Source organism: Perognathus longimembris, chromosome 1 (genome assembly GCF_023159225.1).
Source record: "Perognathus longimembris pacificus isolate PPM17 chromosome 1, ASM2315922v1, whole genome shotgun sequence".
Taxonomy (NCBI): domain Eukaryota; kingdom Metazoa; phylum Chordata; class Mammalia; order Rodentia; family Heteromyidae; genus Perognathus; species Perognathus longimembris.
In genome coordinates, this window is record NC_063161.1 from 34,092,399 (window position 1) to 34,660,748 (window position 568,350).

The window sequence follows — 568,350 nt, forward strand, 5'->3', positions numbered from 1 at the left end:
CTATTCCAAATTCCCTGTAGAACAGAGGTATTAATGTCGAAGGAACCCTTTGTGTATTAACATGAACAAAGGAAATTGTATCTTAGGGGATGGCACAACTGGTTTAAAAGGTCGTTAAATACTTATAGACCTATTGAGGTATGGTTGCTTTATGGAGGATCAGCAGACAGACATGGACCAAAACACAGGATTTTTAACTCTCCGCCAGCCCAAAGTGGACAAACCAGATGAAAAAATAAACACTTTCTCAGTACCGATAATTACAAGTTAACACAATTCATTTATGCAATAGGAAATGTGAACAAAGGGATGACAGAATCTGTATGCAAGGCTGCCACTGACTGAGGAAGATTCGAAGAGTGATTAGTTTACATATAATTTTTTGTTAGAATTTATCTTCATGTAGAACAGTCCCCTGTTCAAAAAGTAAATGAAAATCCACTTGAGACATTTAGACAGAAAAGGAAGGATGAATGTTGAGACAAATGCTTCTAAGCCTTTCCAAATGTCTATACATTTATAAAAAAGAGATAAATTGTCTTTGATCGGAAGAGATTCTTTGCACATGTGCAGTGTAAAACATACTATATACATGTGGAACTTCCTTATGTACATATGCATATGCATACACTATCTATATGCCTTTCTAGTGTACACAGCTTTAACTCAAAGAAAATGAGTTAGCAACACAGTCATCACTGCCAGACAATCTGAGTGCTGGAATAAATGATACTGATCTTTTCCAGGTCTTTTTATCTCTTCATAATTGAAGATAGAATTCCCTTTTAAAGTTTTACTTTTCATCACAACACTGATTGTCATAGATAATCTTTGTGCTTTTGCATAATGCCCATCCTGGATGTAACATATACTCACATACAACATTGGACATTTTAAATAAGCATGCTGGAAACACGGGCAGGACCATACAGCCATGCACAGAATTTTCTGAATATGTTATTGTTTTTCCCAAACAGACCTCAACATCAACATGCACCACTACCATATTTGGGCCTGTATATCAGGAAATGTACAGTTGAAGGAACCGTGGCAAGGTTCACTCATAGGAGTTTTATTATAGAAAAAACCCAGTAGAGAAACAAAACAGAGTGAATGAAACAAACAAGAATCCACCCAAAATAAAATAAATAAATAAATTCTCCCACATGTTAACACTGAAAATTGGGCCATTGTCCTCATGTCACACAAAGCAAGTCCTCTCACAAAATTCCAAGTTAACTTTATGAGTCATATTAGTGTCTCATTGCTTTTCCTAGCCACTGGAAAAGCTCGTCTTGATAAAGCATTTTCCAGTGCACATTGGCTTCCACAGTCTCCACAGCTCGTGAGAAAGAAGCAGCAGCCACCCCATCATAGTTCTTCATGAAGTTCTTCAGCTGAAAATAGAATTCAAAATGGTAAATCTGCATGTCTTAAAATGAACTCTTGTGCAGCAAACAGGAACAAGAATTTATTCAAAACAAAGCCCCAACTTGCAAGAAGGGAAAACCTGAAAAAAAAGCCATCCAATTTTACTTGATTTTTGTATTTGCTTTTAGTTAGCCTTAAAAGAATCTCTTAGTTGGGAGCTCATACAGCTGAGAACTAAACTACTCTTGATTAATCTTGAAATGACTAACATCTATAATGAGTGCAGTGGGGATACTGGTTGCTGAGGTTTTGTTTCAGGGACTTGAAAAGAAAAAACAACAGATGCTAGTGGGGATGTAGCCAAAAGGGAACCCTACTATACCGTTGGTGGGAGTGTAAACTTGTTCAACTACTCTGGAAAGCAGTATGGAGGTTCCTCAAAAAGCTAAACATAGAGCTCCCCCATGACCCAGCAACCTCACTTTTGGACATTTACCCAAAGGATCACAAGGAATACCACACTAAAGCTACAAGCAAGCACAACCATGTTCATCACAGAACAATTTACCATAGCTAAAATGTGGAATCAACCCAGATGCTAATGACTGGATCAAGAAATTGTTGTATATATACACAATGGAATTCTATGCTTCCATCAGAAAGAATGGCATTGCCTTCATTCATAAGGAAATGGAAAGCCTTGGAAAAAATCATACTAAGTGAAGCGAGCCAGATGCAAAGAAACATAGACTCTATGGTTTTCCCCATTGGTAATAATTAGTATATGTCTAAAGTATTCCTAGCCAAAGATCACAGAAGCTCAAGAGCTATGTACGTATGATCACATAAGATGATGCTAATTGAAATGAACTCCAAATTATAGAAATAAGTGGTTTACCATTGTTGTTGCTGTTTTCAACATACAATATGAAATTATGCCATTTTCTTTCATTTTTCTTCCCTATGGATTAGCCCCTGTTGTCGCTATATTTGATTTTTGGTACCCTTGGTATTGCATATGTGTTTGTCTGAATCAGGGAAGGGAAGGGGAGCATCAAAATAATGAGACAAAATGTAAAAGGGAAACCAATGAAACAGCAATACTAACAAGACATTATGCTATAAACTGTACAATTTGGTGGCGGAGTGGAATTGGGGAGGAAGGAAGGTGGGAGATAAATGAAGGAGAAGGTAACAACTTTGACAAGAAATGTACTCACCCCCTTATGTATGAAACTGTAACCCCTCTGTACATCACATTGACAATAAAATTTAAAAAAAAAAACCCTACCAACTATTCACGTGGGCCTGAGTAAAAGTCCTGTGGGTGAACTTCTGACAGCAGAGAAGCAAGAACTGCACTCTCAGATCACAACAATACCAACATCCTGTGATGAGTATGAAGACTGATCACACACACTACTCATTGCTTCACTTCCAAGCACCATTTCCTATCTTAAATGACTTGTCTCCTTTATATAATAAATACCACTGCAATCTACCTCCAGAGAGTCTGAGTTGAGACTTGTTCTCCTATCTCTTCACACTTGGTCACCTTATGAGTAACTTCGTCCTCCTTTACTCATCATATCACAGATTGACATGCTGCGCAATAGGCAAAATGGACATGGTTCGGTAACCCAATCATAATAGAAGGCATATCTACTATTGTGGAGCAAGTTGGATAATGAAATAAAATTAAAAGGTTGTGTCAAGTGAGTGTGATACAGTTGATTTTAAAATGCCAAGGAAAAAGAGTGGACATGACAGTTTAAATGACTCCACAGTCAGCTTCTTGTTTCATTAATAAATATTAAAAGAGGCCTATTTAATCTATTTAATTTCTTCATTTAGTATAATATTGTAGAAAAGAGTAATTCTACTCACAAGGAACATCCAATGTATGAAATTCCTTACAAACTGAATATAAGGATTAAAGTTCATCTTCCATTGTAGAGAGAAATTTGTTCTCCATACTTGACAAATAAGCTTGTTACTTACCTAGATGTTAAAAGATTACCAAAACTATTGGGTGGTAGAATAACTAGACTAATGATGATTGCAATCATCTTCATCCCCAGATTTAGAAAAGAAAAATTAAAGAGAAAGATACTCTTATTGAACTAGAAAATTTAAACATTTAAGTTGGAATTTTAAGTGCATTTTTATACTTTTTCTAATAGGAGGTTTTAGAGAGTTCCCATGTTCTGGGAATAATAGGGAATTTACTTCAAGATTAAAGCTGGAAGCTTTTCTTCTTGTTTGATATGTCTTAAACTGGCAACCAACCAACAATTGCAATGCTAATAGACAAATGTGAAAAATCAACTTGCAACACAGAAGCGCTATGAAGTGTAATTAGTATGGAGTGTGATTCATCATGGGGTGGGTGGGCATCACAAAGAAGAAAGCCAGAAAGAAAATGTGGTTCATCAAGATAAACTTGGAAGAATGGGGTGGAGGGTGTTTAAAACGTGATTCATTTTACCTTTCCAAATTAGTTTGGAATGTGTAAATATCTTTGTGAATGACAATATTGCTGGTAAGCTTTCTTAGTTTATTCCCTACTTTCCTAAAAGGCCTGGTGTTGGCTTTGGCCAAAGATTATCCTATTTCCAGGTTTTTTCCTTGAAAAGATTCAAAATCACTGTGCTTTTTTTAAAAAAATAAAAAACTTGTAAGATATCCACTGTATGACAATGAAGTATTGAAGGCTGAATGAAAGCACACACCCATGAACACACACAGAACTAATCTAAGGACAGAAGTTGGATCTTCATTTGAAACTTCACCTGATTAATACAATGATACATTTGTACAAACTTATTTGAGTTCAGACTTTATAGCCATAAAAGATGATACATTTCATTCTGTTTTGAACTTTATAGTATAGTTTAGAACAGAGCACTTTGTTCTATTATACTTACAAATTATTTATCAATTTAAAAATTGTGCCCACTTCTTTTAAAGCACATTTTATATATGCACATTTTTCCACTAGGCATTTACTGAATGCACAATAGAGATAGAGTAATCTAAAGCTCTATTGGTAACTTCAACTTTGCCATGCATGTAGTCTTGTCTTCTTTACAATACAAGCTTGAACATATCAAGCAAAGCCCTTAACTTCTCTTTCAAGGTAAATTGTGGGTCTGAATATAAAATTATTATTATATGAAGATGGTCTGTCAGATTATCTTTCCAGAGCACACCTCACAAGACAATGTAACTGGTGGGTTTCTAGAGATTCTATGGATATTTAAGTGCACAAAATATCTCCCTTGTGGACTCAGAAAGCCTGGGGTAAATCAGGCACAGCTGATTCATCATAACGCATCCTACCCACGTTCTGCAGTTGCTCTACACTGACCTATATGTCTCGAAGCTTTGAACACAAACATGGTCTGAGAGAGCTATGCATAACTCTCTCACCAGTCCTGTTACTCAACTTCACTGCCTTCCATACCCCTATCTACTTCCCATAGCTGGGACAGAAGAAAGTTATGCAATATTCAATATCTAGTCCCCTTATTTCTTCAGCTGTTTGGTAGGTTTTATGCTGCTACTAGTTATCTTTTCTATTGTGTTTCCAAGATAGCCACACCATGTTATACTTTTAAAAAATTGCAACTTCAGACAGTTTTATGAAATAACACTTAGGAAAATGTCAGTATTGTTGGTAGCCTTTAGTTTTCTTCACATAAACCTTCTAGACAACTATGTGAATTCATCTGTTGAAAGCATTTAGCATTTTTTAAAAGAGGCTCTTCTTTCAGAGTACTCATGACTTCAACATAAAATAGTATGTTAGAGAAAATTGAAAAACATATTATAATCTTAATAACTATAGAAAAAATATAATTAGTTACTGTCTTGCTCTAACGCCCAGTATTTATTTACACCGGATAGGAAAATTGCAAAAGGAAAGCAAACAGGGTAGCTGTGATGCAGGCAGGAGAAATGGATAAGAGATTTGTTTAGTGAACATTAATGTGGGAAAAATGGCTTGTGCCTCTGAGGCTCCTTGAGGTTATACCCTCATTAGCTTAAAATTAAGCAAATGATGAATTCCATCCATTGAGAAGAAGCATTGTATAAATGGCTATACTCATGTACTTAAAGGAGAAATCCAGTTTCAGTACTAGGATGCACTTTGGGGGACACTATGAGAACAATATAATTATTTTTACTTAATGCCCCTAAAGATAATAAGGATCACTGTAATATCAAATAACTTTTCAGAATTTATAAAGATGCTGATGCTTGTTTGAGTTATAAACCTTCATATATACAAATGTGCTACACCCTCGGGAGTGCGCAGATTTGTTTGTTTGTTTGTTTAAGGAGCTGATGGGTAATGCAGGAAATGGTCTAGACCACGCATAGTCATTGCTACTTATGAAAGGGGTTACTGACAATGCACGTTAACCCCCAACATCTGAAAAATCATGTTCCTTCCTAGTCTTGTAGCCAAGGGTAAGTTGATGAAAGTATAAGACAGTCTCGGGGTGAAGCAGTTAAAATTAGAAGTCAGAGAAAGTAACTCCAGTGAAGGATTCATCACTCAGTCCACTGAGAGCTGCATTGTGAAGTTAGCTGCTTTGAAGATAATAGAATGAAAGCCACAGTTTAGTTTCAGGTTTGAAAGTACATCTTTCATACTAGGGACACCTTGGCACATCAAACATGACAATTAAATACAGGGCATAATTCAATATATAGGTGAAATATGTAAAACAAAATGGTCAATGTGTAATAAAAATAAATTAAATGTCCATGTAAATGAAGTTTTCTCATGGTCTGGGTATTTTCTAATCCAGAAAAATATGAAAGAGGAAACAAACAAACATAAAAGAAAACAAAGGAGAAGGGACAGGAAAAGAGGAGAAAGGAGAAATAGGAGGGGGAAGGAAACAGGAGGGAAGAGAAGGGAAGGGAATGCAAGTTCAGGTTATGACTAAATGAATCTCTCATTTCCCCATTATTGAGTATAAAATCATAGCATTACAACTACTTCATTTAAATACAGGGAAAATTGGAACCAAACATTAATTTAATTGCTTTTGCTTTCTGTTTCTTATGGATATGAAAAAGTCTTTTTCATTTCGCTTCTTTTATATTAAAAAAAAATTACAAAAAAAAAAGTTCTGGGATTTCAAAGCTAAATCCTTCAAGGCTGGCAGCACACATAGCAGGGATAAAAACTGAATTTGAAATCATTACAATCAGAACCTTAGCTTAGCTCAGCTGCTAGTGTTACAGGATCCAAGTTAGTGAATGGGATGATCTCAGACAACTGGATGGTAATAGAAGATATTCAAAAGGTGCCAGGGTTAATGTTTCTAGGGATGCTGTCTGGTACAATAGCTCTGGGTCATAGAAAGAGGCATCCCATGAGTAAATTTTGAGAATCAGGATTCTCAAAGCCAAACAGTAGCTATATGTTGCTATAATGAAGAATAGCATAGGATAAGGCAATATGTGCTTGATGCTCAACTCATTATTTTTAATTGTCTTTAGTTGTAGAAAGAAGTTGCAATTCAATATGTCAGTGTACTGGTAAAATGCACCTTGACCAATGTCATCCCTTTCATATTTCTTCCTCATCTATCCCAACCCTACCCATCTCCTTGAATTACCTGGCTCTGTTTCTTACATATGTAGATAGTGTATTATGACTGTATGTGCCCACCTTTCTTTTATTAATTTGTCTGGCCCCTCATCTTAATCACCACTCCCACCACTATAATCAATTAAAGGACCATTATTTGGTTCCTATTTCCTACCTGCTTCATTGTCCCCATTTCATATTCATTTCTAATACATTTCTGAGTTAATTGAGGAAGATATTCATTTGGCTTATAGTCTCACTGAAATAAACTTGAGGGAAAATAGAATGAGAAACCCTGCAGTCTAGACCCCAGTCCATAAAAAATTGAGTGTGTTTTCGTTAATAACATGGATGTATGACTTACAATAACAAATTAATTTAAATAATCTATTAATTTCAATGTGAGTTGCCAAATAGGTTCCTCTCCACTCATCCCATTTAAGAGTCTAGAAGGCATTTAATAGGCTGCTCTTACATTACTGTTGTTCTGTAGGCCTGACCACAAAGCAGAGAGACTTAAGATCTGCACCATGACACCAACTTCAGTTGTCTTTCTAAATAATGAATTATTGATATGATTGTTGAACACAGATTCTATACTGGCTATATTCAAGTATCTGAGCTTTGTGAATAGATCTAAGATGTCTACAGTGGGTTTTTGGTTCTCCACTTTTGGAAATCACTTCATTCACACTTATTATCAGTCAGTACTTAAAACATTAGAAATTCTTTTGGGGAAAAAGTCCCACAAAAACCAATGATTTCCAATACTCTTTGACATGGGTGTGTGCCTTTCTTTGTGGGAAAAAAAGAGCATGAAATTGATAGAAATGGTTGAAGCTAACCTAAAATTTCTTTAAGGAAATACTTATAAAAGTTTATTAAAGGATTACTACTTAATGTTTTTACCTCTTTAAGTTCTCCTTCAGTATTGAGAAATTCTGTAACTCCACTGATAAGTTTAGAATTCATAAATAATGCTTCTCCATACCTAAAAAGATAAAAGAAAAATATTTTAGTGTCAATACATGCAGCATTTAGGAAAATTGCTATAAGATTTTTTTTTTAGAGTTTCTCCCAATGTCCATTGGAACAAGTGTGTGAGATCTTAGATATCTGAGAATTCTAGATTTATCTAGGGAGTAAGAGAAGTACAAAGAAGTATGTGCTGCACTGGTATACAAACAGATTCTATGGGATTTAACACATTGTTTTCTGGCAAAATTTAAATTGTAGCCAAATTTTCAAAACGTTGGGCCCCTGAAATTAGACTTAGGAATTACTATACCATATCTAGACCAAGGCTTGAGAAAAACAATATTATAAAACTGGAAATTTTCTAACTCTAAAACATCTAAAAGAGGAATTACTACAAGACTAACCTGGGTACAATCACTATGTTATAGATGTAATAGACATTGGAATTTTATTTCATTCTTAGAATGTGCATTAAATTTCTCAGAAAATGTGCTCCCTAAATGTTAGCATATTTTTTATGTGGATGCTAAAGTAAAATATATAATTGTTTATTTAGATTTCATAATTCTCCTATCTGACATCATAATTTATACAAGTTATGACACAACGGAAAGAACATGAATCAGCAAATGGAAAGAATTCTCATTTTATCCCTGAATCTGTTGTGCTAAAGGGAACCCTGATTAGTTATCATACTCTTGGAACTAAGAGAAGTACAGTAAAAACTATTGGGGAGGTCCAGCCATCATTACAAGAGGTTATCCAATGTTGCCCTGATTTATAGGAACTGTAGTAATTTAGATTCTAGTGAGCTTAGTTTTCTCAGTTCCATAAATTCAGAGGTCAAACTAGATGACTGACATGATTCGTTGTCAATGAAGAATTGAACTAATACCAAGGGAAAAAAGCTGACTTCATAAAAGCAAACACGTAGACATTCAATAACAATATAAATGACCTTTGGCAATCTGTCTGTTTTTACAAAAGTACACTGTTATCTAGGAAAGGAAATAACGCTTTCAATAAGGAAAAGTCAATTGTTTTTTTGTATACTGTCATGATTTTATTTGACTGTATTTTTATACTTTTATACTTAAGACTTCACAGCAATTCTACAGAAGTAATTAAATTTTCTTGTTATATCATTTATATGTGAGTAATAAAATTACTTCATCTTTCGGTGGTTTGATGATTATTTTTTTAAGTTCCTTCTAACCCTTTTGTACTCTCCATACTTTTGGTATAATTAATTATGCTCATCAATCTATTGCCAATGAGTCAGGTTATAGACCTGTGAAAATAATCCTGGCTGGTACCAAAGCCACCAGATAACCATTAAAATCTAGTTCTGGTATTTGGATCTCAGCTCTGACAGAAAATGTGTGTCTCTGCCCCTCATACATCAGCTCTGATTTACTCACTGGATTAGGAATGATTTTCTATTCCTACCTGGTATTTAATATCTTCCATTTATCTCTGAAGAATTTCCAGGCAAGGTCTCGACCGTGTGGGTTTCTGGCTACATGGATTATGACATCAATGGCATCCTGATCCAACACCACCTCTGAATTCAGTGAAAGGTTGAGAAGCCTATAAAGAAGGAATTTTGGGAGAATTTTTATACCTTAAATATGTTTATAATATTACTAAAAGAACATGTCACTCATTATATTTCTCAAAAGAAGAGTCGGTAAAAAAAATTCTCTAATACATATTAATTAATAGAACAATTTCTTCTTATAAAATGGGGAAGACTCGATTCATAGTGCTTAAATATAGGCATTAAATTCTAAGTATATCTGATGGAATTGCAACTCTGATTTAGTAACAACATCTGTCCCTTAAAATTATTCACAGTTTTGTTGTTGTTGTTGTTTTTGTTTGTTTGTTTTTTGGTCTTTGGACTTGGTAGCTGTCCCTGAGATATCTCACTCAAGGCATTCTATCACTTGAGCCACAGCGTCACTTCCAGTTTTCTGGTGGTTATTCAGAGATAAGAGTCTCACGTTCTTTCCTGCTTGGGCTGGCTTCGACCCTCAGGCCTCAGATCTCAGCCTCCTACGTAGCTAGGATTACAGGTGTGAGCCACCAGCACCAGGCCACAGTGGTTCATTTTTATCATGAAATATTTTTATACTCACATGTAATTAACTTTATAAAGTCACCAATGGTATAGGCAATCTCTCAAGTCAAATGCCATCAGTCACGTTTGTCATTTTTCTTGATATGCATTCTTGTATATTTTGCAGTGCTTACTGTATATCCAAGGGAGTAAGAGCAACCTCAGAGCAGTTCGATGCAGAGAGCACTTTCGCAACAAAAATCGACTTCAAATTCATTGACCCACCTATTTAATAAGTTCCTGTCATCACTGCAGGTTAAGGCCTCCAGCAAGATCTTCTTTTCAGAAACGGCAGTGGTGGAGTGGAACTTCATCCAGATGAACTCCCAGACGTCCTCATCCAGCAGTGACACGCCTGTACAGTAGACGATGTCTCTCACATTTAGTGGGATTCTGAAGAGGCAACCCAAGTGGGTTTCAGTTAATTAAAAGCTTCAGACCAGCGAAAATAAAGACACATTGCTTTGCTAAAATCAGTTCTTTCAAACAATGGTTTGCTAATCAGATTTTACCTGAAAGGGAGGAATCGTACTATATTGAATATTCAAATACCGTAAAGACTAGATGAGTAAAAACAATGTCTTTTATTCAAAGGGAGTTTTGAACACAAATTTTGTTTCCACCCATGAAAACACATTTAAACAAAATTAATAACAAAACCTTCAATGAAAGAATAAAAGACAGGTGCTTTGTGTTTTCAATAATATCAACACACTTATTATCTACAGTTTTTCTATGATATGGTAGATTCAAAATGACACACAAGAGAAACACTGGTATAAAGACTAATTACTTGGGATAAAACAAAATAGCTTTCTTTAAAGTTCTTAAACATTTTTGGAAGCATGGCTTCTAAACTCAAGGGGTCATATATGCTAGATTGAACTCTATCCCTTAAGTCACATCCAGACTTTTTTGCTTTTGTTATTCTTTTAGACAGAACATTATCATATTTGTTTCCTATTTACACTTCTGCATAGCTTGTTGAGTTTGGATCTCTTTTTTTTAACTCCTGGAATGACCAATTATGATCCTCTTGATGTTTACTTCCCCAAGTAGATGGGTTATAGACTTTAGCTACTTTGAATCTGTCCTGTAAAAAGTTTTTCTCTCAAACACTCTTCAAAAATTGGAAATCAAAATGTTGTAGAAAAAAACAGATGATAAGTAGATAATAAAATAAAAGTAGCAAATTATTAGGAAGTATAATTTTCTCTGTGTTTATGAAAGTGCCTGTTAAAATGCATTGAAAGTTGACTTTGACTCCAAATGAAATATTAGAGTGGGAAAAAGTATCATTCTTAGCTATTAGTAAGTTACAAGTTTTCACCATGGTCAAATTCACCATACTGTCTTTCACTAAATAATTTCCTTTAATTTCTAGTACACAGAGTATATTTATTGATTCTTAGGGTATTTCTCTGAAGAAATATTGAAAACAAAATGTTTCTAAAGTACATTTCTGCCTTGTTTTGCAATACTCAGTAATCTATTATATTACAAATGTTCTCATTTACAATTTCCATGTTGCAGATTTCATAGTATCTTCTTTATCAAACAGTAAGAATTAATGGTTAAATTTGCTTCAAAGAGTGTCTGGAAGCAAGGTGAGAACTACAAGCAGTATATTGTAGATATGTGTAGAATAATAAAAACTATCATACAAAATTCAGAACTCCGCCAAAAGTTTATATCTATATTCTTTTGGGGTCTTCTTTTTCTTTTTCCAAAATTATTTGAATAATGGTGATTTTGCTGATGGAGATTCTATTTTTATGGTATTAGAAGAGAAGGATTTGTTTGGTTTGTTTCTAAAGAAACAGAAACAAAATAGATACAGAATAATCCATCGAAGGGATCTGCATTCTTCTCCATTTCAATCAAATCCCAACCCTGCCCCTATAAAACATAATGATTTTCCCCCAAAGGTCGTTGGCACATTCCTTCTATTTATGATCAACTTGTCGCAGAGTATCCCTGAACTCACATTTTTAAGAAAGTACTCATTCCTAGTAGACACAACATAAGATCATAGATTAACCACAGTAAGTAAGGCACCATATTCGATCTTTTTCTAAATCAACATCTATAAAAAAAGGTTGAGCCTTTTCCCTCCAAGAAATTATAGGATAAAGAATACAATACTGTAGGAATCAAAGGTTTTCCTTCTTCATAAATAGAGGGGATTTTGTTTTTATCTGTTTACTCCATACCAAGCAAGGGAATAATCGATGGGTCAAGAATTCAAGTTATCTTTACAGTCAGACAAGCAGATAGACTGTGCCAAACTCCATAAAGCTCTGGAGGAGACAAGATAAAGGCTAACCATCTAAGAAGATTGCTGTGAACAGTTGGTGTGCTGTATTCGTGGATCAACCTTTCTTCCCTAAGAGAAGGTAGCACTTAGGGAGTATTATTATCATTATGTGATATTATATCATGGGTAGCGAGGCTAATGAATATGCATTCCAAATCTCTTATTTTTTTCTTTCCATTTTTGTTATTGTACAGATAATGTACAGAGGAGTTGCAGTTACATAAGTCAGGTAATGAGTATATTTCTTTTTGAACAGTGTCACCTCTTCCCTCATTTTCTCCTAGTTTTTCCTCTCCCAAGCCTCCTCCCTGACAAGTTATATGGTTCATTTTTAACACAGTGTCTCATGAGAAACACTGATGCATTAGTTATTTTACACTTACCAATGGTATAGTAATACAGATGCTACATGAATCAGATGTTATGACAAATTCTTGATGAATGGTATATTTATAAGGAGGAAAGTGGGCCTACAGCCTCCTGCTTCATAATCTTAATGGCATCATTCCTAGGTTACGATATCCTTTAAGAGAGTACAATTGCCCTAGATTTGACTGATGAATTAAACAGCAATACCAGTGCTCCTAGCATATGCTTGCTTCTCTGATATTTGAACTGTCCACAGAGGTCATCTCTAATCTCTTTAAAAAATAACCATTTAAGCAGAGTGCCAGTAGTTCATGCATGTAATGCTAGCTACTCAGGAAGTTGAGATCTGATGATCATGGTTTGATGCTAGCTTGGGCAGGAAAGTCTGTGAGAATCTTATCTCCAACTAATCACAGCAAAGCTGAAAGTGGCACTGTGGCTCAACTGGTAGAGCACTAGCATTGCACAAAAAAGGAGCACAGGAACAGTGCCCAACCCCAGAGTTCAAGCCCTAGGAATATCAAAATAAATAAATAAAATAACCATTTGAGCCTGAATTTAGTAAGCCAACTTTGAGAAATAATTCATATTGACAAGAATGGATTTCCAATAAGTACTCATTATGTTCAACAGCACTGAACTGATAACTTGCTAAAACAAAACTTCTCCATAACTGAAAAGGACAAAGATTATCTGTATATGTAAGGAGCTTCTATAAGGCAATCCAGTCACACAGAGCAATAAGAAGAAATCTTAAAAGGATATCCAGCAATAATATTATAGTGAAATGACAAACACCCTGAACAAGTCTAACATATGTGCCCTTGGGCAGGCTCTTGTAGTTGTGCAAAGCTGCATAGAAGACAAGAAGGGTGTGCATCTGTGCTTATAGTTACAACTCAAGAGAATGCATGATTTGGGTGTGTTTTCCAAGAACTGCAAGTCATGTAGTCACTCATTTGTTCATGACACTGGGTTAAGATGAAAATAAGTCACACATACATAATCTGAACTTGCTGATGATATATTGAAAAAGAACCCTCCGTCATAAAAATCGCTCAAATCTTAGGGCAAATGTGGCTCAACGAGCAGACATGAGAATGTATAATTGCATAGACTCATGTGGTTCTTTGGGGGACTCAGACAGAACTGATTAGCCCAAGAACACTAGGCTTTTTCTTGCTTCTCTTCCTATCCCATCAATTCTTCATCTTCTTTGCCCATCCATGAGATAAAGAATCAATGTACAGTTCACGAGATCACTTTTACTCATCACTGAAAATAAAACAAGATTGGTAAGCACTGCATTTGCGAAGAGCCCTCAATTCCCAATGACTTCTATTGTTAATGAAACTCCCTTTTGCTTCTAAATTTGTAAAGATGTTCTCATAACATTTTAGCAAAAAGGATTGCTCTGGGGACCGTTTAAGATCTCTGTGTATAAACCAAAGTCATTAGGAACAAATGAAAAAGCTCATTTGTTTGTAAAGCATGAGCTAAGAAACTCACAAAACCCATAGTTATGAACGGTATGAATGAGTCCTAGGAGACACTTACTATCAGGAATACAGGGAGAGAGGGCCCCTCCAAATGAACATGAAAATTTGTTTATGAAGATGTGAATATCCCCACGGTCATTTCTTTTTAACTGCTGCATCTGAAGTAAATCTTTTAATGGATTTTTTAAACTGGGAAGGAAAGCTGTGCTTGTTTTTCTGTAGGTATGGTATTTATGCCTGGACAGAGAAGCAATCACTCCTACTGACTTTCAGGATGAGATGGGCAATGCCTAGGCTGGAGGAAGTGCCTTGATCTTTCTTAGGGTAGCAACATTGCAGAAAGTATTACCTAACTCGTGTCTCTTGTACTATGAGTTTTATTCCATTCCCATTTTAAGTAGGATATTTAAGAGTTCTTTGGTATGATAATAATTTTTAAGACAGAATTTCCAGATCTCAGGAGGAAATGATTTATAGTTATAGTTCTGTGATATATTGAAGCTTATTATTTTGTAAGAAGTAAATGGCTGAAAACAAAATGATTTGGAGGTGGAAATTGGAAAACTAAATTGGTAGGAAGATAAAGAGATATGCATCTTTTCAAGAAATTTTGTTTGTTTTTACTGATTTTAAAAGTCATATAGTTATCTTAGTTGGGATTGCTGTTACAAAGTGCCATCGGCAAGCTTATGAATCATAGAATTTTTTTCATATAATTCTAATGGTTGAAGTCCATGACTTGGGAACCATAGGTGAAACTCTGATGAAGGCTCATTGACCTGTCATTCTGTCCTTACGTGGCAGAAAGATGCTTTGTTTTATGTCATTTTTACAAGTAAGATATGAATCTGATTTCCAAGAGCTCCACTCTCATGGTTTAATCAGTTCTACCACATCCAGCTACCTAATAACATCAGATCAGGGAGACGGATTTCAACATATGAATTTTGAGAGGACAAATCTTCAATCTGTAAGCATGGCAGTTAGATGAATCACAGTAAGTTGATATTTCCATGAATGGATAAAACTAGTGAAATGAGTTAATGAAGACAAATAAGAAACTTAATGATTAAGCAACTTTTACTTTTGTATGATATCAATTGCAAAATAAGATTGTTAGATTTTGAAGGAAATAGCCAATGCCCTAAGTTTTTATTATAAGTAGAGAAATGATTCTGAGGATACATTTAAAAAATAGCTTGGGATGGAAAAAAATACTTGTTGAAGAAAAAATATCTTTAAAATATAAATTTTGATATGGAATCAAATTATGGGTCTATTTCTAAGCAGGATTTCAGCTGAACTAACATCACCAGTATGTGATTCTATGGCTGTGCAGTCAAGGTCAAGGCTCTAGGCTTCATTTTTCATCTTAATTAGACACAGCTACAGTACATGAGTTCTACAGTCTCTTCTGCTCTGTTAGTACAAGATTCTTTTCATTAGTGATTGTATTAGCATTAAAATGTGGATTTAATTATTTTCAAAGACAATAAAAAACATTGTTCAAACAGTAGTCATTTTAAGAGCCTCTTCCTTTCAGTAGCACTATGCATGCCATGGATAAGTGGAAATTAACATTTAATTAATTTTAATAATGCACAATTAATTCATTCATTGGAAAGATCATTTGCCTACTTGAAACCTTAAGAGCATTGGTGGAAGTTTCCTTGCCAACACTCTGACTATTGTTCAGCCTTAAAAGTATTCTTTCTCTTCCAGGACTCTCAAGTGTTAAACTGTGTGTAGCAACTCTGACCTTGCTCACAATGTCCTCTACCCCATCATTCTCTAACTCCGTTCTTCACATATATAAAGAGGCCATCTTAAATGAAACCTGAAGCTACCTTCAAGGAATTTGTGACTTTGAACCTGAGGGATAATTTACTTATCTGAAAAGTGGAGCTAATAATTCTACTTAGCACTATAACAACGAGTAAAGAAGGTAATGCCTGGCATACAACCTGGTGAATATTAAGGGGTCAGCCTGAGCTTTATCTATGTGTATGCACAGTCCAGTAATGAGAACCTGGAAAATTGTCACAAGATGGGGCCATGCCACTTTTCCCCCTTATCCCTCTTATTCCTATTATTATTAGGAAGAAGTAGCAATGCAGAACCCTATATTTCCCAAATGAGCAATGAATATTTTAAGCAGCAATAAAAATATTTAAACAGCTGAATCAAAATTAAGTAATTTATTTGCATACATGCCTGACAAAACATCTCAAGTAGAAGGAATTAAAAAGAAAACATCCTTTTATAATCTGCCCTAACTTTCCTAATACATTAGTCCATAAAATATGATCCCCTGGGTTTCACAGGGTATCAACACGTGTAGTCAGATAGAATGTTGTCTCTAGCGATCTCTACAATGCTCCCAGCCAAGAGGGGAGGTAATCTGCTGCCAGGGACAGGACAGCAGTGCAATGCCATTAGTGAGCATAGCACAGATCAGAGCCAGGACAGCTCTGAGTCCAGGGTTTTCTCTCACTTGTACAAAAAGCATTTGCCCACTCACACTGGATTTTCTTTGTAACGCAAAGAATACTAAAAACCAAAGGAACAGGGGGTTCAAGAACAGTCTGCTCTCTGCATCCTCAAAGAACAGAGTTGAAGAAACCTGGTGGTGAAGAGAACAAATGTGTTTAAAACTCTCCAAATTTGTTCTAAAACAATGTTCAATATTTCTTGAGATGTTAATTTTCCACATTTCAAAGTGGTATGGGTTGTTCTGTGTACGGGGGGTAAGGGAGGTTGATATTAACTCTTCACATCCTGAGTATACCAAAAGATGATGTTTTAAAAATGATCTATTTTTAAAAGGGGTTTTAAAGTTAAAGTGGATTTACTTTAAAAGGGACATTCACTTTGCACTGACATCATACATACGAAATTACTTTCCAATGTCTTCTAAGGCCTGTGTAAGTACCAGGTATCATGTCGACAAGCTGCACAACTCAGGGAGAGGGTGATAAGGGCTAAGTACCTGAGCAGATGACTAGTTTATAAAAAACAATTGGAAAAATCTCAACAACAGAAAGTAAATTTGACCTAGACAAACTTTAAAAAGAAGATACAAAGGAGACATCAAAAGAAAGGGACAAGGACAGAAAGCACACAAGGGAGAGATGTGCATAGAAGCTCAACCACTCGGGAATGATTAAGAAAAGGAAAGCAAAAACCAAGAGAAGATTAAATGGTTAAAGAAAGGAAATAATTAAAAGGAAATAGATGCCTTTTCTGAGAATTTTCTTCGGTGTGGAATTTAAATCTACTGAAAAGCTAGGAAAATTATATTTAGTATTTCACACTTTAGAATCATTATGACCTTCTTGTATCTCCCTCCATAATCAATTACACTCATATGGGTTCCAAAAATGCTTTATAACTAAAGAAAAAATAAGGGTACATTCTAACTCAGTGAGCATCAGGCTGCTCATATAAATAGCAATAAATGCATAGCATAGTTGAAAAGTTGAGATGTATACCATTGTAGAAGAAGTTGTGAAATGACTGATAAATTGCCTTATTTATAGATGCTCATGCTTCAAAAAAGAAAATGAGGCAAATTGTTTTCTGATTATCATCTGCCAATTATTTATGGAAGTTCAACTCACATGCTCCATCTTCACTAAATATATAGTTTCGTCACCACTCAGTTCTGGTGAGGGCTGATAAATCTAAATGTTTGCTGTAATATGAACTCGACATATTTTTTTAAATGATGTTGTCTGGACCACAATAATTAGAAATCAGGACTTTAGCTTAACTGCTAAAATGCAAGAGAAATGACAGGAATGACACATCAGTCACCATAGCACATATATAAACACTTGTTATTCAAATCATGAGCCAGGTCTGTGGATCTACCAAAAAAAAAATCCATTGGATTATATTGAGCTTTACCTCCACAAAAATCATTTGTTGCTGAGACATAATTTATAGCAATAGTCATCACCTTTTGTAGTCTCAATGCAAGGGTTGAAAAAAAGTTACACGGATTTATTGTAGCCATCCAAGTGTGACCTGTATAAATGTAAAGGATGAATGCAAACACAGCCTCGTCACTAACGCCCCATTAAGGTCACTGAGATCAACGAGGCTGAGTCTACAGCCTGGGAAAAATTATCATAATTTAATATTTTTGGCATAACCGCTAAGCTGTCAGAGGAAGGCGATGAGTAATGCATTTTTCTCACTTGAAAGGTCGCCAATCAAAAATAGGTTTTATTTTGGACAAAAAAAATGTGGCTGAATATTTGTGTGTATATATGTATATGCATATTGCTCATAATTTAATCTTGGGCTTTCATATTTCTAATTGATAGATTTTTGTACATAAAAATGCTGGTCTATAAATATTTTTAAATGATCTTATGCATATAAAATCTGGGATGATCAGTGGCCTCAAATAAAATACATCCTGTTACTCTTCATGTGCAATAAACAGTATGGTAAATATTATAGATGCATATATTTTACAGAATAAGGACTATTATAATCAAATTTAATAAGGGATACACACTCATATTTGGCTAGAAAGGATAGTCCTTTTAGATAGATTAACATAAAATTTATTGAAAACAAAACCAACTTGATTCTGGACAAAAGAGGAATGATATGAGTGGATGAAAAAGTTATAATTTAGGCAAAAAGGGGTGTGTATGTGTGTTTTTGTGTGTGTGTGCATGTGCCTGTGTGTATACCCATATGACTATATTGCATGTGTCTGAAACAATGAGAAAATACCATATACAATGAGTACTTGCATTCTATAGTCTATTAAACAATTGAAGTTTATTTACTTTCATTTAATTTTCTTTGGTGGGGACAGTACTGGTCTATGATCTTAGGATTTCAAGCTATTCTGTCACTTAAGCCAGTTTCATTCAGTCCTTTGTGCTCTACTTACTTTTGAGATAGGGTCACACTTTTTGTTCTGGTTAGCTGAGATTGAGATCTTCTTATTTATCCTTCCCACTATAGCTAGGATGATAAGCACATGTCACCACAGCTAGTGTTTTCTGTTGTGGTAGGGTCTGAGGAATTATTTTTTCTAGAATGGTTTTCAACCAGGATTGTCTCAATCTCAGTCCCCCAACTTGCTATGATTACAAGTATAGGCCTTTGTACCTTTTAGAAAAGTATAGTTATACATGGAAATTATGTAAAAATCTCTTCGTTTTTTCTGTTTCATTATAAAAAAGTAATTCTAGTGGTTAGAAACCAAAAAAGGGACAAATAACCTGTATATGCTTAGAAGTTAATAGATGTGAAAAACAAATATGAAGATTTTGTTGTTCTTAATCTTTAATGTTATTATGTCTTCATAAAGTGGATCACTCTTATGTCTTTTCCTCTAATGAAATATAAACAAATAGTATTATGAGAGATGATAACTTTACATTATGAAGTAACAGGGATATATATATATATACATATATATATATTTAAATTTAAAAGTTAAACTTCCAATATTTCCATGATATTTTACCAAAAAAATACTACAGATTATCAACTAGAAGTCAGAGAGTAATATAAGAGAGAGAGAGAGAGAGTAAAATAGTAATGTGTATTAGACTCTTAAAGCTGTCATAGAAAATTACCAGAAATGTGGTGGCTTGAAACAGAAATTTGTTCTCTCACAGTCCTGATGGCAATCAGATGAAATTAAGCATGGTTAGTGCCTTCTGAGCTTCAGAGGGACCATCTTTCCCAGACTGGTCCCCTGCACTCATGGCTACAGCTCCTCAACGTTTCTTGCTTGTAGATAATTCACTCTTGTTTCTACCTCTATCCCCCATAATGTTGTACCTTCATTTCTCTCTCCCAGAAGAATACTCATCATTGGATTTAGGAATCTCCTTTAATCCAAGATAATTCCATTTTGAGGTCTTAATTCCAAATAAAATCACATTTAAAAATAGGATTTAAAATTTGGAGAAATCTTTCTAGATAACTATGTAGCCCACGATGATATATGTATAAGCCTCTAATTCATCCCTTTGGAGATGAAACTAGAAGTCATTAGACTTTCAAGACTCCAAACCTGTAATCCAAGCTATCACCACTCAGGAGGTATTGCACAAGTAGTATAGGGCCAGTCATAAGCAGCAAAACCAAGTAACAGTGTGATGTCCTGAGCACAAACATGATCATATGAGACAAAGATAAGCAAACTCTATTGTTGACGTTATATTTAAAGTTCTAGGTGAATTTCCTTTGGCGTATGCCACGTGGCTATTGTATATGTTTTTGGTACACTGGGTATTGTATATATGCCTACTTGATCTAGAGAAGGGAAAGAAAAAAGAGGGTGTAAGTTATCACAAGAAAGGTACTCACTGCCCTATTATGTAACTGTACCCCTTTTGCACAACACCTTGTCAACAAAATTTAATTAATAAATAATTTTTTAAAAAAATAATCAAGAGAACAAAAAAGAAAATGTCATAATTCTCACAATGTAAATGTGTCCTTTTTTATTTTGAGATAGAGTGAATTACATATTCAGAATCAGTTCTAGAACTTCATTATAAGATAGGAAATTAAAAAGACCGTGTGGGTGTTGTTGAAGGACTTTCCTTAATGGTAATCACAATACTTAACATTGCTTTGAGAAAATGTGGAGGAAATCTCTTAGTTACAATGGTGGACAGGCATTGTAATGAACTTTATACTCCACATATCTGAAATTGTCAGTAAAATTTCACTCTCAGCTAGAAAGACATTTGGAAACTACTTTTTTTTCTTTTTTTGGCTCTTCAGCTGTAGCTTAATAAATAATAATGATTAGTATTGTAAGTTTAATCAGCATTCTTCTCTGAGTTGTCCAAGTAAATCTATGTTCACTTTGCAATTATTCTGTGATAAACAGGATGCTTAAATAAGGCTATCCTATACTTAATCAAGAGGCATAAGTTTTGATAGATGACACTAAAATTCAATAATATTATTCCTGAAATCAATATAATACCAGACAAACAATACTAGCATATAAGGAAATCACTATTGGCAGAAATGAGGGAAAAGCAATTATGCTGGATAGAAAAAAACAACAACAAATTAAATCACCACTTTTAAATGCATACTTCTTTAAAGACCTACAAAACCTAGGAAAAGTATTATTGAGCAGTAAACATGGTTCGTATTATAACTAAAAAGTAAAATGTTAGGGAAAAAAAGCACGAAGTTTTGGATAATGGAAAGCAGTGTATGATTATTTCCGCATTTTAAATTAGGATTCTTTCTGCATTTTAAGTTAGAATATGAAATCATTACTGCATTTAAATTAAAAACTAAATGTGACTATAAGAAAATGAGTATAAATATGCACTTAGGGCTATTAACATCCCTGTGATCCTAAAATGTAAGTTAAAAATGCAACGTGATTTGTTAGTCCCCTGATTCAGTCATTCCGGCAATTATTTATCCCTTGATAAACTAAGCTAAGTTTGCATGTATTAAATTCTCAAAAAAAAACACAAAAAAATAAGAAAAATTAGGTTTCAGTGTGCTTTCTGAGAAGCTGATAGAAAGGGAGATTTAAAGCTTCTATGTGTAGGTATACCCACTTATTAAAATAACCCTAATAAATGAACATCTGTCCTTTTATAATGGGAAAATCAGGTCATGATCATTGGCTAATGCAAAAAGTTTTCAGTTTGCTAAAGGAATTCACAATAATACACTTAACAAATCCGATAATTTTTCCCCTACCTAGATAAGTGTGTGTGTGTATGTGTGTGTGTGTGTGTGTGTGTGTGTGTGTGTATTTGTCCTGGGACTTGAACCCAGTACTTGGGTGCTGTCCCTGAGCTTACTTTGCTTAAGGTTGTCACTCTATTACTTGAGCCACAGATCAACTTCTGGTTTCTGAGTGGTTAATTGGATATAAGAATCTCACGGGGACTTTTCTGCTGAGGCTGGCTTTGAGCAGTGATACTCAGATCTCAGCCTCTTGAGTAGCTAGGATTACAGGTATAAGTCACTGCCATATGGCTCTACTTATGTAGCTTTGCAAAATACTGAATTTATAATGTTCTCTTAATCGAAGATTAGGCTCCCTTAAAGCTTTAATGCAGGAGAATAATCAGTTAACTGAAATTTTTGCTCCTCTCAGCAACTCACACCAAAACAAGCAGATTAAGAAAAAATATTATGAAACTTAGAAAACTTATAGAGGCTATCAGAGTAAGTACAGATTCTTCCCAATCAGCTAACCATTTTTAAATTACCCCAAATCTAACATTGAGGAAAGGATTTGAGGAGTAGGCCAATAGTTTACATGTATTGTTTGAACTGAGTACATTTCATTTCTTCTTAGCCTAGTGAGTGAATATCTATCTTTCTGTCAACCTCAAATCAACTGCAGTTCTGCAGGAAAAGTCACTCTCATCAACAAGTCAGGTCCCTTCCCTCCGTTTTCTTTTTATGGTGTACCTTGCTTTTGGGTTCATCACAGGTAAAATACTATATAATTTTTGTGACCTTTGATCATCGTGTTGGTCAACCCCATTAGATTTAAGGGGAGTAGCACATGTTTTGTTTGCCTTGGATGTCTAGTTCTATTAAACATGATGCTTGGGACATGACATACATGAGTATATATCTAATATCTAAATCAATTACTGGGAGTCTTTTATAGCACTGGTTAAAATATGTATAATTGGTAAATATGCACATTTTCTTTGTTTTTAGAAATAGAACTGAAGGTTTAAAATCAAGGTGAACATTAATTCAGACATAAGGTGGGGAACCTGGCTCTATGAAAATGAAATGTATTAAAGATCTTGCTGCTTAGCCTTTGAACTATGGAAGGGTGAACTGATCATGTCAATATGATAATTTTAATGATAATTGTGAGTGCCAACAATTTCCATGACATTCATGGCCAAGGTTTTAGTCTCTGTGCTAAGATCATGCAAGAAATGGTACACAAGAACAGAACTAGCCACAACTGTGGAAATGAAACATTTGTAAAGTAAAATGAAGAGTGGAAGACAATTGTCTTTCACAGAAAGACATTTTTGTCACATATATAATTCAAACAAAACATTTGTACTTGGTTCGACTATCTAAAAGTACTTTTTAGTCTGCTTTATAAATACGCAAAATTTGTTTGCCTTCATTTTCAATGTGTCTGTAATGAAGAATTTTCAGAGTAGGATTTGCACAGATAGAGTAAAATCAGATAAGTGCCCAAAGCACTCCATTGGAAGTGTCCCACACTGTGCGAAGTGTCAAATAAAGACTCGTAAAACAAAATGAGCATAGATGCTATACTGCTTTACAGGCAAGGAAAATTAATTGATCAAAACATACAGCACAGTTTTAAGCTACATAGTATTACATAGTGAAATATAACCACTTTTTTATAGCATCCTTCCCAAACCTTTAGAAATTAAAAATTCAATAATTTCTCATATTCTGATGAAAAATTTCTATGCCAGAGGTCAGTAGTACACAGAGATACCTTATCTGACTTGTAAAATCAGTATTCACTAGTTAGTAAAATAATACTGAAGGTAAAATACTCAAACACATGTAGGAAAATGACAACGTTAAAATGTGCACTTGTGAACTGCCTACTTTATATTATAAAGATAGAGTACACCGTGTAGTTGTGTATTTTAAAGGGAAATTAGTACTAACACAAAAATTGTGTAGTGTCTGTGAGAGGATCTATAAGAACCAATTCGAGATATAAATTCTTAAAATGTACTCCACTTTTATATATCTGTATCTGTAGATATGCCTCTGCCTTAAAAACAGAGATGAAAGTCTTCTGAACTTTAGTGGAGAGAATTTACAATAAGCAAGAAGAAAGATTTAAGGAGAGCGATAGAAAAAAAATAAAGCAACTTCCAAGTATCATTTGAATGCTAAGGTTTATGGGTCGCAAGTTATATCTGGTTTCTACTCAGCTACTCAACACTGCCATTGCTCAGTTCTTGAACCTGAAGCTCTCTCCTAACAGATCCCCTCTGCATAGACATCTTTTGTAGCTCTAATTTCTTCCATTTCTACCTTTACTAGTGCAGTGGTTTTCAAAGTGAAATATTCACAACTCTAGGGCAGGTAATGTAGGTTATGTTATAAGACTCAAGCTCCAAAATACTGCCTCCTGCACATTTTTCTCCTTAGGAAAGCCTTACTGCTGGGCTGGGAATGTGGCTTAGTGATAGAGGTTTGCCTAGCCTGCAGGAAGCCCTGGGTTTGATTCCTCAGCACCACATAAACAGAAAAAGCCAGAAGTGCTGTTGCTCAAGAGGTAGAGTGCTAACCTTGAACAAAAAGAATTCAGGGACAGTGCATAGTGCTCAGGCCCTGAGTCCTGAGTCCAAGTCTCAGAACTGGCAAAAAAAAAAAAAAAGTCCTACTGCTTTTTCCCATGTTCCAGGTGGCAAGTGTAATTCTCATTCATCATTAATTTTCCAAGGGTACAGGTACTGTTAGAGCAAAAAGAATGCTAAATACAACTGCTGGTATTTGTGAAATGAGTCTTTAAATTTTTTAAATCTCTGCTTTCATAAAAGTTGCAGAAAGTTCTGAGTTTTGAGATGAAAATTAAAAATTTGGTAATTGACTTCTATGTGAAGGTTTGGCACCAAAGTTGGGAAGATATTGCAGAATTCTGTCACATTAGTATAATAAAACACTTTCTATTCTTGTCTACTTATTTTATGTATGTAATTTCTCAACACTTTAATGTAAAAATAGGGATAGAATTGATGATGAATGTTGTCTCATTCCAGCAATGAGTAATACTTATCTAAGAATATATAAACTAATTAAAAAAGTACCCAACTTACTTTTTTTTTACTTTTGTATTTAACGATTGTTGCTCTTATATTTGGAAATTATTTGACAAAATAATTTTCTGGGTGACAGTTTGCTCATGTCTGTAAACTTAGCTAATTAGGAGGCAGATACCAATAAGATTCATGTTTGAAGCCAGCAGAGAAAGTCCCTGAAACGCCTCCAATATAGCCAGAAAAAATCCAGGGCTGAAGGCATAACTCAAGTGGTGGAGTGCCAGCTGAGCAATTATAATAGAGCAAGTAAGCTCTCAAAACCTAGTGTTGAAAATAAATAAATCACTTTGATAATTCTACTTAGAAAAAAATTAACTTTAAGCTTTGGAATAATATGAAGAAATGATTATTCTTATATTTCAGAAAATCACTGAAGGAATACAACACAAGCATCTTCGAAACAGATCCATAAGTTGAAACCTATGTTTTACAAGTAGAAAAAACAAAGACTCTGAATTCAATATACACAAAGCACAGTCTAAACCACTCTTTGTCCTCCTACCTTTATATCCTCATGTAAGAAAAGCAAACATGGATAGACAAAGATAAGACACACACAAAAGGGCCCATCTGGACATCTCTATAGAGGGAGATAAAATGAGTTAAAGGGGATGGAACTTGTAACATAAAGTGCAAATGATTGAGAAGAGCAAAAAATAAGTGATATTTAATTGGAGGTGAGGATATTTGTTCAAGTAGTAGAACAAAAAGCAAAGTCTCTTCCATTCTTAATTGAGATTCTCTAGAGTCATAGATGTTTCTATATTTTGCATCTCTGTAAGCTTTTAATAGTATGTAATGTAGACCTAACTTTAAAGGCTGCTGTATGTTTTCATGTCACCTATTATACAGAGGACAAATCAAAGCAAATAAAGAACAACTTGAGAGATCAGTGTTTTGTGACTTTGTGGAAGGAAAAAGTGTAAGATAGACATACCTTTATTGACGTCTCACAAACTGTGGATTTGCTGTTTCTCAGATGAACAAGCTAGGTGACTTTCCCAAGATTACGTAGTAGAGGAGTCTCAACTTGATCACAAGTATGTCTAGCTCAAAATTCAGTAGTTGCCAACATTAGTGGTTCTCAAAGCATGGTCTATGACTATCATTAGCAATACTACCAGGAATGTATTGCTAAAATACATTTTCCTGGCCAGGGAGTAGCTCACACCTGTAATTCTAGCTACCCAAGAGGCTGAGATATGAAGATGGAGTTTCAGAGCCAGCCAGAGCAGGAAAATCAATGAGGTGTGTATCTCAAATTAATCCCCAGAAAGCTGACAGTGGAGCTGTGGATCAATTGGTCTTGAGCAACAAAATGCTCAAGGACAGTGCCCAGGCACTGAGCTCAAGCCCCAGGACCAGCATAAATATTGCTTGCTGATAAAACTTGCTCAAATAGTATCACTGAATGTACAAGCTAATACAACAAAGATAACCACATGTGTGAGAATTACAATGTGCCACACATTCACTGAAAATAAAAATACATATCTAAATAAAACTCACACAACAAATGTCTAAGAATCTGGATACTTCATATCAGTGTTTTGAAGTGGTTCATTAATAGCTTAAGACAAATATATCAAAATGGTGACATGCTTTAAATTTCCACTCTGGAAAGTGGTATGGAGATTCCTCAGAAGGCTAAACATAGAGCTCCCCTATGACCCAGCAGCCCTACTTTTGGGTATCGACCCAAAAGACCACAAACAAGTACACACTAAAGCCACCAGCACAACAATGTTCATCGCAGCAAAATTTGTCATAGCTAAAATATGGAACCAACCTAGATGCCCCTCAGTAGAACAATTTTGTTTTTACAAGCATCAGAAAGGTATGGCTATACTGCTAATCCTGGGTCTGCTTAATTGTACTTAAAATTTAACATGACTTAATATTAAAAGCTCACACTACCCCCCCCCAAAATATATCATTTCACTTATATGGATATTCAGCATTCAAGTACCAGCGTTTTTGCACTGTAATTTGGTCAAGTTTCTTTAAATTTTCAATTTAGGTTTACAAAAATAAATATTTGTGAAAATGTTCTGTAACTATTACATAAAAGCAGCAGCAAAAAGTATCTAGAAATCTGTCATGTGCAAAAAGTTTTCTTATCAACCATCATTCCTAGGGTCCCAAATAAATTTCAGAATCTAAAAAGAAAAAAATTTCTTGGACCTCATTCTATCTACTGAACTTTAGAAACTTAGAGAACAGCTCAACAGAAAGTTTATTTGGTAATTCAGATGTATGGTCAAGCTTTTGCCTGCTACCTGTACTTAACTGCAGAGTATACTCAAAAGCCGCTCAATGGCTATTATTTGATTTGTAGTTTCCTACCTTTTCTGTAAAACTATGTTACTGATAGATGGTAATTAGGTACACCAAGGAAATAACTACAGTAAGAGTAGGAGGCAGGCTGGCTAGAAATGCAAGCCCAGCTCCAACACCTGTTGCTATATAAGCTTAGCAAGTTGTATGAATGTTTTTAAAGTTTTAAATTTGTATGTGATAAAATGACAATAAATGTGCTTAGATAATATACATAAAACATTCTGTGGCTGAAATTTAATAAAAATTGAATAAATAAATACAGTGTTGATTATGACCATCATTAAGGGTACTATCATTAGCATTATGATTAATTGCATGAGTGGACTGGCTGATGAATTATGCAACTGCAAAGCTCCAGAGAGGCTCTTTCACTTAATATTTTTCTTGAAGCATGGTCTTTTTTTTTTTAAGTTTCAGAATGAATTTTCAAATGATTTCAATCTGGGAAAAATCTTCAATTTATACCAGGGAAAATATTCCATTTTCTGTAGAATAAATCTGTAAGTATATTAAATCTGTATATATTCTGTATGAGCTTAAAATTTACATGCCATTCAAAGGTATTTGAAAATTCATACATTATTGTAGATATATGTTTTATTTTGGCTTAAATTTATTACTTGGTAAAAACTTAAAATGCTGTATTCTCATCTCATATGGCCAACTCGACGACCTGCATCATGTGGGGTTAATATAGAAACAGTAATTTACCTGCAGCAATAATATATTCTTTATATTTATTCAACAAAACTTAAAATTATTTTTCTTTACTTCCATCAACAAATTTTCAAAAACCACTTTCTATCTCTTACATTATGCTTTTTGTGCATGTAAAAGCACAATCTTTTTCTTTTCATTTCTTTTGTGTGTGTGTATGTGTGTATGAAATTTCCATGTCTCACCTAATCCTTTCCTAGCTATTGTTTTCAGGATTGTTTTATAATGTTTTACTCTTCTCTATGAAATGCCTGGCAATTTGTCTCCTTTCTGAAAAGTGGTATTCTTCAGAACTTCATCTGCAATTTGCAGGCTAACAAGACCTGCATGTAGTTCCATCCATTCTTATGCATGCCATCACCATTACAATTCAACACACTATAGCATTTGAATATTTTAACAGGGATGAGAATGTTGACTCATTCAATTTCTCATCTACCTTAAATCCTGAATGTTTCTCTCTGCTGACACTATCTCTAGCAATTCACTGAAGTTTTTTTTTTCCTTTCCAATATCCCTCCTTAAACCAACTTCCACATCTGTCCCATTTTCCTGACTCTCATATCTGATTTTATTCGTCTGCTCAATGTGTCAACATGATGCTACATAGTAGTACAACATCTCAAAGATTTTCCTATCCTGCTGCCACTCCTAAGACTCATTTTTTTTGATACATTCCCATAAATATACATCTATCAAACTATTTTATACATTTTGACATTAGCTTTCTTGTTAAAGGTATTTTTACAAATCACTTCTTTTATTGTTCCAGTTGAACATACAAATCAACAATAACAACAAAATTCCTGATTAGCCTGCAACTACAGACACATATAAAAATTGTCTTGTGATTTTCTTGATTGATTTAATTTAAGAAATTAAACCATGTACCAATATTAAATTACATTTGTGTTCTATTTTTAAGTTGCCATCCACAAGACAAGATGAAAGTGTTGATCTTCATACAAGTGGGTATTTTATGACCCTGCTGCAGCAGGTCCCTAGTGATTATGGGCATGTCTTAGGGTTTGTTATTCAAATCTTAGTAGTTTAGCATGTTTATTTGTTCATTTAGAGAAGAAAGCCAAGGAGATAAAAACAAAAGTAATGAAGAAAATATCAAAGAACTTTAAAGTGTTTCTGCCTGATTTAATTATTTTTACCATGAATAAAAGGCATAGCAGTTGAAACCAAAATGAGTGACACCTTATGTAAGAATATTTATTTACAAAGGGTTGTGGAAATGATGGATCATTCCATTTTAAAAGGCAAAATTTATTACATTTAGTAGGATTCTTCAGCAACCTAAGTATATTCTGGTTAAATCCACATCCTTAGATATTAGGATATGCCTATTGCTGGCTATAATTCAGCCTAAGACAATCCTAGCATCCTTCCTAGACTAAAGGGAGATTCCTTCTAGAAAGAGAGACCCCCTATTTTTGTCATATCTATTCTCTCTAGTGTTCTTGGTTCCTTTTGCAGAATAAAACATTTAAGACACCACAACATTTTGCTTTCCAAGTATCAACTGATACTGAAAATGGTCAGTAATATTTTGTCAAAGAAGTGAATTATTTAAAAAAACAGGATTTTTCAAGTAAATATATAGTATATAGATACCTATTTTTTTCTGCTGGAACTGGGGCTTTAATTCAGGGCATTGTGCTATTACTTGACTTTTGTTTTCTTTATTGTCAAAGTGAAGTACAGAGGGCTTGCAGTTTCATTGTTGTTCAAGGCTGGCACTCTATCACTTTGGCCATACCTCTATTTCTAGTTCTTTACTGGTTAATTGGAAATAAGATTTTCTTGGACTTGTCTGCTCCAGCTGGCTTAAGGCCATAATTTTTGTATCTCAGCTTCTTGAGCAGGTAGGATTACAGACATGTGTCACGAGTGACAAATTGTATATTTTGTTAGTACTACAGGCCTTAAAATTTCTTTAGAGAAATTATAATAGTGCAATTATATAATTCCATCAGATTGAAATGATTAGACAATATATTTTATGGGTAAAAAACATTGAAAGTTTACAAACTGTTATCAGCTCTAGTAAAGTACATATTTTATGTAGTAAAATAAAACAAAAAATAAGAGAAGGAATTAGAGACTGTAATTTCTAAATAGTATTTATATTTTCCTTCTGTTTATAGATGATATGCATGTTTATTTTGGGTTATTGATTACAGACAAATGTTTTCATGGCCTATATATGTTAAAATTCAGCTCACAGGTAGAGGTGGGATAGAGAGAATGGGAGAGAATGAAGGAACAGATGACAGTGTGAAAGGAAATATAATCATTATCTAACTCATTTACATAACCATTCTGTATGTCACCTCTTTGATAACAATAAAGTGAATTTTTTAAAAATTGAGATGATGGTGAACTGGATAAAAGGTGCCAGTAATATATTCAGACCAAATGTAATAGTGTTTAGAAAGCTCAAGTACAAATATAATCATTACCAAAAGTTGTTCTTTTTTTTTTTTTTTTTTTTTTTTTTTGCTAGTCCTGGGCCTTGGACGAGCACTGTGCCTGGCTTCTTTTTGCTCAAGGCTAGCACTCTGCCACTTGCGCCACAGCGCCACTTCTGGCCATTTTCTGTATATGTGGTGCTGGGGAATCGAACCCAGGGCCTCATGTATACGAGGCAAGCACTCTTGCCACTAGGCCATATCCCCAGCTCCCATTACCAAAAGTTTTAAAAATGAGGATACCATGTTTTCAGAGCAGTCTGATGATAAATTTAATCACTATCTTAAAATACATGATCAATTGACAGTTGTTAGTTTTCAGGTTAGCGTAAGCCCAGAAGCCATTAACTGAAAGGGCAAATAGGAAAGTGTTGAAGAAGGTGAGCTATGACAAATTACTGAATAATGCAGTGAAAGATTTCCCTTCCAAATCTTTAAAACAGAATTGCTACTGTTTGATTTGGAGACAGTGAGGTATTAAATTTAAATCTATGTAACTCTTAATAGGAAAAGTACTAATTCATTTTGAAAGAAATTTGTACTGCCTATAGTTCTCTGATTATGAAGAACAATCACTTTCTTTGTTATCCTTTAGTATTACCACTATGTCAGAGATACACCCACTGAAGCTTCAATTCTACCATTTGTCCCAGATCTTCTTCCTTCCCAAGTAATTAATCATGAAAGCCAGGAACTACAGTAACAGACAACAGTTCCTTTCACTTAATAAAAAAAGAAAGGAAAATAAGCATCCTTAGAATTAAAAGGACACTCTAGGATGGCTCAAAACAGTATAGTAAAAAAAGCCAATGACCTTAACTTTTTAATATTTAGTATTCTTTCATTATCAAATGACATTTAGTGAATTTTTTCCTCAAATGCAATTTCATTAAATAACTAAGTATCATGTTTTGTATTGTAATTATGCATCACTAAATTCTAAGATAAGCTACAATATTAAGGTCATTGTCAAGGGTCACTGAAAGGGTAAAGACTTCTTTTCATAACCTCTTTGTGTTATTATTAGCATATGTTATGCTACTTTGTTTATGCTGGTAATTATCTTACTAATAAATATTGGAACCTTTCCACAAAAACTTAAAATATTTGATTTTTTTCTGATGAGGTAGGAGAGCTACCACTTGGAGCAAACTGAGACCATAGATGAAGACACTTAGCAGAAAACTCCGTAAGATATTCCCAAAAGTAGAGTATTGTCATTCGCAGACTGCTTCCTTGCAAGCTTTGAACCTGATACCAAATTTTATTATGTATATTTTTTGCTCTTGATTTCCTTTAGTTGATAAATGTAATGCATCCATCAAGATCTGAAAGTGCCATTACATAATATCAGAAATACAGGCTTTGGTGGTACCTACCTATTCCTGTTGCTGGAAATCCAATCTGAAATGAGTGTGGATGCTTGTTGGTGACAGTGTTTGTTGCCAAAACTGCAGGCTAGCATGATCACTTCCCTGCGAAGCTCTCTAGATAGCATCAAAGAAAGACATTATTAAAAAATGATATTAAAATTTAGAGAGACATGTAGAGAAATTCATTATGTAATGAGTAGATAAGTAAATTATGACACCAAAGTAGAAATTCTACTCTTCTTTGTAAGGACAATCAAGCAGACTCTCTCAGCAGAGAGTTCTCCACTGTGGGGGTACACGTTCTGATCTCAGTATCTCAGTAATAGGAAATCTCCAGTGAAAACATAGCAAGGAAATAAATGCCTTTGTTCTCACTCTTAGGCTGTGGAAGCCTTGATACTCAGCAGCAGTCCTTATAGGAAAGTGAAATGCAAAATGCAGAACGAAAGAAAGAGACTCTCCTGCTGCTATGGTCACAGTGCTGCTGGAAATGTGTTATTGTACAGCTTTGGAGAAGAAAAGAGTATAAGAAAATAAAACAGTACTCATGTTGGTAGGACGCTTGAACAAGGGATCCATTAAAATTATTTTTTGGCCATCCAAGCTTGATGTATGTCGTTGCAACTTGTTTTAATATGTATTCCTAAGTAGGGAATAGGAGAAAAGTAGATAATATCAGTTTCACACTTTTCTACCAAGGCAATTAAAACTCTGTAAATTTCACTATCATTATAATGCTTTAGTATATCAACTTTTAGCTATCCATTAATTATAGCTAGAGTAATATTCTCTTCTAATTTATTCAGTACAGTATTTTCAACACAGAAAATAAGTATAAGATGTATATGTCAAAATGATAGTAATCTGCTCTTTTCTTCTCACTGAATGACTGTGTAATTTGCACTATTAAATATGTTAGATGACAATTTTAACCAAAAAAAATAAGGGAAACCGATACAGCCATGCATATATCCATACAAATATATGGTTATACTTTAGGAAAATAAGCATCTAATATTTGTGTATTTTTGGCAGTAGAGCATATTTATAGTGAGGCTGTTATACTGGCCCAGTCAATAAATAGACTGGCATTGTTGAAGGTGAGATAACCAGAACACCTCTATGTAGTGATATATTACAAAGTCAAAAATCTATTCAAATTATATATTTTAATATCAATACTAAGGCAAGATAGGCTCTTCCTCACTTGAATTCTCAAAGGAAGGAAAGCACTGAAATTACAGTAAAAGCAATTCTTCACTTTTACTAAAAATGAGCTATCTGACATGATTCACTATTCAAAAGCACAAATATATACAAAATGTATTTTACTTTCATAGACATTTCCCATTGCAGGTTTCTGTTATGGAGAAAGAATTATAAGTGGTTCTCTTGCAGACAAAAAAAAATTATGGTATAATAGTAACGGTCTCATTTGTTACTTGCTTGGAAAAACCTAGACAAAACTAATGATAATAAGCAGTCCAGCCAGGATTATTCTCATTTACAAAAAAAAAAAATGATATAGTGCTACTTTCCTGCAGGTTTAGGACAAGTAACAAATTAAGCAAGTGTGATGACCATCCAACAATTTAGATGACTAAGGAAGGATCTCCGGTCTTAGAAATGCAGTTCTAAATCATTTTGAATGCATGTGCTAATTAGTGTAAGATAAAATTATAAAAAAAAAAAAAACCACCCTAGCTTCTTACTGGAGAAAAGAAAATAATGTGCAAAAATGCACAGTGATAAGACCATTAGGAGTCAAGAGCTCCTTAGAAGTACTTACTCCTAATATTCAAAATGATTATTAAATCAGATTAGGTAGTGTGTGCAGAGCAATTTTGAGTTACTAGGCTTTGAGAATAGGAAAATCTGGTCAGGTAATATTTGGGAATGTTTGTCATGCCTTCATGTCGGTTTGGATTATCTATTGTTTGCTCTTCTGTTTCCCCTTGGACCCAATTATGAATGGGCTTTTGGTTCAATGTTGATCTTATCCTTGTTAATTAAGGAAGAGAATTGGATTTGCCATGCCCTTTTGGATACAAAATAACAACTAAGAATCTTTACTGAACCTGTCTATATTCTGTTAAGATCTTTGGGATCCCTCTACCCAAGTTAAGTCCTTTGTGAACACCAAGCCCTTTAACTCTTGGAAAGTACATTTGAACTTTACGGATTTTTCATGTATATTTTATCCTAAATTCTGAAGCATTTAAGCTTAATTGACACTTTCAGGCCAGAAAAAAGGCAGCTTCTATTAAATTGCTTCTTCAGATAATGGTCATCGGTATTATACAGAAAATCAGGACAAAAAATGACAACATAAAAAAAGAAGGAATTTTAAAAATATGTCAGGGTCAGTAGTATATAATAGATTAAGAAAAATATTTTATCTTCTAAAAAGAGAGAGATGCAAAAGATGTATTTTTTTACATTGAAGATATTGTAGTTCTCCATACGGTCCAATAATTTGTCTAGAGGATAAAGAGCTCTGCTGGCAGCATGCCAAGGAAGAAAATCCTTCTCTTCCGACAGGTATCTGATAAGCTCCAGGGGAATATTCTGAGGCAAATAGCCAGCCCTGCACAGTCACAAAGAAGTTAATGTTAATTACATGCAGAAAGTACACCATGATGCAAAACTGGAGATTTTACTTATGCAAATAATCTTGCAGAAAGCAAGATTCATCACAATATGAAGAAAGCAGGCTCAGTGCTATAAAAATAAAATGACTCACTTTTTAAATACAGTCCTACTTAGGGTGCTAATAACCCTTAATATATACAGAGTTAGAGTTAAAATTTTACAAGAATTACAAAACGGCGGAATGTATGGATTTAAAAAATAAGAAAAAGGAAAGAAGGTTGGATTTTGAACAAAAACAATCCTGAGTATTCATCTTGGAAGAAGCTCTTCTGAAGAAGCAAGCCACTGTGAGGATACAAGAAGAAGCCAGCTCTGAAGCAGAGACAAAGCCCTCAGCCAATACCCAGTCTTGATCTTAGACTAAAACTCCAGGAATATGAGAAAAAAAATTCTATGGATTATTGATTACTCAGTGTACAATATTTTGTTAGAGTGATGTGACAAGACAAAGACAATAATCAATTATTACAGACTTTAACACTGGATGTGGGAAATACGAAAACCAGCATATGCCACATGGTTCCTTCGCAGCAGCATCAAGTTACACAGTCCTTTACTGTGCATAGTAGAACTTGGACAGGGAGCAGACAAAGTATTTTCTCATCCTCATTTATAATGTTTGTCAGATTATTTAGCTCTGACTACAGATAGTTATTACTTGCTTACAGCTGATGTTTATGATATTCATAATAAAAACCAATTCTGATTATTCTACTTCCATTTTCTTTAAATTAATGTCAAACTGGTAGGCCACTCTAAAGATCGTGATTCAACCATTAATTCAGTTCAAATCTGTCAAATCTGACACAATGAAAAATGGTTAAATAATACCAAATTTTCCATAATTCTGTGATTTCCTGTAAAACTTGGCTAGTGTGAATACAATCAAGATTGGTGCTGCTTTCTCTGTGCCATGATTATTTTACACAACCTTGTTGATACGGAATGATATTAGGCTACAACTTTCAGTAAGTAAGAAAATATGTCTGTTAGCTGATACAGTGAGATTTTGTTTTCATAGGTAGTCACCTAATGCAAAAGGGTGTCATTTTTTAAAATAAAGTAACAACTTGATTGTCTTACAAGAAAAAAAATCAGTTGTGTAATTTGTTTTCCTTGATTTTCTCACTCTAAATATTAATTAGGATGTATTTATCTTCTTTCTTCACATGCCAGGAAGTGTATCAGTTTAGATTTGAGGATGTTTTAAGAAGCCATTATAATTTTGTTGAAAAATAAACAAGGTGATAGCCTTTGGCAATATTGCCAAATGCAATACCCATTAATATCCCAATACCATTTTTTAATGAAATAGAAGAAGCAATCCAGAAATTAATATGGAACAACAAAAGACCCTGAATAGCAAAAACAATCGTAAGCAGAAAGAACAGTGCTGGAAGAATTACAATACCAAACTTCAAACTGTATTATAAAGTTATAGTAGTAAAAACAGCTTGTTATTGGCACCAGAACAGGCCTGAAGACCAAAGGAACAAAATTGAATACCCAGAAATGAACCCACAGAACTACACCTACTTAATCTTTGATAAAGGAGCCAAAACAATAATTTGGAAGAAAGATAGCCTCTTTAACAAATGGTGCTGGCAAAACTGGTTCAACACCTGCAACAAACTAAAACTAGATCCTTATATATCACCCTGCACCAAAATCAATTCCAAATGGATCAAAGACCTCAAAATTAAAACAGATACCCTGAAAACAATGAAGTAGGAGTAGGAGAAACACTTGGGCTCCATGGCACAGGTCGGAACTTCCTTAACAAAGACCCAGAAAGGCTACAAATCAAAGAAAGGTTGGACAAATGGGACTGCATCAAACTGCAGAGCTTCTGCAGGGCAAAGGACATAGCTCCCAAGATAAACAGAAAGCCCACAGATTGGGAAAAGATTTTAACGGTCATACAATGGACAAAGGCCTCATATCTAAAATATATGGAGAACTAAAAAAATTAAATTCCTCCAAAACAAAACCACAAAGAATCAACAGCCCCCTCAACAAGTGGGCTAAAGACTTAAAAAGAGTCTTCTCTGATGAGGAAATGAGAATGACCGGGAGACATATGAAAATGTGCTCTACATCACTGGCCATAAAAGAAATGCAAATTAAAACAACATTGAGATTCCATCTCACTCCAGTAAGAATGTCATATATCAAGAAAACTAACAATAATAAATGTTGGAGGGGATGTGGCCAAAAGGGAACCCTACTTCATTGTTGGTGGGAATGTAAAATGGTTCAGCCACTCTGGCAAGTGGTATGGAGATTCCTCAGAAGGCTAAACATAGAGCACCCCTATACCCAGCAGCCCCACTTTTGGGCATCTACCCAAAAGACTTCAAACAAGAACACACCAAAGCCACCAGCACAACAATGTTCATCACAGCACAATTTGTCATAGCTAGAATTTGGAACCAACCCAGATGCCCCTCAGTAGACGAATGGATCAGGAAAATGTGGTACGTATACACAATGGAATTTTATGCCTCTATCAGAAAGAATGGCATTGCCCCATTCGTAAGGAAATGGAAGAACTTAGAAAAAATTATATTAAGTGAAGTGAGCCAGACCCAAAGAAACATGGACTCTGTGGTCTCCCTCATAGGGAATATTTAGCACAGGTTTAGGCTAGTCACAGCAGAGGATCACAAGAGAATAATAGCTTTGCCCTTATGAATGCATAAGATAATGCTAAGTGAAATGAACTCCATGTTATGGATACGATTGTTATATCACAGTTGTAACTACTTTCAACATGCCATATGTAACTGTAGCCTCTATTATAGTTGATATTCCTGTATCACCTTCCTGTGGTTGTACCTACACTATCTCTGTATCTTATCTGAGTATATTGGAAACCGTGTATACTGGTATTAGAACTAGGAAATTGAAAGGGAATACCAAAATCGAGAGACAGAGTAAAAAAGAAGACGAACAGCTACAAACAGCAATACTTACAAACTGTTTGGTGAAAATGAACTGAACAACTGAACAACTCATGGGAGAGGGGAAGGGAAAGGAAGAGGGGGGAGGGGGCAATGAGAGAAGAGGTAACTAACAGTACAAGAAATGTATCCAATGCCTCATGTATGAAACTGTAACCTCTCTGTAATTCAGTTTGATTATATATATATATATATGAATAGCAGAATATATAGACAAAAAGAAAAATAAACAAGGTGATACTTTTCTTCTTTTGTAAACCATTACTTGTTCACTAATTGTGGTTCTCACGTGAGTTTGAAATTTTCTTTAGTCCTATGGTCACAAAGTTCTGGGCATGCTCACCTATGTCAACTGCAACATATTACATTTTATTTCACTTCTATAAGTGGATAGACACTTGTTAATAGCATGCTATGTGAGAATTATGATTGCCTACGTAAGTGACCATAATGTTATGGAAAGACACTTTAACTTGAAGAGAGCTTGAGTCTGATGCTACTGATGATTTTCCATGTACAAATAGGTAATAATTCATTTCTCAAGTCCTCCTGGTCCTTGTTGATAAAATAAAAGGCTGGTTTCCATATCTTGGAGTTCATTTCCATTAGCATCATTTTATATAGTCATATATACGTAGCTATTGGGCCATCCTCTGCTAGAACTGTCCTAGACATGTACTAATTAGGACTATCCTAGACATATACTAATTATTACAAATGAGGGAAACCATAGAGCCTATGTTTCTTTGGGTCTAGTTTATGTTATTTAATATGATTTTTCCAAGCCTTTCCATTTCCTTATGAATGGTACAATGTCATTCCTTCTGATGGAAGCATAGAATTCTGAAACAAATTCCAAGATACAGAAACAAGAGGGGTGTGTGTGTGTGTGTGTGTGTGTGTGTGTGTGTGTGTGTGTTGTGCTTGTTTCTGCTTCTTCGATTGGTTGTTTGTTTTAAATATACTGTGTGAAGCTATTTCTCCCCACATACACACCCCTTTTGGTTTAGGCCCTGTTGTCACTGTTTTTGTATTTTGGTACCCTGTGTCATATATAGGTTTATCTGATTTGGGGAAGAGAAAGGAAATAACAAAATGGTGAGACAAAGGACAAAGTGTGAACCAATGCAACAACAATACTCATGAGACACAATGTTGAAATAATTTTACAAGTTGGAAGGAAGGGAATCAGGGAGGAGGGAAAGTGAGAGAAAATAAGGCAAGGGGCAAGTGTTTCACAAGAAATGCACTCATTACCTTACTTATGTAACTGTAAACCCTCTGTACTTTACCATTACAATAAACTAAAGTAAAATTTAATGCTATGACAAGTAAAATATTCATTAAATAAATATTTGAAAAACCAAAAAAAAGGGATCAGTTATGTTTTGAGTCCTAATGGCAGTAGTGACTAACTGCTTAGGAAAATCCATGCTTTCTTCTCCTTTCTACTACAGACAGAAATTCTTATTTTTTAATTTAATTTTATTGTTAAGATGATGTACACAGGGGTTACAGTTGCATACATTAGGTAATGAGTACATTTCTTGTTGAACATTGTTACACCCTCGCTCACTTTTCTCCCACTTTTGTTAATCCCTCCAAATTTGTAAAGTTCATTCCCAACATATTGTCTTGGAAGTATGGCTATTGCATTGGTTCATCCTTTGTTCTTTGTCTCATCAGTTTGTTTCTCCTGTTCTCTTTCCCAAATCAGATAAACTTATGAGCAAGAAACAGCGTACCAAAATCAAATAGAGTGACAACAGAAGATTAACCAAAGGGGGGGGTGGATGAAAGGAAAAAGAAATAACTTAACACAGTGCATTAAGACAACAACAACAAAGAAAAACCTATCATTTCCATATCATGGAGTTGAAGTCTATCATCTTATATGGTCATATGTACATAGCTATTGAGATATTGTGATCCTCTGCTAGGACTATCCTAGACATATCGTCCTGGTTTAGACATGTTAATATGACAAAATCTAAACAATGGACATGCATCAGTGGCAGGGATAATATGACTTTGAATATGTCAAAAAATATTCAAACAAATCTCTGGGTCCTGGCACAACTCTGTGGTTAAGTCAATTCTCAAACCTAGTCCTGCTATCTAAGCAGGAAATATCTGTCATTGTTCTTGATCTACTTGGGTCTATTTGTTTTTTTGTTTTGTTTTGTTTTGTTGCCAGTCCTTGGCCATGGACTCAGGGCCTGAGCACTGTCCCTGGCTTCTCTTTGCTCAAGGTTAGCACTCTGCCACTTGAGCCACTGTGCCACTTCTGGCCATTTTCTATGTATGTGGTGCTGGGGAATCGAACCCAGGGCTTCATGTATATGAGTCAAGCACTCCTGCCATTAGGCCATATTCGCAGACCCTGGGTCTATTTTTTTTTAAAGCAGTTAACCTTCTCTAATGCAGTTTTTAAACAGATTAAAAAAAAAAAAGATTACACTCAAATTGCCCTCATTCTGCTTTGTTACCAACATATGTAAGTCATTACCTACTGCATAATTCAATAGAGTTGCATTTAAACCAACTAGCTCAAAATATGTAGCTACATTTAATTGGCCAAGAGGACAATCAGCTTCATTACAGAATTGAGAATTGAAAGAGATAATGTTGGGGAATAGTTTACCTAGTTTAGATGTGTGTTTGTGTAATTGGCTGGTAATGATATCTGTGATTACTACTACTGATAATGCCATCAATACAGGAAGTGTGTGGATTCTCATGAAGGGAACACTACATTGGCTTAAATTGATTAGCCCAGTGGGGAGCATATCAATGGTTCGGGTGCTAAAATGCAGTTTTCTCAAATTGTTATCATCAGAGAGAAATGATACTAGCAACATGGAAGAAAGTGCAAGTTCTAAGAATAAGTCATGTATGACAGGGTCTTACTGATGCTTTAGCAATAAGTGAAATGTGAGCTCTATATTCACAATTGTGTTGAGGGAGGCCTAAGAAATGATTTAGGAACTGAAGAAGAGCCAATGAAAAATAAGCAATGAGAACACCAAAGCATCAATAAAAGATGGTCCATCAGAGCTACACAGCTGCTCCTCCCATCTCCACCCCCTACAATACCCTCCTTCCCCCTCTTCCCCAATTCAGTTGAACTTACAGTACAATATAGCTTTAAGGCATACAAGAGAGTATTTTAATGAGAAGGATATTAAAACCAAACTGTATTAGCTGATTTTAGTTTTCACCTAAAATCCTCAGAACTGCTTAAAAAAGCCAATCTGAAACTATGAGTTTTAACTCTAATCTATTAAAATGGGCAGCCCTTCTTGGAATAACTTATTTTTACTGTGAGTTTTCTTTAAAGGCAATTGTTTCTTCACACCTTGAAATTTAGAGAGGAAAGCACAAATTCTAGACTCTTCAGAAAACCACACTCATCTTCATTAAATGAATATTCATTTGAAGCCAATAAATCGCTTACTACATATGTCACAATATATGCACAAGACACTGGATATGTTCCTTAGGCAACGACTTTTAAAGCAGTCACTGAAATGCTCAATTAGAAAGTTTACTAGCTTGTGGTTTCTACTCTTTATTATTAAATGATTTTAAATGCTATTTGTGGGAAGGTGGTACAGGACAGCTTAGAATACCAGTAGTCCCTGTAGAATTAAAAAGGTTTAATCTGTGTATGGCTGAACTACTATGTGCAGAGATGAAAATATTTTAATGATTTTACCATAATCTTTCTCATACATTGGTCTTAGATTTTTAAGAGAATATTTTCCTTTTATCTTAATGCATAACTTATCTCAATAAATGCTTCTTAAGATTAAATGGTGGTGGCAATGATCTAACTTTAAAACAGTAGTACTTGCCAAGTTCATTAAGACATAAGCATAATATGTTTAAAATTAAGCACTTCAATAATACCACAGCATCTGCGTGCTAATGGATCACTCCTATAATCGTAGCTATTCAGAGATCTGAGATCTGGGGCTGGGAATATAGCCTGGTGGCAAGAGTGCTTGCCTCTTATACATGAAGCCCTGGGTTTGATTCCCCAGCACCACATATATAGAAAATGGCCAGATGATGCTAAGTGAAATGAACTCCATGTTATGGAAACGACTGTTATATCACTGTTGTAATTACTTTCAACATGCGATGTGAAACTGTAGCTTCTATTATTGATGATCCTCTTATATGCCCTTCCTGTGGTCGTACCTTCACTATCTCTGTATCTTATCTGAGTACATTGGAAACTGTGTATACAGGTATTAGAACTAGGGAACTGTAAGGGAATACCAAAATCGAGAGACACAGGGTAAAAAAGACAAACGATTACAAAAGCAATACTTGCAAAAGTGTTTAGTGTAAATCTACTGAATAACTCATAGGGGGAAAGGGAAAGGGGGAGGGGGAAGGGGAAATGAGGGAGGAGGTAACAAACAGTACAAGAATTGTATCCAATTCCTAAAGTATGAAACTGTAACTGCTCTGTTTATCAGTTTGACAATTAAAAAAAAAAAAAGAAAATGACCAGAAGTGGCGCTGTCGTTCAAGTGGTAGAGTGCTAGCCTTAAGCAAAAAGAAGCCAGGGACAGTGCTCAGGCCCTGAGTCCAAGGCCCAGGACTGGCAAAAAGAAAAAGAAAGAAGAATAAGAAGAAGTCTTGTTGGGGATTCATCTTGGCCTTAAGGGGGAAAGGGCGAGGAGAGCGCTCCTGAGACGCCGCCCTTCCCCCAGCCCTGGGGCAGTGTGGAAGTGAGCCACACCTATCTCCTTCTGGGTCCGGAACTAGAAGGGATAGCTTTGAAACCATCCCCCACCTTGCGCCAGCAAGCACCAGGTGCGTCCTTTTCGTGTGCTTTGCCCAGAGGGCGGTACTATGGGAAGTGACATTAACCCATGAGGGAGGTCCTTGGGAGCTGCTCTTGGATATACAAGCTCACCAGCCTATCGCCAGCTCATGCTCAATCCTTGTCATCACTACTATATTACTGTGAGCCCCTCCCGATTAAATTGGATTGCTCTCCAAAGCGTCTCCGAGATCCGTCTGCGCCTGGCTTTCTTGGTGGGTAAGGAGGGAGGAAAAGGGGATCTCGTTCGGCCACGTGCAACTTAGGCTAGCTCGTGTCCCTTTGCTCCACCTTGGCTGCCCGCTGGTCAGCACTGATAAGGGAGTAAGCTTAGCATCCCCGCACCAGAGGAGGTAAATCTAGCTCGGCAATGTCTGAGATCTGGAGCATCATGGCTGAAAGGCAGAAATATGCATGAGACTCAATCTCCAGTAAATCAGCCAAAAGTCAGTCTGGTGATAAGGTTCAAGTGGAGAACATTAGCTTAGCAAGGAACAAAATGAATGCAAGGGCCTTAATTCATAGTCCAGTACTATCAAAACAAAATACATCAGCACTATTGCAAAATTATACTAGAATAATACTAAAATATATGGCTCATGTTTATTTTTGTGCCAGTTACTGGGGCTTGAACTGTTCTGTCTCGACTTTTTTGACTGATATCTAGCACACTATCAGTTGGACTCCAGTCAAGGTCTGTTTTGTTTGTTTGTTTTTGTTTCTGAGGTAAGTGATTGAATTTTCAGTTTTCTAGGCTAGCTTCGAACTGAGATACTCAGGTCTCAGCCTGGTAAGTAGCTGGATTACAGATGTGAGCCTCCAGCATCCAGCTCATCCTTTTGGTGTTATTGTCACACATGAATCACAGAGGAAGGCCACTGCTATCTAGCCACTGGTTTTGATTAATCCAGGATATAGGGAAATCAAATCCTTTCACAGCCCTTCACAGCTTTCTATCCTAGTTAGAAAATCACTCCCAAAAGCAAAAGATTTAGATAAATTCATGGAGGGCTAACAAATCTCGTTCTCCTGACCAGTGAATTGAGAATGATGAACTAATTTCTCCAATCCTTTTTTTCTATAAACATTTGAGAATTAAAACACTATATTCAGAAGTAACTTTTCTACAGCTTTTATAGTATCATTCATACCATAACAACCAGAATTTCCTTTTTCCATATCCTGTCTTCCTTATTCCCAAACATCTCACAAGAAATCAACTGTCATCTTAATACAGAATGTACTCTAGGTACTAAGTAGAATCAGAAGCAAGGTTGGTGTTTGACTATTAAATGAAAGAGTTAATAATTGCCAACTATTTGGCCATGGAGAAAAGGAGACTATAGATTTATGGTAAGTCTGGAAATTTTTAGAAAATTATGGATTCAACTATTTTTTTCTATCATATATTAAAGACCACTCTTCACTGCTTACAATGATAAGGGAAGATGATGATGTAAGTTTGCTTCCATTTCTAATGAGTGGGGAACACTGTCCAAAAAGAAACTCATTGCCTTACTTATGTAACTGTTATCCCTCTGTACATCACCTTTACAATAAAATTTAATGTTTTAAAAGAACAATAGTACTAAACTTATGAATCAATACTCTCATGCTCATTTCTTGGATACAGAAGCTAAAGTGTATAGAAAGATAATCACTCTGGCAGGCTCATCTAGCTACAAGTGGTATTGATGGAAACACAAGGCTGATAAGAAATCTAGTGGTTCTATGACATGAGGCTGCCTCTCAGCATACTCTGAAAGCCTGCTGTGGTGGCTTATGCCTGCAGTCTCAGCTGCTCAGGAATCAGACATCAGAAGAATCATTGTTGGAAAACAGTGTAGATAACAAGTTGGCAAGACCCTACCTTAAAAAAAATAATACAGGTTTGGCTGCCAGTGGCTGTGGCCCAAGACAGGACTTAAACAAAATGGTGAGACACTACTTGAGAAACAGCTAAAGGGAAAATGGGTAGGAAGTGGGGTTTAAGTAGAAAGTGCCTGCCTAGAAATTACAAAGCCTGATTTCCAGTCCCAGTACTGTGTGTGTGTGTGTGTGTGTGTGTGTGTGTGTGTGTGTGTGTGTGTGTGTACATAGCGGCTGGTATGAAGGGAAAGCAGGCAGTATGAGAATTCTGGAAGGACACATTTAAATAAGGTGGTCTGAGATGGCTTCACCTGCATGAAGTTAGATGACAGGACTATCAAATCTGGTAGAAGGAAAATCCTACCTGAGAAAACAGCAAGTACAAATTTCCTAAAATAAGAAACATAGATAGGATATTAGACAAATAATAGAGGTCTTTATGGCTGACAGTGATGTCATGAAGGACTAAATAGGACCTTCAGATTTTCCCTTCTCTTTATTAGAAATATATTAGCTATTGAAGGCAGGGCAGTATTCATGAGAGAGAAGAGGTTGTGAAAGGCGAGAGGGCTTTTATATTGATTTGTAAATGTCATATTTATTTGCAATCATAAATAGTAAAAGAAAAACCTTCTCTGTTTTCTCTTACTTGCACGATAAATTATTAACAGTAACAAGCTAAGCTGAAATAGCACTTACATAGTCAAAAGAGAGAAACAATGCCACAGTTAAGATGACCCTGCCTTGTACTGTTAGCCAAGAAATGTCTTCTTTTATTTTTATTTTTTCACTTTCTACTCCCAATCACATAGTCCATTCTACTCCCAACTTTATTTATAGTGGGAAATCACCAATTGATGGAACTTGTCTGGGAGATAAAGGTGTTTATGTTCAATAGAAGTTAAATAGGAAGTCCAAGGTGGACAATATGACATTTTCAAATTGTTGATCAGAATGTAATGTGAGTATGCTGAATTCGCTCTTTGAGCTTCCCTTCCATTGGCTCTGCCTTTATTTAAGTGGGTTGTTTTCTTTTTGGAAACAAAAAGTTCTACGTCTTGAATGAACTCTTAAAGAAACTTGGCAGGTTGTCAAAGTTGGTTTCTTCCTTCCTGGCTTCTGGAACAAGCTTAGAAACACAGCAAAAGAGCCAAGTGGCCAGAACTCAGGAGCTGGACACCTGGCGACTCAAAGACTTTGTGCAACTCTGATCTCTTTCTTCCTTGGTCTACTCAGTTGCTTTTAGGAAAACCTAACCTATTCCTTTATCACTTGATTTTTTTTTGTCTTTCATCAGTTTAACAACTCACTTTGCCTTAGAGCTTTCTTCCCCAACTTATACCTCTCTCAAACAATCCTTCATTTGTAGCCTTCTCTTGGCCAACTTCAGTTTTCAGATTCTGTGTTAAATTGCTCCAGTGTCAGCTCCTAGGTCACTCTGCTTTGCACATTTTTTTTTTTTTTTGCTGCCTTGAACATGCTAAGCACATACTCTACAACTGAGCTGATCAACTCAAGATGCTGTAAACACCCAAAGTCCACCAAGACTCTAATCTCGATTTCCTTCATTCCATAAGTCCACTTAACCAAAAGCCAGATGCCTTCCACCAACATGCTGTTCTTATTCACGTCAAGGTTGTAACTTGAGGATCCCACCCAGGGTTCCTCTACTGCAGAAAGCTAGTACAGAGTCACCAGTGCAGGAGACCTAGCAAACACCACAACAGACTCTCACAGCTCACACAGCAGGATCCTGGGCTGGCTACAAGTGTGTTAGAAACACTTCACAAGCTTCTTGAGCTGGGACATGATCTGATTTGACTTTTGCTTTAAAAGGTGATGCTAGCTGCTGGCGATGCTCAGATGTGGCATCACTCAATTGCAAACTCAGATGTGCTACACCTTCAAGATGAAAATGTAATGAAATATGACTTTTTTCTGACTCTCTCTCCCTGTACACACTATGTCCACGAGTAAAATATCCCATAGTGAGTGAAATGGATGTTGTTAAAAGAGAAAAACCAAAAACATGATTTTCTGGATAGTTGGCCATATCTGAGATTTGTTTCAAAAAGTTTCTTTTGTAGAAACATGAGACTATATATTCCTAAAGTTTCATTTCTTTAATTAAAAGCAGTATTTGATAATAAAGGGAAAGGTCACTGAGAAATTGTTTAGGTAATGAATATACTTTAAAAGAATATACACCTTATAGGCAGGAATGTGTGTATGCTAATTTGGGTTAATTAGCTAAGTTAGTATAAAATTCAACACAGAAAATTAACTGAATATAATACCAGAAGATTATCCACATATCTGTGATTTCCATGGAAGACACAATTCTTCAAGCTAGCGTGAAATTCTGCCTATTCAGCAACGAAGTTTCCTAATGATCTGAGCAGCCACATGGGAGTGCAAGGAATAAAAATTCCAGTAGGATTTTGTAGAGGTTAGGTTACTGCTATCAAGATATCAAATCATTAACCTAGAAGCCCATAAATCAGTGAAGCTTCTAGCTTCCTACATGTCTGCTTTTTAGAGAAATGTACAAATAACAGAAAACCAGAAAAGAGAAAACACATCATTCAAAACCAATAACTAACAAATAGGCAGGTCTATCTCCTCTAGTCTAAACTTTACATCAAATGTTTTGCTTTTTATCAAGATTTTATCATACTGCACATATAAATGTATATATTTAAACCATCATAATTCTCAGGCTGGTAAAATTCTTTAGGATTAACTCTGAATTGATTGAGAAGTCTAATTCACTATTATTAAGTATTTAGATTACGTATATACATATGTAATATGTTATATAATATATACATATTCAGATAAAAAATGACAATACTATACACACATTTGTGCACAACGATTTTACATGTTCTAAGTAAGTTTCTTTAGATGAAATACATGAAGTAAAATGAGTAGGGTAAAATTTATAAAATACACAATCCTTGGTAAAACTTCAAGTTTGCACTCTTGTTCAAGAGGCAACTTGATCAGTAACTGTGATGGCCAACATAGATCCAGCACTTTTTCAGCTCATGTGCCAATGCATTATACACAGTGCATTGTGAAATGCTGTCTCACCACCATCCCCATTTTACCGAAAAGGTCAATGAAGTGATACCAGTATTCAAATACCAATTACTCAGCCTTTATGTGCCAAATCCCAAATCTTTTTACCTCATCCTGCAAAAAATTTTAAAACAGTCAATAATCTTGTATTGCCCTTCACAAACAAGAAAAGAGCCTGAGCAAAGAAGGAATTAAGAAATAAAAAAGTAAATTCCTTATGAGCCACGGAATATAATTAGACATATTAGAAAGGGGTGTGGTTTGGCTTATAGCCATGACTTTGAAATGGAATTTTGTGGCTAATTTTAGACACAGCATTTAGCATTTGGACATTTTGGTGTTTTGATTACAGTAGCTTATGCCATTTTGTTCACAACGGAGCCTCATTCTTGGCCTTCCTTTAGCAAGTGGTCTAAACTCCATAAATCACAGAGGACCTCTGGCTCAGGTTTCAATCTGAAAACACTAATTTCATGAGGCAGAAATCTGTCTACAATAATAACAACAGAAATGTTTAGAAATACTACTGATTTAGGTTAACCAATAGATACATAGGAAGATAAGTAAATACATAGGTACATACATAGATAGACATATATGTACATATCTATATAGAGATATATGCATATCAATATTGGGGTATGAGATGAAAGAAAGGAGGCAGTAATTATGCATGTGATCAAAATTTACTGGAAAGGTAATGCTTTAAACAACAGAAATTGTTTCCATCTCAATGGCTTATAAGAAAGGGCAAAATCAACACTAGGAAGTACTTGTGGGTTTTACACTTAGATTGTAATAGAAAAAGTTTGACAAAAAATGTACTCACTACCTTAAGTATGTAACTGTAACCCCTCTGTACATCACCTTGACAATAAAATAAAATTAAAATAAATAAATAAATAAAAGAAGAATCATATTATAGCGTAGGGGTTCTAAGCTAAAATTCTTTATGGAAATAATTTTACTGTAGATACCTGGGTCCAGAAAGAGATCAAAAACAGACTATTTCAATGAACACTTTCAGAAGGAAATCTCAAAAACCAAGTCAAGATCTAATTTATCTACAGGTATATCATTACATTAAAGGCCTTTAGATGATTTCTAAATAGACAGCTGAGATTGAAATCATAGACAGATAAAAAGTTAATAATTAAGGAGAAGAATAAAATTATCTATGAAAGGATGCTTAAAAAGAAATGCTTTTGCACTTGCAGCCACATTAGAAAATATTTTAGTATAATCAAATGAGATAGGGGAACTCAATTAACATTAACTTTTGACTCTTACTCATTTTTGCAAAAATACAGTGAATTTACTTAAGTATATTGTTTTGATAGCTGGAATTTGCATGACAATCTGAATGGGGAACTGTTCAAAATAGAACTGGCCATGAATAATCGTTGATACTTTGTGATGGATCAGGAGATTGATCACACTTTTTTGACAATTTGTATAAATAATCAGAAATCTTCATACCAAATAATTAACAAACAAATCAGGGATAAGTGGTTAAAAATCTCCATGTCCCTAGTATATATCATAAAGTGTTTGTGGAGTACATACTTGAAAATATTTGCCAACTGCAAGGAAATCTTTCATTTAGTGATTTCTTTCTGTATCAAATGGGGGAAATGCTACTTACTATCCAGAGTCATTCTGTGAGTCAAAAAGAAAACAAATGAAGAATAGGATGCAAACCATAAAGTGCCCCATGAATGTGGAGTGCCTGAAGACTAAAGGCCCAGAACTAGAATTCAGCTGCCATGTGCTCTATGTCTTATTCTGACCTTGATTTGTTCCTTCCATCAAGCTCCTAAAACTCATGTACAGGTTCCAGCAAATTCATTTTCTCCTTAGGGACAAAGTACCAAATAGTAGTGTAATTGCCAAGGGAAAATTATTACTCTGTTCTGAATTATTTCCATCATAAATCCAAAACCAGTCAAACAGGTGCTGTCACAAAAAACGACAGGGTTGCTGTACAGTGATGAGAATCACACATACAAGTGCCCCATAAATCCATGAGTACCACAACCCTCCAAAGTCATTCTGAATCATGTGTTTAAATCAGTAGGGGAAGCCAGGCTGGCAGCATGTTGGCCAACACTGTGGAAACAATGAAAGTGAGGTGATTTACTCAGCCATCAGTTAGACAAATATTCCATCATCTGTCGCATGTAGATTATATACTTGGGGAAAAGCACTTTTGTCTTAATATTTTCCTATCACAAAGGGAAAAATACAGGTTGTTTTTCATTTAGTAATGATAACATATAACCATCCTCATTTCTCTTAAACTCAATCATAGCTGCTATTGGAGATTTTAAAGCACATTAGAGAAGCAATCTCAAGCAATAGTGAATGACAGGGAAGGGACAGAGCAGGACACACCTTCTGTGTGTGCCATCATTTCTTCCTATAATCTTAGTTGAATAGTCTCCAGTTGTGGAGAAATGAAATCACTAATCTAATTCTTTACGACTTAAAGTGATATTTTCCTGTCTCTCCGAATATTATGCTCCATTCCAAATTAGAGTTAAAAGCTACCCAATGCCATTGCAAATGAAAATGTGGGAAGTAAAAGTATTTTTTATTACCAATGAGATAGAAAAAGAACTTCAAGTATATAATTCGCTGCAGATGAAAAAGATTTTTATCTTGAATAAGACAGCTGTGCCCACTCAAAATCACCTCTGAGATGATGATGCTAGGAGAGATGCTAGTTATGTTTTCTGTATTTTGTTCTCCTTCAAAGGGTGCTAAATGATAACTAATGAAAGAAAGGATATATGTATAGATATATAAATATGTACTGACCCACCAAAAGTATGTGAGTACTGAAATGATACCGGAAATTTATTTGGGAATTTGTAACTTATTTGACTTGAATAAATTTCAATTCTTAGAATAAAAACACATTGAAATCCTTTTGAAATCAACTACCAGCTCTTTAACACTATTACATTATTATTTTATAATTATTTCATTCTTTGGAATAGTAGCTTGTAGACAATTTACAAAAAGCTCTTGAGATCAGGCTTAGGGATGAAACAACTTTTTTCTAATTGATACTGTCTCTTTTATCTCTCAAATTTAGCTGCAAGTTCCAATTATACAAAATTCAAGATACATTATGTAGAGATATTTAATTAATCCTAGTCTTCTAGCTCAGAAACATACAGCCTAAATTTTCCTTGATTTTCTATAATGTTGAAATAAAATTTGGCCAACTAATGATGATGATCTAACTCTTTAATGAAGATTAACATCTAGAAGACAAAATGGTATAGATTTACTGTGTTCTAACAATCATATTCATTAATTTTAATAATAATCCTACATTTGAGTCCTTTTTATTGCTTGAATATTTATCTCTCATTATCACTTAGGTGAAGCAATTTTCTAAAACACAATAACAGCAAGGTACTAGTTAGTTCAGAATAAGGACATATGTCTAAATTTTTCCAAAAAATAACTATAGAATTTTACAGGAATCATATCAGGTTACAAATATGTTATTGGCTGGGAATATGGCCTAGTGGCAAGAGTGCTTGACCCCATACATGAAGCCCTGGGTTCAATTCCCCAGCACCATATATATAGAAAATGGCCAGAAGTGGCACTGTGACTCAAGTGGTAGAGTGCTAGCCTTGAGCAAAAAGAAGCCAGACAGTGCTCAGGTCCAGAGTCCAAGCCCCAGGACTGGCAAAAATAAATAAATAAATAAATAAATATGCTGTGCTCTCTTAGTTATTACAAATAAACTCGACAATGTTATTTGTAGGTGTAAACTAAAATAACAGAAAACTCAATGGCAAAAGAACTACTATTATAAGAAAGTTCTAGCATCTTAATAAATCATTGACATTGCTAATCAATATTACATATTATTAAAGTAATGAATTTTGACCAGAATTATAAGTTTACTATAGAAAAGCAGAAATTTAAGGTAAAAGATGATAAAATGATAAAAAAAGGGTTTAAATTAATTATTTTAGATTAAAGGACCAAAAATTCTGATATACTACATGGTATTAAAATAGTCATCAAAAACTTTTACTAGGCATGCTTATTCAAAAGGAATTGTATCTCTATTAAATAAAAAAATGAAAAGTTTCCCCCCCCCAGGAATTTATCTCTAGTTTCATTTATACTTCCCTTATCCTCTCAAAGAAAAATGAAGATACCATAACACTATACTTTTTTTTCACCAGTCCTGGGGCTTGAACTCAGGACCTGAGCATTGTACCTGGCTTCCTTTTGCTCAAGGCTAGTAGCACTTAGCCACAGTGCTACTTCTGGTCTTTTCTGTTTATGTGGTGCTGAAAAATCAAAACCAGGACTTCATGCATGCTAGGCAAGCACTATACAGCTAAGCCATAGTCCCAGCCCCATCACACTATACTTTAGACCAATAACTTGAACTGTCTCAGTTGAACTGTCTCTGTTGAATTATTTCTAAATTTTTCAAGTTTATAATTTGGCCTGTGATTTGCAACCATGATTTCTTTGCTTCTGTTTCAATGCATAAATAGATTCAAGATTCATCACTGTCCTGTACTCAGGGAACAGGGTTCTATCTAAGACTATAACTATTAGATTCTATTTGCTTATGAAAATATGAGCCAGCCTGAATATTCTGACGAGATAAATTGCTTTGGTTAATCCTTAAATCCCAAGGTATTCAACACCAAGATGGATGTCTGTGTTAAATCCTTAGTATAAGATTACTTTCCTCAAACACAGATGTCTTTTCAATCAACATAACTTTATTGTACCTTTAGAATTTCTCCTAGGTCTTCAAGCTTCTGTTATTTTCCAGTTTCATTTTTCTTATAAATATTAAATGCACAACTGCAGAAATACATAATAACCCACTGGACATCCCATGTTAATGTATCATTTTCATTTCTTTCTCTTTTTTTCTATTTCATTTATCTCAATTCTCTGAAGCTTGTTCTCCACTTGTCTTCCTGTACCTATCCAAACTGTGTGTGAAAATTTCCCTGCTTCTAACATAGCTTTCTTTCTTGCAATGTTTTGGTTATGTTACTCTTTATCTATACTTTTACATTTTTTCATATCACTATCACCACAACAGAAGCCACAGTTCTTTGTTTTAATTCTCTGATATCACCTCGACAGGTACATCTAAATGTTTTGCATGATGTTTCAATCCTTCTGCTGACACTATGATCTTTAACAAGTCTATGGAAAGTAGTACTTTCCATATCTTTCAGTCTAGGTTGTACTGAATTATCACTCATACTTGAAAGAGACTAGTCTCTAAAGTAGAAGTTGTTTGGATGGATTTTGACTGAAGAGCAATTGTGGCAATGAATTGGAGCAGAAACCGTTTACATTTAGGATTGTTATTTCAGACCTGATTCTGATCAAATCAGTGGTTCCATCTGTTTGGGGCATATTTCTGCACTATAGTCCCATTTCAGAATATGTTGGAGAGCTGTGTGATCACACTTCAACCCTGTCTATTGCGAGTTCTCATTGTGGTGATTTAGCATTTAATTGTTCCTTCCAGCTGTCTCAATTAATGGTTGCCAAACCAATTGCCATATACATATCTTCCCTAGCCCACCAGTTCTGCCCTCTGCTTGCTGCAGAAACCGGGGCTTCTATGTCTTCTTCCTCCAGGCTTCAATTTTTTTCCTGCTCTTTCATGAGGAGCAACATAAACCATTGTGCCTCCAGATTTCAATATTCCATGAATAGATGAAAACATTTTCAGATTCATGTAAGGCAGTCCTCTCAGAAAAGTGTCTTCTAATTTTGCAGATTTCTGTGTTATATGAATCTGTAAATGTTTTCATCTACTCTCAAAATACTTCTGTGTTTTGATTCATAATTCATTATATTTGTCATTTGCTTTTGTGATTTACGTTGTGTCTTTCTCTAATTGCATATACACAGAGTTATCATCTCCAATTTCATTTTCTGCTCTTCCTTTTTGGTTGTTGTTGTTTTGGTCATTTTGTTGGCAGTTGGTTTTGGGAAGGCAAAGGAATAGTTTATCTTTACTTTACACTTTTTCATACTGAGGATACAACCAGACTTCTGTACTACCTCAAAATTAAATGCCATGAAATTAACTTTCAGCACACAAAATGAAGCAAGTGCAATGCAAATCTTTTCCATACTAGCATATTAGACTCTTGTATTTCCATGCCTTATATCCTCTGGCTTGTTGTAATGAATGGAATTCCAATTTGACCTATGGACCATTTGTTAAGGATAACCACTCTAATGCCGGAGGAGTGGCTCAAGTGGTAAGAATGCTTGTCTACAAAACGTGAGCTGGCTCACTTCACTTACTATAATTTACCCTCATAGGGAATAATTAGTACAGATTTAGGCCAATCATAGCAGAAGATCACAATAGCCCAATAGCTATGCCCTTATGAACACATAAGATGATGCTATGTGAAATGAACTCCATGTTATGGAAACAAGTGTTTTATCATTGTTGTAATTATTTTCAACATGCCATGTGAAACCGTAGCTTTTTATGTTTCTCTTGTATTCCCTTCCTGTGGTTTTACCCCCCTATCACTGTATCTCATCTGAATACCCTGGATACTGTATATACATGTATTAGAACTAGGGAAGGGAAAGAGAATATCAAAATTGAGAGACAAAGTATAAAAATACAAATGATTCCAAAAGCAATATTTACAAAAATATTTGGTGTAAACAACTGTACAACTCATGGGGGGGGGCGTAAAAGGAAAGGGGGAGGGGGAAGGCAGGGGGAAATGGGGGAGGAGGTAACAAGTTGAACAAGAATTGTAATTCACTGCCTTATGTATGAAACTGTAACCCCTCTGTACTTCACTTTGACAATAAATAAGTAAATATTTTTAAAAAACAAAAAAAATGTGGGGCTGTGATTTCAAATCCCAGATCAACCACAAACAAATAGCAATAACAACCCAGGTTTGGAGGAGTTATAATGCCACTCCATGGCAAAGCCTAAGAGCTCAAACCTCTTCAATTCCAACTGAATGATAATTTCTTTCTGTGTCAAAGTAATGTAGATCTGAGAACCATGTCTCCAAATAACCCTAGGAACTAGTACTAGGAACTAGTACTAGGAATTACCTGGGAAATTCAGTGGAATACAATTTTTAATAGTGCTCTGCTTCCAAAATAGCTCTGTTTTAGAAAATAGGCATATTTGAAGGCTCTGGATTCAAAACAACCCTGTGTATTCATTTTCCATGCAGAATGATCACATGGTTTGCTACAAAAGCAATGCCTCATGGTCACTTTCCATGTGTTCATATGGGAGGAAAAGAAGAGTTCCTAAGACAGCACAGACAGAGATTGCTCTGCAAACCTGGCCAGAAAGATACTTTTGAAAGCAAAACCAAAATCTAATCAATATGATTTTCTATTTCCCAGTGGTGCTTATATCCATCCTGTCCCCCTTTGAATAGCAAGCTTGCCTTCCAGCCTGACCTTATGAAGAATGACCAGCTTGTGAATTTAGAGATTTTCACATGTAGGCAGATACTGGGCTTCCTTGAGAGATATGAAACTTCCAGCTGGTATGCTGGTGTATATTCTAAAGTCAGAATTGCAGAAGGTATCATTTGCATTCCCCATGTAGTGAAAAATACATAGAAGACAACCCCCTTATCTATTTCTTTTCTTTACTAAATTCAGTACCCAGAAATTAAGGAAAGAAAAGAAATAGCTAATATTACTCTCTCCTCCTTCAATTTAGCAAGTGAAGTGCCTTGAGAACTTCCTAATATGGAAAGGCTATGTAGAGTTAAGATGCTGGTGGCTGACACTTTTAAAGAAGCTACTTGGGAGCTTAAGAGGAGGTCAGGCATAAAAATGCTTCAAGGTACCCTGGGAAAAAAGGTTTCAAGACCAGTTGTCAATCATTATCTGTGTATAATACCACGTATCTTTTATCTAAAGCATATGGGAGGATGAGATCGAGAGGACTGCAGTTCCAGGCCTGAAGATAATGTTGATTCCTAACTAAGTACACAAATAATAACTAATTGAAAATAAGCTTTAATTGCTAAACATAAACTACTATAACCTGCCTTTACCCTTTCTTTATTTCTTTCTCTTTTTTCTTACCTTCGTCACTTCTTTCCTTCCTTCTATCTTTCCTTCCTTCCTGCCTGCCTTTCTTCCTACTTGCTTCATACCTTCCTTCCTTTTATCCCTTCCTTCCTTCCCCCTTCCTTCCTGCCTTCCTTCCTTCTTCTCTTCTTTTTGCAACATTTTAGTCATCATACACAATTGTAAAGGAAGTCATGAAGTACATTTCACTTTGAACAATTCACTCAATTACTTGCTAACTTTTGTGGTAAATCATATTCCTAAGGATACTGTAATTTTTTTATAGTAAACGCGGGGCCTTGCTAAGCAAGCACTGTACTCTTTAAGCAATGCCTCACATCCTGTTTTTCTCTGTTTATTTCTGAGATAAGGAATGACTTTTTGCCTGAACTACTATCCTCTCATTTACCTCATTTTTCTCAGTGGCTGGGTGATAGGTAAGTTATCACACCCAGCTTTCTCTGTCAACCCTTCCTTCCTTCCTTCCTTCCTTCCTTCCTTCCTTCCTTCCTTCCTTCCTTCCTTCCTTCTTTCCTTCCTTCCTTCCTTCCTTCCTTCTTTTCCTTCTCTTCTTCCTCTTCCTCCTCCTTCCTTTATTTTTTTTGTTTTATCTTGCCTAGAACCTTCTAATCTCTTCTCTTGAATATCTGGAATTAGAAGCATGAGCTGTTGGTACCTAGCTGTACTATTTTTAAAGAAGATAAGGATTGTAATAGTTGCCCTTTCTTTTTACATCCTCATTTATGAAAATATATAAGAAGAAATAAATAGCTAGGTAGATATGTGACTTCAAAGATTTTCTATTTTTGATATTACAAAAACTCTTACATATGATTTCTATTGTTCACACACAGAGATATATATACATATATATATACTCTTTTCCAAACAAAAGACTAAGTATTTCTGACTACTAATGAATACAAAAATAACCCAACAATAATTGCTAACAGTTACAAAGAAAATGATTACTCTCATAGTCTAACCATGAAACCAACCTGAGAAATTCCCAGAGTCCTTCAGTTGAATGAGACTTAATGGGGAGAGAAGTGAAATCCACCTTGTCAGTGATCTCTCATAGTGTGCAACTTGAGACACTGGCTGATACCCAGAGTAAGCATTTATCTTTCCTGCAGGGCTATCTCATTCGTGATAGAACTCCAAGATATGTGGCTTAAAACAGGATCACATAAAAAGTGAAGCTAGTTGCCAAAAGGAACATGTTTAAATGGCTTTTAACTCTCACTAGGAAAAGGCAAAAAAAAAAAAAAAAAAAACCTGTATACCTTCCACCAACTTTCTGGAAGTTTGAAATCTGAACAAACTCTTTCATCCAAAATTCAGAAAACATTTTTTTTCACAATCCTAAGGAATTCTTTTTTTTTTTTTTTACTGAAATTCAACAAAGTACTATGAGTTTCTTTCTTCTCATTCTTTTTATGCTTTTTCTTTTCATATACATCTGTTCCACTTACTTTATTTAGAATATCTCTGAGGATTATCTGAAATGCCAGTAGCTGTTAAGTACCTAGTATCAATTACCAGCTAATGCTGGATGCAGATGGCATTATATCATTTGCATGATGACACTTGTTTTTGCTTGGATGCTTTCTAAAGGTCATTCTTAACTCTTGCCGCCTCTTCCATGAAGCATTGGAACACGTTGTCAGTGTCCATTCCAAAGCATTCATTCTCATATTTATATTAAATGCATTTAATGCTCATTAAATAGAAACTAAATATTATCCTTCATTACAGAATTGTGAAATTATTTTCCCATACTTTATGCATTTGAAAATAGTCTACAAAATATCATGTTCTAAACCTAAAGAAATTTTATAATAGATTCCTCATAAAAACTAAATATATGTAATTAGACTACAAATTGTCTAATACCAAATTTATTTTGCACATGAAGTTGTTTCCTGGAGGTTTCTTGTACACTATATCATGAAAACCTATTTACCTACCTTTTCCCATGTATCAGAGATATATATTTAATGTTCATATGAAACTTTCATATTTTCAATTACATGCTTTATTTTGAAAACATTATTCTTGGCTGTAATTTTATTTCTAATTAAAAAGAAGCCAAAAAGAACATATAATATAAAAAGGGAAATTGAAATAAACAGAGTCAAGCAATTCATCACTATAGGCATAGAGTAAAACTTGAGCTTCCAACATAATATATTATAATAATTAATATGTGTTATAATAATTAATATGCATATTAACATGTAATAAATAAATCTGCTTCCAATATAATAAATCTTAAATAATTTACATTCATACTGAGTTGAGACTGCTGTAAGAAGGGCTGGACAATAATGACTCACACCTGTAATCCCAGCTACTAAGGAGGATAAAGTATGGAGGATTGAGATTTGAAGCCAATCTTGACATAAAAGTCCTCAATACTGTTTATAATTAACAAAATGCCAAACTAGATCAGTGGCTCAAGTGTTAGAAAATAAGTTGCAATTGAAAAAGTAGAATCCAAACTTGAGCTCAAGGACTTGAGTTCAAGCCCCAGAAAGGAAGAAAAAAAAGAAAATTTTGTTAAGAAAAAAAGAGAATAGGATGCACTCATTTTCTCTACTTGAACCTTAGGATGTAGAAAAATAAAATAGCTGTAATTTTTAATTAACAAGAAGCAAATTGGAAGTAGTCTAGAACAGAACTATCACATGTCTTTACACTTGATTTTATTTTTTATATGAGTAATAGGTATATTTCTCTGATAAGAACAAAAATATTATCAGTGAAATTAATCCTCTGAGCTGATATTTGTATAGGTGACAGAAAGAGAACATGATCTTTTGAGTCTTTTAGATTGGGGTTGGTTGAATTTCTGCTTTCATAAAGTTTCATAATAGGTTGGCACTCATACAAATAATTTTACTCTCTCAGAACTTTAGAAACGTCATCTGTAAAATGGAGATTGGGTTTCACTTTTAGACCAGAGCTAAGTGCATTCCCTTTAGCTGTGGAGTGGGAACAGTGACAGAAGAAATATGGGTGAGGAATGTCCAGTGTTCTGATCTGGAAACCAAAATGAGAGGGAAAAGGCAGAAATAATGCTACCTAAAAAAAAAGTCAGACATACAGATCACCTACCCTGAGTTTATTTATGTAAAATTTGGCAAAATGCAAAGCAGCAACAGCAATTGGTTCCACTGATTCCTAGAACAGAATCAACCTTATTCTTCATTAGGTGAGCATGAGGAATGCTAACACTATTATATCTGAAACATTCAGGTACACTTTACCTGAGTCCCATTGTATTTACTGATCATTTGTCTGAAATTCTCCATTCAAATTCCCTAAATACCAGTTCTCAAACATTCCTCTTCTTTGCCTAGTTTTATTCATTTTCCCCTGAAAATGTCTCACTTGACACACATTTAATTCTTTGCTTCATAGCTTCACCATAATCATTCTCCCTTCTGTTGTAGATTTTAATATGTTCAAGACATTGGCTTTATTTTTTTTTTCAGGAGTGGAGCTTGAACTGGGGCAGTGTCCCTGAGCTTTATCTCTCAAGGCTAGCACTCTACCACAACACCACTTTTGGCTTTCTGGTGGTTAATTTGAGATTCCAAATCTGATTGCCTTTCCTGTCCAAGCTGGCTTCCAACTGGGACACCCAGATCCCAACCTCCTGAAGAGATAGTATTACAGGCGTGAAAAAAATGACATACACCCAGACTTTGGCTTTTTAAATCTATAACATTGACATTCATTTCAATAATAGCCTCCTTCACAGTAGGTGTCTATTAAATATTGGACAATATCCACTGTCATTGTGGACAGACCACTTTGGATTGCCATTTCTATTCCTTTATATGTGTACATATGCGTATGTGTATTGCCAACATATTTAAAAATGAACAAAGTTGTTCTATTGTTCTAACAGGAAGATATTGCTGACTAAATGTGTATTTGTCATTTCTGAATTGTTTTTATTAATGAACATCAAAATTTAAAATAAAGCCACGAAAGCATTATTAAAAGCTTTTCCTGTTTCTCATTATCATCATTTAGGAGACAGATGTTCTCAGGTATTTGTAGAGGTTGAGGGGAACATCACTTACTTAAACATCATGTTGTATACCTTACAAACTGATTAGATTATCTACAGTGAAAAGTTGATGTTGGGTGTGATCACAGCAAATACAAACCAGGTAAACAAATATAGAAAGATTTTCTCATCCTCTAGGCATTTTAATTCTGGTAAAGAAGAGTCCAAGAGATACAGAGAATGTATTCCTAACTTATATTTAAATTGGTGTTTATTTGAAGTAGATGAATATAACAGAATTTCTACAATACTTGTAGCTTTATAGTTATATGTGGTTTATATAATTCATAAGTATAAAATATTTTTCTTCCAGTAGTTTCTTCTTTCCACTAAGAAAATGTCTTCAATTTATTCCAAATAAACATCAAGTTTCATCCTCCAATTTAAAATATTATATATTATTTTTCTATATGACAGTATGACAAAATAATCTTTCTGAAGCCAAATATAGCAATTTTATTATAAAAGGAAATAGGTATCATGGTTCTCTATTGGTTATCCACCTACCTTTCAATCTATCTATCTATCTATCACACATATCTCTTTTTTACTTTTTAATTTAAAATTTATTGTAAAGATGATGCACACAGGGGTTATAGTTACATAAGTAAGGTAATGAATAAATTTCTTTTTGAACAGTGTTACTCCCTCCTTCCTTTTCTCCTCCTTTTCCCCCTCCTGACTTCTATCCCTCCAAGCTGTAAAGTTCATTTCTAACATAGTCTCTAATGAATATGATTGCTGAATTGGTTCACCCTTTGTCTGTAATTCTCCTTCCCTTCCCAAAATCAGATAAACTTATATACAAGACAGAGGATACAGAAATAAAAAACATTGACAACTGGAAATAAATCAAAGGGGTAAGAAAGAAAGAACTCCAAACAGTACAATAAAAAATCCCCTTGTTTCCATTCTTGGAGTTCATTTCATTCCAATAAGCATCATTTTATATTGTCCTATGAAAATAGCTATTGAGACATTGTGATCCTCTCCTAAGAATATCCTTCTTTGTTCTCATGGTGTGAATGTTTGGAGTGTTATTTCTTTAACATGCCCAAATATAATTATTTATTTTTTATTGCACATTGGATTAACTTGTAGATTTATAGATATATGGACCTGTGGCTGAAGTAGCAGAGTATGAGCCTTGAATACCAACTCACAACTCAAGTCATGAGTTCAAGTCCCAAAACAATCTCCTCAAAAAATAAAAACATATATCTTTTTCTACTTACCTATCAATCTGTCTTCTATCTATCCATTTTTTGATCAATCTAAAAGTACATTAAAATTCATGTGGTATAAGTAGTTTATTGATATCCTCTATTTTGTATATTGAGATTAAAATTAATGAACCTTTCAGCTCTTGAGATTCTAAGAATAATTGATAGACCATCTACATCACCACTCAACAAAATCTCAATAATATTTTAAAATGAACTCAGCCAGGCACTGGTGGTTCTTGCCTGTAATCCTAGCTACTCAGTAGGCTGAAATCTGAGGATCATAGTTCAAAGCCAGCCCAGGCAGGAGACTCTTATCTCCAAATAACCACCACAAAACTGGAAGTGGCACTGTGTCTCAAAGCAGCAGAGCTCTAGCCTTGAGCACAAAGACCTCAGGGACAGTGCCCTGGCCCTCATTTCAAGCTCCACAACCACATCACCACCAACAACAAAAACAAACTCAGAAAATTGAGACAACCTTGATGCTGGGAACGAAGCTTAGTTGTAGGATGCTTGCCTAGAACACATGAAGCCCTGGGTTCAATTTCCCTATACCACATGTACAGAAAAAGCTAGAAGTGCTGCTGTGGCTCAAGTGGTAGAGTGGTAGCCTTGAGCAAAAGAAGCTCAGGGACAGTGCCCAGGCCCTGAGTTCATAGCTGTAGGACTGTCAAAAAGAAAAAAAAAAAAGAGAAACCCTGCCAAATTAAACTAAAATACAAAAAGGAAAACCAGAAAAATCAATAACATAACCCAGTGGGCAGAGGCCTCATTGCTCTCATTGCAGTGAAACAGGCTGAGTAATATTTCTCACGGTATGATGCAGATAAAGTGCATTCTCTACCTTCAGTTTGCACAATTAAGGTTCAATGTAATTCAAGACTGAAATACAAAATCATCTAATTTTCACTTGGAGTTCTTCAATTCTTTGGCTTTTTGATAGTATTCCTATCAACGCTACACTAATGTAGAATGTGTTTAAGTTAGCATCCACATAAAATTCTAGTTTATTGTTGTAGTTGTTAACCAAGGAAGCATTGCTATTTCAGAAAAATAACTGTTGAAGCCAAAATTAGATTTGATGCATTATGGGGAAAAAATCTGTGAGTGGTTCTTTATGTTGCTGGATTACCATGTTTGCCAAAATCATGAGAAAGGGCTTCTAAACAGCTGCTCTGAGGTGGCAAAATATTATTACAAGGCAATTTAAGGCAGTGAAAAACACAAACCCCAAAACAAAGTTTGCATTAATGTCTACATTGAACTCTTCCTCATTCTGTTTATTTATTTATTGATTGATTGATTGATTTCCAGTCCTGGGCCTTGGACTCAGGGCCGGAGTACTCTCCCTGGCTTCTTTTTGCTCAAGGCTAGCAGCACTCTGCCACTTGAGCCACAGTGCCACTTCTAGCCTTTTCTATATATGTGGTGCTGGGGAATTGGACCCAAGGCTTCATGTATTCGAGGCAAGCACTTTTGCCCCTAGGCCATATTCCCAACCCCCTCTTCCTCATTTTAAAGACTTTCTTAAAACTACTGAATATACTGTAATAAAATCGACAGGAAGGGCTAGGAACATAACTCTGGTATATCACTTTTCTGTCATGTACAAGGTTTTGGATTTGATCCCTAAACTGAAAAAAGAAAAGAAGAAAAATATAGCTTTTAAAAGCCAAAGTAGATAAAATATCTTTGTGAAAATAAAACTTGCATTGACTGACCAAATTCTAAGAAGGTTCAGTTTTATGTTTTCACAGACAAGGTCTACTTCAAAACTTTTACTTTCTTCTCTGGAAGACTGCGTTGTCCTATTCAGGATGGGTCTTTAGCAACTATATCACACTAATGAAAAAGCAGCTTCCATCCTCTTTCACAGAAGCAAAACAACCATGCTTTAGCTATGTTCCATTTTCTCTTACAGATAACATTTGGGATGAGAGCAGGGATGTACAATTTGGGACCGCTCAATAAAGGAGATGATTGGAAAAAAAAATCAATAAATATGGTGAATTCCAGGATGCTATAGAAGAAAGAGCTAATAATTCTGAAGGCTGTATTGTGACAAGATGGGAGAAAATGAATGGGAGAGCAATACAATTAAATTTTACCAATTAGTTATGCAAGACCAGTACAGATGTAATTTCTCCTTTAGTTCTGATTAGAACTCCTAATAAAATTGTTAGTAATTCATACAGTCACAGACAATTCTAGTTCTTTCTCTCTTGAGAGCCAAGTTCCTTACTAATTAAGAAGAGAAATCAAACAGTAGGGCTAATATTCAAACTGTAAGACAAAAGAGAAAGAGACAGGCAGAAATGAGTTTCTAGGATATAGAAAAAAAAGTACCATATATACATTTATATACACACATATGTATGTGTGTGTATAAATTTAAACAAATGAAGAAATAGAAAATGCTGTTTAAAACCTTGAAACCAGCTAAGAAGTTCCAAGCAATAGTCATATCCTTTAACCACAGACACATAATGTTCACATCCAGGTTTAGGCAGATGGCAGCAGTTAGAGAGCTGTGTGTTTTAGCAGAGGGAACATGTTGTCCTGAAAAGTGGCTCTTCTTGGGCTATATAATCATTAGAATTCTAACACAATATACTCTTATTCTACCACTATTCACTTTTACCATTATTTTAAATTTTTTTTTTTTTTTTTTTTTTTTTTTTTGGCCAGTCCTGGGCCTTGGACTCAGGGCCTGAGCACTGTCCCTGGCTTCTTCCCGCTCAAGGCTAGCACTCTGCCACTTGAGCCACAGCGCCGCTTCTGGCCGTTTTCTGTATATGTGGCGCTGGGGAATCGAACCTAGGGCCTCGTGTATCCGAGGCAGGCACTCTTGCCACTAGGCTATATCCCCAGCCCCATTATTTTAAATTTTTAACTAAAGTTATTGAGGTTGGCGAAAGCTAACCACTTGGCTCTCTTCTATATAGTAATTCTCAGCATTATTTTGGTTGTGGTAGGTTAAATGCTATTCTATTTATTACTTAATCTACAAAACACATATTGACCATCCACCGCACTCTAGTGCGACTAAACTAGAGGCTCATCGTACAACACTGCTCTTGAATTAAAGATGCAAGTAAAATAGAATGTAAGATAAAATGCAAAGATTCCATAACATAACAGTTGTGTTTTTTTCTTTCTAAAGGAGATTCAGAGGCTTCAAAACAGATTTTTAAGTTTAATTTCAGCTTGAATATCAAATAATCATGTTCTCTAAATCATCAGGAAGACAGAACTATGTCCATTTATTTCACCAAAGTATTATGGGAAAATGCATCTATAACTTTAAAACATGGTATGAAATTCACAGTGAATAAAAACAGTAAGAAGGAGGACAGGAGGGTTTGTGAAATTGTAGATCAGTTAAGGCCCTGTTCTACATCTCCAAGAAGCCCCAGGTGGAGAGCAAAACATACAAGCCATCAATGTGTACCTACAAAAGCTCAAGAAAATCAATCCAAACAAGAGTACATATGACAAATCAATTCAAGTAAAGTTGGCAGGGCAAGAAGGGTCTCCCTAAATTATTTATAAACAAGTATACACTTCATGTTCTTAGAAAATTCTGAGCAAATTCCTATGAAATCTCAGACTGGTTTTCAAAACAGAGTATTAACTACAATAAGAATTATTGAATAAATTTTTATGTGCAATACTCTAGAACAAATATATAGACTTATTCCATGAGATAGGGAGGGGTATGTACCCTATCTACCTATTGTCACAAAAAGAATGGCTGCACAGAGATTGATCTAACCTATGATTGCCTGGTTTTCTAACCAAAGATACTTGTTTGCTATGAAAATGGATCAAACTTAATGAGAGATGTCAAAATACCTCTCTCTTCCAACTTCCCCCCAGCATTCTCAGGTACTAGACATTAATATTAAAACATTTTCTCCCACAGAGCTGGAACACCAATGTAACACCAGAATGTTACAGATTTGCTTTTGATTTAATTCAGCACAATTTAATTGTCCCTAAGAAAGTTTGCCATCCTCAGGCACCAGAGCCCTACCCTAATGTCTCAGATTTGAACTTCTCAGAAGTATCTGATATAGCAGATCCTCATCAATCTATCCCAAGGACAACACATAGGACTCCACCCTCAACAGATTTCTAAAGACAGTTCAAGGGAATGTGTTAGCTCACTCTCTCACCTTGAGCAAACCAGCATATGCCTGCAGGAATGATCCGGGCAGCTGGAAAACTCAGAAATATGCTCTAGGCTCTTACTGGGTTATAACAAAAAAGAAGCTGAAGACTCTCAGCTCATTACAGTAAAATGTCCTGGAAAGGTTTTTTTCAGACTATTTTTAACATTTATCTGTAGCAAAGTGTTGCACAAACTAAGACTAATTTATGGGCCTTTGTGCTATGGGGTTTTTTTTTTTTTTAAATAATTGCATGTAGAAAGTCTTACACACAGAGGACTTCAAGGTGACTTTTTTTGTAATGTCTCAAGATGTGCCTTTGTTGCTGCTGACAAATAGATAATTAGAATCCCACATCCTTAGGGATGTGAGAAATGGGCTGTATTGGACAAGGCCAGAAAATTTCAGGAGGCTTCTCATACGATTCATTGTGAGCACGGCTCAGAACATAGGACACTCTCTATGGGTTAAACACTCAAAGAAGGTAACACTGAGCTAATCTTATTGGTTTTGGTTAATGGTAGAGTGCTGGAAACCTGTACCCTTCCACCTAATAAATATAATTTTACAATATATACTTCTGGGACTGGGAATGTGGCCTAGTGGTACAGTGCTCGCCTAGCATGCACAAAGCCCTGGGTTTGATTCATCAGCACCACATAGACAGAAAAAGCTAGAAGTGGGCACTGTGGCTCAAGTGGTAGAGTGCTAGCCTTGAGCAAAAAAGAAGCCAGGGACAGTGCTCAGGCTCTGAGTCCCAAGCCCTGGGACTGGCAAAAAACAAACAACAACAACAACAACAACAAAAAACCCAAATACTTCTTTCACTTACAGTATTTCACAAGTATTTAATTTCAATTCTTTTGCACATATATTCTGGAATCTTAATAAAAGATAAGAGCAAAATTATGCATGGTTACTTTTCCCAAATAATATCTGAAGAACCATCTTTTTCTCTCTTTGTCCAGTAAGTATAACAAACTACACATTGGAATCAGTGTCCTATTATTACTAATAGCATGCACTATTTTATATTAAACATAACTCAGAAATTCTTTCATGCTGATTATATAATATTTAAGCTAGTTATTCCAGTTACATGGGATATGGAGATTGTGAGGTCTATGGATGGAAAAGTTAGTAAAAGTCTGCCTGAATATATCAGATGGTTATCGTGTCATATATCTATAATCCCTATTTCATAGCAGGCCAAGACAGGATTATCATGGCACAGGCCAGCTCCAGGTAAAAATACAAGGCCCTACCTAGAAAATAACCTAATGCTAAAATGGATAGGAGTATGGATCTAATAGAAAAGCACCTGCATAGCGTATCTGAGACTGTCTCCCAACTGATTTAAGATGGTAGCAACTGGGAAAAAATGTCTGAAACTAAATGCATTTCACAAAATTAGAATTCCTAAAGCAGTAGAGAACATCAGAGGAATCAAAGATCCTTAGTCAGGCAGTTTATAGTGCTTTTCAGCTTAGATAAAGTAATCCTGTCATCTTAGTAGTAGAGTGAAGAATTCAGGTCAGAAACTGCAGTCTGCTAAGGTATTCCTCACAAAAAGTTTGTAAATTCTTCCTTCTCAGTTTCCATTAGGAGAATCTAGCACATGACACATTTAAAAATCAGATATCCAAGCTAGAAAAGAAATTTCTTATCCTTCTGGTTCAAGGTGCAGTGGCTTTTTAGGAACAACATATTATTTACTACAGTAAGTAGAAAGTGATCAACACATTTATTGCCAGAATAATCTTAAACATGATAAGAGATAGCCATACAGAAACAAAAATCCCTTATAGAAAACCATGTTGGCCAAGCATGGTGGCTAATCCCAATCATTCAAGAGGTGAATATAAAAGAAACTTGAACAGAGACTAGACCAGGCAAAAGTTATCCAGTCTTGATCCAAAAAATCAGCTAGGCATGGCGATGCATGTCCACAATTTCAGCGATTCTGGAGGTAGAAATAGGATTTGTGGTAGGATGCCTGTCAGGGCAAAAGGGTGAGACCTTATCTGAAAAATAAACTAAAGTGGTTGGGAATATTACACAAGTAGCCAAGCACTTGACTAGCAAGAACAAGGCTGAGTTCAGCCCTCTGTACCAGCATTCCCATCTGTCAACAAATAGAGAACCATTTGGAAGTAGCCTCACACTGAACCCATTGCAAAGCTTGATTTTGCAAACATCCTTAAGGGGATTTTAACAATGCGATTACCATTACTGGCAACCAGGCCTCAGAAATGAAACAAAACAAAACGTGTAAGTTTCTTTTCCAAAACCATTATTACTTCAGTGGCTACTATACTAAATTTCTCAGATTTACAAACTATGAAACAGAGTTACAAGAGTTCATTTATTAACTTTTACCTTATAGACTCATTAAGTCTATATTACTTATTTTCTGGTGTCCATTCTCCAACACTTGAAGCACCTCTGGTTCTCATGTTGCTAATTAAATACCAATATTAAAAAAAAGCAACTGCTAATCTCAATCAGCAACCCAATAATTTGAACTGTAATCATTTTTAATTGCAACAGTTTGTCATTATTAAGATTTTGCAAGTGACTAGACCCTTAACAGAGTAGCCTATGACCTTGATTTTAAAATTTATTATACAGACTAAGAAACTATGTTATAGCATTTATGTATAATATATTGGTAAGAATTCTGTACAATGGAATTTTCCAGGATATTGGTGGAAAAATAAACAAATAATAACAGAATAGAAGAAGGATGACAGTGAACTATCCATGGAATTCTTGTAGATATATGCATAATTTTTCAAATAGGGTTTTTTGTTTGTCTTGTTTTTGTGTTGGTACGGAGACCCCAGGCCTGAGTGCTGCCTTTGAACTCTTTTCTCATGGTTAGTGCTCTACCATATCAGTTAAGCCATAGTTTCACTTCTGGCTTTTTTGTGGTTAATTTGAGGAAAGAATCTCATAGAATTTCTTCTCCCTACCCTCTTTCCATGACACACACACACACACACACACACACACACACACACACACACACACACACACACACGCTCATATGACAGCTGTCCATCCTTAGCTAAGTGACTTAGGCTCTGTTAATTTCCATATCCCTGTTGTAAAATGGTCATTCCATGTGTTTACTAGGATTAAAGGAGGTCTTATGAGCACTAAAATAAATGATAGGTGTGATGTCAATAGATGTGAAAATCTTTCTGGTTCAGTTATTATAAAGAGGCTAATGAAATGTGGTATTTCCAACTTTTAAGGCTTCCAAAATTACTCATTATTGCATAAACAATGTCATAACAACTATTTACATAGATATTACATTGTGATATGAGTGTTTATAATCTAGATATGAGCTAAAGATAAAGCCTGAGCATCTGTATTCAGTACTAGAACAAAGACCCTATGGATGTGGAAGGATGACAAAACCCGACAAAGCTACACCTATTAAGTATTGATAGTTATTAGCCCTTTATTCTTTGCACTCAACATTGCTCTCCTTTCCTGGTATTTGTTCAATACAGCATTACCTTAAGTGCACTCTCTTTCTTTACACCTCCCTGTAAAAATAAGCTTTATGTCCATCTTCAAAGTTTTCATATTTTACTGGAGAGCAAACCTACATCCTAGTCATTTTCTCCATATAACAGTGTATCAGCAAGCCTTTCTGGTCTCTATCATGTCATAACGTTGTGCCAAATAAGATGATGTCAAGACATAGAAAGGGCCTTCCATTACCTTTGCTGAGTGTGAATTTCCAATTCTATTGGAGAGTCACACTTAACTACTATTATTTCATCAGAAACTTTCTGTTCGAAGTTGTCCTTTGATGTGTCATTCCATGAGTAAACTGGATTGTGTTAGCAACATGATGCACCTAGTTCAAATGAGGCACTATTATGCATCAATCACCATACAGGAAGATGACAGTAAAAGCCCTAGGCTATTCAGGAGCAATAGTGAAGGGGAAAGTCAGAGTGAATTTTTCACAGAAGAACACCTGGAATTCTCTCTGTGTCTCTGTGCCTCCCGCCCCGTGTGTGTGTGTGTGTGTGTGTGTGTGTGTGTGTGTGTGTGTGTGTGTGTGTCTGTCTGTCTGTCTGTCTGTGTCTGTGTCTGTGTCTGTGTCTGTGTCTGTGTTCCCTTTTGTGTTACTTCCACCAAACCAATATCTGTAACTTGGTTCAAAACTTGAGCTTTGCTTCTGTCAAAGTAGATCAAATCTTCTAATGTAAGCTCATTCATTCTGATGGCTTAGAATGATTTGAGGAATCATTTGCTTAACAACATTTGGAAGAGAATCGAGATCTGATTGACTACCTACACTGTAGGGACAGTCTCAAGTTCTATGAATGAAAGATTGCCAGGCACTATGATAAGTTATGTATGCCTATCAGCACAGACACAGACATTCAGGTTCCCACTATTATCCTAGGAGAGATGATTGCAAATTGTTATAACCACAGAAACTTTCCTAAGCTGTAACTTAAAAGTACCAATTATTTAATTTATACCTAGATATGACAAAGTGCAAAATGTTAAAAGGATTGATATTGTTTCAATATTTAGATTCCAAATTTAATAAGTAGTTGTCAATTGATGTTATTTTATTAGATGATTGTTCAAAGGAATAACTGTTTTAAGCATTACAAATCTAACTGTGAAAGCACCACAAATACCATACCTGATACCACTAAACACTTCTGGTACATGAATGATATATATTTTGTCCAGAAAAGTCACACCCTGTGTAATATTTATTTCTGTCTCTCAGCCGAAGCCTTTCATAATAAATCACTTTTACAAAAAAAGCATTTAAAAAGGATACACTGACACGTTAGGGGGAAAAAATCACAGATGCTAAAAGCAATTTTCTGTCAAAAGTTAAATATGGCACAAGGGTCATTTCATAGGGCTCATTAAGGAAATAAGGAACCGATTATTAATCTCCAGAATGTTAAATTAAACTTGTAGTAAAATTGATGAACGTCTCCTGTCCTGGAAATTCCCTAAGGCTCTTATCGATTGAGAACTTGTGGCATTGAATGAAATTCATATCCAAATGCAAAGATCATGGAAGGGGCTTTTTTTTGCTACTTCTAAAATTCAAAACATTGATACTTCTTAACTCAATAGAGGAAATTCCACAAGCATAAATTTTTATTCTGGAGATTCACAGGGACACATACCTGGCCAGGCTGAAGGCATCGTCAATCAAACCTGCACGGTTACTGACAGAAAGAACCTATGAGGCCAATCAGGGGGAAAAAAAGAATCATTTAGGATTAAAATGACAAGTATGCATGAATCAAAGAAGGTCATCAATGAACAAGTCTAGAATATACCTCATGGTTCCTGATTAACTGATCAATTAATAATCTCCAGTTCCTTAGGTCATAGTTGACTCTAAAGTAGCCAGTTTGATTGATGTTTCCTAGCAACCAGCTTCCTTTATCCAAATAAGTTATTCTGTGATGCTCTGAAAATAATAACATTTTAAGAGTGAATAGATTTCAAATTTTAGCAGTTAGAATGGAATGTGTTTCCATAGTACTATAAACAGCACCGCCAATAACGAAAAGAGAATGCCAACCGTAAATGTCTAATTGAAATAATTAATTACTTGCATCTAGATTTGACTAGAAAAACTTTTAGTTGTTACCTAATCTCAATTAATTATTTTCTTTGTTTGTTTTGTTTTTGCCAGTCCTGGGCCTTGAACTCAGGGTCTGAGCACTGTCCCTGGCTTCTCTTTGCTCAAGGCTAGCACTCGGCCAGCTTGAGCCATAGTGCCACTTCTGGCCATTTTCTATATATGTGGTGCTGGGGAATCGAACCCAGAGCTTCATACATATGAGGCAAGCACTCTTGCCACTAGGCCATATCCCAGCCCCTAATTATTTTCTTATAAAGAAGAATTTAATCTTGGCCAAACCTTATTACCCATAAATAATTTTCTTTCTTATTAGAAACTGCTCACTATATTTATTAGGCTTGTAATTAGGATATATACATGTATGTATAAATATTATTCTCTCTCTATAAATATATATATTATTGTATATAAATATATAGAGAAAATATTTCAGACACGTTATACTTATTTTGTTCAGTAAGAGTGATTAAAACATGAGTCCATTTACTTGAAAGCCTATTGTTTATTGGTTTTTGCCCTCCTGCTTTCTTAGGAGTACTAATAAATAGCAGTCTTTTCAACATCAGTAATGCTGGCAAAAGGAAACCTCATTTTTTCATGACTAACATTTCCATACATAATTAGAAACAACTAGATTAAGTTCTGTTTTTTAGAATTACTTTGCAAAAATAGTAACTTACTATGTTTACTAGAAAATTCAATCAAAAGAATCCAGGACAAACAATAGTTCCATTTCTTATATATTTAACATTTTCAAATATGGTCAAAAGCAAACACACAAACAAACAAAAAACTATACCGCTTGTATGGTCAACTTTCATTAACTCCACAAAGTGGTGGTTTGCAATTATAATTGTTTGCAGAACTTTAGGACGTAATACTTCATAGAATTTGCACAGTGTAGTTGATTTCAAATTTACACACACACACACACACACACACACACACAATTCACACATACCCCCTCCCATGAATACAATCTGTCATTCAACAGGAAAATGAAGCAAAACAGACTGTACTGGTGTAAACAAATTTTCAAAATGACTTGAAACCCTGAAATACTTCACAGAAACCAGACTACACTTCATAGAAACCAGAATACACTATCACCAACATTTTCACACCACAGAATCTAAAACAGGAAATAAAGCATATTACTTTATTTCTTTGAGGAACTGAATTCACAGAAAGTGTCTCTTGTACAAGCAGAACTTACACAAGAAAAATTTACCACAAGAATTATCGAGGGGACAAGTGCCCATTCAGTCTCAGTTCTGCAAAGGATAGGTTGAGTAATCCAATAAGTATTACACATTAGTCATTTCCAAAATTCTACAGTAAAATAAAATTCACTAAAGCATATTGAGCATAAAATTTTGATCTTTATTTCTTTTTGGAATATCACTCAACGTCTTGCTGCCTTTAATTTATATTCTCAGGGGGAGAAAAAGAGCAGTCTCAAAAGATTAATCAAATTACACAAGAGTGTAGACATTTCTATAAAATATAGATAGTTTCTCAAGTCTCTGAAAAATTATAAATGTATTTTTTCAAAAATGTGGTATGTTTCTCCATACTAATGTTTTGTGGAGCTTTGAATGTTACCCTATTGAACAGGCATAAAAGAAATAACTAGACAAGAAAATCTAATTTAAAAGTAAAATAGTCATTTTAAAATAACCTCAGAGACAAACTTTAATGAATAATGTCTGAATTCAAAGAAAATTTAAAACTAAAATATCAATAATAATATTATTTATTTGGCTTATGAATGTTTTCAAATACAGTAAGTTCATTGAAACAAAATGTGTTAAATCAATGATTCAGCTGATCTAACAGAAAATTTAATCATTTTTGTTTCAGAAGTTTTTTCCATAATAGTTACAATGTCAAATAATTAAGTTTAATATATGAAAACATGCTTAAATTTTGAAAATTTTGAACTGGTCATAAATTCCTATGATACTAAAACCATTTTTAAAATTTACTTCCTAGTCACATTTTAGATAACAGAAATAACGATGGTCCAATGTAGTTTCCTTGCTTTCATATTTAAACTTATTGAATTAAAAATGTATAGGCAGAATGTAGTAAAATTTAAATTAATATGTATTTTTAAATAGGAAACAAATCTCCATACCTTCAAAGTCATCAGAGTAGAATTAGAAAGACAGGCATCTCTTGTTTTTAAACATAACTTTTTAAAATTTCTAACTAAACCTTAGGAGTTATTACTGTTCATGAATATTTTTACACCAATGCTACAAATGAGATTTTATAAGAATCGATTCCCTGGAAGATTTTATAACAGATTTTAAACATCTTTTGGGTTCTAGTTAATTATATTCCTAAAATGTTCCTCAAATTAACTAATGGCATGCAATGAATTTTCAAGAGATCTTTTCTAATGGCCTAATGAGGTATGGTATTTGATGAGTACAATAATAAAAAGTATGGAAGTTATGTTTCAAGTGTTAGTAATAATAATTAAAAATTATATTTATACCCAAAATGGCCAAGACTCAGACTATATAAAGGCACAAATTAGTTAAGATATTATAAGACTTGGTACATTATACTTTTGAGATACTAAAAGTGGAAATGAGATGAAACATTCTACCCAGTAATTGCTCGCTTCAGAATCATTAGAATTAAGGAAAAGGTGAGCAATTCAACCAAACTAATAAGGATAATATGGGACAAAAATTTTCTTTTTCACTGGATCTGAAAATCAAATGAGAGAACGCTTTGTCAAATCTATAAAGAACCATATACAAATACATGAAATTTTTCATTAAGTAACTGGTATGTCTGCCAAACAGCTTTTCAAACTTCAACTCTTGTGTGTTTGTGTGTGTGCTGTGTATGTGTTTGTATGTTCACATGTGTGTACAGTCAGAGGAAGGTGCAGAGTAAAGAAACCTAAGCTCCCAAGCAAGATTTTTACCTAATTACCTAACGGGCACTTTGGGAAAGTTATTTCTCAATCCTTAATTTTCCTCATTTGCAAAATATGGATAAGGATACTAGTCATCTTAAAGGTTGCGAGCCAATGACTCAATATATTGAAGAAAACACATTACATTCATTTTGAATCTTTTTTTTATTAACATTAATTTACCCTCTGTTTCATCCACGGTAATTGCAGGGCTTTTCAAACTAAGCTACAGTATTTGTAAATGTTTGAATTCATACAAGAATAAAAAAGACAAACACTTAACTTGCTTTGAAAAACTTAAAAATTGATAAAAAAAAAGTAATTTAGTCTACAGTAATGTACACATTAAATTGATATTAAACATTCCTAGGAAATACCTTAAAAAAACTAAGCACCAAGTATATAGGTTGGTCAAATTTTTTTTAAAGCATTTTATCCACCAATGACTTTGCCTTGTTATTCTGTGAGATCACATCTATATTGATATGGACAAAGAAAATTACAAAATATTGATGTGGATGAATCTGGAATTTCTTTTCACTTATGTCATTTATGTCATTTTTTATTAAAAAAAAAAGAACCAGAATATTTTCTTCTCATGTTTCTCTTGAAAAGCAAAGTTCTTGAATTTTTAAAAATTAACCAATTCAGTTATTGTCAAAGTGATGTACATTACAGAGGAGTTATAGTTTCTTATCAAACTTGTTACCTCCTCCCTCATTGACTTTTGAACAAAGAAAACATGAGAACATTCATCAGGATAAAATATTAATAATCTACTTCCCCCTAAATTCCTTCTGGTATTAGTTTTATTATTAGTCATCACAGTGAGAGATTTCAAGACAAAATTAAATACAATTGTAGTGGAATTGAAAAGTCCATAAACAAAGGTGAGCTGTTTTCAAAGGTCTTCTTGAAACTTTCACATTTTTATATACATGAAGCTTACAGAAAGCATCCAGTTAATAGCGACATCCTATGAAATGTTTCATATTTCACTAATGACAATGTTTATAGCAAGTGGAATATTCTGAGCTGATTTAATGGAAAATGCCATATTGTACTGTGCCCATTATACACTGTAAACGCTGGGTTAGGGAAATATGTTCTTCATATCACTGTCTATGCAAATAATGTCTCTTAGAATTATGCATTCTACAAGCTGTGTAGATGTGTATATGTCAGTATATGCACATATATCAGTACAGGCAATATTTTAGGCAAACATGGTTGAACCAATACACTGTCTTTTTCCTGAATAATAATGAAAAGGTATAAAAGAATTCATTTCTCAAACAGACGCCATGGGCTATCATCAAGAAAATGTCTAATGTTATTCCTGACTCTCTGTAGACTAAGACAGTACAATGAATAACAGCATAGAAATAGTGAGTTAGAGAAAATGGACCTGTAAATTGCATGCAACAATAAACAAACTTGCACCAAATGCTCCCACTGTCCAAATGCAAAGTGTTGAGCTAACCCTTATATTGAATCAGTTCTCCACACTTTTCTCGTTTCCTATTTCTAGTCTACGTTCAAAACATGAACATGTTATTTTACTTCTCAGTCTTTCTTCTGCCTTTCTTATAATGGGCTAACTTCATGCTAACAATTGAAGAGTAGTTATAGTAACTCACTGCTTCTACTCATTGCTTCATAACAAATTACACAAATAAAATAGCTATGAAAGAAAAAGTATAGAAACACATAAGTGCAAGTGGAGAACATTTTATAAATTTTATATCCAAGGAATCAGAAGACGAGATTATAATTATTTAGGAGAAATGCTTTCTAAATAAGATTTATTAATGTTAATAATAGCATTTATTAGTGTTAAAGTAAGCATTACAATGCATTATTCTCTTAAATACATATATTTGATAAACAATGTAGCTAGGTAAAAGCATATATTTTTATAACATGACTATATGTCCATATGAAAATTATGACAAGAAATATACTCACTACCTTACATATGCAACTATAACCCCCCTATACATCACCTTGACAATAAAATTAAATTTAAAAAAAGTAAATCCAAACCATTTCCTTTTATGGATATTTGTATATGTGTTGAACACTCAATATTCGCTCCTAATAGCAAGACATGGGGAAAATCTGTAGATAGATAAGGAGAGAGAGAGAGAGAGAGAGAGAGAGAGAGGGCAAGAGACAGAGAGGGAAGAATGTGGGAGGGGATGCGCTCATGCGCACATGTGCACAACGAGCCAGAGTCTAGGTACTGTCCATGACTATTTTGCTCAAGGCTACCACTCTACCATTTGACCCACAGTTCCGTGTGTGTGTGTGTGTGTGTGTGATTAATTAGACATAAAAGTCTCACAGATTTTTCTGCCCTAGCTGGTTATAAACCAAGATCCTGAGATTTCAAGATTTTGATTAGTTAGTATTACAGGAATGAACTACAAGCACCAAACTAAAATAATATTTTTATGCATACCTAACCATAGTATTTTATGTAGCTCTTTAAAATGATGCTGGTTACAAAAATATCAACCATCATTTAAGAGAATGTGAGAAATGAGTATGGAAAACAAAATGTGGATGTACTTGACCAACTCAATCTAAATGAAATGTTCGATACAAGATGATAATTGGCTTTTTCTCCAGCTCAATGGAAATTAGAAATAGAAGTGTCCTGTTTCACACTCTAGCATGAAGGATATAGACTGGATTCAAGAAATAGATTTCTGACAGTAAATTAAAATAATTCACTCTCATATTTGAAGACATTTAGAAAATGAATAGAATCTTATCTCTCCCAATAGATTTGGCCCAGCTTAGGAGATGGTTTGATGACATGTGTAAGCCCCTCCCTCTCCCATATTGAGAATATTACCTACTTAGTACCTTAAAGAGACAGTATGCTAAAGAAAAGAAAGAAAAAATGGAATTTCAAATCAACCTATATTTCAGTACTTTTCATATTATCTCTTGGAAGTTACGATTATATTGTAATTGCACTTGAAGTTGTAAAATTATATACTCTAAACCAGATAAGATTAGTAGTATAAATTCTGATTTTAAAATCTTCTCTTTATCATCACAGAAGCAAATTTAATAATTACATAGGCATTCTGAAATGAGACTACCTAGGAACTATATTATACTATACCTAATTCTGTAGACCTAATTAGCATTACTGTATTTTCTCTGTATACTTTGTCTTTATTCGCATTTTCTAGCAGCTAAAAACAGAACTTAAGTAACTGAACAATTATCTAAAACCAAAGAGTTCCTCAGGGAAGAATGTATTTTACCTGATTTGTTAGACACCCAAATAATTGCTTCTGAAGACACATGGCTTCTATTTCCAACCACAATTGTTAATGGAATTTGCCACAGGTAACTGCAAAATAAAAAAAATAAAAAAAGAGAAGCTTTAAGAATACAAGTAGCTCAGTCAGGACAAAAGCAAAAACAAGCATTTCCTACTTATGATTTTTCTTTGTGATCTCTATTCCTCTGTTCCATAAAATGCAAGTAAATAAATAAATGAGAGAGTTATAAAAGAAAGGAATAAGTCAATAAGGTGATGTTACTTTATCAATTAAGAAAACAATATGTAATAAATATCAGTGCAAAAGAAATTTGGACTTCAGAAATAAAAATTAACTGGAATCTGTAAATCTGAAACACACCACTTATTAGCCAATGTTTAAAAACTACTATTTTTTTCTGTTTTAAATTGATATTCACTTCAGTGGTTTCATATATTTGCATTTCAACATTGCCTTTCTTCTTTGCTTCTTGTTTAACATTGAGATTCCATCTCACCTAAGTAAGAATGTCCTATATCAAGAAAACTAACAATAACAAATGTTGGAGGGGATGTGGCCAAAAGGGAAACCTACTTCATTGTTGGTGGGAATGTAAACTGGTTCAGCCACTCTGGAAAGCTGTATGGAGATTCCTCAGAAGGCTAAACATAGAGCTCCCATATGACCCAGCAGCCCCACATTTGGGCATCTACCCAAAAGACCACAAACGAGAACACACTAAAGCCACCAGCACAACAATGTTCATCGCAGCGCAATTTGTCATAGCTAGAATATGGAACCAACCCAGATGCCCCTCAGTAGACGAATGGATCAGGAAAATGTGATACACATACACAATGGAATTTTATGCCTCTATCAAAAAGAATGACATTGCCCCATTCGTAAGAAAATGGAAGGACTTGGAAAAAGTTATTCTAAGTTAAGTGAGCCAGACCCAAAGAAACATGGACTCTATGGTCTCCCTCATAGGGAATAATTAGCACAGGTTTAGGCAAGTCACAGCAGAGGATCACAAGAGCCCAAGAGCTATACCCTTATGAACACATAAGAGAATGCTAAGTGAAATGAACTCCAGGTTATGGAAACGATTGTTTTATCATTGTTGTAACTACTTTCAACGTGCTATGTGTAACCGTAGCTTCTATTATTGATGATGTTCTTGTATCCCCTTCCTGTGGTTGTACCTACACTATCTCTGTATCTTATCTGAGTACATTGGAAACTGTGTATACTGGTATTAGAACTAGGAAACTGAAAGAGAATACTAAAATCGAGAGATACAGGGTAAAAAAGACAAACAACTCCAAACGCAACACTTGCAAAACTGTTTGGTGTAAATGAACTGAAAAACTCTTGGGGGGGGGAAAGGGATAGGGGGAGGGGGAGGGGGGACTGAGGGAGGAGGTAACTAACAGTAAAAGAAATGTATCCAGTGCCTAATGTATGAAACTGTAACCTCTCTGTACATCAGTTTGAAAATTAAAATTAAAAAAACAATTCTGAGGGACAATATTAATATGTTTTACAAGGAGATTAATTGGCATACCTTCCTTTGCTCAAGAAAGAATAAAGAGAAACATGAATCAATATGAATACCAAGAAAATGGGATATGTTAATGCTCTGTTTTCTGACATGAAATTTCCAAATAGATGTGTCAAAGCACCTACCAACATCCAGGGTCAGTTACAAAGTCCCAGCTATTAAATAGAAGCTTTTCCTATCATGTGCCTCATGGGCTAAACTTGAGGTCTAGACTTACACGTGAAGTACTATCAATTTAATCTCAGATTCATACGCATACATATGCTGCATGCTTCACAATAAATCTAACAATGATATTTTGTTTCTTTCCTTGAAATAAAGACAGATCACATGGATCTCTCATTGTACTACTAGCAACAGGTAAAGCCAACATTTCCACCACAAGAAAAATATTGTTATACAAGAGAAGGAAGAGATCCTTTATGAGCTCAATCACTCATGAAAATGCATGTTGAATTAAATTTTTCAGAGTACCATGCTTGTGATAATAAGCTACATGATAAACATGGCTAGGTGAGGCAGGTGAGAGTCCCCCAAATGAATCTCTTGCAGGGAGTCGAATGGAAGATTACTTAATCAACATTATTTACGTTTTGGAAAGATGAAATAATATGTTTAAGATTCTAAATTTTTGAGTTAAATCTATACTTAGCGACAGAAACATTTTGCAGTGTCAATTACATGAAAACACTATATTGTACTATGATCCACTCCACAAACTGATCAGAAAATTATTTAAAGTAGTTGAACCTGAACTTATTATTTAGTTGGTGGAAAATCTCTCTGGAAGTGCTTTAACAAATAATATGAAGCCTCTAACATAGGAACAACCCTATGTCATTTTTATTGATGGATTTACTTTGAGAAAGGCTCAAAGTTTCCTAAAGGAAATGAACATTTTCGTTAATGAAACATTTTTGGCTAATTGGAATAATTAGGCAACAATGCCTGCAGTTTGAGTCTGATTTGCCATTTATACCTGGAATTAGAAGAAATCTTTGGTGACTGTTTTCATACAAGTATGTGTATGCACTTATCATTTGAACACATACGCAGGTAGGGCTTGTTGTGTCATATGGCACGAATGTATTTTTAATTGGTAATAGACTACCAAAACATCTTGGGAAAAAGGGAAGAAAGAAAGCACTTCATGAACTATTGAATATGACTCAAATCAGCTCAAGTAAAGTAGGGAGCAAATAGGAATGAATCAATGTATGTCAAATAAACGTTAACTTTATGAATTTAACTTTAACATGTATGTCTTCCATATTGAACTGAGTTAACCAAATATGAAGCCAAATAAGCAATACATGAAATTATAAATGTGTGAAAATATTTTTAAATATTTTATTTTATTGTAAAGGTGATTGCATAGGGAGGTTACAGTTACGTAAGTAAGGTAATGAATGAATTTTTCTTGTTTAACAGTGTTACCTCCTCCCTTGTTTTGCCCACTTTCTCTCCTTCTGAACTCCCCTCTCCCCCAAAGTTTTAAAATTCAAACATATATACAAGACACAGGGTACCAAAATAAGAAATCAGTAACAAGAGGTGATAAAGAAAAGGGAAAAAATGAAAGAAAAATGAAATAACTTCATACAGTACTTTTAGAAATAACCTCATGTTTCCATAACTTCGAGTTCATTTCCATTAGCTTAATTTTATATGGTCATATGTACACAGATATTGAGCTATTGTGATCCTCTCCTAGAACTATCCTAGATATATGCTAATTCTTACAAATGAAGGAAACCATGGAGCCTATGTTTCTTTGGATCTGGCTTACTTCATTTAATATGATTTTTTTTCCAAAGCTTTCCATTTTCTTATGAATGGGTGATGCCATTCTTTCTGAGGAAAGCATAGAACTCCATTTTGCATACCACATCTTCTTGATCCATTCATTATTGAGGGGCATCTCAGTTGATTCCATATCTTAGCTGTAGTAAATAATGCTGCAATGAACGTGGTTGTGCTGGTAGCTTTAGTGTGGCCTTGTCTTTGGTCATTTGGGTAAATGCACAGGAGTGGGATTACTGAAACATAGGGGAGCTCTATGTTAAGTCTTCTGAGGAACCTCCACACTGCTTTCCAGAGTGTTTGAACCAGTTTACATCCCCACCAATAGTGTAAGGAGTAACTTTTTTCTTTCAAAAAAAATTTTGTGAAACACCATTTATCCTTAAAACAGATAAGTTTGCAGATACTTGAACTGTGTTTGTCTATATAACTAGATATGATAAAGTTAATATTCTTCACTAATAGTTTTAATTTCAACATATCTAATATAAGGGGAAAGTAATCTATATACCCCAATTGCATATTTTTAGAGTGACTACTACACAGAAGATCTTAGGGCAGACATTTCATCACACAGTTGTTTAGACGAATAAATAAAGGTAACTATTATAAATGTTGTGGACACAAAGAGTGAGATGTTTTGTAAAACTCTTAAAATAGAAAAATACATATTTTCCTGAGAATATTTTTTCACTTCATTCTATATAGGTTCACACAGATACACACAAAATTTATATATTGTTAAATAGACAAACTAAAGTTAGAAATTACCAAGCATATTTGAAAATTGTATTTAATTATAAAGTACTGTGATTTATGTACATTTTCTATTTCCCATGTCTTTCAAGCAACACAGGCTCAATTGATTCTTTCATTTTAAAATCAAAGAAAACATGGTAATTGTTTTAATGTCTTGCCTTGTTAAAAGATTAGAGGGCATGAGACAGTTGAGTGACACACCCTATATGATATTCTGTATAGAAATTTAAGATTTGGTTGGGTTTGTTGGTGGGGGGGAAAAGACAAGAAAAAAGAACTTGTGAATTTATTTGTATTCTTGCTGCTAGAATGTTAGTTACTCCCTTCTATGCATTGAAAAAGTTTTTTAAGTTGCATTTTTAAAGACTCTCCAAGTATTTTTTGTCTTTACTAGTCCCCAAGATGACCTCTCTTTATCAACAGTTGGCCTTTTTTCAGCAAAGCAACATTTATTCTAATGATTATATTAAAATAAATAAATAGGTACATATTTTAGCTGAAATGGAAATTTTAAAAAACCACAACAACATTAGCAAAGGATTATAGTAGCCTGTGAAAACTGTTTACAGATTGCTGCCATCACCCTAGAAGAGAAGAAAAGCATGATTGTGCAGACAAATATAATTCCCAGTAGCAGAGGGCCAGGAGGCACATTCTGGTATATGAGGAGATTACATAACATTGCAATGAGTTAACTTTATTTAAAAATAAAAAAATAAAAAGCTAGACTCACAGCTTCCTAAGTACAAAAACTGTGGCAGAAATTTTCAGTCACACATAGACTAACCATGAAATTATTCGTTATGTAAAGACTTCTCCTTTCCACACCATAATCCAACTATTACACACAAAAATAATACAATTCCTAGATATAGTAAAATGTTAATGTTCTGCAAATAATGTAATTATATCCCAGTGTCTCTTAGCAAAATGAAAACAAAGAATTAATTGTTCTGGCTCAGAAAACACCCGCAACTTGTAGGATTTCATGCATAGACTGGCCAGAGGTCTTACTACATCAACTGTTTACTTATTCTATTAAAGAGCTACACAGATTACAGAAAAGGGAAGAGAGAATTAGTGTTAAAACTGTGACTGAAACGTCACAGTGATCAATAACATAAAATTAGAATACAACATTTCAACCACAAGTTCTATTATCTTAAAATAGGTAGAAAATCTTTGTTGGGACTTAATGGTGTGACCTGCATTGCCTTCTTGTTAATATTTTATATGATAAGTTCCTAGAGTTCAAAAACATCCATATGGTTTTACAGTTCCAGCAAATATGAAACTCTCTAGATGACTGCACGTGCTTCTATAGCAAGGGAAGTCTATTTTTCTTTAAAGGACAACACTTAGGACTTGTACATCTGATGTATATTATATATTGGCAAAGTGATTTTTTTCAGAATATATTGTGTTATCTTTCTGTTTAGAGGTACAAGTAATGCTTATGTCAAATTGAGCATGCTTAGATGACTGGCCTAGCTCTAACTTGGACATATTCGTTTTTATGTGCTTCCTGGCAAGGTCAAGGCTGATGCCTGAGTATGTTTATCTTGGAACCAGGAGTGAAGACTGAAAAGCATTTTCCACCTATAGGATTCAGGCATTATATCATTCAGACCCAGAAGTGTGATGATAGTGTGGCAGGCTGACCCCATACGCCAAGAGTTGAAAAAAGCACATCGTATTAGAGTACATACCTACATGTAGAAGGGAATTTAAGACACTGCCATGGAATTCTAAACTAGTTTCCAAAGGTAGTCACCAGAAAACAATGACCTTCTCAGTCATTTCTCTCTATAACCCAACAGCAACTGGCTGATTTGGAAATTATTTCTCTTCGTCTTAGGAATGGCAAAGTAAACAGTATGTTCTAGATCTCCTAGATAATGGTGGTTGATAAAGTTTATGATGAGAAAGTGCTTTAAAAACCTACTCTAAATATGTCCTTCAATTGATTAATTTTATTCTCTCTCATCCTACTATCCTCCTCCAATCTCATGCTAGCAAATCTTAGAAGAAATGAAGCTCACTGATATATGTGTTGCTGTCTTTCTTTTGCTCTGCCTTTAAAAATAAAGACAAAAAAGAAAAGAGAAAAAAGATGGCAAAAATAGAAAGCACAAAAATGAAGAGAAAGAAACCAGTCACGATTATCAGTAATTATAGATTCTATTATTTGCTATCTGGTTAGCGATTTAAAATCTTATAATAAGAAAAAGAGAAGGTGGCATTGATACATAGTTTGTGCCAGGTGCCATATCTATCTTAAGTTTCATTAAGACTGAGACATTATTAGAATTGTGTTGGTATTAATTAGTCTTCCAGAGCTTTAGTTTGGGTCTCATTTGTGTCATAAATCTCACCCTTTATTCCATTCTATGTAATTCACTGTCAAACATTCTAGAATTCCTGAATTTTGCTCAAGAAACATTTACGGAGAAAAATGGAAAGACATAGAATACTTTAACACATAATTTTGATCATTTAAAATTTGTCTTCTGAAATAATGACACACCAAGTTAATATATACAGGTAAAATGAGTAAAAGAAAAACAAAATAAAACCAGCACATGACAACAAACAAAACTGTATTTCACTCACAATATTTTAGAATTATGCTATCAATGCTTTTTAGGACACATAAATTATGAAGTGAATATTAAAGTATCAACTTCCCATTTAAAAAAAAAGAATAGGATACCTGTTATTTTGATGTTCAGGTGCTTTAATTTTAGCGCCAATGTCATAAATAAAATGTTGTTGGGTAATTGTTATTCTGTGTTCTGTTGTTGTGTTTCCCAAGATGGTGATTACAGGATAGCCCATCTGCAATGTCCACTGATCCATCACTTCCTGGATATTTACATATTTTCCATTTCTCCTTAAGGCCTTTACAACCAGAATTACATAAATGAGTTTTATAAGAATTTAATGTAGACATAATTAACATTTTCAGTCTTACCTTTATATTTCACCTCAAAAATGAGAACCGTAAAACCAGTGAAGCTAAGGTGACAAGCTACCAAATTAATCTTCTTGCCTTAAGTTATGCTTCATCAATGTATGCATAGAAGTTTTATTAACATTAAAGGTTTTGCATAGTAGAGAATGAAACATTTTATTATTGCAACATGTTATTTGTAGCAAAAGTTAGTATGCTAAGGTTATATACTCACACACAGAAAAAAAAATCCCTTAAAACATTAATATTTTAACACCAATCTCTGACACAACTTTAGAATTACATTTTAGAAATAATGTCAGGGCACCAGTGGCTCATGTCAGTAATCCTAGTTACTCAGGAGGCTGAGATCTGAGGATTTAGGTTCAATGCAGACAAAGCTGAGAGACTCTTAACCCAATTAAACAGTAAAAAGCTACACGTGGTGGTATGTCTCCAGTAACAAAACAACCTTGAGCAAAACAGCTAAGGGAAAGCATGTACCTCTGAATTCTAGTCCCAATACCAGCACTAAGAAGCAATTACATTTTAGAAATATTGTCTTTTTAAAAAGTAGTACAAGGGACAAGGTAACAAACAGTACAAGAAATGTATCCAATGCCTAACGTATGAAACTGTAACCTCTCTGAACATCAGCTTGATAATAAAAATTTGAAAAAAAAAAGTAGTACAAGGTATCATTTTTACCATTTAGAACCCACTATTTTACTATATCAACGATAAATCAAGAAAGCAATATGAAGAAAAGAAGAAATACAAAAGTAAAGATAAACTGTCAGCATCAATAAAAGTTAATAATGTTTCATGAGTTCAATTCAAATGTTCTAGAAGACATTTTGATATTTCAGCATCCTATACATTACCTCTGATAATGTATTCCAGAGATCATTTCTGGCCGCATTGCCATACTTATGAATGGTTAAATAATCCTACAAGAATATAAAATTGTAATTACAATTCAAAGGTTAAGCAATTACCAGTAAACACATTTATTTCTCAATTCAATTAACCATTCCCTGTGTTGGAATTGCATTAATACAAAGAGAAAGACATGCAAAATGATTTAAAATCTCATTTTAAAATATTCCAAAGAGATTTAGCAATAGTATATTTCCTAATTAAGTCATCCAACAATGGTAATCTATTATCAAGGACTTTCAGAGCTAACATCACTCCTTAGAGCTTTCTACAGTCAAAGATATCCTAATTGAGCTGGTTGACTTCCGTCCATTTTGAAGAAACTAATTTTGCGAGGAAATACATAGAACAGATTTCCCTATCACATTTTGTGTTAAATTGTTGAAAAAGAAATATTCTCTTTCAGGGAAAAAGAAATTCCTGGCTGATCCATGCTCAAGTGAAGGAGAATTAATTGTACTTCCTCTATAATCTGTCTCTAATTCCTTGATCTCTAATTTCACTGATTACAGAAATGATAGATTCACACATTATTATTTGATAAGAAAAAGGCATTCCAAAGACTGTTTAATATTTTTATGCTTAGTGTTTTCCATTTCTCATTTCTACTCTAAGTGGGTAAACTTACACATTCTGACTTCATAATTTATTTTAAGAAGTAGCAATCTGTCTAATCATCACTATGGTATTAAATGACATCTTGGTATTATTTCTTTCTGATTACCAATTGTAAAAATGAGTTGAAAACAGTGACTTGAGATATAAGGTGAAGAGTCCCTTGCTCATTTGAAATTATTTTTCCTGACAAATTGTAATAGATTAAAAAATCTTAATTTATATCAAGGTACTAAAACTGGAAAAGAAATGCTGACTCTTTCCAGTACTTTATATAGACTGAGGTGCTTTGGGGATAATTAGAGTCAGGGAAACAAATTTTCTGAAATACAAATCACAACATCTGTGACAGATTCAATTTCTGTCATCCATTCACAGTAAAGCAAAGAATGACTTCCATTTAGACACCTGGAAAAGTGATGTCCAATATCCACTGAGCACCACAAATTTATCAACATCATCAAGTGTTAGGAATACCTTTTATAACCAATCTGAATTCTAATTTGATTTTAACATGTCATGTAAAACTTGTTTGGAATATGCCCAGGATATAAACACACCGTTTCAGACTTAACTTCCAAAATTATCCTTCATGCTTTTTTAATACTTAAATGGGTGAAGCTAGAAATAATGAGATTTATAAAATATTAATTTGTATATTTTAGTAATGCTATCATGAAGAGTACAGGAGATACAGTGAGGCTAGAATTACAGAAATGGGGAAATGAAGAAACACTATGTGGTCCAACATTCAACAATAATTTGCTTCTCTATTAATAGCATTGACTTTTTCCAATATTGAAATCAGTATGACTGCTCAGTTTTCGACCCCAGTTCAGAATAAGGTTTACATGTCCACTTCAAGCAGACTGTAATGACAATTATCCAGGCTTAAGAGGCAACTCCAAACTGTGTGCCTCAGGATTCAGGAAAGAATTATTCTTGGAACCTCATCAGCTCCAAAGATTTTTATTAGCAGTCAATATACATCTATTGGTCTTTTCAAAGAATAGTTCTTTGGTTATTTCAGTATTTTTCTTTTGCACAAATGCATTCATATATTGAGTGAATGCAATTTTGTCTTGCAGAATCACAAAAATGAATTTAAAGGATGTTGTAAATGGTTTCAAGAATGAGTCATTCATTTATTCATTCTGTGTAAAGTGAGGTCTGTTGTTGAAGTCTTAGTACAGTAACTATTTGGCAAGATGAAGTCAAACATATCTATGTGATGAACAGGTTTTAACTTCTTTTCAAACCTACAAGTGAGCAGATAGAGAAATGTTCGAACACTGAATAAGAAACAAGAATCTATGTTTACGTTTGTATATATGAAAATCAATCAGCAGTAGTTTTGATATTGCAATATAACACTGAGTAACTTAAAATGTGTTGTAAGTTTTCTATACTAGATATTCTAGAAACAGTAAACTTACTGAAAAGATAAAAAGCACCAATGACTGTTAGAATATTTTTAAGGAATATAAGAATAACAGGAAAATGAAAATTTTAAATTACATTAAACAAGAGAATGTCATTATACATCTACCTATGGGGGCATGGTAGCAGAATAGAAAGTACAGAAATCAGAGTCTGGTTGTCTGGAGTTAAAGCTATTGTCCAACACTAACTGGCTATATAATAATTGGCCAGGCTACATGTGATCTTTTAGTTCTTTGTGTCTATTTTCACATCTATGAGTTGAGAACTATAAAAAGCATTATTATATGAAAATGTTATGAGAATTACATATATTGTACACATACATAAGAATGTATATAAAAATAAATAAGTCTACAGAAGCCAGACATTAGTGGCTCATCCTAGTTACTCAGGAGTCTGAACTCTGAGGATCGCAGTCCAAAGCCAACCTGAGCAGGAAAGTCCATGAGACTCTTATATCTGATTAACCCCAAGAAAACCAGAAGCACTAGACTTCAACTGAATTTCTCAGGGGCAGTGCCCAGGCCCAGAGTTCAAGCCCAATAACTGAGAAAAATAAAAGGAAAGAAAAAAGGAGAATTCTACAGACTTCATCTCCTATAATGATTTAATACGCTCAGGCTATTGAAAACCCCATGTAACAGGAAAGAAAATATCATTAACAGTAAATAGATATGACATATGAAAGGAAAACAAATTATTTGCCTGCCTTTTATTGGGGTATTAGTTTCTTTATATTTTTCATCAGTCCAAATCAGCATGCTGTTATGTAGTAAATACCATTCTCATTCAGTATCAGACCACTAGACTCTAGAGGCTCTAGTCTATATCCAACCCCCAAACCAACTCACACAACTGCTTACCCCAACCTAATACCAAAGAGATATGATACACATAAACAAAAATCACATTTAAGGGATGGACATGTAGCTTAGAGGTAGAGTACTTGCTTAACACCTGATTTGAGTCCACAGCACCACACAAACCTACCCACAAAAAAATAACATTTAAAATTGAAGGCCTCCCAGGCCCCCTAATGTTAATTCTTTTTAGTAGACCACCCCTAATGACAACATTTCCTCCCACCCGCAGTATCATCATAAATCCCCCTTTGCCACCACATTCAAATAATGATTTATGGTCTAATTTCATATTCCTCAAAGAGTCTTCCTTTATGACAACCATTGTTTCACATCTTAAACCTGAATGACTGCAACTGTCACCATTTCCGTTCCAGCCATTTCCAATCTCCTCTCTTCATGAGGCCAGAATACTTTCAATCAGATGCACACATGAATTACTACTATTCTCAGAAAATAATTCAAACACCTTAGTAAACATTAAAATGCCCATTATGGTCTTGCCCCTTTCCACCTCTCCAATCCCATGTGAACTCATTGTTCTCTGCCTCAAATGAGCCACTTTCAGCTCTAGCCGCATATCTAGTATGTTTGTTCTAGTTCTCTGCACTTAACATTCTCCAAATATTTTTTCTCCTTTTGCTACTTAAGTTCAATTCCTTCTTCAGTACTCAATTTTAATGCATTCACATCAGGAATTCTTCTGTTGTCATTCCAATCTATTCATTTGAAGTTAAACATATATCATTCAGCCATTGCATTATATAAGAACATTTTTCATATGGTGCTGCCAGTCTGTGTTTACTAATCTGACTTCTCCCATTGTGTATCAGCTCCAAAAGAGTAAGGAACATGTAACTCCTGTTTACCTCCCCATGCCCAGTATAGTGCACAGTAGATGTTCAATATATGTATGTGATTTGTCATTGCATTTGGCAGTATGCGTTCCTCTGGCCAATAATGAAGCAGACAAACATGTTTCTATTCATCATCACCCAAAAGTGCCTTATTTAGATACAATTCAATATTGTGGTGCATATTTGTCAGATATATAACTTGTATCTATCTAGACAATATCCTTGATGCCATTAAGAGATTGTGAGCTATTGCATAAGAGACAATTTTATTTCCTTTACTAACAAGTGACATGGATCATAACACTTTGTGTATAAAACCCTATGAAACTAATAAAGTCAAAGGGAAAAATAAGACTAAGCTGAAGAAATTTTATCTTTCAAGATTTACTTGGACATAATTTTGGAATAGTTTATCTCCTCTTGATGAGTCAGTCAGAATGCCAGGACAGATATTTGGCCCCTTACAAGCCTTATTCCATGGGACACAAAGTGTGGGTCCAATACAAACTAACAGCTTTGGAAAACTTCAACTACTCAACTAATCTCCCCCAGAATTATTAATGTGTGCCCACCTTTATTCATGTTTTCATCCTCAGATGTGTGGCTAGATGGCAGCAATGATCCCAAGCATCACACTCAGACATGCCTTGTATGTAGTGAAAACACAAAATTTCTTCATAAGACTCTTTCAGGAAACTTTCCCCACAAACACTGTAACAAACTCATTCCTTAGAATTTTCAGTGATCAAATTTGCATCACGTGCCCTGGTGGTTCACATCTGTAATCCTAGCTTCTCTGGGGGTTTAGATCTGAGGGTGTCATGGTTCAAAACTACCCTGTGAGGCTCTTAACTCCAATTATGCACCAACAAACTATAAATAGAGCTGTGGCTCAATGGGTAAAACACCAACCTTAATCAAAAAATACTAAGGGGCAGTGTCCAGACCCTGAGTTTAAGCCTTAGTACTGGCAAAAACAAAATGTATCCTACATTACAGCAAAAGCCCTTTGCTGCAGCTAAAAGGGGCATTGTTTTAGAAATTCCAGAAAAAATTCAACGTTCTCAAAAGGGTTTATCTCTCCCAGAGAGGTCAAAAACTTGAAGGAAATCAGAATCGAGTGAATAATAAAGAAGAGGAGACTATCTCTGGGCAGAGCACCAATGTTTCTCTGAAGAGATGGGAATTCAGGTCTGGAGATTCAGATGGAGATTTCAGTGGATGTGCTCCACTTGAGAGATGAGTTTGGAAAATACTAGGTAAATTCAAACATTGATTCCCCTCCCAACCCCCAAGTGACAAGAGGACTGAAGCAAAGTTTTGAAATACTGTTGCTTTCTATAAAAAATAATTACACCTCCAAAGATAGCTAGTGAACATGTATCATGTTTTGGCTTTTCCACATTTAGTCATCATTCTTCTATAAGGGCTCTCACTATGGAAATAAAAGTGGCAGAGCACTAAGTATTTCTTCTCTGCTTTGCACAGGAATATATTCTGCCTCCCATCTCCCATCCCAACATATGTGCTTCATGTTAGGGGCATGAATTCTAAAGGAATAATGAATAAAGAAAGTAAAAGAAGTACAACTAGTGGGAAGAGTAAGCCCTATGACAGTGGTACTGAAGGTCTAGAGCCACACGAATGGCAAGAATGAGCCTGCTGTACTCGCCATGTCCTTGTGTCTTGATTTTTATGCAATCTTGTGCTCTCTGGTTTCAAAGCTTAATTCTTCAGCTTTCTACAGGATTCTGTGGGCTGCATTTTATCCTTCCAGTAAATTCCTATCTACTTAAATCACCTATGATGTATTTCTGTTCTGATCATCCCAAATTCCAACTGAACGAACTGCATAGAGTAATATAAAACAAACAAGCAGAGTCTTTCGTAATCCTCTTGGTGATTCCCAGAAATATAAAATTATATCTTACTCAACTTATACAAAATGAACCACTTTTGTGCCATATTAAGTTCTGGTTGTGTTATGGTCTTTATGTGTTATAGTCTGTATGGGAAATAGGATACATACTTTCAAAAAATGCATAAAGTTAGGAAAATATTAGACTCAAGTGGAATGCAGAAACTTTCCAGAAATGAGGGAATATGTAGTAAGACACTTGAAAATTCAAGTATGTGAAATTTGTATCTAGTAGTGGCTTTACAATGGAGAAACACAGCTCCGAACTTAACTGTTTGCCCGATGATGTGTTCTTAGAGGAAGATGATCTTAAAAGGACATAAGAACCACAGGAACAGGAGAAAAGAGCCCAATCACTGCAATGTTGCCTGTGAGTTAGTTAAACTTATTCAAAGGTGGGCCCATGCGCTTCTGGTACACTGACCTTGAGAGACAGAAGCACACAGACAAAAATAGGCACAGAAAACCAATGAAAGCAAAGGAAGTTTTACTGTAAACTAAGATATTATTCTGTTTAATAGCTAAAGACAAGTTGGAAATTATTACACAGAATGAGCAAAAAGGTATTGAGAAAGATTTACAGAAAAATAAAAGAAATATATAAATATATATGCATATATATGCTTTACTTCTAACAGATAATAATTAAAGATAAAGAGGTATGAATGCTTTTTAAAACTTTTTTGTCAATAAACCAACTGTAAAACTCAGGGGATGGTGGGAACGGAACCAGGGAGGGGAGAAGGTGAGGTGAGAGAAAAATGAGGGGGAGGTAACGAGTTTGATAAGAAATGTACTCACTGACTTATGTAACTGTAACCCCCCTGTACATCATTTTGACAATAAAAAATGAAATAAATTTTAAAAATGCTAACTTTTTAAGAAGGAAAAAAAACTAACATGGGATCTAGGGGCATAACTAAACTTTTCCAGGTACAGCAGTTTCCAGCCACTCTACGAAGTGAATAAAACACAAAAACAAACAAAAGAAAAGCAAAAAGAAAAAGGAAAGGTGACATTTAAGAAAGAAAAAAAGATATTTAAAAAGATCTATACAAAACTTGTATATACCAATGTTTGCCTGTTATTTCACATCTGATTTTATGTATGTTTATTCTAAATTAAAATTTATCTTTAGAAGTGGCTTGCTTAGACATGGAAGCATTTGAGTTTTTCTCTAGGAACATAAAGACATTTTACATATTTTAAAAATCCATTACTCCATTTAATGAATGTAAATTTTGCAATTTTCAGTGTATTTTCCCTAAGAGGGTTGCTAAATATAGCAGAAAATCAAGAAAACTTTACATCAAAACAACCTGCCCAGCTTATGAAAGGGTTGTTTGCTTATTTATTTTAAATTAAACACAATGGCAATTCTCACACTACTTTAGTTTTCCAGTATGTCTTATGTGGTAATTACAGATTATGCATTAATACTATCACATTCAGAAGCATTACTACATTATTGCTTCTGCTACATTTGGACTCCACTGCAAAACAACCTGACAGGGTTCTACACCTGCCAGCAAAACACGGCAAATATAATAGTCTTCAAGTGTGTTCCAGAGCAGTTTAAAAAAAGTCCCCATCTCTCACTTGTGTTGCTAGCCTGAAATATTACCAAGACATAAAATGAATCTATTGTTAAAGCCCAGGTTTGTGAATTATTTCTTTTTAGAATGCCCTGATAAAGGACTTTGACCACTATAAGTTCACAAAATGGATAAATTATATTCTAGTTGGTAAAAATGCATTGCTGCTTATAAATCAAAATGACTACTATTGTAGGTGTGTGCCTGCAGTTTCTTACTTCCACCTCTTTCCTTACTCATCCCTAATATTGATGACCAATTGAGAAGGAAATATAACATAGTTGAGGAAAAAATAGAATACATATTCAGATAATATAAAATACATAGTCTGATATAGATAAGGGTATAGCTGATCCTTATCCGTTATATGATTTTGATGAGTGACTCATGAAATGGAGGCACTGTTGACATTAAAACAGTACAGCTACTAACCGTCAGGTGAGTAAAAAGACTTTGAAACTTTAATTACTAAACTCCAGAAACATATACTACCCTTACTACTTACATCAGTGTACATCATGATGTCAATTTGGCTGATATCTTTGTGGATGAGGACTGAGAACTCTTTACTGTATTTTCTAAGCAGCAAAAAAATAGTTCCTTAGGACTTCTCTTACATTAATGATCATGACATAAAGACAGCTTAAATACTAAACATGTCCAAAAATGTGGATAAGCTCTCTTATACCACTTTAAAATAATAATATTGTACTAAACTGGCCCATTTTCTTTTTACTGTTGTCTTTTCTAATGGTTCTTATTTTTAGTTCTCTGATGGTTCAACTCATTGAGTTGTTCTCAGTAATGGGGCTTGAACTAATAAGGCCCTAGTAATCTCACTTGTCTTTTTGTTTTATTTTATTTTTTTTGCATAAGGCTGGAACTCTGCCATTTCTGAATCAATTTTTTTTATTATTTAGAGAATACTTTATTAATTTCTGTACAATGCCAACTCAACACGGTAAACTGAGATACTTTTTCCAAAGTTGACAGCACACCTAAAGTTTCCAAAAATTCAAATTATATACATGTATATATATTTATATTTATATAAAAAGACCAATAATAGCAGCATGTTATGCATCAATAGCAGCAACAGCTTTTCCAGGTTCTACAGTCATCTGAATCAATTCTTAACCAACATCATCATTTCTTTCATAGCCCCTGTCCTTTAATTAAACTGGCTTGCCAAAAACACCAATCCTAACTGAATCTATGTATTTCTTCTTTTCCATACCTGTGCTTACAGATTAGTAAATCAAGGGAAATCATGCACACGGGACCCTTACCTTTTGTTGTACATCAGACAACCTTATAATCAGGCACTCAAAGCAGCCTGACAGTCCTTCCTACTCCTGTGTCCATACCACTCCACCTCCTGCACTCACCACACTTCCATTTAACTACTGCATTGTCTCGAAGAACACTGAAAACATCAAAATCACTAGAAAGGACTTTCCTTACATGTAAACTACTAGATTCCAAAATATTCTGGAAAGATGCCTCTACTTAAGGCTAATCCTTTAACCTTTTCAAAGATGAACACTCTCAAAACGATCTTCTGCTAAGCCAAACCAGTAAAGCCATCATTCAACTTGAAAATCAAAATGAAACAAAAAAACTCAAGAATCTTCTTATCCCCAGTCTCCTTCTGCAAATTTCTTTCGATTTTATCCTGCCTACCCTGGCTCCTTTCAGCCTTTATCTCTTGTGTCAGAGCTACAATTCATTGCATTGGCCATTTTAATATTCTTGAAACAAGCTTTTCTGTATGCCAGTAACAGATGACACCTTTGGTCTTCTGTCTTCCAACCCCAGATTCCACCTCTGACTCCTTCACAGGCCCTGCCCTGCCCTGCTCTCAGTTCCCAACTGTTACATCTTCATAGAACTTCATTTCCTGGTCCTCAACTGAGAAATCTGAGCCAGTCATGATGTACAGTAGTATACTGTTCTAGATAAAACTGAAGATCTTTCAAGAGTCTTGAAAGCACTCCTTCCCTCCCTCTCTCTCTTTCTCTTTCTCTTTCCTTCTCCCTCCCTTTATTCTTCCCTCTTTCACTTTCCCTTTCTCTTTCTCTTTCTCCCTCTCTCTTTCTTCTTCCCTTCCTGCTTCCTTCCCCCGCCTCCGCTTCTTTCTCTCTTTTGTACTGTTTTAAGGGGGTCTTCCTATGTAGCTCAAGTTGGCTTCAAACATATGATCTTCCTGCTTCAGCCTCTCAAATACACTACTGAGATTACAGATCATGACAATAAAAAAATTCTACATATCCTACAAAATTAAGAAAAGTGAGGGTAGGGTTGGGTTGGAGTGGGATGGATAAGGAAATTGAAAGCAATGACACTGATCAAGAGACATTGTATTCATAAACTGCTTTGTTAAATAGCAACTCCTTTGTACAAATATTTACAGATAATAATTAAAAAGATAAGTAAAAGACTCCAATTTTCACAAGAGCAAAAAATGATGTATAAAAGTTGTAAGAGAAAATAAAAATGAGAACAGAAAGTATATTTAAATTTTCAACCTTGCTTATGAGGAAAATATATATATATACAGAAATAACACTAGGATAAATATTTGCCTAATTAAATTAATACTTATTTGAAAATTTGTAAGATTCAATATGCTTTGCATAGTGTATATTTAGACAACTTTTGTACATTACATATAGTTGTATATAATAACATTTTAGAGGAAAATTTCATACTTCTGCATATGTGCTAAAAAGATCATAGGGGTAAAAGTTATCATTTAAAAATAATTAAAGTGCTATTTAAGAACAATTGAAAAGCAGCCTGAAAAGCAACCTGAATGCTTACAAATACAGACTGCAGTGCATTATGAGGCACCGAGATCATACAAATAATGCTAAAAAACAAAACAAAACATGCTATTGCCAATAATGAAAGCATGAGAAAGAAAAATTCCAACTTAGGAGGGACCTATGACTGTCAAATACAGTTCTGAGCTGTTACCTGAGTACATAAAATAAGAGGAAACAAAACTTTAAAGGAAGAAAATAAGAGAACTGCTGATTCAGGAGCTAATAAATTAGGAAAATACATTACCTCTAAGGTATGTTTATTGTATTTCTACATTGGTAATCAGACAAAATGGTAATGTCTACAAATGTCAAAGACAATGCTTCCACAGTTATATCTATGTAGACAGTCTTATGTAGGTATAACCAAATGTATGTACACTTACAAAGCAGATGCAATTACAGACACTAAGATACAAATGGACCCATCCATCACTGAGTTTGTCTAATGATTTTTAAATAAAGTGAGTAAAAATATCATTTTATTCTATCGAATTTATAGGAAAAATATACATATAAGCCCTTAACTAACAGATAAAAGAAAATTAAAAAGTACAAGTTCATAAAGGCTCTGCATAAACTGGATAAAATGGCTGTAAGATGACCAAATACAAATATATTTCTCCAAATATTAAGTCATTTTAGTTAATAGTATATAGCCACACTCACCAGTTTACATTTACCTCATAATTGAGAAAATAAAAACTCAGTGAGTTTATACTAAAAAAAAATCACTGAAGCATATGAATAGAACTTCGTTTTGTCTTATTCAAAACTGTGACTATATATGCCATTTAGGTTTTTTTTGAAATTAATGATTTTGTTGTAGACAAAGAACTGATTCTTAACTACATGCAACCTTTCCGTGTGTGTGTGCATATATATATGCTTATTCACTTTGGCTTTGTAGTTAAATCTTTAATGGGTTAAATGTTAATTAGTTAATTAGATCAAATCCCAGTTATGACAGTGGTATTATCACATGATATTGAATGATCACAACAAACTAGTATCAAACTAATAAAAATAATCACAACAAACTATTAGCAAGAATTATCTTTCTATGTAAATATACCTACAACTGTATAACATTTCACGTGGAACATGTAAACATTTGAGCAAAACTTGTCTAGTCAATCATTTTAGTCTGAGCATTATTTAACTACCATTTGAACAAGAACAATAAAAACAAGATCTATTCAGAAATTAATAAACATTGATGCAGTCTCTGTTCTATTATTTTTGACTTCTAATATATCTGAAAAGCTACATACAAGAAAGCAAATACTCTCACACACAGAAATAAAGCTAAAAATTTCACATAAAAATCTTGAATACACATGTTAACATAGAACATCTCACTGGAACACAAGTTATTGAGTATGTTGTTGCAGCTAATAATCCCTATGGCTTGTGCCTGTCATTACCTCCAAGCTATAAGAATTTTATGAGCGCAAACCAATAATAATGATATTTCCTTCCTGCTTTCTATGCACACCTCATTGCCTTACATTGATTTGCATAAGCAATTTCCACCCTGATAATTGGAGCCAAACATCTTGCTCTAAGTTACCTTATGGAAAAGAACAGTTAAATAATAATTAAGAAAAATCTTTCTTTATTCAACCACATTTTAGATGTAATTGAATTTTCCTTACTGGTTGAACAGAAAGGTGACTTGGTTTCTGACAGGAATCTCAAGATTTGAGTTTACATCAAGCTAAACAATGATCTTTGTTCATTATTTCAGTTCCCTCATGTTGACTCATAACAATGTAATGAATGATATTGCTGGGTTCAAATCATTCAAACAATATTGTTTTCTTTGAAAGGAGAAAGCAATAGTGCAGTACTATCAATAAACTCAAAGCCTGAGCACAGACCTAGAATTTTCATGCTCTGTCACTTGAGCCATAGCTTCATAGCTTTTTGGCTGTTAATTGGAGATAAGAATCTCATGGACTTTTTCCTGTACTGAGTAGCTTTGAACTACAATTCTCTAATTTAGCCTCCTCTGTAGCTAGGATTACAGGCATGAGCCAATGGTATCAAAACTAATTGATTTTTTAAAGTGTCTAAATTGATCAATGCTATATGACAATTTCATAATTGTCACTTTATTTTTATTCCTAGACAAACTTTAAAGATGAAGTTAATTAGGAAGATTTAAACAATGAAAATGAAATGTGAAAGTTCAAATAATTTCAAAAAAATCCCAAATTAAAGCATCATTATCTGAATTACTTTAAAAACAAGTCTATAATTCTTTTTTTTAAGTTTTTATTATAAAACTGATGTACAGAGAGGTTACAGTTTCATACATTCTTAAGTAGAAACAAGCATGAAGTTTACTTAACTCATAAAAACAAAGTAATATAAACTGATTTTGATTTATTTATCATATGTATTTTAACCATAAGCATTACTACATATAGGTGACGATTCATGTATATGCACTAAACTGTAAGATCTCTAGTAAATGAAAAATGTAAAAAATCTAAATTTGTTATAATGGGTGCTAGTGTCTACTGGAAAGAGAAATTACAGCAAATACTCATTTAAAGAAGAAAGCTTTTCAGGGCTTACTTAACATCACCGTGAACTTGTAGAAAGAAAGAATAGGACAGTGGGAGCAAAATTTGAATCAGATCATATTTCAGGTAACACACAGGATAGGACACTCAACACCACTGGACACTGAAGTTTGTTCAAATAGAAGAGATGATAGAAATGGGGTCAAAACACATTGTCTTCTATCCTATTGTCCCTTCACATTGCTTGTGTTGTTACAGAAGATAATAGCTTTCAAGTAATGCAAATATGAAACAGATTAGGAAATCCTAACTTTTCCTTAGACAAATTACTGAGAAAGAAATTTGGAAATGTTCGTTTATAGGCAATAATTTATGTGCCTATTGTAAGAATTACATTATATTTAAAAACTGTAACTAGACCTTGTGTGCAGGCAGGTTTCTGGTTACTGCTGATCTTCTTATTGCATTTCCCAGACTGCTTAAGCACAAATAGGTAATTCATTATGTAGTTGTTTTTTTAGCCATCATTACTTAGTGATTACCAGAACAAAATCCTGAGCTGGAAAAAAACATACGCTTACATCCCAGATATCCTGTTTAGAGCTGGTCTTAAATCAAAAACAATTTAGGCAAAATTTTACTTAGATTCCTTTCTCTGCACTTCCTATACTCCTGGAAGATTGGCCCAGTTGGGGAAGATGAAGTTTCTACACTTGTGTGCATGGTAAACAAAAGCTTTAAATTATTGATTTAATCAAGAATCAAACAATCATTTTAAACAAAAGCTTTCCTATATTTTTCCCAGGATTTTTTATTACAGAAATATTTTTTAAATTACAAATTTTAAAACAATAAATTTTAGACACATTGCAAATATAAATAGATCTGACCAATCCTCAACTATTCAGAGAAGAAAGTGAAGATTTGGAATCCCACGCTACTAAACTGCAGCCACAAACTGTGTGCCCCATGCTCATTTTCCTGACTTCACTCATCAGCTATCTGTACAAAATTTTTGAAATCAGTTGAAAACATTCTTCTGTGACTGCAGAAATATCCTATGGTCTTAATCCCAATAACAAAGGCTTACACTGAGGAGGGAATGATTTTTACATCTCCACAAAACAACCCAGACACAATGCAAGTAAAATTTAATTAATAGGACAGACATGAATAGGTCAAGTGTGTCAGACTGTCCGTTAGCTAGTCACTGCCATTCCCATGACCTTCTTGGTCATTGTGTAGGCTGGAAGCCTCAAAGCTGAGTTTCCTTCCTGGAAGTCTTTGCTAGTTAGGTCCAAGTATAAGCTCTACAATAACAGAAGTACACACAGGAGATACAACAGACACTAAACAAAGAAGAGCCTTCAATGCTCTGTGAAGTAGGAGAGGGAAGGCATGTCAACGGTAGGAGAGGATGGAAATGAAGGTCTGTGGGAGCTTCCAGGATATGGCAGGCAGAATATGAATATTATTTCCCTGTGGTAGCCAGATTTCCTGGTTTTCTGAAAGCTGGCAGTGACATTTCTGACCTTTCCTCCCATACCCATCCCAGTTTTAGAAAATATATTTAATAGATCCAATGTTGAATCCATTCCTTTTTCTAAATATAGAATGGTTTTGCTTTTGCTACTGAGTTCCATACTAAAAATGGTCCCAGAACTTTCAAAATGACTGCCTACAGTCTTGTTTGACAGACCTTGTAGTACTGCATACTTTCATAGCCACCTAGTGCTAATATTCACGTGATAACTTTGACTCAAGAACAATGGCTCACTTACTATTGCACATCTAGTTAATGGTTTTCCCTTCAAATTCAAAATGCTGCCCCAAGTTAAAAATACCAAGTACAAATTATATAACTAGACTACATTCAATAAATCCTAGCTTCAGAGAATATGAAAGATGGAAAGAAACTTGGAGAATTGAGTCTTGCATTTTACAACTCTAAGGTTAGAGGCCAACACAGATTTCATGACTTTCACAAGCCTCAGCATTAATTAAAAGTAGAAATGAGAATTGGTTCTCTCTACTTATCCTATTGCCTCCAGCTTCCCCAAATATGCCTGCTATTATTTTGTAAAATGGGTTATATGGAACAATAAGAGTGTAGAGTTTGCAAAAGTATAATTACTTCTGTGTTTAAATATATATTACATATGACTGGTACATGGTGCCTAAGACAAAAAGTTTTAAGCTTTATTACCCACAGTTTCAACCTTCAAATATTGAAACTATAGCTGCTGCTCTAGAGAGGCATATACAAAAGGATCCACTGGTTTGAAGCCAGCACTGGAATGATCCTAACTCAAAGCAAAAACCAAGAGACAAGTGACACAGCATGAAGCACTGGATTATGAGGCCCCTTTTCTAATCATTAGGAATAATAATTTTTTAAAGGAAAGCATAGAAAAAACCTGAAGCCAATTCATTAGTAGTATCAGGACTAAGATCTAAATGTATAGTCTGTTGGCAAAAAATAATTACGGCATAAGAAATTGGTGGAATTCAACAAAAATGTATCAGGTGCCTCAGTATAAAACACATATTTTTCATTATAGAATTTTCCTCTACACTTTGCAATAGATGATTCAATCAGTTTATGACTTCTAGAAACAAGAGTTTTCCTTACAAAGTCTCTAAGACACCTGCCTGCTAGTAAAATATTCATTGTCATATAAAGTCCTATACAACATATAAAATAGTACTGAATCTATACTTAAATATTTTATCAGTAAAGTGTGAATTTTATTAAATAGATCTCAGAAGCCTACAGCTTTCATTATGTTTATATACGTGCAAATGGCACATATAACATACATATATATGTATAAGTGTATGTTTGTGCATAGTATGTAATATTTATTTGTAAGAAAGGTCTGTCTTATTCCCCAAAAAGTGTAAGTTGGCCATGAAAACATGCAATGGTTTAGAACAATACAAAATTTAGAAAAACACAAATTTAAAATAATCCAAGAAAAGAATTGTCATTTTCACGTCAATTCTGTTTGTCTCAAGGTGGTATAAAGTCTGAGTACAAAGAAAAGAAAAATGAAAGCAAAGAAAGTGAAGGAAAAGAAGAAGAAAGAAGTAAAGGAGAACGAAAAATATATGGGAACACACTATGTGGAATTTGGAATTACTTATGCCTGTGAATCTAACCCTAGATCTGTTTGCGAACAACAAATTTCCATCTGTCAACATAGTAATACTCACGGTTAATGTAAAAACAATTAATAGATTTTTTTTTCCCGATGGAAGTAAGAGCTGACAGCCCAGATTAGCTCTATCAACAGCTTGTAAACCAAGACTCCCCAGAACCTGACAGACAGGAAGCTTATTAATTTCAACTCTGTGACCACTCAGCACCATGACATGAACTGTCTGTTCAGGAGGTCATTTCCACAATGTACCCCATATATCTTCATGCACAAGAGATGATAATTTATCACCTAGACATAGGGATCTACTGTAAACTCATCCAAACTGCTGATGATACACTAAATCAGTTTGAGTGATGAGGATAAATAAAGACGCAAGCAAAGGACTGAAGGGTACAGATCTATCTGATCAATGAGCTGTCGCAAGGCAAATGGAATGCAATGTTGACAAACATTGAGTCCCTCAGCTGAAAATTAGCCAAATAAGGTACCAAACTGCATAAAAGCACATGTAAGTCCAAGTTTCAAATGGAAAGTGAATACCATGAGAGAGAATATTCTAATAGTTTTAGATAAAACTGAACAGTGAGGGTCAGTCGAAAAAGATGTATTGAAACTGATATACTTTACATGTATAGAAAGGATGATGAGATAAGAAAAATATCAGGAAACAACAATACTTTCCAAATAATAATATAGCTATGGTTATTCAGTCTGCTGAGCAAATCCAAACACAGGGATAAAGAAAAACACTAAAAAAATAGTATACAGAAAATGATTTCACACCAACTCGCTACCAAGAAATCAAATTCAATTTGTGTTGCCCTTACCAAAGCTTTGATATTTTCTGAAACTGTCATACTACAACGTTGATGGGGGAAAACAAAGGAGCGGGATAAAGAAGGACATTCCTCCAGATAGTTTATATTCATTCAGGGCACTCCTTGAGAAAGAGAGATTTTCCCAGCTATGTGATCAGAATAATGTCTTTATCACTTGGCAAATAGCTTCAATAGATTCAGCGATTCTGAAGGTGTCCCTAATGGAAAGAGCTGATTAAAGTAAACTCCAGTCCCTGCTGAGAAAGAAATCTGTAAAAATATTTTCTAAGGGAAATTATTCTTGAAGAAATTTATGTATTTCCACGGTTGCATTAAGGGTATACAGTTTGTCATAACACATTTAACTCTTGCTTTGTGTTTTTATCTTTCACTGTATGTTGAGTAAAGAGAGAATTATACCACTAAAATATGACCTGATCTGAGATGTAGTTTATTTAAATTTCCAAATGAAAAGCTTACTAAGAACAGATAAGATTGATTGCTCTCTCTGTCTTAGCATAATTGTATTTCAGGTGAACATCAATTTACTTTAAAGGACACTTCTAAGTAGCAGAATGTATCATAAATAATTCATCAATCACAGCTATGAGAAACATGATTTACTCCAGCAGATTCAAGGGAATAAAAGTTCCATTTTTTCTATGTTTGTATGTACTTTAAAGAGTTTAACAATTTTCTTTTTAAGAATATACTCTTTAAACTTCATATTTTAAATACAGTCTGATAAAATGTTGCCTTTTTCTTCCTACTTAAAAAGTATTTAACTGAAACAAGACAATTATCATCTGACAACTAACAAGTCAGGTTTATCAAGAACAAAACAACAATGACATAAAAGGTACAAATCTGGAAATTAGGCCCCAAATTTTGGAGTTACTTGTAATTCTAGAAAGTCCAGTAATTTGTTCCCATATTATAAAAACACTAAAATGGAAGAAAAGCACATCAGACACTCTGAAAGTCTTACATGAATTATTATGGATTATTTAGATTCTAACATATGTGAAAATTACTTCAATTTTAAGAGAAAATTAAGCAACATCTAAATTTTATGGGAACTATTTGAGTATAACCTGATTATAGAGTGGATATCTTGTCTACAACTTCTTTTTCTCATTTATAAGGATTGTTACTTACATTCCAGGTCTTAAAATCTCACATCATTTCAGTAATTTGGTAATTTTCAGAACTGTAACATATCCTTAAAATGCATATATTGACATAGAAAATGTAAACAAAAAGAGAAAGCATTCTACTTACCTGCAAACCTCTCTGAAAAACTGAATGGCCCATAAAATTAGCCAGCATTCTTATTAAAGCAGCACCCTGTAAGAAAGAGCATTAAAGATAAAAGAATTTCAACCAAGTATGATTTCACGTATGATTCGGTGTCAATAAAAAACTATATATAGTTATATATATATATATATCAAATATTTAATAAGAAAAGCACAAAGTGATATCCCATTTCTAGATTAAAAATTACATTATTTTGTGTGTGTAGATCTAAACATTTATGAGGATAAAATGTGCAACCACAAAATGGAAATCTCTCAGAAAAGTGTCTTAGATAATAATAATCTGTAATTCAAGAGTAATTAACATTTCATTAAGCATGTATATAAAAGTTCTGTGGTTCTTGTACTACAAACTCATAATCTTGTAGGGAAAGGATAGGATTCTAATAAATATTCATATTAGAATACAGCTCTGAAGTAAAAAATAGAGACTACCAGACACTCAAAGTGACCGGGGTCAAATCACAACTTTGCTTGACAGTTGCCATGATCACTTGGGAAAACTATGTCCACTCCTTTTCTCCTTCTTTTTCTTACAATGAATAAAGGATATCAGTTCTATTTGCTGAGATTGTCCTGCAACTCAAATGGATTAATACATGTGAAGCAGTTCAAACTGGATCTGAAAAATATTATGTACCAAAGACATATGGGCTATCAATAATATACCCCTCTGGCTAATGATTCTTATGTCTTAAGATGAATATAAATATATATAATTAAACATATGAGACCCATATGAATTAGAAACCAAAAATGCTAATTTAGAGGAATCTACACATACATGAGAAACCCTAATATTATATTATAGAATAGTATCAGTGCAAAAAGTATGCATGTTATTGGGATAAAATATTCCACTTTATTGAACACTGCATAGGACTTAAGCCAGAGTGATCACAGCTCTGTATGTGAACTATGACCAAGCCTTCATTGAAGGAGATAACAACATTTACACCAAACTTTTTCCACTATAGAATAATGACTAGAAGAAGTGAAGATTTAAATATACAAGGTGGAAATTACTTTATTTCTACATATCCCACTACATGATCTTTCTAAATACACTCACTGAAGTAACTCTTATAACTCATATAATATTTTTCTTTCAAATATTTAATAGCATGTATTAATTGTACATGTTAATGGGGTCAGTATGGAAGGTTAATATGGAACACAAGAAAAATTCATCAAAGATTCTTTAATGCAATGTAATACTGAGACTACATCAATCAATCACCATTAAATCAATGTCTCAAAATTTTTAATCACCACCAAAATGGTTCCTTGGATGGATAAGTTAACCTCATCTAATAAGTTTTAAAAAAAAACATAGAATTTAATGCTTTTCCAGATATATTTTTCCTCTGACATCTTCTTCTCTTAACTCTTTTCTTTTGCTTTCTCATCTTAATCTTCTGTACGCTAGTGTAAGTCCATAAAGCATAAGCATTTATGATTCAATCTTGGGCCAGCTTAGAATTCCCTTTAGAGCCTCTCAGCACTGCTCCTTGAATTACTTGACAAGCTCTCCTCTTATACATTTTTCAATCTAATCTACCCACCCTGAGGGTAGACTCAGTCAGTTCTCCTGCAAAACTAACCCTTGCCACCTGGGGAGTGAATTTAGAATCTCAAACAATCAACTCAAACTTTCCCTCAGAACAGAATAACTATCTTGTGATGATTTAAGTGTTCCCCTCTAGGTAGTGATGAGTGGGTCTCTTGTCAGGCTATAAAAACTATCAATTTGGCATGGTCTGATGACAAAAGAATACTTTCTAATCATAAAGAATGAACCCATTTTCTTCTCTGGGTTAAGCTGGAGCAAAGTGCTGAGAGGAAATAAAACCTAGAAATACAATCAACATTCAAAAGTTCACACTACCCCTGAACTCATTGCTACTGTTATATTGTGTAATTCAATTAACTTTTAGAAAATTTGTCACTTGAATATTTTAATGTTCTCAGGAGCAGCATATATTCTTCTATATTTAATTAGCCCTTCTTTCCAAAGCTGTTTTTTTAATCCTCACTTTATAGACTTCATAGACAGATGGGCTTGCCAACTGTGATCATTTACCCAATGCAAACTGGCACCTACTATGAGAGGCTTAGGCTGAAATTCACACCTCATCACAAAGGCATAGCTCATTGCTGATGATTTTTTATGAAAGAAAACACTGAATCCCAATTCATCATGTCTTTAAAACATTTGTTCACCTTACTAACTTTGTTTATAACACTGGAATCTATACGTGTTTCTTATTCAAACTTCAAGCCCCAATGAAACAAACCAGATATTTAGGCAGCTTGAATGGCTTTATAAAACTTACTTATATTATTTCTGCAAGGATTACAAAATTTTAGTAGTTCAAGAAAGATCATCATGACATTTGTTAAACTAAGGATCAGGGACATAGAAAGATAATTAAGATAATATTTAATGTCATCGAAGGATATTTAAGAGTGTTCATAAATAGGCCTTATGAAAGAATATTCTATGAAGCCATGCTTATAAACTTCATTTTCTAGTAGTTTATTTTTCATATTAATTTCTACCTATGTTAAATTTTTCTTTTGAAAAGAAATCATTTGAACGCACACAAGTCACAGACACTATGTACAAATGAAGAAATCTGACACTATCCTCTTATTTGGCATACATACCCTCTTCTTTTTTTTTTTGGCCAGTCCTGGGCCTTGGATTCAGGGACTGAGCACTGTCACTGTCCCTGGCTTCCTTTTTTGCTCAAGGCTAGCACTCTGCCACTTGAGCCACAGCGCCAATTCTGGCCGTTTTCTGTATATGTGGTGCTGGGGAATCGAACCCAGGGCCTCATGTATACGGGGCAAGCTCTCTTGCCACTAGGCCATATCCCCAGCCCACATACCCTCTTCTTGTTCCTGGGTTACAGTAAGTGTTCCTTTATGCAATAAGTGTATGACAGAAATAACTTGTATCTATGGAAATTACATTCTTAAAAATATTATTCATTCAAGAATAGTATATCTTTAACATCGAGTTGCTAGTATGTTCAGTATCCTGTGGGATAAAAATAGAAATGACACAAGTCCTCATTCTCAAGGATTCCAAAGTTTCATGAGTGAGGAAAGATTAAAAATATTAGACCAATGTAGGAAGAAGACCAGAAGCAAGAAGAATTAGATCTGAAGGGATGGAAGGTTAAAAGACATGACATATCTCTTAGATCTTAAATGATGAGTGGACAATCATAAGCATCTGTGATATGGCACATAGGGACTTTATGTGGTTCACTGGGGGAGAACTATAAGGAGTAGGGAAGGTTATATAGATGGAGTCAGACACGGTGCCATACAATAAGAAGCTAGATAGAAAAGTTTTACAGAACTTTGAATTCCAGGACTAATTAATTTAGATTATATTTTTAACTCCAGGGCTAATATTTTCAAATGTAACAATATTTGAAAAGTGTAAGGATTGAGGAGTAGACAAGAATCATAGGAAGAAAAGATAAATGTAACCATATGAATGTAATTCAGGGTACATTTGTAATTGTAGGTGTACATGGGGCTTGAAGTGGGTGAGAGTACCAAGAGAAGAATGCTGAGGGTTTGGTGAGGAAAAAAAATAAAAGAGAATCTTAGGTCTTCCTACAAATTCTCTATAACCTATTCTTGACACCCATGATAGGTATTCAATAAATATTAAGTTAAGAAAATTAATGGAAAAGTATAATTAAGGGCAAAAGAACAACGGGGTTACACTGTGGTAAAAAGGAAAGGGCAAGATAGGTATCAATAGAATCATGAAAGACATGTGGAAGTTACTCAGTTTTGAAACAAACTATCAGCCACGAGAAGATAATGGTATGTCACACTGAACAGTGAACTATTGGAATAGACTGGCTAGTGTAAAACCAATGTGAAAATCAGTGAACAAAGAGGGAAGGGATGACACAGCAAAGGGCATGTTCCCATGTAGTAGGTTTGTAATATTCTTTTCTCTTCTCCTTTTCTCCTTTTACATTTTGTTTTTGTTTGTTGTTGTTTAAAAAAACAAAACACCTTTCTGAAGACAGGAGAAGATTCTATATAAAGCAAAAGACTGTATATGTTTCTTTGAGTGTGTATCACTTGACTTAGTATGATTTTTTATCCAAGGCTTTCCATTTCCTTATGAATGGGGCAATATCATTCATTCTGATAGAGGCATAAAATTCCATTGTGTATATGTACTACATTCTCTTGATCCATTCATCTACTGAGGGGAATCTGCACTGGTTCCATATTTTAGCTATGGTAAATAATGCTGTAAAGAACATAGCTTTGCTGGGAGATTAAGTATGGCCTTGTTTGTGATCCCTTGGGTAAATGTGGGGTTGCTGGGTCATAAAGAAGCTCTATGTTTAGCCTTTTGAGGAACCTCCATACTGCTTTCCAGAGTGGTTGAACAAGTTTACACTCCCACCAACAATGTAGTAAGGTTCCTTTTGGCCACGTCACTCCCAGCATCTGTTGTTACTAGTTTTCTTGATAATGGCCATTCTAACTGGGTTGAGGTGGAATTTCAATCCAAAGATATTGAGCCCTCATTAGTAGCATTTTTATCCCCTATGGTTTAGCCCTCTTGTCACTGTATTTGATTTTGGTACCCTGGGTATTGTATCTGAATTAGGGAAGGGAAGAGGAACATCAAAATGGTGAGGCAAAGGATAAAAGGTGAACTAATTCAACAGCGATACTTAAAATACAGTGTGTTGGAAATTAACTGTACACCTTGGGGAAGAGGGAAAGTGGGGGAAAATAAAAGAAGAGGTAACAAATTTGAGAATACCGCACTATGTTATGTATGTAACTGTAACCCCTCTGTACATCACCTTAAAATTAATTGTTAAAGGATGTTTAGCAGAGCTGAGAAACATATCAAGCAAGATTCCAGGAGAACTAAGATGATATTTAGATCAGTTGTGGCAAAAAAGACTGTCTTTTCTGAGAAAGTATTCATAAAGAAAACATACTTTCTTGTTTTAAGATAATATCATAATAGGTATATTTGCCATCTGAGGAAGAGTAAATGAGAAAGCAAACACCTAATCCTGAATATCCCTCAATCAAAAGGATTGCCTGAAAGAAAAGAGAGGAGAGAGCATAGAAGAAGACAGGAAAGAAAGTGAAAAGGAAAATAAAATTAATTCCACACAAGAAAGCAAAATTAATGCCCAATTACTCTAGCTACCCATGCTTAGAACCTCCAAGTTCTCTTTGATTTATTACATCCTGAGGCCAAATATCTATCCTCTTCGTCATGGCCGCATTACTGCACAGCCTCTTAATGACAAGCCCAGATACACTCACACCCTCATGATCCATCCTATGGGTCACATCAGACTAATATTAGTAATTACTTTAGAAACATAATCTTAGCTCAGGCATTTTAAATGGTCTAAGTGTCTACTATTAAAATATAAGTCATAATAATAAAGGCAACTATATTATTTCAGTTAATAATAAAAGGACAACCAATTTTTATTTATTTATTTATTTTTTTTATTTTCTCAAATTTTTATTATCAAACTGACGTACAGAGAGGTTACAGTATCATACGTTGGGCATTGGATACATTTCTTGTACTGTTTGTTGCCTTGTCCCTCATGCCCCCCTCCCTTCCCCCCTTTCCCTCCCCCCACCATGTGTTCAGTTCACTTACACCAAACAGTTTTGCAAGTATTGCTTTTGTAGTTATTTCTCTTTTTTTACCCTGTGTCTCTCAAATTTGGTATTCCCTTTGAATTTCCTACTTCCAATACCAGTAAACACGGTTTCCAATATACTCAGATAAGTTTACAGAGATAGTGTAGGTACAAACATAGGAAGGTGATACAAAACATTATCAATAATAGAAACTACACATACACATAGGACGTTGAAAGTAGTTACAACTGTGATATATCACTTGTTTCCATAACATGGAGTTCATTTCAATTAGCATCATCTTATGTGTTTCTAAGCGTATAGCTATTGGGCCTTGTGATGCTCTGCTATGGCTTGCCTAAACCTGTACTAATTATTCCCAATAAGGGAGGCCATAGAGTCCATGTTTCTTTGGGTCTGGCTCACTTCACTTAGTATAACTTTTTCCAAGTCCTTCCATTTCCTTACAAATGGAACAATGTCATTCTTTCTGATAGAGGCATAAAATTCCATTGTGTAAATGTACCACATTTTCCTGATCCATTCATCTATGGAGGGGCATCTGGGTTGGTTCCAGCTTCTCGCTATGACAAATTGTGCTGCGATGAACATTGTTGTGCTGGTGGCATTACTGTGATTTTGTTTGTGGGCTTTTGGATAGATACCCAACAGTGGGGCTGCTGGGTCATAGGGGAGTTCTATATTGAGCCTTCTGAGGAATCTCCATACTGCTTGCCAGAGTGGCTGAACCAGTTTACATTCCCACCAACAATGAAGTAGGGTTCCCTTTTGGCCACATCCCCTCCAACAATTGTTATTATTAGTTTTCTTGATATATGACATTCTTGCTGGGGTGAGATGGAATCTCAATGTTGTTTTGATTTGCATTTCTTTTATGGCCAGTGATGTAGAGCATTTTTTCATATGTCTATTGGCCATTCTCATTTCCTCATCAGAGAAGTTTCTTTGTAAGTCTTTAGCCCACTTGATGAGGGGGCTATTGGTTCTTTGAGGTTTTGTTTTGGAAGAAGGTAATTTTTTTAGTTCTGCATATATTTTAGAGATGAGGCCTTTGTCTGTTGAATGTCCGGTAAAGATCTTCTCCCAGTCTGTGGGCTTTCTGTTTATCTTGAGAGCTATGTCCTTTGCCGTGCAGAAACTCTGGAGTTTGATGCAGTCCCATTAGGACAACCAATTTTTTCTGAGGATTCAATTGTTAACATTTTTTTAAAAAAGCATAGACTGGGAATATGGCCTAGTGGTAAAATGCTCACCTCGTATGCATGAAGCCCTGGGTTCGATTCCTCAGCACCACATATATAGAAAAAGCCAGAGTGGTGCTATGGCTCAAGTGGTAAAGTGCTAGCCTTGAGCAAAAAGCCAGGGACAGTGCTCAGGCCCTGAATTCAAGCCACAGAACTGGCCAAAAAAAAAAAAAAAAAAAACCCAACTTACTACATTGTTTGGCATTATTCAGAAAAATTAAGAACTGTTCTCATCTTTGTTATCATTGCTATAGTATGAGTAAGTTAAACTTTAGTTTAAAAAAAGTTTCCTAGATAGTAATGAAGAGTACCTACCTATTGGCATTTTCCCCATAAAACCACATAATCAGTTTTTACTCTCGCTGAGTTCAGTATCTCACTCACACACAATCATGTAGCACATTCTCATGTTTTACTCACACTCTTTACAACATAAATAAGTCCAATAAATTATCAACTGTGGGAGGAAATGACATGCAACTTCCCACAGCTATCTATATTAGATTGGTAATTCAGTAACATTTTAAAAACAAATAGTCTACTGAAATAATAAAATGTACTGGTACTTTGAAGAAGATAAATGACTTGAAGATCTTTATATCATCAAGAAAAATATTTGAGGGCTGGCCTAGTGGCAAGAGTGTTTGCCTCATATACATGAAGCACTGGGTTCGATTCCTTATATATAGAAAATGGCCAGAAGTGGCACTGTGGCTCAGGTGGCAGAGTGCTAGCCTTGAGCAAAAAGAAGCCAGGGACAGTGCTCAGGCCCTGAGTTCAAGGCCCAGGACTGGCAAAAATAAATAAATAAATAATAAAAAAGAAAAACATTTGATAAAACTTAGCTTTTATTCAAAAACATAATATGTTTTTGATGTGTATTTTGATATGATGCTGGTCAATATATGATTCTATCAGAAAACAAACCAGGTGCGGTGAAATTTGCCTGTGATCCTAGTTAGCAAATGTTATAAATATACTCTCCCAGCAAAACAAAGACGAAAACAAAAATAAAAACTGAAGAAATATCTCAGCATGGCAAAATTTACTTCTGCAGTAGAGTACATCAAGAGCCAAACATCTGGCAACCAAGCACACAGAGCAATCAGGCTGTTCCTTATTTACCCATAATGCAGCATGTGCTGCCCCTCTGCCCACATTGGTTGAGCTCAGGTTCACGATCTGTTCATGATTGTCTACTTTTGAAGAAGGTATTTACATAAAGTGCCCATTAACAAACTTTGAAATAAGATTAATGGTACACAGCAATCTCAAAGTAGCCACACCCTTTGCTATTTTGTGTGTGTGTGTGTGTGTGTGTGTGTGTGTGTGTGTGTGTGTGTGTGTGTGTGTGTGCCAGTTTTGGGGCTTAAGCTCAGGGCTTGAGCACTGGCCATGGCTTCTTTTTTTTTTTTTCTTCTCAAAACTAGCACACTGCCACTTGAGCCACAGTGCCACTTCTGGCTTTTTCTATATGTGTGGTGCTGAGGAATCAAACCTAGGGCTTCATGTATATGAGGCAAGCACTCTACCACTAGGCCATATTCCCAGCCCAACCCTCTGCTATTTCTCAAATAACCTGAAGCATGTCTTCTAAGGTGGATCATAATTCCATCTTGGAACAACCAGCTAAGAAAAAAAATTTACATTTCAGAACTCCTTCCTTTCTTTTCTTTACTTGCTGCTATTGTACTAGCAGAATAATCACCAAGAGACTAGCTGTCAGGACAAAGCAAGAGCTTTTAAGCAACCTACTTTTCAAAAGAAAAGATGACTTTCCTCACACCAGGGAGTGTATATAGGAACACACCTATACAAAGCTAGTCTGAGCTAAAGCATGACTCTATCTGATAAAATAACCAGCGAAATGAGCTAGAGGCACAGCTCAAGCCACAGTTATGGTCTAGCAAATATAAATCCCTGATTTCAATTTCTAGTACTATAATAATAATATGTTATATGTGTAATATATTACAATCAAAGCATAATAAACATCAAGTAAGTGGAATCCATGAACATAATTAAGGCCATCATCTAAAAACATACTGAAAGGTGAAGTCTTCTATGCATTCTCCGCAGATGGAAATAAGAATACACTCTATTCTGTATGTTGTATTCAAAACCTGGATAAGGTGGTACACGCCAGAAACCCCAGTATTACAGAAGCTGACACAGACAAATCATTAGTGAAATGCCAGTCTGGTCTATATAATGATATCAGGGCTTCATAGAAAGACCCTGCCTCAACACTGCCTGCAAAAAATGCCTTATATTCAAAGGTATGATGAAAGAAAGATGTACCTAAATGAGTAATGTAAAGCAAAGCTAAAAGAAGCAACAAATTAATGTAATTCAAAGGTGATGTGGAAAACTCTCATAGAAATCCAAGAAAAATCACAGAAATAATCTACACACTCACTAACAGAATGCAGTTGTTACCCAGAACACATTTCATAAATAAAAATCAGCACTCAATATATACCACTAAAGCCTAATTTAAAAACTTTTAATTTCTAGTGAGACATTTGTATTCTCAAAAGCCAAAATACAACCAAAAAAAACTAAAAAAAAAAAAAGTAAGGAAAATTTGGAGTCATCCAGAGAAAATTACATAATTTAACCAAACAGTCTTTCTTCTAAAAAATGAAGATATGCTTTGTTTACAATGGTAGAAGTACTTTACTGCAAACATGGCAAATGTTACAAAACTATATGCTTCCAAAAGTTTCTTCTTCTAAAATCTTACATGAATTAGTAAAGATTAAGTGATGTTTTTTTTAAATAGGAAAAATCACTTTTGATAACTAACATAGGAAGTTACAGCCGTTGGGTCTCAGAAAGTAATGTTGGAAGAAATAAACATACAGATTAGAATATTAGAATAAAAATGGTCCATATGTTCAAGTATGGATAATAGTGATAAGCCAACAGATAACAGTATTACATGCCAATTGGAAGAAATGGCAGGGAAATGCAGTAAATAATACGGGGATTATTGATTATCTAAACAAAAATTAACTTACACTGACATAAAAACATTATGAAACAACAATAAATATCTAAGTGAATCATTAGAGATATCATTATAAAATCAAAACTTTTACTAGTAAGACAAAGTAGAAATGCTTATCTTTATGAATTAGGGATGAAAAAACATACTTAAAATCTAAACTATAAAACCCGAAAAAGAAAATGTGTGTACTATATGTCAACATAAAAATGTATAAGCTAAAAGATATCATAAATTAAAAGGTAAACTACAAAGCCAGGTGCTGCTGACTCACATTTGGAATACTATATACTCAAAAGGCTGAGATCTGAGGATTGCACTTTGAAGCCAGCCAGAGCAGGTAAGTCTGTCAGACTCTTAACTTTAATTAACCACAAACAAACAAACAAAGAAAATGCTGAAAATGGAGCTTTGGCTCAAGTGGTAAAGCATTATCTCTGAGCAAAAAAGCACAGGGACAGAATCTAGGCTCTGAGTTCAAGCTCCAGGACCAGCACAAAAACAAAAGTTAAACTATAATCCTACTAGCAAACAAATTTTCATATCCAAAATACAAAGAAAGAAGCTCTTATTAAACAATGACTAAAGTAAATAAGAAAGTACTTTTAAAAAACATTTCACTTGAAAATGGGAAATGGTTATAAGCAAAAAAAATTAGAATATAAAAAATCCAAGGAACAATAAATATATAAAAGAAATTTAATCTAATAAAGAAATACAAATTAAAACAATAAGGTAATATTTATAGACTTAAAATAGAAAAAAACGAACATTTCCAAATACTACTAAGATAATAATAAACCAATAAAAAAGTATTTCAAGGGGAAAGTAATCATTGATATAAAATGTGCTTGAAAATGTTGAACCTTGGAGACATAGGATTTTATGATGTGGAATTAGTTTTTGACTTGATAAGACAGGTTTAGCCAAGTGGTAAGAATGAAAGTATAATTACCATGATTTTGAAAGAGAAGAGAGAAACTGTGGGTTTGTACTAAAAAGAATAAAGAAATAGTCTGGCAGATCTAAGTCAAGGAATTTTATTAAGACCAAAATATTACATTTTCATGCAGATAACATTATTTAAATAGAGATAAATGGATGAATAAGAAGAGATAAGATAGAACAGCAAGAGCAATCTCAGGTAGACAAGAGAGAAAAATCCAGCAATCAACAGATGGACTGGCCTGTGATGTGACATAGCATAGACACTCGACGGCTTTAATTAGGAGCAAAGGAAGCAGTATGTGAGAATTGACAGGTGAGATGTAAAGATTTGAAGGTGAAGGACAAGAATTTGTTTTCCACCTGTTACTTCAGTAAAACAAAAGCAAAATTGGTATACGAGAGCGGAGTGCATTAAAGCAGCATAGTCACCAAGGAAGAAAGTAGATAGTCACTTTTTCAAGAATGACAAATTGACTTGGGAATTATGGGCACATGTACTTTATAAAACAGCAAGTATTTTAGCAGATCTGAAGACACATGAATGTGTCTACCAATACATGTTTTCTGCAAAACCCAGGCAGAAAAAAAAATAGTATTTGCAACATTGTTATTGATTTCTAATTCTCATGGACAAAACATGCAAATAACTCCATAAATACAGAGATGTGTTTACAAATCTTTCTTTTCCCATAATGAACAGGAATAATGATAAATAAAATATGAGTATGAAAGTAGATGAAATGAGACTGTGGGATAGTTATCTTTCCATTATATAGAAAATATCTGATTAAATTACCTTGTTTAAAAAAGTTACTTTGGCTCCCACTTTTAGAACTTTCAGATTGTGACTGGCTAGCCGCATTTAGGAGTCCTGTGGTGAAGGGTTGATGTTGCATGTTATGGTGAGAGCACATTGCTCAGCAAAGCCACTCACCTCAAAGTTTAGAAGTGAATACAGAAAGAAGAACTAGGAAGGATGAAGGGAAGAAGAAGGAAGTGGAGAGGAAGATAGAGGGAAAGAAGATGGAGAACATTTTATTTCAAACACTGAAAGAAAGAAATATTAATGGGCATGTGATCTTTATTTGAATAAATACTTTTTGGATCAGTCTTATATAATCCTTCTCCCAGATCTTAATCTATAGTGTCATTTTTTAATCATAAATTTAATTTTTGCTGACATATATAAGGTAAAAAATCAGATAAAACAGTGGATAGATAGAAAGACAGATGAGTTAATAAAATGTTAGAAATGAGGTAGTGTCATTTCTAATGTACACATCATGTGATGTTTAAATCTTTTAACATATTTATCTCCTTATGGAAGTCATTCACTATATTTTCTTCAAGCTTTTAGAAATGTGTAGCTACCAGTTCTACCTAACTGCATCATAATATTCTTTATCACCCATTCTCATCTTTCCTAATCCTTCTTCTCTCAAGTCTTCATAATCACTATCCCATTGTCAACTTCTGTAAAATCAATGCTTTTAGCTTCCATGTATGAAGGAGATTATGTGGCATGTGTCCTTGAAAACATGTTTCCAGGTTATCAGGAAATGATTTTATAGTATTAGAGAAATGTCTTTGTATTATTTGTCTCTGAAACAGTGTTGAATTAACATATGCCTCCAACTGAAATTTCCAATCATACAGCCAACTTACCATACCAATTACAACCTTAGTGACCAAGCTAAGAGCCACATTAGGATATGTTGCCTAGATTTTGAGCAGCCTCAGTATCTGGAAATAGTGTTCCATGGTTATAATATTAGGATGTACAATAGCACCCAGGAGAATAAAATATATATTGATGGATTCAAATCACTATAGCTTTTTAAAATATCAGATAACACTCTAAGAAGGACATAAGATCTAAAGCTTTCTCTGGATTTAAAGACCTAAATATGCTTTCCTGTAAAAATTGGAGAATGTTAGTTGGTAGAGATAAGAGAAAAACTATTGAAAGGGTGACTGATCAAGAGGCACTGTACTCATAAACTGACATGGGTTTGAAACCCCACTGTAAAACTACTTAAAGAAAATTTTAAAGGAACAACTAAAAGACTGGGCCAAACAATGCTTATATTCAAGATAGGAAAAATGTCTATGTAGTAAAAATAATCAGCTGTTTTTCAACTCTAGCGGTAGTTGAATAGCATCTATGGGGTGGTGATGACACCAAAAAGGAAGAAAGCCTTAGGAACATAGACTCAATCATCAACAGACAATGTGATCTGTCCTTCAAAAGTTATTTTGAATAAACTCCAATGCTTTGCAAAGTAAAAGTATAAATCTTGCAGACAGCAAAGTATTCTCTATAAGGACTTCCTACTCCAACAATTGTGAATGGACTCTTGCTTAACTATCTCTCCACATTGGAATATTCTTTTATTTATTTATCCATATAAGGAGAGGATTCCTACTAATATAGTTGCTGTTTCCAAATTTTGCTACCATAAAGGCATTACTGTAGGAAGAAGACAGTAGCCTTAAGATTGCACTCCAGGGCTGGGGATATGGCCTAGTGGCAAAAGTGCTTGCCTCGTATACATGAGGCCCTAGGTTCGATTCCCCAGCACCACATATACAGAAAATGGCCACAGTGGCTCTGTGGCTCAAGTGGCAGAGTGCTAGCCTTGAGCAAGAAGAAGCCAGGGACAGTGCTCAGGCCCTGAGTCCAAGCCCCAGGACTGGCCAAAAAAAAAAAAAAAGATTGCACTCCAAAATTATTTCTCTCTGTGTGTCTCATGCTCTCTCGCTCCTATCTTCGCTCTCCTTTTTGCTTTCCCACTCTCTGTCCCTTGCTCTCTATCTCATAGATGCCCACATAAAAAATTCATTAATAAACAAAAAACAATCCAGGAAAGGATTTCCAAGTTCCACGTGGTTACATAAGTACAAATCCAAGTGCATATTTCTGAAATACCATTCCAAAGTATACCAGACAATATTCTTTCAGTGTCTCTTTAATTATGTTCTTAATCTCAACAGTATTTAAATATTTATCTGTAGTGTATCATTTTTCAGACTGAAAAAATGTAGATGCTCCTTGAAATGACTGACCTTAAGAAAAAAACTGTATTTTACACAAGAATAGATAAAGCATTTCATAATTTTAGTGATATATATGTCTAAATGGTAATGTTGCTTATGTCTATTACAAATTGAGATTTCAGACTTGGAAAACTTTTTTTTTCTAAATGACCTCAACATGAAATAAATCAGAGTGTACTATAGACAGAGAGCAATTTGTGTACATATCCATAGTCTATTGGTCGAATTCAGAAACTCCAGAATCATATATCCCTCACTATGACTTTAGTCATTGGTGAATAAATGCATCATTGCACATGGGCTTTAAAAGATGACTCCACAGAAAATTAAGGAAATCAAAAAGACTTGAGTCTTGGAGGTCAGTTCTCTAAAAACACGAGCATACTTTCCACATGAACAAGATTCACTAGACATAACCATAAATAACTGTGTCCTTCATGTGGGCTTGGGACTGTCTTTTTTTTCCTGGGAGAACCAGGATGTGCAAGCTGCTTACTCATTCAGACAAAATGTGGCTGGGCTTCCTCTTACAGAGGAAGCTTTATTTAGCAGTGTGCCTGAACCTCTCATGTGTTCTGACACCACCGACAAGGACAAAAGCATAGTATATTTTTCCATTAAGCATCCATATAAGGAACTCTTCAAGGATGGGCTCACATAAGAGGTTGATGAGATTATTTACACAGACAGACCATCACTGAATTCAAGAACAATATTGTATAAAGCCACTCTTCTCAACTCCACTAGGTTGTAAAACTGAATTTACCATCCTAGAAGATCTGGAAAAAATAAAATAAATATTGCAAGAGAATATATCAGCACAACTAATGTTGCAATCATTGTAATTAATCCTCAAAGGACAAGGACCCAATCTGTATTTCTCCTCATTGCACATATAAATGTAGAGAAGGATTGAAAGACGAAGCATCTTGTCAAGGAAGGGCATTGGCTTGATCACTGGGTGACACTTTTTAATCTGTGTCGTTGGATTTATTCATATATGATAGGACTGATTTTTTGAGAAGCCAGGGAAATGATTTTTACTGTATCAATATTTGCAAGATAAGGGAAATAATTGCTTGAGTAAGGTTTTCTCTATCTCCCTTTCTGCTATTCTGACTTCAGGGCAAGTTTACAAAAAGAATGAAATGCCCAGATTAAAGTTTCATCAAGCCACCTTCAGCTGTGCTTAAGAAAATAAATTAGACTCTCCACGTATTTCACTGATAAATGGATTATTTCTTTCCTTGCTTTTCCTCAAGAAAGGCAGACATCATAACTTCAGTTCAGATGTTTTTGTGCTGCATACTGCAGTAGAGAGCAGGCAGATACCATCTAAGAGAAAGTCAATGAGGGAAATATCCCTCACCAGCCCCCTTGTAAAACAGAAGGGATGCTTTCACCTCCAGCTTTTGATTTTTGTTTTGAGTGTGGCAAAGCACAGATGTATTCCATCCCTAGAGAGTTTGAGAACTCAAAAAACATATTGTCCAGAGAACTAAAGCAGCAGGCCATTTATCATGACGCCAATTTTCCTGACAGTGGTGCTTCATGAGCAGAAAGAACCAGACCAGTTCTTTGTACCCAGACAAGCAAATGCAATCTTACCAGAGTGAATTCAGCAAACACATATGAGAAATTCATTTTTTAATCTTTTCATTTCAAGTAGCTCTTTGTGGAGGTGCCATTAACTAAATCAATGAAATCTCACATCTCAATCAGATCACAATTTTAATTTTCAAATCCAATAGCTTCTCATACTTGCTGGCATCTCAGGCCCATGCTATCATGTCCAGCTTTCCTCCTATGGACATGGAGTCTCATGGGAATTTTTTGGTTCAGCTACTGTTATACCACCATTGTGCCAAATTCAGCCTTCCCACATCTTAGTTTGATAGGTGGGGAGCACTATTCCCGGCTGTTGAGAAGGGGTCTTGTGAATTTTTCCATGAAGGGTAGCATTTATTCACAATCTTCCCATTCTCAACCTCTTACTTAGCTAGGATTACAGAGCTGAACCACGGGCTTCCATCTAATCTGTGGAATATTTTATCCACAAGCTATATAGTTCATTTACAAAATAGTGTTTAGTACCACTGTTTCATTTGTTCACTCTTTGTCCTTCCATTTCTGTACCCTTCTGTTATCCTCCCAAAGACAGATGAATGAACAAACAAGGCAAAAATAAAACAAGAAAGAAAGACCCTTTGTTTCCATTTCCTGGTGTTCATTTCAATAAAAAATATTTCATATTATCAGAGGCACATAGGTATTGCTGCTTTGTGTTTTTTTCCTAAATGTATCCACCTTTGGTCTCACCGTGTGTGAATGCCTAGAGTATTATATAATTTGTCATATTCCCATATATTTGTATTATCTATCAAACTTTTTTGTGATGTAAGATGAAGGCATGCATATCTGTCTAGAGAAGATGTGTTCTGATTTCTGGCTGGTATCTAGAGGCATCTTTACTCTAGGACAATCACTTTTTAATTAAATCCTGGCTTGAGATTCACAGTATACCAGGGTAGTTTTCAATGGAGAGCCAATGTCAATCAACTTGCAAATTTTCAGGACCAATTTGTTTCTTTCTTTACTTGATGTCAAATTTGGGACAGCTAGTCTCCTTGTGTTCCTCTAAGCATGAAGGTAGGTTTATTTCTAGTTCATCTGTGTGCTTTGTACAACCTCTTAGCTTTATGGGAGGCCTCACATTAAACAACTCATCTTGGATTCTGTCTTCTTTCCCTATTTGTATGAAACACTGAAAACCACACTCCAAATCTCCAGGATGGGAAAATACCCTTAAGACAAACGCCCAGCTTCAGTACTTTTTTAAATTAAAATCTCTCTTTTCTAAAGGTAAGAGTATGTCATATGATATCACAGTCCACTGTATAATACTAATATAAAGACAACTAAAAAAATAAAGTCCAAAGACATTTTCTTTTTAGAAACAGAAAGACATAGCAACTTGATTTCAACACTACTAGGATCTGTGTGGTAGTATGAATGATAGCAGGTACAGAAAACATGTAGTCCCTAAACAATTTTCTCAGTAGGTCATCGAATAATCCTTAGCCTTCCCTGAAAGAATCCAGGGAAATATCTCTGCAAGTATATACAAGATACATTTTCATCATTTCAAAAGAAATAGCATTATTTACTTTCAAAAAACTACTTGAGCCAATGTAAAAAGGTTTTGTTGTTGTTTGTCTAGAATTTCATCTACCCTGTGTAGTAACAGAGCTTCGATTGCTTTGAGCAGCAACTCTAATGGAGACTTTTATCTTTGATTAACAAAAGGTAAATTGAATTGTTTAATATTTCATGAATACAATAATTAATAATAAAAGAAAACAATCTTTGGATCTACACTAAAATCTAAAAATGGGGGCTGGTGTTACTATTTAAATGGTAGAGCACTTGTTTCTAATCCCAGCCCTTGAGACACTAAAGTCATTCTTTGTCTCAAGTGAAGTGTAAAGTTCAAGATCAGCCTGGGCTATTTTTTTCTTTTTAAAATTGATTTAGTTCTTTATTTTCAAAGTGATGTATAGAGGAATTACAGTTTAATACATAAGGCAGTGTGTACATTTCTTATCCAACTTGTTACCTCCTCCCTCATCCCCCTCATCTTCCCTGCTCCCCGTTTCTCTCCCCTGTATGAGTTGTACAGCTGGTTTACAGCATATAGTTTTGTATACGAGGCAAGCACTCTTGCCACTAGGCCATATCCCCAGCCCCAGCATATAGTTTTGCAAGTATTGCTGTTGCATTGGTTGTCTTTTATCCTTTGCCTCTACATTTTGATATTCCCCTTCCCTTCTCTAGTTCCAGTACACATATACACAACATCCAGGGTACCAAAATCATGAAACTCTATTTAAAAAAAAAAGATTGAAATAATTCACTGGATGCAATTAGATGCAGAACACAACCTATTTGCAATTGTTTTATATGAAACTTCAGTTTGATTCCATACTTCCAGTCTATTCTTTTGTTACAAATGGAAAATCTACATATATTCTGAATAACTTCATTCTTATATTTACCAAACCTTTTTTCTAATAAAAGGAGGGTTATCATTGCATTCTTTTTTTCTGTTTTGCTAGTATTAGAGTTTGAACTCAGAGCATCAAATTAGCTTAAATGGATGGCTCACTCTGCTGATACTCTACCACTTGAGTCATACCTAAAAATTCATTTTGCTAGTTATTTTGGAGAAGGTATACATTCAGAGAATTTCTGTGAAGCTAGTTTCAAACTGTGATCCTCTATAACTCAGCCCCTAATAAGCTAGTGTGATAGGCATGAACCACCAGCTTTTTTCTCATTTATCAATATTTCAACCTTTAATTCCATTTGCTTTGCTGGTGTATCCTGTAAGTCTTTATCCCTAGCTTTACATTTTCTTTTTTTAACTACTATAGAATCCCATTGTTCAGAAAACCTATTGAAAATATTCAAATTACCCTTTCTAACACCACACCAGGAGAATATACCTTAGCTTATTCCTGCTTGTTTTTAATTTCTATCTTCAACTGTTATTCTTTCTCTAAATATTCTATATAAAAAGGAGATTCACGAGCCTCCTCGCTGAGTGGGTGACCTTGTACTTTTACCTGAAGCCTCATTTCTTTCCCAGATGCATTGTAACTGTCTCCTAGCCTAATGGAATTAGAATCATATACATTTGAAGGATGAGCACTTTACAGGAATGAAATACTCTTTTTTTTCCATTTATACTAATTGAAATAGTAACTTTTCTTCTTAATTATAACTACTGATGGAGTCTAGCTTAAGTGATCCTTTTCAAAAGTAATTCATAGTGGGCTTTTTGCATAAACAGAGCATTGAAAAACTATGGTTGTGGAAAAATTTCAGAAAACTGCAACAACAGCTCAGAGTCAAGTTCCCCAAGCTAAAAATGACATAGCCTGGGTCCTTATCCTTCTTGCGTCTTCTATCATATGAGCATCACTCTTATCTTTCACAACAGCAGTATGGGAAAAAACAGAAGCATAAAGTCCAAATCAACATTGTCCCTTCTGATATATCTCATTAAAATAAAAAAGACAGTATGTAACAGAGGAACACAAAAGCAGCTCTCTAAAACATTAGTTAAGTGCAACACAATGGGACAGAAGGGGAGCAAGAAGGGATGTCAAGAGTCCCTTAAATGGTATAAATTCATACTTTATACTGTTGAGTAACCCATTACCTATTTTCATTAAATGTCTATTTTTCTTTCAGTTTCATCATGTAACTGTGAAATCAAAGAAAGAAAGAAATCTAAGGGGGAGAAGTACAAGTGTCTAGAGAAATAGAAAACAACCTCTTTCAACTACTTAGTAAACAAGTATATATGAGGGGAAAAACCAACTATTCAAAAGAAGATGAGTCAAACATATGTGCAAAAGAAAACTGCCCTCTATCAGCAAAATTCACAATTAAATAATTTAACAGTAAGTAGGAAAGATATTTATCACAAGATGTCAATAAAATTATCTCTTCCCATTATGTATACCTTCCTTATATGGGCAAAAATGACATTTCTTTATATAATGTTTCAAAGTCACGTCTGGTTCAGGATTATGATGTTGTAAATCCAAAGGCAAACACAGTGCTCACTGGTAATAAAGAAAAGGGGTGATTAAAGTATGTAGTACATAAAAATTCTGTGGATGCTTTTTGATAGGTAATCTATGAAATGTGCATATAGACAAATGAGAAATACCTTTGAATTTTCCAACTTAACTAAGCAGCAAGTGGTTCACTTCCTTTACCATCCACACATATATATTTATAAAAACTAAACAATACAAATGGAAAGGTGTAGATACAAAACTACTACCTAATAAACTACAAAGCTGGCATGGCTTGTGAGTTCAAGATTCAAGAGGAATTCTTTTGGAATAGCCCTCCAACTTAGTTTCCTAATTTGAGAGAAGATTTTTCTAATTTATTTTAAAATAATATTAAAGGAGGAAGATTTTATGATCTTTCAAAGTTCATATTGAAATAGTTAATTGCTTTTATGTCAAGAAGTTCTCTCTTATATTAACTGAAGTTTGTTCCTGTAATTTAAGACCATTTATCTGACTTTGACCTTGATGTTGACAGAGAAATTGTGAGCAGATTTCCTATAATGACCATTTATATACCAGAACCAATTATTCAGTCACCTCTGAGCCTTCTATCCTCAAGGGTGGACATATGTAAGTTCTTTAGCCTTTTCTGACAGGCTTTATCTCTGTTTCTAAGTCAATCCCTCCCTCGCTCCCTCTGTACTCTCTCTTTTCGCTTTGCTTAATTTCTGTCTCTTGAGCTTCTTCACATTTGTTAATGAGACGATTGTAAGTGAATGATTATTACTTTTCAGCTTCTATAGTTCTTATAGCCACATAATATGCTGCTTAATTTAAAGTATTGCAGTTTTTCATTCAGGGAGAAATCCTTTATTTTGTACATGTCAAAAGATTGTAAGTAAAATCATATTTCCTTCTGGAATTTGCATCATAGGCAAATATTATTTGCCTGGTAGCAGGAGGGAAAAGAGCAAGAGTTGGAAAGAACTGTGAATCCTAGCTCTGAAAACCTAAGACCAGGACACATCATTAAACTTTCTGTACCTCTGTTTACTTTCCAGTGAATTAGAGATAATAACATGTTTTTAGGAATGGGAACTTAAAGGAAGTAGCACATGGATGGACATTAACAAACAGACTATCAAAGAACTGTAAGTGCTATTACTGCCATCATATAACTTAATGAAAGCCCCATTGTCTTACAGAAGTGATCACAAGTGGTACAGGTTCTCAATACACAGCATATCAGATACTGTAATTCATGTATAAATGTGTCAGGAAAGAAAACAGTGATTGATAAGATATATTTGATCATGTTTTTTATTTCTCTGTGAGTAAAGAAGCAAAGGGCAGGAGGAAGAAACACTTAAACTGGAAGAACAGAAGCTGAAAAGTCCTGCAGAACAGGATGCTGACTGCCTGTGACAGGAGGGTGAAAATTCAGCAGAAGAGCTGAGCTGACAAAAGATGGTCCCAGGAGGCCCAGGGCTGGGGGGCAGGCCACATATGACAGAACCTATTAGAAAACAGAATGGTTGGGCAACATAATCTTACTTCTCCCTCTGGAATTTGTATGGAAGAAAAGCTGAAAACCCATAATGCTGTTTCAAGCACCAATTCTTATTCCTAATTCCGGTAAACAGATGGAATCTTTCCCTCTGAAACACCATAATGTTTCTTATATTGTTGTTTTTTTACTCACATTTACTTTAATTCAGCTCAATAAATACTTACTGGATGAAATTATATGTATACAGGCTAGGTAATAAGTACTGAAAATATATTAGGGAAAGACCTAGATATAGAAGCCTTTCTTATAAAGGGGTAAAGTTGGAAGGTAGCATTACCCTAAACATAGCATTGGATAATTGTGTAATATGTTAGAAGATGATCAGTGCCAGGGGACATAGCAATGAATGGACAAGACTAAAGGGAACAAATGAAGAAAAGAGTCAGGCTATCCATTGATATTTGAAGGGAGGACTCTGATAGGGTTTCAAAAACAAGAAGCTAGCCCCATTATGCCATTTGGAAGAAATCACCACAGCAAATGTCTACTGTGGGAGGGAGTTTGGTGGAGCTCAGAGAAAGCAAGGGAGTTGATAAGGCAAGAGCACCATCAGTAAGGGGGATGTGATGAGAAATCAGAGGCATAAGAGGAAAAAACTGAGTGTCAGAGGTCCACCCACAGTAGTTCTGTAAGCATAAAATGTGAGTGGAAGTCAGAGTGAGTCATTGAAAGATCTTATCTCTCATTTTTGTTTTTCATGGAGAATGGTAGGTTTTCCATCCACAGCATGACACAATCTGGTATAAGCTTTAAAAAGTTAGGTCTGCATATTTTATTCAAGATAGACTTGCAGCCAGATTGGACTTTGAGGACATTACTGTAGTAATGTGATAGTGATTTGGATCATAGTAATGTGGATGAGAAGAGGTCAGATTCAGGGAATTTGTTGTTAGTGGTGGTGGTGTTTGTCAAGAGGCTAGATTTGGGACCTGATTGCAGTCCCTAAGCTCTTTTTTCCTCAAGGCTAATGCCCTACCTACCACATTGAGCCACAGTGCCATTTCCTGTTTTCTAGTGGTTAAATGGAGATAAGAGTCACATGGACTTTTCTTTCCCAGCTGGCTTTGAATCATGATCCTCAGATCTCAGCCCCTGGAGTAGCTAGGATAATAGGCATGAGCCACCAGTGCTCTTTTCTTTGGCAGCAAAGAAGAGATCAACAGGATGACAATACCAAGGGTATTCAAAAATTGGAGATGCCATCTACTGAGCTCTTTCAGACTATAATTCATCATGAGATGTATTTATGTGAAAGGTTTTGGAGATAAGTTCCAAGAATTCAGACTGAGATTTGACATTTTGTACACTTGGTAAATTCTGATCCTGTGTCACTCATTTAACTATCTATCTCTTATTGTCCTCTTAAGTAAAAGTGTTAAAATGCCTGTGCCCCAATTTTTCTGTTAATAGTAGATAAAGCAACATAAGTGAAACATTTCACAGAATTATTTGTATATAATTGATCATTACATGGCAGGTGTGTTTACCATTATAGTTCACATAAACTTATTTTAATTTTATGTGTTTTGTGTTTATTATTATGTTTCATTTTTGAAGGGAGAACTTTTTTTTCTAAAGAAAGTATCCTGCATACAGAGTTAGAATGTTACATATGACCTAACATATAGTTGGAGAGCCTTGTATAATGAGGAATGTTGGATGCAAATGGGTGATTAGTTTTCCTTTATTTACTTCTAAGGTTGCTAGAAAAGGTGTACATTTATCTCACTTGGCCATATATAGATTTCCAAGCTTTAGGCACGAAATATATTGGCAGAACATTGCAAGCTGAATTTCCATCACAATTCCTTTTTAAAAATATGTGTTCACAATGACCCCTATATATTTCTCAATTCTTTTATTACTCTATGTACAATTTCCTTCTTGATCTCCAAAATATACCAAGAATTTCTGAAAAGCATGACCGTTTTTAAAGAATTCTCTTTAAAATGCTTAAGGCATTTTAAAAATCTTTTCTTCTCTTGGTGCTTGTAGCAACCCCTTCCATCTTGGTATCATCACATGTAAATTTAACAAGCAGTCAATCACTTTCATCATCCAGGTCATTGGATCATTGATTCTTATTGCCCTGTGTGCTTTTAGTGCTAAGATACTGTCTCAACCCATCTTTACCAAGTCTTCCTGTCCATGAACAGTGTTTCTCTGTGTTCACTCTGAAGATAAAAATAATTCTCATTTTAATAAACAAATCAAATAGAAATGGTCTTATTATTTTGCTAACTTTTAATACAGTAAGGTCTTTAATTGTTCTTGTCTGATTCTAAAGTATGTAGATGTAATGTAAGAAATGTTTTAAATGCTACTCTTAGAATATACAATGAACATAATTCTGTATTTTCTTTCTTTAAAAAAAAAGCACTCATTTTTAAAAAAATCTAAATCCGCAGAAATTATCTGAGCTACAGACTCCTAACCTTTGTTCCTCTGTAATCTTCGGTTTTCCTGTTGTTCATGTTCCTATAGAAATTTATTTGAAGGATACTAAAATTATATTTAAGAACGAATAACACAAACAGAAGTGGAAATAATTAGAATAATCATTAAGGGATTAACTACAAGACATGATAAGCTAGTGAAACAGATGCAGCCAGGGTTTTACTGTTGGCAGAGGTTAATGCTGACGAGTAGCAAATCTTCAGGGAGGAAAGCACAGAAGTGGCAAGTCATTTCTATTAAATGCTGCATGCATCATTACAAAAATATGCTCTGTGTTTTGTAATTCCAGTTTCTATTATCCACTTTGAATTGTCTAGGTCTATGGCATTATTTCCATTTCTACTATGTCTACAGCAATATTCTTTCTGGGATGGAATTTTAATGTTACTTTTCTACTTTAAAGTCATCCTTGGTTCTTCATGACATACTTAATAAAATGTAAGCTTTCCTAGTATGGCACAAAATCTCTTCCAGTTTCTTACCTAACTTGGGCTTCAAGTAGCTCTATTCTCTTATACCCTCACTCTTCTATGTCCATACTGAAGGCCTTCAGGGTCTACTTAATCAATCACCTTTGTGCTCCTTTTCTGAGCCACCTCTACAGAAAGGGTGCTTTTGCCTATTCTTCCACTTCAGAGGGTAAGTTCATGGTCCATACTGGCCACTCAAAATACAAATCTCCAGGGACATAGAGACCGACTAATGGAAATTCACTATCCAGTTAAAACAAATCATAACCTCTTAAAGCAAACAGACACACCAAAAATCATGTACAAATAATCTTAAATTTTTAGAATCTGTTGGGCAAGATGCAGTCTGTTATTTCTCAGTGCTCATTAGGACCATGAGATTGAGGATATTACTATCTTGCTATAATTTGAGGCCACTTCTCTCAAAACTACCTGTAAATTAAGTTATTCTGGAATGGCAGCTCCAATAACCTGGGATGATCAATATTTTATTCTGATAAAGAACACCAGATCTCTAGATTGACCATGAATTCATGTGCTTATCTTTAAAATGAATAATCATGGTACTAAGGATTCTGTGTGGCAAGTGTAAGAATTAAAAGAAAATAATAGACTGCACAGAGTCTCGCTCAGGGTGAGCATTCAGTAAATGTTGCCATTATTATTTGTTGCCTCACAATCACTTTCAGTATTTTTCATGTATTGTGAGTTACACGGCTTTGTCATTCCACCTATAAGTTAAATTGGCTATTGCACTTTGGCCACATGCTACTTTGCTGATAGGAAAACCTGCACAAAGCTAAACTAGAGAATTAGGTAAAGAGATAAATGTGCATATCAAGGCCTGCTTTACTGAGATCATCACATTACAACCAAAAAATGTTAACCTTCAATTTTCTACCTTTACCTTTGAAGTTATTTTAGAGATATCATTTAGCAATTTAGCCACTATTTTTGTGACATCTTTGTAGAGAAACATCTTTAGGGGCTAGATTGGGTTGATATTTGTGAGAATCTAAACAATGAGTACTCATCGAGAAAGCACGATAAACAAGTAGACAGAAAATCAATAAGGATATAGAAGACTTGAACAACTCTATCAACCAAAGTGTCCTAATCAGCATTTATAGAACATTGCAGTCAACACCAGTGGAATACACATATCCTTTGAAGAGCATACAGTATATCTACCTGTATGTGCAATTTCTGAGCCATAAAACGAGTTTTAACCTAAGAAATTTTAAGACACACAGAATATATTCATTTATCACAACCGAATTAAGTAACAACTGAAAGATAGAGAAACGTGTACTGGAAAATCTTCAAATATTTACAAGCTGATTAATGTGCTCTGAATTACCCATAAGTCAATTAACAAATCAAATTAAAAATTACAAAGTAAATGAAATGCAATCAAAAATAACATCCCAATGTATTATATAAGGATTCCCTGAGCAGCAAATTTAGGGGAAGATTCATTGAAAAGAAAAAAAGCATACATTTTAGAACATTAAAAAAAAACTCTTTTAAGTTTAGATTGTAACTTAATAAATGAGAACAGTAAAAAGTTAATATCAAAGGGTTTAAAACAAGAAAATAACTATTGAAAGGAATGTTTATGAAAGGAAACAAAAGGAAAAAAATGACTTCAAAAGATTTTCTTTGGCAGGATAAAATTATATATTTCCAGCTAGACAAACCAAGGAAAAGGAGATGAGACAAAAACTCTCAGTATCTGTAATGAAAGGGGTTATACCATTACAGATTCTATGACTACTACATGGATGACAAAGTATCAGGTTATATGTGAATCTATGTCAATTATTTAAACAATGTAGATGAATAAGTCAAATCCTTGAAACAAAAACAAACTATTACAGTCACTCAAGACTAACATGGAAAGGACTTTATATTGAAAAAATTATTGCTTTAAAAACCATTCATGAAAAATAGAATGAAAATAGTATTAGTGAATGGAATGATTTCCCATGTTCATGAACCAGCTGAATTAGTATTGTGAGAATAATCACACTACTAAAAAGATATTCAGAAGTAATACAATCGCTATAAAAAAAATCCACTGTCATTCTTCACAGAATATGGAAACAAAAACTTAAAAATTCATATAGAAATACTGAAGACTTCAAATAAACAAAAGCGATCTTGAGCAAAAGAGGTACAAATGTATCAAAATACTTGACTTCAAATGATACTGTGGAGCAAAATACCAAAAACAGCATGAAATTGGAACAAAAACAGGCTTATGAAGAACAGAATAGGATAGAAGACACATAAATAAATCCACATAGCTACACTCTGTCTACACAATGCAATCCCTGCAGTTGCAGATTTTTTCCTGATTATATATGTAATATTTTCCTAATTTTATCCATGCTAAAATAAAACTAGCATTTACGAATAATATTTTAGAATTTAGAGCAGTGAAAAAATAACTCTAATAACACAACTCTAAGTTCACTTCATGCTACCTTGTTTTCTACATTAGATTTAACAGATAAGAGTCATCACAGATAAATGAACTGACTTTGTGTCCAACAGAACCTAGCCATAGCCCTGCATCAATAAAAATTAATATATATTAAATATGTGATGGCCCTACATACCTATTTGTTTCATATAACACTAAAACACTCTCTTTAGTCAAATATAATTATCACTGATTTAAAAGGCATTTGCTAGTAGCCTAATTTGTTTCTTCACCTATTATCACCTGTACTGAAGTTAATAATCATTGCAATAGTATTTACCTAATCATAAAACCAAATTCACAAATTAGCACACCATCAACTTCTGATGAACTGATATTTGACATGTAGTTATCAAATATGAACATAATAATAATGGTAGTATTTTAAGGAATCTTAAACATAATTGAATTTCAATAATTCCAAAACATACAATTCAATCTAACACTAAAGATTACAGCAGACTTAATGTGGTTAATAAGTGCTGAACACTGAGATGCATATCGTTATATTAAAATTACTGTCAATTAAGTAGTAGAGATATAGAGAAAAGTCTTAATGCAAAGCTCAATGAAAAAATCCATATGATAAATTAATTTTATGTCTAGTCATTGGCCCAAAATTATTCTTAGCCATTCTAAAACTAGTCCTTAAAATTATCTAGGAAATCTATTTAACTCCCACTATTTCTTTTAAATAATTCTTTTAAGTGTACATACCAAAGCACTGTTTCTACCATTTGCATTAGCCATCCAAATAAATAAGCATTTAAGACAAAGTGATTAAAATGGTCACTACATAGATCAACTCTTTTAATAATAATAAATCTGACCTTCGATTAACACCATTTGTACAGCAATTTCACATTGTCTCCAAACATGTATTGAGTAATACTTCCAAAATTTCTATGCATTCTTTGGCAAACATTCATTTCCATTTTACTCATTTATGAAGGAAAGCACTAGTTCATAAAATGACATGAACCTAGAGACTGTTTTTCTACTTTAGCCCATTTTTCTCTGCCAGGAAAAAGAGAAAAGTATAATACATCAAGCATGAAATAGTGTGACTGTCCCAATAATGAAATGTCCCATTGGCACGTGAGTTTTATCTTTTCCTACCTTTTTATATGCAATCCAGTCAAACACCCTGTCAATATCTGTTGCCTGTAGCACTTCCTGGGACACTGGGTGGGAACTGGCTAGACCATCAAGCAGCATCACTTCATGCAGAACATCTGTCAGAAATCTCTGTTTTTCCTGCAAAACAGTAGGTAGGAAAATATCAGGTGATACATGGATATGATCATGTGACAGTCAACATGAACAGAATGATTGCCACTCCGCCAGTGTATGTGTGTCAGCCTTACATGGTCAGACTTACATGTGAAGAACCCCTCCCTCAAAAAAATGCTCCCCCCACAAAACATTCCAAAATAAAGGTGGCCTTTGATCTGAGCATGAAACAAAATCACTGTAGTCAGACAGGCCTAAAATAACCAAAATAGAAGACAGAGTCTATGTTTTAGCAGTTTGGACATCTGCACAAGAAAATAATAAAATGCAGACTTGCTAGTGGCCACTACAAAATCAAAACTACAACTCCAGATACAAATACCCTTTCTAGGTTACAGATGACACAAAAACTTTCCTTTTAGATTACCCATTTTCAGTCTTGTAACAACACAGTCTCCTGCTAACTGTTCTTCCCTCCCACCGCATACATTGCTCTTTGAAATCCAGGAAACTGAAACTCATAGTAAAAGGCGTGATTGACGTTCTGTGCATCTACTTATATATTCGGAATAAGATGCATAAAAGAAAGACCAATAGGTATTCATTACCATAAAGAGTAAGAACAACTCATGAGATCACTGTTCTCTCTATATCGTATTTGCTCTAATAAAAACAGATTTGTCACCCTAGAAATAAACTCTAAAGTACTTCTCTATTGTTTGTTGTTTTTCAGCAAGTCTGCTTTAAAGCAACAGCTTCTTTTTATTTTTGTGGTTTGTTTGTTTTGAACAAAAATGCTAGAAGAAATTGTCCCTCCTGCCCTCCTGCTTTCATTGATAGAGAAGAGAAAGAAAAAAGCAGTTGCCAATGATAACAAGGACTAAGTAGCCCCAGATAATTCAAGATCCCAATGAGTTTCATTACAGAGATTAAAGACTCCAAGGCTTAAATTGTTCTACTAATTCTGAACTCATTCCTAGAGCAGCCTAGTTTGGAGATAGTAGATAAAACAGTTATTTTGAAACCAGCTGTAATTGCAAACTGAGAATATACTAGTTCTGAGCTCAAAAACAAGTATGCTGCAGGAGAATCCTTACCTGAGTATATGTATATGTTCGTTCATTTAAATCTTATTTTAATAAAGCAATTTTGTCCATCTTTGCTAGGTCAGTGGTTCAATATTTTAAATTAATACATTAATGAGCTAGCCATCTAACTGTATTATATAAAGTTTATTTTCAACCACATTAGCTTTTAAATTGTTAATGGTCCACATATCAAATGTCTTTAGCCCTAAGAGAGCCACAGCCAGGGTCCATGCTCCAGAGAACATTAGAAGCTATGCTGAATCAAAGCCTGCTCTGCATCCCAAGGGCTGCTCAAGACACCTCAAGATACAGATGGAAAGTGAAATTGAGCCTTCATCAAGTGAAAATATGGCAAAAACTAATTCTAAATTTGTTCTCCACGTAAATTCCTGGTTAAATTTTAAGATAAAGAAGATTGATATGAGCATCACTCAGTTTAATCCACAAATGGGATCTCATGAAAATGACCCACACATAGAGAATAAGGGGAAATAATGTTAAAATTCCAAAACAAAAATTTAAATGCTATTTTGTGTGCATGTGTGCTGATCCAAAGGCTCGAATCCAGATCCTGGGCACTGTACTGAAAGCTTTCTTGCTCAAGACTTGTACTCTATCACTTGTGCCACAGCTCCTCTTCCAGGTTTTTGGTAGTTAATTGGAGAAAAGAATGACATGGACTTTTCTGCTCTGGTTGGCTTCAGTTGGTGACCCTTAAAGCCTCCTGAGTAACTAAGATTACAGGTGTGAGCTACCAGTGTCTGGTTAATGTTACTTTTGAGCACATATCCAAACCTGTTACTAAAAAGTTTAAATATATACTAAATTTAAAAGATACTAAAATCAGCTGATGTTAAAAATTTGTGGGTAAAATTATAAGAAGCATAATAATACTTCAACTTATACAATGAACATTTTGATTTCTAAAATGTACCAATTGATGTGTTCCATCTAAGAGATAAAATATATTCAGACCTTCAAAAAATGCTTATTCCATTAAAAGTCATCAAATGTCTAATATAAAACCACTGTTAAATGAACTAAAAAGAATGATTAGCTTGAATCTTATTCTTTAACATTGACCAATAATAAATACATATTGATCATTATTAAAATTTAATCAGTAGATCATTGGTTTACTGGAGATAGGACTTTAGAAAGCAGTATAAACAGCTACGTAACCTTAAAAAAGAAAGTCAAACTAACCTACAAATAAGAAACTTTCATATTAAAGGAAATACAAGTTTTATGACATACCACTTTATGTTTATGGTGAAGAACAAAATAAATCTTTGCCTAGTTAATAGAGATTCAATAAGCAACATTTAAATTTAGTAGGGTTAAGTCACTGGAAAAGATTTACCTTCTGTCATATAGAATAAATGATATTAAGTAATAGGAAGAAAAGTCCTGCGTACAAAACAAAACAAAGAAAAAAACGATTGGGGTTGAAGAAGCCTGACAGAAGAGTCATAAAGGTTAGGAAAAGTTTACCATCAATTGACGAGAAAACGAAAATTCTAGACAGATGCAAAAGCAATTTTACAAAACTATAAAGATATTCCAGGGAGAAAAAAAGCTAACAAGGCCCATGTCACTATAAAACAAATGATCTTAACCTCACAAGTCCCTGGATGGAAGACTTGTGGTAATCAATAGCAACAAGAGCAACAGCAAAATTTGTTAAGTATTGATTAATTTTCTACCATTGACCTGAAACAATAAAAGCTTAAAAATAGAGTACAATTAATGACAGCTCTAATGTTAAGAGATAAAATACTTGGCCAAAGTATTATGAATTATGTAGTTTTCTCTTACAGACTAAGTACCAAAAGTTTTTGAGAAAAATAATACTACCAAATTAATTTATGTACAGTTTATTAGAAAATGTGGAACTTGAACTGACCTTTAAAGGAACTTCAGTGGTTGTTGTGTTTGTGGAAGGGAGGATGTTCACACAAAAATATTTATGATGAATTTTTAATTTTGAGTTTTTATTTTACTATATATTTAAAACTTGAGATTATCTGTGACCTAGAACTTGTTTGTTTGTTTTTTAACTTACAGTACTGGGTGTTTGAACTAATGACCTTATACTTGCTAGGTCACAAGTCCTCAATCCACTCATCTATTCGGAAGGCAGAAGTAGAGGGTCACAAGTTCAAGGTTAGTTTATGTAAAGTTACAAAACTCCAAACAAAACATAGAGCTGAGCAGTGGTGGCTCACAACTGTAATCCTAGCTTTGTAGGTGGATGAAATCTGAAGATTGAAGTTGGAAGCTAGCCCAGACAGAAAAGTTTGTGAGACTATTATTTCCAATTGGCCAACAATAATACTGGAAGTGAAGATGTGACTCAATTTCAATTGCTAGAGCATCAGTCTTGAGAGAAAACACCAACCAAAGAGTATACAACCCTGAATTCAAGTTCCACTACTGGCAGGCACAAACTTTTCTCTCTCTCTCTCATTTTTACAACTATTTTGAAACTATTGCACTAGAACCTTTGAACATCTTTGCAAATGCATTTCAGAAAAATAAGTGAAATTAAAATAAATATAGATTTAATCATGAGAACAAATAGATACTACTAATCATTCATTGTTTTTAATAAATCAATATTAAATCCTTACTCTGTAGCAAATATCAGTACCGAATTTGGAAAGTAGATGACCAAAGCTTAATTCTGGATCTTAAAGAACTCGAGTAGAAAGTAAGTTACAGTGGAAAGACAACTATACTATGAGATATGATATGAAAATATGGAAGATGAAATGAATAACTACTAAGAAAGGCTTCACAAAGATGAAATTAAAGTGGACCATTGAAGAATGGGATGTTACTTACAGGAATGGGAAAGTATTTACAAAGGGGCAAATCCAGCACATAATAAGCATGGAAGACATGACCACTCTCTTTGAATCCCTTATTATTAGGCAGAAGAGTTTAGTCTTAATAAAATGAAGAATAGTAGGCATAATTAAAAGTAGCATCTAAAGAAAATTAACTTTTCTATGGTGTGGTGTACAGAATGGCTTGATGTACATAGAGCCAGGAAACAGAAGGTCACTATTGTTCCAAGAGGAGATGATGTGTTATAAAATGCTTTACTGAAGAACAGTTGGATCTGACAATGTTTTGAATGAAAAATCAATGATATTGATCTTTTGATGTTTTGGTCCCCCAGTATAGTGGAAAGGAAATAAAATTCTGAAATAACTATTTGACTTTTAGAATTGATGAAATTTATTTTTTAATAGGGCAAGTAATTGAAGAGAGAAAGGGGAAGAATACAATCATAGGATTCAATGTCTATCCTATGAAACTAGGAAAATTGAGTGGATGGGTGGAGTTGGGAGGGATGGTGAGAAAGATGGAAGTGGTGATACTGATCAAGATGCATTTCTCATGAAATGACATTTTGAATGGTAACTTCTTTGTACAGTTACTTAAAGATAATAATAATAATAATAATATAGAAGTAGTAAAAGAAAAAAATAAAGGTCAAGGCAAAAATGGAGATTTGGATAGTTTTGTAGGAAAACCTAACAAGATGAACAACTGGTCAAAAATTGGAAGTAAAAATCCCTTGAATTGAGAAATGGGTGAATAATTTTTGCAATCTCTAATTGTTTAGTATAGAACAATAAAATGATGTCTCTGAATCCAGTGCTTTTAAACAATTTTACATTACTTACAATGTATAAAACATGCACTAATATTTAGTTGTATGTGAATGAAGTTCAAAGAATTCTTAGTGGAGCATTGAACATTAGAGAAATCTACATTCCTTGATGTCTCACAATGGCTTCCACTTGCATATGTGAAGATAAGGGGATAAAATGGGAATCTGATGGGTCTAGCTACAGCCACTTACGTTGCTGAGAAAGCAGGAAGTGTAAAGATGTGGGTTCATTCCTATAGAATGGCTGGATAATTTTAGTGAAGATTGATATTAGGTAGGTATTTTTATTCTCACATCAGAAAAGGACAGGAAAAAATTAGAGTGAAATGTGGATCTGGATCAAAGATTCAGCAAACCAGAGAAAGGCAGTTGAGAACCAAGACTGAGCCAGTTCCAGTAGTGGAGAGGTATTCACTAATACAGAAAAATTAGAAAAAAAATCTCTAGGAAATGTGAGTTACACCAGAGCAGTCACAAGGACTGCTTAAGGACTCAATTAATTTTCTAGGAGGGTGGATCTGAACATAAATGAGTGGTTCTTCTGGTTTTCCTAGAAGTAAAAAAACAACTACACTATTGCAAAGTTGATGAAAGCTCCCTCAACTGGAAGAAAAATACTTGCCTTTCAATAGCTATGTGACCTTGAGCAAGCTACTCAAACTTTTGAGACTTCAGCATCCCATTTGTAATCATAGGTGGTTGTGAGGATTAAATAAGTGAGCTACTTCTACAAATATTTACCAAGCGCCTGCCTTTCCCAGGTGGTCTGCCTGGTTCTAAGTATAAAGACACATAAAGAAATGGACCATACATTCAAAGACTTTATAGTCATGGAAGGAGAGGCAAGATAAAAGAAAATATGAAAAGTATTGCTATATGGAAAAATGGAAGTAGGATCTAGAATATACAGTGTGTCTCCGCTGGGAAGGCTGTGATTTGTTCTGTCTGAAAAAAAGCGGCAAAAGGTGAAGGAGATAGTTTAATCTAATTTTTAAGGATGATTTGAGTTTTCTAGAAAAGAAATGTCAGAGAGGTGGTAAAATCCAGTGGACATTTTAGCATGGTCTCTTTCAGAGTCTACAAAATTTTGAGTGGCACAAGACAGTGAATAAAATAGTAGTGACCTCTATTAAAATCACTAAGAACTGTCTATGCTAAGGCAGCCAGCTAGAGTTAGGAAGGGACATGGTTACATCTTAGTGCCTTAAGACAGAAAATAATGAGAAAGTAGTCTAGAGTGATGAACAACTGGAAAGAGAGAATAAAAACAGCATTGCACAGCTGTAAAAACACAGCTACAACATGGGCTGTGTCTTTGTGCTCAGAAAATAAGATATCAACTATTTGATGTTTACTTCACTTTAGGATGACCAACTGTGCTCAACAATGTATTTACTTGTAATGTATTAATATAAAGAGAAGTGTCATTAATATGTGAATATGTATTTAGATGTATATTCAATCAATAAATTTGTTCATATAAAGCAATCTCTCACTCCCATTTTTAATACTTAGTATCTTCTTGAATAGAGATAAAGATGCCTGAACTTAAAAGGGTAAGAATGCCTGACTGAAATTTACAGGCTAAAATGCTTTCACAGTCTATATCACCATTGACCCCATATCAAACAATCTCTCACAATGAGAAATAATGAGATACAAATTTTTATGTTTCATCTCTCTGGAAATCTACACTACCATGTAATAGAAACATTTAATATACAATAGGACAAACAAAGTGCCCTGTGCATTAATACTAAACTGAACTTCTCACTCATAAAAAGCTAAATTGCGGCATCTGTACCTAGGCTTCCAGCGTCTGAGTTCTTAACTCTTGTTTTTCATAACTATTGAAATCATGATAGAAGTTAAAGCAGGAGAGAAATAAGCAAAGTTAATATACTGAGGGAAATTTTCCACCAAATTATAACTACCTGAAAATGCTATCACTGTAATATTGTGAATATTATTTTTCTAAACATACAGTACATGCCATGTTCATGAAAATAAGAAGTTAGTTGGACTCTTAAGATTCCCACAAGATTAAAAAGAACTTTATAAAGTTTATAAAGTTCCTTTTATGAAGTTCTAAAGGTATTTAAACTTTCCATTAGTCAGCCAGATTTACTTGTGAAAAATTATATCACCAGTTAGCTGACTAGTTAATATTTTATACACAGCTAAATCACAGTGATAGATAAAATAAGTGTAGAGCTAGTGAAATGCTGTCTTCATATAGCAATGAGTTTCAAAACCACCATTTCATTATTGTACATTCAAAATACGCATGCCCAGGGTGTTAATCATTTCCATGAGATGATTGTTGTAGTAGGTTATTTATATTTGTGTCAAACTTGTTTAAGCACACATATGTATAGGAGGCACTGGAGAAAAATTGAAAAAGTAATCAACATTAAAGCCTACAATGACAATTGAGAAGTTAAGCTCTGTAGTTGTTTACATAATCTTTTATGAAAGCCTTATTGGAACATAAGACTCTAGGAAGATCTCTACTGGTGTAATATTATTGTTATTTCTCATAAACCTTCCAACAAACAACTGAAATAAGCTGTTCTATATGTTATTTCTTTCAAACATCAGCCACATTTCCTCCATTGCCAACCCACAAAGTCTCTAAGAAACCTTAATCAATGCACAAGAATATCTTAGATGATTGTATAAACCTCTCTCAATCCCAGAGAGAGACTTGAAAATGTCTCTATGAGCCACAACTCTCTCAAAAAATGACTAACTTCAGAGGAAGTAGGTTAAATTATGACGACATCTCTCAGCTGCTTGATGTTTTGATTTTAGCATCAGAGCTAAGTATGTCATGTCTCATATTATTCAAGACATGGTGTGGCTAAGGGAAAAGACTAAGTAAGATAGAACACAAAAGTTACAGCAGTATACAAAACTACATTCTGAACCTCCTGTAGCACTTTAAAGATACAATAATATTGGTATGGCAGAAATTACTGCTACTCATATTTTCATTAATTAAAGGAATCCTGACTCACAGAACTATCATAGATGTGCTTGCACAACATCAGTAACAATAATAACATTGATCAGATTACCCAGTCTCATGAGCTTATAGCTCATTTCACATAGCTCAATCGCCACTCACCCAGTCAAAGTGAATAGTCTTCATATTTCCATGCTTTCCCTCTTAAAATATAACCCTCTTAAAATAAACATTTGAGACCTCTTCTACTTTTGTGAAACATGTATTCAATATAGATTCATATATTTTAAATCTAATTTTTAAATATGATCTATTTCTAGTCTGAACTTAGAGATTTAATGTCAACATACAATCAGACACAATGTTTCATAAATGATTGACTGACCTTCATATCAGTATTTTTTGGTAATTTACAGCAAACTTATGACCAGCACCGACTGGTTACACTGGGAACTTGTGTAAAGTTAAAGTTCCTAACCTATGAGGAAGTGAGGTAGTCTTAATTCTTCTACTTGTTATCTTACATGATTGACTTGAGTATATTCCTATTCTAATCTGTTGCTGTAGAATCCTACCCATAAGATTAGACATTTCTGTAATGTAAAACCTCTGTCTTTCCTTTCCTTGACAGTAAAAATATTTTCCTTCATCCCTATGCTTAATTTCTGATAAGCTGAAGATATTTCAATAAAATCAAATTTACCAGTCAAAATTAAATCAAGACACAATCATTTCTGATAACCATTATAAGAAGTCTCTGATATTTTTTATGGTCAAGGTAAAGTACAGAGGGGTTAAAGTTATATACATTAGGTAGTGAGTATATTTCTTGTCCAAATTGTTACTCCTCCCTCATTTTTCTCCTACCTTCCCTCCTCTCCATGCCCCCAAGTTATACACTTAGTTTGCAACATATTGTCTTGTAACTATTGCTGTTGCATTAGTTTGCCTTATACCTTTTGTCTCATAATTTTAATGTTCCCCTTCTCTTCCCTGATTCAGATATATATAAAATACCCAGGGTACCAGAAACAAATACAGTGACAACAGGGGCTAAATCATAGGTAAGATGGACAGAAGAGAAATAATTTCACATTGTAGGTTGAAAATAACAACATCAGTGATAAACCACTTGTTTCCATATTTTGGAGATCATTTCTCTTATCATCATCTTCTGTGATCATACATACATAGCTATTGAGCTACACTGTCAGTGGGAGTGTAAACTTTTTCAACCACTCTGGAAAGCAGTGTGGAGGTTCCTCAAAAACTAAATATAGAGCTCCCGTAGGAACCAGCAATGCCACTTCTGGAAGTTTACCCACAGGATCACAAAGAAGGCCATACAAAAGCCACCAGAAAAACCATGTTCATTGCAGCATTATTTATCATAGCTAAACTATGGAACCAGCACAGATGTCTTTCAGTAGATGAGTGGATCAAGAAATTGTGTGGTATATATACACAATAGAATACTATGCATCTGTCTTTCTATAAAGAATGACACTGCCCCTATTGTGAGTAAATGTAAAGACTTAGAAAAAAATCATACTAAGTGAAGTGAGCCAGAACCAAAGAAACACAAATTCTATGGTCTCCCTTATTGGTAATAACTAGTACATGTCTAATATAGTCCTAGCAGAATTCTCTGATATTTTGTAGACAAAAATAACAGACTTATTTATGAACTTTAATATTTGATTAGCAAGACTTCCAGGAAGATGGCAGAGGAGCAGCAGAGCCCTAGCTGAGCTCCCTCCGACATCGCAGTTTTCTCACCCCATAGAAACTTTTACTCCTAGAAAGACAGCCAGAGTAAGTTCTAACAGTACAGGGATTCTGGCCAGGAAGGAAAAATCGACTTTGCTTGTCTGAAAACACAGATTTGAGCTCCGGGCTGCGTCCCACCTTCACGCCAGTGCCAGCGCTGGCACAGTGCCTGGCACAGCAACCCGCACTCCGCGCTGCTAAAGCACACAGCGTAGACCAGGGAGAAATACTCCAGACGGCGGCTGAGCACGGACGGGCTGAAATCGCAGAGAAAGCATGAGTACCCCACGAAAGATATTCTCACTCGCGCCCACAGAGCAGCTTCTGGAAGGCAGCCCTTCCCCCACCACCAGAGCAAAGCATCATCTTTGACACTGGCATAGGGTCATACCAGACTGGAACTAAACAGGAAAGCGAGGACAAAGGAGCCATCTTTGAAAAGGGCAAGAGGGCCCAACCAGTAAGAGCCAGCTCTGCCCAGGAAAATGCCCCCTGCCCAGGTGGGATGCTCGTCCTGGGCCATGGCTTAGCCAGAGGTGACCAGCCCTTCCCACTAGAATTTCTAAATTTAAAGCAAAAGCGGCAAGCAGCTACCGGCAGCATGGAAACACCAGACAGGAGAACAAACAGTACCTGAGAGAGATAAAAGGTCCCGTCACAGAGGAAGCCCAACTCCCAGCCTGAAATGGATCTGAATTCCATAGCCAGCTCCAACAGGCAGCCGCCCCTCCCAGGAGGGAGGAACCTCCCTCAGGCAAGCAACTCTCAGCCGGGTAAACCAGGCCAGAGGCACCCTTCCCTGCTGAATACATAGCCTATTCAAAGCCAGGCATTAAAGGCTGAGCCCCACAACAGACAGAGGAGCCACGGTTACCAAGACTGCTCAAGTCCCCATCTACAGAGGACACCCTAGGCCTACCTGCAAGCTGTGGGAACCACAGAGACCCAGGATTGCACCAATGGGGGAGAAGGGTCAGAAGAGATCCACCCCCTGCAAACTAAAAGCAAGTCAAACCAGTCAATCAGGAAAATAGACAGCACACCATCCCAAGGAAACCAGAGACTGGGGAATGACCACCCAAACAAGGAGGACTCCACTTTTTTTTTTTTTTTCAAACATTTTTTAAACTTCTTTTAAAAAATTTTTTTTTAATTTTTTTCACTTCGGAAAAGTTGTTTTTTATTTGGTTGTTCGATTTTCTGTTTTTTTTTCCTTTTATTTCTTTTTTTTTTAAATAATTTTTCTCGGTTTTGTCCATCTGTCTTCCAGTATTTTTTCTTTTTTTCTCTCTTTGCGTTCGCTTTCTTTAAAAATTACTTTCCCATGAATAAGACCTCCACTCTTTTCTGCTAACTCTCCATTGTCTATCATTTTAACCTTGTTCTTTCTACTGATTCTACACTTCTCCACATTGCCACATCACTGAAACTAAACCAAAATCATCACCACCACCCTCCAGTACATTTTACTCTATTCTCTTTACTACCTCTAACTTTCCCTCCTGATTTACTGCCAGGACCTCCAGGTTCCATTGACTCCTGGTTATTGGATAGATGGTATCCCTGCTTAATCCAAGTGAATCAAAGGGGTTCATAGAGAAAGCCAGTCCTAAAAGAACTTAATATAAGAAAAAGAATTGCTCATAGGGTTGTAACAGTAAATAAGTAACTACTGAATACAGAGCCCAGGATTGGTTTTTATAATGAAATTGTATTCTTTAGGAACACCAAATGTAATTTTATAGACAGGTATACAAGGTATCTGTATATAATTGTGAACTTATAAGATTTACACAACAGGACTTGGTAAGGTCTGCTTTGGGTCTTAAACGGTGCTCACAGGTGCTTGTAGATTGGCATTCCCAATCCAAATGGGCAGAAGAAACACAAGAAAGATGGCAAACAAAGGAGTCTTTTCTCCCACTCAAAACAAGCAGGAAACAGAGCAGTCAATCAAAGATACAGAAGAGAACCCTCAAAATGCCCTACAAAGTCTACTGATAAACATGTTAAATGAAAAGTTGGAATCAATACAGCAATCCTTCCACAAAGTAATAGAGGATTTCATGGCCTCAACAAATAGAAAGATAAATGTAATTCAAGAGACAAGTGAAAAGATAGCTACCCAGGCAAAAGATTTGAGAGACAGCACTCAAATCCAAATTAATGAAGTAAAGAAGTCCATGCAAGACCTAAGAGATGACATAGAAATCATCAGGAAACACCAGTCAGAAGGAAAAGAGATTCAAAATCAAGTAGCTAGACTACAGTCCCGACTAACTGAAGCAGAGGATTCAATCTCAAGAACTGAAGATTCCCTAGAATCTATAGAGAAAGATCAAAAGTCAATACAAATCTAGTCCAATCAACAAAACAGATAGTTACAGGAGATTCAAGACAAGATCAGGAAGCCGAATTTAAGGATAACATGTATTGAGGAAAACTTGGAGAAAGAAGTTAATGGGATAGGCAACCTATTTAACAGAATATTAGCTGAGAACTTCTCAAATATCCAGAAGGATAGGCCAATACAGATACAAGAAGCATTTAGAACCCCAAACCGACCAGACCAGAATAGGACATCCCACCAACACATTGTGATCAAAACAGGATCAGTAGAGTACAAGGAAAGAATCCTTAAAGCTGTTAGGGAGAAGAAAACAATCACATATAAAGGAAAAGCAAAAACCCCAGACTTCTCAGCAGAGACCATGAAAGCAAGGAGAGCCTGGAAGGAGATACACCAAACACTAAATAAAAATAACTACCAACCAAGAATACTGTACCCAGCCAAACTCTCATTCATAGCCAAAGGTAAAATAAAAGTCTTCCACAGTAAGGAAAAACTGAATCAATATATCTCCACCAAACCAGCTTTACAGAAAATCCTCAAAGATATACTATACAAGGAAAATAATCAAGATCCCAATACAGAGAAATGAACCCCAAATAGAAAACATCAGTTCAAGAATTGGGAAGACACAGCTTTTAACAAGATAGTGATAATGAAAGGAACAAACGATCATCTCTCAATCCTAACTCTCATCATTAATGGACTTAATTCTCCAATCAAATGACATAGGCTCATAAGTTGGATCAAAAATCAACATCCATCTTTCTGCTATCTCCAAGAGACACATCTATCCAGCAAAAGTAAACATCTTCTAAAAGTAAAAGACTGGAATCAAATCTATCAAGCAAATGGCCCCCATAAGCAGGCTGGACTTCCAATCCTAGTATCAGACAAAATTGGCTTCAAATTAAAAAAAGATAAGAAGAGACAAAGAAGGTTACTACATACTGGTGAAGGGATCTCTAATACAGGAAGAAATAACCATTCTAAACATCTACACATCAAATGCACAAGTACCCAACTTCATCAAACAAACACTACTGACTCTAAAAACACTCATAGTCCCAAACACATTGATAATTGGGGACTTTAACCCTTCACTATCACCTCTGGACAGATCAACACACCAAAAACTGAACAAAGACATCACAGAGCTAAATAATTGCATAGACCAACTAGACTTAACCGACATCTACAGAATATTCCACCCAGCAACAACCGAATACACATTCTTCTCTGCAGCACATGGAACATTCTCCAAAATAGATCACAGCTTAAGGCACAAAGAAAATCTGTACAAATTCAGAAGTATCAAAACCATTGCCTGCATTCTCTCAGACCACAATGGAATAAAATTAGAGCTCAACTCAAACAGCCACCACCTAAAATCCTACAATTCATGGAGACTAAACAACACACTGCTGAACCATCAGTGGGTCATTGCGGAAATTCAAATGTTTATGGAATTCAACCAAGGTGAGGACAGAAACTTCCAGCTCCTTTGGGACACAGCAAAGGCAGTACTCAGAGGAAAATTTATATCTCTGAGTGCATACACCAACAAACTGGAGAAACAGCAACTCAATAATTTAAGGAAGCACCTTAATTTCCTTGAAAGAGAACAACAAGCCAAACCCCAAGTCAATAGACGGAAGGAAATAATTAAAGTAAAATCAGAATTAACTCAATTAGAGATGAAAAAACCATCGGAAGAATCAACAAAACAAAGAGTAGGTTCTTTGAAAAAATCAACAAGATAGACAGACCCCTGGCAAACCTGACCAAAAAACGAAGGCAGCACACTCAAATAAACAAGATAAGAGATGAAACAGATAACATCACCACAGAAATAACCAAAATTCAGAAAATAATAAGCGACTATTTTGCAAAACTTTATGCCAACAAATTCGAGATCTTGGAAGAAATGGATGATTTCCTAGAAAAAATTCTTATGCCCAAACTCAACCATGAAGATTTAAACCTTCAAAACAGACCCATATCCAGTATTGAAATAGAAACGGCAATAAAGGATCTCCCATCCAAGAAAAGCCCAGGTCCAGACGGATTCACTGCAAAATTCTACAAGGCCTTCAAAACAGAGCTCACACCAATATTTCTCAAACTCTTCAATGAAATTGAAAGAGAACGTTCACTACCAGACTCATTCTATAAAGCCAGTATAACCCTCATCCCAAAACCAGGCAGGGACTCATCATGGAAAGAGGACTATAGACCGATTTCCCTGATGACCATAGACGCAAAAATTCTCAACAAAATTCTTGCCAATCGACTTCAACAGGTCATCAAAAAAATCATACACCACGATCAAACTGGATTCATCCCAGGGATGCAAAGTTGGTTTAATATACACAAGTCAATTAATGTAATCCATCACATCAACTGGAGAAAGGAAAAGAACCACAAGGTTTTATCTCTGGATGCGGAAAAAGTGTTCGATAAAATCCAGAACCCATTTATGCTAAAAGCCCTGGAAAATCTGGGTTTCCAGGGAACATTCCTGAATATAACCAAGGCACTTTATGACAAACCAACAGCAAGCATAACTCTAAATGGTGAAAAACTAAAGCCATTCCCTTTAAAATCAGGAACAAGGCAGGGATGTCCACACTCCCCCCACTCTCTCCCACTCTCAACATAGTACTAGAATTCCTAGGGAGAGCAATTAGGCAAGAATAAAATATAAAGGGGATCCAAATAGGAAAAGATGAAGTTAAACTTTGTCTCTTTGCAGATGACATGATCCTATACATGAAGAACCCCATATACTCTACCCCCAAGCTACTAGAGCTGATCCAAAACTTTGGCAAAGTTGCAGGATATAAAATAAACCATCAAAAATCAACGGCCTTTCTCTACGCTTATGACCTGAAGACCGAAGCTGAAATAAGGAAAGCAACTCCTTTTGCAATAGCCCCAAAATCAAAAAATACCTAGGAATAACCTTAACCAAAGAAGTGAAAGACTTCTCTTATGAGAACTTTAAAAGCTTGAAAAATGAAATTAAGTCAGAACTAAGGAAATGGAAAAACCTCCCATGCTCCTGGATTTAGAGGATTAATATAATCAAAATGGCAATATTGCCAAAGGCTATCTACATATTCAATGCAATACCCATTAATATCCCAACACCATTCTTTAATGAAATAGAGGATGCAATCCAGAAATTCATATGGATCAATAAAAGACCTAGAATAGCAAAAACAATCCTAAGCAGAAAGAACATTGCTGGAGGAATTACAATACCCAACTTCAAGTTGTATTATAAAGCTGTAGTAATAAAAACAGCTTGGTATTGGCATCAGAACTGGCCTGAAGACCAATGGAACAGAATTGAAGACCCAGAAATGAACCCACAGAACTATACCTACTTAATCTTTGATAAAGGAGCTAAAACAATAATTTGGAAGAAAGATAACCTCTTTAACAAATGTTGCTGACAAAACTGGTTCAACACATGCAACAAACTAAAACTAGATCCTTATATATCACCCTGCACCAAAATCAATTCCAAATGGATGAAAGACTTCGAAATCAAAACAGACACCCTGAAAACACTAAAGGAAGGAGTAGGAGAAACACTTGGGCTCCTTGGCACAGGACGGAACTTCCTTAACAAAGACCCAGAAAGGCTACAAGTCAAAGAAAGGATGGACAAATGGGACTGCATCAAACTGCAGAGCTTCTGCACGGCAAAGGACATAGCTTGCAAGATAAACAGAAAGCCCACAGACTGGGAGAAGATCTTTACCGGCCATTCAACGGACAAAGGCCTCATATCTAAAATATATGCAGAACTAAAAAAATTACCTTCCTCCAAAACAAAACCACAAAGAACCAATAGCCCCCTCATCAAGTGGGCTAAAGACTTAGAAAGAGACTTCTCTGATGAGGAAATGAGAATTGCCAAGAGATATATGAAAAAGTGCTCTACATCACTGGCCATAAAAGAAATGCAAATCAAAACAACATTGAGATTCCATCTCACCCCAGTAAGAATGTCCTATATCAAGAAAACTAACAATAACAATTTTTGCAGGGGATGTGGCCAAAAGAGAATCCTACTTCATTGTTGGTGGGAATGTAAACTGGTTCAGCCACTCTGGCAAGCAATATGGAGATTCGTCAGAAGGCTAAATATAGAACTCCCCTATGACCCAGCAACCCCACTTTTGGGTATCCGTCCAAATAAACACAAACAAAATCACAGTAAAGCCAACAGCCAACAATGTTCATCGCAGCGCAATTTGTCATAGCTATAATCTGGAACCAACCCAGATGCCCCTTAGTAGATGAATGGATCAGGAAAATGTGGTACATATATACAATGGAATTTTATGCCTCTATCAGAAAGAATGACATTGCCCCATTTGTAAGGAAATGGAAGAACTTGGAAAAAATTATACTAATTGAAGTGAGCCAGACCCAAAGAAACATGGACTCTATGGTCTCCCTTATTGAGAATAATTAGCACAGTTTTAGGCATGTCATAGCAGAGCATCACAAGAGCCCAAAAGCTATACCCTTATGATCACATAAGATGATGCTAAGTGAAATGAACTCCATGTTATGGAATCGATTGTTATATCACAGTTGTAACTACTTTCAACGTCCCATGTGTATCTGTAGCTTCTACTATTGATGATGTTCTTGTATCACCTTCCTGTGGTTGTACCTACACTACCTATGTAATCTTATCTGAGTATATTGGAAACCGTCTATACTGGTATTAGAACTAGGAATTTGAAAGGGAATACCAAAATCGAGAGACACAGGGTACAAAAAGACAAACAAGTACAAAAACAATACTTGCAAAACTGTTTGGTGTAAGTGAACTGAACACCTCATGGGGGGGAAAAGAAAGGGGTTGTGGGAGGGGGAAATGAGGGAGGATGTAACAAATAGTACAAGAAATGTATCCAATGCCTAACGTATGAAACTGTAACCTCGGTGTACATCAGTTTGATAATAAAAATTTGAAAAAAAAAGAATATATGATTTTCTAAGTGGTGGAATAAAGAGTTTTAAAAAGAAAAAAATATTTGATCAGCAAAATCTAATTAAGAGTATTTTAAATGTATATTGGCTAGTTATTGTATGGCAATTTTAGTTTGTTTAATTTTTTTTTGCCAGTCCTGGGGATGAAACTCAGGGTCTGAGCACTGTCTCTGGCTTCTTTTCTTCAAGGCTAGTACTCTAGCACTTGAGCTGCACCACTTCTGGCTTTTTCTGTATATGTGGTACTGAGGAATCAAACCCAGGACTTCACATATGCTAGGCAACCACTCTGGGCCACATTCCCAGCACCCCTTATTTTGTTTAAATTTTAAAATAAACAGTTCTATGCTATTCAAATCTGAAGGAATACCAGTGATGAGCTAATTTACCACCAGAAGTTATTAACATGGCTACTAAGTAGCTGATACATTTTATTATTTTAATATTAATAAATAATTCTAATGACCTTAATTTGTCACAAAACTTTTATTGACTAATAAGTAGATTTTATTAAATAGCACATTAAAAACCTACCTTCAGTAATTAGTGATATTAATGGTTCATTCATTAAATAATCTAGTTTGATAACAATTACCTATCCCAAATTTGTCCAGGGCAGAAACAGATGTACTTAAGAGGATATATAAATATAATTTTTTATCTCACTAATTTTTTCACATGTTATTCTCAAAGTACATTATTCAGGAAGCTTTCTTTGACTCTTAAAATAATATTTTAACAAAAACAGCACAGAGATTTTATGTATATTTGGAAAATTGAGAAACAAATCTACATAGCCACTAAGTAGTAGGCAAAATTTTAATCCAAGAGATATATAGAAAAGAATTGAAGTCCATTCTGGGAAACTATAAAAGTAGCACCACTCTGACCAAAACAAATCACTAAATTATCAAAATAGGACTATGAGACTGAGAGGTCAAAGATGTTATAATCTCACCTGACTAGTTCATATCCCTAACAGAGAAACCAGAAAAATTGTTTTCTAAGAAGTGTTACTTCAGTAATGAAAATTGAACAACCCAATATTGAATAAATCTTGGAGTATTTCATCTTTGGGGGCCACAAATTGTCAGCATAATCCTTAGCAATGAGGGACGAGGTAACAAAGAGTACAAGTAATGTATCCAATGCCTAATGTATGAAACTGTAACCTCTCTGTACATCAGTTTGATAATAAATATATATATATATATTATCTTGTCATAGGAAAGTGAATTATTTTTGAGCCTGTTGAGTGATATGACCTGAGATCTCAAAAACCTTTAAGTCACAAACTTCAAACAAGGCTCCTATTGTCTTAAAAGTAGAACAATAAACTTTTTTCAGTGTTTTAGAGTTTTAATTAGTCTTTGCCAATAATTAATCATGATCCAGGTTCTTCAAATCAGACTAGCCATGTGAAAGTTAGGAAGAAAATCTAATTTATGTCCCATTTTTCTCTGAAAGTTCAACTGATCTGAGCTTGTTTGTAACCAGACAACTTAGAAATTAACATTTAGGTGAAAATATATCATCATATTATAGCCACTACTATCAGTAACAGAAAATATCCAGAAATTGGCCTTGTAAAATGCATACCTATATTCTAGTCTGAATTTTGAGAAAGAGAACTCAAAAGTGAGTTTGTTTGAGCAGAAAGATATTCAATTTCTAAATTAAACAAATGATTACTAGACATATTTTATCCATTTAATATGAAAAACATTAAGTAGCTAAATATCCATATATATGCATATACATATGCGTGTGTGTATGTGTATGAAGTCTGAATAAGGAATGACACTATGGTTTTGAGTTTTCCCATAAAGAAAGCAACTGCTGAAATGGATACCAAAGACTCAAAATAAAACAAAACAAAAAACAAAAATTATCACAGTAACCCAAATTCACACACACAGACACACACACACAAACACCTAAAACACCTAGAAATGAAATACAGTATATATAAAATGTGATGCATAGTTGTTCCATAATTAGATTACTTGTGATATTTGCTACATAAAAGGTATCACGGTGCTTGTTATGTCTTTGACTAAAATAAACAGAATAGGATGTATGAACAGAGATGTAAAAATTTGCAGCAATATTTCAAACTAATTTATATAAACTTTTTGTGTTCAAATGCTATTAATAGCACTTAAGAACAGTATCAATGAACTATAAATACAAGTTAGAGATGAGAAAACAAAATGAGTGAAGGAATTAATTGGATTTAGGTGCTCTTGACAAGGGTTCTGAGGGAGAACTACATCCTGGCATTTCTACATTTAAAGACAAATATGACATGAATTGACAAAAATATGACTTCAATAGCTAACACTTTATTTTCTCAATCTCAGTAAGAGGTAAAAAGATAAAGATATAAGAATTTTGAGAAGAAATACTTAAAACTGTGAATGGTAGAACCAGGGAGGTTATTCGGCACAGTATTAAAATATTTCCTAACAAATAACTTTGCATTCATGGATGAGAAGAGCTGCCTGAATTTTAGTCCAAATAGTGATCTACTTGATGGCACACTCTTCAAACTCTCTAAGAAAAACAATAGAAAGACATACACTGGCAACATGGCAAAATCTGTTTCACAGTGGGTTAAATATGTAAGGAGCAACTCAGTCAATCTCTTCATTAATCTCAAATTATTTTGATTTTTTTTTCTATTACCTTCAAAGGAGCTCTTCCATACTTTTCATTTGATCACTTAGTCCCTACTTTCATTTCTGACATCCTTGTTTGGTACATGTGAACAGTATATAAGAAAGAAAATACCTTGCTTGATGGAAAAGAGGAAAATATTTCATAAAGTGTTGTGAACTGACACAATCACAGCCTGCTTAGAAATGACTTATCTCCTAATATCATTTAAAACATTTCACTGTAAGTTAAAGTTAATGATTCATAATTAGAAACCTAATGACTTATTTTTATTTGCCTCTGTATATCCAGCTTTGATTATCTTCATGTGAGAGCTTTGCAAAACAAATTCTCCTTCAAGTGGGAAAACGCTAAGGAATACCTGATATTTTACAATTCATGTTATAGAAAGATGACATTTTTCCAGGGCAAGGAAAGGAACAGACAAAATACTAAGATAATCTTCTGTAGCCAATATTTCATAGTTGAGACTACTTCCAAAGAGAATGTTAACATTTTGGTATAAATTTTTGGCATTTTCTAATTTTGGTTTATTGAGTGACACTTGGAAGTTTTTTAGCAAGCTGAAATATGCTACTAACACACTCCTCTTACTTGAAAAGGGAATGTGCAGGCTAATTTCTCTCTAATATTTCCAGGTACGAAAAATGTCTTTGGTTATTGTTAGGCTATAGGTTCAGTAAAGGATTTACTATTTAGTATCTAATCCTATAAATTTATTATCTGGTTTTGAAACTCTTAAGAAAATATGGAAAGACCTTGACACCATGCAAAGTGAACAGTGTTCAAAATAAATGCTTTATTCCATAGAGAATGCTCATTTGTCTTTTATCTCCCACTTGATAACATATGAAACCTGAAGCAATGTCTTTCTGAACAATATGGCTTTCCTTTTAAAAAGAAATCATCTTTTAAGAGCAAGTCTGAATTTTTCAACTTGTGGCTTGGCTTCGTTTTAAATTTTAAGAAACCATATATACAGAGAGCTGAAGTAATACTACTAAAAGAAATACCTGCCAGCTATTTACCTGAATGGAAAAAAAATACATCCAAATTTTCTAAAATTATCTTATTTAGGAAAAGTGATTCTTCTAAAATGAGAAAGCCCATCTAATAATTTTGAACATTTTCCAATCCTTCCATTTCCCAAACAACTGTGAAGCCAACAAATTTAATTTTCATTTGAAAAAAATAATTACAAGTGTAACCAAACATACAAACTATTAAGTATTCTTCATATATTTAAACTAAGAAATATTATTTGTGCAATAAAGTTTCTGAAATCAACTAATATACTTAAGCAATGAAAACTGAGTGTTTTTTAACACACATCTAGCTTATTTTTTTTTACTACCAGATATACTTAATCTGGAAAGTAATAAACAAAGATCCTTTATGAAAAGAATAGAATCAGACCTAACTTAGGGATGAACATTAAGAAATGTTAATGTATTAGTTGCAATAAACTTGTTGTTTTAGCTATAATCCTTGCTGGAAATTCTTAGTATCACATTGGTTAGGATCCAGTGCCCCTTAACACTGGCACTGTGCTTGCATTATCCTAATGTGTACTTTCTTAGGATTTCAGTGTAACCCAGATACATGGAGAACTGAGACACATAGTGGGCCACATCAGGATTCTTCATGCATTCACTCTGAGAATAGAAGTGGCACATGGACACTTTTTTTTAATGGAATTAGCTGCTGTGTCCATTATAGCTCTACCTCTGTCTTTGTTCCCTCTTTGTCTTTCCTACAGGCCCATTATCTTCCAATGCCAAACACTACTCTGGACACTAACATAAGGGGGAAAAAACAACTTCTCACTTTCTCTCTAAGGGGGAACTTTTTAAAAGTCTATGTTTTTTGGTTAGATAAGAATTTTTGTAGAAGGAAAGGGAAGGAAGAGTGAAGTAAAAGCAAAAAGAACAGATATATTTTGAAAACTGGGAACCCCAAGAATTTTAAGCAAGCATTCTTTCTACTGTCCCTCTAGTCTTTTGCTGTGGAAGGACTTTTAAGCAACTGAACATAATTAAAAGCCCACATGCCATTGGGAGTAGACAGGAAGCCCTTAAAATTTTCTCACATTCAATATGTAAGAGAAATGTGAACTAAAAGTATCAACCAGTATAAAACAATTGGTGAGCTTCTAATTTGATATGAAGGGACAACCCTTATGTAGACTTTGAACATAATAGATAATTACAAGTCTATGAAGAAATAAGATAAGTATATGTAGATATACATAAACAGACATAAATAGATATACATATGTGTAGCTCTAGATCTAGATACACATTTATTTAGTATTCACAAAGATCCTAAAATGAGTATATCTAATTTCCAAATGGTCTATCTTTAGTCTCAAAGCTCTTCTAAATGAAATTTAGAAATTTTAAAATACCACCAGTCTACAAACTATTGTTGGACAGTATATTACTGTATATTTTTAAAGTATGTAAAAGCATTTTCCATATTGTTATTGAAACAAGAAATAAACACCTAAACAAGTAAATTATTCACCTAAAGCAAATAATTTCTCATAATTTACACCTTCTTCTTGAAGAGTATTCACCATAAGTCTACATTTAAATCAGAAAAGAATTAAAATCAATGAACATAATATTTCAGTTTCTTTTTTTTTTTTTTTTTTTTTTTTGCCAGTCCTGGGCCTTGAACTCAGAACTCAGGGCCTGAGCATTGTCCCTGGCTTTTTTTTTTTTTTTTTTTTTTTTTTTTGCTCAAGGCTAGCACTCTGCCATTTGAGCCATAGCGCCACTTCTAGCCGTTTTCTGTATATGTGGTACTGGGGAATTGAACCCAGGGCTTCATATATATGAGGCAGGCACTCTTGCCACTAGTCCATTTCCCCAACCCCTCAGTTTCTTTTTGAATAAAAATTTAAAAACCTTAAAATTAAAGATGATTTCATTCTTACTGCCTCACATTTTAACAGACAGTTGTCATTGTTACAATGAACTAGTCTACTTGAAGGATGTATTTCAGCCCTGTTCATGATAGAAAAAGATTTTTTTTACATATTTAGGCAATACTCTGATACATTATAAATTTTGTATAGAGAATTTATGCAATTTTGCGTCAGTAGTTGTCATTGTACCTATAAAATTCTTATAAATATTTTTCTTATAAAATTGGAGGGATTAAATTTTTAATCTGCAGACTATCAATATATAACTTAAAACTTATTACTATGGGATAGTCTGTAGCATTCCTTTGATGAAAGACTCTACATTAATGGTTAATGATTGTCATTACAGAAGCACTTAATTACTATATTATATGCAAGAGGGTGAGGGAGATACCTTCAATGCAGACTAGACAAATTCTAATTTAAACTTTGCCATATAAGTGAGGCTATTTTTCACCCACATCTGTATCAGATCCATGCATACATTTCTGGGATACATGAAAAATATTTTATCATGCATCAATTTTAAATAAAATATGATGGAGAATTGTAAAATAATAATAATATGCTAAATTAGTCTCTTGTTTTATGTCACTGTACAATAGTCAGCATTGCAGAGGTAGATAACAATTGATCTGAAGAGAATGAATACAGGCACAAGTTTACAGAAATTATTTTGAAATCTATATATAACTGATAAAAAGTCTCAGTGTCAAAATGGATTACTGGTGTTGAAATGCACAGTATCTATTCATAAAATCAATGCATCTTCTAACAAAATGCTCAGCTTTCAGGCTCATGATGTCATCTCACATTTGTGCAGTTGCTTGTGCATTTATTCCAAAAAGCTCACAGAAATTATGTGTAACTTACTGAATCTGAACAACTGTCTCACCTTTCAAATGATAAGGATGTGTTAAAGAGGTGGAATGGCATTCCTAGAATTTTTATTATTACCAATCCACTCCCCTGACCTTATACCATAATTCTTTGTAAAGATAGTCAATTAATAAAATGATAAATTGGCTAGTTTCAAAGGAGAAAATATTTTCACGCACACACACACACACACACACACACACACAAACAAACAAAAAGACACCTTTATTTTATTCAGCATTGTTACTACTAAAAAGCAATTGTTGCTGTCCTGGAAACTGGCTCTGAAAACATACTCACTCTTAAACAAAATCTAAGTTGTGGAGTGTGTATGTGTTGAACACCTGATCAAAGCAAGTATATTCACTTAAGTCAGAGGAAGAGCTTTCCAACAATACTATATTTAATTCTGTTCTTCATTGGTGTTCCGTGGAAGGGAGATTGTTTTAGTAATCTCCCTAGCAAAATGAAATTGTATTTCAGTATTTGAGACCTAGTGTCTAGAAATGAGAAAGGCACTGTTTTGGAAATTAGTGGCAAGAGAGGTCAACTTTCTGAATTTCTTTACTTCTGACATGAGCTTGACTTCTCGTTTTTCCTTTTAACATTCAGCTATAGTGAGGCCCAAGCCATGAGCTCATAGACAGGCTTCTGTGCCTATCACAGGAGCGTAGCTGCTGCTCAAGCTATCATCACCTTTAATCTAGAGTATTTCTTTCTCTCTTTTGCTGATGTCATTATGAAAAATAGAGCTAACACAGCCTTATAGACACTCAACTTCCTCCTTTATTTATGTGGGTAGCTTCATCCTACTACATTATATGCAAAAAATATTAATAATTTGTTTATAGAATTTCTTACAGTTTTCATAAAGTTTCATATTGAGATATTCCATTAAACTCAATGAAAACTTCTAAGACACAAAAACCACCAAAGAATGGGAAATCTTGGTAATTTTTATAATTTGAACAGTAAGAGACAAGAGTTTTCAATATTTAGAAATAAATAGCTATGGGCATGTTGTCATTTCTTAGTTATAGAGTAAGCTTTCTGTGCGACTGAGCATCCATTTAGTAGTTTTTTGTATATACACTTAATTCAAATCTTACTTACATAAGATATTTTGTTTTGTTTTTGTACTAGTCCTCAGGCATGAGCATTTCAGAGTCTGAGCACTGCCCCTGAGCATTTTTTCTCAAGGCTAGTACTCTACCACTTGAGCACAGCTTCACTTCTGGCCTTTCTAGTAGTTAATTGGAATTAAGAATCTCAGGGACTTTCTTCCCCAGACTGGCTTTGAACCAGATCTCAGACTCCTGAGTTGTTAGGAGCCACCAGTGCCTGACTCACATAAGATTTTTATACTTCTAGTGTATATTATGTGTTTAGATGAAGAATACAAATCTCAGATGTGTTAGTTATGATATCTTTGCAAAATAATTTTGCAGAAGACCAATGTTCATAATTCAAATAATAAAATGATGGAAAAGAACATGAAATTCATTCCACATGCTCTTATACTACATTAAGTACTTTGAAACTGAAGACGTGTGACCATCCTTAAAGCTATCAAAATCTAGATTTCTCAGGAAAGGAATTAAAAAAATTAAAATCTGAAATCTGTCACTTTTCACCACATGTATAATTTTTTATTACTTTTTGATCTAACGTGTACTTTTCATAATGATAAATGAAAAGGATTTTATTACCAGTAACTGAATGAGCTAAGAAACTTACCTGTATGCATAGTGTCATTTGTAACAAGAACCTCTATTAATATTGAGACATAATAAAATCATAAATCAGTAATAATCCAAAGCATAATGAAAATTGTAATATTGGTTCAAAGTCATCTAAAATCAAAAGATACTTTTGGAAATTATTTTAGTAACCTTAAGAACTTAAGTTTTTTCTTTTCTTTTTTTAAATTAAATTTTATTGATAAGGTGATGTACAGAGAGGGTATAGTTACATAATAAGGTAGTGAGTACATTTCTTGTCATATTTGTTACATCCTCCTTCATTTTTCTTTCCTTTCCACAGTTCAGATAAGCATATATACAATATCCAGTGTACCAGAATCATATACAGTGACCACAGGAGGTACGTCAAAGGAAATTCACCTAGTACATTAAACATAATGACAACAGTAAAATCCTTCTGTTTCCATCTCTTGGAGTTCATTTTGCTTAGCCTCATCTTATATAATCATATGTATGTAGCAGTTGAGCTATTGTGCTCCTGGCAGGTCTATCCTAGACCTTTTTATGTTTATTTAGTAATTGTTTGGTTTTAGAGACATTATGTAAAGTCGCTGACCAAAATATGTAGAAATACCATTTGAAAAGAAATTTGTTATTTTACAGACATGATTCTACTGTTCTCCCCTCCCCAAGAACTTAAGTTTTAAAATTACACATTTGTGAAATACTACAGATAGTATGGTGCGGTACTGCTGGCTTCTCTTCAAAGTTTTGTAAAGGTATTTTAATTCATTTTGACATCATAATGAAATAATGCAAGGTTTGTTTTGAAATTGCATCATATGCATGTACATAGTTGGATGAGATGTGAAAATGTAAAATACGGACAGATGTGTTAAATATGGACAAACTTCATGTACATAATTAAGATATAGTAACATGGCATTATTGTTATAATAAGTTAATATTATCTTTACCCAAGAGTCAATAGAGTTTATGGTAGCAAAATGATAGCAAAATGAAATTCCAAAGGGTTAGGGAAAAGTGAACTTACCATGTTCCAGCCAGGGTAGAGGTAGTCTGTACCCACAAATTCAAAGTAGTGAGCAAAACCTTCCTTCAACCACACATCTTCCCACCACACAGGAGTCACAAGGTCACCAAACCACTGTAGTAACAAAAGGAATGGCCATCAGATGAAATCTCATGTATCTTGCACCAATTTTATCTAAAATGTATAAATTATAATCACATAACTGGAGGTCAATCCCCAGTGGATTTTGTGATTTTAAAATGTGCTGTGGTAAACAACTGCATTTATTTATTTGACTACTGAGGCAATATTAGTATTTTATAAATGCATTCAGGGAAGAATAAAAAGAATGGTCCATAAAGAAATAATTCAAGAGGGGGAAATAGATGAAAGCTATCTTCAAATATTTGAAGACTTATTATATAGAAAAAGAAAAGGTGTGTTTCTTGTGAGCCTGCGAGGGACCAACCTGGTAATAATGAATGTAAACTAGAACTGGTAAATGTCTGCTTAAAGTGTAGGAAACTCTCCAACTGATTAAAGTGGCCCAATATTGAAAATGATGTCTTGAGAGGTAGTAAGTGGATCATCACTAAAGTTGTCCTCAACTGGCAGAGCAACTCAGAGAATTCCCTGATTGGCCTCACTAAAAGCTTCAATGGTCCTTAAGAATTGACTGTCCATGATGGGTAGACCAAAAAGCAATTCTATCTCTCAGATTATTTCATGAAATACACTGTTGAAATTTTAACTGGTATTTTGATTATAACAATCTGCATTACTCTGGAAAAGTTAGAAGAATTCTTTCCTTTTATTTCATAAAAGAGTACATTACAAGAAGGGAGCTAGCTTAAACATTTGAGATTCAATGGTAAAGAATTAGATTGTGTCCCTTCTCATGCAGGTGATAATTTATTGTGGAAGTAAGAAAGATGAGGTGAAGGAAATTAATAAAGCAAAATAATAATTGCACAACTTCTAATATTAAAGTGTTACAGGAATGGAAAAGGGACCATTGGAGGTTATAAAGCAAAATCATTCTCTCTAAGCAGGTGACATTTGAGCTGAGCCAACTATGTTCAGAATCAGCTATGAGAAAATCTTGAACAAAAGGTTTCCAAGCAGATGCAAATAAGCATTCTCATAAAAACTCTACATGGGAATGAGTTCTCCAAAAAATGAAAGATCTTTTGGGCTAGAATATACAAGATCAGGAAGAAGCAAGCACAAGAAAGTCCTTAAAGGTGCATAAGTACCAGACGATTAACAGCTTTCACAGTCACAAAGAGCTCACTGACAAGTATTTCGATATTAACAATAAATATCACTTCTTCCAGGAATCTCTAACTACGTTGATAACAACTAAAGTTTTATTTTCACCTGTTTAATTTTTTTAGCCAAAAATTAACAGCACAACCCTGTGCTTAGACTTAGGCCAGCAAACAGGTGGGATGGGAAAGCAATATCGAAATAAATATGACACTGCTAATGACAATTATTCTTAGTGTCTTCTGCCTTCTGGCCTATCACTTCATAGTGAGAAACCTATCACCACTAAGCTATTATAAGAAATTAACTCATAATTTTGGACAGTGTAAAACAAGAAAAATATAATTCTCTGAACAGTTAGAACATTAACCGTCTGCCTACAGTCCAACAGACCTGTACATCTAACTTGTTGCTTATAGAAATATTCAGAGGAGTTTGAGTTTTGCATACAACTTGTAAGGCTTAATGGAAGTCATGCTCTTTAGCCAGAAGAGAAGCTCATGTTAGATTTGTAACTGATCGTTCGATTTTCTAAGGTAAGAGACACGTCTCATCTGGTCAACATGACAGATATAAACATTCTACAAGTTCACTGCAAAAGGCTGACATTTAGGTAAATGCTCACATAGCTTGAACCAATCCATCATTAAGTCAGATTCATGTATTAGCATTTAACAGTTCACAATATTTTCACTGACAAATTTATCTATACCTTTCTTTCTTTGGTTTTTCTAGCTTTTAAAAATTCTTTAGGCTTACAATATTAAAACCATGCTTTATCTCAGTGAGACTGCTAGTGTTTTCAGTTAAAAACTATGCATAGTTACTAGGAACCAGGAAAGGTACTCTTTTCTATTAATAAGAACATCTATTTTAAGTGTGTGTTTTGCCACAAAAATCAAGATTCAGATTAGCAGTGAAAATAAATTACTCTAATACCTTCCACTCATTGTAAGAAAGTGCATAAAATCAAAATGAAATTCATTTTATCTTCACTTCAATACAAAGCTGGCTAATTTACATATGAATTTCTAAACATGCCAAGAAAAAAATATATCAATCATTTGAGAACAAAGAATTTATGGCTGAGTTAGTAAAAGACTTCCTAAGTGTCTACGGCATGGGAAAAGGGAATTACAAATTGATTTTGGCAAAAGCAAATTTTGACACGTACACAAAACTCAGCTGCATTTTGTGACATTGCAATAAACCATTGCCATTAGGACATTTGCCACATATACACTAATAATCATGGCGGGGGGCGGGGGGTGACCAAATAGGAAAGAAGCAGCAATTGGATGGGACTCCCAAGGCATGGCTGTGGGGTAGAAATGTAGGTCACCTCAAAGTTCAAGTAAACAGAATGATATTTGTTTTTCAATATGATTTTTTTGTGTTTTTGTTGTCACCTGGGAAAAATCAAGTACCTTCCAGAAAATAAAAGTATACTGTGCTTGGTATGCAACTTAATAAGGAACGTAATAATTCAACTCCTAATTTAGGGATCTGAAATTATTCTAGACAGTTGGTAGTTGATACTTACACACCTGATCCTTTTTTCTCATACCTGGTGACATATCTCATGAACAATGACCATGGTGACATCCAGCAAATAAGAAATAGATGAAACACTGGGATCCAGCAGTATTCTTTGTTCCACAAAAATACTTAGTCCCCAGTTCTCCATAGCAGCATACGGATGCTTAGGCACAGCTAAAAGATCTAGAAACAGAATAAAACAGTTCCAAAGGATTTAACACACATGCACACGCCAGATTCTAAAGTTTCATCACTTAAATAAGTCCAGAAACCTAATGAGAAAGGGTGCTTAGCTTGTTTGCAGTAGACTTTTTGGTATGTAAATTCAGCAACCTGCCATTTCTACATGACAGCAGAAATACAGACTAGCACTAGAAATACTGCTAAAAACCCACTCATTTCAAGTCATGTTTTGGCCCAGTGGCTGGAAGGACAGGCATCATGATTGATGAGTCTCTATCCTGACAAGCTTCAGAAAGTCGAGGAAGCAAGGGCAGCAGGAAACTATAGAGCCAAAGGCTTCCCACTCAATGTAGTAAGTATCATATCCTTCAATTTATCTCAATATTTTCCAAAAGAAATCACTTCATACAATTTTAAAATATAGTATCATTTTCTTAATTGATAAATTCTTGTGTATTTTTGCCAGCCCTATTAAAAATAAAATGGTCCAGCTGGCCTAGCGGCAAGAGTGTTTGCTTCATATACATGAAGCCCTGGGTTTGATTCCCCAGCACCACATATATAGGAAATGGCCAGAGGTGGCGCTGTGGCTCAAGTGGCAGAGTGCTAACCTTGAGCAAAAAGAACCCAGAAACAGTGCTCAAGCCGAGTCCAAGGCCCGGGACTGGCAATAAATAAATAAATAAATTAATTAATTAATTAAAATAAAATAAAATGGTCCATGCAGATCCAGCTTATAGAGATGGCTGTGACAGTAGATTTGGTGCTACTATATAGTGAGGGACTCTAGAGGACCCCTGGGCTTGGTCTGGTGCTGTGGTCACCCACTAAAAATGTAACATTACTAAATCACTTGATTTCTTTGTTTATTTCCAGAGCTGAGGACCAAACACAGGACCTTGAACTTGCTAGCAAGTGGTCTTCCACTGAACTAAATCCACAACCACAGAATTAATTTTATTTATTTATTTTTGCTTATAGGGTACCAAGGAATTGAACCCAGGGCCTCATACATGCTAGGCAAGCACACTACCACTAAGACACATTCCTAGACCCTCACTTCAATTTTTTTTGTCCTTTTTTTTTGGTTTTGGGGATTGAAGTCATGACGTTGTGCTTGCTAGGCAGGTGCTTTGGAACTGAGCTACATCCCAGCCTCACTTAATTTCTTTTTTTTCCTGAATAATTACTTATTTGTTGTCAAAGTGATGTACAGAGGGGTTACAGTTTCATACGTAAGTCAGTGGGTACATTTCTTGTACAATTTGTTACTTCTTCCCTCATTTGGCCCCCCTCACTTAATATTTTGAGATTCCAATTGCCTCACTTATAAAATAGGGTTCTGGCCCTTATCTCTAAAATGCCTTGTAACCTCAAAACTCTATGATTAGATAATTCTAAAATTTATGTTTATTTCAAAAGATTAACTCTGCTGTGGTGACACACACAAAAGTTCTTTTTTTTTTTGGCCAGTCCTGGGCCTTGAACCTGATCAGGGCCTGAGCACTGTCCCTGGCTTCTTCCCGCTCAAGGCTAGCACTCTGCCACTTGAGCCACAGCGCCGCTTCTGGCCGTTTTCTGTATATGTGGTGCTGGGGAATCGAACCTAGGGCCTCGTGTATCCGAGGCAGGCACTCTTGCCACTAGGCTATGTCCCCAGCCCCACAAAAGTTCTTTGATAGGCTCCTTCTACTCCAAACACATAGCAATGATGAATAAAATATCAAATAAAAGAAAACTAAGAAGAAGGGCTGGGGATATGGCCTAGTGGCAAGAGTGCCTGCCTCATATACATGAAGCCCTGGGTTCGATTCCCCAGCACCACATATACAGAAAGTGGCCAGAAGTGGCGCTATGGCTCAAGTGGCAGAGTGCTAGCCTTGAGCAAAAAGAAGCCAGGGACAGTGCTCAGGCCCTGAGTCCAAGCCCCAGGACGGCCAAAAAAAAAAAGAAAAAGAAAAAGAAAACTAAGAAGAAAAAAATCTCCAGGCTCAAAAATAAATAAATAAAACAAACTCCAAATCTCTCATGGAGCAGAAATGGCACAGAAATGCAAAGTGGAGATTGTATGCAAAGCCACAGGCCTGCTGGGTTCTGGCTCCAGAAGCAACTGGGAACTGGCTTTAACAGGACCCACTAAAGCCAAGAGAACGAAAGCCAAGTTGGCTGCCTGATACCCGAGGTGGAGGTAGAGCAGACATGCTCATAAGAAGAAGTCCAAAATAGCTCCTGCTCATTACTTCCTGGGAAAGCCAGCAAGTGGCAGTGTAGAAATTTGAATCCTGTAGCCTGGCTTCAGAGCCTCTGCCCTTAATTCTTGTGTTCACAGTCTCTGACCCAGAGCTTCCACATCTCAATGAAAATCCTGGAGCACTGCCCTCTGATCTCACACATAAATCATATAGGAATGTTATTGTGGTATGGTTTGTAACATGAAACATGAAACAGCTTTCATCAAGATAATGGACAAAGAAACAATGAAAGTGTTATATAAAGGAAGGCTAGACACCAAGCAAAGCAAGTGGTCTCACCTCTAGATTATAACACCAATGATAACAGTGTGAAAACTTTGAGAAATGTAATACTGAGAAAGGAAGGTGTGAAATAAACCATACTATATACTTTAAAAAAATCAGAATAATATCATGTGTTACAGATTGAGAGTAATGATAAAACAATATGCAAACACACACAGCAGTGATAAAGATCAAAGCTCTGATCCTGATTGCTTCAGGGAAGAAAAGAAAAGAAAAGGATGGGGGAGATTCTCAAATAATTTAATAGGAATGTCTGTAATATTTATGTTTTCAAGTTGGTTATGGGTACAAAGGGAAGATATTGTTGATTCATTTATATGTACAGTAGTCCACTATGAATAAAACAATAAGTGTAAAAGCTTATTATATATGATTGATTTCTATTTATTCCTGATTTCAACAAATATCTTCTCAACCTAGTTGATTCTACTAAGAATGAAGGCAAGATTTTTATAACACACATACAAAAAAATAAAATTAGAGTAAATAAGTGACACGATGGAGGAATAAAAATCTGATTGACGACATTCTTGGAAAACTTTCATTTGAGTAGGGCTCCAAACAGATACATACAATTTCAACAGATAAAGGTCATATATGCACTCATGAATATAGAAAATATGAGTTGAGCATCACCTTTTCTCTCTATCAGCACTACTCCATTCTGTCCTTCAGGCCTTGACTCTGCTTTTGTGGTGCTCATGTGCATACGTGAATGTGTGGTGAAGGTCTATTAACAGTAATATATAGATGAGAGAAATATAATGAATGATAACTGCAACTATATACATATATAATCTATATGTGTACACCATATGTGAGTAAGACGGTGTTTGGTTCGGTGGAATAGTTATGCCATAGTCAAGTCAAACCTCTCTAATATAATCTCATTCTACATGTGATGTGAATGACAGTCTAAGCCAGTTTGAGTGAAGATCTGTGTCAGTGTATTCTAAGATCACACAACACACTCTAGCCCAAAGGTGCAAATGGGAGAAGAAAAGAGTTTTCTTGGCTGAACCAAAGGAGAGGGGCATGAAGATCTAAGAACTGGTACAAATTGCAAATGCGTTAACAATAGAACCACTGTTTGTCAACTGTTAGAGGAACACGTGGACAAATGAACAAGTTTTTAGAAGCAAGTCGTGGCCAAGCAGAGACTGCTATATTCTCTAGTTCTCTGAGAGCTGAGTTAAGTCAGATCAAGGCACACACTTGGTTCAAATGGCTGAGAGAGAGAACACTTCAAAGCTAAGAGCCAGAGCTAGGAGTTTGGAATAAAAAGGAAAGATGAACTTAGGGGGCAACTTTTAGACAGCAAAAGCCTAGAGCAGCTGAATAAAAACAGGTATAGTGAGAGAGCATTTGCTGAATTGTGGCAAAGGTAACCAGCATTGAAGACTTAATTGTGTAACTGATTTCCTGCTGATATGCAGAAGGATCAAGTCATAGAAGTCCAGTCTATGTAACAATGTTAGAGATCAATCAAACAAGCGTTTTTTAGCAGAGCCAGATTCAGAACAAGTGACTGAAGATGAGATAAAACACAGCAAGTTCTGTAATAGGGAGCAGGTTTTTTTATATATATATAAAGACATACTTTAAAATAGGAAATATTTATGGGCATCAAAAGGGGGAGAAAATGATATAGCTTTAGATCACAATACTTAGATACAATTATTTTGAAGCAAAGGCTTAGATTACACTATTGCAATCATGCATGTTTTTCCCCTCTAATTTTAAAGATGATATATAGAGGAGTTACAGTTATGTAAGTTCAGGTAATGAGTACATTTCTAATAACTATATTATTGCATTGTATTAGAGAATTTGGTCAAATCACCATGGAGAGATATTTCTGCTCTGCTTCTACTTGTAATAACATACAAAACCTCATGGGATAGTTTTACAATTTAAGAGACTCCTACCAAGTATACATACACATAAAAAGCTTTTAAATCAATGCTGTTATAACAGATTAACTTCCAATAAATAAGAACTGGGAACAATTCAAATTTCTATCAAGAAGTAAACAGATGTAAGTGTTATACCCATACAACAAAATATGATTTACTAGCAACAAGAAATGAACTATTGGTCAGGCCACAGTGTGGGTGAATCTCAAAATAGTTACACTTAGGTGTATATAAAAAAAAGTTTAAGAGGGGCTGGGGATATGGCCTAGTGGCAAGAGTGCTTGCCTCATATACATGAGGCCCTGGGTTCGATTCCCCAGCACCACATATACAGAAAATGGCCAGAAGTGGCGCTGTGGCTCAAGTGGCAGAGTGCTGGCCTTGAGCAAGAAGAAGCCAGGGACAGTGCTCAGGCCCTGAGACCAAGCCCCAGGACTGGCCAAAAAAAAAAAAAGTTTAAGAATATATAGTGAATATAATCTGTAGCAATCTCAGAAAAAGTGGCTTCCTGGGAACAGGTACTGGAGAAGTTTCAACATGGCAATGGGAAAGTATGTGATATGTTCCTTATCAAGAACATATTTATGTGTAGATGTTAGAAATAGCCACTTCCTTATTTGAAGCAAATAAAATTTATTTATAATGAATTAAATTATGTTACTCTTAAAAAAAAAATGCACCGGTGACTCACGTCTGTAATCCTAGCTGCTCAGGAGGCTGAGATATGAGGACTTCAGTTTGAAGGCAGCTGAGTCAGAAATGTCCCTGTGTGACTCTTATCTCCAATTAACTACTCAAAAATGGGAAGTAGCCATGTGGCTGAAAGTGGTAGAATGCTAGCCTTGAGCAAAAAGCTCAAGGACAATGCCCAGGCTCTGAGTTCAATGCCTTCATCCCACAAAATAAATAGATAGATAAATAAATAAATAGCACAAGGGGACTGTATCCATTAGAAATGGCAGCTACAATTCTTCAGTGTGCCTTCATAAAGAAGGAAGATCTGAGTGTCCGTGGCTCATGCCTGAATTCTTATCTACTCAGGAAGCTGAGATCTGGAAGACTGGCCAGGAGCAAAGTAGGAAAGCCTCCAAAATAACCAGAAAAATAAAAACAAACAAAGAAAAACAGCAACCTATACACAGCTCTAGGCATTCACACACAGACATCCAAAGGAGGATACTAGTAGGTAAAGAACTCAAAGTGTCACTCTCCTGGCAATGTAAAACACTTTATCAAAAAGAATTCTAGAAAATGGAATCATGTTATTTAGGTTGGTGGTGGTGGTGATGGTAGTGTGGTGTGTGTTGAGGTTGTTTTTGTTTGCTTTTGTTTCCTTTTTTCTGCTTCTTGGAGGGACCAAGATTAGGAGGTGAGCAGAAAGAGAAGGAGGAAAGGTGAACAAATGTAATCATGGTATTCAGTGTACACACTATATAGAAAATGAACTATGCAAGTTGCAGGCAGGTGGTGGGTGACAATGTCCACAAAAGAAATGCACACATTATCCAAATTGTAAAATGGTAACCCCTCTGTACAACACATGAATAATAATAAAATTATATTTTAATAATCAGAATTAGAGCTGGGTGCCACTGGCTCAAAACTAGTTAGCTACTCAGCAGGCTGAGATCTGAGGATCCCAGGTCAAAGCCAGCCCTGGCAAAAAAAAGTCCCTGTGAGACTCTTATCTCTAATTGAACACTCAAAACCTCAAAGTGGTGCTGTGGCTCAACTGGTAGAGAGCTAGTCTTGAGCACAAAGAGGCTCAGAGATAATGTATAGGACCTGAATTCAAGCCCCACAACCAACAAAACCAAACAAACAAAAAACAGAATGGAGAGTATGAGTGAAGTGGTAGGAAACTCGTGAAACAAACAAACCAAAGCAAGAGAGTCTAAGTTTAAACCACAAAAGAAATCAAAAGCCAGAACTAGGAAAAACCTAATCATTTAGAATCTAATTTACTTAGAATTTCAAAGAAAATTCTAGATGAAATTATGGGTAGTACTGTGCTGCTAAATAATTACTACATTCTGAAAGACAGAAAACAAACAAAAAAACTTCTAGACAGGAAAAGTTCAAATAAAACATGACAGCAACATAAATTCTACTTACCCCCTCCCACCTGCTCTAAATGTACTACAATTTTTCTGCTATTCAGTCATGAAAACAGCTATAAATAACTTAAATCTAAGTACATCTGGACACTTCTCAGTCTTCATCTCTACTGGTGTTGTTGACAATTGTCACACTCTTGATTAGTGTATGTACAAACTAGATACACATGTTTTTTCTACTATTTCTCTGTTTAACCCTTATTGTTCTGTTGTTTCCTTTGTATTTTTACTTGCACATCATCATCTGACTCCTAAAAAATCAAAATCCCCAGATTTCCCACCTGCAATTTCTATGGATTTTAAATTTTTTGAATGCTGTGGTTTAAACATAAATTCACATTTTTAAAAGTCTCCGTTTTGAAGCTGGGCACTGTAGCTCAGACAAAAGAGATCAAGAGGATTTCGGTTTGAGACCTGACATGGCAAAAAGTTAAAGAAACCTCATTTCAATCAATAAGCCCTTTGGGGTGGTTCAAGCTTATGATCTCAGCTCTGGTAGAAGAATCACAATCTAAGCTAAACCTAGCAAAACATAAAATCTTACCTGAAAAAATAACATATTCAAAAAAGGATGGAACATGCCTCTACAGTGACAATACTTAACAAAAAAAGCCCAAGGCCCTGAGTTCAAATGTCAGAACACCGAGAAAAATATTTTAAAAGAAAGAGGAGGTAACAAGTTGGATAAGAAATGTACTCACTGTCTTATGTATGAAACTGTAACCCCTCTGTACTTCCCTTTGACAATAAAAACATAAAAATAAATAAATGGAGAAAGAAAGAAAGAAAGAAAGAAAGAAAGAAAGAAAGAAAGAAAGAAAGAAAGAACGAAAGAAAGAAAGGAAGGAAGGAAGGAAGGAAGGAAGGAAGGAAGGAAGAAAGAAAGAAAGAAAAAGGAAGAAAGAAAAAGAAAGAAAGACAAAGAAAGAAAGAAAGAAAGAAAGAAAGAAAGAAAGAAAGAAAGAAAGAAAGAAAGAAAGAAAGAAAGAAAGAAAGAAAGAAAGAAAGAAGGAAGGAAAGAAAATCTTCATTGTGATGATAAGAGATGGTGGAGCATTTAGGAAATGATCCCATCATACAGATTCCGTCTTCATGAATAGATTAGTGCCTTGTAAAAGGGCTTCAAGAAACTTGGCCCTGTCTGTCCCAATCTTTTTGTCTTGTTTATGAGGCAAGTAGCCTAGGCTTGATTCCCCTCCCAGTAGAATCAAATGCATCAGAGTCCTTCGAAAGTAAAACAGGAATTCTTGTCTTTGAATGAACATGAATTTAAGGTAAATTATTGGATGAGGGAATATGATTTCTAAACTGAAATTTTATTATTTAAAACAGTAGAGGGCCTATATAACAATGAGACAAAAATATCACAGAACATGCCTGCCCTATTATCATTTAGGAACCTACATAAAACCCAAGGAAATCACAGCTAAAAATAAAAACAAAAAAGGTTTTGATTATGCCATGACTGGCACTTGCATAAGATTCTAGCAAGAACTGTTTTCATTTATGTTTACGTATAAAATTAGCTAGGTGCTAGTAGCTCAAGCATGTAATCCTAGCTACTCAGGAAGCTGAGATCTGAGAATCATAGTTCATAGCAAGCCTGCAAGGATGTCTGTGAGAATCCCCAAAAAGCTGAAATGGAGCTCAATTAATAAAGCTCTAGCCTTGAGAGAAAAACAAAAATGAAAACACATTCAGGAATAGTGAACCAAGGGCATGAGTTCAAGTTCCAGGACTGACACACCACGCATGCACATACACCTACGCACACAATTAACTGACTGCTTAAAAAGTTAGCATACATACAAGTACACATTGCATTTAAAAAAGTAATATTGATAAAAATAAACATTGTAAAATCAGTCCTCTACTGAAATTCATATATATGGCTAATCCTTTTTCTATCTTTTAGTATATATTCTGAAACTTTTTTTGCTCATGAACAGGTTAAATTCTGAATGACTGTTGTCATGTTCACTTGCTAAAGAAGAGTCTAAGATATGCTATTCTTGGATGCATTCCCACAAACTCTAAGTGAGTCATTTCTTCAAAGTTTTAAAGCAAAATATACTTTTCTTTGGGTAGGCTTCCTATTTGAGCATGTTTCATTCAAAAAGACTAGTTTAAACTCCACATTTTGGCCTGTAACAGAATTTTCATCAGCTCTGCTTGTACTTACAGCTTAGCTTTTTAGTTCTCAAACTTTAGCAATCTCCAGAATTAGTATGAGGCCATACATAATATGCAGTCAATGTTTTGCTGATCCTCCTTTCACATACTCAAAAGATTGTTTTTCATTTCTGCAATCACTTTTCCTCAACACTCTCTGATTACTGCCGATTGCACAAAAAGGAATGCATTTCATGTATTGCTTGATTTTCTTTTTCCCTGAAAAAAAATTTCTATGCCACAGGACTTTTCCATATATACAAGTAATGTTTGTCACTTTCTTTGACATTTGATTTTAACAATTATCTCTTCTTTAATTTCCATCCAATTATGTGTTATAGAGTGTTCTTTATTCTGCATATGGTATACTCAAAACTCATAATCATTTCTTTGATGGATATGGTTAGGCAGGGAAATAGAAGACACACCAAGTGACCCTATCTGTTCTGTTGATGGCAATCCAAGTTGAGTGATTCTTGTTATATAACAAAGATTGTCCACTATAAGTAAGTAAATGCAGATTGAATAGAGTTATCACCAGATTAGATTTCCCAAAACAATGTATTTTCATTTACCCTCCAAATAAATACTATTACATAATATAGGCCAAACTGATCTACATACTTTACATATAAAGCTTAAACAAGAAGACATCTTTCTAAACTTCCACAATGCTTTAAAACCAATGGGAAATGCAAACAAATGAAAAAGGCTTATTGAAACATACAAAGGCAATTACAGGACAGATCATGTGCTATGACAAACACATGGCATAATAGCTGTAGCACAGAGCAGAAATAAAATGAACTCACTGCTACTACCCAGTGAAGCATCAGAAAGGTCTCTGCCCTTTGTTTTCCTCACCTACAAAATGAAGATGTACCTAATTCCTACTATTTTGCAGTATTTATGTGAGAACTACTGATGAACAACAATCTTCAAGCATCTTTCACATTTCTATATATTTTGTAAATAAAGACATTTATTGTTCTTTATTCCACAGTTCCTTTTTAAGGAGGGTTATATAGCAAAAATAGAAATATGTCTTTCCAGAGCCAAAGACCAAGCATATATACTATCACTTATAAAGAAAGTAGGCTTTTTTTTTAGGCTCAGAGAATTGAAATTTAAGGCAGAAGAAAGAATTAAAATAACTAGATTTCTTAACCTCAGAGGCACTCACCTGGGTTGTAACCAATATTACATGATGCTCCTTGTGTTGCTCTTAGGGGTTTGGGCCCAGGGAACTGATAAAGAGAAGAATATTCTGGCTACTTTCATATATAGAATAATAAAGTCTTTTATTCTAATGCAGGGGTCTCATGTCTTCTGAAATTATTCAGAAAAGAAGGTTAAGCAGATTTCAATAGATGAAGGCCAAGTCTTCATAATTTTATTTTATTTTTATTTATTTTCTTTTGGCCAGTCCTGGGGCTTGGACTCAGGGCCTAAGCACTGTCTCTGGCTTCTTTTTGCTCAAGGCTAGCACTCTGCCACTTGAGCCACAGCGCCACTTCTGGCTGTTTTCTCTATATGTGGTGCTGGGGAATTGAACCCAGGGCTTCATGTATACTAGGCAAGCACTCTTGCCACTAGGCCATATTCCCAGCCCCTTCATAATTCTTAATAATGCAAATTCACTCATTCAATGTGCCTTGAACACTGCCTATGTGCATAGCATAAGGGAAGGGGTAACAATGTACATCAATGTATATCACATTGACAATACAATTAAATTTGAAAAATAAAAATACAAACAAGGGGATTAGAGTTAATAAAATCATGTTTCTTTAAAAAGTTACAAAAGGTAAATTTATGTTGCTGTAAGTAACTAAGTATATGTTAACAGTGTATGTGTTCAGTAGTAGTTAATAGTTATAATCACCATGTCTATGTTTTATTATTTTTAATTATAGTTAATACTTTTATACTACTATATAGAAGCCTCTAGTACTGACACAAGAATGTAGAAAAACATCCTATGCAGTCAATTATGACATTTGTTATTAATAAAGAGGTGGTAACCAATGAATATGTAAGATTAAGAAAAAAATAGTAGAAAGATGGAAGTCACAGAAAAAAATTAAAGAAATTTGAAAGGAATTTTCAAGAATTTCAAGACTTTATTAAAAGATCAATCTCATGAGTCATAGGCATAGATAAATGAGTTGAGTTACTAGATGAAAGTTTAAGAAATAAATATTCAATAAATAATATTTGAAAATTTCTCAAATAATTAAAATAAGAGAAGTATGCCCTAGTATAGAGGCTTTTAGAACACCTAACAGACTGGACCAAAATATAATTGCCCATCACATACTGTAGTTAAAACATTAAGCACAGAGAACATAGAAGAATACTAAACATTGCAAGAGGGATATGTTGTATGACATGCAGTGGAAAGCCCACTAAATAACAGTAGATCTCTTAAAAGCAGCGAGAGCTTAATCTGAGAGTTAACAACTGTTGACATTGACTACGTTACTAGTAAAACTTTCATTCATGACTGTGGGACAAATCAAAACATCTCATGATCAAAAAGGCAACTAAAGTAATTTAGGATTGATAAACCAACACTACCAAAGGCACTCAAAAGAATTCCGCATACAGTAAACAAAAAAAAAAACATAAACCCCAAATTAGTCAAGAAATAAAGTCCACCAGATGTGTTACATAAACAAAGGAGCAGTGAAGGAACCTAACATTAAAAAAATTGAAAACTGGCAGGGATTACTGCATGCATACCATTCAATTTTAACATTCAATGTCAATGTTCTCAATTCCTCAACCAAACAAAAAAGCATATAATGGTGAGTTAGATTAAAAGCAAAAACCTAACCACCTTATCACTACAAAACAAACACTTCTTACTAAGAAAAATGAACATTGATACAGGGTGAAAGTCTGGAAAAAGACCTCTCAATAAAATGGATACTAAAAGCAGGCAAGAGTAGCTATACTCATATCTGCTAATGTTGACATCAAATCAAACTTAGAAATGACAGAGGTTATTTCACATTAATAAAGGAAACAATTCATCAAATGTGAATAATTGTGTGCAAAATGTTGTTGCACTCAACTTTTCTTTTTTTTATTGTCAAACTGATATACAGAGCAGTTACAGTTTCATACTTTAGGCATTGGATACATTTCTTGTACTGTTTGTTACCTCCTCCCTCATTCCCCCCTCTCCCCTTCTCCTTCCCCTTTCCCCCCATGAGTTGTCCAGGAGATTTACACTAAACAGTTTTGCAAGTATTGCTTTTGTAATTGTTTGTCTTTTTTACCCTGTGTCTCTCCATTTTGGTATTCCCTTACATTCCCCTAGTTCTAATACCTGTATACATGGTTTCCAATGTACTCAGATAGGAAACAGAGATAGTGAAGGTACGACCACAGTAAGGACATACAAGAGGATCAGCAATAATACAAGCTACGGTTTCACATTGCATGTTGAAAGTAATTACAACTGTGATATAACAGTCGTTTCCATAACATGGAGTTCATTTCACTTAGCATCATCTTTTGTGAACATAAGGGTATAGCTTTTGGGCTCTTGTGACCCTCTGCTGTGACTTGCCTAAACCTATGCTAATTATTCCCTATGAGGGAGACCATAGAGTCCATGTTTCTTTGGGTCTGGCTCATTTCACTTGGTATAATTTTTTCCAAGTCCTTCCATTTCCTTACAAATGGGACAATGTCATTCTTTCTGATAGAGGCATAAAATTCCATTGTGTATATGTACCACATTTCCCTGATCTATTCATCTACTGAGGGGCATCTGGGTTGGTTCCAGATTCTAGCTATGACAAATTGCGCTGCAATGAACATTGTTGGCTGTTGGCTTTACTGTGATTTTGTTTGTGTTTATTTGGACGGATACCCAAAAGTGGGGTTGCTGGGTCATAGGGGAGTTCTATATTTAGCCTTCTGACGAATCTCCATATTGCTTGCCAGAGTGGCTGAACCAGTTTACATTCCCACCAACAATGAAGTAGGATTCTCTTTTGGCCACATCCCCTGCAAAAATTGTTATTGTTAGTTTTCTTGATATAGGACATTCTTACTGGGGTGAGATGGAATCTCAATGTTGTTTTGATTTGCATTTCTTTTATGGCCAGTGATGTAGAGCACTTTTTCATATATCTCTTGGCAATTCTCATTTCCTCATCAGAGAAGTCTCTTTCTAAGTCTTTAGCCCACTTGATGAGGGGGCTATTGGTTCTTTGTGGTTTTGTTTTGGAGGAAGGTAATTTTTTTAGTTCTGCATATATTTTAGATATGAGGCCTTTGTCCATTGTATGGTCGGTAAAGATCTTTTCCCAATCTGTGGGCTTTCTGTTTATTTTGTGAGCTATGTCCTTTGCCATGCAGAAGCTCTACAGTTTGGTGCAGTCCCATTTGTCCATCCTTTCTCTGATTTGTAGCATTTCTGGGTCTTTGTTAAGGAAGTTCCGTCCATAAAAACAGCTTGGTATTGGCACCAGAACAGTCCTAAAGACCATTGGAACAGAATTGAAGACCCAGAAATGAACCCACAGAACTATGCCTACTTAATCTTTGATAAAGGAGCTAAAAATATATAGTATGGAAGAAAGACAGCCTCTTTAACAAATGGTGCTGACAAGACGGGTTCAACACATGCAACAAACTAAAACTAGATCCTTATATATCACCCTGCACCAAAATCAATTCCAAATGGATCAAAGACCTTGAAATTAAAACAGATACCCTGAAATGCACTCAACTTTTCAACTACTACTGAAATAAAATGCTTAGATCTCAACATGATAGCAGTATGATACTTCAATATCCCATCTGACAAATTGTTAGGCCATCCAGGCAGTAACTCAGCAAAAAATCTTAATATTTAAATGACATTGGGTAGGTGCTTGAAACTACAGATAGCTCTCAACTTTGTGTTATATTTCCAATACAAGAATGCCTGAGATAAGGCTTAATTTTTAAGTAAGAGATTAATAATAACTAATTATAAAATAAAACAATAAGAAAGTTAAAGAATGTGATGTATTATTCTTAATCTTTGACTTGTGATGATATATTATTTGTACCTATGAATAATATGAGACAAAGTGAATGAAGTAGACAATCAACTACTATGTAAGTGCCACATATGCACAAGCATCTTCATTTCACAGTTAATATGGCTGATAACCTAGACAACTACCAAGTGATGAATGGAATTTCTCATGTAATACTTTTGAAACATAGATGACTATAGGTATTTGGAATTGCCAGGAATGAGACAACTTAAGAGAACATTACTATCCAGTGGTAGAGGCATGGATCTCTCTCTCTCTCTCTCTCTCTCTCTCTCTCTCTCTCTCTCTCTCTCTCTCTCTCTCTCTCTCTCTCTCTCTCTCTCTCTGTCTCTCATTTCCAGTATGGGATTGTACTCAAGGCCTAGGTGCTGGCTCTAACCTCCCTTTTGCTCAAGGCTAACACTCTACTAGTTGAGGTAAAACACCATTTCTGACTTTTCCTTTGATTTTGGAGGTAAGAGTCTCATGGACTTTCCTTTCCAGGCTGGTTTCAAATCTGATCCTCAGATCTCAGCCTCCTAAGTAGCTAGGGTTACAGGCATGAAACACCAGTGCCCAGATAATCTATTTTTCATGAGGGCAATGCTGGAGAGGAACCATCTTTCAGCACAGAACTTAGGCATACTTCTTGTCTTAAAAGTCTCAGATCCCTGACAGTGGTTTTAGTGGTTTGGGTAAATCTATAATCTTTTAACAGAGATTCCCATATGTAGCAGAAGGGAATTGAATAACAATTCTGTTTATAAAAGAAAATTCTTAACTTGAAATGTCAGTAAATGTATTTCCAAATCCATATACACTTTAGATCGTGTTAGTGCAAAGAACTGACTTTAAAGGAAATTACTTAGGTTTGGTGAAGTGGAGACAAAGATCCATTGCACCATAAAGCCAGTTTTTCTTAGCATAAACTACTTATAGTACATACAATATTCACTAAAAAGAAAATCTCAACATATTTCAAAGAAAACAATATTGGGTGTTTAGTCTAAAACTATATAGAGAGCATTAGTTTTCAACAAATTCAAATACTTGTTGAATTCCCTGAGGGGAAGGAAGTGAAAATTACTAATATCCTGTGGTTCTTGTTTTTTTAATCACTTTTGCTGCATAATAAAATGTTACCTAATACAATATCTAGACAATGAATAGATTTTCAAAGTGATATTAATAAAAGAACAGGAAATCCTAAAATTCTTCTGGAAGTTTAAAGCTTCTTGGGAAATCTCTATGAGTATGGGGTGTTAAAAACCAAATGGGGGGAGAAAAACAAAATAAGGTTTCACACAGAGGTGCAATGATAAAAATAGAAAACACGGTGATGTTGTATTACTTTACTAAAATTTGTTACTGACACAAGGCTAATGTGTCATTAAAAGAACTACCACAGAACCTTATCAATTAAGCTCTTAGCCTGAATAGTTTTAAAAGGACTTTATCTTCTTGTACTCCAAGCCTATAGATTTACCATTTAAAATGGCATCAAGTCAATCCATGTCATAAAGAAAAATGAGTGTCATGTCCCATTCAGACTGAATTATGTATCAGCTGGGAGGCATTGAACAAAATATGAACAATGTCTTTCATTATTGAAGGATCTTGATGCTTTGTTATAAATATCTTCTTGAGAGTATAAAGTAACTGTGACTTTCCCAGATTTTTACCCAGAGGTTTCTCTGAGATCCTAGCCAATGCGTTTATTCAAAGCCCATTACTACTGTTCCATATATTCCCTACTTCAATTTACATTAAGGTCAAGAAATAAAATACAAAAAAGAAATAATAACTTTTTCATGCTTCCGTATCTAACATGTGTCACTAAGTGATACTCCTAAAGCAAATTTTATAGGAAGCAAAGTATCTTGTACCCATAAAACGGAAATGCTGAGAGGCGGGGATTTTTTTTTCACTTATTATAAAATGCTCTTCCTAATGTAAATACTCTGGGAATTGACATGATGGAAAATTGCCAGTAGCTATTTTCCTAACACCATAGTTAATAGAGCATGAAAATTCTGTAGCTCGAAAGGACACATAACTGCTCAGAGTTCACTCGCGGCATGGAGACTAGCATGAGGAAAATGATAACACCCTTCTCATTACGTGTTTTCTCTTGTGCTCCTAAAACACTATGCAAATTCTTTTATTTGTGTACTTGGGATCTATTTGGACACTTATCATCCCTAATGTAAACACAATATGAAGTGGTACTAAAATTCAGAGGTCCAAAGCATCTGCTGATCTTTTGCTGTAGTATTTGGGCTATTTTGGTCCTGGATAGACAATGGTACCCTCCCAGCCAGGCTAAGGAATACTAACAAATAGTTGTGATATTCTAAGTGCTAACTACCTTGAGGAACTTGTGTTCACCTCTCTGGGGCTTACATACATATGGACATATAGCCATATAACACAGCAACGTTCCAGTTAGCCACCCAATGGGTCCCTTACAATTATATTATATAGCAACATTGCAGCCAATTTAATTTATTTAAGCTCACCTTAGGATATTCTTACAATGGCAACATCATTTAATGACACATTTCTGAGAATGTATCCTATCATTAAGTGACACATGACTTCAACAAATATATGTTGCATACAGATATGCGACATGTGTAATGTACTTAGGTATAAGTATTTATATAATATCCATGTTATATCCATTTATTTTGCCTAAATTCTATTATATAATGTATCATACTACTTATATACATCCTGAGGCACACATAGTAGGTATGTGTGTGAGTTTGGGGTGGGGCGGGGGGAGAGGGAGAGAGAGAAGAGATGTCAGATAGAATTCAATTGAATTTTGGCAAACTAGTTGATTTTTGAGTCTGTGATTCTAAGTTTATATTGATACTGGACTCTTTGTCTAGTGCGGTATAGTTACAAGCCATAGCATCCCAAGTGGTCCAATTTAATAATAGCTGTTCATTTTCAAAAGTCATTCAGGAGATCTCTAAATGAACTGTACAAATACTACATTCATTTTATTTTTGACAACTCTAATACCCTAGTTGTTTTGCTTCTGACTTATTGATCTCTACTGACTGTAAAATCATGTCCATTTATGAGGACTCACATATGTTTTCATATATAGTGTAACTCCTAGACCCAACACTTCTATTTTTATATTTAAGTATTTTTATTATCTTTAAGTGGTTGTACAAAGAGCTATCAATTCAACATTCCATTTATTTACAGAAACATAAAACTGTCCATTGTATAACATCTATTCAAAATAAGTATATTAATATCTCAGAACAGAATATTTCTATATGAGATGATCTTATGAAATGAATTAAATAACCAACATGTCTATATCTACAATTTTAAAAAGACTATATTTCAACATTTTCAGTCACATCCAATATAAGTATTTTTCAAAATTTGCAATTGTTAAACACATGAGCAAAGTATTTAGATTTTTTCATATATTTTATTTGTTGATATTTTGTTATGCTATAAAAATATGTAATACTATACAAAACATTTTTATAAAGTCAAAAAGTAGCCAAGAGGGCTGGGGATATAGCCTAGTGGCAAGAGTGCCTGCCTCGGATACACGAGGCCCTAGGTTCGATTCCCCAGCACCACATATACAGAAAACGGCCAGAAGCGGCGCTGTGGCTCAAGTGGCAGAGTGCTAGCCTTGAGCGGGAAGAAGCCAGGGAAGGTGCTCGGGCCCTGAGTCCAAGGCCCAGGACTGGCCAAAAAAAAAAAAAAAGTAGCCAAGAAAAACTCATTCGTTGCTGGATGCCTGAAACAATACTAGCATACAAACAACAAAGAACTTAAGTTTCCAAATTTGAGATCATTATTAAGTTTTAGGCCTGATTAAATAATTACACACAGAGTACGGGGGAGGGGGGAAATGAAGGAAGAGGTAACAAATTGTACAAGAAATGTACCCACTGCCTTACGTACAAAACTGTAACCCCTCTGTACACCACTTTGACAATAAATAAATAATTATTCAGAAAAAAAAACAGTGATATGGGGGAATAAACTGAAGGAGAAAAAAGGAAAGAAAAAATGAATAACTGCAAACAGTAAAAAATAATAATTACACAGAGAGAGAAAGAGAGAGAGAGAGATCGATCAAGATCCCATTTATTATCCTGATGCATTAGCTCTTGGAATGGAAATGTAAAAGAATATTGTGTTCAGTAAATCAAGAGGATTCCTCAGTGTTTGAAGGCTAAAATACAGGAAGGAAAAGATGGAGAAATTTAAGATAGAAGAAAACCATTATTGGAAAACATTAAAGAGCTTTAAGTGTTTTCTTTTTTTCTTTTTTAGTCGAACAGTAAAGAACCATTAAAAAAAAATGGGGTGGTGGGAGAAAAAAGTCACAGTAGCCTTCTTACCCCAAAGTATAGTTTGTGAATGAGCAGTAGCAGCATTGTCCAAGAATTATTAGAAATACAAATTTCAGAACCAGCTCATGTACAAGATCCTGAGTCTGAGAATGACTGACTTAGAACCAACTTTCTATAATAGGATGCTTCCTACATGGGTTATGTAGGCACATTGGTGATGATGGGAGAAAGCTACTTGGACTTCTCATCTACTACAATGAGAAATAGATAAGGCTTTCCCAATATTCATTATAAAACCTAATACCAGCACTTTTCTTGGATCCACATGTAAGTCAAGGTCCTTGGGTGAAGAAGAGCCATTCTGTACACATAAAGAGAGCACTACCGGGGCTGGGAATATGGCCTAGTGGTAAAAGTGCTCCCCTCACATACAGGAAGCCCTGGGTTCGATTCCCCAGCACTACATATATAGAAAAGGCTAGAAGTGGCACTGTGATTCAGGTGGCAGAGTGCTAGCCTTGAGCCAAAAAGAAGCCAGGGACAGTGCTCAGGCCATGAGTCCAAGGCCCAGGACTGGCAAAAAAAAAAAAAAAGAGAGAGAGCGAGAGAGAGAGCACTACCATTCACATTAGTTCACTATCAAGAGACTAGAACATCTACATGTACCTCAGTGCCGATTGAGATGGATTTATGGACTATATTATATAATTCAACTCAACACTTACCAAATAAGTAGGTAGCTTCAAGAGAACCCTACAGTGGTGCATGTAAGTATCCCCAGTTACTCGAAGCAAAAAGAAAGAAATGGAAGTATGCTTCAAGTGTTAGAGCACCAGGCTTGAGCCATAAACCTTAGCCAGATTTCAAGGCCTTAGCCAGGTGCTGATACCTCTTGCCTGTAATTCTAGCTACACAGGAGGCTCTAAGATATGAGGAGTGCAGCTCAAAGCCAGCCCAGGCAGTAAAGTCTGTGAGACTCTTATCTTAAATTAACCACTAAAAGAGCAGAAAATTTCACTATATAGATATTATGAATGAACTTAAAGACCATAGAACATGTAAGTGAAAGAATCAGCCACGGAAAGCCAAAATCCATCAATCTCCTCACTCTAAAGATAAATAAATCAATTCAAAAGAACTCACAGAATGGTGACTAGTAGGGGCTGAGGTAGGGTAAGGGTTGAAAAGAGAATGGTCAAAGGAAAGAAACACCAGGAGGAATAACCAACAATATGCTGTGCAAGCTGGTGTTGTTCTTTGGAAAATTGCTAAGATAGAACGATCTAAGCACTCTCAGCCACAAAAAATTAAATGTGTGCGGTGATACACATTCACTAGCTATGTTAGTGATTGCAGGCTGCAGACATATATCAAAATAAATTGGTCTACATCACAAAAAGTTAAATTTGGCAGTACAAGAAATTATTATTTGATTAACAAAAAGTTTATGCATACTGTCCATTCTCAGAGGTTCTGAATTAGATGTTTTAATATGTATATATGTTATATGTTTAATATATTTATATATGTATATATAAATGCAAAAATGACTTTTTTTGGTGGAGATAAAATCATAAGTAAAAGATGAAGACATGCCCACTGAGGACTCCAGCACCATGTCACTTATGTGAATGAATGGGAATGAATAGATTCATGGCACTCCATTAGCCAAAATTATGAATCCAAGGGACCATGAAGGAGAAACTAAGGAAGGAAAGGAAAGATGAGGTAAGATGAAAGAGAAAAACAGTGTTCTATTACAAGTGGAAACGAATGTTTTCAAATTGTTACTCTCCAAGGTCTATATTTTGCCAGCAATGAAGAAAATAACAACAGAAGTTTCCTCTGGGAACACTAAGCATGCAGTCATTAAAACCTTTCAAGAAGTTAAAGGTGGCTTCAGAATCTGTATTTGCCATCTCTGCTCCCTCCTGTATCCTGTTCTATTTTTATGCTGATGAAAAAAACTCAATTAAAACACAAACAGTAAGTCTAAAAAAGCAGGGATTAGCTTCAGCGATCATGTGTGCCTTTGTCTATCCTTTGTTTTGTCAACTATTTAAAAAAGGTTTTGGAAGAAAAATTCTATAAATGTAGTGTCTGAAATGTTGGGGAAAAATGTTGAATTTTCAGATCAGAGGAACTCCAGCTACTACCAAGAAAAACTTGAAATAAACAATGTTTTCAGGCTTATTATGGACTAACAGTGTTGAGTTCTACAAGTGCTTAGTCCCCTTATGGAAATGCAAAGACTAAGAGAACTTGCTCTAAATTCCTTTATGTAAGTGCCAAGGAAACCATGTAAAAATTTAATTAGAACTCCATTTTCAACATCATTTTGTTAGCTATTGAAATCCTGCATTTTTAATATGGGATATTATCTGGTGTTAATGAAAAACTTCAAAATGCGCTCCTCTATACACAAACATCCCTTGATAAGAACTAGTGAATTTTAACACACAGAACTAGTGAGTTTTAAAACACAGAGGAAAAGAAGAAACTGTATCAAACATGAAGCATGCTCTCTTGACATTCTCAAATTAAGAAAATATATATGGCACAGCACTGACTGCTACAATCTACAAATGTTTCATTTCCACTCTGACTGCATATAACAGCAGGTGGTAAAGTGGCATTACAAGCCAGTCACTTACACTCCATGCCCAAAGGCAAAGGATCCATTCTATTTGCAGATTAAGCTTAAGTTATTTTCTTGCCTTTCCCATACATAGAAGAAGAAGAAGAAATTTCCATTACCTCCAAAGGCAAACAAAATGACTTTTTTCTTTCTTTCCTTTTTGTCTTTGGTAAATTGCTTTCTATACTGCTGTAGTTCACATCATTGGGCTAACCTTAATAGTACTTTGCATACTAAAATGCTTTAGGAAGCTGTTACTTCATAACTATGTCAGAGCCCAGAATATGGTTCATAATTGACACAAGTTTTTAAAAAGTTTCTACAATAGCCAAATTAATTAGTTTTTATCATCAGTCTTTACAATGATTTTTATACCACCACTACTACTCTAAGTTTAGCAGCATGTTAACTAATTACTACAGTTGCTAATATGATAACCAATATTAATTTTTGACACTGATACTAAACAAAAGCAATGCTTATTAACCTTACTTAGTATATTTTTCAGATAATATTGATGTCTTACCGTAATTCATAATGGTTTTATTTATTAACCAAAAAAGTATTTAGTGACAGTCCAAATATAGCCTTTATGTAATTTATCCACTGTCATGTTTCAATCAAGGCACTATCATTTTATCTTCCAGAAAATTGTCTTGTTAAATATATAAACCTATGATGGCTACAAGTCCTTCTAGAATTCTACAATGCACAATTTAATCTAGTTGGTTGTTTCAACAAAATAAGCAAGAAATGTTTCCTAATCAATAAAGCACCTAAGTCTAGTTCACTCTGCATTAGACTCAAAACAACTATACTTGTGAATAGATGGTTTATGAAACCACCATATGATCAAAAGACTCAGCAATCATTAAAAATGTGATGGAGAATCAGCTTCCTTTGGCTTTATAGAGAATAGAACAAAAACAATTGGACTTAACTCCTAAGCATAACAGTTATAAACTTTTTTTCTGACTAGCGAGCTATTGAACATTCAACTAATATGCCAGGAAAATCTCTGCAGATTATGGCTCTCCCTTTGCTCTATGATAGAATCAATTGAGAAGCATTTAGAAATCCTGATGCCTGGGCCCCACTCCAGTCCTGGAAGCCTCAAAGGGGTGGAGCTTGAACATCAACCTTTTATGAACGTTCTCCACATGATTTCTCATGCTCAAGGAGGATTTTCAAATGTCCACCTCCGGTGATTTTAGAAAGTGTATTTCTCACCAAGAAGGAGCACAATGGTGTCTTTCAAATATTTGTGTGCAACACAATCTCCAGAAGGACTTTACAAAACAGACTGGTGAATGTCACCCCCAGAGTTCAAAATTTTGTAGATGCTGATGCCTCATCACAAGGCACACACTAAGAATCACTGATCTGAGGCTAGAAGTGAAGTTCAATGCCTATCAGGCCCCAAGGCCTTGGATTTGATCTACTGATAGAGGGGAGGAAAAAGAACCATCAATCTGGAAACTTAGTAGCCCTTCCCCAACATTGTCCTGGAATGACAATACTGGTATCACTATCAGAAATGCAGAATCAGTCCTTACGTACCATTCAGTAGATGTCTGGACTTTAGAAAATCTACTGGCAATTCATATGAAAACTAAAACTTGAGAAGCAAGATCTAGAGAACAAATTAACTGAAAGTCTGCTGGGAAAATTAGGGATACAAATATAGAATAAACAAAGTAGGATGTGCAGATACAGTTGGTCTCCCTTATTTGTGGTTTCACGTCCTATAGAGTTTTTGTGCAGGGTCAACCTCAATATGAACATAATACATGGAAAATTCTACAAACAAGCAAAGAATACGTTTTGGATTGTATGCCATTCTGAATAGCATGATGTAGTTTCGAACCATCCAGTTCCAACACATCCAGGACCTGACTCATCCCTACCCAATATACCCACCCTTTATACATCATCCACTTGCCTGTCCCTTATTTGCTATTCTTTTAGTTAGCCTTTTCTTTTTGATATTCACTTCCAGGGTATCCCAGGGTACTTTACTTATTAATGGCCCCAAAGCACAAGAATAATGAAGCTGGCAATCAGATATACCAAAGTAAAGCCATAAAATCTTACTTTTAATTGAACAAAATTAGTTTTTTAAGTTGATAAAGTAAAACATATATTGAGGTTGGTAAGACCTATAATAAGATATTGTTTTAATCTCGTATTATACCTACCTAATAAATAAAGATTTATCACAAATATTTTTGTTTAGGAAAAGACCATAGTGGCTGTCATTTTCCAAACTATTTGAGGTTTCAGGCTTAGAATATATTCATCTTAGAATATATTCCTCATGATTAACATCTTATTGTAACTGGAAAACTAGATTTTAAAGTATCTCATTCTAACCAACAAAAATCCATATGGGAAAGCAGGCCTCTTGACAGACATTCTAATATTTCAAAACAATGAGGGAGGAAAGAAAGCTAATAAGACAGATTTTTGTGTGAAATTTTCCAATTTAAAATGTTGTCCATTAATTCAACACCAAATAAAACTTACCTGTGTGTCTATGTGTCATATTTGGCCAGTAGCATGTCCACATGTGACCTTGGATGTAGGAAGGATAAATCATTAACCAAATAGAGTTTGAAATAAATCCCTGGAAATCCCTCAGAGCTCTTCCTTTAAAAGCTTAAGATAAATGATGTATTTGGTAACAGTTAATTATTTTCCTTGGAGCACACCTCTACCTGACATGAACTCAGCAATGCAACAGAAATAAATGTTTGACGAGGCAGCTTTGAAATATGAGTTATGGGAGAATAAATATTCAGCTCTAAGGTAGGAAGCAAGACAGGATGCTTAAATTACTTGGGATTGCCTCTGAAGAGCATGAGATGCACCAACAATCAATCTCAAAAAGAGATAGGATAAATCTTTGATTGTGTTTATTAATAAACCTACCTGTAAACACTGAAAATGTTTCCGAAAAATATAGTATGCTCTAAATATGATGTGTGTGTGCCCCTGGACGCACACAGGCACGTGCTGTTCCTAGGGCTTGAACTCAGGACCTGGGTGCTGTCCCTGAGCTTTGGTGCTTAAAGCTAGTCCTTTACCACTTTAGCCACAGATCTACCTCCCACTTTTTCGTGGTTAATTATAGATAAGAGTCTCATAGACTTGCCTCCACAAGCTGGCTCTGAACCCAAACCCTTAGATCTCAGCCTTTTGAGTAGCAATGATTATACGCATGAGCCTCTAGTGCCCAGCATAAATAGGATATATCTATGTCATGATCTTTAAGTGTTTTACTTTATGCCGTCTTATAATCACTTATGTAAGATATTTTGGTAGCTACCTAGATTACCAAAAGAAGGTACTCTTCAAAAAGCTCACATATGTACAGAGAAATAGACCAGAAGCAACTAAGCAGCCTAGAAGAATTGTGAAAGTGATATTATATACCTATATCGAAGAGAAGGGAATAGAAAAGTTATGTAAACTGTTTATTACTCTGCTAGATCACCAGAAAACAAGCCATTTCATAAGGAAAAAGGAATAGAACAGGAGACCGAGGAAAGCATTCAGTTTCTCCCAATCAGCTATTCTTTCTTCAATACTTCTTTCTATTCTATAGTCCTGAATTCTAACTTCAAGCAGTTTTCTTTGGCTTTCTACACTGACTTATTTCTTAAACTGTGATGAATACTGCAAATAATACAGTTTACCATCAATTCTATTAAATAATTAGCATATTCTTTTGATGAGAGCACCAATTAGCACAATAATTATTTTCTACTATTTAATTAGGAGTTTATAAACTTCAAAGTTTTTGCTATTAGATTAATAAACCAAAGTTTATTAGGTGTATCCTGGTTCAATACTTGAGAAAGTCAGTGGCATTTTTTACATTGGTCTGTATCATGTTGCTTTAAAGAATATTCTAGTAATGTTGAAATAAACCATTCTCAATTTTTACCTATTTCTATAAGAAACTGTGCTACCCAAGAGCAAGGTATTTTGGATGCTCTAATTTAAAATGATGTAATGAATTCAATTTTTTCATACAAAGAAGGAATGAAAAATATTGACAATTCACTTATTGTTGAATATCTGGCAAATATCTGTCTGTTTGCAGAATATCCAGTTAGATAGGATGGAGAATGGCAGAAGTCAATGACACTTTTAATTATAAAATCATCTCATTTTGATGGAGTATTTACAGAAAATCATGTGTGATTGTAGGAAGTCACTGTACGATCACTCTTCTCTTACAATCCATCCTAACTGCCTCACCCATTTATAACAAGTAGCTATATTATCTACTTGTTAAGTGTGAAATCCCCTTAAGAAGAGGGATCTAGGATATAAATCAAAGAGTACCATACGGAGAGCACTAGCTGAGCTCCCTCCGACATCGCAGTTTTCTCACCCCATAGAAACTTTTACTCCTAGAAAGACAGCCAGAGTAAGTTCTAACAGTACAGGGATTCTGGCCAGGAAGGAAAAATCGACTTTGCTCATCTGAAAACACAGATTTGAGCTCTGGGCAGCAACCCGCCGCCACACCAGTGCCGGCGCCGGGACAGCGCCCGGCACAGCAACCCGCACTCTGCACGGCTAAAGCACACAGCTTAGACCAGGGAGAAATACTCCAGACGGCGGCTGAGCATGGATGACCTGAAATCGCAGAGAAAGCGTGAGTACCCCAGGAAAGATATTCTCACTCGCACCCACAGAGCAGCTTCTGGAAGGCAGACCTTCCCCCACCACCAGAGCAAAGCCCCATCTTTGCCACTGGCATAGGGTCAGACCAGATTGGAACTAAATTGGGCCTGGGGAAAGCAAGGTCAAAGTAGCCATCTTTGAAAAGGGCAAGAGGGACCCACCAGTGAGAGCCAGCTCCGCCCAGGAGAACGCCCACTGCCCAGGCAGGAGGCGAGTCCTGGGCCTTGGCTTAGTCAGAGGTTCCCCGCCCTGCCCACCGGAATTTGTAAATTTAAAGCAGAAGCGGCAAGCAGCTCCCTGCGGCACGGAAACACCAGACGAGGGAACAAATAGTTCCTGAGACAGTTAAACGGTCCCATCACAGAGGAAGCCCAACTCCCAGCCTGAAACGGAGCTGCATTCCATAGCCACCTCCTCCAAGGAGGCCGCCCCACCCAGAAGGGAGGAGCCTCCCCCATGCAAGCAATTCTCAGCCGGGTAAAACAGGCCAGAGGCGCCCCCCGCCCTGCTGAATCCACAGCCTATTCAAAGCCAGGCGTTAAAGGCAGTGGCCCTGCAGCAGACAGAGGAGCCACAGTTCCTGAAACTGCTCAAGTCCCCATCTACAGAGGACGTCCAAGGCCTATCTGCAAGCTGTGCAAACCACAGAGACCCAGGATTGCACCAACGGGGGGAAGAGTCAGAACAGAACCACCCCCTGCAAACTGAAATCAAGTCAAACCCATCCAATCAGGAAAATAGACTGCAGACCATTGCAAGGAAACCAGAGACTGGGGAAAGACTTCCCAAACAAGGAGGACTCCATTTTTTTTTTCTTCTTTAAAAATATTTTTTAAACTTTAAAAAAAAAAGTTTGGTTTTTTTTTCACTTCTGAAACGTCGTCGGTTTTTTTGTTTTGTTTTGTTTTGTTTTCCATTTTTACCTGTTTGTTTTAATAAGTTTTTTTCTTTTCTGTTTGTTTGGGCAGTTCCTTTTCTGGTTTTTTTCCTTTTTATTTTTTTTCTTTTTAAAATAATTTTTCTCCGTTTTGTGCATCTTTCTTCCACTATTTTTACTTTATTTCTCTCTTTGAGTTCTCTTTCTTTAAAAATTACTTTCCTATGAATAACACCTCCACTCTTTTCTGCTAACTCTCCATTGTCTATCATTTTAACCTTGTTCTTTCTAATGATTCTACTCTTCTCCACATTTCCACGTCACTGAAACTAAACCAAAATTATCCCCCCCACTCCCCAATATATTTTACTCTATTCTCTTTACTATCTCAACTTACCCTCCTGACTTACTGCCTGGACCTCCAGTTTCCATAGACTTCTGGTTATTGGATAGAGGGTATCCCAGCTTAATCCGAGTGAATCAAAGGGATTCATAGAGAAAGCCAGTCCTAAAAGAACTTAATATAAAAACAAGAATTGTTTATAGGGTTGTAACAGTAAATAAGTAACTACTGAATACAGGGCCCAGGATCGGTTGTTATATTGAAATTGTATTCTTTAGGAACACCAAATCTAATTTTATACACAGGTATGCAGGGTATCTATATATAATTGTGAACTTGTAAGATTTACACAACAGTGCTTGGGAAGGGCTGCTTTGGGTCTTAAACGGTGCTCACAGGTTCTGGTAGACTGGCATTCCCAATTCAAATGGGCAGAAGGAACACAAGAAAGATGGCAAACAATGAAGTCTTATCCCACACTCAAAACAAGCAGAAAGCAGAGCAGTCAAAGACATAGAAGAGAACCCTCCAAATGCTCTACAAAGTCTACTGATAAACATGATAAATGAAAAGTTTGAATCTCTTCAGTCAATTACTCTAGAGCGTGAGGAGGCAAAGAAAAAATTAATGGAGAATTTCATGGCATCCACAAATAGAAAGATAAATGAACTTCAAGAGTCAAATGAAAAGACAGCTAACCAGCTAAAAGATTTGAGAGACAACACTCAAAACCAAAGTAATGAAGTTAATGAAGATAAAAACTCCATACAAGTCCTAAGAAATGACATGGAAATCATCAGGAAAGACCAGTCAGCAGGAAAAGAGATTCGAAATCAAGTAGCTAGCCTACAGTCCTGACTAATTGAAGCAGAGGATCGAATTTCAGGAGCTGAAGATTCGGTAGATTCTATGGAGAAAGATCAAAAATCAATACAAATCTAGTCCAATCAACAAAACAGATCTCTACAAGAGATTTAAGACACGATCAGGAAGCCCAATTTAAGGATAATAGGTATTGAGGAAAACTTGGAGAAAGAGGTTAATGGGATAGGTAAGCTATTTAACAGAATATTAGCTGAGAACTTCCCAAATATCCATAAGGAAAGGCTTATACAGATACAAGAAGCATTTAGAAACCCAAACCGACCAGAACAGAATAGGACATCCCACCCACACATTGTGATCAAAACAGGATCAGTAGAGTACAAGGAAAGAATCCTTAAAGCTGTTAGGGAGAAGAAAACAATCAATTATAAAGGAAAAGCAATCAGAATTACCCCAGACTTCTCAGCAGAGACCATGAAATCAAGGAGATGCTGGAATGAAGTATACCAAACACTAAATAAAAATAACTACCAACCAAGAATACTGTACCCAGCCAAACTCTCATTCATAGCCAAAGGTCAAATAAAAGTCTTCCACAGTAAGGAAAAACTAAAACAATTTATATCCACCAAACCAGCTTTACAGAAAATCTTCAAAGATGTACTATACAGGGAAAAAAATCAAGATCCCAATACAGACAGAGAAATGAACCCTAAATAGTAAACATCAGATCAAGAAATGGGAAGACACAGCTTTAAACAAGATAGTGATAATGAAAGCAACCAACGCTCATCTCTGAATCTTAACTCTCAACATTATTGGACTTAATTCTCCAATCAAATGACATAGGTTCATATGTTGGATCAAAAATCAAGATCCATCTTTCTGCTGCCTCCAAGAGACACATCTATCCAGCAAAAGTAAACATCTTCTCAAAGTGAAAGGCTGGAATCAAATCTATCAAGCAAATGGCCCCCATAATCAGGCTGGACTTGCAATCCTAGTATCAGAAAAAATTGACTTCAAATTAAAAAAGGTAAAAAGAGACAAAGAACGTTACTACATACTAGTAAAAGGATCTCTCCTACGGGAAGATATAACCATTCTAAATAACTACACATCAAATGCACAAGCACCCAAAATCATCACACAAACACTACTAACTCTAAAAACACTCATAGACCCAAACACATTGATAGTTGGGGACTTTAACACTCCACTATCACCTCTGGACAGATCAACACACCAAAAACTGAACAAAGACATCACAGAATTAAATAATTGCATAGACCAACTAGACTTAACCGACATCTACAGAATATTCCACCCAGCAACAACAGAATACACATTCTTCTCCGCAACACATGGAACATTCTCCAAAATAGATCACATCTTAGGGCACAAAGAAAATCTGTACAAATTCAGAAGTATCAAAACCATTGCCTGCATTCTCTCAAACCACAATGGAATAAAATTAGAGCTCAACTCAAACAGCCACCACAGAAAATCCTACAATTCATGGAGACTAAATAACACACTGCTGAACCATCAGTGGGTCATTGAAGAAATTAAAATGGAAATTCAAATGTTTATGGAATTTAAACAAGTTAAGGACACAAAGTACCAGCTCCTTTGGGACACAGCAAAGGCAGTACTCAGAGGAAAATTTATATTTCTGAGTGCATACACCAACAAACTGGAGAAACAGCAACTCAATAACTTAAGGAAGCACCTTAATTTCCTTGAGAGAGAACAACAAGCCAAACCCCAAGCCAATAGATGGAAGCAAATAATTAAAATCAAATCAAAATTAAATCAATTAGGGACAAAAAAAACATCGAAAGAATCAACAAAACAAAGAGTTGGTTCTTTGAAAAAATCAACAAGATAGACAGACCCCTGGCAAACCTGACCAAAAAACGAAGGCAGCACACTCAAATAAACTCGATAAAAGATGAAACAGGTAACATCACCACAGAAGTAACCAAAATTCAGAAAATAATAAGTGACTATTTTGCAAACCTTTATGCCAACAAATTCGAGAATTTGGAAGAAACGGATGATTTCCTAGAAAAAATTCTTATCCCCAAACTTAACCATGAAGATTTAAACCTTCTAAACAGACCCATATCCAGTATTGAAATAGAAATGGCAATAAATGATTTCCCATCCAAGAAAAGCCCAGGTCCAGACGGATTCACTGCAGAATTCTACAAGGCCTTCAAAACAGAACTCACACCAATATTTCTCAAACTCTTCAATGAAATTGAAAGAGAACGTTCACTACCAGACTCATTCTATAAAGCCAGTATAACCCTCATCCCAAAACCAGGCAGGGACTCATCACAGAAAGAGGACTATAGACCGATTTCGCTGATGAACATAGACGCAAAAATTCTCAACAAGATTCTGGCCAATCGACTTCAACAGGTCATCAAAAAAAATCATACACCACGATCAAACTGGATTCATCCCAGGGATGCAAAGTTGGTTTAATATACGCAAGTCAATTAATGAAATCCACCACATAAACCGGAGCAAGCTAAAGAACCACATGGTTTTATCTCTGGATGCGGAAAAAGCATTCGATAAAATCCAGCACCATTTATACTAAAAGTCCTGGAAAAAGTGGGTTTCCAGGGAACATTCCTGAATATAATCAAGGCACTTTATGACAAACCAACAGCAAGCATAACTCTAAATAGTGAAAAACTAAAGCCATTCCCTTTAAAATCAGGAACAAGGCAGGGATGTCCACTCTCTCCCCTGCTCTTCAACATAGTACTAGAATTCCTAGCCAGAGCAATCAGGCAAGAAGAAAATATAAGGGGATCCAAATAGGAAAAGATGAAGTTAAACTTTCTCTCTTCGCAGATCACATGATCCTATACCTAAAGAATCCCATAGACTCTACCCCCAAGCTACTAGAGCTGATCCAAAACTTTGGCAAAGTTGCAGGTTATAAAATAAACCCTCAGAAATCAACGGCCTTTCTCTATGCTAACGACCCGAAGACCAAGGCGGAAATAAGGAAAGCAATTCCTTTTGCAATAGCCCCCCAAAACATAAAATACCTAGGAATAACGTTAACTAAAGAAATGGAAGACCCCTTTGAGGAAAACTTTAAAAGCTTGAAAAATGAAATTAAGTCAGAACTAAGGAAATGGAAAAACCTCCCATGCTCCTGGATTGGGAGTATTAATATAAGCAAAATGGCAATATTGCCAAAGGCTATCTACAAAATCACTGCAATACCCATTAATATCCCAACACCATTTTTTAATGAAATAGAGGAAGCAATCCAGAAATTCATATGGAACAATAAAAGACCTAGAATAGCAAAAACAATCCTAAGCAGAAAGAACAGTGGTGGAGGAATTACAATACCCAACTTCAAGCTGTATTATAAAGCTATAGTAATAAAAAACAGCTTGGTATTGGCACTGGAACAGGCCTGAAGACCAATGGAACAGAATTGAAGACCCGGAAATGAACCCACAGAACTACGCCTACTTAATCTCTGATAAAGGAGCTAAAACAATAGTTTGGAAGAAAGATAGCCTCTTTAACAAATGGTGCTGGCAAAACTGGCTCAACACATGCAACAAACTAAAACTAGATCCTTATATATCACCCTGCACCAAAATCAATTCCAAATGGATGAAAGACTTCGAAATCAAAACAGACACCCTGAAAACACTAAAGGAAGGAGTAGGAGAAACACTTGGGCTCCTTGGTGCAGAATGGAACTTCCTTAACAAAGACCCAGAAAGGTTACAAATCAAAGAAAGGTTGGACAGATGGGACTGCATCAAACTGCAGAGTTTCTGCACGGCAAAGGACATAGCTCGCAAGATAAACAGAAAGCCCACAGACTGGGAGAAGATCTTTACCGGACATTCAACAAAGGCCTCATCTCTAAAATATATGCAGAACTAAAAAAATTACCTTCTTCCAAAACAAAACAACAAAGAACCAATAGCCCCCTCATCAAGTGGGCTAAAGACTTATAAGAGACTTCTCTGATGAGGAAATGAGAATGGCCAAGAGACATATGAAAAAATGCTCTACATCACTGGCCATAAAAGAAATGCAATTCAAAACAACATTGAGATTCCATCTCACCCCAGTAAGAATGTCATATATCAAGAAAACTAACAATAACAATTGTTGGAGGGGATGTGGCCAAAAGGGAACCCTACTTCATTGTTGGTGGGAATGTAAACTGGTTCAGCCACTCTGGCAAGCAGTATGGAGATTCCTCAGAAAGCTAAATATAGAACTCCCCTATGACCCAGAAACCCCACTTTTGGGTATTTATCCAAAAAACCACAAACAAAATCACAGTAAAGCCACCAGCACAACAATGTTCATTGCAGCCCAATTTGTCATAGCGATAATCTGGAACCAACCCGGATGCCCCTCCATAGACGAATGGATCAGGAAAATGTGGTACATATACACAAAGGAATTTTATGCCTCTATCAGAAAGAATGACATTGTCCCATTTGTAAGGAAATGGAAGGACTTGGAAAAAATTACTCTAAGTGAAGTGAGCCAGACCCAAAGAAACATGGACTCTATGGTCTCCCTTATTGGGAATAATTAGTACAGGTTTAGGCAAGTCATAGCAGAGCATCACAAGAACCCAGTAGCTATACCCTTATGATCACATAAGATGATGCTAAGTGAAATGAACTCCATGTTATGGAATTGATTGTTATATCACAGTTGTAACTACTTTCAACGTCCCTTTTGTATCTGTAGCTTCTATTATTGATGATGTTCTTGTATCACCTTCCTGTGGTTGTACCTATCTCTGTAATCTTATCTGAGTATATTGGAAACCGTGTATACTGGTATTATAAGTAGGAAATTGAAAGGGAATACCAAAATTGAGAGACACAGGGTAAAAAAAAAAGACAAAGAACTACAAAAGCAATACTTGCAAAACTGTTTGGTGTAAGTGAACTGAACACCTCATTGGGGGAAAGGGAAAGTGGGAGGAGGGAGGGGGGTATGAGGGACAATGTAACAAACAGTACAAGAAATGTATCCAATGCCTAACATATGAAATTGTAACCTCTCTGTACATTAGTTTGATAATAAAAATTTGAAAAAAAAGTACCATACGTTGTTAAAATATACATCTTGAATGCAGAGTGCCAATCAATGGGTTCTGTATGTTTCTTTACAATTTTCATATATATATATGTATATATATGAATAAATAGTTTGTTTCATCAGCTTTACTATGTTCCTAATAGAGAAATCCAACATAGTCACACCCATGTTCTTTTCACTTTTGAACTCAAAGACAACGAAAGACAGGGCATTATTCTCTAGTATGTGCCATGTACCTAGGTTGCTATGAGAATACGAGAAGAAATGATCTAATTCAATCATGGAGTCCTAATAAAGAACTACCAGAGTGAAGATACTAGAGAAGAACCCTTAATGGGGAAGCATTATTTACTATGACTGATAAGGTCACTATGACTGATATGAGGTTCTAAACAGAAAGCGAAGTGCAAAGAATGACAGGAAGTGAGGTGGCATCTCACATGTAAAATAAAAGCTGTAGACTAACACTGAAATACATGCTTGGAAGCAAAGAACACAAGAAAATGAAACTAAAGCAGTAATCGATGGTTAAACTGTAGAGGATTTTATCTAAAAGCTTGGATTTTATTCTGGGGACAATAGACTATACCAAGGAAGAGGATAGGAAAAGAATGTGGCCAGACTTGCTTTTCACTAGAAAAGGGTTTGTACATGTGTTTGAACTCAGTACTTCATGCTTGGTATTCTATCAATGTACTCCACCACTTGAGCCATGACCCTAACCTTTTCAGCTTTTAGTTAGTTTTCAGATAAGGTCATATTTTTACCCCAGCCCAGGTTAAACCACAACTTTTTCCTACCTATGCCATCTACATAGCTAAACCAGCTTACATGCCTTATTCATTGTCTTGTGGTCTAGCTAATATTTTGTCTGAGCTAGCATTGAACCCTGCTATACTCCACCTTCAAATACCCAGGATTACAAACATGAGCCTTTGCCCTGGGATGAACTTACCTTTTTGAGTTTGAATGATGGATCTGAAGTGGAAATGAGTAAGACAAGAAAGCAAGTACAGGGGAGTCATGCTATTCAGAACTGTGGAAGTGGACAGAATTAAGACATAGGTAAAACATCAAATTGGAAGAGTGATAGAAGAGGTACAAGGTAGAGGAATCTCAGAAGAATGTCTTTATGGTTGTGACTTTTAGAACAACTTCTTACACAGTAGTGTAAGCAATTAAGATACTTAGGAATTGCTGGACTGGTTGAGGTACAAAAATGGTAGCAGAGATGCTTCATTCTGTTCAGACATATTACAAAGTGACTCACAAGGAAAGATCCTGCAAGTATCCATCAAAGCAAGAGAGAAACAAACAAGAGATAGTGCTAATCAAAGAAAGTTCCAAGAACAAAAGAAGGACCAATCATGTCAACTACAGGTAAGAGATGGCAGTTAGACTAAGTATTGAATAAGTGTGTGCACTGGATTTGGTGATTTTGCCTTTGCCAGGTAGTTTCGATAGACTATTAGGACTAAGAGCCAGATGGTTGTAGGCTGAGAGTGACTAAATGCTATCAAAGTGACAGCAGCAGATCTTGCAGAAAATGCAAACCCTTGTGACAATATGACCAAGCATCTCTTCCCCAAGTTTGTGAAGTAGAAATCTTCATTGTATTTTATCACTCATCAGTGAGGAAAAATCCATTAAGATGTCTTTTCTTTTTAGCATTTTATTTTTTAAATTTTTTTCTTATTTATTGTCAAAGTGATGTACAGAGAGGTTAGAGTTTCATACATTAGGCATTGGATACATTTCTTGTACTGTTTGTTACCTCTCCTCATTTCCCCCATCCCCCTTCTCCGTTTCCCTCTCCCCCCATGAGTTGTTCAGTTGGTTTACACCAAACAGTTTTGCAAGTGTTGCTTTTGTACCCATTTGTCTTTTAATCCTGTGTCTCTCTATTTTGGTAATCCCTTTCACTTTCCTAGTTCTAATACCTGCACTATCACTGTATCTTATTTGAGTACACTGAGATGTCTTTAAAAAATACAATCACTTTCTTCAAACTGAGATGAAGCTATAATCACGTTTATCAGTCATAGTAAATAATAGTTATCAACCATCTGAATAAGTCTCCTGTTGAGGGACAGGATGAAACAGGAGCAGTTAGTGACCACACCTTCCATGCAAGGTAAAATATTATTCTAAATAACTGTATGCACTAAGAACAATAAAGAGAATCAGGCTTCTGACTGACATACCCTACCTCTTGCCTAGTGGTTATAGGGAGAAAATAGTGCATGTTGCTCCCAAACTTACTGCAAAGAAAATATTGAGAGGAAAAGGGAAGTATTCTCATTACAAATCAAAGTACTTATATTTTTCATACTTCATGTAACAGCACTGAATTATTAATGTTACTTTTTGTATACACATTGGTTTTTATTATCCTGTTTATGCCTGGGTTTTCCTGATTAGATCCAACATGCCATCTGATGTATTTGGTCTAACAACATTAACAGGAATGGAATTGGTTCTATTTCTCTGAAAATGAGAATGCACCTGTAACAGCTCTTTTCATTAGAATTGAATCTGATATTACTTTTATTTTATGGCTTTCCCTGTAACTGTAAACTCCTTAAAGGCATTTTAAGAGAATCCTACTTCAAGAGGATGAATAGGAAGCTATGTTTGTCATCAGACTTCACCCACATGTCCTGCCCTTGTGCCAATTCTTTCGTGCCTGTCCGGCTTTCACCAACCACCTATGGATAACAGGTGATGGGTTGCACTGATCAACAGCCTCATCCAGAGGCTCTCCTTGGTCCAGACCTCTGCATAGAGGGAAAGTCAGTCTTCATGGGGCAGAGGAAGAGAAACAAACAAGAACAGAGAAAACAGAAAACAATTTTATTGCATCCTCATTCAAATAAAAAAAACTCATATGTTTTTCCCTTGTAAATATCTATAAAATTTTGCATGACTAAAAAAGAAAACAATCTGAAAGGAAGAAAACAAATGTCAATTAAAAACAAAACAAAAGCCACAAAATATAACATGGAAAGCACCCTATCACAACACAATCACTTTGAAGTGTAATTATAACTTATCTGCTGCTTTTTTTTCTTTCTCTTTAAAACCTTTAACAGTTTTCCCAGTACTAAAAGCTAAAGAAATAACATGGACCTGAGTAAAGTGTTTTGATCTCCCCAATTAGTTCTGATAAGCCTCAATTCAGAAAGTCATAACATGCCTGGATATTCTTCCTTCTAAAATATCAGCAAGTGTGTAATGCTTGTTGAAACATTTGTTACCGGCTCCTAAGTGAAAATCCGTCTTGCTTTTGCACACACATCTGTCCTCTGCAGTCATAGTGAAGGTGGATTATCATCCAGTGTTAACAAGTATTTAACAAGGATTTACCGTGTCATCCCTGTGTTGGGTGAGACCAATGCAAAGACCTACACATACTGTAGCAGCCTATTAAGCATATAGTTTAGGGATTCAGAACTCAAATACAAGGGCAGGAAGTCTGAACTGAACCCAGAAGCCATCACTTAAAGCCAGTGTTTAATCTCTTGGAATCTCGGTTCTCATGTTATCAAGGTATAATCATATAATAATGTATAATTGAAAGGGCTACTAAGATAATCAATGACAGCAATACACTTGTTAATGTAGAATAGATACTGAATATGTCTTACCTAGAATTATGCAAATATATTTTCTGAGATGAAAATATTTCACCTCCTCTACAAAGCATGAAGTTTTGTAGAAGTATCGAGTCTTCTCAGATGTCAGCTTATTCATTTGTGTGTGTGTGTGTAAAAATTGAACAGAACAGATTTTTATGTGTATATGAATTCAAAATTGACTTCCAATAATTCCTAGCATGCTATGATTTCCTAACAAGTATTGGCATAAATAAGATGAAAATGGAAATAGTAGTTCAACAAATTTTCCCAACTGTGATTTCTAATGGGTTATTTCTTTCCACTTCATATTATTGGACAAAAAATTTTTAAGAGGTCCTACAGACAGGAGAATAAGAGTAACAGGCTGAAATAGTACATGGACAAAAGCTGAACTAGCAGAGATAAAACTGAAAGATGAGTGTAAGAGGACTGGCAAAGGCTGACCAATGAACTGACTTACAGAAAAGGGAAGGTTAAAAGGAAGCAGAACAACTATTTTTGACAAAGTGCCCAATCTCTCTCAAGCAATGTTCTATGTGCTTTATGTGTCAACTTATAATTTGATAACAATTACCATTATACCTACTAGAAGACTAAGCATAATGAACATTTATGTGAAATACAAGGTTGCAGTTAAATGCCTTTGTTTTCTTTGTTGTTTTTTGTTGTTTTGTACCAGTACTGGAGCTTGAACTCTAGGCCTGGGCTTTATCTCTTAGCTTTTTCACTCAACGCTGGCACTCTATCACTTGAGCCACAGCTCCAGTTTCATCTTTTTGGTAGCTAATTAGAGATAAGCTATGATAACTGATTGGAGATGAACTCCCCTGCCATCAAGCTATAATCCTTAAATCCCAGCCTTCTGAGAAAGGATTCCAGGTGTGAAACATCAGCCCCCAGCTCCATGTGGTTTTAATTATGACATTGTATTCTCTATGTCCAATATAAAGTGATGTATTTAGATTGAGTAGATCATATATAAACTGGAATGATGAATGTCTGAACATAAGATAGTGAAGGTTATGCCACATGCTATGTTTAATCAGCTGGATACTAATGTGTGGTTAATATATAGGCAATAGGTGGCAGCATGTTAGAATTTTATGCTACCACTGTAGGTCAGCAATGCTCCAAACACTGCTCATTTACCACACTTACAAGAGACCCACACTTCACTTCAATATGCAGATGTTTCAAAAAAAAATGACACCAATCCCAATGGGCTACAGAAAGTCACAGCGCAGGAAGATTCAGGCAAATCATGTGCTGGCTTCCATTAACTCAACTTTCCTGCACTTGATAGTATTCTTAATTCTGGAGACCAGGTTAGGTTGATTCTCTTGGAAAATTATTAAAGGAAGCATTAGTACTTGTATCCAGGTTATGTCTTACCCCTCTGCCTGACCTTATAAAAACCCTGTGAAACCCAGAAGATAGGTTATGCTTGAATAAACAACACATCATTACTTCGTAGTGACATTGCAAAATAATTCCAATGAATTACTTAGAATAATGTCTTTATATAAGCAACATTTGAAAATGGCAGTAGGTTTGGATTGTGGTAATTAAACTAGGCTAAAAAATACAGAAAGGAAGAATGAATGATTAATTAGGTTAAACAAGCAAGTGAATTATGAAGATTACAAATAAGTCTGTTCATACTCCATATCTTTATTAATGACCTGAAAAAAGTCCATAACATGTTAATTAAATCTATAAATGCAGTTAAACTGACATGGTATTTCCAAAGGTTACGCTAGGACAAAAGTTATAAAGAAGGATCTTCACCTTAAGGAAAATATTTTTAACAAGTAAAGGTGCTGTCATAAACTCTCCCTCAAAGCACCATCAATTATCATCAAACAGAGATGCTCTTTAAATAAAGGTCAAACTCCACATAATAAAACACTTGAGGATAGACATATGGCCTTGGAGTTAAGGAAGCCTTCATCATTTATATTTTCATTTAGTGTTAAAAGCCTCCCTCCTGTTTTTATTGATCAAGAGGGGAAAATATGTGAAGAGGCAAAAAACAAAAATAAAAATGTTCACCTTTACCATTCATACTTTCTCTCTCCTACTTTTTTTGCTTTCCTACTTAATAAGTCAGAAAACTCTCTGTTTGCTAGCAATAACATAATTACATCCTTGAGAACTGATTTCTATATTACAGATATTTATTCCTTTACCTATCAGGTCATTAAATTGAGGATTATGTTTTTCTCTTGTAACAGCTGATAATAATAATTCTTACATGTCATCCCCAAAGAACTATGAAAAATGCCTATTAACCACTTCATTCAGAAAATATAATGGAGCAGTGGACTGGGAAAGGTATTTGTTGTTGTTTTCTCAAAACCGGAGTCCTAATCTCAGCTCTATTCTCATTCAAGTATTGTATCTAAAAATTGGAACAAATGCATGTGAATGGTTTTTCAATAAAACAAGACAATATTAGTAATTCCAAAAGATTAAAATATTTGTGTCATACTTTAATCAATCATTTAACAATCTGATTTGGTTGAGAATCATTCAGATCTAACTAGCTGCATATCCTGGTTTAGAAGATTTGGCTTAATGCCTCAACCCCTGATATTCTCAACATAAGAGACCACCACTGACAATGCTTTTCCAAGATTAGTTAAATAAACTTTTGCACTTTGAGAATAGATTCCCACCTTTTCAAAAAAGATTATTAAAATGAACACTGATTTAGCTAATGTCCAGGCATAAGTGATACTCATGTTTTTGCTTGAACTGTAGGTTAGTTTTTGTTTCTGTGTTTTGAATTTTGATTAGTTCTCAAGATATAAAATTTGGGGAGCTTTCAAGATAATGTTCCTGAGAAAAACAGCTCAGAAACAATGCCCAGGCCCTGAGTTCAAGCCCCATGACTGGAAAAAAAAAACTATGTCTACATGTTAAAAATGAACAACCTGAAAACGAAATTGAAAAGAAAGGTTCATTAGTAAAATGAACATGAAAAAGGACATGAAATGGAAAAAGATCAAAATCTTGAAACAATTTCACAAAAGGGGCATAAGATGATGTGTACACTAAAAATGACAAAATAAGATTAAGAGAAATAAAGATGTTAATAAATACAAGGACAGTATATGTTCATGGAGCAAAATAATTAAATATTAGAGACAGAAGTATTTCCTGGATTGTCTTAGGGACTCAACGCTTCTCTATCAAAATCCTGTTTCCTTAGCAGAAATTTCTAAACTAATCTCATAGCCTATATGCTAAACTGAGGGATGTAAAATAGTCCCACTAACTAAGAAAAAGAACAAAACTGGACTAGCAAACACATTATAATTATTGAAATGAAGTCACAGGTAAATAGGACAGAATACAAAATCCAAAAATTAGCTCTCACATTTATTATCAATTAATTTTGACAAAGGCACTGTGACCATCTAATGAATATTAGTCTTTTCAAGTACTTATATTGGAACAATGGAATATCCAGATGTAAAAGAATGAAGTTGTAATCATTTCTTACACTCCTTCCATGCATCAAATTAAACTGAAGAGCACATAAACTAAATGTCACAGCTTAAATCTGAAACTCGGGAGAAAACAGTTACTTTGGGTTAGGTAAAGTCTCCTTAATTATGATATGAAAAACAAAGACTATAGGAATTTAAAAAAAACAGCTAAATTAAATTTCATGAGAATTATTTGGGTCAGCGACTTTACAATATGTATCTAAAACCAAACAATTACTAAATAAACATAAAGAGGTCTAGGATAGACCTATCAGGATCACAATAGCTCAAAAGCTATGAACATATGATTATATAAGATGAGGCTAAGCAAAATGAACTCCAAGTGAAGGAAACAGGAGGATTTTATTGTTGTCATTATGTTTAATGTACTAGGTGAACTTCCTTTGGCATACTCCATGTGGTTACTATATATGATTTTGGTACACTGGATATTGTATATATGCTTACCCGAACTAAGGAAGGGAAAGAAAAATGAAGGAGGGTGTAATAAATATGACAAGAAATGTACTCACTACCTTATTATGTAACAGTACCCTCTCTGTACATCACCTTGTCAATAAAATTTAATTTAAAAAATAAATAAAATAAAATACAGAAAATAAAATAAAATAAAAACTGATCAGGGTCAATTACAGCTCCACAGGCTGTGCAGCATCCCTGGCCAGTCAGCTTACCCTTCCCCCAATAAAGATCTTCTTGCATTAAAAAAAAATCATGAAAATTAAAAACTTCTATATCTCAAAGCATGCTAACAAGAGAGTTAAAAAGCGATCCAGAGAGAAGAGGAAATATTTGTAAATCTTATGTCAGAACACATACTGTATTCTAAAGACTCAATAATCACAATCAAATAACTGTTCAATAAGCAAAGATTTGAAAAGGATTTGTTTGCAAACAATACCAAATGCCAAAGAAGTACATGAAATATGTTAATATTATTAATCAAGGAAACATAAATCAAACCACAATGGCATTCCATTCTACTAAATATACTACATATCAAAGGATAGATGGTTAAAAGTGTTTTCAGGGATACAGGAAACCAGGAACTTTCCTACATGGCTGTTTTCGAATATACGCTGCCATTTCCTTAAAAAGTTAAATACAGAGTTATCATATGACCCTGCAACTCCACTCTGAGCTATGTTACACAAAAGAAATGATAACATATGTCTACAGAAAATGTGCACATGCATATTCATATTAGGACTATTCATTATAATACCCAAATGTCCCTCACATGATGAATGGATAAATAAAATGGGGCATATCCATAAAATGGAATTTTATGCAGCAATAAAAATGAATGAGGTACTGATTCATGCTGCCAGAGATAAAACTTTGACAAGTAAAAGTCAGCCACAAGAAACAGGTAATGTTTCTTGAAGGCATCTATTTACATAAAATGTCTAAGATAGGCAAATCTGCATAGATAGTAAATTAGTAGTTACCCTGGTTAATAGACAGGAGATAGTGAGGAAGGTGTAGCTTCTTTTGTGGGTCATGAAAATGTGCTAAAATTACACTGGCAATGGTGTACAATGTTCTGAATATATTAAAATTGTTCACTGTAAAGGGGTGAGCTATATATGTAAATTGTACGGATTCCTTTCAATTGCCTCTGCAGCACCCATACTTTCCTTCTAATAAAAGAGAAATAGCAAATAAAGCTGTTACATTAAGAATAAAGCTCAATAAAATTGTTACATGAAAACATCTTTTAATCTAGCCTTTGTCAATAAAAGGTAGGTTGCTTGATCCTTCTGAATACTATGCCCATTGTTGACAAAAAGCATTCATATAAGTCCACATAGATGCAGAAACAGGTACAAAGAAACACAAATAAATGCTTACATCACATTTTATTATTACAACTATAGAATTAGTGATGTATATCACAATATTTCATAGTTGCCATGCAAACCATATGTAGGAACCTTTGTTCTTATGTATTAATATAAAAATAATGTCCTTGGTATATTAAGGAATATATAATATACATGTTTACATATATGTGTACATATTATATAAAGGTAAATATACATGTGATGCAGACTTTATATGTACTATGTGCGCATGAAATATATATATAAAACGACATATAAAATACATACATGGGGAAAATACAAACATGTATGTGTGTATAACAATATATAATAGGTAAGAACACACCACAATAGGTAGACTGATTTGCAGTTACATACATATAAGTCAAAATGTTGTAGTAATATATGGCTGTTGAGACTGTTTGATTTTTTTTATCTAAATTTTGTATGTTATCTAAATGTTTAATGGTGATGGAGAGCTTTATGACACAGAAATTATATGACCCACACCTATATATTCTATTTATAGAGATGTGACTTAGAAATGTTAGTGTTCCACAAGTTATCTATATATTTCCAAAGCAACCCATCTGGCACAGATATGTGAATTAGATATTAGTAATCAATTTTATGACCTCATTAAATATAACTACCACAACATCTCAAACATGACCAGCTAGCCTATTAATGAACACATAAAGGGAAAGCAGTCTCACAACCTTGGATAGGGGATTAGTGCATTATCAGAGAACTCTGTTTGTTAGCATATTTCCTTTATGCCTTCTAAATATATTAAATGCCACTTTTATGGTGCTAGTTTTGTATTCTCAGTGAGTTAATTGCATTGCAATAGTGGCACATTAAGTCCACATGAGACAGGGAGGTATCTTAAAGAGGGGTACCGTTTCTTCCTCACTACCACTACCACTACCACTACCACAGATAGAGAGAGAGACAGAGACAGAGACAGAGACAGAGAGACAGAGACAGAGACAGAGACAGAGGCAGAGACAGAGACAGAGACAGAGACAGACAGAGACAGAGACAGAGACAGGGATACACAGAGAGAGACAGAAAGACAGAGAGAGACAGAGAGACAGAGAGAGAAACACACAGACCTGAAAACAGGTGAATGGAGGTGGTATTGAGATTAAAAGAAGAGTGAAAGCCAACAAGTCTTTTCCTGTGGCATCTTCTTTGAGCTATGCTACCAGGAATTCCTCCCACACATTTTGACATAGTGCAAAAAAGTGCTTTGTATCTCAACCCAGGAGCTTCAAAGGAGAGGATGGATTGTATGAAAGAACCTCTTAAAGCACTGTAGGGAGAGTTCAAGGAGAGAAGATAGCCCGGCACCTTCTAGCTCAGGCACCATAACACCCATATGCAAATTAGAAAAGAGACTGTATGGTCTGCAGAGCATTAAACACAGCCCTGCTGTAGAACCTAGATAACACAATTTGTAGGTACTTGAATGACAAATATTCATTTTTACTTTTGTGAGCTATAAAGAAGGTGAGAACAATATCCAGATGACACCTGGCCACTAAGTGAAAATAATTAAGAAAAATTAATTTTCTCTTCACTCATAGATAGATATACATACATCTATATATGTGGGAAAAAGACAAATCAAAATCAAATAAGTATTAGGAATAATTTTCTCTGAAGCTTATTAAATGATATTTTTTACTTTCTGACAACTAATTCCAAAGAATTCTCAGTAATATAAGTTATACAAGAATTTAGATTTAAACTAATCTTTTATGTTGGAGCTGGATATCTTTCACCAAACACATAACAATACCTAACAAAGAAAATAACTATTTACCCACCTTCACTACTTACTAGCTAGATGATCTCTGGGCCAGCAAGTCTATAATCTGAAAGATGAGGAAAATAATAGTTCCTACCTCATAAATTGTTGTTAGATTGATATATACAATGTGTGTGGGTTATTGATGGTGCTACTTGGTATAATAAAAAGTATTTGTTATTATTATTTTTTAGTCATCAGTAGCACAGTTGAACCCTTGAGAGTGCTATTCTTAGAAATCTTGAAGCTTTCCTTTCAGATTGCTTTCACAGTGATTAAAGTTTCTAACTTACAGCTGTAAGTGGAGATAAATCCTTGAAATCCCAACACTGGAGAGACAGAGGCAGAAGGATTGGAAATTCAAGGCCAAACCACAAAGACCTATCTCAGGAAAAAGACAAGGGCTTATAATCCATACACTATTCTAACATCACTTCTTGTTATGACAACATTTTAACTATTAGAATACCGTAATGTTTAGAACATGTATATGCCAATGTTATTCTTTCTTTCAGTTAATAAAAATGTACTTGTTTAGCATATCTCAATAATACCTATACTCAATTGTGTATAACTGCAAACTATACCAAGTAAGTCTTTTTATTTTTTAATTATTATTATTTTTTTTTTGCTGGTCTTGGGGCTTGAATTCAGGGCCTGGGCTCTGTGCTCAAGGCTGGCACTCTACCACTTGAGCCACAGTGCTATTTCCAGCTTTTTCTGTTCATGTGATACTAAGGAATGGCACCCAGGGTTTCATGCATGCTAGGCAAACACTCTACCACCAGGCCACATTCCCAAACCCACAAGTAAGTCTTTAATTGTGTTAGATCTTTCTATAACATTCTCAGTGGTTGATTTTATCCCCAAAATGTATTGGCATAAGAAGATCTTTTATGTACCCAATGTGATTTTTTTTTTTAGTTTAGCAGCTGAAAATCTCCCAGGGTTTCTTAAAATCTTTAATTTTATGAAAATTTATTCGTGTTATTTCTTCAGCCTCTATTGTCATGCTTCTGTTTGCCATAGACTTATAGTAAATACAAGCAGAGGAATTAATAAATAAATTGTTTTTCTTCTCATCAATAACATGAAGCTGTATCGAGATTTCTTCTAATACATGAAGAAGTCACAGAAACTTCAAAATTTTAGGGAAAATACTGTTTTGAATTTAGATAAAGGAAAATATATGGCTTTTCTATATATTTTAAATCTATAATAAAAATATAAATTTTCTAAGGAGCAATCACCAACTATAAAATAAAACTGAAGATTAATACCAACTATATCTTCTAGGGATATCTAAGCAGGAAAACAAAACTGACCCATTACAACCTGTGAAAGAAAAACATCAAGGGTTTTACTAGCCAATAAGATTTCAATGATCTGTGTTACCTTCGTAAAGCCCTCTTAAAGCCTAAGTTACACTTGAAGGATTGACTCCTGCCTTATTTCCCTAGGTGAGGCAAAACACCACGTGCCCACTTGTGTGTTTGAAGGTAGGCAGGTCCTTCCATAGCATATTGGAAGTGATTTTTTTTATTTAGATGTCTCTGTATTTTTTGTTTTAAAGTAGTTATTCTAGAAGAAATACTTGACATTATGACAAAGGAATGTTGTTCTAGATGAGAATTTAACAATCTTACTAAATACTTCTTGAATGGTATTAGGTGCTAGTCACTCAAGAAGACACAAAGAAGATGAATAAATTGTTTCTTCTGTCAAGAATTTTGGCATTAGAGGATTACAAAACATAACAAAGGTACATAGTGAATGGCTAGTGATTAATATTTCATTAGAGAAGTATAAACAAGTCAGAGTTACAGAATAAGAGACTTCAGAAATGAGATAGCATTTTAATTAGGCCATGTGCTTGTTTCTCTGGCTAAAGTAACAAATAACTACAATTTCAGTGGCTTAACAGAGCTCAAATTGATTTTCATACAGTTCTAGCCATTAAAATCCAACCAATGTCCTATGGTGATAAAAGCAAAAATCTGACCATGAGGCCTTCTCTGGTGCATTTAATTGAATATAGTGGAACTGTGTTCTCCAAAAACTGATATGTTAAAGTTATAACCTATGTGCCTGGGAGTGAGATCTTACTTGCAGATATGACCTTTGGAGACATAAATCAAGTTAAATTGAAGTTATTGGTATGGGATTTAACCCAATGTGACAAGTAGCATTGTAAGAAGAAGAAAGCACTGGGAGATACAGAAAGACAGCCATGTGATGATAGAATCTGAGATTTGAGGGATGCCTCTACCACCTAAGGAAGGTCTTAGACCAACAGTCACCACTAGATATAAAAGAAACAAGCATTCTATCCAGAGTTGCTTTTGGATTTTTGGCATTGAGATAGGTAAATGAAGGTATTTCTGTTGCCTTGAACTGCTCTGGTTGTAGTACTATTTTATAGCAGCTCTAGAATGCAAGGCAGATATCTGGTTCCTTGCCGTTTCAGCTTCTAGAGGCCACCTTTCTTCTTATGACTTTTCTAAGTCAGTAGGGGCACCATTAAATCACTCTTAGTTCTGTTTCCATCTCTGATTGACCACTACCCCCCGCCCCACAATTGTCTCCCTATTTTACTTTTGAGTACTCTGGTGTTCGACAAGATCCACATAGATAATATAAAATAAGCTCATCCATTTAAAGGTCAACTGATATTTCAGCTCATTCCATCTGCAAACTTAATTTTCCTTTGCCATGTACCATATCACACCCATAGTTTCTCATATTAAGTATGAGGTAGGACATCATTGACATAGCGTTATTCTTCTTACTGTAATCTATAGACCCAAATTTCTCAGAGGATGCTGAACAGAGAAATTATGTCAGAATCATTGATTCTCTTTAAAACACATATTTATAGAACTAACTTGGAAAATTCTACTTGGGGATCAAGAAACCATCTTAGAAAAAAAAAAAAAAAAAGAAACCATCTTAGATGAGTGGCAAGAGGACCAAGAATCAGAGCTCTGCTCTAGCTTGATAAGGAAAAACAAAACAAAAAAAAACAAACAAAAGCACTTTCTTAAAAGTCAATGGTTGCCTTAAGAGTAGAAAATAGCCAGCACCAGTGGCTTACACCTGTTATCCTAGCTAGTCAGGAAGCTGATATCTGAGGATTCTGGTTTAAAGCAGGAAAGTCCGTCAACCACCAGAAAACCATAAGTGGCACTGTGGCACAAGCAATAGAGTGGTAGCCTTGAGCTAAAGAGCACAGGGACAGCATCCAGGCCCAGAGTTCAAGCCCCAGGACCAACAAAAGAAGGAAGGAAGGAAGGAATGAAGGAAGGAAGGAAGGAAGGAAGGAAGGAAGGAAGGAAGGAAGGAAGGAAGGAAGGAAGGAAGGAAGGAAGGATATTTTGAAATGAAAGAATGCTTCACATCAGATCCTGACTCCTAACATTGTTACACTGTTGATTGCTTCCAACGCATAAATTCTGTGTGACAACTTCAAGCAACAGCAAAGGGATAAGTAAATTTAAGTTTATTTGGATGGTTAAGAAACCAGACACTAAGAAAATGGTCATATGTTTCTTGCTCACAATTGCTTTCTCTCTGAAAAAAAAATATACTGTGCCAGGAAGATTGAATGAAAACATTCTGTAGTCTTCTGTGATGTAATTGAAATAGCATCATTTACTATTACTCAGTTATAAGGTCATGAAAAATTATTATTCCTGCCTTAATCTTTTACCTTTCTGAGAATAAATAACTTGCTAGAATTGGAAAGATAGATTGCTAATCAAAACATTTCAGTGACTTGACATACAATATAACCAGAACATAGTATCTTTTCTTTCACTGCTTAATGAATATAGACTTGGAAGATTTTTTTTTGGTAATACAAAGATTAAATAGTAGAGTCATAATAAATGTTACCTTTTCCCATTTCAGCATTGTGTTAACTGCTAGCTAACCAATTTTCAAGCGCTTGCTACTGTTTAAAGGTTTACTACAAAATTGGCAAGATTAAAGGGCATAATGCCCTTTTTCTTCTGTATTTCTTTCCCGTGGCTTTACCCCTGATATCACTGTAACTGATTTTTGTATCCTGGATATTTATATTATGTGCATTGGAACTAGGGAAGGGAAAGGGAATACCAAAATCAAGAGACAAATGATAAAAATACAAACCAAATGCAACAGCAATACTTACAAAAGTATATGGTGTAAACCAACTGTACAACTCATGAGGAGAGAGGGAAATGGGGAGAGGGGAGGTGGGGGAAAATGATGGAGGAGGTAACAAGTTGGATAAGAAATATACTTAGTGCCTTATGTATGAAACTGTAACCCCTCTGTACATCACTTTGACAATAAAGAAATGAAAAAAATTGGCAAGATTTTCATACCATTGTCACTATTTCTAAGAACCATAAAATCTCCACTGAAAATGAAAATATTTCTAAAGATGAAAGTTTAATATGAGAGATGAACAGCAGCACAGAAGAACATTTTTAAACAATTGTTTCAGATGAGAGATAATGAATTGTTCCAGCTATGAAAAAGACACTAGACTATATAACAATCAATTGATGTCAATATAACAGAATAAAGGGAGACATACGCATCTGTTGTCTGTGTACCATACAATATTTGGCATTCTGGTTTACACAGTGTTTCCATTTTATAGGCTACTTGAGTGGATGTGCATCAAAGCGATTACAAGAAAAAAAAACTCTAAGCAATGGAGATCTTGGGACTTTTACTGCTGGCCTCATTAAACAATGGAGATTTTAAAAAAAACCTACAAAATTTTTTAATTGTTTTATGTACCCATGTCTACATACACATATATAAGCGTGTGTATATAGGTATATGTGTACATTTATATATGTGTGTATGGACATATATGTGTCATAAAAAATAGCTTACAGATCACTCTAGAGTTTTCCATTTCACTTATTGTCAAAAAAATTAAACTAGCATAGCATATTGTATTTTGTTTCAAGTGTGTGCACAACAATTACTCCCATACCATAAGACCTTCTTCAGCATGACTTTTGCCAGTTCAACTCCTTTCTCTTAAACCTGGAATCACTGACAAGATTGCTGTGGATGAGACATAGCAAGAATTATGCTACATGACTTCTTAGAGTCACAAGATACCCCCCATGGCTCCTGCCTTAGTTTCTGGGAAAGTCATTCCTGTATGTTCCTTCTCATGCCTTTACCTCTCATATAGTCACCAAACTGCAAACTGGCCCAAACATTGAGAAGCCATCTTATGTATTCTTATTGTCACTCACAATTGAGTTCATTTCCTTCTGGCTCAGAGAGACATGAGTAAGGATCCGGGTATCTGATGATCATGCCCAGCCTCAGGATTTCCCAGCAAAAGCCTTGTACATTATGGTAGATGCAGCTGTTCTGTGAGCCATGAGCCTAGAGAAACAAAATCACTGATGTGTGACACACTGAGAGTTGATTCTTAGGAAGATCATATAACTGATCCTTTTTCTGCTTGGTCTGTATTTGATATAGAAACTGTACTGACCACAAAGTTCATCTGTAATAGAACAATCCATTGCACAGGAGATGTGTTAGCATCAAGAAATCATGCTGGATAGCCAAAACGCCTAACATCTACAGGCTCAGGACCATATTCAGTCCTTAGACTGACTTGGAAAACATAGCACCAAAATATATTAGTTGTTTTCCCCCAAGAGGAATATAATCTCAGTGTGTGTGAAATTGACCTTGAAGCTCCCTACAGAACTTTTTGGGGCTGTCTAGGTGGATGCTTCTCTCTGCTCTAACTTCTGATGGAAAAGTACCCAGTCATATAGATGGTACCTTCATCCCTACATATTTATTTCCAGTAATGAACTCTGCTTCCAAATAGTTACTCAGATTCTCTTATCAGACAGTAGGGAGAAATGGGAAGAGCGGTGGAGCTCAAAAGCAGAGTGTTTGCCTCGCTTGCACACAGCCTTGGGTTCAATCTCCAATACTACAACAAAACAAAACTTTAAAAAATATTCATGAATCATAACCTACCTCATGCAAAGAACCCAGGGTGAAAATCATGTATTTAATCCTATCATAAATATATATTGAATTGGATGATGGCTTTTATAAGAAAGGGACTAAAGTTCCTTGTGTTTGTTTATGTAAACAGTTTCCCAGTAACCCATGTGAAGCAGTTTTGTTTTTCCAAGATTGTCTCCTCAGTTCCTTGATTTAATCCTATATGAAAATTAGGACTAGATGCCAACGTGAAGGACTGAGACTATGGCACAAGACAGACTGCACAGTCAAGGTTCTCAGTTAGGGGTCACTAACCCCATTCAACCTCATTCCAGACCTGACTTGGCAATGTTCAGATGGGATCAAGGTTAATGTTCAGATGGGATCAAGTCCTACCAGCTATGGGGGAGAGCAGGAAAGCAACACCAAACACTGCTTGATAGCAGTGATTGCTCCTTTCTAAGCTCCAGGATGACAGTCTGAACTAAACCATTCTAGAAACGCATCTAAATTTTCTTTATCTTGTTGACTGTGCCTTTTTTTAATTTTTATTGTCAAACTGATGTTACAGAGAAGTTACATTTTCATAAGTTAGGCATTGGATACATTTCTTGTACTGTTTGTTACCTCCTCCCTCATTCCCCCCTCCCTCTTGACTGTGCCTTAATTAATTTGTCTTCTTGTTTCTTTAGGAAATGAGAGGCCAGGTGCCACTGGCTCATGCCTGTAATCCTAGCTACTCAGAAGGTAAGATCTGAGGATCAAGGTTAAAAGCCAGCCTGGGCAAGAAAGTCTGTGAGACTCTTATCTCCAATTAACCACCAGAAAACGGGAAGTGGTACTGTGGCTCAAGTGGTAGAGCACTAGAGCTCAAGGACAGCACCCAGGCCCAGAGTTCAAGCCCCATGATTGACAAAAGGAAATGAGTTTTATTTTCCACTTTCATTCCTAGATTACATGATGACTTGAAAATTATGCATGGTAGATGAGAAGAATCCTTTGTGGTTCACTAGTATATAATTCATCAAGGTCTAGGAAGGAAGTATATGAGAAATAAAATTCATTTGGTTTAAGTGGTCACAATTTACTAGACATTGTATATCAGTTATCTCCTTTGACCTACTAATTCCTGATAGATAGGCATGTTTTCTTCTCTAATCATCAGGTGAGATAGTTAATTTTATATGTCAGGACAACTGGATTATGAGGTATGAAGATAATTGGTTAAATATGATTTCTGAGTATGCTTGTGAGGATGTTTCTGGAAGAGATTAGCATTTAGATCAATATGTTGATTGAATAAAGTGGACATTCATTTCCAATGTGAGTGAGCCTCTTCTAATCCTTTCAGAAGGTAGCAAAAGGGAGGATTGATTTGCTCTCCCTCCTCTTTCTGTCTCCTATCTATCTATCTCTCTGTCTGTCTGTCTGTCTGTCTATCTCTTTCTCAGACAGCATGAACAAGCACATGAATCTTCCCTTTCCTTCTACTTCTTAAATGTCAGACTCACAGTAGGATCTCAACCATCAACTGCAGACGTTCATGCCACACCGCTATTCTTCCTGGGATTCCATTTTCAAATCAAATGACTTCTCAGCCTTAGCCTCTACAATCACAAGAGACAACATCTTATCACTTTTACAAGCAGAATTAATCAATTGTTTCTAATCTCTCTGGAGAACTCTGACTAATATACTAAGTAAGGGCACTAAGACTCAGAAAAGTTAAATACTTTGCACAAATTCTAAACCAAGAAAGTATTAGAAGCCAAGATTACAACTGTATACATAAACAATTAGTTAGTTCCTTCCATATAAATAGTTAATTGATTCCAAAGCCTGTGTGCTTTAAATATTTTGGGAGTTAAAGAAGTTATGCTTTTCTGTATGTATGTTTCTCTCCCTGTTCTAATGATCATTTTTCTTTCTGTAAATAAAAAGAGCAAGGTTGGGGAGAAAGAAATGAAGATGAGAAATGTCTACTCTTTTTTCCAATTGCCTTAAGGAATAAGCCATTCCTTTCTTTCCTAGGTCCAAATAAAATTTGCCTTTTTAGTGTTAGTAGTATTATTTGCCTTTTAAAAAGTCCCAGTGCTTTATACTTGAGACCTAATTCCTGTAAGCCCTCTCGGCCATTAATATGAGATCTGGGACAACTTCCTTAAACTCCATAGTTCCATTGCTTTCTCTGCAAAAAGGAAATAAGAATAGTATTTAGTTGTGATGTGTTATAAGATTTAAAAGAAAATGTGACTATCAGTAATTCCTACTAAATGTCATTATTATTTACACCATCATCTTTGGCCAATCAAACTCTCTATCCTTTTGTGGATTAGCTTATTGTACCTTTTCTAAGAAGTATATCAAGGAACTTCCTGAATAGTTATATTTATTTTTATTAACACTGATTGTAATGTCAGAATTTACTTGGAATCATTTTTATTCCTTTTGATCTCTACACTTATTCTTAATTCTGTGCTTCAAAGATTTTATCTGAAGTGTGATGTTTTCAAGTAGTTCATCCTTCTTTAATTCTTCAGTGATATAGCTGCTTTCTTTCTTTCATTTTACTTCCTATCTCTTCTCCTTCAGAATGTAATGTCTTCATAGCTAGTCAAAGTGGAGGTAATTCTACTCATTTTATCCCCCCCAAAAATAGAGTAACATCTCCCTATTCCCATTACTCACAGGTTTCTTTGATAACTTCTTAAAACAGAGACTTTTCTGAAGTCTCTTCTCTTTGGCATCAAAATGCACAAGGCACAAGAAGTGCTATTTGGCAAAAGAAACAAAAGACAAAATTCTATTACAGGCTTGGTCTCTAGTTAGCACTTGTTTTGAGACAATAAGACCTCTTGATATTTTCTCATTTGCCCAGAAATATTGCGTCAATAATGTTTCCCTGTTATTGGTATGAACGTTAATGAGACTGCTCATAAAGCACCTTTGGTGAAGTTTGCTCCATTATCACCCTGATTTGGCCTCAAAAGACATGGAGAAATCAACTCATTAGTCCTCATGGAAAGTTATGTAAAAATCTATTTTGTTACCTTTTAGTCAAGTTGGAAAACAAAGAAGACATTCACCCAGGATTCAGTGATTCTGTACTGGGTTTTGTCACCAGAACCACAAAGCTAAATGTGACATTTATTTTGTATGCAAATTACAGCATTTAAATACCTGAAATATTCATTTATCTAAAAAAATCAATAAATACATTTTACTGTGTATTTACTATATTTTTCAATCCTCCATGACTATATATAATATATATTTACATTATATATATACATATATATATATATCTTACATTTATCACTCAAACAAAACACTGGGAAAGAAATAAAAGAAAGTAATGAAAAGTCTTGAGTTACAACTGAATGAATGTGAAAATTGGAAGTTGCTCTTAAAACTCATTCTAAACTCTAGAAAACAGAAACAAGAGGGTTTTAGTTCATTTGTTTTTATTTTTATTTTCCTTAAATATTCCATTTTTTCTTTATTTTTATTGTAAATGTGATGTACAGAGGGCTTACAGTTACATAAGAAGGAAAAGAGTACAATTCTTGTTGAACAATGTTACCCCCTCTCTCATTTCTCCCGCCTAGTCACTGTCCCCTGCTCCTTTTGCTCAAGGCTAGTGCACTACTGCTTTGAGCCACAGTATCACTTCCTCATTTTTTTTTAAAAAGGAAAAAAACAACTTGTATACTTGTATCTCTATGCCTCAAAGTAATATAACAATAGGCTCTCTTCCAGTTATTTTTTAAAAGCAAGACAAAACATGGGAATTATTTGGCAGACTTAAATTTCAACATAAGTTCTAAAATACTCCTAAGAAAAATAATTAGAACATCTGAAAACACACAACATCCTAGTTGAATCCATCTTTTCTACTTCCAGATAAATGCCATCTATGAAATATATTTTTTTACATTTGTAGAAATATATTTTCCTACATTGGTAGAAATATATTTTCTACATTTGGTCAACAATATATGCATTGAATTTGCTGATGGAAAAGGAAACACAAAAGAAAATTAGTCAATATGCTGAAAATAAATAAAATATATTTTAGTGCTTCTGGAATAATGTCTGGAAATATCTAAGTCTTTAACATGGTCTAAATTTTGCCTCTTATTCAGATTATCTAAATTTTGTCTCTTCTTCAAATTACTGCAAGAAGGGGTCAGGAAGGGAATCTAAGAAGTCTGGGAATTACACCAGAAAAACTTCATTAACAATATAAATCGTATGTACCAAATTGAACCTTAGAGCCTAGAGATTTTGGAAAACAAATTGCAAATCCATTACAGAAACCTAGAGGAAATAAAACTCAGTAAGGAACATCACTAAACATCACCTTCCAATACCATTGCTTTCTCTAGGAAAACACATACACACACACACACACACACACACACACACACACACACACACACTACACACACAATGAAAGATATCTACATTATACTTGGAAAAGATAGAATCATTTGTGCATAGTCACTCCAACTTGCAAAACACAGTTTTATAGAGATTCAGAAATCTCTGGCTTTGTCCCAATCTGCACAGAGAATTAAAAGAGAGAGAGAGAGAGAGAGAGAGAGAGAGAGAGAGAGAGAGAGAGAGAGAGGTCAAATAAGCCAAAGCTGATCTGAAATTCCAAGGATGAAAAAGGAATCTAATCACTCATCTCCATGAAGGCTAAGTGTGCACTAATTCCAATCACATGTCTACTGAGAAAACACAATAGAAAATTAAGACTACCAAAATCAAAGCCCACTCTCTTGTGCTACTACACTTGTTTTTACAAGTTAGTAGTGAAACCAGAGGACGTAAGAAGCAAACTATAAATTAATACACTAACACAGTGGTTTACCAAGTGGTATTTTGAGTTCAGAGGTGTGAGATAGCACGGATTCACATCCAGATTTCACATTTGTACACATTTGTATAAAAGACTCTATCTCTAAAACACAAACACAGCTTTGTGAACTAGCAAGTAAATAGAATTCCTGAATAGGAGCACGTACACAGGCCTTAGAAACAAACAAATGTAAGTAAATTCAAGTCATTGCTCAGACTCTTGCTAAGTGTGGAACTTTAAACAGTTTACCTAAATTTTCTAAGTCTCAGTTTCATCATTAAAAATAAGAGCATCTTAATACTTGCTTCACAGAACTGTTGTAACAATGAAGCATTTTAATCAAGGCAGTTTATGACAAACCAACAGCAAGTATAACTCTAAATGGTGAAAAACTAAAGCCATTCCCTTTAAAATCAGGAACAAGGCAGGGATGTCCACTCTCTCCCCTGCTCTTCAACATAGTACTAGAATTCATAGCCAGAGCAATCAGGCAAGAAGAAAATATAAAGGGGATCCAAGTAGGTAAAGATGAAGTTAAACTTTCTCTCTTCGCAGATCACATGATCCTATACCTAAAGAATCCCGTAGACTCTACCCCCAAGCTACTAGAGCTGATCCAAAACTCTGGCAAAGTTGCAGGATATAAAATAAACCTTCAAAAATCAACGGCCTTTCTCTATGCTAACAACCCGAAGACCGAGGCTGAAATCAGGAAAGCAACTCCTTTTGCAATATCCCCCCAAAACATAAAATACCTAGGAATAACCTTGACCAAAGAAGTGAAAGACCTCTTTGATGAGAACTTTAAAAGCTTGAAAAACGAAATTAAGGCAGAACTAAGGAAATGGAAAAACCTCCCATGCTCCTGGATTGGGAGGATTAATATAATCAAAATGGCAATATTGCCTAAGGCTATCTACAAAATCAATGCAATACCCATTAATATCCCAACACCATTTTTTAATGAAATAGAGGAAGCAATCCAGAAATTCATCTGGAACAATAAAAGACCTAGAATAGCAAAAACAATCCTAAGCAGAAAGAACAGTGATGGAGGAATTACAATACCCAACTTCAAGCTGTATTATAAAGCTATAGTAATAGAAACAGCTTGGTATTGGCACCGGAACAGGCCTGAAGACCAATGGAACAGAATTGAAGACCCAGAAATGAACCCACAGAACTACGCCTACTTAATCTTTGATAAAGGAGCTAAGACAATAGTATGGAAGAAAGATAGCCTCTTTAACAAGTGGTGCTGGCAAAACTGGTTCAACACATGCAACAAACTAAAACTAGATCCTTATATATCACCCTGCAACAAAATCAATTCCAAATGGATTAAAGACCTCAAAATCAAAACAGACACCCTGAAAACACTAAAGGAAGGAGTAGGAGAAACACTTGGGCTCCTTGGCGCAGAATGGAACTTCCTTAACAAAGACCCAGAAATGCTACAAATCAAAGAAAGGTTGGACAGATGGGACTGCATCAAACTGCAGAGCTTCTGCACGGCAAAGGACATAGCTCGCAAGATAAACAGAAAGCCCACAGACTGGGAGAAGATCTTTACTGGACATTCAACAGACAAAGGCCTCATCTCTAAAATATATGCAGAACTAAAAAAATTACCTTCTTCCAAAACAAAACAACCAAGAACCAATAGCCCCCTCATCAAGTGGGCTAAAGACTTACAAGAGACTTCTCTGATGAGGAAATGAGAATGGCCAAGAGACATATGAAAAAATGCTCTACATCACTGGCCATAAAAGAAATGCAATTCAAAACAACATTGAGATTCCATCTCACCCCAGTAAGAATGTCATATATCAAGAAAACTAACAATGACAATTGTTGGAGGGGATGTGGCCAAAAGGGAACCCTACTTCATTGTTGGTGGGAATGTAAACTGGTTCAGCCACTCTGGCAAGCAGTATGGAGATTCCTCAGAAGGCTAAATATAGAACTCTCCTATGACCCAGCAGCCCCACTTTTGGGTATCTATCCAAAAGACCACAAAACAAAATCACAGTAATGCCACCAGCACAACAATGTTCATTGCAGCACAATTTGTCATAGCTAGAATATGGAACCAACCCAGATGCCCCTCAGTAGACGAATGGATCAGGAAAATGTGGTACATATACACAATGGAATTTTATGCCTCTATCAGAAAGAATGACACTGTCCCATTTGTAAGGAAATGGAAGGACTTGGAAAAAGTTATTCTAAGTGAAGTGAGCCAGACCCAAAGAAACATGGACTCTATGGTCTCCCTTATTGGGAATAATTAGTACAGGTTTAGGCAAGTCATAGCAGAGCATCACAAGGCCCAATAGCTATACCCTTATGAACACATAAGATGATGCTAAGTAAAATGAACTCCATGTTATGGAAACAATTGTTATATCACAGTTGTAACTACTTTCAATGTCCCATGTGTATATGTAGCTTCTATTATTGATGATGTTCTTGTATCACCTTCCTGTGGTTGTACCTACACTATCTCTGTAATCTTATCTGAGTATATTGGAAACCCTGTATACTGGTATTGGATGCAGGAAATGAAAGGGAATACCAAAATTGAGAGACACAGGGTAAAAAAAGACAAAGAACTACAAAAGCAATACTCGCAAACTGTTTGGTGTAAGTGAACTGAACACCTGGGGGGGGGGGGAAGGGAAAGGGGGATGGGGAGGGGGTATGAGGGACAAGGTAATAAACAGTACAAGAAATGTATCCAATGCCTAACGTATGAAACTGTAACCTCTCTGTACAACAGTATGATAATAAAAATTTGAAAAAAATTTTTTTTCAAGAAAAAAAAATGAAGCATTTTAATATCTGTAAAGCGATCAGTAGGGAGTTGTAAATTAAGTAAAGTATGTTCCCTTACCCCTATCCCAAAAGACAGGAGGTGGATATCAATAACACATTCCCATTTCCCCACCAAAATGAAATTCCATATATTTAAGACTTCAAGGGAGAGCAATTTTATATCTAGCCATTCCTAGCAGATTACAATAGGGATTATCAACCTCATTGCCAAAGAGGCTGGTCCCTACTGCCTAGGTAGCTGCCAATTAAGTCACATTCTTCTTGCTCTTATTCAATTACCATACTTAATTTTTAATTCTAGGACTCAAGACAAAGAGTAAGTTACTGAGAAACTCTGTCTTTTCAACTTCATTGTTTAAAACTAAAATGTATGAATGTCATTTAACCTTCCTTTTTCTCTTCTAATTCCAACCACTTCTAGTTGCTAAAAAGTAATAGTGGGTTTGGACTAATGCACACGAATTTCATTGGCTGTGCCCATTAGTCTTTCAAACTTATCCAAAAGGGACCCTGAGCTCTGATTATCCCTGCTACTAATTTATCAAGGAAGTACTTCTTGTAACTTCCTTAAAACTTCCTAAGCCTAAATTTGAGATTCACTTTGTTATTGATTTGTTAAACACTAGTCAAAAACCATGACATTAGTTGCTCCTCTATCACCATGAGCAACATAATCATGTTTGAGCACAGCATTCTCACCCAGGCCTCACAGCATGAAGGTATAAGAGGATTTGTTCCCTCAAAAGACTACTGAAATTAGTCAAGTAATTACCAAAGTTAATGTCAGCTAGACTTATAAAAGGAAATACTTTATATTGTTGTATTTTTAAATTTGGCCCTGAATGCATTGATTTCACAGTGAAGAACTTTCTTCAGCATACACCCCCCAGATTTACCCAGAAGAACATAGAATATACATATAAATATGAAGAAAAACCCAAAACATCAGGTTTCACCACTATGTTTAATACTCTGTCATTTCAACATACACATCATATAAAAGATAATTAATGAGGTATTTTGCACTGTTTATACTAAATCTTATAAATCTAGTACGTACTTTAGACATACACCACATCTAAACTAGTCACATTTCAAGTGCTCCACGGTCACATAACAGCTAGTGGGTAGTATAAAGCTAGACAATTTCAAGTTCTCTAAATGTGTCATAGAATTACATTGGAACCAAGGTAGCATCGATATCTATGTAAATTGTATTGCCTAAGTGAATATTTTAAACTCTTTAGTCATGAAACCAAATATTTAAAAAAGATACAACAGAAAAGTACTTCTAAAAATGACATATTGCAAATATCTAGTCTATCCACATCAAAATCAGAATTTGGCCATCTACTTCATGACCAATTTACTCTCAGACTTCATACCATGCAGATCACAACACATTTCTTTCCATTTAATGGTAAATGCAATACTAATCTGTGATGGTGACCAGCATTTCTTTCCTTTTCTTTAGAATCCTATCCCTGTAGTTAGGCATCCCCCAAATTATCTAAAAGTTTAATTTTGCTATTTGTCAATTTCATGTAAATAGACCCACATCATTTATACTATTAAGCTGAAACATCTGTTCAAAGCTACATTTTTTATATACATTTAGAACACAATGGAGTCATACCCCCAGCTCTTTTGGCTTAAGGTTTGTTTTTGATTTTTGTTTTGTTTTGTTTTTGTTTTTGTTTTAGATGGTCTCCTGTTTTAGCTTTGGCCAGCCTGGAACTTACACCTTTTATTTAGAGTTCCCACAAAGCTGGGATCAGAGATGACACAGGCCACCACACCCAGCCAATTAGTGAAGTTGGAGGTTTGCTAACTTTTTACCTGGCCTACCCTTAACCTGTGATCTCCCCAATTTTTATTTCCAGTAATGCACACTTTACATACAGTTGGCTCATTCTTATGGCTGTATTAATTTACTGGGTGAGTCTACATTCTACTAGTGATTTAAATTTTGAATTATTTCTAGTGTTTACAGTAAATAATCCTCTATAAACTTTTTGTCAATACCGCTTAGAAGCGGTAATGACCAAGGACATCTCAGGCATACGTTCAGAATGAAATTGCAAGATGCAAGAAGAGAAATATTAATAAAGTTTATGGTAATACTCTTCATCATCTTTAAGTTGATTTTAATACCTTCTTTTATGTTTTTAAAATTAATCTCTCTAGATAATTATACATTTTATTAATCTCTTCAGAAAACCTACGTGTATCTTTATTGGTTATCTCTTTTTTGTTGCTTGCCAAATCTTTAGTTTCCTCTCTTTGTAGATAAAGCCAGAACCTTCAAAAACTTATTTTATTACCATCTTTTGTATGGACGTTATCATTACAAGTTATTTTATTTCTATTTTAAGTCTGTTGTTTTGAACAGTTGATGTTAACTTAAATTTGCCTACAGATTTGCAAATTATCTTTTTTATGATTCCTCTTGCTTTCCAGACTTCCCATCTGGGATCATTTTTCCTTCAGCCTGAATGACATCTGTCAAATTATGCCACCATAACAAGATGAATCCAAAACTGTATGAGGCTACAGCAGCACAGAATTATTTTGCTTTGACATGCATGTCTGTAAAAGATCAACTACAGCTATGCTCAATGCACTCTTCATGTCAAGATCAAAGCTAAAAGGGCAACCCTATTTAAATACAAGTTTTGAAACTGCCCAGATATATGTAATTCCACCCACCCTATATCAGCTTATTAATTTATATGGTCAAATCTAGTGGAAATACCAAAGCATAGAACAATAGATCTTATTAACTGAGAATTTTCTGATTCCTTCTAATAGTGATCTCATGTAACAAAGATAATAGATTTTTTCCATTGGGAAATTCTCAGATAAGACTATGTCCATCTTCTTCTGTATAGACCATGTCCAGGATTTTGGAAATATACCACATCCTTTCTCTTGACAATCAAAACATTCCAGCACTCTCTCAGCTTTGTCAAAAAAATATTTTCAATCTTTTATCATCACCAGCTTTATCAGGCAGGAGTCAGACTAACATATAACGTAATTCTAACATCTGCATTGGTTTTTCCACATGTAAATTAGAATTCTCATGTGGTTGAAACATATTTAAATTTCTAAAAAGTCTCACTGAAACCATTTTCAACCTGCTTTCAGGAGAACAGAACAGCCCTATCTCAACAGTAGCAGGATGGAGACTTATACTAGATACCATCTCTCTTGAGAAGAAATCCCACCTCCAACTCAAGCCTCCCTCATCTTCTCATACTCCTTGAGGCCTTAATGGTGCTGAAGCATCTAAGAAGCAGGTTCAGCTTGTCATCCTGTGAATTCTGCTTGAAGAAACAAACTGGAATACATCTTACCTACATCCTTCCATCTATAATTTTTTTGTTAGTATAATACGGAACATCCTGTGCATGCTGATACCATTTATAATAATCAAAAACAAATTATGAAAATCCCTTTAAATTGTTAACTACCCTTTTAGCTACAATTAGCATGAGGTTTATAGTGAGCATCCTAAAATCTATTTCAACCATTTATTTAAAGATAATTGTCTGAAAAGGCAAGTCAATTATCTGATGCAGCAAAGTATAATGGTGTATTGGAGCTCCAAACTCCAGATGTGACAACAAAGGCAGTAAACATATAGTTCATCAATTTGACAGGTGGGAGGGAACTGCAAAGCTTGCTAAAATAGAAGAACATATTTCATGAGTGTTTAAAAGTCTCTAAAAACTGTGTGCTTCTTCTAAGAGAAGCCATACTATCTTGACCCCCTTCTCAGAAGCAGTGATATTACAAGCCAAGAGATTTTGTTTAGACCTTGCTGGACTTTCACAGGAGTCTCAAGGGAAACAATAATCTGTTGACATTTCATTGAGCACTGTACAATATACTCAAAGCCCTAATTCTCATAAATCAAAAGTTCTACTTGAATGCAACTGATATATTTTAGAGAAGGCAATCCTGCCCAGAATCAGATTTGTCACGGCACATTCCTTTAATCCTTAACAGTATGAGCTCTGTAAACACAGTATTTGAAGCAATATAACACATTATTTTATATAAAAGCCTTCTGAGTCCTACATCTCTGAGTGCTTTCTAGTAAAACAGCCAAGTTACTTAAGCTGCTACTGCTGCTGCTTTTTTCTTTTTTTTTTTTTTTTTAGGCTAGAGAGAAGTAAAAGTACTATGAGCCAATGAGCAAAGAATGATTTGAATATTGAAGAGAGTTAATGAGTCAGAGAAAAGTCTGTTTCAGTTGGCAAGTCCTACAAAGCTAAAGTTCGTGCAAAGGTAATAGTGACATGAATTGAAAACAGAAACTTGAGAATCTAATTGATATTTACACCCCAGAATCTCATGCTCAGTAACTCCTCCGTATATGCAAAACTGCCAACCTGCTTGCAAATGTAATCTTCCTGGAATGTTATGTTTTCCTTCACACTGACCAAGCATTCACCCTTTTAGAACCCTCACAAAGGAGTTGATGTGAGGTTTTAAATCAATCTCCATAAAGCCTTTCAGAATTAGCCAATGCTTTTTAATTTGTTTGAAATAGACCCTCTGTGAGCAAAGACCCTGGAGAACTGAAATGAGAGAAGGCATTGGATAGCAAAAAGGTAGCAGCTTCCAATGCAAGATGTTTATGATAAATGATAGTTCCCATGAAAAGCACAACCAGAAATATAAAAGACCAGAGTTACTGAAGAATAGCTAGAGGACTAAATCAAAACATGGTAGAGAATCAATGATAGGATTAGTGACTTCTCCAATAGAGCAGCAGATAGTTATCTGGTCAATAAAAATGAACAAAAATGCAAGGCATGTGCATTATTTCATAAGACATTAGGTTTAAAAATTAAAGAAGTTCTCCTATCTAAGGTCTTCCACAACCTGCTATCATACCCCTCACAATAGCCTTGTTATGGTGCCTTGGGATGACGCTCTACCAGCTATGTCCCTGTACTGATCTCATTATTGGCTTGCCTTATCAAAAGAGCTGATAGCAGCCTGGCACAGTGGCCCAGGCCTGTAAACCTAGTTACTGAGGAAGCGGAGATCTGAGGATCGTGAGTTGAGGCCAGTCTGGAGAAGGAAAGTCCATGAAGTACCAAAAAAGTAAGTGCAAAAGAAAAGCTCAGGGAACAGCAGCCAGACCCTGACTTCTAGCCTGTGGACTGACATGCATACAAAAAAAGAGCTTATACCTTAATAATTAAAAGAAATAAGTCCTCAAAGACACTAGACATTAAACATAGTGAGTATTCAAGAAAAGATGATGATGATGTACTCTACCATTTAAGATCTAACTCCCTCTTTATAATCTTTAAAGAACATAACATAGCTAATCAAAACTAATAGCTATTTCTAATTGTGAAGTTACTATACAATGAGCTATGGCGCTACAAACTCTACCTAAAGACTATTTATAGACAACAGAACAGAAGCACTGATAAAATAAGTAACCTTCTCCTGGTTATCTGTGATAAGTAGTCTGTCTCAAACTAGTACAACCCACTGAAATGAAATACTCATATACATATATACTACACACAGATGTGTTTGTGTGTATTCTTTTAAATCATAAAGAGCAGGCTTCAACACTAAGGCAAGTTTCTCTCCTTAATGCCTTTCTTTATGTTCATAATCAATAGGGAAATGATTGTTGCTAAAACTATCTCCAACTGTGACCTATGTCCTTTGTTTTGCTCCTAGGATCAGATCTGGTAACTGGTTTCTGCCTTCTTGAGCTCTGCTTTCTTTTTCAGATAGAAGTTTGAATTCGACTCCTAGATTTCAGTGTGGGGTTTATTCCAAATTTTATTTTAACCTTTGATTTCAACTTCTGCTACTTTTATACCTGGTCTGTCCTATTCCTATGTGTAATTTAGGTCTTTGAGAATCCACTCTAGTCCCTCATTTTGAAATTCCTCATTACTTGAAGACAAATATGAATATTGAGCGATTGAATTGAAACTTGAGATCGAATCCCAGGAATCCTCCACAAACTTTTAATTTTTTCTGATCCTCAGTTTCCTCATTGGAAATATCTGAAAACCATGGATCTGACTCACTGGGTTGTCATGAGCATAAAAGAATTAGAAGACTTGGAATAGTATTTGTCATATTACAGTGCAAAGGTATGTTAGATGAGCAAAGGTAAGAACAGGATAATGGGGTCTGTTTTGATTACATTTCCCAAAATTCCATCTGAATTCTTCATTTTACCTCTGTTTTGCAATCACCATATGGAAGCACCCTTCTTCTGTGTTCTCACAATGATCCAAATAAGCTTTTATCTTCACCAAAGATAGTTTGATATCATCTGTTGTTGATTGGCCATACCACTGAACTATCACTTTCAGTGAGAGACAGGTTTATACATGTGTATATACCAGTGGTATGGGTTCATTACCTATGATTCACCTCTATTCACCTAATGTGCATCATAGACACATTATTTAGAAAGAAAGTCTTTAGAGATGAGCAGTTTAAGATGCCATTAGTAGGGTGGGTCAGCATCTAGAAACAGTTGTCACTACACAAAGCGCAATTTTTTACTACAAAAACCAATACAGATGAGAACACAGAGAAAATGCAATGTGGAAATAAAGGCAGACACTGGTGATGATAAACCAAGAGGCACTTAAGATTGCCTGGGAAACTACTAGGAACAAGGAAAGAACAGAAGAACAGATACTTCATATCCTAGAGAAGAACCAAATCTGCCAATGCTTGACATCAGAATTTTGGCCTTCTGAACTGTAAAACTATCATTTTTCTATTGCTTAAGTCACCTACTTTTCTATGACAAATCTATCATAATAAATAATTATACACATATATAATTACAGTTACCATTACAAAAATACATAACTGATCAGAAAGTACTGAGGACATGTCAATAATGATGAATACAAAAGAATATGTTTATAAAAGCTCCTAAGTATAAGCATTTTAAGCTTCTTCATGCAAATAACATTTATAAGTGTCTAAAATACTAACACTGGAAAATATGGCACTCAGTCTGGCCAGCAATTCTGTCTACCAGTTTATCACCCACATCTGGAAAGGCAAACACTCTCCAGCCATTACCCAGCCAAATGTTCACAGTCTATTCTTGACTATCTATTTCTATTTCTCCAAATGTATATTAATATCATTCTGTTAAGTTCTATACTTTTAAGCTAACACATAAAAGGATTCAGACATGATACATTTGATGATAATTTACCATAATGTAACCCATGAATATTACCTATCATTCTTGTTACCATTAACGTTTTAATGAGAATTTGGAAAATCGAAAGCTATCATAAATGAATATTTGTTTTAGACAAAACAAATGCCCCAAACTTCCCCTAAAAAAAAGAAAATTTAAAACAAATTGCTAAACAGTATTCAGTTTTACATTTTACCCTAGTATAGCTCACAAAAAGTATAGCTGGATAATGTGTTGGGATAGAAAACAGGAGAGACTGAATAAATAGGACTTTACTAAAATATTTTATCTTTATAATATTCTTTAAATATTTTCAGCAGAAGAGAGTGTTTATATCTTAACTGCATACAAATTATAATAGAACGGAACTATTCGACTACATTAATTTTCTCTTTTTCTATTTGAAATTCACTTTCTTTTAAGGAAAAATATTAAGATCTGTAGAGATAAAAAGATACCAAGACTATTACTTACCATGGCAAAGTAACATAATAGACACAGCCTTCCTAAGGAAGATGTTTTTCCCAAAAGTCTAAATAGGATGTAATGAACTATGAAATTAAATATATTATTTAACAATGTATGGCACCAATATTTTCTTTTTAAAGAAGTTGGTTAAAATTAACGAGGGGTATAAGTTTCTTGTGAACATATGGTGATGGCTGGGGAAAAATGGTTTGCCAGAATCTCTGCAAAGTCCTCTCTTTTCTCCCAAGTTTGAGATGGTGCCATACTTTTTGAGTGCAGCTCTCTCAGTACAGGATTGCTAATGATAGAATAAATTCCATTTCAGAGACAGTCAAATGGTCAGTATGCAACATCTTATCTTGCTTATGACTCTATAGGAAATCAGCATGTGCATAGTCTAAAACATATCTTTTCTGTGAACAAAAGAATTACTCATACCAAGAGCAGTGAATAACAATGTCTAGTTTTCCATATCACCAGGGGAAAATCCTCAAAACCCAAGGACTGATTTTTAATATTAATCAACAAGAACACTCTGCTCAATGTCTTCTGGTTCAGTGTCCTACAGGCAAATTTTCACTAAAAAATAATTCATTTTATTTATACACACACAAAAAATGTTTTGCCTAATTATATAGAATAACTAACAGAGGTATCTCCTCTGTATTTGGCAAATATGTTGCTTTCTGACTCAAGGGCTTGATTCTCTTCTGACAATATCTTACACAAAAATGAGTGTGACAAATAAGATCCCCATTTATTAGACTAAGAAACTGAGGCCCAAAGAGATTTTTTTTACCTAGGATTAAATAGTGAGCAGAGTAGAAAACTAGTGCCTTAATCACTGCACTCTGTTTTTTTTTCTTGAATAGTTTCTCATTTACATTTTAAATACACTACTGCCAATGGAGATTCAGAAGAAATAAAGAACTTAGAAATCTGCTAGTCATTTATCATCAAAAGTTTTCTTCTTTTAAAAACAAATGAATAAAGTACTGGCCTATTTTCTGAACCCAAAGAATGACTCTCTCAATAAGGAATCAGAACAAAAATATAGCTTTTTAATTAAACATGTATCATCAAAATCCAGTGAGGAAAAAAAAAATTGTTTTTGAAACTCATGTATGCCTCATCAGGAAAACAAACCAAGTTTAGCTTGGATTTTCCACATGCAAATTTTAACTCATTTTCCATGATTAAAAAAAAAACTTTAATAGTAAAAAGTGTATAACTCAAGATTGAAATAAGACTGCTGTGTTCAAATGAGCATATAAAGATCCTGTTTCAGTTTAGAGACATCTCAGACTAGCAAAACATTGAAAGTGGAGGGATGGCTCAAGTGGTAGAATAAAAAAGTTGAGCAAGATAGAAAAAACCTAAATTGAATCCCAATACCAGTACAAAAAAAAGCAGGAAAAAAAGGATTATATAAACACAGAGGAAAACGCAGAGAAGAAAAACTGAGTGATACAAGAGAGGGTAATTTCAAGAGAAAAATCATAAAATTAACCATTGGAAGTGGTATCGAGATCATTTGTGGAGGAATGGATGTAAGAAACTTCATACATTTTACTAGTAGAGTGGACAACACAGGTGAATGAGAAGAAAATTCACTTCTGCTTGCTCATTTTTTTAAATTTATGGAATGAAGTAAGCATATAGGCCACTGGTAAGCCATAGACAGGGAAGAGCAAGGAGGTAGAGCTGACTAGAGAGGAAGAATATTTCCATGGACAGTAGAAGACAAAATTGAAAACAAAGATATGGCATGATTGCACAGGATTAAGGGCTCACATAAGTGTGGTCATAGATTTAAAAGAAATACTGTGATCAAGGCAACAAATACAAAATACACAGGAAGTGGGATGTAAGTCTATAGAGATTTCTCTCAAGAAAAGCCCAGGGAGATATAGGTTGAAAATTGGTTGGAGCAGAACTGGAAGAATACACTGAGAACAGAGGAGACTGAAGCCGAGTGAGATGCTTGAAAAGAGTGGGCATGTCTGCTTAAAGCTGCCCCTAGACTGGATGAGGCAATTATGGTTCTGAAAGGAGGATCATAAGAGGAAAACAACTACAAAAGCTTGATGGAAAGGTAAATGAATGTTAGACTCTTAGGACCACAAAGAAAACATCATTCAAGTGTTCTTGGGGAAATGTCCATTAAAGCATATAAATTTTCAGTTAGATCAGGAGGAATATGTTCAAGAGATGTATGATAAACATGGCGACTGTAGTTAAAGCATTGGACTGTATAACTTAGTATCCCTCAGAGAACAGATTCTTGTGTTCTTACTACAAATATTAAGTAAGATAATAGGTACCCTAAGTATCACTATGTAGTTGTTCCACATATATGCATGTTTCAAAATATGTGGACTATGAATAATATATTGATTTTCTGGGCAACTAAAATTTGTATCAAAAATATTATGTTAAAATATGTAACCCCTGTGGAAACAATAGCAGATACATTCAACCAAGGTGAGAAAGTAGGAGATTTAATTCACTTGCATCTGACTCAGGAAGTCAGGGAATTTTTTTTTAGGAAGAAAGTGAAGAGTAATATTAACCAGGAAGTATCCCTAAACAGGTCTAACAACTACTCCACTGACAGGCCTAAGAATGGTGACTATGAAAGGAAAACAAACTCCACTTTAGAGAATTTTGGGGAAAGAAAAGTCTTCAAGAGATGGCCAAGTTTCAGTGAGAGTTAAAGTTTCACATCTACCCTTGACAAGACATGCCCACTGATTATACCAATATGAAACATTTAGGAAGAAAATCAAGGGCATAGGAAAATTTGCTAATGACACCTAGGGAGTTCCAAAGGAGAAAAGATTCATGGATAGGAGTGAATTTTCATTAAACTACAAAATGTAGATGAGATGTAATATAGTTGTACAGATGTGTAACTATCATCCATACAGGTATAAAGACAAAGAGAGAGAAAGGCGGGGGGCAGAGTCTCAATATGAGAAGAACAATGGTCTGTGATGCTTAGAGTCATGATGCTGCTGCTGCTGAACATGGTTGGTCATCTCTTAGGGAAAGAGATAATAAGTACAATTAGGACTTTCTTCTTCATGCTTAACTGTTAGGCAGTCTGTTATGGTGTGGGCAGGTGACCAGAGTACATGTTCTGTATACTTGGTAATTCCTAGATTCCCCTTAAATCCTTTTGAAAGTGGCATCTTTGGCATTTTCTGTTACCTAGACTACCAATCATGTTTCTCTATGTTCACAATTTGAAAGCTCAGGAAAATTGATCTTGTCCTATTTATTAAATCCTGGTCAATATTTACAAATGTAAATTAAATATACATAGCCTAATGATAGTCTATGGTTTCCAGGTAAATGTTAATATTTATATCAACTACCTTTCTTAAATTTTTACAAAGCTCATTGCACACAATGGGTAATGTGTACCTGAGCAGCTCACAGCACCAGGTTAGCACATGGACAAATTATTAATTGCAATTTTTCATATTTTCCAGCAAAGCATTACATAAAGCAAATGCATGAGAATGGCCTAGGTATAACCATGATGCTAATATTTGTAAAGGAAAAAGACTTATTAACAGTAAGCTTTCATAGTTATCATGAAATGTCACAACTTTGTGATGTACCATAAGCATACTTCACATCTGAGCGCAATCTTCTAAGCACCACTCTGTACTTTCTGTACAAAACACCGCATCAACTCTTAACAGAGAACAGCAACCATCAACATAAATCAGCCTCCATCCAAGCACAAAGATCGGTGTGTTTTTTCCTTGTGATCGTTTGTTTGTAGCTTTCTCCATCTCATATCTTTAGCGACTGATATGTTTGACAACAGATACACAAAATCTGACACGGTGGGAACAGATCTTCAATTTCCCCATTTGCTAGGTTTAAAAATATGACAGATTCTCAAACACATTGAATTCCCAGAGACTGACTGTTTGCTTAGCACTCTCTCCCTATCTTCACCTCCTCATTCCCCAGGTGTGGCAGGTACACCTCTATCACAATGTGAGAACCCAAGCCCAACTTGAAAAGCCCAATGTTCCCAAAGCCCAACTCGAAAAGGAGTTGTGATGACTGAAACATGAATCTTCGTGAACTCAGCATGCTGAGAAGAAAATGTATGTGAGTACAAATAATCTCCAATATTATTAGGCAGACATGTATATTTAAAATATTATACCTAGTTGACGGGTTCAAATGTCTACGACCAGCCATTACATTCCCCTACGTTCCTTTTTGTGTCTGTGTTCTGCCCCTGGGGCTTGAACTCAGAGTTTAGGAGCCATCCTCGAGCTTTTTTGCCCAATCCTGGCTATTGCTCTACCACTTGAGCCATAGCTCCACTTCGGGCTTTTTGGTGGTTAATTGAAGATGATTTTCATATTTTTACTCAAGCTAGCTTCAAACTGTGATCCTCAGGTCTCAGTCTCCAAAGTATCTAGGATTATTAGTGTGAGACATAAGCACCTGGTTCTACTTAAAAATTTTTGACATTATTAGAGATTGCAGAGAAAAATAGGTCTGTAAATCATGACTGAAAAATAATTAAAGTTTATAGGCATTGTTCATCTAAGAATGTAAAATAAATTAAATGAGAGAATCATAGTCTAAGTTTTCATAAGGCTGTATGTAATATATACAGGAAGTGAATACATAAACACAAATTTATAATAAACATATTTAAATAATTGTACACAAATACATAGAACATCATTTTAAAATATAGGCATTAAGTTAATGTACTCCTAAATAGCATATCCAAGTAGGTAATATTCATTAGTTAATGCAACTATTATTTTATTATTTGTGTGTTCTCCATATATTGATGAGACAATAGGTGTCATTGAGGGGCTGGGAATATGGCCTAGTGGCAAGTGTGCTTGCCTCATATACATGAAGCCCTGGGTTCGATTCCCTGGCACCACATATATAGAAAACGGCCAGAAGTGGTGCTGTGGCTCAAGTGGCAGAGTGCTAGCCTTGAGCAAGAAGAAGCCAGGGACAGTGCTCAGGCCCTGAGTCCAAGGCCCAGGACTGGCGGAAAAAAAAAAAAAAAAAAAGGTGTCATTGAGAATTGTGCTAGGCACCAGTGGCTCATGACTGTAATCCAAGCTACCCAGGAGGCTAAGAGCTGGGGATCACTGTTCCAAGCCAGCCCAGGCAGGAAAGTTCATCAGCCACTCAGAACAAGTCAGGAGTGGCACTGTAGTCAAGTGGTAGAGCACTAGCCCTGAACAAAAAGAGGCTTAGGAACAGCACCCCAGGTCTCCCAGGATTGATGGAGAACAGGAGGAGAGGGAGGAGGGGGGAGGAGGGGGGGAGGGGGAGGGGGAGGGTGGGGAAGATATGCACATAATTTTCCTTTATTCTGTATAACATTTACCTATCTGTAAGTAGTTGTGCAAAGGGATTTTAGTTCAATATGTCGGCTTATGAATACAATGTACCTTGATCAATGCAAACCCTTCTAGCATTCCCCATCCCATTTGTCCCATCCATCCCTTCAAGTTACCTGACACTAGTTTCACATATGTACACTGAGTGCTATGACTGTATTTGCCCTCCCTTCTCTCCCTTCACCAGCCCCCATCTTGTGACGTCCCACCACTCTGAAAAGACAAGTGCAGCAAATTCTTCTCAATATGTCAATTTCGCCTGGTTCTTAAGTATCTATTAAAAAAAGAAGAAAAATTAATCTGAGTAAGAATCTTTGAGGGTCTCGTAACTTTTACGGTTTTGAACTAAAGAACTTACAGAGGGATGCAGAGTTTTGTGAACTATAACTCATAGACCAAGTCTGGCCAGCTGTCTGCTTTTGTAAATAAAATTTCTTGAAACAGAGACACATCCATTTGTATTATCTTGTTTATGGCTGCTTTCTTACTACAAACACGGAGTCCAGTAGTTGTAACTAAGATTGTATAGTTCATAAAGCTGGCCCTGTTCTGTGAGAGTTGGATAACCATCATAACACTGATTATAGAGGATTTACATTAAAATTATTTATAATCACACTTGTTTCTCACTATAGATGAGAAGGGATGATCCAGAGTAAGATATTTAAGGAGGTAAATCTGTAATTTCCTCTGAAATAATCAATATAATTTGAATAAAATAAAATCATACCAGTAAGGGATGAATAGCTGAACCAGCTGTTATTATCTTTCTTTTTACTGTACTCTCATCACAATTGGCAGCCGTACCACAAACTTAAGCAGACAGTATTGAAAATGACCCAGACTTATACAGGGGTATACTAGACATGGCCCTTCTCCTTCTGTGTCCTCACCTGACACAAACAAGAATTTATAAAGTCACCAGCCCTATCAGATTAGGACCTCACCCTAATGACCTTCTTTAGCCTTAATTACTTCCTAATTACTTTTTAACTATCTTCTATTTCCAAATACAGTTACACTTAGGGATTAGAGCTTCAAAATAACCATTTTGGAGGAAGACAGTTCAGCCTGTTGCAATAGATATAAGAAATTAAATTACATTCTTGCTACAGAAATGGAGTGCTGGTTTTGCCCACTAGAAGAGTTTGGCTCATCGAGTTTCATACCACTTACAAGCTACCTGTATTAATATTAATAAAAATTGACAGGGTATATCTCAATGTATTTAAGGAGCTAAATGATCCTAAACATTTTCAACCTACCAATTACTTTACAGCTTAGTGAATATTTTCCAGTCTGTGAAATAAAAGGAATCGCTTGACAATTTCAAACTTAAGAGACACCTGATTCTGTACCATTTAAGACAAACTCTAGGTCATTCACTTCTCATATGAAGACAGGCCACATAAAGAAAGAAAAATAAAGCCAATAAAGAATAAATCAAAGTTATAAACCATTAAAATTCCTCCAACTGAAAAAATGGCATTTGGGACTCACCTCTCTTTCAAAAGTACCCTTTAAAAAGCTTCAGAATTGCCTAGAAGGCTTTATTTACAACTTCCATATTGGATTTGCTCTGCTTGTGTTTTGCAACCTCCCTAACTGACTAAGGTTTGCTCCACACTTCAATCTGCTTTACATTTCAAAGTACATAAGCTGCAACATCAAAATACTCAAAGACAGTAATGAAAAGTTTTAAGACTGAAAAGGTGGACCAGTAGTACATTTTCCATTTAAATCTTTCAAAAAGTTTCAGCCTGACTCTAAAATCTCTCTAGTACCATAAAATCATAAGTTGAAAACTTATGGGAAGAAAAAAGCTGATCATAGAGAAACAATTTATTCTCAAAATGATCACATCATGTTTCTGTCAGATAGAAATATTTTATAAGAATTGTTTTATTTCCTCAGAATAATCTCTCAGCCTCCACCCAATTTGAATGTTCCATGGTTTGCTGAGGATTTCCCTCCTAAATGAAGAAAGTATTGTTCACTTAGGTTCACTTAGGTTACCAGAGCTTGTTTACTCCCAAAAATTACAAGCAGAAGTTTCACAGATTGTAGGGAGGATCATTAGTTGTTCCCCCAATATCTGGTAAGATCATCAGAGCTTAATGCCAAAGCTGAATGCATGATGCCCTGATGATGAGAACCACTCTTGAGTCATAAGCTTTAGGAATTATAACCTGTCATAAATGATCACTATAATAGCATCAAAATGAAAACATCTGAAAAAGTCATGCATCTGATAAGGAGCTCTGGAACACAGTAACACTGGAAAAAGGAAAAAAGAGGAAAAATTGTTTTGACTATTTCTGAGTCGTAGAGCATTTTGCTTTCATCAACTTGGAGATGCTTAACCCTCGTTTGCATAACTACCCTCACAGTCTCCCTTTCTTGAAATGGAGCTAATTTGAAAAAAAAAAAAAAAAACCTCTGATCTCAATATAAGCTATTTAGCTGTAAAGTTTATGGGAATGGTCACCTTTCTTTTAAAACTGCCTGATTGGCAGTGCTTCTGTCAGCAGTAATCCTCAGCTAGACTTTAATGAAATGTTCCTCCCTTTCTCCAGGGCTTTGGATTGCTATTTGGCTATAATTAACTCCAGATTGACCAATGGCCAGTGGAGGAAACAAACCACATCAAGGAGAGGGTTATTACAGCCATTATTTTGTTCTAAATACAGCTGCTCAGGTTAGGAAATACAGAAAATACAGATTATTCATCTTGCTATGTTAACTCATAATAACCAAGAAAGAGAAAAATCAAGCACAAAAGATCCTCCCCCTTTTGCTGTAGCTACCCAGGAATACAGGCAAAAAAAAAAAAAATCCCACATAGTTCTTCAAGAGCTTTTCCTAATCTTCCAAACTATAGTTAAATGAAGCTCCTTATCAAGGCTATTTGAAGGCCTTTTGTCACACAGAAAGTTTGGTTGGTTCCTCTTTCAAAATACATCCAGATTCCATCTCTTCTTACTACCTCTGCTGCCACCAATCTGCCCAAGTTGCCATTATATTTCTGCTTTTATGCATCAGCTTTTCTCTGCATTCTCCTGTTCCTTTAATAGGCTTTTATATAAGGATGATAGCACGATCCCTCATAATATGTTATATGAAGCCAGGAGTCAGTTTACATCTGTAATCTTAGTTACTCAGGAGGCTGAGAATTGAGCATTATACTTCCAAGGCAGTCTGGTCCGAAAGTCCTTTAAATAAATTTACCAGTATAAGCAGTATCTAGGGTACTCAGATATACTGGTATTAGAACTAGGGAAGGGAAAGGGACTATCAAAATCAAGAGACAAAGGATAAAAAGACAAACAACTCCAAAAAACAATACTTACAGAACAATTTGGTGTAAACCAGCTGAACAACTCATGGGGGAGAAGGAAAGAGGGAGGGGGGAAATGAGGGAGGAGGTAACAAATTGTACAAGAAATGTACCCACTGCCTTGTGTACGAAACTGTAACCCCTCTGTATATCACTTTGACAATAAATAATTATTCAGAAAAAAATAAAGTTGTAGGACTGAAAAAAGGAAATAAATAAAAGCATTAATGAATGGTCAAAATTTTTTTAAATTAAAAAAATTTGAAATAGTTGTACAAAGTAGTTGCTATTTAACAAAGCAGTCTATGAATACAATGCATCTTGATCAAGGTCATCCCTTTCAACTTTCTCATCCATCCTTCCTTTACCCATCCCTTACCTTACTCCTTCTTATTTAATTTGAAAATGCTATACACAGTGGGGTTATGGTTACATAAGTTAAGCAAAGATTACATTTGGGAAATGTACTCTTCTTGATTTTGTAGAATATACATTAAATACTTGACTGCATTCTCTCCTTCTCCTCTTCATTCATCTACTCTTGTCCCCTTGATCCCACTCCACCCCATTCAGTATCCATCTCCTGATGTTTATTTTGTTGAACTTTTACTTTGCCTTTCTAAGGACTTACACTATTTGAGTTCTCCTTTGAATCTACCATATTTCAGTTAATAGATTTGTACACACTTGCATACCACCTAGCATATTTACTAATAAAACTAGCTTCCACACATAAGGGAAAGCATGCATCCTTTATCTCTCTGGATCTGACTTATTTTAAGTAATATAATTTAGACTCTTACCTCCAAATAATCACCAAAAAGCCTGAAGTGGGCTGTGACTCAAGTGGCAGAACACTAGCTTGGTGAAAAAAATACTAAGAAACAGTGCCTAGACCCTGAGTGCAAGTCCCAGTACCAGGACCAAGAATAAAATAAAAAACCTAAAACACTAACTACAATAGGATGGTGATAATTATATTTAGATGAAGTCAAAGGGCTTTGTATATGTGATTAGTTCCCTTATGAGAGGAGAAAGAGAGAACTAGCTTTCTTTTCAACCAGTGAGAACCTATCAAGAAGGCTGGCATTGGTAAGTCAGGAGGAGACTCCACATCAGTGGATCTTGCACCTTTAACCTCCAGAAAACTGAGAATGCTAATGCTAATATTTAAGACATCCAGTCTATAATATGTTGTTATGGCAGCCCAAGGATACTCCCTCTCCTCAAAATGAAAGTACATGTCTCCATGACTAGCAAGGAAAATCCTTCACCATCAGGCACAGCTGTCTCAAAGACTTAAACCTGCCTCACTTAGCCACTGTGTGTCAGGTACACTGATCTTTTGGCTGTTTCTGCAGCACACCCAACAGATCCCTCAGGATTTCTGATATTGACTCCAGGTCGCTCACTGAAATCAGCAAGGCATTCCTTGACCATCTATTATTTAAAATGGCAAACTATTATCACTTCAATGCGTCCCGCTTCATTTTTTTCATAGTAGTTGCCAATTTTTCATTAAAATGAGTAATTATATGATCTATCTAACATAGTTTTTCTTTATAGCCCCTGACTTGTAACTCCTTCCCCAGTCACAAGATTGGATAACATCTCAAAAAGAAATCACCAAAAATGTAAGTAACAAAGACAAAAGGCATAAAACCGGAGTCCTGTAGCACCCCAATATGAAGTAGCTAGGGTGATTTAAAGAAAAAAATAAGACTTGGAATGGCCAGTGAGTAAAAGTAAAGAGAAAAATGTGTTGTCCAGAAAGATAAACAAAAATCTATATTTCAAGGAGTTGGGGAGAACAATTGTACCAGTTGCTGCTGACAGTTCAAGATGAAGACTGAGAACTGGGGGTGGGATTTATAACTGTGGAGGAGTTCTTAAGCTTGGGAAGTTTAGTATTGTGTTGAGGGCGGAAGCCTGATGTCAAGTAAAAACATACAAGAGACAAGGGAATGAAAAAACTGGGGTCAGTGAACATAGACAATCCTTTCAAGAAGTTTAGCTGTAAAAGGAAGGAGAGAAATGGTTCAGCAGCTGGAGTGAGTGTGCATGTGGGTGGTCAAGCTGAGAGAAATAGCACCATATTTTTAGTGCTGGTAGGGAAAGAACTAAGAGGGAAAACTGAAAGTTCCCAGAGAAAAAGGAGAATGGCTAAAATGATATCCTTTGGTGGGTGACAGGGGATGGATGAGATATGCAAAGGAGGAACAGTCCATTTCCAGACAGCAAAGCCAGCTCGCTGACCCATAGCAAACAAGAAAAAGCAGCACAAGGCAAACCTAACCCAAAGAGGAAGTATGCAAATACCAGAAACAGTCATTTCCTAACTTAAGACCCAAACACCTCTTTTAGAATAGATAAAACAATGTATTGGGAGATCCTTTATAAGTACACTTTGATCAAGTTAAACTCCTCACTAATGATGGAAAGGATGATGTTGAGCAAGAAACACTGTACCCATAAATTGACATGTACTGAAACATCTTTGAACAACTATCTTTAAATAATTTTTAATAGAAAGACTTAGAAAAAATCATAGTAAGTGAAGTAAGCCAGAACTAAAGAAATGTAGACTCCATAGTTTCCCTCATTTGTAATAATTAGTATATGTCTATATTAGTATATAGTCCTACTAGAAGATCACAATGGTCAATAGCTATGTACATATGACCATGTAAGATGATGCTAGGGGAAATGAACTCCAATATATGGAAATAAGAGATTTTTCTTTGTTGTTGTTGTTTTAATGCACTGTGTGAAATTATTTCTTTTTTCTTTCTTTTTTTCCTTTGGCTTATCCCCTGTTGCCACCCCTGTGGCTTGTATATACATTTATCTGAACTGGGAAAATGGTGAGACAAAGGACATAGGGTGAACCAATGCAACAGTGATACTCACAAGACAATATGTTGGAAATGAACTTTACAGTATGGGGTTGGGGTGCTGGGGAGGGAGGGAAAATTGGAGAAAAATGAGGGGGGAGTAGCAATATTAGACAAGAAATATACTCATTGCCTTATATATGTAACTATAAACTCTCTGTACACCACTTTGACAATAAAATTAAATTTAAAATTAATTAATTAATAGACAAAAGAGTTGATTAAAACTGTTTAAAAGCTGTTTGTTGCGTTAATGAAATGTATCTAGGTGTGAACTATGCATACTGAGCTATGCTTAGAACTCTAAAATTATACAAGCTTGAAACTTAAAACTGGAGAAGATAGGTGTGCTTGCTTGCCAGAGTTTTGGCTGATGGCGCACCATTCTGCGCAGAAGTAAACTTTGCCTTGCTGAGACAGAAAAAAAAAAACTGGAGAAGATAAAGGAGGGCAGTAAGCAAATTAAATATGTAACAATATTGTCAAGTTAACATAATAATTTTTTAAAACTTGCTCTTAGGCTGGGTGCTCGTGGCTCATAACTGTAATCCTAGCTACTCATGATGATGAGATCACAGTTCAAAGCCAACCCAAGCAGGAAAGTCCATGAGACTCTTATCCACAATTAATCACCCCCAAAACCAAAATTGGAACTTTGGTTCAAGTGCTAGACTGCTATCCTTGAGCAAACAAAGCTCAGGAACAATGTCCATGCCTTTAGTTCAAGCAACCAATACTAGCAGGAGAAAGAGAGAGAGAGAGAGAGAGAGAGAGAGAGAGAGAGAGAGAGAGAGAGAGAGAGAGAGAGAGAGGGGGTTGGAGGGGAAGGGAGGGGAGGGAGGAAGGCAGGAAGGAAAGCAGGAAGGAAGGCAGGCAAGAAGGAAGGAAGGGAGGGAGGGAGGGAGGGAGGGAGGGAGGGAGGGAGGGAGGGAGGGAGGGAGGGAAGGAAGGAAGGAAGGAAGGAAGGAAGGAAGGAAGGAAGGAAGGAAGGGTAAATAACCATCTTTTTAGCTAGATTTTAAGTCTTCAGCAGAAGATATCATTAATTAGCATCATAGCTGAGTACAGTGTGCATAGTAACTCCTCAATAAATGCTAGCTGAATTAATTACTTCATTCATTTCTACAGTTGGTTTGTGTTGCATTAAATTCTCCAGTGTACTTATCTACTTCTTCTTTTTATCAGTAATAATCTCATGTATCATCCCCACTAAAGTGCATTGTTTTCATTGATTTTTTTCATCCTCAGTATGCTTTTTATTTCCTTTTTTGCATTAGTGGATAAATACTATAAGCCCTAAGTATCATATACATGTTCTGTTTGTTAGTATAGTCTTGGAAGTATACAGCATGTAATAGCTACAAAATAGCTTAACAAGAACAGTTAAATGACCATATTATAGAATAATTAATGAAGGAATAAAATGCCTTGTTAAATGGTGTTAAAATAGCTGTTGAAATAATCATTTCTACTTTAATAGAATTTGGTGTTGTTTTAGCACAAATGGCTGTCAGAGGAGGAGTTAGCTAGGAAAGCATAAAATGTTTTCTATTAAAAGAAATGATACGTATTCTTTTGGTTTATTACAAAAATCACTAGATGAAGGGTTTTGTCAAAAATAAATTACTTTAATAAAATAGAGACTATATTTATTTGCCTCCCAAGAAAGGGGAAAGGATAACTACTTGATGATATTTTATTTCTCGGTTGTATTTCTTACAAAAGGCAAATACTATTACATCTTACTCCCTAAAAAGGCATTAATCTTAATGCCAAAGAGACCCTAAGTTTTATTCCACAAGAAAACTTACAATGAAGGAGCATCAATTAAGAGATCAATTTTTTGAAGAGTTCTGGTTAGAGAAAGTATATTGAAAATAAATTCCAATTGCACATAGTTAGACGGAGCTTATATAAAGAGTCCCTAAATCTCTGCTTCATTTTTTTTTAACAAACCACTACTTGTTAAGGCAGTATCTTTTAGGACTGTAGATTGTTTGGTAAGCATTCTCTTACTTGAGCTATACCTCTAGCTCTATTTAAAGTTACTGATAAAACATTGTACTCAGTAGTTACTTAATCATAGGTAAGGCAAGAAAAGTCATACTTTGTAAAAAATATTGAGTTGCAAATGATTCAACTATGAAATGTAGAACTGAGTCATACTTGCTACTTCAGATTTAACGTGACAAGTATGTCCACTAATTTAACAGGAGATGTGTTTTGCAACTAATATAAATGTTCTATAATATGTATCTATATGTAATTGTATGTACTTTGAAATCATTTGAAATATTTGTTATGTGTGTGTTTGTGTGTATATATATTATACATTATTATATATATTATATATATCAAATATATAATGAACTATTTTGTGCAAAGCTCTAATATTTGCAGGTAGCAAAGCATCATTCTCACCACTATCATTACCACTATAATAAAATAGACATGTCTACTATTACTTAGGTAGATGTCAATCATTGAAGCTAGCCTTCTCTTATTCTTCGACTCCAATAGGACCATTTACACTATAACTTTTCTCTTCTGTAATAGAATCCATCAACATGATACACAAAACTGAAAGATCATGTCCAAGGGAATCCTATACAATTCTCAAAATTACCTCTTCTCCCCTTCTGTTCTTACTTTAATTCTGTTCTCCTTTGTTAGAACTCAAGTAAAGATAAAACTTGTATCTTTCGTGGCTATAACACTGGATCACACATTGTTAATTTAACATAGTATTAAATATTTTCCCTATAAGATTTTAGTGTTTTAGTACATGCCATATTGTTGGTGTCTGTAATCCTTTCATCCTTGTAAGTATTGTATTCTCTCCTCAATAAACCATAATCTCCTTGAGGGCAGAAATTCTTGTTACAAAACACCTGTATTACCTCTATAATCACAGCATTATGCCAGGTAGCTAATGAATTCTTCATAAAAGCACCATAAAAACACAGTGTCTTGGAAAGAAGCAATCAGGCAAACTCCTTTACAAAACATTGATTTACAAATTACAGAGTAGCAGCAAAGGAAACTGAAAACTATCTGCCATAATTAATTGAAATCTAGATCGAGTGTGTAACAAAATATTTTATCAGTCATTTTATCTGCCACCTAATTAACTTATAAAACATCTATAATAAAAATACATTTGTAAGGATCAGATATGTCTTCTGATTGATGAAACTGTGAGCTATAAGACATGTGTTTCTTCATAAATTTTTGTTCCATAGCCATAAAAATTTTAAGAAAATAGTTATATTACTACTCCAACAATCAGATTATCTAATTTATTAAGATTATCTATATTTTAATTTTCAGATTATCAGAATTTTCAAAAATTTTTTTCAGTAGCCCCAAGATTCTAGAATCAGACAACCTGGGTTTGAATTCCAAATTCACTAATTTCTGCTATATGATTTGCCTCTCCTTACTTAGCTACTGAAGGTCTAAATTTCACCATCTAGGAAATTAAAAAATACCAGATGCTACCTCAAAAGATTGTGGTGAAGATAATATTAGAATTTATGAAACTCTTAAGAGAATCTTACATTTCATACTCAGAAATAGATTTGTCCTTGTGATTTTGCTGTTGTCAATAGGTTTTGGTTTAAGATCAAAGATAACTAATTCTTTACATATCTACCACAACATTCTTTTAAAGTAGCACTCTAAGCCTACTGTTTGCACAAAAATAGAAATCACGTAGGTAGGTTGGCTGTATTGTATTAGACTACCTATAACTTAATACCAAAAAAAAAAAAAAGAAAATCTGAAAATTTTCATACAAGTAGTTCTATCTAATTTAAAGACATAAAAACAAATCTTCACACAGTATACATTGGTTGCTTATACTGGCTTAGTGATAATAAAGAAGTATCTTTGTTTAACAATGGGAATAAATTATTTTAACAGGAAACACCAAAATTCCTTTTGGAGATCTTTCTTTATATACTCCTTGGGGCGGAAACTCAACTCCTTAGAGATGAATTAACATAACATGAAATCACCATAGTATACTTAAAATACTCAGCATTAGGAAAGGAAATAAAATGTAAGTATAAAGAGAGAATGTATTGCCGAGTTTACCACAGAAGAGCTAATTGACTTTTAAGGCAAGGAGGGTCAAGTATTACATTTTTGTAGGTTTTATTATGTATCATTTACAGTGGAATAACCTGACATTCACACATCCACATCCCCTCTCAAACTTCAACAACATCAAGTGACTGATGGAGAGTTTATTACTTTTTCATTTGCTTCCCAGTGAGAATGAACAAAAGACAATTTCTGTACTCCCTTACACTTGTTTAGGACAGGAACAATCTCTGAGTCAAGAAAGCTGTCATTTCAGCAGAAGTAGTTCTTTTTTCAGGGGTGAACATTATTGGAACAAATGCTCATCTCCTCCTGTTTTACAAACTTTCCCAGAATATTCAGAAATGATCCCCTTTGGTCCATAGTCATTTTCTCTGCTTACTGTCTCACTGTCTTACCTTCCTTCATTTGCCTCTAAGCACACCTGTTAGGCCATTGATCTGCAGTCATTCCTGTCAATGCCATGAGCAAACTTCATGCCACTGCCATAACAGTCAAGTCTCAGTCCTCACCTGGCTTGACTACCACAATTTATTAACTTCCCTTCTTAATAGTTTCTTCATTTAGCTCCCCAGAACACCACAAAAACCTAGTTCCTTAGTGTCTCAGCCATTGACTCGAGTAATTTTCACTGGTTCCTCATCTTTCTAACATCTAAACATTGGGCCAGTTCCTCTTTATTCTTCTTCTTTCATCTATTCTTACTCTCTTGGCAAGCTCATTCAGCCTCACATATTTATATATCATACTATGTTGGCAACTGTATACCTCCAGTGGGATTACTCACCCATACTTCCATATATATAAATCCATCTGTCCACTTAAATTTTTTCTGGGCATTGAAATGCCACCTACATGTTTTAATAGACATGTCTGTCTCAAAAATTAACTCCTTCCATAATCTTTATATTTCAGGAAGTACTTAATGTTAATTCATTTTAGAGTCACTCTTTGACCCCTCTTTCTTTTCTATCTGATATTCTATACATCAGTCACTCCTGCTGATTCCACTTTAAATCTATGTGCAGAAGTAGATCACTTCTGGTTCTCCCACTGTTAATGTCCTAGTCAAAGCAACCATCCTACTTTGCCAGAATTTTGCCACTGTCTTTTTTGTTTTATAAAAAAGTATTTTATTATCTTTTTTTCATTTCTTTATTGTCAAAGTAATGTATAGAGGGGTTACAGTTACATACTTAAGGCAATGAGTACATTTCTTATCAAACTTTTTACCTCCTCCTTCATTTTTCTCCCCTTTCCCCCCTTCCCGGTTCCCTCCCCACCCTCCCCTGAGATGTACAATTGGTTGGCAGAATACTGTCTTGTATTGCTGTTGCATTGGTTCACCGTTTACCCTTCATCTCTCCATTTTGGTGTTCCCCTTCCCTAGTTCTGATAAACGTACAGTGTACCAAAATCAGTTACAATGACAACAGGGGTAAAAGTGTGGAGATGAAAGACAAAATAAAAAGGGATAATTTCATAGGGTACAATGGAAATAACAATATCAAAGATAAACCTCTTCTTTCCAAATCTTGTAGTTCACTTCATTTAAGATCATCTTATGTGATCCTATGTACATTGCTATTGAGCTATTGTGCTCCTCTGCTAGGTTGCACAGGGAGTTGTTGTTCAACAAAGCAATTTGTCATTATAGTGCATCATGATCAATGTCACTCCTTTTAACATGTTCACACAACCCTCTCAACCCATCCCTTCCCTCACTTAATTGCCTTTGAACTGTTTTTTTTTTTTATGTCTCTACACTTTCCTCTTACATTTGGAATTGCTGTTGACAGTTTGGATAGATCGTTCCTTATCATTTATGAAAGGCTATCTTGTGTATTGTAGAATGTTAAGCAGTATCTGTGGACTCTACCTACTTAATGTCAGTAGTATGTATAGACTGCTTACCTCACTAGAACTTATGACAAAAATGACTGCAGATAAACAAATGCTCTTAAGGGGAAAAATTCACCCACAGCTGAGAACCACTTCTCTTCAGTGAATTTTCAACCTATCCATCATAATGAATCATTATAAACTATATATGTAACTAATATAAACTTTACATGTAATTCCTGTGCTCAAAGCAGACTAGTAGGCTGTCATCTTATAATGAAAGGGAGGTAAAGGGGAGAAAGAGAAGAAGAAGAGAGAAAGAAGAACAGAGAGAAGAGAAAGAAAGGGAGCGAAGGAGGGGTAGGCAGAGAAAGGAAGGAAAGAAGGGACAGGAGAAGAGAGGGAGGACAGAAAGAGGGGAGACAGAATGAGGGAGGGAGGGAATGAGGGACAAAGGGACAGAGGGACGAAGGTGAATTGCTTATCATAGTCTGCTAGGTTATATAATCTGCCATATTTTCATTATGCCTAATCCTTTTCATCTACGTCTCACCCCTAGTTCACTGTGTTCTAGTCACAGTTGCTTCTGATGGTCCTTAACATAGGAAATCTCTCATGTCAAAAATTAGGTACTTTGTTCTCTCTGATCATAGTCCTTGTCTCAAGCAACTGGTCTCAGACCTTTATTCCTTTAAGTTATTATACACACATCTACAAATGTCCCAATGGAATCCACGTGCCAGTGCTAATCTGTCATTCTAACCCAGAAGGCTAAGGCTTGAAGCAATTTTATTTGAAGCTAGGCAGGCAGAAAAGTCCACAAAATTCCATCACCAAATAATCAGCAGAGTTGGACTGAAAGTAAGGCTTTCAGTCCAGAGCACCTGCTTAGAGAACCTGCCTTGAGCAAAACTGTTGAGCAAGTATGAAACTTTGAGTTCAAGCCCCAATAATGACAAAAAATAAATATATTAGAAAAGTTTCTGTGGCAGGCACACAATAAATGTTTAGATAGCAAATGAGAAAAGGCAAGAAGTGTACAACAAACATTTAGATAAACTAGAAAGATCAAGGCACCCTCAATTAATAACTAGGATGATGTACAGACATAATTAACAAAGACTGAGATGATTTCCATATAATTTGTTCAAAACATTGTCTTTTAAAAAATCAAAATACTTCTATGCTCAGGGGCTTTGTGTAGGAGATATTTTGAAAGCATACTTATAAATCCATTAATAGATATAGATACGTAGAATAATAAGAACTTTAAGGGTAATTTTACATAGTACCATGGTATTGTGGTAGCTCCCCTAGTCATATGAAAAGGAATATGTGAGGTAAATCAAATCACTCAATTATATACACCACATGGTAGCTTAACAAGTAACAGTAACAGTGAACAAAGCCTTGCCTGCACATGAAAGCCTGCATGGCTTAATTGTGAGTGAAATAGAGGAGCAGAAATGCTTCCTGCTGCAAGCTGACTGAGACCTGGAACCCCCTGAAGGTATAAATTGAGTTTCTCTGCTAATTACTGGTCTGAAGGGGACCAAGTAACATCCCCATTTTATTTCTCTGGCTGAACTTGCAACATAAGCAGTTGTGAATTTTACATTAGGGTCAAGCTGAGAAGTTCCCACAGTTTTACCTGGAATAGATAACAGAGGCACCTCCTATGTAAACCAGGTCAGGTATTCCTTCTTTTTGCCTTGGGTGACTACCAGGGAGGTTTCAGTGTAACTGATTCTGATAGGAAAGTAAACATAGAAAAGGGAAAGAGGAAAAAAAAAAAAAAAAGAAAAAAAGAAGACAGAGCGAATGCCACAGGCCCTACTAGAAATAAAATTTTGCCTATTGATTTTCATGAATGTGTATTTCATTTTTTTAAAAAACTTAGAATTTTATGATCCAACAGATTAAAATTGCATGGCACATCCGTAGATAACAATATCAGCTATTCTTTGTAGTTTCTGAACTACCCACTTATTGTAAGACCAATAAGCTACACAGCAGGCAGGTACTTTAATGAAATAGGCCCAGTTCTCCAGGGAGGAGAACCTGTAGTTCAAACTAGCACTTTTGATCAAGTAAACACTTTATTCTTACCAAGGAGAAATACCTTTCATTTGGGCCCTGATCAAAAATGCTCTTGGTAAAGAAGGGAACAAAAGACTGTTGTGATATAACAGGTGTTCTGGGAAGGGAAAGGCAACTTCAACATTTTAATACATGCATGTACACTTTAATAAATGTATTACACAGTCATGTGAGTACAATGTTTTAATACATGTATGTACACTTTCTTAGGTCCTAGAATGTCAGCTTAGAAAAAGCAGCCACTTTATTCAAATTAAAGTAACATATGAATTTGTTTATAAACCTGACCAACAGTTACTGAGCACATTCCTTTCGCAAAAGGAGGAAAGACCAAACACTCACAGAAAACACACTCTCCATTACTATTATTCCTTTTTCTTTATACTTCAATAACTTTAACTGGGACCTAAAATTCTAAGTAAACGAACATAGTCATAAGGATAAATAATTCATAGCAATTGATATTTGAGGCCTGGGGATATTTAGCTCCATGGTGAAACTGTTCACTAGCATGTGCAATGCCATGGGCTTATTCCCACTCAAAAAAAAAAAAAACCAACCCCCAAATCTGAGGATTTGTTAAGAGGGTCTACCTACGAGTGTCTTATCCACACAACATCAAATAGTTGTGGGAGTCATCAAGACTTAGTTTGAAATATATGTGCCTTTGCTTACTGTCTGTCAATTCAATGGAAAATGTTCTGTATTGACCCACATGGTAGTTGTGGTAATTAAATGTGGTACTGATAATCTCTCCTCTCTAGGATGTAGTCAATGAAGAAAAGCACTTTGTGTTTGTGTGTGTGTGTGTGTGTGTGTGTGTGTATGTGTCCCTAAACTTCTATAATGCCTGTCTTAATCCCCCCAAGCACTTATTTGAATGTCTCAAGAGACACTAAATCGTACCGAAATTCTTCAGAAGAAAATACGTTTGTGCTCATCATGCAAACCCATGCTTCTGGATATCTCAAATAAATGCACGAAGAAGAAATCCTAGGAACCCTTAAAATAAAATAATCAAGAAAGTCTTACCTAGTTTTGGCAAGGAATAGGGCACTTTAAAGTAGTCTTCATAAAATTCTATTAGTCTCTTTGTAATATGGAGTGCATAGTCCCCAGATCCTCTTCTGATGGCATCAGGTCTTGCATATAATCGTACCTGGTTTTTAAAAAAAACATATAAAATAATTATTTTAGCCTTTTGGAACATGATTCTTATTTCCCCTGCAAATAAAAATCTACACAAATCATTTCAGAGACTATAAAAATGAGAAGATTCTTGTTCATATATCAAGAGAAACAGTGGCTGAAAAGAGCCAAACTTAAAACAATTGAAGTAATGAGGTTGAACAAGTCACAATTTCATCATTTTAAAAGATGACACGGAGAAGATTTATATACCTCCCATAAAAATAAATATTCAAAGTTATCACTTACATGTGTTTTCTGGAGATAGGAAGATATAATGGCTTAGGATAATAGGTCCCTGGCTATGCTAAAAGTGGGCAATATATGGTGGTCAGTGAGAGAGAAAATTCACAGTTTGTTAAAGACATGTAGAATTAACTTTGGAACCATTACCAGACTGAGATATAGATATATACATACAAATATACATATATATGCATATACATATATATAATTTCTTCTCTTCTTGTAATAAATTCATCTTACAGAATGCAATGAAGGGACAGAAAAAAATACATGTTCATAAGCAATCACCATTCTGCATGGTTGTCTACAATGGCTCTTAGCTTCAAAAAATCAGCTGAAGCAATTCATATTCCTAACACTATCTGAATACTTAACATTGATTTTTAAAGCAAGTATAATAAATTACTTAGTCCTTGACCAAAAGAAAATGAAGTCTAAACCCTAAAGTAAGAAGCATAAAACTGATCAAAACTAACAATTGTTCATGAAAGGTTAAAATGATATTAGCTTTCATAAAGCTTTCATAAAGCTATCCAGTATCTTTCCTTCCGAAGGCTAAATCTATTTTTCACAGATGTGGTCCCTAATCCTCATATCAATTCCATGAATAAGAAGTATGTATTTTGTGCAGCAGTGGAAAGCACAGCAGCTTGGGAGTTGGAGTTTTGTCCTACTCTGTCACTAACTGATCTGGGTGATATTGAACAAATTACTTAACCTCTTTGGGTCTCAAGAGGTGTCATTTATAAAATGAAGGTCTTAGCCACCAACTGTTGCTAAAGTGTATTTCAGTTCTGAAACACATAACTTTCAATCATATTTTATAGAGAAGGGAGTATATGTCCCCTTCAAATCACTATAAAAATAAATGGTTTACACAGAAGACTAAATGGATATATAATCAAGAGGAAAGCAAAGGAAGTTGTGGCCAATCATAACATAAAACTTGGTTATACAACTAACGCACTATCCATACATAAGGAGAGATAACAGAGAAGTATGTAGTCAGAATGACCACAAGCCAAGGAAAACACACTCTGACTTTGTGTTAGAAAGACAAGTAATTCAGTAAGATGTTTCACTCCATTCAGGAACAATTCACTGGAATTATGAAACTACTTCTTTTCCCCAAAACGAAACCAAATACCTAATTTAGTTTTCAATCAACCATACTTGCAGCTGGCAGTACTATAAAACCAAAGGCTGTCAGGAGAAACCATCTTCATTACAGTGATTAAGATTCTCTGCTCCCGAAGTCAAGTGATTATAAACATCAAGCATCTTAAAGGCCCTAAGAAGTAAAGCGTTAAAAGAAAAAAACTATGACTGTTCAAATGACTTAATAAGGAAGTACCCTGCCCTCATGATTGACCTTGTAAGAGACCGGGAGAAGCAGGATAAGGAAGGATAATAATCTAATAATCCAAGCAAGGTTAAAGTTTCAGACAAAATCCTGGACTCAAACTCATCCATGGGAAGCTCTAAGGAGTGACAAGTTTGTGGTGCTCTAACAGAACAATATTTCTATATCCTTGCTTCCTAATTGTTGACTACTACCTGCCAAATAAAAGACATAAAATCCAAGGTCCTTCTGGTACTTGGAGCATCTGTGTGATATACATGTCCATGGTGGAAGTCATTTGGAGAAGGTATCAGGTAAGAGCTATTAGGAGCAAAGCAGTGGTGGTGGTGTGGAGGTTGGGGGCAGAACAACATTTGGACACATCACACTAGAAAGGGCATCAAGTCTATGTCCCAACAGTCTCCTTCAGGGAGAGTAATTAGTCCCTAGGGCATTTATCCAATGAAATAATATTTGTTTGGCACCTGCTTTGTACCAGAGCCTAGACTAAGCATTTTTAATTTAGAAATGAATAATGTGTTGTTCTCTAATCAAAGAAGGATACAAAGCATGACAGATAAAAAAGCAATAAAGGTATAATCTCTATTCTCAAAGGGCTTCTAATTTATTAAAAGGTAAATTAGATAATGATATATGCCACATAAATGATAAAATGAAAATGCCAAAGAGACCCTGAGGAAAAATAAATTGTTTCCAGAAAGTTAAAGGTGATCTAACTAGTAAACTCCTATTAAAATTATAGCTAGGCTGTGCATAGTAGTTGGGTCCTATAAGCCCCAAAAGACTGAGACTGAAACATCACATGTTCAAAGCCCGTATGAACTACATAATGAGACTGTCTCAAAAAATAATAAAAGAGAAACAATAGCCAGAACTACTGAAATGTGGTGCTTGCGGGGTCACTGACTGTACTCTGAGGAACCATCATTAATTTGGGTAGAAACATAGTCACATCCATCAATCAACTCTACCAGTTAATCAAGTATTCTTGGGGCTCAGATAAAAGAAACATAATTTAAATCAACCTGATTATCTAAACTTCATGGAAATAATTCAAAGTAAATGAAAAAAAAAAACCATCTACATGCTTAGCAGAGTGTCTTCATTTTTCCATTCAAACATTTATTGCATGACTGCTGTGTGCCAGGCATTGTACTAGAGAAAAGAAATAGATCAGTAAAATTCCTAGTATAAAATGAACAAGACATTTATACTTACTGCTCTTAAGAGGTTTGGAATGTCTGGAACACAAATAAAACAATAAAAACACCATAACAATGTACTATGCCTTCTCAGCCATTGCAAAAGAAATACAAAGCCAGGCAGGTGCCAGTGGCTCGTGCCTGTAATCCCTAGCTACTCAGAAGGCTGAGATCTGAGGATCATGGTTCAAAGCCAGCCCACACAGGAAAGTCTATAAGACACTTATCTCCAATTAACCACAAAAAGACAAAAGTAAAGCTGTGGCTCACGTGGTAGAGGGCACAAAAGCTCAGGAAGAGCACCCATGCCCTGAGTTTGAGCCTCAAGTCAAGCAGAAAGAAAAGAAGGAAGGAAAGAAGGAGGGAAGAGAGGGAGGGAGGGAGGGTGGTACCGAGGGAGGGGGGAGGGAGGGAGGAAAGAGAGAAAGAAAGAAAGCCAAATCTTCTGCATTCTATCCTTTCTTGCCTCTGCAAAGACATCTTTTCCCAACTTCTCCCATTGGCTTCCCCATCACCACTTTATGCTTCCAGACTAACTCAATTTGCATTAGCAAACTAATACTCTAGATTGTTTCTTAGGTAGTAAAATAAATCTTTCCTGAACCCAGCTCCTCCCATTGTGGTCTCCATTCATGCTTTTTTGAAGAGTTTTCATAGTGAGGACAACCAAATTAACATCAAATTCAAAACAATATTAAGAATGAGAGTACTTGCAACCTGAGATGCTAGTATACATAAGACATTTGCTATTTCTAATATTTCTTAAATTCATTTCAAAATGGTTTTGTTGGTTGGTCCGAGGGCAGTGGTGTTTACAACTAATTGATCAAAAATGGTTTTGCTCTACAGAAATGACCTTATCAAGATCACTATTGATCTCCCATGGCAAAACCAGGCCACTGGAATTTCAACTTGCTTAACCTCTCCACAGCACTAGCACAGTCTGTCGCATCCTGTTCTGAACACTTTCTTCACATGACTTCTTCCTGCTCTTCACTCTTACTGAGCACTAACTCCATCTCAGTGCCTGGCATGTTCCTCTTTGTACCACTTTTTAACTATGGAAGGACCCAAGTTTTACTCCATAGACATCTTTCTTTCTCTGTCTACACTTAGGTCCTTGATTATAAGGGCCTAAAGTGAGATCCTTATAATTATGAGGTCCATGATCTCATGGTCATAAATATTTTTAGACACTAATGATTTACTCAATAATTCTAGACTTCAAGACTCCCTAATCCAACTTCCCACTTGAAATTTCCACTTGGGTATCAATTAGGAATCTGACCTAATCATTATGAAGTAATTTCCTGATCTTACGTATGTGCACACACATCTACTCCTCCTAAAATGTTCCCTATCTAACTTAATGTCAATTCTGACTTTCAGCCAGTTGACCAGTTCAGCATTATCATTGCTTTGTTTCTTCCCCCCGAACTCCAGAAAATTCTGTTGACTCTACCTGGAAACATCCAGAATATAGCCACTCCTCAAAGTCCCAATTTCAACACCACTGATTTAAAGGGTTTTTTGCCTGGATGATGATTCAACTTTTTTACTCATGCTTCACCGTTATTCCCTTCAGGCTGTTCTCTACACAGTAACCAAACTTTCCATTAAAATAAGAGTTCTATTCCATGAGTTTCCTGTCTCGCTTAGTATAAAAGTCCATATTTTTAAAAGATTAATACTTCCTATATGATTCTTCTTCCTTTTAGCTCTTTTGTTTCGTTTTCTATTACTTTGCTCCACACTAATTATAACTCACTCATATTCTAGCCTCATTGCCATACCTGAAGAACACCAGATTCTCCATCAGGGATTATGAGTTTCCCCCTAGATGTATTCAAGACTCATCCTTCATCACCTTTAGATGTTTATCTAAATATCTCACTTATAAGAAGCCTTCTTCCTATCCTATTACTCTCAATCTCCCTCACTTGCATTACCATTTCTTGAAACACTTCTCATTGTTCTTGTTTTTGCTTCTTATTGCCTATTTATCTATGAGTGTAAGTTGATATAGAGCAAAAGATTTAACCTTTTAGATATAATCATAAGAAAGTAACACTTGTAGTTCAATATATCTTGCTTGTTTTATCTATCAAGTGCTAGCACATAAACTTTTGATGAATATTTAAGTGAAAATCACAGGTGTATACAGTCTCTAAGAATATATAATAGTAATCAAACTCAGAGGAAGAGATGCTAGGCTGTATCTTTAAAACTAAACTATCTAGGAATCTACCAAGCAAAAGATGATCTCCCAAGACCAAAATAATAACATATGCTAAGGCAACATCACTGGCCAAAGAAAATAGTAAGTGAACTCAAAGGGATTGACAAATATTACAATTTTATTATAATAGATGTAGGATTAATTCAGGAAGTAATAAAATTAGGTTTTCATTTTAGGAAGATCACATCAGTGACCTACAGAAGTTTAACTAAGATGTAAGGAGTTGCTTATTGACTGCCACCAGACAGAGACAAATTAGAAAAGCAAGGAGAAATATAATTGTAAGTATGATTGGAAATGTAAAGAGATGATGCACATCATACTATAAAAAGCATCTGTGAACCAAGTCACAAAATACGAATTTAATAGTATCGACATAGATTATTCACTGAAAGATTATAAACCACAAGATGACATGATCAGCATTAGGCTTTAGCACATTATACTGGATGCAGTACAAATGATGGCATAGAAGAGGAAAAGAACAAAATTAAAAGCAAGAAATGAGTTAGACTGCTAAAAAGGTTCAAGTGAAGATGTGGTGGTTGGGACTTGAGAGTTAACAAGAGAAATGGAAGAAAATGGAAGGACTTCCTCACTTGATCTTCACACTGTTCAGCAAGTCTTTTATTTACTAGCTAAAGCCAATTCAAGTTCCATTCCCCCTTAAAAAGTAATCATTCCCCTAATCTGTATTCCAGTATCTCACTCCAGTGCCTTCCAGGGAAAGATCCAAAATAGTTCATATACCAAGAGACTCCTATGTGGTTAACCAAGTGAGCTTGGTACAATAATTCTCTTTACACCGTGGAGGGGAAAATAATCATGGTAGTTTTCTTCTTTCAGAGTAACAAGGTTCTACTTAATCATAATATAGGAACCGAATCTTCATAAACACAGTTATCACTCAAAAGCAATGAAATATAATTTTATTATACCTGCTTATTCGCATTTTCTGACAGTTGATGATAAGAGCCCAGCTCTGAAAAATATAAATTGCTTACCAAGTTTTATCTCTCTCTTTACACAGTTTCTTCCTACAACCAGAATGAGCCAACTCTAAGGACATTTAGTTAGGTTGAAAGGATCTTACTTTGGAATTGTCATACCAGGATTTAAGTTCAGATTTCTCACTGCCTAATTCTGCCAACTGTGAGTTGTGAGTCAGTTAACTTCTCTCAGCTCCAAGTTCCTGCCCAGGGAGATATTTTATCATTATTATATATATATATATATATATATATATATATACATATATATATATATTATCAAACTGAATTACAGAGAGGTTACAATTTCATACATTAGGCATTGGATACATTTCTTGTACTGTTTTTTATTCTTAGAGTATTTTTAGAGATTGGTGTGTCATTGTAATGGATTAAATTCTCATCTAGTCTATCTTTACTGTGAGAAGAAAATAATGAACAGGTGATTTTTCTTCACATAGTTTCACTTCTTTGCATTTTTCATTTCCCTTGAAAATGTAACCAACTACACAGCTACTTTACTCCATTTCCTATCCTTGAGCATGTTTTTTTATCCTCTGAACTGTCTGTGAACTTGGTAGCAATTGGACATTAGACAGAAATACCAGTGTAACTAAGATGGAACAAAATTATCTGTCTGTGGAAAAATATTCTATGTCCCCACTTTTGGTAATATGACATAGCTATTAGAAAATGTGGAGAAGCTACAAATTTTGGATCCCTTAGAACCAACCCACTGTGGGTTTCGCTTAACTCACTGGTACTCTTGATACTTTGATACTCTATAATTCCATGGTTTGTAGACATTTAAAATAGGTTTATTACCCAAAAATAGGTTTGTTTCATCTTTTATCTTTTTATAATATTGTAAGCGGTTTATTCATTGAGAAGAAAAAAATTCTTTAGACAGAGTCCATCAGTTCCCTTCATTGCCTCACTTTCTCAAAAACGCAGAGGTTGCAGTAAAATTTCAGCTACCCTTACAACTAAGTTAAATGCCTAGAGGACATCAAGGAGAATCTTGAGATTTGTGTGACCTTACAGGACAGAGCACTCTGAACCATATGAAATACTAATGTTTACTTAATAATAAGAGAAGTCATATTGGTGCTAGGTACCCAATAATATTAGGATGGAACCTTCTGTGGAAGGAAGTCATATAGATAAGAATATCAAATAGATTCAATTTAATCTTGTCTCTGATAGGCATGACCTTTAGAACATCAAAGATTGCAGATTTCATAAACAGTTTAGTTATTCAGTAAGCACTAGTTGAATAACAAGCCATTATTCTTGTGCTTACTGTCCAACGGTGAGTGAAAGAAACAAGCCCTTTGCTTCCTAGAATCTTGCAGTCCAACAAGAGTGAGGGAAGGGTTGGGTAGGGGAGAAATGGGTGAGGAGGTTGAAAGGGATAATATTGATTGAGCTATATTGTATTCATAAACTGTTTTGTTAAATGGCAACTCCTTTGTACAACTACTTGCAGATAATAATAAAAAAATTTTCTTAAAAAGTAAAAGAAGCAAGCTGGGCACCAGTAGTTTACACCAGTGGATTACACTTGTAATCCCAGCTATTCAGGAAGCTGAGATCTGAGGGTGGTGGTTCAAAGCCAGCCTAGGAAGAAAAGGCCCTGAGACTTTTATCTCCAATAAACTATTCAGAAAATACTGGAAGTGTCTCTGTAGCTCAAGTGGTAGAGCACTAGCCTTGAGCACAAAGAGGCTCAGGAACAGCACCCAGGCCCTGAGTTCAAGCCCCAGAACTGGCAAAAGAAAAAAAAAGAAGAAACTTACTAGTCCGTTTGGAAAGATATACAATTAGTATATTTTATTTGTGTCATTGGTTCTTCAGAGAAATACATCCCATAGAGAAAGTGATGCAGCAGAGCTGTGAAAAAGTATGATGGAAACGAAGAAAACCAATCCATTATTTCTGCATATAAAGTTCTAGCTTTTATAATTCCCAAACAAAAGTAAATAAATTCACACAAGTGAAATATAATTCAAAAGTTTAAGGAGCTACGTTCAGTTTTCAGAAACAATCTGAAATCTTCCACAGAATCATTTTAGACACTGTCTCTTTTAAAAATATTTTTAAAATACTTATGCCTTAAAGTCTTTTAATAGTCAGTTTTAATGTTCACAAAGTACCTGTGGCATAAGTAAAAAGTTAGCAAGAAATCCCAACTCTGTAAGTAAGAAATGCAGAACAAGATTTTTCTGTCATCATTGAGTGGCTTTAAAAGGTAGCGAAACTAAATCTCTCTGTGTCTAAAGCCTTTTCTGTAGACTGTTTTAATTATTTGTTGTGTTAAAAATGAAGTGTGGTAGTTGCTATATAATTATGAGAAAGAGTGAATAGTTACATCAAACAGCCAAGAAAACCCATTTACAACAGTAATGCACCGTTAAAACTTGAATAACATTTTCTCTGATTTGACATTTGTAATTTGGTACTTTAAGTTAAATAAACCTTCTGACTTGCCAGAATTATTCTCCAAGAAAATTTTATATTGCTAGAGTACATTAGGAACTTTGGAAGACATGGTAATTATTTCACTAGCTTTAAAGTATTACTATATTTATAGTAAGTTTACTTTTTATTTTGCCTAACTGAAATGACAGTTTCGTTCTTTAATAATTGCAAAACAATGAAGTGTTGTACTATAATATCCTCAGCCAATAAAGCTGAATTAATTTACCTGTGAAGATAATTTGATTTTTTGGTTCTTCCTACAAATCAGTAAAAAAGAACAAGCCAGGGAGATGTAGCAGGTGCTTTGGGCTCTGAGTAGAAGACAAATATATTGATGCCAGGAGAAAAGGATGTTGTAAACAAGAAACTAAACGCCCAGGAGTTTTAATCTTACTTAAAATTCAGAAGATAATATGTTTTTTCCCTAAGTAAAAGGAAGGTAAACGCACACACAAAACTTTCATAAATAGGGAACTTGGGCTCTGATTCAGAAGCTAGGAAATTTAAAGGGGAGGCTGGAAGGAGTATGTTGATAGAATCTACCTGGCTAGAGCAAGTGATGGAAGCCCAGCAGACAGAAACTCATGAAGGGCCTGAAGGTCTCAAGTGAAGAGTCTAGATGAGTTGCTTCTAGCAACTGACAGCCACTTCAGAGCCTGAGACAGTTTAACGTGATTGAAAACAACCAAGGGGGACTATTCAGGCAACAGAACTTAAGATATGCTGAGACAGGGAGGCCCATTGACTCAAGAGCTTAACATTAAAAGTGAATTTTTGTTTTATACCTTTTGTGGTGAAAACAACTCATAATAGGCAGTCTCCATCACTATTCATTCTAAGGAGGAAAATTTAGAAATAGGACTGGATGAAGTGTAAAATGTCAGTACTTAGAATGAGACACATGGGGGTATTAAAATCACAACTACCTGAAAACCTATCATTTAAACAAACAAACAGCCATAAAATATTGTAGAAAGTAATTGATGCCTCATAATCGAAGTCACCTTGAAATACAAAGAACAGACTGATGTGGTAGATATTTTGAGAACAGTCATTTAAACATCTTTAGTGAGGTTGAAATCCAACTCTACACTAAATTATACTCCATATCAAATCCTGTTATAAGAAGAATCTAAAATGTTGTCATTGATAAAGTTTCATGAGAGGCCTGTGCCAGTTACTATTTTGCAACTTGTTTCTTTATAGAATTTTACTAAGAATTTGTGAGGAAAACACCTGCTGAGAATTCTGAGACAGGTTTGCTATACACGACAGGGATGTTTGGGGGGTTCCATGGACTAGTAACACTGAAGGTTAATAGGCTGTCTATATTTGCACTGTAGTCTAATCTCTTGTAGGACTTTGAAGTTCTTCAACCATCAAATCTCTCTTTTCAGTTCTTACTATATCTAAATACAGTGCCTTGCACTTGATCACCAACTGAAGACATGCTCCCAACCCCCCATAACAAGACATAAACTCTGGAAGTTCTTTTCCATCCTAACACTGTAGTGCTCCTATAATTGACTGGTTACATCTTCCAAGAAAATTTTGTTTCCGGAAAGAAAATTTGCATAGTAGCAAACTATTCAGTTTCTTGTTGGAAATCACTTTACTTAGCATAGTATTTGCCACGTCACTGGAACTTAGGAGTTTAATTTACTTATGGGTACTCTTACTTCTCAGCCTTTTAGCTAAGATCAAATGAAGTTACTTCAAGAAAAGGGCATGTCTCTTCCATATTAACATTTCTGTTTTCACTTTTTTCTAAGTATATGTGATAGACTGAATAATGGCCCCGAAGACAGCTTTGTCCTATACCTATAAGGAGCTCAGTGGATGTCATTAGGTAAAAAACTTCTGAGAAGTTTATCTCTATTATCCAGACAGATTCCTAGTGGAATCACTAACATCCTATAGGGAAGAGTCAGAGGAAGTTGAGCAGTACACAGAGGGCGACAGAGCAGAGAATGAGAGGAAACAAAAATGGACAATGATGCCATACACCAATGCAAGGTATGCTGTTTTAGAATGTGGGAAATCACACAACCAGATTATCATCCAGAAGGATTGCTAACCTAGCTCCATATCAGAAAGAAACTTTGTGCTGCATTACACCTGCTGAATTGGTTGCAGTGCATTAGGGTTACAATGGAAACGAATACACCATAACCTTTTAATCTTCCTTCCCAGTGAATATAGTACTCTGACTTTGATTTTATAATTCTTGTGCAGTAAACCTTGTGCTCCTGTGCCTTGCTATCTTTGTAGACAAGATTGTTTGCACTATTTGCACACTTGTATCATTCACCTGTATTACTGCCAGGAAAACAACACATGGTACTCATGGCTGGTACAAAGATAATGGCAAATGGTGTAATAAAAGGCAATTACTTTATGAAGCCATTTCAAGATAATCTTTGTAAGCAATTCAGATTCTATTGTATATCCACACTAGAAGTTTAGAATCATTACTTGGGATGATTTAGGATCATCCTAAAATTTCCATTTTAACAAACTTATCAGTTGAACTATCAACCATCTATCTATCTACTTATCATCTGATGATAGATCGGTCTCTGACTTCTACTTCCGACATATCATCAAATGACAGATAAATTATGATGCTTATGATAATAGATAGATACATAAATGATAGATTATATAAATAGAATGCTATAGTTAGAGATGTATAGATACAGGCAGTGATTTGTCTATATAGATATAATAGATAAACACTCATGTTGAAGAACCATTTGCTTAAAATCATTAGAAGAAGCTAGTAGCCATTCAGTCACTTGGCACAGAAACCTCACAGCTTTCAAGGAACAGTAACATAAAAGAGCCCAACACTTATAATATGTTGTTATTCTTTAAACCACTTTGGAAATCAGAATCTTCAATAATAATACATTAAACATGGCTGCTATTATTTCTTTTAACTCTAAACCAAATAACTCCTTCCTTCCGTTGCACAATCAACAACATGACTCAGATCCAGTGTTTAGGAACCAGAACAAATTGTTTAATTCTGTCACAGTCCAGTGATAAAGCAGTAGTATTTAATCCTTCTCAGCAATAGAGTACGTCTTCTTTAGTACACTTGATCACAAGTTTCTGTTTATTTGTTTTGTTTTCAAAGCAAGAGAGAATAGATTTAAGAGAATGCTCATATTAAGCCATCTAGTCTATGCCTGGTCAAATTTCTTCAGCAAGACTGACAGCCAAGTATATCTGTTTGTAAATACTGGGCCCGGTGCTCTGTTGAATTCAGTTTCAATGTAGTCTGGCCCATCTGTCCTTTTATTCCCAACTGCCTGCTGACCTCATTTACATGTGCCATCCTCTGCTCCAAAACTGCACCTTCCAGCACAAACACAGCACCGTGCCTACGCCAGCCATCTCTCTCCTGAATCTTTTAATAATAAAGGGGGAGCAGAACTTCAGAAGTGTTTTGTTCACTTGCTAAACAAATATTTACTGAGGCTACTTTGCGGCAGACCTTTGTCTAGGTATGGAGGTGTTAGATGAAATTAAATAGAAATTCCTACTAGGAAGAGCTTATGTTATTTTCTGGGAGGAAAGAAAGGTAGTGTTCAAGGTAAATATAAGCAATGGATACCAGAGGAGGAACACACGCAGTAAGTTTTCAACAGAGACATGAATCAGAGGGGGAAGTCAGGATATAGTGAAATGCTAGAGAAAACCTACAAGGATATTTGGTGGACAATATTGTAAGAAGATAACAATGTGGATATAGGTTTCGGAACTGCATGAGTTCCAAGAAGAGCCACTTATAAAAGTCCTTAGGACGTGGAGCATTTCTGTCCTTGAGACTTCTTGCAACTCATTCTTTAAAGAAATAAAAGGTTTAAAGGAATAAATGGTTCAAATCACATAGAACACTATAGGAAACTATAACATTCTCAAACTTTCAACAATTTTTTAACATGGATAATGCTTCACATTTTCTTCTGATATTTTTGAAATTTAGAAGTCACTGAAAATCTTTGTGTCCTCACAGCCCTTCCATCGGATCGATCTTTCTCACCTACTTTCAAGCTGGCAAAAGTCATGAAATCCACAGTTTTCATAATCTGGTATAGAGCATCTTTCACAGTCTTACATTTGTCCCTCACTTTTACTCCATATTTTACTGATTCCTCTTCAAAACATTTACTTTAATCTATATCCCATCATCAATGTGGGAAAATTCCTACTTCTCTATCTCCTCACTGGATTATTGTGTGTTGAATTTTTGGTTAATGAATGGATAGGAAATGTTATCTTATGGCTAGCTTGTTTTAACCTAGTAACAGAGGTTGAGCATTGTTTTTACTTTATTGGCTCTTCAATCAGCCTCTTCTGAAAACTTCCCTAATTTTTTGTGTATACTACACCAATGTATCATTTTTCTTTCTCTTATGATTTGTAGTAGATTTTTTTTGTCCTTTCTTTTTTGGTACTGGGCATCGAACCCAGGATGTTGTACTTGCTAGGCAAGCGCTTTGCCACTGAGCTACATCCCAGCCCAGCTGTAGTAGATTTTTATACACAATGGAAAGTAACATTTGCCAGCGTGTGACTTGAAAAGAAAAAAATATCCCCCAGTCTATATGGCTTTGTACATGACATCCTTGATCAAATAGAATTTTTCACTTTAAATATAGTCAAAATATCTAATGTACCCTTTAGGGTTTGTGCTTTTGCATCTTTTTAAGAAATCTCTCACTGCTCTTAAGATCCAAAAAATATGTTTCCTATATTTTCTTCTGAAAGTCTCAGACATTTGCTTCTCATATTCAGGACTTTTGCAACTCATGTGGAATGTGTTTTGTGAGTGAGACAGTGATTTCACTTTGCTTTATTCCAAGATAATGATCAATTGTCTTTGTACTCTTCTTCTCCACTGATATAGAAAACTTATTCCTCCTACACCAAGTTCATATTCACTTGGATCTCAATTTGTTGTTTTCTGTTGGTCAGTATGTCCACGGCTATACCAATAATACATTCAGTGATATTTAGTAAGAGTCTAAAAAAAACAGTTCCCTCTCCTTACTCTTCTTCAAATTTTCTTATTATGAAAGAACTTTAGGGTCGTCTTCCACACTTACACATAAAACTCTACTGGGAGTTTTACTAGAACTGTACTACATTTGCATATTAATTGAACACCTTCAAGATAATAGACGTTAACATCATGTCCATGAAATATCATCACTTGATCATTTCAGTCTTTGCCCCAGTTTTTAAGTTTATAATTTCTTCCATTTGAAGTCCTGAACATCTCTTATTTGATTTATTCCCATATGCCTTGTGGGTTGTTAACAGTGAATGGGATTTAGAAAATCATATTTCAAGTCCATTATTTCTAATATTTGCTACCTATTGATCTTTATAAAGTGACTTTGAAGTAAGGTAACTTTCTGAACTTAATTCTGTTTTTCTGTGTTGTTCTGTGTTAGCTTGACTCCATCAGGATTTCTAGGACAATGCAAAATAACACTTTTGAAAGAATGTACCCTTATCTTATTTATGACTGTATTTAAAAAGCTTCTACTATTTTTTTACTTCCAACTATATTTCTTGCTTCAGCATAAGACAGTTCCTTCGAATTCCTGTTCACTGAGAATTGTATAGTGAACAGTGCTGAATTCTTCTTGTGACTTTACCCATCTGCTTAGAGGGCATGTTTCTTCTTTGTTTTTCTTTTGCTTGTGACCTATTCAATTAATGAATAACAGGACTGTTTTTTGATATTATTATATTTGCTTTCCTCAGAGCTATAGAGAAGAGATCTTCTTAGTCATAATGAGACATTTTTGTTTTGTGTAAGACAGAATTTAACTTTCCTCCAAGAATTGGTAAAGTATGCTAAAACATATCTATAAATTGTAAAACCTAGTGATTTGGGACAGAATTCAAGTGTGTGTGTGTGTGTGTGTGTGTGTGTGTGTTCTGGTTCTGAGGCTTGAACTCAAGGCATGAACACTGTCTCTGAACTCTTTTGCTCAAGGTTAAGTACTCTACCACCTGAGCCATAGTTGTACTGTTGATTTTTTGCTTGTTAATTGGGGAGTTTCACAGACTTTTCTGCCTGGACTAGTTTTGAACTGTGATTCTCAGATCTCACTGACTAATTAAAAATTCAGGCATAAGCCACTGATAACTAGCTGGGAGTCAATAACTTTATTTATAATTTTTATTTAAAATATACATTTCATTAAGTTTTAAAAGCATGAGCTTGACTTCTTCAAAATATTCATTTCTAAAACCTTAATGTTCTTATTTTTAGTCATGATAATACATTTGCCTTATGTCTTTTACTCTTAAAAGTGTCATAATATTAAAAAATTGTCATAATGTTTTCAATAATTCTCATTGTTTTGTTGTCATTCTACTATTTACCTCTTATTTCATTAATTTCTAAACTTATTTCATCCTTTGATCACATTATTTTATTGTACTCAACTCTTCAATAAAATGATCATTTAATAAATTTCAAATCACTTATCTTCTGAAGTGACATTTTATACTCTATTACAGCTATAAATTTTAATTGCCAGTTCAGGTACCTCCCACAAAATCTAGTAAGCAGTATTTAATTCTCACTAATTTCTACCAATTTCATAACTTATTTGATGCATAAATTATTCAAAAGTATGTCTTAACTTCTTAATCTTATAATCATGCATCTATCTTTGTATTATTGCTACATGATTTTATGACCAAAATAATTGTTTATTGTTGATTTTAAGTATCTCATGAGAAGTGTTTGTCTCTTTTATATTTGTGTGTTTCTGTGTGCAAGTGTATCTATGGGTGGACTACCAAGAGATAAGTTTTGTAACTAAATGGTACAGAGAGTTGAAAACAATTTTAACATCTAATTTTAAGAACTTAACCAATACATTAACTAGATCAGTATTAAACTTTTATAACTTCTAAGTCTCTATCATTTGAATCTACATCTCTACACACTTTGAGGGTAATACAAAGCCCAAGCTACATGATCAATTCAGAATGCTGTGATGGTCAGTTCAGCAGTTCAAGAGCTAAAATATCTGGATTTGGATATTGGCTCTGCTTGGATTTTAATACATTACTGATCATCTCAACATTAATCAACTCATCTAAAAAATAAAACTAATAATTAGAAAAGTTAATAATAATTTTTATTTTAAGACTATTTTTTAATTTAATTTTATTGTCAAGGTGATGTACAGAGGGGCTACAGTTACACATGTAAGGTAGTGAGTATCTTTCTTTTTTTAAATTAAACTAAACTTTTTTCTTTATTGTCAAAGTGTGGTACAGAGGGGTTACAGATTCATATGTAAAGCAGTGAGTACATTTCTTGTTCAACTTGTTACCTCCTCCCTCATTTTCCCACACCTTTCTTCCCGCAATACCCCCTTCTGAGTTGTACAGTTAATTTCCAACATATTGTCTTATGAATATCACTGTTGCATTGGTTCATCCTTTATCCTTTGTCTCACCATTGTGATATTCCCTTTCCTTTCCCTTCCCTAATTCAGATAAACGTATATACAATATCCAGGGTATCAAAATCAAATACAGTGATAACAGATGATAATTCTTGACAATGAAATAAATAGTCGTCAAATGCATTGGTTTTTATGAATTCTTGTTTCCCTACTATATACAACAGTTACAATTCACATACAAAAGTACCAAAGTCAGTCATGATTGTTGTTTAATAGGTTGTATTTGCTAAAATGTGCCAGTAACTTGTCATTTTCTTGCTTCTATATTGTTTCTGTCTTCCTCCTTTAAATTTCGTTATTTTGGTAATATATAAAGATACTCTTATCATTCCATGAAATAGTCATTTGTGAGGGGCTACATACTTAGGCAAGCTATAATTCTGATCTTCTCTCCACACTTTAAAATATATATTACACATTTGGAGTGTCTTTGTTTCACTGGTGATAAATCTACTTGGTATTATTTCTTGTATGTGTTATTTTCTATTTGCTCTTTGAATATGAAAAGTTCTCAACATACACAAAATCAAAATAGTCAATCTGTAACAATCTCCAGATTCAGTAATAATCAAGAACATGCATCCATGTTTTCCATTTTCTTTGTTAAATTTTAAAGGAATTCTCAGATATCATGCCATTTGATCACTACAACATACTTCTCCAAATCATGACTCTTTTCTTATACAACACAACGTAATATCTAGCAAAATGTTTTCTACTTGTGTTCTGCTTTTCTCTTTGTATTTGATATATACCATTACATGTTGGTCATTTCAGACATGGCTTCGTTTTTAGTTATCCTATATCTCCCTCTAATTCAGCATACCATCCCAAATCCAATCCATTACCAAGCACTTTTAATTTTTTAATAATTTTTAATCCATCCCTCCTTTCTACACTGAATACTATCCTAGTTAAGAAACTCCATTTTCATCTGAACTACTGTAATAACCTCTAACCTTTCATATCCATTCTTTCTTCTCTATATCTGATCTTAATAATGTACCCAGAAAGTTCTTTTTAAAAATGTAAAATTGTTCATGCAACATCCACTTTAACACATACATTGTCTCTGTGCAATAAAAGCCTAATAGATGACTTTTTTCCTTGAACATCTTCTTTTGTCATTACTCTCCATCCTGCTCCTAAACTTTTACTCCAATTCTTCCAACTTTCCATCCATTCTTTTTTCAATGCTTTTAGAGAGACTGAACTTTGAACTCAGGGCTTCATTATTGCTTGCCTTACTTACTCATCTAGTGTTTTACCTTTTGAGATATGCATCCTGCTTGAATTTTTGCAGGCTATTTAAGAGGTTGAGTCTCTTTTCTGCCTGTGCTGGCTTCAAACTATGACCCTACAGATCTCAGCCTCCTGAATATTTAAAATTATAAGTATGAACTACCAATACTAACCAATCTATTCTTCATGGAAACCATCCTCAGAATAGAAATTTAGATTCAAGTTTTTATTTCATCTTTTTTACAAATTCTTATAGAGGATACTTAGCACGACAAAAATTTTTTAATTTTCCATTTTCTTGTGTGATTATTTGATTAATGTCAAAATTGATACAAAACAAAACTGTTTTATTGGTCAGATGAATGAGTGTTTAGGTGTTCCCTCCCCTGGACTTCCTCTCTATTCTGCAAATTCCTACACTTTAACACTTCCCACACTTGGTACAAATACTAATTTTCCAATCAATCTCCCCAAATATATTTTTGCCTATAGGGAACAGAAAGTCTGTTTGATTCACTTTTATATCTCTTGTCGATTGGCTGAGCATCTATGTAGAGTAACAAATCTCCTGACATTCCCAGGCACCTGACATTCCCAGGCACTGATTCGGACACGTAGAATCAAACAGTTTTAAAAAAATTAAAATTCTGCCCACACTGTCATGTTTTTATCAGTGTTCTCTGTAATTTCCTATTCTGATGTTTTTTAAATTTCTGGTTTTCCCTTTTATACTCCCTTCAGAAGACCATTCCTCTTTCTTCATTGAAAATACTACTATGACCTTTCAATCTATACAATGTACTTGTTTTCACATGCAAGAATATCCATGAAAACATGTGGTGTTATACATCTGTTAGGGATTTTTCAAATTATAAATGATAAATGTTTCTCAAATTATAAATATTATCATTATCACCTCCTCTGTTTTACTTGAATATGTGCAGTCAATAGTGACCTCTTATTATTCCTAAGTATAAAACTATATTTTGCTATTCTAAGTATACTATACTATATAATTCTGTGACTATACCAAGGTATCTTACTAAAAAAGAACACCTATGGTACTTAGAATTCCTCTCACTCTGCCACAAATGCAATAGGCATCTCAGTACATTCTCTCTGGTACTTGATCAAATGGAGAAATGTGATGACCTGAGAACTAGCAAGCTTAATTTTCATGAGAACTAAAATATGCCCTCTGAAATAGCCACACTATGTACATGCCAGTTTAATAGGAGAAGAGGATTCCTCTCATCTTCCTATCCTCATTAACATTTGATGTTATCAGATGGTCACATTTTTGCTGTAATAAGGTATGATTTTTTTTTTGCCAGTCTTGGGACTTGAACTCGGCCTGAACACTGTCCCTGGCTTCTTTTTCCTCAAGGCTAGCACTCTGCCGTTGAGCCACAGTGCCCCTTCTGGCCATTTCTATATATGTGGTGCTTAGGAATCGAACCCAGGGCTTCATGTATCTGAGGCTAGCACTCTTGCCACTAGGCCATATTCCCAGCCCTATTTTGTTTTCAATTTGATATAATTCAATATCTAATAACATATATCCATACGCAACTAATGGGTTCTAAAAGCAGATGTCCACTTATACCTAAGCAGTCAAGAGAAGAGTCAAGTATTTATTAGCTACATTGTGACTGAGTTGCTCTTTATGTAAAATAGGGTTAATCATAGTACTTTCAAGGAATTAATTATATCAAGTTGACTCCCAAGAACAATCTCCAGCATGAATAAGGGCTTAATAAAAGTTACATGTTTATTAATGATTAATCTTGATTGTATACTTGACTGAATGGTGGGTTACCTAGGAGATTAGAAAAACACACTTCGGATTATGTTTATGAGTGTATATCCAGACAGAAGTGACACTTAGGGTAGAAAATATCCAAATGTGGGTGGCACCATCCAATAAGCACAGAGACTAAATGAGCCAAGGTGATTAAAGGAGGAAGCCAGCTAAAGTGTGAAAGCTCAGGTCTGTTGCTGCTGTATCCCCTGTGGGCATCAGAATCTCCCTTGCACAGCCTTTCAATGTGAATTCATCCCAATGACTCTCAAGGGAGCTGCTAGTCCTTCTGTTTCGGACTATGAACAGAACCAAGTAACCTTGTTCTGAAGCTTTCTAGCTTCTTGGACTGAGCAGTGGACAGATTCTCTTGCTCTCCAGCAGTATGATAGCCATTGTTGAACTAGTATACTCCAATCATACAAGCCATTGATATTGATATATATATGAGTATTATATATGCAACATATATAAATATATGTAAGTGAATAGTACATATACACATACAACATATATATACACATACACATATGCATAATAGAATATATATATTCTATTAATTCTGTTGTTCCAGGGAACCCTAGAATACATACAAGTACATGTATACATATTATTTGGAATGCTACAAGTATTGTTATCATTTATTAGAATTATTTACTTTTCTTTGTTCAGTCAAATATTTGCTTCAGTAAGTTGCCTGTTATTTATTCTTCCACCCCTTTTCTTCCATATTTTCTGTATATTACCTATTTGGCATAAGCTTCTTTTATATTCTGGTTATCAATCCTTTACAATGTATTTAAATGAGTAAGCAAATGTGTGACTAGAGATTAAACATGCAGTTTTGTTTTACCGAGCTCCAACTGTTTGCTCTTGCTGCTCACTGCCTTACTGGGTCGTTCTTTTTGTGTGAACAAAATTTTGAATCTCAATGTATTTTTAATCTGCTCAATAAATTTCAAATAAAATTTAATTTATATTCCATTTTTCAATGTCAACAACAGGCAAAATGCTTAATAAAACAGGAGAAAATATCCTAGCGCTGTACTGGAAAAATTAAATAATTGCATTGAGGATTTTATTGGTTTAAAAAAAAGAAAAGAAAAAGCAGGAAGATAGTACACAAGAGCTATGAATTATGTCAACTGGTCTCAGAGACAAGTACTTTTTCTAAATTTCAAGCTCATTATTCAACTAGAACAATCTTTAAAATGGGCTGCCAAAGCAGTATAATTTCCTGTAACATTACAGGGGAACTATTTATCACTGCTAAAAGGCCACATTTAATAGATTCTTAATAATCATTTATAAAAGCATTCAGAGAATCATAAAAGACTTCATAATACAGCACTAATAAACATTTGATAAGAATGAGTGTTCACAAGCAGTCTATATATACAACTCTAAAGTTTTTGAACATTTACTAATAACAGAAATTTATAACATTGGACACACTACTCAGCATAAATATCTATATAGAAAGCTTATTATTACTGGATTATATTTTAAACTTTATTCAAATGTATCATATGACAGGGAAAAAAGTGTCTCTGACACAAAAAAGTGTAATTTCTGCAAAAACAGGGCCATCACAGCTAAATTGGACATAGAAATGAGGACCACCTCTGCCACTTCTATGTAACATGTAGATCTCCCTTCTGATGCTGATATTAAGTTTATTTTCATTTATTTTTAATTGCAAAGTGATCCAGATAGGGTTTCTCATATGGCATCTAGGTAAAAAAATAACAATAACATTGTTCTGTCTTTATTACTAATAATCCTAAATTAGTTATCTAAGTCTCTTCTTTGCCAACATATTTTAAAGTTGATAAGTAGATACATCATTAGTTATTGATGTATATTTAGTAAATGTCTGTGGAACTCTGGAGCTACAGTGATGAGCCAAAACTCACAACAACCCTTGGGATTATGCTTAGCAGGGAGACAAATGTTGATTTTTCAAATTACACAGATCAGAAATTACTGTGACAAACATATTAATGTTCAACATTACTAAGAATGTTAAATTTCAAAAAATCTAAGCCTAGAAGATCAGGGATAGTTTCCTTGAGCCACGATCTATAGGAAAGGTATTTGTAAGTGTGGTAAACCGCAGAGGTAGGACTTGCAACTGAGTCCATAACTGTGGCTGGAAAAGCAAGGATACAAGAAACTCAAGAGAAAGCTGGGTAAGAGTGGTGTCCAAATATGCCTGGCTAAGACCCAAAGAAACATGGACTCTATGGTCTCCCTTATAGGGAATAATTAGCATAGGTTTAGGCAAGTCACAACAGAGGATCACAAGAGCCCAATAGCTATACCCTTATCATCCCATAAGATGATGCTAAGTGAAATGAACTCCATTTTATGAAATTGATTGTTATATCACAGTTGTAACTACTTTCAACATCCCATGTGTATCTGTAGTTTCTACTATTGATGATGTTCGTGTATCACCTTCTTGTGATTGTATCTACACTATCTGTAATCTTATCTGAGTGTATGGGAAACAGTGTGTAATGGTATTAGAATTAGGAAATTCAAAGGGAATACCAAAATTGAGAGACAAAGGGTAAAATACGAGAAACAACAACAAAAGCAATACTTGCAAAACTGTTTGGTGTAAGTGAACTGAACACCTCAGGGGGGGAAAGGGGGAGGGGGGAGGGGGGTATGAGGGACAAGATAACAAACAGTACAAGAAATGTATCCAATGCCTAACGTGTGAAACTGTAACCTCTCTGTACATCAGTTCTATAATAAAAACTTAAAAAAAAAATACGCCTGGCTACTTGGCTATCTGAAGGGTTTATTCTTCAACACAATGGTAAGCAGATGGGTTTCTAAAAGGAAACTCCAATTTGGAGAATAAATTGGGGAGACAGGAAGAAAAGAAACCAATTAAAAGATGGCCCATAACTGGGGACCAGTGGCTCACGCCTGTAATCTTAGCTACTCAGGAGGCTGAGATAATAAGAGGATTGCGGTTCAAAGCCAGCCCGAGCAGAAAATCCATGAAACTCGTATCTCCAATTAACCTCCAGAAAACCAGAACCGGAGCAGCGGTTCCAGTGGTAGAGCACTAGCCTTGAGCTGAAGAGCTGAGGGACAGCGGCCAGGCCAAGAGTTCAAGCTCCATGATGGACAAAAAATGGAAAGGGAGGAAGGGAGGGAGGGGGGAGGGGGGAGGGGAAGGAAGGAAGGAAGGAAGGAAGGAAGGAAGGAAGGAAGGAAGGAAGGAAGGAAGGAAGGAAGGAAGGAAGGAAGGAAGGAAGGAAGGAAGGAAGGAAGGAAGGAAGGAAGGAAGGAAGGAAGGAAGGAAGGAAGGAAGGAAGGAAAGAAATGGCCTAAGGAAGGAAATGGCCCCATAGTCCAATTGAGAGACAATAGTAGCTTGGGCCAAAGGGGTCAGTGATAGAGGAGATGCAGAAGGTTGTGGAGATGAGAGATACTGAGAGGCCAAATCAATAGGATAAGGTAATAAATGAGAAATACAATGACAATCTTTCATAATTTCCCCATGAATCATTCTGGGTATTGTACTGCTCTCTCTATTATTGCTGTCAGCTTTTCTCATCCTCCCGTTAAAAGGGAACTGCTCTCTTGCATCTGTTTGGACAAACAGGCAGACTTTTCCATGTGTCCATAAAAGAAATATCTATCAAGCCATTCGTAATTTAAAAAAAAAAACAACTTTGAGTTGTAGATATTCTGTAATCTGCTCTTCGGTAACATGGCAGAACTTATTTGACAGACCTACATCTGATCCTCCTTAACCTGTTGGGGCATTGGTTATTTTGATGGCTCTTAACCTCATTTGCTCCTTTAGCACATCTGATTGTCACATGTAGGATGCTTCCTTCCCAGGGTTAAATTCTTTTCTAAAGGTCTTTCTACACTTTAGTAAATAGTTTATCTGTAAAACCTATAGAAATTTAGAAAATTCTCCAATTTTCCCCCCTCTGTTTCTTCCATTCATTTCACACAGTATACATTTTTAAGGTTTTGCTATGGTTTTTATCTTCAAATTCAGTCAATTGTATGCTGGTGGTTAGCTCTACCTGGTTCTACTTTAGTTTCTTCACAAGAAATTCTCATAATAGTACTCACCAAGTAGAACCAGCCATCTTAACTATCTTCTGGAATTCTGGGACCACTCATCAGCACAGGACAGAATTGGTTTAAAATGTGGACTTTGGGATCATTGAATCTCTACACTTGATCATCTACCATCCATATGTCTTGGGACAAGCCATTTATCCTATTTAATTCTAGGCTTCCTAAGACTCCTTCTATATTACCTAATTTATAACATATGCATGCATATAAACTGTAAAGTGTTGCAGCCAAGAGATGTGTAGGAACTATCAGCACTGTTCCTGCTGTCACCATTGCCATGTTTCCGGCTTTCCCACAGGCATAATCATCTACAAACGAGGAGAGACAATGAACAGGAAAACGGTGTCAATCCTCTCCTAGCTCCTGTCATATTGAAGAATGCAAGTTTGAAAAAGACATAGAGTAATTTATATACACATACAAATATTAAGATGTTCAACAAAAATAAAAGGTGAGAAGAGGGTGTAAAGAAATTTTGCTGAAGGAAGCAAGTTAAGTAAAGGAATAAGTGGTAGTTATAAGGAAAAGTACAAGGTATCCATATTCCACTGGTTCAAGTCTATAATCCTGGATACTCAGGAGGCTGACACCGAAGGGTCACAGTTCAAAACTAGCCGGAGAAGGAAAGTCTGTAAGATTCTTATCCCTAGGGTTGGAGGCTTTGCTCATTTGATAGAATGCTAACTAATGAGTGGAAGTATCAGGTACAAAGTTCTGGTCCTGGTCTCAAAACTGAAAAAAAAAAAAAAGAAAAGAAATACACACACACAAACAACACCGAGTGAGAGCAAAGGAAGAAAGGAAGGAAGGGTGATTCATATCCCCATTTAACCACAGTAAAAGCTGGAAGTGTAGCTGTGCCCTGAGTAGGGCAATACTGGTCTTCAGCAAGGAACTAATAGACAATGCCCAGATACTGAGCTCAAGACCCAGTATTGGTATGTGTGTGCGTACATGCATGCATGTACGCACACACAGTATATGGAATATGAAAATCAATATAAAAAACTGTGGATTCTGTCAAGCAAAAGGATGGAAGCATGGACCCAATTCCAGGATCTCAGTCTTTCTATTAACATGTAAATCTATGTTATAAGAAGTATATTCTTGTTTACAACTAACAACAACTTATAAGTCTTGAAGGACACCTGATTCCCTGTGACAGATGAGACAACTAAGACTCAAAGAAGTCTCATGGATAAGTCACATATCTAGAAAATAGCAAGGCAAAAACAAGCCAGCCACGTTTTCTCAGTTAAAAGCCTATGCTTTTTACTACACCAACCTCTATCCTAAGGCCCCAATGGCTTGGCCTGCTTTGATGAGAATTGCTTAGACAATTAGTTGCAGTCACAAGCCATCATCTTCAAATAAATAGGTTTTATTAGGCCTCAGTATAAAGTAGGCAAGGACTACTCTGTAGAACACTGAAAGGTTATTTATCTATAAGTCAAAAGAGCCACAGAGACCAAAATTCACACCAATTACTTTTTAAGGAAATCTTAAAACAGAGAACAACAGAAGAAAGAAAATCCAAAACACGTCCACACCCTATGTTTCCCTGGCATCAAAGTCACTTTAATAATACTGCTGCCAATACTCTTTCAAAGATTGCCAAGCAATGTTTTGAAATTTTAAAAGCATGAAGAAGACCCATTTGTTGAAAAAGGACAATAAAAATAAAGTCAGGCAAATTAAAAATAAAACTGCATTCCCGGGATGATTCAGAATGTTTGTATAAGCAAATGAATTTCTGATATATATGGTTAGCAATTTTAGGAATGCAAAGACATTCATAGAAAAAATGCATAAATGCATGCCTAGCTAAATTCAGCTTTATGTATGAGAAGTTATAACTGCGGTATAAAATCCATAGCAGAAATGAAACTGGATTACATCACTGATGATTGCTAATATTAATGGACCAGAGGGGACTCTGTCCCCTGAAGCTAGAAATATGTCAGAGGGGAAAGACACACAATTCAGCTTGAAAAAGCAAAATCCATTAACCATGAAATAGGGAAACATAAAAAAATCAAACTTTCCATATACCATATCTTACTGGGCAAAAAAAATCTATTAGTGAAAAAGATTTCTCCTAAGTAAAATGTTTTCAATTCAAAACAAATACAAAGATAAATTATTTAAAGTCAAAAAATATGGGCAATTCACATAGTTGCTATTTTGGTCAGATGTGTCCATCAAAAAAATGTTTGACAAGAAATATACTCATTACCTTACTCATATAACTGTAACCCCTCTGACATCACCCTTATAATAAAATAAAGTAAAATTAGTTTTTAAAAACCAACAGATTCCTCAGAGTACAGAGATCTCAAAAGAATGCAGGCTGGAATACACTAGAATGTGACTTTTTTTTAGTTTAAGGAAGTATCATATTAATTATCACAAACCTGGTATGAAATACTCCAAGTGTTTTGTTACTATTATGAAATGTCCCCAAACAACCTCTAATCTGGAGACAAAAAGGCAGATAAGAGAGATTTGACTCCCTTTTTGTATTTATGTTTGCTAAGTCTTATACTAATTCTTAAAATAATCTCTCTAGAACATTTCACACAAACATAAAATGAAAAGGAATAAAGATGCCTTGAGTTAATTAGAGAGTTACTCAAATAGTAAAAGTCCCTGATGTAAAAGATCAAGGCCACTGTCAGGGATCAAAGTGATTAGCTGTCTCACCAATGGTGAAGGGCAGTGCAGAAAAGACAAAATGTATCATGAACACTATGAAAATTAGACAAGTACACTGAGCCTTAATGGGATTAAATAAATGAATTCCAAAATGTCTTAAACATACCCATGCAATTAAACATTACCAAGAATGTAGAATTTTTAAATGTTGACACCATAACAAAGTAACCATGTTGGGGGGCTGGGGATATAGCCTAGTGGCAAGAGTGCCTGCCTCAGATACACGAGGCCCTAGGTTCGATTCCCCAGCACCACATATACAGAAAACGGCCAGAAGGGGCACTGTGGCTCAAGTGGCAGAGTGCTAGCCTTGAGCGGGAAGAAGCCAGGGACAGTGCTCAGACCCTGAGTCCAAGGCCCAGGACTGGCCAAAAAAAAAAAAAAAAAAAAAAAAGTTGGGTAATATATATGTTAAATAGCTTAAGTTAGCCACTTACGCATGTATGAAAATATCAGGCTGTACACCTTCACACACATGCCAATTAAAACAATTGTTTTAAAGTTTAGCAACTACCTCAAGTGTACATTTTTGCTTACATAAATAATTAAGTACATGCTTAGGCAACGTTTCCAAGATGGCCTCAGTAATTTTTTTTTTTTGCCTACTTATATTCGTGTCACCTCCTTTTGCATATAGGTTGAGTTGAGTGACAACCTTTTTCTAATCGATTCACTATAGCAAGAAATAACACGTGAATTCTAAGACTTCATTTTCTGTCTTGCACTTGATCTGCTTTTTTCTAAGTTGCTTAGTCTCTTGAAGCCAGTTGCAATGCTATGATTTGCCTACAGAAAGACAACTTAAGGGCCAGCAAAGAATGGAAGACTTTAGTTCAATGAATCTAAAGGAACTGGATATGGCTAATACCATGTGAGGAACTTATAGGTAAGTCCTCACCCAAGAAAGTGGGAGCTTTGAGATTACATCAGTCTGTATAAAAATCTTAATTACCGCTAAAGAATACTTCATATTCATCACTCCATGTTGTTCTCACCAACACAAAAACCACATGTTCTAACATCTGGACAGTGATCTTGTGGGAGATGGTTCCTACAACAGATCGCATTGTTTCTTGTGTGACCCATAATAGTAGAAGAGAATGACAACCAACCAAGTCACCCCAAGTATGAAGTTTCTGTTCTGCACAGGCTTTCATTTCTTTTGAAAAACAAACACAGATGTTGCATTCTATTCCATGTTGCATTCCTTCTTGTGTTTTAATTGAAAGTGGTGGATTTTTCCCCTCAAACATGAGTAAAATTGATACTAAATCAAGATGTGTTAAGTTTATGTGATACCTTCACTCAACTAAGAAATGTGTCATTATGTCATTAATTGAGAACTACAGAAGCAGACTTTCAAGTTCTCTGTGCTCTCGCCTCAGATCTGTACTCAGAGGGAACAAGGCACCTATACCAGCTTTGTGCTTTAAAGGACATCTGCCTTCTCTCAACAGGTAATAAAGAATTCTTGAAGCCAAAAATATGTACCCTTGCCACCAAAACCTTCCCCAAAGCTGCTAGAAAATGTTCTGGAGAACTAGGAATGATATCCTTGACCAAACAGCCCACAAGAGATACTTCCTCCTATGAGTTCATAAAAATCTGTTGTCAGATTTTCAGAACCTGTAGTTTAAGTATGGCCATATGAAAAAAAATTACATAAATGTAAATAAGTTTTATTAAAGCAAATATAATAAAAACTCATCCTTTTCTAATTATTTTTCTATTATGTGTGTACTTGCTATTTTTGCCAATTGCATTCATATGAGGAAAATGCTATTTAACAGTACATTGCTATGCATCTGGGCCCAGGTCTGCAGCCAAGGACATCATGGTAATAACTACATCAGCGAAGGTGAGAATATCTATATTCTTCATAGAAAATGCTATGAAACAGCACTTGATTTATTGTTTTCCTCATTGTCTAGGCATGAAAAAGTAAAGGAGAAAATGTTCATAATGCAGATGAAAACTACAAGCTCTCTCTTGTCTGTTGCTATTCCATGTACTCACTGAAGTGGAGGAAGCCTTCATCTCGTATTCACAAACTATTAGGCGATTTAACAAAGAAGCCACATACATTCTAGATAAGCCAGTAAAGTTGTGCTTGGTTCTTTCACTTTCATTTATTCATCAGCATAAATAAAAATATTCACCACTCTTCATGGAAGCACTGTGTTCAAAGGTGTAGACGTTACACAGTTACCAGCGCATGAGTAGGCTCATAATCCTTTCCTAGGGTTATCTCTTCTTTCGTCTTGTGGACCCACCTATCTGGGATGTATACTTTAAGAGGACAGATATATGGTCATAAATGTACACATTCGGGAAAAGTGCTGCTCATGGTGCTTGATCAAGCCAGAATAGGAAGGTAAGAGTACAGTCTAACACCACACTTGATTACAGGGTAAAATTTGAAAGATGGTCTCCACTTGTCTCAAACCCACTCCTATAGGTAGAGGAAAGATTCCAGGTCTCATTCTATACTCCCTTGCCTTTTGTACACTAACAAAACAAGAAAACTTTAATTCTCCATACTCATCATGTCATGTTGGTTTCACTGAGCTCTCTTGCATAGGACACTCTTTCATTTTCATCCTCTTACCATTAGAACTTGATCTGGGACCCAGCACTCAATAAGACTCAAAAGTTTGATTTTAATTAATAAGTCAATTCATTTCATGCCCTGCCTCCAATCTTGGTCTATTGCCAACAATGCACACAACACTCAAGCATCTCAAGCCTTCAATTCCTCAGTGTTGGATGAACATAAATTATGCTGCTTATTGTAAAATGTATGTCTGCATAAGAGTACTTAAAAATACTCCTTCATTTGCTCCTGCAAAAGCAATATGATTTGGTTCAGTGTCTAACATGTAGTAAATTCCAACAGAATGAATATTGAAATACTAATAAAGAAGTAGCTTGTCTTTAATCTAGCCACAGGCTTGGTAAATCTTGTACTGAAAGCAAATATTAGTGAATCCAATAAAAACAAATGATAAATACAATCAATATCAATAAAGAAGATTTAGTGTGCTACTATCATAAAGTTGGTTTAGACAAACAAGAATAACAATTGCAAAGTGAGTTTCCAGTGAAAGGAATATAATATAAATGTTCTGTCTCAAAGTTTAAAACAGCAAGATATTCTCTGGCCCTGAGAAAAGATCTCTTCTTTTGGAGTCAATGAACTAAAAAGTATTTTTCTAATTAAAACCTTTCTCAATTTTTTTAAATCTCTAAATGCTGTATTTATAATCATATTTTATCTATTTTTGTTTCCAAGATGACTACTTATTATCAATACAAAATATTTAAAACAAATAATACTGACAATGTAAACTCTTAGAAAAATAAACAAGGAAAAAGTACATGAAATTGAATGTGAAGTAGAAAGTTTGATGTGTAAACCTGCTTCAAGATGACCAAAAAACAATGTGGACTGATGCAGACCACAGTAAGAATCATGCAAATCTTGATGATAATTAATTTAGAAACTCACTATTATATTGTGAAGTCATTTTTTCTGGTTACTTTTTGGGCTCTTCAAATGGGCATCCTCAACACATGTAATTCATAAAGCATAATGATTAGGAGCATAAACTTTAAAGTTTGACTGACTTGGAATTTTAATCATGTCACTTAGTTGTGAAACTATGTAAATTATATAATCTCTTTATCCTCAGCTTATTGACCTTCAATGTAGAGTAATATTAGAACCCGTCTTCTAGGATGTCAGGATTCTTTCATGTATAGCACTTGAGATAGTGCCTGTCACATACATAATAAATGCTGCATATTGGCTGTGATTATTGGTATTGTCAAGGAACTTACTAAATATATCAATGCTTAGTTGCTACAATGGCTTAGTTTAAAAAAAATTGGAAAAAAAAAACACCTTGCCAAGGATCAAGTTTTTCAAGTTGTATTATATACAACCTTAGCAAAGAAAGAAAATCAATGATTGTTTACTAATTCCTATACATTTCCCTCTCACATGAAGAAAACAATCGAATAACTCTTTCCAGAGGTGAGAGTTAAATCAACTAATTAAATATAAATTAAGGGCTGGGCTGGGAATATGGCCTAGTGGCAAGAGCACCTGCCTTATATACATGAAGCCCTGGGTTCGATTCCCCAGCACCACATATATAGAAAACGGCCAGAAGTGGCGCTGTGGCTCAAGTGGCAGACTGCTAGCCTTGAAACCAGGGACAGTGCTCAGGCCCTGAGTCCAAGGCCCAGGATAATATATATATTAAGCTCCAATGGTTTTCTCTTTATTCATTAATTGTTTATTAGGTAATGAAAGTAAAAAAAAAAAGATTAAGTATTCCAATATTACATCTCAATCACTTACATTAATTTATTATATTAATTGTAGGTTACTGTGTTTATTTTTTAGGAAACAGTATATTCAAGATATTACTTGTAAAGAAATATGTCAATTTTTAGTAGAAACAGACTCTCCTTGAAAAGTTGATATTTTTTAAAGTTCATAACACAAATTAGTTTGAAGTACACATTTCAAAAGAAATTAGATTACCTAAGAACAAAAATAAATCTTTAAGTATGATAGATTAAACTTGTTTTCATTTAAATCACATTTCTCAAGTATTTTTCAGCATAACAAAATGATTTCCACTTAGTTGCTATATAATGATAAAATAACTGAATATAATCAAAATGTAATAATAAAATATCCTGACAGTTTAGGAAGAGATGTACCAAAAAGTCTACAATTATTTTTCTAAATGAGCTTCAATTTTATTTTGAATCACTCTACAGAAATCTAATAGTTTCTAAAGTCTTTTTGTGCTCATATCTATGTCTTGGGTATTAAATTTGAATTGTGTTTCAATCCTTCCTTACACTTACCTGTTTTTTGCTGTTTTCTAGATTGTTGCACTTGTAAACTAGTTCTTCCAAACTCATTTTCAAATATTTCCTTCTTTTAAATATATTCTCATAATTTTCCAGTCCATTATTTTTAAAAAGTGAAGTATTGCATTTGTTTCTAAAAGATTTTTTTTTCTTTTTTTTTTTTTTGGTGGGTCCTGGGACTTGAACTCAGGGCCTGTGCACTGACTCTGAGCTCTTTTGCTCAAGGCTAGCACTCTGCCACTTCGAGCCACAGCTCCACTTCTAAAAGCTTCTTTTAGAAATATTTTTGTATATAACAGGGTCATTATCTATTAATAGTTATTATTAGTCTATAGATAAATAGTTTTTAAATCTTGTTTTCTTATTTTTGTTGACACTGAGTTTGAACTCAAGATTTTGTACAGGTGCTGTACAGTTTGAACTATGACTTCAGTCTTTTAAGTCTTAATGACTCTACCTCCAAATATCTTCCACTTACTGCTCTGTGACCATCCATATTGTTATAGACTTGTTACTAGTGACCGTTATGACTTCTTTTTTTCTTCTTTAAAAATTAATTTATTGCCGTAGTGATATACAGAGGGATTGCAGTTTCATACATGAGGTAGTAAGTTTTCTTTTTTTTTTCTAGGTTTTAATCTGTATTCTTTTTTTTTTCTTATTTATTGTCAAAGTGATGTTCAGAGAGGTTACAGTTTCATACGTTGAGCCTTGGGTACATTTCTTGTACTGTTTGTTACCTCCTCCCTCATCCCTCCTCCTCCCTCCCCCTTCCCCTCTCCCCCCATGAATTGTTCAGTTGGTTTACACCAAATGGTTTTGTGAGTATTGCTTTTGGAGTCCTTTGTCTTTTTATCCTTTGTCTCTCGATTTTGATATTCCCTTTCACTTCCTTAGTTCTAATACCAGTATATACAGTTTCCAGTGTACTCAGATAAGATACAGTGATAGTATGGGTACAACCACAGGCAGGGGATACAAGAGAATCATCAACAATAGAAGCTACAGTTTCACATGGCATGTTGAAAGTAATTACAACAGTGATATTCAGAACTCTCTCTTTTCAAGACTACCTCTTTCCAACTCACCTAATTCTGAAGTTTAGAAAGAAAAAAGTCTGATACGATTACTGTCCTATTGAAAACCTGTCCATGTACTCTTTTATTCTCAAACTAATGTCAGAACATCTCATGTGGACAATATGTAACACTGGTTAGGAAGTTATCTAAAAGCAACAAGTTTGAATTTAAGGAAACATACCAGGTAGACTACAAAATTTAAAGAAGGATGAATGCATATGGCTGATCACAGCCAGGAAAGCACGATGAAGCTCTTCAGAATGCTAGGTGAGACATATTTTGAGTCACACAACTCAAACATGCATACAAACATAAAGGATTAATAATATGCCCAGCTGAGCAAAATCACTGCCCAACTCATTATTTGCCAAGAGTGCATCAAACAGGAAGGGGTAGCTTCTATAGCAAAAACTGCTAGTGATTGATAATACTCTATCATTTCGACACATTTCTAACTTAATATATAATACCTAATGATCATCCTGCCACACAAAGTGTGGCAAATTACTATATGTTGACCCCTAGAGAATGAGTTGAGGTTACTTAGTGCAACTTTGGAAAGTATTTCTTTTTTTTTTTTTTTTTTTTTTTTTGGCCAGTCCTGGGCCTTGGACTCAGGGCCTGAGCACTGTCCCTGGCTTCTTCCCGCTCAAGGCTAGCACTCTGCCACTTGAGCCACAGCGCCGCTTCTGGCCGTTTTCTGTATATGTGGTGCTGGGGAATCGAACCTAGGGCCTTGTGTATCTGAGGCAGGCACTCTTGCCACTAGGCTATATCCCCAGCCCTGGAAAGTATTTCTAAAGAATCTCTTCCTACCTACTTAAATGAGAACCTAGCAGCCATTGAGAAAGGCAGCCATGGAGGAGAGAATAACAGCATAAAGTGAAGCTGCATTCCTGACATTATGAAGTAGCATAGCACACTAAGCTGACTATTTGTCTATAGTTTTCATATGAGAGAAAAAGTCATCTATTTCTAGTTTAAGCCATGTTATCTATGGAATGTTATCACTTGCATTCAAATCCAATCTGAGCTAAAACAGTTCTTCATAGTAAACTCATTGTGTTAATACTAGAAAAAAAAGTACAATAAATGCTAGACAAGCATGAAACAAAAGATGCACTGGTCTTTCATGCCTCTAACTTCCTTTCTTAATTACAGGTAAGTTGTGTTTCTATTTAAGTGTTGCCTAGATATATCAAGCTCTCTTAACAAAAGAATTTGTCTGCTTAGATTGTTCTCATTCCTTTCACCTGCATATCTAACTTCTATACCCCCCACACACACATGTCAGGTTGTCACTTATGATTTCCTGATTCTTTTCTGAGTTTCATACCCCAAATCTAGGGTTTTATTAACCTTTCTTCAAAGTTCTCATATGATTCTCCAGCTCCACCAAGAAGCATAACACATTTACATTTAATGACGTGTCCTGGTAGTTTTATATTAATTAATTTATGTATTGTCAAAGTGATGTACAGAGGGGTTACAGTTTCATACATAAGGCAGTGAGTACATTTCTTATCAAACCTGTCTACTAACTAAAGTATGAATTTCTAAAGGATTGAATCTTAGGTAGGTTTCTTAGAAAAACAACTCCCAAAGGAAGCATTGCATACAGAAATTCTATTCAAATACAATCTTAGAAGTCATCCATAGAGGAAGTGTGGCAGGGAGAGGTGGACAAAGGGAAAAAAAGCTAGTTTGCAAGGCAGTTGCAACTGAAGCCACTACAAATCCTAAGGGGAGATCACAGGCCAGGTGGTTTGTCAGAGTCATCACCAACCAAGGCAAGGAGCAGACTTTGCTCTCTTTATATTAGAAAGGTATTTATTTATTTCTCTCCCTATCTCTTCTTTCCTGGGTGATAAATTTGGATGAGAAAGATCCATGAGGTTATAGGAAATTCCCAATGGAGATATCTAATATTACCCTTTAGGAATAAGCATACTTACTACAGAAGGAGTAAGGCAGCAACACAGTACTGACTGCATTCACAGGCTGTTCCCTATCCATTCATAAATGGGCAATGCCTAAAGCAATAAAGCAATTGTTTTCATGAGATGGATGGATGGATGATGGACAGACAAATGGACAATAACAGCAATGAGTGATGATACCAGAGAGAGGAAATAAAATAAATCAAAGAGACCTCTAAAGTATTCATTTTAAAAAGAAAGATAACTATGGTAGAAAAGTGCTATCAGAGAGAGGAAAATACTGTTAATGTACAGGACTCCACTTGCCCTATGCTAGCATTCCTGAGAAATGGGGTGAAAAGCCCAAAGAAGTTGAACAGCTTTACCCACACACATTACCCAGGTAAAAACATAGGCAATAGATGCCAAAGTTGAGGTAAATGTATAGAAAACTTAGATTTTTGCAAATGAATTTTTGAGTTCATCTTTTCTGAGTTCACACTAAATAAAGCTGTATTGACCCAAGGAGAAAAAAAAACTGAAGTAGAAATAAAAAATGAGGAATTTGAAAATAAAAGTACCACATATTCAGCAAAATAAGAGATGAAAATAATTAACAGAAATTCAATAAGAATGTAGGAGCTTCAGCACAGTGAAAATTTGCAAAATACATACACACATGTATACCTACAAATACACAAACGTATACACTCCTAAGACTAACCAAAGAAATCTAGAGATGTGAGCAAGGCCACTTTTAAACAAAGATTATTCAGGCATACTGAAATTTAGTTAAGTTGCAAGCACAATTATCTGTCACAGGTCATTTCTTTTACCACAATACACACACACACACACACACACACACACACACACACACACACCAAATAAAAAATACTTCTAGAATTTTCATTTCAAGAATATTCTACTACGGAAAACGCAGACTATTTTATTGAAAAATCATTAAGTCAAAATGATCCTTGCCAAAGAGTGAACTGAATCAGCAGTGATACTCACTAGAGGAAAAGAACTGTACAATTTGTGGTGGAGAGGAGTCAGGAAGGGGAAAACTGGGAGAAAAGGAGGGAGAGGGTGATACTGTTCAAAAATAAATGTATTTATTACCTGACTTATATAATTGTAACCCCTCTGTACATCACTTTTACAATAATTTTTTAAATAACATAAAATAAAAATACAAAATTACCATTGCCTCCTATACAAAGTGAATGTGTGTATGTGTGTCTGTGTGTGTGTATATATGTGTGTGCCTAACCTGGGACTTGAATTCAGGGCCTGCATGCTGTCCCTGAGCTTTTGCACTCAAAGCCAGCACTCTACCAGTTGAGTCACAGCTCCTCTTCAAGCTTTTTCTGGTTAATCAAAGATAAGAAACTCACAGACTTTAATGCCCAGGCTGGCTTTGAACCATGATCTTCAGATCACAGACTTCTGCATAGTTAAAATTATAGGCACGAGCCACCAGCATACAATTACAAGGTGAATTTTCAAAGGAAATAATGTTTAAAGGTGTTTTCCTCTTTAAAGACTACAACAGTAATGATCTTGAGGTTCTTGGAGCAAGCATCATATTTGACTAGTCTCTTTTTGTGAGTTTTTCTTTCTTAAGACAGATAGGTTTGCAGGATTTATGGAGAATGTGGCCTCCTCATGGGACATAAGTCACATTACCATATGCAGCAGCAGCAGCATATTCATCAGTATCTGCTATCTGATGCCTTTATACTATCATTCATGCTTTGCTTTTCAAGCATCTACCACAGATATTTTCTTCACCCTTTGAGGCAGAAGAAACCATGAGAACTGCCAAGTGACTTAGAAAAGGCTATATACTAGACAAAGCAAGTCTAAAAGTAAAACTTACAATCCCCAACTCCTCCTAGCCAAGCTTTTCTGTTTCATTCATATTATACACTGATACTAAATATATTCTTTTCTCTGCTATCAATAATTTCCAGCTCAGAATGTCAAATTGGCCATTAAGCATATGTTTCTTCACTTCCTGAATTATTAAATTTCTCCAGTGTTACATCTAGGAAATAACCAAGAGAAGGGGTCACATTTGATTTACAAGACCAACCCCCAGCTGTTGTCATAACAACTGTCAAGCAGGAAAACAATCACTTCCACCATCCTTGGTTAGAAAACAACAGAATTTTTGCCTGAGGTAGGATGGTTGGATAAAGTCCCAAATTGGCAATAAAAAGCTTCAGAGGAAAATCTTGGCGTCAATCTAACAAATAAGTATAGCCAAGAAATGGAACAGCATTTCTTTCCAATATTTTGTGTGAAAACATAAGCAAGCACAGTGACTCTTGTTCAAAGAAGTCATCTAAAACATATTTTTGAGTTCCAATTAGCAGAAAAATCCCTGTGGATCTGAAATTTCTACCATGTACTGTGTTCTGTACCAGGCTGTACTTGATTTTCTTGGTTGGTTTGCATAGATCTCCAGTTACTACCTAAAAGGGTTGCTAGTGTCATGCTTAACACACTCAACCGTATGCAAAAGGAAGAGTGCATTTATCCACTCTACTACATTTAAATGTTTGCACTGGCCTGATAATAAAAATAAATGATACACCCAGTACATCTTTTAGATATACATATTAGGAATAGTCTATAAAACCAGAGAAAAGCAGTAGTGCTCCTAAACTAGCCAAAGGCCAAGCATGTGAACTCTTGTGACTGCACAGTTTAGGTAGATAAATCACAGAGCAAGCAGAAGGGAATAGAATGCATTTCGGGCTTAGCTCAGAGGAAAAGACATATGAGACACACTCGGGGAAACTAAATTTATACAGTCTAGAGAATGAGCTTCAAGGAGGGAACCTGATCATAACCTATAAATACCACCAAGGTAAAACCATAAATAATTAAGGAAAGGAACTATTTGTTGTCTCAGAAGGAGGTCTGAGAAATGAAGTTTGTGATTTACCTCTCCCTTCCTTTCTTCTTGGCATCAAAGCACGTTTGTATTGAGAATCATGTTTACATTGCCTCTACCTGGAATATATTGTGGCAGAGCATCCAACAAGTAGGCACTTATAGCTATTCTGCCCTGAAAGCAGCATGAATACAAGCCTCTCCTATCAGCCATGCAGCTCAGATCTGCCTGGAAAGGACACTGTAAGAACCCTTCTGAGATGCAAGCAGAGCACTGAAGTATATGTGGTTGGAATCACTTATGGTCACATCTGTTTGTTCAAATATGTGCTTATCATGTGCTTGGCCACTGCTCACAAATCACCTAAGGACTTTCTAACAAAGCAGAATCTGAATCAGTAGGTATGGAGTACAATCTGAGACTCTGCATTCATTATAGAGACACAGATGATGCTGAACCATCAAGTATGCTGATGCATATTTGAATGGCAAGGGACCAGAGCTCAGGGTCCCTGAGGGCAAACAGACCCAGAAGGCGATAACTAAGTAGCATCTTAGCTTACCATAGACAGCTAATCTGGTCTGAGAGGCATAGAGGAAGCAAGCTTCTTAGAAGGTGAGCACAGCCCTTGAGCTGAGTTAGAAAAGCTATCATGGAGTATCAGAAAAACACACCCTGAGAACACTCTCATGATATTTTCATCCATTTGGTATTGTAAGTAACTTCAAAATTAAGAAAGATTCTGCTTTCAGTTGATTTTTCTTTAATTAGCCTATTATTATCTTATTGTTTACAAATATAAGACAGTGTGGAACAAAATGGCATGGGCTTTGTACTCAACCACTGTAACATAGTTTCCTATTGATAAAAGAAGTATAATAAAATCTGGCTCTGAGGATTTAGAAGGGATAACATATAAATTCTTAACAAATGTTAGAACCTCTTTCCCTTTTTCCTAGCACCTAAAATACACTTCATCTCCCGCCTCGCTATAAATGTTCTTTCCTCTTAACCCACATATCTCCATTCTTCCATGACGACTTCAGTGTGGTTGTCGACAGAAAATCACATTAAATTTACAAATTTTACTTCTTTTTTGAAAATGTGTTAAATGTATTATCCCACTTGCTCACTGAGCATTTTAAAAATAATTGCTTATGGGCTGGGAATGTGGCCTAGTGGTAGAGTGCTTGCCTCGCATACATGAAGCCCTGGGATTGATTCCTCAGCACCATATATATAGAAAAAGCCAGAAGTGGCGCTGTGGCTCAAGTGGTAGAGTGCTAGCCTTGAGCAAAAAAGCCAGGGACAGTGCTCAGACCCTGAGTCCAAGGCCCAGGACTGGCAAATAATAATAATAATAATTGCTCATGGATCTATTCTTAACAGATACATAGATTTGGAAATTGTACACCCTGAAGTGTCTCCTGGCATTTCTGATTTCAAATATTCTGCTTGCTCATCATACAATGGTCTCAGATTTGGGGCTGAAAATATGGTCACCATAGAAATAAATCAGAACATTCAGAATTGCTGTCAGTGTCTTAGAGACATTTTAATAAATATTTTATTCAATAGATTTAATTATGCACTTTAAAAGTCCTACCTATGAAGCACATGAGGAAGAGCTCACACACATTACTAGGTCTTGTTTAGTGGAAGATTTTGTGTGTTCAGGGAGTTGATTGATAGACGTAGCTGTCTATTATAACTGCCCATGTATAATATGGTATTTGGTGTCAACCTTGTTTTGTTTCCTATCTTTTTGTTCTTTTTCTTAAAAAAAAAACCTAGGACTTTGTATAGGTTAGACATGTGCTCTACCATTTATACCACATCCCCTATCCCTTTTGCTTTTCTTTTTTGGTTTTGAGATAGGGTCCTCTAAACTTGGCTTGGTATGGCCTTATACTAGTACCATGGTCTTCCTGCTTCTATGTCCAGATTACAGACATACAACACCATTCACAACTGCTTTCTATTTTCCTGATATCTGTACCCCTTCAATGAAGAATGAAATAGAGGAGACCCAAATACCAAAGTCACAAATGAGTCTTTCTGGGCACCAGTGCCTCACCCTGTAGTCCTAGCTACTCAAGAGACTGAAATCTGAGAATTACAGTTAAAAGCCAGGCCAGGCAGGAAAATCTGTGAGATTCATCTCCAATCAGCCATGAGAAAACCAGAAGTGCCACTGGGACTCAAAAAAAATTCCAGGACAGTGCCCAGGCCCTGAGTTCAAGCCCCATGACTGGAAAAAAAAAATTCCAAAAATGGATACAAAATGGCATTTAAGATCTATACAATAGTAATAGTACATTCTACTTGAAATGTCTTGCTAGAATCTAGAATTCACTCCCAAGAAAACATAAAGAAAATGCACTGTGCCTGGAAGGCCCCTGAAGAGTATGCACTCACGATGAACTAGACTTTGAGAGGGAGTGAATTTGGAAAATAACACTGTTCTTGTCCCCATTCTATCCTGAAGAATTGAATTGAACCCTATAGCTACTCTTTAAATCATTTTTACTGAAGAAAAATTCTGGCAAGAAAGGAAAAATCTACAAATGAGTAAAGTGTCGACCATGGCAATTATGATGATGAATGATTTGCTGAACAATATATTGCAGAGAGATTTTCACTCTCCGTGAGCACAGTAATGTTATTATTTTATGCAGTGCCCCTTGAAATACAATTCTGGTAGTGGAAACCACTGTTGCTCTTCTCTTTGCACTTTTAAAGAATTAAAAGAGGAGATAGTAATTAGGCAGGCCATTCAGAAGACTCTCAGACTTAAAGTGATACCATTCCATTAGCTGTAGAAAATCAAAAGGTTGACTTTAATCCCCTTATAGCTGGGCCATAAAACATCACTTTGGTCCATGCACTGTCGCCTAAATTTGAATTATGTAGTGTAATAATGATTTGAAAAACCCTGTGTTTTTTTAATAGCAGTATTTCCAAATAGAAGTCTCTGCACCTTGAATAGAAAAATACTGAGCTGATCAAGGTACAAAATACAGCAGTTCCCTATTATTCATGGGGAGTATGTTGTGATTCTTCTTCTGAACTCAAAACTACATACAGTTCTAAACTCTTTATTAATTTAATTTTACCTGTGTGTGTATACAATAAAGTTTAATGTATAAATTAATCACAAAAAAATGATTAACAATAATAAATTATGGTAAATCTGACTCATCTCATCATTTTTGTTTTGTCTTTCAAGAACCGTTGGGGCCTATCTGAATTGCCAACTACTGAATCATAACTACTGTTGCTCTTTGTGTCTATTATTAGTGAAATCAGCGTTATACTGAACATAAGTACTGTAATCCTGTTACAGTGAATCCCATAACCCAGGACACTACCAACTAAGGGGAAGGTAGCACATCACACATAGATATGCTGGACAGAGGGATGACTCACATACCCAACAGGATGCAGTGGGACGACAAGCTATTCCATCACACCACTAAGAACAGCATGTACTTTAAAACATATGAACTGTTTTATTTCTGGGATTTTTTCCATTTAAAAAATTTCAGAATATAGTTGTCCTTGGCTATGGAAGCTGCAGAAAACTAAAGTAACACATGAAAGAGGAATATTGTAGCACTTCAACTAAACCTCAAATCCAAACCACTGACTCAGTTTGATGTAGTAGAAGTACTACTGTCCCGTTTCCCTGTTGAGCAGTCATTCAGGCTACACAGCCAGCAAATACCTGCATATTCACCTAATCATTGAGGTCTATGATTTTCAATCTACTGAGTCCCTTCAGTCTATATTCATCTGTTTTATTGAATATATAAAATGTTTATAGCATTTCAATAGTACATAACAACTAGACCTCAGTTATCTTTACTTACATCTCCACTCATTATCTCCTATTCCAAATTCCTAGTTCTTAACATTTCCCAATGTTTTAAATCCCCCAAAACTGTCTCTCCTTGCTACTTTTATCACAACTTTAAATCTTACAATAAGACACAAATTTATAAAGACAATCAGAGCAGAGACTTTATGTTTTCTAGTTCAGTTTTATTTGTTTCTCCATCATTTGAAAAACCCCATGTCTTAAATGTACCACCCAAGCTCCTTGCCCTGAGTTAGGAGCTGAAGAGCTATCAGGACACTCACTCTTATTAGAGGTATTTAATCATGGCCCTGAGTACCACAAGCCAGGAATTGATCTCCATGTCACATTCACAAGTCCCTATTTACTTTTGTCATTCTATGAAATGTCTTCATTTCCAATTTCAGACTACCCTTCTCAGTCAATGACCCTTCTGGAAAATGAGAAGAGAAGAATGTGCTAAATTATAAATGATCTTATAAACCATCTTGGATTAGTGTTAAATGCAGATTATGAATCTACTGGTCTGAGATTCTGCTCCATGATAATGAAATGATTCTTCTCCATCACTGAATAGCAAGGTCCGGCACTGTAAAATCTCTGAATATAATGACATTCTATGTCCTTTATGATTGCCTCTAGTGCTTATCGACCCAGCACGTGGCTTACTAATTATTATATAGTAAATACTTAGTAAAAATCTCTGAAATAAAAAGCTACTAGTTGAGGGTAATATAATCAAAGAAGTAAAGAAACATTAGAAAGAAACACATTTCCATTACTTTCTCCTTTGTAGGGCTGGTAAGTTATTTCTTATCATGTTTTATTTTCTTCTTCATTTTTTCAGTATTATTAACTAGTCCATAAATCAGATTTTAAGTCTCTTGACCAATGTCTCACCTCCCATCATTCTCCCCCATTTCTCTCTCCCATCTCTACCTTCAAGGTAAATTACTTCTATACTCAATTTCTCATCTTGTTAACCTCATCTATATTCTATATTTGACTCAGCAGCCCATCCCTCATTCTATTTTATCCCCTCCAGTTGAAACATTTTTCTCATGTCCATAATATATATTTGTAAAAAAAAAAAAAAACCTGGTCTCATTAACACTTACTTCCCATTGTGCCTCCCCATGCTCGTAATATATATTTGTGTGTATTAGACAAATAGATGCACACATACATGCATGCATGCATGCATACATGCATATATACATACATAGAGAACACTACAGACTCAAACTTTTCAGATCAAGTCTCAACTCTTTCATGAAGCCCTGCCTAATTTTCTCATCCATCCCTGATTTCAGCCTTCTCAGAAAGTAACTCTCCATTCTTTTAGGATACTAGAAGTAGAGCAAAATGACAAGCTAGCAGTTCTGTGGCAAGATAATTAGCCTATTTGGCAGCATGATAATGAAATGTCTTTCTGTCAAGGTAAAATTTACTGACAGACTTCACTGTTTTGTATTTGCATGATCCCTTGCTAAGTAAAAGGGAGAAAAAAGAAAGAAAAAGAAAACAAAATAGTCCTAATAGCTTTTTCTATTCATTTCCTGTTAAACATGAACAGATTTCAAGCTATATGAAAAGACAAGACACGAGGAACCATTGTGCTCAAGTGGTTAGATCTTAGGCTCTAGAGAGACCAACACTGGTTCAAAACCTAGCTCCATCACTCAACAGATCTATAGCTTTGGGGAAACCCTTTCACTGGTGGTAATCCAAACCTTTTCATTGAAAGGAAATAAATGAACTGCTCAATAAAATTTTGCAAAGTCTACATACTTAGCAAAGGGCCTGGCATATAAGTGCTCAATATTTTCATAGTCCCCACTACCACAGGGTAGAGGTTTTCATGTAGTCAGTGACTCTCAAAATGTGATCTTCAGAGCAACAGCAGCAAGAGCACCCAGAGACTCATAGAAAGCATATTCCCAGGGCTCATCCAAAACTTCTGGATTAGAACTCTGAATTAACCTCGGCAACCTATGTGTGCATAAGCCTTCCCAATGAGCCTCATACACACCCAAGTTTGAAAAGGGAGAGTTCTTGCCTGGCATGTGCAAGGCCCTGGGTTCCATCCCCAGCATCCCACACATACACAAAAGAACAAAAACAAAACAAAATGTAGGCGAATATATTCCAAGCTTAGTGCAAACACAGAAGGGGATACCCATGAGATGCTTCACATTACTTTTAAAAGGATATGATTTATTTGTATTCTGAAATTGATTTCTTTTTCTTCTTCCTAACATGAAAACATCCTGCCTCTCTGGTATTGAACTTCTTAGTTATTTCAGTTACAGAGCTGCCTAATTGCCAGCCTCTGAGAGTGCCCTAAACTGCTACTCACAAAGTACTTAATTGCTTCTCCAATTGCCTACCTAGAAACACCCATGAGTCTAATTACTAGCCACTGACCCCTGGCTGCAGGAGCCTGACTGCCAAGCCTCCATGGCCTATGAGAGTAGCACTCTTTGGAGGCTGAGGTCTGCTCATGCAGATTCAGTGCTGACACTCTGGTTCACACTGCTGATCTCAGTGTGGCCATGAGAAAACTACACTCATGATGCTAAATTGCTTTGACTTGTTTTGAGCTTTGAATTTGGTTTTCGATATTTCTTTGCTTTGGTTTTTTTTTTTTAGAATGGGGGCTGGGAAGAGTTGCTCTTGTTCCTTAACAGCAGAACAGTAAAACTTTTCCATAAAAAAAAAAAAAATGTGTATTGCTCAAGGCCAGACTGTTAAGCAGCTGGGGCATTTTGGGTCCTGCCTGTTACTGATTTTATTTCCTTTTCACTGCACTTGCAAGCAAGTAATTTATCTTTAAGTTAGCAAGCAAGAAATGGGAAATAAAAGAAATATGTTTTATTTAAAGCAGTGTTTGGGGGTAGGCATGATGAGGGAAGTGGGCACAGCCTACACTGATTTCATTTTCATTACACTGCATTGACAGGAAAACCATTTATCTTTTCCGAGTGTTGCTTTCATCTCTCAGCTCTCTGCTTCCCTTATGTTTCTCTTGGTTCCTCCCTCCTTGCCTCCTGTCACACCAGTGTTCTTGAATTTGGATGAAAACAAACTAGTGGAATCCAGGACAAATGAGTCTCTGGGCCATCAAACCTGAGACAGCTTTTTCCTCTCTGAGGAATCTGGTATAGGAGAAACGTCCCATCTTCACACAGAGAGACTGCAGGAGAACCTCTTTCTCCATCCAAATGAGACAGACAAAAACCAAAGGATATGTCCTGCTTCTAATACCCTATCTTCTTTAAATAGTGATATGCAATTCTCCCATATACTTAATTACAACCTGTAATATAATACTGAGCCAAAACTGGAAGGAACTAGAAATCCCCCTCCCCAAAAATACAAAGAAATCAGTATTCTCTTTAAATACATTCTGTTTGCTTGTTTTTAAAACATTGCAAAACACCTGCTACAAAACCTTACTAGACAGGAAAAAGCATGGCTGTTCCATTGTAAAAGGTAAAATGGATTTCATGCATTCGTGTCATATAGCAATTCTCTGACTTCTGAAGATCTCTTCCACATATATACAATTCACATTTCCAAATCAAAGGGGATTTTCTTGTAGCCAATTTGTCTTATTACTGAGCACAATTTTTACTATTTAAAGTTCCAAGCATTGGACTACTTACTTTTGAATATTCAAAAGTTCTACATACTTTAACCATCCCATAATACCCTCTACTTTATCATCGGAAACAAATGATAGATACTAATTTTCTTATCAGCCTATAATCAGTCAATTTTGACCTGCAAAGTGCTCACTAAAACACAGATATCATTGTAAAAGGCATGATCACAGAAAATTCTCCATAAATGTTTTGTCATAGATTGAACGAATAAAAACTTGATAAAACTTTAATGCTAATTTCTATGCAGACATATTTTCCATGACATTAGAGGATGGAGCCAGAGAAGAAGGATGCATTATTATCTTCATTTTATGTAAATTATAAATAATTAAACACAACTTTATATGTTTTATCTACTAAGACCAATAGCATATGCAAGCTAAAACAATTTATATTTATTTATTGAACGATTTATACAAATTGAATTATGCCAATTTGCTTTTGAAATTATGTCAGTTGAAAACTAATGGTATGACAAGGCAAAGTTAATAGCAAAGAAACTTTTCCTCTTTATAAAATTACTTCATTTCACATAGAGTCGAATCTTGTCATGGTAAACAATTTCAGCAAAGGAATTTTGCACCTAATCTTATTATACATGTGTCTTACTTGCTATAAAATAAAACATTGTAGAAATGTTCTAAAATCTCAGCAATGTCTAAAATAACAACGATCTATGTCCTTCATAAAGGCCCTCAATTCATACAAGCCAAGAATAAATTGTTTTCCTACTCTATCTTCCTCAGGTCATGAAGAATTAAGCCATCAATAATCTAAAAGCAAATTAAAGAAGATCCCCTTAACTACACTTTAAGCTTATGCACAAGCATTTTAAAAGAAAGCCAACAAAACTATGTGAATATTGTTTGTGGAAAGAATACAGATCAAACTCAGATTTAAACCATAAATTAGAGCAAAGTGACCTTCCAAAGCAAGATTGAATCCCTAATAAAGCAATTACTTATTATATGTGTGTAACACACAGTTTCTTTTTTTAAACAGCCCTTAAATGTCTAATTTTCCCTATGCAAAAAGCTTTTGTAGAAACTTGATTTTGTAGTATGTCAATACATATTAAAATGAAAGTTTATGAAGCTAATATCAAATTCAGAATGAAATTTTTGAAGTCTCAGATTTGAAGACTTTTGGCTTTACTCAATATGATTCATAACCTGATATGGATTAAACCTAAGCCAGGTTTTTCCCTCTGATACTCCTGGGTCATTTAAAATGCATGTCAATATGCAAAACTCAAAGTGACCGATGTTGGCTATGCAAGACCCACACAAAAGGCAATGACAAATTGAGCTGCTTTCCCTGTATTTATGCCTACCAAGAAAATAGGTAAGGAAATATATGAAAGACCAATAGCAAAAGAATATTAAGCAGAACAAATTCGCAACAGTCTTTGAAAGTCTAAGCTAGTTCTTTTACAATTATAGACTGATATGTAATCAAATAGCGTAGGTGTTTGTTTTATGTTACATCATTTTTTTCTTTTAAAATGAATCCCACAAAAGCTAATGACTGATAAGAACTTGTTTCGTCTGGGATTTACAGATCTTCAAAAGGAAATACAAAATGTTCAAGTCAACAAGGTAACAAACAGTACAAGAAATGTATCCAATGCCTAAGGTATGAAACTGTAACCTCTCTGTACATCAGTTTGATAATAAAAATTGGAAAAAAAATGTTCAAGTCAACAAGCAGAATTTTTAAATGCCCTTGCAATGATATTCAACATCTTTTAATTATAGTGTCTGCACAGTTTTCTCTATTGGCAATGTCACTATGAATACAATATTGAATTCTGAAAAGAAATCCCTATGGCCAGTTTGGTGACTCAGTGTATTCTACTGGAGGATTCATCATAGTGTAATGATTCCTTCAATTTGAAAGCTTTAGATCATCATAAGCCAAACTTAAATTGTTTAATCAAGAGAAAACTTGATTTGGATATTGACATTCATTCATTTATTCATTAACCTGTTCTCTCAACTAATACTTAGCAACTTGGGAAATCTTCCACACTGTATTTCTATGACTTCCCAAACCTCAGGGAATATAATGATAGATACACACATACCCCACACACCTGCCTCAATTGGACTTCTTTCTTACTAAGAGCATCTCTTCAGTATCTCAAGTTTCTGTGCCCTTCCTTTATACTGGTCGTTTCACCTCAAACCATTTTCTACAATTATCACAGATCTTCTGGAAGATAAAGGTCCTCAAAAAGATTCATCACAATGAAACATCAAAGTCTGATAACACTTCTTATCCTACACTGCAAAGTGCATGCTTAAAGGACTAAAACTTAGAATCACAAGAATCAAGAAACTTTAGAACTTATAAAGATATAGTTATAGAAATAGATCTATAGTCATCTAGCTCTGAAAGTTCTGAATAGATGTCTCAAGGCTGTTGCTACTCTGTACTTAAGAAGGGTTCACCACTTAAACCAACATGAGAGAAACAAATGGTGTGTTGCTGGAGCCAGTGTTGGTAAAGGTCAATTTGTTCCATGTGAAGGATTACCTGTTAATTGGAGAGCATACTTCCTATCTTTTTGGCTTTAAGGTACACTTTCTCCGGTAGAACAGGAACAACAAATATGTGGGCTTGATGGGGGAAGTTATATGTGATTACTTGACAAACTAAAAGTTGTCAAATCTGTATTGGTCCACAATACATATCTGATGACTTTTTTATTGTATGCATTCTCTAAGCTTGGAACTTTCATTCAATCCAAACACTACTATTTTATAGATAAAACCTGTGAGATGATAAAGAAAAATAAAATCATGAATGACAAGATCCAATGCCAGAGAAGGAAACAGAATTAGTCTCTTTGCCTACAACTCGGTAGTTTTTGCTTTGGAATTACATAGATAATTTCTAAAATTAAAATTTTAATAAAATACTTTCCTCAATTATAAAGAAAGCACAAACTTTCCAAATATTCTCACTGTTCTACTTGTATTTGTGTGGTTGGTTAATAATGCCAGGGACTTGGAAAAATGAACTGATGTTTTGAGTCATCTATAAGGAAAACAAATTTTGTCACAAAGTGGCAAATTATTTGATTCAATACCCTACATCAAAGGCTTGGATGACAGTTTCATAAACCAAAGAGCAAATATTGTATACAGAAGTAAAGGAAATTGCACAAATAATTATTCAGTTGCTACTTGAAAAGAAAAATACCAAACCTATTACTACAAATTTTAAAGTGAGATTTAAAAATTTTTAACTTTTAAAACCTATCAATTTCTCTCACTTTAAAATGAAGTGAGCCTTACACCAGGAAGGTTTCACCATGATACTTGGCATAGAGGTTTAGATTAACCATCATGGATTAAAAGTGTCTTCCTATGAATGAACAGATAAAGGAAACATTATGTATATGTATATAAAATTGTCTGTGTATATATGATACATATAGCATGGTATACCATACAGTCATAAAACAATTTTTTTTAAGAATAGAATACTGTCATTTGCAGTAACATGAATGAACATAGAGGACATTATGTTAAAGTGAAATATGCTAGATATAGAAAGACAACCATTGCAGGTTTCAACCATCTGTAATTTAGTGATGTTGACTTCCTACAAATAAGTGTAGAATAATGGCTATGAGAAGCTAGGGAGCAGGGGAGAAGATGATCTCATGGGGTAAGATTGGTCTGAGTGCAAAATGAGAGAAGCACAACTTCAATGTTTTGTTTCACAGTACAATGATTATGAGTAACAATGCTGTACCAAATATTTCAAAATAGCTAGAAAAGAAAATTTTGAGCATTCTCACCATGAAGAGATGAGAAATATATAAAGTGGCAGATTTGCTAATGTACTGATTTTATTCTTATATGTATCAAAATATATTGTACCCCATAAGTGTATGTTAATTAAAAGCAAGATTAAAAATATACTTAAATTTCTGAAAGGCTAAAGATAATAAAGATTTAGAGAAATGATGAATATATGCCAAAAATAGTTCTTATAAAGTAGATGTAAAACACATGACCAAAGGATATACGATCATCTTTTTCAGCCTTTGTTTCCCTAAGGAAAAAAAATACTTTCTTCACTTTTTTTATTTGTTGTATTTGCCTAGTTTCAATCTTCCTAAAACATCAAAATCCAGTTACAGAATGAAATAGTCATTAATGTCATTTTCTTTACACAGTACTATTTGGTAAAAAGAACTTGTTTGTTTGTTTTACTGACTTTCTATTCCTGAATTTTTTCCTCTCTGTGGTTTGAATAAGCATGTAAAAAATACATAAACCTCAGAATACGAAATACAAATCTCTTTACTATGCTGTGCTTTAAAACACATGACAAGAATGGTGATCCTAAGAATAAAATTGAAGAGAGCAGACTTAAAAAGAAGTGAAGTGAAGCATTTATTTTTTAATTAAGATATTGTTTTAATAACAACGTCGCTATTTTTCTGGTAGTTGGGTGTTATTCTAGAGCCTGGTGCTTCCTAGGCAAGCACTCTACCCCTTCACCTTGCCAGAGATCTTTTACTTCTGTTGTTTTTTTTTGTTTTGTTTTGTTTTTTCCAATAAATGTCAATACAATGGTACTTCTGTTGTTTTTCAAATAGGTCCTCACATTGGTGCTTAGACCATCCTGAACCATAATCCTCCTATTCATAGTTTTGTATAGCTATGATAACAGACATAAACCACCACAACAGCTTTTCATTAGTTAACAGGAGGTCTCATGAATGCTTTTTCCAGGTTGGCCTCAATTCACAATCCTCCCTATTTTAGCTTCTCAACTGACTGGAGTTATAAGCATAAGCCAGGGCATCTGGTTTGTATTGTGTCTGTGTGTGTGTGTCTGTGCATGCACACATGTGTGTATACACCTATATAAACATATATGCATGTGTATGTGCATAACTACTAGACAGAGAATAGCAATATTCAGCAAAATTTTACATTATTTACACAAAATTATTTAGAAATTCTGCTACTTTGTAATCTACAACTACATTAACCTTGCCTAGAAATTCACATTCTGAAATGTATTTAGAGTAAACACTTTCTTCTATAAGCAAAGTGAATATATTTAGAATACAATATATAGGTTTTGTTGAATATTATGAGAGAAAAGGGTTTTCTAACACTTGCTAAACTAGATGTACATTGACTTTCCCAAAAGAACTTACAAATGTGAACTTCCCTGGATCTATGCAGCCTCAAACATGAGGCCCATTCTGAAAACATAGATGATGAACAAGTAACCCAAGAATTTAATACCCTGTTTACTTTACCTGGCTATTGCTATTCCTCTAGCTGTGTTTTGTAAAGTGAATTTGTGGCATTATAAACTGGGGCTAAAAGAATGGCTCATGGGGTTGAGTGCCTGCCTAGCAAGCATTGAGACCCTGAGTTAAGTCCTCAATACCTGAAAGAAGAAAAAAAAAGGTTATAAACAGAGATTTCTTGCCACAGCTCCAATTTTCTAAATTTCCCTGAGAAAAACTTTCTGTGAAGACCATCTCCACTGAAAAATCACTGCCGCTTCTGTGGGGCACCATGCCTTCTCTCTCCCATCATCCTCAGTTTCTGCCCCTTCTCTTTACAATGCATATCAGGGCTGACTGTCAGTTGTCATTTTCTTACAATAAGATTAGGAAATAAGTAAAGCCTTTCTTGGTTATGCCTATAACACAAATGAAAATAAATATACAACTATATATTATACATTCTTATGTAAAACATTAAAATTTGAGTTGATGAACTAAGATAGATGAACCCGTAGTTAAGTTAAAACATTGAATAACATATACTTAGGGATATCATATAAGAATATTGAAAGATGACACTGTGAATGATGATATCTCAATACATGTATTCAACAGAAAAAGAATAAATCAGAGTAATGTTTTCATCTCCCTATCATTAATTAGTATGTAAAGCCTTCTAGCTTTTCACTTCTAATTATTCATAAAATATATGTTACAGTGAAGCTATAGTCCCTCCACTGTACTGTGAAATATGTGAATTTTTTACTTCTATTTACCTTCATCTCCTTTTTGCTTAAGGAGATGAAAATTCCTACTCTATTCACAATTGCAAACTACATATATGCATCAAATTATCATGCCATTAAAATTATAGTTAGTCACAATACTAATTATAAGGTATTAAATTATTGTTTCTTGTAAAATGTACACATAAGATAATAATTAATATTAATGATAAAGAATCTGTAGGAATTGTGTGCCAACATAAAAAAGATTTTAAAAGAAGTTAAAATATTCTCCATACAAAATCAAAGCTTAGATAAGAATCTTACTCTTTACAGTTTCCTGAAACTCATATATTACATAATTTAATCTTTGTAACAAAGGCAAGATGGATAAAGCAAGTATTTTCAATATTTAGCCACAAGAAATCCAAAGCTCACTAAGATTAAATGGCTTGCCTAGGTTTTCCAGCTAATTCAGACCAAAAAAAAATGAAATCCAATCTTCTGACTTCAGATCTAGAGGTTTACATATTTTGTCACATATTGTATTTTTAGTATAACCTGTCATCAAGCCAAAACTCTGGAATGACAGGAGCTAAGATGTTCCTTTTCTACTCATATAACAACCATGTTCACTGCACCATTGTTTACTACAGTCAAGATATGGAATCAATGGAATCAATCCAGAGGCCCCTTAGTGGACAAATGGATCAAGAAAGAGTGTGTTTGTGTGTGTGAGGGGGGGGAGAGAGAGAGAGAGAGAGAGATTTCTACTCGTTCATCAGAAAGAATGATAGTGTGCCATTCTTAAGGAAATGAAAAAATTATATTAAATGAAGTAAGCCAGACCAAAGAGACATAGGTTGCACAGTTTCCTTCATTTATGGTAACTAGAATTGCCTACAAATCTACAAGTTAACACATGGGATGGTAAGAAAAAAAATACACTGGGCCATGATAAATTATATAGGTTTCTAGGCATTTGTATAGTGAGACCAAAGGATGATATTCTTAGGAGTTAATCACAAAAACTCAATAGCCATGTGCATATGATCATATAAAATATTATTTATCAAAATGAATCCCAAGAAATAAAAACAAGAAGGGTTTTATTTACCCCTTTGCCGCTGTTTTTGTTGTCTTTTCCTTTTATCCTTTTCCTTATTGTTTGTTAATTTATCTGTGTTTGGGAGAACAAGGGGAGCACAGAAATAGTGGGACAAAGAGTAAACAAATGCAGCAGTGGTACTCATTAGACATTGTGTTGAAAAAGACTATACAACTTGTGGATGAGGAAGGGAAGGAAAAACTGAAGGGAAGAGATGACACTGTTCAAAAACAAATGTACTCATTACCGATTTATCCAACTGTAACCTCTCTGTACATAATCTTTACAATAACAATAATATATAACTTTTGAAAAGATGCTTCTATAGTCCATATATAATATCCAACTTCATTTGAATACTTATACACATATTCACACAAAAATGTGCAGTAGTTATTAAAAATATCACAAGGTAATTTCTGACTCACAACTGTAATCCTAGCTGGTCAGGAGGCTGAGATCTGAGGGTCATGGTTCAAAGCCAATCTCCAATCGTTCATCAAAAAGCTGGAAATGGGGGCTGGGGATATGGCCTAGTGGCAAGAGAGCTTGCCTCGTATACATGAGGCCCTGGGTTCGATTCCCCAGCACCACATATACAGAAAACGGCCAGAAGTGGTGTTGTGGCTCAAGTGGCAGAGTGCTAGCCTTGAGCAAAAGGAAGCCAGGGACAGTGCTCAGGCCCTGAGTCCAAGGCCCAGTACTGGCCAAAAAAAAAAAAAAAAAAAAAAGCTGGAAATGGAGCTGGGGCTCAAGTTGTTGAGTTGTAGCCTTGAGCACAAAAGCTCAGGGGCAAAATCCAGGACCTGACTTCAAGTTCCAGGACCCACACCAAAAAGAAAAATAAAATTACAGGAAGAAATCCCTGTATCTCTTGAACAACTAACAGTTTAACAAAGTAAATACCAGGAAGCTGAACTATGTTTTGTCTGAGGGGGGTGGGTTACAAAGGAAAGTGGGACAGTCAGCTGGAAAGGGGAACAATAGGTGAATATAGTCATAATAGTCAATGTACTTATGTGAAAATAGAACCAGGTATCCTGAGGGTAAGTTTCAGAGAGATAGAGGAAAACAATGAAAAGGACATGGATCAAGATACATTACTCATAAACTTACTTATTAAATTAAGCTACATCCCTTAAATAATGGCATATATTATACACTGAGCTTCTAAGCAATCCTGGCAAATAGGAAATATCATAGGCTATTCAGATCATCGCATCTGAAAAAATATTAAATTGTTAATATCTGAGAATAAATTCCATGTAAGAATCCTAAATTAACTTTTATGGAACATAAAGAAGCAGATTTTGTATGATATCAAAACAGTGTAACGGACAGAAAATGATAATGCTGATAGATGATAGACAGACAGAGAAATGCTAGACAGATGACAGAGAGATAGATAGATAGATAGATAGATAGATAGATAGATAGATAGACAGATAGATAGATCGTACTCTCAACAAAGTATCTAGAAGCAGCATGACATTCAGACATTCCTTCCATACATACCATGTTTTCTGTCTGGATTTCAATTAAGTACTAAACATAATAGAGTTTGGGGTTCAATTTTCTGACAGGATCTTGACATGGAAATACTTCATGTTTATTAAGTCCATAACTTTTGACAGTCTGTTGAGGTAGATCTAAGTTTGATACGATCTATAAAATAGCAGAAGTCCTCTTCCCTCTGGACCTAAAGAGTAAAGCCAAGGGACTACTCGAGGACAAGGTCAGTGGCCCTGCTTTTCTCACCTCAACAGCAGGTCTCTCCAAGAGGAATGAGAATGTGACCAAAGCTACAGCACTTGACCACCCCCCTGAGCTTCAGTCTCACGCTGTCAGCAGCCTGCTGAACATTTCCATCTGGCCAGAATTGCCAGCCCTTCAAAGTGCTTTTCTATTCCTGTATTCCCAGTTTTTAGTGGTAACCTCTTGCAACCTACTCACCTGACCCAGAACCACAGTGAGACCATCCCGTGTCCTCTCCTTCCCTTAGCTCTCCTCAGCCATGATCTCTCCCTGACCCTTGTTCAGGAAAAAGAAACAAAACAAAACACTTCTCTGCCTTCCAGAATCACCCTTCCAGTGGTTTCCCTGCCCTGTCTTCCTCAGACATTCATTCTAATGGAGCAAGTGCTACAAATTAGTCCTTATTTATTGTTAGGACATGCCAGATACTATTTTATATATTACATGCCTCATATATCCTTCATAATCCTTTGAAATAGGCCTATTTTGTAGGGATGGAAATTAAAGCAAAAGAAAGTAGTTATCAAACAGCATTCAGGTAAGATAGAGCCAGAATATGAGAAAGATTCACCAAATATATACACTGTACTCGCAATCACTATCAAAGAGAACAACAACTGCTGACTTTAAGGACTTAGCCTGACACTCACGGCTGGGCTGTGGTAGTTCCTTATTGAGGGAGACAGTCTTAAGTCAGTGAACATCAGGATCAGCCAAAGTCACTGTGACAACCTGAAGTCAATACTAAGAACTTGTGTCATAAACTTGTCTAAGCATATAGACAAACAAGGTCACTGTCAGAATAGCAAAATGATCAGCTGTCCCATGCTCCTAGCTAATAAAGAGTGACTGTTGCTCCTTCATCAGTTATGGGTTTAGACTTGCTTTCCCTTTGCCTTTCTTCAGATGAAATTTTGGTTACCAAGACATAGAATTATCTTGTTTCCTAATAGAAACCACAACTCAGAATGAACCTAAAATCAGTAAATCTTCATAAATCCCTTCTTATCAGAATACCCCTGACTGCCCAAACCTTTGGATTGTCCTTCTTTGAAACAAGCATGAGCAATCAGCATAAGCAATTTTGTGATCTTTGTCTGAAGGACTTGGACAGCACTATTTTATATCGACATTTCCATGGTAAAAAAAAAACTCTTTATAGTTCTAGTTGACTAGGAAGCAAATACAGTTTATTTTGCCCTTATCCATGCCTCTTTTATCAGCCTCATTCCTACCATATCATACCTTCAGCTACTGCATACATGCTGCCTACATTGAACATCTTGTGACAGCAATGCCCCTGCAAATACTGCCTGCTCTGTCCAATGTCTCCTTTCTTGCTCTACAGGCATGCACTGTATCTCTCCTGCATGTCCCTAAGTCCTCATCCATGTTAACATGCTCTCAATGTCTTTATTCCTCTAATATTCACATTGAAACTTAATCTCTAAGTTACTAAGAAGTGTGACCATTAACAGGTAAGTGGGGCTGCCTTCCTAAATAGGATTAGGGCCTTTACAAAAGGGCTTGAGAAAGCCTTGTGTTCAGCCTTCTTTGCCCTTCTACCATGTGCGGAGCAGTTAAGAAGGTGCCATCTTGGGCTGGGGAGATAGCCTAGTGGCAAGAGTGCCTGCCTCGGATACACGAGGCCCTAGGTTCGATTCCCCAGCACCACATATACAGAAAACGGCCAGAAGCGGCGCTGTGGCTCAAGTGGCGGAGTGCTAGCCTTGAGCGGGAAGAAGCCAGGGATGGTGCTCGGGCCCTGAGTCCAAGGCCCAGGACTGGCAAAAAAAAAAAAAAAAAGAAAAGAAAAGAAAAGAAGGTGCCATCTTGGAAGAAGAGAGTGAGCCCTCATCTGACACTAAATCTCCCCAGTGCCTTCACATCAGATTTCCCAGCCTGCAGACTGCGAGAAGATAATTTCTTATGTCAATAAACTATCTAGTCAGTGGTATTTTGTTCTAAGATGCAGAAAAGAGTAAGATATCTGTATTAAATTTTTATCCACTGTGTTAAAATTCATTTAATTTGCCTGCTTTGTCCATTTATGTCTCCAGCCCTCATCAGAAGAAAAACTCTAGGGAATTATGCTTTAATAAGCCTTAAGATAACATAATAGTAAAATGAATTTTTTGTCAGTTTCATAAATTACAAGTTGTAAAAAAGGAGGCAACTAACCTTAACTTATTGAGACTGTTTGTTCAGTTCAAAAAAAAAGGGAAAGTAAAAACCCTCTTGAGTTGTTACGAGAACCGAAAGTCATTAAAATAGGGTTTGATGTATATTTAATAAATTTAACAGGCCAGGGCATAAAAAAATGTACGTGATGCTTCATTTTTGATATCTTATATATCCAAATATCTTCATCTTGAAAAGCTGCTATAGCTTACTGGCTCAGGAATTTAGTTGATATTTAATGATAGCCTATATGAACTACCAAAAGATAACCATGTAATTTGTGTATGAAAACACATTTCTCTATTTAATCATTGGTTTACAAACTTCAGACCAAAAAAAGGAATATGCGGACTTAATCCAATGTACTCTTACTCTGTATGTGTGTGTGTGTGAGAGAGAGAGAGAGAGACAGAGAGAGATAGACAGAGAGAGAGACAGAGACAGAGACAGAGGGCTGGTCTTAGGGCTTGAATTCAGGGTTTGGGTGCTGTTTCTGAGCTAGCAGTGTAGCACTCTACCTCTTGAGGCAGAGCTCCACTTCTGCCTTATTTTGGTAGCTAGTTGGAGATAAGTGTCCCACAGACTTTCCTGGCAGGGCTGACTTGGAATCATAATCTTCAAATCTCAACCTCCTGAGTAGCTAGGATTACAGGAATGAGCCACCACTGCTCAGCAGTAAATAGATCAAGGTGAGGCAGATTAGATATAGAGAAAGAATGTTGAAACTATTCCTTCTCTAGTCCTGCTCTAAGAGATACCCATATGCTCTTTCTCTTTCCTAATACTTCTCATAGCCCCTCCTCCAGGGGTGCTAATTAGTGGTCAGTCTGCTTTAGGACTTCTTCCTAGTGGTAGAAAAACTCTTCTAAACTGAGTTACCTGCTCAATGGAACCCCATGATTCCTTAGTCTGAACTCCTACTTAAGACTTCATATGCATCCAATCTCATCCAATTACTTTGAACCATGGGATGGCAACCCTGTACAAGTATAGACCCTTCCTAAAAGCCTGACATGTCATGATCCTTCATTTCTATAAGATCAGCCCACTCTCATTTCCATGGATTCCTCCCATACTCTACAAACCCAAGAAAACTACATATTTTTTGGTCAGTCCTGGGGCTTGAACTCTGGGTCTGACTTGTGTCCTGTCCTTGAACTTTTGTGCTCAGGGTTAGCACTCTACTACTACTTTAGCCACATCTATACTTCTGGCATATTGTGGTTAATTGGAGATAATAGTCGCTCAGACTGTCTTGCCCAGGCTAGCTTCTAACCACAATCCTCAAATCTCAGCCTCATGGATAGCTAGGAATATAGGATGTGAGCCACTGGCACCTGGTGACAATTGAAATTCTTAACCACATATTTCCTCTCTAGCCACCTCTCTGAAACCTGCTGTTTCTCTTAATGGCTCCCTCTCGCTTTCGCTCTCTCTGCTTTGCTCTCTCTCTCTCTCTCTCTCCCTGGTTGCTTTGCTGCTTTGCTTGTTGAATTCTTTGTTAGAGACACCAATAGTCTGGAGTCATCACCTCTGGGACCACCCACTGGTAGGTAACAAAGGTGTCTTCATACTTAATGGAATTTCTACATGCACCAACATGAGTGAAACTTACAGATATAGCAGTGTGGGTGAAACAAGTCAGGAAACAAAAGAGAAATAGTCCATCCCATTTACACAGGGTGAAGAAACACACAGAAGCTAATTTATGGAGATAGGAGACAGACAGCACTTCCTATGAGAAGGAGCACAGTGATAGAGAATGCCCAAGAGAGTCATAGCGGATGTCAATAATGTTCAGTCTCTTAATCTGAGTGGTAATATTTCTGGGTATTTTCATCTTGCAAAGATACACCAAGACATAACTGCATAGCTTGGGCCCTTTTCTAAGTGTATAATTATATTTTATTATTAATAAGTGGCAACCACAAGCCTTAAGCCACCTGTAATAAGTGCCAAGCTACCCTGAAGTAAGTGCCAAGTTGCCGTTGATGCCACTTCATGGGCAACACACTGTTTTAAAAAAATGAGAAGGATGTGACAGTAAACTAACTACCCCTACAATCATATAACAAATCCATGACTCCAAACTGAAACCTGCAAGTACTGATTTTCTTGCCAGAGCTCTTGATTTATATGTATATAACACTATTCCAAGTAAAATATATCAGTGCCTTCTCAAGAAAAAAGTTCCTTGAATTTGTGCATTAGAAGCTGGAAGAGAATATATTCAATGAAAAGCTGCTCTTTGGCCCTATCCCAGGGATTACACTGGCTGCTGGCAGAACATCCTCTGAATTTGTGAAAATCTGCAAATCAAGGCCAGGCTTCAATGTGCAGCTGAAGCAACATGTTTTGGGTTGAAATGAAATTCAGTTGCATCCCCTCTCCCTGCTAAATTACACATAAAAGGGGAAAACCTGTTTCGTATCCATTTAAAGTAACCACAATTCCAAGATTGCATAATGCAATTAAAATGCTGCAGAAAATCAGAGGCAGTCATTCTGCCTGGCCAATTCTGCTTTTCCATCCATTTGGAGAGGCTGAGTCAAAGTAAAGCAGGAGACAGAGATGGAGGTGGGAGAAGGAGAGGAGAAGTGGGGAAGCTATCCTCCTAGCTGAACCCAAAGGAGGCCAGGGCCCCTGATCTCCAGGAAGAGTAGTGCGGGTCTACAGATGTGCCACTGAGGCCTGATTTGCAGTTCATCTGCTTAGGTGCCAAAAGAAAGTGCTTACCATCATTTTACAACCGTGTCCTAATATCTTGCAGGTCTTAACTGTTTTTATTATTGAATCTGAACTAAGTCTGGAACTATGTATAACTAGGTACTGATTAAAATACACAAGAAATAGTGAGTTATGACACAAATGGTGGCTTGGAGAAAAAAAAATCTAAAGTGGATGTGGACTTTACACAATCAAACTTACTTATCCCCTAAAATAAAACCTTAAGAAAGTTGTATAAGAACTATCTCTCTGGTCTTCTTTTTTCTTAGAAAATTAGTAGGAAGCAAGTCTTATTCATCACTTTGAAATACGTTCTAATTCCTCCAAAATTTAAAGTAAAAGTTTACTTACCTCTATAAAATAAACCTTCAAAAATCAACGGCCTTTCTCTATGCTAACGACCCAAAGACCAAGGCTGATATCAGGAAAGCAACGCCCTTTGCAATAGCCCCCCAAAACATAAAATACCTAGGAATAACCTTAACCAAAGAAGTGAAAGACCTCTTTGAGGAGAACTTTAAAACCTTGAAAAACGAAATTAAGTCAGAACTAAGGAAATGGAAAAACCTCCCATGCTCCTGGATTGGGAGGATTAATATAATCAAAATGGCAATATTGCCTAAGGCTATCTACAAATTCAATGCAATACCCATTAATATCCCAACACCATTTTTTGATGAAATAGAGGAAGCAATCCAGAAATTCATATGGAATAAAAAAGTCCTAGAATAGCACAAACAATCCTAAGCAGAAAGAACAGTGCTGGAGGAATTACAATACCCAACTTCAAGCTGTATTATAAAGCTATAGTAATAAAAACAGCTTGGTATTGGCACCGGAACAGGCCTGAAGACGAATGGAACAGAATTGAAGACCCGGGAATGAACCCACAGAACTATGCCTACTTAATCTTTGATAAAGGGGCTAAAACAATAGTTTGGAAGAAAGATAGCCTCTTTAACAAATGGTGCTGGAAAAACTGGCTCAACACATGCAACAAACTAAAACTAGATCCTTATATATCACCTTGCACCAAAATCAATTCCAAATGGATTAAAGACCTCGAAATCAAAACAGACACCCTGAAAACACTTAAGGAAGAAGTAGGAGAAACACTTGGGCTCCTTGGCACAGGACGGAACTTCCTTAACGAAGACCCAGAAAGTACAAATCAAAGAAAGGTTGGACAGATGGGACTGCACCAAACTGCAGAGCTTCTGCACGGCAAAGGACATACCTTGCAAGATAAACAGAAAGCCCACAGACTGGGAGAAGATCTTTACCGGACATTCAACAGACAAAGGCCTCATATCTAAAATATATGCAGAACTAAAAAAATTACCTTCCTCCAAAACAAAACCGCAAAGAACTAATAGCCCGCTCATCAAGTGGGCTAAAGACCTACAAAGAGACTTCTCTGATGAGGAAATGAGAATGGCCAAGAGACATATGAAAAAGTGCTCTACATCACTGGCCATAAAAGAAATGCAAATCAAAACAACATTGAGATTCCATCTCACCCCAGTAAGAATGTCATATATCAAGAAAACTAACAATAACAGTTGTTGGAGGGGATGTGGCCAAAAGGGAACCCTACTTCATTGTTGGTGGGAATGTAAACTGGTTCAGCCACTCTTGCAAGCAGTATGGAGATTCCTCAGAAGGCTAAATATAGAACTCCCCTATGACCCAGCAGCCCCACTTTTGGGTATCTATCCAAAAGACCACAAACAAAATCACAGTAATGCCACCAGCACAACAATGTTCATTGCAGCACAATTTGTCATAGCTAGAATCTGGAACCAACCCAGATGCCCCTCAGTAGACGAATGGATCAGGAAAATGTGGTACATATACACAATGGAATTTTATGCCTCTATCAGAAAGAATGACATTGTTCCATTTGTAAGGAAATGGAAGGACTTGGAAAAAATTATACTAAGTGAAGTGAGCCAGACCCAAAGAAACATGGACTCTATGGTCTCCCTTATTGGGAATAATTAGCACAGGTTTAGGCAAGTCACAGCAGAGCATCACAAGAGCCCAATAGCTCTACCCTTATGATCACATAAGATGATGCTAAGTGAAATGAACTCCATTTTATGGAAATGATTATTATATCACAGTTGTAACTACTTTCAACATCCCATGTGTATCTGTAGTTTCTACTATTGATGATGTTCTTGTATCACCTTCTTGCGATTGTATCTACACTATCTCTGTAATCTTATCTGAGTATATTGGAAACCGTCTACACTGGTATTAGAAGTAGGAAATTGAAAGGGAATACCAAAATTGAGAGACAAAGGCTAAAATAAGAGAAACAACAACAAAAGCAATACTTGCAAAACTGTTTGGTGTAAGTGAACTGAACACCTCAGGGGGGGAAAGGGGGAGTGGGGAGGGGGGTATGAGGGACAAGATAACAAACAGTACAAGAAATGTATCCAATGCCTAACGTATGAAACTGTAACCTCTCTGTACATCAGTTTTATAATAAAAACTAAAAAAAAAAGTTTATTTACCTCATGTAAATTAGGCAAATTAAAAGTCTTAGGGCAAATGACTAAGAAAAATTTTAAGTAAGTTAACCCTCCTTTAAAAAAATACATAAAAGACAACTTCCTTTGAAAGAGTTAAAATATTCTAAATAAATAATAAGACATCATCCTAATGTAAATAGTAGAGGAAAATCCTACCTAAATAATTTTCTTTTGACTAGGTAGCACTGAGTTTGTTTAATAAGTTTTCAAAGAAAATATTAGTTTTATTAGCAGATATTTATGGCTTAACAACCACAAACTTGCCACTTAAGCGTCTAACATGTGTGCTAAATGCAGTGTTTTAGTGTGAAGTGTGACCACATTTGCAAATTTCAATGTCTAATTTCCAGTATTTAATCAGTGGAGCTATGTCTAAGAAAAAAAAGGACACAGTTGCTAAAGTAAAATAATGAAATCAGTCACTAAGCATCGTTACTTGTCAAACTAAATATTTCTATACTACAAGTCACAGATATCAACTTTGCAGCTCTTTGTAGGATCAAAAGATTGGAGTCTGTAGAATCACAATTGTAGCTGAACCAAACCCAATCCATTTTCTTTCAGTGTCACTCATGTGAACCAGCAGCCAGTTTGTTCAAATAAAATTATCTTTATAATCATATATTGCACCTAGAATAAGTGCTGCCATAGTGGCTAATGTTTTCTAAGACAAATATAGGTAAATGGTTATTTTTTCAATGCACTTAATTTGCAATGTTGACTAGGAAAATCATAGTTACAGATTGCAAGTTTGCAATATATTAGGTGTTTATATTTTTTAGATTTATTAGGTTTATATTTTTAGATGTACTAGGTATTTATGTTTTTTTAGAAAAAGAGTTTAGCTTTCACGTAATCAAACAAAATTTTGCCAAGAACTGCTAAAGGTCTGAGATTTTTCTTTGCTTGCAAGCTTAGAATGTAGTATGCCACAGTTCCACAGAGCCTGGCAAATGCTAAGAGACCTCCAAGTTAGGGAAAGAGAAATGTTATCACCCTTGCATGACCAAGCAGCAGGAGCTTCATTTACATAAGGGCCCTTTTTTCACCTCCCCAGATGGATATGCCACACAGAAGGGGTTTAGGAAACTCCCAAGCTCATAAAGAGAGCTGTAAGCAAATATGTCCAACCTGCAGAGCTGGTTTTGTCCAGAGAACAAATCTGTACTCTTTCCCAGAGGGAATCCATAGTTCTAACTTGGAAAGCTGTTTGCCAGGCAAATACTCTTGAACAGATTGTCCAGTGCAAAAGCTGTCAGAAAACAAGAAACCATGGAGAATTGTCCCTAGACCACTTTGTGCTATATGTTCCAAACTACATTCAAATGATTTTTTTCTAAATACTTACATATGTCACTGAAAAATAAAGTATATTCCAGGTCCACAGAATATTTTTGTCAATGATAAAACTAGAATTTGGTGTTGACAAACAGAAAGAAATGCAGCCTGTGCCCTTTGGAAGGCAGAATTAATTTCAGCAGGATAAATATATTTGAGACTGCACCAGATCGTACCTGATTATATCCTGTATTTATGAACAAAACAACCTTTTAAAAAATACTAATTGAAGTGTTTAACAACCATTTTTAAAAATTGGGTCCCTAGGGATAGGTCAGTGACAGAGAATTTGCCTGCTACATTCCATCCTCAAAGTTGTTTAAAAAATGATTAATATCTAGCCTAGCTCTGTAGTGCCAATAATTATATGAAAATTTTTAAATATCAATCAATAGTATGAAAGTAGCTTCACCTTTTAGTTTGGGGAAAAGAGTAGAGAACTTTTATGGCTCCCTGACCCAGTTGTTTGAAATTACAAATACTGTCTACTACAGAAAGAATATGCTTAATTGCTAGAAGGAATTTTAATATTTCCAATTTAGTCAAAGGTAGTCTAAAGGCACATATTAAAGGAGCAAAAATATGGCTAACATGAAGAAGAAAAATTGAAGAAGAAAGAAAGGAAGGAGGCCTTCTTATATGGATTCTATTTTTTTAATTTAAGAAGTTTTGCTTCCAGACCCTCAAAATCTAGGTAGAAATTTCCTCCTATGTGTTGACAGACATGCAGGAAGAAAGAGGGAGGAAAGAGGAAGAGTAGTAGAGCTACAAGTCATTATTTTATTACTTACAAAATTCCTGAGCCAAACATTTTTTCATTACTTATAAGGAGCTGCTGTTTACCTCATTTTTAAAAGTGGTGTAACCTTACAAAGTTCATCAAATTATAACCGTCATGAAGTTTTATTAAAATCTGAAGAGATAATGCAGCCCAATGAAATCTGGTAAACTCATGGCCTACCGGAAAATGTGTTCATCTTCTCTGTGAGTGGAATAACAGGAAATAGTTGTAAGCTACCAAAATTACCTTTTTAACACCCACCACACAGTTACATAATAACCAAAGCATCATTTGTTGTGTTATTTATTCCTTTTTTATTATTTTTAAAACAATGTCTGAGTGCTCTTGGACCATAATTAAGAGCAGGCTGGAGAAGGGCTGGTCATTACTTTACAGGAAATGTCTGACCTAAAGGTCACCCTATTTATTATAAGTTGTTGCAACCTCCTAAATATAGAAAATAAAAAGCCAATTCCTGTTACTGGTTGAACAATTGTATATAATCGTAAAGTTGATGCTCGGTGAGTCCTATCGATATATTTAGATAGTAGATAAATGGATCTTAAGGGAATGCACTGGGAATTTGTCATCCAGCAAAATAAGCAGCAGTACCAGAAATCAGCAAGGTGAGCTACAGTGACCATGGCTTCTGAGAGCAAACCTTGGCCAAGCTCCCTTCCAGTTTCCTTACCTGTGCAAAGGTGGCAACAAAAGCTACTAATCAGGATATGGGGGAGGAAGCATATTATACCTAGAGCGCCTCTCACACAGGTGGCAGAAACACAACCAAGGCTGGCTTACTTTGACTCTCCATCTATCTTCATCTATGCTAATGGTACAGTGCAGCCATTGAGATCCACACACAGTCATAATGAAGACACAAGAGTGAAAGTCCAGAACTGCAAGAAAAGAAGCCTTTCTGAAAGGAAGGTACTAAAGGATTTGCCGTCACTACAGCAGATAGTTAAATAATGACTTTCATTTGCTTCCATATGTTATGGAAAGAAGTTCTATTGTTCTTTAGTTCAGCATTTGGAGTTTCTTTTCTTCGAGTTTCCCAAAGAAACTATACATAAATATAGAGATAGGGATAATTATATCTACATCGATAGATAGATAGATAGATAGATAGATAGATAGATAGATAGATAGAGCTAATTGATATAAATGGCATTATAGGAATGGTAGTTAGGTGGGGGTGGTTGAGAGATGGAACTTACCATTAAGAGACATATATGAAATTTTATTAGTGATAGAAATGTTCTGTAACCTTAATTGTGGTGGTGACCAATGACTATATATGACTTTGTCAAAATTCATAGGGCTATACAAGCTTTATGTAGCATCACTATGTAAAACTACTATACCAGTTAGACTCCCATGGCTCACACCTACAATCCTAGCTACTCAGGATCACAGGTCAAGGACAACCCAGGCAGATAAATACAAGGGACTCATCTCTAATTAGCAAAAAGCCAGAAGTGGAGGTATGAGTCACTCTTAGGCAAAAAGGGGAGAGAGGCAAGTGCTCCTAGCCCCAATACCAGCAGACACACACACACACACACACACACACACACACACACACACACACACTTCTACACCAAGAATCTGACTTTAGTAAAACCTGACTAACAGGAAGCGGTTAAAAAAGCTGAGGGGCCCTTAGGGACAACAAATGCTATAATTTTTCCTGCCATAACGCTTCATGAAGCTAAAATGCAGAGTTGTCACAAATCTTTAAAAGAACCTGAAACATTCTATACATGAATAAATTCTTGGGCTCAATACCATTAGAGGTCAGAATCAACTGAAATTGGTATTGATTAGATGTTGTCAAATTTCAACTCCACATGCTAAGGGAAAGAAAAGAAATGAGATCCACAAGGAAAGCAAAAACTTCATTTTAATTAGGAGTTTAAATGGCTGCCTTCTTGCCAATAATGTTTTTCTTCAGAACTACAGGTTAAATAAATACCCATATGAATATATTATCAAAATTACTATAATAAAAACAAACATCAAAACATTCCCAGTTCCCAATGCTGCCCTGTAGCACATAAACACTTCCTCGCTCATAGTATTTCCCCATTTGTTACTCTATAGAATTTCTGCTTGACAAGAATCCATTTAGTGTGCATTTTATATGGAAATAACATTGCATCAGAGTTTTAGAAAACTTTCATGTATCTCACCTCCTTCAACTGTGCTTAGAACACATGCAATAAAGGTTATTGAACCTGGTTTATGGATTGCAAGGAAAGCAAGCAGCAAAGATTGGACCGTTTCCTTATGGTTTACAGACCAAGATCTGAATTTGGACATGAAGCTTGAATTCAGGACTTAAGATTCCAAATACTAATAACTTCAAACTTGATAGGCAGGCACTAGTGCTTGAGCCAAGTCTCCAGCCCTTTGTGCTTTAGCTAGTTTTGAGATAGGGTCTCATTCCCCAACCCCCACCCCAGACTGGTATGGACTGAATTTTTACAACTCATTGAAGTAGACTGATCATTGCCATTAACAGATGAAGAAACCAAAACACAAGAGGGTTAAGTAACTTCTCCAAGGTAACAAAGCTAGAAATTTCAGGAGCCAGGATTCAAACACAAGCAGAAGGCCTTCAGGTCCCATGGTCCCCCACCAAGAGACACTATGTGCCACAGCTTCTTCCATTAGCTCTCTGCAGGGCTAAAGGTGCACTCCTTATTGGTTTTAATGAAATAATTGCATTAACAAGTAAAACATTAGAATGGTCATGCTTTCTGTTTTCTTAACAGGGCTTCTCATCTGCCAGTACAATGGTCTTCACCTTACTAATAAATGTCATGTGCCTAACTCTTATTGGAAGCATTCAGCTCCTATTTCCCTGTCCTACCACTACCCCCTCTTTGAAGCTTTTATTCCACTTTGAGATATTTTATCTTCTACTTCCATTGCAAATACATCCCAGCAATAAACAGTCAACCACAATAACTAGATAAGTGTATAAATAAGTGAAAACAACATTTGACTGGTTCCATCAATGGTATTATCAATACCATTCCATAATCTTTGTCAAGCAGAAAGACAACTCCTGCTTCTGCTTCTCTATGGATGCTATTCCACAGTCTTACTCTGTTCCTACTTTCCTGGGAAACCTTTTCTCTCCCCCATAACTCTCAACAGATGGACTTTTCTTGCACTTGACTACAGAAATCAAACCATCAAACATGAACTCTGTTGTTGTTTTGTTTTGTTTTATCGGTCATGGAGCTTGAACTCTGGGCCTGGGCACTGTCCCTGAGCTCTTCTGCTCCAGGCTAGCACTCTACCACTAAAGCCACAGTGTCACTTTCATTTATCTTGTAGTTAATTGGAGATAAGAGTCTCACAGTCTTTCCCACCAAGTCTGGCTTTGAACCACTATCCTCAGATCTCAGCCTTCTGAGTAGCTAGGATTTACAAGCATGAGCCACCAACACCTGGTTCAAATATGAACTCTTTAACTCTGGAGATATATAGTAGTATACCTATTACCTACTTTATCTCCTACAATCTTATGTCCTCTTTTGGAGGAAAAGCAGTTTGTCCTGTTTTGTTACTTTTTACTATTGTTACTTTTTTTGTACTTTTTACCTCAGTCCCTCTTGTCTCCTTTGGGGCCTCTTTCACAAATGATCTCCTCTACTTCTGATGTCAATCAACCTATATACATATGAAAATATTGTTTTAAAATATTCTTAATTTGTGTCTACCTCTCTTTTTCAGGATTCCTCTGAACAAATAACCTTAAAGGACAGACTATCATTGCCTCTTCTTTCTTTCTAATCCTGGGCCATTTATTATTTTTTAATTTAATTTTATTGTCAAGGTGATGTACAGAGGGGTTACAGTTACATATGTAAGGTAGTGCGTACATTTCTTCTTCTACCCGAGAAATCATTGCAGTGGGTATGGTGTTTCAGGCCTTCAGTCCTACCTACTCAAGAGGTTGACAGGGGAAACATCTCAGTTCAAGGACAGCCTGAGCAAAAATATCTGTGAGATTCCCATCTCAACAGAAAAGTCTGGGTGTGGTGGTATGTATCTGCCAGTTGTGACTGAAAACATGAAATAAAAATATCAGAGTCCATGTTAGCCTGGGAGAAAAAAAGTGAGACCCTATCTCAAAAATAGCCAAAGCGAAAGGGTCTGGAGGCTTCGCTTAAGCCAGGAGAGTGCCTGCCTAACAAGTGTGAAGCCCTGATTTCAATGCTCAGTGTTTCTCCCTTCCCCTGCAAAAAAAAATATTTTTGGAAAAGCTTGTAAAATAAAAATCAGTACAGTAGTTGCCTAAGAGCAAAGTTAGAAGGAGGTTCATGAGGAAACTTTTGGGGTGATAGAAATGGTCTCTTTCTTGATTACAGCAGTAGTTTTACATCTGTCAAAACCCAATAAATTGCACATTTTAAAGGGTGCCATTTACTGCACATAAATTATACCTCAATAAAGTTGATTAAAAATAAACTCAGTGTGACAAGAGTTCTAACGTTCAAAAAAAGAACAAAGAAATTAAGTAAAAGGAAGTGGATTAGAGTTTTCAAAAGGTGAACTCAGATAAATTATGCATTTAGACACTAAATTGAGATGTACGTTTCCTCTCACCAAGACAGAAAGGAAATAATATTGGATTCGAGAAATTTATTCTTGGTACAGTAATTCAATGAAGAATATATCACCTACTCTTTTCTAGATAAGATTTAAGGCAACACAAGAGCTTTAAAAATATACAAATAATATTTAATTGGATATTTCATGTATCACCTTCGATTTAAAATTTGAGTACGTGACATTAAAATTATTATTCAATGAAATCATTTCTATAGCTCCTGATATAACACAGGTTGGACTTGCTATTTTCTGACAATGTAATGCATTGCAGGAATAGATAAGGATTGAAGAAGAATCATCTTTCAAATGCCAAGTACTTTATATACGTAATCTCATTTCATCTAACATGAATAATGAAAACTTCTCAGATAAAATGAGATTACTTATTTAAAGTAGTTAAGTAACTCAGCAAATAGGTAGTAGAACGAGAATCAGCCCCAGAATCTGTCAGTCTTTGTGATTCTTCCCCCATACCCTAATCTAAAGCAGTAAATTGCCCACGTGGCCATTAAACAATTTCTCAAGGATATTAATTATCTGAAGAAGTCCTTGGCAATTGCTGGGTCACAGGTAATTTGTCTTTACAAATCACCAAACATGTGCATGGAGTATCAACAATTCAAGGGACTGGAGAAAACATAAATGTACTTTTACCACCTAGGAAAGCTTCCCTTGTCTGAAAAGCCAATGTGGCTTTTCTCCTTGGCTTTCTTCCATGATGAGAAAAATCAGGAAAGGACCTACATAAAGGAGATATGTCTATATCATGTTTCTATCTATCAATCTGCCAATCCATATATACATATATATATATATATATATACATAGAGAGAGAGATGAAAGAGAAGTAATAATAACAGAAGTAATAAATACATAATTGATCCAGATAAATAGATAATTGATGGGGATTCTACTGGAGCCTTCAAGCAGTTATTAGTTGAATCACTTTGGTTCTACACTATAAAATGTGATAGAGACAGAGATGACATAAAGGAGTACTGTGACCAAAATGCATCCAATTTTAGAAAAAAGAACTGCTTCTTTATAGCTACATGGGAAATGTTAGCTGCAAAATTCATCCTCAAAAGCTCAATTAATTACCTTGTTGAATGTACTTACTTAGTATTATCCATTTAGGCAATGGAAAGATTTCAGTTTCAGTTTCAGCTGAGCCAATTTAGAGCTGTTCTCTCTTGACAGCAAAGAGCAACTAGCTCTGCTGTTCCTTGCATAACCTCCAAATTGAAGATAACATATTAGCATAAAACAGAGAGGATTCCTCGAGTTCTCTCATTTTCTCACAACTCATTTCCAATATATCATGAATGCTGGCACTTCTACCTTCAAATCTCAAAAAAATCTCCAGTCTTGCTACTTCTCCACATCCCACTGCCTACACTCTGAAGTAGCCATTTAGCAGGTCTCTCTGCCTCCACTCTACCACAGTATATTCCCAGCCTGTAGTCAGAGGGACTCTTTTTTACAGTACAACTTTGATTCACTCATTTATTTGAAACTTTCTCAAGGTTTCCCACTAGAGTAAAAACAAAAATTCCTGTTATCACTTGGAAGTACCTACCTGCACATGCCCACTATATGTACTTATGCACACACACACACACACACACACACACACACACACACACACACATACATCTGAATTCACCATCCATCATGTTCTTCAAAGCTTTCTTGCAACACCTCTAACACTCCCAGAATTCTGCTTCCTTGATACTTTGGCACTAGCAAGTCCCTCTACCTAGAATAAAACTTCCCTAGGTATCCTGAGGCTCACTACTTTAGTCCTAGCTTTGCTTCAAGACTCATTTCTTTATTTTTAATTAACTATTTCATTTATTGTCAGTGATGTACAGAGGGGTTCCAGTTTCATGCATAAGTGAGTACATTTCTTATCCAGCTTGTTGCCTCCTCCATTTTTCCCACCTTCCCTCCCTCCCAATTCCCTACACACACACACACACACACACACACACACACACACACACACCTTGCCATTGTACAGTTGGTTTACAACATATTGTCTTGTAAGTATTGCTGTTGCATTGGTTTACCTTTTACCCTTTGTCTCTCCATTTTGATTTTCCCCTTCCCTTCCCTAGTTCCAATAAATGTACATACAAATACCCAGGGCACCAAAATCTCCTCATCTGTGCTAGCCACTCCTCTCAAAACCTCCCTCTATTCTACTACCTCTGGAGCAATTTTCCCACCAATAGAATTGCACTGCCCTTCACTGGTTCCAAACTTGGATGTAGTGCCCCTCCTAACCCTCCTATTGGCTGGTGTTCTCTGCCCAGCATCCTACCCTCATCAAGCTTTTTCCACCCTTTTACCTCCTTCACTGTCTGTGATGTGTGATAGTGTGATTGCCTGTGGGCACAGCCTGTTCCTCCCAAGCCCTGAAGATTCATCTTACACAGGGGAGCCTGTCTCACATCAGTCAGTATGCAGCCTGAGAACTCACGAGTCCTCATGAAGGCCAAGTCTACAGGACCTCACATCCCCATCTTCTCCTGCAAATATCACAAGCACTACATAAAGCAGGACCACAACCGTTCTTACACTTTTGAATGACTCCACTCATTCTCTGCTTTGGTTTCTTCCTTAACTCATGTCATTTAATACATTGGCTAATTCCAGTTTGGCAATGTATGGCTTTCTTTCATTCTTCTTTTCCTTCTTTCTTCCTTTCTTCCTTCTTTCCTTCCTGCCTTCCTTTCTGCCTAAATATCTATCTTTTAATTTTATCAATCTCATCACAATGGGGCAGAATGTATCTTCTGTTCATTGCTGTGTCCCTAGTGCTTCCTATGGCGCCAGGACCACGTAACTATTTAAAAAATTATTTGAGTGACCATGATGGTATGAGTGACTGATGAAATTCTGATATCTACACTGAAAAAGATGACAATCTTCCTTAAGGCTACCACTGATATATGGACAGCCACTTCCTCTAGTATTGGTGCAAAATTATTTAAAATAGCTAAAAACAAATACATTTAAAATCCTTATTTTAACTTGAAAATCTCCTTGACAGAGTTGAGGAGTGAAATTGGGGCATTTTAAAATGGTTTTTGCCCTCCCTGACTTGACAATGTTAAATATTCTGCAGATTTCCACAAGACATTTCCTAACTCATGATTGACAGAGATATTAGGCTTTGTCCGTAAGTCCCTACTGACATAGAATTAACACTGATTAAGAAAATTACTGAATACTATCCTTTTGTTTGTTTTCAATGGAAACATAGCTGTTTGGGAAACAGATCTGCTTCCAAGAAAAGATGTGGAAAACATTCAAAGGAAATCAATTAACCTAAATCCTACTTGTTTCTCCTGCAAAATATTAGGCTAAGACATCTAATCTCATAATTAAAATAAAACTAAGAATTCCAGTTAGAGCCTGTTGTAGAACTGACTCCATCTTGATTAGGGAAACATGGTAGGAAATGTTGGGGGGAGTAGATTTAGGTCAACCTGACCCCAACATTCTGCTTCTGTAAATGGCTTGCTTTACTTGTTGCTTGCTCTACCCCCTGCATTAACCTCCTACATCTGTGCCAGGCTTGCCTGTTGCTTGCTCAACCCCTACATCTGTGCTATGCTTTGACCTTTATAAACCCCAATTTGAGGACTGCTGGGGGTCACGGTGGCAGCTCCCAAGTCTGTACTGTGTCACTGGCCGGTCAGTTCGCTTTATGCTTCCCCAATAAATCCATCTTTTTGCTTGAGTGGTGTACTCTCGGAGGGACAGGGAATCCCCTCCCTTGAACATTTGTTCCCTGACCGGGAAGAGTCCTTAACCACCTTCTGTTTTGGGGAAAGACACCAGGTGAAGAAAAGAAACCTCCAGAGGTGTAGGTCCGTGTGTCTAAGCTTGGTTGACCAATTTGTTTTGTCTCAGTTTCTGTTTCTGTATTGGAAAAGTGCACTGTTTGTGGGCCTGAGACAGAGAGAAGCTGGACGCAGGAGCTCTCTAAGGCCGAGGTGGTCAAGGGACACCTTGACCCCTTCTGAAGGTGCTCATAGTGGAGAATATGTATGTTGATCTTCTTCCTCATTTTGTGTATGATTGTGTCTGTATCTTTTCTCAATTCTGCTTTTGCTTGCTATTGTGATTGGACATATTTTGCAAGAAGACATGGGACAAGTGGCATCCACTGAGGAACTTCCCCTAGACCTGGTCTTAAAAAATAATCCTTTTGGAGTTACTTAGAAATCTCCCAGAAGTCTCTGTATCTCTGTCCTGTTTTGTGTTGTGTTTTTTTGAATTCTGTGTTTGCCTTAGTCTTGAGTCTCTTGTTGTGTTCATGTTGTCTCTGATTTTTATTTTTTTTATTTTTTTTTTTTTTTTTTTTGCCACTCCTGGGGCTTGAACTCAGGGCCTGAGCACTGCCCCCGGCTTCTTTTTGCTCAAGACTAGCACTCTGCCACTTGAGCCACAGCACCACTTCTGGCCATTTTCTGTATATGTGGTGCTGGAAATTGAACCCAGGGCTTCATGTATGTGAGGCAAGCACTCTTGCCATTAGGCCATATCCCCAGCCCCTTTTTTTAACTGTATTTTTTTTTTTTTTGGTCTTTTCTTTTTTGGTACTGGGGATCGAACCCAGGACATTGCACTTGCTAGGCAAGTGCTTTGCCACTGAGCTACATCCTAGCCCTCAGTGTTGTCTCTGTATGGGAATCAGAGCCTGCTCTGTGCTGTGTCTCCTTCTGCATTGAGCCAGTTGGGAGTGTGCAGACAGCTGAAGACATTGTACTAACAACTGGCCAAAGTTAACAATTTGAAATTGTGAAGTGCTCCTAGCTAAAATTGGCCTAAGATAGTCAGACCACCTAGTGGGCTAAGAGATCAGCCTCAGGTAACTGCCCTTCTCCCAACAGAAGGTACTTAAAAGGTCAATTGATATGTAAAATATTCTGGTAAATTGGGCTGAAACTAGAGTCAAGTACTGGGTGGGCTGAGTTTTAGTCCTGGGAATCAATCACCTTCCAGCTTTCTCCAGCAGGAAAGTATTTGATGCTAGAATGCTTTGCTAATACTTGCAAGCCCTCAAAAAATAGGACCCAGTAAAGTGCTTGTTAAAAAGTTTTATCTTAATTCTTGATCACCTGCAAGTGTAAGATTGGCAAATATCTCTTGCCACTAAAAATGTATGACGCAGTGTTCATTTTTGTGCTTTTTAAGATCTTATTGCATGAGTGTGTGTGTGTGTGTGTGTGTGTGTGTGTGTGAATATATTCAAGATTAAAAACTGTCAGCATGATGTAAAAATGGTGAGTTTAAGTTTAAACTCCAAAACGTATGGGCACTACCAAAAGCCTAAAAGGATATTGCATTGTTTTAAAGAGAAACAACAGTTAAAGAGATTTCTCGAATTTGTGGTTGGTTCATTTGGTATCTTAATGCATAAGACTGTTTGCACTGTCACCAAGCTATCTGGTTTAGCAAAAGGCATTGGGAACTTGAAATTTATTCCCGTTGTTAAAGTTTGGGACTAAATGTTAGAAATTTGGATATTAGTGTTTGATTATCACTGTTAAAGAACTGCTTGGGTTTCTCATTCAGAGATCAATAGGAAAGGGCAGGAAAAACCTGGGACAGGCCCCTCATGAGTGAGGGGTGATCTGGCAAAGGTGCACCTTGGCCAGTCCACGCGTGGTGGGACAGCCCTAGTGGGGAGTTCACGCATGGTGGGACAGGCCATAGGGGGAGTCCATGCATGGTGGAAGAGGGTAAGCTGGCACCAAGGCAGTTCATCGAGCTCTAAGGAGTGGGATGGTTTATGCCCCTTCTGTAGGACAGGCCAATGGAGGTCTTTCTTTGCCCTGTCTCTTTTGTTTTCAGATTAACACTGGAAACCTGAGGGTAAAAAATAAATGATTTGGGGCTGGGGATATGGCCTAGTGGCAAGAGTGCTTGCCTCGTATACATGAGGCCCTGGGTTCAATTCCCCAGCACCACATATACAGAAAATGGCCAGAAGTGGCGCTGTGGCTCAAGTGGCAGAGTGCTAGCCTTGAGCAAAAAGAAGCCAGGGACAGTGCTCAGGCCCTGAGTCCAAGCCCCAGGACTGGCCAAAAAAAAAAAAAAAGATTTGATTGGTATTTCTAAAACTGCCCCTTAGGATGGATTAAAATTGGAAAAGGCTTAAGAAGATGGTTAAAAGGTTTATTTGTATGATGTAACTTGATTTCTGTGCTATTTTGCAATTTGGATGTATTGAAATGGCAAAGATGCTAAGTCTGGATTCTTGTGCTTGTAATTCTGGTATATGTAATTCTTTGTTTTTTTTTTCTTTTTTTTTTCTTTTTTGTTTTTTGGCCAGTCCTGGGGCTGGGACTCGGGGCCTGAGCACTGTCCCTCGCTTTTTTGCTCAAGGCTAGCACTCTGCCGCTCAAACTATAGCACCACTCTGGCCTTTTCTATATATGTGATGCTGAGGAATCAAACACAGAGCTTCATGTATATGAGGCAACCACTCTTCCCACTAGGCCATATTCCCAGCCCCTGTAGCTCTTACACTAAGGAAAACCTGAGTTCAGATGGCTGATATCTGAGGATCGCAGTTTGAAGCCAACCCAGGCAACAAAGTCTGTGAGACTCTCATCTCCAATAAACTACTCAGAAAAAGCCAGAAGCAGTGCTGCGGCTCAAGTGGTAGAGTGCTAGCCTTGAGCAAAAGAAGCTCAGAGACAGTACCCAAGCCCCAGGACTGGCAAGAATAAGAGAGGGGGGGAGAAAAAGAGGGAGAGAGAAATCCTATTCTGTAGCTGTTGATATATACTGAAACAACTTGTCTCATATGATCTAGGAGAATCTTATTTAATATATTAGAAAGTCTTACTGAGAATGCAATAAATCATGTAGCCAAAACTATCCTGGATTCATAGTTTGCATTAGATGATTAGTTGTTTGACTTTAGATATTATTATGACCTAGTCAAAAGCCTTTCAGTAGAGTTTAGTGATCCATTTTTCAGGAAGGGTAAATTGCTGAAATGATATAATTTATAGAATAGTATTTATTAGCTTCTATTGAATATATCACATATCATATTCCCAAGAGTCAGAGTTGGTTTGTCTGTATTGTTCATAATTCATAATTCTTGCTTTTCTCTCTTTGTCACATAGGCCAAGAGGACTGATTTTTTTTCTTATCTACAAATCCATACAATCTTTTAAGGGAGTAAATAACTCCCTAAAAAAAAAAAAAAAAAGAGTAGCATACTACGAATTACTTATTTAAAAGGTTAGTCACTTGGAAAAACAGATTTCACAGATTAACAATGTATTGAACCATCTCTGGCTCATTTATGCCTATAACTTGGTTTAATGACACCAGAAGACAAAAGAACCTTAGGAAAACCCTTAGATAAGAATTATTTCAGGGAAATACCTGGCTCATTGTTAACCATCCTCTTGATTAGACATGTATTGCTTTAAGATATCTGAGAGACTATTGTTTATGTCATCTCAAGTTGATAAATAAGCTTAACTGGATATTTTGTTACTTGATTCATGAACTAGCTATCACGGACAGAGGAATATATATTTACATAAATCCAGACCCGACTTTTTACAAATTACACTTTAGCAGGATCACTGTGACCCCCCAAAAGTTCCTTATAGTTATGTATAATCCTATGGATTATGACTACAAACTCAAACTTTTACCAAATTTACTTTATTTGCTGCTACCTTGTATTATGTCCTTCACTTTCTACTGAGAATTAAGAAAACAAAGTATCCTTTAAATATTTAGTAATAAAGTTCTTATCAGTAGCAACCAAATATAGTCCTACCTATGTACAACAAATATGTACTGTAACTAGTAGGATCCTTGAGGAAAGTAAGACAGCATGGATTGATCATCTCATAGAAAATTGCCTGCACCATATAGAATCTGCTTAATATTTTAGTTGTAATATCCACCAACTATGCAACAATGAGCAAATGCTCAGCACTTTCAGATTTGATTTCCTCATCTAAAATAAGAATGACAGAAGCAACATCACATGGTTAATTTTCCATACTCCAGACACATATTTAGTATTCAGTGAATGTCTGATGCTTTGACTGTGTTTTAAAAACCATTTGGGACAAAAATCACTAATTATTGACCAAAGTCCATTCCCCTTGACACTTACTCTTAAAACCCCTCATTTGCAGTTTGACACACGACCTCATGGAATAAAGACAATCTCCCTTGTGGTTAAGTATAACGTGTGAGGAAGTTAAGGCAAATAGGGATTGAAAAGAAATATTCAGTAGGTGACTTCCAGACTATACCCATCTAAAGATAAAATAAGTCACAAAAGATAATCTCCAATAGGGAGAATGGAAAGAAAAGCTTCAACTCATGGTTTACATGAGGCAAGTTATACCATCTCTGAGTGCCCATTTCTCTACCTTCAGAATACAAGAAATACGATGGCAGAGATTTTTCCTGGAGGTATGAAGGTCAAATGGGACAATCCATGTCACATTTTTAGATAATGCTTCTCATCCAGGAGTATACATCAGCGACTTTAACAATAATCTCTGAGAAGACATTCAAATTCAGCAAGTCCAGAGCAGGAGACATAAACATGAATTTTGACAAACAGCTGCAGATAATTCTGATTTTCATATGCAATTTGAGAACTACTGCTAGAGATAGTCTCATACATCTAGTATACAGAAAATGCCATAGGTGCGTAGGCTATCCCTCAAGCACCCAAAGAATCCTCAAAAGTCCAACACTATAAAAAGTTACATTTCATGCAATGATGAGTCATTTCCTTTCTTTAGCTCTTCATTTACAGTAATTATTAATGAAAAATATGAAAATCTATGTTATTCTTCTGTTTCCTATTCCTACAATCCCTACAGATACAGCCTTTGTTTCTTCTAATTGCACTAGGTCCATGTTTATCTGCAGAAGTCAGTCCACATCAGTAAATGAGATAAGCTTTGCAAGCCCTGTGTCATCTTTCAAAGACATGCCCCAGATTGGCTGTTCACCTTTAGATTGAACCCCTTCGTGTCACCTTCAAATGTAGTCATCAACCACGATGGTCAGTCCTCAACCTTCAGTGATATTGGCCAGATCACATTTGGCAATATCTAGAAATGTTTCAACTATCACAGCTAGGTCTGCTATTGGCATCTAGTGTGTAGAGGCCAAGGATGCTGCTAAGCATCCTATGGTACCCAGAACAGACTCCCAAAACAAAGAGTTATCTGGTACCACATGTCAACAGTACAGATATTAGGGCACTGAGTTCCCAAGGGTGTTGAAGAGATCCTTCCCCTAGAAAACTGGAGTTAGACATTCAAAATTCATATGCTCTGAGAAACATGTCACATCTAGCTGGAAACAAGCTCCTTAAAGAGGGAGATCGTGGGTGCCATGTGCATCTCTGTGTCTGCCTTTAGGCATAAGGCCTTCAGTCTTAACTTCTGTGAGTCAGCATGAGAAGCAGGTTGTCATCAGACCCCCCCCCCCCCCAAAGCAGGAACCCAGCTCCTACATTCACACCTGGCAAATAGTGCAATCTCAGCCCATAATTCCTTCTCTGCAGAATGTAAGAGATGCTCTGGCAGAAGATTCTTTGTATGCTTAGGAAAATTAAATGGAATAATCCATGTAAAGTTCTTAGAACAGAATGTGATATGTACTAAGTGATTAGTAAGATAATGGTGTTTTTAAATAAAATAATCAAATAAATGAATGGCTTTTGTAAAGCTCTAACAAAGGAGAATGTTTTCCTCTTTTCCATATTCTAATTTGTATGTGATTTGCATCCCCCTTGCCTTTAATCATAGCTTGATAATTAGAAAGGTATAATTTGTCATATATACAGACATCAATAACAGACACTGACACCTTTGTATTATTAGTTGAATCTTCATCTCTCTTCAAATACCTTTCCCTGTCTATTGTTCTTCCTGGAACTATTTTTTCCCTTTAAACCTACAAATATTCCATCTTCCCACCTATGACAGAACCATAAAGAAACATGCCTCACACACCTCTCCCTTCGTCTAATAATTGGGTTATAAGTCATTTGCACAATGTTGGTAATCACACGAGAGGTAAACACTACAAATTTTTCCAATACTTTCCACAGTGGTGTTATGTTAGAGGTCTGGATAGAACAGTATTTCCTGTCTTCACATCCTGTCTTCACAACGCCTTCTTGCCTTTAATAAACTACCTTTTTAAGCTGCTTCTACAAATGCTTAAACTTTCACCATCTTTGCTCATACACCTGCTACTGCTGCCCTCCTGCCACAATGACTGCCGACCGGAAAGACATAGACTCACTACGCTTTTCTGTATAGCTTCCAAGCTATATGGGATGTCCTCAGGTGCCAGGCAGCACTCCATTTACACTGACTCTTCACACTTCTCCACAGCATTACTAAGTATGCAATTGTCATCCCCACTTGGTGGAGGAGACTGAAACTCTAGTTAAGAAACCTACTAGTTCTGTTAACTTTCAAAAGTGCAGCCTGAGCTTGACTGTTCTCTGACCTCCAAGAAAGCACACCATTGCAACTGCATGCTTATACTCTCAGTGGAAACTTTCACATAGGACAGTTTCACTCTCTCATTGCTCACACAGTCTCTCCCTAGGGGAAAGTAAACTAAAAGGATTTTCTCCACTACAAACATCTCTTACATTCCCCCAGCGGCCCGATTGATATAACTTCTCATTGTACTGAAAACACAAAAGAATAAAACCACTCCCCCATTCTGACAATTCAGTTCTGTGACAAATGCTTGTTTTTCTCCATTAATTCTAAGCAAACAGAGATAACCTAAAGTTCAGCCTGACTTGCCATTTACAAGATTTAAATTTCAACACAGAGACATGTAAGGCAATTTTTCTATATGAAAGGAAAAGGGAAACAAATTCTATTTCTTCATTGTTTTCTCAATAGTATGGCAACATAATATAGTATTAAGTTTCAAGGAGAAGAAAGAAAGTGAAATGTTTCCCTCTGTCAGTCTTCCTCCTGACCCAGGAACTCTGCACAGTAAGGGAAGAGAGGTTCAGAAAACAGCAAAGAAAACTTCCTTTGGGACAAAGAGCCGATTGCTATCCACCATCTCCTCTCCGGCAAGCAACCTGAAATGTGAAGGATTCCTTTGATTCACTCTTCTCCTTGTATCACCTATGTCGAGGCACCCCACCAAGATCTTCCCATTTTTTCTTCAAAATGCATCTTATATCACCTGTGACTGCTATGGACAAGGAACTGTGTTGTATACTATAGGAATGTATGAGTGTGCATTATATATATATATACACACATATATACATGTATATTTCTCTATACATATATACATGTATATTTTGCACATACATATATATGTACCTATACATTGTGCTGTAGGTACATACATGTGCATATACAGTTGTTTCTATATTTATAGGCCTACTACGGTTAAAGAAAGGAGAAAATCCAGCAGGAAAAGGATCCATGGAGAAGATAAACTTAAAGCAACTAGGAAGAAGAGTATGCTCATATAATGGACCAGTTCTTCCTTTTTATACCAATATTCTTTAAAATCTCTGTTTTGTAATCAAAATAGAAACACTTACAGAGTAGTATTTAAAACAAGGTTTCAATGCCATGTGAGAAAGTCATTCAGGGACTCAAGCAATTATCTCTACTAGGTACTCTATTATCTATGCTCAACCATGACCTTCTGGGGGGCTTTCTCCCTATAATTTATGTGGCACATGTTTTGAAGATGAATACTTATACTTCACTTCAATCACCTCATCCCCTAATCCTTTGGGAAATGGTTATTTCTTCATATTTCAATCTAAACCTGTCTTCCCACCCTGCTGGGCCAATTCAACTTTATATCCTGTTGCCCTCCATTCAGTATCTTCATCTAGATGTCATGGCATTAAGAGCGTAAGATCTTGATTTAGATTTCCTAGGTCTGGATGCTGGCTCTGTCAATGGTGAGCCACAGAATCGTGGGTCAATTAGGGATTCCCACTCTTGGTTCTCATTTTCGTTATTATTAAATAAGGTATATTACTTTTCTTATCACTGTGACAATAATCCTGACAGAAACAAGGAAAGGGAAAAGGAAGAGAGATTCATTTTGGCTCATAGCTTTGAAAAATCCAGTCCAATCCTGCTTGGCCCTGTGCATTTGAAGACGCTATCAAGGAGGTGGGAACATGTTGGAGAGGAAATTCTTCAACTCATTCCAGACAGGGAGAAGAGAAAAGGCATCTAGGAAGAAACTGGGGAAAGATAGCACTACTAAGGACATCCCACCAGAGACCTACTTTCTCCAAATAGAACCTATCTCCTGCCTTTACCACTTCTTTATAAGACCAACATATTACAAATCCCTCAAGAAACAAATCTGTTAATTAAGAGCCCTCATGATATAATCAACTCTGGAAAAGCCATCTCAGACAGGCCGCATGGGTGCTTTAGTGATCTTCAAGGTGTGTCTCAATCCAATCAAGTTGACAATTAAGATTAAACATCACACAGGGATGTCTTTGAGATGACTATTTATACCTAATTGATATGTGAATCTTTTTTATGCCCACATAGTGGGCAACTCTTCCTTCAATACTTCCCCTTTTATAAATTAGGATCTCTAATTTGATTGTTCTCTACTTTATCCTGTATTCCCTCAAATCCAGTGCTTTTCAAAAATTATCCATGCTCTTGTTGATATCTTTCTTTGCTATTCTTAGACATTGAACAGCTCACTGAAGTTATCTTTCCTACATGAAGTAATGCCCAGTACCTTCCAGGGTGTGATGATGGATATGTCTTAGCAACTGCCTACTGAACCTCTTAAAAACAAAAATGTAAGTCTTACACCTGGCATTGTGCAGATAATGTGAAATACACAGAGGACACTGGGTATTGGATTGATTATGAGTTGACTAAACTTTATCAGGAAAGTGTGGGAATCTTTCCCTTTCACCTAAATCTAAGTTCTACATCTATGTGAACTTCTTGGGAATACTGCCTAGTCTGTTCTTTTCTTTGATCTTTGTCATTATGGCAGAATTTTTCAAATGTGTACTATTAAACATAATTGTACAATATACATGTTTATGAATGAATAGATGAATAATGTTCTAGAATTTCAAAAACATAAGAAGGTTCGAGTCCAGCACCACAAAAAAAGTGCCATAATGCATAATCAGTAGTTCCAAGTGAACAGTACATATGGAGTGTGGTTGGTTTGAGATATTTGCCAGTTCCTCTCCAGAATAAACCTGATCAGAAAACTGCAGCATCTCACAGACCTAGTGAGTTTCCTCCTGCCATCTGCTCTAATGGGGAAGTCAAGAAACATTAGTAGGTGGCAGTGGCTAAGGACAAGTAGTCCTATTAGTACATTTGACATCTTCCACTCAGAATGTTCAGATTTGAATCTTGAGAAAAGAAATTTCTCATTTCATGTAAGTTCCGTCCCCAAAAATATCCATGTATTTCAACCACACATTGTGGCTGGTCTTGGTGAAATTCATATCCTAACCTGTAGGAGTCCATGTGAATAATATCAGGCTTCAAAGTATGACTTTTGTCTCATCATTTGATTTACAACATGATGTTTGCCCAGAAGTTTTTTGTTTGGACTGCAAAAAATAAGATGCAAAAGTTTGGCTACTTTTCATACCAGCTAAAACCTAAGCAAATTACTCTTGCTATTCATCCAATTAATGTCTACATCTTAATTCTTAGGAAAGTTGAATTTCATGTGCATGGCAGCCTTAATGAAACAGGAAAACAGATCCTGGTGAAGTTAATAATGAAGAGCAGGGACTGAAGATCTTTTGGCGAAACAGGATAAGACATTTTTCTATTATCCTCCTCGTGCATTTAGAGAAAAATCATGATATGATGTGAAGCCCTCCCAAACTCAGATCCTTCCATGGCTCCCCTCCACCTAAAGGATAAAATCTCAGTTCCTTCCATGGCTCCCCTCCACCTAAAGGATAAAATCAAAACTTAGCATGACATACAATCCCTCATTATCTGGCTCCTTCAAAATATTTCCAGCCACATGTCTCACCCTTCTCTTCTCAATGTAATGTAACTTTCCACCTCTCTTACATTAGACAGGCTTAGACCAAACAGTCTTTTAAAGTAAAAGTCCTAAAGAAATAAAAGGAAATAGAAGACAGAATGTGAAAGGGAATCGTAAATCTGAAGTCAAAAGGGAAGTAAGTAGCACAGAAAGAATAAAAGGCAAACCATTTTTAATGTCAGATTGTATGCAATTGCTTTCTTATAAATATCCTAGGACCTTATTTAAGAGCCTTCTGAGCTGGTTGCCTCCACTGCAGCCACCCAAATTGCTTCCAGGAAAACTAGGGAAAGAAATATCAGAGCACTCATCAGCCCTCCCCCTCTCTTGACTGAGAGAGAAATATACCTAGCTGTGCACCCAGCAATCTATCACACACGTTATTCAAGTATGCTCCAGCCATGAGTTGCCTTATACTCTCCAAACTCTCCTCTTCCGTAGGTTTATTTGCTTTTTACTTAGACTGTTTCCCCTTAGCTTCTATTAGCCTCTTTAATATATAGAGTCTTAAACCTCAGGGCATTTGATAAATTGTGGATTATGTAACAAAGGCCATTAACATTCATCACTGGATCCATCATCACCCCAAGCCAGCTACCAGGGGATGGAGATTTGCTGAGGCACACTCCATTATATTCCATCTCAGTGGAAATCTCTGGGGTGAGTTCTTCTATAAGCAGTTCTATAAGTGCTTCCAATAACTGAATTTGTCCTGCTTAGTTCTCCTCCTCTTTTATTGTTTAACTCATCCCTCCAGTCTACCATTCTGTCTGCTGGGTAAATAATCTTTATTTTCAACATCTCTTATCCTTTAGACAATCTCCTGCCTCTCAGTACTTCTCACAGTTCCCATCCTCCCATCGCTCTTCATTCATTCAACCTTAGCCACAGAGAAACATCAGCATTTTCCCAGCTTGTACTATTGCTGCTAGTACACCGCTATTCAACCACACCCATGACAAAGCCCTCCACTCTCAGAGCTCCTGGTTCTCACTAATCCTCTTTCCATGTAAGTGATATTCCCACATTGCTTTGAAGAAGAAGTTTAGCTTGTAGCTTTCCTACCAGCATTCTGAAGAATTCCTCCTCTATTTTATCAATGTTAATTCTAAGATGAACTCAGAGTTACCATATCTCTACTTACTCCCTGATTCTTACCTTTGGTCCTCTTCTTCCTGCCAACTTTGCAATAAATTAAAATTTTTAAATTCCTCCAACTCATCTTGAAATCTGAAACTTTCCTTTATGTGTTTTATACCTCACCCATATTCACTTTCCTTTCCACTCTTTTACTTTTTATGGCAACTTCTATTCTAGACCTCTCCCTGATCGTGTGTGTGCGTGCGTGCGTGTGTGTGTGTGTGTGTCCATGTACCAATACTGAACTCAGGGCCTGGGCACTGTCCCTTAGCTTTTTTGCTGAAGGCTGGCCTTCTATCAGTGCCATAGCTCCACTTTCAGCTTTTTGATGATTAATGAGCCATAAATCTCATAGACTCTCCTGCCCACCGTGATCCTCTGCGCATACCTTCCTAAATAGCTAGGATTACAGGCATGAGCCACTGACATCCTGCTCCTTGTCCATTTTTTAAATGAATATCACTCTTTATTATGAATTCCTTTGCCTCCCTTCTTCCCTGGCTACCATGGCAAATAATTTCAACAATATCGTTATTGTCAGTGTAGATATTTTGCCATCCTCAGTACTGACCAGGTATGTTTTCCCACTCCCCAGGGTTCAATCTCCCCACATCTGCTTTCTCTGTTCCTTTCCCTGACTTCTTAAAATATACAGAAAGATGCAAAAGAACGTTATTCTTTCCTTAATGCGCACATAAGGCATTAAAGATTAGCTAGCCTTTGATGAATGTCTGGGAACTTTTTGTTCTCTTCTTACATATTCAGCTCTCCCATTATCTGAAAAATCACTTGACATGGCCTATGCATAAATGTTCCTTCTTATCCCTTCCCTTAAGTAGCACACTGAAAAACACTGTCCATATTCACTATACATATTTTCTCATGCTATATTCACTCTTTTAACAAAACCAATCAACTCTGATCCTACCAAACTCTCAATGCGTAGAGTCTTATCAATGTATCTGTTGACTTTTTAAATATTAAAAAAAACCTGACTCAGCCATAGAGTCTGCACACAGTAATGCACACCTAACTGGATGACTCAAGTCTGACAGCCATCACTCATACACCGCAGAAAAAAGCTGGATGTCTTCAGCCCATCTGGTTTCTATCCTCTCAGCCAAACCAGATAGGCCTTGCTACTTCACAGCTATGACCAGCTAAACAACAATACTCAGAGATTTTTGCTTCCTTCATAGAAAACAGCTATAAATGTGACTAGTCTAGAGGAAAATAGCCAGACAGAAAAAGTAACAATACAGAACATTAGTGGCTACAAGAGATGAGAGTGAGCAAATTATTGAAAGTGTGCAGAAAAGGTAGATGACTAACACTCCAGGGGTAGTTGGAAGCCTCAATTTATACTCCTAAATATATTATACTCTTTCATGACTATTTTTGTCTTTCTCTATGGGCCGTTATTTGTGATGGCAGTCTCACAAAAATATCTGATAAGTAATGTAATTTTATTTTTGTAGAATATCTGTTTGGTTTACATTAACTATCTCTTATCAAAGTGAGACCTAATTTTGTTTGTAGTAGCAAACTACACAGAATAACTCTCCTGTTTCAAGTGCATATACAGAATCTCATCAGTAAAAGAGTAGGTATCAAATATAAGTAAAAGTACAATCTATTAATGGATATGTGTCCTTTCCTGAATGCAGGTGTACATATAAATACACACCACACTGTAAAATTTGTGTATCTTTTCTATGGTTAACAGTTTAAACAGTAAAAGCAAAAGGTCTATTTACAGCAAATATGCCCAAGTTTCCCCAACATCCTTTGTCTGGAAAATGCCTCTTTTTTGTAGTCCGTACTCCCATCCACAAAGTTGTTATGCTTATGTCATGCTGAAACCAGGGAACAAACTTCCTATGAGACTAGAAATTGATGATTTGGGAAATTTGCTCTCTCTTGGGCTCTGCAAAGCAGTATGTACCAGGTGAACCAAAGATTAGAAGAATCTAGTCCACAAGAAAAGAGGACCCTGAGTCACATGCTGGTAATCCCAGCACTCAGCAAGCTTATGAGGAGCATAAAGCATAAAGCCAGGCCAGCCTGGTCTACTCTTACTGAGTAGAGAGGGCCTTATTTTATTTCTTTTCATCATATACCTTTTGGATCTACACTGTCTTCTTCATTTCAATTATAACCACTCCAATCTGAGTTGTTTTAGCTATTTCTCATCTCCTCTTACCCATATATATTGCATGAATTTTATAGTATAAATATAAGTAACATTTATAATTTAACTTTTCATTGGGTCTTAATAAATGAAATATTAAGAATAAATTAGTATTGAGCTCTTCCACAAACTATTTTACATTTGTCTCTCAAGCTCACATATCACTACAACCTTATCTAATATCTGAGTATATCATGAACTTAACTGTGATCATCAGAATGTGTACTATTTCAGGTATGTGTCACTGGTATGCATTATCTTCTATGTAAAATAATAATAGCTTAAAACATGAGCTGTATATTTTTTTATTCTACTCTTATTAGAAGTGGATGTCATCTTTGTCCACATCTCTGGAATCTGGGCCAACTAGCTTATAACTAACAGAATTTACAGAATGTGACACTTCAAATTCTTAGATTGGATCAAAATTATTTTCAGGGTAAGATAGCTTCTGCCTTACTAAATTATTTTTCTAAAAAGTTAAAAATGTGGTGTTTAATGTAATCTAGATGATTTGTAATGGAATAAATAAACAGTGCAAGCCTACTGTATGCTCTCACCTTCGGAGGTCTCAATCACTAGTAACATGCTCATCAACATCAGGCCGTCAAGGTGCTAAAAAGAAGCATAGAGATTGCCCATAGATGTTCCAGGCCAGAGTTCTAACTGGGACCCCAGATTTCAGCCAATATCAAGTAAAGACAGGGGATACAGATGACATCTCTCCCCACTATTCCTCTGGTTCCTGGCTAGTAGGTCACCCCCTGTCAATGAGATTCCAGACTGAGCAGCATGGAGTCATTCACTGCTCTGCATTCTTAAACACATGACCCATAGAATCCATGAGCATTTAAAAATGGCTTTTATTGGTAAGTTTGAAAATGATTTCTTTTGTAGCAATATTGGTCCCAATAAGTTTTAGAAATAGGACTCTGCCATGCTAATAATCAAAGCCTAAAACTATGTAGCATTGGCTTTAGGACTAGACTGAGGGCAAAAAAGAAAGGAAAAGCCTTGCAGGTATTTTTAGCAGAAGCTTATGGGCACTGAGAAGGCTGCTGCTGAGGGCTTAACGGATAGCAGGATAGTAGCGTAAATGTTATTAAAAACCGAGGAAGTGGGGAATTTGTTATGTAGCAGAAGAAACATTGGCAAACCTGTTACTTAAGGTACAAAGGAAAATAAGAAATACAACTCCAGAAGTCTATTTTTTAACTAAAGAGATTTCCAGGCAGAACACTGAAAAGTGCTACTATTTCTTCTCACTGGCAATGAATTTTATAAAAGAGCAGAGATATACATAAGAATAAACCATGTAGGTTTCAAGTTAAATTTCAAGGAAATATAAAAGAGCCAGGATTCACTATATTTAAAATTAGAACTTGTTTTTCTCAGCTTCACAGGATGGCAGAAGGTTCTCAGATAAGAAACGTTTTTAAAAAAAAAAAAAATTGCAGGGCACTATCAAGAAAACATGGTCTAAGTTTGGAAAAAAAATAAACAAGATTTTTTTTAAAAAGTCAGAAAAAAAGTGCCCGATGGCCTTAAAAATATCTATAAAAATCATAAAAGGGTGATGCCTTATAATGTCTCTCTTTTAAACAATGAACATCTAAGAATCTTTGCTCCACAAAGCCTCACAACCAACAGAGTTTCATCTTAAAGAGGAGATCTATGTGTATGATCTTGTCTAATGAATGGATATAAGCTGCTAGCTAAAAATCCAATCAATTTACATAAGCACACTTGCTTAGACTTAAAATAAGAGTCAATACAAGCTAAGTATTGGTTTTTGGACCCCCAACTTTTTTATTTTTACTGATGGAAAGTAGGCTGATGTTGTTCAATTGTAAACAAATTGTAACAAATTGTAAACAAATGAGATTTTATTTGAAAAAGAAAGAAGACCCTTCACATGTAAAGATAAGAACACAAAGAATGAGGTTAAACCCCAAGGAAGACAACTCACAAAGAGTGTCACAAGACATAAGGAATTGCCAACTTGTAACCAGTTGGATTTGAGAATTGCAATGGGCTAGTGACCACTACACCTTCCCTCTTCATTTGTGAAGTGGCTATTGCAATAACCATATTCCAGTCTCACTATTGTCTGTTGGGAGGGTGGTACAATGGAGCAAAGGAAAATAGGCTGTATCTCTAGGTTTCCATTGAAAGAGAAGCTTTCCTCAGAAACCAAATCCAAATCATCTCAATTGTACTCGGTCCTTGTTTCACTGGTAATACCATGGATCTCAAATTCAGCATGCGATTATTAATAGGGTAACACCAATTGAAAGTATCTATTGCAGGTGAGGTAGATATACACAGTGTTTGGCAGAGAGGAGACCTTTCAGTTTAAAACAAGTACATTTACAGATCCTTTGACATGCTTCCTAATGAGATCTGGAATCTACACCCCGCTTCTATCAAGTCCAAACTATCCCTATTGATGCATCTCTAATCAACAGAATATAAAAGTGTTTCTGTGTGACTTCTAAAATCACCTTTACCACTTCCATTAAGTTCTTTCCAGGCAATGAATTCACAACTGCCTTCATTGCTTTCCCAGTGCACATTTCCCCGACTACCCTTCTGAATTTTGGGATGAGAACCCAAAATTGAAATCTATACAGCGGGGGTGAGGAGCCTTTTCTCTCCCAAGCACCATTTGGCATATGTAACATCATTCACAGGCCATACAATATTATGCACTTAAAAATTAGCCTGTAAAGACTTACAAAGAAACTTCTCTGATGAGGAAATGAGAATGGCCAATAGACATATGAAAAAATGCTCTACATCACTGGCCATAAAGGAAATGCAAATCAAAACAACATTGAGATTCCATCTCACCCCAGCAAGAATGTCATATATCAAGAAAACTAATAATAACAATTGTTGGAGGGGATGTGGCCAAAAGGGAACCCTACTTCATTGTTGGTGGGAATGTAAACTGGTTCAGCCACTCTGGCAAGCAGTATGGAGATTCCTCAGAAGGCTAAATATAGAACTCCCCTATGACCCAGCAGCCCCACTGTTGGGTATCTATCCAAAAGCCCACAAACAAAATCACAGTAATGCCACCAGCACAACAATGTTCATCGCAGCACAATTTGTCATAGCGAGAAGCTGGAACCAACCCAGATGCCCCTCCATAGATGAATGGATCAGGAAAATGTGGTACATTTACACAATGGAATTTTATGCCTCTATCAGAAAGAATGACATTGTTCCATTTGTAAGGAAATGGAAGGACTTGGAAAAAGTTATACTAAGTGAAGTGAGCCAGACCCAAAGAAACATGGACTCTATGGCCTCCCTTATTGGGAAGAATTAGTACAGGTTTAGGCAAGCCATAGCAGAGCATCACAAGGCCCAATAGCTATACCCTTAGGAACACATAAGATGATGCTAAGTGAAATGAACTCCATGTTATGGAAACAAGTGATATATCACAGTTGTAACTACTTTCAACGTCCTATGTGTATGTGTAGTTTCTATTATTGATGATGTTCTTGTATCACCTTCCTATGGTTGTACCTACACTATCTTTGTAATTGGAAACCGTGTTTACTGGTATTGGAAGTAGGAAATTCAAAGGGAATACCAAATTTGAGAGACACAAGGTAAAAAAAGAGAAATAACTACAAAAGCAATACTTGCAAAACTGTTTGGTGTAAGTGAACTGAACACCTGGGGGGGGGGGAAAGGGGGGGGAGGGAGGGGGGCATGAGGGACAAGGTAACAAACAGAACAAGAAATGTATCCAATGCCCAACGTATGATACTGTAACCTCTCTGTACATCAGTTTGATAATAAAAATTTGAGAAAAAAAAAAGATCAGATAAATATTTCTTGCTAGTCAACTTGGTAAATGTATGACTTAATCAATTATCTTAGCATACCCAAAACTGTTTTCTCCTCAGAAAAAAATAGATATGTAAAGTTCTTCTCAAACTGTGCACATAATAAATTATGCTGATCATTGCTCTTGTGTAAGCTGTGCATAGTTGGGTTATTTGTTCATTAATGAGAGATTTTTTTTCTGATGCTATTCTGATTCTTAAATGACCAATCATTAAATATTGTTTAATGGATCAAATATTTATCTGTTATGATATTTTATTGATGTCTGTGCGCAGTTGTAACCATCAGTATTAATGAATTAATACATCAATAATAATAAATCAACATTATTTAATAAAAAAAATTAGCATGTAAAATTTAGTCAAATATTTAATTGGTCCACATCTCATGTGATATCTAGGACTGCTTATCTTTGGTGAGATGTGTGACATTAGATTAATGTGTTGATGTTTAGGTTGCTACAGGGGGAAAAAAAAGCTCCTAGAATTATTGAATTTCAAGTTCCATCTGTGGTTGCCTTGGCAGGGCCAGACCAAAATGACTTCAAGGGTCTTACATGACCTGTGGGCTGATGCTCCCTATCCCTGGTCCACAGGACTGAAGCAGGTAAAACACGTCAGTGAAGAGGACTCAATGCAAAAGAATGTAAGTAGTTGTAGTAGGATTAAGTTACACTGGGAAGCAAGTGCCCCAAGTGAATAACTCAACCACCATCCAGATTCAGGGCACTGGCTTCCTTCATAGGATGTATGTTACCCAGCATGCTACAGGCTTGTGGGCCACCTTTCCTTGTCAGAAGGTTGCAAGCTCCTTGAGAACAGGCACTTCTGCTTTGTTTTGCTGCTACATCGATAATGCCTACAACATCTGCTAATCAGTCCATAAATATCGGTTGAAAAGAAATGAGCGAAAACATACTGCCAAATGGGACTGTGGGCCTAGTATTATAAGATTTGTGGATTTTTCAAAGCCAGAGATAATTTTATGTGCAATTGCTCAATTAGAGAAAAAATGTGAGACCAGTTTTGAGATCAACAAACAAAACATCTGCAGATTTGAATTTAGAAGAAGGTTGCTTTCACAAGTTCTTGATGAGGAAGATCTTAGACATTTTATCTCTGTAATCATTTAAAATAGTGCTTACCCAAGTGTAGGTAGCTGGGAAAACAAATAATGATGCCTCAAAAATTCATACAAAGGCTACTGCTACAGTCCAGCTGCATATTACTAATGTATTGCTCAAGTTCCTTTCTCATAGCACAAAATAATTGATTCAGCTTCTGATCCGAAATGGCTATCTGGACTTCACAAAACAACTCCACATCCAAGAGTCTAAAACTAAACTTTCCTCTCTTTCTAGCTGCTAAGGTTTGAGAAATGTCACTCCCGTGTGTTCCCAGTAATAAAGGGGAAAGGCAGTGTAAAGAAAATAGATTGAACTTCAAAGGGGTGACAGGAAAAGAGAGGAGAGTTTCAAACTGTATTTCCACAGTTGATAAACAGGAGCTCCCGATGGAAATTTTGTTTTCCTTCTTACTGATTTTGGTATTTTTACATTATATAACTTGAAATTTTATTTCAGTCTTGTGATGTTCTTTGTGTTGTCTTTTCTATATAAAAACTAAGTAGGGTTTTTTAAATGTTTGCTAATTAGACATTCTTATTTCTAACTCCAGTAAAAATCATACCCAAGGGCTGGGGATATAGCCTAGTGGCAAGAGTGCCTGCCTCGGATACACGAGGCCCTAGGTTCGATTCCCCAGCACCACATATACAGAAAAAACGGCCAGAAGCAGCGCTGTGGCTCAAGTGGCAGAGTGCTAGCCTTGAGCGGGAAGAAGCCAGGGACAGTGCTCAGGCCCTGAGTCCAAGGCCCAGGACTGGCCAAAAAAAAAAAAAAAAATCGTACCCAAATAATTAGAATGTGCCTGGCTTTCAAATGCACCATTGTGTAGGGCTGAGAACAGTTTTAAGATATTTTAAAGAAAATATACTAAAGAAACCATTCCCTATGTACTTTATGCTAGCTGACCCACAGCAAGTCAATCATCAACTTCTGAAGACACGAAAGGAAATGAGATGTCTTTATGTTTCTTTTCTGTATATGGTCCAATAAGTACAGCCTTGAAATGTCCATAGAAGACATCAACAAACAACACAGGAATTCAGCATTTCAAATGATTCTAAGTCCAAAGAGGAGAATGCTGATAGCCTCTATAGTTGGCATTTAAAGTATAATAATTACATAGGTAAACTCACTATATAATTTTTCAATTATAGCATTCATTTTTCATGCTAGTAGATTTTATTTTTAAACAAATTCTACAATGATCTAAGAAGGAAGTAATTGTGAGAGAAAAAAAAATCCTTTAGCCAAAACTATATTTCAAGAACTCACTGTAAAGCTACAAACTCTACAAATTAAAAATACAAATATCAACCTACCTATGCTGTTGCATTCAAATAACACTAAATACAAGGGTTATGGAATGGAGAGAACCACAAGCTAAATTCTCAGAGTGCTGATGGCTTACTCCTGTAATCTTACCTATTCAGGAGACTGAAGTCTGAGGATTGCAGTTTGAAGCCGGTCTGGGCAGGAAATTCCATGAGACTATTAACTCCAATCAAACATCAAAAAAGCCAGAAGTGGGGCTGTGGTTCAAGTGGTAGAGCTCTAGCCTTAAGCCAAAAAACTCAGGAACAGGCCCTGAGTTTAGGCCCCAAGACTGGTACATACACACAGACACACACACACACACAATTAAAAACCAGGCAAAGGGATAAAATAAAAGGGCATAGACACAAAAGCCCAAAATTCAGAATCAAACCAATTTCTTTGATCATGGACAAGTTACACAATCTTGTTAAATTTCAATGTACTTATTTTGTTTTTTGCCAGTCCTAGGGCTTGAACTCAGGGCCTGAGCACTGTCCCTGGCTTCCTTTTCTTGCTCAAGGCTACCACTCTACCACTTGAGCCACAGTGCCAGTTCTAGCTTTTTCTATTCAAACCCAGTGCTTCATGTATACAAGGCGAGCACTTTACCACTAGGCCATATTCCCTGCCCTTCAATGTACTTATTTAGGAAAAAGAAATCTACACTGCCCTCATAATTTTTTTATTTTATTATTGTTGTTGTTGTTGTTTTTACCAGGGCTTTGGACTCAGGGCCTGAGCACTGTCTCTGACTTCTTTTTGCTCAAGGCTTGCACTCTGCCACTTGAGCCACAGCGCCACTTCTGGCCGTTTTCTATATATGTGGTGCTGGGGAATCAAACTGAGGGCTTCATGTATATGAGGCAAGCACTCTTGCCACTAGGCCATATTCCCAGCCCTGCCCTCATAATTAATATGAATCTTAAAATAAAGCCATATTTATTGTATAACAGTTAACAAAAAGTAGTTATTAATTTGGCATGGACTAGCCTAATATAATGTAATTCAATAATATGTAAAAAGTGGCCAAAACATCATGTTATCCCAAATGAAAATGTAGATTGTGTGTGTGTGCGCATGTGTGTGTGTGTGCATATGCACATGCAGGCAAGTATGTGTGCACACATGGGTCCTAAGGCTTGAACACAGGGCCTGGACCTGGACACTGTCTCTGAGCTTTTAGGCTCCAGGCTAGTGCTCTATCACTTAAGCCACAGATTCACTTCCAGCTTTTTGGTAGTTAATTGGACATAAGAGCCTCACAAACTTTTCTGCTCAGGCTGGCCTTGAATCTCAATCCTCAGATCTCAGCCTACTGAGTAGCTAGGATTATAGGCATGAGCCACTGGCACCCAACTCTGATTGGTTAATTCAGACTGTTTCCTGTATCTCAAACTTTCAGAAAATAAGATTAAAGACAAAAATAAGTTTCAGAATAACATCCATAACAAAAAAAATGTATGAAGCCAGGTACTGGTGGCTCACACCTGTAATCCTAACTACTCTGGAGGCTGAGATCTAAGGATCACAGTTCAAAGCCAGCCTGAGGAAGGAAAGTCTGTGAAACTCATATCTCCAATTAACCACCAGAAAACCAGACGTGTTGCTGTGGCTCAAGTGGTAGAGCACTAGCCTTGAGCTGAAGAGCTCAGGGACAGCGCCCAGGCCCAGAGTTCAAGCCCCATGACTGACAGAAAAAAAAAAGTATGAGATAAATTGCAAAGCACAGTATATCTCATAAGTGGGTAGACACTTATAGCTGTATAATAATGCTCACAGAGAAGGCAAACATCAAATTCAAGGCAAGGCTGCCTCTAAGGAAGAGAGAAAGGCAATGGGATTAAGGGGCTATACCTAGGGCTTTAACTGCATACTGTAGGGTTTACTTTTCAACAACTGAATTGAAAACAAAAAAGGTAAAATACTTACATTCTACACATCTGTCTTACATGGAGTTTATTATATTCGTGGTCAGATTTTCCATATATCAGAAGTAATTCACAACAGAGAGAAGCAGGGCTTTCCAGTGTAAACAGTAGTTGATCTAAAGATGCCCTGGAGTAGGGATGGAGATGAAAAAGGGCTAGGATGAGGGGGATGGGAAATGAAGTGGTTAAAGGAATAAGAGGGTTGGGTATAGAAAAGATCTTCTCTGACTCTTAGAAACCAGGAAGCCACACTGCTCCCAAATTTTAAACAAAGATTTGAGCTACAGAAGACAAGACTTATGAATAATTCATGACTAATTCATTAACCAGGTTACTGAATAGGTGGTATATTATCCAAAGACATCATTAGGTGACAAAAGAAAAACAAATACTTACTACAACCCCACTCTTGGTGGTAGTCTCTCTGAATGTGAAGTTGCAAATTGCCCAGGCTAAATAATATGTGGACATGAGAGGGGTCTGCGCAAAGTGATCTGTCACCCATCCGTCTTCCTCAAACACAGAAGTTTCCACTGGCATATTGGATAGAGATAAATAAGTTGCTTGATGTTTGATGCTGATTTTGAAAGTAGCCTTGTAGATTGGCTCATCAAAACATGGGAATGCCTTTCTGGCATGCGTAGGTGAAAACTGAGTAACACCAAGGAATCTGGAAAAAAGAAAAGAAAAGGATATTCCAGTTACATTTACTTCTTAAGCAAGGTTGTGACCACATGACATGCTTTAGCTCATAGTGTGTTTTACCAAATCAGAAAAATACTTCTATTTTTTAACCACTGCATGAATAGCATAAAAGAAGGATTCTTGTATAATATATTTTATCAATAATAAAAGTTCTTCAAGGAACTTGATGTCATAGCTAAACATTAACCCAGAGTAGTGCTTGCTAATGCGCTCTTCAAAATTGATTGTGGCAGCTGGACACTGGTGGTTCACAACTGTAACCCTAGCTATTCAGGAAGCTGAGATCTGAGGATCCTGGTTAAAATCCAGCAGCCTGGGTAAGAAAGTCCCCATGAGACTCTGAGCTCTACCAACAAAAAGCTGGAAGTGGAGCTGTAGCTCAAGTAGTAGAGTGCCAGCCATGAATGAATAAGCTCAGGGGCCTGGAGTATCAAGCTCCAGTATCAACACAAGAAAAAAATCGTCAAGTTTAACTCCAATAGCAGGTTAAAACTTACAGAGGAGGGGCTGGGAATATGGCCTAGTGGCAAGAGTGCTTGCCTCGTATACATGAGGCCCTGGGTTCAATTCCTCAGCACCACATATACAGAAAATGGCCAGAAGTGTCGCTGTGGCTCAAGTGGCAGAGTGCTAGCCTTGAGCAAAAAAGAAGCCAGGGACAGTGCTTAGGCCCTGAGTTCACGGCCCAGGACTGGCCAAAAAAAAAAAAAACTTACAGAGGAAAGTTTACAGAAGGCAAAATCCCATCACTGTGAGTGTCTTATCTTGTCTCAGTCAAAAAAGAAACAACAGCCACCAACTTGCAGCATCCTCCCCATCTCTTAAAGCCCAATAATAAACATTCATATAGAAGAGTCCAGAGTCCAAGTTTCCCTTTTCCATGGCCTCAACTGTCTGAATTCTCTGTTCCCCACAGTAAACCACAAGGCCAAAGTATCACTATATGCAGCGACAAACAGATAAGTTGGGAGAGAATATTCATAAAACTTTTATTACAGTGTTTGTTGTAACTGTTCTATTTTATCACCAGTTATGGTTTTTAATCTCTCAGTGTGTTTAATTCATAAATTATACTTTATTGGAGATATGTATACACAGGAAAAATTACGATTACAAAAAGGGTTTAGGATTATCCATGATTTCAGACATCCACGGTGGCATTAGGATGTGTTCCCAAGAATAATGACAGTCTACTGTGCTTGTATACACATACCTATGTAGACACCCATAAATAACACTAAAGCATGAAAGTAGGATGTATATGTAATAAATATTTGTGTAATAAGTATACCAATGTGTATACATATGCATGGAATGCATTTATTCTTTTAGATCAAGGTACATCTCATTAAAACTCTAGAACCAACCTCCACATTCTTTCACAGTGTATGGTCACAAAATCCTAGAAGGGCACACTTCTAATTAAGAAATGATTTGTGAAAAAGCTTAAGCTTTTGGGCCAAGTGTAGTAGCTCATGTTTGTCATCCTAGCAACTCAAGAAGCAGAAAATCAGAAGAATCACATTTCAAGGCTACTCTAGGCAACAATATTAGTGACATGTGTATCTCAACAAACAAGCTGCATAGTGTTTTACATCTGTCACACCAGTTATGCAGAGTTGTAAGTAGAACTGAGATGTGACACTAGTTAGACAAAAGGCATAAAATAGGTCTGATATATAACTAAAGTGAAATGGGCTGCATGGCTCCAATGAAAGAGCACCTGCCTAGAAAGTGTGAGACCCTGTGTATAAACCCCAATGCTGCCCCCCTAAAAATGCCTTAAAATGGTTGCTACTTAGAGTCCATGAGGTGATGGCTCATGCCAATAATTCCACTTCCTTAGAATGCAGTAAACAAGGGGATCATCAATTTAGGCCCTCCTAGGCAAAACAAGTTAGCAAGAACTCATCTCAAAGAAGATGCTTGGTGTGGTACCTGTGATTCACAGTAGGCCCTAGGTCAGAGAATCGTAGTCCAAGGCTAGCCCAATGCAAAGTGAGATTCTATCCAGCAAATAACTAAAGGAATAGATGTCTGGGTGTGGCTCAAGTGGTAAAGTGCCTCCCGACCTAGCAAATGTGAGGCCCTGGGTTCAAACCCATCACACACACACACACACACACACACACACACACACACACAAATAAAACGTGATATAAGGCAAGTTAGTATTGGACCATAGCATATTACTGAGTTCTAATCTTTTAGGTTCTTTCCTCCTTGAGGAGTTAACCACTATTCCCTTCTCTATCATCCAGACTGCACATGGTTAATCTAACATGACACACTTTTCCACTAACCTCGAACTTGGCCTCAAAATTATTCTCAGCACAGGATTTCAGGCAGCTGCTACCAATCAATACAGGTTGACATGTGTATTGAATCTTACTGGCTGTTCCTGACTCAAGCCAGGAGGCATAAATATTCACAACATTTCAAAATTAAGGAGTTTAAATTTAACATTGAGGGCATACTTTTTTAAAACATAGCTTTGAAGTAGAGAAAAATAACATGTTTGAAAGACTGATTGTATACTTATCTCATAGGGAGGGAGTTTGAGAGAGTTATCTTGGGAACAGACCTAGACTGCAATTCACCAGACTTAGTTAAGACACATAACAGCCTAAGCTTCCGTTCTCCTTAGGAGAAAGAAAACAGTAATGTTTTCTTGGTTTTTCTTACAAAATTACCATGATGGTAATATAAGATAATGTGTGAGAAAGAATTTGTAACTACAAATCCTCATGCAAACACAAGGTTAAAGGTGGAAGAAATATTAGGAACAAATTGTCCACTTCCTATAAATTTCTAAAATGAAAATGTAGATTCAGCAAGGTTAAGTGGTTTGTCCAAAGACACAAAGAGAACAAGCATATAGCTGGTGACCTTTCAAACATAGTCAAATTAATTCTTATCCATAATTTATAAATGGTGTTTTAATTCAACTATATATAACAAAGAATCATCTTGCAAATTTGCCAGAATCATAGTTTTAAAATTATTTTCTGATAGCACTACAGATTTTTGCTGAATGGAAATGTCAGAACCTTTAGGTTAAAATGCACTCATTTATAATTCTGCCTTTCTGTGCCTTTATCTAACATAATGCTAGTGAACCTTATCTTTCAATTTATTAATTGAAACATCCACTGAGCTTGGCATTTCTCTCCTGGGGCTATTTAAAAGATATCCATGGAGTTTTATACATAAAATTGTGTTCCCTTTTAACACTCAATATCTGAGGACTACAATTCCAGCCTCTCAACAGAGATTGTCTCCTATGTACAAGCTGAATTAGATATTTGGTAGGAATATTTTAAAAGATATAACCAACTGTCCTTAATATATTTTCAATCATATTTTTAAAAACTTTTCAATGACACACATACCAGACAAAAGTTCTACAAAGTTGAATAGAGAGATTACAATGAGAATATTTTAAAGAAAAGCCAAAGGTGTCATTGACATTAAGTAATTAATGGGTAGGAACGTATTAGATATAGATCTAAACACCTCTGTGCTAATAAGAAATTAATAGACCAAATACTTATGTAAAAGAAATGCTTTATGTTATCTCTTTCCTCTTTTCTTAGTAAATAAACATGTTTGGAAAAGTAGCAATTTAAATAGCAGATTCTCAGGGTTGAAAAAAAACTATCAAGATGCCTAGTAACTGCTGCAATTATTAATCTCCATGGATTCATTTGCACAGTGTACATCTTGGCAGAGAGGGCTACCATATATTCTGATAATGTCTAAATGAGGAAATATCAATTTCACAGTCTGACACCTGAGAATGACTGTAGTTGAATTTCAATTTTTAAAAAATCCAGGATCCCCTGATAAATAAAAGCAGTGGACTAGGTTATATTTAAAGTCTTTGCCTAGATTATGATCTTATAACTGGACAAAATCTTTCCCTGATGTTAAATACACTTATCTTGCAAGTTACTTCCCTTAATTATTTGGTTTTTTTGGTGGTGTTTTTTTTTCAATACTCAGAAGTAAAGATAAATATATATGATTCCTTCCTGCAGGAATTTATTTCTCTTAACACAACAAATCTAATGTATACTTAAACAGGTATTATGCTAAAAGCCATGATTCTGAAGGGAAAGATGTGAAGCATTGCGATCTGCTTAGGAAAGGTTTGTCAACCTCACTACAATTGACATTTCAGGCTAGATAATCATTCACTGTGAATGCTGCCTTATGGGATGGTGAGCAATATCCCCAACCTCTACCACTACATGTGGGATCGCTCCCATTGAGAAACACCTGGCAAAGTGCTCCAAGAAGGCCTTACGGGCTTGGAAGCATAAGAACTGGTCTGGAAACCTGGATGGAAGTCGAAAGGTCAGAAGTGGTTGGAGAAATGAGTGGGCTGGTGAAAAGAAGCACAGAAATAAAGATTTAAGAGAGCTTTGGCACACCAAGGAAGTCAATGGCCTGCCTGCTGTTTGGCAGATTCTAATTCATCAGATCTCCATTGTCATCTAACACTGGCTCACCCTGACTCTCTTTGCAACAGAGAGAGCCAGTTTTAGGTCAGTGCCCTCAACATACCACAGTGGGCATATACCCCATGAGCCTATATTTCTTTATTCCCTTCTTACTGTCATGAGAAGCATCAGAGACCTTTGGAAAGGAAGATTTAGAGAAGCAAATAGTGAATTGTATATAATGTATATTATTTGCATGTTATATATATATTCAAATATGCATGTGTATGTACACATTTATATATGTGTATGCTTATATATATATGTATATATCTGTGTGTGTATTTTAATACAGCAAAAAGTAAAACAAAACAAAAGTAATGGGGACAAGTATTTGGTATCTGTCTCCTGCTCTCTCAGATAAAATCATTTTTATCTTTTAAGGAATACCTTATTACCATAAAAAATTCAACTTCCAAATGTGACATTCTGGAAGTGTCAACTCCAAGAATGTCACTTTAGCATAACTAAAAAAAAATGTGAATAACACACATGTATTGTGATTCTCTTCTATCAAAAATAAATTACTTGATTGTCTTAACAACTTCTCTATTTGACATTTTGGATGAGCTGAGAAGTAGGCCTTAAAGCTCTGTGCTGCCTCTGAAGGATAGAAGAGAATTGATTTCTTCTTATTTCTGCAGAAGTTCTCTAGACAAGTTCCTTTGTGTCTAGTCATGATGATACCATTCAGCGGGAGTCTTGTATTAAGGTTGGCTGATCTTGCCAATAAATTGTACTATGAGATACAAGACAATTTCTGTCCCATTATTTTCCATTTGCCTTTACATAAGGGTAAAATATACAGACAAAAGAAGCATTTGCATAACACTGCTAGCACTCAGATTAATACATGACTTTTCACTATAGGATCCACTAAAACCAAAACAACCTCACAAATGGCCTGGATTATTTGAAAGTGTTTCATTTTGGCCTCATCTACACCTACCACACATATCAGACAATGAAAACATGATCTTTGAATTTACATCTATGGCAATGGCATTTGGCCTAGGATTAGTTTAAACTTGTTAATAAAAAAAATTTTTTTTTAACTTCTGAAACCAAAGGCCAGGTCCAATCTGGTTGCTCTTCATCTGAATGGAGGATAGGGATTGGTAGAAAGTCAGAGAAGTTGCATATGTCCCACTAAAATGAACTAACTTACAAGGTCATGGAAGTTATGCATGTCTCATTTAAAGTTAAAGTTGTTGATCAAAATGCAAATTGTTACTCCATGACAAAACATTTGAAGCCAAAATGGGTTGTTATTGAGACTGTGTGCTTTTATGTACTTCAATGAGTCATTAAACCTCTGCCATTGCAAAAGAGAAGTACTCCTGCTGAATATTCAATGCTACAGCAAGTGTGTAGTCTATTTTTTAAATAACCATTCTAGTAAACTAAAAGCATAATGCAATAATGCCAGCAATATGTATGTAGGAAGTGGTGCATATGTGAATAATCGTGTTATAAAAACATAGCATAATATTCGTAATTGTTTTCCCATTTAGGTAGTACTAACTATCCTTATCAAAAATGAGTGGTGCATATTAGATCACTGAAAATAAAGAGGATGATAATGCACTAAAATTACTTTGCCATGTCATAATATGAAGTTTTTCATAAGAATAAATAAACTTGGTGTCTGGTACCCATTTATTTTACATGGAAAAGAAGTGAAGCATGATGTGAATCTTCTAAAACACTGCTGCTATGAAAATGCACAGAAAGTCTTGGGAGCTGTAGCTAATGACTGAAGCCCATTCCCTTGACATTTGGGGCTCTCCTACTCCTTGTACCAACACTTTCCTTGAACCTTCACTCTCTGGTTCTTGCTATTATTCTTCCTATTGGTTATCTGCAATGCCATCATCAGACAGCTTGAAACCTCTTTTATTTCCCTTCATCTTTCTGCTTCCTCAATCCTCTCCATCTCACAAGGTTTGGTCCATGCTTGGGGTTTCTGCAGCTGTAAAATACCCATCACTTTTCCCACATCTTTCTTCATGATGGCAAGGCTCTGCTTCTTCCGCTCCTTGCATCCGTGAACTCTGCATAGAAGGAGCAAAACTCTTCCTTAGGAATGAACACAAGGAGACAATGGCCCCCACTGTCTGGACGGCAAGGAAAAACTCCAAAACAGAAGCACTGGGCTCCCATTATCTTATATCTCCAGTGAGGGAAGTCAGATCATGTCTAACAGTCACAGAAGTGCTTACCAAGTGTCAGACACTGCTCTCAGTGCATTGATACTCATGCAAGTCTATAAAAGAGAAACTCATTGTCCCATTTTTCAGATGAGGACCCCAGATACAGAACAAATAGAAATTGACCAAGGTCAGAAAGCTTACCAGTGGCAGTGAAATATAAAGCCATGCAGTCTGGTTGCAGAAAGCCTGCTAGTAGGAGAATAAACACACTTCTTCACACACACACACACATACACATACACACTTGCTACTCCCTCTCTCTCACACACACGTACACACTTTTCCACACCAATAAGAGCTTGAATATTATTCTTTAAAGAATAATATATGGGATAAGCGCAGTGGCTCGTGTCTATCAACCCAGCTACTTGGCAGGCAGATTGAAAAGGTTGAGATTCAAGATCAGCTAATGCAGAGTTAGTGAGACTCTCTCTCAATCAACAAGCTATGTATGGTGATGCATGCCTCTGACCTTAGCTGTGGAGAAGGGGCAAGCCAGTTATCAGAACTATTGTCTCAACGGGCCTCAGACAAAAATATGACACCCTACCTCAGCCCAAAGGGCTGAGGCATGGCTAAAGTGACTGTACCATGTGAGATCCTTAGTTGAAACCCTAGTACCACCAAAGTACATGTAAAAACAATAACTACAGAGATAAAAGTAAATGGCAGTAATTTATAAACTGCTTCCCTTACCTAAACTCTGATTTTTTTGAGTTGTTAATTAAGAGGTACAATCTGAACAGATGCATTAAAACTTCATCCTGAAAGTCACCAGAAAGGTGGAAGGAAAGGGGGAATGGGCGGAGTATCTGATTATACCATCCCCACACAACAGGTGGCTGAGCTAATTGAAGGTCAGGATATTCAAAACCTATCAAATTGTGTGTGTGTGTGTGTGTGTGTGTGTGTGTGAGAGAGAGAGAGAGAGAGAGAGAGAGAGAGAGAGAGAGAGAGAGAAAGACTATACTGGGACTTGAAGTCTGGTCTAGATGCTGACCTTTAGTTTTCTCCACTAAAGGCTGGCACTGTACTACTTGAGCCACAGCTCCATTTCTGACTTTGGTGGTTAATTGGCGATAAGAGTCTCACAAACTTTCCTGCCTTGGCTGGCTAAAAAACCTTGATCCTCAGATCTCACCATCCTGAGTAACTAGAATTACAATTATGAACCGCGGGCACTCGGCTTCAATCACATAATCTTTTACTCCATCTTCGTTCAGTTGTGCTTGCTTATGAATCGCCTCACATTGTCCAGGAAAGTGAGAAGAACAGGGAATAATTTTCTCTTTGGAATGTTCCCAAGTTCTGGCAAAATTCTAACCATGACAGATAGCTTTCATTCTCTAGTGGTTGAAAGAGGATGGCACATGACTGAAAAATCTGTGAAAGAACCAAGGTTCTGCTGGAAACCTGGGGAGGATGCAGAGAACATGTGATAGATGAAGAAAATGATGGCAAGGATGATAATGACAGTGGTAATGACCATTATCATGGCACAGGATGAAGGAATAATGCTTTATCTTTATGTTTGAAAAGTGAACCTGTTTTTCTATCACTTTTTATTGTTGTTTATTTATTTTATTTATTTTTTGGAGTACTTAGACTTGAATTCAGAGCCCTGCACTTGACAGGATTTTTCATTACCTGAGCCATCCCCTCAGCCCTTTCTTGCCTTAGTTATTATTTTCTGATCAAGTCTTGTGTTTGTTTTTGTACAAGGCCAGACCTAGATCACAGTGTCCTACCTATGCCTCTCACATCGCTGAGACCACTAGCCTGTACCACTATGCCCAGCTGGTGGCTTAAGACAGGGGCAGGATACTATTTTTCCCAGGCTGGCCTCAATTCTCCCAACCAGGACTCTTGAGTATCTGGTTTACAAACATGACCCACCACGCCTGGCTCTATGTTACTCTTTGCTTGAATAGGCAGATCCTTCTCTTGCAGTCTTAGCCAAATGTCACCATCTTCAAGCAAAAGTACATTGCCCTATACCATTGTCTCAAGCTTATACACACACATACCAGAAAAGTAAGTTTAAAGAAAACAAATACACCGCGCAAAGCAAATATTGGAAGACGAAGCAAGGGGACAATTGTTTGAGAGAGATCTAGAACAGAAAGACCCTGTTTGAAGCTGAAGCTGACTAAATAGAAACACATCAAACTCTGTTAATTTCTTTAACTCTTTCAGAGAAACTGTACATTTTACTACTAACTCACACAATCAAATCAGACAGGACACAGAAAGACATGACAAGACAAATATCAATTGTTTTTCTGAATATAGTGTAGGTATATATACTATATGCACATATATGTATATATATACTATATGCACACACATGTATGTATACTATGCACATATATATGTGCACATGCATATATATGTGTGTACATATATATACATATATATATATATATAATAGATTTACTTCACTGGTGACATTTTGAATTGAAACCAAAATCCAACACTGGACTCAGTTTAGCCCTATGGTTATGTGTACCTAACAAAAAACATTAGGCTAAACTCATCAAGGAGCCATATAAAAATGTTTCACAGAAACAAATGATTCTCAAGCTTTTTCAGTTCACAGCATTCTACAGAGGGCAAAAAGCTGCAGACACTCCCACTTGCTCATGGAAAAGTCATCAAAAGGAACAGAAGAAAAGCGGCAGCTTTCAACATAGACTCAATGTGGTGCTTTCCTTGCTTCTAGTGACTATCACGATTATTAATTTACTTCAGAAATCAGATATATAAAGCATAAATTAGAGACTCTAATACTCCCAAAACAATACATATGTACCCAGAGATAAATATTCTGCAGCTCTCCCAAGATTTTGGCAAAAGAAGAGTCCCAATTTCCTTTGAGAACTGCAATTATTATTTTATCATCTTACTCTGAGATCATAATTTCTTTCTAAACACCCTTCATAGAAGAAAAAAATCTATTTTTATTCCATCTTCTGTCACTTTGGCATGTTATAGACCCAATCAAAGTTTGTCAAAGAAAAAAAACAGTCTCTTTTGAAAATGAATAAAATGTTCATTTACTTTGGGTAAATTTCCTCTTTCAATCTGACCATCTGGATCTAAATTAAGGTACCCTACTTTGAACATGGGTGTGTGCACCATCTGGCTACCCCAAAGCAGCAATTACTTCAGGTAAATGAGCATTTTGCCTAATCCTAAGCAAGTTTATTCTCCTCTAAGAGACTGTGCTATAAATGCACGTACCTTTTATCTGCTTGCCTAAACACCTAGTTGAGAAAAAAGTAAATACATACTCCATTTGGAGATAATTTACTGCTTGTATATAAACATCTCAATGTTCCGAGCATTTGTTTATTCCAGTATTCAACAAGTGGTAAGCTTTCTCTTTAGCCAAATGAGTAACAGAGACCTGGCATTGTTTGGCAAAGCTTCTGTTCTAACCTCCATTCAACACAGTATAGAAACCAGTACCTGGGAAGTTTTCCCTGTATGACAGAATCAAGCAGCCTCCAATACCCAGTAGAAGAAGAAATTTTCCTAGTGTTCAAAGATACAGAGAAAACAGCAGATTCTAATTTTATTGTTCTACTGAAATTCCTTCTCTCTGATATAGGAACCATAAGACAGAATCAGGTTGACAGTGTGTTAGTGGTTTATGGTTTCCACAGAGGCTAAAGTGAGCTAAGTTGTAGTATTGCTTTTTAAGTAGTTCCAGTGGACAGATTAAATATTTGTCTTCACTACCGAAATTAAGCTATAATTAAATTGGCAAAAATAATGATGACAATTGAAGATCAAGACACTTAATCATTAATCAAATAGAAATTCAATTTCTGTCTGTGCCATTTTGGGAAACAGGTTTTGAAATACCAATTCCCATTGCATTTGGAGGACAAAACCATCGCCAATTAAAGGTCCAGACCTGGCTGAGTTCCTAATATCAATCTGTTCTAAAAATGCTCCAGGTAGTCTTGGAGACAAAAAGAACAATAGCAAAAATGTAATATATGGAATGTTGACATAATTATGAAATTATTTATTAGGTTTCTTTTGCCTTATCAACTCCATTAAGAACAGCCAAGTAATGATCAGTTTCACTCTGACATGGAAGAAAGGAGAAAGAAAGAGGAACAAGGGCTTTCTCTAGGATGCTATTTAGAAAGAAGAAGCATCCTGAAGTCACTGGGACACTGAATTCTACTGGGATGCTGAGTTAGACACCTAGGTACTAGCTTAAACTTCCAACTAAATTATTTACATCCTTGGGGAAAACAGAAGAAGAGAGTTTAAATACAAATATGCACTAGGGGTACAAATAATCAGTTATAGGTCAAGCAGCAACATCTGGTCTTTTTGAAGAGTTCTCTTAATTTGAAAGCACTGACCAAAACAAGCTCAGTTCTGCCAAATCCATTTTGGCATGCCTTGAAAAACAGGATTTCAGAGAGTATGTGTTTCACCACAACAAGATTTATCGGTAATGAAGTGTAACTCCCACTATTGACATTTTGACATGACCAGCTTGTTTCTACACATCACATGCAAATTTGCCTTCTATACTTGCCCTGCACAGCTGATCTAATTGTGGTTTAAAGCATACTTTTGATCTGCATTCTTTAGAACACGTTAGGAGACTAAATTATCCATGCATGACCTTAGATGTTAGACAGTAAGTACCTTATAAATTCACTTGTAGGTTTTTTTTTAACCCATCATTCCCCAGCCTCTTACACAGAAACTTCTTCAGAGAGTTTTCCAACATGTGAGCCCTGGTGTAGGCTCTCCAATGACAAGCCTGTTGACCTCAGATAACCTGTGCTGCTCTGAGCCCTAGTTCTCTGCTGTGGGGCAATCATCTGAGGACTAGAGGTTCTACCTGATTACTTTCTAATCACCACCGTGTCCATGGTTGTTAATCTCATTTTTAAGTTCATTTTGGTTGTTCACCTGTCCTATAGCCATTTAATTAATTGAAGATTGTTTTAGATGCATTGGATTAGAGCCAAGAGCAAGAATCACTTTCATTCATTCAACAGTATATTTAAAAGCTACAGGAAGTCCATGAGAGCTTAGCATTCATAGTGAACACTACATGCCAGGCACAGGGTTAAGTGCTTCTCAAACACTCATTCATAAACATATGCATCCATATCCTGTAAGGAGAGTATGATTATTCTTATCACCAAGTGAGAATAAAAAGTATGGGCTTTCAGCCAGTTGCTGGTGGCTCATGGCTATAATCCTAGCTACTTAAGAGGCTGAAATCTGAGGATCCCAATTCCAAGCGAGCCTGGGGGAGCTGGGGGGAGGGGAACTGCCAAATTGTTATCCCCAATTAATCACCAAAAAGCTGGATGTGGAGATTGTGGCTCAAGTTAGTAAAGAATCAGCTTAGAGTGAAAAGAACTAATGGATGGTGCCCAGACCCTGAGTTCTAGCACAGTTACCCAGTGTATACACACACACACAGGCTCTAGAGACAAAACTACCTGATCTACATCCTTGCTGTATCTGTTCACTTTGTAGTCGGGTCAGCTTATCTGATTTGTCTCTGTCTCCAGTATCCCACCTGTAACACAGGGAGTGCTAATAACTGCAATGGCCCCATTGAGGAACTTGTGGGTTCCCAGTGTGCCATGAACACCGGAAGTAATCAGGCATAGACAGGAACCGGCAATTCAGATTAGTCTTTCCACAAAACTTCACCACAGCTGGAGGAACAGCAAAGAGTCCAACACAACTATTAGTTCCCAAATCTGAGCACTAAATAAAAGATGAAAAGATGAACGCACCACACCCTCTCAACAAGTTTAAAAATAATAAATAAAATAGAAGATTATCCAACTCTAAACCTTATTCCCTACCTAACAAAACAGTGGAGACTGCCAGCAAGCTTCCCTTCCCTTTACCTCTAGAATCGTGTCCAGAGGCACAACTCCAGATCAAACCGCTCAAGTCTCCCAGCCTTAGTAGAGGGCTCACAGACCCGGTGGAGTCACTTCTCCCCGACTTAGGCTAGGGCAGCTGCCACTCCAGTCCTTGCCTTTGAATCTGGCCCTAGGCACTGCTTTTTACTGCCCTGACTCTCAACTTGTGATTTTGGAAAAGTTTATATAGCCAAAGCCCAACTTCTGCTCAGTACCTTCCATTGGGACGACTACTTACTAAACGAATAGCCAGGGGAGGTGGGCATGTTTAGAAATGAGGTGTCTGCCTTGCCCAGCAACCATCCTTTATAAAACTGGGTTGCTCTCTTACCTTTGTCTTTGGGGCTCAGGTATTTTCCCTGGTCGGTGACCTAGCAAGCTTTTGATGTGAGCATAGCCCAACTCAGATAATACAGACTGTCCTTTGGAAAAGGAGCACGCCCTGCTGGCAACCTAACTTCGGCCCGGAGAGGAAGGTCCGGACTAAAGGAGGGGACAGCATTCTTTGGTTACTGATTAGACTAGGGAATTAGTGGCAGTAACTGGGAGACTCCTCTGCAGGTTCTGAGTGAGGATCCTACCTCTCCTTTCCCTCACCCCTCCACCCCTGGTTTTCTGGATCTTGGAAGCCAGCCTGACTCCCTGAGGTCTCCCGCCGCTTGGCGGGGTGGGGCGGTGCGGGGCACCGCCTCTCTCTCCGTACCTTCTCTCCCCGTGAAGCACGTAGGAGCTGCGGAAGAAGCCCAAGAGCTCATTCTCGATCAGCGCGTTGTAGATAATCTTCAGGTTGTAATTCCTCTGCGCGTCCAGGGTCCTGTTCAGTACTACCACTAAGACCTGGGTCTTAGGGTAGAGGAAAAAACCGGCCACGGGGACCGCCCCGGATGCCCGGTCCTCGGCCACTTGCACCTTCTCCACCGCCACCCGGGAGGCGTGCAGCACCACGTAACGGGTGGCGTTCCGGCACGCGATCTCCACGTTGACCTCCCCGGAGAAGGTGAAGTTCTCCATGAAGGCAGTGAGCATCAAATTGTAATGTAAAGGCTTGAAATGACCGGATAAGCGCAGCTGCGTCCACGGCTGCCACTGTTCCCGATCCTCTTCCGACGGCTGTGACGGCTGGGGAGATGGGGTACCCGAGATGGCTACTCCGTGGGTCTCGGGCTGCAAGGAGTCCCCGCCGCCGCCCTGGTGGTGGTGGTGATGGTGGTTGCGCCGGGGTGATCCCGGGAGACTCCCATTGCTCCCGCGCTCTGGAAAGCCCGCGGGGCCCCCGTCGGTGCCCGGCACTGCATTTGCCCCACACTCGTCGAAACGCAGGCTCAGCAGCACCGCCAGCATGGTGACCGCCAGCAGTGCCACGATGGACACGGCGAAAGCTAGCACGAGCCGCTTGTGCACCGCGATGTGGCGCTCGGTGGTGCGGGGTCTCACTCCCACCGAGTCTGCCCAGGGGTCTGAGAGCCCCCTGCCGCTGGCCCGGAGCGCGGCGGTGGCGGCCGCATCCTCTGCCATGGTGCAGGCGGCAAAGGGTGAGCGTCTCTTCTCGGCCCCCTCCTCCTCTTCCTTCTCGTCCTTCTTCTTCTTCTTCCTCTTCTTTTTCTTCTTCTTCTTTTTCTTCTCCTCCTCTTGCTCCCCACGCTCGCCGTCCAGGGCCATCACACCGCCTCCTTCTCTTCCCCCGCCCCCTCGGCCACCCCCCGCGGGCGGGCCACCCTGGCCAGCGCCGCCGCTGTCATCAGAGAGCGCACGCGGCCCGAGGGCGCCACGCCGCCTGGGGACCCTGGGGGTGCCGCCTGGGATTCTTTTAAGACCCGCTCCCGCCGCTGGTCCCCATCAGCCCCGCCTCTCCCAGGACAGCCGTGGCTGGGACGCGGGGCACACCGCTGCTGGGACGCGCCCAACTTGGAAAGCGTCTTGGATCGCTCGCTATGTGAGCTCCGCGCTACTTGTGGGGCGAGCACCCCGCGCCCGGGAGCATGCTGCTCCCCGGCACCCCCGTGCGCCTGCGGCTCCGAGCTCTCCACACCCGCACCGCGCGCTCTCGCCTGGCTTTTCTCCCGAGCTGTCCAACCCGCTCGGGGCTGGGAGGACCTGGAGCGCTGGGGGAGAGAGCGATCGTGCGGGGAGGGAAGTTAGGGTTTCCTCAGGCACCCCCCCCCAACACACACACACACACACACACACACACACACACACACAGAGACACTCCAGTAACCGGGCGTCCAGTCCTCTGGGTGGAATGCGCTCGCCCGCCGTGGAAGCGGCGCTGGCCGCGGACGCCGCCGCAGCAGCAGCAGCTCGGCGCCCCCGGAGAGCAGAGGATGGAGGAGTGATGGAGGGTGACTGGGGTGAAGCAGCTGGAGGGAGCCCGAGGGCGATGGAGCGACGCCGGGGATCTGTCCTGGAGAAGAAGCCTTCCCCTGCACCTTGGATACTTTATGCCGCGGTGGAGGCAGAGGGCTGGAGGCTTCAGATCGGACAGAGGCTCCCCCGGGTTCCCTGGTTGCTCGGGCCGCTGGAGATGACAAGTGAGGAAGAAGTGTCCGGCCGGGCCATCCACACTTCAGGTAGAGGCAGGTTTGCTTCCTATCCCAGAGGGGAGAGCCAAAGTGAGTGTGTACGAGTGCGCGTGTGTGCGCGCGCGCGTGCGTGTGAGTGTGTGTGTGTGTGTGTGTGTGTGTGTGTGTGTGTGTGTGTGTACACACAGGCTCCTGGTCTAGATTGCCAAGTCTACTCCAGCTGCATTCAGGGACTGAAACTCCCCGGGAAAGGCGAAGGAGAGAGGGAGAGCGGGTGCGGGGAGGCGAGGGAGGCGGGAGGGAGGGGAGCGGCTAAGCGGCAGAGGCAGGCACTGGGAGATTAGAGAGCTTTTCTCCGCTCTGTCACACCAGACACCCACAGCCACAGAGGGGGTTGCTGAGCCGCCTGCGAGAAGTACATTGTAAATCTTCAGAGCAACAAGCCCCGCAGTCACCCCTCTCCCCGACTCCTTAGCCCCACTGCGGCTCCCCAGAGGGACCGCTGGAGCCTTTGGCTATGAATCTGGGGAGGAAAGGCAGATCCTGCTGGGCAGATGCCGCTGTGTCAGATTTCACATCCGCCTTGCCAGGGGATTTCTGGAGGATTGTATGTAAATTGAAATAAATTCTCCCAAACCTGACTACCTATAGTTACACTATGTGATGTATCCAGGTGTGCAGTACTCAAATAGCAATGAAGCCCAAGAATCTTCCAGAACTAGAGACCAAAGAAAGAAGACGAATTCCCTATAGGATGAATGCCATTTTCAGAGAGAGAAGGAAATGATTAAAATACAATGCCTACAGAGCCACATTCAGGATCAAACACTGGAAACAGAAAAAAAAATAGCAATAATAATGAGGACTTGAGCCCCCATGGCTTTACACTTAATACAACAGTGAACGAATAGCCCATGATTGGTTAGATTTTCACATAGCCTAGTTACAATTAGTTTTCTGCAGTGTTCCTGTGTTATCATGGAAATTGTTTCAAGTTGTTAGTAGAACTATTTGCTGACAGAAGAAATTATCCAAACAAATTTATATCCCCTGGGCTGGCTTTGGGTTCATGTTTTTTGGGGGAAGTTTTGAGTTATTATGAAGAGTATGTGCAAATATAAAGGATACTTGCCGCTCCGAACATGATAAAAAAAAAAAACCAAATTAGACAATATTCAGAAAACTGCCACCCTGTAGCTGACAGCCAAAGATATACTGGTTTCTAATTTTTAACAAAAGGAAGGGTAATTGGCTTTAAGTGCATGATATGAAAATATTCCATTTTTTACACATCTAGTGTCTTTAAAAATCCTGTTGGCATTTAAAAAGTCATGTCCATCATTATCTTCCCTTAGGAAAAATAATGTTTGGTGCTATTGGCTTTGAAGTACTAAAAAGATACAATTAAAATATGGTGTCTGGCTTTAAAAGTCTGACCAATGAGAAGAGAGAATACTCATGTCAACGTTGAGAACCACACATCACAACTCCCATTAACTTTAGACTGAAACCATGGAAAACACAGCTCTATTTGGAGAAGCTCTTCTCCCTATCCCCAGATGGCCACTTGCTTGATACCATCCATTAGAAATGTCCATTGGAATCATTCCTAAATGATGATGAAAATAAGTACCAGGGTGGGTTTTTTTTTTTAAAGCATGTTGTACGTGGGCCAATAGCAACAGACCAAAGGAAATGCCACATTCTGTTCAAGTTACTTTTTTTTGCTCTGTTTTTAAATGTCTGCACTCTTGCTGTCCATATGTGTCTGTCTATATGCATTTTTAGGAGTTGAGGAGTTAACGTTCCTCAGATTGTTTTCACAGAATTAGGAAAAATAGTATTGCCAGCAAAAGTCACCCTGTCACTGAAGAGGCCAAACTTCTCTAACTCCAGGGACCTAATCTGGTAATTCAAGATTGCTGATCTGGGACCATGGATTCACTGAATTTGATTATCAGAGGCAGCTAGACCTGCTTTGAATTCTGAGAATCACTGGCTAACTGAATGAGATACTCACTAAGATATTTTTTAAAGACCCATCTTTCTCTAAAATTACATTAGTCAAGGAAAAATTCAAATTAGATTCTCTGCTTTTCCTTGTATCTTAACCACATGTTTATATGCTTAGGAAAATTACTATAAAGTAACCCTCAAACATTTAAGAATTTAAAAATACACTTAGCAATTAGTAATATTGCTACTGATGATTTCAATTACCAAACTGTTTTTGAAACCCAAATAAAGTAGACACAAGTTTGCAAAACAATGTAGGACATGAGTTATTAGCTCATCAATTCCCCTGAAGTATAACTTTGCCAAATAAACTTCATCTCAAGGTCAAATAAGTCAACATTACAAAAGAATTACAGCAAGGTATGTTGTTGCTGTTTTATCTTTTTTAATTTCTAAAATTATGTAGCCTTAACCAAGAAACAAACACTTTGGCAAAATTATTTTTATGTTATTTTCCTAGAGAATGTTCATTCTACCTATAATCCAACAAAAGCGGGGGAGGGGGAAGGGTAGGCAAAATTTCAAATTGTGTACCTAACAAAAATACTAAACAAATTACTAACATCTTACACAAAATGTGTCTCCAATCATATATGTCACTGAATTAGAGTGAGGTTTGACATTTCTAATGCAGAAACCTTGAAGCTCTCTCTATTCAAGGGAATAAGACTCCTCAAAATGCCTGATGTCTGTGTTAAAAACGTTTACTTGTTGTGAGAGTTTGGTGGTTAGTTTCTGTAACTAATAAATGCCATCAAAATTATTTTGTGGCCATATTTGTTTCAATGACTTGTCAAAGTGAATGCAACCTGGATGTTTAATATTCATAAGGTCCAACAGAAGTTGACTTTAATTAAACCTGCACCTTGGCCATGTGTATAATCAAAATGGTGATCTTCCACAAAAGTACTGGTCTCCGAGTCTTTCCTCGCTTGAATTACTTTTCTTCTTTTCACATTGGTTTGTATGTACAAGCAAATTGTGAGTGCCCTTGTGTAGTCAGGTTCTTCCAGTGAGATTACCTCTCCACATCCAGAAAGAGTGATTAGAAAAAAGCAAGAGCCTGCTCTGCCCTCACTCCTTCGCATACACCTAACTCAATAAATAGGCTAATCTTGTGATATGTTAATGTCAAAGAGTTTGACTAGGTAACCTTGAAGGTCTCTTCGAGCTCTCAAATTCTATATAAGTAATTCAGACACTGGCTTTTTTTTTTTAATACTCTCAAGGGATTTTTAAATCTTCTCCATGAGAAGCAAAGAAAATCAATTAACAACTGAAACTCTGAAGTAAAGGGTAAAGACACTTGACAAAAATACACCATTCCAGCAAAAGTATAAGGACAAGTAGTCAAATAAAGCAGTTTAAACCTCTGGCAATCAAAACCAGGGCTAGTAATGATGGCTGTAAGTTCCTGAAGACCTCAGAGCAGTTGATGACCAGTGCTGATGATAGATAGCATGGCGAAGTCTCTGCCCATCAGCTAAATTTGGTATCTCAATGTGTTCATGACAAAAGAACAAGATGAAACCCAAAGCGGTGATCATTTGATGACATTTTTACCCTGAGAAAACTCATAATACGATGGATTTTATTCCTCTTTTTAGATTACATAATTGCAAATTTTCATAATGTTTGCCCCCTTCTGCATGTATCAACAGTGTTGAAAGTGTTCATACAACTGCCATCCTTCCAGAGAGAACACTCCCTGACCATCATGAAGATGGAGAAATAACTGTTCAGAATTGGATCATGAAATCTAATCTTTGAAATAGTGATATTTGATGATGTCTGTAGTTTCATTAAAATGAATGCCTTGATTTAACTGTCAACTTTCTGATTTTTTATTTTTAAAAGAGTAAGATGAAAGAAATGACATCTAAGTTTGATTGTCTTTATCTCATATGGAAATCTATGAAGTTACTTTAAAAAAATATTCCCTAACCTACTAATGTATGTCTCTCTCTCTATATATATATCATTCCTAGAAATATCTTAGAATTATGCTTAAAGGAAGACAGCAAAAGTCTCATAGTATAACAAGGGCCCCCTGTAAGTGGTAAATATAAGAAAAAGCATGACAGAATTAAACCACAATCCCCAATTCTATTATTAAAATGTTATATCCAAAGAAAAGGATCTCAAGAAAATTGTGGGTTTTTTTCCTTTGGGAGGATCCCATGATGGGTTTAAAGTCTTCAGTGTTTGCCCTGGGCTGTTTGGTTTATGGTCTCTATAAGAAACCTTCATAAAAAGCAATGTATGTATCATAGAAATGTTTATAGTATATTTATGAAATCTGCATACACACACACACACACACACACACACACACACACACACATCGAGTTCTACAAGTAGAATAGAAATTGGTCAACTTTCCGGAGATGTTTCCATTGAAATGGTTGATATTTTTCAACTACCTCAAGAAATCTAATTGTTACTATGAGTGTAAGTGGCTGAATTCCATGTTTTTAGGTAAATGTGGTAAGGGTAATGGTGAATTTTTTTCCCTTGGGCTTAATTTGTGGCCAGCTTTTGTATCCTGTATTATTTTGATTATGAAAATAACTACCATGATTCATTGCTGCTGATATTTCTCCCATTTAACAAATGAGACTCAGAAAAATTAAACATTTGCGTCAATTACCTCTTTCAAAATATTTGTTTTAAAGGCACAGTTACACAGCTAATAATGTACAGTCACATAAAGACATGAAACATGCTGCTTTTTTTTTCTTCAACGTATATTTTCTAATTTAGATTTTTAAAAAAGAAATAGTTCTTTCTTAGGCTGGGAATGTGGCTTAGTGGTAGAGTGCTTGTCTAGCATGTATGAAGCCCTCAGTACCACATAAACAGAAAAATCCAGAATTGGTGCTGTGGCTCAAGTGGTAGAGTGCTAGCCTTGAACAATGAAGCTCAGGGACAGTGCCCAGGCCCTGAGTTCAAGCCCCAGGGCTGGCAAAAAAAGAAAGAAAAGAAAAGAAGAAATAGTTATTTTATTTTCTACTTTGCTTCTTAATCTAGTATTTTTTATCGTTAAATCATTATTTCCTTTTTTATATACAATAATATAGTTTACCTTTTAAAGTTTTCCCTTACTACTGATAATCTTTAAACAAGGTAATTACAGTAGTATCTTAATTAATAGTCATTGTAAATGTGTTGATAAAGACAAATTTACAACAGTGTTTAATTCCTTTAGATGTTATACTGAAAATATTCAATTCATATACCTATCTGTTAAGTTTTAACAGCTAATTTTGAACCTCTATGTTTATCTATACAATATGTTTGCTGAATCAATATTCTGGTTAAAAATATAATTCCCATATAAGAAACCCACAAATTGCTAGAAAATATTTCATAAAATCATACATATATGTGCATATAATACACAATAATTTAAAAACTGAAATCACATTGCTTTAAACCTGGCTTATTCCAGGTTTGAAACTAAGAAAAAGAATATATTATGCTATTTTTCAAAGTTTAGGCCTGTATGTATATCATGTATCTTCTTGCTCATGAACTAAAAAGTCTTTTTCTGGCTCATCTCTTCCTTCCCCATGCTTATATTTAGACACCAGCTAGACAAAAAATAAAATAAAATAAACACACTACAAAAATACTGACAACTCTCCGATCCTATGGCACTATAACTATGGTTCACCATACCACTTTGATTTCAGGATTACATTCCAAGATTATTACAAAATCATCCTTTTCTTTGTCTCTACAGGCTTTTCTGAGGCCATGGGGGCTCAGAAGATGCTCTCATAGGTAGAGGAAATATTTGTTGAAGAGTCCATCCAGAACTTACATATAAAATTCAGACAATTAGAATTTGACCCCAAAAAATGCCCTTTCTTGTCATCAAAAAAGCTATTTATGTTTTATAATGGTGAATTCTTAAAACCTAAGTAAAAATATATATTAATACCATAAAATTAAATACGTTGAGACTTTTAGATTAAGAATTTTAAGTGCTAGACACTATACAAAGCACACTACAGAAACAGTTCTGGGATCTGGAGGGGGAAAAAAGGAAGATAATCTTCCCTATCTCTCTCTCTCTCTCTCTCTCTCTCTCTCTCTCTCACACACACACACACACACACACACACACACACACAAACACACACACGCCAGTTCACTCTTGGAAATAAGCAGCTTCTTTGCTCCACAACAGGTCATAGGAAAAGAGAAATGAACCTGAAGATGACCATTTGGAGTTAATAACATCTTAAAATTTGGGATGATCATCTCATGGATTAGGTTTAATTCTTGTGGTAGGATTGATTCAGTGTGCAACTTGCCTGTGATTTTTTACTTTTATCACTTTTCTCTTTAGTGCCATCTTGTGGATTAGCTAGTAACCAAACACCCCCCCCCCAAAAAAAAAAAAAAAAAACTGCAAAGTTTCCAGGGTTTGAGGGTTTTTGTTGTTGTTGTTGTTGTTATTGTTGTTGTTTTTCTCCTCTGTTAAGGCTAATATTAGAAAGTATTGTGGTAAGACTCTGAAGCAAGGCAATTTCTTTGTGTTCTAAGAGAAGCAACCACTTCACCAGGAGATATTTGCCATAATTCTACAATTGACCATTCGAAGCATCAGAACAATTTCTCAGAGATTGGGAATACTGGAGTCTACACAAAAATCAATGTTCATTTACAGGATAAGCACCAAACTTATCTTGATAACATAAGTGGAAAGCTCTGACTTGTAATTTTTTTTCCATAAGAAAAATGTTTTCTTAACTCAGTATCATCGTCTCTGTAAGAATGTCTCACAAGAATTGATTCTAGGTGATATGAATGCTGCTTAATCCTGTCTTAATAAAAGCTACCATATCTGATTTAATCTGTATGCAGCTTACTTTTAACATTAGATTGAATTTGCATTGAGATACCTTACTCTGTTCATTAAAAAATTATGTAGCAGCTATGAGAGAATAAGGAAAAAGTATGTTATATATTCCTTAATAGCCTCTGTGTATTAGAGATGCTATAATAATATTTTATAGGCAGGAAAAAATGGGATGATTTCACCCGAACATGCTAATTTTAGTGTGGTGTGGTGGTGGTGGCGGCAGTGTGGGTGGCGGTGGCGACAGTGGTGGTGGTATGTGTTTGTGTGTGTCTCTGTGTGTGTGTGTGTTGTGCTGTGTTAAAATACCTTGTGGAAATTTCATTAATGGAGTCATTTCACAACAAATGGAAATCTTTGAATGGGGACTAATTCATATCTGAATTCCTCCTCCCTCATTAAGAGTTGAAGGTTCTATCACATGTTTTTCAAAAAGTAAATTTCTTTGGATATATAGTAACACTTTAGATTTCATCAATAAGTTGAATGTCATAAACTGTATGTTACCTGTGCTGAAATATCATGAACAATTAAAGAATTAAATATTTTTGTAGCCTTGCTGAAGTCTGATTATAGAACCATGTAGTCAAATACTACCAGTAATCCTACAAAATCCTCAGAATTTAACTCCTCATTTTTAACTTGAGTGACTCTTGTGCTTTGCTTTGAAAGTAATGCATTTTTTCCAAGTCAGAGGATACATTTTAGTTGTTAATTTTCTTTTTTTAATAATTACTTACTTATTGTCAAAGTAATGTACAGAGGGGTTACAGTTTCATACGTAAGGCAGTGGGTACATTTCTTGTACAATTTGTTATGTCCTATCTCATTTCCCCTTTTCCCCTCCCCCTTTCCCTCTAGTTGTTAATTTTCACATCCTTAGATATTTGAATCTCTCCCTGCCAATTCTGACACTGATTCTGCTTCCCACGGATTTGGGTCCGAACCAAATTAAAAGATGTATGAGAATGGCAACATTTAATCTATAATCATCTAGTTAACCTTCGTATAGCTGTCCTTGAACAAATACTGTTACTTGAGAGTTCTCAAATATAAGGGAAAGGGTTTTGTTCTGGTCTGGAACCGTAACAAGTTTTGATCATTACTCCTCATGTTCCAATTTCAACATTAATGGTAAAGTGTGTCTTTTTTCAGTTAAAACCAAATAAACTTCTGCAGACACCCTTCAGAAAATGTTATTGGAGGTAGAGGGGCTGCAATGAATACCAGTAATTGAGTCTCTCTATTCAACACACTAATTCCAGTGATGAATCTTATCCCCTTCTTACTTACATTATATTCTTGTTAAATATAAAGGATATTTTAGAAAAATAACTTCCAAGAAGCAGAATATATTTTATCTTTGCTAGTTACAGATTCCAAATTAAGCAGAACCTAATGAATTGGGTTACGTTATATACCAATAGCCTTTTTCCTTTAATGTCAAAAGGCTTGTATGATCTCTCTTCAGTGCCTCATAAAATGAGACTGCAGAAAATATTTTCTTGATGTTTCTGAGAAGTTTAGTTTTCAAAAGATCAGGCATGCCTTTTATCTTCCAGTGTAGGGAAAGTCATAATTACAGATTTATTTTTGGAAGTGCTAACATTCAACTAGGTAAACTTAGTAAGGGATGGCCATTAATGTTCTCTTTTGTCTTCTGGACAGAAAAATCAAAGCCATTTAAGGTAAAGGATGTTTTAAATCAATGTGTGCCCACAAGTTAACATTAATGTTCACTAAAACTTTCTGTGACCATTGTGTCTTATTTGGATGTAGACTGTCTTTATTTATCTGTATCTATCCATAAAGTTATAAATAAAGGAGTCTAAGCAGTATGTGTGTTTCCATGTGGTCTGAATGAGAGTTTTGCAAGGCACCATCATCACCTGCCATGTAATAAAGTACACTGCTAACCCTTATACCATTCCTTCATTTTCAGTGCTCACCAAGTGGGCCAAACTAAATCGCAGATATGATGATCATCCTAACATACTATTGTGATATCATACACAATTGCAGGAGTGTTTCTTCATTTCTGTGAGATTTAACTATTGTAATTTTCTGTCTAAGATCCATTGTTGTGTAACAGTTCTCTTTTATTAATGCTCAGAGCAGGAAGGACCTGGTTCTTCCAAGATGTGCAAATAATCAAGCCTTAGCCACATTTTAAAATATAATCCACAATATGAATGGAACAGAATGAGCCCTCAGATCTGATTGCCTAAGGCTCAAAATATTAATGCTGCCGAAACACCTTGTATGTATTAGTTGAATGAAATTACATTAAAATGTGAATCAATTGTGGTCTGGACCTGACTCTCACTTGATCAGTCTGTCTGCTGCTGCTGCCTGCAAGGGGAGAGTCTGCTCTTCTGATCCTCACCTTCCATCTGTCCCCACGTGTCCGGAAAGGATCAAACCAGGGTGTCCCATGCTGACCTGACTTCATTAAAATTTTACTAAAGTGCATTGCTCTCCAGTTCTTTCTCAGAAGTCCAAATTGAACAGATGCAAAACCAGCTCTAAGTGATAGTTAAAAGAAAATAATTAAACCAATAACAGTATGTAAGAGCATTGGCTCCAAAAAAGAAAAACATCCTGAGATTATTCACACGCTTTCCTTTATTCATCTAAAGTTCTTGCACAAGGAATTACTTGGAAGAGCTAACATGAAAATTTTCATGAGGATTTATTTTAAACCTTATTTTTGCTCCACAAACTCCATAAAGTAGAAAGCATGTGAGCAGAAAAAGATGGTTCACTAGTGGCTCTAAGATTGAACTCATAAAGTAATTACACAAAGAAAGTAAGCAGAATCTCCTTTTCTTTTTTCTGGTCTTGGGGCTTGAACTCAGGGTCTGAGTGCTATCTCTGAGCTCTTTTGCTCAAGGCACTCTACCACTTTGAACCACAGCACCACTTCAGAAATTTTCTGTGACTAATTGGGGATAAGAATTTACAAACTTTCCTGCCCAGCTGGCTTTGAACCTCAGTCCTCAGATCCCAGGCTCCTGAGTATGTAAAACTGCAGGTGTGAGACACTGGTGCCTAGCAAGAATCTTATTTTTGAAAGCCAAAGTTCTACTACTGAAAATGAATATGATGGGTGTTATTTTACTTATCTACTGAGCTTTTGTTGTTATTGTTGTTTGGGTTTACAATGTGTGTGTGTTGCGTGTGTGTGTGTGTGTGTGTGTGTGTGTGTGTGTGTGTGTGTGCCGGTCCCAGGGCTTGCTCTCAGGTCTAGGCATGGTCTCTGAGCTTTTTTGCTCAAGGCTATTGCTTCTAGCCACAGCTCCACTTTTGGCTTTTTAGTGGTTAATTGGAGACAAGAGTCTCATGTACTTTCCTGCCCAGGCTGGCTTCAAACAACAATCCTCAGATCTGTCTCCTGAGGAGCCAGGATTACAGATGTGAGCCACCAGCACCCTGCTGATTGGTAGCATTTTAATTAAAATTATTATTTATACTTTTGGAATTCAATGTTATCAATAGGCAGAAAAACATGACCAGTAGAGGCATTCACTTTTTCTCAATAATCTGTGTAGACACCCTGGCACTTGTTCAGCAGTTCAAGAATAAGAAGATAACAATGAGGTAGGGTAAGGGGAATGCCCTAACTAGATCTTAAATTCTTATGTAAGTTTTTTGTGCATGAATCTGTGCAGGTACTGGGACCTGTACTCAGAGCCCATGCACTCTCACTGCTTTCTTGCTCACGAATAAACTCTACCATTTGAATCATGCCTCCAGTCTAGTATTTCTCTAGTCAAAATGGAGACTTTTCTTCCAGGCTGGCTTTGTACCACCATCCTCCAAGTGACCACCTTCTGAGTAGCTAGGATTACAAGCATGAGCCACTGACACCAGCTCTTAAGTAAATCTCTCTTCAATAATGTGTTTCAAATACATGCATTATGTGAAAAAAAGCTTAGAAGTAGTATGTGAGAATTGCTTTCCAACTCCATAATTATACATTAGTGTAAACCCTATAAAACATAGGGTTTTACAAAACTTGCAAATCTAAAAACCTGAGCATGAATTATGAGACACCCTGTATTGTGACTATAAGTAGGACTCTTTCCTACTAGAATGAAAGCTCTTCCATACACAACACACATATACATATATTCATTTAAGCAATGTCTCTGGTATGTATAGTCGATCCTCTGTATATATGAACATCTCATAGAAAGATATAACCATTGTCGATCAAAAATATTCAAAACTAAAATGTGTCTCCAATGAGCATATACAGCCTTTTTCTCTTGTCATCATTCCTTTAAAATACAACAAAGCAACTATTTGCCAAACCTTTACATAGCATGGGGTATTTATGCAATCTAGAAGTGATTTAAATACTACAAAGGATTGGGGAACTTATCTGCAAATACTATGCCATGTATATAAGGGACTTGTGTATGTACATAAATGAGTTTTTACAAGGGATTCCAGGATGTAGATCAACACCCATTGTGATCATGAGAAGAATACATGCCTTCCTACGTGAAAGCTGAAAGTAAATGAGAGTTCCATTTGGCATATTTTTAATCAGTTTCTTGGCCATCATTATTCCCTCCTCTCAGGCTATTTCCTCCTCCTTTCCCAGGACACTGTTTGCATGGGCATGCCTGTCAAGGGTATTCTTCAGCATGGGCTCCCTGAATTTTCCCAATAAGACATCTATTTCTTCATTGCCTATAGCCAAATTTTTTTCTTCCTTAGCTCTCATCTAGAAATTTTGCATTTCAGTTGAAAGCATGTCCTCCACATTTTAAAAGGGGTTACTCTAACAAGCAAAAAACTGTACATTTTTCTCTGGTAAGCCAATAATTAAATGTTTTAGAGTCTATATCAAATTCTCTCTGCTTTAATTTTGAAAACCAAAGTAATGTATTCCCTTGGGAGAGGAATTTGATATGCCGTTAAGGCAAATTCAGCCATCCATTGGAGTCACACTTTACAGAGAAAATGTGTTCTGGAGATAGAATATAAGGTAAGAAGCACTCATGGTCAAATTTGCTCTAAAAATATTTGAACATGACTATGAATCACAGTCAATTATGTTTTCTGTACCGTTTCTCTACAGTAATATATATATATATGAAGGTAAGTATAAAGCAAGTATAGTACATACAACATTTCCAGTGCTTTTAAAGTAAATTTTAGTAATAATATCTCCATATTTCATAACATTACTATTTTGATAATATTTCTTCAAATCAACTATTGCATTCATATGTGCCTAAATAGACAGTCAATGCTTAAAATTAGGTTAAAATATGGGTAGCTTGCTCCTGAGCTCTTCTCAACCACAGCCTCTCAAATAGCTGAGATGATGTGTGTGAATCACAGAGCCCAGCCATGGCATTGTGGAGGAGATCTTGTGAACTTTTCTGCCATAACTGTCCTTAAAGCATGAGCCTCTTCTTAGCCTAAGATTATAGACACAGGCCATTTGTGCACAGCTCCTACAAAGTATTTTACTAACTAAGCAAAAGAAAAGTTAACTTTATAATGGAGTAGTCTAACAGATACCATATGAATCAAGTGATTAAAGTTACGATTACTGATTGGGAAAAGATGAATTCATATCACACATGGCCTCGTGGAAATTGATGAAAAAGGACCCAACATCATTCGTCTAATTTCTACCCAAAATGTTATTGTGTTTATAATCAAAAGGAAGCAACAAAAATCTAGAGACATTCCATGGAATAAGTGACCTTCAAAAATGTCAAGATCATAAATCCAGTACAGGTTGTGGAGCTCTTAGAGACTAAAGAAAGATAGGGAGTCATGACAACTGAGTGCAATGTATGATAGGAAACTGCCCGCCCTGTCTCCCACCCCACCCCTTCTTTTTAGCAAAACCTATGGAACAAACAGACAACTACATTTATAGGAGGCCTACACCCCAAGTCAAAAAACAGTTATACACAGATGGCTTCCCTGAACACTACAGCCTTGGTATAAGAAAGTCACTTTATAGCCGTCAGTTCAAAACAAGGACAGGTTCCCTGATAGCACGACTAGGTTCTGTTGTTGTTATCCCCTTTACTTCTCAAATGCTGTGATGGATTTGTCAAAGACAAAGGCAGCAGAAAGGAGGTAGCAGAACTTTTTGCTATAAGGGTATCATTAGAATAATTGGAAAAAAATATCATCAGTTTTCCATCCTTCTCATTCAACTGTTCGGTTTTTATTTTATTTGAAAACAAAAAGTTGAAACAACCAATTTTACATTCATTAGTTTTCTTAAAGCTACCAGTGTGCATATCTAAATTACACAAGCAGGGGAAGGAATATTAGTTGAAAATTGTAATGCTAGCATCAAGAAAGTAGAAAAAAAAGATGAACTAAGCATGTGACATCAATCAACTATTTTTTTTCAAAGTGTTTGGCACCCTGCAGGCTTCAATCTTCCTTATTTACCTTCTCCCTTCACATAGACTATGTTCCCATTTTAAATACAACAAAGAATTCTTTTTCAAGTATTTTTTTTCTTATTTATTGTCAAAGTGATGTACAGAGAGGTTACAGTTTCATAAGTTAGGCCTTGGGTACATTTCTTGTACTGTTTGTTACCTCCTTCCTCATTCCCCCCTCCCCCTCCCCCTTCCCTCTCCCTCCATGAGTTATTCAGTTGGTTTACACTAAATGGTTTTGCAAGTATTGCTTTTGGAGTCGTTTGTCTTTTTTCCTTTGTCTCTCAATTTTGATATTTCCTTTCATTTCCCTAGTTCTAATACCAGTATATACAGTTTCCAATGGACTCAGATAAGATATATTGATAGTGTGGGTACTACCACAGGAAGGGGATACAAGAAGATCATCAACAATAGAAGCTACAGTTTCACATGGCATGTTGAAAGTGATCACAACAGTGATATAACAGCGCTTCCATAACATGGAGTTCATTTCACTTTGCATCATCTTATGCATTCATAAGGCCATAGCTATTAGGCTCTTGTGATCCTCTGCTGTGACTAGCCTAAACCTGTGCTAATTATTTCCTAGGAGGGAGAACATAGAGTCCATGTTTCTTTGGGTCTGCTTCACTGAGTGTAATTTTTTCCAAGTCCTTCCATTTCCTTACAAATGGGGCAATGTCATTCTTTCTGATAGAGGCATAAAATTCCGTTGTGTATATGTACCACATTTTCCTGACCCATTCATCTACTGAGGGGCATCTGGGTTGGTTCCATATTCTAGCTATGACAAATTGTGCTGCGATGAACATTGTTGTGCTGGTGGCTTTAGTGTGTTCTTGTTTGAGGTCTTTTGGGTAGATGCCCCAAAGTGGGGCTTCTGGGTCACAGGGGAGCTCTATATTTAGCCTTCTGAGGAATCTCCACACCATTTTCCAGAGTGGCTGACCAGTTTACATTCCCACCAACAATGAAGTTGGGTTCCCTTTTGGCCACATCCCTCCAACATTTATTATTATTAGTTTTCTTGATAAAAGACACTTTTACTGGGGAGAGGTGGAATCTCAATGTTGTTTTGATTTGCATTTCTTTTTATGGCCAGTGATGGAGAGCACTTTTTCATATGTCTCTTGGCCATTCTCATTTCCTCTTTAGAGAATTCTCTTTTAGCCCACTTGTTGAGGGGTCTGTTGGTTCTTTAGCCCACTTGTTGAGGGGGCTGTTGGTTCTTTGTGGTTTTGTTTTGGAGGAATTTAATGTTTTTAGTTCTCCATATATTTTAGATATGAGGCCTTTGTCCTTTGTATGGCCAGTAAAGATCTTTTTCCAATCTGTGGGCTTTCTGATTATCTTGTGAGCTATGTCCTTTGCCCTGCAGAAGCTCTGCAGTTTGATGCAGTCCCATTTGTCCATCCTTTCTCTGATTTTTAGCAATTCTGGGTCTTTGTTAAGGAAGTTCCATCCTGTACCAAGGAGCACAAGTGTTTCTCCTACTCCTTCAACAAAGAATATTTTAAAAATACTTTGTTTCTGCTCTACATGGCAGTATATACCTATAACCCCTTCGCTCAGGAAACTGAAGCAGGAGGATTGAAAGTTTGAGGCCAACCTGGGCTACATAGTTATGTATTGAGATTTAAAAAAAAAAAAAAAAAACTTTCTCTCACCAGACTTATCTCCCTGACAAATAATTCAAGAAGCATCTGACCAAAAAAAAAAGAGCAAAGTATATACACACTTAGACTTCTTTGCCTTCACAATCCACTCTGCATTCACTCGTACCCCTTAATTCTGTACCATTGTGTTTCTCTTTGTTTTCTAGACTAGGGATGTAAACTGTTAAAAAGCTTGTGAAATTAACTAAGTAGAAATGGATCTCCAGCAATTTATCTTGCCCTAATATCTCAAATTCTCATCCTCTTCACTTAAATCACAAAAAGAAAAGAGATCGGAATGTAAACATCTCCCCTTTTTAAAGCTTGTCTATTTTTTAAGCCATCTTCCTCTACATTAAATCAAGGCTATGAAACAAGTCTGCCACTCTAAACTGCACTTGTCAAGAATGTGAGAAATCATTGAAAGAGAAGAAATTTTAGAAGACCTAAATTCAGATTACCTTGACTATAATTAAAATAGCTACCATTTTTCAGACATGACAGGTGAGGTGAAAAGAAAGCAACAACAATCAAATGATTGTCTAAGATCTTAAGCAACAATCGGATTAGAAGCACGTGAGAAATAATGGCCGTAAGTTTTATTTGGAGAGGTATTTCATTGTCTTATTGACTCTGCCTCTAAGAAACTTGATAAATACAATATTAAATAGTCTTGTGCTTTCCCCCTAATAATTACTCTGGTGATGATGATGTTGATGATGATGTGATGAACATGTCAACAAAGGATGGTTAATGACATGAAGCAATAAGAATCTTTGTTACTTGAGCACTGGTAACACTACAGCTGAGAATGGGTTTGAGTGGATGAGTACTGGAACTAATGCAGTTGGCTTTGGTTGGAGGCCAGACTATTCATCTATAACAACCACCGGAAGATGGTTTAGTACTTATGGGTAAGGTGCTTAGGAACATTCTCTCCCAATTGTTTTTATTTTCTCAACAAAATCAGAAGCAAGATCATCAATTGCCTTAGTGTGGGAAACAGAGTGTTGATGAGTTCAGAGAAAAGAGAAAATATATGGTATAGTCATATGATATGACAGTACATAGAAAATGGATGCGTTGGGCCTTACAGTTTTTAGGCCTGGTGCCACACACAATCTGATGTTGTTTTGAAGCTACTTTTCTCATGTATGTGTGAACCTGGAGGAATTTACTGGGGTGCATCTAATAAGATTGAGGTGCCTAGAACAGATACAGAATAGTGGCAAGAGGGGACTTGTATAAACAGACCAATCAATCAATATTAGATAGGAGAGAAAATAATGATATGAATGAGTGACAGATAAAAGGCATGAAAATGAACTGTAATGAATAGAGTGTGAGTACCTATAAAATTAGAGATCTCCTGCTTAGACACTTTAAGCACGATAAATCTTAGGAAATTGTGGCTTCTAGACCTTAATAGGCAATGTTTTCTACTTTATTCTAAAAATCAAGTATACATGGGTCCTTTCCCATATTGTTGTTCATTATTAAGAATTCATATTTATTTCCACTGTCACTCAATTTCAATGTGTGGTACAGGTAGGTAGTTCTCATACTATTATGAATACATTTCTTTGAACTTTATTTTCTTTGCTTACTTCATGTCAATGACTGACAGTCAGCTTCCCCTAAAGACTCCATTTTCATAGTAAATCTCATGATAAGCCCTCAATTAGCAGAAGATTTCATTAAAGAAGATAAATGAAGGTAGAAAATAACATTTAACAATTTCTAATGCTCATGCACAATTAAAACTATCTGCCACTTAGAGCTATCTCAACTTTAAAAAGATGATTAGAATTTCTTAATTTTTTTATCCCATAACAAATATGCCACTTGTTTGGGTGACATTGACCATGGGGCAGTGAGGCATCTGTGGGAACAAGTGACACAGAATACATTTCTGTACTTTCTCCTCCATTTTTCTGACTACCTGAAATTGACCTACACAAAAAAAGTCGATTATTTAACAAGCTATCATTCTTAATGGCAAAAGACAGGATGTTTTAGTCAAAGGTCAGTAATAAAAGAAAATACTCAGTTCTCATTATTCTGATTCAGTAGAGGACTGGACATTCTAGTCATTGCAATAAGGCAAGAAAAGGAAGCAAAAGACACACACATTCAAAAAGAAGAGATAAAACTCTTCCTGTTCTCAAATGACATGACTGTCTACTTAGTACATTTTGTAGATCATGAAATGTATGGAATCTAAGAAGTGATCTCAGCAAGGTCATGGGATATATGCTCAATACAAAAGTCAATGTCATTTCTATACATAAATAACAAATGTTCACAAATCAAAATTAAAATATATTTATGCTCAAGGCAAAGAAAGTAAAGTACTTAAGTATAAATTTAGCAAAACATAGCTGTGAATCTCAAATGCCATTGAAAGAAGTCAATGATGACCTAAACAAGCCAAAACATATCAAATTCAATGATTAGAAAATAAACATACCGGGGCTGGGGATATAGCCTAGTGGCAAGAATGCCTGCCTCATATACATGAGGCCCTGGGTTCGATTCCCCAGCACCACATATACAGAAAATGGCCAGAAGTGGCGCTGTGGCTCAAGTGGCAGAGTGCTAGCCTTGAGCAAAAAGAAGCCAGGGACAGTGCTCAGGCCCTGAGTCCAAGCCCCAGGACTGGCCAAAAAAAAAAAAAAAGAAAAGAAAAGAAAAGAAAAGAAACATACCCTTGTCAAAAAAAATTGTGTTCAATTAATAAAAAGAAAAGAAAAGAAACATTTCAATTCTTCCCCACTATCAAGTATGCATCAGCATACTAAGTGTAAGGGAGTTCTTATCAACACACAAATTTTTGAAGGCTATATCAGGATATATATATATATATATCACCAAAATTTCTATGAAAAGTACAAACTCTAGAATAGGTAGAAGAATCCAAATGGAAGTACAAAATAAAAGGAATCACTCTATTTGTTATTGAGGTTTAATATACTGCAATAGTTATAAAGACTGTGGAAATGTCAGGATAGACTGCAAGATGAATGGAGCAGAAGAGAAAAACTGAATCAACTGTGGCATATATATATATATATGTGTGTACTACAATAGAACAGATATCCACAATAAGAAGAAATGAATTTACACATGGCTCAAATGAATTTCCAGGAATCTATGCTTACTGGGGAAACGCTAAGTCCAAGAAGATGCATAGTACATGATTCCATAATTAAAAAAATGAACTGATCAATTGTTTCTAGGTGTAGGTACCCATGAAAGTATTGAGAAGGTAACAAGGCACAGGTCAGAGCACCATAAGGGATCCTTGTGAAGGGACTCTTCTGTTGGTTGTCACATGAAAAATATACACAAGTGATCAAATTACATGGAATTAAATATACTTACACATTTTCACGTGATTCAAATAAATTCAGGTCAAACTGATGAACCCAATAATGTGACATAATCAATGGCAATTTTCTAGTTGAACGATTATCATTATGTAAAATTATAACAGCAACAGGACCTGGGTGATGGATATATAGAATCTTCTAGTATTATCTTCACGGTGTATAAATTTCTACCTACAAAAAAAAAAGTTAAGTAAGACAGAGAGTAATGAGTGATTTTCTTATGGAGATCTGAGGCAATTTTGGCAATCATCCCTTAAATGGGAAAGGATGCAATCAAAATAAGATTGTGCCTCTGAATTAAAAATGACAAATCATTGTGGAGAAAAGTCAAAGAACTAAAATAGCACTAGTATCTTTAAAAACTATTTCTGGCCTTTTCTCAGGCCAAAGGAAAATAGTTAAAATGCACAGTGAACCCTTTGGCTGAGTAGCCTGTGACTACATTTCAAAGACTCTTGATGCCATTCTCTGAGCATGCACGGGAACCTGTTTGCAGCTACACAGAAGCTTTTTTTTTCTCGCTAAAGTTGCTTTCTGACCATATACAATGAGCTCTCTTTTTATCTAGTTCCTTATTACTGTATGACCTTTAGCACAAAAGAGAAACATCTTTCAGCCCATTACAACCTGTAATAAAATTTAGATGAGAGAGGATTCCCATAAAGCTGGATTATCTGACTCTGGGACCTATGTGATTCTGTGTCTTTGGCTGCTTTTCATAGTATTCAGACATTTCTGACTTGTCTGTGCTCTCAACCACCAGCCCTTAATGAAGTCTGTCATCTCCAAACAACTCTAAACTTCTGTAACCATTATGACCTATCCAAATGCAGCCACCGTAAAGCATACTAATGCAGCAAAAAACAAAACTTTAATTTTAAGTGGAAGTTGAATGCATGCTGGGAAATGAATTCACCCTTGTGAAACCATGATGATTATTTTAAGTTATAGAACATTTTCATCCCTCCCCAGAAATTCCCTTGACTACTTTCACAGTTTCCAAGCCTAGGAAATGATGGTTTCGTTTTCCATCAGTATAGACTAATTCTGTCTGTTCTAGAATTTTATTTAAATAGAACTATGAAGGTACCATTTCTTTGTGTCTACCTTCTCTAACTCAACACACTTTTAGTATTTATCTATGAAGTTTTATTAGTAGTTGTATATATTTATTGCTGAGTAGTATTTTATTCTATAGTATAAATTATAATTTGTATCACATTTTGTTTATTCATTCACTTGTTCTTGCACACTGAGGTTATTAGTTATTTTGGCCTGTTACAGAAAAGCTGTTATGAATTTTCAAGCACATATCTTTATATAAAATCATGCTGTTTCATTTCTCTTAGGTAAATACGTAGGTGTAAAATGGCAGGGTCCAATTGTAGGTTTATATTTATTTAATCTTTTAAATAACTGCCAGACTATTTTTATACTCCCATATTAAAGTTCCAGTTGCATTCTTCATAACATTTGTTTAATTTTTTTTTTATTCTAGCCTTTCTAGAAGTGTGTAGTATTGTAGCATGTATAAACCTGGTTCAATTTTTCTGATGGCTAATAATGTTGCAAATCTTTGGTGTAGCTATTCACCTTCAAATATCTTATTTTATCAAGTGTCCACTCAAATCTTTTGCTCATTCTTTAATTGAATTTTCTTTTTTATTACTGAGTTTGTATTACTGAGTACTCATTTGTTGCTAAATCCATGGCTTGCTATTTTGTTGCAGTTAAGAGTGTCTTTGAAGATCATAAGTTTTAATTTTAATAAAAATCCATTTAATTATTTTAAATGTTATTAGTTTTCTGTCTTTTGTTTGTTTGGCCTGTCTAAACAATATGAAAATTTCTTCCACCTTATCTACTAGTGCTATAGTTTCATCATTTATATTTAAGTCCGTGATTCATGCTGAATCTATTTTGATTTAAAAATAACAGTAAAAGGAGGAACTCAACTTCCTCTATCTGTATCCATTAAGATTAACTTTATTTGAATTGAGTTTATTAAAGATTCTGCTTTATTTTAAAACCTAAAGAATTATCAAAAAAGAACATTCCAAAGTTACAAGAAAAGAGCATTCAAATTTGTTGATGACAGTTCCAAATACATAAGATGCATAGTCTTTTAGCAAAAAATGTTCATATTTCACATATGCTGCAGCATAAGCTTAATTATAGAAATTCCTCCCTTAATCATGTTCTTATCAAGAGCTCCACCCTGGATGTCTCTTTATACTTATTCATTGTTCAGTAGAACTCAGGAAAAACAAATAGCAAAGGAATCCAATAATTATCCCTTTCCCTTCACATACTCAAGTGCTGGGAAAACTAGTACACAACCAGTACACTCTAATCTACCTGCTATTGCTCTTTCTTAATGTTTTGATATAGTTTCACAGATTGAAACTATATTAAATGATGAATTGGCTTCAGAAGATGAGGAGAGAGCTTCATCATGACTTAAGAAAGGAAATTTATGTAACACATTAAAAATAACAACAATGTTGACAAACCTCTTGTTTCCATATCTTTTTTTCCTCTTTCATTTTTCTTTCCTAGGTTTATCCCCTGTTATGACTGTATTTGATTTTGTATTTTATATACATTTATCTGAATTAGGGAAGGGAAGGGAAGGGAAGGAGAACATACACACAAGACAATATATTGGAAATTAACTATACAATTTGGGGGAGGGGAGCAATAGGCAGAAGGAAAGTGGGAGATAAGGGAGGGGACAACAAGTATGACAAGAAATGTACTCACTACCTTACTTATGTAACTTTAAACCCTCTGTACATCACCTTGACAATAAAATTAAATTTAAAAAAGAACAGTAACATGATAAAAGAAACCTTTTTCTGTATGCAAAATGATAATAAGAAATTCATCCTTTGATTAAAATATTTGTATATATCAAACTAATAAAATATTAGCATCAGTTTAGTACTATAATCACATACATGGATATATACATAGAAATATAATAAATAATGCTAGTTGTCACAACCTAGTTAACCTGAAATTCTGAAACAACATTCTGGCATTTATAATTATGAGAAAGACATTCTTGAAATTGGTCTGTCTCAGTCTTCATACAAAACAACCCTAATTTACAAGATATAGCCTAGTACTGTGATATGTAATCCTTTTGTGTTTTAAATGTTTGGTGCTTGCAGATAGTTTAGTACAACCCCATAACAGATTCAGAGTACATACAATGAAGAACTCGGCACTGTGTTCTACAGCAATGATTTTAAATTCTAGCTGCATGTTAAAATAACCTTGGGAGTTTTCATATAAAAATCAATGGCCAGGCCTACCAACTAATTAAATCAAAATCTCTGGAGTTAAGTAAGACTCAAGTATCCTGTGGTACACTGTTCAAATAGATAAACAGTGTTATTCTAAAGAGGTCCCCAGTAGTTTTAAGGGAGTCTATGATGTCAAAATTAACAACATTACCCCAAATTCCAGTGTAACTTTAAATGTGACTTTCATTTTAAACCTATGCATTTTCTAAAACTGAATCGAATTAACCATACTGCTGATTTCCCTCTAACTTAAAAAGAGTTCGTTAAGCAAGATATTCTTTGGCAGAAGGTCAAAGAACTGACCAAAAAAAATAAAAATACTCCTGTGCCTTTAATTTTACTCACAGGTTTGGAATAAGAAAAACATATTTATTCACAAGTTCACTCTTTTCTGCTTAGCAATTTCATAGAAAGTTTCAAAAGCAGAACTTCAATATAAAGAAGAAAATCACTTTTCCAACACTTGATAACAAAGTGCAAGAAACCAAGTAGAAACTGGAGGCCTGGAAGGGGAGGTGATTATACCCTAACCCTTCAGGGAGTGTCTCTAGTTTGTGTTCTTGCCAGAAGCAATATCCACCTATTTATGTTAAGTGAATCAGCTGCTCGAGGTGAAGGCAAGCAGACTTGAGGAACAGCTTTCTATACAGTTTATCAAGAAAGGTGAAGACAAAAATAGAAAAGAGGAAATGATCCAAGAAGAAAACTGAAAATATCTAGTTTTTACGAGTCAGAAGGGGAATCAAAGGCATATCCAAATAATACTGAGCAGATAAATAAGGCCTAGAGGAAAACAAAAAGGAACTTAGCATTGCCAAAACTCAAATTAAGTGCATTTCACTCTTCACAGAATAACATACCTGAACTCAGAGGTAACAAGTTGAAATATCAGGAAGAAATCATCCATTGTTTGCTGAACAAACATTTTCAAAGTCGATGATGAGCATCTTTGATAAAGGTGTAAGTGAACATACTTCTTTCCTGGTTTTCTAAATGTAACACAGCCTAGGTACTTTTAGAAGACAACATCAATTAGATGTGTAGTTACTGACCCAGGTATCTGGCTTATAGATTCTCTCCAGCAGTAATCAAACATTAGCACAAAAATATATTCATAAGACTATTCTTCACAAAATTGTTAATGAACTAGAAACTAAGCATTGAAAAACCTTCTGCATAGCCATCAATATGGGCATGGTTGAATATGATATACTTTGTGCTTTGCTGCTGTTAAAAATAGCAAGAGTATATGCTGTTCTCCAAGTTGATATATCAACTGAATAGATGTATACATGTATAAATTTAAATATATAAAATACCCCTCTGAATAATTGCCTAGTTAGGGGATATAATGTCAGATTAAGATATTTGATTTATTCATATATGCTCCTTAATTCTCTTTAATGATATACTCATATTTTGAAAGCTAACAAATTTGAAAATAAATTATATATTTCTATTCATATAGATATATAAACACACATAAGAGTAAGATTAGTCTTTTTGAAAAGAAATCCTACAAAGACTTGACAAACATATAGAGCAACTGAAATTTTAGAGGATGAATGTCTGGTGAAATCAATAGCTAAAAGAGAGGCCTATTGTGCCACCAGTAGGAGCTGTACATACAAACAGTATTGCTAACAGCATCATCTTGAAATGGAATCCACAATGAATATATAACATAAAATGACGGTGAGGTCTAATAAGCCACTAGGAAAGAGATAGGTCATAGTACATTATCACATATCTATATACCAACATGAAATCAATGAACAATGATAACTCTAAAAATATGTGGTAATAACTAGAGCCTCTTATTGAACATCAGTATGGGAGGCTGTGATGTATTCCAAATAAACATAGGTATTTGAAGGAAAATAAGGTAAGACTGATTATCATACATGTCCTCTGTGCATGGTCAATAATTGTTAAAATACAGAAACTCAGGGTCTACTTACGATCTAATTAGCCAGATTCTATGAGGATGGGTCTGGAAATTTCTTTTTATAATCATTCAAGGTTTCAGATCCATTGTACCTGAGAGAAATTCAGCATTGAGAAATGACAATTCAATCATCTCAAAGAGGAGAATATTATGAAGCATTACGACTGAAGTTAGAAGCTCTTAAAACAAATCAGATAATGCAAATCTAAATATTCCTGCGAACACAAAAAAGACACATTTCAGTTCAGCATAGCCACATTTTAAGTGTTACAATAGCCACATGTGAACTGGTGGCTCTCTTCTTGTATGGTAAGGATGTAAAGAAAATGGATGGCAATAGAAAGAACTCTCTGAAGATCACTTTAAACAAGAAAGAAAGAAAGAAAGAAAGAAAGAAAGAAAGAAAGAAAGAAACAAAGAAAGAAAGAAAGAAAGAAAGAAAGAAAGAAAGAAAGAAAGAAAGAAAGAAAGAAAGAAAGAAAGAAAGAAAGAAAGAAAGAAAGAAAGAAAGAAAGAAAGAAAGAGAGGGGGAAGGGAGGGAGAGAAGGAAGGAGGGGAGAGAGAGAGAGAGAGAGGAAGAGTACTAAAGTTTAAGATATAGCAAAGTGAAAGTCTTAAACCAAATCTCATACAAGAGAAAAGCAAGTGTCTGCATTGCAGGAAGTCCTGAAATAGGGCAGACTCGATCACATAATCAAAGACCAGGGTTCTTTAATGTTTTTCTCTCCAGCCATCTATCTATGTGTTGCCTTTATTCCAAGGCTGGTATCTGGGCAGCAGTAATCCCAGGTGTCACACTGAGCAGTGTGAAATAGAAGATTTGCCTCACTTCTTGTGTGTCTCCCTTTAGATTTCTTTCATATCCTATGGGCCAGAGCTGAGTTTCCATGCCTTAACCAATCATTGTGAAGGGATAGATTGAGGCAGCATAGTTCTGGGAAGATAAAGTAAGAACGCTCCAACTTGTCTCTCTCAATGAGTGCAGCAATAATGCCTAGACAAAAAAAAATCTCACTTATAAGCAAACACACTGGGATTCAAATTAATCCTAAACTAGTAGCTACGTTGTCATTTCTTCCTTTTGATTCCCCACAGCCTGGTCACAGGAAGCCCTTGAGCCCTCGATGAAGATATGGGCATGAATGGAGAAGTCTCAAAAAGATCTCTAGTTCAAGTTTAAAAAAAAAAAAAAACCAGGAATGCCTACTGGCAACAAAAGCAATATTTGCAGGAGCCTACCGGCTTTTCTCTCTAATCGGAAGAATTGTGATCCAAAGAGGGAATAAGAATCAGCACAGACTTATGCCTGCATGTGTCTTCCTGATATTTAGGTGGTGGAGTTGGACACAAGTGGCAGATCAAGGTAGGTCAAGGCTCAGTGATTCAGCCAGATGACCAGAAAGGGGACCGTGGGGCTCTAGAAAACAAGCTTTTAATGGAACTGAAAAACCTTCTACATGACCTGAGATTAGACAAAAGCATTACAGACATAAAACCCTAGGCACTTTAGAAAAGTGACCATTTCCTTTAAGTTACATATGCTTGACTTAAAAACCTTGAGTTAGCACCAAAAAAAAAAAGGATCAATGTGATTGGGAAGCTCATGAAACAAATCTGGTGATGCAAATGTAAATATCCCAGTGTCTATCATTTCCCGTTCTTGTAGACATTGGGTACCAAATTATTCCCAATGAGGAAGACCATAGAGTCTATGTTTCTTTAGGTCTTAATATATACATGTGGATTTCAGAAGATTACCATTAAGTACACCTCTCCCCCATGACACAGCAAAAACTTGGAGAACAGAAGACATGCAAAAGTAGTTCAGAAGCCAGATGCCGAAAACCATAGCAAAATTCTCTGTCTAATTATCAAAAAAAAAAAAAGATTTTAAGAACTTGGAAAAGGGGGTATGAGGGACAAGGTAACAAACAGTACAAGAAATGTATCCAATGCCTAACATATGAAACTGTAACCTCTCTGTACATCAGTTTGATAATAAAAATTTGAAAAAAAAAAAGAACTTGGAAAAGAAGCACCATTAAATGGAGGCCAGCTCATGTTCATTAAAAATAGTCTGACAGAAAAAATCTCATTTCCTTTTCTCAGCAGTTGTAAGCAATGGTTGCTGTCTCCTCAGACCTTTCTTAGTACTTTCTTCTCTCTTTCTGATAATAGTGTCTTGATTTGACTCATAGTGGGGGACAATTGGGTTCATTTTATAGACTTTTCAGATCTATAAGAACATCTCAAACATCCAGTACTTAATTTGTCTTTTCGTATGAATCCTATTCCACTTCACATCTTTAACATGACAGGAAATAGCAGCAGCAGCATTCCATTGCTCAGGCTAAGTATGTTGCAGTCATTCTTGGCACCTCTCCTTCTCACATTCCATATTAGAATCCATCAGCAAATGTGGCTGGTTTTACCTCTGAAATAATCCTTTTACACCCTAGCTGCTGTTCTCAGCCCATACTAGTAATGCTCATCATTGCCTTTCTTACCTGGTTTATTATAACAGTAACCCTCTAGAGGAAATCTCTACCTTTATTCTAAATTACCAACACTCTACTATCCTTTCAAGACACACATTGTGCCCCTCCTCTAACAACCCCTCAGTGAACCTCCAGTTCACTTTAAGAAATATCAGGTGTTGGTGGCTCACACTGTAATCCTATATGTGTTTAGAAGGCCTTGAGACCTGAGGATTAAGGTTGGAAACCAGATCATACCAAAAGTCCATGAAAATCCTATCTTCACTTAACCACCAAAAATCTGGAAATGAAATTGTAGCCCAAGAGGTAGAACACTAGCCTTGAGCAAAAAAAAAAAGAAAGAAAGAAAAGAAAAAGAAAAAGAAAAGAAAAGCTAAGAGACAACACCCAGACCCAGACTCTGAGTTCAAGCCTCAGTTAAAGCACAAAAGAAATTTCAAAGGCTTTCAGGTTCCCTAATGAGATGGCTGGTCTTCTTGCTCTCTTGCATTCATTCCCTCTTGTTCAGTGGCTCTAACCACAGTGGCTTGGGTGGACTCACAACAGCCAGATGTCCTCCTGCTGCAGGGTTTTGCATGAGCTCTGTCCTCTGTCTGCAATTCCTTTTCCATTCACCTCTCAACCAAGTTGGCCTTCCATCCTGCTTGCCTGAAAGAACCCTCATGTAGACTTGCTATCCTACAACACCAGACACCATCTTTAAAGTACCCTGGGTATTTATTTAAACTATATGGCCACCCTACTCATTCATGGCTCACTGCCTTGTCTCTTTCAAGTACGCTCAGTCTCACCTGTTGATTGAGGATGCAGATCACCTGATTTAAAGTTGGAGCTCCAAGCCCCTTCCTCAACCTCCCTTCCCTGGTGGATGTTGTTTTCCCCATGGCTCTTTACACCTCCTGCTTTATTATCTTACTTCATTATTCATAGTGTTCTATTTCTGTATTTGGCCACCACCATGGAAGCTTCTACTATCTGTACTATAGCCCCAGCATGGAACAATTCCCAGCATAAAGGGGTTCACAGTGAGTGATTGTTGACATGGACTTGGAAATAAGTGAGTGTAGAGAAACATATTTTATCACTATGTAGAAAAACTAAGTAAAATTAAATTTTGTCTTTGGGGACTTAAAGGATAAATATTCTATGAAATATTCCTCAAAGCCACATAATCCAAAATGCCTTAACACCCAATTAAAATTTATCAGACTAGTCTTAAAAGATGTTGAAGTTTAATTTAAATTTCTTCCATCAAATAAACATTTTCATAAACACACATGATTTTATTCAATATATAACAATGTCAGGATTCATTTGGTTGAAAGCGATAGAGATTTAACTTCCGGAAGCAAATTAAAAAAAAAAAAAAAAGGAGGTGGAGAGTGCAGGTAGAACAATTAGCAGGTTATTCTAGACTCTTACAGAACTGAATTCAATGACCTAAGACCAAACAAATCTCTGAAGAAGAGTTTCAGGAATATTACAGCCTAGATACAAAAATTTAAACATTGACAGGAATCTTTCTTTAGTCTTCTTTGCTTCTCTATTTTTGCCTTATTTTCTCCTGTTGCATAATGACAGTAGAAGAAATTGTTTTGTCCCAGCCCATGGATGGAGTAGAAGGAAGAATATGAGAAAAGAAGGGAGGAAAGGGAAGGGAAGGGATAAATGAGGGAAAAGGGGAGAAAGGGATAGGAGGGGAGACGGAAGGAAAAATAGTATCTCCAATTTTAAAGCACTCCCATGATGGAAAAAGAGTGTACAATGTTATTATTGGTTCAGTTTGAATGATGAATTTCTCTACCCATCTCTTTTCTACCTCATCCTCCAGTAATCTTTGTGGTGAGAAACTCACTGACTTTCTTGTCAGAGAAAGCAGCAATCTGTTCCATATAAATGGGAGAAGAAAGAGAAGTAGTCTTCCAAAGTAACAAAGAGTCCTTCTCCCAAAGGAAATAAAAGGCATTGAGAAAGTGAAAATATAGAGACTTCTATACCTTTTTATGCTTCAAAGATGCTATACAGCGTTTTAACCTCTTCCAGAGATTACCAAACCCCAGCACGTTGTTCATCCCTAAGTGTGCATCACAGATCCAAACAGCAAGTCTCTCATTCAGTGCTTGGGTAAGTTCTTTGCAATTTTCCCACCCAGTAGTCAATTCACTTTGCTTTGCTAAGACACATTACCAAAATATCATATGTCCCTCAGTCATAGATACGCTTTTGTCCTCTTTTCACTATGTTAAAGAATGATACATATTTACAGTTTGTCTATGGTAAATGGTAGGCTATGACAGCTATATTTATTTCTCACAATATAAAGTGAATGATAACATCTCATAAGCTGATTTATTTTCCTGATCTATCCACAATGATCTCATTATGCTATTTCAACTTAAAAATAGGGATATTAGGGCTGGGAATATGGCCTAGTGGCAAGACTGCTTGCCTTGCATACATGAAGCCCTGGGTTCAACTCCCCAGCACCACATATATAGAAAACGACCAGAGTGACACTGTAGCTCAAGTGGTAGAGTGCTAGCCTTGAGTAAAAAGAAGCGAAGACAGTGCTCAGGCCCTGAGTCCAAGGCCCAGGACTGGCAAAAAAATAAAAATAAATAAAAATAAATAGGGATATTAAGGCACTAATGACTGTAGCTGTAGAGAATAGCTCTTTTTCATCAATCCACAATTTTACTTAAGAGGAAAAGAGGAAATATATATACATATATATATGCATATATATACAATTTCTCAGATCCACCTAAGCCAGAGAAAGAAGTTCCAAAACTGCATCAATTTTGAGGACTTATAAGACTTCTTACATGATAAAGAAATTCTCATGAAAATAAGAAAATCAATTAAAGCTTGAATTCTCATGATTAGAGTTGCCATTGTTATTGTATCATCGACACAAAAAATGGTACATCCAAATTCTCAATTAAATTTGCTGCACAATATGTAAAGAAAATGCTATCAACTGAACTAAAATGTTTTGGGTGCTATCTAGTATAATTGGGGGGAGGTTGTTGATTTTTTTGCATTGGTTTATTTTATAGGGTTTTTAATTTAAAAGAATCTAACAGATTTTATCTCCCTTTAGAAAATCATGCATACCAGGCCTGAAGCAGTGATTTATGCTGTGACATACTATGATTTTGACACAAAAAATACTTGTCAAAATGCTAGATACAAAAGCAACTGTTCTGGGGATTTTAAAGAGAGCAAGGAATACCTGGCTTTCATCAGCCAATAATGTATCTGACATAAATAATGATTGAAAACTGACAGCTGCAAGATGTGATTTAGATGCTTGAAGCTCCTGCAAATGAAAGTAAGAAATATCAATTTTGCATTTTATAGTAATTTTGCTGTAATGTAATTGAACTTCTATTCTTTGCAGCAAGCATTATAATAATTGTATTAGTAATTGGTGAGTCATATCATGAATAACATCTCTAATTGAATCTTGTTTTCACAGTATAGTTGCAACTCTGCCACAAAATTGAGTTCGATTTGACATTATGGAAGAATAGATCCAATCTTTCATTTTGTCTTTCTTTCATGAGTAATTACATATTTTAAAACATACAAAAAGAAAAGAAGAAATATGATGTTATATAATGATGGAGAGTTTTAACTGGCCATGGTCAATGAAAACGGTATACATTAATTTTGAGAGATATGACTTTTCTGAAACCTTGAAGGAAGGCAGTACACGTTCATAAAACTAAAGAGAAATGTCTGTTCTATCAGCCATAAATGGATCTGAGCAAATCATATCATCCCCAAATGGTTTTCTCAAATGACTCACTTCTGCTTTGCTACTTCAACACTTCCTATTTGTGTGTAGTTACTGCCTCACTCTGGTACGAACTCTAGTCGTTCCATTTATTTTTGCTCTGGTCTTCTTGAGTTCTAATGTACAGAATTAATTATGTATAAAAATCAATAAATGGCTTCTAACCTTTCTATAACCAACCTGGCCACTCAGTTTACCCAATAGTCAACATTTTATTGGTTTCATTATCATAAAGGTATGATTTTTACATTAAAGACTTTTTTCATCTTTAGACACAGACTTTGTCATCAGTGACAAAGATGGTCAAGTTACTCTCATTCAAATCCATGTGCTCTTGTTTCTTTTTTATTTCTCAGCCTTTTTAGAGTTGGGAGTCGACATACAGTTAATTGAATTGTAGCCAACAGAATGTGAGAAACAAGGAAAGCCACTCTGTACTTGGTACATAGAAGCTATTCCTGCCCTATTCTCTGTTTCCTAGCCAGCATGACACCACGCCTTCCCTGCCATGACTTGTGATAGAAGCCACCAGAAAAGGACATGCTGTTCCTACATGGTGTTTCCCACATGGTAAGCATGGTGTTTCATTATTTCATATCAAGGGAAAATGAGTTCACATAGAGCAGCTGACATCCTTGCTTGTCTTTGTGTGGCCGGCCTGTTTTGCATAACATGGTGATGATCTCTAGTTCTACCCATTTTCCTTTAAATGACACAATTTTGTTCTTCTTTATGAAAATTCCATTGTGTATATGTTTAAGGAAACATATCCATTCACTTACTTTCTTTCTACATCTGAGAACCTAAAGTGAAGCAGGATACATTAGGATCTATCTGGTCCATGAACAAACATGTAGAGTGCTTCCCAACTATCACAAATATGAGAATTAAATGTTACATTAAACCATCCAGATTTGAGAATTTATCACAGGGTAATCATACCTAATACACACTCTCCATTTTAAAGTCTCTTTCAGTATTGATTTAAAAAAAAAAAAAAGGATCAGCTGGATGTCAGTGACTCACACCCCTTAGCTGCTTAGGAGGCTGAGATCTGAAGAATCACAGTTTAAATGCAGCCCAGGCAGAAAAAAATCTGTGAGACTGCATCTCCAATATAACTAGCAAAGAGCCAGACTGGAGGTGTAGCTGGTAGAATGCCAGCCAAACAAGCTGAGAGAACACAAGGGCCTGAGTTCAAGCCCAGGGCCACCCAAAAGAATAATAACAATAAATAAAATCAGATCAAGTTGGGGAAACATTGAAAGCTTACTACCGTGTAAAAATTAGAGATGGCAAGATGGGAAACCTCAAACTAAAGTGGGAAGACTTTGCAAGGCACGTTTTAAGAGAATGTTTTACAAAGCACAACTGTGGAAGTTGCTCAACCTTTACAAGGATTAATTATTGCAATAAGGGGCTTCCAGATGGCAGGGCAGCATGTTTAGGCCAAGGTTCTAGGTTATGTTTGTATGTAATTGCTTTCCTTATGATATGGGTCATTTACAAGAAATAACTTGAGAATTGCATTTAAAAAATCAAACTAGGTTAAGGTCAGCCAAACCACAATAACTTGGGACCTGTAAGGGAATGAGAGGCTTAACCAGAAGCCACTGGATTTGGCAACGTTTGTTAAAGCCACATCTGACAGACAGCCTTAGCTACTATGGTGAACTGTGCAGAGGGTAAAATCATAGTCTTTTTGTGCATAATCTTTACAGTTGATTAGTTGTGGTTTTTTGCTCAAATTATTTAAGCCAAGTTTATCACTCTCATACAGTTAGTCTAGAGAGTTTTAGAAATTTCTCTAACTCATAATAATTCTTGCAATAATATTTATTAAATAAATAAAATATTATTAATCCATACATGTGTCAGCTAAATGCTACTGTCAAGCGCATAACCATTTCTGTGATAGTGGCTAGATTCTCCTAAATGGTCTTCTATATAAGCAGGACTTTGTGCTGCATAGTGTTTAAGATTCTCATACATAGAAAAGTTCTGATGACTCCTGTGTCATTAATTGGAAGTTTTGTTTTGTGACCTAAGCACTATGCCCCCAACTTTAACATTTTCATCTAAAAATCAATGCACTATAATAGTTCTTAGTTCTAAAGAGTTACCAGTATTGTAGTAGATGCTATTAAAATAGTTTAGCATAATAAATAATGTTAGTTACCCATAATTTGGGCAGTCTTAGAAATTTCAAGCTCACTTTCAGCTTAAGCAAAACTGGATTTCAACTTCAAAGTATTACCTAATCAAATTGAACAAAATGCAACCTTTGCTGCTTTACTGAACAGCCAACATACTCTACTCAAACAAATGCATATATCTTTCACAAAACAACAAAATCAATAACAAAACCTTGGGTAGTATGATTCTCCTCTGCTACCACAAATCTCCTTAACTTTTATTTTCATTCTATTCTGATGTATTGATACCATGCAAATCATGAAAATTAAAAAAAAATGATTTTTGCCATCCTGCATTATTTCCTCCCATATTTTATGTAAATAATATTGTTTCTACTTTTGATTTGCTAACAATATTTTTGTTATTAACCAAAAATAGCCCTCAGATCACATTCATTTTGATGGAAATTTAATCTAAAAAGCAAGAGGTGCAGATTATGTGAACCATTAACCCACAATGTATGTTTCTATTACATGAAAATAACCTTAATTTCCTTGCTTGACTAGAAAAAAAGAACGATTGCTATAAATCAGGAAAAATTCCTAACTTGCTGGAGGTGTAGCAGCTGTTGATTTAAGGTTTGCATCTTTGGTAACATGACGCTGCTGGGAGATAACATCTTTTTGACAAAGCTGTGAACATAAAAATTACAAGGCTTTACTCAAGATTTAAATATTTTCTCTATCAGTTATGGAAGAAGGATTTCTTGCATTCACTTATATCAAAATATGTCTGGAATATATTGTATCTCATCAACTGACTTTACATGAAATTTTACTATTTTCTTGTTTCACAGGTCTACAATAGACCTGTCACATCACAAACAAAACTAACAAATTATCCTCAGTTTAGAAAACGTCTGCTATTATTATACACAGGGAACTCAGAGAATGAGTATATACTGGGGATTTTATCTGTGTTTATTATCAGCTAGAAGTAGGTGATTGAAAAATTAGGTAAGAAAACCAAACAAGTATTATTGTCTGAGGAAAAAAAAAACCTATGTCTAAAGTACAATCCTAAATGTGCCAGAGAAAATGAGGTTGCCAACAGTTAGAGATATTAGTATTTTGTTCTAAACTTCCCATTTGGTACTTGCCAATGAAAGGAAACAACAAGAATGATGCTAAGAACACCGGGTGTCAGTGCTCATGCCTGTAATCCTAGCTACTCTAAGGGTCACAGTTCAAAGCCAGCCAGGGCAGAGAAAGTCTGTGAGACTCTTTATTTCCAATTAACCACCAGAAAACTGGAAGTGTCACTGTGGCTCAAGTGGTAGAGAGCTAGCCTTGAGCTGAAGTGCTCTGGGATAGTGCCCAGGCCCAGAGTTCAAGCCCCACAACCAAAAAAAAAGAATGATGCTAATAGTAGCTGGGTCTTTTCACCCTGGAATAAACCTAAACTTCAGTGTACTTCATTTATGTATGATGTGCCTTAAAAAGTCAAATTTGCTACTGATCATTAAATGTGGTTTCCTTTAAGTGTTTAGAACTCTTACCTAAGGCCATTCTACAGTGTCACTGTGACAAACAGGTGCCTAGCCCTCTAGCGTCTGAAGCTACTTCCTCTGAACATGTAGTCAAGACTATTTGGTTCCCCATGTCATATACTTGGGGAAATATACACACACATCTGCCACTTAGGAACTGAGGAAGCATTATATATTATCCTCTGCCTACCTCTTACTGTTCAGTTTTACTCTTAATTCCTATTCTCAATTAATTCTCAATTCCTAGCAGTGGTTGCTCTCTATAGATACCATGTTCTTCCTGCACCATTACCTTCCACATTGGATACCGCAACTGACTCCTTATCCCAAGTACCATTAGCAAAGGCATTATGTACAGCAAAGTATTATTGAAAGTTAAAAGGGGGGGAGGAGGGAACCAGCTTTAAGTCGAATATTTAACATCATTTCTCATTCACCTATTCACCCAACAAATATTTGATGTAGTTATTTTTTCACATAACTATTATTCCAAACATACCATGTGCAGAAACTGTTCAACATCAAGGAACAGCAATGAATAAAACTGATACATCCTGTTCATTGTATGGAGCTTGCAGTTAGTTATATAAAGACGTAATGGGAACAAGTTAACAAAATATGTAAATTGGAGAACGATGTTATTCACAAAAATAAAGGGAGAACAGAGGGATTATCAGTCAGAGATCATTTTAAGTAGGAGGGAAAGAATTACTATACTTAGGAAAATGCACAGAACACAAAGTGAATAAGAAGCTGGGGGATTTGCTTGGAGAGAGTGGTTTAGGAAAAGGGAATAGCAAACACAAAGATCTTGAGGTCAGAGCCTTTCTAGAATTTAGTGATAGCAAGGATTCTAGGCTAAGCCTTTAAATTTCTCACCACCTATATTCCTCTCCGCATTCCAGAGTCCTATATGAAACTTGTTAGTTTCTGTATTCTTGGTGTTTTATTATCTGAGATCTCACTGACCCGGGAGGAACTGTCCCTCCCAGAGCTAACCTGTTCTAGGAATTAGCAAACCAGTCATCCTACAGCAGGTTTTGTTGTAAGTAAATTAATCTGCCCAGAGTCCAAATTCAGAAGTATCTTCTCTCTGCATGTACTGCTGTATAAGTACCGCGGGATAACCGATTGCGCCACTGGAGCTCCTAGAAGTACCTTCTCTATCTTGACTTTCACATAACTGTTGGCAGTATTCCTCTTCACTAATTACTCCAAGAGCTAGGTACTGGACAACTAGTTACAACTCCTAAAGCCACTATCCAGAACCTAAACCCCGATCAACTCCACCACCTGCCTCATTATTTCTTGTAGGAATAAAAATAAATAAATAAAATGTTTGTCTGTTCCTTATCTCTGTTTTGTCTGTCTCCCAAGCAACCCTGGCACTTCTCCATGTGACCCTGGGTGGCCTGGTGTAAGTCAGAAGCAGTCATCACCTCATCCTGTTGACAAAGAGGTGACCATAGCCAGCAGACCCTGGAGCATAATGCCCAGGAAAATGTGCAGTACTGTCAGGAGTAACTACTTAACAGACCATAATGGAGTGTTTTTCCTGGAGACCTTATACTCTGTATTGTTTGGACTCCAAGAAAAACACAACAGAAGCAGCTAAGATACCAACAGGCTTATGGCCCAAAATGAACGCTTGGCAGAGTTTAAAGGTTTGAATTTCCTAATGTGGTCTATGACAAAACTCCCATCAGTATTATGTTCCTCCAGAAAGGGGTGGGGTTGGGGGGTCTTCCTTGAGTAATTAAATTTTTGTAAGTACTACATGATGCGCATTTTGCAACCTTGTAGACTGATAAGTTATATTATATGGAAGTAGATGCATGATTTCAATAAAGAAATAAAGGGAATGAATACAAGAGCTTACACCAAACACTTGACCTCAAGTATTGTAGTAATCTCAATGATTATCACAATATAAAATGTGTTGTTTGGATTCTCTCTCTCTCTCTCTCTCTCTCTCTCTCTCTGTGTGTGTGTATTTTTGTGCGTCTAATAATGTTTTCCTCAGATTCATGCTTGTCTTTCCCTGTTAAGGAGACATGTCTTCTTTTTGCATATTTTCAATATCTTTTAAAAAATAGCTAAAACTCTTAATCTGCTAAGCTTCTGTTTAGTACATAAATTAACTCTAGGGGAAGAACACAGTTCTCAATTCCAAGTGTATATAAATGTCCAAATTCTAAAAATGACATTATCATTTCTGTTATGCATTGTTTTCATGGATTATGCTAATTCTTGGCCCTATGCAATTATAGTTCTACAGCGTGATGAAAGTGATGAAAACAGAATCATGATTCATAATAACAGTCTTTGTCTTAAAGAGTTTTGTGCTCCTGGCAGGAAAAGACTACAAAGCAGTTAATATACTACTATATTTTCTGGTTTATAAGCTTTATCAGTTTGTAAGGCACAACCAACTTTTACAAGCATATTCAGGGGATGGGTAGAACTTCACAATAAGGAGATTAGGGAGAAAAAGGTGTTTCTCTGTCCTGTGAAGGCCAATAGGTCTCTGTTAGCCAGCAGGTAGAGCTTTTGCAAGCAGCCATGCTGGAAAAACAGGGCTCTGAACAGAGAGCCCTGGAATTTGTTACAATATTGGGATAAGATTTCACCATCTAGTGGCAGCTATTGCAAATGATAGCCATTTACCCTGAATGAGATGTATTTGGGGTGTGTGGATAAAACAATTTACTTCTATCTACAGCTTTCATTTTGACAGTGTGTATTTCCATATTGCAAATTGGATTGGATCTGATTGATAAATTAGAAAACATGTTTTGCAAAACACAGATTATTGGTTATATCAGGATCAAATCTGGTTGCCAACGCACTCATGTAAGAAATAAATGGAAGCAACTGTTACAACAGCTGCTTTCCTTATCATAACTGGGGTAATAAGCACAATAAGGATGTATAGAAGCACTATGCTAATGGTATGGTTAGTGGTGATGAGAAAACAAAGATCATTATTAATGACAAAAAACTTAGAGGGATTAAAGGCACTATTTATTAAAATGACAATAATAGAAATCATATTCTGCAACTTTCTTCCAAAACCTTTGGGGAAGGGTCTCTTTCTCTAATTCACAGACACAACAGGTTTTAGAGCACAACTTTCAATAAGTCAAGGTTTTCTAAGAACAAAACTATCAGAGCTTTTGCAGTCAGCAAAAATGACAGCACACCAAGACCCTCATGCTAGGACATGTACCAGCAGAAGTTAGTTTCATCGTCACTTCTATTGCAAAAATATCCTTTTCTGCACATCTTAAATACTGAATTTTAATATTTGAGAAGCCTACTCTGTTCCATAATACTGTATTAGCACCTCACCTACAGAGTCTTTTAATACTTCTCATTGTCTACAGAGACCAACTGTTTTCCAAGCACCCATTTGGGAGCTTTTTACTTCCCTCTTCCTCCGCTCCTATATAGCTGTTAAATCTCATCTTCCTTTAAAAAAATTATGAGTTTATTGCATGCTATATGTCAGTGTACACAGTTAAGCTAATTTTAATTAAAATATTAAGTAAGCTTTCAGAAGGCATAAAGAAGATGATTTAGTAAAGTCCTTCTATATTGCAGCTACTGAATTCCCTTCATCCACTTTGTAATTTGATCAAAGGAATGCAATTGCATATGTCTGGCATGATCTGCTATGCATAAACCCATGCTGTTTGTCATCCTGGCTTTCACTACTCTCTTGATGCATATATAATGCTTTTTCCCCTAATATCCACTCTATTATTTCACTAAGAATTTAAAATAATCATGGCCAGGAGGGATTCTTTCTTTCTTTCTAAAGTATTTTTAACTTCTTTATTGTTCCCATTGTTTTTGAAATGTGTTGCTTACCCAAACCCAAGAAATATTTCCCAGTGGAAACATAAACGCAGTGGGTAATTTTCCTCATTACTAAGGGTGCTTTATTTAAAGCAAATGTGTTTAATTGTTGTGTTCCGATGTATTCATTTTTAGCCTGAGTTCAAATAGCTTATTGATGTTATCATCAATCTTAGGTACCAATCTCATCTTTTCAGTTAATTATTCCCTGATAGAATCATAAGGGGGAAAAAACTGTAGTGTCTTAATCACGTGTCAATTCAATCAGAGGTTATATTTGTCATCCATTTTAGAATAGTTTAAAATGCGTTATTACCACTTCCATGACATATTCAATTATGGCAACTTCAGCATATTTAAATGATGATTCTATTTGTCACTTTAGTACACTCTTCATGACAGTAAGTCAAATAATTACTAGTTGGCCTCTGGAAATTCACAAGTCAGCAATGAAGTTTACAGTATGTTTATTTTACATGAGACACTAATGATCATAACTTGAATTTCTACTAATCAGAAGTCATTTCAGATGCATTCATTGAATGTGTTTATTAATATAATTGGCAATTCAAATACACTGCAGTTAAGATTAATTGGCCTTATTTTAAAGTTTCCACAAAATAAAAAGATTAATTTTATGAGGAAATCAGAATATGAATAACAAGAAATAACATTAATCCCTTTAGAAACTCTGAGGAGAGAAACTTGTAAGGTATGCATGCTAATGTGATCATTTCTTCTCATAGAAAAATACTACAAATGATGTTTATTAGATTAAACTAGATCTGCCTCTGTTCCCTCACTTGCCATGGAGAGCAATGTGATTCATTTTCTTATGTTTTTATTTATTTATATATGTATTTCTTTTGGTGCCAGTACTTGGGCTTGAACTCAGGGCCTGGGCATTGTCCGTTAACTTTTGTCTTCCAAGTTGGTGCTCTACCACTTGAGCCACAGCTTCACTTCCAGCTTTTGGGTGGTTCACTGGAGATAAATGTTTCATGGACTTTGTGCTCAGGCTGGTTTCAACTGTGATCCTCAGATCTCTGCCTCTTAAGTAGCAAGGATTACAAGTGAGATTATAGCCTCGGACACCTGGCATAAGACATTTTAGATGACTCCTTCCTACCCCTACAATTTTGAGAAGACCCTTGAGCTAACAAAATCCTGAGGACATAAGGAAAAATCCTGATCACAGACTTCTGAGTTGCTCACCATACCATTCTGGATACAAAGGTGGACTAATTCTACTACTCAAAGGAACTATCAGCCTCTCATCCCTTCTCTGAGGAATTGTCCTACACTCTAGTGTAATTAAACCTTCATTTCTCCAGCCCCTGGTGGAAAGGAGGAACCCACCCTTTCTTTCTCAGGCCTTTTTCTCATGACACATCAAATAGTACTAGGCAAACAGAAAACAAGGCTTCTAACCTGAAGTCGACAAAATAAGCTTATCTTTCTTCCTGGTTTACTGAAGAATGATCTCCCATATCCCAAGGAAAATGGTGTGGCTTCTTACAAGTAAAAGAAATGTTACCCTTGACTTACCACACACCATCATCTTTAAATGTTTATTGACTCCCATTTTGCATCAGGAAAACAGCATAATGTCTTTTAATCATTTGGGATGATAACCTTGGATAAATCTCAGTGCCTGGATTTAAAGTAAATGTATGTTTTTCCAAGTACTCAGTCCAATTTCCTAACTTCCTTCTCTTTCTACTGGCTCTCTCCCAAATTCCAGGATGACTAGAGATTAATCAATGTTATGTAGAAAGTACATAGGATTGGGCTTTCAATGAAAGATAGGTTCTTAGATGTAATGATAATAAATATTCAACCACATCACTTGGTTAGAGGTTGTACTGTTTGTGAAGTTAATGTTGCCCATTCATTCCTATATCAACCAATTAACGTCATAAAGAAAAAAATCTTTCTACAAAATTGCCAACAGAGTAATTCAACCTAATCACTAGAAAAAAGTCAGCGAATGATTTCCTAGTATTTGGTCAATTACCTCATTTTAATATGACAGATCACATACTATTAAGTTATGTGCTAGAAGCAAGTATGTTTCTCGGTAGAACTTAGAGAATCAAGCTTTTTCAATGCTGCAAGAAGAGGATAGTTGACTCAAGTTCAATACAAATGGAGTCTATACTGCTAGTATTAAAGTAAGTCTAAAATTATATATCCTTAGTATTAGGAAATATAGATAGAATGAACATTGGCACTAAAATATGAAATGTTGAGTAAAGTGAGAACTTTAGAAAGAAGGAAGGGAAAGATGTTCTAAATGTGCTTGTACATTTAGTGAGAAACACTAAGCTGAATATGCTTCAAAGTCACTTTAATATTTTAAGGTGATTTAGAAGACACATTATCATATACTCATTATCATATAGATATAGCTTAGCAGTTAGTTTTGTTATTGATGTGTGGATTGCTGGTTGCTTCCTTTATGGGAGTATCTTTGATGCAAACCAAGGAAACCACTAGTGAACCTCAGTCTATAAGCCTAAGAGAAACCTACCTGTTCCTAAAGATTCATTTTCTAAACATGAAGAACTTATTGTATCTGAAAATTAATCTCTACTTGAACCATTTCATTTAAGAACCATGAGACCTGAGGCTCTCACAACCAAATTTCAAGCAGAATACCAGCTGGCAGTCAGCAAGTGCAGGCTATAATAGGGAGCAGACTGCTACAAAGAAGAAATGATACTTTGTGATCATCCTGAGCCTTTACATCTACCATATTAATCATTCCAGCTCTACACCCTTTTGGATAGAAATTTACCTGCAAAAGAGCAGAATTTGTTACTTCGTGACTTTCTGTTTTTATAGCTTTTGGTCTACCAACTGGATCATTTTTATTTGCAATGTGTGTGTGTGTGTGTGTGTGTGTGTGTGTGTGTGTGTGTGTGTGTTATCCTACATATTTTGCACAAGAAGGCAGAGATTATACCATGTGCTCAGCTTACAATATTTAAACTGGAACTATTAAGTTATTTTGGTCTAACAAACAACTAAAAGAAGATCCATTTGTTTATCTTTCGTGTATCTTCAAAAAGAAACATTGAAAGGAAAGGAAAAAGAAGGTAAAACATAAGATAAAAAAAAATAAAGAAGAAAGCTAGCACGCACCACGCATTCTATGCTATTCCATCAACTTTGTGGACACAGTCAAAAATTAAACTTGAAACCTTCATCTGCCTGACACACAGAGAGAAACATGATTACATGGTTCAGTGTGAGCATAATTTAGAAGAAACCGAAGTATCCCATCACTGGCTTACAAATAAACATATCTCACTAGACTACATAGAAAGAACCTATGGAATATAAACAATGCCTTCAATATTGCATTTGGAGAAAATACAAGAAATTCAGGGTAAGCTGGTGAGTACTACTATGCTAAAATCAGAGCAATTCTCACTGTAATGCATAATAAAGATGATAGGGCTTGATAATTTCAAAAGATAAAAAAAAACATGTTTTCTTACAAGGAAAGGACCACCTTCTGGAGCATTTTGGAAATTTTGAGAGGTTTGGGTGTTGTTCTTGTCATGTTTCCTGGGCATCATAGGCATCTGATAGGAACAAGCCAGGTGTGCCAAATTACCTGTAATGCACCTGAATGTTCTGCCCAAGGAGGAGCTTTTTCCTACAGCCAAAATGTCAGCATGCTCTACCAGCAGTCCAGAGCCTGGGCAAAGGCCTGCCATGTGGTTTTCACAAAGGAAATGCATCTTTTCTGTTATTTCATCACTGATCCTAACTATGACATGAGAGAGAAATTATTTGTATGTTACACTTTCAAATAAATAAAACTAGCTCATTAATTCTTAATTTTCTCCAGTGCAATGGTTTGTAATTCCCTAAGGCCTATTGTGCCCACTTTGGTTAATTTCTTTCCATTTTCCTCTGATCATTTGCATATAAGTCAGATTACTGTTACTTATCTTCTCACTAGTTTTAATTAGGGTCTACTTGCATCTCTGTCTTTTAATTTCCCTCCTATACACAGAATGGCTTCTGGTCTTTTTTTATATTAAATCTAAGTATTCATCATAAGTAATTACAAGCATCTAACTATTAGTGTTTTCTTGTGTAATCATTCCTGAACACTTGCATATAAATATGTCTTGCATATTATTTTGCTATAAACTTCACTGCTTTTCTTTGTTATCATTAAAGCATCATGTTGTTCTTTAAATTATACTCGTTTAAATTAAAATATGTCCTTTTATAATATTATCTTTGAGTTTCACCTCATGAGATTAAAAAAAGAGGTAATATAAATTGTTTATTATCCAAAGAGGAGATTGACTGTGATAGAAATGAATGATCTTTGTAGGAACAAAGAAAATAGACTGGATCTCACTTGCAAAGTAGCTAAGTAGTATATTCCTTGACATACACCTTGTGTCTAGCTAGACACGGGAGAAGAAATTAGAGAAAATATTGTGACGGAGAGAGGGGTTCAGTGTGCTAGCCTGTACCACTACCATTTGAGGTACCAAGGAATTAAGGAACTTGGATCTCAGTGAGAGAAGATAATTAAAGGGGCTCCCTAATAGACAAGGAATCCCTAGCATTGGTAGGGCTAATTGGGATGTTAGTTGAGTTTAGAAATCTCCTTTAAAAAATTGGACAAAAAAACACTGTGTCTAATTGCAGTAAGACAATGATCCTATATCAATATTGAAGAGGATCAGATCTCAATACTCCAATTTGTTCTTGAAACATAAGGGAAAGATACTCTTCCCTGCCTGCTTAATTTGTCATGAGCTTTTAAGTCAACCTCAAATAAATATGCTCTGCCAATCAGAGTATCCCAGTTACCACAAGGCTCGAGGTTGTCAACCATGCGTGATGAACTCAGAAAATAAATCTCCAGATGTTCCATGGATTCTATGCCTCCACCATCTCAACAATAAATTCAGATCCCAAGAGACTCTGTTGTACAATCTGCCCACATTTTCTGACTTCACTGTGAAACATGGGTTCTCCCACATGATTAATGAGATGTAAAATGCTGAGCCATGAAAAGAGATTCTAAGAATATTCAAATTTCATAAGATTCCAGATTCTCTCTTCCAATGTGTTTCTCAGCTCACTAGTCTCACTTGGTGGCAAGTGTTTGCTTGACTGGATGGAAGTTCTCACCCAGCAGGGCTATGAGAGGGAGTCACCAATCACCACAGCACTGTATGGATAGAACTTGTCTTAGATTATCAGCATCTCCTGGATGGAAGGTGAGAGAATAAGCTTATCTAGTAGCACCTGAGACAGAAATTTTTCAGGTAGTCAAAAGACAACAAATTATCATCTTCAGTGTTCTTTCCTGCTTCCAAAGAGTAGGAGTTCAGGCTAATCCACGAAATCTGGTATTCAAACCAACAACATCACTTTGGAACTTGTTAATAGTGAAAATGTTTGCCAGGTGTCTATCCTTGAAAACCCAGTGCTAGGGAGATAAAAGCAGGAGGATCAAGTGTTTGAAACTAGCTTAGGCTACAGACTTCATGTTACAGCTCACGTGTTTGTGTCTCTCTAAAGCTCATATTGAGGTTTAATTGCCAATGTGAGGGTATCAAGAGATATTTAGGCCTTTACAAGGTCACAGGAGCCCTTCCTCCATGAGAGACTTAATGCTCATCCCTTGTGAGTGGGTTAGTTAGAATAAGAATGGGACATTATAGTCGTTATAAAGACCTTAGCCTCCACTGTGTATTTCCCTCTACCACAAGTGCCTGTTTGCCCTTCCATGTTTTCCTTCCCTCTTATCAGGCAGCATGAGGCCCTCACTAGAGGTGACTGCTTGATTTTGAACTTCCTAGTCCACAGAAACATGGACCAAAAGAAAGATCTTTTCATTATATGTTTCTTGGTCTCAGGTATTCTGTTCCGGCAAACAGTATCTCTCATCTGATGTGCTCTTCTTACAGATAAGAACACAAAGGGTCTATGACCTTTACCCTTAAGTCAGAACAGCCCTGGATTGTGGTATTTACCCACAGAAGGCAGCAGAAATTATGTAGTGTTGCTTGCTTATCTGTTGAGTCTGGTTAGTTAGGTTCCGTGTTGCTTGTGGTAATATTTGCTTCTGAAGCCGCCAAAAACCGTGTGAGAAGTCTGAGTCCCTGAGGTTTCCTTGCCATGAGGGAGGCCTAGCTAGTCCATGAAATGAAATTGTAAGAACTCTTGAGACTCCACAGAACGCAGAGCTTTTCCTGAGGCCAGCTGCTTCAGTGTCCTGCAGTTTCAGCTCCAGCCAGTACTGATTGACTGCAAGTTCAAGAGAGAGTGTGAGCCAGACCCAACCATCTGGGCCCTTCTCAAATTCCTGACTCACAGAGACTGTGAGGGGTAATAAATTGGGTACTGTTGTTTTTAGCCACTAATAGTGGATAGCTGAACATATGGTCTTCTGGTAATCTGACCTTTTTCTCAAAGTTAGTGAGTCATCCCAATGCCATTTATGAAATAATTCACCTCTGCTTATTTAAAAAGCCACACTCTATTAAATGCTTTTGCATTCTTTAGTCTATTTCTGGAGGTTTTCCTGTAAACTATTGATCTTTCTCTCTAATCCTGCAAATTCTTTAGTACTTTAAATATAGCTATTTAATATATTTTAAGATTGAGTAGAACCATTTCCATCTTGAATTCCCTTTTTCAGTAGGGTTATCTATTGGACCCATTGAAATTTTATGTCTACATCAAAATGACTAACTTTGGGCCAGGCACTGGTGTCTTATAAATACAATTACAATACAGGCACACTCTTATTAATTATGGCATTATTCCCATGTACATGTCATGGACTCATCCTTTGTTTCTATCAACTGATAAACAGATAAATAAAATGTGCTACATACACAATGGAGTGTGATATTCAGCCATACAGAAGAGAGAGAGAAAAAATCACATCATCTGTCAGAAAATAGAAACTTGAAAAATCACTATGTTAAGTGAAATAAGTCAGACTCAGGAAGAAAAACATTATATGTTTTCTTTTTGTGTGAACTCTAGACTTCAAAAAGTCATGAAAGTAAAAGGGTTGGTTATTTGGGAGTAAGACAGAGGCCAGGGAAATGAGAAAAGAAGGATGGTGGGGAGCTAAGTATGACCCAAGTACATTATATGCATGTGTGAAAATGTCACAATATCAATTCTTTACAAGTCATATTTAGTAGAATTAATATATTCTAAAAATTATAAAACAAATAGACTTTAAGAGGGCTTAAACTCTTGTTGATGGGACTAAGACGCTAATAAAAGAAGCTTTTAGTATAGTATTTGTTTAGCTTGCCCTTCTATTTTCTGCTATGAAATGGCCAAGAAAGAAGCCCTCAGCAAATTAGATAACAGCACCTTAATCTTGGACTTTCTTTCCTCCAAAACTGAGAAATAAATTGCTATTCCCATAAATTACCTGGTCCCAGGGGGATATAGAATAAAATGGACTAAAAGAGCATCATCCAGTTACAAATCGCAAATTCTGCCAATGGTAATGACATTCCAAAAAGAAAATGATCTTGTGCCACTTGAAAAATGTAACTGATACTATCAAACATATCCAAATTCTAAATCTGGCAAATACTTAGCAATTTCTCATATTACAGTAAAGACCAATACATATTTTGGAAAATAAGCTAAAAGTCATAAACACTGGAGATGAGAATACAAAATGTGTTCCTTAGTTCAGTCAGAGTCATTGTATATATTTAGTAAATGACGATAAATTACCCTTGCTATATTCAGGTCTTAAAAACAATGCTCGTAGCACTCCTTGGTAAAATAGAAGCCAGGTTAAAATAATTCACCAAATTAGAGAGAAACTGGTATGAAAAATCAGGATGTCAGATGCCATGTGCATAAGTAATTGTAATCCATGTTAAATGCCATTAAAGAATTTTAAATAAAATGACATGAGAAGAAAGGAAAATGAGCTTTAAGAGAGACAGGAGTGCCCTTTCCATAAGAATTTGAAGTGCAGGCAAGATTTCAACCTATTAAGTTAATTCAGGTTCATGAAGTTGGAAGGAAACAAAGAGACTTATGAAGAACAATGAATATTCTGGTTCAAAGTGAAAAGTTGGAAAGAAATGGAATGGTAAAGAATGATAGGGAATTCAGAATTGCTATGCTAATAACACAGACAATAAATGTCACTAACATGAAAGGAAAACTTGCCACATGCCAGGTACAGTCTCAAGTGTATTTCACTTGCAACATCTCCAAAACACAAGTACAAGTCATGTCCAAGGATGTCAATTTTTAACAGGGAAATGCCATGACCAAAGCAAACTGTAAGAAAATAGCTAGATGAAATGTCCTAAGCCTGTAATTCTAGCTGTCAGAGAATCAGGCGATCATAATTCAAGGCCAGCCTGTGCATAAAGATATGCAAGACTCCATTGAGCTCAACTTCAGACAATGGCTATGCACACTAGCATGTGCCTGTTTACTCCAGCTAAGGGGAAACACAATGACTCAGTGCAGTTGTGCATGTCTCTCATCACTAGCAACATGGAAAAGCATAAGTAGGAAGATAAAATTCCTGGCCAGGTGGGGCATAAAGTGAGTCTTTACCTCAAAGAAAACCAATGCCTCAAAGGACTGGAGCCATGGCTCAAGTGGTAGAGCAAGGTCCTAAGGTCAATTCCCCAGTATAGAAGATGAAGAAGCACAAGAATGAGGAGAAGGAAAGAAGGAAGGAGCAGGTGAAAGAGGGGGAGGAGGAGGAGAACACATATTAGTAAGTGCTCAGAACTAAAGAAAGAAAAATCTGCAGACCACACTAGGCAGTGGAGAAGTTTTCTGGGAGATATATTCCACATAATGTGAAGCTTCCTTGTACTCTTGTCTCATTGCACTCTCCCCATCACACATCCTAAACCCAATGGCAGGTGACCCTACAAGAAAATGGCAGACAAAGACTTGAGACATAGTTCATAACCTCATCAAGATTAAGAGACGCATAGGATGTTAGAAAAGACTACTTCTACATTTGTCTGTAGAGTGTTTCCAGAAAGTATTGGCATATAGGACAACAGAGGGTAGACCCTGTCAGGGTAGACCCAGACAGAATAAATGCAGGAAGAAGCCAGCCAGCATAAGCAAGAGTCACTTTTCCTGAACAGGTGAATCTGGCTGCTGACATCAGCAAAAGAGTCCCCACCCAACTACTTTAGCCTTTCCATGTGGACTCACATCAGTATCTTTCCATTGAGTGACCAAGCCTTCAGCTTGCTCTGTATCATTGGCCCTTCTTGTTCTGGGGCTCCCAGTTTCTTGGACTGAGCAACTACTGGCTTCTCTGGTTTGCCAGCATGAAGACAAACATTGTGGAGCTAGCCAACCTTAGATCACATAAGCCAATCTATTAAATCTCCTCTTGTAGATAATAGACAAGTAGATAATAGAGATAGATAGACAGACAGACAGATAGATAGATAGATAGGTAGATAGATAGATAGATAGATAGATAGATAGATAGATAGATAGATAGATAGATAGATAGATAGATAGATAGATAGATAGAGTAGGTAGACAGACAGATAGATATTATCCAGTGTGAAGTTGTTATTGCCACTATATTTGAACCTATTGTTCAGGAGCTTTGGAACTGTCCTGTGGGAAAAACTTGGAAAAGTTTGGAGATACAGGCTAACTAAAAGTCAAGAGTGCAGAAGAAGTGAATAGTGGGCAATTCTTGCACAAGATCAGAAGACCAAAAGGCTCATAGGAATGTGTGTAGGAGACTGATTTCACATGGGAATGAGAGCTTTTCACAATTGGAATGTAGGTCATTTGTGTGACATTCTTATAAACTATGTGTCTGTACTAGAATTTTGTCAGTCCTTGAGATTTTGTGAGAAGCTGAGTGTAAAGGTGACAGACTGACCAATTAATCTGACTGAGGAAATTTCAAAGCAATACAATATTCAGGTAGCTACTTAAAACTAGATTTATGTGGTGGGTGACACCAATCAAAATGCATATGCATTGCAGTTATTCATTGATATATTGAATTGAAACCTTTTTGTACAACAGTTTAAGCATAAATTTTAAAACATTTTTAAAAGATTTGGTTACATAAAATGAAGCATTTTGTGGCTTGATTTTGCTCAGTTTCTCAGATTTTTTCTTTTATACAGTTCATTAAACTATAAGTAACAACTGAAAAAAAAAACTAGATTTATATTGAGAATCAAGAGCAAAAAGCAAGGTAAGAAGATTTGAAAAAACTTGGAGTTTGAAGGATCCCACTCCAATTGGGACCAAGAAATTGTGATTGCTAAAGAGATTTGCACCATTAAAAATAAGCCAACTACTTTGCATTTGGAAAATAGGAAAAATGACTTGAGAGTATCCCAAAATGGAAAGGATCCCATTCACTATAGGCCCAAGGGTATGAAGGTTTCAATTCATTTGAAAGATTACTTTTGAAGACAGCTTTGATTGTCCTGCTCATACAGCCGCCTAGGGAACAGTCTTCTGGCTTAACCCTCCAGGCATCGAAAGGCCTCTGTAGCCATGGTCTAAGGTTGCATTGGTGGCCTATCTAGGTGCTTCCCAGGTGGTGCTGGTTTTTCAGGCATGCAGAATGCAGGAATCATGGAGGCTTCTGTCAAAAGAAGGCGGGGGTGGGGGGAGGTAAAAAAGCAATGTTTTGGCAAGGCAGGAGTTTCTATGGCTGTCCCTGAGCTATATGAATCTGTGAGAATAAAAATGGAACTATAATAATGACTCCAGGAAGTTAGACATGTCAGGAACATGCAGTGTCTGATGAGGAAAGCTTTAGGCATTGAATAAAGCCAATCTCAAGAGTGGCGCTATGTGGCTGCAGCCAGCACGGCTGTAGGAATAGGACTGTCCAAGCTTTTTTTTGAAGCTCACATTACTACAAGGCCATGCTGGACTTGGACCACAATATTTAATGTTTCCTCTGACTTTATTTTTATTGCACCTCTCCTTTCTATTCCTTGATTCCTCCCTTTGGTAATTTTAATATAAACCCTGTACTATTGTATCTTGGAAATATGTAACTTGCTTTTTTACTTTTTTTTTTTTTTTACAGAGGCTCACAGGTAGGAGTTTGACTCCAGTCTCAGAGGAGACTTAGAACTTGGACTTTTTAAATGCAGATTGGCTATGACTACAGGACTTTTCAAGATGGACTGAATGCCTTTTTACATTATGATGTGGACATAAGCCTTTGTGGGGGTAGAGACAACGTATTATGGCTTAAATATAAAATGCCCCCAGAGCAAACATGTTCTGTAGGCTTAGTTCTACAGCAGTATTCAGAGGTGAATAAATCATGAAGATGCTGAACTTGTCCATGAGTATATCCAGTTTTTAATTCATAGTTGAATAGACTCCTAGGAGATGAGACCTAATTGGAAGAAGTAGGGCTCTGGGAATGAAATTTGGAAATAGATATCCCTGGCCTTTTCTTCCATGGATTTCTCTGCTTTGTAGCTGCCATTAGGTCATCAGCTTTCTTCCCCCATATGCTTCGGTCATAATATTCTGTTTTACTATAAGTCTAAAGGCAATAGAGCCAGATGAGCATGAACTGAAACCTCTGAAATTGTGAGACAAAAGAAATCTTCTTGCCTTCCGCTTCTCCTCTCAAGTCTTTTATCACAGTGACAGGAAATTGACTTAATACAGATGGGTGGGATGGTCATATGAAGACAGGCAAACTGGAGTTATGCAACTAAGCCAAGACCTACCAAAGACAGTCTAAAGCCCCTAAAAACCAGGAAGAGAGCCTTGGAATGCATTTTTTCTGGGTGTTCCAAAAGGAACCAACTTACTGACACCTTAGTAGGGAACTGCTGGCCTCCACAGGAGAGAGATAAAACATTTGTTACTGAACACAGTTAATTGCAATTCATTATGGCACTCCTATACAAAGATGCATTCAAATTGGATATTGACATCATCGTCATCAGCAGCACAGCAGCATCAGCAGCATCAGCATCATCACCATCATCAAAATAGCACACACACCAAAAAAGCACCATGAAAACTCAAGAAAGGAAAGCAATCTATAGTCTGAGAAAAGTCATTGTATTTGGTATTTTGTGCTAGTAAAAGAGTGTCAAAATGATAATATTTCAACATTACATTGCTTTTAATTGTAGAACTGGTAATAATATATAATCATGAGATGTATTTTAATCAATCTTATTTGATCAAATTTATACCTGATCCAAAAGATACAATGATAAAATTTTAAATTGCTTGCTGTTCAGATTCATTAACATAAATTGTGATTATATTACTTTGTTTATTTTCATTCATAGGTCATTGGTATACTCAAATGACCTATGTATGAAGATAAAATTCAGAGCTACTAATGTGAGATAAGTTTTTTCCATGCTCAATCATGAACTGAGCTACATGGTAGCTCATAATCATAAACATATTCTTTGTTGTATACATCGGGAATTAAATTGTAAAACTGATTTGAAAGTTTATTTTAATAATATGCAGAAAAAAATGACTTTGTCTCACTCTGAGTTTCTGCAAGATAAGCCTAATATTTCGTGTTAACATTTTCCCATCAAACATAGTAAAAGAGTTGGGTTGTGTTTTTCTGCATGTGACATTTAGGCTTAAGTTTTTAAATTTTTTATGTTTCTCATGTATCTGATTCATTATAGTGTGCAATGAAAGCATCTCTGTTTCACTTAGCATTCTGTTGAATCTGCAGAGATCTTGCTACTTTAAATGTGTATGCACTGTTCTTCCAGCATAAAAATCATCCATTTATTTGGAATGATGGAGCAGTGATTTCTAGGTTTTATAGGGATTAGCAAGTCTTACTTCCTTCTAGAGAGACCATCTAACTGACATGCTACATATTGATGAACAAATAAGTGATTGACAGATGCAAGGAAATCTCATGTCCTGGCTGACATCCATTAGATTTTTTTCAAATACAGTAAAAGATCTTTGGCTTTTTAAAAAGCTGTTAAGAAGTACTACCATCCATTAATTACTAAAAGCACCAGGGAAAGGCCTTAACCAAGATGTGTATGGATAGTTATTTAGGAAACTGAAAGCTAGAGAGAAAGCTACTTAGTATTAATGAGGTTATAGAGTAACTTGATTCATTATGGCTCTAGCAGAAATTGAATGGAACAATCAAAGTTCATTACTAGGCTTGATTTCCTGAGCAGGAAATAGTGGAGATGCCAGGAATATGAATACCTACCTTACACCTTCAATTTTGTTCTTTGTTGAAAACATTCCTTGTCAGCAAACAATATCCCTTTCTTATTTTCTCTTCTTAAAGAAGAAATGTACAGATGTGTAGATAACCCAAATAAAATTATTTGTGGTATGTATAATGAGACCAGAAAGCTATAACTTCTCAATTAAATAACTCCTTCCATATAGTTTTACTTCAATAACAAAAAAAATCACAGTCCCTTAAAGTTCCTCAACAATAGGTACATACAAAATCAAATTGGGATGTTGCTTAACTTCGTGACTAATGCCATTAAAAATGAAGCAAAATTCAATTTGTGTACATTTTCCAGTTAAGTCAAACACAATGAGGAATTAAACCTTTCTGAAGCAAATCAAATTCAAATTGAATTCATTAGATAAACTAGAGTAAAGACAAAGCCTTGACATTTATCTTAGTGTTCCTAACAATTCTGTGACTCTGGATAGATCATATGACCTCTTTGAACATCAATCTCATCTATACTAAATGGAGCTTAAATACTATTTTCTACTTTCTTTTTTTTTTCTTTTAGTAGTGCTAGAGATTAATGAATGCAAGATTTCACACATGACAGACAAGTGTTCTACCACAAAGCCATACCCTTCATCATTGGAGTTTAAGTAGTATATATAAGAGTACCCTCTCTAGCTTGATGCCTATGATTCACACCTGTAATTCTAGCTACTCAGGAGGCTGAGATTTGAGGATTGTGATTTCAAGCCAGCCTGGGCAGAAAAGTTCTTGAGACTCTTATCTCCAATTAACTGCCAAAAAACTGGAAGTGTAAACCTGTGCTAATTATTCTCTATGAGGGAGACAAATCACAGCAGAGAATCACAAAGCCTAATAGCTATGCCCTTATGAATGCATAAGATGATGCTAAGTGAAATGAACTCCATGTTATGGAAGCGACTGTTATATCACCATTGGAATTACTTTCAGAATGCCATGTGGAACCGTAGCTTCTAGTGTTGATGATCCTCTTGTATCCTCTTCCTGTGGTTGTACCCGTACTATCATTGTATCTTATCTGAGTACACTGGAAACTGTATATACTGGTATTAGAACTAGGGAAGTGAAAGGGCATATCAAAATCCAGAGACAAAGGATAAAAAGACAAACAACTCCAAAGGCAATACTTGCAAAACCATTTGGTGTAAACCAACTGAACAGCTCATGGGGGGAGAGGGAAAGGAGGAGGGGGAGGGAGGAATGAGGGAGGAGGTAACAAGCAGTACAAGAAATGTACCCAAGGCCTAACATATTAAACTGTAACCTCTCTGTACATCACTTTGACAATAAACAAGAAAAAAAAAAAACCTGGACGTGGAGCTTTGGCTCAAGTGGTAGAGCACTATCCTTAAGCACAAAGCTCACGCATAGAGCCCAGACCCTGAATTCAAGCACATACTCTCTCTCTCTCCCTCTCTCTCTCTCTCTCTCTCATTTTATCATAAGAATAAAGCAAAATAATAGTTGGGAAGAGAGTAAATTAGCAAACATTACAGAGGTGACGTGGTTTAGCAGACACACACACACACACACACACACATACACATCATAGGCTGTTTTCTCGAAATCAAATACAAAATCTACCCATGTATACTTTTCTTAGGTTATACCAACTCATAAAATTTCTAAGAGTTTGAGACCTACTGACATTGTTTGAAAACATACTAATTGATACCTTCTTGTAGTCTAACATAATCCCTGCAACAATTCTGAAAAAGAAATTTTACTAACTATATTTTGGAAAAGTAAAAATAAAGTTCATAGACTAACTTATGAATGTTGTCTGGTACAAATAAGAAAACATGAGATGCAAGCTCATCTATGTCTTACTGCAATGCTCAGATAAGTGGCAACTACATCTATCACCCATCCAATTTTTCCTTCTGACTAGAATGCAATTGTCATGGAAGATTAAGAAGTGAAAAGTAAATACAACCGTGATCCCCTTCCATGTCCAAAGACCGTTGTTTCACCTTCAGATTGCCCAATGTCACAGCTGCTGTTCAAGATACAAAACAGTGTGGCCTCATGAGGCCAAAGATATCCAAACCATCATGGGCTCTGGAAACCTCGCTGTGGCAAACCAGCCTGTTCTATTACCATGATGATTTGTTAAGGCACTGAAAATGAGGAAATAGCTATTGGATTGGTTGGCAGAAAGGCACACCCAGTGAACTGGAAACCACAGCTGATTCTAACCTTTGGGCGGTCATTAGCAGATAGGTCATACATTTGGGAAACAATACAAAGAGAGGAATCACAGAGCATAGGATTGCAAAGCAGAAAAGATAATTCTTCTTGAACCCATGTCTGCAAAATAGTTTCAGGACTATTGCTGCTATAGCACAGGACAAGATTCATGAGGAAAACAATAATGTGTGTATATAGTTTCTTTGGCAAGGGATAGTAATGATAAGAAATGAACTGAGTATAAACAGTAAAGTTATATCCAAATTTCAAGCACAATTTAGTGTCTCTTATTTTTCTATGAAAATTGTCTTCAACATTAGGTTAACTTTAAGTGTCATTGATTTTTTTTTTCCATGCTTGAACTCAAGGCCTGGACACTATCCCTGGGCTTTTTTGCTCAAGACTAGTGCTCTCCCACTTGAGGCACAGCTCTACTTTTCTTTCTTTTTTTTAGAGAGTAATTGTATAAAAGAGTCTCACAGGCTGTTCTGTCTAGACTGGTTTCAAACCACAATCCTTAGAACTCAGACTCTTAAGTAACTAGGATTATAGGCATGCGTCACCAGTACCTGGGTTAAATGTCATTGATATATTTTGTTTGCTTTTTGTGTGGAGTGATTTTGTTTTGTAAAGGCTTAGTCCACGTGTAAGACATGAAATACTTTATTATGGAGTCATTGAAACCTTATCATTAGCTTTGGTTGTTACTCAGAAATTGAGTGAGGCAGCTCTTTAAAACTAGAAAACCAAAATCATGACCTCAGAAAAAAAACAATCATTGTTTTGCAAATTAAAATCCTTTTCCCTCACTCCAGCAAGTTACTTAATCTTCCGATGTAAATGTGCATGCAAAGTGAGTAACCTGAAGGAAGAATTGCCCATCACTTTGCCTTCGTGGCAACAAAATATCTCCAGCTGACAGTTATTAATTTCTAGTCAAATTATCCTGGAATGGGGTCAAACAGGACTAATGGTTTCATTTTACATATCTGGAAATGTTGTGTTTCACTGCTCAGAATGAAGTGCTCTATAGTAAGGGTTGCAGCAAGAAATAGAAGCCGCAGGTAATCTTTCCAAAACATATTAGCCCAATTAATAAGTCCATCATCAAGTCTCAGACACTTTCCAACAACAAAATCACCGAAGCTGTATGTCCTTGATCTACATTGGGTAGAATGTATAACTACTTAACATATAAAATACAAATAATTGGCTATATATGTGTGTGCCTGTATATATACATATATGTATATATTTATTTATATATGCATTTATTTATATGTGTATATACTGAGATATGTTTATAGACATAGATGCTAGATATAAATGTCTAGATAAATATATTTATAGCTCTAGATACCTTTCTTTTTCTGTTTTTTTTTTTTGGTGCAGGGGAGGCAGTGCTGGGCTTGGACTGGGCCTGAGCACTGCCCCTGGCTTCTTTTTGCTAAAGGCTATCACTCTACCACTAGAGCCACAGCACCCACTTCTGGCTTTTTCTGTGTATGTGATGCTGAGGAATCTAACCCAGGGCTTCATGCATGCTAGGCAAGCACTCTGCCACTAAACCACATTCCCAGCCCTCTTTCTTTCTATCTTGATATATCAGTAGGCAAAGATGAAAAGATCTGATATGATTTTCATTCTCTTTACAGGTTCTGACATTTTTAAACTTAGAATTCTGACATTCTAGATATAGATATAGAAGCCAATAAGCTCTAAAGCATTGGTTATGTAAAAATTTTTATAATCCCTCTACTAAATTAAATGGTATGTGTAGTCTAGGTTATATCTTGGTGACATTACTGATTGTCATCAACTCATGTATTCTTTTCCACTGGTTCACAGACACTTAAGCAAACTTAATTTTATGTTTTTAGTAGACAATTAATGGCAAGGAATTCATTTCTGAGTTTTACAAAATTATGGAATCTCCCCAGTGCATGAGATTTCAACTCAGAAGATAATAGTGTTCCTAGCATAGAAGGAGAGTGCTGCTAATGTTGCCTTGGGCATATTAGGAACCACTCCCTTGGGCCCCTCTCTTCAAAAATGGTTTAAAAGAATGCATGTTATTAGGAGGTAGCATTGAACATTATTGTGGTTTGTTTCTACAGAAGGTCTATTATGAAGAGTCCTGTTGGAAACATTTATGTAGAAGGTTTGGTAAAGACAGGCCTTTTCGGGCTGGGGATATGGCCTGGTGGCAAGAGGGCTTGCCTCTTATACATGAGGCCCTGGGTTCAATTCCCCAGCACCACATATACAGAAAATGGCCAGAAGTGGCGCTGTGGCTCAAGTGGCAGAGTGCTAGCCTTGAGCAAAAAGAAGCTAGGGACAGTGCTCAGGCCCTGAGTCCAAGCCCCAGGACTGGCCAAAGAAAAAAAAAGGAAGACAGGCCTTTTCATTTTTCTCAGGTATATACTCAGTGTAAATACCTAGATGCTGTGATGTCTAATACTTTGGAATGAGTGCCAGATTGTTTTCCAAAGTGATTGTGATGCTTTACATTCACTAGCTATTTATAAGAACATCATTTTTTTCTGGATCTTTACTGATACGTTTATCATCTGTCTTTTTTCATTATAACCATCCTAGTGATTATGAAGTCCTATCTCAGCATAGTTTAATTTGTAGTTCCCTAGAATATGATCACATTGAATATTTTTAGAATATTATCCTTTAACATAAATATCAAATGTTTAGAAAAGGTTTCTGATGATGTTCTGGCTTTTTTTTTTGGTCCATTATTATGCTCTTCCTCCACTTCTTAACTTATCTCTCCTTTTCACTGAACTTTATATCTAGGGTAAACAATGAAGACTATCATCTGAATTATGTTGTGTCATCATAAACCATACATACTACTAAGAAAAATGTCACATAAATTTTTGTCATAGGGAAAGAGATATACACTCCGAAGTAGGCATGGTACTCTTATCAGGAAAACAGACTCATTTTCACTTATCTTCCAGAATTTATCATTTTTGTCTTCCTCAATAGTGACGAGTTACTTTATAAAAAAATACATATATACTGTTTCTCTTCCAGTAATAAATTTATCAATCACTCTTTAAGAAAGCCGTATCATTTTTAGTTTTTAAGCCTATAAAATATCTATGCCACGGTCTTGCAACATTTTCCCCTGATTTCCTTAACCAATGATTCATGGATGATAAGCATTCAAGCAACATGAAGGATTTAATCAAAACTTGCATATATGCACTGGAAAACACACTGTACAAGCAGAGATAACTTTAAGCAAATGTGTGCTGTCCTTGTAAATTGTAATTTGTATGAAACTAGGTTAGTTCCAGAATACAGTGCAGAGTTCTTTCACCTTAGGTAAAAGCAACTTGCCTCTACTCCTTACCAAGGTGAAACTATACACAAAGGATCTTAACAGAATAAATGTTTACTCCTATTTTAATATAGCAGGAATCATAGGTAAATCAGACACATGAAGTAAATAATCTAATATATGAGATGGTCCAAAATAATCTTCATTTTTTTCCAAAATGTAAGAATGAATTAATTTACCCTCTTGCCTTGGCATTTATGAATGCTAATTTAATCACATAAATTTAGACTTCCTGTGAGAGAATTTGAAACCACATTGTGAACATGATTTTCACATAAGGTTTGCTCCTTTTTCCCAAATTAGAAAATTAAAAAAAAAATCTTTGTATTAGACCCTGAGAAAAAATCAGCATAACCCTGCCATCTCCTGTTAAGTTGATACAGGACTCTAGGGAATCATGTCACCATCTGGACTGGAGTGCATATGGTCAGAGGGAGGCCAAGGAGAGTGTCCTCAAGAAGACCTCAGCTGATTGAGCAGCCACCTGTTACTGGTATGAACCCGGGCAACATACTGTATGTTGTATTCATCACAATCCATCTGTTTCTGGTCTTCAGATACTCAAGCCTGCCATGGCAGGATACAGCTTTAACAGCAGGGAACTGGCTCCATGAGGCTGGACCACAAGACTGGTCAAACAGAAAGTTGGGGAAGACAGTGTATGACTAAAGATGGCCAATCTGAAAAGGCCAGGAAAGACAAGATTGCAGACACATAGAGGCAGGAAATATTTAGAGCCCAGAAGCTCAGTGGAATACAAACAAACAAACAAATCATATTATCAGCAGTCACAAAGTAGCCTGTTTTAATGTCCCCCATGAAAAATATGTAGAAGAGTTGTGAGAAAGGAAAAACACCTGCAACCAGAAGCTTTGGTGATATGATGCTGTCTGCAATGATTATTATGGAGCAGCAAACATCTGAGAGATAAAAGGAGATAAATAGGCTGGTTCTTAAGAGAACCTTCCCAGAAGTGTTTAGAAATGAATGAGGGGAGATTTATTTCAAATGCAAGAATGAAAAAGTTGAGGCAAAAAACTGTGCAAAAGCAATACCTTCAAACAGCAAAATGCAGGTACTGGTGTTAATGTGGTTCCTAAGGAGGACTGTGGACTGTGAACAGTTTGCTGAATTTATAGAATTGGGAAAGAATAATAAGTACAACAGAACCCAGAAGATACCCTTCAATCACATTTAAGCTAAGCCCAGTTGCTGTCTACTAATAAAGGGCAGCACAGGCATCTTGCTAGAAAAACCTATATTCTATCACTGTCTTTTTGTTAAGAGTGTATTATCACAATTATTTTCATAAATATTGAATTTTAACCACAAATTTGTAATTTAAGACTGTCTTTAACTCCAAAAGCAATACTTACAAAACCATTTGGTGTAAGCCAACTGAACATTTCATGGGGGGAGAGGGAAGGGGGGAGGGGGGAAAATGAGGGAGGAGGTAACAAATTGTATAAGAAATGTACCCACTGCATTACATATGAAATGGTAACCCCTCTGTACATCACTTTGACTAAATAAGTAATTATTTTAAAAAAGAAGACTGTCTTTAATTTCATACAGGTCTGTACATTGCTTTCACTAGTGTTGATCTTTAATACCTAAGCTTGACCCTCTAGACATGGAACAAGTCATAATAAATTTAACTTGGAGCTTTCCATTGTCTCACTGAGCTTGTGCTTTCTCAGATTGCTGGAAGTCAGATTCCAGGAATCAGGTGACATGAGGTGAATAAACAGAATAAGCACTTTTGATCTGAGTTAATGTGACTGGGCCATATGTAAGAGCTTGGCTGTCCTTCCCCTGATTTCTCTTCTGGACATGCTCAGGTCATCAACTACAGCACACAATCTTAAAAAGAGGAACAGCCTTTAAAAACTTCTCAGAAGTATGAAGTATGGGTAGGTGTCGAGGAGAAAGATAAAATAGCATTGTGAGTAAAATGTAGAGATTTATTGATGCACTTTAGCAAGCTGTAATAGAAAATGTTGAGAAGCTTAGAGTGCAACACTAAAAGAAGGTAAAAAGTCTTATTTCCTCCCATTGTGTTCAATAAATCATGTAGCTCCAGTTGGCTTCAACAAGTTTATTGGTTAACTGTGAATTGTCATTACTTGTCAAGTCCAATTTATCATATGCAAAATAGTTTCATATATTATATTTAAATATGCATAGTACATATAGGTAGGCATTTAAGTATTAATTCATAGCTTATAGTGCTTTTTTATAGTACTATGGTTTGGACCCAGGGCCTCATATTCTCAGCAAGAGTTACAAAAAAGCTATATCCCAACCCTACAACACCCTATTTTCAAATAAAATTGTTACCTACAAAGTGTAGTTACATTATGCATTTTTTTATTGAAAGAAAAGTTTTTCTTTTGAACAGTGATAAAATAACTACTCTAGCAATAAATTAAACAAATTTTATGAGGTAAAGAATAATATTAAATCACAGTTTACAGTTATATGTATAGTTATGTGCATAACTATAACTATTTATAGTCATATGTAGTTATATATACATTATATATAGTATATATATGCATAAATATTATATATCTGGTACTAGTCCTAGGACTTGAACACAAAGCCTGGACACTATCCTTGAGCTTTTTGTTCAAGGATAGTGCTCTACCTCTTAATCCATACCTCCACTTCTGGATTTTTGGTAGTTAACTGGAAATAAGAGTTTTACAGACTTTCTTGCCCAAGCTAGCTTTCAGCTGTGACCCTCAAATATCAGCCTTCTGGGTGGCTAAGATTACAGGCATAAGCCACCAGCACCTAGTTCATAGTGATATATTTTTAACAAGAGAGGATATGACTGGTTTGGGACACTCCAATACTTTCTAAACATGTTCACAGATATATAATCAATAATATTTTGATTATTTACCTGCCAATGAGAAATAAATGACTAAAGATGCATTGAACACCTACTATTAACTAGGTACTATGTGATTTCTATAAGTAGATAATTCCTGCACCATGGTTAGTGAAGAAACGCTATGTCAACAATGAATTAAAAATTCAAGATAAAATTAAATAATGATCTGCTTTTGTGATCACATATAATGTAACTCACACCTATTCTGAAAGCCATCATCACAAGTACTGATGAAAATATGGAAAATTTTCGCCATTGGTGAACTTACAAATTGGTTCAGCCACTATGGAGAACAGCAAAGAGCTTCCTCCAAAAATTGAAAATATAACTATCATATGACCTAGAAATCCCCTTTCTAGAAATATACCTAAAAAACTGTGAAAATTAAGTCTTGAAGTCATATTTGTACATCATATTTAGTACATCACTCTTCATAATTGTTAAGATACAAAGGCAGTCTAGATATCTGCCCACAAATGAACAAGTAAAGAATTTCTACTATTACAATAAATAAGACATACAGCCTTTTGAAAAGTGGAAAAATTCTGTCCTGCCAAAACAAGATGAACATTGAGGACATTATTTTTTTAATCAAAAGTCATTTCTTCCCCCCCCCTTTATTGACAAAGTGAAGAACAGAGGGGTTACGGTTTCATATGTAAGACAGTGAGTACATTTCTTGATAAATGAAATAAACCTACCACATGAAGAAGAAAAATTCAATATTATTTCACTTATATGATGTATCTCAAGTAATAATCAAACTTATAAAAACAGTATAATAGTGGTTTCAGAAAATGAAGTTGTCGTTTAATGAATATAGTTTTAGATGTACAAGATGAAAGGTTTCATAAATCAATTTTACAATGTGTGTGCTTACAGCTAACATTATAATGTATACTAAAAAACTTTAAAGGGAAAATGTATGTCATTTGAGATTTTTACTACAATGAAAAAATTCGTTTTTATAAGTCTATGTTTTGCATGTGGTGCCAGTGGCTCACACCTGTAATTCTAGCTACTCCGGAGGCTGAGATCTGAGGATTTGTAGTTCAGAGATATCCCCAGAAGGAAAGTCTGTGAGACTCATCTCCAATTAACCACCAGAAAACTGGAAGTAGTGCTGTGGCTCAAAACAGTAGAGTGCTAGCCTTAAGCAACAAAGTTTAGGGACAGCACCCAGGCCCTGAGTTCAAGCCCCATAACCCACCAAAGAAAAAAAAAAAAGAAAGAAAGAAAAGAAACCAGTCCATGTTTTTGCAGAACAAAGATAGTTAATAAGCTATAACCCATGAGATTTTAACTTCAGAGTAATGGTAACATTTGATCTGAGTTTTGAATAGTGAGTAAAACTTTGGTGTTACAGAAGAGTAGGGGAAAGTATGAACAAAGGCCCCAAGGATGTGAACGTTCTTGGATTGCTGGAAGAACAAGTAACCGGGGTGGCTGGAGACTGGGCTACAAAGGTGTTAGCTCAGACTATTTCCACAAGAAGTTCCTTTAAAAGACAATAACATCACTTCTATTACCTGTAACAATTTACAGTTTTACCAGAACACAGTGTTATTTTATGTCTTCTTGTAAAAAATCACATACATCGGAGCTCATTTAGCACCCCTCTTGAAAAGTGCACAGAGACATGAAGGCTGCTATTCCACTTATTCCTGGTCTTTTTTTTTTTTTTGCATTTAAATTTTAAAGAGGTTTGGTTTTTTTAACAACTTGACATAGGACAAAAAAACTCAATGCAAGAAATGTAAGCATCAAAAATACTACCGACAAAAACAAAAGGGATATAGGAAGCTCATTCATTAGTTGGTAATTCTGATGCAACTGAGGATACATCTCAGCAATGCAAAGGTCTTTTAAGACAGCTATCAATATTAAAGGCCAGATCTTATTCCTGTCTAATTTGACAGTAACATTGAGAATAAAAATTTTATGATAAAGAGGAAGTGAAAGAAAACTAATGAATTTAGCTTTGGACATGTTACAGATACCTTTGGGATGTTGGATGGAAATGTTGAATAATCAATTCAGATCAAAGATTTGAGCTCAGGAAAGTTAACCAAAGTGAAAAGTTGGGAGACATCAACCAAAAAAGTGATCGATCATCAGAGTTGATATACATAATACATAATACATAAGAGCAAAGAAAAATAAAAACTATAGAAAGAACATAGCTATTGAATAGTAGATAGTAGGTTCCAAGAAAATAAGAAGCTAATGCGGAGTCCTCCTGGAGGTCAAGTAAAAAAATATAGAGTATTAGCTGGTGGAAAATATAGAGAAGAGTATGGAATGCTCTAACAACTAGTGGGAGGAAAACTGAAATGTGACTGTTAAGTCTACCCATAACATAGTTACTAGGCAAGGCTGAGCAACAATCCAGTATATTGTTCCAAAAAATATGGCAGAAGTAATAAACTGAAACCTTCCACAACAAATTGTAAAAGTACATAAATAAGTAAATATCTGCCTATGACTCAACTTTTCAAAAATGCATTGCTTGAACTTGACAAAAGGGCATTATATACAAGTGGAGACATACTAAAAGGAAATGCCTTTGTATGATTAATACACACTAATAAACTTGAGGAGATGAGACAGTGAAATATTCAGGTGTCAAACAAGATTTCCTCAAACTCAATGATTAATTGATTCTCTGATTGGGAAGGAAGGGTGGGAGGGCTTGCGGTTAATCTTGCTAAACTGTCTTGGGACATACAAAGAGAAAAGAATGTCTAGTATGAAAAGTTGCAGCTGAGATACTTACAAACAACTAGGGCTTTCAAATGATTGCATGCTCAATTATAGGTGGACTAGAGAAAATTCACTCACTCTGCAGGCAGCAGGCAATTGAGCTCTTCCTGAGCTCTAAGTAAATAAAAAGCCAAGAAGTTCATTAGACATATCAAAACAACAGGCTGTTTAGAACCTCAGAGTCAGGAAATGAATGTAAAATGGTTTTCAGACTTCAGTATTTTCTATTGTTCCTAAAATAAATGATATATAGGAACTCTGCCACAATCTGTTTCTCTCTCTCACACACACACACTATTAAAGATGAATTCACGATAAAATATTATATAAGGCATAACAATTCACAATATATAAGAATATATATACATAACCTTAAAGTTGGAAGAAAAGTAAATCTTGATGAATTTATCCCACTCTTCTTTTTATAGTACAAATATTTAAAAGAACCTTCTTTTAAAAGTTGGTTAGCAATAAAATGGCCAGGGACCTCTTAACTAGAGACACATGCCCTTGCATTCACACTGCTTCCCATTCGGTGTCCAAAGAAGAGAACTGGCAAAAAAAAAAAAATCCAAACCCAACATATAAGAAATAGCAGATATGAAGACAGCAGATTAGCTAGATTAGAGCTCTGAAAATCTAAGCAGTACAAGGTATATTTATTTAAAATAATAATGAAAGAATAGAAATCCAAGGGGAAAATTTTAAATGCTATAAAAAGTGAATAGGAAACAAAACATGTAGAATAGCACCAGGAATCACATTCATATTTTATAAAACCAGCCCTTCTAAGTGGGTTCACTCCCTTACAAACTTGTTTACACCATTAGGATAACTAACTCACTGGGACAAGTATGGAGGAGACCCTTGTTATCCACCATATGAAACTTCTAAGAAGCCTGCAGCCTGGAGGGACTTTAGTGCATTCCTTGCTTATACAAGTACTCTATTGTTAGAAGTAGTGCATAGAATCAACAAAGAGTATAAGAAAATTAGGCTAAATTAGGAGAAAATATAACTTCCAAATCTTAGCCAAAGTATCAATCTCTCTTTAATTGGCAAGTGAATTAATGTATGATAGCAATGGTTGCTATACAGATCAGAAAAAGAAGCAGCTAGAGTGTGCCATTTGGGGTGGCTTTTTTAAATATGCTAGAACAGGAAGACTTCATTGTGATGTTTGAGTGAAAACTAAAAAGAATTGAAACCAACTGTGAGTGATTATGAGAGGGAGCAAAGTAATAGAACAATGTATCCAAAAGAGGTTTGGGCAAATATTCTAGATAATCTTTCATTTCCTCTAGCATCGTGTTATGATATCATAAGTGCCTAGAGTTAACAAGAAGCTTAACATCATCTTATGATATCATAATACCATGCTAGAGATATTGGGAAAATATCTGGAGTTGTGTTTCTTGGGAAATGAGATGGCATTACACCCACTCTGAGGTGAAGGATTGGACTTGGATAGGAGAATTAACATATTCAAATTAATAAGAAAGATAAGAATGATGATTCAACAGTACACACCCAGACAAGTGGGCAAATGTAGTTTCAGTAGCCTATGGATAGAATCCGAGCTAGGTTTGAATAGTTATTACAGGCTGTTCTGTGGCCAACTGGACAAATGTGAAAATAGGGGCTCAGTACCATTAAATTATATCTCAGAGGAGTTATAGAGAAAAGTTTAGGTTTCTATCACATGCTAGAAAATAACTTTACCATAGTTTTTTAATATTCTGTTGTTTATCAAATTATTATCAATATTTATCAATTATTATAAATATTTATCAAATTGTTTATCAATATTTTCTGGTATCTATCAAATTATTTCATTTTATTTTAACACAATATTTTATAATCACAGAAGAAATATACAAATAACAGATGACAAGGGTTCTGGTTACTCTCGTCTTGTATGTACATCAGTCTCCACAGAAAAGAGGATATAAGTATATGGGGTATAAGTAGTTCTTGTGTTTTTCAAAAGTTAGTATATGCTAAAGAAAAGATTAGCAAGTTGATTGGAGAAGTATGACACCCGTTCATAAACTTTGAAATAATTCTTACATAAAACAGGCACTTTCTATAGAACTGCAACTAAGAGAGTATATCACTTATGATTTGAACATATTTCAGCTCTGCAAATAGTATGCATTTGCTTTATTCTTAAAACTTCAACAACAAATATATTGGTACAATGTGGCTCTTTCATTTGGTCACCTGACATGAAGCCCATCTAGCATGTACACAACAAAATATTCAGCCCCTCACTTCCCAGTGAGACTTGAAACAAGCCTAGACTCTTTGATAGAAAACAGGTAATTCCCAGTGAGGGAAATGTTAGCCTGTAAATGACTGCCTCTTGTATTAATCCACAGACTTTATTATTTGCTCCATTTTCTTTCATGAGATTAACATTTAAATGCCTCTCTGTCACAAGCTGAAATTGAATTGTGAAATGTGTTCCTGAATAAATAATTTCTCCCTGAATGTTAATTACATAGGCAATTATGCTGAAGTATAATTTTACATAAATACAATGTTAGGAATTTTACAGATGTGAACAACTGCACAAATGCCTCCTCCATTGGAAATAAAAAAGCATGTGAAGTTGCAAGGAAAGTATCTAACATGCTGGATAAATGTAGAACATTTTGATGCACTGAATATTAATCTCTATGTATATAGAATTTATCACAAGGCTTCGGGGCAACTACACAGCTAAATATTCATAAAGGCAAAATACACACTTGTTATTTTTCTTATATACTCATGAAAATAGCAAAATTTGTGTACTTTTGAAATAAGACAACATCTAATTTTAAAGATCTGAACATAAAAATGTGTTCCATTTTGATACTTGTAGTTTTTCCAATTAATGCACTTGTTGCAATGATCAGTTTTGCATTTGATGATGATGTAATGATAAGGGTGATATCCAGCTAGCATTCACATTGGCCTTTATAAATGGTCAGAACCAGTAGATTATTGCTCAAATTTCTACTCCAATAAAAAATCACAACCAGACTGGATATTCATGTGTCTGTTCAAGATAATACAAATAAAACAGATACAACTTGAACTCTTACAGGAGTAGCTTATCAAGCAATTGATGTATATTATTCTTTTTCAACTACCTAGCTTATATGACACCCCTCTGTTCACACACACACACACACACACACACACACACACGCATATACACACAAGGAAAGGAAAGTTCACAAATTCATATGAAAACATCAAGAAAAGATAGATCTAGGATTTAAATCCAGATCTTACTTCAAATTCCACAACACTATAAAGTTCACTCTGCTTTGTGATGCAGAGAGAAAAGCTCTGAGTTTAATTATCTGTGTTTATAAATCATAGTCTTAACTTCTCACTCTTTTTTCTTCTATAAATATTTACCTTAAGTTGACATTAGCATGAAGTTAAATGGTGAATCTATAATGTTTCTCAGTTAGAAAAAAGGATTTAACCAGATTATTGCTGCTGTCTTAGAAACTAGTTGACCGAGATTTTTAAAGTCCCACTTACAAAATCCTTCTTACTTAAAGTGTAATCTGCAGGTAATAAACATGAAGATCACATGGGATCCCATTAGAAATGCAGAAATGGATTCTCTACCCTGACCTAGTAAAGTAGTTTCCAGTTTGAGAAGCATGGATAGAAGCAAAAGGTCACACAGATTAATATAGATTGTGTGCTAATCTTCCTTCAACTAGCCAAGTGGTGGTTGACACCTGTAATGCTAACTACTAAGGAGGTAGAGATTAAGAGGCTAAGGATCCTAGTTCTAGGCCAGTCCAGATAAAAAGATCTCCAGACCTTATTAACCAACAAAAAGCTGGGTATGGTAGTATGCCCCTGTCATCCTAGCGACACAAAAGTACAGGTAGAAGGATAATTGGCCAGTTTGACCAGAGTTTACAGGCAAGACCCTATTTGAAAAAGAATGAAAGTAAAAGTGCTGGGGCCATGGCCCACTTGATAGAGCATGTGCCTTGCAGATACAAAGTCCTGAGTTCAAACCCCAGGGCCACAGAAATAATTACATTAAAATTGCAATGAAGTTTTTTAGTTTTTGTTTTGTTGTTGTTTGCCAGTCCTGGGGATTGAACTCAAGTCCTGGGCACTGTACCAGAGCTTCTTCTGCTCAAGGCGGGCATTCTACCACTTGAGCCACAGCACCACTGCCAGTCTTTTCTGTGTATATGGTCCTGAGGAATCAAACCCAGTGTCTCCTGCATGCTTGGCAAGCACTCTACTGCTGAGCCACATTCCCAGCCTGCAATGAAGTTTTAAAAGTAATCACTATAGTGTTTCCAAGTAGTCTATGAACTTCTAGCACTTACAAGTAACAGTAAAAGGAGATCATCAGATACGCAAGGTAAGACCCCGAAACTTCTGATTTTCCCTTCTGAAATTTTTCTGTGTATGAAACCAGCCCAGAAAAGTCTACTTAGAGATTTTTTTCTCAGCGGCTTTTACTACTTCTTATACTACTGCTTACCTTCAGTGGGAGGATTCTGTTTTGGGAAAGTATTTTAGTCGTTGATGAGACGAAATGGTGAATAGATATAATTTTCACATTATATTAAGGCTTATTTATGCTTCTGTAGCACACTTATGAATCACGAAACACCTCACTGACATCTACAACAGTTTTATGAACAACATGTTTGAGAGAAGAAATTGGTGTCTAAATTCACAAAATATCCCATGACTTGTCTATATGGTTACATAATCAGTAAACGTTTTTATAGTTTACGTTTCTTTTCTCTTTCTCAAATTTTCTCAGTGTCGAGACAAAAAGGAATATTTTAGGGGTATATTATAATCAGTGGCTATTGAAACATTCTCAGATTTCCCCATCAAAAGGCACAGATTAACATTCCCCTTACCTGTCTGTGGAACAAACAGTTGCCTGCATAATTTTAGGAATTTAGGAAAGACTTTCCTCCCTCTTTCAATCAGGGGTCAGTAGAAGAGCACAGTATCGATGCTAACTGAAACAGCAAGGAAATCATTACTGGATATTAAGTGATTCTGTCTTTAGGAGGTACGTGGAAACTGAATATTGGATGAGATTCTAGACTGACTCTCAAAGCCACATCACTGAATTTGGACAGCAAGGAAGCTGCTGCCCCTGGCACCATTGGGAAACCATAGAATAAAGAAGCTGATTGCTGAACCAGGAAGTCATCATAAGAACTAACAGATCCAGAGTCACCTGATTTCTGCAACCATCCACACCAGCCAGTCTTCAACATACCTCATGCAACCTTCTGTAAAGTCTTCTATCTGTTCATGATGGAGTAAATAATAGGACTAACATATTCCAGGAGAATTAATGCACCGTCATTTGTAAGTTCCCTGGCCTGATACCAAGGCTGTATGAGAATCACTGAGGAAGTTAAGATGCTCAGAAAGTCTACCAATTATGGTGTTTTGAGAAATATGGCATCCGAGACATCGAAGTAAAATTCAGAATGAGTAATTATTCCAATGAGAGCAAATTTCTATCTCTTCTATAAACTCAAAGGGCCTAATCTAATTGACTTGCTACTAGCTGGCTTCCAGATTTCCATGGTGTTTAGTGTAGGATGATGGCTAAGCAGGGAGATAGTCTGGTCCTGGAAGCCAGTCTTCTATGTTTTGGACCCTTGAATTATTTCTATCCATGCTACCATGTCCTATTGTTTACTAACCTATTGATTACATCCTTGATATAGCTAGAGAAAAGGATGTAATATATTGAAAAATCTCCTCTGCAGAGGGAGGTTATTGGTAAATATTTACATGAGATTCAAGTAATTTTATATTCTAGGCTATTCTTAGAGGTCTGTCCACATATTTCTCATCTCTGATTTGGAAATTGTTTTCCCAAAATTCCTGGATGTCTGCCAAGCCATTAGCTTCTGCTACAAATTTGTACAGATCCATGATTCTGACCATCTTTCCTTCCAGACAAAATGAGAAGCCAATTATGCTACTCAAATTTATGACTGCTAGAATTATCCTTCCCAATTATCTTCAAGCTCCATCCCCTCTGTTGCGCTAAAATGCCACTACAGGTCACTTGTACATTTCCTGCTTGTCAGCTAGAGCCACATGTAAACCACATTTGAACTTTTCCTTTCCCAGCTGGTTATAGAAAATGCATCATGAGGCCACAGGTAGGTTAATGAGGTAGTACTTACTGCAATCAGAGTAGGTCTTTAGAAATGTGAGTCACCTGCTCTTGTAACTTATTAGTGCCTACAGCTCCTGCTCAGATATGATCTCCTCTATGTCTTTCACACCTGCTAATACAGTGATGCTAGTTAGACTTGACATTAAATGCTTAGCAAGACAAAAGGTATCCAGGTCTGTATTGGAGGCTGAGCTTACATGATCAGACAATTGATGTCTAATAGGCCCAAAAGCAATCTAAAAGCCCCTTTTCAATAGTATAATATTTCTCAATTCCATGTTAAGAAATGGAGGTGTGTCATATTTGGTGTGTTTGTGTGTGATGTGTGTGTATACATGGTGTTCCTAGGTGCACTTACTAGAAGCTACATAGACATCTAAAACTTCCACAGATACTTTTAACATCCCTGGATCTGTTGATCCATAAGAGTTTAATGGAAGAGCTCTGCATGGAGGTGTGGACTAGCTACTTTGGCTTCTCTTTTGGGGCCCTGGAAGCTTTGCTGTTCCCTCAGTAACTAATCAGAGAAGATCTCCTAAAGTGAAATATGTTGCTTTCAAAATCCAAAGTGACCCACTAAGCATTGAGCCTGCTTCTTAGAGGCACTTCAGAAGAAATATTCCTTCAAGCCTTAAATTACTGTCTTCTAGAAACATCACCAAAGAGATGTTTGAGAAGACCCAACATTTTCATTAGACTTTTTTTCTACTCTTTTACATTTTTTTATTTTGTCATGTATGGCACTATGTATGGTATTTTACCGTGTATGGTACCAGTTATCGCCAGTTTACCAGGTCCTTACATTATAACACTGTTATTGAAATAGGTTCATGTTTGCATTTGGGGTGGGAAGTAATTAAGACTGTACACAGAGCAAGGTGGGAGGACAAGGAGTTGCTGTTCCTTGAGGTATCACAGAGAGAGTCTAAGGATAGAAACTTGCATTGTCCTCTGTTCTTCCTTCAAAATAGCTATTTACCTATAAGATATGAAATCCTATTAAAAATTTATAAGCAAGCCAGATGCAGGTGGCTCATGCCAGTAATTCTACCCTTCAGACTCAGGATTCTGAGATTTGAAGATCATAGTTTAAAGCTAACCTGGCAGGAAAGTCCATGAGATTCTTATCTCCAATTAACCACCAAAAAGGTGGAAGTAAAGCTGTGGCTCATGTGGTAGAGCACTAGCCCTGAGCAGAAAACCTCCCATATGGTGCCCAGGTTCTGCCCCCAGGACTGGTACACACATACACACACATACACACACAAAAAAGGATCATTTTTCTTTTTTCCCATTTATTTCTTTTTCAATACTTGGGGCTTCACATTTGCTAGGCAAGCAGTGTATTCTCTTAGTCCATGTCTCAATCCATCACGTGCAGTCTTTAGCCTTAGTGGTGGGTACCCTAGAGGTGAGCAAATTAAGTTTCATCACTTATGCCAAACTAAAAGTTACTTAACCAGATCTCTTTATAATAGTCTTTCTAGATTATTGCACTATAGCAAAGAAGGATCTGTTATATTCCAGGCACTTAGAAGCATTATATTAATCCATTCCTACCTACCAAGTTTTAAGAAATCTAAGATAGGGCCTTACAACCCTCTTTAAAGAAAGGAGACCAAAATGATTAGCAGAGCCAGGTGGTAGGGATTCAAGTCTGTAATTCTAACTTCTCTGGAAAATGAAATGTAGAGGATTATGGTTTGAAGCCAGCCTGGGCAGAAATGTTGGCAGCACTCCAACTCTAATAAACCAGCAAATAGCCTGGCTAGAAGTGTGGCTCAAATACTAGAGTGCCAGCCCTGAGCAAGAAAGCCCAGAAAGCATGTAAAGCCCTGAGTTTAAGTTCCAGAAGCAACACATACAGAAACACACACAATCATATTTCTTGGTGTCTCTTCAAAGATTAAATGATGTGGCAATGTTGAATACATGTTTTTTACAGAGCAACATCATAAAAACTAAGACACTGACTGTCAATTTAAATGAGTTTACACATTCTAATTTCACCAGTGTCTAGCAGTCTGGGTATGTGTAGCTCATCTTTCCTATTAAGTAGTCTACAATGATCTTAAAGGCATTGTTTACTATTATTGTCTTAGCTCCCCTGGGTTAGGGGAAAGGGACAGAAGAGAAGATAAATAATTTGTTCTAAGACAGATCCTGACAGAAGAAAGACAGAAATATTATCTTTTGAGTTTATGCCAATTGTTGTAGTGATTCATTTTTTTAACAATTCCATTTTTTTTACAATGGCTTGAACTACCTACTTAAAAGAATTGAAAAACAGTCCAGTTTTATTCCAAATATCAATTCAATTGAATGAGTTTACTTTCAGCTATAATAAAATTCATTTGCTGAAGGCATTGAATTACCAACTACTAAACCTTTGTCTCCCAATATCATAATCACTTTAATTTGCACAATCTCTACATTTGTTTTAGCAGTGCTTCTAGTTCACATACTCAGCAATAATGTCATTACTGGATAAATTCTGTGCATTCTTGCCTTATGGGAAAAATTTTCAGGAGCTGTCATTGTTAATTAAGTTTATCAAACATTAGCACATCTGTTCTTGTGGTCGTAGTTTCAAGTCTGTCATTGCTTTATTGCTCTATTTTTGTGTTATTTTGTACTACTTCTGTTTTATGTGTATCATACATCTCTAACTTATTTGCTTAAACTTGAGGACTTACTCTTATATACAATGTTAGCTACATTTAGTCTGGAAACACAGGCTACAACAATCAAAAGTACTATATGTCTTTTAATTACAATTTGAATCCCATTTCTACCTCTCAGAAGCTGAGTGTGATGATAAACTTATGTGTCAATTGACTGAGTTAATGGATGCTCAGATAAATTGGAAAATATTATTTCTCTGTGTGTCTATGAGACTGTTTTGGATGAGATTAGCATTAGAATCGATATAGTCAGTAAATAAGATTGTAAAATTGGTAAAGAGAGACCAAACTCTGTGTGTGTGTGTGTGTGTGTGTGTGTGTATGTGGTTTGTGTGTGTGTATGTATGTGTGACTGTCGCTGTTTCTGTCTTTGTCTCTGTCTTCCCCTGCCCAGGTTATCTTTGGTTCTTTGGCCTTTGGAATTGGAAGGGGTTGTACAATCCCACACAATCTCACATTCTGAAGCCTCAATTAAACTGAGTTACACCACTGGTTTTGGCAGATCAACAAATTCCTTGGGCTTCATTATCTCCTAGTCTAATTCATTTGATAAATGCAGAAGAGAGAGAGAGAGAGAGAGAGAGAGAGAGAGAGAGAGAGAGAGAGAGAGAGCTCATTCTATTAGTTCTGTTACTCTGGAGAATATTGACTAATGCTAGCTGTATTTGACCAAGTTATTGCAGCTTTCTGAGCTCTATCTATAAAATAAATTATCAACATATATAAGCATGGTAAAAGTTAAGATAATAAAACTGAAAAACTTTACAAAAAATCATTGCAAACTGATTTTGTGTGGCTTTTGAAACCTGTCTCTCAATAATTTTTGGCCAATACCATAGGATTGAACTCAGGGCCTTGAGCTGGTGTTTGCTCATGAACAATATTTTACCACTTGAGCCATGACTCCAGTTTGGTATTTTGATGGTGAGTTTGACATGAAAACTTATCAACTTTTCTGCTTAAGGATGGCTTCAAACCTCAGTCCTTCAGGTCTCAGACTCCTAAGTAGCTAGGATTATAGACATAAACCACCAGCTCCTAGCTAAACTTTTCATACTGAACACCAGCACTCTATTTTCTGGGTAGTATACTCTTTAATATAAGATGATATAAATGTTTATAATTGCATAATTTCATCTAAACAATGAGTTTCTTAGGAGCTGATACAATCCTTTATTCTTATTCTTCTCTATACCACCATGCCTAATATTCCTATGGCTTAAACTGGCAATATTATCTCTATTCTATGGCTTCTATGTCAGCCAGAAGATTTAGAATCTAATTTGGAACTGATGGCACTCCTCCAAGGTGAAAAGAGGAGCCACTTGCCAACTCAATAATAGTGCATAGTTTTTAAAAGCCAGCTCTAAGAAAGTCAGTCTTTTTATTATAATAATCATATTCATTAATGTTGCTGTTTTGCAATTGGCCAAATCATGTTAACAGAAATATATATATATACATATATATAATTTGAGATAATACAGCACTGTCAATAAAATTCTTAGCTTGTTTCTTGTGTACTATTACTGAGTAAATCAATCACATCTGCTGGAGGGCAGACAGAACCAGAACTATAAAATCTTGCTTTCTTGCCAAGCATAGCCACTCAATTTAAATAAAGCCAAATTCTGAAGCTCTCAATTCACTGCCAGGAACTGAGGATGGAGGAATAGAAAATGTAACCCATGAAGGAAGAATGAAGAGGATCATAGGTAATTTAGGAAAGTTGACTGCAAAATACCATGGAAAGTGTAGTTTGGAAAGGCCTATTAAAAGTAACCATAATAGCTGGCTTCTCACCTCATTATAATCCTAGCTACTCAGGAGGCTAAGATCTAAGCAATGTGGTTTGAGGCCAGCCCAGTCATGGAAGACTGTGAGACTCTTATCTCCAATGAGCCACCAAAAATGATGGAAGTAGAGCTGTAGTTGAAGTAGTAAAGTGCTAGCCTTGAGCAAAATTAACCTCAAAGACAGTGCCTAAGCTTTGAGTTTGAATCCCAGGACCAGCACCCAAACAACAACAACAATAACAAAAAGACTATAGTATAAGCAGGAACATAACTGGAATAAAGTATTTATCACTCTAATTTCTCTATGGTTATAGTATTTTGAGAACTATAAGACCCTCATTAAATAACTTCAGAAAACTGTACAATAATCACGTGTGCGTGTGTTTATGAACATGCACACGTACACTGAGGATGTAGGAAAGGTGGAAGGACCAGGAATAAACTGGTGACTTCTCGGTCATTATGTTTCTCAAGCGTAAAAGAAGAACTTAAGAGACAATGTCTATCTACCCACCATGTTCATCAAACAAAGGAAAAATAGAATGATGGCAGAGAAGACCCAGGTTTTGAAGACCTTCATCCACCAATGATAACAGAAAAGATCCTGTAAATGCTGCCCACATTATTACACATAAAAATGCAAAATCAAAGAATCCACAATGAACAAATGGCCCAAACAGTCTTTGGGTTTTGCTACTTGCCAACTACCTTTGTGCCATATTGCTTCCAGCTACTTTTGGAAGGGGTTGAACATTTGAATTTTAGAAAAAAGTAAAATTTCAAGGTCAATTTTAAAGACTGATATACACTCCCCATTATTTTAGTAAAAGGAAGTAGTTTTAAAAGTACTATCTATTTTAACATCATTAACAAAAGAGGAAATAGTCACCACTCAAAATCCTGTTGTCTCATGATTTTAAAAATGAAGACATCTGAAATTTGGGGAAAAAATACTTCATACCATCACATCTCCCTTGTTTTGAACCTGGTAAGCTTCATCTTGACCATGAACTGGGATTGGAAGTACTTCCCAACTTTAGACTGGAGCCTATAGCATCCTCCACATTCAGGTGCCCTCATCTCTCAGATAGACAAAACTATTAAGACCACTATGGTGCGTGTATAAGGAGGTTAATGTATGTGAAACTGCCAATGCTAGACCATTTTGGCTTCAAAAATTAAAAGTTTCATATAGTTCAATCTAATAGCATGATCTTTTTGTCTGCTCTTGATCATTTAATAATGTCACATAAATGTTACAGCTATGACAAATGTATTCTCAGCAATTCTATAGAATTACAACTTTTCTAAAGAAAGCATTTAATAATTATCCCCACATGAACTAAATGTTCAAGTGAGGATCTCTCTAAGTGCCCTTTGCTCTACTCTACTCAATTGTTAGGAATCTCTACAGGGTAAAGAGGGAATGATTAAATTCTGACCCTTTTAAATATCAAATCTTTAATTACTTAAGTTTTACTTATAACCATTATAATAAGTCAATCCCTCTCCAAATTAACTAAAAATTATCAGGTGCATAGAAAAGTGTTTATTATATAGTATACTTTCAATGAAATTCAGTGACATGGGTTGGCTAGAGAGAAGGAAGCTTTTCAGCAAGTAGTAGAATTATTGCAAGACATTAAGACTGTTATAAAATTCACACCAAGGAGAATGGACAATCAAAGATAATGAGCAACTACGTCTCCATATTTTCTGTCTACTGTATCATCTCCCTTCTCTGCTCCTATGGTTTCTCTACAGATGCAAAAATCCTATCCCCCACAACATAGTCTCGCAGCAATTGTTTCAAAGCTGCATTATAGAAATGAGCCTCTCTACCTTCCCAAGACTCCTACCTTGGCCAACAGAACTAGAAACGTTTCCTGTGGATTAGGATGTAAACCCCAGTTTTTACCAGCTTCTCATACTTCTTTCCCTGAGCATGACCTATCTCACTAAATTGTACAACTAAAGGTATTTCTGCAAGTGAACCCAGAATCTTCTTGAATTATTCTGTATATTATTTCACAATGTCATATACTTTATTTTATTGTTTTTGAGGAACTGGAACTGCCATGCCCAAAAATCTTGGGTGCTCTCTTTCCTCCAAAGAAAATGTGGCCTCTGTTGAGAATGGTCCTCTTGCAAGCCTCTCTCCTGAGTTTCTCTTCCAACCAAGAGAAAACCTATGGAATTGTAGCTGTTCTTTCTTCCTCCACTGGAAGGAAACTTCTACCACAGGGTTAAGGAGCAGTAAACCATCCCGCTCTGGCCTTTGGTACAGATATTCGAACTTAACAACAGACTGATAGTTCATTACCTATTCAGGTCTTGAGTCCACTCCTTTGGTATAATTTTTTGACTAATTCTTTTCCTACTCCTAGGTCTGTCTGGAGCCTTCCTAACTCTCCAATGCAGTCTCCCCACCTCTCTGTTCAAAAAGAAAGTGAGATAACTTGATTATTTCCTTTCCAATCAATTGCCCATCCTGGTGGTGAATAGTTATGGACAAAGTATGATCCTTTCAGCCTATAGCCCACTGCTTTAGCAGAAATTGTAGGGAAATTTCCAAAAATTTAAAGGTAACTTTTGAGTACTAGTAGCTAGGTCTCTATAAAAGTGCTCACACTTATTGTTGTTGTTTTTTAATGGGTTTTGCAAATGCATTCAGTCAGTAAGGCTCTCTCTCACCTTAACAGATAATACATATCCATCCAAGTTCTACATTTAAAAGATGGCAGATATATTTTGCTTTTGCTGCATTGTGAAAATTATATCAAGTATATTGCCAGTAAGTAAACTATAGAAATAATATTGTAAGTGAAAGCTTTAGGTCATAACATGTATTATTTGATTATATATATGAACAATGAATGAAATGTCAAAGTGCATTGACTTCCATATATTTATCCCCAAAGTTGAAGTTGTCTCTCCAGGAAGAGAAAACAGTAAGGAATTTCCAAGCTTCCTTTTACAGCAACTTCCTAGGATGAACTTATCAATGAAATAATTGTATAAAGTGTTCTGTAATCAACTGAAAAATCATGTTTCTAATCTTATAACTGAACATGATGTTCTCTAAATTATTGTGTTAGAACAAAAATATGAATACCATATAAATACAAAGTTATAAATCATGCTGCATATAAATTATTTTATACACTCAAAATGTGACCTAATATTGATATGAAAACTATAATACACATGAAGTCCTCAATTGATATTAATTTTGCTTGTACCCTAGTAATTCATAAACACAAAAACATGTTGTTTCAGTTAGCCCAGGGCTGTTGCAGCTGCACAAGTTAAGTTTAAAGTGGTTTTCTTTTTCTCTCAGCGAATGTTAGCAAAATGGCAGAGAAATTCAAAATCATTCCATTGACCTTGGAGATGAACTCAAAGCATTTAAGCAAGTACTCCGTCAAGGATTGTTGTTGATGCTAATGATAGGGCTTCTCTGAGGAGAAAGCATTTATAAAAGTCAGGGACAACCCATCATTTCTCTCCTTTACCCTTTTCTACTACTGAATCTTATTTACAAAGCTCTTCAGCCCAAACACTCTTGAATTGTGTGCTAGACTGAATTCAAAGGTAACTCTTCATGCATAACCAAATAGTGCCACCAGGAAAGATAAGCCATTCATCCTTGCTTTTCCTCTGCCTTCTTGACATTTGTTACCAAGGATCGGATACCTTCTTAAGTACATAAGGACATTAACAATTACCAGGTCATTAGCACTTTGAATTATTTAGGGTAGGTTAACAAACACAACAAACCTAAGCCAGTAGAATTTTCCTTCTGTAGCCATGTTTCTTGTCCACCTGACAGAAAGCCTAAAGGATAAGTCAGCTCTCCCACACTGAGCATCATTGGACCTCCCAGCTTCCTCCAATTTTGTCACTCTCCCAATATATATTTACCTTCATTCTCCTACCATAAGAAGAAAGACAATGGAGACATCTGCATGGAATACTGGCATGGAATAGAGTTGGCTAGGAAGTAGCAATTATTGTATTCCCACCATTCAGCTATAGTTTAATATGGCCACACTAAAATGTATAGGAAGCCAAGAAAAATTGTGTAGTTCTATTCCCAAGATGGAGAGATTGAATTAAATGAATAAGTAGATTCTCTGCCATACCCTTTCTCAATAGGTGCTTTAAAATGCAGATAAACTTAGCAACCTAACATAAGAAACATGAATGAAAAGAGCCTGGTGGGACCACTGAAAACTAGAAAACAGTTCATGTGCACAAGTGCCAACACACTTCAAACCAGCAGATTATTTCCCTAAAAACTGAGGGGCAAGTTTTATCAGACCTTTTTTTGTTTTTTTTTAAGAGAGAGAAAGGAGCTATTTAGTTTTGTCTTAATGTAAATATTAAAATGTAGCCAACTATTAAGTATTTCAAAACATCACATCCAGGTCATCAAAAATATGCATCCCTCATTTGCTCAAAGTATTGAAAAGTGCAAAATGCTTTAGAAATCCCAACCAGGCAATAAAAGTATAGCTAGTTTATGTTTTAGAAGTCAAAACTCAGTATCCTGATACATGCTTGCACAGGCTGAGCTAATAAAAGAAAAGATAATGGCATCATGAGTATTAATTAAACAGCTTTAGTTAGTATTAACAAATTAATTAAAGCAGCAATTCATAAAGCAGTATTGTGAATTGGATACGACCTGCCTCATCAATATCCCAACCTGCTGTAACAATGCAAGGCAGAAAACAATGTATGCCTCTGAAACTCCTACAAGTTAAGTAGAACAATCTTGAATGAAGTAGATCATCTTTCTAACTTACTGTTTAGAAATTAATCTGTGATTTATTTATTCATCTAATAAGCACTTAATGTATGTATTAGATGCTGTGTTAGATGCTGTGGAGAAAATAAGAATGATGTTTATTAAACTCTCCCCTTGAGGAATGCATATTTTAAGAGTAAGAAAGAACAAGTACATAACTAGCTATAAAGGATGTAAAAAGCAAAAGAGCCATAAGAAAAGGATGATAGTTTAGTTGAGATCTTGTCAGTCCAAGTGGTCAGAAATTACTTCACAGAAAAAAATAGAAAGCATATGAAGATAAGACCGGGGTATGAGGAAATGGGAGGGTAGCAATGTTATAAAAACAGAGCACAAGCTTGGCCCCTGTAGCTTATGCTTGTAATCCTAGCTACTCAAGAGGCTGAGATCTGAGGATCATAGTTCAAAACTAGCCTGAGCAGAAAAGGAGACTCTCATTGCCAATAAACTAACCCCCCAAAAAGCTAGAAGTGGTGCTGTGGTTCAAGTGGTGGAACACTAGCCTTGAGCAAAAGAAGCTCAGGGACAGTGCCCAGTCCCTGAGTTCAAGCCCCAGGACAGGCACCCCCACCCCTCCCCCCAAAAAAATCATGAAATGCAATGCTGTTTGTGAGGAAAATGATGAAACAAGGAAACATGGTCTTTAAAGGTAAATCATCTATAATAGTTTATTTGTTCCTTCCAGAATTTGTAAAATTTCTGAAGATGGTTTTTTTTTTGGCGGGGGTGGGGGGTGTTTCTTTTTTCCAAAGCTGAGGACCAAACTCAGGGCCTTGCACTTGCCAGACAAGTGCTATTTCTCAGAGCTAAATCCCCACCCTCTTGAGCTCTTTAATGGAGGTATTTTCCTTTCCATGGCACAAACCTTCTATAACAAAACTTATTAATAGTTTATATAGAAAGGAGGAAAATGTTACTGATATGGTTTCAAAATATTGTTATTTAGAGTTGTTACTTGTTTCCAAGACTCATGACATTGATCCTTCTTCTGATTTACTCACAATATGTCCTGCATCAGTTCCAAGTGCTGCCATGAACTTCTTGTACCAGAAATCTGCAATAAGTCAGGTCCTGAGCTTTCTGGTTACAAGCTGCTTTTATTACATCAGTCACCTCCTGTTCAGTTTTCTAATAGGTGACATTTGCATGGTTCCATCTGTCCAATTTATCTCCTCTCAGGACCGTATTGTTTCAGTGACATTTGGGAGCCTTCCAAATTGTTGCTTTTATATATCTTCAATTTGTGGAAATCAACTCTGTAGTCAATTTCTCATGAGAGCTAGTCTCAACGATGTTTCTTTTGTTGATTTTAAAGAAATATTTGGGTATCTCTTGCCCTGGATTTATCATTTTACTTGCTTTCACAGTTCGAATAAATCTGTTCTCAAGTCAATTTAACAGTCCTGTCCAACTACATTATATCATCTGTCAGTGTGGGAAATATCCTGATGTATGACAAGCAGCAGAAAGTACTAACTTTTACCCCATGGCAAAGGTGATAGATTGATCCTCAGGGTTTGTAAGATGTCCCATTACCCACTCTGAAACTACTTCATTCAGCAAGATAAGTATCTCTCTCTCTCTTTTGATATTCCTCAATTTCCATCTCTCATCAAATCTTATATCAAACTCACAGGCTACATTAATTTTGTCCCTCTCTGTTTTATGGAGATGTGTCTATCTAGTAGAACAGTTTATCAGCTTAAGTTTCTTCCTATTATTAGTTTTGGAATAAAAATCTCTGGTCTATTGGGCAACAATTTTCAAAGCAGTTTTTATAGTTCTAAACCATTATACTTATTGTCATTATTTCATTTGTAACTTTAAACTTCAATCCTGACATTATCAATGCAGTTACTGTTACCATTATAAATCTTATTATTTCTAATAGCAGTAAAGTGTCTGATAATTCAATATTTGGGTCTGGATTTCCTAATACTTAGTACATATTTTACTTTAGCACCATGCTGCTAAACTAAGTGAGAACAAATATTCCTCCTATGTATTTTTCAACTTAGGACCATAGACTGTTTAATCAAAATAGCTCTAGATCAAGTCAGTGAGGCAAATTTATCAAAGCAAGGGCACAAACATTTCAATTAATGGTACTTAACATCATATAAATTGCTCATTTTCTGAAATGTATGTTAAAAGTGGTCTTCAAAAAGTACTTTTCTACTGTCTTCATTTATATATTCAGAAATTATATCTCAGACTTACCTCTCAAAAGCATCTTTATGTTTTTCTTCACAAAGGAAGTCTAAGGAGTTTTGTTCTGCTGCAGTGATAGGCAGACAGATCTTAGAGTAAGTACCAAGATTAAAAAAATGTTTCCAAGTATTTGTATTTGTTTCTTTTTTCTCTTTCAAAATCCTGATAATTACTTTTACAATAACATGGCTTATGGTCACAAATATAAAGGCTATATTATCATCCATCATTTTAAAGATTATAGGGACACTCCAGTAGCTACTTGAAGCTTCAGGAAGCCATGTACTATATTTATTCTTCAAACAGGAAAAAAAAATCTTATTGTTGAAGTACATATCTTATTGTGGTAATCTATAAACCCAGTCTTATAGAAAGCACTTTGGCCTTTAGGTTTTATTCCACACATGTATATTTTATAATAGATTTGATGCACACATACGATAATATTTAGAAAATCGTATCATTTGTTCTTATTGGCCATTGTTTACTTGGCTATAGATTGGAGTGTTACTATTGTAGCTATTAGTGATATCTTCAGAATGTCTGTGCTCAGTATGCATTCCTAGATAAAAGCCACTGAATGGCCTGAATTGATTAGACCCTGAGTATCAGTTTTCAAGGCATGAGGTGTATGTGTCAAACTGTATTTATTTTTTTTCAGACTGTATTTATAAAACCAAATCTCAAAAGCACCTCATTTTTTGAGCTAACATACAATATTGTAGAATTGTTGCAAGTGGAAACCTTCCATGTTTGGTACTTGTGAAAGAACTATAAATATAAGCAATCCAATTTAGCAATGATAAATGCTGCCTTCCAAATTCCAATCATATCTGTCCTTAGTTATAGCATTTTCCAATAAAAAAAACGTTGGTGATGCTCAGACACATATCATTTTTAAGACCTAGAAATAAAGACCTGGACTGAGTCCAGTCATTTGAATTGTGGGAATATCCATTCCATGAATATCTCTTATACTTATCACCACTCACTTGTCCCTATGATCTATTAGACTGCCCAGTTTCCTTACTATGAGGGGAAAAACTTTTTATTTTCTGTTATTTATCTTATTCTTCTTGCATGCATTCTGCCTTTTTATAAGGCATTATTCAACTTGTTCTCCTAGATAAATCCACAGTAACTTTGGTATAAAAACAACCATTTTTGGTTTTTGCACTGCCACTTCCCTTAAATAAGTAACTTTCATTTCAAACTTCGAAAGTGTGAAAATTAAATATGAAGTAATTTAAATAAATGCTCACTCTTTGAAAGTCACTTTTAATAAGCTGGATGCCTGTGGCTCAAGATTGTAATCCTGGCTACTCAGGAGGTGGAGGTCTGTGGATGATTGTTTGAAGCCAGCCTGGGCAGAAAAGTCTGTGAGAATCTTATCTCCAACAAACTATTCAGAAAAAAGTTGGAAGTGATGCTGTTGCTCAAGTGCATAGGATTTGTTACCAGAACAATGTGTGTGTGTGTATGTGTGTAATAAATACAATAAGATAGAAATTTTTCCTAGAAGTTAATGACCATTTTTTATTTAATGAGTCAATATCAGCTGAATTCTTTTTTGCCACTCAAAGATGGCATAGGCTATACATGCATCATAAATTTAATAACACGTTTTAGGAACAGACACACTACTGTAATAAAGCACACAATTAGGTTTAACTAATGGAGGAGAACATACATGTGCTCACAGAAATATATATCACTTTCTATTTTAATATATTGGAGCCATGTCCACGTGATATCCTGAGGAGGCGGGGCTGCTGTTTGAGAATGAACTACTCTGGAAACTATTGGTCAAACCTCTGGATGGAAAAGGCCATGTAAGGGACTGTGCAGAGGAAGAGGGGCTAATAAGAAGTATAGGCAGACATGGAAAGATGGTAGCTCTCTACAAGGAGTGCACCCCATCATGTGACAATCACTGCAAAAGCAGAGCTACAAGCTCATGGCAGGGGGACTGCTTGGCAAGCCTCTACCTCCCAGCTACATGTGGATTGTTACCAGACTATGCGGAGATTTCCAGGCCTGGGTAGGTAGGGTTTCACATGTTTTCCCCAGCCTTGCTTTTCCCACAGAATAGTGAGTTTCTGGGAACAGTCTAAAAAAACAGAGACCATCATGCATTTCTCTCTTCTAGTTCAGAAACCAGTGTTAGGTTTCCTTCCCCACTGTCCATGCATTCAAATGGCTACAGCTAGGCAGGGCCTGGACACTTGCTACCCCTGGGGGTACAATCTGGAGGGAGGTCATATAAAGTAACAGATCTACCTAGCCCAATGTTTGAATATGTGGCTATATCTCCATTCCAGTAGTGAGAAATTGCACTTCAAGTGCAAAACTAAAGGAGATTAAGAACCTCCTATTGGGGGCTGGGGATATAGCCTAGTGGCAAGAGTGCCTGCCTCGGATACACGAGGCCCTAGGTTCGATTCCCCAGCACCACATATACAGAAAACGGCCAGAAGTGGCGCTGTGGCTCAAGTGGCAGAGTGCTAGCCTTGAGCGGGAAGAAGCCAGGGACAGTGTTCAGGCCCTGAGTCCAAGGCCCAGGACTGGCCCCAAAAAAAAAAAAAAAAAAAAAAAAAGAACCTCCTATTGACAGTTGAGTCATATATGTACAAATCGCACTGCAGAAACACACACACACAAAATGAACAAAATTGAGGCAACCGGATTCCTTCCATGTCAACAGTTCCCTAATGATAATTCTAATGACCCTGAGGTAGCTGAAAGCTAAGGCTAAGAATTCAAAATAATTATTTATTGGGAAGAGAAATGAACAGTGCCAAAATATACAACACAAAAATAATACAAATAAACAGCTGAGTAACATAAGGAAGAAATGTAAGACATAGAAGGAAAATTTTGTAACGAATTAAAGCAATCCCAGGCAAAACAACCAGGGACCTGATATCAACCAATAAAAGGGTTGGCACAGAGGTGCATGCAGGTCAATTCATCTATACGGGAGGCAAAGGTAGGAATATTATGATCCAGATTAGCCCCGGGCATAAATGAGAATCCCTGTTCAAAAAAATACAAAGGGTGGCCTGACACTGGTGGATCACACCTATAATCCTAAACTATTCAGGAGGCTGAGATCTGAGGATCACCCAGTTCAAAGCCAGCCTGCACAAGAAAGTCCATGAGACTCTCATCTCTGATTAAGCACCAAAGCTGGAAGAGTTGCTGTGGTTCAATTGGTAGAGCACTAACTTTGAACAAAAATGATCAGGGACAGTGTCAGAGCCCTGAGTTCAAGACCCAGGACCAGCACCAAAAAGAGGAAAAAAAAGGAAAAAAGAAAAACAGGAAAAGGGTAGAGGCATTGCTCATGCCTAACAAATACAAACCCTTCAATTGAAACCCCAATGTCATCAAAAAATACATAAGTACACATAAACCAAACAATTTGGATGACCAGTGTATCATCAAAGAAATAAGGAGTAGGGCTGGGAATATGGCCTATTGGCAAGAGTGCTTGCCTCGTATACATGAGGCCCTGGGTTCGATTCCTCAGCACCACATATACAGAAAATGGCCAGAAGTGGCGCTGTGGCTCAAGTGGCATAGTGCTAGCCTTGAGCAAAAAGAAGCCAGGGACAGTGCTCAGGCCCTGAGTTCAAGGCCTAGGACTGGCCAAAAAAAGAAGGAGTAAAAATCAGGAAGTTCGGGCTGGGATATGGCCTAGTGGCAAGAGTGCTTGCCTCATATACATGAGGCACTGGGTTCAATTCCCCAGCACCACATATACCGAAAGTGGCCAGAAGTCGCGCTGTGGCTCAAGTGGCAGAGTGCTAGCCTTGAGCAAAAAGAAGCCAGGGACAGTGCTCAGGCCCTGAGTCCAAGCCCCAGGACTGGCCAAAAAAAAAAAAAAAAAAAATTCAGAAAGTTCCCAGAATCAAAATAAAATCTATTTACTTGACAATGTGAGATACACCAAAGGCAGTGAAAAGAAGAAAGCTTATAGTTATGAGTGCCTACACTAAAAAAAATAAAGATCTTAAATACTGTAATGATGTACTTCAAGATTTTAGAGGGGAAAAAAAGCAACAAGAAATCTCAAAATTAGCAAATGAGATGAAATAATAAAGACCAGAAAAGACATGAACAAAATAGAACAATGAAAACAATCAATGAAACAAAGAGTTTCTTGAAAAATATAACAAGATGGACAAACCCCTTAACCAAACTAATCAAAAGAAACAGAAGACCAAAATTAATAAAAATTAGACATGACAAAGAGATACCACAACAAATTGATATTTTCAGAGGATCATTAGGTATGGCTTGAAAATATATTTGATTAATTTGAAAAAAAAAAGAAAATATATATTCCAGCCACTGAGAAATCTTAATGTGGGTATATTTCTAAACATTTACAGTCTAGAAAAATACAACCAAGAAAATATAGACAGTTCAAACAAATCTATAACAAGCAATGAGTTTAAAGTATTAATAGAGTCTCCCAACAAAGAAAACTTCAACACTACTTAGATTCTCTGATAAATTCTCAGACCTCTAAAGAAGAAATAACATCAATACTCTTCACGTTGTACCATAAAAGGCAAAGGTAAATAACATTCTTAAACTAATAGGAAATTAGCATTGTTCTGATAGCAAAACTGAAAAGTGATACAAAAAATTAAACACCACTTTTCCTGCTAACCAAAGAAACCTAAATGCTTTTTTTTAATATGACCCTGGGACTTAAACTCAGTACCTAGTGCTTTTGTTCATTGGTTATCATTCTACCAACTGAGCCACACCTCCAAGTTCTAAGGGTTGGTTACTGGTTTTATTTATTCATATTTAAGAAATATAAATTCTTAATAAAATACTTGCAACTACTCAACAAAACACTATGAGAGATAGTGTAACATGAGCAAGGTTGTTTCATTACAGAGATGCAGTGAGAACTCAACACATAGAAATCAATAAATCAATTAAGTAGAATTAGGCACACATATCAAATGATTATCTGAAAAGATAAGAAAAAGCCTTTGGAGGCTGGGAATGTGACTTAGTGGTAGAGTGCTTGCCTAGTATACATGAAACCCTGGGTTCAATTCCTCAGTACCACATAAAAAGAAAAGGCCAAAAGTGGCTCTATGGCTCAAGTGGTAGAGTGCTACCCTTGCGCAAAAGAAGCTCAGCGCTGAATTCAAGCCCCAGTACTGATAAAAAAAAAAAAAAAAACAGACTTAATTTTTAAAAATAAGCCTGTGGCAGAATTCAACATCTCTTCATGAGAAAAGCCCTGAAGAAATTAGTAATACAAGAAATATATCCTGTCATGACAAAGACTATGTGATACATGACTATAACATATTAAAAGGGAGAAGATATTAAACTATCTTCTCTGCAGTTAGGAATAGGACAAAGTGTCCACTTTCTCCAATCTTATTCAATGTGGTGCTTAATCAAAGCAATAAATCAAGAGAATGAATAAAGGTGATACAAATAGGAAAGGAAGAAAACAAATTATACCTATTTATTGATAGTATGATTTTATAATTAAAATACGCTAAGGATTCTACTAAAAACTCATGAACATAGCTGGGAGTCCTAGACTTGGAAGATTGAAATTGGAAGGTGCAACATTTCAAGTACTTCCTTTACCAATGCCTGAGGGTAATATACGCCCCTGTCATCCTCGCTAGGTGGGATGCTGAGTTAGGCTCAGATAGAAACCTCTGAGAGATTCAGTCTTGACTGTGAAAAACGAGGCATGATGGAGTATACCTGCCAATGACAGCTATGATGGAAGTGTAAATAGATGAATCACAGTCCAAGCACAGGCCTGGGAAAGACGTTAGCTTCTGCCTCAAATTAACCAGGGCCGAAACAGGCTGGAGATGTGATTCAATAGCAGAGCACCTGCCTAGCAAGTGTGAGACCTTCAAACTCCATTATCAATTCAAATTCCATTATCTCAAAAAAGAAAAAACAAATAAATATTCACTCTGAAAAACATTTTCAGCAATGTAGCAAAAATCAACATATAAAATTGGTGGTTTGTATATAGACCAGTAATGAGCAGGCTAGGAAAGAAATCAGTAAAACAATACTATTCACGATAGCCTAAAAAAAATTAATTGCCTAGGAATAAATCTAGCAAAGCTAGTAAAAGACTTGTACTACAAATAACTGAGGAAATAAAAGGAAGAAGATACTAGAAGTTAGGAAGACCTTTCATGTTCCTGAACTTGTAGCATTAGTACTGTGAAAATGGCTATATTAACAAAGTTAACCTATAGATTCAATGAAATCTCTATTAAAATTCCAAAGTCTTTCTTCATAAAAGTAGAAAATTTAAGTCTAATTGTCATATGGAATCATGAAGGACCCTAAAATAGCCAACACAATCATGAACAAAAGTAACCATGCTATACATGGCACAATTCTTAACTTCAAATTATACCACAGAACCATGATAACCAAAACAGCATGGTATTGGCACAAAAAAAAAACCCTGTAGACAAATAGAGTAGAACTGAACACCTAGAAATAAGCCCACACAGCTAAAGCTATCTGATTTTCAATAAAAGTGTTTAAAACATGTAAGAAAAAAGATAGCTTCTCCAACAAATGTTGCTAGGAAAATGAACTATCCACACACAGAAGAGTGAAACTAGATTCCTCTATCCTACAAAAAAAATGCATTTGAATTGGACTTTATAATGTAAGACTTGAAACTTTGAAACTACCATAAGAAAAATATAGGAAAAACTTCAAGAGATCGCTATAGGCAGTAATTTTCTGAATAGGATTCCTATTGCTCAGGAAATAAGACCAAGAAATGACAAGTGAGGTTCCATCAAATGAAAAAGCTTCTGCACTTCAAAGAAACTATTACCAGAGTAAAAAGATTCCTACAGAACGGGAGAAAATTATTTGCCAGCTAATCACTGGATGAAATGTTACTGTTGAGAAAGTATAAAGAGCTCAAGAAATTAAACTCCCAAAGAATAAATAATCCAATTAACAAATAGACACATAAATCGAAAAGAATAAATGGCCAATAAATACAGAGGAAAATGTTTAATAGTTTAATACTCGTAGTCAGAATGGCAATCAACAAAACAACAAATGCTGGGTGAGAATGGGAGAGGGGTCTTCATACAGTGTTAGTAGAAATGGAAATTAGTATAGCCACTAATTTCTGGCTTTCTGTTTATGTTAAACAATGTCTGTTGGAAAAAAGAAGGGTAGGCAAACATAGTCATAATATCCAGGGTATATATGTGAAAATGGAAGTTGGAAAATTGAAGGATGGGTAGGCTTAGGAGAGATAGGAGAGAATGATGGAAGTGATGACATTGATCAAGATGGATTATACTCATAACCTGACACGTTGAATTGAAACCCCTCTGTACAACTACATAATAAATAATAATAAATAATAATGACAATAATAGCATTGTCTGTGGCATTCTCTTGTAGCAGTCTGCACAGACTAATATGTTGTAAGCCATATCTTCTTTTTTTTCTTTTATTTAAATTCAATTTTATTGTCAGGGTGATGTTACATACATAAGGTAGCAAGTACATTTCTTTTTTTTTCTTTATTGTCAAAATGTAATTCAGAGGGGGGTTACAGGTTCATATGAAAGGCAGTGAGTACATTTCTTGTTCTATTTGTTACCTCCTCCCTCATTTCCCCCCTTCCCCTCTCCCCGCAAGAGTTGTGCAGTTGGTTTACACCAAATGGTTTCTAAGTGTTGCTTTATGAATGGTTTGTCTTTTTGCTCTTTGTCTCTCAATTTTGGTACTCCCTCTCCTTTCCCTAGTTCTATTACCCGTATAGACAATATCCAGGGTACTCGGATGTAATCTTCTCAAGAGGAAAGAATACATATCCCACAGAGAATAATTTGAATTGTGTAAAATGTGATTCTTATATCAATACTTTCCCCCAAGCTTTGATCTCTGGTCTATTTTCTTCAAAAAAAAAATTATCCCACTGACATAACTTGAGAAGATAGCTAAGTATCTTTAAATTTAGATAAATCTATTTTTCTATTGTAAGGAATCTACAAGTAGATAAGAAGACATGATTATATCTTGCCAGTGTAAGCCACAGAGTGCAAACTGAGTTTGAAATGAAAATAACTTTAAAGTAAATCAGTTCAGGACTTTCAATGTAAGAATTTTCTAAGGAGCTCTTTTTCTGTTGAAACTAACTTTCTAAGAAGAAAGAAAAATCAAAGGGAAACAAAAACATTTGTCAATCTTGTAAATAAGGCAAGGTTCCAAACCTGAGTAAAATATTTGAGTTATTACATTGTCTAAATGTAGACTAAGTTAAAAGAAGTGGGAATAAGCTGTAAAATGCACCTGCACCAGAGGAGAAGATGGCAATGTTTGAAGTGAGTGAAAATATTTCTAAAGAAAACATCCCACTACCATTTCCAAATTGGGTGAAAGGCAGGGATCCATTGCAGAAAATAAGATCTACACTACTTAATCAAGGCAGAACAAGATCTGATGCAAGAAATTACGTGCTTATAAAACTGTAGGAAGGTCAGGAGGAGCTGAACAAACGCTCAATTCTCTGCTAAGAACAGGAATGCTGCTTCTGCAAGAATCAGCAGAGTCAGGGAGCCTTATTCTAATGTAGGAAAGCGTTCACAGATGATCCTGGAACCATGCAACCTCAATAAGCAAAATGAATGACCCATATCCACAAGAACTATGTGACTCCATTACTAATCAACATGACACAAAAATGCTGCTGATTGGTGTAATTTAAGTTATATCCAGGACTCTAGCTTCAAGGAGTCCTGGGAAATGTTTGTTGTTTGTTTTGTTTATTGTTTTTTTTTTTATTTCTCAGCCTGTGATTATCAAAGAAGCGTAGGTTTGGGGTTTTGGGGGAGGTGGGGGGGTGTTGTTTTTGTTTTTATAAATCCTCTTCCTCTACTGAGAACATACACAGGCAAGTACTCTCATTACTTATATTTACAAGCAACAAAGCAACCTCCAATATGTGCATCTTTCCTACATTCATCCCGCTCTAAACTGACAATCAAAGGAGATATTCGTGAGAGTTAATTCAATTCTAGCCATACTCTTCCTTCTGTTTCTGCCAAGATGTTCAGAAGCTTTTTATTTTTCCCCTTTTTAGAAAACACAGGATTCGCCTTCTTTTCTCAAAATGGTGACTAGATAGTTTCGTATTAAGTTTTCTTTTTGTGTGTGTGTGTGAGGCTGGGGGTTGGGGGTGGTGTCAAAACTTCTGGTCTCACTAGGCTAGTACTCTACCACTAAGCTACATCTCTGGCCTTCATATTAAATTTTTAATGTCTCCAAATTTTAAAAAATGAAATAACAAACAAAATAATTTTATCCATGAAAGAATGCAGTCTTCTTTTAGATACTTAGACCACTAAGCCAACAAAGTCTAAAATTTTAGCAACAGGAGGCAAAGTTTTATAAGTAGGTCATTTGGTCTAATAATAAGAGCTGCCATCCCCAAGTCTCTCGCTTTGTTTTCAGGCTCCATGAATTCCACCTATGGGAGAAATCTGTTGGTCAGTGGTTCAGAGTAAATAACACATCTGTAAGATAGTACCCCCGTCTCACAAGGTGTTGTTTCTTATATGCAGCCATAACTGAATCTTCAATAGGCCATTCCATCATTGTGCATGGGCAATTGCTTCTGGATGGATATTACCAGTGAATCCCATAAGTACCAACCTAATGCCTCATTTCTTTTGCTATAAAATTAGTTTCTTTGATCAGAAAAGGCGTAAGGGATACTGAGAGTACCCTATTTAGTAAGTCCTCAGATGTTCTCTGGCAAAAACCATTACCATCGGGGTAGGAAAACGCAAACCAGGATTGAATAATCTATTTCTAAAGAAGAAAACTGCTGCTTTCTCCATGTGTTAGGGACTTAATGCAATCTACCACTAATCTACTTGCACATTACTCTGTTTGAGGCATTTCGTTGATGTATAACAGTATCCACAAGGATAGAGGAAAATTCATGTTGTTCAGCTGATATAGAATCTCTTGCTGTGTTATTGCAGCCATTCTGTTCATTAACCTATTGGGAAAATACTGGAGTCTATCAAGACGAAGTTTTTCTCGTTATCCTCCAAGTAACTGTTAGTATTTTCAGAAACCCATGTCTAAATGGGACCTTTAGTACAGAAGTCAGAGAAACTTCATGATTCTGCTGGTGGGCCCACTCAAAATATCTGCCTATCTCTTCATCAAACCCTGTTTGTCATTCCTCAAATGTCATAGGTTTCAACCCCTTTACCAACTGTTGCCCAGGAAATATATATATATGTATATATTATATATACATGTATAATATATAATATGTATATATTATATATACATGTATAATATATAATATATACATATATAAATATATACATATATATATATCTTTTATTTTATGAAACACAGACCATTAAGCATATCACTATGTTCTGGTCAGTAGGAGAATTTCTTCTTCTCTTCTGTTTTTGGTAACATTTCCTTTTTAAAATTATTATTATTACTATTGTAGAAGTGATATACAGAGGGGTTACAGTTACATGAGTAAGGTAATGAGCACTTTTTGAACCATGTCTCCCCTTCCCTCACTCTTTCCCAGTTTTTTCCAGATAGTGTCTAGTGAGTACCTCTGTTGTATTTGTTTATTCTTGGTTACACCTTTTCTGTGCTCCCTTTACCCTCCCAATACAAGCAAAAAAAAAAAAAATAAGACAAAAGGAAAGAAAACAGCAACTGAAAATATTTCTTATTTCCTCTTCTTGGAATTTATTTCATAAAACATTATTTTATATGATCATATGTGCACAGCTCTTGAGCCTTTGTCAACCACTCCAATGCATATCCTCAATTGGCCTTAGTGTGTGAATATCTAGAGTCCTATATAATTTATCATGCCCCAGTGTGTGCGTGTGTGTGTGTGTGTGTGTGTGTGTGTGTTAATTACTCAACGTGTTTACTTGTAGATTTATAAGCCCATTCTAGTTACCACAAATGAGGGAAAGCAGGCAACCTCTCTTGTTTTGGCTCTGGCTTACTTCACTAACATAATATTTTCCAAGTCTCTCCATTTCCTTATGAATGGTACAATAATGTTTTTTATGATAAATGAGTAGAATTCCACTGTGTATATACACCACATTTTCTTGATCCATTCATCTACTGAGAGGCATCTGGGTTGATTCCATATCTTAGCTATAGTAAGCATGTCTGCTTCATGCTTCAATAAACTTGGTTGTGCTGGTAGTTTTAGCACGGCCTGCTTTGTGTTCTATTGGATAAATGCCCAGGAATGGGATTGCTCGATAATAGAGTAGCTCTATGGGGGCTTCATATTTAAAATATACTTAGAGCTTGGGGCTGGGAATATGACCTAGTGGCAAGAGTGCTTGCCTTGTATACATGAAGCCCTGGGTTTGATTCTCCAGCACCACATATATAGAAAATGGCCAGAAGTGGCGCTGTGGCTCAAGTGGCAGAGTGCTAGCCTTGAGCAAAATGAAGCCAGGGACAGTACTCAAGCCCTGAGTCCAAGGCCCAGGACTGGCAAAAAAAGAGAGAGAGAGAGAGAGAGAGAGAGAGAGAGAGAGAGAGAGAGAGAGAGAGAGAGAGAGAGAGAGAGAAAAATATATATACATACTTAGAGCTCAAAAAATTAAACCCCCAAAAATAAACCCTCAAAAACTCCACAATACAATTAATAAATGGGCTAGAGACTTAAAGGTAGACTTCTCAGAAGAAGAAAGAATCACCAATAGACATGTGAAGAAATGTTCAACATCTCTGGCCATAGAAGACATGCACATCAAAACAACATTGAGATTCCATCTCACCCCAGCCAGAATGGCCTTTATAAAGAAAATTAACAAAAACAGATGCTGGTGAGGATGTTGCCAAAAGAGAACTCTATCACACTGTTGGTGGGAATGTAAACTTGTTCAACCCCCCCCCCCTAGAGAACAGTATAGAGGTTTCTTAGAAGACTAAACATAGAACTACCCTTTTGGTAACATCTCTTAATCAATGCTATGATAATTCAGAAGCAGGTCACCCTCCTATAGGTACCTATAAGGGGAAGCTATGCATTAAAATTTTTGGATTACTTTTTCTTTCTTGGGCCATAATAGAGCATCCCATCTTGAGAATGTTATGTTACTGAGAATAGCTAATTTATGACTTTGTAAATCAGACATCACCAGTTCAGGAGAAATAGTTCCATTGGCAAAACTATCTTGGAGTCCTATCATTAGATATCTGATCTCTGCTAGCATTTTAGTAGAAAAATACTTAGGGGTTTGCCATGAAGAACATGGCATCTGTAGATTCTGCTAGTAAATTGTGGAAATAATACATATGTGTATATATATATACAAAAATCCTTTGGGGTCTTTATAAGTCCTACTTGTATCTACAAGAATGACTGGACAGTAATTGCAGCTGGGTTTCCAGAAATTAGTACTCTCCCCAAATCCATCATTATTGAAATGTCTGAGTATCTTGTACCAGCACACATAGTATTTCCTAATTATCAGAAATGTGAGGGGGATGTGCAGCATGGTGACATTCACTAGAGTCTTTTTTTCAAGGATTAAAACTGATAGACTTAAAATTTCGAAGGAAAGGTTGCCCAGGGTGGATAAAAATCTCAAAACTCCTTTCATGTTCCAAAAAAAGAAAACCCTCAGGTGACACAGAGCAATAATTCCTTTTAACTCAAGAGACTCTGGGTCTGTGTATTGACTTAGGTCTAGGAATTGGTCATGATAAGCTGTCTTATGTCAGGTGTTGGTTCACAGACCTTAAGGTTTTAGTGAGAAGTCCTTCTGTTTCATTCCAAGGCTCCTAGGATCAATAAGCCACTAAACATTTTTACCACTATTGTCCTTCCTATTGAGGTAGCTATGTGCAAGCTTTTTGTGGTGCCATTAGTGTTCTACTTGTCCTTTACAACAGAAAATTTTATCATTCCCACTAAAGTTGTAATTCTGTCTGAAAAGCAACATTTCCAGCCTATTCTAGACAGCCATGGTTGTTCAGAAAAGTACTCTAAGTCATGTATTCATCAATAATTTGGGTACTCTTTTTTGTTGTTGGTGATAGTGGTCATGGTGCTTGAACTCAGGGCCAAAGCACTGTCCCTGAGCACTTTGAGCCAAGGTCCATTTCTGGTCTGGTCTGGTCTGGTGGTGATGATGGGGTGGTCATGGGGCTTGAACTCAGGGCCTAAACATTGTCCCTGAGCACTTTGAGCCCAACCTCCATTTCTGGTCATCTGGTGCTTAATTGGAGATAATGGTCTTATGGTTAATTGAGAATAATGGTCTTTCCTGCCTTGGCTGGCTTCTAATCATGATCTTCACATCTCAACCTCTTCGGTATCTAGGACTACAGGCATGAGCAACCAGTATCTGGTTTGAATACTCATGTGAATTGCAGTTTATGGAGCAATTGAGCTACTCCTAGACACTAATTCCATTTTATCATTTTTAATTTCCTAAGTTTTGTATTTTGTATAGGATACAGTCAACCATCAAACTGATTAGAACCACCCTCGGGTGCTCAAGCAACACACATGAAATCCAAAACCTCTGGTAATTGTGTCTCTATTCCAGCCCTATCAAATCTTTTATCTAGTATCTTTATTTCACACCCCAAATCTGCAGCATTCCACTGTTACAAATATATCAACAAAATAATTTCATTTCTTTCATTTATTAGCCTTTTCTCTAAGTTTCAACATTGCCATTGTTTTCTGGGACATACTGAGCATTTGGCTCTTCCTTTAGCTGTTGAAACAATAAGAATGGTAAGGATGTTACAGAATGGGAACTATCTTGTAAGATCGATGGTTCTTGTCTTGCTTTAGACAAGCAGCTAGAGGTTCTTCTAACAAGGCAAGATTGGCACCATCAGAAGAGGAACTTTTTCAGCTGAGAAGAGAGACTCAGGAAGGCTCAAGGACACAGGGTATGCAGATTTATCCAAGTGCTTCTAAATGGCACCATTTCAGTGATAGGAATGTCGCTTTTTTATAACGCAGTATTTTGCACTTTGTGAGAACTAAATGGCAAAACTGTACATTCAACAACCTGCAACATCAGACTTTCCTTCTGATTTCCATCTAAATGAGTCTTCAGGCTACAAAAGATGAAAGATTCTTTAAGGAGACTTGCAGAAATTCCTGGCTTCTCCAGAGAGTTCCTAGAGCCAAAAAAAATAATAATATGGAGCTTAACACTTTCTTTCTCTTTGCTTACCAGCACAATTTTTAAAAATCCAACCCAACTCAGAGTTATTTTCTTCCTGATAACCCTACAATGGTCTATCACAAGAGTCTTTCTCTCTTTCTCCCCCCCAAACCTTGACCTTCAATAGGCATATTATTTCAGATGACCAAGAGGTCATCATTTCTGTTCATCATTGGTATTCATTCACCACCCTAAAACCTCCAATATACTGCAAGATTTGTGTGTTATTTCATAGCCTGAAAATACTTTGAATGCTGATTACTTTTATTACTCAGCTCAGTTCCACACAGCAGAATCCCCTTTAAATACTTTAAGCAGAAAGGATTTTCTATAGACAATTAGGTATTTCTGTAAATTAAAACAATTGAAGGAACTGGTTAGGTTTGGGAATAATAATATCCCAGGACCACCTCCTAGGCTTCTGAACTCTTATACTTGTGATTGAGGAAGCAACCATTGCCACTGCAGGAAGCTAATGAATCAGGAGCTCATTTGCACAAGCACTGACCACCAAACAGCAGTACTCTGACATGATTGGAATTCTGCCACCACCAAGACAGGAAGCCACTGGATAAGGAAACCATGTCCACATGAAGAAAACTAAATGTGCTACCACCAGAACTATGTCACCATTGCCACAACTTGTGCCCTGACACTCTACCTCTTCCCCTTCTGCTCTTTTTTCATTCAAGTTTTGTGATACAGCAGCAAATTGATGAAAATGAAATCATATCTGAAATCTGATTCAAACAGTGTCTGGGAATATAATTTTAGTTCTCCATTCTCAGCATACTAGAAAGGATTTGAAACTGATATTGGGTTATCCCGTGTCACTTGTAGGCACCACCCCCCTTTTCACTGTGGGTAGAAGCACTTCCAGATAAAAAATAATAGGCCTAGACAAGTCACAACATAATGCCACCTTTTTTATTACATGAATGGTCAAAAGACAAATAACATTTACTCACAGCTATAATTGAAGCTAGTAACTCCTGCCCATGAACAACAGTACTAAGCAAATTGTAATGATAGTCGTGAAAATACTGACATTCAAGAGAATAAAGTCTATAATCATTAGCCTTAAAAAGGTTTACTAAATTTCTTGGCAATACATCTTTATGAAGGCCTTTGTAATTTGATATGTCAAGTAATCAACTCACCTTACATAGGGGAACAAACTGTAATGAGTATCCCCCCAAGGGAGGGGACCACAATGTAATGGGGGTCTGAGGGTAGGGGGGTCTGAGGGTGGGGGGGTCCCCCATCCCTCCAAGAGTCTACCACTCAGAGACAGTCTCAAGTAAAAAGATGGATTTGCTGGGGAAGTAAAAAGTATACTGACTGGCCAGGGTCATGGCCCAGACTCGGAAGCTGGAGCCGCAACAATAAAAAGCAGGCTGGCCGACCAGTGCCACAGCCCAGACTGCGGAGCTGGGACCCTGTGCACACCTGTGGCCTTCCAGCCTGGTTAAAAGGCAAACATCACAGTCAAACTTGCCACACACAGGTGGCCAATGAGGATACAGCACTTACAGAGCATGCTAGGCCGCAGGCAGGTGGCCAATAGAGTTACAGTCTGTCTCTAGTATCTGTTTGGACCAACCTATTATTCTAGTTAGAATTGGTGCATAGGTTTGACATCAGGTGTATACTCCTACCCATGGGAGGGCACAGATTCCCTTGAACCTCCCAGGCCTCCGTGGTCAATTTACATAACTTATCATAATAAAGGGGAGCTTCCCTGGATAGGGTGGGGAGATCTTAGTGAAGATGGAGTTGGCTTCTGCTCTAATCTGAGCTGGAGTCAATCTGACTGCTCCTCCACAGTTAATGATGGCACTGGCCAGATCTGACCTCCCTATTACACAAACCAAACTTTTCTTCCTCCTGCGACCACCAACGAAGCACATTACATTCTCAACTACAAAATGCTTATTTATCCTCAGTAAAAATAAATAAATTTCAGCTCATTCATGCCCATCAATATACTAATGTATATTGGTGCATAGTATTAGTTCACTCTTTGCCCATCATGAAAGTCAATAAGACTAATATAAATCATTGCCTCTTCAATGTGCATTGCAGAAAACTGATATATAGTTAACACCACAGATGTCCCCCTAAACGCAGATCAATATGAAATTATTTTGTTTGCTACAATATTGATGGCAAGGCTTCCCAGCAACTAGAGCAATCAAGTCATCACAGGTATAATTTATAGCCAATGAAAAATGAATTGGGAACAAATAAGAAATGACAGGAACTAAAAAGATTTCATATTTAGGAAAAAAATATCTGGTATCTATTGTGTGAGAATCTCAGGGGACAAAACAATTCTACTCAAACAACAATATAACACTAATAGTGCTGTGAGAACAGTGCAGTAAGTTTTATATACACTTCTGCCAATGACTAATTTTAAAAATATAACATAAACAGGGTAGAAACTAGTAGGAACAGGAAACACACCCAAATTAATGGTTCTCAAAGTTTGTATGCTTCAGAAATATTTGGGAGCTTTCTTAAAATATAGATTTTTTATATCAACCTCTGAGATTTTGATTCAACACATTTAGAGTGGGTGTCCAATAATATATATTGTTAATAAGTCAGGAAGATGAGGTATGAAGTCCACAGTGATTGACCCATTGAGATTTCCAGTGGAGGCACATTCAAATTAGAATCAAGGAAGCAGGAAAGGAGCCAGGAAGTCTTTGCTAACAACATGGGCCCATAACAAACCTAGAGAAAACTTCCTTTCATCAAAGAATAAATAGTAGGGAAAAGAAAAAACAACATGAAATCTATGTAAACATTTTATCCCTCAGATGAATAAAGCAAAGTATGGTAAGTATGGTATCCAAACAATAGGGTAGAATCAAGGAAAGGTAATTCAGGTAAAGGAAAAGGTATTTAGGAAAGTAAGTGCCCTGGCCTCTAAAGGAAATCAGAGAAATCAAGCATCAAGCACTCTGTAAGTCAAACACAATTTTGAAAAACTAATATGAGCCAGATCTCAGGAGGCTGAGATCTGAGGATTATTGTTCAAAGCCAGTTCATGAGACTTTATCTCCAACTAACCACCAAAAAGCCAGAATTATAGCTGTGGCCAAATGGTACCGCACTAACCTTAAGCAAAAAAGCTAAGAGACAGCAATTAGGCCCTGAGTTTGAACCCCAGGACTAGCATACGTAGACACACAAAATGAAGATAATGTGTAATTGGGATTTCAAATTTAGCATGCCAAAATCAGTATTCTTTGTTAAAGTGATATACAGGGGCATTACAGTTTCATATGTAAGGCAGTGAGTACATTTCTTAACCAACTTGTTACCTCCTCCCTCATTTTTCCCCTGCCTCCCCCTCCCCATTTCCCTCTCCCAGCCCCCCCCCCCCAGGAGTTGTGCAGTTGGTTTACACCATATAGTTTTGTGAGTATTACCGTTGCATTGGTTTGCTTTTTATCCGTTGTCTCTCCATTTTGGTATTCCCTTTCCCTTTCCTAGTTCCAATACACATATATACAATATCCAGGGTACTAAATTCAGTTACAAAATTAGTATTCTTAATCTAACAAGCATGTACCTCAAGATACTTAGTTGCTTAGAGAGAAAGTGAGTCAACTTTGATTCCTCTTTTAACACACTTTTCTCCTCTATTCTTCCAGATCTATTTTTGAGTTCATTCTCTCTTCTCTCAATTATTCACACTATTTTATTTTACCTGTATTCTTGTAATAGCTCCCAAAAGTTAATTTAGTTTCTATCCTCATACTACATGAACTGATTCCAACTACAAAGTCAAAACCAAGACCTTTAATCATAAAGTTTTATGTTTTAAAGTGAGTGCCTAAAGGGCTGTAATTTCTTTCATTTAAAAAAAAGTGACCACCAACAAATAACAACAACCCTTTCTTGGCTCTATATCCCACTGTAGCTTTTTTCTTTCAATTTCCTTGCTTTCTTTTACTGCAAAGAAAAATGAATAAATAAGATTAAATTTTTCTGAGAAATCACTTTGCTTTAACAGAAATGAATATTTAATTTTCCCCCCACAGTAATCAAAATGAGTATTTTATTGTTAATTTTAGTATACCAACTTAAATTTAGTATATCAACTTAAATATAAAAAGGACTGATTTGGATATATTACACTGAAAAAGACTGAATCAAAAACATATTGCATTTTTTTCTCATAAGTATACAGTGACACCTACTTATCTAAAATAGCACTGTTGGTTTTGAGTAAGTCTTATTTTTGCTTTTTTCTTCTGGTGGGAAAGCTGAATGGCAAGGTGATCTTTCAAACCAATTAAGAAGATTTAAAAATACAAGAGAAAAATATGTGTAGAAAACTAACTTTTATATATAATCTTCAAGGGCAATAAATAGGTATGTATATAATCATGGGCAAATATGACTCAACTTTGTTTTTTTTTAATTCTTCAACATTTATTGTTTGCTGTTAAGTTAAAATATTATGCTGGGCTGGGGATATGGCCTAGTGGCAAGAGTGCTTGCCTTGTGTACATGAGGCCCTGGGTTCGATTTCCCCAGCACCACATATACAGAAAACGGTCAGAAGTGGCGCTGCGGCTCAAGTGGCAGAGTGCTAGCCTTGAGCAAAAAGAAGCCAGGGACAGTGCTCAGGCCCTGAGTTCAAGGCCCAGGAATGGCCAAAAAAGAAAAAACAAATAAATAAATATTATGCAATGTCAATACTATCTAATCTAGGGAAAATAGACTTTGAGGTCTGAGTTTTTCCTTCAGTCAATAAAGTGGTTATTAATTGAAAACTTCATTGAGGTCAACCTGTTTAAGCCTACAAAAATCATCTGTGGTATAACTGATTCATTTACCAGTATACAGATATTCTGGGTTATAATCAAGAGACTTCCTTCTAACTGACTACACTCCTAGGATCACTGTCCAGCCCAGCACACACATGAGTTTCAGCAAGTCAGGCTCTCCAGAGGCCCTTACTCCTTGCTCAACCCTGGTGCTTTGGTGATCTTCAGCAACTAAGTCCTGGCCCAGAACAAATTCCAGTGCCCAACCCAACAGTGTATGATTACTAACAGGAGAATGATGAGAACCATTCACTGCCCTTTGCAAAGAAAATATTAAACTGGAAATCTAGGAAGAAAAGGGGAAAGGCAGCTAACCTTGTTTCTCTGCTTTTATTTCTACAGGCATTCCTACCACATATCCTATTACATGAATTAACCTAAATGACAGCTTAAAAGGGAAAGAAATTGTCCTATTTGAGCTATTACTGAGTCCCCAACCTCCCCTATACTCTAGGGCAAAAATAAACATGGTTGGCTTAAAACTATTGCTTCATAAATATTTGATGAAAGCCAGATTGAATAAGCAGGTGCTTCCCTTTCATTCTTTACCAAAAAAATTAACACCCCCACCACAAATTCCTCATATAGTGTTTAGAACTTGGATAAAATCTAACTTAAGAATTACTCATGAGGCTTTGAAGAATCAGTCTCTGCAATCCTCTCCATTATTTTCTCCCTCTTCTAATGCTTTATGTGCTACACTACACTCTAGATTCAGTTTGTTTTTTGTGTTTTTTTTGGCCAGTCTTGGGCCTTGGACTCAGGGCCTGAGCACCATCCCTGGCTTCTTCCCGCTCAAGGCTAGCACTCTGCCACCTAGGCCTCAGCGCCCCTTCTGGCCGTTTTCCATATATGTGGTAATGGGGAATCAACCGAGAGCTTCATGTGTAGGAGGCAAGCACTCTTGCCACTAGGCCATATTCCCAGCCCTATAGATACAGTTTTGACCCAACATTCTATTCCTTAAACACTCAAAGGCCATACCCATCAAAGTCAAATCAGAGTTGAAACAATTGCCTAGGAAACTCTCTTACCAGCTCATTCAACTCAGATTTCTGCTCAAATCTTTTTCCTTAAAAGGCTTTTCTTGGCTACATTAGCTGGTACTACCTCCCCTTCTCATTCAGTTACTATTACATTTACACATTTTATTTTCTTCAAGCATATAACACTATTTTGAGTTATCTTGATTACACATGGTTTGGCTTCCACTCTAGAATGCAAGTTCTATAAAATCAGAGATCTTAAATGATTTATTCACTACACTGTTCACCAGTACACAGACTAATAATTGGATTAACCATCCTATATCAATATTGAAGAGGATCAGATCTCAATATTCCAATTTGTTCTTGAAACATAAGGGAAACACACTCTTCCCCGCCAGCTTAATTTGTCATGAGCTTTTAAGTCAACCGCAAATAAATATGCTCTGCCAATCAGAGTATCCCAGTTACCACAAGGCTTGAGGTTGTCAACCATGCATGATGAACTCAGAAAATAAATCTCCAGATGTTCCATGGATTCTATGCCTCCATCTCAACAATAAATTCAGATCCCAAGAGACTCTGTTGTACAATCTACCCACATTTTCTGACTTCACAGTGAAACATGGGTTCTCCCACATGATTAATGAGATGTAAAATGCTGAGCCATGAAAAGAGATTCTAAGAATATTCGAATTTCATAAGACTCCAGACTCTCTCTTGCAATGTATTTCTCAGGTCACTACTCTCACTTGGTGGCCAGTCCTCACCCAACAGGGCTCTGAAACGGAGTCACCAATAACCACAGCACTGTATGGATAGAACTTGTCTTAGATTATCAGCATCTCCTGGGTGGAAGGTGAGAGAATAAGGTTATCTAGTAGCACCTGAGGAAATTTTTTAATTAATTCTATTGTCAAGGTGGTGTACAGGGGTGTTACAGTTGCATACATAAGGTAGTGAGTACATTTCTCGCCAAACTTGTTACCCCTCACTCATTTTTCTCCCACTATTCCTCCCCTCATCCCCACCCCGAGTTATACAGTTAACTTCCAATATATTGTCTTGTGAGTATTGCTGTTGCATTGGTTCACACTTTATCAATTTGTCTCACCATTTTGATGTTCCCCTCCCCTCTCCTCATTCAGACTAACATACATACAATACCCAGGATACCAAAATCAAACTCAGTAACAACGGGGGACAAACCATAGGAAAGAGAAATGAAAAAAAGAAAGAATTTCCCATAGTACATTAAAAATATCAATAGCAATGAAAAACCTCTTGCTTCCATATCTTGGAGTTCATTTTGCTTAGCATCACCTTATGTGATCATACGTACATAGCTATTGAGCTATTGTGATCCTCTGCTAGGACTATCCTAGACATATACTATTTATTACCAACGAGGGAAACCATGGAATCTGTGTTTCTTTGAATATATCTCACTTTACTTCATATGATTTTTTCCTATGTGTGTGTATTTAGATGTATGACAAAACATTTGACAAAATATTAGTCATTGATCTATTTCACTAGTAAAATTCAACATACTATTTGACTTATTTATGTGCATATGTTTTAGTTTAATCTTTTGTTTGGTTATTCATATTGAGCATGTATTATTTATAACTATTTTTATCCTACAGAGGATTATCATTATTTAAAGTTAATCATTTTATTCTAAAGAGGAAGACAACATAGGTACTCTTTCAATGTGTATATGATGTTCTAAACAATTCTACTCTTGATTTAAAGCCACTTGCCAAGCTGAGTGGCTTTGTCATTAGGAAATAGAGAAACAGTATCAATTTCTAGAAAGACATACCGTTTTCTATTTGAAACTGTATTGACTTCAAAATTAATTACCAGATGTCTCATATGCAGTGCTATCTTCCTAATTTGCATCAACTAAAGAATTAAATGGCGCATTTTGTTCTACTATAGTACTTTTCTCAATCTTGCTATGTAAACAAAAATGAACTATAAGGGCTTGTCACTATTTTAATTTTATTCTTCTTTATTGCCAAAGTGAAGTACAGAGGGGTTACAGTTTCATGTGTAAGGTAGTGAGTACATTTCTTATTCAACTTGTTACCGCCTCCCTCATTTCCCCTCACCTCTCCCCTCCACCTTTCCCTCTCTCCCCCATGTTGTACAGTTGGTTTACACCAAATGGTTTTATAAGTATTGCTTTTGGAATGGTTTGTTTTTTTATCCTTTGTCTCTCAATTTTGGTATTCCCTTTCCTTTCCCTAGTTCCAATACATGTATATACAGTATCCCGGTACTAAGATCAGATACAGTGATAGCAGGGGTAAAATCATGGGAAGGGAATATGAGAGAGAAAAACAAGGGGGGTGCAGTTTCACATGGCATGTTGAAAATAATTACAACAATGATGTACCACTTGTTTCCATAACTTGGAGTTCATTTCACTTAGCATCATCTTATGTATTTATATGGGAATAGCTATTGGGCTATTGTGATCTTCTGCTATGACTATCCTAACCATATACTAATTATTCCCTATGAGGGAAACCATAGAGTCCTTGTTTCTTTGGGTCTGGCTCACTTCACTTAATATGCTTTTTTCCAAGTCATTCCATTTCCTTACAAATGGGGCAATGTCATTCTTTCTGATAGAGGCATAGAATTCCATTGTGTATATGTACCACATTTTCCCAATCCACTCATTTACTGAGGGGCATCTGAGTTGGTTCCATATTTTATCAATGACAAATCGTGCTATGATGAACGTAGTATCAAGTTTTCTTATCTAGTAAACATTGCACATCTTATTGTATACAGAGTACCTAGGATATTACAAATGATTTTGGAGAAGAACATTGTTCCCCTTGCCACCCACCCGATTTCACCAGCCAGAATTACAGTTTCAACTCTAAGAGGGTATTTATTTGTTTGATTTTTAAATTTTTAAGGTAGGAAAAAAATCATTTCAAATTCTTCAAAAAATAAAATGCTAAGTAATCAAAGACTGCCTCACTCAAATGCTCAATAATAACCATGTAATTATGGAAGCATTTTTAAAACTCAGGGAATGTGAGTGGAACTATTCTTGTGAAAAAGCATTTGAGCATCTACACGTGTATATGGAGATATCTGCTCACCGTAGCAGAGGCACAGTGATTTCTATAAATCATACTGACATACTTTGTTCTAGTCCAGCTTGTTTGCAGGATAGCTGCCTTCCCAACATCCCAAAATCACAAAACGATTTGCAGGATGTAGTCAAATTACTTTTCTGACAAAACAGCAAAGAGAAAGCCTGCAAGGACAAATTCATGTGAGATGGAAACGTGCTTGGAAGACCAAGAACTGACAGATCACAGTGAGTCCTGTGGGCACTATGATATGCCAAAATTGTTTTATGACACTTAGTCATAATTGCAGCTAACCACACTGTTGGGGCTCTTCTCTTGGCAGGATCAGAGGCTATGAATATGCCTGTGTATTTGTGTGTAAGTATAAATTAATTTCCTTGTGAAGAAGTGATTGTTCCACCTGTTATAGTCTGCCTCCATCCTAAATTTTCATCAAGTGTAGCCAATTAGTTCACAAAACAGAACTGAAGAGTGAAAATTGAGGTACAACATGTCTGATTTATAAATGAAATTGGCTATGCCCAGTGATTTTTGTGGCTTCTTTAAATATTGTTATTAAATTGATTAAATGATTAAAGCTGTTACAAACATGTCAGATAGAATTTCACGTCAAATTTCAACTAATAATGTAGAAATTTCATATGTTTAGCAATTCTGTGGAAATCTTTCCATTTACGGAAGATTCCTTGGAGTTCTCATCATCATGTGAGAAATAGTTATAGCAGGACAGAAGAGTTGTCCCCCGGGAATTAGAAGTTTTGGATTTGGTAATTCATAAATACCATGACCCTGAGCATGTAACACCTCTCCAAGATTTTTTTGTCCCATCTAGAGAATGGAAACAAGATTTGTTCCACCATTGTTGTTAGAGTCTTTAAAAGAATAAATTAAACAAGTCATGTTGTTGGGAACTCAATTTGAAATGCATAAAGTGCCAAAAAAAATTCAATAGCATTATTTAGAGAAGTCACTGTGTGAAGAGCCAGTTTAGAGTAATCATAAAAGATTTCCTCAACACAATGACATCACTCGTGTCTGTTGAGCACACTATTTTCATCAAGGCAAATCACCTTGAGTGCTCAAAGACAATGACGGTCCTATCTTCCTTCAACAGTATGCACTCCAGTAAAGAATTTAGAATACAAACTAAACTATGAAAACACATGATGAGCCTGAGCATGAGTGGCTCATACTCAAGTCAAGCTATGCACAAAGCTTACTTCTGGAAGATAGTAGTTAAAGGCTAGCTCGAGCAGAAAAGTCTGTGAGATTCCCACCACCAATACAGCCAGCAGAAAACAGGGATGGAGGCATGGCTCAAGTGACAAAGCACTACCTGAGCAAAGAAGCCAAGCAATTGTGGGGGACTGAGTTCAAACACCACTACACAACTTTTATTTATTTTTATTTTTCTGGTTTTGTTTAATTTCTTGGACTCAGGACTGAGGTTTTAGGGTGATAGATAATCCAAAGAAGTCAACTAATAAGCTTATGCTTATTATTAGATTATTAGTTTTCAAAGAGATGCAGATTTTTAGTAAATACTATTGAAGATAAAATTAAACAATAGAATGTAGTATATCTCTAGTTACCTCCATCATATACTCTTAAATAAACTTAGTACTCAACTCTGGTGGATTTGGACAACTGTTGACCCCATCTCCATGACAAGATAGAACAGAACTTGTGCATTCTGAGAATAGTCTATTCTAAACAGGAGGAACCCTGCAGGAGCTGAGCTGAGCCTGCTGAGATTCTTCTAAATTAAGGAAGCATGTTTTCCATGAAAAGGAATGCAGAAAGCATACCAAAAGAGGCCTACACGTTTACTCTGGATTAAACAAGTCCTCTACTACAGAAGGGGAAAGGCATAGGAGAGATGTGTGAGAAGAGATAGAGCTGTTAGGAGGAAAGAAATGATCAAAGCATGAAGTACATCTCCTTGGGAGGGGCACAGTGAAACTCATTAAACATACATTAAATTCTAATTAGATATTTTAAAAGTACAGAAAGTAACTCCTCTCACAGAAACAGGAATTTTAACAAATACCTTTTTTTAATTCCATAAGGATGAGGTAAAACTATGACTTAACTTTTATTTTCCCAAATGTATGGTCATAGGAATAATCCAACTTTTTCCAATTTTTTATTGAAAAGTCACATTTTCATATGCCAGATTTTCTAGGTTTCTTAGATTCCCTTGCTCACTTCTTCTGAGTCATTGACTTGCCTCTATGTCATTGTAAATGTATTCCTATAAAGATCAGCTCCTATATGTTATTATATTATGCTTTGAAAAATAATGGGAGTAACAGACAGAAAAAGATTCAGGAGGCAATCCAGAAGGGAATGGTAGCATAAGTAGGAACAAGAGACTGAGATGGGACATTCCATACTCAGAGAAAAATAAATAGATGAAAGTAGCTAGAGAAAGGGTTTCTGTGAAGAAGTTGAAGATGACACACTTACAGCAGTATCTGAATTGGAACATGACAGACTAAATAATGTTATTCCATAGACCCTGAAGAATTTTTAATAGGAATAAAAAATGACCAAGAGTCTTTGTCAAGATCATTGCTTCTTGTTGTTATTTTATCCATAATTTAGAAATGAGAAAAAGAGAACAAGCTAATTAAAATTGAGTGGAAAAATAAGAACAAGAATGACAACAAAAGTCAGATCTTCTTGAATGTTTAAATGAGACAAAAAACATAATTTCTAAGTGATGTTATCCAATTACATAACTAAGGCATGTATACTTCTTACTCCTAAATAGCTCCAATCACATACAGTCCCTATTTAAAGCAGATACTTCCTCACCCTCTCCCAGTTGGTTTGTTGGTTTGTTCACTTGAGAATATTTTACGTTCCACACAGTGATTTGCTCCATTTTTATTGGCTGTCCTGTCAAAACTCCATGATAACCATTGAAAAACTGTCTTAGCACATAGCTGAGATAACTGAAGCTTGGAAAAGGTGGAGAGCAGAAAAAAATCCCACAGACCTAGCCAGCTTCTTAACACACTCTATCACTTGTATGATAGCTGTTACTAGTCAAAATAAAAATAATTATATTCCCATTAAATAAGATTATTTCTCATAATCACATAATGTGATTCCAATAAGGAACTGATCCAGCAGTACTTTAGAAGGCACAATGCTGCTGATCTTGATGGCAGTTTATTTGGCATCAGGTATAGAGAATTAATTTTCTCTCTCCTGTTCAACATCAACACCACCTGTGACATTCCTATGGTCTTTTTGCAAAAATTAAATCTCCTGCTCCAGCTGGAAATGTTTCTATTCATCATGGTTACATATGGACAATGAGGAGAACTCAATAATACCCAAATTTCCCCTAGGGAGGTTTTTTCTTCTTTCTTTAGATATACAGTATATAAAGGACATATCTTGATATTTTAGCACCTAATTAACATTAAAGACATGCAAGTATGATTGTTAAGATCTTTCTAAACTTTTTATCATTATAAATTTTTCAAAAATCTAAATGTTGTCTAGGGAAAAATAATAACTGTCTTTTCAATTTTCCCTGAAAAACTATTTTACTACAGTTGCCAAAATCTTCATTTTTTTATCTTTTATTCTACTGATTATAATTTTAAATGTTAAAAAAAATTCACCCAACTGAAGAGCCAAATCCTAATATGTATACAGGTACTTTGAGTATTGTTTCAAAATCACCATGGTAACCCTCATTAGAGGAGGCTATGCTCACATAATTCATTTTCTATAAATCCCAGGCTTATTTTATTTTGGTTAAGTGATGCCTCTTTATGTAATGAAAAGTGAATTACAAAATGATCAAGTCCCCCTCCCCAACTGTTGACTTCTTGCATAACCTCTCCATACCTCTTCTCTCCCCTTATGTTTCAGGGCTTTTGGAAATGGAAATGTCTACCAAGACAGTTTGGATAGGACATAGCAATTTCTGGGCATAGATCCATACCACCTTGCTGTTCAGTTCCAGTTGACTACAACATTGGACTGTGGAATGTCCTCTTCCTCCCTGTAGAATATAAACTATGGCTAATTTGACTCCTCAGAGTCACATAAGCAAATGATAATATCATTAGCCTCGACTCCCACATACTACTGAGGTTCACAATAGATGAGGTTGGACAGCTTTTCAAGCTGGCATTTGCCCCTTCTGCATGAGGACCACCCAGATCTTTTCTTTCTCCCAGTCCCCAAATAGCATCTTGAACTATACATACACCTTGTCCCTTCTCTTTCTCCCTTCTAAGATCAGCATGGTGTTGGGTTTTCTCGTTTTTACACTTTCAGTGTGCATTTGGAAATTTCAGGGAGATCTATTGGCTAGCTGGCTTTTTTTTTAATTGCTTATTAGAGCCAAGGCCCAGTGACTTGCCTGACATACTATGATCCAGAGGTCATTTTCAGAGCTCTAAATATTTATCTAAGGAACTCCAGTGTTCATCCAGAGACCCCAAACACTGCAATTTTCATTTCTTCATTGTTGTGGCTCAAACTATTCCTTCAAGGTCCTCCCTTTGCAATCTTTAGATGATTTTGCTATTGTTACAGAACTTGGCTCTTGAAAACAGAAAGCTTTGACTTTGCCACATAGACGCAAGCACCTGTTGAGGAAGTCACAACTGAGTGTTACTCGCTTTGCCTTCTTAAAAGTTCCGATCCTCCTAGAGAATAGTTATGAATAATCCAGGACAGTCACAAATGATAAACAGTAAGAGCAAAAGAATCCAAAGATAAATATTTCAAAATATAATTTTCCTTCCCTCCCTTATTTGATTTGTTTTCTTTATGCTCCCTCACGATGAAGACAGGTTGTCTTATTAATATCCCTTCCCAGGGAGAATTGTAAGTTTAAGAGGAAAGGAGAAAAAGAGAGATAGAAGGAAGAAATGAGGGTGTGAGGGAAGGGGGAGAGGAAGAGAAGAAGAGTGGGAGGGAGAGGAAGAGATTAATACTAGCATTTAAGTAATTGATTCTACCTGAAACTTGTCTATGTATAACTGCACTGACGCACTGACCTTATCTCCCATCCAAGTACTAACCAGGCCCGACCCTGCTTAGCTTCCGAGATCAGACGAGATCGGGCAAGTTCAGGGTGGTATGGCCATAGATGACTGACCTTATCTCTATGCACTATCTAAAATGCCTTGCTTCATGAGTCTGGAGTTCACATCATGCCACTTTCTTTTAGGAAATGCAATCTAAATACTCCACTTGCAACCTGGAGAACATCTTTCTATGATAAACCCAAAGTCCCTATGGAATTTCTTTCCATAGAGCACAGTTCCTAGGGAGGATATGAAAAGAAAAAAATTGTTCTCAATACCAAAATCTACCAAAGAGTTACAGTAATGAAAGCAACTTGGTACTAACACAAAAACAGGCCTAAGGACCAATGGAACAGAACAGAAAATAAATAAATAAATAAATAAATAAATAAATAAATAAATAAATAGGCCAACAAACCTATAGTCATCTAATATTTGATAAAAAGAGCCAAAGTCATGGGGCTGGGGATATAGCCTAGTGGCAAGAGTGCCTGCCTCGGATACACGAGGCCCTAGGTTCGATTCCCCAGCACCACATATACAGAAAACCGCCAGAAGTGGCGCTGTGGCTCAAGTGGCAGAGTGCTAGCCTTGAGCGGGAAGAAGCCAGGGACAGTGCTCAGGCCCTGAGTCCAAGGCCCAGGACTGGCCAAAAAAAAAAAAAAAAAAAAAGAGCCAAAGTCATAAGCTGGAAGAAAGACAGCCTCTTCAACAAATGGTGCAGGGCATGTGGATACCCAAGAAAACTGAAACTATATACTTATCTATCACCTGTACACACCATCAATTCAAAATGTATCAAAGATCTCAATGTAAAATCTGAAACCATGAAACTATTACAGGAAGGAGTAGGAGGAACATGAGCACCCTTTGGCACAGGTAAGAACTTTCTGAGTAAAATCCAGTAGTACAGAAAACCAAAGAAAGACTTGGCAAATAGGATTGCATCAAACTAAAAAGTTTCTGCATGGCAAAAGATCTAGCCAACATACTAAAAAGATGGCCAATGGAGTGGGAGAAGATTTTTGCCAGCTATACATCAGACAATGGCTTAATATTGAGAATATACAGAGACCTTAAAAAATTAAACCCACAACGAACCAACACCTCAATTCATAAATGGGTTAATGAGGTAAAGAGAGTCTTGTCAGAAAAAGAAATAAAATGGTCAATAGATACATGAGAAATTGCTCAACATTTCTAATGATAAAATGATAAAATTGGGGTGAAATTTCACCCCACTTAAAAAGGTGGTTATCGGGCTGGGGATATGGCCTAGTGGCAAGAGCGCTTGCCTCGTATACATGAGGCCCTGGGTTCAATTCCCCAGTACCACATATACAGAAAACGGCCAGAAGTGGCACTGTGGCTCAAGTGGCAGAGTGCTAGCCTTGAGCAAAAAGAAGCCAGGGACAGTGCTCAGGCCCTGAGTCCAAGCCCCAGGACTGGCCAAAAAAAAAAAAAGGTGGTTATCAAGAAAACTAGCAATAATAGATTCTGGCAAGGATATGGGCAAAAGGGAACCATAAATATATTGCTGATGGGAATGTAAACTTGTTCAACCACTCTGTAAAGCAGTGTGGAGGTTCTTCATAGAACACAGAACTGTCGTCTGACCCAACAATTCCACTACTTGACATTTATACAAAAGATCACAAACCAAAATACAGTAAAGTCACCAGCACAAATCATATTTATTACTGTACTATTCACCATAAACAAGTTATAGAATCAGCCCAAATGCCTCTGGATCAAGAATTTTACTCATACATTAGAAAGAAGAATATTGTGTCATTTGTAAATGAATAGAAAGGTTTGGAAAAAAATTATGTTAAGTGAGGTAAGTCAGGCCTGGTGAGACAAAGGATGTGTTTTCCCTTACATGTGGAACCTAGAATTAGGTTATAAACTTGGGTGATAAGCACAAAAGTTTATAACTTAATTAGGCAGTATGCAAGTATATGCAAATGTATTAACTAAAGTATGGCATATTTAAGGGAGAACTCAAACAGTTTAATTCTCTAGAAAGGCAAAGGCAAGTTCAACTAAATAAACACCAGAAAACCAGTACTTGAAATGGGTGGTGTGGGATCAAGGGGAGAGAAGTAAAAGAATGAAGAGAAGAAAGAATGCAGAGGGGTAGAAGAATGAAGATGAGAATGAATGCAGTCAAGAATTCAGTGTAGGCTAGGGTATCACTCAAGTGGTAAAGTATCTGCCTAGCAAGCAAAAGGTTCTGAGTCCAAACCCCAGTATTGAAATGAAAAAAAAATCAGTATATATCCTACAAAATTAAGAAAAGTTAGGGAAGAGGTGAGTGGAGAAGGGATGAGTGCAAATATTGAAGGGGGTGACATTGATCAAGACAATATTGTATTCATAAACTGCTTTGTTATATGGCAACTCTTTTGTGCAACAATTTAGAGATAATTTTAAAAGTTAACCATAAAACACTCTGCCACTGTCATATACCATTAGAAAAATAGGTATTTGTAACTTCTTGTAGCTTTTTCCCTCATAGAACTACTATCCTCCCTAGCTATCCTATCTTAGCTATCATGGGGGATGGTTGACATTATTAGTGATATGGTGCATTCAACTGAACTACACAGGTTGCTATTTTCCTTACTATCTACCTACAGACTAGGACATCAGGCTCGAAGGAGCTCTGAGCTCCAGGCACATGCACCTAAACTTCTGGACCCCTCATCTCAGAGAAGTCATAGAGTTATCCTTAGGGATAAACAGCCAGCCAAAGTTTCTCTCTGTCTCACAGTGCTAGAGAGCCAGCCATACTCCTTTGAAATTGAAGCTCAAATATAGAAATCAATTCTTTGGTGGTTGATGCCCAGGGGAAGAAAAAGTAATAACCTGAGACACTCAGTGATAGCATTCATTCCAAATCTGCCTTCAGAGTACTGTCTTTTCCCCTACTCCACCTTAATCTATTCTTGGCTAATGCCCCAAAACCCAGCCCTAGATCTAAAAGGAACCTTCCACGACCCTCCTCCCAGAAGCTTTCACATTTTTCAATCCAGAATAATAAAAACTTCAGCATTCCTTTCTTGTTTCCAAGAGTTCAGCAGATAATTACACAAAAACATACCCTGAAGTTGATTATTATTCTTTTCCAAGACCCAAACTAGAAACTCATCCACTGCTAGCACATGATTCAGTCAAATGTACTGAAAAATGCAGATCTTGCCCAATGAGCTAGAGAGTCTGTAAGAATGGGTGAACATTCACCAGACTAAACTAGTTGCCACACACAAAATGTAGCTACATGTCTATAAGAACATTGAGCAGATATCCCTCACTATGAAATATGGATGTGCCAACAAAATGGCTTAATGCTATCAGTAACCAGCTTAATTTGGGTACACAGAATGTTACCTTGTGAAAATTCTCTGCAAACCCAAAGTACGAATAATAGTGTTGTTTGTAGCACAATCAGCCTTGCACTCGGCATGCAGTCCAAGATCATTTAACTTTTTTCTTTCCTTTTTTTTTTAACCATATTCTAGGTCAATGGGAAAGTACAAGTAGTCATTTAAATTCCCAGTTACTTTGGACATGCATGCCTCTCCTTGGTATCATTTCAATGTAGCCTATTTAATTGTAAATTACGGGTTCTATGAAGAGAGCTTTATTGCATTTCCCATTTGCAGTTGTTTACATTTTGCTATCAATATTTTCCCACCAATATGCAATTCAGAGGCTGTTGTGCTGACACTAACGCTAATGGGTTATATTAGGCTTCTGTTCCACTACAATGCACGTTTTTTAAAAAACATAAAGAGCCCATTTTGCAGATGTTTATAATGCCCCACAGCACAGAGTTTCCTATATTCTGCACAGAAAATAAGCTTAGACATCCTCTCTCCCCCAGCCAGTTCCAATGCAGAAACTTCAGAATTATCTGAATTCATTGAAACCTGAGTCTTACTACTACATATTCATGATTCAAGTGATGGATGAGCATTGGTGGCCCTGTCCATGCAAATGAACAGCATGCTCAGGGAAACAACAAACCAAGCAGCAAACGCAGAAGAGCAGATGTTTCCAGAAAGAATGAGCCCCAAGATCACCATTACTGTACTGCCCAGTATGGTAGTGTCAGTACTGATCACACACACACACACACACACACACACACACACACACACACACACACGGCTGTTAAGAATCAACACCACAGGAGCACCACATCTGTCCCAGAAGCATAACTCAGCCTGAGACCTGGATAGAAGCAAGACAGCTCGCTTCTAAAGGGAGAAGAATCCTCAGTGGAGGCCAAACAAACTTAATCTCCTTGGAGTTCCGCGCTAAGTCTGGAGAACACTGCTTATTGATCTCATCCCACAACAAGGCACTTGTATTTTATCACCAGTAAATAGCCCTTGTGAGTCTTTTCAGGACTCGAGGCAGCAAAGATAAGAACATATTTTCTCCAGGTTCTTTTATTTAAAGATAACTTAAGAGGTTTTTTTTTTTAAAGGAAGAAAGATTAAAAGCAAACATACACTATAGAAAACCACAAAAACAGAATGTGCTAGTATCCAGGTTAGAGGGGTGGCAAGTCTGCCCCTCCTGCTGAGCTTTGTCCTAGGTATTGATTGAATGTGAGACCTAAGGCAAGCTTCCTCTCATTCTGTGTCACTGTCATCCATGGAGGACTAGGCTGATAAAGCTGACATCATACTTCACAGGGGTCCGGCAGAACTCATAATGAACAGAAATGTACTTCAAACGGGAAGATGGTGCTGAAATGCCTGGAAACAGCATGACAAATTAATAATAAACAGAAGAGAATCGACAAAGCTGAAGAGGCTACAGAGACTTGGCCATTCTGATTATGCTTCTGGAAAATGACACTTCAGTGCCAATTTTGAGTGACTATAGTAGGATCCAAAACCCCACAAGCCCTGGGCTAACTGCCAGCTTTCATTTGTTTTATGCTGGCGCTTGGTGCATTTTTGCATTCATGCTCACATCCTTGTCTTTTCTTTTTTATTTTTTTTTCCTTTTTTCTTTTTATAGCGTTTTGCATGTTGTGGTGACTAATTTTAAAGCTCACACATATATCCAAAACAGAGCAAGCATAAAGAGTCTAGCATCAAATGACATATTACCATTTTTGTTGGCATGAGATAATTAAGGCAGTATCATAATAACTATTAGTCACTGCTTTCATCATTTGTTTATCCAGAATTATGCAAATTTCAGAACCAAACAGCCCAGCTAAAATTTGTCTCCCCACTCCTTCTTCTACACTCATCCCCAAACTTTGCTGCTTTCAAAATAGCTGCATTTAAAATTGCACGACGTCAATGAGCCAGATAAAACTGGCACACAGCATAAAGGAAGCACTAAGGACTACAGATTAGAATGTTTCCTTTCCCTTCTTTCTTTAGGGACAAAAGTACATCCAGGTTTTGTAGAACCTAGGTTTTCTACAATTTGGGGATCCTTTTCAGAATAAGAATACAAAACTAAGGTTTTTTAGAATATACATTTCATGCAGGCTGAGAATGTGGCTTAGTGGTAGAGTGCTTGCCTAGCATGCATGCATGAAACCCTGGGTTCGATGCCTCAGTACCACATAAACAGAAAAATCCAGAAGTGGTGCTATGGCTCAAGTGGTAGAGTGCTTAACTTGAGCAAAAGCTGAGGGACAGTGCCCAGGCCCTGAGTTCAAGCCCCAGGACTGGAAAAAAAAAAAAAAGAATATATATTTTATGCAATATTGTCGGGGCCCCTACAAGGTACTCTAAGGCAGCCCTTGCAAGTGAAATCTTGAAGTTTCGAGTAATTCTGATGCTATCCCTACATAACAAGTCTGGCATGATTTTTGTCCTGCCACTCATTCTTCCTCATATAGCTTACAGCCCACTACCAATGATTCCCTATCACCCTCTTTCCTGTGTTCCGTTTGCTCCTCCTATTTTTTTTTCTTCAACCTGGGCAATAGATAGATTGTACAAATATCAGAACAAACAAACACTTTTTATAGGATAAGATCTAATAAGGGCCAGAAACTTCCAATAAACAAACTTAAGGAGAAAACAAAAAGATGAAGAGTGATGAAATTACTTCCTTGATTTAAATGTTCAAACTATGCTAATTTAGCGAATCCAGATCCTAGCAGGAAATAATCAGAGATCAGCCAGTGCCCATTACAATTAAGAAAACTTGATAGTTCCATCACAAGATAATCATGTGTATACCTACCAAAAAAATTGACCAGGGACTTTGCAAAGTCTAATTTTAACTAGAGTAAGGAGTGAATTAACAGCCTTAGCTGCCAGCACAAACAAAAGCCTAGAGAAGCCCCATTTGCTCTCCTTGCAGTCTGCATCATCACCTATCTCCAGTGCTTGCTATCTCTCTGCATATAGAACAGCCAAAGAGGGAAAAACTGAGGAGGAGGAGGTGAAAGGAAATACAGCTGTTGTAAGGAAAGTGATGCTGCAGCCTCTGCAGGCCCAGCAGTGAACATAGGCCAGGACCAAGAAAGACCAATGAAAATCATGTAAGTACCCCACAAAGAACCAACACACTGGTTGCAGTATAGATTAGGTTATGGACAGCTTTGGAGGTCCAACAACAGATACCTAGTAGCCCAGATATGGACCTCTGTATCTGCATCTATACCACAGCTCATCATCAATGTGATTATATTGGTCAAATCTTATTCCATTCAAGTTTAGTTCCACTATCTTCTCTGTACTTCACTATTATATCAAGATACATGTATATTACACAAGTTTTCTATCTCCCTATTACCTAAGAAATAGAAATCCCTACTGTTCTATTCTTTGTCATGGCCCCAACCTATTTTTACAGACATTTTGTACTATATTCTATCCTATCTGTTCATGACCCATTTTTTATTTCCCTTTTCTTTCCTCCTCGAAGACACTTTCTCTCTCCTCCCTCCTCTCCTTCCTCTCTCTTCTCTCCCTTGTCTCTCCTTGTTTCCCTCTTTCCCCCATCTCTAAGCATTCTCTACCATTTCTCTCTCTCAACCCTTTCCTTCTTGCCAAGACTCAGTTTAAATGTCACTTTTTCTATGAAGCATCATCTAACTCTCCCTTCAGCGGGCTGGATTAATATATCCTTCCCCTTGACCACCTTGGAGAAACTCTCAGTCTCCTTAAAAGATAATTATCTTTGTGTTTATCTCTGCTCATTAAGGGATATGTTCTATTCATTCATGTCCCAGTCACCACACAGATCTGACATGAGACTGCATTCCATAGCCACTGAAATAAACAATCCACCATACCAATGACTGGCATGTGGAATAGATTTAGAATGAAAGATGTTACTAGTTTTCTGTCAGAATTGTTTTTGATATGTTGGAGTGTACAGCACAATGCTGTGACAAGGAGATTCAACTCACAATGAAAAGAACTTCCTTAATCACTAAAAGGTTGGGTCGAGGAAAGGGAACTGTTCATATCTTGAAGCTACCCTCAATGTTTTGTTCGTGTGTGTGTGTGTGTGTGTGTGTGTGTGTGTGTGTGTGTGTGTTTTAATCCTATACCCAAATTACCTGACTTGATTTTCTGGTCTAGTTCCTGTTGGGCATACAAATATTTCAAAAAAACAACCTCTCCTAAAAGACTAAGGATGCCAGAGTCACTCAAAATTAGTAAACCTTTTCTGCTTTCAGACTCCTATGGGCTATGAAATGCCAGCTCCTTTCTTCAGCTATTACTAATTGCTGATAATACTACAGACAGTTCCTTTCACTAGGCTCCACTAAGCAAACCAGCAGGTTTACCACCATTCTTGCTTCAATTAAACCATCCAGGGTTGCTGCAGGCTGCAACCTCCAAAAGTTACAACAGGATGCTTGCTAAGGATAATTCTTATTGTTAAATTGTCCTTATCCTGAAACATTCTTATTCCATTGTTATGTCACTGCAGGGTAGGAATAGAGGTTGAATTCTTTTGTGTGTGTGTATTGTTTCTTTGTTGTTTACTTTCATTCACTGTCACTAGTTGGATTCTTTTGAAAAAAAAATAGTCATCTGCAAGTAAGCTTCATAGTAGACTGTATTATTGTTCCCAGTAATTCAGTGTTCCCAGCGATTCTTTACTCCATTCCTAGTGAAAAGATAGCCCATTGCTACCCATTGCTGCACATCTTTCTCGGTATTGTTTATTCCCCTCCTGACATTGCTATTTAAGAGGCAAGGCTATTATATATTTCAACTCGTTCTCTTGGCTTTTACCCTTCACACAAGGAAGGTATGTCCCAGAATTGCACTGTTCCTGAATTAGGATCGTTAGTATATATGGAACTGGATATAGAAAATCCCAAGAGAGCTATTACTAACAAGCAACCAAACTACATCAAGGATCTAAGGGTCATTTGCAACTGCAGCACAACTAAAAATGCATATAAACAAGCTAACTATTTTTATGCAAGTGTATTAAAACAAATGTACATTTGCTAGCTACCAATGGCTCATGCCTGTTATCCTAACTACTCAGAGGCTAAGATCTGAGGATCACATTTCAAAGTCAGCCAAGGCAAGAAAGTTCATCTCATCTCCAACTAATCACCAAAAAGTAGAGCTGTAGAGTGCCAACCTTGAGCAAAAAAGCTAAGGAACACTACCTAGGTCCTGAATTCAAGCCACAGTACCAGCACCAAAAATGTACTTTTTCTATGAAAGCATGTATGAATCAATAAGTTTGGTTTATAACACCACACTTCAAAAAGACACAAAGAAGATAAATAATTTACAAAAAGGTAAATCCTCTAAATAATTAACTGTATTCAACTTTGCTGTAGATTTAAGACTTAAATGAATATAAAAATGTAGTCACTGGTAAGTTGAAAACATATATATAGGACTTCCGGGAAGACAGCAGAGCAGCTGCAGTGCACTAGCTCAGCTCCCTCCAGCACTGCAGTTTTCTCACCCCATAGAAACTTTTACCACTAGAAATACAACCAGCGTAAGTTGTAACAGTACAGGGATTCTGGCCAGGAAGGAAAAATCAACTTTGCACGTCTGAAAACACAGAATCGAGCTCTGGGCGGTATCCCACCGCAACGACAGTGTCGGCGGCGCCGGCACAGTGCCCATCACAGCAACCGGCACTCCACGGAGGTAAAGCACACAGCGGAGACCAGGCGGCGGCTGAGCACGGACGACCTGAAATCGCTGAGAAAGCGTGAGTACCCCACGAAAGATATTCTCACTCGCGCCCACAGAGCAACTTCGGCAAGGCAACCCCGCCCCCACCGCCAGAGCAAAGCACCATCTTTGCCACTGGCATAGGGTCAGACCAGATTGGAACTAAAGTGGGCCTGGGAAAAGCAAGGTCAAATTAGCCATCTTTGAAAAGGGCAAGAGGGACCGATCAGTGAGAGCCAACTCCGCCCAGGAGAATGCCCCCTGCCCAGGCAGGAGGCGTGCCCTGGGCCTCGGCTTAGCCAGAGGTGTCCCGCCCTGCCCGCCGGAACTTCTAAATTTAACGCGAAAACAGCCAGCAGCTCGCAGCACAGAAACACCAGACGGAGGAACCTGAGACAGTTAAATGGTCCCGTCACAGAGGAAGCCCAATTCCCAGCCCGAAAAGGAGCTGCTTTCCAAAGCCACCTCCGCCAAGGAGGCCACCCGGCGCAGGAGGCAGAAGCCTTGCACAGGCAAGCAACTCTCAGCCGGGTAAAACAGGCCAGAGGCGCCCCTCCCTGCTGAGTTCACAGCCTATTCAAAGGCCGCGGCCCTGCAGCAGACAGAGGAGCAAGCTGAATTCTGCCAAACCCAGAAAATCAGGAATATAAACTGCAGACCATCACAAGGAAAACAGAGACTAGGGAAAGACCACCCAAACAAGAAAGACTCCATTTTTTTTCTTTATCTTTTCAACATTTCTTAAACTATAAAAAAATTTTTTTTTTTCAATTCGGAAACGTAGTCGTTTTTTGTTTTTTTTCCATGTTTTCTATTTTTACCTGTTTGTTTTATCACGTTTTTTTTCTTTTCTGTTTGGGTTGCTCCTTTTCTGATTTTTTTTTATTTTTTTATTTTTATTTTATCTTCTTTTTTAAATATTTTTTCTCTGTTGTGTGCATCTGTCTCCCACTACTTTTACTTTATTTCTCTCTTTGCGTTCTCTTTCTTTAAAATTTACTTTCCTATGAAGAACACCTGCACTCTTTTCTGCTAACTCTCCATTATCTATCATTGCAACCTTATTCTCTCTACTGATTCTACTCTTCTTAACACTTCCACGTCACTAAAACTAAACCAAAATCACCACCTCCCCTCCCCAATACATTTTACTCTATTCTCTTTACTACCTCCAACTTACCCTCCTGACTTACTGCCTGGACCTCCAGTCTCCAATGACTCCTGGATATTGGATAGAGGGTATCCCAGCTTAATCCGAGTGAATCAAAGGGGTTCATAGAGAAAGCCAGTCCTAAAAGAACTTAATATAAAAACAAGAATTGCGTATAGGGTTGTAACAGTAAATAAGTAACTACTGAATACAGGGCCCAGGATCAGTTGTTATATTGAAATTGTATTCTTTAGGAACACCAAATCTAATTTTATAGACAGGTATACAGGGTATCTGTACATAATTGTGAACTTGTAAGATTTACACAACAGTTTTGGTAAGGGCTACATTGGGTCTTAAACGGTGCTCACAGGTGCTGGTAGACTGGCATCCCCAATTCAAATGGGCAGAAGAAACACAAGAAAGATGGCAAACTATGAAGTCTAATCCCCCATTCAAAACAAGCAGGAAGCAGAGCAGTCAATCAAAGACATAAAAGAGAACCCTCAAAATGCTCTACAAAGTCTACTGATAAACATGATAAATGAAAAATTCGAATCTCTTCAGTCAATTATTCTAGAGCATGAGGAGGCAAAGCAAAAATTAATGGAGAATTTCATGGCATCCACAAATAGAAAGATAAATGAACTTCAAGAGTCAAATGAAAAGATAGCTAACCAGCTTAAAGATTTGAAAGACAATTATCAAAACCAAAGTAATGAAGTTAATGAAGTAAAGAAGTCCATACAAGACCTAAGAAATGACATGGAAATTATCAGGAAAGACCAGTCAGAAGGAAAAGAGATTCGAAATCAAGTAACTAGCCTACAGTCCCAACTAACTGAAGCAGAGGATTGAATCTCAGGAGCTGAAGATTCCTTAGATTCTATGGAGAAAGATCAAAAATCAATACAAATCCAGTCCAATCAACAAAACAGATAGCTACAGGAGATTCAAGACACGATCAGGAAGCCCAATTTAAGGATAATAGGTATTGAGGAAAACTTGGAGAAAGAGGTTAATGGGATAGGCAATCTATTTAACAGAATATTAGCTGAGAACTTTCCAAATATCCATAAGGAAAGGCCTATACAGATACAAGAAGCATTTAGAACCCCAAATCGACCAGACCAGAATAGGACATCCCACCAACACACTGTGATCAAAACAGATTCAGCAGAGTGCAAGGAAAAAATACTCAAAGCTGTTAGGGCAAAGAAAACAATCACATATAAAGGAAAAGAAATCAGAATTACCCCAGACTTCTCAGCAGAGACCATGAAAGCAAGGAGAGCCTGGAATGAAGTATACCAAACTCTAAATAAAAATAACTACCAACCAAGAATTCTGTACCCAGCCAAACTCTCCTTCAAAGCCGAAGGTCAAATAAAAATCTTCCACAATAAGGAAAAACCGAAACAATATATCTCCACCAAACCAGCTTTACACAAAATCCTTAAAGATGTACTATACAGGGAAAATAGCCAAGATTCCAATACAGACAGAGAAATGAACCCTAATTAGTAAACATCAGATCAAGAAATGGGAAGACACAGCTTTAAACAAGACAGTGATAATGAAAGTAACAAACAGTCATCTCTCAATCCTGACTGTCAACATTAATGGACTTAATTCTCCAATCAAACGACATAGGCTCATAAGTTGGATCAAAAATCAAGATCCATCTTTCTGCTGCCTCCAAGAGACACATCTATCCAGCAAAAGTAAACATATTCTAAAAGTGAAAGGCTGGAATCAAATCTATCAATCAAATGGCCCCCATAAGCAGGTTGGACTTGCAATCCAAGTATCAGACAAAATTAACTTCAAATTTAAAAAGGTAAGAAGAGACAAAGAAGGTTACTACATACTAGTAAAAGGAACTCTCCTACAGGAAGAAATAACCATTCTAAATATCTACACACCAAATGCAGGAGCACCCAACTTCATCAAACAAACACTACTGGCTCTAAAAACACTCATAGACCCAAACACATTGATAGTTGGGGACTTTAACACTCCACTATCACCTCTGGACAGATCAACACGCCAAAAACTGAACAAAGAAACCACAGAACTAAAAAATTGCATAGACCAACTAGACTTAATCGACATCTACAGAATATTCCACCCAGCAAGGACAGAATACACATTCTTTTCGGCAGCACATGGAACATTCTCCAAAATAGATCACATCTTAGGGCACAAAGAAAATCTGTACAAATTCAGAAGTATCAAAACCATTCCCTGCATTCTCTCAGACCACAATGGAATAAAATTAGAGCTCAACTCAAACAGCCACCACAGAAATTGCTACAATTCATGGAGACTAAACAACACACTGCTGAACCATCAGAGGGTCATCGAGGAAATTAAAATGGAAATTCAAATGTTTATGGAATTCAACCAAGTTGAGGACACAAAGTACCAGCTCCTTTGGGACACAGCAAAGGCAGTACTCAGAGGAAAATTCATATCTCTGAGTACATACATCAACAAACTGGAGAAACAGCAACTCAGTAATTTAAGGAAGCACCTTAATTTCCTTGAGAGAGAACAACAAGCCAAACCCCAAATCAATAGACGGAAGCAAATAATTAAAATAAAATCAGAATTAAATCAAATAGAGACGAAAAAAACCATCGAAAGAATCAACAAAACAAAGAGTTGGTTCTTTGAAAAAATCAACAAGATAGACAGACCCCTGGCAAACCTGACGATAAAACAAAGGCAGCACACTCAAATAAACAAGATAAGAGATAAAACAGGTAACATCACCACAGAAATAACCGAAATTCAGAAAATAATAAGGGACTATTTTGCAAACCTTTATGCCAACAAATTCGAGAACTTGGAAGAAATGGATGATTTCCTAGAAAAAATTCATATCCCCAAACTGAACCATGGAAGATTTAAACCTCCTAAACAGACCCATATCCAGTATTGAAATAGAAATGGCAATAAATGGTCTCCCATCCAAGAAAAGCCCAGGTCCAGACAGATTCACTGCAGAATTCTACAAGACCTTCAAAACAGAACTCACACCAATATTTCTCAAACTCTTCAATGAAATTGAAAGAGAACGTTCACTTCCAGACTCATTCTATGAAGCCAGTATAACCCTCATTCCAAAACCAGGCAGGGACTCATCACGGAAAGACTATAGACCGATCTCCCTGATGAACATAGACACAAAAATTCTCAACAAAATTCTGGCCAATCGACTTCAACAGGTCATCAAAAAAATCATACACCACGATTAAACTGGATTCATCCCAGGGATGCAAAGCTGGTTTAATATACGCAAGTCAATTAATGTAATCCACCACATCAACGGGAGCAAGCTAAAGAACCACATGGTTTTATCTCTGGATGCGGAAAAAGCGTTTGATAAAATCCAGCACCCATTTATGCTAAAAGCCCTGGAAAAACTGGGATTCCAGGGATCATTCCTGAATGTAATCAAGGCAGTTTATGACAAACCAACAGCAAGCACAACTCTAAATGGTGAAAACTAAAGCCATTCCCTTTAAAATCAGGAACAAGGCAGGGATGTCCACTCTCTCCCCTGCTCTTCAACATAGTACTAGAATTCCTAGCCAGAGCAATCAGGCAAGAAGAAAATATAAAGGGATCCAAGCAGGTAAAGATGAAGTTAAACTTTCTCTCTTCGCAGATGACATGATCCTATACCTAAAGAATCCCATAGACTCTACCCCCAAGCTACTAGAGCTGATCCAAAACTTTGGCAAAGTTGCAGGATATAAAATAAACCTTCAAAAATCAACGGCCTTTCTCTATGCTAACGACCCAAATACCGAGGCTGATATCAGGAAAGCAACACCCTTTGCAATAGCCCCAAAAACATAAAATACCTAGGAATAACCTTAACCAAAGAAGTGAAAGACCTCTTTGAGGAGAACTTTAAAACCTTGAAAAACGAAATTAAGTCAGAACTAAGGAAATGGAAAAACCTCCCATGCTCCTGGATTGGGAGGATTAATATAATCAAAATGGCAATATTGCCAAAGGCTATCTACAAATTCAATGCAATACCCATTAATATCCCAACACCATTTTTTGATGAAATAGAGGAAGCAATCCAGAAATTCATATGGAATAATAAAAGACCTAGAATAGCAAAAACAATCCTAAGCAGAAAGAACAGTGCTGGAGGAATTACAATACCCAACTTCAAGCTGTATTATAAAGCTATAGTAATAAAAACAGCTTGGTATTGGCACCGGAACAGGCCTGAAGACCAATGGAACAGAATTGAAGACCCGGGAATGAACCCACAGAACTACGCCTACTTAATCTTTGATAAAGGGGCTAAAACAATAGTTTGGAAGAAAGATAGCCTCTTTAACAAATTGTGCTGGAAAAACTAGCTCAACACATGCAACAAACTAAAACTAGATCCTTATATGTCACCCTGCACCAAAATCAATTCCAAATGGATTAAAGACCTCGAAATCAAAACAGACACCCTGAAAACACTAAAGGAAGAAGTAGGAGAAACACTTGGGCTCCTTGGCGCAGGACGGAACTTCCTGAACAAAGACCCAGAAAGGCTACAAATCAAAGAAAGGCCGGACAAATGGGACTGCATCAAACTGCAGAGCTTCTGCACGGCAAAGGACATACCTTGCAAGATAAACAGAAAGCTCACAGACTGGGAGAAGATCTTTACCGGCCATTCAATGGACAAAGGCCTCATATCTAAAATATATGCAGAACTAAAAAAATTACCTTCCTCCAAAACAAAACCACAAAGAACTAATAGCCCGCTCATCAAGTGGGCTAAAGACTTACAAAGAGACTTCTCTGATGAGGAAATGAGAATGGCCAAGAGACATATGAAAAAGTGCTCTACATCACTGGCCATAAAGGAAATGCAAATCAAAACAACATTGAGATTCCATCTCACCCCAATAAGAATGTCATATATCAAGAAAACTAACAATAACAGTTGTTGGAGGGGATGTGGCCAAAAGGGAACCCTACTTCATTGTTGGTGGGAATGTAAACTGGTTCAGCTACTCTGGCAAGCAGTATGGAGATTCCTCAGAAGGCTACATGTAGAACTCCCCTATGACCCAGCAACCCCACTTTTGGGTATTTATCCAAAAACCACAAACAAAATCACAGTAAAGCCACCAGCACAACAATGTTCATTGCAACGCAATTTGTCATAGCGAGAATCTAGAACCAACCCAGATGCCCCTCAGTAGACGAATGGATCAGGAAAATGTGGTACATATACACAATGGAATTTTATGCCTCTACCAGAAAAAATGACATTGTCCCATTTGTAAGGAAATGGAAGGACTTGGAAAAAATTATACTAAGTGAAGTGAGCCAGACCCAAAGAAACATGGACTCTATGGTCTCCCTTATTGAGAATAATTAGCACAGGTTTAGCCAAGTCACAGCAGAGGATCACAAGAGCCCAATAGCTATACCCTTATGATCACACAAGATGATGCTAAGTGAAATGACCTCCATTTTTTGGAAATGATTGTTATATCACAGTTGTAACTACTTTCAACTTCCCATGTGTATCTTTAGTTTCTACTATTGATGACATTCTTGTATCACCTTCTTGTGATTGTGTCTACACTATCTCTGTAATCTTATCTGAGTGTATTGGAAACTGTGTATACTGGTATTAGAATTAGGAAATTGAAAGGGAATACCAAAATTTAGAGACAAAGCATAAAATAAGAGAAACAACAACAAAAGCAATACTTGCAAAACTGTGTGGTGTAAGTGAACTGAACACCTCAAGGGGGGAAAGGGGGAGGGGTGAGGGGGGTATGAGGGACAAGGTAACAAACAGTACAAGAAATGTATCCAATGCCTAACGCATGAAACTGTAACCTCTCTGTACATCAGTTTTATAATAAAAACTTACAAAAAAGAAAAGAAAACATATATATAATAAATAGTAGAAAGGATAGTAAATAAAATACTGATATTTTAGATAAAAGTTTAACAATGTGTAAAGAAATCTCTAAATTCCTATTTTTGTGATTATTTTTTCCTATTGTTGCTGTGCATCCAAAATGTTATCCATAATTTTAAACCATGATAGGAAAAGTTCTTCTTTCTTTTTATTTTCACTAATAACTTCTGTTACCTGGCCTTTTCATTTTGTTCAATGGTATTCAGTGGTTTACAGTTGCATTTTTAATTTTAAAATAATTAAATATATTTTACAAGGGCTTCAAGCACATTTTATTTAGTGATTAAGTGCTTTATCTCTTTTACTCTATTGCAAATGATATTATGACATTTTTAATTGGTCTTCACTATGTAGAAAAATGGCATTGAATTTTATACCCAGCAATCTTAGTGCCCTCTCTCCAATTCTCCAGGAAATAGTTGTTTTGACTACCAATAATGAAATTTCTGCATATTAAGAAATCGTTGCGTTTTACTTCTTACAATATTTAGGAACACATGACATAGTAGAAGTGACAGTGGCCATTTTTCTTTTTCCTGAGATTAAGAGGAGTAAATTCAAAGTTTCGTTGGAAATATAAAAATTCTCAGAAAGATTTTGCTTCTTGAAATTTCCATGCAATTCATTTTTCCAAGATCTGCATCTCTGGGCTGGGGATATGGCCTAGTGGCAAGAGAGCCTGCCTCTTATACATGAAGCCCTCGGTTCGATTCCCCAGCACCACATACACAGGAAATGGCCAGAAATGGCGCTGCGGCTCAAGTGGCAGAGTGCTAGCCTTGAGCAAAAAGAAGCCAGGGACAGTGCTCAGGCCCTGAGTCCAAGGCCCAGGACTGGCGGAAAAAAAAAAAAAAAAAAAAAAAAAACTGCATCTCCTAAGAAAATACAACACACATGCACAAGAGAAGATTTTTGCTGTTAATGTGTTGGAGACCACTTATATGTTTATAAGCAAAGGATATGTATGTTTATAAGCACAGGATATGTTTATAGCAAAGGATATGTAATTATAGCTTAATAACATTGAAATGTTTTTAAAATGCATATATCCCCTCAAGATATCATTCTTAGTATGCTCTGTTTCCTTCTTGCATATCTATATTTCCATTTGGTATAATTTTCCTTCTACCTGAAGAAACTTTTTAGCCTTCTACTTAGTGCAACTCTGCTGACAAATTTTTTCAACTTTTGTATGTCAGAAATGGTCTTTCATTTGTTTTTAAAAGATATGTTTGCTGGGTATAGAGTTTTAAGTGAACTTTTTTCTTTCAGGCCTTTAAAGATGTTATACTGTTTCCAACGAGAAATCTGTTCCCATCCTCATCTTTGTTCCCCTGTACATGCTGGGACGTTTTCTTTGGCTGCTTTTAAATTTTTCTCTTTTAAGATTAATTTTGAACAAGTAGATTGCAATGTGGCTTAGTGATGTTTTCTTCCTAGTTCTGTTACTGGAATTTTTAGAGCACAGAACACAGTGAATGCTCAACCACTGTTTCCTCTGAGAATCCTCTTTCTACCCATGCTACAGGCTCCAGTACATTGGGCTCCTGGAAGTGAGCTTAAGTAGCCTGTGGCTCCTGATCACTTTCTTTAGCTTTTATGATTACAGAAAGAGGAACCATGGAATTGGCTAAGTTAGCTTTCCAGTATTCTCTTTTGTTCTTCATGCAAAGGACAGATCCAGGAGCACCTGCTATAAAACTTATCTTTTCAGAAAAAAGAGGTCATCATCACTCTTGCCTTCTAATTTCTCTAAATGCAACACCTACAAGGAGGTCTGGTCTGTTAAAAACAACCCCAGAGATCTTATGAAAGTGTATGAAGACCTTGGTCAAAATTTCCAAAGTAAGACCTTAACAAACCTTTGTGGAATGTAAACTCCCAGCGTTCAAGGAAATGTCATAAACAGCTTGTAAGTACTTTGGTGAATAGAGGATGCAGGTTACATAGAAAGTTTATGTCATCTTTCAATACAATAGCTCATTTATTCCTCCTCAGCACCATGATATCAATTATTAAAGGTACAAGTTACATTAGATTTAATCTTACTCCTGGTTACTTGGTACCTATTCTAAAGCTCTTAAGATTTAAATCATAAGATAATTTTTTTTCTTTTTTAATTGTAAAAGTAGATGTACAAAGAGGTTTCAATGTATTAGTTTATGAATACAATGCATTGTGGTCACTGTCAGCTCTATTATCTTTCTCCATGATCTCTCTCAACCCCACTCATCCCCTCAGTTTTCCTGGTTTCATTTTTACATATCTACAGAAATAGTATGACTACCTTCTCCCACCCTTTCTCTTTTCATGCATCTATCCTTCTCCCCTTGATCCATGCTATCGCAAGTTCCAGGTTCCTGCTCTTCATTTTATTAGGCAGTAAGTTAGTTGTTCAAAGGAGTTACACCATTGGAATGATTCCCTGCTTATACCATACTTTAGTTAATAAATTTATGTGTAAAATGAATGTGACCCTATATATGTCTACACATAGATTTATAAATTAGATCTAACATAGAAAAGAAAACATGTCTTTTGTCTCTCTGGACAGGACTCACTGCACTTAACACAATTTTTTTTCTAGATTTATCCATTGGTGATGTAATATCATTCTTCCTAATGAATGAGTAAAATTCCATTGTATAATAATTATAATTATATATAATAATAAAATACATAATTATACTTAGTGTATATTCATATATTATATATACATATATATAACATTTTCTTGATCCATTCATCCATTGAAGGACATCTGGGTTGTTTCTATAACTAGGTATTTTGAATAGTACAGCCTCAATATTCATAATTAGGCCCTTTTATCTGTAGTTTATGAGATGATTCATGGTAGGGCCCCTAGATAGTGTTAAGATGAGGACTAGTGAATCTGTGACTAATAGGGTAAGACTATCAGCCCCTCTCCCAAACTCAGAGAAGGGAGGAGGATCTGGGGATATGGTTAATTTCCAATGGTCAATGACTTAATGAATGCTGTGCCTCCATTATGTACCCCCTAAGATCTCTTAAATCTTCTAGATTGTTGACCATACCCATTACCAGTAAGGGAGAGCATACCAACTCCATGGGATCAGAAGCTCCTATTCTTGGAACCCTGCTAGGCCTCAACCTCTTCATCTAGCTATTCATTTGCATCCTATTCCAAAAATACTATGATAGTAAGTAATGTATTTCCTGAGTTCTGTAAGCTATTCTAGCAAGTTGTTGAATCTGAGGAGGGCAGGAGGAGGAGGTGGTGTAAGAACCTCAACTTTGAAGTCAACTTGAACACAAATTTGTGTAGCCTTATACTCAATATGTGTCACCAGTACCTGAAGTGAGGGCAGCCTTGTAGGATTGAACCCTCGAGCCTCTAGAGTTTGATGCAAACTCTGGATCATTAGTGTCAGACTTGAATTATAGGACAAGTATTTGGTGTCTGGAGACTTGAGGAGATGGATGTTGGTGTGGAAAAGCCTCCACAAACTAGGTGTCAGCAGAATTACAAGTTGAAACACTTTAGGCTTACTAATGACCTACCAGGAAGAGAAATTTAAGCTCATCACTAAATTTCCTGTGAGTCATTCTACTTTTGCCAGCAAATATATATTATACCAACAACACTCTAGAATCTTTTGAATTGTAAAGAACAAGAATTCAGAAAGTCATATCCCTCCAAAAATGCACACATACACACACACTGAATAAGAAGTTGTCATGAAATTCTTCCATCTTTTTCTCGAGGACTTCATGATCTCATCAGCCATGCACAATGTCTCACTCAGATGCTTTTGCTCATCTTTTTGTCCTCTACTCCCCAGCACTGAGAAAATAGTTTTCTCACTGGATTCTGGCCTTTCAATTCTGTCATCATTTGAACATGACTTTGACTTACTCTGTCCAACCTTTAACTCATGCCCTCATTTCTGTTCCAGCTTCCTGGGGAGCTGAAAAAAAAATGTTCCCACATTTCTATCTTCAACTTCTTAAGATAAAATTGATTTGATTCTACTTCTGTTTGGAACAAAGACCTAAGTCACACATTACTGACCAAACTATGATGGTATCTTACACAAGATACCAATTATGTAAGATACTAATTACTGAGGTCCACCTAGGTTCAGAAAGCTGATTTGAAAGGCAATAAAATGACAAAGAACACATAGTTTAAGACATGATTCCACAGGCAGCAAGATCTGAGTGAGGCAGCTTCCTTTTGAATGCCGTCTGAGAAGAGCAGGCCTTGAATGTGAGTAATGGCTTGCTAAGGAGAAATGGAAATGTTCTCATTATGATGAATTTCTTATATGAATTCTCCCAACCTTACCAATATCAAATTAAATTCAGTACAATATCAAAGAGAAAAAATCAGTATCTATGCAAGTGCATTGAAAAGTACTTAGCACCCTACAAGTGTGAAGGCTATTATCAGGAATTCAAAGCTTTCATTTATTTCCTTAATAGATGACACCTACTATGTGTCAGGCACTGCACAATTTGCTAGAGAATGAAGTAATCACTTTTCTGATTCTACTTGCACCAATGCTGTGATATACATATCTTTTTAAAGCAGTTACATGATTTTATTTCTTTTCAAAAGAACCTTGAATGGCTAATCATAGTTACTTATCAGTTCCTAAAAATTTAAATGGCAGACATAGCCCATCCTTGTATGGGACCTCTTAACAAGAACAAAGCAGGCTATAGAAATCATATCTCTAATATAGACTGAAGTGGCATACATTGCTTTACGTCAGTGCTGAACAGATACTGTGGTATAGCATCAGAAAACCCTGCTGCTGACAGCATGATATTTCAAAAGTCCTGAAAAACTTTCTTCACAGACCCCTCCTGGCTCCCAGATATTCTATCACTCATCTATGACATACAGGAAAAGGTAGATGCTGAGGAAAGTCTTTTGTATAAATACACATTCTGCCTTCCAGATCCTTCCTAGAGTTCATAAACATGGGGTTTTCACTTTTATAAGATTTTATTCTCTCCCCCCTCCTTCCCCCTGCAACATTGTGTAGGTTTGCTGGAAAATACTGAACAGCTGCAATGTGCTACCCATTGGGATTGCTAAAAATTTTTGGCAATTGCTGAAATTACTCTGTGTAGACACGTATTCACACATGTGGAGATAGAGAAATTGTTTAAGAACCAGGGGACCCATTGGAATGAAAGATGTCGGTAAGTGCTAAACATTATTATTTCATCTAAAAGAAGAACAAAGGAGAGAGAAATAATTTCTGGTATGGCTAAAAAATATCAGAAGTGTTAGGTTAATTATTACTTCAAAGTTCACCAGGAGCCTCCCAATCACCAAACTTGACCAGACATCCATTTCCCTCCTGACAATCATTCAGCCTATACCAGCCTTCTTGCTTCTAATTACTTCAATTAAAAGTGGTTTTTAGCAAGGTAACAAACAGTACAAGAAATGTATCCAATGCCTAACGTATGAAACTGTAACCTCTATGTACATCAGTTTTATAATAAAAACTTTAAAAAAAAAAAGTGGTTTTTAGGTGGCTGGGAATATGGCCTAGTGGTAAAGTGCTCGTCTCATATACATGAAGCCCTTGGGTTCGATCCCTCAGCACCACATATATAGAAAAAAGCCAGAAGTGGCGCTGTGGCTCAAGTTGGCAGAGTGCTAGCTTTGAGCAAAAAGAAGCTAGGGACAGTGCTCAGGCCCTGAGTTCAAGCCCCAGAACTGGCGCAAAAAAAAAAGTGGTTTATAATAAAATGCTGTCATTTCTCTTCTTCAGGCCTTAGAACTATGGAGATTATTGTCAAATTGTTCTTTTGCATTCTCAAATGGGATTTTCTTTTCAGTATAACATGAACTGTTTCATTCTGTTTCCTACCACAAAGAAGACAATAAGTAGACTTTCTGAAGTACTGAGGAAAGAATTACCTTCTTATACCATTGTTTATTCAATGGTATGAGAAACTAAGCAGAGGCAGTTACTACATAAATACATTCTCGAGTTTACAGTCCTTTTTATCATCAGAGCTTGTCAAATCCATGTGCTCCCATGTATCTGCTAGACATGGTCAGGATGCAGAAATCAAACAATCAATAGAACCAATCTCCCACTCTCTGAGATAGACTACTTTGTTGTTTCGTAACATGAGTTAATGTTCAACAGCCAGAAAACATTTATTGTCTCAAAGAGGGATTCTAACAACTGAATTGTGCCTCGGATACCTCACAGTGGAGATGGAAGAGCTGGTAATGACAAGCACCAAGTGGTAATGTTGACTTGGCAAATTACCCTCTGCTAAACTGCATCATACATTTCACAGACATATATTACATGGGCTTGATGGGGGAAAGACATACACTAGCCAGCATAAGAGGACATTGTCCTCATTTGAGCAAATTGGGATGTCACCCTATTTGCCAGCATTTCCTCCCCTTGAAACAATAATATGAATCTTTACTGGCCATTTAGGTTCGTTTATGAAACAACAGTTACTATTAGAGTTATAGATCTCTATTTTTCCCATTTCTATATTAAAACAAAGACTTACCCCCAGATCATAGGAAATAAATCATTATAGAACACAGGGATGGCCACATCTATTGTCCAAAGGTTGATTCTCGATTTTGCATTAAAGAAATCTGGCATTACTTATGTAATCAAATTTACTGGGTAGATAGCATTTTAAATGTTCACCCACAAGGTTCAAGATGTCTTGTACTTATAAACTGACATTTTGAATTGGAAACTCCTTTGTACAATTACTTAAACATAACTAAAAATAAATAAGTAAATAAATAAATAAATAAGATAAAAAAATTTTCACACAATGTGATTATACTAAGGCTGGAGTAGAGATGTTTTACAGAAATTAGCACTGAGTAACAAGGAAGGAATTTACAACACACAGAAAACCTCGTAGATCCATATCCTCAAGAGTAGGTATATGGGAAAATATGGGGTATTAGAGACATCAGTGATCTGCCACACCAAAAATGGGATTTCCTACTTAATGTGACATTAAATCATGTATATACACATGTAAGTGTGAATGTAATGTCAGGTATTATGTTATTTGTAAGCCAATCATATCCTAGTTTATAGCACCCTTTCCACTATCCTTAGAAATGTCAAGAGAAATTACCAAGACTAAAAAAAGAGCTAATCCTATCTCCTCCTGGAAGAAGGAGTCAAATTAACTTCTGGAGCTAACCCTGTTTTTCTACCTTTAAAGTGGATTCAAGTAGATCTCAATTCTTACACTCATCTGAACTATCTCTGTAAGAGCAGGAACTTGGTCTTATTTATATAACCAGTCCTGTCAAAACTCCAGGCAAAACACATAGTAGGCAATGGATAAAATTGGTGGAATGGCTGCACCACCATTGTGGAGTGAGTCATCTAATTTTGTTATAGTTATCTCATGCTTTGTACTGAGGCAGTCTCTCTGCAACAATTGGATTTGGAAATAAAGCCGAAAAACAAGAACGGCTTTCTGTATTCCATCTTTCTGTTGCAAATAGCTCTGTATTACAGACCTACAACACAAATGCTCTAGCCTCCCCTGTGCCCTAGACAAAGCTGTGATTTTCTTGTGATTCTCTACTTTTTAAAAAGCCCAAGTCAGTGCATGTTTGTGTTTCTTTGTATTGACTGTAGGTTTTGATGTTGTTGCCAGTTCCCTTCTCCTACTGTCAAATTTTGTTTTATGTTCTCTTATTCTTTCAAACCATTTCAGGGGGAAAAATGCTAATTACCATGAGCTTAATAGCAGTTCTGAACCACACCAGAACACCAGGGTCTCACAAATACCTGTCAGCATAGAAGTTTTCAATTACCATAATTCCATTCCTAATTCAAATTACCATAATTGCCCTCCATTAATGCAACTTTCTTAAAGCTGAAACATCAAAGAAGCTGGCACTCACATTAGCTTAGTTGACTACTTGCAAAACAAACAGCGTCTGCCCATTCTGCAAATAGGATGATGTGTGCCTGAAAAAAATTTATATATATATATATATATATACATATACATATATATCAGTGCTCTGAAATCTATCGTGTAAATATGATAGGTCTGACCTTTCAAAAATTCCTTCATTTGTGAAAAGGGAAAGCTAACCATACCTTCTACTGAGATGAACTCTGAGAGCCATTACACTGACTATTGCAGCATTTACTCCAAGAAAGTTTAATCTATAGGCAAAACACACTTTGCTCTTATATCCAACTTGTTTGGATAAAAAATGGTTTTAGTATCCTACAATCCTACAATCATCAGTATATTGGGGCTCGAACTCAGAGCATAGATGTTGTCCCTTGCTTTTTCATTCAAGGCTGTCACTCTACCATGTTAGCCACAGCTCAACTTCCAGATTTCCTTTCCTTTTCTTGTTTTTCTTTCTTTTTGTGGTTAATTGGAGGTTAAGAGTCCCCATACACTTTTCTACTTGGGCTGGCTTCAGACTTGATTGACAGATCTCAGCCTCCTGAGTAGTTAGGATTACAGATGTGAGCCACCAGCGCCCAACTTTCATCAATTCCATTTGTAATGATCCTTACTGCCCTCAACAAATGATACTTGTATTTCTTGCTGATTCATCTAGGATCAGAACACTCGCCAGAGTTAGGGAGATGAAATATCAATGCTGTGCCGTCTCCAGACTTTTACTAGGAAACCATAATTTTGTAATTTGGGATGCAGGAGCTTCTTTGTACTCTGAGAAACTACCAGAGGAGTGCAAGTACAGCAAAGGCCATGTCATTAGTTTTATTATTAGAGTATCTTTTGTTCCAGAGAGGCCAGTAGATAGTCCTACAAATCAACAAATGAAGCACCGATTCTTTCTTCAATACTTTTAAGCCAATTCATACAATAGATCTTTCTAAGTCTAAATAGGCACTATAATGTTAAGCTCATTTTAACTTCCCAGAATATGATCAAAGTCATTGGCAATTCTCAGTCCTGCAGAGTCTCTCTGTGGTATCCAGCACTTTAGTGAGCCACTCAGGAGCCACAGAAGCTTTGAAGGTTAAAAATTCTTCATTTTCAAATGCCATGGGCATCTTTAGGATTTAGCCCCAGGTTAAACCAATATAATATAGAACTCTCTGTGAAACACAGCAAACAGAAAAAAGTCCAATTTTCTGGAGATTCCGAAGGGTTGAGAAGGAAACAATTAACCAAATTACCTATACCTAAGAAACAAAAAGATGCAATAGATGAAATCATACAATTACAGCTAAACCCTGGAGACTTCTCTCAATTTGAGATTTCTGTCAATTTCCATACTTCATCATATAGCTGTTAACGCTGTTGCGTTTCACTTCTTGAATTTAGGTATAAAATTGACTTCACTGGTACTGAAGAGTTCCTGTTGCCAGATAAATTTCTAATTATCTTAGGGTAATTAGAGAGGACTTACACAAAAAAATAACATGTTTTCAAGGAAATTGAGGGGATTTTTTTTTTTTTATTTTTTATTTTTTTTTTTTTTGGCTAGTCCTGGGCCTTGGACTCAGGGCCTGAGCACTGTCCCTGGCTTCTTTTTGCTCAAGGCTAGCACTCTGCCACTTGAGCCACAGCGCAACTTCTGGCCGTTTTCTGTATATGTGGTGCTGGGGAATCGAACCCAGGAGTGAGGGGATTTTTAAACAATCATATTTCTGAAGGATTACCCCCAAAATATATAGTTGCTCCTTGCTTAAGTTTCATAACTTTTTCTGGACTGAAAAACAACAAAGTTCATTGATGCCTTAAGCTAGTGACAAAATGAATTATAATACAAGTGTTATCTCAACATTTACTCAATACTTGGAATATGAGTAGAGAATATTCAGTTCTGTTCCAGCATTGGTTAAATTCTACAGTCTCAGGATGAGACTTGTTGTATGATCATTTCTTCAGAGATTCAAGACACAATTTGTAAATCTGGATCTTAGCTTTGTCACCTATTATTGAGAGGAGAGAATATTCTGTAGGTCATTGATTCAGATTTATTGTTGAGTCAGATTTATAAACAGTCAAAGTTTCAAATAAGTAAAAGATTTCTGAGGAATCAATATAATAAAAATAATTTTCTGTGAATTTGTAAATCAAAATACATCTAATAATTTAAAATTCTTTATATTTAGATATAGAAGTTGTGTCAGTCTACATTAGCTTTATTCATACAAATAACTTCATTTTTCCCAAATAACTTCATTTATCCTGCTTTCCTCTATCCTTTAACCTCTCTCTTCTCCCTCTTCTCTCTCTTTTCTCTCTGTTGCAATGTATATTTACTTTTGACTCACTTCTTGTTCTTCTCTTTTTTATTGACCTTTTTCTTTAAAATTAACTAAAAACTAAACAAACACACTATAGTAATTTTCACAATTACTGAATAAAATCTTAAGGATACATGTCTAATTTTATATGGGTTACTTCAATACTTTAAATAAAGTTTTCCTTAGGAAAATACTTACATTAGTAAATTAATAAATTGAATAGATACATATTCATTGAACATCTTCTGTTTTTTATGCGCACTATTCTTTGTGGTCCTGCCCCTCATACAACTCTCAATGTGGCAGAAAAAGAAAAAACAAGCATACAATTTTTTATGAAGTCAAAAGCCATTTACTTTTTGGTCTTGTTTTTTTTTAAAGACTCCTGATTAGGATGTCAAATGATACTACCATAATTCATACCCTTAGCACCTCTGTCTTGGATGTCATAGCCTCCTAACTCACCCATACAGTCTTTGCTAATGTCAAACCAATCTATGGACTATCCACAGAAGTACTTCAGTGTCAATACAATGAGTTAAAAATAATAATAAAAGGGTCTGGGAATGTGGCTTAGTGGTAAAGTGCTTTCCTAGCATGAAGGAAGCCCTGGGTTTGATTCCCCAGTACCTCATAAACAACAAAAAAAAAGCTTGAAGTGGCACTTTGGCTCACATGGGTAGAATGCTAGCCTTCAGCACAGAGAGGCTCAAGGACAGAGCCCAGGCCCTGAGTACAAGCCCCAGGATTGGCAAAGAGAAAAAAGAATAATAGTAAATGGATTTCAAGCTTCTAAGCTCTAGTCAAATCTAACTACTTTCCAGTCGAATGCGCTCAAAAGGCCCCACTAGGGCTACCAGTACCAATGGACTATGTTCATTACCACATTATTTACATAGCCAAGACATGGAATCAACCCAGATGCCTCTTGATGGATGAATGGATCAAGAAAATGTGATAGATAGATAGATAGATAGATAGATAGATAGATAGATAGATGTATCTGTGTGTGTGTATATATATATATATATATATATCAACATACATACAATGGGATTGTATGCCTACATCTCTGCATTCATAAAGAAATGGAAAGACCTAGAAAAAAATTATATTGAGTGAAGTAAGCCAGACCCAAAGAAACAGGCAGCCTGGTTTCTTTCATTTGTAATAATTAGTGTATTCCTAAGATAGTTCTAGCAGAGGATCACAATAACTCAATAGCTATGTACATATGACCTTATAAAACCATGCTAATCAAAATTAACTATAAGATATGCAAACAAAAGGGTTTTATGCAGGGAAGGGAGATTCTTAGCAGTTATTTCTTTTTTCTTTTGGTGTTTTCCCCCTTTTTATAATCCCCTGTTGTCACTGCTTTTTATTTTGGTAATGTACTCATTACCTATTATTTATCTACCTCACCACTTTTACAATAAAAAAGAAAGGTTAGGAGAAGTATATTTCAGTGGTTTCAAAGATAAAGTGAGCCAATGTCTAATGTATGAAACTGTAACCTCTCTGTAATTCATTTTGATTATATATATATATATAAAGATAAAGTGAGGATAGAAACAACTACTCTCTCAAATTCATAAGATTGGCATTAACTCAAACAAATTACGAGAAAATAAAAAGATGGAGAAAAATAATGAAAGGTGTAACATTGAGCAAGATGCATTGTACATAAACTCACAAGTTGAGTTGAAACCCCCTTGTACAACTGAAGAGTTTTTAAAGTTAAAAAATATACAAGTATAAGTTATTACTAAATTTTCAAGCATAGATGCATGACTTTTTAATGGTATAGTGGCAATGAAAAGCACAGACTTTGGAGTCAGACTGCCACATTATCTGTGTGACTATGATCTCATAAGACTCTAGCCTCAGTTTCCTCTTCTTTCAAACAAGTATAAATTAATGTTGTCATAGTTATTGTCAAATTCTCTCTGGCTAACATTCTACTGTAATTTCCTTGATTGACATTTACATCTCAACATCCTTCTTTTATTCCCTCCATTTTCTTTTTACTCCCAAACACAGAGCAGCTCTGCTCCAATTAGATGAGTCTCCTGAGGACCCTGAGTCCAGTCCTGAATCAGTGACTTACTCATTGATTTCATTTATCTGCAACCATGCCCTTTCTCTCTGATGTACCTATTAATCACACTCCTCTTCAAGTCCTATCTCCCCAACCACTTAGCCATGTTCTTTCACTTTTCTGAATCACAATGGCAATTTTAATCCAGACTTTTCACCTAGAATTTCAATTATGTTACTTCCTTGTGCTGCTACTTATTGCAAGTCATTGCCCTGTTTGCCCACAAAGGAATCTTACCCTTCTGAGAAGCATTCCTTCAAACTCTACAGCTCCAAAGACTGAGGCTTACATCCTTGGACCACTCTTGGGTCCAGAGAGTGCCTCCTTATAAGACAGTTTTCCCTTTTATTCACTTGAGATTGGTTCCAATCTCACTCCAGTATACAAAAACATGCTGATATTATTGTCCCTTATGTAAAATGGAATATTATTTGCTCTTAACCTGTAAACATATCATATATTCCAAATCAGCTCTACATGACTATAATGTCTAATGTAATATAAATGCTGTATTCCTTGTTACACTATTTAGGAAATAACTACAAGACCTAGGTCTGTGCGTGTTCAATGCACTAGTCATTTTGCTCAGATATTTTTGATCCACAATTGATTTGCAGAAGCAAAGCCCACAGCTGCAGAAGGAAAATTGTACTTCAAATAAGTGGGTCAGGAAGAATCCTTTCCTCTATAAAGCCTAGAACTGAGTTGTGTGCCTGGAGTAGCCAACATCCATGGCCTCAAATCCGTAGAAAACCTACATGAGTGAATGAAGGGGACAGAGAGAGAGATGAAATGAGAAGAGAGAGGATTTAGATGGTGTTCCATTCCTACTTTTCAAATGTTCCTGAGGCTAATTCTACCTGTTCTTGTTCTTAAGTTATTTGGTCTGTATGGCAATGAAGTCCTCTCCTGTGCTTTAACTAGCTTAACCATTAACAGTGTGGTGTGGATACTGACAAATACATCTTTTTTCCTATTGACAGGCCTCTGTCCCAAAGCCAGGCTATTTTCAGCTTTAATTATATGACTTGTCCTTGTTCATTATCCATATAGCTATTGAAGAGCTGCAAAAGTAAGTGATTCATTGCTGACACATGGCATTTCTTGAGCAGCCATTAATTAGCAAAATAGCACTTGAACATAAATTGTTAAGAAGTGTCAGCAAATAAAACCTTAATCAGAATTTTTTTCTCCCTTCTTGTGTATGCACCTTGGCGAATTGCACTAGGCAATTTCCAACTTTAATTTAGAGCTTATCAGGAAAACTGAGTATTACATTAATCTTTAAGAACTGAGTCCAAGTGTGCTTTACCCTCATCATTCTCTCTTCCAGAAACAAGAGATGACCCAAGCCATGCACATTTATCTTCCCTAGCCTGTTGAGAGTCTTAGATCCTTACATTGCAGATCATTGAACATAGCTGAGCTCAGTTTCTTCTTTAAGACATTGAGGGAACAATGACTGAGTCCATATAATTCAGCCATATACAGTGAAGGACACAAGCAGTATAAAAGTGAAAAAAAAAAATCATGCCAGAACAGTCACTGTCAGTTTCTCTTTATACCATGTATTCTAGTTGTTATATTCAAACTTCTATCTGCTAATGTCTCCATCTCTGAGCCCAGAAAACTGCTTTTCTAGATCACAGTAGTCTAGCAGTGCCAAGGAATTAACACCTCTCTTATGCCTTCTCAACCTCTTATTCTCTACCCCCTATAACCCTCAACCACTGACTAACAGGAGTAGATTTATAAACACTCCAGCTCTCATGACACTCAAAGGGCACAAGGCTGAGACACAGGAGTGTCCCACTAAAGAAAACTTAAGAATGGACAGTTTATTGACCTCCCTTTTGCTCTATTACTTTTTCACTTCCTCAATAGTCTATCTCCACCAAAAACAAAACAAAAACTTCTTAAATTTAAATCTTTTCATCGACTGATTCAAAACTAAGATAAAACCCTGAAAATAATTTCCACTCTTAGGAGAGAGGTAAGCCTGCAAGTAATAATCCTTCAATAGAAAAGGAAGGACTAAAAAAGCAAACAATACTTTTATATCTATACAGGAGTTATAATAAATGCACATATTAGGCAAAGGATGTTATAGGACTTGTCTTTTTACAGCTGGACTTGTCTCTTAGTACTACTACTGTTATTAATGCCTAGTTTTCTTCCAGATCATTCTCTTTTCCCTATGACCAAGATGGAGGCTTCTTAACTGTCCTGAAAAGTGAGATTCTTTGAAGTAGTAGACTTCAGATTCCAACTGAATCCATAGGAATAATACTTAATGATACTCTCACATGAAACTTCTATAGGATAAATATTTTTAGAGGGACATGAAAGTAGAAAGGGAAAGAAAGGAAAAACTGTTTAGGTCAAAAAGAAGACTTGAGAGATAAGGGTAATGAGGGAGATATCAGGATGACAAATATGATCAAAGTACATTATATGTATATAGAAAAATGTTAGAGTGAAAATTATTGTTTTGTATGAATAATGTAAAGTAATCTAAAAGAAAAGAAAATCAGGACTGGTAAATAGAATGTATAAACAAAGGACTCCAATCTCCACTCTTTCACCTCTCAAACCAAGGCCCACTATTCTTTTGTTTCTTTTTTTCAAATTTTTATTATCAAACTGATGTACAGAGAGGTTACAGTTTCATACGTTAGGCATTGGATACATTTCTTGTGCTGTTTGTTACCTTGTCCCTCATACCCCCCTACCTCCTCCCCCTTTCCCTTCCCCCTCCCCCGAGGTGTTCAGTTCACTTACACCAAACAGTTTTGCAAGTATTGCTTTTGTAGTTGTTTGTCGTTTTTTACCCTGTGTCTCTCAATTTTGGTATTCCCTTTCAATTTCCTACTTTGAATACCAGTATACACGGTTTCCAATATACTCAGATAAGATTACAGAGATAGTGTAGGTACAACCACAGGAAGGTGATACAAGAACATCATCAATAATAGAAGCTACAGATACACATGGGACTTTGAAAGTAGTTACAACTGTGATATAACAATCGTTTCCATACCATGGAGTTCATTTCACTTAGCATCATCTTATGTGTTCATAAGGGTATAGCTATTGGGCTCTTGTGATGCTCTGCTATGACTTGCCTAAACCTGTACTAATTATTCCCAATAAGGGAGACCATAGAGTCCATGTTTCTTTGGGTCTGGCTCACTTAGTATAATTTTTTCCAAGTCCTTCCATTTCCTTACAAATGGGGCAATGTCATTCTTTCTGATAGAGGCATAAAATTCCATTGTGTATATGTACCACATTTTCCTGATCCATTCGTCTACTGAGGGGCATCTGGGTTGGTTCCAGATTCTCGCTATGACAAATTGTGCTGCGATGAACAACATTGTTGTGCTGGTGGCATTACTGTGATTTTGTTTGTGGTCTTTTGGATGGATACCCAAAAGTGGCGCTGCTGGGTCATAGGGGAGTTCTATATTTAGCCTTCTGAGGAATCTCCATACTGCTTGCCAGAGTGGCTGAACCAGTTTACATTCCCACCAACAATGAAGTAGGGTTCCCTTTTGGCCACATCCCCTCCAACAATTGTTATTGTTGGTTTTCTTGATATATGACATTCTTACTGGGGTGAGATGGAACCTCAATGTTGTTTTGACTTGCATTTCTTTTATGGCCAGTGATGTAGAGCACTTTTTCATATGTCTCTTGGCCATTCTCTTTTCCTCATCAGAGAAGTCTCTTTCTAAGTCTTTAGCCCACTTGATGAAGGGGCTATTGGTTCTTTGCGGTTTTCAAGGCCCACTATTCTAACTCACTATATCCTACCACTATTCACACTGTGTCTCATATTGGGCTTTTCAGAAAGCTGACACCAAGACAAAATTTTATGTGCAGGAAGTACTGTTGGAAAGAGAGATAAAAGCAGGATTGAGCAGAAAAAGAAGTTATACTTCAGAACAGGTCAATGCCTGAGGGAGCTGAAACAAGTACCCTTTGCCACAGTTGTTCTTTATTGATCCAAAATAACCAACAGTAGATCAGTCAATGGCTATGGATATATAGGAAGTTGATCTTGGGTGAATGGTTCATCCTCTGCTTCTGAGGTAGTTCTGTTGTCTAATTGAGTGAATTCTCCAACCAGCTGGGGAAACAAGGCTTTCCTTACAAAGTAGTGCTTCCATGATTATTTATCATACATTTAAATTTCTCAGCCTCATGTCTGCCTTCACAGGAGTTTTCTTTAAAAATTAATAATTTGGAATTAAATGATATAAATGACTACCTGTGATTCCACCTGCTCTGGGTCATGAATTCCCAAAGCTTTTGCTAACATGTCTGGTTTCCAAATACATCTTCTGGCTATTATCAGCTAAGCTAACATATAAGATTAGATTTATTTTTTTCTTATTTATTGTCAAAGTGATGTACAGAGAGGTTACAGTTTCATACGTTAGGCCTTGGGTACATTTCTTGTGCTGTTTGTTACCTTCTCCCTCATTCCCCCCTCCATCCTCTCCCTTTCCCTCTTCCCACATGAGTTGTTCAGTTGGTTTACACCAAATGGTTTTGCAAGTATTGCTTTTGGAGTCATTTGTCTTTTTATCTTTTGTCTCTCGATTTTGATATTCCCTGGTTCTAATACCAATATATACAGTATCCAGTGTACTCAGATAAGATACAGTGATAGTGTGGGTACAACCACAGGAAAGGAATACAAGAGGATCATCAACAATAGAAGCTACGGTTTCACATGGCATGTTGAAAGTGATTACAACAGTGATATAACAGTAGTTTCCATAACATGGAGTTCATTTCACTTAGCATCATAAGACTAGATTTAAATAACACCAATAACCAAGTTTAGGATGAGCGTCAGGCTGGGATGAAGAATCAGATATCCTAGCATCTCAGATCTAAGAAATTAATTAAGTTATGTCATCTAGGACAGTCAAGTTATTGGAGTAGGCAGTAGATCTATCAAATTACTGGTTATTCTTTTGTACTCTGTGTCCCTCTACCACATGGTGAAATGTCTCTGGGTAAATATACTAGTTTTGTTGTAGAGAAAGCTTCTTTGAAGTCACTATAGCTTTAAATAAGTTATGCTGTCATTCCCATACTCATGTCCTACTCAAAGCACTGCTATTAGCTAAGGGATGAAAGGGGGCAGAGGCAGGAAGGTACCCAAATTTCCAGGCATCTGTGATGTGAGTTGAGCATACACATATACTGAAATACACTGGAGGGTTATGAAAAGTACAATTCAAACCATATTTTTACTCCCGTGTTCATTATGCTTGATTACTGCTTTATAAGGATTTCCTCTGTTCCATCATGGAGCTCCTTGCTTTAAGCAAAGATACACACAGAACAGATGAAAAAGAAAGATTCTATGCATTTAACCGCATGCTTGGAAATTTTAAATGATCTAAACAAAATAAGCTGTTGTTATAACTAATTATGTTTTTAGTTTGGATATGAACTTTACCTCTAATCCAAAGTGAAAAATTACATATGCATTTATCATTTTCTAAGGTTCACATTCCACACCATTTTAAATTCTACATTTTTCTCAGTCTATTCTCTCACCACTAAAACAGTCAGACAAAACAAACATAAGATAATAGCACAATAACAAAGGGACATGAGTAATTGGAATGTCTCTTCAGTATTTTTTGCTTCTACTAAAGGATCATACTATGATAAATATTATTACCCTCAAGATCAATGAAATGAAGGATCTGCCAAATCTAACTCAATGCCAGGAAAATCTATATTCTATTTACTGATTTCAAGTAGAAAGATCTAACATTCATAGTTCAAAGCATTTGTATTCTCTCTTTTTTTTTTTTTTTGGTTCTCCCCTCAGCTTTTATTCCAGAACCAAAACTATTTACAAGACTTATTGGCAGAAAGCTCCTTGTTTTTAGAGCTGACACTCTAATCATCAAGTAAAATACTTTGAGGCTTGTATATCAGCCATTCTTAATACCAAGGCTCAAAACAGACACTCAAATGGAGCTAGTTGCTTCATTCCTTTCATGTCATTTTTCACTGAAAGAGTTAAGTTATTGTTGAAATATATTCATCTCACCTATGCAGTGAGCAGATAAACTGAGTAGATCTAATGGATTTGTAAACCTTTATTTGGCTGTTTTGGTAAAGCTGTGCAATATAATCACAGAGTCCGAACTCTTAGCTTCATTAGCTATGCAAAATTCCCCAGGTCAGGATTTACATTTTAGCAGCTTGTTAAGCTTCTAGGTGCTGTGATTCAATCAGCTTCGCAGAATCCACTTTGGTATAGCTTTCATGACACATGACACATGACATGATGGAGGGCAAATAGATTCAAATTAGTCAGACAGCAGTCACACTAGCAGACCACTTTACCCTTCATTTACTTCTGAATTTTGATACAACCCATGCATATTTCTTTGCACCCAAAAGACCTAGTATATGCTTTGTGATGACTTTAGCAACCAAAACAAATTGTGGCTATTCAGAGGATAGTATGAGAAATCTTGTTAAGAGATGAGGTACCATCAATCTCCCAGGTTAATACAACCTTACCATAATATGATAGGAGAGCTATGACTGAGGCAATGGTTCAAAAAACAGAAACAAGCAATACACATTGATAGAATAAGTTGGTCATCATCATAATGACCAATTGAGGAAGTAAGGACAACCAAGAGAAAGAGAGGTCATTTAAACTTCAAGGGCCTATTCTTTACCTGATCCCAAAGAGACTAGAAAGAGGTCTTCAGAAATTTTTTTATTTATATATCTCCTTTCTTAAGGATACCAGGGGTACATCCAGAGATAGTAATAACTATGGCAATAAACACATGATTTCACCATATTGAACCAGTTGAACCAGCTGTGAAATTCTTTCCTTCTACACTGACCTACACTCACCTGGCTACTACACTGACCTCCTCCTGGATGTCTATTGACTATCATCAAACACTCCAAACAACAAGCAATTTGCTTTATGTTAGTTATTCAGAAGCTTGAAGTTATGACAAGAAACTAGGAGTAAGAGAGTTTACATTGGTGGTCAATAAATGGAACACTGGTAGCAGAGAAGAAATAAAGAGGACATACAGTGATTGGGTGACACGTACATTATTATTATTATTTGAAAGGGATTATATGTTTTTTCTATTTAATACCCATAAAAACTTGACATAGATCTTAGTTTCATTTCTATTTTACAGATGTGGGATTAGAGGCACAATGAGATCATAAAACCTGCTTAGTTTATAAGTTATATAAGTAGATATGTTTGATTTAGTTATGAAAAATGTCTTAAAATCTAGCAAACAAACATTTATTCATATCTTCACTATCTATAGAAGTCCTTCTATGCTAAGATATTTTCCTAAGAGTTCTAAAACAATGAACCCTTTCAGGATACATCAAGTTATACAGATTTTTATCAATGATATTAAAGTAAGCATCAGTACCAAAATCAAATGATAACAACTATATGGTTTTCAGAAAATTGGAACGGCATTCTTGAGCCTTAACTCTGGATTTCTATATTTGTCTTAGAATTCATGATGATGATTTTTTTCTACTGAAATATTTGTTTTACATATATTATTCTACAAAAATATTAACCTAAGAAATCCGGTATTGGTCTATATCTACATGAAACTATTGAATTTCTTTGCCTGTTACCTCTAAAATTCTACGTGCTAATAAAAGAGATATTAAAAGATTTTATTGATATATAACTGAGTAGAAATGAGAAAAGGTGAGAACAACTAGCCGATCATGTATTTAATGAAAGAGAAATGCAAACTATATTTAAAACTTATCTGCCATATAATAATCAAAGAGTAAAACCACCATATTTTTGTTCTAAATTTTTTTAATTTTTATTTTTATTATAAAAGTGATACACAAAGAGGTTGCAGTTACATAAGTCAGGTAATAGTACATTTCCTTTTTAACAGTGTCACCTGTCCCCTCATTTTCTCCCAGGGTTTTCCCCTCTTGGCCCTCATCTCCCACAAGTTGCATAGTTCATTTTCAACATACTATCTAGTGAGTATCACTGCTACATTTATTTAACCTTTGTTCCACCATTTCTGTGTTCAACTTACCCTCCCCAAATCAGATAAACTTACATACAAGACAAAAGGTACAGAAATCAAAAACAGTGACAAAAGGGGAAAAAACACAAAAAGTAAAATAAATAACCTCTTGTTTCCACTTCTTGGAGTTTATTTTAATAAGCATCATTTTATATGGTCATATGCACATAGTTATTGAGCCCTTGTGATCCTCTCCTAAGAAGGTCCTCCTTTGGTCTCACTTTGTGAATGTTATAGTCCCTGTTTAATTTACCATGTCCACATGTGATTTTTGTTTTTTATCATCCTTTGTTCATACTTGTAGATTTAGAGGCACATTCTAATTACTACAAATGAGGGAAACCATGCATCTTATGTTTCTTTGGGTCTAGCTTACTTCACTTAATATAATTTTTTCAAGTTTTTCTATTTCCTTGCAAATGGTGCAATATCATTCTTTCCCGTGGAAGCATAGGACTCCACTGTGTATATACACCACATTTTCTTGATCCATTCATCCACTGAGGGGCATCTGGGTTGATTCCATATCTTGGCTATGGTTAACAGTAGAAACAACAGAAAATAATAGAAACACCACCATCATTTTACCTAAAGATTCTCACTGTGAAATGCTGTTACCTTAGTTATCCTTACTATGAAACAAATAGTCCAAAGTTAGTAGTTTTAAGTAGGAATCATTTATTGATTTCAGTTCTGTGGGTTTTGACTGTTCAGGTCCTCTATGGTGATCTCATGAATCAGCAAGACTGTTACCTGGCTGCAAGAACTAAGATGACCTCACTCACATGTCTGGTAGATGCTTCTAGCTATTGACTGGAGCATCCCAGTTTACTTCCTCCTGGACTTTTATCTTTCCATAAACTAAACTATCTCCTGTAAAAGGGAATCTAAAAAAGAAAAATAAATAAAGCATGTCATAAGAAATGGTACTAACAGTGCAAAAGGACTAGGATTCACACAATGTAACATCTGCCACCTTGTATTAATTAAAGTAAAATAAATATGGCCCAAATGCAAAGAAATAGAACAAGAGATTCCACTTCTGCATTATAAGAATAAAGTGACACTGCACACAAGCATGTATATTGGAAGGGAAGAAATTATGGCCATGGAAAGTTCTTCTCAGCCACACTTACACACACACACACACACACACACACACACACACACACACACACACACCCTCTGACAATTAGATTCTGTTGTATCGACTTCAACATCTCAATATCTTACCTGGGATATTATGCTAACTTGCAAGATGTAACTATTGCAGGAAACATGACAATGATTAAATGAGAACTTCCTGTGTTATTTCTTATAAACAACATATAACCATGCAATTATCTCAAAATTAAAATATGTTGTTAAAGGCCCACTAGAATAAATCTTAATTTGAAAGGCATTGTAAATTAAACAGAATTGTCATGTTTTTGCATCAGTCATAGTGAAGACACATGAAAAGTATAATATACAACAGTGCAGTGATCTGATCATTTATTTAAAAAATATATTTAAGTGCCTAGCAGGAGCCCAATATGTTCCTGTTGGAGGAAGGAATAGAAAGGACTAAAACTCTTTTTCCTAAATGAGTATTACTTATTAGAATCCAATTCTGAAATCTATGGAGAACCACATAAAGAAATGAAAAATAGAGTAGATTCTGAAATTAAAAATGAAATAATTGATGAGAAAATACTGCTTTGAGATAAGGAAAACAAACATAGTCACAGTATCTATTTAGAAATTTCCAGTGTTCCAAGAAGTTTAAATTGTTTTGGAAATCATGGGAGGACTCCACCTTCATCCTTTTTTTGCTTTTAGACTCTTGTTATCCATAAGCACAAGCACCTCAAACCTGAACACCTTAGTGCCCTTCTCTACTGCTCTTATCTACTCGTAGGACACACTCTGCCAGACTTGACAAGGGTGATGTAGTGTGTTCTAGGAATTCAGGGAAATTTACTACTTACTATATTCCTCCTCTGAGGAAACCACTCCCCCCTTACTCTTTTCACATGTTGGTTGATTAAGGCCAATCTTAAATATGAAGGTAGGCATTTGATTTAGAAGTAAGCTTATCATTATACTCATGAATAGACATAAAACTTAAATGATCAACATGAGTCAGGCCAACAACTTTTGCTAGTATTCTTGGAAAGCACAGGTGGGATACTAGGAGTCACTTACTGTATCTCTCTAATACTAATAACCCAGCCGGAAAGAGATGTCAACATAAAGGAAAACCAAGTCAATGGTGGGAGAAACTCTAGATCTCAGGGACAATGTTTGAGGCATTGGACTCACATATCAAAGACCTCTTCTCAGGCATCTTTATTACATAAACAGATAAATTCTATTTTAGCTTACGCTACTTTTAGTTAGAGTATTCTTCATCCATGACAAGTGCCCTAACCAATAGAAAAGGGAAGATAGAGAGGATCTAGGCTACCTTGGGGAAACAAGGTAGAGGACTTACCAAGAGAGTAAGTAAAAACATTTCAGAAAGAATAACATTTGAGTTGCTATGAACTTGTTTCCTTACATTTTTTTTAGCAGCAGAATTTTTTTTTTGCCCTTCAAGAGATAAAGTCAGCACCACTATTCTCAGAATTTGATGAAGATGGATTTTATTGTGAATAATTATGAATAATATATGAATAGTTATGGAACACAATTTTAAGTTCTTTTTTATAAACAAAAGAGAAGCATCTTTGTATGTATAGAGCACTAAAGAGACAAATAATAGCACATGATTATCTAAAACATCAGACAAGATACTCTGAGTACAAATATTTAAGGTACAAATACTGGTTTGGAGAAACCAATGTTTCACTAAATGTATTAGTCAGAATTCTATAGGGAAATAGAAGCATAGGAAACACACACACAGGCACATGCACACAAACGTGTGTGTGTATACTCTAACAAGTATGTTATCATTGTTTATCAAGCCTGAAAGACGCTGAAAGCACATCTGGATATGATGGAAAGAGCATAAAGACACAAGTCTATAATCCTAGCATTCAGGAATGTAAGATAATAAGATTGAGAGTTTGAGGCCAACCTGAGCTACATATTAAGACCCTGACTCAAAAAACAAAAAGGCCCCCCCACAGGCAGACAGGAAGGGAAGGGGAGAGGGAGGGGAGGGAGAAGGGAGGGGAGGGAGAGGGAAGGGGAGGGAGAGGGGAGGGGAGGGAGAGGGGAGGGGAGGGAGAGGGGAGGGGAGGGAGAGGGGAGGGGAGGGAGAGGGGAGGGGAGGGAGAGGGGAGGGGGAGGGGAAGGAGAAGGGAGGGGGAAGGGGAAGGAGAAGGGAGGGGGAAGGGGAAAGGGAAGAGAAAAGGTATTTCCTCACAAGTAAGATGTGTTGATAAGTCTGGCTGTAACATAACCAAATGATCTCACCAACATGATTTCCGTTACCTTATGAGTAAAGTGACATGGGCAGGTGTAGAATTAGTAAACTCTGAGTTCCCTTCTATTTTAACATTTAATTGTGTCATGTTTCTAATCTCTCTCACGAAGACCATCAACCTTCTTCCTTTCTGTGATCTGTACTAGAGACTACATGTATTATATTTATTTCAAATGCCAAACTAGATATTGTTCTCTTTTCTAGCTCCAACCTTTATGCTATTTAAGTAAAAGTGGGACGTGCATTTCAGGGAATGGATGACAGGGGCCCCGTGGGTGTTGGCAGCAGCCTAGTCAAACTTAACATTGAGCCACTACAGGCAGCCCACACTGGAAGATTTTCTCAGCTGTATCAGGCAAAATGTTTGCTTTTCCAGTAGAAAACAAATGAGGTCCCAAAGACAGAACTGATGACAAAACCACTGGATAGTCCTCCCCATAGAACTGACATACTCTTAGAAATTCCTACTCAAAAGAAAAAGGTATCTTAAGGTGCCCAAGAAAAAACTAGGAGTAACACAGTCAGGAAAAGAGAGGAATCATGTCCCCCAGGATGCGAACTTAAGTTCATAGCCAACCATGATAAAAGTGAGAGCTTTGGGGCTGGGAATGTGGCTTAGCAGTAGAGTGTTTGCCTAGCATACATGAAGCCCTGGGTTTGATTCCTCAGTAACACACAAACCGAAAAAGTGGGAAGTGGTGCCATGGATCAAGTGGTACAGTGCTAGCCTTAAGCAAAAGAAGCCCAGGTGCAGAGCTTCTGCTCGGCAAAGGACATAGCTCGCAAGATAAACAGAAAGCCTACAGACTGGGAGAACATCTTTACAGGACATTCAACAGACAAAGGCCTCATATCTGAAATATATGCAGAACTAAAAAAATTACCTTCTTCCAAAACAAAACCTCAAAGAACCAATAGCCCCCTCATCAAGTGGGCTAAAGACTTAGAAAGAGACTTCTCTGATGAGGAAATGAGAATGGCCAAGAGACATATGAAAAAATGCTCTACATCACAGGCCATAAAAGAAATGCAAATCAAAACAACATTGAGATTCCATCTCACCCCAGCAAGAATGTCATATATCAAGAAAACTAACAATAACAATTGTTGGAGGGGATGTGGCCAAAAGGGAACCCTACTTCATTGTTGGTGGGAATGTAAACTGGTTCAGCCACTCTGGCAAGCAGTATAGAGATTCCTCAGAAGGCTAAATATAGAACTCGCCTATGACCCAGCAGCCCCACTTTTGGGTATCTATCCAAAAGACCACAAACAAAATCACAGTAATGCCACCAGCACAACAATGTTCATCGCAGCACAATTTGTCATAGCGAGAATCTGGAACCAACCCAGATGCCCCTCAGTAGACGAATGGATCAGGAAAATGTGGTACATATACACAATGGAATTTTATGCCTCTATCAGAAAGAATGACATTGTCCCATTTGTAAGGAAATGGAAGGACTTGGAAAAAGTTATACTAAGTGAAGTGAGCCAGACCCAAAGAAACATGGACTCTATGGTCTCCCTTATTGGGAATAATTAGTACAGGTTTAGGCAAGTCATAGCAGAGCATCACAAGGCCCAATAGCTATACCCTTATGAACACATAAGATGATGCTAAGTGAAATGAACTCCATGTTATGGAAACAATTGATATATCACAGTTGTAACTACTTTCAAAGTCCCATGTGTATCTGTAGCTTCTATTATTGATGATGTTCTTGTAACACCTTCCTGTGGTTGTACCTGTACTATCTCTTTAATCTTATCTGAGTATATTGGAAACCGTGTATACTGGTATTCAAAGTAGGAAATTGAAAGGGAATACCAAAATTGAGAGATACAGGGTAAAAAAAAGACAAACAACTACAAAAGCAATACTTGCAAAACTGTTTGGTGTAAGTGAACTGAACACCTTCGGGGGGGGGGGGGAGGAGGGAAAGTGGGAAGAGGGAGGGGGGTATGAGGGACAAGGTAACAAACAGCACAAGAAATGTATCCAATGCCTAACGTATGAAACTGTAACCTCTCTGTACATCAGTTTGATAATAAAAATTTGAAAAAAAAATAAAAATAAATGAAAATAAAACAAACCTATTTAAAGTAAAAAAAAAAGAAAAAAAGAAAAAAGAAGCCCAGGGACAGTGCCTAGGACCTGAGTTCAAGCTCCAGGACTGGCAAAAAAATAAAAATAAAAAGTGAGACCTTTGAGATTCAGACTGGAAGTTATGAAACCTTTCTGATGATCAACATGAAAGAGGGACATTTTGAGAGGGTTGACTGCTATCCATGCAGCAAATTTGCCAACTGTGGTCCTGGATCCAAAAATAGGCTTGTTTCTCTACAAACTCCTACACAGCCTTGGTCCTGCCACAGAGTCATCTGCAAGAGGCCTAAGAAACTTCATGTCTGCTCATCTCATTAATTACAGGCAGACTGACTTAGGTCCTAGCTTTGTTGCTTAAATTCACTTGGATAAATTGTTCTATGATTTTCAACCAGTAATTTTGATAATATGACTTTGTTTTTCACAGTTAATAATTCCCCTTTAAAGTGAATTCTAGAAGGAGAACTCTAAAATATGTTAAACTTTGATATAATTATAAATAAAAAGAAATCACCCAAGGTAACTATGATAGAAAAGATACTCATCAAATGCATAGGTTCTTACATATTTGGGAAAATGGCAGTCTGTATTTTAATTTTAAGTCATACTTTAGCTATCCTAAGTTCAGATATTCTTGGTGCATTTCCTTACATGCCCAACAAGAATGGTGAACAAATATAACAAATGTTGTTGTTGCTGCTGTTTTTGTTTTGTTTTGTTTTGTTTTTTCCTTTTGTTTATTAGTTTGTCTTTGGGTGGGTAAGAGCAGGCACAGAAAAGGTGGAACAAAAGGTGAAAAACTAAAGTAGTGGTACTCACTAGATACTGTGTGGAAAATGAACTATAAACCTATGGGTGGGGACAGGAGGGGAAAACTGGGAGAAAATGAAGAAAGGAGTAGCATGGTTCAAAAAGAAATGTTCTCATTACCTGACTTATGTATCTGTAACCCCTGTGTATATCACCTCTATGATAAAAATAAAGTATATTTTTTAATTAAAATAAACACATGAAAAAGAAAAGAGTTGTGAACAGTATTTCCAGAAGACAGGTACAAAATGGGTATTATTAAGGTAAAGGAAGAAAATAACTGTTCTCCATACTTACTATTGAAAATTGGGAGCATTATAGGAACACATTTTAAGATTTCATAATTTATCAAAATTTAATTTTTTGAAAAGGGGTTATATGTGTTTTGTGGATGCACTTAACCTAGAATCCATACACTAGTATCAGATTCAGATTGTCTGTGGCATACATAAGAATGAGTGAGGAATCATTCCCTGGAAACTGTGATGTTATTTTGATACCTTCACAACAAATTCCAAGAGAAATATGCCCACTATTTTAAATAATTTAAGGTAAAAAAAAATGCATAATGCTTGAGTACGCTAATAATGGTTATCTCTGGTAATTGTATAAAGGCTAATTTTACTCTTATCTGTATTTTAACATTCTGCGTGGTGAATATGAGTTATGCCAGTAATATAAAAAGTTGATATAATTTTCTTAATCTACCTGTGTCCATAAGTCTACTGTAAAATTTTCAGGTCTAGCCTAGCAATTAAGCCATTTCTATATGGCAATGGGTAGTAAGAAAATACAAAACATCAAAATTCAAAAGATATAAAAACTCAGCCAGACTAATCAGAAAATATATTCTCTGAACTAAAATTTTCCAATTCTCCCTTAAAGTCACTAATTATCCAAATGCCCATGATAGATAGATAGATAGATAGATAGATGATCATTCACTCCTAAATCAATCCTGCTATCAAATTCTATTCTTATTCAAATGCTCCCCCAAGAGCTTTAAAACCTCAACAGTGGAGAGTGTCCTCCAATAAAATGCACCACTTCATTCAGTGCCAAAGATTAATAAAACTTAACCAAGATAATTACTTAAAAATTAGTCTCCAATGAGTGAATCGGGGCGGGGGGAGGAAGATTCGTTTCTATTCGTGATAAGTATCCTGGGAAAATTATTTCCTAGTGATTCTCTCCCTAAGGTGACTTCTCCCAAAGAGCTCCTACAGAGAACTCAATAGCCTACCAAGGTTTATTTTAAGGTCATAATCCATTTGCCAGTCAGCCTCACAGTTTTTACCTTTTATTCTTCCTCTTGCTCAGATCTTCCTTGGATGTACTCTACATTCTTCTTCCCCAAATAAAACAATAATACCAACAGTCATATTCCAATGGTTCATGCCTATGATCCGATCTACTCAAAAGGCTGAGATTTGAGGGTCAGGGTTCACAGCAAGACCAGGCAGACAAACCTAAGGGACTCTTATCTCCAGTTAATCAGCAAATAGCCTAAAGTGGGAACATGGCTCAAGTGCTAAAGTACCAGCCATGATACACAAAAACACAAGGACCTGAATTCAAACCCCAGTACTAGCACAAAGAAAGACTAATAACAAGTAATAAAGTACGATTAATGGGCTTGCTTAGTATAATATCTACCTATGTTCTATAGTCATCTTTTTATTTATTTATCATGCTATTCCCTCAAAAATTATTTTTTGTGTATCCACCCTGCCAAGCACCACATTAAGTTATTTGGTATAAATCAGTCAAGAAGTCAATAGTGTTCATGGCTTAGGAGATAAGATGAAACATAAACATAATAACCTAGACATAGTGGCTCACATAGAGACTGAAATCAGGATTTCAGGTTCTCACCAAGCTCAGGAAGAAAACCATTTCAACAGCAAAAGCTGTCATTGTCTAGGGCAGGAAGTGTAAACAGAAGGATCTCAGTTCAGGCTGGCCTGGACAAAAAGCAAGACATTATCTCAAAAATAACCAGAGCAAAAAAGAGGGAATGCATTGCTCAAGTGGGAGAATACTTCGCCAGCAAGTCAGAAGCCCTAAGAATAAATATGATCAGGGGGGAAATGAGGGAGGAGGTAACAAGTTGAATAAGAAATGTATTTGCCTTACATATGAAACTGTAACCCTCTGTACTTCACTTTGACAATAAAGAAGAAAAAAAAAGAATAAATATGATAAAGTAGTCAATTATATAGTATGTAAATTGGCAATGATAAAAAGGAAAACAAGGTTTAGAGATTAGGGGTACCATAGCACAAAGAGGGGAAGGCAGCTGATATTTACTGTCTTTATAAATAGGTGGTTGGGCCAGGCTTTGTTGGGAAGATGATCTGAACAAAGATTTAAAGGTAAGGAAGCTTAACAGGAAATGTGAATGAAGAAACAGAAATAAAAGCAGAGATATCACGAGCATGGGCACCAGAGTGAGAGTGTAAATGATGCCTTCAAGGAGAAAGGGGACTGAACAGACTGTGACAGCAAGAAGAAAGGAGAAGGTGATTCTGCCAGAGAAGTACTGAACGCATGGGTTGCATAGAGCTTGTAGATCTAAGGGCTTTAGGATTCTATGAGAAATAAAATCCATGGTACAGGTTAAACGAATATGGTCAGACTTTAATTTTAATGATCTCTTTGGCAAGTCTGAGCTACCCAAAGGAAAGACTGGAGAGGAGGATGCTGGCAACAGTATAAGGGCTGAGCACACATTGAGATGGTAGCAGTAGAATTGATGGGAGGTGACTGGATTCAGAATACTCTTTATAAGACAGAAAGAAGTGCATGTGGGTTGTAAGACAAAGAAGACAATGAGGAGGACTTCAAACATATTATTCTTGGCAACTGGAGAGAATTCCATCTGTGAGAATGGAATTGGCTGGAGATAATGTGGATTTGACAGAAAAGACCAGGATTTTTGTTTGGGGACATAATTTATTTGGACACACCCTAACATCCACTTGAATGGTAAATTAGAAAGTGGACATATGGGTCTTAAGTTTGGAGAATGATCTGCACTAGAGATAAAATTAAGGAATCATTAATAGATCAATGGCATGTAAATCTGTGACGCTACCTGATGAGGGAAAAAGCAGGACAAAGAAAAGGCAAAAAGAAGACAAGGAAGAACATAATATGAGACCTTCAACAACCCACAAGGATGATAAAGAACAAAGGAAGGGTAATAAATATGTGAAGTGGATAAAAGCAATACTTAATCTATACCATGGCCGGGCACTCCTATTATTTCCATCCGGCAAAATATGAAGCAAGAAAAGTTGTGCCCAGCAAAGTTGTGCTGTGCAGGGTCACACAGTTCTATAAACTTGATTGACTCCTTTTTATCTAACTCTGCAATCCATACGCCAGAATGCTAAACTGCTACCTGTCTAGTATTCAAAATAGTCTTTCTCCTAAAAAGTGTTGTTTTCTTTATATGACTTATAAATGATCATTTCCCTATAGCCCATGTATTGAAGGGCAAAATATCCAGGTAACATTCTCCATCTATCCATTGCTGCTTGTAGGTATTTCCTTCTACTCTCAATGTTAACTGTGCCTTTACTTCTCAAGGTATATTTGATTCCCCAGAATCCTTCAGAATTATATGTTATCATCTCTTTACCTCTAGATCATGTCTTCAGATCTAGTAAGGACTGGGAAGCTGGGTTCATTTGATACCGTGTGGATGCCTATAAAAAGTCTGCTTTTACTTTGCTCAGCCTAAGCAATCAAAATGCTAATTCTCTGTCCTATAAGCACAACCTCCTGAACTTCTACATAGCTCACTCTCTCATTCCTACAATCTTTAAGTCATGATTCTCTTCTTGCCCTCCAAGTCATACCCCTGGTTTCTTTCTGTTTGGACACCCTCATTACTTCCTTTCCCTTCCTGCTAAGCTGCAGCTTCCAAAACAACTCAATTTGTTAAAGATCCTGCAGCTCAACTCATAAGTACAGTTGTTATGTAGCACACATTGCTACAAGATTCACTTCCTAATCTCAAATGGACCTCCAAAGTTTCCCAGCAATACCTTTTTCTATTGTACTATTCCTAAGGAAATGGAAAGACTGAGAAAAGATTATATTAAGCAAAGTAAGCCAGACCTAAAGAAATATACATTGCATGGACTCCCTCATTTGTGGTCATTAGAACATGCTTATATATCTACAAGTAAACACACTGGATGGTAAAAGACAAAAAAAAATTACACTCATACATGATAAATTATACAGGACTCTAAATATTCGCACAGTGAGACCAAATGAGGATAGTCTCAGGAGAGGATCACAAAGGCCATAGCTATGTGCATAGGATCATATAAAATTATGTTTATTGAAATGACTCCAAGAAATGGGAACAAGGGGTTTTTTTGTTATTTTTTTGGTTTGGGTTTGTTTGTTTTTTTCCTTTGTTACGGTTTTTTTTATTTCTGTACATTTTATCTGGAATGTAAAATTATTGGTTTTGGTGAGAGTAAGGAGAGCACAGAAATGGTAAGACAAAGGATGAACCAATGCAACAGGGATACTCACTAGACACTATGTTGAAAATGAACTACACAACTGGGGGGTGGCGGCTGGGAATACGGCCTAGTGGCAAAAGTGCTTGCATCTTATACATGAAGCCCTGGGTTCGATTCTCCAGCACCACATATATAGAAAATGTCCAGAAGTGATGCTGTGGCTCAAGTGGCAGAGTGCTAGCCTTGAGCAAAAAGAAGCCAGGGACAGCGCTCAGGCCCTGAGTCTAAGGCCCAGGACTGGCAAAAAAAAAAAAAAAAAAAAAAGGCATAGTAACAACTGGGGGGTGCCTAGGAGAGAAAAACTAGGAGAAAATGAGGGAAGGGGTGACACTGGCTAAAAAGAAATACACACTCATTACTTGATTTATGTAACTGTAACCTCTCTGTACATCACCATTACAATAACAATAAAAAGACGTAATGCAATTTTCTGTCCCACCCCCCTGAGAAGTTATACCAAGTCTTTACCATTTGAGTCAATCCTTATCCACTCACCACCAACACTCCAATCCTCCATCCCCTTCCATATCATCAGAAAACCGTAACTCCTCCCTATTTCAAAAGGAAAATAGAAGCCATCACACACTCTCCCTACTTCCAAATTCTGGGCCACCAAAACTAGAACTGGACTCTAATTCTCAATTTGTGGCTAAGTAAATCATATTGGGTTTAACCTGAAGATTACTGGGTAAGAAAGAATGGGAAAATATACTCAGGACTCCAAGTCTAAATCTAATGTTCCAGTATTTGTTAGGAAAGACCATTGAACAACAGTCAGATATCATTTTCCATTTAAAGTTAGTTCATAGTGTCTGTGCTCCCTCTTTTGGAAGTCTTAGGGAAGAAAGTAATAAATGATAGAATTCCACCAATAAAAGTCATCCAAAAGTCCTAACATGAGCCTCTGTTCCCCACGCTACTACTTTGGTGCGGCTCTAGGGTTTTAATTTATATCAACATATACTTTGGTCTCTAAAAAAGTTTCCTTTTCCTCACCTTCAACTTTTGTGAAAAGACTGGAAACAAGGCCTTAGGCTTGTTATAGAATGCGAATAGCCTCTACCTTCACATAGAAAATAAGTAGGAAGCTGCCTTTGCCTATCTCATCACTCTCCTCAAAACAAATTTTATGGATTGACAGACTGGTAGAAGGGGATAAATTTGTGGTGAAATGTAGATTAAAATGAAAAAATACTCTCAAAAGTCCCTATCTTCAGTAGGATTTATATCAAACATTGTTCTTTGATTCTCTTCACAACTTTGCTCATATAATTAACTCTATGTCACCTATAGAGATAAATATAGGCACCTTATGTTACTCTTTATAAGCAAGGCTATCACTTTCATACAATTTTAGGCTTTTAGAGATGGGAGGACCGTTACAGACCATAAAATCTATTCCAAATTATTTATAGATTGGGAAACTAAGATAGAAGGATTACCCATCACTTGCCCAATACTTTGAGCTACTTGTTAAAAAATAATGCATTTGGCAAATATGCTTTTATTAAAGAACGTCAACCACAGAGCCAGTTCATAGTTAAGAAACAGAAGAAAGAGAAATTCTTCTGTTATTTGTGTTGAAGGAGGGTAAAGCGGGAGAGAATGTAAAAAGGCATAGAGAACATACAAATAGAATGCTAGCAGGAACACTTGAAATGCTACATAAAGAAACATTTGAGGAAATGGGAGGCCCATGTAGTTATTATTTAATAAAACCAGCTTGATATTTCAATATAAAAGCAAGAATGGCTGAAAAGTGAGCAAGCGTCTCATTAAAAACCACTCTTACATTCCACTTTCCAAACCTCATCAGAATATCAAAGGAAGCAGTACTTTATTTTTCATTTAAGAACGATAAGATATTCCTTTATGGCCATCTTGATTTATTCTGAAAGTCCCCTAAGTATTCTAAGTACCAACTTTATCTGGTATTAGACCAGATTCTGTATCTTTACATGCATACATTCAAATATCTATCCAAATATACAAACTATTATTGTAATCTTTGTGTGTTTCAAAAGCTGTATAGTGATGCAAATTTGAATGCTTCTTTTACAAAGGTTGCTATGTTTGTACAGATTTCTAAACAACATGGACTGACCACACACACACACACACACACACACACACATCCCTCAGGTACATTCCACTCCTCTTAACAGAATCATCTTAATTTGATGTGACATTGTCCTTCCCAGAACTGCAAGTTCAATGAATGCAGCAGGTCCTGATCTTGGTTTTTAACAGATGGCCTCAACAATATGACAGTAATAGCATCTGACATGTGTTGTTTCAATGATCTCTTTTACTCTTGGAAAAGTATGGAAGCGTTAGATCCCGTGTGTTCCTTCAGATTGTTATTTCTGGCACGCTCTTCTTGGCATATGTTATGATGAACCATTCATAACAAATTAAATTTTCATTAAGATAAAAAAAAATCCTCATAATCCATAAGCCTACAATTTGTCTCAGTTACCAAGGTAACATTCTTTGCACAAAGGGACCAGTTATACAAATAATTGAGTGTGGGGCTCGTTTACATTGGTTTTTTTTTTTTTTATGAATTAGCTATTTTACTAAAGGGAGTTGTGATGAAGCAGAAGCCCAGAGTCTCAGAAATGGAAAAGGAACAAATGTCTGAAAGATTGGTGGCCTTGCTCTCTGAGCATTTTTCAGGGACATAGTAATCATAGGTTCCCAGGAAGCACATCAAAAGAAGCTAAGCCACATGATGCCACTTGAATGGCACCACATGGACTGGATACAAAGACCAGCTGGAGCAGGCAGAATTCCTGTACCTTTAAGGTAGAGCTTTAGAGCTGATTGTAGCTGTAATTAACAGCTTCCTCTAACTGTGCAATGGAATTTTCCTGAAGGACTCAGTGGTTTTACTGGCTGAAGGTTTAGTAAAATGGGATTTCGGGCAGCATAGAGCTTTCAACCCAAAGTAGCTAAATCTAGTTAAAGCTGAAACATCAATCATTTTCAGTAAGCACACATCATAGAAATGCTTGAGCATCATAAACCACCACTGATTGCTTCTTTCGGAAGTAAGCTGAAACTAAGTGGGGGCCAGATAGGACTTGTATGCTATGCTAGACCTCTCTTTTCCTGAGCTTAAAGTAAAATCCATTATCATTTTTCCCTGTAATATATTCAAACCTATTGATAGACTACTTTATTTTCAATGTACACTAGAAATATTGGCTGGTGGTTAGGAGAGAAATTGAAACGGACTCCTTGTCTTTGATGATACCTCTGAATCTACTTCATAGAGGGTCTCTTCCTATAAGAGTTTTAGACCACAAAAACACTTCATTAGATTCTTTTAATATTTTCTTCCTACTGAAAATTGAGTAAAACCAATCATAAAGAGATTACTATAATATGTAGGTTTACATCTAAAATACTGTGAAATTAAAAGATTTACAACTGACTATCTTCTTACAATGATTTTTTAACTACCAAAGCATGTGAAATAAACCTTTTCCACTTTCCCAAGTTATTTCATGTTGGAATCAAAGGAGGAATGAAAACCAAAAGAATCTTGTGGAAAGCATGAAATATAAGATAGGCATCTGCTTGACTGCCTTCTAAAAGGAAAGAGCTTTTTTTAAGAGCCAGACAATAGAGGTAGTAACAAGATTGCCACTCCATGGCTGAGCAGTTATAAAATATTTAGCAGGAAGGGAAATCACAAGAGATCTATGTACATACGTCAGTACCTCACAGATGCCATCAATGAAATGAGAATTTGCGAAAGAAGGAAATAAAAAAGCATCTGAGGAGATCAGAAGAGGTACCCCCAGGAGGGGCATCTGAGAGGAAAAGAGCAGTAGGTTATGCAAGGTTCAAAACCAAGGGTGCTTAGATAATGTTCAAGCAATGTGCTTCATTGCTTAAATCACTAGCATGTAGGCAAACTCCCCTGGACCAAGTCCAAAATGAACTCAGCTTTGGTCAAAGGCTAGAAGTAAATGGCTGTATTGTGAATTTTCACTTTATTCACTTGGAAACTTGTATTTTAAAAATTGATGCAACAGGACCTTTTCCAAGGTTAATTTGTGTTAAGTATATTACTAAAAATAAATCAAAGAAATGTCCTTCCTTAACGAGGACATTACTTTTCTGAATTAATTCTGTATGAGAAATTGTGGCAAGACCCAGTGCTGGTGGCTCACGCCTGTAGTCCTAGTCAGGAAGCCAAGATCTGAGTCTTGCAGTTCAAAGCCAGCCTGGGCAGGAAAGTCTGTGAGACTCATCTCCAATTAACCACCAGAAAACTGAAAGTAGAGCCATAGATCCAAGTGGTAGAGTGCTAGACTTGAGCAGAAAAGCTCAGAGACATCGCCCAGAACCTGAGTTCAAGCCCCACAAGCAACAACAACAACAAAAAAAGTTGTGATAAGACCTTCTAAGATATTGAAGGACTTGATAAAGCAAAATTGAGAGAAAATAGTTGTTCTTGCAAAATAATTGGCCTTATACAAGATACAATAACTATGTAGAAGCAGAATTTGGACAGACTCAAAGTTCCCACCACAATGCAATTAAAGAAGTCAATAACAGCAAGACATAGCAGAGCATCACAAGGCCCAATAGCTATACCTTTAGGAACACATAAGATGATGCTAAGTGAAATGAACTCCACGTTATGGAAAAAAGTGATTTATCACAGTTGTAACTACTTTCAACGTCCTATGTGTATGTGTAGTTTCTATTATTGATGATGTTCTTGTATCACCTTCCTATGGTTGTACCTACACTATCTCTGTAATCTTATCTGAGTATATTGGAAACCGTGTTTACTGGTATTGGAAGTAGGAAATTCAAAGGGAATACCAAATTTGAGAGACACAGGGTAAAAAAAGAGAAATAACTACAAAAGCAATACTTGCAAAACTGTTTGGTGTAAGTGAACTGAACACCTGCGGGGGGGGAGGGAAAGGGGGGGAGGGAGGGGGGCATGAGGGACAAGGCAACAAACAGTACAAGAAATGTATCCAATTCCCAACGTATGATACTGTAACCTCTCTGTACATCAGTTTGATAATAAAAATTTGAGAAAAAAAAAAGAAGTCAATAACAAAACCAAAATCTCTTAGATATCTAAAAAGAATCTGCTAGTAGGGCATGGTGTGGCATACCTGTAAACCCAGCATTGAGGAATCTGCAGTAAGTGTCATGCTAAAGTTCAAGACCACCCTGACTATATAGCAAGACAACTTTTTTAAATTTTATGTGTATTTACCAAGAAATGGGAAAAATCTGGCTAATTAACATATTGCCCTACCAGGACGCTGAAACATGTATTGTCATGGGGGGGATGTTAAGGGGAGGGAGAAATGAAAGAGACAAATGAAAAGAGGGAAAGGAAGAAAGATAAAATGCAGTGTAATACTCAAAGTACATAGGCAAAAATAGAGCTAAGTCATTTCAGAGAATAAGTGGGTTTAGGAGAGGTAGGGGAGAGCAATGGAAGATGTGACATTGATCAGGGTGTACTGTTCTCATAAACAGACATCTTTAACTGAAATCCCTTTATGCAACTATGCAAAGATAATTTTTAATTTAAAAACCTCTCTACCATACATGCTTATTTTTATGGTGAGAACATTTAATATCTCAGCAATTTTCAAGTAATACATTAGTATTAGTTATGGTCATTATGTTGTACAATAGATAGCCAGTTACTTATTTTTAACTGAAACTTTGAACTTTTTCACCACCATCTCTCAATCATGCCCAATAACAATTCTTTATTGTCAAGTGTACAGTTTATTTTTATTGTCAGGTGTACAGTATGTTTTTCTCTGTATGAGTACCTTTCACTACATGAGAAAATGAAATGTAGACTGAGAGAGCCATTTATATGTCACCTTTGGGGCATTTTGTTTGTTTGTGATACTTACCCAAACCTGGATTGAAATAAACTGCAAGTTATTCAACAACACATCACATTCTTCCAAATTTGCAGATGTTAAAAACATTTTTTTTTTTTTTTTTTTTTTTTTTTTGGCCAGTCCTGGGCCTTGGACTCGGGGCCTGAGCACTGTCCCTGGCTTCTTCCCGCTCAAGGCTAGCACTCTGCCACTTGAGCCACAGCGCCACTTCTGGCCGTTTTCTGTATATGTAGTGCTGGGGAATCGAACCTAGGGCCTCGTGTATCCGAGACAGGCACTCTTGCCACTAGGCTATATCCCCAGCCCTTAAAAACATTTTAATATATGGAATCACATAGAAAAAAATCTCCATGTGAAAAAAATTAGCAAGGAAAAAGGGAAGGAGGAAGGAAGTGAGAGAAACAGGAAAAGAGAACGAGAGGAAGGAAAGGAGGGAGGGAAGGTGAAAATGATGAGAAGAAAAGAAAGGGAGAGAGGGAGGGAAGGGAAGGAGGGAGGAAGAAAGGAAGGAAGAAAGAAGGAAGAAAGAAGGAAAGAAGGAAGGAAGGGAGGAAGGAAGGAAGGAAGGAAGGAAGGAAGGAAGGAAGGAAGGAAGGAAGGAAGGAAGGAAGGAAGGAAATATGAAAAAGGAAGGAACATATGACGTGATCAAATAAACATTTGTGAAGCACTTTTGTGTTCTTGGACCTATGTTTGGCAAAATAGAATACCAGAATTTAATGTTAAAAGAATTAATAACTGGGAGCTGATGGCTCATGCCTGTAATCCTAGCTACACAAGATATATGAGGATTATAGTTGGAAGCCAGCCCAGGCAGGAACGTTTGTGAGATTCTTATCTCCAATTAACCACCAAAGAGCCAGAACTAGAGCTGTGGCTCAAGTAGTAGAGTGCTAGCCTTGAGCATAAAAAGCTTAAGGACAGCATCCAGGCATTGAGTTCAAGTCCCTGGATGGTACAAAATTAACAAAATAAGTTTGCTATAATGGTTTAAAATTGCAGTCATAATATTTAATATAGATTTGTGAAAATGGAACTAGGAAAACTCAGGAGATGGGGGGGGTCAGAAAAATGGAGGAGAATGATGTAAGGGGTTACTCACAAATTTACTTGTATTGAAATCCCTCTGTACACTGCTTAAAGATCATTTAAAAATATAAAATTTAAGTGTGGCTCTAGTGTGCACTATTGCTCACACTTGTAATCATAGCTACAGGAGCTGAGATCTGAAAATCACTGTTCAAACTCAGCCTAGGCAGGAAGTTGCCAATTAACCAAAAATTAAAAAGCAGGAAGTAAGTAGAACTATGGTTCAAAGTGCTAGCTTTGAGCAAGAAAAGCTTAGGGACAGCACTCAGACACTCAGTTCAAGACCCCCCCAAAAATATTAATAAAATAAAAAGGTTAAAAATTGAAAATAATATTGAACCAACGAGCTGGCTGCCAAAGGATCATTCCTATAATCTTAGCTATTTTGGTGGCTGAGATGGAAATGAGATGAAGGCAGAAAAATCTGGGAGACTCCATCCCCAAAATAACCAGCAAAAAGCCAGGCTGGAAGTATGGCTCAAGTAGTAGAACACTCACTGAGTAATCAGGGCAAGGAAACACAAGCCCTGAATTGAAACCACAGTACCAGAAGAAGAAGAAAAGAATAAAAGAGATAGAACATATCAAAGAACTGGAAAACAGTTATCTAGATTATGGCTTAAATTTCCTTGTCAGGACTGACTGAGCAGATGAGGGAACATTTGTCATTAGTAAAGGGCCTCAAAAGTAGAATAGCATCTCAGTAAATGTGGGAAATCTAGACAAAGGTGCATCATGGATCATGGGCACAAGCAGGAAGACGGAAAGGATTAAAGCATATAGCATGCCCTACAGAGACAAAAAGAAACCTCATGTAACTGATGGCCAAACACTATAACAATGAACCTTTCTCTGTCTCTCATCAACCATATTTCCACGTGTTCATTTCTAATTGTAGGTTCATGGGAGTGAGGGGTAAGGGATGATCTACCATCTACACACTTTAAACACCTGAAAAAGACCATATTACCCATCATGCATCTCAACCACTTAAAACATCTTTAATTTTTCTTCCTCCGTAGAGTAGAAAGAAATGATAATAACAATATATTGTCAGCAGATAGAATTCATAGTGAAATAGCTGGGGAGAAAATCTTACAACAAAAATTACAGGTATTCTTATGTCTCCATAGGTAAGTAGATAAAGAGCTTTTATCTGCAATTCAAACAGTGTGAATAAAGGTGTTAAGTGACTTGTCCATGCCATGTGTCTGGCTAAATTTCAGGTGACTCTCTGTAATTACTTAGCTTTTCAGGGGGCTTTGGAAATTTCTCCACCTCTATCCCAGGGGAATGCTTCCATTGTCTTCCCCACTCCTACTGCGGGCTAATAGCTCCCTGATAGTAGGCTACAAGGGTGTCATTAGCTTCTCCCCTGTACCAGCTCACCTCTTGCCAAATAGATCTTCAGAACAGCTGGCTAGACATTTTGTATTTGATTGTCTTGCTGATTTTTTTCTTACTTTAGCATGCTCTGATTTTCTTGAACTAAGGTTTAACATAAGAAAAAAATCAACTAGGAACTAAAATACCATGTGATCCATTCATCTGTCCCTGTGTGTTTTGAAGCCATTTCAAGCACCAATCAGATCTTCAGCAACCTTCCAACACAGGAAGCAATGTTTCCAGTATAAATTATCAGTCAAGCCATGATTTTAGCTCAAGTGAGATGGGAGAGATATTGAAATTGTAGATCCTCTGCTTTTCAATCAATCCATGTAAATAACATCACAGCATTTCCTTTGTGTTAGAAATAGAGTAAACCTACAAAGCAAGGAGGCTGAATTTCAGCCCCAACTCTGCCAAACTTGTTATTTCAAAAAGTGAAAGAGCACAGGCTTTCAAACAGCATAGAGGAGCAAACACACTGACTGTGCTGTCTGCCACTGAGGAATTAACTTCTCTGATCTATCTGTAAATAAAAATAATGCTGTGCAATTCACAGGGTGATTATGAAGACCAGATAGATTAGCTTCCAAGCAATGAACTGTACTTCATCTCAGTGGTACTCAATTAGTCTCCTTCCCCGTAAAATGTAAGAGTAGAATCAGATGAGTTTTAAGGTACCTTCTGGTGCTAACATTTTATGTTTCTATTATTTTTCCTAGGCACTATAAATTGTGTCTCAGCCCGGTTCTCTCTTTCTCCAAGCCTCCAAGCTGCACAGCTATAAATATTCCACTCCCACCTGTAGGCTCAAAATAGCTCCAGGCACCGAGACTCTTAGGACCCAACTTCCACACTGTAACCCATTTTCAAGAACTGAGTGTCTGCCTGATTTCCTGCCTCGGACTCTATTCCTCTAATGCTCAAGTTTCATCATTTTCCCCCTACTCTTCTCATGATATGGGGGCCACTGCCTGTGCCCTATTACCATGGTACAATCAGAATACCTGCTGTAAGTCCTCCCAGTAGCAACCACCTGCCTGCTTGGACACTCACAGCCTGCCTACTGCCAGTTAGAGTCATAACCCACCAGCCAAGACATCTGTCCATAGACCATTGCCAGGCCTCTCAGATCATACTACCCACCTGCTGGCCTGCCTCACAATACTCACATGTGATGGCCCAGCCTCGTTCTCTCTTGTTCAGCCAGGCCTAAAACTCTGGGGGTCCTGAACTGTCAACTTGAACCTGGAGCCTGCCTATCACAGACAAACCCAGAAATATTAACACAAGGATATAATACTACTATCCTTATTTCTGAAAAGAATGCATGCTCCTTACATATCTTATCTTCATCTCCTGCACAGTTAGACTATTTTGCAGACTTCTTTACTACCTTATTTGTTCCTTTCCTTACTTACATTTTATGAAGATAAAACACATATATGGAAAAATGCACAAAATATGTGCACAAATGGATTCTATAACCAGGGCTACCATTTAAAAAGAGCCTACTCTGCACTATATACTCTGCTAATTGCTTTGTAAGAGGTGTCTATTTAATTCTCAAGACCAGCTTGGGCCAGATGCCAGTGGCTCACACTTGTAATCCTACCTACTCATGGCAGGTGGCCAAGAATGTTTGTGAGACTCTTAGCTCCAATTAACCAGCAAAAAGAAAAGCCAGAAGAAGAGCTGTGACTCAAGTAGTAGAGCACCACCCTTTGCTAAAGGACAGCGCCATGGCCCAAGCTGTGAGTTCAATCTCATTCTATAAGGCAGTTATTATCCTCATTTGCACCAAGAAGACTGAAGCCCAGAAAGGTGGAGGATCAATGAGCCTCAATGTTGTTACCCACATCATGCATAACTTGAGACTGAACAAAAATGGAACCCAGGTCTAGTTATCTACAGAACTGAACTGTCCACACTCTGGTCTGTAGTAACTGAACCCACTAAAAATAATGTCATACTATATATATTTCCTATTATAAATACATACTTACTAGGAACTTTAGAAGAAAATTAAAACAAGTTGTGTCCAAATAATTATATGTAAATTTTATTCTCACTCTTGATCTTACCACATCTTCCTTTTTTTTTTTTTTTGCCACTAGAGAAACAATATGTGATTTGATGGGGAAATTTTCCCAGCACTAAAATGTAAGATGTGATATAGAAGGACAGTTCCACTAGATAGAAATTATAGATGGCAGATGTCCAGGTGTAATTCATTACCTTTTAAATGAAATAGCAAGAATGTCTTTGAAGGGACATTTATATTACCTAATAAGTAATCTTCCCAAGTGTGGAATGTTAGCAATTATTAATGAGCACAAATTGCTGAGGTTAATGAATAATGCTAATCTGCATCTATCTGCATAAACTCTTTTCACTCTGAATCCTTTTTTCCTAATTTTCTCTTGAGATGTCTATTTACAAGTAAAGTAAAAATTAAGAGTCTTGCAAAGAAGTATCAGACACTGACAGTCCTAAAACATCTGTAGATGCTTGCCTGAGGAGCTGAAGGAGGAACTATGCTGTAAAAAATGTCTTTGGACTATTTCTTATCCTAGTATTTGTTGCCAGCAGGCTTGGAGAACCAGCAACCAAAACTGGCAGACAGGTTATTAGTATTATCTTTTAGATAAAGGATTCCACAGGGGAAAAAATAATGAAAACATAATACAACTCAACCTACCTAAGCAGCACAGAACGGATAAGAAAAGAACTCAGTATGAATTGCTAACCTGGATAATATGCTGAAATTAGTGAATGAAGCAAAGACTAATTACAGCCACTGGAAGAAGAGGAGATGGGGTATAAAGGGATCCCCATGAACAACCTGTCAAATACACCGTATTTCAGATCCAGCACTGAACTTCAGTTTTTCCCAATTTCAGAAAACATGGGAGTACTGAATGTTGCCATCAAAATGGAGTTTTCATCACATACTGAAATGTTTCTAATCAGAGTAAGATTTTATTTTAACTCTGTGATTTTATTTCTCACTATACTGCCTATATCAGAAATATTAAATTCAATAAATGTATCAATTCTTTGGGTTCTCAAAAAACAATCTACTACCTATAATCAAGCATCTCATTATTATTATATAATTAACCTCAAAGTCTACTTTTATCAAAGATAAGAGAAAGAGCATAGAAAACTTTTCCCAACCCCTTCAATGTAGAATATCCTTTGTAAGCTAGATGTTGGTGGCTCATGCTTATAATTCTAGCTACTCAGGAGGCTGAGAACTGAGGATCATGATTCAAAGCCAAACTAGGCAGAAAGTCTCTGAGACTCCTCTCTGACTCTAATCACTACTAAGCTACCAAAAAAGCTATAAGTGGTGCTGTGGTTCAAGTGGTAGATTCCTACCCTTGAGCAAAAAGAAGCTCAGGGACAACATCAAAGCCCTAAGTACAAGCCCATGTCTAGCAAACAAAACAAAAAGAAACCTTGTACCTCATTGGGTGCCTCCCTAGATGGACAAAGCTTCCCAATGTCTGGTAGGTTCTCCAATTATCCAAATTATCTTGTGTTGCTAGCAATATTTTCTTGGGCAATGAGGAAGACATAATTAAGACTTTTGACAAGTTATTTCTGTCTAAATATCTTTATTTACCAAACCAGAATGATAAACAATTAAGGAGCCATTGACAATTTGAAGAAAGAGTTGTAATTGTGGCCTAATTTTTGTTTTGTTTTGTAACACAATCTCACTATGAAGCCCAGGCTGGACTTGAACTTTTGATCCTTCTGCCTCAGTCTCCCGAGTGCAAGAATTATAGGTATGTACCACCACACTTAAAAATGATGTTATTTTTAAACCAAAGTGTTTATTCTCGATGACTTTACACAATTCTCATACAGAAAACACAAACTAATAGGCAGTAAATAGAATTTCACTGTAGCATATATTACATGTGGTCTACAAAGTATTTTTTTAAGTGAAACAACATCTAAAAATTAAACTTACCTAACATCTATGCAGGTTCTCTCACTCCCTCTCAGAAGACGCAGAGAAGGGAAGAGGATTATTTAAAATCTCCATATGATAGTATTTCCCTGATAGAGTAGCCAGTGTCCTTTCTGAAGAACCTGTTTGTTTCATGTGTCACTGACCTCATCTCTCCGTATTTCCCACACTGACACTCAAGTCGTTTTCCCCATTAGTCATCACACATGATTGTTGTGATGTAATGTATCCAAATTGGAAAAATTAAAAATAATCCAAGATGAACCAGGACATAGCAGAAAGTCTGTGGAAGTGAAGGCTATTTATACACGTTTCATAGTCAAAGAAAGCAAATCTGTGTTTTGCTTTGCTCCTTCACACTACCTGCCTGGTCCCTGAAAGCATGTAGATGTCTAACACTTGGCATAACTTACAAATATCACAGAAAGAGAAACAATGTTTCCATTTTAATGGTTTATTACTATATCTCCCATGCCTAAAACATGCCTAAATCAATGAGTCCTCAATAAGTGTCTGTTAAATAGAGACAGTCTAAAGGTAAAGGACTATTTTTAAAATAATCATAAATTGCAACATAGTGGCAAATTGTTTGGGGGTATATACAGAAACACAAAACTGCCTTTTTCTTAAGCACAACATATAATATAGGTGAACAAAAAGGGCTTCCATTTCCCCCCTACCAATTACTGTCAGTGCCACTCCCCCAACTAAATATAATTTTGTATAGCAGGGATCAGTAAACATTTTTCTGCAAAGAGCCATCTCCATCACAACTCCTCAATCCTGTTATTATAAAACAAAAGTAACCATACACAAAATGGAAGTAAATAAGTATGATTGTGTGCCAATAAAACTTTATTGACAATCAGTGAACCCATGGATCATTGTTTGCTGAACATAGTTCTAGGAGATAGAAAGTATTTTTAAAGATTTTTGTAGTTTTTTGACTTGAACTATTTGGGGGACTTTATCTTTTTATTAACTTGGGACATATAGATATATGTAAGCAGAGAGAAAGAGAGATACATAGACGAGATGGAGATAAATGTAGCCATAGATATAGAGACTTTGAGTAACAGCATCTGACATTAACCACTTCCCGAAAAATATTGCTGCAAAAGAGGAAACAGAATGAGACAATCCTTTTTTATAGCTTCTTCATAGGAACAAACATCTCTGGACCTGTAGTACTGCAGTCTCCCAGTATCACTGTTTTTTCTTAAAAAGATCCAAGAGAATATACATTTAGGATTAAATAAATACTTTATAGGGAAACGTTACCTTGTTTCTTCTGGTGAAAACTCTTAAGTATGATACTTAGCAGATGCTGTTGTTACCCTTAGTAGTGTCATACTAGAGATGAGAGAAAAAGAAATTAAAAAATGGACAGCATATGAAATTACATATGTAGTACTCTGTTAGTAAGGCAATAAAGGAGTTCTTTGGTTTATAGGACAGAAAAATACCTGCACAAAAAATAAACAAATGTTTCAGTCCAATTTGTTTTGATAAGGCTGGAAAAAAACTGATCCATAATATAAAATGAAGAAAGGGAGGCAAGAAACACAGAGATGTAATATAAATAATAGGAAAGCCATTAGGAGAATACTAGGGAAAGAAATTATGAGAAATAGAGAATACAAGAGAAGAGATTGGTGAACCTGCAGTAAAGGGTGGCAGAAAATCAGTAATTCCTTCAAAGTCAATGCAAAGATTCAAGAGTCATGAATGGTAGCACCTTGGCTCAAAGTGCTTTTACAACTCTACTGCACGGTATTTTTTCACAGGATTTAAGATAATTGACTAGCTCAATTCTATTTAAAAAAAAAAAAAACTTTTTGCTCATCATGGGGCTTAAAGTCTGAGACTGGGTGCTGTTCCTGAGCAATTCAACTCAAGGCTTGTGCTCTACCACTTGAGCCACAGTGCCACTTCTGGTTTTCCGGTTGCTAAATGGACATAAGAATCTCAAAGACTTTCCTGTCAAGGCTGGCTTTAAACCATGATCCTAAGATCTCAGCCTACTGAGTAGCTAGGATTACAGGTGTAAGCCACCTATGCCTGGCCAAAAAAAAAAAGAAAAAAAAACACTATTTTTAAATTCAGGCCAAATATATTTGATTCTCAATTACCTTGTATTGGAAATGTCTCCCAATAATGAAGTGTCATGTAGAAATGAAGACAGCAAATTGAAAGAAACCAACAAAGGCAGGACTTCTGTAGAGCTGGGAATATGGCCTAGTGGCAAGAGTGCTTGCCTAGTATACATGAAGCCCTGGGTTAGATTCCCCAGCACCACATATATAGAAAACAGCCAGAAATGGCTCAAGTGGCAGAATGCTAGCCTTGAGCAAAAAGAAGCCAGGGACAGTACTCAGGCCCTGAGTTCAAGGCCCAGGACTGGCAAAAAAAAAAAAAAAAAAGATTCTGTAGAAGGAGGTGTTATCAACAGGAAGCCAAGAAAACAGGTGCTCTGGGTGAACAGTGTGCCCAGATCCTATCCCTAATACATTATTTCCCCTTATTTCAATTGGTAGCACTTAGCCTTACAATCCTAAACAACTGGCTTATTTGAAAAGGATTAAAAAGTTATCCAAACAATCAATCAGAATGAGAACACCTGGTCAGAGCAGACATACTTGTTAGGAAAGCAAGGGATGTAGCTTAACTAAAAAACTGCCCTGTAAGATTGTAGCTCCCCTTAAAATGGCAGTAATGTTCGCAAACAACCACTTTTGACATAAAAAAGATTCTAACTCTTACACATTGGAATGCTTGCGTCCCTCAGTCTCTGTACAGGTGCCATTTCCATCCTCATCATTTGAGATGTCTCATTGTGAGATGAGGCATGTTGCATCTGACAATATGAGTACCTATGTAGGCCAGAAGATAAGTTAGAAATCACAAAAAATGATTGACAAGCCACTTACCTTGACTTACTCATTACAATGGGTCACATAGATGATGGTCCTTGAAAAGAACACAAAAGTTAAGTCTCAGATTCCACACCCTGAAACAAATGTTGAAACCAAAGGGGGTAAAAAATGATTATGTCTTATTTTTTCCTCTGTAATTTCCTCTCCTTGCTCCAAAATAGCCATCAGGTGTTATGTACTCATCTTACAGGAGAATAGGCTGCATAGCTGAAGAAGAATTTGCCCTAAAATTATGTCTTTCTGAATGGTGTGTGCATTTGTGTGCACATCTGCCAGTTTTAGGGCTTAAACTCAGGGCATGGGCACTGTCTCTTAGGTTTTGTTATTCAATGCTAATGCTCTACCATGTGAGCCACACCTCCACTTCTAGCTTTTTTGGTGGTTAAATAGAGATAAGTGTCTCATAGACTTTCCTGACTGGCAGACTTCAACCTGTGATCCTCAGATCTCAGCCTCCTGGAGTATCTAGGATTACAGACATGAGCCACCAGCACCCAGCTACTGACTTTTTTTTTTTTACCTAAAAGCCTAAACTCATTTAGGTCTTCAGGAGCAGAATGGAGGAAAAGTGGGTGAATATTTACTGCACAAACCTCTCCCCAGTGTAGAAAGGGGACTGAGATCTGTGGATTCTACAAGGAAACTCCACAATATGGAGCAGCAGAGCCTCTCTCACCTACAAGGGCTGATGTGAGACCGAGATCAGAGACCCATCTGTATGAATATCTACCATGCACCCAGGCCACCCTTACTAGCACATTTGCCTACTCCAGAAATGGAGCAAAATCCAGTAACTATGGAAATTGAATTACTGATTGATATAATGAGATGAAAGCCTGAATCAGATTAAATTTGATTTCGAAAAGAAAAAAGAAAATTCTTACACCTAAGTGTTGGGGTGGAATAAAATTCATCGCTACTCTAGCACTTTTTAATGAGTCACTTTAATTTTATACAGTTCAGTCACATTGCACATTAAATGCAAAGTAGAATCATTCTATTCTCAACCTCCTCCACTCCCAGCTCATGAGCTATGATGTGTCAGACAGTGTTTGTTCTGAGTACTTTACCTCCATCCTGTGAGTGACATACTATTACTGGCTTCATAACACTGATGAGGAAACTGAGGTTAGGTATGATTTACTAAGGTCTCATAGATTACAACCTAAAGAAACAGTACTCAGAGCTAGACAATGTGACTGCAAAGGTCATGGTATTTATCCACTGGCTCCTTTCCTGGCTCTTCAGACAGGCTCAGGCTTCTTGCCTTCACATGAGTGAAGTGTAAATGATGTGGGAGTTCCACAGGACTCCCATGTGCCATGTAGCCATAGATAGCAGATGTGAAAATTGAACATGAAAACAAAATAAGCTCCAGTGAATAGCTGTTGATTAACAGAATGTTTGCCTTGACGTTCTCCAAATGCAGAAAACTTAAAGGTTCTCTCAAAAATACTGCCTATTCCAGTGATTTTAAGTTTTAAAAAAAAGTTTTTCAGGGCTGGGAATGTGGCCTAGTGGCAAGAGCGTTTGCCTCATATACATGAAGCCCTGGGTTCGATTCCCCAGCACCACATATATAGAAAATGGCCAGAACTGGCACTGTGGCTCAAGAGGCAGAATGCTAGACTTGAGCAAAAAGAAGCCAGGGATGGTGCTCAGGCCCTGAGTCCAAGGCCCAGGACTGGCCAAAAACTTAAAAAAAAAAAAAATTCCCAGGGACTGTCTCTGTCTGTCTCTGTCTCTCCCCCTCCCTCAGCCCTCTGCCTCCCCTTTCCTCCCACCTTCCCTTCCCTCTTCGCCCCCCTCCATATGTGTTTCCCCACTGGACCTCTCTCATTAGAGTCTCAAATGTCTTCCCAGAAAGAAAAGCCCTGCCCATGTGAGCAAATGGACAGGCAACAGTAACGTCAGTCAAGGAGGAGGAGCTGGACCAACAGACAGTTCAAAGTAGACACTCATTCACCACCTTGTCTAGGAAACATATACACTCTTCCATCTAGACCCAAGAGGAATCTCATAGTTTGCCTAATTTGGTGGTGGGTGAAGTGAGGGAGAGTTAGAAAGTTGAAGGAAAAAAAAGCAAAGATCTGATTAAAATCCCACAGCATGTTCTCAATTTAATCTCTCTTTTTCTCTGCAACCTAATTTCAACAATTATGTTATCTCTCAAATGCCTCCTCTTGTTCATAACTTTGATGATTCTCACATGGGCTATAGACTGTTTACTCTAATTGTGTTCTTATTAACATTCCCATCTTAAAATGACTAAAAATAAGACTTTGACCTTCCAAAGTGAATGACTGCTGACTGCCCATCTTCGAGGAGAAATTAATTTTGGAAATGCTGTAAGGTATGGCCAGGGCAATATGTTCATATATATTTCTTCTCATTTGTTTAAGGAAGAGTCTCCTATTTCTTGTCTGGAAGAGATGTGGGGGCAAAGGAGAACTGAGCCCTAAAGAAAGTGAAAAAGATCCCAAGTGACAAATAGAAAGGGTTCTGTAGGGGAGTACCAATTGGCTATTTATTCTCACAAACACATTGATATAATCCTTTTATTTTAGAAAAGAGCACCAATACTGAATGTAAATTGTTTTTCTTAATATATGCCATCCACTAAAACTGACACCATTTAATTTCAAGATTTTTTTCAGTGTAAAGAGAAACTATAATTTGATCATTTCAAGGGGATAAAAACAAGATTATGTCTTTCTTCCAAAAAATATAAATGAATAAACACTCTCCTTTGGGATGTAGAACATGAAGAAGGAGGATAATGAGGATTTTTCCCCCCTCAACTGACTAGAAATTAAAGTATGAATTAAAAAGCATTTAAATATGAATGGACACAATCCAAGATCAAACGAGCTATTTGTAAAGATTTGGTAAACCTAACTCAACCTATCCCCCCATGCCTTTACTAATGTGTGTAAGCGGGGGCTGGGGATATGGCCTAGTGGCAAGAGTGCTTGCCTCATATACATGAGGTCCTGGGTTCAATTCCCCAGCACCACATATATAGAAAATGGCCAGAAGTGGCACTGTGGCTCAAGTGGCAGAGTGCTAGCCTTGAGCAAAAAGAAGCCAAGGACAGTGCCCAGGACTGGCAAAAAAAAAAAAAAAAAACTACTAATGTGTGTAAGCGGTATTCAGTGCCAAAGAATAATTCTATACGTTTTATTGATAATTGTCTTCTGCCTGACATATGGAAATAAACATAATAGTTGCACAGAATTGCTGCAATATATTTAGAGCCTTTCAGCCTCTACTTCAATCACCTTTCATAAAGTAAAAGAAATGAAAGGAACTGTCTAAGATATACAAAGGAAACTAAACTTATTGATATATGCTAGAAGACCCAAACCAATTCCTTTCATCAAGACACACATAATTCTTACTGCAGACCAGCCTCCATCTTTTCAGATGAGCCGTCACTCCCTCCCATTAGAGCTGCGGAAGAATGACTATCTCTCATCATGTATCACTATCATTAAAACTAAAGCAATATGCCCACCCACCTCCTACATATGAAAGGAAAGGAAAATAAAAAATAATAATCACCAGCTACCAAGCACTGACTTTTTATGCCTTTTACAGAGCTCCATGAATCTCCCAAAATTAATGACAATGGATAAGCTTCCACAAAGACTTTTGCAGGAGGTTGCCAGCTCAGTTCTGCAAGGTAAAGCTATTTATTTTGCTCTCCGTAGAGGGAAGAAAGGGAGGGCTTAGAAAAATAAACTAGCTAGAAAACAAAATTATAAAGCTGAAGAAAATAACATATGAAAGAAACATCCTACCTAGACTCAATTTTAATCATCTAAAAAAAAAAAACCTAGAGGAGAATTAAACTTATTTATTTCCACAACTAAGGCCATTTTTGCTGAAATTGCAAAACTAGTCATTTTACAAAAGAAAAGAAGCAAATCATAAAGATTCTGTGCTATCCAGAGTAAATACCAGAAGAAAGAAAATGAAAATAAAGCTCAGTTGATAATAATCTCAGGGAATATAGTCTCAAATACTATGCTCTTAACTCATTGACATCAAAATTATAACAATTTTCTGGCGAAATAATTCCTAAGCCTAAGCAGACTGCAGAAAACTAAACCAACAAAATTTTGGAATTAAGCATTTCTAAGATATCTACTAGGATTTATTCACAAATAAGCAAAGAAGAAACCTCTTTCCCCATTAAAAACTAAATACTAAATGTTGATGAAAACTCAAGCCTATTCATTCAGAAAAAGTGTTTATTAATGGTCTAATGAATTCCAAGCATTCTTCTGGATGCTGAATATACAATAGTGAACAAGAGAGGGGAAAACTCAATTAGAAAGGTATAAAATGTAACTTATATTTCAGTAAAGAAAGACGGGAAGTGAATAAAAACAAACTAAATATGTGCGTAGTACATAGAGAAAATTTAGTAGTTGATGACACACTGAGAAGATGACATTTTTGCAAACACCTGTTGCTGCTGCTGAGGAGGAAGAGGAAGAGAAGGAGGAGGAGGAGGGGGGAGGAGGAGGAGAAGGAGGAGGTGAAGGAGGAGGAGGAAGAGGAGGGGGAGGAGGAGGGGGAGGAGGAGGGGAAGGAGGAGGGGGAGGGGGAGGAGGGGGGAGGGGGAGGAGGGGGGGGAGGAGGATGAGGAGGACAATGGTAATGATGATAAAGATTTTTTATGAAATTAATGCTATTTATTTTCAAATATTGATTAATCCAGCAGGAGAGGAAAATTTGATGAAGACAAGACAGAAGCATTCAATAAACAAAAAGTAAAGTATTTAAAATCAGTGTTGCTGAGTGAAGAGTGGTGTGAGTTTATGGAAAGTCTCTAGAATGCTTATAATTTCCCAAAGGAAAAGGAAAAAAGGTCAGCTAAGGGAAAGAATGAGGGAGAAGTGAGTGTTCAAAGAAAGAGAGTAAACGATAGACTAATCAACTGAGGAGTGGAAATTAAGTGCATTAACAAAAGGCCAGATTTTATAAAAACCCACCTACCATGACTAGTGACAAATTTAACCAAGATTAATTGCATAGTGTATGTTTGCCTGTAATCATATTCTGTTACAGATTAAAATTTAACCAGGGTTCAGACTTCTCCATACAAAATTTACAAGGCAAAAGGGAAGATCAGGATCCTCTATGGTAAAGGCAAGGACATGATCATGATTGACCATAGAATTCAAGCTGGTAGAAAAGGCAAATATATGTACAGAAGAGGAGTGAAGAAAAGTAAAAATACTGAGTTTAATGACTTTCTGGCGTTATGGTTACAGAAATGAGCTTCTTTTCCCCAGCTTCATCTTATATGATCATATGTACATAGCTAGTGAGTTATTGCCATCCTCTGCTAGTAATATTCTAGACATAAATGAATTATTACCAATAAGGAAAATCATGGAATCTATGTTTCTCTGGGTCTGGTAATGTACATATAATCATATATGATGAAGCTAAGTGAAATGAACTCCAAGATATGGAAACAGAGGTTTTTCATTATTGTTATTTTAAATATACTGTTTGGAACTATTTCTTTTTCCTTTCATTTTTCTTTCCTATGGCTTATCTCCTGTTGTTACTGTATTTGATTTCAGTACCCTGAGTATTCTATATATGTTCGTCTGAATTAGAGAAGGGGAACATCAAAATGGTGAGACAAAGATAAAGGGCAAACCAATGCCAACAGTGATACTCACAATATGTTGGAAATTAATTGTACAACTTGGCAGGGTGGGGGCAGGGGGAAAGACCTGGGGGAGAGGGAAGGTGGGGGGGAAAATGAGGCAGAGGTTAACAAGAATGACAAGAAACGTACTCACTACCTTACATATGTAACTGTAACCCCTCTGTACATCATCTTGACAATACAATTAAATATTTTTAAAAGGAGCTTCAGAGCTAGGTGGTGATGGCAGGCAGACAAAAGTTATTTGAATAAAATTGTCAGGAATAAAACTGAAGTGTGACTTTGAAGATGAAGGATTGCTAGGATATTGATAGACTAGAAGGGGCTCCTAAGAAAGGAAGACATCAGTGCATTGGAAGTTTATCTAGGCTCAATTGCCGAGAAATAGGTCAAGAAAAGTGTTAGAGAATTTGCCAATTAAGAGAAATGTAAGATCTTCCAAACCTTTTGAGTTTGTACAAAATATTTTTATTTCACACCTTCACTAAACTGCAACAAATACCGTTCGGATTTCTTGCCAAAACAATCATATAGGGAGGAATCTTAGAAGTACATTAGAACACTCTTGACCCCTCATCCACTTAACAACCTCTCAGGTCACATGAGGCTTTTCATTCTCAACAAAGCTTTTCTGCAAAGGCCAGAGCCATGAGCAAGGTGCTGGCTGGATTGCTTTCTGATTCTGCTCCCACCGATTAAACCTGAATGCTTGCCAAAAGTCAGTTATGTTTGTTCTCAATATTATGTGCTCCTTTTAAGTATGTTTCTGTAACTGTACTCTTTCATAATTTAATTACATAGTATGTAAATCTGTGATATATAAATGCAAAAATGAAAGGAAGCTTCTTTGAGAAATCATATTGAGTGCTGGAAAGACTTTTAAAAGGTGAGTTGCTAAGAAATATGCTGTTGGATTCAGTGTGAGTAGATGGCTATAAAGTATTTTTAAAGAATCATAAAAATGTGGAAGGCGTCAGTACTTGGATTGCTTTACCATGTCTTTAGGTTATTGCTCCACTTACAAAGCAAACAGTACTCAGGGACTGTGAATTATGGCTTTAGTTGGTGAAAGACAATGTGGAGCTTATTCAAGGGATCCATGCTAAAAAAAAAAAAAAAACAGATCTAATCAAAATATAAGCAAATAAATGTAAAGTTATTGTTTAAAGGTATGAAAAAGGTGCCATTTCAAAATAATTTTCTGATTTAGCCACTCATGTCAGAGATTAACCAGTTTACTAACCAATTACTTGTTATGACTGAATTAAAGAGCTCCTTATGTTACTTGACTAGACCAGAATAGGCAAAATAGAGATCAGCCAGGCACCAGTGGCTCACCGCTTGTAATCCTAGCTACTCAGGAGGCTGAGATCTGAGGATCAAGGTTTGAAACTATCTTGAGCAGGAAAGTTGGTGAGACTCTTATTTCCAATTAACTGCCAAAAAGCCAGAACTGGAGGTGTGGCTTAAGTGGTAGAGCATCAGCCTTGAGCAAAGAAGCCAAGCAGGAGTATGAGTTCAATCCCCAATATGGGTGAGTGACACACACACACACACACACACACACACACACACATGTGATTTTGCAACTATCTAGTATTTGTGCCAAATCCAAATCACTAAACAAAACTATCATAGCAAGGCAAGCTATGGACAGAGTCTCTGCAGAACACCTTAAAGAGAGAGAAAACAACTGGGGTAAGAGGAGCAGACAAAAAGCAGGATAGTTGAAAGCTGTCTCTTTGCAACATTGTGCTGGACTCTACAGTTTAAGAAGCAGAGGGGGCTGGGGATATGAGCTAGTGGCAAGAATGCTTGCCTCATATACATTAGGCCCTGGGTTCAATTTCTCAGCACCACATATACAGAAAATGGCCAGAAGTGGTGCTGTGGCTCAAGTGGCAGAGTGCTAGCCTTGAGCAAATGAAGCCAGGGACAGTGCTCAGGCCCTGAGTCCAAGCTCCAGGCCAGGCCAAAAAATAAAGATCAGAGGGAAACTGAAAATTTTGCCACAGATAGTCAGAAATGTCCTGTTGGAAGGAGGTAGCCTTCTAGTGGGGAACAATAGCCTCATGAAATTTACAGAAAAAGATCAGCAAAACTTGGACAGTGCAGGGAAAAATATGATAGTCAAACTGTTCTTTCATTTACATCTGGCTATGACTTATATGCATTCTTTGGTAAGAATGAATTGAGACACAACTCTCTTCATCTTCATTTATGGTTTAACATATTTAATTATACTTAGGTTAACTAGATTTCAAGCTATACATAGCTTTTATGCATACTGTGAATTCCACCAAAATTAAAGTTCAAAGTAAAGGAACCCTTCCAGGTATCATAAGAGCTGTGAGTCAAGATTGGGTTGTATTTGGATGAGATATAGCGGTAGCAGGGGGTACAACCACAGAAAGGGAATACAACAGAAATCAAAACTAAACAAAACAATCAAACAAACACACAAGAAAAAAATGCAAAAGGTACGGTTTCAAATGGCATGTTGATAATAATTACAACAGTGGTATAACTCTTGTTTCCATAACATGGAATTCATTTCATTTGGCCTCATCCTATATAATCATATGGATGTTTCTATTGGGGTATTTTGATCTTCTACCATGACTAGCCTAATCATTTACTACCCTGGATACTGTTTATATGGGTATTTGAACTGGGGAAGGGAAAGGGAATATCAAAATTGAGAAACAAATGACAAAAAGACAAACCATTCCAAAAGCAATACTTATAAAACCATTTGGTGTAAACCAAGTGCACAACTCTTGGGGGAAGAGGAAAAGGAGGGGGGACATGAGGGAGGAGGTAAGAAGTTGAACAAGAAATGTACTCACTGCCTTACATATGAATCTGTAACTGCTCAGTACCACACTTTGACAATAAATAAAAAAGTTTAATTTAAAAAAAAGATTGAGTTGTAACTATCAGAGGTAAATTTCTAGAACTCATTTGTGATATGATCCTTTTCAGAATAATTTATATATCGTGTACTATAAATTCTTCATGGCTATTTAACAAGTGAGACTACATCTAGAACTTAAACTATGGAAATGAAATAGAAAAAAACAATTATAGTCAAAGATGTAAAAGCACTCTGAAGAAATGCTCACACAATGACACATTTAATTCTATCTCAAGTCTTCAGTAGAAAGAAAATAGTAAGATGACCAATGTTTTGAATGTGCCCGGGAGAATGTTTGTTAAAGAGTTAAGTACATTTTTTTTCTTTTCAAGATAGAAATGTATTCCAGATAGGAGAGACCTCACACACTCAAAGAAGTAAAGCAAGTGTGTGTCATATATAAGTGCAATGGTCCACGTCTAAGAGGTAACATGCAATAGACTGCATGCAGGGCCCTTGTCAGTCTACACAGACAATCAACACTCAGCCAGCAACATCTGAGATCATGCACCCAGGGCCCCATTTGTGGATGCAAACTAAGCACTTGGTTTTCGCTATACTTTCTGTATAATAGTCAATACAGTTTAAAAAAAAAACTACTTTATACCAACTTGGAAGATAAAGGATATTTTGTTTGCTTGCTTGCTTTTGCATCCAGCGTAGAGGTCAAAATAAATTTCTCACTATAGTGAATGTGCTTTACCTTATAGACAGGCTCGGTAGGGCACAGCCTTGATAGGCAGGAACTAGCCAAAGAGCAACTTTGTTCTGGAAAAAAAACTAAAACAAAAATAAAAGATTATTGAGATATTGAGGAAAGTGGACAAAAAGAGGGAAGAGGGAATTTGAGATCAAGCAACATAGCAGTAGCTGGGGTAAAAGCTTTTAAGAACATGGACTTTTAAATATTCAGTTCACTGAGAGTTCTATGAAACTTCAGCAAAGTAGGCCATGCACATAAATGCCTTCAATGATGGTATTTTGGGAATTCAAAGGACAGGAGCTGTGTGCCCTTCCACTTGAATTGCCATGGATAAAGGAAGAAGACAGCCACCCTAAGATTGACAGATGTGAGTATTTCAAGGTTTTAATAAAACAGGAAATCAGAGAGAATGATCCCATAAAAACGTAAAGTTCAAAGAAGGGATAGAAATTATAGGTAGGACATTGGACACCCTCTAAGTCAGGAATTGGTGAGTATGTTACAGTAACTCTACTTGCTATCCTAAGAAGATCAGTAGTTTAAGCAATAGAAATTTATTTCTGTTTCAAATCACAGTTCCGCTGGTGGGAAGTGAGAGGGAAGGAACTCTGTTCTACAGTTACGGACTTCCCAGGTGACCAGAGGATACAACACATGAATTTTCAAATCAATTGAGGCATTCACTAGTTCCAGATAGGAGCGTGAGAATCATACGAGATATTTCTATGTCCTATTAGCCATCATGCAACTACATGGCCATACCTAACCATAAGGAAGGTTAAAGAATACCATCTTCCTGAATACCCATGAAGAAGGAGAACCATTTTCTCTGTTTCGGTGACTTTGAGTTTTTGTAACTCTCAAAGAAATGGACAACATGTAGAGGGTAGACAGATACAAATTAAAATATATGATTTGAAAAGGAGAGGAAAACAAAGAAAGAGTCCCCAAGTATCTGTCTATATATTTATAGGCCCAGATTTCTGGATATGGTATATAATTGTACAAAGATAGGTACTTTGAATGCTTTGCTCATCTTGATTTTCTACCAGAACTGCCCTAGTCTACCTGATTCTACCTTCTAAGATAGGGGCCGAATGGAGTAGACTTTTCTCAATCTAGACTAAGCTAGACCAACCAGAATTCCATTCAAGAGTCTGGTAGTGAGACAGATGAGCTATTTATTGTATGGTTCTTTTTTTCCCGGTAGTATTAGGAATTGAACTGTGCTTGCCAAGCAGTCACCCTACCACCTGAACCATTCCCTAAACCCTGTAGTTGAGTCTGAACTAGGAAGTCATCCATGAAGGTATTACTTCTGCACCTGTTCTCTTCATTGCTAACAACTGAGCTGTGGCTGAACACACGGTATCCCAGAGAGATTTAATAATCTTCAGCCTCCTATAACTATCTATCGTTGTATCATTTAGTTCACTGCAAACTACTGAAAATATGAGACCTGTAATTGCTGGATTATCTCGTAAAGATAATCCAGCTCTCTCTTTTTGTTGTTGTTGTTGTTTTATGGGGGTTTTGGAGGGGGGGGGGGTTGGCCATTCCTGGGGTTTGGACTCAGGGCCTGAGCACTGTCCCTGGCTTCTTTCTGTTCAAGGCTAGCACTCTGCCACTTGAGCCACAGCACCATTTCTGGCCATTTTCTATATATGTGGTGCTGGGGAATTGAACCCAGGGCTTCATGTATACAAGGCAAGCGCTCTTGCCACTAGGCCATATCCCCAGCCCTATCCAGCTCTCTCTTATACTAGCTCTCCTCACTTTCTCTCATAAATGGCAACATGGATGTGCCTATGAACTAGCTTCCAACAGACAACTAGACCATCATCTAGCAAAAATCAGATAACAGTAATGGAAGAAAGCTGAATCCCACCAACATCCCATAACTAGGTCCATCACCAACCTGAAGTAAAAGAGAAATAACAATTTTCAAGACACAGTACTTGGAGATGAAATAATTGATACAATGTCTCAATCTTTAGTGAAATATAAACAAAAGCCTTGTAAAGCCACAAGGATTCCCAAGCTGAAAAAAGATAGTCTTAAGGAAAAAAATGCTAAAAGAAAGCAAAGGTTTCAGAGTGTTCTTCCATGGAGAAATGAAGAGAACAAGTTGTTACTGCTGATGGCTTCAGTTACCAGCTATATTCCTTCTGGATGCTCTTGAATTTCATGGAGAGTCTTGGAAGAAATGTCCAATTCTGCTTAAACTAGTTTGAGTGTCCATCACTTATACCTAGGAAAATCTCCAGCTTAAGGCCATGAGAGAACAAGAAATACACCAACAGATCAAAGCATGCCATGTCTATGTAGCAGAGATACGTGGCACCTCACTGGTGGTGTAATTTTTTAAGTTTCTCAAACATCCTATAATTAAGATAATTATTTTCTAACTCAAGAGAGGGAAAAGTCAGAAAAATAACCTTCTAGTAGAATTGTCTCTTAACCATACTCTGTGTGAGCATGCCAGATATTGATTCACAAATCATACTAATCTGTCCAGCACTAATCAAAAGAGGCATTAAGCCACCAGGAATTTTTAAGATAGTTGAATTCATCATGGAGCCGGATAGATGAAAATACCATCTCACTTAACAGATAAAGAAGTTGCTAAAAGGTTAAGTAGCTTTCCCAAGATCACGGAGCTAATGGCTAATGGAGAGTTAGGATTCAATGTAGGTATAATTAGGATTCAGAGTTAGGAATAAGCCAGTCTTTTGTTGCCAGGCAATAAAAAGCCAATATTTTAGAAGGGAAAAAGTTTACATGAGAGTGGCCCACTCAACTTTTCCTTAGCAAGGGGCTACATTTTCTCCTATAGAAAGAGGTAGAGCTTGTAAAAAAAAAAAAATTAACTAGGATTAAGTGAGGTCATGAGGCCCCCCAGATGTCAGTGGCTTTGGAAAAAGGGGAAGAGAGACTTAAGCTGGCTTACCTGCTGTGTCTTGCCACGTGATGTTATCCCCATTATGATACGCCAGGAAAGTCTTCATCACCAACTGTGAAGAGGAGGCTAATGCCATGTTCTTCAACTTCTCATCCAGAACTGTGAGCCAAATAAACTTTTACTTGAGAATTTGCCAGATGCTGGTGCCTCTTACCTGTAATCCTAGCTATTGAGAAAGCTGAGAACCAGAGGAATCACATTTAAAAATCAACCAGGGCAGATAATTCCATGAAACTTGGTCTCCAAAGTAACCAGAAAAAAAAAAAATCCAGGCTAAAGACTGGTCTCAATTGATAGAGTTCCAGGTGAGCAAGCATGAGGCCCTGACTCAAACTCTGCTACCAGCAAGTGGGGAAAAGTGGCTTGGTATCAGGTATTTTATTACAGTAACAACACAAAGTAAAACAAGGACTAAAGATGTTTACTCGCTGGGCTGGAAATTTGGCTTAATGGTAGAGTGCTTGCCTAGGATTCATGAAGCCCTGGGTTCAACTCCTCAACACCACACACACACACACACACACACACACACACACACACACACACACACACACAGAAAAAGCCAGAGTGGTGCTGTGGCTTAAGAGGTCGAGTGCTAGCCTTGAGCAAGAAGAAGCCAGGGACAGTGCTCAGGCCCTGAGTCCAAGCCCTGGGACTGGCAAAAAAAAAAAAAAGATGTTTCCTCGCTTGAACTCCCTCATTACAGTAAACCTGAAATTTGTAATGTGGTAACATTTTTCTATCACTGTTTAACTCTGTAGTTAATAATTGGGACTATGCAGATTTAGCCCTACTCTGCTGAGCAATAAGCAGGCAAAATGAAACACTAGTCTGAATAAGCCCAAAGATACTAAAATAAATACTATTTCATTAATTAATGAAGGCTCTGAAATCTCTTAAGACTAATACAGAAGAGAAACTCTGATTTAATAAGCATTAACTTTTAGAAAGCAAGGAATTCACTTCTTCCCAGAAAAAAAAAAGTTCAGCTCATAAGTAATAGAGAAGACGAAGAGAGCTTGAAAATGTAAGTAGCACCATCCTGAAGCTTCTAGAAACTCTTAACCAGTACCATTTGTTGATTACTTCAGAACTTCATGATTTTTATGAGGAAGTGTAATATGTGCATGAAACTATGCACTAAGTCTAGATGGTTGAGATATCATTTTAAAAGATATTTGCTTATTTCAGACAGACTGGTTAACTTCAAATACATTTCTATCCTAATGCCTAGAATCTGAATCTTTTAGGTTACATGGTGAAAAAGAACTGAGGTTACTGGTGGGATTAAGGGTTCTGCCAGGATTAAGATTGCTGTTCAATTTGCTTAGACTGCCTGGGCTGAACTAAATAATCTTAAAAGAAACAAAACCAGTTCTAGGGTCTTGACAGGGATGGCTCCCATCCCCCAAGTGTGAGTAGAAGAACAGGCTTTGTTGGGGACAATTACTTGCAGTTTTCATGGTGCTTAGTTTAAAAGAGTCTGAAAAAGTCACTTTTTCCCCAAGGACACAGTATGTCTCATTAGCTCAGTTCTCTCCTTCAGGCCAATGTTAATATCCCATTTTGGCTGGCGCTAAGAGTAACTCATGTTTCCTCACAATTGAAAGGCAACTATTTTTCTCCTACAGTTTACTTTTAGCATTTACTAGGAAATAGACTAAGTATGAGGTTGCAAACAGATCTTAGACTTTAAATACAAATATTCTGACTTAGAGAAATGTGTTCTTGTTTTGCTGGTGATATAACTTAGTTTAAGTATACCATTTCATGTCACTGAACCCCAGTTTCTTTTTGTGTATGAAAAGAGAATTGGATTACACACTTTCCAAGACTGCTTTCATTTCCAAAATTCATTTAACATATGATCTTGTCATTTTGTTTCTGTGCCAATGTATATATAGGTCATATTTTTCCCACACTGCTCGAAACCTCTGACATAGATGATTATTAAAGATTTTTTATGTGTTTGCAGAAAGTCTATTTAAAATGAACGTTTTTCAGTGTCCACCCTCAGTTTGTGTCAGTCCTTTCCCTTCTCAATTCCTCCAACTTCCTTTACAAAACCTTCCCAGAGGCCATCTTGAAGCACAGCTTTGAATTTTTATATACCTATGTTCACAAGCAATCCTCTCACAATAATAGTTACTATCCTTTTGCTGCTGTAACAAATTACTACAACTCGGGTAATTTCAAACCACACAAATTTATTATTCTAAGTCCCAGAGGTTTAAAATTTTGACCACCATGATCTCAAGCTAAAATCAAGATGTTGAAAGATTTGTCCTCCTTTCTGGAGGCTTAAAGAGAGAATTGACTGCCTTGCCTTTTCTAGCTACTGGAGAAAAAGGCAAACTTTGGCTTATGACTCCCTTCTTCCACTGACAAAGCTGTAGGAGCAGATTGGGTCCCTTCATAGATAGCATCATGATGACAGGCTCCCATTATAGTGGCTTCTCTTGCTCCTCCACTTCCTTGGTCCACTGTGGAAGATTCTTCTGACCACATGAGTCAATCTGAGTAATTCAGGATAATCTGAATAACATTGACAAGGACAGTGATCATCATAACTAACAATCCTGTGCACTTGCTGTTTGTATTGCCGTGTAATATTTCAAATGCTTCATATGGATATGTCCATTTCACCCTCACAATCCCACTGTGAAGTAGTAAATATCGATATCCTCATTTTTGCATGAGAGAAAACGAAAATAAAAAGAAGGTGAAGACGTTGCTGAAAGTCAATCAGTAGGTCACATAAGGAAGGCTTATAGGACTGGAAAACCAAGAGCTCCTCTGGCTGTAACCAAAGATGAAAGTTCTACCAGGATATCACAGTCCCTTAATGGTGCAGTGTTTTCCTGCAAAGATATAAAGTATATCCTCACATAATCATAAAAGTTCAAATTATTGATATAAGAAAATATGTGAATATCACATTTCTTAAAGTCAGTAACCCAGTGACAGATAGAGCATCTGAGCCTATAAAGCCTCCCTCTAGAGGAAGCTATTGGATGGCCTTGATGTAGTTTTTTTGCTTTTTTTTTTTTTTTTTTGCCAGTCCTGGGCCTTGGACTCAGGGCCTGAGCACTGTCCCTGGCTTCCTTTTGCTCAAGGCTAGCACTCTGCCACTTGAGCCACAGCGCCACTTCTGGCCATTTTCTGTATATGTGGTGCTGGGGAATCGAACCCAGGGCCTCAAGTATACGAGGCAAGCTCTATTGCCACTAGGCCATATCCCCAGCCCATTTGATGTAGTTTTTGTTGTAAAGAATGAACTACATGGACACAAGAACTGGTTCTTACTATAACATCTATGCATTCCACATACCTGGAATCATTTCTGCTCAGACAATAGACTTTGGAGTTAGCCATTTCCAATTGAAATTATATATATACATATATATGTATATATATATAGTATGCCCTTGTGTGTTATTTACCTTTCTGAATTTTCTAGTGTATATTTAAAAAGAAAAGAGCATAATATAGAGATCTATCTCAAGAGGTTGTAAATATAACAATATAGTGCATTCAAAGGGCATGTGTGTTTGATAAATAATAAACAAGACTCTGCACAACTTGAAGTTATTTTTATCTTCTTTTGACTTTAAAAAATGTTTCTTAAATGTCCCCCAAACTTCAATATATTTAAAATACTCTTCCAAGCACTATGGAAAGTGAACTTAACAACCAATCCTAAGCTGGGCGCTGGTGGCTCATGCCTAATTTTCAGGAGGCTGAGATCTAAGGAGTGTGGTTCGAAGCCAGACCAGGCAGGAAAGACAATGATAGTCTTATCTCCAATAAGCTACTCAGAAAAAGCTAGAAGTGGTGCTGTGCTACAGTGGTAGAACATTAGCCCTGAGCAAGGGACAGTGCGAGGTCTAGAGTTCAAGCCCCTGGACTGGCAAAGAAAGGAAATAAGGAAGAAAGGGAGGAAGGAAGGAAGGAAGGAAGGAAGGAAGGAAGGAAGGAAGGAAGGGAGGGAGGGAGGGAGGGAGGGAGGGAGGGAGGGAGGGAGGGAGGGAGGGAGGGAGGAAGGAAGGAAGGACGGAAGGAAGGAAGGAAGGAAGGAAGGAAGGAAGGAAGGAAGGAAAGAAGGAAGGAGAGCTAAAAGAGAGAAAGAAAGAAAGAGAGCTAAAAGAGAGAAAGAAAGAAAGAGAGAGGAGGGAGAGAGGGGGGAGGAAGGAAGAAGGGAGGGAAGGGAAAACATCACTCAAAAAAAGTAAACCTCCTTGAACTTCTCAAAGGGGAAGCCAGAATATGATTTACTAGCATTTACAGGGACAATAGGAAAAGGGCTAACAAAATACAAGTTTTTGTGAATGTGCTTAAGTGAGTATCCATCAAATCACTTAAAGAGATGAGTTCTAGATACTTCTCCTATCTGAAGAAGTTGAATCACTAATAGATGTCTTTCATATTAATCCCCTTGTTCGTTCAGAGGACACTGCTCATGTGACATTAGCTTGCAGAACTTGCCTGGCTTTCCATCAAAGAAATAGTATTGAATATTTTTATGTGTGTGCAAAACATGATGCTGAACTTAGTAGACACAAAGCGTATAAGAACAGATGCTAGTAGGGATGTGGTCAAAAAGGAATGCTGCTACACTACTGGTGGGAATGTCAACTTGTTCAACCTCTCTGGAAAGCAGCATGGAGGTTCCTCAAAAGACTAAACATGGAGCTCCCATATGACTCACTTCTGAACATTTAACAAAAGATCACTAACAAGTCCATACTAAAGCTACCAGCACAACCATATTCATTATAGCATTATTTAGAGCCAAAAAAAATGGAATCAACCCAGATACCCCTCAAAAAATGAATGGATCAAAAAAATGTGGTACATATACACAATGGAATTCTATGCTTCATCAGAAAGAATGACATTCATAAGGACATGGAAAGACTTGGAAAAATTCATATTAAGTAAAGTAGGCCAGACCCAAAGAAACAGACTCCATGGTTTTCCTCATTGGTAATAATTAATATATGTCTAGGATAGTCCTAGCAGAAGATCACAATAGCTCAATAGCTACACACGTATGATCATATAAGATGATGCTAAGCAAAATGAACTCCAAGATATGGAAACAAGAGGTTTTTCATTGTGCTGTTATTTTTAATGTACTGTGTGAATTATTTCTTTTTTCTTTCCTATAGTTTATCTCCTGTTGTCACTGTATTTGATTTCGGTACCTTGGGTATTGTATATGTTTATCTGAATTCGGGAAGGGAAAGGGGAACACTAAAATGGTGAGACAAAGGACAAGGGTGGACCAATGCAACAGTAATACACACAAGACAATATGTTGGAAATTAACTGAAGATCTGGGGTGGAGGGGAGGAATGAGGGGAAGGGAAGGTAGGAGAAAAACGAGGGAGGAGGTAACACATATGACAAGCAATGTACTCATTACCTTACATATGTAACTGTAACCCCTCTGTATATCACCTTGACAATAAAATTAAATTAAAAAAAAGGATGACACAATTCCCATCCTCAAGAAAGGTATCATCTACTTAGAGCAACAAAATATGTCCTGTCCTTGCTAAATAATTACAATTGTAAGTGCCATAGACTAAACCCCAAGTAGAAGCTAAGTGGGCCTGGCTTTAATTGTTCACACTAGTCACTACTGGTGGTAGCTCTTCATATGAACTGACAAACCTCTCTTACAATTTGGTCAGTTCTGCAATTATTCTGTAATACTGAGAATAATCAGGACTGAGAAAAAAAATGCACCAATTCTTTACCAGAGTTTAAAACCTCATTCTGGGAGTAGATGACAAGTTTACTTGCAGGTGTATCTCCTGAGGACCTTGGACATTTGTTTAGGGAAGTGCCCAGCTACTGGCACATTTCCATATCATTCATAAGCAGGCACAATTAACACTGCTTGAATGAATGGGTATCTACTATATATTAGGTATAATTGACCTTGTATCTGAAGTTAAAGATTTTATAATATTTGACTTTTTCATAATTTTCCCCTGCTAGTCTGATGAATCCAAGTATAAACAGATTCAATTATTTGTTCATACTACCTAAAACACAGCTTGTTATGGTAGAGTGATTTCCTAGCCCTGGGTTCACTTTCAAGCAACACACATGTGTTCTCCCTCTCTCTCTATCTCTCTTTCTCTCTCTCTCTCTCACACACACACACGCACACACACACACACACACACACAAACACAAACAAATGCACACATACCCTCACACATCATCAAGAAGCTGGCTTATATTGGACTTATATTTGCAAAAGGCATAGTAAGTTCCAAGCACAGGAAAGATCAGTGCTGCCCATGCCCACCTGCTCTAACTTCATCTTTCCAAGAGGCACATGCCATTGTCTCTTCCTGGAAAGCTCTTTTCTGCTCCCATTACGTCCATCTGTCTCTTTCACCAGGTTATCTCATTGTTAGCCTTGGGATTCCAGCTTGTGTTTAACTCCTTCAGGGAAGGTTTACCAGACAGCCTGGGCACTGCCAGAACCAATGTCACTCTTTACTAGTAATAATTATAACTGAAAGATTAATATTGTCCATTAATTTTGTGATGATTTCATGTATCTTATTTCAGATGAGATACTACATATATGAACATAATATGCATGCATAATTTGGGTGTCTAATGAACACATAACAATTGTACATGTTTCTGGAGCATGAGGTGACATTACACATTTATGCAATGTGTGAAGATCAGATTAGGGTGATTAAGTATTTGTTGGTCATATTGGAAGCAATCAAATATCTTCTTTGACAGCTGTTTTGAAATATACAACTGATTGTTATCAATCATAGTTACCCTGTTGCGCCATAAAACATTAGAAAAATACCCATGTACCTGCTAAAACCATTCTTTCTCCATCACCATCCTTCTAGCTTTCATTAACTACTATTTTATTCTCTACTCCTATGAGACAACATTTTAGCTTTTACATATAAGTGCAAACATGTAGTATTTATCTCTCCATGCCTAACTTATTTTATTTAACATCCCAGGTTCATCCATGTTGCCGAAAATGACAAAACTTCATTCTTTTTATGGATCAGTAATATTGTATAATATAAATGAGACACATTTCTTTCATTATTCATCTGACCATAAACATAATGTTGATTCTATATTTTGTCTACTATGAATAATGATGTGAAAAACAGGGACATGCAGCTATATCTTCAAACATACTCACTTCCCTCCCTGTGGGTATGTGCCCTAGAGAGCCCAATTCCTATTTTTTTAAGAAACCTCCTTACTGCCTTCTATATATCTGGAATGCATAACAAACTCAGCTCAATAGTAAATTTTAGTAATAATATTTAATAAAAATAATAATGATCATGAAACTAAAAAGGAGCAAATGTTCTAAATAAACACTTCTCAAAAGAAAAAATAGAAATTTCCAGTAAGTATATGAAAATATGTTCAGCGTCACTAACATGGTCAGGGAAATGCAAATCAAAGCCACAATAAGATCATTTCACTCCCATTGAAATGGTATTTTTAGACAAAAAGTACTCTAACTGCTGGAAAGAATACAATGGAAGAGGCAATCTTTCCCCTTTTGACCACCATTAAATTCGTATCACAGGGCAATGAATCCTATATGTGTGTGCATATCTGTATTACATGCAAGCATAAACCCAAGATCCATATAAGACATACACATGATAGCTTGCTCTATGATTGATTGATAGATAGATCTATGCATGCATACATATGTGTAGTTGGTGCTCATGTATTTTGAATGACTGATTCAATTTTTTTTTGCAAAGTGAAGACAGAAGACAAACACCTTTGTTTAATTTCTCCTTCTGAAGCCCCCAGCAGCAAGCTAACAGGAAACCCTTAATGACAGAATAGAGCTTCCTACAAAGTGATCGAAGTAATTTCCAGTCATAGCAGGTAGTGATTGAAGAAGAGAGTCTAATTCAATTTTTTTGACAGTCATGGGGCTTGAACTCAGGACCTGGGCACTGTCCCTGAGCATTTTTGCTCAAGGTTAGCACACTATCACTTTGAGCCATAGCACCATTTTTGCTTTTCTGGTACTTAATTGCAGATAAGAATCTCATATGCTTTTCTGTACAGACTGGCTTCCAACTGTGATCCTCAGATCTTCAGCCTTCTGAGTAGTTAGGATTACAAATTTGAGCCACTGGTGTCTGGCTTAAATTCAATAATTTTTTTCCATGAATCTTAAAGGAAAATACCAGAACCTGGCTGATTCTTGCTATGAAGGACACCAAAGATTTTTTTTTCAATTTACCATTCATTCTGCTATATTACCATCTCTAGAAGACATGATATGTTTTTGGAACAGGTGCATTCAAACAGTGCTTGTGTGATCCATAACATCATAAAGAAACAAGCAATCTATTCTGTAGCTCACCAATACCCTGGGTATTATAATTATTGGTGTGATAAACAGGAAAAGACAAAGTGGGAAAGCAAAGGGTGGGGTGTAGCTCAGTGGTAGAGAGCTTGCCTTGGATGTGTGAGGCCTGGGTTTCATCCTCATATATGGAAAGAGTGGGGTGGGGTGGGGAAGGTGAGGAAAAAGACGTGTTAAGAATTCACTCACATATTTGTGGTTCTCTGTTTTGGGTCAGGATTACAACTCAGCTGGAAGCATAGAGCTCTCACTCCCCTCCTAAACATAGTCATTTCCTAATAAAGGCATCTAGCATCCCCTCCTTATATCTGCCTGTGTTTCTGCTTCTCTTCCTCTAGCTTGCTTCCTTCTTTCTCTTCTCTTCTCATCTTTTCTCTTTTTCTCTTCTCTCTTCTCTTTGCTTTCTTATCTCTGTCATTCTCTCTCTCTCTCTCTCTCTCTCTCTCTGTGTTACACATTAAAAACACTCTATAAGACTGAGAGAAGTAAAAACAGCTAACCCCCCCCTTTTTTCCCTCAGGGCCTCACAGCAGGGGGTTCCCTAGGTTTGTATCCCAGATCTGAAGGCTAGAAAAGCTAGCAATTTAAATACCTCAAAGGTGCAAATTCAAACCAAACCAAACAAAAAAGAAAAGAAAAGGAAAGAAAAACAAGAATAAAAAGCTCACAGCAAAAGCTACCATTTTAACCAAATGACCAGAAAAGATGCAGTTTAGCAAAATATCATTGTATTATAGCCATGGAAACCACCTGGTAAGACTGGGGTGCCAATTTGTTACAAAAACCATGTAGTGGCACTCTATGTTTAGCCTTTTGAGGAACCTCCATACTGCTTTCCAGAGTGGTTGAACAAGTTTACATTCCCACCAACAGTGTAGAAGTGTTCCCTTTTGGCCACATCTCCACCAGCATCTGTTATTATAAGTTTTCTTGATAATGGCCATTCTAACTGGGGTGAGGTGGAAAATCAGTGTTGTTTTGAGTTGCATTTCTTTAGATGTTTTTTTTTTTTATGTAAAGGTGATGTACATAGAGGTTACAGTTACATAAGAGAGGTTATGGGTCATGAATATACTTCTTGTCGAACAGTGTTACCCCCCCTCATTTTCTCTCACTTTTCCTCCCCCTGACTCCTCTCCCCCCCACCCAAGTTGTAAAGTTCATTTCCCCCCTACTGCCTTGTGAGTATCACTGTTGTATGGTTCACCCTTTGTCCTTTGTCTAACCATTTCTGTGATTCCCCTCCCATTCCCCAAATCAGATAAACAAATCAAAAGGTACAAAAAACAATCAAGGACACACAAAAGCTATCAACACAACTATGTTCATTGCAGCATTACTTACCATCACTAAGATATGGAATTAACTCAGATGCCTCTCTAGATAAATGGATCAAGAAAATCACACACACACACACACACACACACACACACACACACGCCAGAGTTCTAACAATTTTTCTATTAAAAAATATTCCAAAAGCCATCATTTTCTCAGCATCTCTGAAGAAAACTACAAGTACAGAACTTCAAATCTTAGACCTGCTCAATGATGGCAGGGTTTAAATAAGTAACTTCTAGACCCACAGAAGGTTCTAGAAGTTGTGTTTTAGCAGACCTTTAGTGTAACTGAAGAGTTTTCCCCCAATGTCAACATTTAAGAAAAATCTTATTTAAAACCACTTATGAAAACACACTCTGTATTACATTATACTTAATGAAATTTTTGTTTGAAAATAGTTTTGCTAACATAAACATTGCTACAACTATAGCTAATTTTTCATGGTATGATCAAAGACCTTGACAGTTAAGTGGAATAAAGGTTTTAGTAACCTTAGAAATTATTCAGTTGTGGGGCTAGGAATATGGCCTAGTGGCAAGAGTGCCTGCTTCATATACATGAAGCCCTAGGTTCAATTCCCTAGCACCATATATATAGAAAATGGCCAGAACTGGCACTGTGGCTCAAGTGGCAGAGTGCTAGCCTTGAGCAAAAAGAAGCCAGGGACAGTGCTCAGGACCTGAGTCCAAGCCCCAGGACTGGCAAAAAAAAAACAAACAAACAAAAAGAAAAAAGAAATTATTCAGTTGAGAAAATACAGATTGCTGCATGAAACTTTCCAAGGAAACATGGTTTGCTGACTTTCTTAAAATTTGCCATGATAATACTGTCCTCTACTATCCCATTCCCTCAGGGGTGACCCCAGATCACACAAGATCCATATATGGAAAACTAGCTCAGTCCTAAAGACCTTGCTGAGCCCTGCCCTCACCAGCAATGTAACCGTGAAATTAATGGAAATAGTTTGCCTAATATCAAATCTTAGGATTTTTTTTAATTTTTATTGTCAAACTGATATACAGAGCGGTTACAGTTTCATACGTTAGGCATTGGATACATTTCTTGTACTGTTTGTTTCTTAGGATATTTTAATCAACAGAAATTCCATTATCTGTAGACACACAAACATGCACCTAGTTTTTTCCACTTATAATTGAGATTAGTTTAATGTCTTCATGACTTCTTCCCTATAGTCTGAGTTTTACAGAAATAATCAGAGTAAATTATCCCTTTAGTAAGGAAGTAACAAGTTATACAAGAAATGTACCCACTGCCTTACGTATGAAACTGTAACCCCTCTGTACATCACTTTGACAATAAATAAGTTTTAAAATAAACCATACATAACAGGCCTGGTAAAATAAATAAATAGATAAATAGATAAATAAATAAATAAATAAATAAATAAATAAATAAATAAATAAATAAAAGAAGCTATGTAGGAAGACCAAGAATCTTATAACATAGTATCAAAATGAGTAATTTTTTCCTAAGTCATTCACCATGCCAAGAGCAATCTCATCTTGAATAACAAAAAATTAGAATTAGCTGACAAATATTTTGAAGCAGTTACCATAAAAATGTTTCAAGAAACTATTACAAATGAAGTTGAGCTAAATGAATAATAGAAATTCTCAGCAGAGGCACAGAAGATATAAAGAAGAGTCAAAAGAAAATTTTATAACTAAAAAATTTCAAAAATGTAGGGACTAAATAGGCTCAATAGAAAATGCAGGACAAAAGGGAAAACTCAATGAACTTGAAACTAGAGCAACAGACGTTTAGTAATATGAGGAACAAAGATAAAGTAGCTAGGAGAGAAACTGGAAATCTCACATTAAAAACTAATATTCTGTCATTCAAGGAATAAGGGAGGAGGTAACAAACAGTACAAGAAATGTACCCAATGCCTAATGTATGAAACTGTAACCTCTCTGCACATCACTTTGACAATAAATAAGTATATAAAAAAAAAGAGTGGAGAAAGAAGACAAGAATTTTTCTTTAAGTATTTAAACAACCAGGCACTGGTGGCTCACATTTTTAATCCTAACTACTCAGGCTTCTGAGATCTGATTCAAAACCAGCCTGAGCAATTAACTATGAAAAAAATACTGGAAGTGGAACTGTTGCTCAAGTGGCAGAGCGCAAACCTTGATCACAAATACGCTCAGTGGCACAACCTAGTCCTTGAGTTCAAGCCCTAGAACCAGAACAAAAAAAAAAAAAATCAAAGAAAAAACAAAGTACTCAAACTGTGGCAAAAACTTTCAAATTAATAAAGTAATTTAGCTTCTTGCTAATTAAGAATGCAAACTGAACAATAAGATGATGTTATGTTCTTGGTTTCTTCAATTGGCAAAAATATTTGTGGTCAATAATATTCCACATAGGTAGATACATAAGAAATGGGAATTCTTACGGCTAGTGGCAGTTAAAACCAGTGACAGCTTTTTGTGTGAAGCTTTTTCTGAACAGCATTTGCTACTGCTATCAAAATTATAAATGTTCACATGCACTGGTGCTGAAATACTACTTCTAGAAATAAATTTATCTCATGAAATAGCCACACATGTTCAGAAATAAGTATTAAACTACATAAAGGTTATTTCTGACAATAGCTATACTAGTGGAAAATTACAAACAAAAATGTCTGTTAGAAAGAGTTAATGAATTGTGCTCTATTTGTACTGTAGATATGATTCAATTGCTTAAAAACTGTATGAAATGGACTTACACAGTTTGACGTGAAGAGAACTTATGATTTAAAAAGTGCTAGCACACACACAACATGTATACATCAATATATCCTCACAAAGAAAGATTGTAAATATAGCTGCATAAGCAGATGGAGAGATCAGAAGTTTTTAACACTATGCTCCATTATAAACTGGGTTGGTTTGAAGCTTTGCAATAAATTAAAAAGGAAGAGAAATTAATATTATCAAAGAATTATTTGGAAGGCATGATAAAGATTAAGAGTGACCCAAAATCTCCCTAAACCAAGGAGTGACAATAGTTGGACTTGGTGAGAAGGTAGGAATTTTTACATTTTATTTCCACTATCTGTTTCCTTATCGCTGGCTGATTTTTTTTTTTTTTTTTTTTTTTTTGGCCAGTCCTGGGGCTTGGGCTCAGGGCCTGAGCACTATCCCTGGCTTCTTCCCGCTCAAGGCTAGCACTCTGCCACTTGAGCCACAGCGCCACTTCTGGCCGTTTTCTGTATATGTGGTGCTGGGGAATCGAACCTAGGGCCTCGTGTATCCGAGGCAGGCACTCTTGCCACTAGGCTATATCCCCAGGCGCCTGTCCCTGGCTTCTTTTTGCTCAAGGCTAGCACTCTGCCACTTGAGTCACAGCGCCACTTCTGGCCATTTTCTATATATGTGGTGCTGGGGAATTGAACCCACGGCCTCATGTATATGGGACAAGCACTCTTGCCACTAGGCCATATCCCCAGCCCATCCTGGCTGTTTTTTAAAAAAGATATTTGCTGATGTACTAATTGTAAAATAAGATTTTTATGAATAAAGTTAATGAATAAAAATCACAGTGGAATAGAACATTGAAGAGAACAATAATGCTCATGTTTATTGCCTAGAAATACCAGGTGTCAGGCATTGATCCAAATGTTTATCATGTATTCACAAGAATTCTGTGAGAAAGTGAGTGCTGTTCAAAGTGGCTTACTTATATCATTGTGTTTCACCATCATGAGTAGTCTATAAACCAGTAATAGAATTAGTTCCTATTTCATGAATAAAAGAGAGTATGCCAAATACCTCAACTTTTTGCAGAACTTGGTGCTCAGCTGGACTATCCTAGTAATTAACCCTGTGTTACTACATGACAGAAAAAACAAAGTCCACACATCAGCCTAAGCAAACCTGTTTCATCACCACACAGAATATTGGCTGCCTTATAAGCTTTAAACAGGATTCCAAAAGTACAAAAAAAGTTCTATAAAATAAGAGATATTTTTAGTTTTTGTATTTGTGCTTCTAAAATAATAGTGTATTCCTCTGCCAGAAATATCCTAGACATAGACTGATTATTACAAATGAGGAAAACTTTAGGTCTGGCTTACTTAGTATGATTTTTTTCCAAGTCTTTCCATTTCTTTACAGATGAGTCAATATCATTCTTACTGGTGGAAGCATAGAATTCCATTGTGTATATGTACCACATTTTCTTGATCCATTCATCTACTGAGGGGCATCTGTGCTGATTCCATATCTTAGCTATGGTAAATAATGCAACAAAGTTGTGCTGGTAGCTTTCGTGTGGCCTTGTTTGTGGTCATTTGGGTAAATGCCCAGGAATGAGATTGCTAGATCATAGGGGAGCTCTATGTTAAGCCTTTTAAGAAACCTCCATTTTAACTATATTAATCCTCCCAATCCAGGAGCATGGGAGGTTTTTCCATTTCCTTAGTTCTGCCTTAATTTCATTTTTCATGTTTTTAAAGTTCTCATCATAGAGGTCTTTCACTTCTTTGGTTAAGGTTATTCCTAGGTATTTTATGTTTTTTGAGGCTATTGCAAAAGGAGTTGCTTTCCTGATTTCAGCCTCGGTCTTTGGGTCATTGGCATACAGAAAGGCTGTTGATTTTTGGCAATATTGCCAAAGGCTATCTACAAATTCAATGCAATACCCATTAATATCCCAACACCATTTTTTAATGAAATAGAGGAAGCAATCCAGAAATTCATATGGAACAATAAAAGACCCAGAACAGCAAAAACAATCCTAAGCAGAAAGAACAGTGCTGGAGGAATTACAATACCTAACATCAAGCTGTATTATAAAGCTATAGTAATAAAAACAGCTTGGTATTGGCACAGGAATAGGCCTGAAAACCAACGGAACAGAACTGAAGACCCAGAAATGAACCCACAGAACTATGCCTACTTAATCTTTGATAAAGAAGCTTAAGAAATACGATGGAAGAAAGATAGCCTCTTTAACAAATGGTGCTGGCAAAAATGGTTCAACACCTGCAACAAACTAAAACTAAATCCTTATATATCACCCTGCACCAAAATAAATTCTAAATAGATCAAATACCTCAAAATAAAAACAGATACCCTGAAAACACTAAAAGAAGGAGTAAGAGAAACACTTGGGCTCCTTGGCACAGGACGAAACTTCCTTAATAAAGGCCCAGAAATGCTACAAATCAAAGAAAGGTTGGACAAATGGGGCTGCATCAAACTGCAGAGCTTCTGCAGGGCAAAGGACATAACTCGCAAGACAAACAGAAAGCCCACAGATTGGGAAAAGATCTTTAACGGCCATACAATGGACAAAGGCCTCATATCTAAAATATATGCAGAACTAAAAAAATTAAATTCCTCCAAAACAAAACCGCAAAGAACCAACAGCCCCCTCAACAAGTGGACTAAAGACTTAAAAAGAGACTTCTCTGAAGAGGAAATGAGAATGGCCAAGAGATATATGAAAAAGTGCTCTATGTCATTGGCCATAAAAGAAATGCAAATCAAAACAACATTGAGATTCCACCTCACCCCACTAACAATGTCCTTTAGCAAGAAAACTAACAATAACAAATGTTGGAGGGGATGTGGTCAACAGGGAACACTACTTCATTGTTGGTGGGAATATAAACTGGTTCAGCCATTCTGGAAAACGGTATGGAGATTCCTCAGAAGGCTAAACATAGAGCTCGCCTATGACCCAGCAGTCCCACTTTGGGGCATCTACCCAAAAGACCACAAACAAGAACACACTAAAAAGAAATGTACCCAACACCTAACATATGAAACTGTAACCTCTCTGTATATCATTTTGACAATAAATAAGACAAAAAAATTTAAAAGAACACATTTGTTCATCACAGCACAATTTGTCATAGCTAAAATATGGAACCAACCCAGATGCCCCTCAGTAGACAAATGGATCAGGAAAATGTGGTACATATACACAATGGAATTTCATGCCTCTTTCAGAAAGAATGGCATTGTCCCATTCGCAGGGAAATGGAAGGACTTGGAAAAGATTATACTAAGTGAAGTGAGCCAGACCCAAAGAAACATGGACTCTATGGTTTCCCTCATAGGGAATAATTAGCACAGGTTTAGGCTATTCACAGCAGAGGATCACAAGAGGCAAATAGCTATGCCCTTATGAACTCATAAGATGATGCTAAGTGAAATGAACTCCTCCATGTTATGGAAACGACTGTTATATCAACATACCATGTGAAACAGTAGCTTCTATTGTTGATTATTCTCTTGGATTCCCTTCCTGTGGTTATTATACCCACACTCATTGTATCTCATCTGAGTACACTGGATACTGTATATACTGGTATTAGAACTATGGAAGTGAAAAGGAATATCAAAATCGAGAGACAAAGGATAAAAAGACAAATGACTCCCAAAGCAATACTTGCAAAACCATTTGGTGTAAACCAACTGAACAACTCATGGGGGGAGAGGGAGAAGGAGAGGAGACGGGGGTAACGAGGGAGGAGATAACAAACAGTACAAGAAATGTACCCAAGGCCTAACGTATGAAACTGTAACCTCTCTGTACATCACTTTGACAATAAATTTTAAAACAAGAAAGAAAGAAACCTCCATACTGCTTTCTAGAGTGGTTGAACAAGTGTATATTCCCACCAAGAGTATAGTAGTGTTCCTTTTGGGCCACATCCTTGCCAGAATCTGTTATTAAAAGTTTTCTTGATAATTTCCATTCTAACTGGAGTAAGGTGGAATTTCAATGTTTTGATTTGCATTTCTTTCATGGACAGAGATGTTGAACATTCCTTCATATGTCTATTGGCCATTCTTATTTCCTCTTCAGAGAAGTTGCTCCTTAAATCTTTAGCTTGTTTATTAATGGGGTGGTTGTTTCTTTGAGGATTTGTTTTGTTAAGTGGTGGGTAATTGTTTGAGCTCTAAGTATATTATAGATATGAGGCCCTGTCTGTTGTATAGCTAGTGGAAATGTTCTTCTCCCAATCTGAGGACTTTCTATTTACATGTCTAGCTATATCTTTTCTAGAAGCTCTGTAATTTAACGCAATCCCATTTATCCAACATTTCTTTGATTTGTTGTGTATATGACCATATCAAATGATGCCAATTGAAATGAACTCCATGGAAACAAGAGGTTTTCGAGGGTGGGATGATTGTTTGTTGGGGCTTTTTTTTTAGTGAACTGTTTGCAGTTATTCCTTTTTTCTTTCATTTTTTTTTGTGTATTATCCCCTGTTGTCACTGTTTATTTTTTCAGTAGCCTTTGTGTTGTATATAAGTTTATCTGAATTGGAAATGGGAAAGGAATCACAGAAATGGTGAGACAAAAGACAAAGGGTGAACCAGTGCAACAGCAATATTCACAGAACACTATGTTGGAAATGAACTTTACAACTTGGAAGGAGGGGAATGAGCAGGAGAGGGAAGCTGGGAAAAAATGAGGCAGGGAATAACAATGTCCAACAAGAATTGTACTCATTTCCTTACTTTCGTAACTAATCCTTCTGCACATTATCTATACAATAAAATAAAATAAAAAAGTGAGCTTATGGCTCTTCCCATGCTTTTGAATCTAAGGACTGTGACAGGGGAGGGAATAGAGCCCTGGTCATACACATTGGCCCGATAAAGGCAATGCAAAGATTGATTGGCTAACATCTCTTCCTTTATCCAGACTCCTTTCTCTTTCCTTTTAGCTAGTTTAATTTATTCCTTTGATATCATGTTAATTTTAAAATGCATAAACATAATATAAGCATAAAAATAATAATAGTGTAATGTGGTGTGCTCATACCAATCCACCACTAGGTTCTCTTTGAGTTCATTTTATACATAGCAATATACTAAAAGTAATGGATATTAAACTAATCCAGACCCCCAAAAAACTAGTGAATATTAGTGTGCAGTTATTTGATTGATTTTCTCTGGCTTGAGATAGGTAATTTTAAATGAAAAATCATGACCGTCCAGTCAACAAATGAAAAGAAGAAGGGGGGTGGGGAAATGTAGTCAAAAATTCAATGTACAGTATATTCTATAAAATTAAGAAAAGTGGGGCTGGGGATATAGCCTAGTGGCAAGAGTGCCTGCCTCGGATACACGAGGCCCTAGGTTCGATTCCCCAGCACCACATATACAGAAAACGGCCAGAAGCGGCGCTGTGGCTCAAGTGGCAGAGTGCTAGCCTTGAGCGGGAAGAAGCCAGGGACAGTGCTCAGGCCCTGAGTCCAAGGCCCAGGACTGGCCAAAAAATAAATAAATAAATAAATAAATAAATAAATAAATAAAATTAAGAAAAGTGAGGAGAAGGGATGGGTTAGGAGTGGTGGGTGAGAATGTTGAAAGGGGTGGCATTGGTCCGTACACATTGTATTCAGAAACTGTTTTGTTGAATGGCCATTCAAAGATAATAGAAGTATTTTTTAAAATAAGATATATCTCAGAAAAGAAAACGGTAAGCAACAAATATCTTCAAACACTGAGTGTGATCATTCAGAGACAACATTTTAGTAGGGTACAGGCTGCTCCTTGACATACTCATGAAGTTAATGAGTCCACTTCCTTTGAAGATTAAAGGAGGCACTTGACATTGTATAGAGCTCTTAAGCTTGAGCTTCTGCCTTTATTTTTGTAAGCTGTATAGCCTGAACTGTCACATCTACAAGGTCACAGTCCTCTAAAGGAAACTGGCTTAGAAAACGTCAAGCCAGAAAAAAAGGAAGCAGAACCCAATTTACCCATACTAGGCACCATAAACCTCTCACGCAAGTCCCATCTAGCCAGTCCCACAGGTTTAGTTCTGCTGTGTCAGCCTGTAGATCTTGATGGAGACAAGACTGCCATAAATTTTAACCTAGCTCTTAAAAATATCACACTCAGAATGAAGTAGGAATCCCACTAGGAACATAGATTACACCTGCATGGAACTTCTCTGGCTTTGATCATTACCAACAGTGAGCATGATGAACAGACATTTCTAAGGGAGAGGGCATGCAGCTCAGCACACAACACTCCTTAATCTGTGTTCAAAGTGTTTCTGTCTGGTTTCTGGGACTGCACCTTCCTAATCTTCCCTCTTCTCTGGATACACTTCCTCTGTTTCCAGTGCTTCCTCTCTGCCTCTCATTTGATGTAAGTGTGAAGTGACTATGGAGAAAGGAGAGGAGAAGGATGGAAAGGCACTGATGGTATAGTAACAGTTCACTGGGCCCACTCTAAAATGTGGAATATTGGAATTAAAATCCAACAAAGACAGAAGAAAGACAATCGGCCTCAGTTCTGATCACTTACAACCCAAGATAAGATTCATGGGTCATGAAAATTTTCAAACTAGGAAAATAGTTGTAGTCTGGATTATAAAAACTCTATTTGGGTTTCTGCCTAGTCATCCTCTCCATGAACTGCCTTCCCACTCACAGGCTAGGTTCTCTGAAACCATCTTTAAGCATTGGTCACAGTCAACTCAACTAGGAATCAGTGGATCCACTAGATTCTCTTTCTCAAGTATTCAGGGTTGCAATTCACATGTAAGCAATCTGCCTTTGTCAAAAAACTATAACATAGTTATATGTTTAAAAAAAAAAAGTTAGTAAGGAATCATAGTCTAGGGCTTGAAGGCATGGCTTAGTTCCAGAGCCAAGTCATCCAGTCCTGGTCTCCCATCTATAAATTAATTAATTAATTAATTAATAAAAGGAGGAGGAGGAGGAGTAAAGAAAAGGAATAATATTCTACCATATTCTTTTTCTTTCCTCAGGGAGAAGAAAAGAGAGTCATGGAGGACTAGAGATATAGTTCAGTATTAGAAAATTTAACTAACATGTCCAAAGCTCCAGCACCATTTTTTTAAAGAAGGAAAGAAAAAGAACAGCATGGAGAGAAGACTAAATGTGTCAGATGTGCCATGAAGGCACAGAAAAAAAATTCTAGAATTGTCCCAGGTAACAGACCTTGTATCTTTTGGAGATTTACCACATCCACATCCCTATTTTTATGTTTCATTTATGAGAAATCTGCCCTTTGTTTTCCAAGTCAAATTATACAAATAACACAGACATAAAAGTAAGTCAAATAAATGCTCAGGAAAGGAAAGTGATGTTAAGACTAGATCCCTCTTTCGGTATAAGCCCTACTGACTGGTAAGTTGACACATGGCAGGTCTCTCCATGGTCAACCTAGTTAATCAGTCAAGCAAGGTAAGCTCTATACCAAGGCTGGTGATTAGAGATAGAGTTTGTTCAAGGTTGTGTTTCATTTACAACTAATATGAAAAGGAGCCAAGAAAAGGAAGCTCAAAGTATAATGTGAACCCCTTCCCCTATCAGAATATATTTTTTCTAAAAATGAATTCTCCAGAAAAAAATTCTCCAGAAAAATTCTTACAAAGGACACATCGTTAATAAGACAAGTCAGAGATAACTCCATGTTGCCTCTCACTCACACCTTTCTTGAACAGGAAGCATTTAAGCAGTTATAGTTATTTCTCACCTATATTTCAGCCATGGTTTTTTTGCAAGGCAAAAGACAGACGGATAATTGCATGATTGCACTACAAAACAAGCAGCTGATGTGGAGCAGGACTCAGAAATGGAAACCTTGTCAGTTAATGTTAGTGAATCAGCACATGAAACAAATTGTTCACTTTTTGCTCAGTCCATTAGCTTCAAGGATGAAAGGAATTGCTCTCTCCCAACTCATCATATTCCAATTTCCCATTTTCACTTAGCACTTCCTTTTCCAGCTCAACAAATAAAATACGTTTGTATTCTGCATTTAATTTGTTCCCTCTGACTAGGACTTCATTTTCGTCAGAGGTAGCCTTAAAGAAGTGCTCTCTAACACCGAGCCTTGGGAACATAGTATCTCTCACATAGATGGCATTGTTTGGGCCTTGCTTTGATTTTCCTTTTTTTCTTAAATTTAACTTTTTTTTAAGTAATACATACATTAGCAAGATAGAGAAGTTTCACTATGGTATTTCCACATGATGTGTGAATGCACTGTGAATGAGTTCAACATGTTCCCATTCCTCTGCTGGGCCTTTTTTTAGTAGAGATGGTTCAATGGGTAAAATATCTTCAGCCCTCATGTTCAGTTCAGCACTTATTAAATGGCTCAGAGCCAATTTTCCACAGTTTGAGGGGACATTTACATCTACTTATCTAACCTATAGTCATGGGCTACATAATGACATTTCAATCAATTACAGACTCCATACCTAGCAGTGTTCCAAGAGATTATACTGCTATCCTATCACCTAACAATGAAGTCCTATCACCTAACAATGAAGTCACTGTAACGTCATAGCATAATGCATTCCTCCCCTGTCTGTGGTAAGAGTGGTGTAGACAAACCTAAGCCTGTGAGATAGAAATAGAGCAAATGTAGTGATATATAGTAATTACTTGGTAATTACTCTGCTATGCTTCTGATTTATGTATCTAGTAAACTATACTTATAGCATTCTTTGAGTGTGCTCTTACTCATTTAAAAAAGCTTACTGTGAAACAATATATCACATTGTAGGCAGCAGCTTCATACATGTATCTACCACATTTCTGGTTGCATTAAGAGGCCCCACAGAGTTAATGGCCCTCACCATCTAGGCTGTGTGAGTGCACTCCACAAGGTTCATGCAATAGCAAAATTCCCCCAACAAAGCATCTCTCAAAAGGGGCCTCATTATTAAGGAACCAATGATTAAACATATTTTTCATTTGCATAAAAATTCTGCCAGCACAAAATATGTTCCTTCCTATTTTTACAGAAACTAAACTGAGTCTCAGAAAGTACTAATAAATCTACAATTATACCCTAACAAAGAAAGCAAAACAAGACAGAATTTGTACCTCTGTTTATCTGATTACATAGCCCATATTCTCTCTACTATACTCCAGGAAAGAGTTATTCAGTCATAATAAAAACCATATCCTCCCAAGAGCTACAGTGGAAAACTGGGACATGGAATGTCTTAATCTAGTTATCTAAGTTGTCTTTCAGGGTAATTTAGATTTAACCCTGATATTCATGTTCAATAGGAAAAATCCGTGACCTGCAGACTGAATCATAATTGTCATCTAAAACTCAATTGCACATTTTTGTTGAGTAATTTTGCTATACTTCACTGGAAGAAGTTTCACCATTCCTGAAGTTAGAGAAGAATAAACCAATAGGACTCCCATATTTCTATGGTACAGGCTAAACCCAAAGGACACCAATAGTATAGATGTTGTCATTTCCAGCAGAGGGAAAATTTGGAAAATGCTAATCTAAAATGTCCTGCCTTGCCTGTTGTGATTTTTATCCTGGGTGTTAGCACATTTTTTAAGCCAGTGACAGCAGCCAGCAGGAAAATAAGTACAGGAGAAAAGAGATTTGAAAGCTTGAAGTATATGTAGCTACAGGTGTGACAAAACCTGCCAACTTAACAATGTCTTTAAACCCTCTCTCTACCTTTTACCTTGGTTTTATATTTTCTATATGGATGCTTATATAAGATTTGAACTCACATTCCACCATCTTATACTTCCAGACGAAAGCAGTACATCTCTTTCTCAACAGTCCCTGAAAAGTCCTGAGCTTAAACCTAACAGGTCCAACTCAGAGTGTGGATATCATTAAACCAGTCCTTGTAGGCATGAGGGATAGAATGTATCATTGACCAAACTTTGGTCAGAAGCCCACCTCTAGAACAAAGTGTGGGCTGGGAGTTCGGCCTAGTGGTAGAGTGCTTACCTAGCATGCATGAAGCCCTGGGTTCAATTCCTCAGTACCACATACACAGAAAAGGGCCGGAAGTGGAGCTGTGGCTCAAATGGTAAAATGCTAGCCTTGAGCAAAAAAAGCTCAAGAACAATGCTCAGGCCCTGAGTTCAAGCCCCAGGACTGGAAAAAATAAAATAGAACCAAGAGGTGGTATCAGTCTCAACCAAGGAATGGACTAGGAGTTGAGCATGGGATTCACAAAAGCAAAAACTGGGGTGTAGTTATACAATAAAGAAAGAATAAGTGGTGGGTATGAGTGAATAACAGGTGGCAGTTATAAGCAGAGCAATGACCACTCCAAAATACGTATTTCCAACATGTAAAAAAACGGCCTCCACCCAAGCAAAGGCCTATAGAAGTGGTGGGGAATTTTCTGTTTCCAGGCAAAAGCTCAGGAGGCAGTTCAGTCTAGCAATTAGCTGTCAGCTGATCACCAATTCAAATGTCCTGGAGTGGGCTGTGCGGATGATCTGTACTTGCAGTAATCATTTGGCTGGGTGAATCAAATTATGCTTTCCAATGCCACTTCAAATCGGGATTGCTATGTGTGCACTCATTTTCAGCAGTTAAGTATCACCGTGTAAGTTATTTTCTTTTATATTGACTCTATGTGGGTAAAGGAGAGGGGAGGATTTAGGCTTCTTTTAAGTTGTGCCCAACCAGAAAGACCAAAAAGTCTTAGAGATTTGTGAGAAGACTAATTAGGATCCATTCTCCTTTAATGGCTAGGCTTTCACATTGAAATGGATAGGGGAACATGTTCTGCCCTTGCAAGGTAGAAATTTTTCTTCCAAGTCGCTATCTGATGTGCGAGCCTCATTCTTTCATAATGCCATGTGCTGTGATCAATCAGATGTAATGATCAAAAGGAAGTTTGCCTCAATCAATCCCGATAAACAAATAACTGCAATAGTGGCAAACCTAATGTGTTCCTCACTTCAAATTCACTTGCCAATAATTGGCCTCATTAACGTCTGTGAAGTTAGCTGTTCACTAAAATTGGGCAAGCTGTACATTAGATGTGTTCAGTGGTTTGCAAACCTTTGGGAATAATAGACCTACTGAATCAGCATCTTGCTACTTCTATGGAAATGAAAAGGCCAAAAAGTAAGGAAACTGCAAGGGATCTAGAAGAAATGAAGGGGGGAGGGGAAAGGGAACCTAATTCCTAGCAACCTATTCCTTCATGGAATAAATATTCCCTTTCTCAAGGTAAATATTAAAAATGAGGGCTAGCTTTGTATCATTTTTTAAATGTGACATTGACAGAAAATGAACTTGATTTCTTCATGTCATATAGCTTTCAAATTATCCTGCCCACATCTGTTAGATGTCATTTTGTTGTTCAGTTATAAACACTGTATCCAGACTGGATTATGAGAACGTTGTTTGTAGGCACCATAGACACAGACGCCCTTGGATTGAACATCAGGCTCAATGCAATCTTCCCAAAGAGGGAAATACACTTCCAGCTGCTGTACCAGAGCCATCCTACTTAGAAAGAGGAAAAAAATCACAGCAAGAGAGCCTTTTCTGGGGTACCTAAAATACACACTTAGGGAGACAGGAGGCAGTGAGAAGAGTGGAAATCAACTTAACTAATTCACTTACATTTATATGTCCTATTCATGTAGAAATGGCCAGAGTGAACAGCAAATAAAGCTGGTTAGTTTGCCTGGAAATGAAGGATGTTTTAATTGTCCTAAATTATCCTAAATATCAGCAACACCAACATTCACCAATAATGCCCCATTTGCCACTTCTTCTTTGTCGCTGTCCCTAACATCTGTGAGTCAAAAGAAAAAAAAATGCCTTTGCTTTCCAGTCTAGTTTTTCTTGCTTGCCAGGGAAAAATTAACATCATGTTGTTTTGTCAAGGCTTTAAATGTTTATGGAAGATGGATCATCTCATTGGATGACTGCTTTTCCAGACAAATGAGAATCAAGCCAGATCTGTTTTTTCCGCTTTTCCCCCATCCCAGTCTTTCATGTGGTACTTCTCATCCGTCCACTTAATTTATGGGGTTTTAATTACAAATTTTAATAATGCCCACTGTGATCCAGAAAGATAATGGTCTATGTGTGTACACACATGCATGTACACATGCACATGCAAGTCCTGTGGCTTAAACTCAGAGTCTGGATGCTATACCAAAGCTTTTTTGCTTTTTTTGCTCAAGACTAGCACTCTACCACTTGAGTCATGGCTCCACTTTTGGCTTTTTGGTAGCCTATTGGAGATAAGAGTGTCATAGACTTTACTACCCAGATCTCAGCCTAGTGAGTAGCTAGGAGTATAGGCATGAGCCACAGGTGCCAGCCAGGTTTTGTGGATTCTTGATACTGCAATGGCCTTTACTTGGCCTTACTGCTTAGACTGGTATCAGCACACCCACTCTCTTACCTCCTCAGAATCGAGTTTGACACAGAAGCTTTCAACATACTCTTAAAAATGTCAGACCTTGGTACTCAGATGAGATACAGTGACAGCAGACGTACAACCACAGGAAGGGAATATAAGAGAAACAAAAAAAGGTATGGTTTCACATGGTATGTTGAAAATAATTTCAACAATGATATAACACTTATTTCCATAATGTGGAGTTCATTTCACTTAGCATCATCTTATGTGTTCATAAGGGTATATCTATTGGGCTATTGTGACCTTCTGCTATGACTAACCTAAACATGTACTAATCATTCCCTATGAGGGAGACCATAGAGTCCATGTTTCTTTGAGTCTGGCTCACTTCACTTACTATAATTTTTTCCAAGTCCTTACATTTCCAAATGGGGCGGTGTCATTGTTTCTGATAGAGGCATAGAATTCCATTGTGTATATGTACCACATTTTCCTGATCCACTGGTCCACTAAGGGGCATCTAGGTTGGCTCCATATTTTAGCAGTGACAAATTGTGCTGCGATGAACATTGTTGTTCTGGTGGCTTTAGTGTGTTCTTGCTTGTAATCTTTTGGGTAGATGCCCAAGAGTAGGGCTGCTAGGTCATAGGGGAGCTCTATATTTAGCCCTCTGAGGAACCTCCATATCATTTTCCAGAGTGGCTGAACAAGTTTATACTCCCACCAACAATGTAGTAGGGTTCCTTTTTGGTCACATCCCTCCAACATTTCTTATTGTTAGTTTTCCTGATAATGGATGTTCTTACTGGGGTGAGGTGTAAATTCAATGTTGTTTTGATTTGCATTTCTTTTATGGCCAGTCTATCACTGTATCTCATCTGAGTACCCTGGATACTGTCTATATGTGTATTAGAGCTAGGGAAGGGAAAGGGAATATCAAAATTGAGAGACAACAGATAAAAAGACAAATGATTCCAAAAGCAATACTTACAAAACCATTTAGTGTAGACAAACTGTACAACTCATGGGGGGGAGAGGGAGAAGGGGAGGGAGGAGGCAGGGGAAAAATGAGGGAGGAGGTAACAAGTCGAACAAGAAATGTACTCAGTGCCTTACATATGAAACTGTAACCCCTCTGTACTTCACTTTGACAATAAAAGGAAAAAAAGTCAGACCTTGTCACTTCCTCCTTACGTCTCTACTGAGACTAATCCCTGTATTTATTATTTTCATGTAAATTATATGGCAAGAAGGGGGATTTCATTGTTACAGCTCTGTACATGTTAATAGTGTATTCCAATCAATTTCACCCTCTTCGCACTGCATTTAAGGTATTCCTGACTACTCTGCAATCCTAGACTATGTTGCTCTGGCTCCCAGGCTACCCTCACATCACTCCATCCCAGTCTACTGGAGTTTTATGGCCTTTGGTCTTCCTGTTCTCGTTCCCAGCAATATTCTTCCCATGGCCCTTTCATACGTGGCTGCTTCTTACACCACTTGTCTTGGTCAAATACTACCTGCTCAGAAAGGCCTTCCTGGCCACCTACTGCACCCTCCCTCCTCTCCAATTGTTATTAATCAAGTCATCCTGACCATTTTCTTCAATATCATGTGGGTGTTTTACCTGTATCAGTACTTGTGCTTTACCTGTATCAATATTATGTAGGTGTTTTACCTGGATAAATTCAAAAGGAGCATAAACGTCCTCTGTCATATTACATCCTCAGGGTCTGAAATCCTGTCTGTTATGTTCTAAGTCACTGAAAGAATGCTTATAATGTGCCAAGTCACATTATAAAGAATCACTAGAGCATCTTACAGAACAGGTTTATTTTGAATATGCAAATCTAATATTAGAAGAAGCAGTATCACACTGTTAATTCCTTTCACTCTTCCCAGAACATAGCAATCTGCACCAAAATAATTTTCTAAATAAGAGAATATCATTAGAAATTGAGGAAGTGAAAGAGAGAGGAAGGAGAAAGGAAGGATGGAAGGGAGGGGGGATGAGGGAGGGAGAGAAAGGGAGGGTCACTGAAAGAGACAAAGAGAGAGAGAAGGAAGGAAGGAAGGAAGGAAGGAAGGAAGGAAGGAAGGAAGGAAGGAAGGAAGGAAGGAAGGAAGGAAGAGGGAGGGAGGGAGGGAGGGAGGAAGGGAGGGAGGGAGGGAGGGAGGGAGGGAGGGAGGGAGGGAGGGAGGGAAAAAAGAGAAGAAGAGAAGAGAAAAGGAACGAAAGGAAAGGAAAAGAAAAGAAAGAAAAACTGAGACATACCAGAAAGCTCTAGGCTGCTTTCTTTTCATTATAAGACAAGGTTCATGAGAGTAAGCATCAGTGCTTGATTCTTTAGAAGTTGAAAATTAGATCAAATGAATTGGAGGACAACTACATCTTGTGTTAATGTTTTCCTCTTCGAATGAAGAAAATGAGATGATGTGAGCCATGACTCCATTTGGAAATGAAACTTTGTTTTTCTATTTGCTTAGATGTTAAAGTATATTGTTTTTCATTTTAGACTTTCCATGTTGGTAAATGTTGCAATACTTTATGTTATTAGGCTCAGGCCCATTTACTATTGTGAAAGCAAGACAAGCATAGATACACTGTCCCTGTAATGCATAATTTCTAAATTACACAGTAAATGAGACTTAGCCAGAAGCCTAAGTCTTACTACCCTTACCATTACTGTGTTTGTAAACATAAATAAACTTAGGTCAAAATTCCTCACTCTTAAAAGGTATGATTCATATATAATGTATTATGTTCTTATTATGTCAAATAAACTAACCATTCAAATCGTTCCTACATGGGAAACTTGACCCTAAACCAGACAAAAATGCTCCAGAAACAAATCTGGGTTAATCAAGTTTTGTATCATCAGAAAAGCATGAAGCATAAGAACAGTGATTTTGGAACTCAATTGATTTATAATGAGCTGATTATAGAAGTTAGTCACAAAGCCAAAATAAAGTAACAAGTGTCTTTGAATTTATAACTGTCCTTGGATCTATTTAATTTCACTTTAAGTCATCAGGCACCATTGAAACAAATGTATGCCCTGAGCAGGTAGCAGATATGACAAGAAGCTGGCTGTGAGCATTTTGTAGTACTACTTCCATTCAAGGACTTGTTCTGCCAACACTTTTCCTATGATGGCTATTAAATTTTATAGGATTTTTTCCCACCATTGGCTATAATGGCATTTGCACGTTAAATGCTTGCAACAAATGAAACGGTGATTCCATTGTTTCACAGGGTGAAAACCATGGCTACAGCTGTTTCAAATGGAGAACAAATCTGAAAAGATTCAAGTCATTCCTCTCCTTGCATGTTATCTATATAGGCTCTGTGGGAAAGCTTATTTACATTGCAGCTCTTCTATTTTTGAAACAAGACAGCGTTTCACACATGTAAGAACACTGCAGATTCCACAAAAAGCCAAGCAGGTGACACCTCAAATGTTATTTTTGTCAAGGGGTTTTGTTTACAATTAAACATAATTCTCCTGCAAGTCTATTTAACTAAGAGGTTACCCCTTCATAGAACTACAAGAGAAAAGCTTGATGGCTACATTATGGTTGCTTGTTGTCCTTTATTCATGAGAAAGAATATGACAGAATTCTCTGGGACTGTATCTAAGGCAACACTGACTTATGGAAACAATAAGAAAGCCAGATACTTTGGGTTTCTTGGCCAGTTTTCTCCTCCAAGAAAATTTAGCAACTTGCCCTGAAAATTTGGAATTATTCTTTATATGAATAATTCTGGATTATTATTTTTAAGTAAATACCAACTAAAGATCATCTAGATGTTGCAAAGCAAAAAATAAGAAGTCATACAGTCATATATTTTACTATTTCTACAAAATTTGTAAAAATAACTCCTTGATCATCCTAGATCCTTTTAATTGGGTTCAGTTTGCTCATTATTTTCTCTACTCATCATAATTTTCCAAGACACCATCCTCTTCACCTAGCAGAGCAATTAAATATTAGGACTTTCACATTCTGTCCACCAAATGTCTTCTCAAGAATTCTGTTGTTCTGAGAATGCTTCAGAAAAGGAAGAGGCTCTTCAGTTACGATAACTATTATTTGAACCTCTGAATGGGTATTCATTTCAATTTGACCTTTCCCTGTTAGGTGTTTGAGCTTTTAAAAAAAAAAATATTTCTGCTGCATATATTTAGACCAAAGATTTCTAACACATAATCATATAAAATGATGCTTATCGAAATGAACTACAAGATATGGAAACCAGAGGTTTTTTATTATTATTGCAGTGTTTGCAGTTGTTTCTTTTCTTAAATTTCTTTTATTTGGTTTATATTCCTTTGTCATTATATTTTATTTCTGTACCCTTTGTTGTATATGCAAATTTATCTGATTTGGCGAGGGGGAGGGGAAGCACAGGATAAAGGGTAAACCAATTCAGCAGTGATTTTTTTTTTTTTTTTTTTTGGCCAGTCCTGGGCCTTGGACTCAGGGCCTGAGCACTGTCCCTGGCTTCTTCCTGCTCAAGGCTAGCACTCTGCCACTTGAGCCACAGCGCCGCTTCTGGCCATTTTCTGTATATGTGGTGCTGGGGAATCGAACGTAGGGCCTCGTGTATCCGAGGTAGGCACTCTTGCCACTAGGCTATATCCCCAGCCCCTCAGCAGTGATTCTAACTAGACACTATGTTGGAAATGAACTTTACAACTTGTGGGGGTCGGGCGGGGGTTTGAAGGGGAAAACTGGTAGAAAATGAGGGAGGAGGTGACTGTTCAAGAAGAAATGTACTTACTACCTGACTTATATAATTGTATTGCCTCTGTATATCACCCTTAAAATAAAATTTAAGTCAAAATAAGAATACTGACTAGCTTAAATTTAAGCATAATTTCTTTTTAATAATATCCTTGAAAATTGGCTGGGTAAATATTTAAATATTGCAATTTTACTTTTCTCCTTTGTACCTTACTAGGGATTGTACCTAGGGCTTTGTGTATGCTAGACAAACTCTCTTTCACTTGAGACTTGAGAGTCTATTTATATTTTGTTTCTGAGATAAGGTCATACTAACTTTTCCAGGACTGGCCTCAATTCACAATCCTCCTGCTCCACCTCCCAAGTAGCAGGGATTACAGGTGTATGTCACCATGCTCAGCTAGGAAGTGGTAACTTAAATCATTTTGTTATCTTTTTTTTTTTTCTATTTCTTCCCATCTAGTAGCTTATACTGCCTACCAAAATCACAATCAGGGGGCCAGTAGTCATGCTTGGTGAAGAAACCAGAAGATGAAATTCATTCTTTTGTTCAGATTTTTATTTGTTCACTTGACCACTTGATTTCATTTCTTATGGCAAAAAGCACCCAAAATTCATGGAAGATCACATATTATTTGTCCCAAGTTGCTCAAACTTTGAGAAAGTAGACAACCTCCCACAGATCTGGCCTGGTTTAGAGCTGTGAGGGAAACAATATGTACACTATATAGATAACCCTTAATTGCAAACCATTTTCTGTTTAGTGAGCATGGTTAGTTTTAATAGGCATTAGTTTCCATTCTGTGGTAACATAGAAACACACACATGCAACAAGCTGAACTCAGCAATCCAAAAGACAATAATCTATGAATGTTGGCATGTAACTAACTGTGCTACCTTGGGCACATCATTTAACTCCTGTTTCACACAATTTCCACATCTTTGAAATAAAAGGTGATTTTACAGCCCTATAGCCAGAGAAACAGGTCAAACAACCAAGAGGATAATTCACTTTATTTCAGCATGAAATTCATAGTCCCAAGATTTATACCCCACTGTTCAGTCTCTGCTAATATTCTTTCAGGAAGTATTATCTTGCAGAAAACTTGAGGAAGCTTATCATAATTCTATTTCTACCAGGTCGATGCAACCTATATATCCTGTTTGTTAAAGTCTGCTTTTCTTGAATTGAATAAATACTCAAACTAAGTATCATTCCAACCACCATGTTAAATGACTTTTGCAATCGAATACTGAGTCTTTTGTTATTTTCCCACAACTCTGAGTTTATCTGCAATAATGCTGCACAAACACTGTTACTATTGAA

At 36.2% G+C, this 568,350-nt stretch overlaps 1 protein-coding gene across 1 annotated transcript; it reads right to left on the reverse strand.

Annotated features, from left to right (window-relative positions):
• Positions 1 to 762: 762 nt before the first annotated feature.
• On the reverse strand, positions 763 to 353,850 carry Trhde (thyrotropin releasing hormone degrading enzyme). Its single transcript, XM_048359329.1, has 19 exons — positions 352,398 to 353,850; positions 338,741 to 339,014; positions 245,230 to 245,356; positions 159,542 to 159,696; positions 156,727 to 156,840; positions 130,486 to 130,623; positions 102,797 to 102,862; positions 84,832 to 84,897; positions 83,708 to 83,895; positions 76,869 to 76,957; positions 70,336 to 70,469; positions 70,180 to 70,235; positions 34,437 to 34,584; positions 32,543 to 32,640; positions 32,004 to 32,111; positions 10,308 to 10,475; positions 9,410 to 9,550; positions 7,892 to 7,973; positions 763 to 1,397 (listed from the first exon to the last, which is right to left on the reverse strand). The coding sequence occupies exons 1-19, from the start codon at positions 353,351 to 353,353 to the stop codon at positions 1,254 to 1,256; spliced, it is 3,252 nt and encodes a 1,083-aa protein (XP_048215286.1). The 5' UTR covers positions 353,354 to 353,850; the 3' UTR covers positions 763 to 1,253.
• Positions 353,851 to 568,350: the final 214,500 nt, after the last annotated feature.

Excerpts from the sequence above, each read along its gene's own strand:
- Trhde (XM_048359329.1), bottom strand. The coding sequence starts at position 353,353 with ATGGCCCTGGACGGCGAGCGTGGGGAGCAAGAGGAGGAGAAGAAAAAG. Across the intron at positions 156,841-159,541 it reads TTCATGAGATATGTCACCAG|TGGTTTGGTGACCTTGTGAC; the intron begins GTATGAGAAAAA and ends TTGTTACTACAG. Across the intron at positions 84,898-102,796 it reads TTTTTCAGAGAGGTTTGCAG|GATTATTTAACCATTCATAA; the intron begins GTAAGTAGAATG and ends ATATTCTTGTAG.